Below are 532,405 nucleotides of genomic sequence, written 5' to 3'. Positions count from 1 at the left end.
TTTAAATGGACTACTTCCACGACAGAATCAAGAAAGCCCACACTCTGTACATTTTAAAGTGTTTTAAATGTCAGCATTTTAACCAAACAGTACAGCATTGCACGGAAGACACCTGGTGTGGAGGGGGACACTGCCACAAAACCTGCACTGAGGAGCAACATGACGCACAGTGTGCCAACTGTGGAGTGTTCTAGAGTGCCCACATAGAGCTGCAGGAGGAGGGAGGGAAGGAAGCGCCTGAACCACCTGAGGGTACTTTGTTGAAGAAAAGGAGGAGCAAACGACCAGAACAGCCATCAGAGCTACATCCGGCCGCTCTGAGTAGGAACTTGGGGAGGTATCATGTCAGAACTTCAGACCATTTAAAACCTTGAAATCAAGATGGCATACAGACACCCCACGTACGCAAACGCACTACATACATGAACTTTCAGGACTGAGAACAGTAGAGAAGAGGATGGCTGTTCTGGGGTGCAGGTTTACTCTCAAACTCATGATTCGGGAGGAACAAGCTGACCCGCCTAGATTTTAATCCAGCACTCCCCTCTGTGCTTAACTATTGGGCATATTTATCACTTTTAAAACCATTTTAGAGTGGATATCTGATGCATTTTATTGTGATATTATCCACTCTTACTCCCTCTGATAGGCACCACAGTAGAAGCTGACATTTTAACAACCTAAATGGCAGTTTTACTTCATTGTAAGTCGATTTTTTTTTTTTTCACACAATGAAAACAAGCAATAACTGCGACCATTCATCACACTTTCACTAACCACTGCTCCCCTCCCAGTATCCAAAAGAACAAAGTTTCCATCACCTACTTTCTATTTTTAATCAAGTTATTTACCTCTTTCCTCAAACCAAGTCCCCTCACAAACCCGGTTTAGGGTATCCTATCCCCCACCCTTCCCTTTAAACCTAAACCAGGTTCTTATCCTCTACCCAACCCCTCCACTATTTTTATTTTATGTTTTAAAAAAAAAAGTATTTTTCTTCTTTTTACATTTCAAATCCATTCAAGTTTGTTTTAATCAAATCAATTTGAGGAAACAAGAACTCCACCACCCCCTCCTCCTTGTACCTTGCTAAACCAGAACTTCACTAGACCGATACATGGAGAAGAGGGCATGAAGCCCTGAGATGTGCCTACCAGTCGCAACGTTTGTCGTCGTCCCATCTTCATCTTTTGAAACAAAGCTGTCACAGAGAGAACAAGAGAGCGAGACCTAAAGAGCAGCCCTTCAAGGGTATTTCCACTTCTCTGTGGCTGATGGCGTCTCCTACTGCCGAGCCCCAACGATGACTGCTGTCTCGTCGGAAACAGAGGACCTGGCTGGCTTCCTCCAACACTTCACAGGTGGACACCCACACGGAGGATTGTGACAGACCACAGATCTGATCACAGTGGGAACACCCAATCCACAACTTCACCTTCACAAGTATACTACCGTTCAAAAGTTTGTGGTCACTTAGAAATGTCCTTGTTTTCCATGAAAACATACATGAAATTAGTTGCAAAATGAATAGGAAATATAGTCAAGACGTTAACAATTTTATAAATAATGATTTTTATTTCAAATGTATAAAACTTTTGCTTTTGTCAAAGAATCCTCAATTTGCTGCAATTACAGCCTTGTAGACCTTTGGCATTCTAGTTATCAATTTGTTGAGGTAATCTGAAGAGATTTCACCCCATGCTTCCTGAAGCACCTCCCACAAATTGGATTGGCTTGATGAGCACTTCTTACGTATCATACGGTCAAACTGCTCCCGCAACAGCTCAATAGGGTTAAGATCCGGTGACTGTGCTGGCCACTCCATTATAGACAGAATACCAGCTGACTGCTTTTTCCCTAAATAGTTATTGCATACTTTGGATATAATATAAATAATAGCAGTACAAATTTATACAAGCATGCTCATATTTGAAAGACCTCGGCCCAGCCTGCTCAGTTCAGTGGATTCGTAAAAAAGAAGAGAAAACATCCTAGATATATCGCAAGACGCCAAGGCTGTGCCAGTGCCAGAGCTGACCGCAAGCCACTCTCTTATGGGAAGGCATACTCAAATTCAACTCACAATCGACTCCGATACAGCCACAGCACGATAGCCAAGACCACATGCAGTACTGACAATCCAGAGCGAGGTAACCTGTAAAACCAACCCTCTCTCCACCCATACGCATTGTTTTTTATTCCAGGGTCGTTGCTCTGTCACCTCGGCTGTTTTACACCTAGGCCTATATCATTAGGATCAAGAATATAAAAGGTAGCATAAATAGCTTATATAGAAATATATAATATACCTCTCTCACTTAGAGAATTATAAGCCAATTATTGTATTTGTTCTACCGTTAACTTGAATCACTTTATCCCAGTGTTAACCAGCCCACACAAACTAGAGACAACAACCCTGTTGACAATACCTAATCCATTCATTTGCCGGTGTGTATCGGAGGGAATAATCATCTTTTACATGTTTTATATTAAGATGTATTGTTTTAAATGTAAAAGGGTAATACCAATTATTTTAGGATCGTATAGGCCTATTCCAATAGAGAACCTAGGCAGGTTTTTTATAATATAATCCTTTATCCTAGCCCTATAATACACCTATTCATATATATTACGTTTTGTCTTGAAAGCTAATCATTTCGATTCACATCGGCGAACAAGGGCTGCACTATATAACAGCTTTTAAGTCCAAATATACCCGACCTCTACAATTAAGACATATCATATTAAACAAAAAAACTACCTTGGTATTTCACAATCTTCATATTAAATACATAAAAATTCATTAAAAAAAAAAGTCAGCCTTACCCATTCTCGCCTTCCCCTAAATCAAAGCCTGATATTACGTCTATATAGTCCCAAGTTCCATATTGCCTAAATAGAAAAAGGATAAATTCATCATATCCATTCTGTATTACCATAAATGCAACCGTATTTTAAGTACACATAGTCCACGGTTCCATAATGCATGAATAAAAAGATAAATTTTAAAAAAGTATCCATATTTGTACTGTGTAATGCGGTGCAAATATGTATCCGGGACGACTTCAACAGGAGGTAGATGACTCACAGCCACGTTGTAATCTTCGAGTCCTTAAACATTTAATTGTTTACATATAATTTATCGACCACTAGACGAACATTCTGCTTCTCTGCTCGGAGCCTTTTGAAAGTGGGGTACAGGGCACGACGTCTCCACTATTTCATGAGGAAATTGTTCATTAATAGAGAATGGGGTGTTCTTCAATTCCGTACCCTATTGTAACAAGCAATTGTCATTTTGTAGTGGGTTAGCATAGCTATGATCAGACGGGACCTTCCCTCTACTCTGCCACCAAAACGGTGAGCTCTTTGAAAATGAATTGTTTCCACCTGTTCGTCTGTCATTTTGAGATTACGTTTCATGAACACCTTAACTTTTTCCTCCATGGACTGATAGTTTTCATTTTCATCAACCTTTATTCCCATTTTAACAATATTGTTTCTCATACTTCTGCACTTTAGATCAAGTAATTCGGCTTTCATTGTTGTATTATCATACCGTAGCCTCTCTAGTGTCTTTAAGGAACTTCACGGTATTTTTCAATATCTTATTTTCCACTTGTATTTCTTCCATCATTTTATTACTGTAATCCATTCCTGTTTTTAAGGCCTCAACCTCCCCCAGTAGCCCAGGCAATAGATCCAGTTTTTTTAACTGCTCGCTCATGCTTGTAAGCAATGCTCTATCTCCTGGAGACATGGTTATAAAAACTTCTCCCTCCAATATTAAATTTGGAATTTTAGATGGCGGCTTTCCTCCCGTTTCGCTCGCAGAACTCGAGGAAAGGTCTTCTCTTGTTCGCTTCGACGTATCCGTTTTTTCCCGAGCATATCAAAATGCTGATCAATAAATAGTTCCAGAATCTCCATATTATCCAGAATGTTTGTTTCGTAGTTATCACCTAATCCTCAATTTTTGTGATTAATTCATGGGACAAGTTGTGCTTACCACGCTGCCACCTGCCACGTCATCATCTCCGTTTCAGTCCAAGCTGGGTAGACTTTGGGGTGTAAAGCACTGCTCCAGCATCATTTCATTTTTTATGCATCTCACGAATGTTCTTCTTTGTGATCCAAACACCTCAAATTTAGGTTTGTCGGTCCATAACACTTTTTACCCGATTTTCTTCTGTCTAGTGTCTGTGTTCTTTGGGACATCTTAATATGTTCTTTTTATTGGCCAGTCTGAGATATGGCTTTTTCTCTGCAACTCTGCCTAGAAGGCCAATATCCCAGAGTCACCTCTTCACTGTTGACATTGAGACTGGTGTTTTGCGGGTACTATTTAATGAAGCTGCCAGTTGAGGACTTGTGAGGCGTCTGTTTCTCAAACTAGACACTCTCTAATGAACTTGTCCTCTTACTCAGTTGTGCACCGGGGCCTCCCATTCCTCTCTCTATTTTGGTTAGAGACAGTTTGTGCTGTCCTGTGAAGGGAGTAGTACACAACGTTGTACGAGATCTTCAGTTTCTTGGCAATTTCTCGCATTTCTCAGAACAAGAATAGACTGACGAGTTTCAGAAGAAAGTGCTTTGTTTCTGGCCATTTTGAGCCTGTAATCGAACCCACAAATGCTGATGCTCCAAATACTCAACAGTCTAAAGAAGGCCAGTTTTATTGCTTCTTTAATCAGAATAACAGTTTTCAGCTGTGCTAACGTAATTGCAAAAGGGTTTTCTAATGATCAATTAACCTTTTAAAATAATAAACTTGGATTAGCTAACACAACGTGCCATTGGACCACAGGAGTGATGGTTGCTGATAATGGGCCTCTGTACGCCTATGTAGATATTCCATAAAAAATCTGCCGTTTACAGCTACAATAGTCATTTACAACATTAACAATGTCTACACGGTATTTCTTATCAATTTGATGTTATTTTTTTAATGGCCAAAAAAATTGCTTTTCTTTCAAAAACAAGGACATTTCTATGTGACCCCAAACTTTTGAATGGTAGTGTAACTTTTTAAAAGTTCAAGCACTTATATCACTACTGTTTTACTCGACCACCGTTCACTGTGCATTAAATCATTCCCATTCATACCTAGCAGTCGTCAATCACCTTACTATATTTTTGCACACCCACTTTGAATTTATTCATTTTGGGAAATCCTCTCACTGAGGAAGGCAGTATGGCAAACGCTTTTGAAGCCAAACCTGATTAACTTAAGGGAAAATATATTACAAAGAGCTATGTAAACTCAGGCAAAAATCAAAGCCCCCTGATATCCTCTACAAAACCAAAAATTCCTCCAATGCAAACCATTGAAAATAAGCAAAAAGTTTCTTAAACGGAAGGAAAAGGAACGAAACAGGGAGGGACCTACCTGAATTTGTCCAATAGAAACTCACATTTTTCTCTGTTTGCTTCAGTTTGGTTCTTTACGGTTTCTGTAATGAATACACCCCTACTCAGCAATTACCACAACACTAATTCCAAACCCCTCTGTGGAAAGCTTTATCCAAAGCACCATTCAATCAATAAGAAACCTACCCTCCCCAAGCAATACTGTCAGTGCAGAAACCATCTGCACTTACACAACCGGCCCATGAGGTTGACAAAAGATTACTGGTCACAATATTCAACCAAATCCAAACTGCACAATCAACTCAACCAACAACTTAAATCCACATCCCTATCAGCATTTGTGACTCGTTTCAGGAAACTAGGTGTATGTCGCATGTCACTGCTTCACAGGAGAGGCATTTGAATATTTATTTTGATTAAATTGTTTTTTTTGCAGAAATGCCTTTTGGAACATGTGAACTTTCATGTGCTTTAATAACAAACTTGTATTCCATCTGTAAATACGAATACAATTGTTAAATTACGACTCTAGTTGGTTTAGCCACGGAAAAAGCCAGGAACCTTCACACTAGCCATGATTGGCTAAGATAATGGATGGGCTGGACATGCCGGGAGATGAGTTTGGATTGGTCTGCCATGTAGCATGCTTCTGTCTATAATGTGAGCTTTTCAGTGTGTTGATAGTCCTTTATACCGCGCTGTCCTTTCTGTTACAACAAGATCTGTTCTAAAAAAGCACTAAGTGTTACCCAAATGTGACCAACCGACCTCGATTCGGTCTTATGTAGCAAAATTTGAAATTGTGTTTTTTACATTGGATAAAAGTAGAGACCCAGAGCTAGAAAATGGTATTATCATACACTACAGTTGAGGAACAATGGGAAAGTCAATCTGCTTGGAAAGTTGATACACTTGTATCAAGCAGGGCAATAAGCAGGGCAATCTACTGGAGAATTTTAGAACTTTGACACTGTCTCGTTGGCCTAACGTTATATCCTAATTTGACTTTGGTGCAGGTCATGTTCTTTAAATTATCATCTCTGGTAAACACATTCTATATCAAATCAAATCAAGGGTTATTTGTCACATGCACAGGATACAGAAGGTGTAGTGAAATGTTTACTTGCATAGTGGAGTCTTTTGTTAGACATGTAGCTAGCTAGCAAGCTAAACAATGAACCATAATCCCGACTCATAACGTTATCACCCTGCATGAATCTGCAGGTAGCTAACCAACCAGATTCAATGTCAGTTAGCTAGCTAAAATTAGGCTATAACTAGCAATGCAAATGGTTCTGAGATATGAATAATATTAATACACAGATCATACACGTAACAATAGTTAGCGAGCCAGCCAGCTAACGTTAGCTAGCTAGCTAACAGTACACTAACTTGAAATTAAAACTACTTTCTGACAAAATTAGAAACGTATAATATTTGACATTTTAGCTAGCTAGACTATCTTACCCCTATACATGGATGGACACTTCTCCTTCTCTGTCACGGATGCCATGGTTGCCCTTAGTTTGAAGATGTAATCCGGAGACAGGTGTTTTATACAACAGTCTTCTGTGTGTTCTCTTTTCAACTCCCTCCGCATATTTGCAATCAAATGCACACATTTGCTCCATGTCCTTAGCTGTCATACTCTAATTCCACTGGGAATTCCACTGATTTCAAAACTCAGTCCTCCAGAAAGTGGATAGTAACACTTTTGCCGATCTACTACGTGATATCTTTTTTTTTTAAAGCGGAGTTAGAAAGTATTACCTACACATACTGAACCGCTCATGACGTGCTGCATGGCAGACCAAACTCATCTCTCAGCATGTCCAGCCCATCCATTATCTCAGCCAATCATGGCTAGTGGGAAGGTTCCTGGATTTTTCTGTGGCTAAACCAACTAGGCTCGTAATTTTAACAATTTTATTTGGATGGCATACAAGTTTGTTATTAAGGCACATGGAAGTTAACATGTTCCATAAGGAATTTCTGCCCCCCCCAAAAATTCAATTTGATTTACAAAAATAAGTTCACGTTCAAATGCCTCTCCTGTGAATTAGTGACGCGCAACATACGCCTAGTTTCCTGAAACGAGTCACATTTCACCTTAATGTTCTGGTGCCGTTCGGGCAATTTAAAGTATTGATTGGGGGCTTATTTGTGAAGGAATGTACTGTAACAATTTTTTCTGGGTAATTTGTGATGTTTTACTTGTGCTTCCCATGACTGTGTTTTTGTGTTTTAATGTGTATATATGTATATTTTGTGTATAATGTGTATATTTATGTTATATTGTGCAGGGCACATGTGAAAAAGCGACCAAGCTCTCAATATGTCTTCCCTGTTAAAATAAAGGTTAAATAAATAAAACATTTAAAAATGTCAGTGTTTTAACCGCACAGCACAACAGTGCAAAGACACCACCAGGTGTGTTAGGTGCAGAGGGGGGCACTCCCATAAAACCTGCACTGAGGAAGAACATGATGCACAGTATGCCAACTGTGGGGGGCCCCACTCCGCCGACTCCAAGCAGTGCCCCACCTACCTGTCCCTGCTTAACTCCAGGTAACCCTCTCAGCCTCACTCCCAACCCCAGTCACAGGCCCGTCCTGAACATAGGACCAGAAGCCTCTGGGTCAGTGCACTGCCTTCCAGAAGGACCTCAGGGATCTCATTCAGGACGAGGCCCAGTACAATGCTATCTGGAGAAGCATTTTAACTGAAAGAAAACCTTTTTTAACCACTCTTAAAGGCAGTGTAGCATTTATTTCTCAATGCCATAAATGCATCAACATTGCATCCCGCAGTGTGTGCGACATTTGGGGTGGCGATCTTTTATGTTTGAACTTTTTACACTTTCTTTGTAAACCATCTGTCAAAGATAGCTTTACAGTGGTGGGTTGTTGGATTGATATTGTTGATCGTGTACATACCCGGTACAAACGGACTAAGTGGAAAACGGGGCCAGTGGTGTAAATCGATCAAGGTAAGAGAGAGACTCTGTACCCCCAACATTGAACCGGTTTCTGTGTCACTGCAACCAGCCCTGTAAATTGCCCCCAACTGTTTGTTACCGTTGTGTACATTCAACCAAAAACTAATATAGCAAAGCCATCAGAGATTATTTATAATCTGTCACAGAAACTGGAATCCATCTCACCCGACACCCAAATGTATTTTAGGAGATTTTAACAACTGCACTTTGCGCAAGGTCCTGCTCACGCACCACCGGTATGTGAAATGCCATACTGGGAGAAATAAGACTTGATTTGTGCTTTGGGACAGTACCAAATGCTTTCGCTGCCACCACCAGACCTTCCTGGGGACATCAGACCACAATGTTGTCAACCTTCGGGCCAACCTACTGTCGGCTCCTGGAGAGGGAGAAACCCACAGTTAAAACTGTCCAGATCTGGAACGACAACAGTATCACTTGTCTCCAAGGGTGTTTTGACTGTACTATGTGGGAGGTATTTGGTCTCCAGGGGTGTTTTGACTGTACTATGTGGGAGGTATATGTTTTTACAGGGGTGTTTTGACTGCACTATGTGGGAGGTATTTGGTCTCCAGGGGTGTTTTGACTATACTATGTGGGAGGTATTTGGTCTCCAGGGGTGTTTTGACTGCACTATGTGGGAGGTATTTGGTCTCCAGGGGTGTTTTGACTGTACTATGTGGGAGGTATTTGGTCTCCAGGTGTGTTTTGACTGTACTATGTGGGAGGTATATGTTTTTACAGGGGTGTTTTGACTGCACTATGTGGGAGGTATTTGGTCTCCAGGGGTGTTTTGACTGTACTATGTGGGAGGTATTTGAGGACAAACTATGTAAACCTCTGTTTTGAGTCAGTTAGTGCCTAATTAGACCTGTAAAATCTTCCCTACCAATAAAAAAATCTAAAATCACTACTTAATAGGAAGAAGGCAGTTTATGCTGAGGGTGATGGACAGGCTTTAAGAGATGTACAATGTGAGATCAAAAGACAGATACTGGTGGACAAGGAGGCATACAAGCAAAGGGTGGAGAGGACACTCCCCTCAGGAACCTCAAGGGTGGCCTGGCAAGGGATAAAATCCATGGCTGGTCCCCCCCCAAATAGGCGCAGAGGGAAAAACCACTGCTGACCTTGGGAGACATGAGGGCCAGAACATGGCTAATGATTTTAATGTTTTCTTCTCTCGATTTGAATCAGACAACTTTGTGTCAGAGGTTAAACAAATGGAAGCATCATTACAAATGTTTAAGAGGGTTGTTGTTAAACAGGCTGATGTTTTGAAATTGTTCAGGGGATGTAATGCACACAAAAATCCCACGCCTAGACAAAATATGTATTAAAGCACTGTGCTGAACAACTAGCTGGTGTTTTTACTACATATTCCATTACTACATAGTCCATATCCTTGTTCAACCAGCAACACGTGCCAGAATTGTGGAAAAGCAAAATAAATCCTAAAGCATCTAATCCCTCTAATGACTACTGCCCTGTCGCTTTGACATCCTTTGCTTTGAGAAAATTGTGAAAAGTCATATTCTCAAAGCCACCCAGAAGTTCATCCCAGCAGAGGAGTTGATGCCATTCTTACTCTTCTCAACATTGTCTATAGACATCTAGAGGGCACTAAATTCCATGTCAGGGTTCTGTTTGTTGACTTTGCTTCTGCCTTCAACACAATCCAACCTAACATTCTGGCACAGAGACTCATAAGGGACTTCTCCTTAGATGGGGGGCTAGTCTTGTGGCTGTTGGACTTCCTGAGCCAGAGGTCACAACGGGTCGAGGTGGGTCCCCACATGTCAGACATACGCACCACCAACATAGGGTCCCCAAAGCGATGTGGTTTGTCCCCACTCCTGTACATCTTGTACACTAATAGTTGTACTAGTTCCCAACCTGACAGACACCTCGTTAAGTTCGCTGATGAACCTGCCTCGATCAGCCTGTTGCATGATGACGAGGAACACCATGGCCCGGTCCTAAATGACTTGGTAGAGTGGTGTGATGAATCTCACATGGTACTCAATACCAACAAGACCAAAGAGATGTGCATAGACTTCAGGAAGCGTACAACACCTTCCTCTGCAACATCTATCAGAGGTCAGAACGTAGAGATTGTAGAGGAATAGAGATACCTGGGTGTCCTCTTGGACAATAAGCTTCAGTGGAGTACATGTTCAGACCTGATCTACAAAAAGAGTGAGCAGAGATTGTACTTTATCAAAAAGCTGGGATCTTTTAATGTTGACTGTACTATATTGACTCTGTTTTACAATTCTTTCATTGAGAGAATTTTTGCTTGGTTTGGCAATTACTCTGTCAGACCGAAAAAATATGCTGAGAAGGATTACACCACAGCAGGCAAAGGTACTTGGAATCAAACAGACAGGCTTGAATGAGATCTTGAAGGTCAGGGCCCTCAGCAAGGCTCACACAATCATTTTAGACCCAAGCCACCCCCTGTACCCGGACTTTGAACAACTCCGGCAGGAAATACATAATAAGATAATAATTTGTGCCAGGTGTGATATCCCTCCTAAACAGCTCGGGTTAATGTTCTGTTAGGTTCTAAATGAATCTAATAAAACTCACGGGCGCTTAATAAAGCTCAAACCAAGTTTATTCACCCATTGGGTGAACAGCTGCCTTAGACAAGGAACATATTCACACAAACACTGGTATTTAACCCTTTCTCCTATGCTGAGCCCCTCCTTAGCCATCTGAACATCTCTGTTGCTATCCAGAAGATTAGTGATATACAGTGGGGAGAACAAGTATTTGATACACTGCCGATTTTGCAGGTTTTCCTACTTACAAAGCATGTAGAGGTCTGTAATTATTATCATAGGTACACTTCAACTATGAGAGACGGAATCTAAAACAAAAATCCAGAAAATCACATTGTATGATTTTTAAGTAATTAATTTGCATTTTATTGCATGACATAAGTATTTGATACATCAGAAAAGCAGAACTTAATATTTGGTACAGAAACCTTTGTTTGCAATTACAGAGATCATACGTTTCCTGTAGTTCTTGACTAGGTTTGCACACACTGCAGCAGGGATTTTGGCCCACTCCTCCCTACAGATCTTCTCCAGATCCTTCAGGTTTCGGGGCTGTCGCTGGGCAATACGGACTTTCAGCTCCCTCCAAAGATTTTCTATTGGGTTCAGGTCTGGAGACTGGCTAGGCCACTCCAGGACCTTGAGATGCTTCTTACGGAGCCACTCCTTAGTTGCCATGGCTGTGTGCTTCGTGTCGTTGTCATGCTGGAAGACCCAGCCACGACCCATCTTCAATGCTCTTACTGAGGGAAGGAGGTTGTTGGCCAAGATCTCGCGATACATGGCCCCATCCATCCTCCCCTCAATACGGTGCAGTCGTCCTGTCCCCTTTGCAGAAAAGCATCCCCAAAGAATGATGTTTCCACCTCCATGCTTCACGGTTGGGATGGTGTTCTTGGGGTTGTACTCATACTTCTTCTTCCTCCAAACACGGCGAGTGGAGTTAGACCAAAAAGCTCTATTTTTGTCTCATCAGACCACATGACCTTCTCCCATTCCTCCTCTGGATCATCCAGATGGTCATTGGCAAACTTCAGACAGGCCTGGACATGCACTGGCTTAAGCAGGGGGACCTTGCGTGCGCTGCAGGATTTTAATCCATGACGGCGTAGTGTGTTACTAATGGTTTTCTTTGAGACTGTGGTCCCAGCTCTCTTCAGGTCATTGACCAGGTCCTGCCGTGTAGTTCTGGGCTGATCCCTCACCTTCCTCATGATCATTGATGCCCCACGAGGTGAAATCTTGCATGGAGCCCCAGACCGAGGGTGATTGACCGTCATCTTGAACTTCTTCCATTTTCTAATAATTGCGCCAACAGTTGTTTCCTTCTCACCAAGCTGCTTGCCTATTGTCCTGTAGCCCATCCCAGCCTTGTGCAGGTCTACAATTTTATCCCTGATGTCCTTACACAGCTCTCTGGTCTTGGCCATTGTGGAGAGGTTGGAATCTGTTTGATTGTGTGTGGACAGGTGTCTTTTATACAGGTAACGAGTTCAAACAGGTGCAGTTAATACAGGTAATGAGTGGAGAACAGGAGGGCTTCTTAAAGAAAAACTAACAGGTCTGTGAGAGCCGGAATTCTTACTGGTTGGTAGGTGATCAAATACTTATGTCATGCAATAAAATGCAAATTAATTATTTAAAAATCATACAATGTGATTTTCTGGATTTTTGTTTTAGATTCCGTCTCTCACAGTTGAAGTGTACCTATGATAAAAATTACAGACCTCTACATGCTTTGTAAGTAGGAAAACCTGCAAAATCGGCAGTGTATCAAATACTTGTTCTCCCCACTGTATGTTCTTCCTCACTTCATCTAACCTGACCTCTGCCCAAATTGCTCACTCCTCCCTAACTCACGGCTGTCATGTTGACTTGTACCAGACTGTGCCTCTTCTCCTCCCATAAGATCCCTGGTGGCAATAACAATAACATATCCTGACAGAATGTAAACGTTATACATTACCCTCTCTCCCCCAGTGACATGAATAAGTATATTTCATATCTAAAAGTCAGAACCCATCAGTCCCCCCTGTTGAACATTAACTCCATACTGTTCATCATAATATAAACTTGGGAATTACTTATCAATGAACAAACAATAGAACATGATTAACATTCACAGCTGATTATTACGTTTACAAATATACGACTTATGGCCTCTGATCTATAATCACGCTATGCACACTCTTATTCCCATTTCTCATCGGACAACAGAATGACATTCCTGCTGGAGCTTTTGGCTTCCTCCGTTTTAGCTGTAGATTTCGACTTTCTCCATTTCCTCCTTCTGGTTCCTAAGAGAGTGATAGCACAAGACTTGAAATGCAAAACGAAACACAAAACATTACAGTATTAATATTGTGTTAAGCTATATATAATTATATATGCAAAGAACAACCAAAGTCTGATAACATGACAATTCCCACTCTCTCTTCACCAGACTCAATGTCTTCAGGATACTTTCCTGCTGGGTTCCACAAAAAGGTTCTAAAAAACATCCTCAAGCTTTCACCCAGTCTTTCGCCTCAGACCACAGGCCCCCGAGAGGTGTTCCCAAGCCATGTCATTTTCACTTTGCTCAACTTTACCTCTTCTTGAGGAAATTCAGCACTGTATATACGTTTCAACATCAATGCGCTCAGAAAATTATATCCCAACAATGCTACTAAAGTAACCCCTGCTACTACTAACAATACCCATGACGCATACCTCAAAATCCCTCTAGCCACCAACCTCTCCAATGACCTGTATTCTGCTACAGTCTGTACCTGTGGATAATAAACAATGCGTATTTAAACAATGCCACTTAATATAATGTTTACATACCCTACATTACTCATCTCATATGTATATGTATATACTGTACTCTATATCATCTACTGCATCTTGCCATCTTTATGTAATACATGTATCACTAGCCACTTTAAACTATGCCACTTTATGTTTACATACCCTACATTACTCATCTCATATGTATATACTGTACTCTATACCATCTACTGCATCTTGCCTATGCCGTTCTGTACCATCACTCATTCATATATCTTTATGTACATATTCTTTATCCCTTTACACTTGTGTGTATAAGGTAGTAGTTGTGGAATTGTTAGGTTAGATTACTTGTTGGTTATTACTGCATTGTCGGAACTAGAAGCACAAGCATTTCGCTACACTCGCATTAACATCTGCTAACCATGTGTATGTGACAAATAAAATTTGATTTGATTTGATTTGATTTAATACTCTCTTGTGCTCAGGTGAGATCGGTCCCAATCTTCTGGGAGATATATCAAGTGTTTGCTGGCTGTTAGAAATGTGGTAGAGATTAATGACGTTGAAAGAGTATACAATTTAACAAGGCTCTGAGTCACAGATATCTTGAAAGTTGACAATAGTGTCTGAAATGCCAACACTATCTCTGCTACGCTCACTATGATGTGGGTATGTGTAACGTTCAATTTAACGTCATAATAGTCTCTATATTGTGCACAGTTAGCTGTCTCCTTCTCCTACGAGCTACCTCCTGTAACAATATACATTGAGTGGTATCATCCCCCAGAGACTATCAACCCGACCTTAATTTATGAGCACAACAGATCTTCCCCCAGTCACATTCCATTCTGCTTTACACCCTGATGTAAACATTCTGTCTCAAACACAGGCCTCGTATGTACCTCACCTCCTGATACAAATACATTTGCACATAAATAATTTCATCTAACCCATAACACATTAGTCACTACTATAGTTATGACCATACTAAAACATTCTGTATCAAACACAGGCCTAAAATGTACCTCGCCTCCTGATACAAATACATTTACACATAAATCATTCCATCTAACCCACAACACATTAGTCACTACTATAGTTATGACCATACTAAAACATTCTGTATCAAACACAGGCCTCAAATGTACCTCGCCTCCTGATACAAATACATTTGTATTTGTTGTGGGTTACATTCCATCTAACCCACAACACATTAGTCACTACTATAGTTATAACCATGCGAAAACATTCTCAAATCAATTAGTCAATATACACCAATCCCTCCTCTGGAACCACGATCACTCTTATGTTCCACGACACCTAACAACAGATTGACTTGAACAGGGAAGAGAGAAAACACATGTTTAATAATTTTACACCATCCTTGATGCGATAAAACTAGGGAAAGAACCGTCCATCCGTTCCGTTTTATGCCCATGGGATGCTAGTCTCCGTTCCCATCTCCTTCGTTTTCATCCTTGGGTGTTAACGCAAGACACAGACTGTGAGCCTTGTATGCAATTAATTGTACCGTAACATGCAGCAATCCATATGTATTGATATGCTTTAACATTAGGATTATGATGACATTGTAAAACAAAAACCCCTTCATGGTTGACTCAAGCTATCATCTAGTGAGTTGTCTAATAACATCCCTCTCGGAGGACACTTAAAGATAAGGTTTCTAGAGAGAAAAACCCTCCCTAGACCTAATAAATTCCAGCAGTGCCCCCACCCCTCAGAGTTTGAGAGTAGCTCTCTCCCGCTGTATCCAAATCCTAATTTAAACCTTTGATAAATGATCCAACCCAAATGTAGAATGACAGTCATTAGTGCTTTGCTTTTAGTTTAACACTCTAATTCAAGCTTCTCAACCTCGCACACATCATAACGGTTAGAATGTACATTTACATTTACATTTACAAACCTTTTATTGCCGGTAATAACTCTTCTCATTACAACCCCCATTTGTCACTGTTTTACTGTCGCAAGTGGCATGGTAATGACAGATCGGTATCTCAATGCATTCTTAGTCTAAATTGCTATACATTTTGCAGTGTGCAGACCTCCTCAATAAACCTGACACCTGAACTAAACAATTACGGGCACGGTTGACCACACCCCCCTTCTCCTGGCACGTATCCTTCTAGCGTGTCTTCATTGGTTCTTCTTCAGATAGCGTTACAGTTCATCTTCCCAACGGCACATACAGTTAAAGTCGGGAGTTTACATACACTTAGGTTGGAGTCATTAAAACTTGTTTTTCAACAACTCCACACATTTCTTGTTAACAAACTATAGTTTTGGCAAGTCAGTTAGGACATCTACTTTGTGCATGACACAAGTCATTTTTCCAAAAAATTGTTTACAGACAGATTATTTCACTTATAATTCACTGTATCACAATTCCAGTGGGTCAGAAGTTTACATACACTAAGTTGACTGTGCCTTTGAACAGCTTGGAAAATTCCCGAACTGATGGCTTTAGAAGCTTCTGATAGGCTAATTGACATAATTTCAGTCAATTGGAGGTGTACCTGTGGATGTATTTCAAGGCCTACCTTAAAACTCAGTGTCTCTTGTCTTGACATAATGGGAAAATCAAAAGAAATCAGTCAAGACCTCAAAAATTCAATATCCAAATAAATGATTACGTTTTTCCCAAATACACAAGTCTCTCACCTGAGCGCCACCACCATTCCGTCTTGTCCATTTTCCCACCAGTACACCAGCAGCATGAGAAAAGTTTGAACGTGATCTCTCTCCATGTTCACTCCACATGCACGGTCTCAGGACTCATGGCACACTCCTGCCACCAGTACCCAAGTTGATGGCTCGTAGGTCACAGATAGAAGTGTTTAAAAGTCACTGTCGTATTGAACGCCTTTGTCACTCTTTTTTCAGCCGGTTAGGGAGGGTTTTGAGGTTTGTGAACTGTTCGCGGTCAAATCAGCAATACACATATCACAATCCATTTGGAGTAACTGTTAACTCTTATTAACATATATTTTTCCTTCTATATGCAGACTGAACAAAATACATTTGTGTATTTACCAAAGGGCCAGGGCACCAGGGAACTGGTCATTTCCGAACACATGAATCACATTGTGATTAAAAAACAAACAACACTGCATGTTAAATAAAAAAGAAACAAATTTGAATAAACAATCAACTTAGATAACTCTTGACAACTCCATAAGGAAATAATGGTATCCCACAAGGTAATGGTAAAAATAGACTAGAGACTGGTGTCTCCCGGTTTTGACCCTTGCCTACCTTGACTCTGAACCCTGTCTGCCTGACCATACTGCCTGCCCTGACCTCCAGCCTGCCTGCCACTCTGTACCTCCTGGACTCTGACCTTGTTTATGATCTTTTGCCTGTCCACGCCCATTCTCTTGCCTGCCCCTTGGATTATAATAAATATCAGAGACTCAAACCATCTGCCTACCGTGTCTGCATCTGGGTCTCGCCCTGTGCCCTTATATACCTTGTATTGGAATCAATACTATTGTGTCTGCAAATATATTACTGGAGAATACAGGTAACCTAATGTCTTATTCCAGTGTTACACCTCAAATATCACTGTTGTTGATAACACACATTGCCAAAATTATTCACACTTATCTTCCTATTTCCACATAATCTGTCACGGTTCCCCGCCCCAATAGGGCATAAACCAACCTCTCTCGTTATTCATACTGCTAAAATACTCAAATCATGTTCAAACAACATTTGAATATCTTTATCCTTTTTTAACCATGGATGAGGCACTCCTCCAGACACTTTATCCATCCCCTGGCACTATACTGCCTCACAGACACTGCGGCTGAGACTTTCACCCTCTCATTACAGGTTTAACAGGGAACCAACCCCACCCGGGTCTTACCCCCTAGGACTTACCCTTATCAGGTTTGAAGGTAAGACCCAGGTGCAGACAATGTCGAAGTAACAAAAGATTATTAAATCAAACACGAGCAGGCAAAGGTACAGGACGGCAGGCAGGCTCAGGGTCAAGTCAGGCAGAGGTTGGTAATCCAGAGTAGTGGGGCAAAGGTACAGGACGGTAGACAGGCTCAGGGTCAGGGCAGGCAGAAACAGGAAACAAAGGCCTGTGAGACATGGGTTTAACTGTGGACACATGAAAGGTAGGATCTATACGAAGGGTACGGGGCTACAGAAGACGAACAGCAGAGGGCTTAATGACTTTGGAGATGGGAAACGGGCCGAAAAACCGGGGGGAGAGTTTGCGGGATTCCACCCGGAGGGGCAGATCCCGGGTGAGCAGCCATACCTTCTGCCCGAGACGATACCGAGGAGCCGGGGTCCGGTGGCGATCCGCTTGTCGTTGATACCCGGAGGTGGTCTTGAGGAGGGCCGACCGGGCCCATTACTCTCTCGCGGCAATCGCCCATCGATGCAGATGGTCAAAGCGATGAGGGAGTCAAGATCCGTGAGTAACTCCCGAGCAGCAAGCTTGTCCTTAACCTCCTCCGAGACGCCGTGCAGGAACATGTCGAACAGTGCTTCCTGGTTCCACACACTCTCCGCTGCCAACGTGCGGAAAGCCACTGCATAGGGCGTCCTGCCGGAGCTGGATTAGCTTCCGGGCAGCTTCTCTCCCGGAGAACGGGGCATCAAAACCTTCCTCCCCTCTCCCACGAACCCATCCAGATTCACGCACATGGCCAGCTGTTGCTCCCATACGGTAGTAGCCCAGGTGAGAGCCCTCCCAGACATCAGCGTGATGAGGTAGGCTATCTTGGAGCGATCCGAGGGGAAGGAGGAGGGCTGGAGCTCGAAAATGAGGGCACACTGAGCTAAAAACGCCCGACAGGTGCTCGGCTCTCCATCAAAGCTTTCCGGGGGAGGTAAACGGGGTCCCGGGAAAGTGGAGCAGCCGGTGGGGCGGTGCTGCTAACCGCCAAGTTACTGAGGGGCGGTGGGGTTACCACAGTGGTAGGCTGCCCCCCAGACAACCCGCGGGAATAGCTCCAGCAGCATGTCCAACGCCCGGCAATGGTGCTCAGCCAACGTTTCAACCCCCTCCATAAGACCACGAAGCAATTCCTCGTGCCTACCAATGGAGGCTCCTTGGGAGGAGATGGCGTTGCGCAGCTGGCCCGGGTCTGCTGGGTCAGTCATGGCCAGTTTGTACTATCAGGTATGAAGGTAAGACCCAGATGCAGACAACATCGAATTAACAATGGTTTACTAATCCAACAGTGGCAGGCAATAGACAGGTCAAGGCAGGCAGGGGTCAGGAAACCAGAGGTGGGGCAACGGTACCAGACGGCATGCAGGCTCAGAGTCAGGGTAGGCAGAGGTCAATAATCCAGAGGTGAGGCAAAGGTAGAGGTCGGCAGACAGGCTCAGGGTCAGGGGCAGGCAGAGTAGTCAGGCAGGCGGGCTCAGAGTCAGGACAGGAAAGGGTCAAAACCAGGAGGGCGAGAAAAAGGGAGACTGGGAAAAGCAGGAGCTGAGACACAAAAACGCTGGTAGACTTTTACACAGGTATAAATACACATGGGATAATGGGGAAGATGGGCGACACCTGGAGGGGGGTGGAGACAATCATAAAGACAGGAGAAACAGTTCAGGGTGTGATATTAATAAAGCTCAAACCAAGTTTACTCACCCTTTGGGTCATACAGCTGCATAAAACAAGGAACATATTCACACATGCACTGGTATTTAACCCTTTATCCTATGCTGAGCCCCTCCTTACCCATCTGAACAGCCAATACATCTCTGTTGCTATCCAGAAGATTCATGATTTACTGTACATGTTACACTAAACCTAATTTCCTTGATAGGGTAGGTTTGATGTTTCACTATTTCTCATATCGGATAAGTCAGCCCTGGTTGGATACTTCAGCCATGGTTGGATAAGTCAGCCCTGGTTGGATACTTCAGCCGTGGTTGTCTGGGACCGTACTTGGTGGATGAAGGTTTTCACCCTTGGTTGGAAATTTGCTCCTTGGTTAGATATGTCGATGTCTTACATCTGGTTGGATGCTTGCTACCCATACAGGGGTATCCAGCTCTCATAGATCAGTAGTTGGATGGAAAAGGGTCACTACACTTTGTAAACCCGTAGGTCTCTGGATTCTGAATCATGAACAAAGCAGTGCCTTTCGTGGACTTTTTCCCTAACATCAACCCTGAGCTCGAACCTAATCTGGTCGGGGTGATGATCAAATCTGTCATCTTTCACAGGCAGGAAGAGGCGCTCTTGTGCAGCGGGTTGGTGGGGCAGGCTCGAGATATCAGCATCTATACTACGGTACACTTCAAAGTTACTGGTATAGCTCCTGTTGTGGGCTATGACCTAGACTTGATTCGCGATCAGGATGGCGAGGAAGAGACCTGGGAGCTGGTACGGGAAACTTGGTCTAAACACTTTGTTGCTGAGCCAGTGTGCATCCACGTTCTCCATGATGACATTAAGCGAAAAGTAAATGCTCAGCTTTTCCCGTTCAAATGTATATCCTTGGCCAAAAAGTACATAGAAAACGTAAGAGGTGCACTCACTTTTGCAGCACTATGTTCGTCATTGACAACATGAGCGTTACCGCCTACAAGCAAGGCACATTGGAAAAAATACCAGTCAAGTTCACCGTCCTCAATGACAACAAGAAAAGGGTCCTGACGAACGATCTGTGTATGCTTTCCTCCAAGTGGCAGGTCGACATTAACTGTGGATCCTGTGTGAAGATAGCGGGCACCGACACCGTACCTTTTAATCGCACCCTAACTATGTACGATGAAGAAAACAGGCAGGCTCTCGTCAATGTCTTGGCTTTCATGATGTCAAACAGACTCTGGGCCTCGGACAGAGCGAGAGGGGCTTTCGACGTCCTCGTCGCCTCTACCCGAGGGGAGTTTGAATTCACGTGCGACCTGTGTTTGGAGATAATCAAATCAAATCAAATCAAATTTATTAGTCACATACACATGGTTAGCAGATGTTAATGCGAGTGTAGCGAAATGCTTGTGCTTCTAGTTCCGACAATGCAGTAATAACCAACAGTAATCTAACCTAACAATTCCACACTACTACCTTACACACACACACAAGTGTAAAGGGATAAAGAATATGTACATAAAGATATATGAATGAGTGGTGGTACAGAACGGCATGGCAGATGCAGTAGATGGTATAGAGTACGGTATATACATATGAGATGAGTACTGTAGGGTATGTAAACATAAGTGGCATAGTTTAAAGTGGCTAGTGGTACATGTATTGCATAAAGATGGCAAGATGCAGTAGATGATATAGAGTACAGTATATATACATATGAGATGGGCATTGTAGGGTATGTAAACATTGTATTAAGTGGCATTGCTTAAAGTGGCTAGTGGTACATTTTTACATAATTTCCATCAATTCCCATTTTTAAAGTGGCTGGAGTTGGGTCAGTATGTTGGCAGCGGCCGCTAAATGTTAGTGGTGGCTGTTTAACAGTCTGATGGCCTTGAGATAGAAGCTGTTTTTCAGTCTCTCGGTCCCTGCTTTGATGCACCTGTACTGACCTCGCCTTCTGGATGATAGCGGGGTGAACAGGCAGTGGCTTGGGTGGTTGTTGTCCTTGATGATCTTTATGGCCTTCCTGTGACATCGGGTGGTGTAGGTGTCCTGGAGGGCAGGTAGTTTGCCCCTGGTGATGCGTTCTGCAGACCTCACTACCCTCTGGAGAGCCTTACGGTTGTGGGCGGAGCAGTTGCCGTACCAGGCGGTGATACAGCCCGACAGGATGCTCTCGATTGTGCATCTGTAGAAGTTTGTGAGTGCTTTTGGTGACAAGCCGAATTTCTTCAGCCTCCTGAGGTTGAAGAGGCGCTGCTGCGCCTTCTTCACAACGCTGTCTGTGTGGGTGGACCAGTTCAGTTTGTCCGTGATGTGTACACCGAGGAACTTAAAACTTTCCACCTTCTCCACTACTGACCCGTCGATGTGGATAGGGGGGTGCTCCCTCTGCTGTTTCCTGAAGTCCACAATCATCTCCTTTGTTTTGTTGACGTTGAGTATGCAGGCAAGATAGGCCTTGCCTGCATTATGAAAGGACCCAGCGGACTTCCCTCGTTCTCTATCCCGCAGTGTGCGGACAGCTACGTGTGCATACCTTCCCAGCAACCCTACGCTGACAAGGACTATGAGGCTCTCAGAAATCTCCTAGCTCTCTTGCGATTGGCTTCCCTTGACAACCTTGACATTTTAAAACTATTCACTCAGGAGATGGCCACCAACCGATCCTTTCAAGAGCTCGACTGCACATCTTTCCCTCCTAGACACATGTACAGCGGGAACATCGTAATCCCATACCCTGTCATGAAATACATCACCTCCCTGTACCAGACCATGAGCGAGGACTGTCCTCGGGCCATTCATGAAAAAATGCTGAAAAACGTGTTTCAAATTCGTGACCTAGAAAAGGTTTCTCCAGTCATGTTAAACTAGCGGCAAGCCGGATAGGGCCTAAAAAAAGATTGTCGGCCATGTTCATGAAAAAGTGATGAAAAATATGTTTCAAATTCGTGACGCAGAAACGGTGTCTCCCGTCATTCTGAACTAGAAGCAAAACAAAGATGCAGAACTAGAAGCAAAAAAAGATAATTGGCAATGTTCATGAAAAAGTGCTGAAAAATATGTTTTAAATTTGTGACCTAGATAAGGTTTCTCACGTCATCCCGGATTAGCGGCAAGCTGGAAAGGGCCTAAAAAAATTATGTATTCAATGTTCATGAAAAGTGGGGGAAAATATCTTTCAACTTCGTGACCCAGAGACGGTGTCTCACGTCATCCCGAACTAGCGGCAAGCCGGATAGGGCTTAAACAAAGAGATTGGGCCATGTTCATGAATAAGTGGTGAAAAATATGTTTCAAATTCGTGATCCAGAAACAGTGTCTCCCATCATGCCGAATTAGCGGTAAGCCGGATAGGGCTTAAATGTTTTTTGGGCCATGGCCATGAAAAAGTGCTGAAAAATGTGTTTAAAATTCATGACCCAGAAACGCTGTCTCACGTCATGCCGAACTAGCGGCATACCGGACAGGGCCAAAAAAAAAAAATTCGGACATGTTCGTGAAAAAGTGCTGAAAAATGCATTACTGTTCAGAAGTTTGGATTCACTTAGAAATGTCCTTGTTTTTTAAAGAAAAGCAAATTTTTTGTCTATTAGAATAACATCAAATTTATCAGAAATACAGTGTAGACATTGTTAATGTTGTAAATGACAATTGTAGCTGGAAACAGCAGATTTTCTTATGGAATATCTACATAGGCGTAAAGAGGCCAATTATCAGCAACCGTCACTCCTGTCTTCCAATGGCACATTGTGTAAACTAATCCAAGTTTATCATTTTAAAAGGTTAATTGATCATTAGAAAACCCTTTTGCAATTATGTTAACACAGCTAAAAAATTATTAAAGAAGCTATAAAACTGGCCTTCTTTAGACTATTTGAGTATCTGGAGCATCAGCATTTGTGGGTTCGATTACAGCCTCAAAATGGCCAGAAACAAAGAACTTTCTTCTGAAACTCATCAGTCTATTCTTGTTCTGAGAAATGAAGGTTATTCCATGCGAGACATTGTCAAGAAACTGAAGATCTCGTACAACGCTGTGTACTACTCCCTTCACAGTGCAAACTGGCACTAACCAGAATAGAAAGAGGAGTGGGAGGCCCGGTGTACAACTGAGCAAGAGGACAAGTACATTAGAGTGTCTAGTTTGAGAAACAGATGCCTCACAAGTCCTCAACTGGCAGCTAGTACCCGCACAACACCAGTCTCAACGTCAACATGTGAAGAGGCGACTCCGGGATGCTGGCCTTCTAGGCAGAGTTCCTCTGTCCAGTGTCTGTGTTATTTTGCCCATCTTCATCTTTTCTTTTTATTGGCCAGTCTGAGCTATGGATTTTTCTTTGAAACCCTGCCTAGAAGGCCAGCATCCCGGAGTCGCCTCTTCACTGTTGACATTGAGACTGGTGTTTTGCGGGTACTATTTAATGAAGCTGCCAGTTGAGGACTTGTGAGGCATCTGATCTTCCACCACATCAGGCGGGATTCAGTGATTTGAAAGTACGTTATACAAAAATAGCATAGACAAACAACAACTCTAAGTCAATCACAAATTTTAAAGACTACAGTATATGCAATAATTTCATGTACAATTGCATTGTTTACCTCAGCTTCGGCTCCCGTCCGTACAGCAGGCGATAGGGCGAGTACTCGGTGGAAGCCTGGACGCTGATATTGTATGCAAAGAGAATTACCTTCAGTTTGTCCTCCACCGTTCCTGGTAACCGACAAAGGACTTGGCCATGGCAGTCTTGAGGGTCTGGTTCATCAAAACCTGGAATAGGGGGTAGGAAAGGGATATCAATTGACAATGTAAGATATTGAAATACACTATATACACAAAGGTATGTGGACACCCCTTCAAATTGTATTCAGCTATTCAGCCACACTCATTGCTGACAGGTGTATACAGTTGTGTACAGTACACAACCATGCAATTATCATAGACAAACATTGGCAGTAGAATGGCCATACTGAAGAGCTCAGTTACTTTCAACGTGGCCCCGTCCTGTGATGCCACCTTTCCAACAAGTCAGTTCGTCAAATTTCTGCCCTGCTAGAGCTGCCCCGGTCACCTGTAAGTGCTGTTATTGTGAAGTGGAAACGTCTAGGAGCAACAACGGTTCACTTGCAAAGTGTTAGGCCACACAAACTCACAGAACGGGACCGCCGAGTGCTGAAGTGTGTAGCGCGTAAAAGTTGTCTGTCCTCGGTTGCAACACTCAACTGAGATCCAAACTGCCTCTGGAAGCAACTTCAGCACAATTACTGTTTATGAAATGCACAATAGCTTAATGAAATGGGTTTCCATGGCTGAGCAGCCGCACACAAGCCGTAGATCACCATGCGCAATGACAAGCCGTCAGCTGGAGTGGTGTAAAACTCGCTGCCATTGGACTCCGGAGCAGTGGAAATGCATATCTCTGGAGTGATGAATCATTTGTATTTTATTTAATTATTTAACCTTTATTTAACTAGGCAAGTCAGTTAAGAACAAATTATTATCTACAATGACGGCCTACCGGGGAACAGTGGGTTAACTGCCTTGTTCAGGGGCAGAACGACAGATTTTTACCTTGTCAGCTCGGGGATTCCATCCAGCAACCTTTCGGTTACTAGGCTACCTGCCTCCCCAAATCATGCTTCACCATCTGGCAGTCCGATGGACTGGCAGATGCCAGGAGAATGCTACCTGCTCGAATGCATAGTGCCAACTGTAAAGTTTGGTGGAGCAGAAATAACGGTCTGGGGCTGTTTTTCATGGTTCCAGTGAAGGGAAATCTTAACGCTACAGCATACCCCATCAAACACCTTTGGGATGAATTGGATTACAGACTGCGAGACAGGCCTAATTTCCCAACATCAGTGCCCGACCTCACTAATGCTCTTGTGGCTGAATGGAAGCAAGGCCCCGCAGCAATGTTGGAATGAGATGTCCGAAGAGCAGGTGTCCTCATACTATTGGTCATGTAGTGTACCATGTCTTGTTTTGAGGTGTTTTGACTGATTTCATGACAATGTTAATATGGCTCAAACTCACTAGCTAACCAACAACTGTAATTAGGTATTTGAGAGACAACAAGTGCTCATTGTGCAAATGTATTTATGTTTACAAAACACATTGGAGACTAAATATAGTTTACATGTTGTCTACAATCTAAGACAACCCCTTCTGTTTTGCCCCAGTTGCGCATGCATCAGTTTTGTTGCTAAACAATTAACACGTCTCTATATGGATCAGCCAATAGGCCTGGATCCACTTTCTCAAAGAATCTCACTCCCACTGGGCCAAACTCCTCTTTATCATAACCATGTCCATCGAAGCAAGGCTTGGGCTCTGAGCTCTTCACCACACCTTCCACCTGTCGTGGTAATTTCCTGTATTACTAAATGAGTTGAGTTTACAAACCACACACAAGTCAGAGTTATATTTTAATCTCCATCTTTAATTATATGAGCTTCACCATAGCCCTTTTGACTCTCAGATCAATTCAGTGTCTATAAATGAATTCTCTGAGAGTCCTTACAAAACAATTCTTAGTATCTTTTATAGAAAAGATACACCCCTCTCAACTTACATGACGAATAACAGATCTTAGGAACATTACAAAGAACCTTTTACTTGAAAGAGGAGTATCCCATCCAGATAGCATAAGCTATAAATTATCGTTCAGTTTGGTCTCTTTAGACAAGATTCTAATCTCGTTCTTGGTACCACTTAGGACCGAAACATTACCTCATCCAATGGCATATATCAATTGTCAATTCTAGATACTCCCATCTCAAATACAGCCCCTCCTGGACAAGCTCAGAAAGGGGAGAGATTCTCTAGGTCATATACCATCTCAAGATTCATCAACATCAGAGGGGTAATACAAGGATTCCAGACACTGCCATACTCCTCCCCCAATGGGAAAAGAAGGGAGTGACTAGCGTACAGACATTGTGGAGCCCTTCTCCCTTTCTGATATTCTGCATATTATGAAAGTAAATACAACATCTTATTTATCTATGTTACCTAACTAATTCTGATTCAGCTACGACATTCCCCTCTCAAGGGACTCTGTCCCTTCTGGAGAATCAGAACAGTAACTTTACTTTACTAACAGTAGTTGCAGAGTATATGAATTACATTTTTTTATCAATATTTAAAAAATAAAGAATCAAATCCCTTCAATGTCAAGTACCTTAGCTTATATGTAAGCTTTCTTCCTTCTGAAACTAAGTTTACAACCTTTATTCTACAAGACAGACTTGCACAGGTTTAATCACACAGAATAATCCATTGTTGAGAAAAATAAAAATAAAAAACAGAACATAGAAATGCTCCCTAAGTTACATGAGAACCAGTATCTAAACACAGGCCTCATCACAACATATAGGACAGTCTTCCCTCTCAGTCCTTATGCTCAGAATAGAGAATAGGTCAGGGAAATCATTCATATTCCAAATCATATCTTCAACCCAACTAATTATCCAACCAAAATTTAGAATGACATTCCTCAGTGATTCAAATTGGTCCTATCACTCAAAGTAAAAAACTCAATTTAACTTTTACTGCCTCAGAAACCCGGATCCGGGAGCACCCCCCACCCCCCACACACTGATTAGCATAGATAGCATAGCTTCAGAAGTAGATAGTAGCATCTAAATATCATTAAATCACAAGTCCAAGACACCAGATGAAAGATACAGATCTTGTGAATAAAGCCACCATTTCAGATTTTTAAAATGTTTTACAGGGAAGACAAAATATGTAAATCTATTAGCTAAACACGTTAGCAAAATACACCACTATTCTAACTCCATCAGTTTCTTACTCCTTCAGGTGCTATCACCAATTCGGCTCAACTAAGATATTGATAGCCAATAACCTATAAAAAAAACCATCAGATGACAGTCTGATAACATATTCATGGTATAGGATAGTTTTTGTTAGAAAAAAGTGCATATTTCAGGTAGAAATCACAGTTTACAATTGCACCGACCATCACAAATCCACTAGAATTACTAGATAGAGCAACGTGTATGACCAATTTACTCATCATAAAACATTTCATAAGAATAGACAAAGCATAGCAATGGAAAGACCCAGATCTTGTGATTCCAGACAATATTTCAGATTTTCTAAGCGTTTTACAGCGAAAACACAATAAATCGATAAGTTAGCATACCACATGTGAAAACGTTACCAGAGCATCGATTCCAGGCAAAGAGCGCTATAACGTAATCACCGCCAAAAGATATTAATTTTTTCACTAACCTTCTCAGAATTCTTCCGATGACACTCCTGTAACATCATTTTACAACATACATATACAGTTTGTTCGAAAAGGTGCATATTTAGCCATACAAAACCGTGGTTACACAATGAAAATACTAGGAAATCAAGCCTCAATATGTCTGACGTCATCTATCAGAGTGATCTAGTTTAATTAAAAGCTAATCATATACTTGACTAAAAAATACAGGGTTGACAGGAATCGAAAGACAAATTAGTTCTTAATGCAACCGCTGATTTACATTTTTAAAATTATCCTTACTTTTCAATACAGGGTTGGCCAAGTGAAGCTATACCAAACAAAATGGCGATGTATGCGTTTAAAATATTTCGACAGAAACACGGTTTATCATATTAAATATTGCTTACTTTGAGCTGATCTTCCATCATATTCTTGGGCAATGTATCCTTTCTATGTTATAAACGTCTTTTGGTCGATAGATGTCCTCTGTCCTTCGAAATGTCCATCACCAACGACCGACACCCTAAAGCGTGTCCAAACTTTCAGAGTGCACGACAAAGAAATTCCTCAAAATCGCACTAAACGGATATAAATTGATATAAAACGGTTAAAATTCACTACATTATGATGTTTTTAACAACTATAACGACTGAAAACATGACCGGAGAAATACTGCTGGTTAGAAAACGATTTGGAACGAGGCAGGTCCGATGGCCTTCACGCTTGAGGCGCACGTTGAGAAAGAGGGGTCTCTGTACATTTTTGTCATTTATAATGGCTGTGAACGTCCCATAGACTTCATTGAAAACGTGATGACGTACAGACACCCAGAGGAAGACGTAGGTAGTGTCGGTTTCTTCATAGCATTCACTGTGGCCTTATAAACAGACCCCAGATCAGAGGTAAAAATTTCTGAAATCTGAACCCTGTCATGAAAAGTGCTGTAGAAATTGTTCTGTACCACTCAGAGACAAAATTTCAACTCCTATAGAAACTATAGACTGTTTTCTATCCAATAATAACAATAATATGCATATTGTACGATCAAGAATTGAGTACGAGGCAGTTTAATTTGGAAATGTAAAAAAAAAAATAATGCTAACAGCTCCCCCTATTGACAAAAGGTTTTAACAAACATCAATATTGGCAGAATTTACATTCATAATAGCATTCAGTATAATTCTACTATTAACTTTTTAATCACGATTATAATACAGATCAGTATCTCAATGCATTCTTAATCTAAATTACTATAATTTTACGGGGTGTAGACCTCTACAATCAACCTGATACCCCAAAAGTATTTTTTTTTTTTATTGGCACAGTTGACCAACCCCCTCCTTCAGGCACTGATTCTTCTGGCGTCCTTTTCGTTCTTCTTCAGATAACTTTACAGTTCAAAGTGGATGGCCCACGATAATGTCCCAATTTCAATGTCTCACCTTTACCACTCATTATGTTTTGTCCATTCGTCAACCAGTATACCAACAACATAAGAAAAGTTTAGAACAGATCTCTCTCCATGCTCACTCCACGTGGACTCCTCTCACACTCCTGAGAGAGACATGAGAGAAAAGCAGTTGATAGCTTAGATCGGATACTGTACACCGATTTCTGGCTTGGTTCCTTTCTCCCGGTAAAAGTGGTCCAGACAGGGCCTTATTCAACGCCTTTGTCACTCTTCTTCAGCCAGTTAGAGGGGGTTTTGAGGTACACACACTGTTCGGTCCAATTATCCCTTCCATGCATTAAGATACCGTCTGATGTCACTTTTCATGATAACCTCGAAAGAACAGATCAGAACAACAATTTAGTTCAGTTCATTAACTACATGATAAATTATTACTTTTACCTCTACTTGGTCACCATCCCGGATCCGGGAGCATCCTCATCAGTAAAAAAGCTGACTAGCATAGCCTAGCATAGCGCCACAAGTAAATACTAGCATATAAATATCATGAAATCACAAGTCCAAGACACCAAATGAAAGATACACATCTTGTGAATCCAGCCATCATTTCCGATTTTTAAAATGTTTTACAGCGAAAACACAATATGTATTTCTATTAGCTAACCACAATAGCAAAAGACTCAACCGCATATTTTCACAATTTTTTTACCGCATAGGTAGCTATCACAAAACCGACCAAATAGAGATATAATTAGTCACTAACCAAGAAACAACTTCATCAGATGACAGTCTTATAACATGTTATACAATAAATCTATGTTTTGTTCGGAAATGTGCATATTTGAGGTATAAATCATAGTTTTACATTGCAGCTACCATAAAAAATATCACCAAAGCAGCCGGAATAATTACAGAGAGCAACGTGAAATACCTAAATACTCATCATAGAACATTTATGAAAAATACATGGTGTACAGCAAATGAAAGATAAACATCTTGTGAATCCAGCCAATATTTCAGATTTCTTAAGTGTTTTACAGCGAAAACACAATATAGCATTATATTAGCTTACCACAATAGTCAAACACACAACCGCATTCATTCACCGCAAAGGTAGCGATCGCAAAAAAACAGCAAAATATATAAAATTATTCACTAACCTTGACAACCTTCATCAGATGACAGTCCTATAACATCATGTTACACAATACATATATGTTTTGTTCGAAAATGTGCATATTTAGCGGTACAAATCGTGGTTTTACAATGTGAATACGTAGTCAAAATGCACAAAATTCTCCGGAGATATTTTGGACAGTCACCTAATCTAATCAAAGAACTAATCATAAACTTTACTAAAAAATACATGTTGTACAGCAAATGAAAGATACACTAGTTCTTAATGCAACCGTTATTTTTTTAAATAACTTTAGTACGACATACAGCTTACGTTATAGCGAGACAGCGCCCGCAATAAGTGCGGAAAATACGACTAAACATTTTCCACAGAAATACGAAATAACATCATAAATGGTTCCTACTTTTGCTGAGCTTCCATCAGAATCTTGTACAAGGAGTCTTTTGTCCAGAATAATCGTTGTTTGGTTTTAGAATGTCCTCTTCTCCTGTTGAATTAGCAACCATAGCTAGCCATGTGGCGCAAACGTGCCCAACTTCACATGACGCAAAGAAAAGAAAATTCCAAAACTCGCAATAAACGTTCAATAAACTGATATAACTCGGTTGAAAAATACTACTTTATGATGTTTTTATCACATCTATCAAATAAAATCAGAGCCAGAGATATCTAACGTGTATACCGAAAGCTTTTCAGAAGGCAATCTGGGGTTCCTTCCCGCGCCTTGGTAGACAAAGGAAATTGGGGTCACGTCATTCCAAAAGCTCTTGTTCGGCCTCAGATCAAGCTAGACACCCCATTCCACCTCTCACTGCCTGTTGACATCTAGTGGAAGGTGTATGAAGTGCATGTATATCCATAGATTTCAGGCAAATTAATAGGAAGGCCCTGGAACAGAGCCTCGATTTCAGATTTTTCACTTCCTGTCAGGAAGTTTGCTGCAAAATGAGTTCTGTTTTACTCACAGATATAATTCAAATGGTTTTAGAAACTTGAGATTGTTTTCTATCCAATAGTAATAATAATATGCATATTGTACGAGCAAGAATAGAGTACGAGGCAGTTTAATTTGGGCACGATTTTTTACAAAGTGAAAATAGCGCCCCCCTACTGACAAAAGGTTACACATTCTAAACATATTTCAAAGAGAATATCCACACATTCTATTGAAACTATTCTTTCAAATTGGCTTATACTCCCCATCACACTGTCAACTCCATCGTAGAGCCAAAGGATCAGGATGTTAGACCTATATCCCCTCGGGAATAGAACAGAACAAACACAACAATACAATACACTCCTTCACATATCACTCAAGGTGTATATAAACTTCAATCCAAAACTTCAAAAAACTGAATCCTTCCCCACTTTTTTAACACATATCTCTCAGTATGAGAGTAGTGTATAAAACAAAATTACTACTGGTACAAAAGATAAAACAAAATTTCAAATAACATAATCAAATAAAAATCACTACTCTGAAAAACTCCATAAATATATATTTTTTAAACCCATATGGTCATAGGAAAATAGAATTAAAACAGCCTTAGTTAATATGGCTAAGAACTATATTTTTCAAATTACACAAATTACTTTGAAATCAGTATTACAAATGACCATAAATTCATTATCCAACTGGCTTTCCAATGAGGGTGATCAAGCCACAATGGAAAGTCATGATAGAGGTCATAGGTCATACAAAACCCTTCAAAGAAGTGTTTTTTACTATATTAGACAAATTACAAAAATAGTCAAACCTTTCCTACCTGTTTTATCCCAGTTCCCAGAACATTCCTTTATCAAAAGAATTCACGTGTTTAAAAACTCCGAAAATCAAAACTCATAAATATTCCATGTGCGTGCGTGCCCCTTTAAGATACCTTAGCACTAACACAAATTTTAACACAAATCAAACTTAGTATTTTAAAAACACCAACAAATAGTCATAACAAAAGTTATGTGTGTGTATTTGCAAACCTTAATGTAAAAACACACAAAAACTTAAGTTAACTATAAACAAAACCTAATAATAATAATGATAATTCCATTGTACTTCCTCCAATCATTAGTCATACATTTTAATCTACACCAATGTATATGTATGTTTAAGTGAACATGCTACCCTTAGATACAATTATCCTGATATCATTACTATCTAAATGTTATAATTTTTCCTCTGTCGCAAATGTAGTACATTTCTCAGCGTAAGAATCAGTGATATTTAATCCCAGGCATTTAATAAAAATGTAGACGTGTTCTCCCATGTCTCCTTTAACTTACATACTTTAGATAACTTCCATCCGTCCCGGAAGAAAGAATCCTACTCAAACACATCAGATAATACAATGTTTAATTAAGTAAACTCAACACCTACAGTAAACAAATAAACAAACCCATAACCCCTTTAATCAGCAATCTAATCATTTCAACCTGTTGATATGTTTAGTAAAAACTATCCTGATCTTTTTAACAAATCTAAAATCTTTCAAAAGTTGGCGCTGTCTCACCAGCGTAAAAATCAAAACTAAATTTTTCCCACTCATATCCACAAGGTTTTCATTCCCCAGAGGTCAATACTGATCAGCTCCAACATCAATGATCTTCCTTCTGTCTGTACAGGGTCTGAAGTTCCAAAGTATGCCGATAATACAGTGATAAATTCATGCGAATAACAAACAACAAACTACGCAAGAACACACTACTATAATGGTTCAGATGACAAACTTTCTCAGAGACTCATGTTTGCATCTCAATAAAAAAATATTTAAAAACACAGTCTGCATGTTCCTCACAAAGACAACAACTGATGCCCCTGAGACAGATGTCTATGTATCAGGGGAAAAGCTCAAATAACCAAATTCAACCTAGCTAATTTCCCAAAACATATGAAATTGTTTTGACTATAGAGGTAACCAAATTATAATAAAATCTAAACCTAATGGCAACAGATCTACAAGATCCGCCATGAGAAATGACTGCATAGTTCCTTTAAGGAAAAGTACCTTTAGTCAATCTGCTTTCAGTGTGAGAGCTTCCCATGTCTGGAATACCCTGCCATTAAACACACACAACTGTGATTAATGATGCACTGTCCCTGTAAAAATAAAAACTACTCAAACTGCAATCAACTTTAATGACCTGACATTGTTCCACGTAATGGAAACAGATTACAATTTTAGACTACATGAACTTTCTGCTCAAATTCACTGATGTTAACTAAACAATCAAACCAAGAATCAATAACCATCATAATACATTATCGCAATGTTTCCTTACTCACACCTGAATCACTTTCAGCTTAACATATCCTATTTTTCTTTCTTTCCAGGGGGCAAAAATATAACCCCTCTCCTCTCAAGGTTCTGCCTTACCTCTTATCGTAAGATTAAAACAAAACTTTACAACTTTCTCTTCTCTTCCTCTTCCCACTTATGAAATGTCTAAGACTTTAAAAATAACACGTACCGCTAAATTTATAACATATGTCAGTCAATCCATAAGAATGAAAAACATTTCGGTGGGCCCCACTCTATCGCCATTATCTCTCCGCTATTATTTAGGATTTCTTTAATTTAGGTAACTAAATTAGGTAACTAAATTAAAGCAAAAACAGGTTTTTAGAAATGTTTGCTAATTTGTAAAAAATATCAAACTGAAATATCACATTTACATTTAGAGTGGGCCCCACTCTATCGCCATTATCTCTCCGCTATTATTTAGGATTTCTTTAATTTAGGTAACTAAATTAGGTAACTAATTTAGGTAACTAAATTAAAGCAAAAACAAGTTTTTAGAAATGTTTGCTAATTTGTAAAAAATATCAAACTGAAATATCACATTTACATAAGTATTCAGACCCTTCATTCAGTACTTTGTTGAAGTACCTTTGGCAGGGATTACAGCCTCAAGTCTTCTTGGGTATGACGCTACAAGCTTGGCACACCTGTATTTGGGGAGTTTCTCCCATTCTTCTCTGCAGATCCACTCTAGCTCTGTCAGTTTGGCTGGGGAGCATTGCTGCACAGCTATTTTCAGGTCTCTGCAGAGATGTTCAAGTCCGGACATGCAGAGACTTGTCCCGAAGCCACTCCAGCATTGTCTTGGCTGTGTGCTTAGGGTCGTTGTCCTGTTGGAAAGTGAACCTTCGCCCCAGTCTGAGGTCCTGAGCGCTCTGGAGCAGGTTTTCATCAAGGATCTCTCTGTACTTTGTTCAGTTCATCTTTGCCTCGATCCTGACTAGTCTCCCAGTATTGCAGCTGAAAAACATCCCCACAGCATGATGCTGCCACCACCATGCTTCACCGTAGGGATGGTGCCAGGTTTCCTCCAGGCGTGACGCTTGGCATTCAGGCCAAAGAGTTCAATCTTGTTTCTTATGGTCTGAGAGCAGTGGCGGTCAGTGCCGTTTAAGATGGCGGTCAGTGCCGTTTAACAACTTAGGTGCACATTAGTAAAATAACGTCATTGTCAGCATAGCTAATAAAACTAACGCTACAATCCTGCAGTAACATTACAGTGTACAGTCAGTAAGCAGTTACACCGGTGGGCCCCGGTGGCAATAAATTAGTAAAACCAAAAGCTTACCTAGACTTGGAAGAGCCAGCTAGCTAACATACCTCTGTTTGAGCAGGGTGTTTCAGTAGGCTAAACTAGCTAGCTGCATTTGCTAGCTAAGTGAATCTGAAAGTGAAAAACAATGACTCTCTCTCTCTCTCTACTTCTCTCTATTTCTCTCTTGCTTCTCCTTAATTTTGGAAGAAATGAATTTGTTAAACTGTTCAAATATTGTCTTTCTCTCTCTTTGAGTTAACTACTCACCACATGTTATGCACTGCAGTGGTAGCTAGCTGTACCTTATGCTTTCAGTACTAGATACATTATCTGATACTTTGATTGGGTGGACAACATGCCAGTTCATGCTGCAAGAGCTCTGATAGGTTGGAGGACGTCCTCCGGAAGTTGTCATAATTACTGTGTAAGTTTATGGAAGGGGGTGTGAACAATGAGCCTCCTAGGTTTTGTATTGTAGTCAATGTACCCAGAAGAGGATGGAAGCTAGCTATCCTCCGGCTACACCATAGTGCTACCCTACAGAGTGCTGTTGAGGCTACTGTAGACCTTTGCAAAATATGTATATCTTTTCTTTGTGATATCCAATTACAGTCTTTTCCCATCGCTACAACTCCCGTACAGACTCAGGAGAGGCGAAGGTCAAGAGCCTTGCGTTCTCCGAAACACAACCCTGCCAAGCCACACTGCTTCTTGACACACTGTTCGCTTAACCCGGAAGCCAGTCGCACCGATGTGTTGGAGGAAACACCATACAACTGGCGACCATGTCAGTGCGCATGCGCCCAGCCTTTCACACGAGTCACTAGCGCGCGATGGGAGTAGGACATCCCGACCGGCCAAACCCTCACAGCGCTGGGCCAATTGTGCACCGCCTCATGGGTCTCCCTGGGTCAAACTCGGGTCTGTAGTGACACCTCAAGCACTGGGATGCAGTGGCTTAGACACTGCTCCACTCGGGAGGACCCACAAAATTGTGTTTTAATCAATTATTTGGTGACGTGATTATATTTAGTATAGTTTCATCTAAAAAGGATCACTTTTTTAATGTTTTACAATTTTTATGAAATTCACTGAGGGATGGTCCTCCCCTTCCTCCTCTGGGGAGACTCCACTGTCTGAGAGTCTTTATGTGCCTTTTGGCAAACTCCAAGTGGGCTGTCATGTGCCTTTTACTGAGTGGCTTCCGTCTGGCCACTCTACCATAAAGGCCTTATTGGTGGAGTGCTGCAGAGATGGTTGTCCTTCTGGAAGGTTCTCCCATCTCCACAGAGGAACTCTAGAGCTGTCAGAGTGACCATCGGGTTCTTGGTCACCTCCCTTGGTGGTCCCAAACTTCTTCCATTTAAGAACGATGGAGGCCACTGTGTTATTGGGGACCTTCAATGCTGCAGAAATACACAATCCTGTCTTGGAGCTCTACAGACAACTCCTTTGACCTCATGGCTGGTTTTTGCACTGACAACTGTGGGACCTTATATAGACGGGTGTGCGCCTTTCCAAGTCATGTCCAATCAATTGAATTTACCACTGGTGAACTTCAATCAAGTTGTAGAAACATGTCAAGAATGATCAATGGAAACAGGATGCACCTGCACTCAACTTTGTGTCTCATTGCAAACGGTCAGAATATTTATGTAAATATGGTACCTGATTTTATTTATACATTTGCAAACATTTCAACCAACTTGTTTTCGCTTTGTCATTATGGGGTATTGTGTGGATTATTTAAATGTTTTATTTAATCCATTTTAAAATAAGGCTGTAACAAAATGTGGAAAAAGTTAAGGGGTCTGAATACTTTCCAAGGGCACTGTATTTCATTAATAAACAAAATTGAACTTGATAACCATCTGCTTCACTAGAATATAGGAAATATATTTCAATTTAATTCGAGAAAGGCTTTACATATGTTCCGAGGGAGAAGAAAAATCCATATCACTATCATATTAAAAGTCTTTATTGATATTTGGTCAGTACATGAGAAGGATGGAAGTCAGAATAATGAATTCAACAAGGTACATCGCGTAGAAACTACACACATTGTCAAACAGAAATGTATTTTGCCAAGGATTTAAAAAAAATAAACGTCAACATCTAAAAGATAACATCCTTTAACATTGCAAAGCTACTAAAGTGAACTGTGGTTTGACTTTTATTGAGCATGACTACAACACCAGATGCTTGATCACTTGAGTTTGTCAAGAGTTCAAACAAGAATGTTATCGATCTACATGTTCAAATAACCAAGAGACCAAAGAAAAAAAAGATCTAGCTTGAATCATACAAAACTCAAGTCATATGCACATACATTAATTAATTTCACGTAATGTTCCTGTTTAGCAATGCAATTATTTTCTTTAACTTGTGGAAGAGGTATCACGATAGGCAAAGGAGAGGAGAAAAAGTTCTGGACAGCAGTTCTGTGTTACCAACTATGCGTTTGTGTCTCGTATAAAAAGAAAAAGACAAATGACGTGTTATTATAAAGTACATTACAAAACTGTGCCACTGCTCGCGCTCAGGCCGTTCTGAGCCTGCCGCGACCCCGCAGTCCTGTTGCCCTTGACGACCGGGGCAGACTTGTCTTCGTGGGGGTCGGTGTTGGAGTCTGTGTCGTTCGAGTGCTGCGTCAGGGACGTCTCGCTGCCTGTCGGGGAGTCCACGCTCTCATACCCTGTGCTCAGCTGGCTCCCGAACCCCCCTGCTGCTGTACCCCCTGCACTGCCACCAGTCTGGCCCCCCGCTGCATCCTCTGAGTGGTTGGAGAGTTTCGTCTCGCCCTCACCGGGGCTGGAGACCATGGGGGACGGGGGAAAGTCTTCCTCTGTGCTGCTGACCTCGCGGTACAGGCTGGGGGTGGTCGCCACATCCCTCAGGGAGGATGAGCTGCCATTGCTTGGTCCGTTGGAGACCCTTCCGCAGTCTTTCCCGGCTTGGGCGGAGGGCTGCTCGGGCTGGCTGGGGGGCTCGGCAGAGGGTGAAGTCCTGCTGGGGCCTGCCCCGGCAGAGGCAGCCTGAGCTGGGTTCTGGGAGAGCTGCTGACGGGTCTCCCTGAGCTGCTGCTGGAGGACCAGGATGGTGCTCTGCATGCCCTCTACTTCCTCATCCAGCTGGATGATGAAATCGTTCAACTCTGGGAGGGATGAAAACGGACAAAGCCACAGGTCAGAATACAGGGAGATCGGACGCAGTCAGGTTCAAGAAAGAAAGCTCCAGGTAAATGAAGGCAAACATAACATTTTTTTTGCTAGGGGGAAAATACACTGAATATTAGAAACATGTCTAACAAATGCCTTAACAAAAGCTCCTGCATCTGAATGTACAGGTCTGCTGAATACACACAGGGGAGAATATAGCTCCTCCAATGCAGAGGTTACAGACCACACTTTACTGTAGCACAGATTAATAAACTGGGGAGCTACAAAGCACACATGGTTCTTCACAGTGCTGAAATGTAACATTTAAAGCTTACATTTTTTATGGATACTATTTGAACCCAGGTCTGAGTAGATGGAGGTGGGCTGTTGTGTTCTCACCGTCTTGGCTGCTCTTGAGCTCCTCGCTGTACTTCTTCTGCAGGGCCAGCTCTGCCTCCAACTGTGCGATACGTCCCTGGGACAGCTGCCTCCCCAGCTCCTGGTTCTCCTGGATCAGCATCCGGCACTTGGCCATTAGCTTCTTTCCCGTCTGGCTGCAAGGGAGACAGGCCTCACATCACACAATGAACCAGGGCACAGCCAAATGCCACCCTCAGGCAAGGACAGCCCAATCAGTCCAGTGACCTAACTAGGTGGTCACTATGGTGGTGTTCCAGGTTATAATTTATGCAGTCAAGCTCTGTAGATTATCAGATCACCTCACATTGCTTGGAGAGGTGTTTAACATTGCAGGTAACACATTGAGATCTTCTGATATGTGCAGAACGACTGCATAAAAAAAAAATTGTACATGGAACACCACCGTCCCCACCCATCCACTAACACTATGAATCTTGCCTATCCATACAGCAAGTTTCCATTTTCCAAAGTAGTACAGTTATAGATAGATACCGGAGACCGTATGGACTTGGCAAAGGATACCAGCAACGATAGCATAGATGCACATTCCGATAAAACATTCTTATGCAGCAGCAGTACCTTTACCTTTTGAGTACCCCTATGCACATTTTACTACTACAGGTGGGCGCCTACACAGTCAGCAGGATGAGAACCAAGGTAAAGTACCCAATTTCAGCAACCGTACATTTGGTTTCTACACACCCAAATTGTACTTTCAACAGCAAATTAGACCCAAAGAAATCCTAGTCTGTCACAACCGACCAGCTTCTACTGGTGTGAGTATTACTCAGTCAGCACCTTGGACAAGGTCACCTGAGGTAATCATGCACTAACCACCGCAAAACATCCTCCGCTGACTCTTTTAAACAAGGAAAACACATGCTTAAAATTGCATTGACATTTCAGAGGTACCATGGCAGCCAGGGAAATCAACTTCAGAAGTCACCACGTCACTTGAAACCTAGGAACACTGCAAGTCGCAACAGTCTATAGATACTTCCTAAAAACACAGCAGCTTGGACACTGGTTCCAGAAGCATCTGTGAAAAATCATACTATTGAAAATGAACTGTGAGAGGCAACTGATGAGATTTGAGATTACATTTCGTAATACTTGACAACAATGCATTGTCTGACAAGGATGTTGCATTCAGCTTTACCACATCGAAAGCAGTATTTTTGACCATCAATAGAAATGACGTTAGCCAGGTATTGGAAAAATAAAAACCAGACATTCTTAGGAGAAACTGGATGAGCAGCTGATAGTGCATTTGAAGTCTATAAGATTAGAAAACACACAATCGTGTTACTCTGGTTGCTACCTGAAAAGGTCAAGGGCTATCAACTCTTCTTGCTTGCCATCAACAACGGAAAATGTTGCTTCTTTTAAGAAAACAACTTCCAATGGATCATACCCATCATTGCTGGAGTCTTGTGGTGAGTACAGCATAATAGTAATTTTACGGGTTGTTCCCACCACGAGTGTTGTAACTATATTGATGGCCAGATATCCAAGGCGGGATATAGGCTGTTTATTGCTCTGTTTGAAATTGAAAAACCAATCAATGAATTGCATATTGCCGATAAATTACAATTTTCCCCAATTAATTACATCCGTAAAATGTCAACTGGAATTGAAAACCCAAAACCAAAAAAAAGTTTGCGGTTGCTAGGGAGGAGGGAGTGTGAGGTCAACAACAACATAAATACACAAAGAACAATATCATATTGGACTGAATAAATACATTCTCATGAAGTGGTAACATTACTCGTTTCACACATTTGTAATCATTATGAGAAAATATCACTCGAGCACCAACTGCAGTGTGTACGTTTTACAATGAACAATTTGGAAACATCAAGCGTCAAAATAACGTAGCCTACGGGATGTTTTTTTTTTTTTACCAAGGTCACCAAATCGAACAGAGCAAATGTCTGACACACTGCAGTGCAAGAGTATTTAAGAGAACCCAAAAAAGAGGAAAGTAAATGAAACAGAAACATAAGAGGCAACTCACAAAATAAAACATGTAAATACACTCTACCCGTATGTGGGCCCATGCTCAAAGACACAGGCAATCAGACCTTCGCTCACGCACGCCTCAACCATAGTCAATTCTGGACTGAGGGTCTGGCTCCTCCCCCAGAGTCTTAAACATTCTACTGGCTCCTCCCTACAAAGTCTTAAAGTTTTTCCTAGAACCGTTCCCACAGTATTTTCATTGTATTCTACAATCTGTCCAAGAGTCTTAAGAGTCTCAGGAGCACTAGTGGGTATGGGTGTGGCGTTTTCCACTTAAACGTCTTTAGCTAGCGGGGCATCGTCTTTAAATGTTCAATTGGTTATTTAGGCTAAGGGTGTTCTCCCTGCTCCGGCAGTTTGCCCAAGACTGCCTCAATCTCCACCATAACAACCCCCCCCCCCGCATGTAATAAGGCAACTGTCTGGCTTGGGCTGAGAGGGGGAGGCATATCCGTGTCGGACGTGACCACCTCTTCAGGAACAGTCCCGACTCCTTCAGGGCCCCTGGACGGTGAGGGGGGAATGAGAGAGCTGAAACACAAGTGTCACCTGACCATACTGTTTTTTTCATTCAGTTTAGATTATGTGATATGTAGCTGGGGGACAGTAAAAGAGTACACAAAACATGGATGGCAGTTTGTTTTTTGTGTTTTTGGTAAAGTCTGAGTCTTGTGGTGAGTACAGCATTTCTCAGCCATCCCCCCCACCATGATTCCTGCATGCCTGCAGTGGGGGTGGGGGGTGTGAGGAGGTCTTGACTTTTTTTGTGGGGGTGGGAGGAGGGGGAGTTATTTTGATTGTCTTTACCTATCTGGTGTAAATTTCCAGGCACTCAGTTCATTTTGGGCCTGCTCCAGTTTGTCTTTAGTCTGTTCCAGTTCACCCTTCATTTTGAGGAAAAATAAGTTGATGGCCGGGTCTACCATGGATGACCGCAGTTGGGCGGCACTGGGTTGCTGTACTTGCTTGAGGTACTGGATCTGGGTCTGCAGGTTGAAAGAGATAAGTGTCAATAAAGGCACAAGCACATAAACTCAACTTACAAAATACCTCCTTAAGCTTCTGAAAGTTAACAAAAATACATTGACTTAATTTACACAAGAGGCAATGGATGTTGCGAATAATTGAGCTATAAAAGCACAGTCCCCATTACTGTAGCTGAACAAAGTCATGCTTACACGTTATTTATTTAACTTTGTAAATCATTATTGCCTAAATCATAAGTTATTGCCTTCAAGAGACAACTTCCTGTTAAACTACAGTGTAAAAGACAGCTTTGGGATGATTAGCCTAAGTGTGGGACTGGACTCATCTTGTACACTATAACTCTGCGTAAGATTTTATCACCCAACTGGCCGAGTCAGTTTGATTAAACTCAGTTGCCCGACAGAAGGAATGGCATTTGCTGTTGGGTGAGCCGCTATGCAGTCATTCAGAGAGTGAGAGGTCTGACAAGCAAGGCTTCACATTGTCGCCAGTAGAGATAGGGGGGGGGGATCGATACAGTTACATATTAGGGATATCATTTTTTAAACATTCTTTTACGATATATTGTATCGTTTTGACAATATCGTAATAATATTTTGCTCTACTTGGCTGTACCAGCACTAAAACTAGTTACTTCATAGCTTGTTCTCCATCATACTTTTTAAATAGGGAGTCAATATGTTTTCAGCACTTATTTCCATGACTGATCAAAACTAGTTTTCAAGACTCTTGTCCTTCTGCAGCAGACATATGGTGAGCAATATGTTTTGAACATCGAATCGCAATAAAAATAGAATCGTGAGAATCGCAATACAAATTGTATCCGCACCTAAGTATCGCGATAAAATTGTATTGTGAGGTCCCTGGCAATTCCCAGCCCTAGTGGCCAGTGTTTATGTTAATGTGAGCTCTAGTGTTATTTTGTTTCCATCAGGAGTATGACACTAAAGACTTGGGGCAAGCAGGGAGGAGTAAACTAGTGACAAACCATTGATAAGGTGGAAACTCTGCTATACTGTACCCCCCTTTCCCAGCACAGCTTGGGAATAGGACTTAGACTAAGGTCAATACCTACACTTGTATCCAAAAGGTTGAGGTCTGCTGCCTGACAAACATTTTGTTACTAAAATAGGCCTACATATCCCCCAGTCCCCTCATTTAGAAAAACAGCAGGAAGTATTGCAGTGGGATACTTACTGTACACTCTTGCATTTCCTGCTCCTTGGTAGCGAGCCGCATGACCAGGATGTTCTCCCTGCGTGACGCCTCCTGCTGCTGCTGCTTCAGCTTCTCCTCAGACTCCTTCAGCCCAGTCACATCGTTCGCTGAGACGGTGAGTAGAGAGAAACAAGGCACAGTTAACCTGTGTCAACTGAAAAGGAGCCATCAACACCTAAACAAAAACAAACTTTAAAAAGGGTGTTAAGTGTGGGTATTTGTTCTTCTAAAATGCAAAACTGATATCCAAAGCCTACCACTAAAAACATAGGATAATCCTTTCCTATCAACAGCTGACTCTTATTCTATTGAAGGATGACTTGGTAAAATGTTGGAGTAGGCACTTACAATTCAGATCAGCATATTTTGCCTCCAGGATCTGGACATAGGCTTCATGTTGGTTCCACCTAAAGGACCAATAATAAACAAACACACTAGTTATCACATTCAAACATAAACAATTGTCCCACCCTCCTCCATCTACAGTAGTGTTATCTATTTACCTCACACACAGTTCCTCTCTGGTCAGGGTCTTCATGTCAGATTCACTGAGGCGAACCTGAATGAAGATGGGAAAGAGTCAGCAAGTAAAAGGCTTAAGCTGCATATAACTGTCAATACGGGAATCTTGGTTAACAAATAGAGGCGCCCTCTCACCTTCTTTGGAAGAGGTTCCTCATTTGTCATTCTGAGCTCTGAAAGGGAAGTAAAAGTAGTACCAATTAATTGAGTGGAAGTTTCAAGAGCAAACCATTCAATAATGATACATGAGCTGCTACAGCAGATAAAGCAAATATTCTGGAAGTTACTTTTCGTAACAGGTTAGGAGCATTGAGGTATAAAATAATGTTTTAGAGAACATTTTCGCTAACCATAACATTAAGCTAGTTCTTCTAACCTACTGCGAAAAAGTCACGTCCGGTCAGGGCTGTATAAAAGGTGGCATGTTTTTAGGGAATCTCTAAAAGGATTACGTTTACTAACTAGCGAAATTGCTATTGTTACCATAATATAGCAACTAGCTGCAGTTGCTAGTAAGCTTGAAGTATTCAAATATTTGTGCATGTGTCAAGTCTCATCCATTCTCTTTGTTTGCTTTAGTTCTAACGTTAGCTAGCTAGTCCTCATGCATCTCCCATGTTAATAACAGAGTGCAAATCCACAACACTTAACATTAGCTAGTTTGCTAATATACTAGCTTAACTGGCTAACGTTACGTTTAGCCACCTAACGTTAGCTAGTTAAAACCGGACTTCTATTACAACTCTGATTCTTTATGTTAAAATCGATGATAGCAATTCCATTCATATGTGTTTGTTAAATTTTAAAGCATTTATTAGCAGGATAATACGTAATGACCAGCCAACTGTTACATTAGCTAACGTTCGCATGTCTCGACAAGAAAACAAAATAACTAACACCTCACATTTGGCCCACGTCAGACTTACGAGCTACCTTGGAATTCAGTCTAACGACGTGTTACGTACTTTTAAGGATGATCTCAAATAAATGTATAAACTGTGCATCGCCTTAAACTGTTTTACCAAAAATGTTCAGCTAACGTTAACTACCTGTCGGTTATCGTGTTCTGCTTCTTGTTGTCACAAAATGGCGGAGAAAGAAGAGAATCCAGACTCTCCCCCTGCAAAATTTGCGTTCCTCTTCCTTTCGCGGAGTCGTATTCGCAAAACCCTGCCGCAAATGAACACTTACCGGACCCGTTTTCTTCAATATTCGAAACCAGTATGTGTTGAACGTCTTAGTACTAATATGCAACGTTACAATCCGATTTTAATAGGTTTCTAACTTAATTATTGTTATTCGAATTCGCCACGGTAAGGATTCGGTGTCGCCGCCATCATCCGAGAGACGATGGCAACCACAGCAGCGCATCAAAGCTCTCTACTTGCTACAGTGCTGAAGGGGCGGGCTGAGTTCACATGATGCTATCAGATATTTTAGGCTAGCTAACTTTGTCACCTCAGAATAACATTAATTTCAATTACTATCCATCCAAACCATTTAGATTAAACATGTTTTGAACTAGCCAGATAAATCGTTTTTCAACATCTTCGGAAAATGCTAAAAAAAAACGGGATCCACAACATACATTACTCTACGTTTTGCTGTAGGGTCCTGTCATTAGTTGGCTAGCTGGAAAGTTAGATGTGTTGAAGTGTAATCTGCTGAATTCTGCTTTAAAGTAACATTAAACAATATTGTTTTAAAATGTCAACCAGTCATTAATACAAGGGTTCACCTGTCAAGTTTGCTAAACGTGAGAAATGCAGCTTGGGGGAAAAAAAGTCAAAGCCACCCGGAAGCAAATGGGATGGGTGGAACTATGATATATAATGGTGGGGAGGTGTTCTAACGCTCGAAATGTTTTTATTCGGCACAACGTAGCTAATCCCCTTTGCACTAAACGTTATCGTAAGTATACAGTACAAATAATGTTTGCCTTGTATACGGTTTGTAGTAAAATGTGTGTGTATAAATAAATACGTATCCGATGCCACCCCCACGTACTGATATGGTATCTTCTAACAGTGATGTTTAATTTCAAGGGCAGTTCTACTTCTATTCTGAACGGTGAGAAGAAACATGAGCATGCTAAGCAGAGTGGGTCAAGTGCGCAGGTAAAACTACAAAATGCAATGAAGTTTTCCATTCGGTAACAAGCCATGATGTATACAAGATGAAGGGCGATAACAGGCGAATGTTGCTATTGTTACGTTGTTAGTTTTACATGAGGATTGTTAGTTATATCTGTTTAGCTAGCTTGTGGTAGTAGTTACCTTTTAATAGTTACTAGTAGCTAGCTAGTTAGGTAACGTTAGCTACTCCAATATAACGAAAAGCATTACCCAGCGTGTTACTGGCAATTCAGAAATTACTGACAGTAATCTCTTCGTTTAACAAACCGTTTTAACAAGTTGGTAAGCAGAAATGGTCTTACTTGTGCATGTGGTCGGCCAACAAGTATGCGTAAAAGTTGTCAATATTAGCTATATACCCTGGCATTATTTTGACACTTGTGTTTATTGCCTTGTTTGTAATAGACAGCATCATGAGTCAGGCCTTGCCCCCTTGACTTGACAACTCGACACCTTGCTCAGGTCGCAACAGGCAACTTCATAACATACTATAGCTAACGTTCTTTTTATCTCATCTGCCAGGACTAGAGCAAGTTGCTATCTATTCTCAACACAAGTAGCTTGTTAATCTTAGCCAAATGATGCTATGTTGTGAATGATACGGTAGACCCCCCCCCCAGAATTTCCTGTCAATTGTGCAAGACTCTAAATCAGAGAGGATTTGACCCTGTGTGAACTCTCCCTAACTAATCCAACCTCTTCCCAGGCTGTCAGCTGGGGCCATGAGCTGCTTCTAAATGGAAGCTGGCTTGCAGCAACCATTACTGGTTGAGCTGAAAACAGTTTTACTGCTTATGCTTGATAACATTTCCCACGGACAGGAATGACATTAACATGTCTCTATTTCCTGGTGGTTTTAGGTGTGCTGCCACCTTGAGCCCGGTCCTGGGCACGGTGGCAGCCAGATGGAAGCACTCGCTCCCTGACCTGACCTATGACTATGGAGCCCTGGAGCCCCACATCAACGCAGAGATCATGCAGCTCCACCACAGCAAGCACCACGCCACCTACGTTAACAACCTCAACGTCACAGAGGAGAAGTACCTGGAGGCACTGGCCAAAGGTGAGAGGAAAGTCTGCTGCTTAAGACCTTAGTGATTTACAAAAAGTGGTGATATTAGGGATTGTGTAGTTCCTGGATGAGGTTCCCTTTTGAACATTTAATTGAGCCGTAAATGCATACCTGTCCTGTATTTACACTTGTAGTGTGTAGCCAATCCTTTACCTGCATTTGTACATGTGATGTATTTCAGGTGATGTGACAGCACAGGTTTCTCTCCAGCCTGCTCTGAGGTTTAATGGAGGAGGCCACATCAACCACACCATCTTCTGGACAAACCTCTCCCCAAATGGCAGTGGAGAACCACAGGGTGAGTAGCCTCGGACACCAGGCTTCTCTCACGTTGTTCAAAAGCCTGAGGTAGTTTTTGGTAGGAAGAAGCTAAGTAGGGGTGGAGTCTAGATGGAAACTAGTGACTCGTTGCCACAAACCAATCCAATATTTTGCGTGGGTGGAGCTCCGAACAGAGGTGGTATTTAAGAATTTTTTTCTGACTTGCATCAAGCTAGCTAGGATAAGATCGCAAAAATAATGCAGCATAGGCTAGAAAAAAATTCCGACCCGGTAAGAAAAGAGACGTGGACGTAACAAATAGGACATGCCTCTCCTGAGGGGAAATGTCAGATGTATGCAGAGCCAATCAAATCCAAGTGTTAACAGCCACTGTGCCCATTTAAAATGTAAAATCCAATACTGAAGTTCTCCAGACTTCCAGATTTAGAAGGCCTCTCAAGACTACATGGTGAGCAGCACAATTGGGAGTTTGAAGTAGCAGTTTGAGAAACTTCTTTCCCCTAATCTTTCACTTTAACTATTCTTCACACGTTGTTGTATATTATAATTTGCAACTATCACGGGTTTATACAATTTGTGGGAAAGTAGCAACTATGGCCTATATGTTCCACTTGCATTTTCAATTCAGACTCTTTCCTGAATTTGCTAAATTGTTCTTATGGGCAACCCATTGGAAACTTGTATGTAATTCATCAGTCTGATCATTCTTTGTTTGTCCATCCTGTCACAGGTGAGCTGGCAGCGGCCATCAACCGTGACTTTGGCTCCTTCCAGGCATTGAAGGACAAGATGTCTGCCGCCACTGTGGCGGTCCAGGGCTCAGGCTGGGGCTGGCTGGGCTTCGACAAGGAGAGCGGGAAGCTCCGTATCACAGCCTGCCCTAATCAAGACCCACTGCAGGGAACCACAGGTCAGTGGCTACTGGCTAGGTCCCAGTATTGTTATATGTTATCTTGTTCATGTCTGTTTGGGGCTCTAACAAGGGTACAGTGCCAGTGAATGACATACAGTAGTGATTCACCTATATTACATTTTTGGCCGATATCGATATCCGATATTTTCCTTGCCAAAAAACCCGATACCGATATTAAATTTTTTTGCGGCCTTTTAAACATTCTAGTACAGTTAAATAGTTAACACACACATGGACGCAGCGGTTTAAGGCACTGCATCTCAGTGCAAGAGGTGTCACTACAGTCCCTGGTTCGAATCCAGGCTGTATCACATCTGGCCGTGATTGGAGTCCCAATTGGCCCAGCGTCGTCCGGGCCGTCATTGTAAATAAGAGTTTGTTCTTAACTGACGTGGCTAGTTAAATAAAGGTCACACACACCACACTGACCAGAAAGTTATTTTGTTGGCATTTACCTATGTTCCCATTACCAGTAAAACATAATCAAAACCTATTTCTTTCACTTACTTGCTGTGCTGTTTTGTTGTTCAGTCGTTTCATTCTCAACCAGGATTTCTATGGAACGTCGTTTGGGTCTTTGCGTGTCAAAAAAAGATACACGTAAAATAACACTTTGTCGTGTCAAACACTATTTGACCAATCAAGACCTGAATATGACTGCACGTCTACATTTAACGTGTTCATACATTTGTTACGTAGTTATTACACATTGATTACACTCACTCGTATTTCATATGTCACAATGATTCATTGATACGTGTGCTATGATGCTGGTGAAGTTCTCGTGCATTCAAAACACATTTTTGAATGCTAAAACTAAAAATGTGGTAAGCATATGCGTTCATTTGTTAGATTGCAATTAATTTCCTAACTAGACTGATGTTATTGTGGAACAGATGGTCATAAAGATAGCTAGCTCATGGATGCAAACAATGTTCTTCCCCAAAAACATAGAAAAACAACATAATCTAGGTGTCATCTAAAATAACCCTTATTTAAAAAAAGTTATTTTTTGATTAATGCTGGTGGGACCCATCTATGTGAAGCTAGCCACAATAAGGATTAGCCACAATAGTGGACTTTGTGGTTAGCCTTCAAAATAAAAGTATGGTATAATTCTACTATTCGTATTAATTTGCATCACTGTCAATGACATTTTATTTTGAAGACAAACTGCAAATTCAACTTGTGCCTAATCCTTATTGTGGCTAGCTTCACAACACATAACCCGATCCGTCGAGCCAGATGAAGCAAGCTGGCTGCTTATAACATCAGCTTTAGGCAACAGGGTTAAGTAGCTGGCTAGCTATTTATTTTCATGAACTGAAGTTCAATTTCAATAGGAGAACAACAAGTGGCAACCTAGCTTATACTTACTCACAAGGATTCCTAAATCATTGCTAAGAATAATGAAAATGACCACTCTTTCTACTGGTCATTGTTTTCAGGCTGGTTGTAATTGGTGCTACCCCAGAAGTTGCGGTCGAACAAATTTTGCTTTCTAACCAACGCGGTATTGTAAACGCATCATTCGTGGCCGGTGTTTGCAGACTTTTTTTGTACAGCTTTGACAGTGCTAATGTATCTTTTTTGACACGCGAAGACCCAGACGGCGTTCCATAGTATGTATGTCGTGAAGCTAATAGCAGTGATGCTATTACTGTGGAACTCGGGTTGGGCAATAGCGCACTTGGTAGTGTGTACCGGTGCCTGACCAGTCGGCGAAAGCCAACAGCACCCACGACAGAGAATGGTTGATTGTCAAGGGCAATGAATTCCATTGTCTTGGCTTTAATGGTTTTCACCTTTGAGTTGTCTCGCTGAAATTTTCTTACTCTTTGAAATGACTGCTCGATCCACACAGCAGACATTGTGGGCTAGGTTAGGAATGCTGTGTTAAACGTGTACCGCTTTGACATCGGTTTTTAACATCAGTGTTAAACTAGACATCGGGCCGATACCGAGGTTGGCATTTTTAGCTAATATCGTCCGACTCTATGTTCACCGATATCGTGCATCCCTAACATACAGTGCCTTCAGAAAGTATTCACACCCCTTGACTTTTTCTACATTTTGTTGTGCTAATCCATTTTAAATTCAGACCTTAAATTGAGATGTTTTTGTCACTGGTCTACACACAATGCTCCATAATGTCAGTGGCATTATGTTTTGAGAAATGTTTACAAATTAACTAAACATTAAAAGCTGAAATGTCATGAGTCAATAAGTATTCAGCCTAAATCAGTTCAGGACAAAAAATGTACTTAACAAGTCACATAAATAGCTTGGACTCACTGTGTGCAGTAATAATGTTTAACATGATTTTGGAATGACTACTTTCTCTGTACCTCACACATACAGTTGAAGTCAGAAGTTTACATACACCTTAGCCAAATACATTTAAATTGTGTAACTTGGATCAAACGTTTCGTGTAGCCTTCCACAAGCTTCCCGAAAATAAATTGGGTGAATTTTGGCCCATTCCTCCTGACAAAGCTGGTGTAAATGAGTCAGGTTTGTAGGCTTCTGTGCTCGCACATGCTTTTTCAGTTCTGCCTACAACATTTCTATAGGATTGAGGTCAGGGCTTTGTGATGGCCACCCCAATACCTTGACTTTGTTGTCCTTAAGCCATTTTCCCACAACTTTGGAAGTATGCTTGGGGTCATTGTCCATTTGGAAGACCCAATTGCGACCAAGCTTTAACTTCCTGACTGATGTCTGGAGATGTTGCTTCAATATATCCACAATGTTCCATCCTCATGATGCCATCTATTTTGTGATGTGCACTAGTCCCTCCTGCAGCAAAGCACCCCCACAACATGATGCTGCCACCCCCCTGCTTCACGGTTGGGATGGTGTTCTTCGGCTTACAAGCTTCCCCCTTTTTCCTCCAAACATAACGATGGTCATTATGGCCAAACAGTTCTACTTTTGTTTCATCAGACCAGAGGACATTTCTCCAAAAAGTACGATCTTTGTCCCCATGTGCAGTTGCAAACCGTAGTCTGGCTTTTTTTATGGCGGTTTTGGAGCAGTGGCTTCTTCCCTTGCTGAGCGGCCTTTCAGGTTATGTCGATATAGGACTCGTTTTACTGTGGATATCGATACCTTTGTACCTGTTTCCTCCAGCATCTTCACAAGGTCCTTTGCTGTTTATTGCTGCTTTTCTCACCAAGGTACGTTCATCTCTAGGAGACGGAACGTGTCTCCTTCCTGAGCGGCATGATGGCTGCGCTGTCCCATGGTGTTTATACTTGCGTACTATTGTTTGTGCAGATGAACGTGGTACTTTCAGGCATTTGGAAATTGCTCCCAAGGATGAAACAGACTTGTGGTGGTCTGCATTTTTTTTCTGAGGTCTGAATTTGAAGGTAGGCCTTGAAATACATCCACAGGTACACCTCCAATTGACTCGAATGATGTCAATTAGCCTATCAGAAGCTTCATAATAAAGCCATGATCATTTTCTGAAATTTTCCAAGCTGTTAAAAGGCACAGTCAACTTAGTGTATGTAAACTTCTGACCCACTGGAATTGTGATTAAGTGAAATAATCTGTCTGTAAACAATTGTTGGAAAAATGACTTGTTATGCACAAAGTAGATGTCCTAACCGACTTGCCAAAACTATAGTTTGTTAAGAAGAAATTTGTGGAGTGGTTGAAAACGAGTTTTAATGACGCCAACCTAAGTGTATGTAAACTTCCGAATTCAACTGTGTGTGTATGTCTCTCTCTTTCTCTCTTATGTCTGTGTGTGTTAATGTCTCTGTCTGACTGTAAGGGCCCTCAGTTGAGCAGTGAATTTTAAACAGATTCAATCACGAAGACCAGGGAGGTTTTCCAATGCCTGGCAAAGAAGGGTACCTATTGGTAGATGGGTTAAAAAAAAGCAGACATTTAATATCCCTTGGAGCATATTAATTACACGTTGGATGGTGTATCAATACACCCAGTCAAGACAAAGATACAGGCATCCTTCCTAACTCAGAAGCCGGAGAGGAAGGAAACCGCTCAGGGATTTCACCATGAGGCCAATAGTGACTTTAAAACAGTTACAGGGTTTAATGGCTGTGATTGGAGAACTGAAGATGGATCAACAACATTCTAGTTACTTCACAATACTAACCTAATTGACAGAGTGAAAAGGAAGCCTCTACAGAATAAAAATTTCAAAACATGCATCCTGTTTGCAACAATGCACTAAAGGATTATTTTTTTTCTTTCCTAAATACAGTGTTATGTTTTGGGCAAATCCAACGCATTACTGAGTACCACTCTCCATATTTTCAAGCATAGTGGCGGCTGCATAATGTTATGGGTATGCTTGTAATTGTTAAGGACTGGGGGCTTTTTCAGGATAACATTTTTTTATGGAATATAGATATAAGCACAGTAAAAATTCTAGAGGAAAACCTGGTTGTCTGCTTCCCACCAGACACTGGGAAATTGATTCACCTTTCAGCAGGAATATAACCTAAAACATTTACATTTACATTTAAGTCATTTAGCAGACGCTCTTATCCAGAGCGACTTACAAATTGGTGCATTCACCTTATGATATCCAGTGGAACAACCACTTTACAATAGTGCATCTAACTCTTTTAAGGGAGGGGGGGGGGGTTAGAAGGATTACTTTATCCTATCCTAGGTATTCCTTAAAGAGGTGGGGTTTCAGGTGTCTCCGGAAGGTGGTGATTGACTCCGCTGACCTGGCGTCGTGAGGGATTTTGTTCCACCATTGGGGTGCCAGAGCAGCGAACAGTTTTGACTGGGCTGAGCGGGAACTGTACTTCCTCAGAGGTAGGGAGGCGAGCAGGCCAGAGGTGGATGAACGCAGTGCCCTTGTTTGGGTGTAGGGCCTGATCAGAGCCTGAAGGTACGGAGGTGCCGTTCCCCTCACAGCTCCGTAGGCAAGCACCATGGTCTTGTAGCGGATGCGAGCTTCAACTGGAAGCCAGTGGAGAGAGCGGAGGAGCGGGGTGACGTGAGAGAACTTGGGAAAGTTGAACACCAGACGGGCTGCGGCGTTCTGGATGAGTTGTAGGGGTTTAATGGCACAGGCAGGGAGCCCAGCCAACAGCGAGTTGCAGTAATCCAGACGGGAGATGACAAGTGCCTGGATTAGGACCTGCGCCGCTTCCTGCGTGAGGCAGGGTCGTACTCTGCGAATGTTGTAGAGCATGAACCTACAGGAACGGGTCACCGCCTTGATGTTAGTTGAGAACGACAGGGTGTTGTCCAGGATCACGCCAAGGTTCTTAGCACTCTGGGAGGAGGACACAATGGAGTTGTCAACCGTGATGGCGAGATCATGGAACGGGCAGTCCTTCCCCGGGAGGAAGAGCAGCTCCGTCTTGCCGAGGTTCAGCTTGAGGTGGTGATCCGTCATCCACACTAAAACAAGGCCAAATCTACACTGGAGTTGCTTACCAAAAAGACATTGAATGTTCCTGAGTGGCTGAGTTAGATTTAAGTAGATATGAGTAAAAACTATGGCAAGACCTGAAAATGGTTGTTTAGCAATGATCAACAACCAATTTTACAGAGCTTGAAGAACTTTGAAAATAATAATGTGCAAATGTTGCACAATCCAGGTGTGGAAAGCTCTTAGAGACTTAGCCAGAAAGACTCACAGCTGTAATCGCTTCTACAAAGTATTGACTCGGGGGTGTGAATACTTAAAGTACCAGTCAAAAGTTGACTCACCTACTCATTCAAGAGTTTTTCTGTATTTGTACTATTTTCTGCATTGTAGAAAAATTGTGAAGACATCAAACTATGAAATACTACATGATTCCATATGTGTTAACTAAAAAAAGTGTTAAACGAATCAAAATATATTTGAGATTCTTCAAAGTAGACACCCTTTGCATTGACAGCTTTGCACACTTGGCATTCTCTCAACGAACTGCATGAGGTAGTCTCATGGAATGCAATTCCATTAACAGGTGTGCCTTGTTAATTTGTGGAATTTCTTTCCTTAATGCGTTTGAGCCAATCAGTTGTGACAAGGTAGGGGTGGTGTATTTTAACAAATAGGGCTAAGTCCATATTATGGCAAGAACAGCTCAAATAAGCAAAGAGAAACGACAGTCCATTACTTTAAGACATGAATGTCAGCCAATCCGGAAAATTTTAAGAGCTGAACGTTTCATGAAGTGCAGTCGCAAAAACCATCAAGCGCTATAATACTGGCTCTCATCAGGACCGTCCCAGGCAAGGAAGACGCAGTTACCTCTGCTGCAGAGGGTACGTTCATTAGAGTTATCAGCCTCAGAAATTGCAGTCCAAATAAATGCTTCAGAGTTCAAGTAACATACACATCTCAACATCAACTGTTCAGAGACTGTGTGAATCAGGCCTTCATGGTCGAATTACTGCAAAGAAACCACTACTTAAGGACACCAATAAGAAGAGACTTGCTTGGGCCAAGAAACACAAGCAATGGACATTAGACCGGTGGAAATCTGTCCTTTGGTCTCTCCAAATTTCAGATTTTGGTTCCAACCGCCATGTCTTTGTGAGACGCCAAGTAGGTGAATGGATGATCTCCGCATGTGCGGTTCCCACCGTGAAGCACAGAGGAGGTTTGATGGTTTGCGCTTTGTCCCACTATCATTTGTTTTTCAACTGGACAATGACCCAACACACCTCCAAGCTGTGTAAGGGCTATTTGACCAAGGAGAGTGATGGAGTGCTACATCAGATGACCTGGCCTCCACAATCACCCGATCTCAACCCAATTGAGATAGTCCAACTCATCCCAAACTGCAGAGCAAAGAAAAAGCAGCCATCAAGTGCTCAGCATATGTGGGAACTCCTTCATGACTGTTGGAAAAACATTCCAGGTGAAGCTGGTTGAGAGAATGCCAAGCGTGTGCAAAGCTATCAAGGCAAGGGTGGCTACTTTTGAAGAATCTGAAATATAAAATGGATTTTGATTTAACACCTTTTGGGGTTACTACATGATTCCATATGTTATTTCACAATGTTGATGTCTTCACTACTCTACAGTGTAGAAAAAAGTAAAAATAATTAACCCTTGAATGAGTAGGTGTGTCAACTTTTGACTGGTACTCTGTAAATTATTTTGTTTTTCATTTTCAATACATTTGCATGATTTCACTGTTGCGTGTAGATGGGTGATAATACAAACCAGTCTAACACTACAAAATGTGGAATAAGTCAAAGGGTATGAACACTTTCTGAAGTGCCTAGTTAAGTTACTGTTGAATGATTTTACTTATTTTTTTTCTCCCCAGGTCTGGTCCCCCTGCTGGGTATTGATGTGTGGGAGCACGCCTACTATCTACAGTACAAGAATGTCCGACCCGACTACGTCAAAGCAATCTGGAATGTCATCAACTGGGAGAATGTGAGCGAGCGCCTCCAGGCCGCCAAAAAGTAGACCTTTTCTCCCTCAGAGCACACACACTGGCTCTTCCTTCCTGCCCCAAACCTTACCCCCGCAGTCCTTACTACCTTAAGAGAGCAGAAAATACCCTCTTACCCCAAATGAAGATGGCTGCTGTATACTGTACCAGAGAGAATATTCAGTCTGTAAAGCTGTTTGTTTGTCCGACTATAGCTAGGTTTCCATCCAATTTGGCGACAGATTTTCATGCGAGTATTCTAAAATCGGCATTAGAACAATGTGCATTTTCCCATGAGATGTTTCCATCAAATTGACTTGTTGCAATTGCTGTGCGTGATGACAGTGCACATAAAAATACCTTATGCGGTTAAATTCCCAATTACCAAATATAAAAGTGAAATGTGTTTCTATCGCATTTAACTCTAATGATGGTTCTCACAAAAAATGTTGCGTTGGATACCGAGTGTGCCGAGTCTTGTATTGTCACATGTCCTCCAGTGCACGTATAGCTTACATGATGAGATTATTATAAACAAAAGAGCGAGAATTTGTATTTGTTTAACGGTAGACAAGCATCAAGCTCATCACCATGCACTTTCACCTCCCTGTGAAGTCATAACTTAATCTGTAGACTAATAAACTGCATGCTTTCCCGACTAGTTGTAGTGGGATAACCGCACATATCATTGTGTGACTCAAAGTTGACTTCGATATGATTATTTTATCAGTATTTGCTCATAAATGCATTTCCACTGATATTTCTCGCAAAAGTAATTTTTTTAATTACAATTTTCTTTTTCCATCAGGCCTGTCATGACGACAAAAAAAATTCAGACCTGTACTTTACTCACAAAAAGGTTGGATGGAAACCTGGTTAGTGTTGCACAAATATTATGTAAATGTGATTGAAGCAAATGTTTTTGATGTGATATAATAAAATATTTAGTTTGAATTGTATCTGCGTTGTTTTAATTAGCATAATACAAAAGTCTCCATAAAAAAAATCTGCCGCATCTGCGGTGACAGAGCTAGAGCGGTGTTTGTCAGATCATGAGACATCCCAAAAATCAGTCTTCTCACAATCGTCTGTAGCGTCAGACCGGTTTGCCCTACAAACTATTAGGACACCTCTGGAAAGATGACTCTCACGAACATGTACTCGTCTGAAGGTCCCTTGGTACCAAAACATTTATGGAAGTTTATATGGAAACTGTTTAATGCCAAAAATATGGTGTTACATTTTTTCCCCTGATTTTTCTTGCATCGCTCAGATATAGTACAACCACTTCAAAACAAACTTCCTATTTTAGGGGGTATCTCTGTTCCATGTAGTGAATCTGTTATTCAATGCGTTTGTATGGGCTAATAGCATTAAAGCCCCCAAAAATGTTATGCAACTTTTTTTTTTTTTTAAATATCTCTTCTACTTCAAGGGGTCTTAAAATATCAAATAGCTAAATGATCTTTGGTATGACCTTTTTAAAACAGTTCCATAACTTAGTAGCCCCCCCACCAGCTTAGACTCTGATGGTTAAAGGTCAGTGTCACTCATGTACATGGAGTGTAATAGCAACGTAAATAATCATCATGCACAATGTCACACTACCAAGCTGTTTGTATGTCTGTATACACATATTTCACAAGATGGATATGCTGTCCTGAGGTTCAAAGGCGTGAGAGAAGTTAAAGAGACGCAAATTAATAAAGTTTATAAAAGAATACGGAGCTCTGTAAGAGTATAGATGGTTTATAATTTAAACTCTGACATCTACACACAGCAGGACTGGGGAAAAGCTTCTTCTGAAAATTCCTTCACAGTGATTTATAATAATTGGCAAGAAAGGATGCTGGGAAACTGTTTTCATATTATACTGAAGGAGAGCCTATCCAAGACATATGGATACATTTTAACTTTTTATTAATCATAAAATATTTAATCCATCATTTTGTTGTTTGCTAACTCTCTGGTCTGTCACCATAACAGCAGTCAGCTAAATTCACCAGTACAGTCAGTGCTATACTTTGAAAAGGTGACCTAGAAGATGTCATATAGATAGGTAGGACTAGCTTGTTTTGAAAGTACAGTTGGTCTGAACTTGTCATTCTTTACTAACTGAACAAGATTAGTATATGCTCATGATCACTGTCATTTAAAATGTTCACCAAGAGGTGGTGCTATTTGTCAGTTAAAAAAAAGTGTTTTATTTATATATACAGTGGGGAGAACAAGTATTTGATACACTGCCGATTTTGCAGGTTTTCCTACTTACAAAGCATGTAGAGGTCTGTAATTTTTATCATAGGTACACTTCAACTGTGAGAGACGGAATCTAAAACAAAAATCCAGAAAATCACATTGTATGATTTTTAAATAATTAATTTGCATTTTATTGCATGACATAAGTATTTGATCACCTACCAACCAGTAAGAATTCCGGCTCTCACAGACCTGTTAGTTTTTCTTTAAGAAGCCCTCCTGTTCTCCACTCATTACCTGTATTAACTGCACCTGTTTGAACTCGTTACCTGTATAAAAGACACCTGTCCACACACAATCAAACAGATTCCAACCTCTCCACAATGGCCAAGACCAGAGAGCTGTGTAAGGACATCAGGGATAAAATTGTAGACCTGCACAAGGCTGGGATGGGCTACAGGACAATAGGCAAGCAGCTTGGTGAGAAGGAAACAACTGTTGGCGCAATTATTAGAAAATGGAAGAAGTTCAAGATGACGGTCAATCACCCTCGGTCTGGGGCTCCATGCAAGATTTCACCTCGTGGGGCATCAATGATCATGAGGAAGGTGAGGGATCAGCCCAGAACTACACGGCAGGACCTGGTCAATGACCTGAAGAGAGCTGGGACCACAGTCTCAAAGAAAACCATTAGTAACACACTACGCCGTCATGGATTAAAATCCTGCAGCGCACGCAAGGTCCCCCTGCTTAAGCCAGTGCATGTCCAGGCCTGTCTGAAGTTTGCCAATGACCATCTGGATGATCCAGAGGAGGAATGGGAGAAGGTCATGTGGTCTGATGAGACAAAAATAGAGCTTTTTGGTCTAACTCCACTCGCCGTGTTTGGAGGAAGAAGAAGTATGAGTACAACCCCAAGAACACCATCCCAACCGTGAAGCATGGAGGTGGAAACATCATTCTTTGGGGATGCTTTTCTGCAAAGGGGACAGGACGACTGCACCGTATTGAGGGGAGGATGGATGGGGCCATGTATCGCGAGATCTTGGCCAACAACCTCCTTCCCTCAGTAAGAGCATTGAAGATGGGTCATGGCTGGGTCTTCCAGCATGACAACGACACGAAGCACACAGCCATGGCAACTAAGGAGTGGCTCCGTAAGAAGCATCTCAAGGTCCTGGAGTGGCCTAGCCAGTCTCCAGACCTGAACCCAATAGAAAATCTTTGGAGGGAGCTGAAAGTCCGTATTGCCCAGCGACAGCCCCGAAACCTGAAGGATCTGGAGAAGATCTGTAGGGAGGAGTGGGCCAAAATCCCTGCTGCAGTGTGTGCAAACCTAGTCAAGAACTACAGGAAACGTATGATCTCTGTAATTGCAAACAAAGGTTTCTGTACCAAATATTAAGTTCTGCTTTTCTGATGTATCAAATACTTATGTCATGCAATAAAATGCAAATTAATTACTTAAAAATCATACAATGTGATTTTCTGGATTTTTGTTTTAGATTCCGTCTCTCATAGTTGAAGTGTACCTATGATAATAATTACAGACCTCTACATGCTTTGTAAGTAGGAAAACCTGCAAAATCGGCAGTGTATCAAATACTTGTTCTCCCCACTGTATATATAATATTTTTTTACAATGGCATCTTACTCCAACAAACTATTGCTCTGTTTCCTCTCTTATATTGACTTTCTAAGGAATCTGAGAACTAAAGTGTATTTACAGTGAATTGGAGATTAGAGGCTTGGTTCTTGAAAGGTTGTCATCATGATTTATGCAGCCAGCTCAGCCCAACTTCATTTCTTTGCTTTGATTTGACTTCAATCCTGCTACACTCACTTTTATGTTACCCTTAATTTCCTCCCTTTGCTCTGACAATGCCTCTTGAGCTCGACTCCAGAAGATGCTTCTCTTCTTGACATCTGTGTAGTGCAGTAGGAAACTCCATGCTGCCCTTTGAGTGGCTCCCATCTCTGTACAGATTTCTTAGGGCTGATGTTCATCCATTTTCTGCATGGGTTAGCAGCCTTTGTTTCACGATCTCGTTTGCCTAGCTTCTGCACCGTAACCATACATTCCATCAGAGCACAGTAGTTTCCATACAAGGTGCTTTGATTATGTCAACCACTATCTTTTACCTTTTTCTTGGAGAGCTTAGCAAAGTATCCATCTGGTAATATAGCTGGTGTGCATATGCAGGAGTGTGCACATTCAAGAAGGAAAATCTGATTCGAGGGGAAATCTATTAAGGACAAGTTTTTAGTGTCTGACCAAATTTCTCCCAACTGTTTTGACACAGTCAGCCAATCCTTCCCTCTGATAACGATTCGGACCCAGCTGGCCAATAGACGTCAGCTCCAAGAGCGCTGCCCCCCACAATGGAGGCCCCTTCTTACTCCTTGGTATTGGTGTTAGTCATCCCATGGTCACTGCTAGCTCACTACCACTTATGTTGGTATTGTTATCTTTTATTATTAATGGGGCTTGTGAAGCAAATGTCCCCACTTTATAGCTTCGACATACTTCTTATAGTTATTATTTAGTATTCAACTCCTCTTACACTTTAACTTCTTATGGCTGGGGGCAGTATTGAGTAGCTTGGATGAATAAGGTGCCCAGAGTAAACTATCTGGTACTCAGGCCCAGAAGCTAAGATATGCATATAATTAGTATATTTGGATAGAACACTCTGAAGTTTCTAAAACTGTTTGAATTATGTCTGTGAGTGTAACAAAACTCATATGGCAGGCAAAAACCTGAGAAAAAAATCCAACCAGGATGTGGGAAATCTGAGGTTTGTAGTTTTTCAAGTCATTGCCTATCGAATATACAGTGTCTATGGGGTCATATTGCACTTCCTAAGGCTTCCACTAGATGTCAACAGTCTTTAGAACCTTGTTTGATGCTTTTACTGTGCAGGGGGAATGAGGGCTGTTTGAGTCAGGGGTCTGGCAGAGTGCCACAAGCTCAGTCTCAGTTCCATTGCATTTCTACAGAAAAAGGAATTCTCCGGTTGAAACATTTATGATAACATCCTAAAGATTGATTCTATACTTCGTTTGACATGTTTCTACGAACTGTAATATGACTTTGCGTCTGAACCTTCACCTGGACTTGCCCGCACCTCCTGAGTTTGGATTTGTCTACTAAACGCGCAAACAAAAAGGAGGTATTTGGACATAAATTATAGACTTTATCGAACAAAACAAACATTTATTGTGGAACTGGGATTCCTGTGAGTGCATTCTGATGATCATCAAAGGTAAGTTAATATTTATAATGCTATTTCTGACTTCTGTTGACTCCACAACATAGCGGGTACCTGTATGGCTTGTTTTTGTGTCTGAGCGCCGTACTCAGATTATTGCATGGTGTGCTTTTTCCGTAAAGTTTAAAAAAAATCTGACACAGCGGTTGCATTAAGGAGAAGTTTATCTAAAGTTCCATGTATATAACTTGTATCTTATCAATGTTTATGAGTATTTCTGTAAATTGATGTGGCTCTCTGCAAAATCACCGGATGTTTTGGAGGCAAAACATTACTGAACAACGCGCCAATGTAAACTAAGATTTTTGGATATAAATATGAACTTTATCGAACAAAACATACATGTATTGTGTAACATGAAGTCCTATGAGTGTCATCTGATGAAGATCATCAACTGTTAGTGAATCATTTTATCTCTATTTATGCTTTTTGTGACTTCTCTCTCTGGCTGGAAAAATGGCTGTGTTTTTCTGTGACTAGGTACTGACCTAACATAATCAGATGGTGTGCTTTCGTCGTAAAGCCTTTTTGAAATTGGACACTGGTGAGATTAACAACAAGTTTATCTTTAAAATGGTGTAAAATACTTGTATGTTTGAGGAATTTTTCATTGAGATTTCTGTTTGAATTTGTCGCCATGCACTTTCACTGGCTGTTGTCAAGGCGATCTCAGCCATAAGAAGTTAAGCTAGAAACGCCGTTCAAACTTTAATGTGAAAACTAGTCTGGATTGAGTTGCTTTTGTATATATTGTCAACTTTTTTTTTTAAATCTACCCATTGTGACAACTCCCAACATTACATTCACTGTAAATGCATCAATTGACACACATCCACTTCTTTGACCGCTGCCAACAATTGAGACTAACAGTTAGAGCGTATGAGATCTTCTACTTCTCTGCTTTTCAAATGAGAACTCGGAACAAAAATAACTTACACCGATCAAACGATAGTTGTTTAACTAACCGTGTCTGACATTTCTTCAACTTTTTTTATAAACAACAAAAATTTTGACCACTTTCCCAACAAGTTGGACATCTACTTCTCTGCTATTGAAATATGTGCTACGGATCTAACGATACAGCTGTTTAAGTAACTGCATCAACCTTTTTATATACAGTACCAGTCAAAAGTTTGGACACCTACTCATTCAAGTAAAAAAAAAAAAATGTAAACTATTTTCTACACTGTAGAATAATAGTGAAGACATTAAAATTATGAAATAACACATGAAATCATGTGGTAACCCAAAAAATGTTAAACAACATCAAAATATATTTTAGATTCTTCAAAGTAGCCACCTGTTGCCTTGACAGCTTTGCACACACTTGGCATTCTCTCAACCAGCTTCATGAGGAATGATTTTCCAACAGTCTTGAAGGAGTTCCCACATGCTGGTTGCTTTTCCTTCACTCTGCAGCCCAACTCATCCCAAACCATCTCCATTGGGTTGAGGTCGGGTGATTTGTGGAGGCCAGGTCATCTGATGCAGCACTCCATCACTCTCCTCATTGGTCAAATAGCCCTTACACAGCCTGGAGGTGTGTTTTGGGTCATTGTTCTGTTGAAAAACAAATGATAGTCACACTAAGCCCAAACCAGATGTGACGGTGTATCGCTGCAGAATGCTGTGGTAGCCATGCTGGTTAAGTGTGCCTTGAATTTGAAATAAATCACTGACATTGTCACTAGCAAAGCACCCCCTCTCCATCACACCCTCTCCTCCATGCTTCACGGCGGGACCACACATGCAAAGATCATCTGTTCACCTACTCTGTGTCTCAAAGACACTGTTGGAACCAGAAATCACAAGTTTGGACTGCAGACCAAAGGACAGATTTGCACAAATATATTTTTTGGGGGGGTTACTACATGATTCCAAGTTATTTCATGGTTTTGATGTTTTCACTATTATTCTACAATGTAGATAATAGTACAAAAAATATAGTAAAAAAATATAGTGCAAGTACCAAGTTCATCTGTACAAACAATAGTACGCAAGTACAAACACCATGGGACCATGCAGGTGTCATACCGCATAGGAAGGAGATGCGTTCTGTCTCCTAGAGATGAATGTACTTTGGTGCGAAAAGTGCAAATCAATCCCAGAACAGCAGCAAAGGACCTTGTGAAGATGCTGGAGGAAACGGGTACAAAAGTATCTATAGCCACAGTAAAACGAGTCCTATATCGACACAACCTGAAAGGCCGCTCAGCAAGGAAGAAGCCACTTCTCCAAGACCGCCATAAAAAAGCCAGACTACGGTTTGCAACTGCACATGGGGACAAAGATGGCACTTTTTGGAGAAATGTCCTCTGGTCTGATAAAACAAAAATAGAACTGTTTGGCCATAATGACCATCGTTATGTTTGGAGGAAAAAGAGGCTTGCAAGCCGAAGAACACCATCCCAACTGTGAAGCACGGGGGTGGCAGCATCATGTTGTGGGGGTGCTTTGCTGCAGGAGGGGCTGGTGCACTTCACAAAACAGATGGCATCTTGAGGAAGGGAAATTATGTGGATATATTGAAGCAACATCTCAAGACGTCAGTCAGGAAGTTAAAGCTTGGTCGTAAATGGGTCTTCCAAATGGACAATGACCCCAAGCATACTTCCAAAGTTGTGGCAAAATGGCTTAAGGACAACAAAGTCAAGGTATTGGAGTGGCCATCACAAAGCCCTGACCTCAATCCTATAGAAAATTTGTGAGCAGAACTGAAAAAGCTTGTGCGAGCAAGGAGGCCTACAATCCTGACTCAGTTACACCAGCTCTGTCAGGAGGAATGGGCCAAAATTCACCCAACTTATTGTGGGAAGCTTGTGGAAGGCTACTCGAAACATTTGACCCAAGTTAAACAATTTAAAGGCAATGCTACCAAATACTAATTGAGTGTATGTAAACTTTTGACCCACTGGGAATGTGATGAAAGAAATAAAAGCTGAAATACATCGTTCTCTACTATTATTCTGACATTTCACATTCTTAAAATAAAGTGGTGATCCTAACTGACCTAAAACGGGGACTTTTTAATAGGATTAAATGTCAGGAATTGTGAAACTGAGTTTAAATATATTTGGCTAAGGTGTATGTAACCTTCCGACTTCAACTGTTTAAAAAATGCTTCAGTCTGGTTTTAGACCCCATCGTAGCACTGAGACTACACCTGTGAAGGTGGTAAACTACCTTTTAATGGTGTCAGACCAAGGCTCTGCGACTGTCCTCGTGTTTCCTAGACCTTAGTGCTGCTGTTGACACCATCAATCAAGTTTCAAATCAAGTTTATTTTATATAGCCCTTCGTACATCAGCTAATATCTCGAAGTGCTGTACAGAAACCCAGCCTAAAACCCCAAACAGCAAGCAATGCAGGTGTAGAAGCACGGTGGCTAGGAAAAACTCCCTAGAAAGGCCAAAACCTAGGAAGAAACCTAGAGAGGAACCAGGCTATGAGGGGTGGCCAGTCCTCTTCTGGCTGTGCCGGGTGGAGATTATAACAGAACATGGCCAAGATGTTCAAAATGTTTATAAATGACAAGCATGGTCAAATAATAATCAGGAATAAATGTCAGTTGGCTTTTCATAGCCGATCATTAAGAGTTGAAAACAGCAGGTCTGGGACAGGTAGGGGTTCCATAACCGCAGGCACCACATTCTTTTGGAGAGATAAGAAACCCTAATTGTTATACACAGACAAGTTGTTGCCTGGTTTAGATCTTATCTGTCGGAAAGATATCAGTTCATCTCTGTGGATGGTTTGTCCTCTGACAAAACAATTGCAAGTTTCGGTGTTCCTCAAGGTTCCGTTTTAGGAATACTATTGTCTTCTCTATATATTCTACCTCTTGGTGATGTCATTCGGAAACAGTGTGACCTTTTTACTGCTATGCGGACAACACACAGCTGTACATTTCAATGAAATATGGTGACGCCCCAAAATTGTCTACCCTGGAAGCACCAAGCGCACCAATGAACACCTTCTCCAGTGTCTTGAGTTGCTCTCACACTTTTGTGCAAAAGTTCAAAGCATTGGCAGGAGACAGTGTAATTTCTCTCACTTATGCAATGGAAAGGCCCAGAGTGACTTCTACGTGAATAATGAACAGAGATGCTTGTTCTAGGTCCCAAGAAACTATAGATCTGACAGTTAATCTTGATGGTTGTACAGTCATCTCAAATAAAACTGTGACGGACCTCGGTGTTACTCTGGACCTTGATCTCTCGTTTGAAGAACATTTCAAGGACAGTTTTTTTCCCAGGTACGTAACATTGCAAAAATCTAACTCTTTGTCCAAAAATTATGCAGAAAAGCTAATCCATGCTTTTGTCACTTCTAGATTAGACCACTGAAATGTGGTACTCTCTGGCTAGGTGGATTAAGCAATAAATAAACTTCATTTTAAACTAGAATCCTGACTAGAACCCAAACATTTGATCATATTACTCCAGTGCTAGCCTCCGTAAGCTTGTTCAGTATGATAGCGTATAGCTGTCGAAAGCTATAAATTAGAATTTCAGCAAACCCGAGAGCATAAACTGGATGTTGAAGTACCCCAACGTTAGCCTACTACCTGCCCCTCAATCGTATGTAATTCTCTTAAATGAATTTAAACTTGATGTAATGGACCAGGTACATCAATCAATCAAATATATTTATACATTCTAGGGAAAATAAGGAGGCCTGCGTCTTGTGACCGTAGCGTAGGTGTGTACAGCGGGACCAAATCGGGGAGGGAGGTAGAAGCAAGCCTTACCAAGCCCTACCCATTAAGTTAATTTAAGAAAATTACATAGGATTTAGGGGCTTATTTGGATAGATAATTTAATATGTTGTAGTTTGTCCATAAAACGTGGACAAAGATGCTAGTTGAAGTTTACATTAAACTATAATAGGATTACATTAAACTATTACATTAAACTATAATACAACAATCCAAAGGCCACAACAGCCTGATCAACTTTATGCGATGCAGATGTGTCGCACTGCATGCCTGAGGCAAATGGTGGTCACACCAGATACTGACTGGTTTTCTGATCCATGCTTGGTATCTGTGACCAACAGATGCATATCTGTATTCCCAGTCATGTGATTAGAGCATCGTGAATTTATTTCAGTTGACTAATTTCCTTATAAGAACTGTAACTTAGTAAAATCTTAGAAATTGTTGCATGTTGCGTTTTTATATTTTTGTTCAGTGTATTTTAGGTCATGTTCTCAGAGCGTTCAGAGAACATTTAAGAAACTACGCTCTTCTGTGGGAATTTCAGTACTTCAGCATTACGTTTTCTGCAGGTTTCCTCATGGTTTTAAAACCCCAAAATGAACATTCCCAGAACAGGCAAAATTTTGACTTCCATTCTCAGTTACCGGTGAGCAAACTTATGGCTAGCTTGGCATGTGCATCCATACCCTATCATTCTAATTCTAAATGACTGCACGTGGATGACCTCAGCCGTACAGACATACGGCTACGTTTTAACAACCAGGGTACGACAGCCACACTTCTCCCCAGGGGACAAGACCCAAACACATAACAGTTCCATGCTAACGGAACCATGAAATGGAAGTTGGGGAAAACACACACACATGCAGACATGCACATGCATGTATTCACACACACACACACACAAACACATGTACGGAACGCATGCATGCACGCACACACACTGGTGATGCCTTGATTGGTCGTACACACTGGATTTCCTAGGGGTCATCCTCGCTGCTATAACAACACAAAGGGCTCCCCTGCTGCAGTGGAGGGAGTGTTTTGTAATTATCAGGATTACATCACCTTGTTAACTCTAATTATCAAAATACTGTAATTACTAACAGATCTCCAAACCAGGGAGTGTGTGCATGAGTATTGATGTCGCGAGAATGTTCCTGATGCATCCAGAAATGCAAATGAGCCTTGTGAGTGGCTGAAATGTAGGAGTTCTCTTTCTCTCCATGTGAGGGCAGTCGAGTCATTGGGATCAGGACTTCCTATTATTATGTTCTCTCTCGCTCAAACACTAGGCTTAGGTCCTATTACTGCAACATTCAAATATACAAAAATATATCTGAAATGCAGCCATACACATCAACAAACGTTGTTTTATATCGCTAAACAACACAATATATTGGTCTCCACTAGGCTATGACATGCAAGTGTCTAGTGTATTGTAAAGTTACCTAATGAACTCGAACATTTTGTCCCTGGGGTGGTCTAGCAGTTCGGGCGCGCACATATATAGGCCTACCGTGTCTGTGTGGGTTCAATTCCGGCCAATGCCCTTCTGAAACGAATAACTGAATCCCCCGATTGACTAGATGTAGTTCCAATTTTCAAATATGGAGAGTCCAGTGTTTATTTTACCCCTGACCTTGATAAGAAAAATCCATACCACAGACATTTTTGGAAAAAATATGAAACAATGAAATAATAACAGTGAGTGGGCTAAAGTGTTGGGTAAATTGCCACAGTAGATTTGTTTACTCGTACTGTAAACAATGTGACCAAGCCACAAAACAATTGCACATTTAATAAAGGTAGTTGTGGCTTTAGGAACTTGTACCAGCACTGACATTTGACCAGTGAGGTTAATTTCTTCCCCACTTGTCTCTGCTTGTTCCAGGTTGAAGGACATTCCACCCTGACACTCTGCAGATGTAACGAGATTGTTGTGAACCTCCCAGCCACCAGGATAATCATATCGCAGGACATTATTCAGTAGTGTGCAACATCACAATTTAGATATAAATAGATTCGCCCGTGTTATTGTTGATCATGTAGTTTTGTCAAAACATTCTAAAATACCCACGTGTTTTCTGTCCCAGGGGATTGCACTGTGAGCAGCTTTTCGATTTAGACCAGAATTTGTTTTAATTAGGTGTCAGTGGCTGCAGTTCATCTGTCTAATCTGATGCCCTTCTCCCTGCAGAGAGGGAGAAGGGCATCAATAATATTACAATGCTGAAATCTAACAATACAGCTCCAACTATCATCCTATTATCCATTTATTTTAGCCAATCATCAGTCATCTTAGTCAGTGCAGTACAAGTTGAGTGCCCTTCCCTACAGTATATGCATGCTGAAAGTCAGTAGTGAACTTGTTCTTTAATATAAAAAATAGCATTGCTGATGCCATCTTTTTCTCTCTGTGTGATGACATATCCTTTTCCTGTGCAGGTGGGCTCTCCCGTCAACATGAGTCTCCTGCTGCTCCCGCCTCAAACACACACACACACACATTATTATGAATGTTCCCCTATTTACATGTTTGTGGGTTGTGTGTCAGAAGTGAGCGATGGTAAGCTTTGAGAGGAGGACATACAGAAAGGTGACATTAGTCTTTCCCTACACCCTACCCTTATCCCCTACTCTCACCTTAGCCCCTTAATCTTAAACCACTAACCCTTAAATTTTCAACCTGACCTGATGCGATTAAGATTATCCTACCAACGGGACATTAAAAACTGTAACATCTTACGTTTCACCGAGACATGGCTGAACGACGATACGGACAATATAGAGCTAAGACGAGGGGTGGGGGTGTGTGTCTATTTGTCAATTACAGCTGGTGCGCGATGTCTAATATTAAAGAAGTCTTGAGGTATTGCTCGCCTGAGGGTAGAGTACCTTATGATAAGCTGTAGACCACACTATCTACCAAGAGAGTTCTCATCTATATTATTCGTAGCTGGCTATTTAACACCACAGAATGAAGCTGGCACTAAGACCACTCAACCAACTCTATAAGGCCATACATAAGCAAAGAAGAAAATGCTCAACCAGAAGTGCCGCTTTTAGTGGCCGGGGACTATAATGCAGGCAAACTTAAATCAGTTTTACCAAATGTTTACCAGCATGTCACATGTGCTACCAGAGAAAAAAAAATCCTAGATCACCTTTACGACACACACAGAGAAGCATACAAAGCTCTCACCCACTCTCCATTTGGCAAATCTGACCATAATTCTATCCTCCCGATTCCTGCTTACAAGCAAAAACTAAATCAGGATTTACCAGTGACTCGCTCAATATGGAAGTGGTCAGATGACGCAGATGCTACACTACAGGACTGTTTTGCTAGCACAGACTGGATTCATCCAATGGCATTGAGGAGTACACCACCTCAGTCAATGGCTTCATCAATAAGTGCATCGACAACGTCCTCCCCACGGTGACTGTACGTACATATCCCAACCAGAAGCCATGGATTACAGGCAACATCCGCATCGAGCTAAAGGCTAGAGCTTCTGCTTTCAAGGAGCGGGAGACTAATCTGGGCTGCCCAGTGACATGAGCCTACCAGATGAGCTAAATGCTTTTTATCCTCGTTTCAAGGCAAGCAACACTGAAGCATGCACGAGAGCACCAGCTGTTCTGGGTGACTGTGTGATAATGCTCTTGGTAGCCGATGTGAACAAAACCTTTAAACAGGTCAACATTCACAAAACTGCTGGGCCAGACGGATTACCAGAACGTGTACTCAAAGCATGCACGGACCAACTGGCAAGTGTCTTCACTGACATTTTCAACCTCTCCCTGACCGAGTCCATAATACCTACATGTTTCAAGCAGACCACCATAGTCACCGTTCCCAAGGAAGCGAAGGTAACCTGCCTAAATGATTACCGCCACGTCAGTAGCCATGAAGTGCTTTGAAAGGCTGGTCCATGGCTCACATCAACAGCATCTTCCCGGACACCCTAGACCCACTCCAATTTGTACACCGCCCCAAAAGATCCACAGATGATGCAATCTCCACACTGCTCTTTCTCACCTGGTCAAAAGGACACCTATGTGAGAATGCTGTTCATTGACTACAGCTCAGCGTTCAACACTATAGTGCCCATGAAGCTCATCACTAAGATAAGAACTCTGGGACTAAACACTTCCCTCTGCAACTGGATCCTGGACTTCCTGATGGGCCGGCCCCAGGTGGTAAGAGTAAGCAACAACACGTCTGCCACACTGATCCTTAACACTGGGGCTCCTCAGGGGTGTGTACTTAGTCCCCTCCTGTATTCCCTGTTCACCCACGACTGCGTGGCCAAACACGACTCCAACACCATCATTAAGTTTGTTGACGCCACAACAGTGGTAGGCCTGATCACCGACAACGATGAGACGGCCTATAGGGAGGATGTCAGAGAACTGGCAGTATGGTGCCAGGACAACAACCTCTCCCTCAATGTGAGCGAGACCTAAGGAGCTGATCGTGGACTACAGAAAAAGGCGGGCCGATCAGACCCCCATTAACATCGACGGGGCTGTAGTGGAGCGGGTCGAGAGTTTCAAGTTCCTTGGTGTCCACATCACCAACTAACTATCATGGTCCAAACATACCAAGACAGTTGTGAAGAGGATACGACAAAACCTTTTACGCCTCAGGATAAGATTTGGCATGGGTCCCCAGATCCTCAAAAGGTTCTACAGCTGCACCATCGAGAGCGTCCTGACCGGTTGCATCACCGCCTGGTATTGCAACTGCTCGGCATCTGACCGTAAGGCGCTACAGAGGGTAGTATGAACGGCCCAGTGCATCACTGGGGCCAAGCTTCCTGCCATGCAGGACCTATATAATAGGCGGTGTCAGAGGAAAGCCCATAAAATTGTCAGACTCCAGTCAGCCAAGTTATAGACTTTTCTCTGCTACCGCATGGCAAGCGGTACCGTAGCGCCAAGTCTAGGACTAAGAGGCTCCTGAATAGCTTCTACCCCCAAGCCATAAGACTGCTGAACAATTAATGAAATCGCCACCGGACAATTTACATTGACCCCCTCCCCCCGCTACCCTCCCCCCGCTACCCACCTACATGTACAAATTACCTCAACTAACCTGCACCCCACACTCTGACTCGGTACCGGTGCCCCCTGTATATAAACCTCATTGTTGTTATTCTTATTGTGTTTTTTATTATTACTTTTTATTTTAGTCTACTTGGTAAATATTTTCTTAACCAACAGTGCAGTTCAAGAGGAGTTAAGGGCTTGTAAGTAAGCATTTCACGGAAAAGTCTACACTTGTTGTATTCTGCGCATGTGACATCGTTTGATTTGATGCGTGTGTGTTATAGGAGAAGTACCTGTGGCGGCACCCGGAGCTCCACGCCATGATGGCCGACTTCTTGCATTTCCTGTTACTACGAAAAACTGTGCGACATCTTCACGTTCGCCCGCAAGGACTTCTCCCCTTTGCCTCCCGCCGACCTCACCTTGAGGAGATACTGGCTGTGTCTCAATAGTCTAGTAGTTTCCTCTCACAGGCACTTCAGTGAGGAATATACTTTTCTGGTTAGCACTTGTCACTAGTATGTACAGAGGCCCTCAAATATTAATTATTTGATGTATGTTATTTTGTGCTACTGTTTTTACGGTCTACTCTTTTTGCTGCACTAAAACAAATTCCAATCAACTCTGTTGAACACATATCAATGAATTAAATCAGACGGCTGGTAAAGATGTTAAATGATTCATCAATTTAGAGATGGCAATGCATTTACTAACTATGAAATGTTAGTACATTTAACGTATTAACAAAACGAACAACTTTTAAGTCAAACAATTTCAAAGTCAAGATAAAGTAGTCAGGTCCAAAATTTGACACCTTTGATAAAGATTAGCAAAAAAAGACTATAAAACAAATACACTAACGTTACTTGTGGGTGGCCCTTATATAACTAATGGTGAAAGCTAAAGTAAACTCACCCCATTCCGTACAAATGTGCGTAACCACGACATTCAAACGAGGCTACAAAGAAAACTAATGGGACTGTAGCGACTGGGTTGACTTCAAAATCGGGGGTGTGAACTAGGTTTCTATTCAAGCATTGATGGACATGGTAATGGCTCTATAGTATTGGAGAAAAGTTGAAAAAACAGACCCTCCGTTACATCGGGACGTGTCATGTCGTAACGTACAGCACGCATAAAGCAACTTTCTGTCTTACAATCTCTTTCCACCAGGTGTAGCACTTCTCTCATGTTTAAAAACAAGAAATGGACAGTGACGGGGGTAAGGGGGGATACCTAGTCATTTTTTGCGTCATCATTTCATGCGATCATCATTCTCAAAGCCACTGTTTACTTCTAAGATCACTTTAGCACCACCCTAAAAACCTGATTCAAATTCGACACAAACCTTCAAATAGGTATGTAATGACACATTATATAAACTCTTTATAGTGTTTTATTTACATTTTAGAGGCGATAAGGTGATAAGTTGGACAGATCGAGTGAAAAAAAGCAATTTTCCCACACGACATCTCTCCGTCTTACTATCACGCATTAGTTTCGCTTCCCCACCCGCCATTTTTAAAAAGACCCGACGGGGCTCATTGCCTGCTTGAATTATGCAGAAACGGGCAGTGTTTAGGTCATGTAATTGATTTTGTTGGAAAGGGGAGAAATTGTGCTTTACAATGGTATTGACATTACAGTTGATCTGGCAGTATTACGTTTTTGGGGCGCTAAAATAAGGGCAATTGTACGGACCAAGGCGATGTACGAGTTTACGTGAGTTTACGTTAGCTAGCTGGAGCGATGGTCAGGTAAAGTTCCAGCGTTATTCACACAGCTTTTCCTTTGAAAATCCTTAGCACAAATATCCTGTGGCAGACCCTCTTTTCCACACCCACACCGTCTCTGTTCAGTAATTAAATCTTGTGGACGACATATGAAAAATAATTAATGCAGTCCAAATGATTATCCGTCTTCGTTATTTAAGTTTAGATGTTGATTGAACGAACGGTACATCGATGGGTCAGTCAGTGTAGAGAATCATTGTACCATTTGAACCACTGTGAAATATATTTTCCATAACCAAAAATATTGTATTCTCAGCTGTTTGAAGCTGGTGTACAAAACCAAAAGTAAAAGACGCAAAAACAAATCTTAAGAACGGGAAGCATAGAAACAGCGCACATAGAACAGATCTAACGCATCTTAGGCTTGCTTTCAGTGAGAATGGAAGATCTCTAACACACATTTCTTTGAATTTGGTCGGGTCGTCCAGAAATGACACATTGTAGCTTTAATATTATCTAAGACTCGCTAATTACGAATCTCATGGACTTTGTATCTGAGGCTACATATATTTATGTGAGCTAACTTTAACCCTTTCCTGGGCAGCTTATATAAAACTGAACTCATAATGATAATAGTTTGTATTTCTGATAAATAATGCCTTATCTTGTTTAGCTCGGCTGCAGCAGGGTGCTCTGTTCATCGTGCTACTTCTGCGTAGCTTTCTTGTTGGACTGTTGTCTCTTCTGATTGGGGTGTTGTTCTGTTAGCATGGGGGGTAGAGGGGTGGGGGGTTGCTGTTCACTCTGGAAGAGATTTGACGTTGCAGGCTGGAGCTGGTCTATCTGGATGGAGGCTGGTGGTGTAGAGTCGAGCTGGCCTCTCTGCAAGGTGCCCGATGGAGCAGGGTGGTGTTTGCTGCTCTGGATGGGGCCCGATTTTTATGGTGGAGCTGGCCTCTCTGGAAGGGAACCGATGGTGTAGGGTGGAGCTGACCTCTGGATGGGGCCTGGTTGTGTAGGGTCGAGCTGGCCTCTCTGGATGTGGCTTGCTGGTGTAGGGTAGAGCTGGCCTCTCTGGATGTGGCCCTATGGTGTAGGGTGGAGCTGACCTCTGGATGGGGCCTGGTTGTGTAGGGTCGAGCTGGCCTCTCTGGATGTGGCTTGCTGGTGTAGGGTAGAGCTGGCCTCTCTGGATGTGGCCCTATGGTGTAGGGTGGAGCTGGTCTCTCTGGGTGGGGGCTAGTGGTCGTGATCTTGGAAGATATATGGCAGAGTTTCTCTTATTTTAGTTTTTGCTTTGTCCCAGAGCAGTTTTTTTCAGTTTCCTAGAGAACACCTTGACACCCTGTTTGTTCAAGTGTACTAGCTCATACATCAGCTGGGGGTGAATGTCACGCTGGTTCGCTAGGTAAATATTGTCCAAAAGAGCACGGTGTACGTGTGTGTGGGTGTGTGTGTGTGTTGGGAATGGAAAATGCTACTGTGGCCCCAAGATGTCTACACTCAAGTGCAAATATCTTCTGGAGAGCAAGCTATTTTATCTGTCTATGTGTCTGATTTTCCCAACCAATACTGCTTCACCAGCAACATGCAGAATATTGGACTTGGGATGGTAATGACATTAGATGATGCAAGTCTGGGAGGGAGAGCTAGACAGGGGTAAAGGGAGGAGGAGGGAAGGAAGAGAGATCATCCTTTAACCTTTCCAATACTGATGTTAAAGCATTTATACATTGATGTACACTTTAGAAATACTGTAGGAGCAGATGTCAGATTCTGTGCTTACCTGAAGTTGATATAATTTTTTCCATTATGTGGTTAAATGATCACAATCAAGGTGTGGTGTGTTGGAGGTCTGACCTGTCTGGTGATTTTCCGATTGAGATAATCCTGTATTGTATTCCTGTAACAGATTCAACTAGTTGATCCTGTTTCAGTTACACTCAGTAAATCCCTAGCCCTTGAGTCACTGGCCGCTGGACCACAGTTCACTGGACTTCAGTGGAACACCATCTGTGAAATTACTTGTATTCTGGGGCCATTGGGCCCAGGGAGATCTGGAAAACCAAGTGAATGAACTCTATGACTGATTGAAGTTGGAGACTCATATCTCCCTCACTAGCTTTTACCTTTCTAGCGCTTCGACAACATTCCGCTGAAAAGGCAGTGCGGGAAATTCAAAAATATTTTTTAGAAATATGTAACTTTCACACATCACTTACTTTCACACATTAAGTCCAATACAGCAAATGAAAGATAAACATCTTGTTAAGCTACCCATCGTGTTCGATTTCCAAAAGGCTTTACAGCGAAAGCACATATGATTATGTTAGTTCAGAGCCAAGTCAAAGAAATACACAGCCATTTTTCCAGAAATATAGATACAATTAATCACTAACCTTTGATGATCTTCTTCAGATGACACTCATAGGACATCATGTTACACAATACATGTATGTTTTGTTCGATAATATGCATATTTATATCCAAAAATCTCAGTTTACATTGGCGCGTTACGTGCAGTAATGTTTTGATTCCAAAACCTGTTTTTGCAGATAGCCCCAGAAATCCCAGAAATACTCATAATAAACATTGATAAAAGATACAAGTGTTATTCACAGAATTAAAGATAGACTTCTCCTTAATGCAACCGTTGTGTCAGATATCAAAAAAACGTTACGGAAAAAGCATAATCTGAGTACGGTGCTCAGAGCCCAATCCAGCCAAAAAAATATCCGCCATGTTGGAGTCAACAGAAGTTAGAAATAACATAATAAATATTCAATTACCTTTGATGATCTTCATCAGAATGCACTCAAAGGAATCCCAGTTCAACAATAAATTTGTTCCATAAAGTACATTTATGTCCAAATAGCCACTAGTTGTTAGCGTGTTCAGCCCAGTAATCCATCTTCATGAGCACTACGTTCAGACAAAAACTCGAAAAGTTCCGTTACAGGTCGTAGAAACATATCAAACGATGTATGGAATCAATCTTCAGGATGTTTTTAACATAAATCATCAATAATGTTCCAACCGGAGAATTCCATTGTCTGTAGCAAAGCACTGGAACGAGAGCTAATAACTCTGTCGGAAGCGTGTCACGAGCCTGAGACACGCTGCCAGACCCATGACTCATTCAGCTCCCATTCCCCCCTCCTTTATAGCAGAAGCCTGAAACAAGATCAATTCATCAATTATAATTGGACCAATTGCCAAAGGGAACGCAGAATCTCTTGAATTTTAACAAACCAAGCCCTCATCAACACTTCCTACAGTATCAATACCTCTGGCTGATTCTTTAAGACAGTACCAGAGCAGTGAAACACTCAGTCGCCCAGGGGAATGCATGAATTCCTATAAAATAACCAGCCAGGTCACACCAGATACACTTCAGTGTCCGAAGTGTGTACAGGTCCCCAGGACGTTGGAAGATGCCTTCAATACCATCCACTAGGGGCAACGTGAGCCCCTATTACCATCTCATAGGCTCGCGCTTGCTAGGGCGCTGTGGATGGGGATAGAAGAAGGACTTAAACCATGAGCTACGGCTCTGAGGATTATGGGTTCAATCCCAGTGCTAGGAAGTCTAGTGATGCGCAGGTTTATTCAACCCGCTGGTTATGAGTCAAGAGAAACAATATCTCGAAATATCCATAAAAGTATAATTCTTCTGCAATTTATATAGGCTACATTGAGGTTTTTCTTTCATTATTTTAGTCTATGTGGTATTGTTCCACCCCTTCAAGCCAGTGCCTCCACTCCTCCAACGACATCTTGTCCGCCTTAAGTTTCCTACGTCATAGTTTCTCTCTGCGGGATTGAGACAATGGGACAAGAAGGCACAGGGATGCAGCTTTTGGTCCTGGGCAGACCACTGTGACAGGACGGCCCCCACTCCAAAGTTAGAAACGTCGACCTCAACCACAAACTGACGGAACGGGTCCGGATGGATGAAGATTGGGGCTGTAGTAAACCGATGCTTAAGCTCCAAAAACGCCCTGTCAACAGCTGGGGACCATGTGAACGTCACCTTGGGAGAAGTGAGTGCAGAGAGGGGAGAACCCAGGGTGCTGTAGCCCCGAATGAAGAGGTGGTAGAAATGAGCAAATCCTAGGAAACGTTGCAGCTGCACTCTGGATGTGAGTTGGGGCCAACATTCCCTTCAGAAAAGAGATAGTGGAACGATGGAATTCACACTTCTCTGCTTTCACAAACTGGTTCTCCAGGATGCGCTGGAGGACTTGTTGAACATGGAGGACATTTCCTTGTGCAGAACACGAGAAAACAAGGATGTCATCCCGGACACTGGAGAATCGAACACCTTCCTCACCTCCGCCATCTCAAAGATGAGGGAGTCCTGGGAAAGAAACGCCCGGTATGTTCCAGGATCCCCAGCATAGCGCTCCGGAGGTGGTAAGCGGGGTTCTCGGGAAGCCGGGGTAGGCTGTACAAAATCCCCACTGAGCGTCCGGGAGATCTCCGTTGTGGCATGCTGCCTGATAGATAGTCCACTGAATTGCTCCAATAATGTTTTGAAACCCTGGTCAGGGCATTCCGCCAGCGTATGGAGTCCTTCCATAAGGTTCTGGAGTAGCTCCTCTTGTCTTCCAAAGGTAGCTCCATACATGTAGACAGTGTTGTGGAGCTGGTCCAAGTCTGCTGGGTCAGTCATGGCCAGTTCGTACTGTAATGACACAGGATGAGACCCAGATGCAGACACAGGAGGCAGATGGTTAGAGTCTCTGATATGTATTAAAATACAAGGGGCAGGCAAGAGGAAGGTTAAGGACAGGCAGAAGTTCGTTAACCGAGTCAGAGTCCGAAAGGTACAGAAAGGTACAGTGCAGCAGGCAGGCTCGAGGTCAGGGCAGGCGGGCTCAGTGTCAGGGCAGGCAGAAAAGGTTGGAACCGGGAGGACAGGGGATACACAGGGGATAATGGGAACAAATGGGAGACACCTGATGGGAGGTGGAGACAAGCACAAGACAGGTGAAACAGATCAGGGTGTGGTAGTCTGGTAGTGAAAAACGTAGGCCTAAAGCACATTTTCCACACTTCCAGCCAATGACCCATCAACATTCTAACAGTCTAATCATTTGGTTGTGTTTATCAAGGTCTTAGGTAACATTAGAATACTAAAAAGCAATTATATCAAAGAACATAATTGTTTTTCCTATAGTTGTACATTTAATATGCTGGTAGAAATTAGGTAAAACGGATATAAGTTTCCCTGCAGTAAAGGCCCCGGCCACTAGGAGCGCCGCCTCTGGATGAGCATTTTCCTGTTTGCTTATGGCCCTATACAGCTCGTTGAGTGCCATCTTAGTGCCAGCATCGGTTTGTGGTGGTAAATAGACAGCAACAAAAAATATAGATGAAAACTCCCTTGGTAAATAGTATGGTCTACAGCTTATCATGAGATACTCTACCTCAGGTGAGAAAAACCTTGAGACTTCCTTAATATTAGATTCCATGCACCAGCTGTTATTTACAAATAGACACAGACCGCCACTCCTTGTCTTACCGGAGGCAATCTTTCCGATGGACCAAAAACCCCGGCAGCTGTATGTTATCCATGTCATCGTTCAGCCACGACTCTGTGAAACATAAGATATTACAGTTTTAAATGTCCCGTTGGTAGGATATCCTTGATCGGAGCTCATCCATTTTGTTATCCAATGATTGCACGTTGGCTAATAGGACTGATGTTAGAGGGGGTTTACTCACTCGCTTTTGAATTCTTAGAAGGCAGCCCGACCTCCGCCCCTTTTTTCTCTGTCTTTTCTTCCCGCAAATGATGGGGATTTGGGCCCTTTCCCAAGAAAGCAGCATATCCTACGCGTCGGACTCGTTAAATAAAAAATCTTCGTCCAGTTCGAGGTGAGTAATCGCTGTTCTGATGTCCAGAAGTTATTTTCTGTCATAAGTGACGGTAACAGCAACATTATGACCAAAATCAGTAAAAAAATAAGTTACAAACAGCGCGAAAAAATGAACAAAATAGCACAGTTGGTAAGGAGCACGTAAAATGTCAGCTATCCCCTCTGGCGCCATTCTTTCACTATGATACAATGTAGCCAAGCTCAATGCATATTTCTGTCCAAAAGTCAACACAGACTACGCTTTCAGACAACTAAGACAAAATTAAAACTAAACCTTGGATGCTTACCACACAAGATTGAGGCAATTAGCATCCACATGCGAGTGTGAAAACGTTGATAAAGAAATCAAGTCACAGATAATACTAAGCTGCAGTTCCGCGCGCCTCCGTTTGATGGCGCTAATATATGGTTCAATGGCTCTCCAACAACTACTTAATACAGACAGGGCACGAGATGTCGGATAAACAAGCTGCAGGCATAGAGAATGCTCAATCAAAATTACAAAAATAACTTTCGGTGTGCGCTGTACAAAGGAAAAAATATAACAAAAGCCAGGACTACAAAAATGAAAGTGACAAACGTCAAAACAGAACATGCAATAAACTATGGAGGTAAAATTCCCACACGACAGAGGACAAACAAACTGCCTGCAAGGGAAAGAAAATGTAAAGGATGTGGAAAGTTGAATCACTTTAAATAATGCTGTAGATCACAAACCACCGAGTCCACTCCTCCAGTTGCTGAAAAACTAACCCAACAGCGTCCGAAACACAAAGTGCATAAAGTGCACTCACATGATGACAAGAAAACAGAAAAACAAGACGCCTCAACAAGCTCTGATGATGATGATTATGTGTATGTTGTGTGTACACTACAGAAACCGTCACAACCACACATCCAAGTTACCATTATGAACACAACTGTGGATGTTATTGTTGATTCGGGAGCAAGTGTTAACATTGTTGATGATGTCACATATGACAAGTTAAAGCCCAGCTGTGAAGTAAAACAGGCTAAGGCAAACATCTTTGCCTATGGCTCATCCGAACTACTTGCACTGAGAGGAAAATTCACAGCACCAGTCTGCTCCAAGACTAAGATGGTGGATACCACTTTCTATCTAATCAAAGGTGACTCTGGCTCACTACTTAGCTGTCAGACAGCAACAGACCTTGGACTTCTGAAAATAATCAAGTCTCTGTCCACTCCAAGTGAACCTGCTGATGGTTCATTCATAAGCCAGCAAACCAATAAATACCAGGACCTCTTCCAAGGTATAGGAAAACTCAAAGACTTTCAAGTGAAGCTTCACATTGATGACACAGTGCAACCAGCAGTACAAACACACAGGAGGATTCCTTTTCACATGAGAGAAAAAGTTCTACGCGAGTTTGACACACTAAAAAGCTAAGACATTATCGAAAAAATCAGCGGTGCCAACGCCAAGGGGTATCCCCAACGGGGGTCACACCAAAACGCTTGATAAAGTTTGTGTCTGTGTCGACATGCGCCTTCCGAATACAGCAATACAACGTGAACGACACGTCGCACCAATGGTTGACGACCTCATCCATGATCTGAATGGAGCATTGGTGTTCTCCAAGCTATATCTTAATGCTGGATACCACCAGCTTGAGTTACATCCAGACTCAAGGTATATCACAAACTTCACTACACATATTGGTCTCTGGAGATACACCACACTGAACTTCAGTGTGCCGATGTGTTTCAAAATGCAATACGGAAAGTGCTGCAAGGCTTTCCCAACGTGAGAAACATGAGCGATGACATCCTAGTCTACGGGTGGGTCTCAAAGCTGTGTTTCAGAGATTGAGAGAGAAAAACTGTCACGCTGAACAAAGGAAAATGTGAATAGACCAAAACAACACTTGAGTTTTTCGGCTATGTTTTTTCAGAGAAAGGCATTTCGGCAGATCCAAAGAAAATCAAAGCCATACAGAATCTGCCAGCACCTCAAAATTCCTCGGAAGTTCGCAGTCTACTGGGCATAATACAATAGTGCTCACGGTTCATAGCAGACTTTGCAACAACCGCACAGCCTCTTTGTGAGCTCACAAGAAAAGATCACACCTGGTCATGGGGACCACAGCACCAGTCTGCATTGAAAAAAATAACAATGTCTGATGCAGCAGACGACGACAGCCTACTTTGACCCAGCCAAGAGGTCGACATTGTTAGTTGACGCCAGCCCAGTTGGTTTAGGTGCCATACTAAGTCAGCACAACTCTACAAGTGACAATGACACCCATATCATCGCATATGCAAGCAGTGCGCGTTCAGAGGTGAACAGCACTACTCACAAACCGAGAGAGAAGCTCTGGCGATCATCTGGGCATGCGAACACTTTCACTTGTATCTCTACGGAGCTCACTTCACGGTCATTACTGACCATAAACCACTAGAGCTTATCTTCAACAACCCGAAAGCTACACCCCAGCGTGACTTGAGTGATGGAGACAGACTACAAACCTACAGCTACACTGTGAAGTACAAAGCCAGGTAAAGACAACCCTGCCGACTACATGTCAAGATATCCCATCGCAGGGGAAACACCACAATGAACCTCTCGCATGGCAGAGGAATATGTGAACTTTATCATTGACAACACAGTTCCCAAAGCGACATTAAAAGGACTCTTTCGCATGAGACATCAATGCACAAGCAAACGTCATTCTGAGAGGAACATGGCTCCTTCTTCCAATCTCTCTCCAAAACAAAGCTATCAACCTTGCTCACACAGGACATCTAGGTATTGTGAAAACAAAACAGCTACTGAGAGAGACGGTTTGGTTTCCAGGCATAGATCACATGGTGGAAAAAGCAATTCAGCACTGCATTCCATGTCAAGGTGCCACTGTAGAAAATGAATTTCTCTACCATAAGCCGCCCTCAACGTTGTTTTAGAGAATTTGGCAGTACGTCCAACTGGCCTCACAACCGCAGACCACGTGTATGGCGTTGTGTGGGCGAGCGGTGTGCTGATGTCAACGTTGTGAACAGAGTGCCACATGGTGGAGGTGGGGTCATGGTATGGGCAGGCATAAGCTACAGACAACCAACACAATTGCATTTTATCGATGGCAATTTGAATTCATGGAGATCCTGAGGCCATTCATTCGCCGCCTTCACCTCATGTTTCAGCATCATAATGCATGGCCCCATGTCACAAGAATCTATACACAATTATTGGAAGCTGAAAATGTCCCAATTCAATGGCCTGCATACTCACCCATTGAGCATGTTTGGGATGCTCTGGATTGACGTGTACGACAGCGTGTTCCAGTTCCCGCCAATATCCAGCAACTTCGCACAACCATTGAAGAGGAGTGGGGCAAAATTCCACAGGCCACAATCAACAGCCTGATCAACTCTATGCAAAGGAGATGTGTTGCGCTTCATGAGGCATATGGTGGTCACACCAGATACTGAATGGTTTTCTGATCCAAGCCCCTACTTTTTCTTTAAGTAACTGTTTGATAATGAAGTAATGTGCACAATTATTGCCCATTTGTCATTCATTCAGTGGCATTCACCATCTGCCAGGTCGCAGTTGTAAATGAGAACTTGTTCTCAACTGGCCTACCTGGATAAATCAAGGTGAAATAAAAATAAAAATTAAATAAGTAAATGTTTCATCGAAATGTACAGCTGTGTATCGCCCGCATAGCAGTGAAAGTTAATATTATGTTTCCGAATGACATCACCAAGAGGTAAAATATATAGTGAAAACGATAGTGGTCCTAAAACGGAACCTTAAGGAACACCAAAATTTACAGTTGATTTGTCAGAGGACAATCCATGCTTTTGTCACTTCTAGATTAGACCACTGCAATGTTCTACTTTCCAGCTACCCGGGTAAAGCACTAACTAAACTTCAGTTAGTGCTAAACACAGCTGCTAGAATCTTGACTAGAACCCAAAAATGTGATCATATTACTCCAGGGCTAGCCTCTCTACTACGGCTTCCTGTTAAGGCTAGGGATGATTTCGAGGTTTTACTGCATTACAAAGCATTACATGGGCTTGCTCCTACCTATCTTTTCAATTTGGTCCTGCCATACATACCTACACGTACGCTATGGTCACAAGACGCAGGCCTCCTTATTGTCAATAGAATTTCTAAGCAAACAGCTGGAGGCAGGGCTTTCTCCTATAGAGCTTCATTTCTATGGAGTGGTCTGTCTGTCCATGTGAGAGACGCAGACTCGGTCTCGACCTTTAAGTCTGTATTGAAGACTCATCTCTTCAGTAGGTCCTATGATTGAGTGTAGTCTGGCCCAGGGGTGTGAAGGTGAACAGAAAGGCACTAGAGCGATGAACCGCCCTTGCTGTCTCTGCCTGTCCAGTTCCCCTCTCTCTACTGGGATTCTCTGCCTCTAACCTGTCTCAGCCTCCAGTAATTATGCTGCAATAGTTTGTGTCGGGAGGCTAGGGTCAGTCTGTTATATCTGGAGTATTTCTCCTCTCTTATCCGGTGTCCTGTGTGAATTTAAGTATGCTCCCTCTAGGACCATGCCTCAGGACTACCTGGCCTGATGACTCCTTGCTGTCCCTAGTCCACCTGGTCGTGCTGCTGCTCCAGTTTCAACTGTTCTGCCTGCGGCTATGGAACCCTGACCTGTTCACCGGCCGTGCTACCTTGTCCCGGAACTGCTATTTTCGACTCTCTCTCTTTATCACACCTGCTGTCTCTAACTCTGAATGATCGGCTATGAAAAGCCAACTGACATTTACTACTGAGGTGCTGACCTGTTGCACCCTCGACAACCACTGTGTCACGGTCGTTGTTAGAAATTGACCAAGGCGTAGAGCGTAGAGTTCCACATGTTTTAATAAATGAAACTCACCAAAAACAATACAGAACAAACGAAACGGGAAGTAAATGCAGTGTTCACAGGCACTACACAAAAACAAGAACCCACAAACAACAGGTGGTAAAAGGCTGCCTAAATATGATCCCCAATCAAAGACAACGATAGACAGCTGCCTCTGATTGGGAACCATACCAGTACCCACCCTAGTCACACCCTGACCTAACCAAAATAGAGAATAACAAGGCTCTCTAAGGTCAGGGCGTGACACACTGTGATTATTATTATTCGACGCTGCTGGTCATCTATGAACGTTTGAACATCTTGGCAATGTACTGTTATAATCTCCACCAGGCACAGCCAGAAGAGGACTGGTCACCCCTCAGAGCCTTGTTCCTCTCTAGGTTTCTTCCTAGGTTCCTTCCTTTCTAGGTAGTTTTTCCTAGTCACCGTGCTTCTACATCTGCATTGCTTGCTGTTTGGGATTTTAGGCTGGGTTTCTGTATAGCACTTTGTGACATTGGGTTATGTATAAAGGGCTTTATAAATACATTTGATTTGATTGATTATCTGTTTCGGACAAATTAGCAACGTAAGATACAAACATTTAGGAAAAGTCAGGGAAGGAACAGGAAGTTGCTTTTTTTGGGTGATTTCTTTTATTTACAAAATCAAATGTCAGTGGCCGTTGGCGAGAAGGATGGGAGGACCAATATGCAGCGTGGTAAGTGTCCATAATGTTTATTTAAAGACATAAACTGAACACTACGAAATACAAAACAATAAATGTGAACATGAACGAAACCGAAACAGTACCGTGTGGCAACAAACACTCACAAAACAAAAGTGAAACCCAGGCTACCTAAGTATGATTTTCAATCAGGGACAACGATTGACAGCTGCCTCTGATTGAGAACCATACCAGGCCGAACTCAAAACCCCAACATAGAAAAACACACATAGACTGCCCACCCCAACTCACGCCCTGACCATACTAAATAAAGACAAAACAAAGGAAATAAAGGTCAGAACGTGACATCTCTGTTTTTCCTTCTCCCTCCTCCCTCACCATCATCCTCTCTCCCTGGGAACCATAGACTTCTACACTCTTAGAAAAAGGGGTTCAAAAGGGTTCTTCGCCTGTCCCCATGAGAGAAGCCTTTGGTTCCAGGTAGAATCATTTTTGGTTACAGGTAGAACCCTCTGTGGAAAGGGTTCTACATGGAACTGAAAAGGGTTCTACCTGGAACCAAAAATAGTTATTCAAAGGGTTCTCCTATGGGGACAGCCGAATAACCCTTTTAGGTTCTAGATAGCACAATTCTTTCTAAGAGTGTAGCCTGGTTAACATCGTTAGCCTCTTGCTAATGCCCGCTGCATTGGGTTATAATGCTCATTAAACCAGTCTTAAATCTCTCCTGCTGATCAGCTGATTAAAGGAAAGGGAGAGCGGACAGGGAAGAGGAGGAGGAGGATAATGAGGAAGAACAAATGCATATTTCGATAATAGATTAAATAGATAAAAACATTCAGTGTTGGGAGTAGTTAACTACATGTAGTTCGACTAGTAATTTAACTACATTTTGCATTAGCTTGGTGGTGGTAGTTGAACTAAATTACAATCTAGGTAGTGCTGTCAGTAGTTAAGGACTTTCTTTGCCATGTAGTGGAGTAGCTAACTACTGGAACTACACACTACTTTTTTTGCAAAAACAAAATATATGTTTCCTTTTTCGGGCATCAGACCTGCCTAATTCTCACTTGAAACATCACTCTTGTGTTTAATATGCTAAATTAAACATTCTGTGAACATATGACCCCAAAGTGATCTGTTTTTGTCATTTCAGATTTACATATGATAATTTGAGTAGTTTGGATGTAGTGAACTACTGTTTCAAAGTAGCTTTAGTTAAGTAAACTATATTTAAGGGTAGATTTAGTATAGCTGAACTTCTGAAGTAATTGGTAGCCTGGTATGCTATATTTTTAGAGTAACTTCCCCAACACTACTAACCCCTCTGCAGCTGTTAGGGACAAAAATAGAAAATCACGTCATGCTATTAAAGAGTTCACCAAAGTATCCCAGTTGAAAGTAATGACTCTGAACGCAGCTCTCAGCTCTGACTTGGCTGTGAAGGAGATGTCCAAGTGGACGGGTGTCTCATTAATCCATCATAGTGTTTCAAACCCGACTTCATTAGTGATTTTACAGAGACAGTAAAGATACTGTATCTGTGTCAATGTCAAGATCACTTCATACATCTCTATCAGATGTTAAATATAGATTCTGCTAAGACAATATAACAGAGAGGCTTAGTGTAGCCCACAGATAAAATCATTGTAGCCATTACCCATAATCCTCCAGTTTATACATGTCGTTTACGGGCTAATTTGTTACCCAGTAACCCTTGGGTTTGCTCTGTCGACTTGGAAAGATTTTCCTCCAGTGACCTTAGAATGTATATTACATATACGTAATGTCATAAATCTATCTTATTTTATGTTTACTGATTATGTGTAAAACAATCATGACTGAGGCCTGTGTGTGTGTGTGCGTGCGTGCACGTGTTTGTATGTCTTAACGACCGATGAGAGTTTGATTGGCTTCAGATTCCACAGGCAGTCAAAGAGGTAAGTCATTAACAATCGATCAGTCACAGTATTTATACAGTTAAGGGACTGAGAAAGAAAACACACTCTCCTCTCCTCATCCCCTCTCTTCTCTACTCAATTAAAATGACAAGTCCGACCTCTATTTTTCCAGGATTTTTTTCTTCTCCATTTCAGACGGGAATGTTAGACAGTTGCATCACTAGATGGTTTTAATTGGTGACAGAAATGGGATATGTGGCGAAACGTCTCTTAGGTGACCTACTTGCCTGGAAATCAGTTTGACACTAAAATATTCAACAGCTATTCCCTATTTTGTAGCCCAGATAGTGGTATGGAGTGTGTGCGTGCGTGCATGTTTGTGGTATTTTTGTGTTTCATAGCCTTATAATGTTAAACTCAAGACAACACGTCTTGTTGTATTACAACGGGTTCGCTTTTTAATGGCAAGATGGAATGTAAGCAGGATTTTCACAGAAACCAAAGCTGAGTCTAAAGACCTCCAAAACCTCATGACAACGAATAAACCTGGCAGGAAAAACATCTCCTGAGGTGACCTGAGTCGAGTCTATAATGATGGCTATTATATCATCTGTGGAGTTCAGTAAATATTATACCTCTTGGTAGTTGACAATCCCCAGGTCTTACGCTTCCATTTTACATCTCTCATGAAATGTAGTCATACGTTTGGCGAGGGATGTGTTTTCCTCAGCACGTGGTTTGCGGCTCCTGTTCGCTGCCTTGTGACATGGTCAGTCCTTCCATTCCAGAGTATTTTGTCGCCAACGATACAAAACCTCATTGGCTCTCTGCTCTTCCCTTTTCTACTGCAACTCCAGTCAGTGTACTGATAAAGTACTCCAACGGGAATGTTGTTCAATAACACAACATGGAGCTAACAGCTAGTATAGACTTTGTCCCTACATTTGGTCCCACTTAAATTGGATAGAGCCCTACAGATGGTCTTTAGATGCATAAGGCATTATGCTGTGCCAGGGTGTTAACAAATCATTTACAACTTTACACCTGTAAATGTAAAATGGAATAGACAGTTGAAGTCGGAAGTTTACAGACACTTAGGTTGGAGTCATTAAAACTTGTTTTTCAACCACTCCACACATTTCTTGTTAACAAACTATAGTTTTGGCAAGTCTGTTAGGACATCTATTTTGTGCATGACACAAGTCATTTTTCCAACAAAGGTTTACAGACAGATTATTTCACTTATTATTCACTGTATCACAATTCAGGTGGGTCAGAAGTTTACATACACTAAGTTGACTGTGCCTTTAAACAGCTTGGAAAATTCCATAAAATAATGTCATGACTTTAGAAGCCTCTGATAGGCTAATTGACATAATTTGAGTCAATTGGAGGTGTACCTGTGGATGTATTTCGAGGGCTAACTTCAAACTCAGTGCCTCTTTGCTTGACATCATGGGAAATTCAAACGAAATCAGTAAAGACCTCAGAATTTTTTTTGTAGACACCCACAAGTCTGGTTCATCCTTGGGAGCAATTTCGAAATGCCTGAAGGTACCACGTTCATCTGTACAAACAATAGTACGCAAGTATAAACACCATGGGACCACGCAGCCATCATACCGCTCAGGAAGGAGACACGTTCTGTCTCCTAGAGATGAACGTACTTTGGTGCGAAAAGTGCAAATCAATCCCAGAACAACAGCAAAGGACCTTGTGAAGATGCTGGAGGAAACAGGTACAAAAGTATCTATATCCACAGTAAAACGAGTCCTATATTGACTTAACCTGAAAGGCTACTCAGCAAGGAAGAAGCCACTGCTCCAAAACCGCCATAAAAAAAAGCCAGACTATGGTTAGCAACTGCACATGGGGACAAAGATCGTACTTTTTGGAGAAACGTCCTCTGGTCTGATGAAACAAAAATAGAACTGTTTGGCCATAATGACCATCGTTATGTTTGGAGGAAAAAGGGGGAAGCTTGCAAGCCGAAGAACACCATCCCAACCGTGAAGCACGGGGGTGGCAGCATCATGTTGTGGGGTACTTTGCTGCAGGAGAGACTGGTGCACTTCACTAAACAGATGGCATCATGAGGAGAGAAAATTATGTGGATATATTGAAGCAACATCTCAAGACATCAGTCAGGAAATTAAAGCTTGGTTGCAAATCGATCTTCCAAATGGACAATGGCCCCAAGCATACTTCCAAAGTTGTGGCAAAATGGCTTAAGGACAACAAAGTCAAGGTATTGGAGTGGCCATCACAAAGCCCTGACCTCAATCCTATAGAAAATATGTGGGCAGAACTGAAAAAGCGTGTGCGAGCAAGGAGGCCTACAAACCTGACTCAGTTACACCAGCTCTGTCAGGAGGAATGGGCCAAAATTCACTCAACTTATTGTGGGAAGCTGTGGAAGGCTACCCGAAACGTTTGATCCAAGTTAATTAGGGATTCGATCTCGTTAGTGAGATCAAAATCGACAACATCCGGTGAAGTTGGAGCGCGCCAAATTCAAATTACAAAATAGTAATATTAAACATTCATGAACATACAAGTGTCCTACATAATTTAAAAGCTTAACTTCTTGTTAATCCAACCGCATTGTCAGATTTCAAAAAGGCTTTATGGCGAAAGCATACCATGCGATTATCTGAGGACAGCGCCCCACATCAAAATACTTTTTCAAACCAGCACAGGCGTCACAAAAATCACAAATAGCGATTAAATAAATCACTTACCTTTGAAGATCTTCCTCTGTTTGCAATCCCAAGGGTCCCAGCTACACAATGAATGGTTATTTTGTTCGATAAAGTCCTTCTTTATATCCAAAAAAGTCAGTTTAGTTGGCGCCATTGATTTCAGTAATCCACTCGTTCAACATACATACAAACAAATCCAAAAAGGTACCAGTAAAGTTCGTCCAAACAAGTCAACTGTGTTTCTAATTAATCCGCAGGTACTCTAATATCTAAATAAACGATAATATTTAAGACGGAGAATAGTATGTTCAATAGGGAAGATAAATAACGAAGAGCACGCACCTCATTCACGCGCGCAACAAGACTACTTTTCTAATAATGGACACCTTGGAAAAACTACAACCACTTGTTAATTTTTCAAGAAACAAGCCTGAAACCCTTTCTAAAGACTGTTGACATCTAGTGGAAGCCATAGGAACTGCAATCTGGGTCCTTTTTATTTGTATATCCCATAGGCTAGCATTGAAATGGCCTGTGACCTCAAAGAAATGTATTCTGGATGGATTTTCCTCGTGTTTCCGCCTGCCATATCAGTTCTGTTATACTCACAGACATTATATTAACAGTTTCAGAAACGTCAGAGTGTTTACTATCCAATGCTACCAATTATATGCATATCCTAGCCTCTGGGCTTGAGTAACAGGCAGTTTACTTTGGGCACGTCAGTCATCCGAACTTCTGAACACTGCCCCCTAGCCCGAAGATTAAACCATTTAAAGGCAATGCTACCAAATACTAATTGAGTGTATGTAAACTTCTCACCCACTGGGAATGTGATAAATGTAATAAATCATTCTCTCTACTATTATTCTGACATTTCACATTCTTAAAGTAAAGTGGTGATCCTAACTGACCTAAGAAAGGGATTTTTTACTAGGATTAAATGTAAGGAATTGTGAAAAACTGAGTTTAAATGTATTTGGCTAAGGTGTATGTAAACTTCTGACTTCAACTGTAAATACTAATTAGGCTGTTTGGCTGCCTTTCTCTACGTCTGGTCTGGTGTTTTGTGTTGATGATGCACAGACACACATACTCCAGGAGGGCACATAACTCACTATTACGGTACCACCAGTGATGTGAACAACTTAAGCAAAAATTCTCTAAATTACTCTCTATGTTTTTTGGGGGGGGTATCTGTACTTTACTATTTATATTTTTGACAACTTGTATTGTTATTTCACTACATTCCTAAAGAAAATAATGTACTTTTTACTCCATACAATATCCCTGACACCCAAAGTGCATTACATTTTGAATGCTTAGCAGGAAAGGAATATTTTCCAATTCACTCAGTTATCAAGATAACATCCCTGGTCTTCCCTTCAGCCTCTGATCTGGCGAACTCACTAAACACAAATGCTTAGTTTGTAAATTATGTCTGAGTGTTGAGTGTGCCTCTGGCTATCAGTAAAAAAATGTTAGGAGGTAGGGAACTGGTCTCTCTGCCCAATATAAAATAGCATAAAATAGCATAAATAGGAAAGTATACCAGTTTCATTTGAGGACCAGGATGTTGACAACTGTGCCATACAGATTTCAAAATAGTTGGGAAGAGATTTTTGATGTACCGATTCCATGGTACAGGGTGTATGAGTTGATATATAAAACAACGCATGATTCAAGACTTCGTGCTTTTCAGCTAAAAATGTTGAATATTTGTGGCATAAAATCATCGAAGGGCTGCAGATTTTGTTGTGAGGATACAGAATCAATAGACCATTTATTTTGGTTTTGCCCTCAGGTAGCCTGTTTCTGGTCTCAGGTTCAGGAATGGCTGAAAATGCATAGCATTGATCTAAAATTTAGTTGCTGTGCGGGAGATAGAATGATGGTCAATGATAAGTCAAAATAAAACATAATAAAAAGTACATTTGACTGACACTAAGTGGCATTGTTTTTACAACTAATATCGGTTTGTCTGAGGCTGATGCCGTCCAGGTGTTTGTACACATGCATATACACACACTCATTAAAATAAACGCATACAAGAACACACACATACATGTAATAGTGCCAGACATGCACACAAACATATACAGTTGGCATTGCTGTTATAATTTTAGTTGTCCTTGATGTCCTTTGATAAAAAAAGATTTTTTTAAATTTTGCATTGTTGTTTGCTATTTTCTTCTGTCTTTTTCTTTTTTCTCCTTAATTCATTCTCTTGGTTGTTGGTGCATTGGGGGGTTCTTGGAGGTAGAGAATGGAATTCATTGTATTTTTTATTTTTCTTCTGGGGGGGGACTGTGGGAGGCATCTCGAATGGTTGAGGGACAGCTATTGGGGAACTGGGGGGGGATCTTGGAGGGTTCGGGTTGACGTTTTTTGGCCTGGTGGGAGATCTGTCAACGTGCCCTTGAGCAGGGTATTGACCCTGGATGCGTCTGTGTGTCGCTCTGAATGTGTAAAGGTTTTCTTCCAGGGGTGAAGGAGAGGACCAAAGTGCAGCGCGGCTAGTGTTAAACATGTTTAATCAAGAACAAGTGAAAACACTATAAACAACAATACAAAATAACAAATGTGCAAAAACCGAGACAGACCTATCTGGTGCAGACAATCACAGAGACAGGAAACAAACACCCACAAAATCCCAACACAAAACAAGCCTCCTATATATGATTCTCAATCAGGGACAACGATTACCATCTGCCTCTGATTGAGAACCATATTAGGCTGGACATAGAAACAGACAAACTAGACACACAACATAGAATTCCCACCCAGCTCACGTCCTGACCAACTAAACACATACAAAACAACAGAAAACAGGTCAGGAACGTGACAGAATGGGAATCTGTTGGATGACTGGGATGATGTAGTTGTTGAGCGGCTTCACTGCAAGTAAATTGTATGTTTCGTATATTAAATAAAATATTATTTAAAAAAAATGTTTATGGTGCCGTCTGGTTTGCTTGACATAAGGAATTTGATACTTTGATACTACTTTTGATACTTAAGTATATTTGAGCAATTACATGTACTTTCGATACTTAAGTGGAAGTGAAGTGGAAATGTCTAGGAGCAGGTGTGAAAAAACGCTGAGTGCTGAAAAAATGTGTCTGTCCTCGGTTGCAACACTCACTACTGAGTTCCAAACTTCCCCTAGAAGCAACTTCAGCACAATAACTGTTCGTCGGGAGTTTAAAGAAATGGGTTTTCATGAGCGAGCATCCGCACACAAGCCTAAGATCACCATGCGCAATGCAAGGCGTCGGCTGGAGTGGTGTAAAGCTTGCCGCCATTGAAGAGCGTTCTCTGGAATGATGAATCACGCTTCACCATCTGGCAGTCCGATTTACGAATCTGGGTTTGGTGGATGCCAGGAGAATGTTCCCTGCCCTAATGCATATTGCCAACTGTAAAGTGTAGTGGAGGAGGAATAATGGTGTGGGGCTGTTTTTCATGGTTCGAGCCAGGCCCCTTAGTTCCAGTGAATGGAAATCTTAATGCTACAGCATACAATAACATTCTAGACGTTTCTGTGCTTCCAAATTTGTGGCAACAGTTTGGGGAAGGCCCTTTCCTGTTTCAGCATGACAATGCCCCGTGCACAAAGGGAGGTCCATACAGAAATGGTTTGTCGAGATCGGTGTGGAAGAACTTGACTGGCCTGCACAGAGCCCTGACCTCAACCCCACCAAACACCTTTGGGATGAATTTGAACGCCAACTGTGAGCCAGGCCTAATTGCTCAACATCAGTGCCCGACCTCACTAATGCTTTTGTGGCTGAATGGAAGCAAGTCCCCGCAGCAATGTTCCAACATCTAGCGGAAAGCCTTCCCAGAAGAGTGGAGGCTTTTGTAGCAGCAAAGAGGGGACCAACTCCATATTAATGCCCATGATTTTGGAACGAGATGTTTGACAAGCAGGTGTGTACGTACTTTTGGTCACGTAGTGTATCTTTCCTTTTACTCAAGTATGACATTTGGGTACTTTTTCCACCACTGGATACCACCACATTATGTAAATGTACTCAGATATGGAGAGATGGCGTCCACGATGCCAAAATCATTCAAGAGATTGTGGAGAGCATGAATAATTTGGCCCTAGAAACAAGTTTTTTATTTATTTAATTGAGAAAAATTTGTATTTTCAGCTCTTCATTTGGCTATCCATCCCTGTTATTTATTTGCTTTAGTTTTCATTGTTTTCCTATCCAGCATTCTATTTGCTGGCTTGCTCTTGATTTCTGTGGCATTTTATTCAAATTAAAGGCCCAGTGGAGTCAAACAGCGTGTATATTTTGCTTTGGCTATATTGTCTGACGTCTTACGTTATGACGCTGGCTGCTCTGTCCTAAGAGAGTCCACTTCCTGCATCTATCCAGACTGACTTACTGCAACCATCGTAGAAGAGACGATCCTATAGGGCCCGGGGAGACCCCATCCCATAACACAGTGACCACGCTGTTTGGGGTGGAAGGGCTGACACACCCAGTAAAAGTTGGTGATGCCATATGCTTTCCCTCCTCAACTTCGAACCCCTCGATGACCAGTGATTTTCCAGTCTGTAGTTACAACCCTGCTTACGACCAGTCCTGTCAGCCATCGTCATGCAGGGCTTATACCCTAGCAAACAAATATATTCAAGCTGGTGAGAAAGGAGAAAAAAAGGGGAGAAAAAGGGGGAAAGAGACACACCTGCGACTCTTGGAAAAGAGTGCCAGCCCCTTATACACGCTCTCTATTTTTACAGTTGGTGTGCTTTTGTCATGGAGAAGTGGCTTTACTACTGTGTGTTCCTCCCTATACTCTGTTTTCCACTGTCCTATGCTCCTATGATCTTTTGGACAGGGAGAAGGTTCATCTTGTTAATGTCCTTTGCCGCTTTCTCGGACAGCCAAGGCCCCTATAGTGATACAATTTATCCATACGGGGGGCACGCCGCTTACACCAAGTCTCTAAGCTTCCAGATCATCCAGGGATGTGACTAGTGTGCTTAAAGTCCTTTCACAGCAGCTATTAACCCCTGAAAAGCAAGGAGATGTCATATTCATTCTTCTTTCACTTTACTACTGCCCTTGGCGTCTCTAAGCGTATGTGTGGACTGTGCTCTACCAGCCACTGTCCATGCCCATAGTCTGCCCAGGGGTTTCTAACCCCACATTTGGCCCTGGTCGACTTTTTCCCATTGTAGCACCTTGGAGCTTATGGCTTTTCTCTGTCACCTTCTCTAGAAGGGCATCCTTGTCGTTGTCTGGTATGTGCGGTTCGCATCTACTTGGATTGTAGGAGAGCTCGGGCAAGGGTGGGTCCCTCTTTTTTTTTTTTTACTATATCCTGCCGGATCATGAGGACAACTGGAGAGCCAGGACCTGCCAATCAGAATTCGTTTTTCACCCCAAAAGGGCAGACAGAAATACTTGTCAGTTTCATCAGCTGTCTGGGTGGCTCATCTCAGACGATCCGGCAGGGGAAGAAGCCGGATGTGGAGGTCCTGGTCTGTGGTTGTGAGGCCAGTTGGGCGTACGGCCACATTCTCTAAAACGACGTTGGAGGCGGCTTATGGTAGATAAATTAACATTCAATTATCTGGCAACAGCTCTGGTGGACATTCCTGCAGTCAGCATACCAATTGCATGCTCCCCTCAACTTGGGACATCTGTGGCATTGTGTTGTGTGACAAAACTGCACATTTTAGAGTTGCCTTTTATTGTCCCCAACACAAGGTGCACCTGTGTAATGATCATGCTGTTTAATCAGCTTCTTGATATGCCACACTTGTCATGTGGATGGATTATTTTAGCAAAGGAGAAATGCTCAATAACAGGGATGTAAACAAATTTGTGCACAACATTTGTGAGAAATAAGCTTTTTGTACGTATGGAACTTTTCTGGGATTTTTTTTTTCTGCTCATGAAACATGGGACCAATACTTTACATGTTGCGTTCATATTTTTGTTTAGTATATAATGCAAAGGTGATGGAGGGGCTTGGAAAGGCCCTCTCCTACAGAGGAGTTTACCTCTTGGGCACTGTTTTTGTGACATCTCTCATTATACTGAGATTTTGTGCACCATATATAGGGCTTTCCCTCACTTTGTTGTGAGGTTTTTCCCGACGGGTTGTCTCTGCACCTTCTCTATCTACCCTCCATTGTTTTCGGGACCTCTGAGGGTTGCTGACGTTGGAACTTTTGAAATACTGTAGTTGGCCATATTCTCACGTGATACATCGAATTGAGTATTTGACAGAGAACTTACTTGCTCAACCCCAGTTCTCTGATAATATGAGTGAGATGTTTCACCACATTCCACTGCTCACCAGAGCGTGAGGAAGAGAAGCATGCTTGAGAATAACCTGAGGGCGGGAGAGTGGCTCCTTTTATGGAAGTGAGGGTCTTGCACCATTCGCCACTCTACCTGTCTGTCTCCAACAGATGCTTTTAGTAGGTACTTCTGACAGAGAAGGCGGTCCTGGCAAACATGACATATGTCGCTCATATTATCAAAGAACCAGTGTTACAAGTAACTGTCACGGTTGTGTGGAGAGACGGACCAAGGCGCAGCGTGATTAAAGTTCCACATCATTTATTTACACGAAACTTCCAAACAAAAAGAAACAAACAACGAACCGTGCCATCAGAGGTGCTACATGCACTAACTCAAAACAAGATCCCACACAGCAGGTGGAAACAGAGAACAGAGAAATTGTATTGAAATCGTATCAATCTCGATTGGATCCGGGGCATGAAACCAAACCTCTGGAAATCACAACAAACGTAAGCAGTCCTAGGCCTCTATTCAATCTGTATCATGGAAGTGCAGCTTTACATCGTGATTGAAATTTTAAGGCAATGTTCCCGCTTTAGTGGAAACTGCATTCCCGGGAAAACTCTGCGTATGTCTGCTCAATCGAAAATTACCTTTACATTTCTATCTTGGAATCTGCAACGCTGAAGCATTACAGATTGAATAGAGACCCTTAGTGACTGTGGTGATTGGCAAAAAGGTCATTTCTCTTTCTAACTCACGCACACGCACGCACAGCCTCGCTCTCCCTCTCTCGCTCTCGCTCTCTATCCTCTCAGACCTTCTACCGGTTCCTATAGCAATGATTTAATCTCTCCAGAATGAGGACTAACATTTTCCAGCCCAAACAGCGCATGACCTACTTATTCAAAACAACACACACACACACACACACACACACACACACACACACACACACACACACACACACACACACACACACACACACACACACACACACACACACACACACACACACACACACACACACACACACACACACACACACACACACACACACACACACACACACACACACAAAAGAATCAGCAAGGGGAAAACAGTTAAAAGACCTGCATAATTTTACCGCGCACGCAAATTGTTGTAATTTACGTTTTAATAACCTTGTAATTAAGCGTTGTTATGTCCGTTATTCAAATATATGGAAATTGGACACTCTTGATGAGCATGGTGTAACCAATAGCATTGTGTTTTCTGGTATTTGGGAGCTGTTCTGAAAAAGATGCAGAGTTTTAAAATATGAGGTCCACGTGTGGAAAAGGACTTGTGTCTGGACTATCAAGCCAGCATGGCCTTTTGGCCCTCTTTAATATAAAGGATCTGCAGTGTTTGCACAGTATCCAGACCTTGACTTTCCCTTAATTGCATGAAAAATATCATGGAGGATATGACACAGACATTAAAATGTCTTACATGTACGGTTTTTGGTCCCGCTGCATAGAACAAATGTATAGGCTGGCAGTGTAATACACGGAAATGAACGTGAGTCAATGGAGAGGAGAGGATAGTGCAGATCAACGTTGAGAAGATAGAAAGTATTGATTTCCTGAACCTCAGGCTGTGGACTGTACCAACCTCAGGCTGTGGACTGTACCGACCTGTTGATTTCCGGTTACCTGTGCTGAGCTCCCTGCACCATTTGACTAGGCCGTCTATCCTTCTCTCCTCCTGCTCTCATCAGACGAGTGAGCTCATCGTTGGCCCCGACGCTAGACTAAAGCAAATGCTGCCATAGCCAATCCAACTAAACTAAATGTTTACTGCCAAGGAAAGGGGAAAGTCAATTTGCTTTTATTTGCTATCCAACAACAGGAAACTGAAGAACAACAGGAATAAGCCATTATGAGAGCAGCCAAAGCGTTCTCTCTGGTGCATCTGAAATGGAATTCTATTGCCTATAGAATGACCTAATTTGGTCAAAAAGTAGTGCATTATATGGGATATGCTCAGCTTCTTGTGCTTGTGGATCACATCAAACATATTTTAAGTAACTTTGATGTTGTTTTGTCTTCTTCTTTAGAACCAGCTAAGCTGCTGTTCCAAAGGGATACCTACTGCATCAGTGATCTGCCCATCTATTCTTCTTTTCTTTTCCACTCTCTCATTGTTCCTGACCTGCTCTTATCCTTTCTGTTGATGCTCTCTCTTTTTTCCCCTCTCCCATTCTCTGCCCCTCTCTCTCTCTCTCTCTGACTCTCTCACACACACATACACATCTAACATCTGTAGCAGATGTAGTCGTCCCATAGCTTGTGCTTTTGCAGTGCGTTTCTCTTCCCCCTGTCTCCTTCCTTCACTTTCTCTCGCCCTCTCGTCCCCAATGTCAAAAGAAAGATACGTACTCAGGCTTATAGTATAGTCTTTGAATGTGTATCAACTCTGGGGCCCCCCCATGCTGTTAAGGACACTGACCAATACGCCACTGTTCCATCTTCAGCTCAGAATAGCTGCACTCTAAGACAGTGAGGAGCCAATAAAAATATTTTTGCGTAGAGAAGTCAAACCCAGAAGTAAAGAAGAAGCAGCCATCACCCACAACCCTGTCTGTCATTTTTTTTATACATCTGACAGACGTGCAGTAACGTGTTGACAACCCAAAAACAACCATTATCTTGCCTTATTAGAGATTTCTCCCTGTTTACTCTGCTGCGATGCATTCTAAATGGGACCCGACCGACTATCAGCCAACCCAAACACAACGTTGTTTAAATGCCGCAGAGAAGGAATGGGTTCACTCTGATAAGACTGCTGGCTTCACCATACTTTCATAATGGTGAAGCCAGCATGGTGATAGAGACTAACTCTCTCAGTGATGGATGCCACACTGGAAAATAAAAACTCTCCTCTGTTATGGGTCATGGGGGACATACTTCGTTTTAGGCAAGATATTTAATTAATTATAGTGATGATACATTTATCTTTGGGTGCAGCTGTGTGGGGTAGAAGCTATTTCTTTTTCTGATTTAGCTTGCTGTGGGGACCTATTGAGGGCACAGAAAACAGAGGAAAGCACATTATGAAAACCCTGGTAAATAAGAGAAATTACTCTCATAGGACAACCTTTTTAATAAACTCAAGACATTCCAGGCGCATGTAGCAGAGGCCAGACTAGCCTGCTGGTCTCACTGTTCAGAGTTATTGAAGTCATCAATCAGACAGACTATGGAATAAAAAAGATGAATGGACCTTTAGAGTGAGAGTGTGTCATGTTCATGTAGCAAACTAAAGCAAGTGAAACCTCACCACTATTTCACTCTCTTATCGCCAGTGCCTCTGTGATTCCTAGAAAGAATGTATTTTTTATTGGGCCTTTAAATCTCAATCTCATAGTCAGAAGGACACAAATAGTGCGCATACAAGTAAGCTAGAACCAGAAAGACTGACAATGAGAATTAATTCCCCTGAAAAATAAGTTGTTACACTTTAGTAGGAATATCTTTTCACTTTTAGGGAGGTAATGTGGAAACTAAATAGTGTAGTTACCTTTCAAGAATGAAATACAGTTTCCAGAAAAACTGCACATTGCATAGACTGAGATTGTTCAGCAGAGAAAAGCAGTAAAGCAAATTAAAACATTCAACCATAAAAATGGCAAAACTGTTTCCAGAAAGTGCCTCTCTTCCCCTCCAAAGAACATCTCTCCTCCTCCAGCTAACTCCTCAATTCTTCAATATATGACAAGTCACTATCTTGTTATCGCATGAAAGTGACAGTGTACAAGTAGCTCAATCACACTTCATACATAGAAACCTGTCGTTCACTGAAAGTTATTGGGCCCTGCCACTCACTTCTGCTGGAAAATTTAACTAACAGATGCTCTCTCTCTCTTTCCCTCTCTCTCTCTGGCTAGGTGCATCGTAACACACGTGGCTGTGCAAGCACTGTACCCGTCACCTGATCTCGCTTATTATTATTAAAGTTTTCCTTCAGCTCAGTCTCTCCTCTGTCTCTCGCTCTCCCTCTCTCTCATCCTCCCATCCGCTTAAAAATTATATTGTTGGCCATGCTGGCAATTTCAACCATTTCTAAGTGATTTTGTGGACATATAGTGCCTTCGCAAAGTATTCAGCTTTATTATAAAATTGATAATAATAAATAAAAAAATCCTCATCAATCTACACACTATAGCCCATAATGACAAAACAAGAACAGGGTTTTAGATATTTTTCTGAATATAAAAATGAAATATCACATTTACATGTACATTCAGACCCTTTACTCAGTTCTTCATTGAAGCACCTTTGGCAGAGATTACAGCATCAAGTCTTTTTGGGTATGATGCTACAAGCTGGGCACAAGTGCATTTGGGGAGTTTCTTCTATTTTCTCTGCAGATCCTCTCAAGCTCTGTCAGGTTGGATGGGGAGCGTCGCTGCACAGCTATTTTCAGGTCTCTCCAGAGCTGTTTGATTGGGTTCAAATCTGGGCTCTGGCTGGGCCACTCAAGGACATTCAGAGACTTATCCCGAAGCCACTCCTGCGTTGTCTTGAATGTGTGCTTAGGGTCGTTGTCCTGTTGGAAGAACCTTCGCCCCAGTCTGAGGTCCTAAGCGCTCTGGAGCAGGTTTTCATCAAGGATCTCTCTGTACTTTGCTCCGTTCATCTTTGCCTCGATCCTGACTAGTCTCCCAGTCCCTGCCGCTGAAAAACATCCCCACAGCATGATGCTGCCACCATCATGCTTCATAGGGATGGTGCTGCCAGGTTTCCTCCAGACGTGATGCTTGGCATTCAGGCCAAAGAGTTCAATCTTGGTTAAATCAGACCAGAGAATCTTGTTTCTCAGGGTCTGAGAGTCTTTAGGGGCCTTTTGGCAAACTCCAAGCGGGCTGTCATGTGCCTTTTACTGAGGAGTGGCTTCAGTCTGGCCACTCTACCACAAGGGCCTGATTGGTGGAGTGCTACAGAGATGGTTGTCCTTCTGGAAGGTTCTCCCTTCTCCACAGAGGAACTCTAGAGCTCTGTCAGAGTGACTATCGGTTTCTTGGTCACCTCCCTGATCAAGGCCCTTCTCCCCTGATTGCTCAGTTTGGCCAGGAAGAGTGTTGGCGGTTCCAAACTTCTTCTATTTAAGAATGATGGGGGCCACTGTGTTCTTGGGGACCTTCAATTCTGCAGACATTTTTTGGTATCCTTCCCCATTACCGTGCCTCGACACAATCCTGTCTTAGAGCTCTACGGACAATTCCTTCGACCTCATGGCTTTGTTTTTGCTCTGACATGCACTGTCAACTGAGGGACCTTTTATAGACAGGTGTGTGCCTTTCCAAATCATGTCCAATCAATTGAATTTACCACAGGTGGACTCCAATGAAGTTGTAGAAACAGTTCATGGATTATCAATGGAAACAATATGTACCTGAGCTCAATTTCGAGTCTCATAGCAAAGGGTCTGAATAGTTATGTTTATAAGGTATTTCAGTTTTTGTTTTTTTGCTAAAATTTCTTAAAACCTATTTTCATTGGATCATTATGGGGTATTGTGTGTAGATTGCTGAAGATTTTTTTAAATCCATCTTAGAATAAGGCTGTAACAAAATGTGGAAAGAGTCAAGAGATCTGAATACTTTTTGAAGGTACTGTATGTCCCTTAATGTGTAATACATAGTTTTGACAGGTTATGAAACTAAATTGAACAAGTAAAACTGAATATATTTGCTCAGGTTTTGACAGTTTGAGTTTCCCTACACATGGAAACAATATACTGTATGTGACATTAAATGTGGCCATTCAGATATCCTCTCTGAACAAATGAACTGTTTAGGGGGTCCTTGGTTTCCATAGCACCTTTATTCAATGTCCAACCATTCCTGAGCAAATATTAGGTATATTTTTTTCAATGTCCGTATACATACAACACTTCCACACCAACTTCTCATATCGTCTCGCAAATACCAAAGAGTATAACAACACTGACAAGAAAACAACTGACACCAAAAGCAGTTGTCAAAAGCCATTACTCTATCATACTACTGTTATGAACCAAATATCTTGATTGATAATAAACACACATACAAATCCTGTTCAGTTTGTGCTTTGGTCTTTTACATGTTCTCCATTTCATTAGTGATATCGTAATCACAGGTGCACTTTGATGAGATAGGTAATGCCAGGGGCCGACTCGGCAATAGTTGGGAATAGTCGGGAATAAACCAGGACACTTTCTGATCCGGAAGACAAAAGTTAAACTAAGCAATAGCAATACAGTACCTTGCAAAAGTATCCATCCCCTTTAGCATTTGTCCTATTTTGTTGCATTACAACCTGTAATTTAAATTGCTTTTTTATTTGGATTTCATGTAATAGACATGCACAAAATAGTCCAAATTGGTAAAGTGAAATGAAAACAATTACTTGTTTAAAGAAATTATTTTATTTTTAGACTATACTATAAATAAGATCTGGTGCAACCAATTACCTTCAGAAGTCTCATAATTAGTTAAATAAAGTCCACCTGTGTGCAATCTAAGTGTCACATGATTTGTCACATATACACCTGTTCTGAAAGGCCCCAGAGTCTGCAACACCACTAAGCAAGGGGGCACCACCAAGCAAGCGGCACCATGAACACCAAGGAGCTCTCCAAACAGGTCAGGGACAAAGTTGTGGAGAAGTACAGATCAGTGTTGGGTATCCGAAACTTTGAACATCCCACGGAGCACCATTAAATACATTATAACAAAATGGAAAGAATATGGCACCACAACAAACCTGCCAAGAGAGGGCCGCCCACGAAAACTCACAGACCAGGCATGGAGGGCATTAATCAGAGAGGCAACAAAGAGACCAAAGATAACCCTGGAGGAGCTGCAAAGCTCCACAGTGGAGATTGGCGTATCTGTCCATAGGACCACTTTAAGCCGTACACTCCACAGAGCTGGGCTTTACGGAAGAGTGACCAGAAAAAAGCCATTGCTTGTTCGCCAAAAGGCATGTGGGAGACTTCCCAAACATATGGAAGGAGGTGCTTTGATCAGATGAGACTAAAATTTAGCTTTTTGGCGATCAAGGAAAACGCTATGTCTGGCGCAAACCTCACACCTCTCATCACCCCGAGAACACCAACCCCACAGTGAAGCATGGTGGTGGCAGCATCATGCTGTGGGGATGTTTTCATCTCCAGGGACTGGGAAACTGGTCAGAATTGAAGGAATGATGGATGGTGCTAAATACAGGGAAATTCTTGAGGAAACTCTGTTTCGGTCTTCCAGAGATTTGAGACTGGGACGGAGGTTCACCTTCCAGCAGGACAATGACCCTAAGCATACTGCTAAATAAACACTTGAGTGGTTTAAGGGGAAACATTTAAATATCTTGGAATGGCCTAGTCAAAGCCCAGACCTCAATCCAATTGAGAATCTGTGGTATGACTTAAAGATTGCTGTACACCAGTGGAACCCATCCCACTTGAAGGAGCTAGAGCAGTTTTGCCTTGAAGAATGGGCAAAAATCCCAGTGGCTAGATCTGCCAAGCTTATAGAGACATACCCCAAGAGACTTGCAGCTGTAATTGCAGCAAAAGGTGGCTCTACAAAATATTGATTTTGGGGGGGGGTTCTGAATTGTTATGCACATTTTCAAGTTTTCAGTTTTTTTGTCTCATTTCTTATTTCTTGTTTTGCATCTTCAAAGTGGTAGGCATGTTGTGTAAATCAAATGATACAAACCCCCCAAAAATACATTTTAATTCCAGGTTGTCAGGCAACAAAATAGGAAAAATGCCAAGGGGGTGAATACTTTCGCAAGCCACTGTACATGCTTTTCCTCCCTCATATACAGACTGCTTTTATAAAAGTGCATGTTAATGAATACATGGAAATATTAGTTGTTGTTTAAAGTATTATATTCTCTTCAATCTGAAGTAGTATAAATTTGGAATGTTGTCTTTCTGCTGTGGTTAGCAACAGTTTATCTCCAGGGGGTGGGGTCAGTAACAGCACGAGAAAGGCTGCAGCAGGATGGAGTTGGGTTGCCCTCGATGATGACCTCTTTGTGACCCCCTGTGTTACCACTTGCCAGGGATGGGCACCCCGCACTCATACCATCCCCCGAAGAGATGTGGCGTACGCCGGCCGATAGGTCCAAAGTTCACTGGCTCCTGCCTGTATGAGCGATAGTAACCTGCACAGGGGCAGACAGGACAAATTATTATAATGCATTATGAATGGACGTACCACAACCTTTATAATGCTTCGTTAGATGATTCTGACTGTTTCTATCCAGCATAGAGCATGGATATTGAGGTCGTATATAATCAAGACTCTGGAACTTAATCTGTGAGAATATTTATTTACTGAATGCGGTGAAACAATCCTACAAAATGCTGGAGTCGAGTGATGAATTCTGTAAGTTTGATTATTATAAAACAAATGTACCCTGTGCTGTTGGCAGATGCAGTGAGAGGTTGGGGGAGCCTGTCCTCCCATCTAGGTAAGAGTCTACAAACTGGCAGTGGTCCTCCCCATGACCGAATGTGTCTGCTATACTGTAGAATGTTTCTGGAGGGCGAGAAAGAGCAGTCGATGCTTAACAACAGAACACACTCTCAATCAATATTCTATTACGTAATGAGACAGAGCCTGGTCGGCTACCACATATTCCAAAAAAGAATAAAACACAATATGTAGAAGAGAAAGAGGGAGAGAAAGTGTGATTAAGAGAAATGTAGAGAGAGAGAGAGAGAGAGAGAGAGAGAGAGAGAGAGAAAGCAAAAGGGGTGTTAGTGAAGGAAGGGAAAGCAGAAGGGGGCTGAGACGGTGGTTGAGAGGTTATTAATGGAAGGAGGAATATTAGGAGTAATTGTAAAGCTACTTAAATTGAGAAAAGACTTGAGCTGAGAGAGAAAGAGAGAAGTATACCGAACAGAAATATAAACACAACATGAAACAATTTCACAGATTTTAGAGTTACAGTTCATATAATCTATGGATTTCACCTGACTGGGAATACAGATATGCATCTGTTGGCCACAGATACCTTAAAAAAAGGTAGGGGCATGGATCAGAAAACCAGTCAGTATCTGGTGTGACCACCATTTGCGCCATTCAGCGTGACACATCTCCTTCGCATAGAGTTGATCAGGCTATTGGTTGACCTGGTGAATGTTGTCCTACTCCTCTTCAATAGATGTGCGAAGTTGCTGGATATTGGCGGGAACTGGAACAGACTGACCAACATGTCAATCCAGAGCATCCAAAACAGGCTCAATTGGTGACATGTCTGGTGAGTATGCAGGCCATGGAAGACCTGGGACATGTTCAGTTTACAGGAATTGTGTACAGATCCTTGCGACATGGGGCCGTCCATTATCATGCTGAAGCATGAGGTGTTGGCGGTGGATGAATGGCACAACAACGGGCCTCTGGATCTTGCCGCGGTATATCTGTGCATTCAAATTGCTATCGATAACATGCAATTGTGTTTGTAGCTTATGCCTGACCATACCATAACCCCGCCGCCACAATGGCACTCTGTTCACAACGCTGACATCAGCAAACACTTGCCCACACGACGCCATACACGATTGTGAGGCTGGATGGAAGTACTGCCAAATTCTCTAAAACAACGTTAGAGAAGGTTCATGGTAGAGAAATGAACAATTCATTCTCTGGCAACAGCTCTGGTGGACATTCCTGCACATTTTAGAGTGGCCTTTTATTGTCCCTCGGCACAAGGTGCACCTATGTAATGATCATGCTGTTTAATCGATATGCCACACTTGTCAGGTGGATGGAGTATCTTGGCAAAGGAGAAATGCTCACTAACAGGGGTGTAGAGAAATACGTTTTCTGTGCGTATGGAACATTTCTGGGATCTCTTATTTCAGCTCATGAACCATGGGACCAAAACTTGACATGCTGTGTTTATATTTTGTATTCAGTGTAGATACAGGGAGAGAGGAGAGGGGGAAGTTGCAGCAGTAGTACCTTTCAGCCCATCTCCCATGAAGATCTTGTATCTCAGTGAGTTGCACAGGACCACACCTACAAACTTTCTGTACCATGTCCTCTTGACGTACTGGCTGCCCTTACAGGCACTGTGCTGGGGGTTGTATCGGAAGGAAAAGGGAATCCAGATAGGCTCTCCACCTGTGGGGGGGGGGGGGGACAATTAACAGGAGACTGTCCTGTGTAGCTAATTTGGTAAGACTGTGTCTCTAGCAAGCCCAGGGTTGTGGGTTTGATCCCTATTGGGGTCACATATACTAAAATGTATACATTCACTTTATAGAAAGTCACTGGATAAAAGTGGCATATATTACAATACTACAACACGGTTGAGGTTAGGCGTCTAGCATGTCTTTAATGACAGTTCCTCTATCTGACAGAGTGCTTGACAATGCTACACTCACAAAGCAAGTCATTAATACCTACAACTCAACCTGTCAGTTCTCACAACGCTAGTCATGACTAACTACACTCAACTCCTTTACTGACAGTGCGCACTATGCCAGTCTCTCCTATTCAGATACACATTAAATCACCTCCACTCATTGTGCATAGCACCCGGGGGTGGGGGAAGGGGTGAGAGAGGGTTGAGGAGGGAACCAGTGCCTGTCCCCTTGTCCCTCCTCTTCGAAATACCTGACTGACTCTCTCAATTAAAAACAATGACTACCACAACTCTACTTTGACATCGTTTTACCACTATGGCTGCCTGCCAAGTCCAGTATATGCAAGTGTAGGCGTATGCATGTCTCTCCACAGACTGTTAACTCCTCACAAGCTCACTCCAGCTGTCATTTTGGGTTTCTCTAAAATGATCTGAAGCAATGTTGGTCTGGACTAGAGTATAAGCCAACAAGTTTCGTCAATAATATCAGAGTAATATATGAGAACTATTGATACCACTCACCAGGTGGTCGTTCAATAAGAAGAGGGTCATCTGAAAAAGATTAAAAAATGTGTTTAAATGAGAGACATGAACTGGGTCTGAATTTATACATAAACAAAAAACGGGAGGATACAGACAACTCAGGTAGACGTGGCCTTACCGCAGGCACAAAGTAAAACTGACCCTAGCAACCTGACCTAATACTCATACAGACCTGACTCAGTGACATAGGTGAATGTATCGCTGACCGGTCCCAGCCCAAAGACATTCTTCGCCTGGACTTTGAAGTAGTACCTGAGGTAAAAACAAACCGAGACAAAACAGAGTGTGTGTATAGTCATTATTCTAGGCGTTAAAGAGTCATTTAGACAGGTCTCTGTTGCCACATGAAAGGTATTTATACCCCAATGACTAGAACAGATGGCCGGAAGGGAGGCAGCACTCGTAGAATTAAGAGAAGACTGTTTTTTATGTTCTTATGAATATGAAGTGAGCAGAACGCAGTAAAATGGTAATTTGGCATGTGTTGAAGAGGGATAAAGGGAGTGACAGAAGGAGGGATAGAGAGAGAAAGAAAGAATGAAAGAAAGAAAGAAAGGGGAATGGAGACACAATGTCCCTCCTGACTGACTGAGCTCTGCCCTTACAAAAAAATGACATGTCAATTTTGCAGTTTCACATTTGAAAATCACATTTGATCAAGTTAAATGTTTTTACATGTGATTCTATTTCACATGCAAACTTGCAATTCCACAGCTGAAAAATGACAATAAAATGTGCAGTTTCACCTGTAAGAAAACTTCACATGCGAAAATACATTTTTCACATATTGAATTGCAAGTTCACATGTGGGTTTGAAATAATGTTATTCTCCCCACATGTGAAAGATGGTGTTAACATGTTGCAGTAGCAATGCTTCCCCTGGTGGAACTAAAGTGACCACAACTAAAAATCCCAAATGCAGGACCAGGGAATGATTTTACGGGACATTCGCAGAAGTGTGGACAGCTTACTTTTTTTGGGGGACAGGTTAATGAATCACATTCAAATGGCGACATAGTTCTGCTCTATGAAGGTCACTGCCTGTTAAAGGGGCAATTCAACCCTACATCAATTTTTGGATTTATAAATGTACATGTGCCCATTGATTCTTGAAGAATATAACGTATTTTGCATCATTACTTTAGTTCAACTGTCATACCCCAACAGAACCCAAAATATAAGCTTGTTTTATTGCAATGTTTGTAAACAAAGTCAATGTAAACAACCTAAAAACATGGTTAAACCTATAATTTTTATATCATGGATGGTCAGGCCTTAGCATAGTCTATGGATTTGAAATAGGTTGCATTTCTCCAGCCCCATCCCTGAGCTTCTTACTGAAACTTTGGTAGGGAGAACACTTTGTTAATGTTTCAATTAAAACTTCTTCGGGATCGGTGTCCCGTCCACTGGACGGTTGAGCTAACGTAGGCTAATGCGATTAGCATGAGATTGTAAGTAACAAGAACATTTCCCAGGACATAGACATACCTGATATTGGCAGAAAGCTTAAATTCTTGTTAATTGGCAGAAAGCTTAAATTATTGTTAATCTAACTGCACTGTCCAATTTACAGTAGCTATTACAGTGAAATAATACCATGGTATTGTTTGAGGAGAGTGCACCTTTTTGAATATGAAAAGTTATTAATAAACAAAATAGGCACATTTGGGAAGTCTTGATACAACATTTTGAACAGAAACCCAATGGTTCATTGGATCAGTCTAAAACTGTGCACATACACTGCTGCCATCTAGTGGACAAAACCTAAATTGTACTTGGGCTGGAATAATACATTATGGCCTTTCTCTTGCATTTCAAAGATGATGGTATGAAAAAAATACAAAAGTACAGTTGTTTTTTTCTTTGTATTATCTTTTACCAGATACAGTTGAGGTCGGAAGTTTACATACACTTAGGTTGGAGCCATTACAACTCGTTTTTCAAACCCTCCACAAATTTCTTGTTGACAAACTATAGTTTTGGCAAGTCGGTTAGGACATCTACTTTGTGCATGACTCAAGAATTTTTCCAACAATTGTTTACAGACAGATTATTTCACTTATAATTCACTGTATCACAATTCCGGTGGTTCAGATGTTTAAATACACTAAGTTGACTATGCCTTGGAAAATTCCAGATAATTATATCATGGCTTTAGAAGCTTCTGATAGGCTAATTGACATCATTTGAGTCAATTGGAGGTGTACCTGTGGATGTATTTCAAGGCCTACCTTCAAACTCAGTGCCTCTTTGCTTGACAGCATGGGAAAATCCAAAGAAATCAGTCAAGACCTCAGAAAAGAAATTGTAGACCTCCACAAGTCTGGTTCATCCTTGGGAGCAATTTCCAAATGCCTGAAGGTACCACATTCATCTGTACAAACAATAGTACGAAAGTATAAACACCATGGGACCACGCAGCCGTCATATCGCTCAGGAAGGAGACGCGTTCTGTCTCCTAGAGATGAACGTACTTTGGTGTGAAAAGTGCAAATCAATCCAAGAACAATAGCAAAGGACCTTGCGAAGATGCTGGAGGAAACAGGTACAAAAGTATCTATATCCACAGTAAAACGAGTCCTATATCGACATAACCTAAAATGATCGTACTTTTTGGAGAAATGTCCTCTGGTCTGATGAAACAAAAATAGAACTGTTTGGCAATTATGACCATTGTTATGTTTGGAGGAAAAAGGGGGAGGCTTGCAAGCCGAAGAATACCAACCCAACCGTGAAGCACAGGGATGGCAGCATCATGTTGTGGGGTGCTTTACTGCAGGAGGGGCTGGTGCACTTCACAAAATAGATGGCACCATAAGAAGGAAAATTATGTGGATATATTGAAGCAACATCTCAAGACATCAGTCAGGAAGATAAAGCTTGGTCGCAAATGGGTCTTCCAAATGGACAATGACTCCAAGCATACTTCCAAAGTTGGGTCAAAATGACAACAAAGTCAAGGTATTGGAGTGGCCATCACAAAGCCCTGACCTCAACCCTATAGAAAAATTGTGGGCAGAACTGAAAAAGCGTGTGCGAGCAAAGAGACCTACAAACCTGACCCAGTTATACCAGCTCTGTCAAGAGGAATGGGTCAAAATTCACCCACCTTATTGTGGGAAGCTTGTGGAAGGCTACTCGAAACGTTTGACCCAAGTTAAACAATTTAAAGCCAATGCTACCAAATACTAATTGAGTGTATGTAAACTTCTGACCCACTGAGAATGAAATAAATGATGAAAGAAATAAATGATGAAAGAAATCATTCTCTTTCCTATTATTCTGACATTTCACATTCTTAAAACAAAGTGGTGATCCTAACTGACCTAAGACAGGGAATTTCTACCAGGATTAAATGTCAGGAATTGTGAAAAACTGAGTTTAAATGTATTTGGCTAAGGTGTATGTAAACTTCTGACTTCAATTGTATATTGTGTTATATTCTCATAAGGTGAATGCACCAATTTGTAAGTCGCTCTGGATAAGAGCGTCTGCTAAATGACTTAAATGTAAATGTAATTCTCCTACATTCCTTTCACATTTCCACAAACTTCAAAGTGTTTCCTTTCAAATGGTACCAAGCAAATGCATATCCTTGCTTCAGGGCTTGAGCTACAGGCAGTTAGATTTGGGTATTTGGTCATTTTTGGCAATAACAAAAAAACACCTTCAATGGAGGAATAGTGTCATTATATGGTGCAATACTCTAGTGAGTGAGTTACTTTTGTGCCATTAATATCAAGCAAAACTTCTAATAGTATTTCAGAGAAAAACCCAAAAGTATTGATAGCAAAACCAAATATTTTATGGAAATCATTTTGAAATCTAAGAACAAATTAATTGTAAATAGATACAAAAAAAAAATATGTATGATAACACAATTAAATTAACTTCTTTGGGCTGCAGGGGCAGTATTGAGTAGCCTGGATAAAAGGTGCCCATTTCAAACGGCCTCGTACTCAATTCTTGCTCGTACAATATGCATATTATTATTACTATTGGATAGAAAACACTCTTTAGTTTCTAAAACCGTTTGAATTATATCTGTGAGTAAAACAGAACTCATTTTGCAGCAAACTTCCTGAAAGGAAGTGGAAAATCTGAAATCGATGCTCTGTTCTAGGGCCTGCCTATAAATGTGCTTGATATTTATTAGTATACATGCACTTCATACGCCTTCCACTAGATGTCAACAGGCAGTGAGAGAAGAAATGGAGTGTATATCTTGATCTGAGGTCGAATAAGAGCTCTTGGCATGACGTGACCCCAATTTCCGGTTTTCTGGAACGCGCGAGAAGGGACCTGGTATTGCCTTCTGAAAAGCTGTCGTTATAGACGGCTAATATCTCCGGCTTTGATTTTATTTGATAAATGTGACAATATCATCGTAAAGTATGTTTTTTCAATATAGTTTTATTAGATTATTGAATTTTTTTCGGGACGTTAGGCGTGTTGCGTTGTCTGTGTTTGTTGACGATGGAGAGCTTCGCGCCACTTCGCTAGTGTGCTTGCTAATTCAAAAGGGAAAAATGCCATTCTAAAACCAAACAACGATTGTTCCCGACAAAGGACCCCTTGTACAACATTCTGATGGAAGATCATCAAAAGTAGGACCCATTTTATGATGTTATTTCATATATCTGTCGTACATGTGTACTATTAGTTTGCGCCCAGATTTTGGGCACTCTCTCGCCATAACATAAGCTGGATGTCGTAATGAAGTTATTTTTAGAATTCTAACACGGCGATTGCATTAAGAACTAGTGTATCTATCATTTCCTATACAACATGTATTTTTTAGTAACGTTTATGAATAGTTATTTGGTCAGAATAGGTGATTGTCATAAAAATATCCAGACTTTCTGGGAAAAAGATGCTACGTTAGCACAATGTATAACCACTGATTTCAGCTCTAAATATGCACATTTTCGAACAAAACATAAGTGTATGTATAACCTGATGTTATAGGACTGTCATCTGATGAAGCTTATCAAGGTTAGTCAAAAATTATATATCTTTTGCTGGTTTGTTACGATCGCTAACTTTTGCTGCTGGTAAATGGCTTGTGTTTCTGGCTATTGTGGTAAGCTAATATAATGCTATATTGTGTTTTCGCTGTAAAACACACATCGGAAATATTGGCTGGATTCACAAGATGCTTGTCTTTCATTTGCTGTACACCATGTATTTTTCAGAAATGTTTTATGATGAGTATTTAGGTAGTTCACGTTGGTGTCTGTAATTACTCTGGCTGCTTCGGTGCTATTTGTGACGGTAGCTGTGATGGTAGCTGCAATGTAAAACTGATTTATACCTCAAATATGCACATTTTTCGAACAAAACATAGATTTATTGTATAACATGTTATAAGACTGTCATCTGATGAAGTTGTTTCTTGGTTAGTTTGGTTGGTTCTTGGTTAGTTAGGTTGGTTTTGTGCATGCTACCTGTGCTGTGAAAAATGTCTGTCCTTTTTTGTATTTGGTGGTGAGCTAACATAAATATACGTGGTGCTTTCGCTGTAAAACATTTTAAAAATCGGACATGTTGGCTGGATTCACAAGATGTTTATCTTTCATTTGCTGTATTGGACTTGTTAATGTGTGAAAGTTAAATATTTCAAAAAAATATATTTTGAATTTCGCGCTTTGCACTTGAGCTGGCTGTTGTCATAAGTGTACCGACGTCGGGCTTGCAGCCATAAGAAGTTTTTTAAACAACTCCCTCTTTCCTGCAATATTCCCTATCTTTGGTTTTGTTACCCTGGCCTTTGTTTTCACTGCCTTTTTTCCAGTTGCAAGGGTTGACACATTCATTCTAGCAACATGGCAACCTGCATTGAACTGCTGGTTTACCACTGAAGCTAAGCAGGCTCAGTCCCTGGATGGGAGACCAGATGTAGCTGGAAGTAAGTAATGTGGGGAATTTTTCTTTTCACATGAGGGAAAAACACATACAAAAATAAATACAAATTCACGTGATCTGTTAACACGCGTCCGGAAACCACATGTTTTTTTCACACAGTTTTTAAACATTTGAGCTCACTTCACTTTAGTCTCAGTGTGTTTTAAATACATACTGTACAGGGAAGGAATGATTTAATACCCTCAGGTTCAAAACATCACTGTGAGACAAGGCTTGGAGGTTTTGCAATCTGTCCATATAGTGGACAATGTGTGTCTGTGTGTGTTCTCCCCCTGCTGTAGGGTTACGTACAGTAATTTCACGGTCCGCTAATTTCCACCCAAACCCTTTAACAACGTAAAGTCTGCCGGGCTGGATCCAATTACTGGAGCCATGTGGAAACTGACCAAAATATCAGAAAAGAAAAGAGTGAAAATCACACACACACACACACACACAGAGAGAGAGAGAGAGAGGAGAGAGAGAGCGAGAGAGAGCGAGAGAGCGAGAGAGAGAGAGAGAGAGAGAGAGAGGTAACTCTAGCTCTTCCTTTCCTGTGGCGGTCCTCATGAGAGCCAGTTTCAGCATAGCACTTGATGGTTTATGAGACTGCACTTCAAGAAACTTTCAAAGTACTTGAAACTTTCCGGATTCACTTGCCTTCATGTCTTAAAGTAATGATGGACTGTCGTTTCTCTTTGCTCATTTGAACTGTTCTTGCCATAATATGGACTTGGTATTTTACCCAGTAGGGCTTTCTTCTGTATACCACCCCTACCTTGTCACAACACAATTGATTGGCTCAAACGCATTAAGAAGGAAAGAAATTCCACAAATTGACTTTCACCAAGGAACACCTGATCATTTAAATGCATTCCAGGTGACTACCTCATGAAGCTGGTTGAGAGAATGACAAGAGTGTGCAAAGCTGTCATCAAGGCAAAGGGTGGCTACTTTGAAGAATCTCAAATACAAAACATTTGTTGATTTGTTTAACACTTTTTTGGTTACTACATGATTCCATATGTGTTATTTCATAGTTTTGATTTCTTCACTATTATTCTACAATGTAGAAAATAGTCCAAATAAAGAAAAACCCTGGAATGAGTAGGTGAGTCCAAACGTTTGACAGGTACTGTACATTTTCTTTATATCCATTGACTTCAGATCTTGACTTAAATAAAAACTCACTCAAAAACAATAATTTTGTATATTTTTCAAGATATAGGATTTTCAAAAGCAAATTGTAACTTAATCTTAATTGGGGAGGACGGGCTTGTGGTCATGGCTGGAGCGGAATCAGCGGAATGGTATCAAATATGTTTGATGCCATTCCATTCGCTCAGTTCTGGACTTTTATTATGAGCTGTCCTCTCCCCATTAGCCTCCTATGCCTGCCACATCATCATGATGATGCGTTTTGCATCATATGATGCGTTTTACATCATCATCATGATATGGCAAGTTACAATTTGCTTTTTGAAAGTTCTATATCTTTAAAACATGATCGCTGACATGCAAAACATTTTGGGACTGCATCAACAGTGGACTAATGAAACAAGACCAAAATATCGTTTTTTTGTGAATTATTCCTTTAATTAAAACCCAAGCCAATCTCATCATGTAGGACAGTTTCATGCCTTTCAGTTGTTTAGTGAGCAGCATTCTCCATCCTGGGCTTATTACGGAGACAGCTGTCGAGGAGGTGTAGAATTGATGCATTGGTATATATATATGTGTGTGACTGCTTGAAGTAGGGTGTGTGCTTGCGTGCGCGAGGGCACGCAAGCACACACCCTACTTCAAGCAGTCACACACATATATATATACCAATGCTTGCATGCGCGAGGGCATGTATGTGGAGACGAGGGGTAGTGTTGCTGCAGTTCAGAGAGACTATAATGTATACATGCCTTTAGATGGATCCTTACAGACAGCCACACCCAGACTCAGGTGAACCTTCCATGAACAATTATAAACTGTCAATCACTCTACCCGCTTTTTCTACACAACGTTTTTACTCATGAATGTACACACACATCCACGCATACACAAGTCATATGCAGGCATGCACAAACAGACAGACACACAAACCACAGAGCAAGAGCAAATGCATGCACAGTAGGCTTCTACATTCCAAAGTTAGGAATTTAGGAACATCTGTCTGTGCGTGTGTGCGTGTCTGTGTGTGTTCCCGCAGTGACAGTGGATGAGTGTTTGAGCGAGTGTGTGTGATGTTCGTGGGACAGTTCACCAAGTGTGAGATTGTGTGTGTGTGTGTGTGTGTGTGTGTGTGTGTGTGTGTGTGTGTGTGTGTGTGTGTGTGTGTGTGTGTGTGTGTGTGTGTGTGTGTGTGTGTGTGTGTGTGTGTGTGTGTGTGTGTGTGTATGTGTGTGGGTGTGACAGAAACAAAGTGTGCTGATTTGTGTAGGCCTAGATATGTGCATGGCTAACACTTGAGCGTGAACCGTTGGCTCGGGTCTGAATCGTTGACTTGGGTCTGGCACCATGGAGGGAAAGCTTTATGGTTACTTGGAAGAGCTAACAAACGCACACCGCCCCCTGCCAGACCCTGTGTCTCCCTTAGACAACCTGCTCTGTTTAACACCCAGAGCTGTGTTTGTGTGTGCATTTGCGTGTCTGCCTGTTACCGAGCTGTCAGGTTTCCTGCTCGTGATTTATCGACACACCTGCTCTGCATTAACTCTCTTCTACAATGTAGAACATGGTAAAAATAAAGAAATACCCTTGAATGAGTAGGTGTGTCCAAACTTTTGGCTGGTACTGTATATGAGAACATCTCTCTCTCTCTCTCTCTCTCTCTCTCTCTCTCTCTCTCTCTCTCTCTCTCTCTCTCTCTCTCTCTCTCTCTCTCTCTCTCTCTCTCTCTCTCTCTCTCTCTCTCTCTCTCTCTCTCTCTCTCTCTCTCTCTCTCTCTCTCTCTCTCTGCATGCTGGGAGTGTTTGGTGCATGCTGGGAATTGAATGATTGATTGAGTGAGTGCGTGTGTTGTGTAGAGTAAGATATTCAGAACTTTCCTTCGGTTTTTTCTTTCTTGGTGGCATTCTTTGGTTTCTTCTGTGCATGATTAAGATTATTATATATATTTTTTTTGTTGTGTGGTAGAATTAAGTATTTAGGTTTTTTCGTATCGAAATTACCTTGATTTTGGCGGGGATGGCTTCCAGAATTGGAATGCCGTCCCTGTCACTTCGGCACGGCTTTAGGTGTGTCACTGAAGCTACTGTCACGGTGGAGGAGTTTCTGGTCGCTGTAGGAGAGAAGGTAGGATACGATAATGTTGCGTATGCGTCACGGATGAATAAAGCGGTGGTGGTATTTCTTAAGGAAGAGCGCCTTGTTGATCGTATGGTTGAGCAGGGCGTACTTCTTAAGGGAATGTTTATTCAAGTTACCCCGCTTTTTTCTCCGTCAACAAGGGTAACGATTTCAAATGTACCACCGTTTATTCCAAATGAGCTATTGGAGCGCGAGTTATTGCGCTTTGGGAAGTTTGCAAGCTCAATTAAGGTTGTTCCGTTGGGTTGCAAACACGTTGCGTTGAAACAGGTTATGTCGTTTCGGCGACAGGTGTTTATGTTTTTGGACTCACCGGAGCAGACTTTAGAGATATCGTTTAAAGTCAAGTATGACAATAGAATGTATATGGCGTATGCTAGTACGGGTAGTCAACGGTGTTTTGAGTGTGGGGATGTTGGCCATAAGCGACATGCTTGCCCGAAAAGGGAGAAGGCAGAGGGAGGGGCGCAGGTGGTCATCGTAACGCCTGGGCCCACTGATGTAGGGAGAGGTGGGCTGACAGTGGTTGAGCAGCCACAAGCACCTGTTGCCGAGGAACAAGTTATCCGTGTTGAGGCCACGAGTTTGCAACTTGTATTAGAGGGAGATGTTATGCAGCAGAAAAATATTGTTGTAGAAGGTAAGGATGGATCTGAAGAGCCAGTTCCTCAGACTGGTGAGGAGGTGCCCAGTACGAGTACTGGGGCACAGGAGGGGGTTCATATGGAGTTAATCTCAAAGGTAGTGGAGGAGATGCCCACTACGAGTAATGGAGTACAGGAGGGGGTTCATGTGGAGCTAGACTCCAAGGGAGTGGAGGAGATGCCCACTACGAGTAATGGAGTACAGGAGGGGGTTCATGTGGAGCTAATCTCACAGGTAGTGGAGGAGATGCCCACTACGAGTAATGGAGTACAGGAGGGGGTTCATGTGGAGCTAGACTCCAAGGGAGTGGAGGAGATGCCCACTACGAGTAATGGAGTACAGGAGGGGTTTCATGTGGAGTTAGGCTCCCAGGTAGTAGAGGAAATGCCCACTACGAGTAATGGAGTACAGGAGGGGTTTCATGTGGAGTTAGGCTCCCAGGTAGTAGAGGAAATGCCCACTACGAGTAATGGGGTACAGGAGGGGGTTCATGTGGAGCTGGGCTCTCATGTAGTGGAGGAGATGCCCACCACGGGTAATGGGGTTCAGGTGGGGCTAGTCTCCCAGGTAGTGGAGGAGATGCCTGGTACGAGTGATGGGGTGCAAGTGGGGAGTGTTGAAAGGGATGTGGTAGAGGGGAGTCAGTGGTCTGTGGCCTCAGCTGAGGAGGATCAGGAGAAGGATATGGATATCTCTTCTGATATGACAGCAGCTGGTGAGGACTCAATTTATGATCTAGAGGAGGTAAATGGGTTTCTGGATCAGACTTTTGGGAAATCTGTAAAATTGGCAGAATATTTTGATGTTGATAAGTTTGTGAGGTCAGCTGTGATGTTACAGAAGACGGTGGGGTTAGACCAGTTGAGTGAGAAGAAGCGGTTTCGCTTGAGGAAATTTGTTACTGCTGTTACAGCAGCAAAAGGTGGTGGGAAACGTGGTCAGGTTAATAAGAAAAGATTTAAATAATGATGATGATCATGCTTCATAGGGTGTCTTTTTTCTCTTTGGTTTCTCTGTGGTATCTTCTGCTTTTCCTTTCTCTTTTCTACATGGAGGTACTAAGGGTGGGCTCTCTCAATATTAATGGGGGAAGGGACAGAAATAAGAGGGCTTGGGTTTTAGAAGAAATAAAACAGAAAAGGCTTAATGTAGTTTTCCTACAGGAGACACATAGTGATGAGGATAATGAGGTTGACTGGGGAATGTGGTGGGAGGGGCAGCATATACTCAGTCATGGTACTAATTTCAGTGCTGGGGTGGCCATCTTGTTTTCCTCAGGTTTAGGGGTGACTGTGATATCTACAACAGAGATTGTCAAGGGTCGGGTTTTATTGGTCAAGGTGGATGTTATGTTTATTTTTTTATTTTTTTTGAATGTTTATGCTCCTAATGAGGGTACCGAGCGTCTTGTTGTGTTTGATAAAATAAAAGAAACCTTAAGACAGTGTGACCAAGAGGGGTGTATGGTTGTAGGGGGGGACTGGAACTGTACTGTGGATTTTACTGTTGATCGCAACGCTGAAGAACCTCACCTGCGGTCAGCCACTTTCCTGTCTGGCTTACTAACTGAGTTAGAGCTTTCTGATGTGTGGAGAGTAAGGAATGCAAAAGTTAGGCAATACACATGGTTGAAAGTGAATGAAGGTCGTGTCAGTGCAGCAAGGTTAGATAGGTTGTACGTATCTGATCAATACTGTAGTAGGGTTGGAAGGTGTGCCATTACTCCTGTGGGTTTCTCTGATCATCACATTATAACTGTTGATATTCACTTGTCCTGTCCACGAAGGTCATCACCTTACTGGTATTTTAATGTTAAATTGTTACATGATGTCAAGTTTTGTGAAAGGTTTTTGTTGTTTTGGGAAAAATGGAGGGTTACAAAAGGGAATTTTGAGTCCTTGAGACAATGGTGGGATGTTGGGAAGGCCCAAATACGAGTATTTTGTCAACAGTATACTGCTTTGTCTCAAATTGAAGTTAAAGAGACTATCAATGCCCTTGAACAGGACATCAAATCAATTGAATTGAAGCTGCTCACTCAGAATGACCCTGGACTAGTCATGAACTTACAGGACAAGAGACATGAACTGAGGTCGTTTCTGCATGAAAGAGTGAAAGGTGCCTTGATTAGGTCTCGTTTCGCTTCCCTCAAGGATATGGATGCTCCTAGTGCCTTTTTTTTAAACCTTGGACAGTCGAAATTACAACGTAAACAGATGGTCTGCCTTCGTCTCCCTGATGGGAAGGTGACCACGGATGACAGTGAAATGCGTCAACATGCCGTGGATTTCTACTCTGCCCTCTATAAGGCGGAGGATTGTGACTCTCTGTGTACTGAACAGTTGTTACATGGTCTTCCTAAATTGGGACCTGAACAGAGAGTCGCATTGGACTCTGACATTACACTGCAAGAGCTGTCCACAGCAGTTATGCAGCTCTCAACAGGCCGAGCCCCTGGCATTGATGGTTTACCATCTGAGTTCTATAAGCACTTTTGGGGGTCTATTGGGGAGGATTTTTATGAAGTGGTGTGTGAATCTTTTCATGAGGGTTCTCTTCCTGTATCCTGTCAACGTGCGGTGCTTTCACTGTTGCCAAAAAAGGGGGATTTGGCTGTCATAAAAAATTGGAGACCTGTTGCTTTGCTGTGTGCAGAATATAAAATAGTTTCAAAATGTCTCTCAAACAGGTTGAAAGAGTATCTGGGATTGTTGGTCCACAAGGACCAGTCCTACTGTGTACCTGATCGCTCAATTGTTGACAACTTGTTTCTGATAAGAGATGTTCTAGACATTTGTAAACTGTCTGATGTAAATGTGGGTTTACTTTCTTTGGATCAGGAGAAGGCTTTTGACCGAGTGGACCACCAGTATTTGTTCAAAACGATGAAAGCCTTTGGGTTTGGGGATGTTTTTTTGTCTTGGATGAATTTACTGTATGCTGGGGCCTCGTGTATGGTGAAGGTGGGGGGTGGGTTGAGTTGCCCCATCCCTGTCCAAAGGGGTATCAGGCAGGGATGCCCAATTTCAGGGCAGTTATATAGTCTGGCGATTGAACCAATGCTTTGTTTTTTAAGAGCGAAGCTTACTGGTTTCTCTGTGCCAGGTGTAATGAAGGGTCCCACGATAGCACTGTCTGCGTATGCAGATGATGTGACAGTTTTTATTAAAGGGGCTGAGGATGTTAAGGTTCTCTCAGACGCTTTAATGGTGTATGAGGGTGCCTCCTCAGCTAGAGTCAATTGGGGAAAGAGTGAAGCGCTGTGGGCAGGTCAGCTTCAGATAGGGTCCGCTCCACGGTTACCAGGGGGGCTTCAGTGGGGCAGAGATGGGATGAAGACATTGGGTGTTTTTCTAGGCTCTGATGTCTTTCAGAAAAAGAACTGGGAGGGTGTAGTGGAGAAAGTGTGTGCCAGACTGTCAAGATGGAAATGGGTGCTACCCCAGTTGTCTTATAGGGGAAGGGTACTGGTAATTAATAATCTTGCTGCCTCTACCCTGTGGCACAGACTAATGATTTTGCAGCCACCAAAGGGTCTGATACAAGAGCTTCAGAGGACCCTTGTCAATTTCTTCTGGTCTGGACAACACTGGATCAAAGCTGCAGCTTTGTACCTGCCACTGCACGAGGGGGGGCAAGGCCTGGTGGACATTTCCTCTAGGATCATGGCTTTCCGGCTTCAAGCAGCCCAGAGACTGTTGTACAGTGACGGTTCTAGCTGGGTCGACACAGCCTACGCACTGATGAGGAGAGCAGGCTGTTTGGGCTTAGACAAGCACCTTTTCCTCTTAAAGCTGGAGGGGGGTGAGTTGAATGGCCTGACTCCATTCTATGAGTCTGTTATGCAGGCTTGGAGGATTCTGGTCAAGTCCCGTAAGGCCGGCACGCTACCAGGGATGTGGCTTTTTGAAGAGCCTCTTTTTTATAACACTGCCATCCAGTCCAGTGCTCTGGGTTCAGCCAGCCTGCGTTCATGCCTGTTAGGTGTCGGGTGCACCAAGCTGGGTCATCTGATGCAGAGCAGGAGCAGATCGTTGGAGGAGCTGGGAGAAAGAGCAGGGATCCGATCATCTCGCCTACTGAGGAAGGTCGTCGCTGAGGTCTGTGACTCCTTGCCAGTTCTTCATCGTCAGTATGTGACTGACATTTCCAATTCTGATCGGTGGAAGGAGGGTCTGGATTATGTGTTCCCTGCACTGATTGTTAGTGCTGCGGTGGGGGCATTTGAGGAGGACGTGGGGATGCTGCTTTCCTTCGATACCCCGGAGCTGGGGGATTTCAAGGAGGTGGGAAAGAAGGCCATGTACAGAATATGTGTAAAGGTGTCCCATGCCTCTTCCCTGGAAGGGGTAAAATCGACGAGGTGGGCGGGTGTGCTTGGTCCAGGTGCTTCCCCAAAAGGCTGTTGGCGATCATTATACAAACTGCCGATTGATAAGAGGACAGCTGACCTCCAATGGAGGATCATACATGGAGCTATAGCCACCAACATGCATCTGGTACACCTGGACCCTACTGTTGGGGAGGGGTGTCCATTCTGTGCAGAGTCTGAAACTCTGGCACACCTGTTTTTACTGTGTCCCAGGTTGGTCGGGATGATTGACCTGATCACTGACTGGTTCTCAACGTTGGGAGAGGTTTTCTCTTCCCAACTGTATATATTTGGGCCAAAGTACAGGTTCAGTCAAAAGGGTGTCGTTGTGTTGCTTAATTTTGTGTTAGGGGCAGCAAAATTAGCGATATGGAAGACCCGAAAGAACAGTATTCGGGGACAAGGGTCTGTGGATGTGGTGGGAATGCTGGAGGGAATGGTGGCAGCGAGACTAAGGGTTGAGTTTGCCTATTATAAACTTGTCAACAATATTGATCTGTTTTTGAGTATATGGGGTATTCAGAGGCTGTTGTGTTTAGTTACTGTGGAGGAGGAGTTGGAGTTGTGTTTTTAATTGATGTGTAACTGTGGTTTTGTATGAGTATTTATTGTGTGGTGGGCTCCCAGACCCAATAAAGATTATTTCAAACTCTCTCTCTCTCTCTCTCTCTCTCTCTCTCTCTCTCTCTCTCTCTCTCTCTCTCTCTCTCTCTCTCTCTCTCTCTCTCTCTCTCTCTCTCTCTCTCTCTCTCTCTCTCTCTCTCTCTCTCTCCGTTTCTGTGTGTTTCCTGCGTCTTGGTGGAGTATCTCAGCACATCATGTTTTCACGATGATTTAAACGTGTTTTCAAACCTGCCTTTACCCAGTTAGCTCTGATTTACATCACTCCGATGGCTTCTTAATAACTTACTGTATATAAGCATTACAATACCACACTGTGCTGGTCTCTGACTGGGGCTGACATCACACAGACATGCATAGAATTACACACACAGAAACAGACACAGTGAACACATGTTATGTGTTTAACATCCCTGAGACCTACCGGCAACAAAAATCATATAAAACGCACATTCCAATATCCTATAGGTAGGCCCAAAAAATTGCCAAAGACTCCAGCCACCCCAAGCCATAGACTGTTCACTTTTCTACCGTCTGGCAAATGGTACCGGAGCATCGGCTCTTGGACCAAAAGGCGCCGAGACAGCTTCTACCCCCAAGCCATAAGACTGATAAATAGCCAGACTGATAAATAGTGAATTAATGGTACAATTCCTGACATTTAATCCTAGTAAAAATTCTCTAAGAGGTTGGAGGACGTCCTCCGGACGTTGTCATAATTACTGTGTAAATCTATGGAAGGGGGTGAGAACCCTGAGCCTCCTAGGTTTTGTATTGAAGTCAATGTGCCCCGAGGAGGACGGAAGCTAGTTGAGGCTACTGTCATGACTTTCCCTCCTGGGTGAGGATCAAAGAGAGCCCCCCTCTCTGTCTTGAGAGTGGAATGTCTGAGTGTTACAACAGACAGAAGCTTTGCAGTATTTTAACATCAAAAGATGGGACATTGAAACAATATTTCTAACATAAATAATGCGGGAAATGGTTGTTGGGGCTCCAAACAATAATCATGTCAAATCAGTTGTTGTTTTGTGATATCATTAAGGATGGTATAACTAAATAACTATATCTGAAAGTGTACGCATTCAAGGGGTCAGGTTTACATCTAAATGTTGTTCAACTTATATGATTACATATGAAACTATTTTTGAAAAGATAGCAAGATGATTTTAGCCTTCTAAATGAGATAATTGTTGTCATAGAAAGTTTTACCCAGTCAGTAACCACATCCACGTGAGCACAGACATTATGTCAACAGGATGGAATGCCCCATTTTTCCAGAGTGCATAAAAGGACTGCTAACGAAATTTACCACAGACCAAAAACTGCCGGGTCGCTGCCGGTGTAGAAAGTGATCCAACTGTACCCTGAATAATCAACCGAAGACTCGGCCGAAGATTTCCTTTCACCACCATAGATACCTCTAAAGGATCTATTCTAACAAGCCTCTCTGAACACCGTGTGGTACACCTCTGGAGGAACCGTTCTAACAGACACTGTTAGACCTAGAAGCTACAACTACAAAGGAGTCTCTGGTTGACAAACAAAGTAAATAACTCACGGACACTAGAGAAGCTTTAACCAAGTTGAATTCTTCCCAAAGGTTCTGTACAGCTGTAATCAGGACAACTCAACATTTGTCCCATCCAGATATTTATATCCCACTTAAGACACTCCCTCGCTGCAATCCTTACAGTTTATGCCCAACAGGAAAAGGTTAATCAGATACGAAACCCTGATTACTCCCTTAAGGGGAACTGACCTCACCTCCTGACCTCAACCCCTCCTTCATCTAATCCACAGATGTCCATCTGTCTCCCCTGTATCAACACGGTGCTCTGCTCCCATCCCCCAACACATTCCAACACATTCCACAGCTATCTCTCCTTCTACAGATATTCAATATCTCAATGTTCAAAATGTCGAACCCAACACCATGAGCATAGTTTCCACATGTATGTACAATAAGTTGACTCTCTCTGTCTCTCCCTCTCCTTACATGCCCATCCCTTTTCATTGTGTACCAAGCCATCATATCGGGTTAGTCCACTAGGGACTTTCCATTGCATTATGTCAGTAATCAACGTATAATCTATCCTCTGTGTGTGTTTATGTAATTCTGTGTGATTATTTAGTTAGTTAGTAAATAAATAATTAAGCCAATTTGTGTATTGCTGAATCGTCATTTAGACTAGGGTTCATGCAGATTTGAAGTCAACGCCGTTCAGAACGAGACTGATGAGGTAATAATAATTAATGGATGACTAATATGATAACGATATATTCTGATATATTCTTGAGTTAATTCGGGAAACGGTAACTCATTAAACAAACTTTTTCCGTTGTGCCCCAAGTTACTAATGAGTTAATTGTTACATGATTCATTTAATAATTAAACATAGTTAATTGATTTGATAAAATAGCCATCATCACATTAATGATAGTCACGTCACGACATTACTGGAGACCTTCATTGCAAAGCAGTGTGTTTTAACCAAATATTTGGTGACGTGAATATATTTAGTGTCGTTTTATCTGAAAAGGTTTTTTTTCAGAAATTCACTAAGGAGATCGGTCCTCCCTTTCCTCCTTTGAGGAGCCTCTGCTGACATATACGCATACCGACACGACACAAACACAAATACAAACACACATGCACACCCTCACACACACACTTTTACACTCGTCATTTGCTGCTGCTACTCTGTTCTTTATTTCACTCTAACTTCTATCTATCCGGATGCCTAGTCACATTACCTTGCCTTCATGTTCATATCTACCTCAAGTACCTTGTATCTCTGCACATTGATCTGGTACTGGTACTCCCTGTATATACCGTAGCTCCATTCTTGTGTATTTTATTTGATTCATTTCATGTTAGTTACTATTTTATTTTGTATTATTATTTTTAAACGCTGCATCGTTGGGAAAGCTTCATAAGCAAGCAATTCACTGTAAAGCCTACACAAGCTGTATTCTGCGCATGTGATGAATAGAATTTGATTTGATTTATAGTTATAAATACTTACACACAGACGCAAAACACGTAGGCAAACACCTCCACAGACGCACACACATGGGTAAAGAGTATACGAGCCGTAACATCTCGCATATCCTTTAGTTTGTATAACCAGCCCATTGTGTAAGACATTAAACACACAGAGAGCATATTCTCACCTGGAGTTAGGTTTGAGGTTTTCTACAGCCAGATGTGAGCCGCTGGATGCACTGGAGGACCACCTGTTGTTGAGGACGTCATCGTATGAGGCACTGTGGACCATGTAGCCTGCAGGGGTCACACACAAGGCGCGAGTCAGGGGCCAAAGGTCACCAGAGGTTAGAGAGGGGAGGGATCGAACATTGATCCATTTTAAAGTTTGAGAAGGAGAAATAGAATGTGTCCATGTTGGTTTTGATGTGTAGCCAAAGGTAAGGGTGGTCTGATGTTAGAGAGGAAATATTTACTTTGAGAGGAGAGCGATTGGAGGCAGAAGAACGATCCCAACTAATTTGAGGTATCAGTGGTTTTAAACTAGAGACAGCCGCAGTCACGGCACATTGTGGATCTGCCAACCACTACACATACAGAGACAATCTGTTTCTCTGTTTCTCACCTCTTGTCTTGCCTCTCCTCTCACACACACATAATGGTAAACCTCCATAAAGCCCCATTTCAGTACGTGAGTGCTGAGGTCATGGAATGCTCAGATCATGCCACTCAGCCAGTGGAAACTCTACAAGGGCGGTGCTCCCCGCCACATCTAGCTCCTATGTGTTCGTATTTTTGCTGGAGCCCTGCCAACATAGCTGGCTCAAGGTGGAGGGAAGGAGGAGGAGGGAACCACTACCACAGGCACCAGTCTTTCTCTCTGATTGTGTTGTCCCCTCTTTCTCTCCCTCTCTTAAATTTTTTCTCTATCACTATATTTTGTAATCAGAAGTGTGAAAACAGAAGCACTGTTGCAGCCTGTCACTCACTTATCCTTCTCTCCTCACTCTTTCATTCTCTCTCAACCCTGCTGTCTCTCTCTCCCTCTTTCATTTGTCTTTCCTTTGCTCATCTTTCTGACAACGCAGCCAATAAGGGAATAAAAATGAGGAAAGGTGAAATATTTAATATATGTGTTTAAAAAAATACATTCCAACATATATTACAAAATGTATTTACAATGTATATATAAATCCATGTAAAATGTGTCGCAATATATGTTAAATGCATCGGGAAATGTGTTTAATGTATTTCAAAATACAATCTGAAGTACAATGAAAATGTATTTTAGAATATATTTTCAGATACATTTTCACATTTTGGTAATTTTTTTTTAAACGTCTTTAGAAAGGTTTTGTTGGGTTTTTCTGTATTTCTACTATTTTCAACATTGTAGAATAATAGTGAAGACATCAAACTATGAAATAACACATGGAATCATGTAGTAACCAAAAAAGTGTTAAACAAATAAAAATGCAATTAAAATGTTTGATTCTTCAAAGTAGCCACCCTCTGCCTTGATGACAGCTTTGCACACTCTTGCCATTCTCTCAACCAGCTTCATGAGGTAGTCACCTGGAATGCATTTCAGTTAACAGGTGTGCCTTGTTAAAAGTACATTTGTGGAATTTCTTTCCTTCTTAATGCGTTTGAGCCAATTAGTTATGTTATGACCAGGTAGGGTTGGTATACAGAAGATAGCCCTATTTGGTAAAAAAACAAGTCCATTTTATGGCAAGACTAGCTCAAATAAGGAAAGAGAAACGACAGTCCATCATTACTTTAAGACATGAAGGCAAGTCAATCCCGAAAATGTCAAGAACTTTTAAAGTTTCTTCAAGTGCAGCCGCAAAAGCTATCAAGCTCTATGATGAAACTGGCTCTCATGAGGACCGCCACAGGAAAGGAAGAACCAGAGTTACCTCTGCTGGAGAGGATAAGAAATTACAGCACCTTGAATTGCAGCCCAAATAAATGCATCACAGAGTTCAAGTAACAGACACATCTCAACATCAACTGTTCAGAGGAGACTGCGTGAATCAGGCCTTCATGTTTGAATTGCTGCAAAGAAACCACTACTAAAGTACACCAATAATAATAAGAAACTTGCAAGGCCCAAAAAATACAAGCAATGGACATTAGACTGGTGGAAATCTGTCCTTGGTCTGATGAGTCCAAATGTTAGATTTTTGGTTCCAACTGCCGTGTCTTTGTGAGACGCAGAGTAGGTGAATGGATGATCTCTGCATGTGCGGTTCCCACCGTGAAGTTTTGCACCGTGAAGTTTTTGCAGGTGTGATGGTGTTGTGGGTGCTTTGCTGGTGACACTGTCAGTAATTTATTTAGAATTCAAGGCACGCTTTACCAGCATGGCTACCACAGCATTCTGCAGTGATACGCCATCCCATCTGGTTTGCGCTTAGTGGGACTATCATTTGTTTTTCAACAGGACACTGACCCAACACACCTCCAGGCTGTGTAAGGGCTATTTGACCAAGAAGGAGAGTGATGGAGTGCTGCATCAGATGACCTGGCCTCCACAATCACCCGACCTCAACCCAATTGAGATGGTTTGGGATGAGTTGGACCGCAGAGTGAAGGAAAAGCAGCCAACAAGTACCCAGCATATGTGGGAATTCCTTCAAGACTGTTGGAAAAGCATTCCAGGTTACTACCTCATGAAGATGGTTGAGAGAAAGCCAAGAGTGTGCAAAGCTGTCATCAAGGCAAAGTGTGGCTACTTTTAAGAATCTCACATTTCAAATATATTTTGATTTGTTTAACACTTTTTTGGTTACTACTTGATTTCGACTCTGTCGAGTCCGACTCTGCTTTCGACTCTGTCAATCACCACATTCTTATTGGCAGACTCGACAGCCTTGGTTTCTCAAATGATTGCCTCGCCTGGTTTACCAACTACTTCTCTGATAGAGTTCAGTGTGTCAAATCGGAGGGCCTGTTGTCCGGACCTCTGGCAGTCTCTATGGATGTGCCACAGGGTTCAATTCTCGGGCCGACTCTTTTCTCTGTATACATCAATGATGTTGCTTTTGCTGCTGGTGAGTCTCTGATCCACCTCTACACAGACGACACCATTCTGTATACTTCTGGCCCCTCTTTGGACACTGTGTTAACTAACCTCCAGACGAGCTTCAATGCCATACAACTCTCCTTCTGTGGCCTCCAACTGCTCTTAAACGCAAGTAAAACTAAATGCATGCTATTCAATCGATCACTGCCCACACCTGCTCGCCTGTCCAGCATCTCTACTCTGGACGGCTCTGACTTAGAATACGTGGACAACTACAAATACCTGGGTGTCTGGTTAGACTGTAAACTCTCCTTCCAGACTCACATTAAGCATCTCCAATCCAAAATGAAATCTAGAATCGGCTTCCTATATCGCAACAAAGCATCCTTCACTCATGCTGCCAAACATACCCTCGTGAAACTGACCACCCTACCGATCCTCGACTTCGGTGATGTCATCTATAAAATAGCCTCCAACACTCTACTCAACAAACTGGATGCAGTCTATCACAGTGCCATCCGTTTTGTCACCAAAGTCCCATACACTACCCACCATTGCGATCTGTACGCTCTCGTTGGTTGGCCCTCGCTTCATACTTGTCGCCAAACCCACTGGCTACAGGTTATCTACAAGTCTCTGCTAGGTGAAGCCCTGCCTTATCTCAGCTCACTGGTCACCATAGCAGCACCCACTCGTAGCACGCGCTCCAGCAGATATATCTCACTGGTCACCCCCAAAGCCAATTCCTCCTTTGGTCGTCTTTCCTTCCAGTCCTTCCAGTTCTGGCTGCCAATGACTGGAACGAACTGCAAAAATCTCTGAAGCTGGAGACTCATATCTCCCTCACTAGCTTTAAGCACCAGCTGTCAGAGCAGCTCACAGATCACTGCACCTGTACATAGCCCATCTATCTACCTACCTCATCCCCATACTGTATTTATATATTTATCTTGCTCCTTTGCACCCCAGTATCTCTACTTGCACATTCATCTTCTGCACATCTACCATTCCAGTGTTTAATTGTTATATTGTAATTAATTCGCCACCATGGCCTGTTTATTGCCTTAACTTACCTCATTTGCACTCACTGTATATAAACTTTTTGTTTTCTTTTGTTCTACTGTATTATTGACTGTATGTTTTGTTTATTCCATGTGTAACTCTGTGTTGTTGTATGTGTCGAATTGCTATGCTTTATCTTGGCCAGGTCGCAGTTGCAAATGAGAACTTGTTCTCAACTAGCCTACCTGGTAAAATGAAGGTGAAATTAAACAAATAAAAAAGAATTACATATGTGTTATTTCATAGCTGTGATGTCTTCACTATCATTTTACAATGTAAAAATAAAGAAAAACCCTTGAATTAGTAGGTGAGTCTAAACTTTTGACTGGTGCTGTACGTGTTCGTGAGAGTCTCGACTTTCTGTGATGGTAATACTAGTGTGTTGCCCAAACTGTTCGGACGCTACAGACAGAAGTTGGCAGATCTGCAGTACCGACTTCAGACATATATATTTAACCTTGCAAAATTGTATATATTTCTGTTTGGCCAGGCGTCTGGAAGGGACCCCTAAACATTTCAGAGCAAGTTTGAGAAATGTACGTTTGTAATGTTGTCTACCCGGCCAAAAACAGAGTCTGCAAGAGCAGGTAACTGCTCGGTAAAGAACACGTTTGTCAATTTTGTTTTGAGTCAAATCGACTTTTTCATGACCACAATTAGAACCCCAAACATCTCTGCGTCTACTCTTTGGGAAACTTTGAAAGCTTATATCAGAGGTGAAATGATTTCCTACACCGCACATGAGAACAAACTGAAAAAGGATAGGCTATCTATGTTAACACGCTGTATTGCCCAATTAGATTACATTTATGCCGTTTCACCATCTCCGGCTATTTATAAGGAATGTTTAACTTTGCAAGCAGAATTTGACACATTATTACCAGATCAGGTTACTGAACTGCTTGTCAAGTCTAGGTGCACTTACTATGAACAAGGAGATAAAGCCAGTAAATTATTAGCTCACAAGTTACGTCAACTATCATCATCATTTCAGATTCCTAAAATTCATACATCGTCTGGGATATCATTAGACCCTAGAGGGATCAATGAGGAGTTCAAGAGATTTTACCAGTCTCTATATACTTCTGAAAGTAATGCGGATACATTGGAATTGGAGGATTTCTTCCACTCACTTGCTGTGCCTTCGGTCAGACGGGATTTGGTAAAAAAAAATTAGAGCAGCCGATCACTGTTGAAGAATTGTCTAATACTGTCCAATCCCTTCAATCCGGGAGAAGCTCAGGGCCTGACAGCTAGTCAGCAGAGTTTTATAAGAAGTTTCTCCAAAATAGCCCCTTTTCTAATTGAAATGTACAATGAAGCATTTGTAAATGGTGCTCTCCCACAGACTCTCACTCAGGCAGCCATTTGTCTTATTCTTAAAAAAACAAAGACCCTCTTGACTGTGTATCATACCGTCCAATTAGCCTGCTAAATTTTGACTATAAAATTCGAGCCAAACTTCTGGAAACGCGTCTGGAAACAGTCCCCATCAATTATTTATCCGGAACAAACAGGATTTATTAAAAATAGACACTCATTCTTCAATCTTCAACAATTATTTAATATTATATATAACCCTTCTGTCGCCAATACCTCTGAAGTCATTATATCCCTGGATGCGGAGAAAGCGTTTGACTGGGTGGAATGGAAATACCTTTTTTATACTCGAAATAATTTTGGCTTTGCCTCCAAATTCATGACTTGGATAAGACTTCTGTACTCATCCCCTCAAGCCTCTGTCAGGACTAATAACACTCAATCAGATTGCTTCCCTTTGCAACGATCCACACGCCAGGGTTGCCCTTTAAGTCCCTTACTGTTTGCCCTCGCCATAGAACCACTTGCAAAAGCACATCGCTCCAACCCCCTCATCAAAGGTATAGTCAGATACGGACACAAACAAAAACTGTCTTTATATGCAGATTATTTATTATTATACACATCCAACCTTTCTGTCTCTGTTCCTGCTGCCCTTGCCACTTTCACATCCTTCGGTCACTTAGCAGGGTATAAACTGAATCTCAGTAAAAGCGAATTGATGCCGCTTAATATGGCCGCATAAAATTCCCCTTTACATAACTTGCTATTTAAAATTGCTCACAGTGGATATATTTATCTTGGGGTACATGTCACAATCAGATTTGAAAACCTTTTTCAAGCCAACTTTGCTCCTCTTTTAACCCATACTAAGGACGATTTGTAACGCTGGTCTTTGCTACACCTCTCCTTAGTCGCAATAATTAATTATATTAAAATGAATACTCTCCCCAAATTCTTATATCTCTATCAGTGCCTTCCAATATTTCTTCCCAATACATTTTTCAAAAAGATCGACGGCCTAATACTACCCTTTATATGGGACAAAAAGCCCCCCAGGATACGAAAACAGCTTTTGCAGAGGCCCAAACCCGACGGCGGTCTAGCTCTACTGGATTTCAGATTCTATTATTGGGCCACTAACCTTAGTGTCACGTTCCTGACCTGTTTTCTGTTGTTTTGTATGTGTGTGATGGTCAGGGCGTGAGTTTTGGGTGGGCAGTCTATGTTTGCTGTTTCTATGTTGGTTTTGGGTTGCCTGGTATGGCTCTTAATTAGAGGCAGGTGTTTTGCGTTTTCCTCTAATTGAGAGTCATATTAAGGTAGGTTGTTCTCACTGTTTGTTTGTGGGTGATTGTCTCCTGTGTCAGTGTCTGTATGTTACGCCACACGGGACTGTTCCGGTTTTTGTTAGTTCGTTCGTTTTATGTAGTCTGTTTTCCTGGTTCATGCGTTCTTCACGTTGTATGTAAGTTCGTGTCCAGGTCTGTCTACATTCGTTTATTTGTTTTGTAATTATTCAAGTGTTTGTCGTGTTTTTCCGTTTTGTCTATTAAATCAATATGTATTCACAACCCGCTGCATTTTGGTCAAATCCCTGCTACTCCTCTTCGGATGAGAAGGAGGAAGCCCGTTACAGAATCACCCACCCCAACAGGACCAAGCGGATTGAGGAAGGAGGGAAGGAACTAAAGCAATGGAGAGAAGAGGAATGGAGTTGGGAGCAAATTTTCAATGGAGAAGGACCCTGGGCTAAGGTTGATGTGAATCGCCGCTTGAGGGAGGAGAAGAAGGCAGCCACAGCCCAGGAGCGCTGGTATGAGGAGGCAGCACGTAAGAGAGGCTGGAAGCCCGAGAGGCTCACCCAAAAATTTCTTGGGGGGGGGGCCTAAAGGGGAGTGTGGCGAAGCCGGGTTGGATACCTGAGCCAACTCCCCGGGCTTACCGTGGAGTAAGAGGGCGTCGTACTGGTCAGACACCGTGTTATGCGGTAAAGCGCACGGTGTCCCCAGTACGCGTGCTTAGCCCAGTGCGGGCTATTCCACCTTGCCGCACTGGGAGGGCTAGGTTGGGCATCGAGCCGGATGCCATGAAGCCGGCCCAACGTATCTGGCCTCCAGTACGTCTCCTCGGGCCGGCGTACATGGCACCAGCCTTACAGGTGGTGTCCCCGGTTCGCCTGCATAGCCCAGTGCGGGCTATTCCACCTCGCCGCACTGGCAGGGCTACGGGGACCATTCAACCTGGTAAGGTTGGGGAGGCTCGGTGCTCAAGAGCACGTGTCCTCCTTCACGGTCCGGTATATCCGGCGCCACCTTCCCGCCCCAGCCTAGTACCACCAGTGCCGACACCACGCACCAGGCTTCCAGTGCATCTCCAGAGCCCTGTTCCTCCTCCACGCACTCTCCCTATGGTGCGTGTCTCCAGCCCAGTGCCTCCAGTTCCGGTACCGCGCACCAGGCTGTCTCTCCGTCTCCTCCCTACAGAACTGCCCGTCTGCCCAGCGGCGCCTGAACTGCCCGTCTGCCCAGCGGCGCCTGAACTGCCCGTCTGCCCAGCGGCGCCTGAACTGCCCGTCTGCCCAGCGGCGCCTGAACTGCCCGTCTGCCCAGCGGCGCCTGAACTGCCCGTCTGCCCAACGGCGCCTGAACTGCCCGTCTGCCCAACGGCGCCTGAACTGCCCGTCTGCCATGAGCCTGCAAAGCCGCCCGTCTGCCAAGAGCCTACAGAGCCTTCCGCCAGACCGGATCAGCCAGAGCCTTCCGCCAGACCGGATCAGCCAGAGCCTTCCGCCAGACCGGATCAGCCAGAGCCTTCCGCCAGACCGGATCAGCCAGAGCCTTCCGCCAGACCGGATCAGCCAGAGCCTTCCGCCAGACCGGATCAGCCAGAGCCTTCCGCCAGACCGGATCAGCCAGAGCCTTCCGCCAGACCGGATCAGCCAGAGCCTTCCGCCAGACCGGATCAGCCAGAGCCTTCCGCCAGACCGGATCAGCCAGAGCCTTCCGCCAGACCGGATCAGCCTGAGCCGTCCAGCCAGGACCAGCCGGAGCCGTCCAGCCAGGACCAGCCGGAGCCGTCCAGCCAGGACCAGCCGGAGCCGTCCAGCCAGGACCTGCCGGAGCCGTCCAGCCAGGACCTGCCGGAGCCGTCCAGCCAGGACCTGCCGGAGCCGTCCAGCCAGGACCTGCCGGAGCCGTCCAGCCAGGACCTGCCGGAGCCGTCCAGCCAGGACCTGCCGGAGCCGTCCAGCCAGGACCTGCCGGAGTCCCTCAGCCCGGACCTGCCGGAGTCCCTCAGCCCGGACCTGCCGGAGTCCCTCAGCCCGGACCTGCCGGAGTCCCTCAGCCCGGAGCTGCTGCCCCTTATCCCGGAGCTGCTGCCCCTTATCCCGATGCTGCCCCTTCATCTAGGTGGGTTTAGTTGGAGGGTGGTCATTGGGAGGGGGATACAGAAGCGGGGAGTGACTATGGTGGTGTGGGGACAGCGTCCGGAGCCTGAGCCACCACCGTGGTCAGATGCCCACCCAGACCCTCCCCTGGACTTTGTGCTGGTGCGCCCGGCGTTCGCACCTTGAGGGGGGGGTTCTGTCACGTTCCTGACCTGTTTTCTGTTGTTTTGTATGTGTGTGATGGTCAGGGCGTGAGTTTTGGGTGGGCAGTCTATGTTTGCTGTTTCTATGTTGGTTTTGGGTTGCCTGGTATGGCTCTTAATTAGAGGCAGGTGTTTTGCGTTTTCCTCTAATTGAGAGTCATATTAAGGTAGGTTGTTCTCACTGTTTGTTTGTGGGTGATTGTCTCCTGTGTCAGTGTCTGTATGTTACGCCACACGGGACTGTTCCGGTTTTTGTTAGTTCGTTCGTTTTATGTAGTCTGTTTTCCTGGTTCATGCGTTCTTCACGTTGTATGTAAGTTCGTGTCCAGGTCTGTCTACATTCGTTTATTTGTTTTGTAATTATTCAAGTGTTTGTCGTGTTTTTCCGTTTTGTCTATTAAATCAATATGTATTCACAACCCGCTGCATTTTGGTCAAATCCCTGCTACTCCTCTTCGGATGAGGAGAAGGAGGAAGCCCGTTACACTTAGGATCATTCAGTACTGGTTGCAGAGCCGAGAGATATTCCCACCTCCAATTTGGCTAGAGATGGAGGTCGTCTCATCTATACCGGCATCATTTGTCTTCCCTCGCTCACTCCTCCGTTACAGACCCTTACTCCCCCTTCACCAAAAATATATGTGTCAAAACAACATTGAAGATCTGGAATCCTTCCTGGTGAAACACAGTTCGACACATTTCTTATCCCACTTTCTACTCTGAAAGGCACCTTGTCAATAATCTATAGTCAAATTTGCTCACTACAAACCACCTCATTAAACAAGATGAAATCCTCATGGGAGGAGGAACTGGGTGAGGAAATATCTGATGAACTATGGGAAGGGGCACTCAAAAGGGTACATAGCTCTTCTATTTGCGCTCGACACGGTCTCATTCAATGCAAACTCATTCATAGGGCCCACTGGACCAAAGCAAGATTTCCTAAATTTACAAGGATGTGAACCCTAATTGTGTACGATGTAATTAGTCTCCTGGTAATCATGCACACATGTTTTGGTGTTGCCCATCTCTTGTTGGTTTCTGGAAAGACATCTTTAACACACTCTTAGAATGAAGCGGCACACAGATCGAGCCAGACCCTTTTATTGCACTATTTGGGGTTTCCTTACCCACAATACAATTGACCAAAAAGAATAAGGATGTAATTGCCTTTGTCACTTTGTTAGCGAGACGATTAATTTTACTTAGATGGAAATCCTCTGCACCCCCTTCTCATGCTCTTTGGAATAAATCCATTTTAAACACACACTCAATGGGTCTGTAGACAAATTCTATGCAATGTGGGCTCCCTTCTTTCCTTATGTTAAACGACTACATTTCCCTGCAGTTCCAGAGTGATGTATATTTATATATTGGTGATGTAAGAGGCCTGGTATGTGTATACACGACATCTCGGATGTTAAGGATTGTATTATCTGTGCTTGTTGACCTATAACAACTGTATCAATACATATATACATGTATATATATATATTATTTATTTTTCTCGTCTTTTTATTTTTTCTTATTTGTATTTTTTTTATGTCTGTCTCTCTCTCTCTCTGTTTTGCTGTATTGTTGTCTTTGATGTGTTGTGTTGTTTTATATTACTACCAAACAAGTGCAATTATTTTGTAAATGCTGGTGTTGAAAATTCAATAAACAAAGTTAAAAATAAATAAATAATTAAGAAACATTGAACATCTAATAGTCAAATCATAGTGTAAAAGCAGGTGAGCTGGTTCTACTCTATTTGGCAATTTTCTGGTGTTTTGTGGTGAAAAACTGAGCGTGTTGAGCATAACACATCAACCCTGTTACCCATAGATAGACAGGCTAGAAATGTTTTAGCAATTGACTTTATTATTTTGAATCTTGTATTCAATTGCCCCTCCCTGTTGCACACAACAAGCTTCCATTCCCTCTGTCACAAGAGGATTCATGGCTGATTTAACTAGTAATTACCGTTCAATTTTTCCCAGATGTGGTAAATTCCCACTTCCCACTTGGTTATGAACGCACCATAACGCCGCTAACCATACACTGCAGAGCCATATAATACCACTCATTGGAACGACAACGCCTAGACCTACACGCTGACATATTGTGGAGCATTGTTCAATGTATTGTTTGTTTAAATCGATAAAAACAACAATACATTATAATTTTTTTGCAGCCTAGCGCCCGTGATACTAGAGGCACTTACTAGTCACACTTTTTATTACATTTTTTAAGAGGAGAAAATGTGTTTTTTATCAAGTTGAACTTGTGCTCTTTATGACAGGATGTTAAAATTAGGTGACATCCAACATATTTTTTTTCACTCACCATCACAATTTAAATTACTTATATCATTGGCAAAGTTTTGGCTTGGTGGCCCAAAAAATGTCTCCATTGATCAATCCGTAAAGAGTAAATTAAGAAGCTGAATTAGGAATGCCTTTGGCCACCCTGTAGACTAGATGTCATAGCCATGCATTTCTGGAATATTGTCAGGCATAACAGTACATGCATTTGAGAAAATTTATGTACGTGTACGTATCTCTGGAATATATTTTAAGGCACTACATGCATTTTAGCAAAGATGTTAAATACAGTATATTGAAATGAGAGAGAGATCGAAATACTGGGAAAGAGAGAGAAAGTGGTGCGGGTCTGCGATACTATATGGTTTAGACATCAGAGAATGGCCGAGCCCAATCAAGGACTAGGAGCTTCTGTTGGCCAGCCAAAGACAACACACAGCTTCTCTCTGGATGACTGAACCCATGTCTCTGAAGCACTGTTCACAAGTCACACTCACTACACACTGGATCCCTCTATCTAACAAATATAGTTTTACAGTACTCAAAACTCAGTTACTGACATCTAAAACATTGGGGGTTGGGTGACTCCCTAAAATCTAACTAGGAGCTGACTAGTTAGTGTCACACCGTGATCTGTTTCACTTTTGTGATTGTCTCCACTCCCCTCCAGGTGTCGCCCAGCTTCCCCATTATCCCCTGTGTATTTATACCTGTGTTCTCTGTTTGTCTGTTGCCAGCTTGTTTTGTGTCGTCAAGCCTACCAGCGGTTTTCCCTCTGCTCCTGTCTCTCGAGTGTTCCTGTATCCTAGTTTCCCCGGTGTTGTCCATGCTGCCTGCCCTGACACTGAGCCTGCCTGCCATCCTGTACCTTTGCCCCACCAATCTAGATTACTGACCTCTGCCTGCCCTTGACCTGTCCTTTCGCCTGCCCCTGTTCGAATAATAAACTTTGTTATTTCGACACTGTCTGCACCTGTGTCTTACCTTAAACGTGATAGTTAGATTATGTCTGCTGACCTGCTATGATCCTTTGAAAAGCATAATAAATGGGTCAGGATAGAAAAGTTGAAGTCAGATATAGGCTGGGTTTACAGAGGCATCCCATTTCTGATATATTTTCCACTAATATGTCTTTTGATCAATCACATCAGATATTTTCACATCAGAGCTGATCTGATTTGTCAAAAGACTAATTATTGAAAAAAGATCAGAATAATTGCAGCATAAGTGCACACTAACTGCTTGAGGCACTGACAGAATACTCTTCACACCTCTCACATTGTATCTGCAGTACACCCCACTATGTGGCCAAGCTTGCTAGTCACCCTGCTTGACATTGTGGTCCACTCACCTGACACCATGTCATCCTTCAGTGGGATGGCCCAGTCCAGGATGACGAATGAGTGACAGCCTTCCATGGCGACCACCGTGATGTTGTGGGGCTTGTTTTTGGGCGGCTGTTTCTGATTAGAAGCCAGGCTGTCTTTCTTGAACAGGTTTTCCAGGACGTCCACCTGTAGGTATTCCAGAGCCTCCGTCAGCGAGCACGGAGCGCCCGGATCCTTCTGGATGAAGTTCACATACGGAGCTGGAGAGAGGGATGGCAGGGAGGGATGGGAAAGCAGCAAGATGGTTGATCAATTATGTTACATTTTTGCTGGTTTTACGCACCAACCAAGAAACTCCTTGGGAGAGCACAATGTTTTCTTTGGTCTACATTTTTACTGAACACTAAAATAATTATGTTGAAGAGGCAGTGCAGTTAAATACGTGTTAAAAAAAAATGATATTTCCACACTATGAGGTTGAAATTGTGAAAATTATGATCATGCCCAATCTGTTCAGGTGGGATGGAGTTTTTGGCACAGATCATGACATCACAATCTAATGTGATTATTCTGACCAATGACCAGTCATATTTTATTGGCTTATGTATCCTACTACTTTGAAGGGGTAGGCGGGGTAGGCTGGGTAGGCTCTAGATTCGAGACGACCCTATTCGCCAATAAGGGTTGTGTATATAAATAAACCTTCTTCAAATTTGCATCGACACGCCCACACGATCAGACTGAGCATTTCCATGGCAAAAGGACACTCAGGAAAATAATAACTTAATTTTGAGTTATTTTTATGACATGATGATTTATTAGACACACAGTGATGATTTAAAAGGATTTAATTAAAAAGACTGCATAGAGGTTTTAATACAAGAAGGAAATGTTTTAACATCTGCTGGTGGACAAGAAAGTCTCATTTTACAATCTATTCCGTTTATAACTCAGTCTACTAGGGTAGGCTCCTCTGTCAGGAGTTCAGGAGAAGTCAGAGTGGGTGATCTTGCGTAGCATAACAGGTCGTGTGAGACCCCTGGTCCCATCCTTGCTCCCCATCGGGTGATTCTCTGTCTGTCTGTATTTCTGTCGTTCTTCGTGTCCTTGGGAGCTACTGTAGTGCCAGTTGGATCCATAGACAGCTGTGAACACTTCCAGAACTCCCAGAATTCTCAGTATGATTGGGATGGGAATGGGAATTTGGCTGGACTCAGTCCCAACCCACCACACGACTCAGGACAGCCAACAGACACAGTCCAACAGGGCTACAAGGTTTCTACTCTCCTTTTTAAAAGAATACAATAGATTTGAGAACGTTTCAACTACATCTGCATCCTTACAGCTACACATCTGGACACTGATGTATGTGTCTGTCTGTGTATCTGCTTTTCTAGATGTATACATGTGTCTGTTTCCACATGGTATCTTACTTTTGAGATCTTGTGTCTTCTATGGTCTTTCTATATCTATCTTTTGATCTACTACATTCTGAGGAAGTAGATCTAGTGCTTTTAACCCTTTCCTTTATGTTCCCGGAACAGTTTGGAATCACTAAAATACTATTTAATGTAATTTTCCACCACGACCCTTCATCTACTTTCCCAAGTATGGGGCTCAAAATTGCAAAACATGTAATTTAAAAGAAAACAAAAAAAGTTGACCTGGTAGCGACATCCATAATGTTCTGGTTCAATTTGACCCCCGCATTTTGATCTTGGTCTATATAACCTTTGAACGGTTTGTCCTAGAAACAAGCTGACGAGACAATTTGACCTTGACCTTTGTTCTAGAGACAATTGGTATTCTGTGCAGTAAAGATCTATCCACGATGATCACAAGGATATAAGTTTGTTTTCCCTGTGACGTTCAGAGGCCGAGGGACAGTGATCTGAATTCTAGCAAAACATTTAATAAATGTCGTAAAATGTAGTAATTTGATGGATTTACGAATTTGGTGCAGTATTCAAACATTTGACTCAACATTTTTTACAGTTGGGTCTATCAACTCAGGGGGGGAAACATATGAAAGAGGAGAGAGGTTAAAATTGACCCGGAACATAAACGGTGTAGGCCAAATCGAACATAGGGGAAAGGATAACTTTATACTCTTCTTCCCTTCTGTAACACTCCATTGACTTACATCATAAGCTCTATATGAGTCTTCAGATAACATGTGTCTGCCTGTAAAGAGGAACCCAATACCCTTTGGCTGGCGCCAGTACAGTTGACTGACACGATTGGTCAATTGAGTTAGCATGGTCAAAACCCCCTCCAGATAGAGGAATGGAGGACGTGTCAGAAAGCTGGCTGCTGTGTTGGATCTGATATATTAAACTCATAAATATGAGAGAGTAGGTCTCCTTGTTTGGCCGTCAGGGACCTCTCCTCTCACTGCTGATATCAGCGGGTTTCATATTATTTCCTTATTTCTCTGTTATTCTTATTCTATTTCATTCTGTCTTAGGATTCCTTTAATAGATGTAATGAGCTTCAGATGTGTTTTCTGTGCGTCCGCCGGCCTCGGCTCACGGGATAGTTTAGCTGGATTAGATGACCTGGTTCAGGGGCCAATGTTGTAATAACATTTTAATAATATGGTAATTAAGAAGACTTTCACCCAAAGCTGTCAACACATAAGCCTACACCATATTCAGTACACATGGCTCTGGTGTTTCAAGCATCGTGCACCAACCAAACAATTGGAATTGTTCCAATTGGTGGTACTGCCCAACTCAGGGGTGGGCAATAATTCCGTCTCGAGGGCCACATCAGGATTGCAAAATTAAGCAGAGGGTTCCACAGATTTTTATGCGGACCGATTTGTCAAAAGCAATTTGCGGGCCAGAAAAAGGGCAGTTATTTGAAAACGTATAGGTCCATTATAATTTAAACATCATTTCTATATATTTGAAACGTTGAAGAGTGACCTGTTTGTAATAATGTTTTTACTCAAACCTCCCGCAGGCCAGATTGAATGGGCTCGCGGGCCAGATCCGTTTGGGCTCGCGGGCCAGATCCGTTTGGGCTCGCGGGCCAGATCCGTTTGGGCTCGCGGGCCAGATCCGTTTGGGCTCGCGGGCCAGATCCGTTTGGGCTCGCGGGCCAGATCCGTTTGGGCGCGCGGGCCAGATCCGTTTGGGCTCGCGGGCCAGATCCGTTTGGGCTCGCGGGCCGGATCCGCCGGTCTAACCGGTAGCCTTGCTTCGAAGGCTGTCCAATGCCACTGACACATTTCGAATTGAGGTCCTCATAGTGAACAATACCAGCTAACACTGCTGTTACCGAGACCCGTCAGTTAGGGTACTGTCCAACTATGCCACGCCAACACATTCACATGGGAGATGTGAGTGGCGCTCCCTGATGACTCAGCAGGAATGTACACATCATCATTAGGAGCCCAACAACCACCGAGAGGCTCCTTCATGAGAGACAGTAGGAGGGAGGGAAGGAGAGAGAGGGTGATGGGGAATCAGAGATGGTTTTATTCCTGTTCAGTCTGTTTTTCCAGCGATAGGAGTGGATGTGGATAAAGCAGACAGAGGAGGAGACAGATGAAAGCAAGCACTTTAGAGCAGTAAAGAGACAGCAGGACGCTTCAAGAGCAACTGAACGTAGTAAGCAACTTCTCCTTTTGAAAACGGCCTACGTAGCATTGATATGAGTCAGAGACATTTATTCTAGTTTCAAAATTGACTACAAAGTGCAAATAGGGCAATTTCGGTCATACAGTCAGTCTCGTCCAAAACAGATTTGCGAGATATTTAGGAAAAAACGGCATGTCACGGAATGATAGGTACCGCAATAGCTTTCTTTGGGTTGGGTTTATTTCAATCCTGCCCACATGCCCACAGCTGGCAGTACCCAAGTAATCATTAAAATGGTACACAGCTGCATGCGACCTGATCGTAATGCTCAGGGACCATCAGTAAATTACACAATGCACATGGGAAAATATTTTTAAATGTCAATGACCTAAAAACCTTAAACCAACTATAACTTGTAGAAATGCATATAAAAATGTTGAAAGCATGAGACAGCTAAAAGGTGTGCAACATGAAAATATGTCTCATTTACATTGTGAAATGTATTGATGTTCCCTAACTAGCCCCACAGTTAGGCTATGCAAAGCCAATCCAACTTTGCCACTGTCGCCCATGTCATGTGGACCCTGAACTGTCAAGACCCTGGCCCTTACAATGCGAGTGGCATTGGGAAGTACAAAGGTCTACAGTATGACCATTAGTTCTACCAACAACATTCTTAACTAACTCTGTTGTCTCCAAATCTCTAACCTGTCATAGTGACACTTTACACACAGACCCAGTCTCGTGTACACCATGACCAGAGAAGGGGGTTCCTCCATGCAGATGCAAGTTTAGCAACCCTAGTGTGCCTTTGTTCCAGCCCAGCACTAACACTAATCATGCTCTTCAATCTAGACCAGGGACCTGGATGAGTTAAATCAGCTGTGTTAGTATTGGGCTGGAACAAAACCCAGCAAACAATGCAGACAGCTCTCCAGGACCATGATTGACCCTCAATCTCTGCAAGAGAGGGTCACAGAGGGGTGAAACAACATTAGAGGTCATTTCAGGATATCATCTGTTAGCTGAAAGAAGACACAACTCTGATGGTTCTGCCAGACCAATGCAAAGATGGCACTCCTTCATCTAAAGGGGTTTTCCTTGGCCCAGGGGTAATCATGTAAATATATGAGCTAGTCAAGAACTGTGAATGTATTTATGATGTGCGACTGAACGAGCCAAGATACAGAGAGCCAGAGTTAATTTCTCCTCCGTGAAAGAAAACTGAACACACACCAAATAGACTATAATTATTTATAAGGCTGAGACACACGTGTTGCACACACACGCACACACACACACACACACACACACACACACACACACACACACACACACACACACACACACACACACACACACACACACACACACACACACACACACACACACACACACACACACACACACACACACACACACACACACACACACACACACACTTAAAATGCGAGCACGCTCACTAAATCAAACACAAAAACATGCACGTGTTTCAGCTGGATGCCTGGATGAACATTATTCATGTTACGAAAAAACAGCCTTTCTCTTTGGCATCTAGAGGGACTTCACAGAAGCTTCCCCACAACAACAACAGAAAATGTAATCACTCACTACTGAGAACACTGCAGAAAGACAGGAGTGAGATATACTGTATGATTGAAGAGGTTAAGCTCTGTTTAAACCGAGAGCCATCATGTAGATAATGGCAATGCGGTATAAAGCAAGACCTGTGTGTTGACAGGGTTAAGCTCTAAACAGGAAAGTCTAAATCCACAGATGACAAGGTTAAGCTCTTAGACGGTGATGCTGAAATAACTGCAAGTGGTGTGTTTCATCAGCGTAGGGCAGAGGTAGATCGTTTGTCAAAACTCAAACACAAACAGCTCAAACACACTGACGAGCACACACCCACGTGCATGTGAGGTGCACTCACCCAGTCAGGCACACATACATGCAAGCAAGCATGCTCACACACATTGCACAAGCTACAGTTATCCCTTTTCCTCCATACCGTAGCCTACCTGTGAAGCGTTTCTTCCCGGCGAGGTCGAACTCATTGGAGGGGCTATTGTTGAAGGGCCTGGTGTCTGGTTCAGGGGCGGGGTGGTCTGTCGTGGTGGTGGTGGGGGGCAGCGTGGGGGGCAGGGTGGTCTGCCACAACAACTCATCTAGAAAAAAAAAGGGGCAAGTGAAGGCATGACCATCACAAACTAAATCCAAATACCATTGAATTTAGTCTGTGTGACATTTTGTATGTAGCACTAGACCTTTGTAATTGGTATGTAAATAAGCATGCCATAGCTCTTGAAATGAGTGTGATATCATTGGAAATGACCTTGATGTTTTTTTCCCTTTTAAAAGGCAAGTTCTTCATGTGTAATGTTTTGCTGCCAATATTTTTCCATTCCCGAGGCACCGGCTTTTGAACATCATGCCCGTTTCGCAGTAGATTACTGTAATGTTCATGGTTCTGAGCCTAACAAATGTGTAAGGATTAAGTCAGTGAGGTCATTGAAATCAATTGGTTACTTCCAGCAGCACCAGGCATTCTGGCCTGTGGAGTGCCAACGGACCTCTGCATGACACCATCATGTGCCTCACACACAGCCTTGCAGGGAAACACTATGAATATATTGGGATGCAATTTGTCGAGTGGTGCATATACGAGCAATAGTTTTCTCATGGCACTAATCAAACTATAACATCATGGTGTATGCTTACCAAACATAACATAATCACAGTTCCTCCATTCACTGAAACCATGAATGACCATGCATTACCAGTATACCATAACATGACATGATACACTTTATATACTATATACAAAAGTATGTGGACACCCCTTCAAATTTGTGGATTCGGCTATTTCAGCAACACCCGTTGCTGACAGGTGTATAAAATCGAGCATACAGCCATGCAATCTCCATAGACAAACATTGGCAGTAGAATAGCCCGTACTGAAGCGCTCAGTAACTTTTAATGTGGCACCGTCATAGGATGCCACATTTCCAACAAGTCAGTTTGTCAAATTTCTGCCCTGCTAGAGCTGCCCTGGTCAACAGTAAGGGGTGTTACTGTGAAGTGAAACGTCTAGGAGCAACAACGGCTCAGCCAAGAAGTGGTAGGCCACACAAGCTCACAGAATGGGACTGCCAAGTGCTTAAACGCGTAAAAATAGTCTGTCCTCGGTTGCAACACTTGCTACCGAGTTCCAAACTGTCTCTGGAAGTAACGTCAGCACAAGAACTGTTCGTTGGGAGCTTCATGAAATGGGTTTCCATGGCCGAGCAGCAACACACAGGCCTAAGATCACCATGCACGATGCCAAGCGTCGGCTGGAGTGGTGTCAATCTTGCCGATTTTGGATGGAGATGTTCGACGAGCAGGTGTCCACATACTTTTGGTTATGTAGTGTATAACAGCACAAGTCATCATCACATGCAGTGACATCACAGAGCAGAACAGTACAGTGGAGCATGCCAGGGCATTCTCTCTGGGTTAGTAATGCCGTTCACAGACACTGTAGAGGTTGAGTTGGCCAGATAAAACATCAGAAACACAGCCGATGATGGAAGGAGCCCAAACCCAACCCAAACAAACACACAACCGACCATAGAAAAGACCACAGGCAAGGAAACACAAAATAGAGGAAACAGTCAACAAACAGATGAACTGATAGATTAACATTGAAAGAAACAAGGCAGGCCTGCATCAGACAACATGGCAACCATACCCATAGAGTCCGTTTCCATTCCCGAGGATTCCTCTGTAGGAGAAGTGAGACAGGCTGTAGCATGACCAAAAACCACTATACACTATATATACTATACACACACACACACACACACACACACACACACACACACACACACACACACACACACACACACACACACACACACACACACACACACACACACACACACACACACACACACACACACACACACACACACACACACACAAAGAGAGAGGAAATGCACAAATATATGCACACATATAAACATGCTGCAACGCTCACTTGTCTTTTTAGCTTCAGTATAAAGTTTCAAGTTGACGGTGGAAAAAAATGGTGCACTGTTTTGAGTTAAGAATTAAGTATTTCCTCCATTATTTGTTCTTAGTCATCTCAATTGCCTTGTAGTAAACTCAAAACAACTGGGCATGATTATTCCCTTAAACTTGCAAAAAGGAGAATTACATTGGAAAACATATTACTTATGGCTGTCTGTCTTTGGGTGTATGTTTGTTACAATAACCCCTATAAGAGCCTAATAATATGTATGTGTCTGAATGTGGGCTTTGTGTCTGTATTGTGTAAATCCCTACGGAACACTTAGGTCTAGCCATAAAAGTGTGTTTGGATGTGTAAGAATATTCAAAGATAAATACACAGCGCGGAGGACTAAAGGTCAAGAGGGAATTAACTAATGGAAATAGTTGTTTTTCTGTACTAGTGAATTTCTGATCAATGAAAATAGTTCATTTGTAATGGGGAACTGAAGATGAATGGGTCAGGGACACGGGTGGAATTCCAGTCTGGGATTCATACCTACATGGCAAGTTCTCATTGGTTTGAATTGTCTATACGTTGAGCCTGACACTGAACACTTGGTATTTGGCCATTGGCCCAATTTTACTGCAAGGAATTCGAATAGATCAACCACAGGCTAGGCTTGGGAATAAACCACATCCTGTCTCTTTGTTCAGTGGTGAAACATTGAGGCCAGGGAAGAAGGACCATCTGCCATCTACTTTCCAGCATAACAACTATGATTTGTTCTCTTTGAATAAATATATTTTTCTCCACTTGATTTGCTTTGGGGTCTGTGTTATAGAAGAATAACATAAATTGCTAACAAGTGTGTGTTAATTGTGTGTCGTGTGGTAAAGATAATTGTGTAGTGAGACTGACTGCTTAGCTCAAAGAATGGGTTAGGGTTTTTACCCAGCGGTATCCTGACCATCGTCAGCCCCAGATGTGGCTGGCCCTGATGTGGTTCCCATCAGATCTGGGTTCAAATACTATTAAAAATTATTAAAAAATACTTAATCTGTGCCTGACTGATGGCACCAATAGAATAGTCCCCAAACTGCAAACCCTGCCCATCTTAAGGCTGGTTTATATTTTGTCTATCGACATGTCTGTAGACAATTAGAATGCGACAAGTCTCACTGTTCAAAACAACATTTAATTTATACTCCTGTGGAATGTCTGTAGACTGTCGCTATACGACTGTCAAATTCCTTGTTGCAGACGGATGAAAAAAGTTCAACTTCGACCCTGTTGCTGGGTCCGTTGCCATGGTTACCTGACTGAGACAGCAATGAGTGCAGAAGCTCTAGAATTCTCAGGTAAAATGCCATGCTTTTATTTCGTCACAGTCATCGCACACTATTTTCTGTAATTAGCTCGCCATTAACTTGTAAATAATGATCTCGTTGTGAATTTATTTGCCTATAATAATGAATAAACATTTGCTAAATTTAAGAAGCTATATAGCTAGCTAGCTAACAAGCTAAAACTAAACCAAAACATTGTTTAGAAATTTGATTTTAGTTACCTGGCTTGTTAGATTGACATATACGGTGCGGGAAAGTTTTCAGACCACTTGACACATTTTGTTACGTTACAGCCTTATTCTAAAATGGATCAAATCAAATAAATCAATCTACACACACTGCCCCATAATTACACAGCAGAAAACTGTTTTTTAAAATATTTTGCAAATGTATTTAAAAAACAAACAGAAATACCTTATTAACATAAGTATTCAGACCCTTTGCTATGAGACTCGAAATTGAGCTCAGATGCATCCCGTTTCTTCAACTGATTGAACATGATTTGGAAAGACACACACCTGTCTATATAAGTTCCGACAGTTGACAGTGCATGTTAGAGCAAAAACCAAGCCTTGAGGTTGAAGGAATTGTCCGTAGAAGTCAGAGACGGGATTGTGTCGAGGCACAGATCTGGAGAAGGGTACCAAAAAATGTCTGCAGCATTGAAGGTCCACAAAAACACAGTGGCCTCCATCATTCTTAAATGGAAGAAGTTTGGAACCACCAAGACTCTTCCTAGAGCTTGCTGCCTGGCCAAACTGAACAATCGGGGGAGAAGGCCTTGGTCAGGGAGGTGATCAATAACCTAATGGTCACTCTGACAGAGCTCCAGAGTTCTTCTGTGGAGATGGGAGAACCTTCCAGAAGGACAACCATCTCTGCAGCACCAATCATGCCTTTATGGTAGTGGCCAGATGAAAGCCACTCCTCAGTAAAAGGCACATGAAAGCCTGGTTTGAGTTTGCCAAAACGCACCTAAAGACTCTCAGACCATGAGAAACAAGATTCTCTGGTCTGATGAAAACAAGATTGAACTCCTTGGCCTGAATGCCAAGCATAACGTCTGGAGGAAACCTGGCACCATCTCTACGTTGAAGCCTGGTGGTGTTAGCATCCTGTTGGGGAGATGTTTTATAGCGGCAGGGACTGGGAGACTGGCTATGATCCAGGGAAAGATGAACAGAGCAAAATACAGAGAGATCTTTGATGAAAACCTGCTCCAGAGCGCTCAGAACCTCAGACTGGGGTGAAGGTTCACCTTCCAACAGGACAACGACCCTAAGCACACAGCCAAGACAAAGCAGGAGTGACTTCGGGACAAGTCTCTGCATGTCCTTGAGTGGCCCAGCCAGAGGTTGGACTTGAACGCTATCAAACATCCCTGAAGATACCTGAAAATAGCTCTGCAGCGACACTCCCCATCTAACCTGACAGAGCTTGAGAGGATCTGCAGAGAAGAATGGGAAAAACTCCCCAAATACAGGTGTGCCAAGCTTGCAGTGGTGTAAAGTACTTAAGTGAGAATACTTTAAAGTACTACTTAAGTCGTTTTTTTTGACTATCTGTAGTTAACTTTATTATTCATATTTTTGACAACTTTTACTTTTACTTCACTACATTCCTAAAACAGATGATGTAGTTTTTACTCCATACATTTTCCCTGACACCCAAAAGTACTCGTTATGTTTTGAATGCTTAGCAGGACAGGAAAATTGTCTAATTCACATACTTATCAAGAGAACATCCCTGGTCATCTCTACTGTCTCCTGATCTGGCAGACTCACTAAACACAAATGCTTTATTTGTAAATGGCGCCTGAGTGTTGGAATGTGCCCCTGGCTATCCATAAATGAAAAACCAGAAATCGTGCCACCTGGTTTGCTTAATATAAGGATTTTGAATTGAATTATACTTTTACTTTTGACACTTAGGTATATTTTAGCGATTACATTTACTTTTGATACTTAAGTATATTTAAAACCAAACACTTTTTGACTTTTACTCAAGTAATATTTTACTTGGTGACTTTCACTTTTACTTGAGTCATTTTCTATTAAGGCATCTTTACTTTTACTCAAGTATGACAATTGAGTACTTTTTCCGCCACTACAAGCCTGTAGCGTCATACCCAAGAAGACTCGAGGTTGTAATTGCTGCCTAAGGTGCTTCAACAAAGTACTGAGTAAAGGGTCTGAATACTTATGTAAATGTGATATTTTTGCTAAAATGATACATTTGCTAAAATTTCAAAAAAAACTGTTTTGCTTTTTCATTAAGGGGTATTGTGTGTAGATTGATGAGAAAAAAAATATTCCATACATTTTAGAATAAGGCTGTAACGTAACAAAATGTGGAAAAAGTCAAGAGGTCTGAACACTTTCCGAATGCACTGTAGCAAATACATTTTTAAACAGATGGGTTTGCTGGTGTTAAAATACGGTAGTTATGCTATTTTGGACCACCAGGCTGCTGATGTCATACAGCCTGTCGTTTTTGTGTTCACACTTTCTCATAACCACAACGACAAGTTTGATTTCGGGCAACAGTAGAACGTTCATGATGTCATTGCGACAACTGTCTACAGACATGTCGATAGACCAACTGTAAACCAGCCTTTAGCCTGCCAACTCCAGCCAGGCTAAGAAAAAGGCTCAAAGTGTTTGAAAGATTTCAAACAGTATTTGGACCCAGGTCCTGATCAGGTTCCATTGGTCTCGACTGTTCCCGGCCAGATCTTGCAGGGCTCTGTGGCCACAGACAGAACCTACTTATTATGGTCAGGATGTTATGGAGATGATAAACAACAACAGCTCACAGACTGATGACAGACTCTGATCCACTGCTTTTAGCCTGCATAAGATGTAATAGATAGTACAAGCCCAGATTAAGCCTAGTCCTGGACTGAAAATCATTCTCAATTGAAAGTGCATAAATCCAGAGAGGTATACTAAGAAGCGGGATACATTATTTAGTGAGCTAACTTTGGTCAATTCTGAGTTCATCTTAGGATAACTGTTGACACGAAGGTAGCCCACATTTTAGCCAGGTCAATTTTGAATCCTTCAGCCAATGAATTCTTCAGCTCTAACTTCCGGGGAAGGCTAACTCACAGCTAACTGTCTGAGCCACGAGTTGAGGGCCAATTAAATCAGATTCCCTCCCTCTCACTAAGATTGCATCATCATCCCCTTCATTTGAGGAAGACGACTGATTAAATCATTTATTAATCAAATGGTTTTTTTGTTGTGTACATTTAAGAATATATAAAAATAGCTATCACCTTACACATTTAGTAACGACAGGATGCATTTGAAACTTCACGGATAGTAAAACTTTTGAATGACTACAATACGTGACAATAGCCTGCTGAATGTGCGAGGTAACTTCTCTTTCATGCTGATTTTGGCAAAAATAAAAATGTGGCTCTGACATGGATTGGTGTTTCAGCGTTGTCAAATGAAGAGTTTGTCGTTTGACTCGCTGGGATTATCCACTTGCGACATGCAAGCGCAGTCACAAGCCTGGCTGGAGTTAACGGAAGATAGAGGATAAATATCCTCCTTCGTAACATGGATGAAGCCTGAACTGGAATGTGAAGCTAACTGAAGCTGGCTAGCTTCATAAAAACCTGAGAAGATCGAGCTAGCGTCGTAGTACACCCCTCTGGAATAGGCTTAATCTTGGTCTGGGAAACTGGCCCTACAACAGCAACAACTACTACTAGTACTACTACTCTGATAGTCCTAGTTGGATTACTATAACACAACTAGTAATCTGACAGTACATACAGAAGCGTTAGTCAGCGTTAGTCAGACTTGCCTTCAGGATAACAGTCCAGGATGCCATCAGCATCCAGCATTGGGAATCCCTCATCATCCCTGATCAAAAATGTGCCGGGAGGACAGGTCGGGAACAACGGCATGGTTATAGTCTCCTCTGTGGACATTTCAGTGGTGCTTGGTAGCGTTGTCGGTTCAGGTGTGGTCGTGGTAGGAGGTCTGGTGGTGGTTGTGGTCCTTGGTTGAGCCCGGTCCAGGCCAATGATGGGTTTGCCACCCACGGTCAGGAACTTGTCTTTGGGGTTGACCACCGGTTGGCTTTCCCGGCCGTGACCAAACAGAGCCTGGCCCTCCTGGTTCACTAATGGGCTGCCCTGGTGGTCTAGCAGGGGAGAACAATCAATCAGTTATCTATCTGTGTAAACAAAACAGTACGGTTGTGTGTTGTAAGTGTGATATCTCCCTTTCTCATAAGGAGAAAAAAATAGGGGGGATGAAGCGTCTTGATATACCAACACATTACAAAGCTCTTAGGAATGTCGACCTTTAATACTCCTAGAAACAGTGTTCAATATAAGAGACGGTATTAGTTTACAGTATCTCACCAAAGATGGTGCGTCCGTCCTCTCCCAGAACCACCCTCTTGGGTTGGCCCTGAGAGTCCTGGAGAACCATGCCATTCTCGTTCATCAGGACCCCCTTATCCAAGTCCACCACCTGGAGAATAGAACACATCCCAGGGTTGGAGACATGTCATAGGGAAACATATAAAGGAGGGTCTGCATAATGGTTAACGTTGCCGATGAAATGTCTCCTTTCAATCCCTTTTAATTTGCAATAAAATGTATCGACACACAGACACACATACCCATTTGGCTCCATCGGGCCCAGTGATGTACCTTCTTCCATTAGGTTTGGTGTTGTCATTGGATGTGCTGGACTCTTTGTCACTGGTCGCTGTGAGATTGGGGCGGCCATTTTTACCATTTCCGTAGCCGGGCTTGAGGCCTCCGCTGGGGGTTTTACTCCTGAGATGGGGGTCTGACCGGCTGGGGTAGCGCGTCCTTGTACCCTGGCCCACCACAGTGTCTCTGGATGAGAATGACGAGGAGGAAGAGGAGCCTTGAGATCCCTGGCTGCCGCCAATGGAGGTCTGTCTGAGGGAGGGGCGAGAAAGGGAAGGGGAGGAGCCTCCAGTGCTAACACTAGCGGCCCCGCTAACCCCGTGATCTGGCTGCGACAGACTAGAGGAGGAAGAGGAAGAAGAGGAAGATGATGTATTTGTGTTAGAGGAACCTAACCGTGTGCTCTGTGCTGGTTGTGCTCTAAGGGGGAACCTAGATCTTGTCTGACTGTTTGTGAGCAGGGGAGATCGCACCCTCCCGTTGGGACCTATAATGGTACGGCGGGGGAGCGTAGAACCAGGGACGAAACCGGGCCTGGTTCTACCAGGAGTGGGTTCCCTGTCCACACTCTCGTTGGCCCCACTCTGGGGCACCCTGCGGGCGGTAGTTGGGGCTGAGGTAGTGGTAGTGGTGGCAGTGGTAGTGGTGGCAGTAGTTTTGGGGGCGGTGGTTGGGTCTGTGACTTTTTCATTCCACTCATACATCTCCTTACTCCCCTTGTAGAGATAGTCCTCCTTATGGTCATTACTGCTGTCCTCCCTGGTGCTGCTTCCTCTGTGGATGGGCTCACTGGAGTCTCTACGACTACTAGAGGAGGAGTTGGAGGAGGACGAGGAGAAAGAAGAGGAAGAGGAGGTGATGGGATTCCTAGATTCACCTCGAACGGTATTCCTGTTGGGCAGAGAGGGTTTAAATGCCCCAGCCCCCACCCCGTTCTTTAACGGGTAGAGGGTGGAGGGTTTTTTAGCATCCTCACTGGTCTCCTGCACTGCTGAGGTCCTTGATGCCCCCGAGGCAGATGCTGCCCCCGAGGCAGCTGTCCTAGAGGGGAATCCTCTCAGGATGGGTCTTCCTGCCCCAACAGAGGATGAGGAGCCTGTCCTGCTCCAGGGAACCCTCCCGTCCGCCCGGGGGGAAGACACCCTGCTACCGCTCCCCATCCCTGTTCCGAACCTGCTCTGGGGCCGTTTCACAAAGGGGTTCATCCTGGAGGCAGGGGGAGCAGGTGTCTTGGAAGGAGGGGGAGCTGGGGTGTTGTAATTGTTCTCCCGCCTCCCTCCCTCTTCTCTTCTGTCTCCCCTCCCTACCTCCTCTTTCCTGTTTTCCATCTCTACCTCCTTTCTCCTGTCTCCCCGAGCTCCCTCCTCTTTCCTGTTTTCTCTGTCTCCCTCCTCTAACTTGTCTACTCTCTCTCCCTCCTCTCTCTTGTCTCCCCTCCCTCCATCTTCTTTCCTGTCTCCCCTCCCTCCATCCTCTCTCCTGTCTCCCCTCCCTTCTTCCTCTCCCTTGTCTCCCCTCCCTCGCTCTACTTTCCTGTCTCCCCTCCCTCGCTCCTCTCTCCTGTCTACACTCCCTCCATCCTCTCCCCTGTCTCCCCTCCTTTCCTGTTCTCTTCTGTCTCCCCTCCCCCGATCCCCTCTCCTGTCTCCACTCCCTCGCTCCTCTCTCCTGTCTCCCCTCTCTCCCTCCTCTCTCCTGTCTCCCCTCCCTCCCTCCTTTCTCTTGTCCTGTCTCCTGTCCTCAGAAGAATGTGTAGTGGAAATGGTCCGGGAACTGGAAGTGGGTTCTTCTTCTTTGGTGGCCTCTGCCTCTGTGACTTTGTAGTCGTTGTAGTCATTATTGTCCTGGTGGTGTGTTAAGTGCTGTGTGTTAGGAGTGTGTGAGCCGTGAGTGTGTGATGTTTCTGGGATCTTGCCTTCGGTTGGTAGAGTGGACTGGGACATGCCGGTGGAAGTCGAGTCTGACCCAGGTTTGCTGAGTCCAGTCAGAACTCGGCCATTTGGATTACCCCGAGACAGGATCCCGGGTTTCCGCCTGCCATAACCATATCCACGGCCCGGGAGAGCAGATCCTCTTCCCACAGATGGTGCCTCGGTCTTGGGCTCTGAGACGGCCTGGTTTGGGGTAGGGGTTGAGGTGGAGGGTTTGGCCGCTGTGACACTTGGCTGGTCGTAGGTGTTTTTGCCCTCGGAGTAGTTGGTGACAGTGTCGTCCTTCCTGATGGCTGCAGACTCCTCGTTGGAGGATGGGCTGGAGGACGAAGAAGATGAGGAGGCGCTGTCCTTTTCTGCATCCTGTGTCTTTGACTGGGACACTGACCCTGAGACTGATGTCCGGGAGAATGGTCTTCGACCAGAATTGATGCGTCTGCCAGAGAGAGGTTTGCGGAGAGGGTAGGAGGGTTTAGATGATGATGAGGAGCCCTCTGATGAGGGAACTTCTGTTTTGAGGCTGGGTCTGGAGGGCTCATCTACATCCTTCCCTTTACCTCTCCCTCTGACATAGCCCTTGTCCTCAGGTGTAGAAGGAACAACATTGTTCTGAGTCACTGCTTCTTTCTTCTCCTCCTCTTCTTCTCGGGTGGTTTCTGTTGTTTTGTTCTCCTCCTCCTGTTCATCCGCTGTTTCTGTCTTTCTCCCCTTGTCTCTGGCTGAAGAGGTACCGGCTCCTAGTCGCTGATTGGTCGCCCTGTTCCTGACCGTGCCCCTCACATCTGAGGAGATGCTGTGATGGGAGCGTGTCTTGGTGAGGGGGCGTGTCCGTCTGGTGGTGGGCGGGGCAGATGTGGTCTCAGTGGGTGTGGTCGGCTCCTTGGTCACGTCTTCTATTTGGAGGTTGACGTCATCGTCATCGTCATGGTCATGGTAACTGTCCTGTTTGGACGTCTGAGAGGGGGTGTAGCTGGTTCTACGGCCACCTTGAGTTGGCGAGGAGGCAGCACTGCTGGCTGGCAAGTAAGATGGAGTATTAGTTAAGTGTACACACCATTAGGACATTAGAAATGTAACTAGCATCACGTATGCAGGCACACACACGCACGCACGCACGCACGCACGCACGCACCGCACACACACACACACACACACACACACACACACACACACACACACACACACACACACACACACACACACACACACACACACACACACACACACACACACACACACACACACACACAATCACACACACAATCACACACACAATCACACACACAATCACACACACAATCACAAACAAAGACACAGTTGATATGCTTACCGGTGCCTCCAGGCATGGCTACTCTAAAGGCTTTGGTCTGGGGGCCCTGGCCCCTCCTGTTGGTGGCTCTGATCTTGAAGATGTAGAGGTCCCCAGGCTGGAAACCGTCTATGATGGCTGAGGTGCTGCTGCCGCGGTATGTCACTGACTTCATCCCAAAGGGTTTCATGGCAGGAGCATAGGACATGATGTACTCTGAGGGGAGGAGGACCAGGATCATTACATATTAGCACCAACTGAAAACACTTGAGTAAATGAGGGACACAAAGTACACTACCGTTCAAAAGTTTGGGGTCACTTAGAAATGTCCTTGTTTTTGAAAGAAAAGTGATTATTTTGTCCATTAAAATAATATCAAATTGATCAGAAATACAGTGTAGACATTGTTAATGTTGTAAATGACTATTGTAGCTGGAAACGGCAGATTTTTTATGGAATATCTACATAGGCGTACAGAGGCCCATTATCGGCAACCATCACTCCTGTGTTCCAATGGCACGTTGTGTTAGCTAATCCAAGTTTATAATTTTAAAAGGCTAATTGATCATTAGAAAACCCTTTTGCAATTATGTTAGCACAGCTGAAAACTGTTGTTCTGATTAAAGAAGCAATAAAACTGACCTTCTTTACACTAGTTGAGTATCTGGAGCATCAGAATTTGTGGGTTCAATTACAGGCTCAAAATGGCCAGAAACAAATACTTTCTTCTGAAACTTGTCAGTCTATTCTTGTTCTGAGAAATGAAGGCTACTCCATGCGAGAAATTGCCAAGAAACTGAAGATCTCGTATAACGCTGTGTACTACTCCCTTAGCGCAAATAGCGAAAACTGGCTCTAACCAGAATATTAAGAGGAATGGGAGGCCCCGGTGCACACTGAGCAAGAGGACAAGTACATTAGAGTGTCTAGTTTGAGAAACAGACACCTCACAAGTCCTCAACTGGCAGCTTCATTAAATAGTACTCGCAAACATCAGTCTCAACGTCAACAGTGAAGAGGCGACTCCGGGATGCTGGCCTTCTAGGCAGAGTTCCTCTGTCCAGTGTCTGTGTTATTCTGTGTTAATCTTTTCTTTTTATTGGCCAGTCTGAGATATGGCTTTTACTTTTCAACTCTGCCTAGCATCCCAGAGTCGCCTCTTCACTGTTGACGATGAGACTGGTGTTTTGCGGGTACTATTTAATGAAGCTGCAGGTGTTCTTAATGTTTTGTATACTCAGTGTATATACAGTAGAAACATACGTTCATACGGCAATGACAGACAATTGAGAAAACAAAACAAAAACCTTTTAAGTATATAATATGTCTTGTTGCATCTTCCAAGCTTTGGAGATAAAATTTGCAACCATCTTTGCTAAAATAGCCATTCAAGTTTTTCTTCATCTCTAAACCAGAAAAATTGTATCAAACAGTATAGCTCTCAAATTATATAGTACTATAAAATAAAAAGTGCAGTTCATTCTCTACCTCTCCTAAATCACAGACTGTACATAGTCACTCTTCTTCATCTATGGCATTGAACCTACCTACTTCAATTGCCAGAGGCACTATCCCGGTTCTCAGCTGAGCACACAAGGACCATTGATTTCTGGTTAAGTGAAAGGTGATATAAGGTTCTGGATTGTGGCTGTTTTTGATCTGGTTGTTCTGAGTTCTGAGTTTTGGTTTTAGCCATATGTCAGTTGACAATTTTTCTTTGTAGGTTAGGGTTAACTTGTGTTTGATCATATTGACATTGCATAGTAACTTGTTTCGAAATATGTGTTGTAGATCAGCTTCCTTAAATGTGGAATTGAGTTCCTTTCTCCAGGGGTAGTTGTGTGTTTTATCCCAGTTAAAAAAGCTGTTTGTTATTCTGTCCTCTGGTATACTCCATAACCTAATCATTTCACCACTCTGTCTTATTTCACTGAGTTCCACCCCATGTCACCTTGAATAGCAAGGCTTGGGGCAAACTTATGCACTCCCAAAAAATATTGTATGGCTTTATTCTGAATAGTGTTTGCTGTTTTGGATTCTATAAAACCCCAGATTCCAGCAGCATAGTTCAGTATAGGACACACACATGAATTATAGAGCTGTGAATAGATACCATGGTCATGGTCTTTACAGACCCCAATGCTCTCCCTGCATAATCTGATACAGACTTTATACCCTCTTCAAAGGTCATACATTCATCAAAAAGGAAACCAAGGTATTTATATGAGCTTGTGTAGTTTAGGGGCATCGTTCGAAAAGAGAAGCCATGAATACCTCTTACTGTACCCTTTTTTTTAAAAGTGCATTATCTGGGTTTTATCTTGGTTAATCATTCATCTCCATTTGGTACACCAGAGATTGACAGTGTTCAACATACATTGCAAATCAAACTCACTCTCTGCAAGGAGGACACTATCCTCTGCATACAATAATATCCCCAAAGTGGTGTCATCTAATTCAACTCCGAGATTAGCATGCTTGATTTGCTGGGCCAAGAAGAAAAAAAAGGGCAATGTTTATTTGTCTTTTACATATATACTATATATTATGTGGTCGATTAATAAGAGAGATACAGTGAAGTAATCTCCGAATGTTCTCATGTTCTGACCTCGTATCCTCCCGTTGGGTTCCTCAGGTGGGTCCCAGGTCGCCGTGACAGCGGTTCCCTTCCCTCTCAGTGGCTTCACATCAAAGTTCTCCGGAGGACCAGAGGGAGCTTAAGAACACAGAGGAAAAAAGGGGATGGAAAAAGGAGGAGAAATAATGAGTCCCGAGAGAGAAAACAGGAGCAAGGAGAACAGAAGGAAAGACGCTGTAACAGCAACAGTAGTGTTTCTCCTGCCAATGGGGTTCAAATAGGGAAAAATTCACATCCTGTTATAGATTTCCAGAAAATAAAACCCCGAGATCCTCTAAGGAAATTTAGATTAGAGCTCCAAGTCGGAGCCAGCCAGGCTGAAAATGCTGACATCTCCCTGAACCTTTACTTATTCAGTCAGAAGCAGCTATGGCACAATACAAATGCTACACTCATGACAGAGCAGCCAAATATACTGTATGACTCCGGTATACAGGAACAGTAAGGGGAGGATGAGAGTGAGACGTTAACTGTGCTGAATTATGGCAGAGGTTTTCATGAAGGATTGATTGAACGGAACAATCTGAATGAAATATGAATGAATGCCAAAACCGGTTAGAACTATGATTTACCCCTAAATCTTTTGTTTGTATGACACTGTAGGATGCCTTTTACTCTCTTAAAAAATGGGAATTTACATGTAAGACTTGGGTTTATCTTATATTTTCAGACAGGCAGTAAGACAACCTACCAGATTCTGGGGTCCTCTGGAACACGGACACGCTCCACTTGCTGTGGTTGTCTCCCTGGGAGATTCGGACGGAGAACTCGTACATCCCATCAGCTGACAGGGTATCTATCAGCAGCCTCCTCTGGTTGGTCTCCTTGTACTCCCATCGAGCAGACTCACCCTTTTCCCTGTACTTCACTGTGTAGTGTCTGGAGAGAGGACGAGACATTACATCTCTCTCTCTCTCTCTCTCTCTCTCTCTCTCTCTCTCTCTCTCTCTCTCTCTCTCTCTCTCTCTCTCTCTCTCTCTCTCTCTCTCTCTCTCTCTCTCACACAGACACACGCGCACGCACGAGCCCACTCTCACCTGGAGCCACCAGGTAGGACCTTCTCCATCTCGATGGCCGGGTCCACCCAGCTGATGAGGACAGACTGAGGGGACATGACCCTCACACCGATGTCTTTGGCCTCATACTCCTCAGGCTCTGCATGGGGAACAAATAACAATAAACATGGTCTAGAGGGCTGCAGGTCTAAGTAGAATTGCAGCCAATTATCAGCCTGAAAAGGTCAAATATTACAGCAGCTGTTGTTTTTCTCAATACAATTCAGAGAATGGGAAAGAATGAGTGTCACAGGGTTGACGTTTATCTCAATACATTGCAGTCAATGGGACAAGATGAGTGTCACTGGGTTGATGCGTATGTTAATACATACCAGTAAATGGGAAAAGATAAGTGTCAACCAATTGAGTCTTATGTCAATGCAGTCAATGGGACAAGATGAGAGTCACAGGGATGATGCCTAAGTAAATAAATTGCATTCAATCGGGCATGATTTGCATCACAATATGGACAAATGGAGAAAGGCATCACAGACATGACACCTTCCTCTCTCTCCCTCTCTCTGTTCTCTTTTCCTCCCTCCTTTCTCTCTTTCTCTCTCTTTATCCCCTCCCTCCTTCACCCTCTCCTTCCCGTTTTTCTCATTCTCGCTCCCTCCTCCCCCCTCCATTCTCTCTCCCGCCTTACATTTACATTTAAGTCATTTAGCAGATGCTCTTATCCAGAGCGACTTACTTCCCACCTCCCTCTAATCTTTTTCTCCCTCTCCCTCTCTCCATCCTCTCTCTCCCACCTCCACCTCTCTCTCCATTCTCCCACCTCCACAGACAGGATATTGACACATATATATGCTTCAAGGGTATTGGCACACAAGTCAATACATTGCCTTCAAGGTAAAAAGGTTGGTGATAGAGCTGCGATGGGTAAATTGGTGAAACACTCAGACAGACAAAAAGACAGCCAGATCCACTCACAGACAGACAGAGAGGGAGAAAGGCAGACAGACAGACTGAAGAAAAGCAAACCAGTGCGACACAAACCTATAGGGGAGGGTCCGCGTGGGCATCTACCCTCGGTGGCGGCTCCGGTTCTGGACGCTGCCCCCCCTCTTTACGCTGATCCCTCTGCCTTTGTAGACCCGGACCGCGGATCATCGCCGGAGGCTTTGGACTGCGTTTCATTGCCGGAGGCCCTGGACTGCGGATCATCGCCGGAGGCCCCGGACTGGGAACCATCGCCGGAGGCCCCGGACTGGGAACCGTCGCCGGGGGCCCCGGACTGGGAACCGTCGCTGGAGACCCCGGACTGGGGCCTGTCATTGGAGGTTCCGGACTGTGGCCCATCGTTGGAGGTTCCGGACTGTGGCCCGTCATAGGAGGTTCCGAACTATGGCCCGTCGTTGGAGGTTCCGGACTGTGGCTCGTCGTTGGAGGTTCCGGACTGTGGCCCGTCATAGGAGGTTCCGGACTGTGGCCCGTCATAGGAGGTTCCGGACTGTGGCCCGTCATAGGAGGTTCCGAACTATGGCCCGTCGTTGGAGGTTACGGACTGTGGCTCGTCGTTGGAGGTTCCGGACTGTGGCCCGTCGTTGGAGGTTCCGGACTGTGAAACGTCGCCGGAAGCTCTGGACTGGGTACTGTCGCCAGAAGCTCTGGACTGGGAACTGTCGCCGGAATCTCTGGACTGGGAACTGTCGCCGGAAGCTCTGGCCTGGTTACTGTCGCCGGAAGCTCTGGACTGGGTACTGTTGCCAGAAGCTCTGGACTGGGTACTGTCGCCGGAAGCTCTGGACTGGGTACTGTCGCCGGAAGCTCTGGACTGTGGAAGCGCACTGGAAGCCTGATGCGTGGTGCCGGAACTGGTGGTACCGGGCTTAGGACACGCACCTCAGGGCGAGTGCGGGGAAGAGGCACAGGCCGTACTGGACTGTGGAAGCGCACTGGAGGGCTGATGCGTGGTGCCGGAACTGGTGGTACCGGGCTGAGGACACGCACCTCAGGGCGAGTGCGGGGAAGAGGCACAGGCCATACTGGACTGTGGAAGCGCACTGGAGGCCTGATGCGTGGTGCCGGAACTGGTGGTACCGGGCTGAGGACACGCACCTCAGGGCGAGTGCGGAGAGGAGGCACAGGACGTATTGGACTGTGGAGGCGCACTGGAGGTCTGATGCGTGGTGCCGGCACTGGTGGTACCGGGCTGGGGACACGCACCTCAGGGCGAGTGCGGGGAAGAGGCACAGGCCGTACTGGACTGTGGAAGCGCACTGGAGATCTGGAGCTTAGAGCTGGCACAATGCGTCCTGGCTGGATGCTCACTTGAGCCCGGCAAGTGCGGGGCGCTAGCACAGGACACACTGGGCTGTGCAGACGCACCGGAGACACAGTACGCAGAGCAGGCGCAGGATATCCTGGTCCAAGGAGGTATACTGGAGAGCAGGAGCACTGAGCCGGCACCATCCGTCCTGGCTGGATGCCCATTCTAGCCTGGCAAATGCGAGGAGCTGAAATAGAGCGCACCGGGATATGAATGCGAACGGGAGACACCGTGCGCATCTCTGCATAACACGGTGCCTGACCAGTTACACGCTCTCCAGGGTAAGCACGAGAAGTTGGCTCAGGTCTCCAACCTGAATCAGCCAATCTCCTCGTGTGCCCCCGCCAAAGAAATTAAGTATTTCTCCTCGTAATATTGCCGTTCCGCTTTCGCTGCCTCCATTTCTTCCTTCGGAAGGCGATACTCCCCCGCCTGCGTCCAGGGTCCTGCTGCATCCAGAATCTTTTCCCATGTCCATTCCCCCTGAACACGCTGCTTGGTCCTTTTGTGGTGGGTTCTTCTGTCACATTTGTCGTATGAATCGAACCAAGGTGCAGCGTGGTATGCATACATTATTCTTTATTTAAGAATGAACACTGAACAAACGAACAAAATAACAAAACGAACCGTGAAGCTAATATGAGTAGTGCATACAGGCAACTAAACATAGAACAAGAACCCACGAACACCAAAAGGAAAATGTCTACCTAAATATGATCCCCAATCAGAGACAACGATAAACAGCTGCCTCTGATTGGGAACCATATCAGGCCACCATAGACATACAAATACCTAGACCTACAAAAACCCTAGACTTACAAAAAACCCTAGACAATACAAAAACTAACGTACCCACCCTAGTCACACCCTGACCTAACCAAAATATAAAGAAAACAGAGATATCTCAGGTCAGGGCGTGACAGGCAGCTGGTGCTTAAAGCTAGTGAGGGAGACATGAGTCTCCAGCTTCAGTGACTTTTGCAGTTCGTTCCAGTCATTAGCAGTAGAGAGCTAGAAGGAAAGGTGGCCAAAAGAGGAATTGGCTTTGGGGGTGACCAGTGAAATATACCTGCTGGAGTGCGTGCTGCGGGTGGGTGCTGCTATGGTGACCAGTGAGCTGAGGGGCTTTACCTAGCAACGACGTATAGATGACCTGGAGCCAGTGGATTTGGCAATGGATATGAAGCGAGGGCCAGCCAACGAGAGCATTCCGGTTGCAGTGGTGGGTAGTATATGGGGCTTTGGTGACAAAACGGATGGCACTGTGATAGACTGCATCCAATTTGCTGAGTAGAGTGTTGGAGCTATTTTGTAGATGACATCGCCGAAGTCAAGGGTCGGTAGGATAGTCAGTTTTACTAGGGTATGTTTGGCAGCATGAGTGAAGGATGCTTTGTTGCGAAACAGGAAGCCGATTCTAGATGTAATTTTGGATTGGAGATGCTTAATGTGAGTCTGGAAGGAGAGTTTACAGTCTAACCAGACACCTACGTATTTGTAGTTGTCCACATATTCTAAGTCAGAAGTATTGATGCTGGACGGGTGGGTAGGTGTGGGCAGTGATCGGTTGAAGAGCATGCATTTAGTTTTGCTTGCATTTAAGAGCAGTTGGAGGCCACGGAAGGAGAGTTGTATGGCATTGAAGCTCGCCTGGAGGTTAGTTAACACAGTGTCCAAAGAAGGGCCAGAAGTATACAAAATGGTGTCGTCTGCGCAGAGGTGGATCAGAGAATCACCAGTAGCAAGAGCGACATCATTGATGTATACAGAGAAAAGAGTCAGCCCGAGGATTGAACCCTGTGGCACCCCCATAGAGACTGCCAGAGGTCCGGACAACAGGCCCTCCGATTTGACACACTGAACTCTGTCAGAGAAGTAGTTGGTGAACCAGGCGAGGCAGTCATTTGAGAAACCAAGGCTGTTGAGTCTGCCGATAAGAATGTGGTGATTGACAGAGTCGAAAGCCTTGGCCAGGTCGATGAATACAGCTGCACAGTATTGTCTCTTATCGATGGCGGTTATGATGTCGTTTAGGACCTTGAGCGTGGCTGAGGTGCACCCATGACCAGCTCGGAAATCAGATTGCATAGCGGAGAAGGTACGGTGTGATTCGAAATGGTCGGTATCTGTTTGTTAACTTGGCTTTCGAAAACCTTAGAAAGGCAGGGTAGGATAGATATATGTCTGTAGCAGTTTGGGTCTAGAGTGTCTCCCCCTTTGAAGAGGCAGCTTTCCAATCTTTGGGGATCTCAGACGATACGAAAGAGAGGTTGAACAAGCTAGTAATAGGGGTTGCAACAATTTCGGTGGGTCATTTTAGAAAGAGAGGGTCCAGATTGTCTAGCCCAGCGGATTTGTAGGGGTCCAGATTTTGCAGCTCTTTCAGAACATCAGCTATCTGGATTTGGGTGAAGGAGAAATGGGGGAGGCTTGGGCAAGTTGCAGTGAGGGGTGCAGGGCTGTTGACCAGGGTAGGGGTAGCCAGGTGGAAAGCATGGCCAGCCCTAGAAAAATGCATATTGAAATGCTCAATTATCGCGGATTTATCGGTGGTGACAGTGTTTCTTAGCCTCAGTGCAGTGGGCAGCTGGGAGGAGGTGCTCTTATTCTCCATGGACTTTACAGTGTCCCAGAACTTTTTGACGTTAGTGCTACGTGATGAAAATTTCTGTTTGAAAAAGCTAGCCTTTGCTTTCCTAACTGGCTGTGTATATTGGTTCCTAACTTCCCTGAAAAGTTGCATATCACAGGGGCTATTCAATGCTAATGCAGTACGCCACGGGATGTTTTTGTGCTGGTCAAGGGCAGTCAGGTCTGGACTGAACCAAGAGCTATATGTCTGTCTGACTAACTGCTTGTCTGCCAGTCTGTCTGTCTGTGTCTGTGTCTGTTTGTCTGTCTTTCTTTCTGTCTGTGTCTGTATGTCTGTCTGTGTCTGCCTGTCTGTTTCTCTGTCTGTCTGTCTGATTACAAGAAGTCACTTTATTAGGGGTCATAGGGGCAGTTTCGAAGGGTTAAAAAGGAATAATCTTCACAAATGTTACATATTTCTGACAGGGGGACCGTCATGACCCGGCATAGGAAATTTGAAGTCCATTGGACGAAATGGTTTTATAGTTCAAGAAGCTAAGAGCCTTGTTATGCATTCTTGAAGGAATTCTGAAGGGGCTATTGGTCATTTTTTTTTACTTGAAACTCTCTGTCTTTCTTTCTTTCTTCCTGCCTGCCTGCCTGCCTGCCTGCCTGTCTGTCTGTCTGTCTGTCTGTCAAACTGCCTGCCTGTCTGTCTGTCTGCTTGCCTGTCTGTCTGCTTGCCTGTCTGCCTGTCTGTGTCTGTCTGTCTGCCTGTCTGTGGGAGAGAGTGGAGGGAGAGGGAGAGAGAGGAGGGAGTGGAGAGAGAGAGAGTCAACAGACAGACAGACAGAGGTAGGAAAGAGGAGGGAGAGAGACAGATGAGAGGAAGGGGAGGCAGGGAAAGAAGGAGGGAGAGATAATGGAGGGGGGAGGAGGGAGAAAGAGAAGGGGGATAGTGATGGAGAGGGTGAGAGAGGGTGGAGGAGGTGAAAGGGGAAAGGAGAGAGAAGAAAATGAGAGGGATTAAAAGGCGGTAGAGAGTGAGAGACGACAGACATGAGATAAACGAGAAAAACGTCAACCTTTTTACACTCATCTTTTCACATTGACTGCAATGTATTAAGAAAAACATCAACCCTGTGCCACATATCTTTCCCCATTGACTGCAATGTACTGAAAAAAAAGTAAGCTAGTGACATTTTACATTTTTACCAAAACGTGTTAGGATGTTTTCCTATGATACAGTGCCTTCTGAAAGTATTCAGACCCCTTGACTTTTTCCACATTTTGTTAGGTTACAGCCTTATTCTAAAATGTATTAAATTGTTTCCCCCCTCATCAATCTACAGACAATACCCCATAATGACAAAGCATAAACAGGTTTTTAGAAATGTTTGCTAAATTATTAGAAATTAAAAACTGAAATATTACATTTACATCAGTATTCAAACCCTTTACTCAGTACTTTGTTGAAGAACCTTTAGCAGTGATTACAGCCTCAAGTCTTCTTGGGTATGACGCTACAAGCTTGGCACACCTGTATTTTGGGAGTTTCTCCCATTCTTCTCTGCAGATCCTCTCAAGCTCTGTCTGGATGGAAGGGGAGTGTTGCTGCACAGCTCTCTCCAGAGATGTTAGATCGGGTTCAAGTCCGGGCTCTGGCTGGGCCACTCAAGAACATTCACTTGTCCCAAAGCCACTCCTGCATTGTCCTGGCTGTGTGCTTAGAGTCGTTGTCTTTTTGGAAGGTGAACATTCGCCCCAGTCTTAGGTCCATCAAGGATCTCTCTGTACTTTGCTCCGTTCATCTTTGCCTGAATCCTGACTAAACTCCCAGTCTCTACCGATGAAAAACATCCCCACAGCATGATTCTGCCATCACCATGCTTCACCGTAGGGATGGTGCCAGGTTTCCTCCAGATGTGATGCTTGGCATTCAGGCCAAAGAGTTCAATCTTGGTTTCATCAGACCAGATAATCTTGTTTCTCATGGTCTGAGAGTCTTTAGGTGCCTTTTGGCAAACTCCAAGCAAGCTGTCATGTGCCTTTTACTGAGGAGTGGCTTCAGTCTTGCCACTCTACCATAAAGGCCTGATTGGTGGAGTGCTGCAGAGATGGTTGTCCTTCTGGAAGGTTCTTCCATCTCCACAGAGGAACTCCAGAGCACTGTCACATTGACCATCGGGTTCTTGATCACCTCCCTGACCAAGGCCCTTCTCCCCCGATTGCTCAGTTTGGCCTGGCGTTCAGCTCTAGGAAGAGTCTTGGTGGTTCCAAACTTCTTCTATTTAAGAATGATGGAGGCTACTGTGTTCTTGGGGACCTTCAATGCTGCAGAAATGTGTTGGTACCCTTCCCCAGATCTGTGCCTCGACAGAATGCTGTCTCTGAGCTCTATGGACAATTAATTCGACCTCATGGCTTGGTTTTTGCTGTGGGACCTTACTGTATATAGACAGGTGTGTGTCTTTCCAAATCATGTCCAATCAATTGAAATTACTTCAGGTGGACTCCAATCAAGTTGTAGAAACATCTCAAGGATGATCCGTGGAAACAGGATGCAGCTGAGAAATTTCGAGTGTCATAGCAAAGGGTCTGAATAATTATGTAAATAACGTATTTCTGTTTTCCATTTTTTTATACATTTGCTAACATTTCTACAAACCTGTTTTTGCTATGTCATTATGCGTTTTTGTGTATAGACTGCTGAGGATATTTATTTATTTAATCCACTTATAATAAGGCTGTAATGTAACAACCTTTTGAAAAAGTCAAGGGGTCTGAATACTTTCCGAAGGCACTCTATCATATTGAGAATTGACCAAAAAATATGTAGTCTGTTTTTACATTGCTACTGTATATTCTCAGCCAGTCGAGCGGTTGACACGGTTTAAAACTCTAAAACGTGTGGCGTGAGTGTTGTCTGAAGATGAGTTCATCGCTACTGGGCATAGTTATGCGTGATTATAAAGGCTTCTAAGGATGTTATAAAGGCTCGTAAATATATTATAAAGGCTCATAAGGTGGTCATAAGGTGGTAATAAGGCCTACCTGGGGGAGTTTTTTTGGTGAGGGTGGCCCTGTTGCTTGGCACGCTCCGCCCCGTGGCTCTCTGTGCCTGCAGTGATACCACATAGATGGACTCAGACGCTACGAATAGAGGGACATACCAGACACATAGGCCAGCGTTTACACACTAGGACACATTATGGATGGACACACTACACACACTCTACATACTGTTCACACAAGAATATTCTAAATGAGGAGCAAACCCGGTGTGAGAGAGATCCAGGCGCTCTTACCTAGTTTGGGGTTGTGTCTGTTTCTCTGGTCAGCCTGTGGCTGGGTGTGGTGGTGGTGGTGTTGGGACCTCTGGTCCAGCAGGGGTGTCCCTGCCCTGGCCCTATCTGGCTGACGAGGGCCGGAGGATGATTGGGGGGGTCTCTGGATCCGCTGCCCCCTGGAGGAGGTCAGGCCTGACGGGTGCACCGCCCCATCAACCACTGATCCTCTTCCTGTTCTCACAGGGATCCTGACAGGGGAGTTAGCCCTGGGCCACATGTCTGGAGTAGGAGATGGACGAGCTGGAAGAGAGAGAAAAATACAGCATGGTTCACCTGACCCTGATAAGACCATAAGGTACAGTATCTCAGGTTGACATGCTGAGATAACTGTGTGAGGGCCAGTACCAAGTCTTAAGAAAATATATTATCACTTCTATGAGTTTTCCATCTCATAATTATGTTTTGAAATGTTTCAAATTAAATGGAGAACTCAGGGAAACTCCCCATATGTCCTACTTTGCCAAAAGCCTTTCCTCTCCAATAATCTAAACAAGTTAAAGTTTCTGAGACACTATAATCATGGGAGATGTCACAACGTGGACACAGACAGGGACCAGGGACCACGTAGTCCCCCAATGCTCCCACTTCCTGCTTCTTACTTCCTGGTGTAATCACATGATGTCTGTCTCCAGCCTGGACAGCCATCTCCGACAGACAGGCAGACAATCCCCCCATCCGTCTTCACCTCCCCTCCCTTGCTTTGCTGGCTTGCCGAGTGATAGCACGGACAACATAATGAAAAACATTTCCCTGCCTTCTCCTCATCTCTCATCCCTCTGTCTCTCATAATCATTATCAGATGAAAGGCTCTCTGTCTTCTTTCCCTCAGCGTAAATGTATTCCTATGCAGCAGTGGTTAATACAGTCCTGACAAGTCAGACAGAGTAGATGTGGGCATAAGATAGGGTCAGACAGGGTTAGTCAGTGGACTTGCATGAATTATTACCTGCTGGATCAGTGAGGGAGAGATGAGAAGAGGAGAAGTGAATCAAATAAGAGGTAATAGGAGTTGGGATTAAAGGAGGATATGACAAGAGGTCCTGACACGACAAAGTCTGTATGTCAGAGGGTTTGCTAACCTGGAGAGATCTCTCTCATTCTCTCTCTTCTTCTCTCTCCTTTATCTCCTAGCCCTCCCTGCTCTATTCACCTTTCCACTCTCTTTTCCTCCTTGGCCCTGGCAGCACAGCTAAGTGGAGCTCTGTCTGGCACTATGCAAGTTTAATACACACAAAAAAAGATCTTTGGATCTGATTAATTCCATTTTTGTGAGTAGTTACAGCTAATGAAAACATATTATTTTTACATGAAAATATTAATACAGATCTACTTAATTAAATTGTGTTATTGAAACACAACTTAATTGAGAAATAACCATTAGAAATTGACAAGATGTATTCAGGTAATCATGTTTCAAATCAATTAGAACAAGTTCCTCCCAAATTAAACAATTGTGTCAATTCTAGCTCTTTGAGTTGCAATCGTCCTAGCTACTAAATAAAAAAGCCCTTCTTTACATTCAAACGTTTTATTTACAATTTACAATGGTATAGTGGCCATTTCAGTAGGGCGCTTTGTGTTCCCATCTGTTTCTTGTTCATCCGCCAGCTAAACAACTGTCACACCAGCCTTCGCTCAGGAGTTCGGCATCGCCGGCCTTCTAGCTGCTACCGAACCTGCTGCTGGCAAACGCCCTTCACTCATCAACTCCGGACTTGTCTCGTCCTCATTACGCACACCTGGTTCCAATCCCCACTCTATCACTGTATAAAACTCCCTCTGTCATTTGTCTTCGTCGATCCTGAGTACTTCATTTTTTAGCACTTTGGGTTTCGTCCCGCTTTTATATATTAGTGCTTTAATAAACTCAGTAGTTCTAAACCTGCGACTGCTTCCTTCCTACTCCTCTCTACACTTGTGACAGAATGACCAACCCAACAGAACAGAAAGCAGCAGGACATCCCAACCTCTCCGCTATAGGAGCGATACCACGACTCGTGCCTGGAACACCTCGGGACTGCCATGGACTAGGTGCTCCGGACCATAAGCCAGCTGCAGGCTACACCACCAACTTCCCAGCCGCCCCGGTCGATCCAGCCACCCCACCACCATCTACATCACCTGGTCTGATCAGCAACGTCCTCCTACCCTTCCCGGAGCGGTTTGACGGCACCCCAGCTCACTGTAGGGGGTTTCTCCTGCAGTGTGACCTCCACTTTTCCCGTCATGCCGGGACAGCCCCGGAGAGGGCCAAGGTGGCCTTGGTGATCTCGATGCTGACAGGCAGGGCTCTGGAGTGGGTGCACGTTGTCTGGGAGAGGGACGGTCCAGAAGTGCAGTCATATGAGCGCTTCACTCAACTCTTCCGTGACGTTTTTGACCACCCTACAGAGGGCCGAGAGGGAGGTGAGTATCTCCTCCTTCTACGCCAGGGGTCCAGGACAGCGTCTGAGTACACTCTGGATTTCCGGACGGTGTCTGCGTCCACTGGCTGGAACGACCAGACCCTGTTGACGGTTTTACACAGCGGGCTACAGGCAGACATCCAGACCGAGCTGGCTCGTTGCGATGAGGACCTCATGCTGGATCAGCTCATCGCCATTGCCATCCGCCTGGATAATCTCCTGCGTACCCGTCAGCGCCCATCCCGGGGATTCGGGTCTCTCCCAGGAACCTCCAGCGAGCCAATGGAGGTGGGCACGACGCACCTTCCCCCAGAGGAACGTCAACGCCACCGTCAACAGGGTCTCTGCTCCTACTGTGGGGAGTCGGACCACCCCTGGACACCTGTCCTAGAAAAATAACCAGACGAGGAAGCGACAGGCCGAGGAACGCTCCTACACCTTCCCAAGTAGGCGTGGATGTGGCTTGCTCCTCTCTGTCACCCCAGCCCGTCCTCCTTCCTGACACTTTCCCGGACTAACCTGGCCCTCCACTGAGTCTTGCCCTAGTGGACTCTGGGTTCTGCAGGAAATTTCCTAGACCGGTCCGTGGCCTCATTCTTACGCATTCCTCTTGTCTTCTTGTCCCTCCTCAACCCCCTATCCCAGTCCATGCCCTAAACAACCGTCCCCTAGGAACAGGACTGGTGTGCCAGACCACGATTCCCATTTCCCTAACAGTTGCTCACAACCACCATGAACGCATCACTTTCCTCATCTTAGACTCTCCTGCACACCCCGTAGTTTTAGGTTTCCCCTGGTTACGGTTGCATAACCCCAGGATATGGGGGATCGTGGGGGATTGTGAGTTGCTGGCCGTCAAGAAGACACTGAATACATGGTGGCACTGTCTGGAGGGTGCTCAACACCCATTCCTTGTTTGGACGGACCACCGGAACCTCAAGTATATTCGAGCAGCGGCTGAACCCGTATCAGGCCAGGTGGGCCCTATTCTTCGCCAGGTTTGACTTTACCCTCTCCTACCGGCCAGAATCTAAGAACATCAAGGCAGATGCGTTGTCCCGGGTGCATGACACAGAGGATCGGAGGGAGAAAGTGACACCTATTCTTCATCTGTCCCGCATTGTGGCTCACCTGCCCACTGTCCTGAAGGGCGTACCTACATGCCCTGTGATATGCGGGACCGTCTCCTCACCTGGGCACACACAGTACCTGTGTCGGGGCACCCAGGTATAGCCCGTACCCACGACTGTCTGGTGGCCCACCTTGGCCCAGGACATCCGGGTTTACGTATCTACCTGCTCCACCTACGCACAAAGCAAGACACCGAGACACCTCAGCCTATGGCAAACTCCACATGCTGCCGGTTCCACAACGACCCTGGTCCCATCTGGACTTTGTCACAGACCTTCCCCCCTCTGAGGGGCACACCACCATCCTTGTCGTTTTGGACCGGTTCTCCAAAGCCTGTCGTTTGATTCCTTACAGACTCCCTCTGCCTACCCAAGGACGTCAGAGGACAAAAATCAGTTAATCACCTAACTGAGGAACTAAATTTAAACTTGCGCAATACCCTAGATGCAGTTGCACCCCTAAAAACTAAAAACAGTTGTCAGAAGAAACTAGCTCCCTGGTATACAGAAAATACTCGAGCTCTGAAGCAAGCTTCCAGAAAATTGGAATGGAAATGGCGCCACACCAAACTGGAAGTCTTCCGACTAGCTTGGAAAGACAGTACCGTGCAGTATCGAAGAGCCCTCACTGCTGGAAAATAAGAACAATCCGAAATGTATTTTTGATACTGTCGCAAAGCTAACTAAAAAGCAGCATTCCCCAAGAGAGGATGGCTTTCACTTCAGCAGTAATACATTCATGAACAGCTTTGAGGAAATGATCATGATCATTAGAAACGAAATTATGGACTCCTCTTTAAACCTGCGTATTCCTACAAAGCTCAGTTGTCCTGAGTCTTCACAACTCTGCCAGGACATAGGATCAAGGGAGACACTCAAGTGTTTGAGTACTATATCTCTTGACACAATGATGAAAGTAATCATGGCATCTAAACCTTCAAGCTGCATACTGGACCCTATTCCAACTAAACTACTGAAAGAGCTGCTTTCTGTGCTTGGCGCTCCTATGTTGAACATAATAAATGGCTCTCTATCCACCAGGTGTGTACCAAACTCACAAAAAGTGGCAGTAATAAAGCCTCTCTTGAAAAAGCCAAACCTTGACCCAGAAAATACATAAAACTATCGGCCTATATCGAATCTCCCATTCCTCTCAAAAAAAATTGAAAAAGCTGTTGCGCAGCAACTCACTGCCTTCCTGAAGACAAACAATGTATACGAAATGCTTCAGTCTGGTTTTAGACCCCATCATAGCACTGAGACTGCACTTGTGAAGGTGGTAAATTACCTTTTAATGGCGTCAGATCGAGGCTCTGGATCTGTCCTCGTGCTCCTAGACCTTAGTGCTGCTTTTGATACCATCGATCACCACATTCTTTTGGCGAGATTGGAAACCCAAATTGGTCTACACGGACAAGTTCTGGCCTGGTTTAGATCTTATCTGTCGGACAGATATCAGTTTGTCTCCTTGAATGGTTTGTCCTCGGACAAATCAACTGTAAATTTCGGTGTTCCTCAAGGTTCTGTTTTGAGACAACTATTGTTTTCACTATATATTTTACCTCTTGGGGATGTCATTCGAAAACATAATGTTAACTTTCACTCGACAACCACTGTGATTATTATTATTTGACCATGCATGAACATTTGAACATCTTGGCCATGTTCTGCTATAATCTCCACCCGGCACAGCCAGAAGAGGACTGGCCACCCCTCATAACCTGGTTCCTCTCTAGGTTTCTTTCTAGGTTTGGTTCTTTCTAGGGAGTTTTTCCTAGCCACCGTGCTTCTACACCTGCATTGCTTGCTGTTTGGGGTTTTAGGCTGGATTTCTGTACAGCACTTTGAGATATCAGCTGATGTAAGAAGGGCTATATAAATACATTTCATTTGATTTGATTCCTCTGCTAGGTCTCCCTCCGGCCATGCAAACAATGGAGGCTCTCTTCTCTTACGTCTTCTAGCACTACGGGATCCCGGCGGACATTGTGTCTGACCGTGGTCCTCAGTTCACCTCCTGTGTCTGGAAGGCCTTCATGAAACGACTGGGGGTCACGGTCAGCCTCACCTCTGGGTACCGTCCCCAATCAAATAGGCAAGTGGAAAGAGTAAATCCGGAACTGGGTAGGTACCTTCGTAGATACTGTCAGGATCGGCCAGGGGAGTGGGCTGCATTTCTGCCTTGGGCAGAAAACACACAAAACTCCCTCCATCACACCTCCACTAACCTCACACTCTTTCAGTGTGTTCTAGGCTAATCTGGTGCACATCAAGTTCCAGCAAGTAAGTCAATTCTACAAGAGACAAATACATTTAAGTGATAATGCCCTCGAAGTTGGTGTTTGGAGGATATGTTGGCACCGTTGTTGTTAGGCCCGAAAAGAAGTCGAAGGCCGGAATCCGTACCAATATATCCTTCAAACACCGGCTTCGAACACCGGCTTCACTTTTATACAACGCGTTACCAACATATTCAAAAAAAGATTAACATATTTTCATACTATTTCATCCATCCACAAGATATAGTCACGACACAAATCTAAGGTTGCTACCCAGCCGGCTGATCGTTTCGGTTGCAAGAGATGCGACCCAGGCATTCAGTCTTTATGTTCTGTATCTATGGACGCGAACCAGTCGTTCATTCTAAATGTTCCATTGCCATACTGGCTGGCAGCGTTGTTCTTATCCCTTGCCTGCTAGCTAGCCAACTACGGCTAACTTACAGTCAGGTCAAACAGTGCAGCCAGAATAACAGCAACAGTAGCTGCATTTGCGTTTGTTTTTTAGTGACATTTATTTGGACACATCCATAACAATAAGCTAATGATACGCAATTTCGCCTGGGGTAGACAATTGTGCTCTCTTGAGTAGCTAGCCAACAACACAGCTAACACAATCACTTTGTACATAATCACTAAAGCTGGAAAGACAGCAAACTAGCTGCACTTCGTTTAATTTGACCTGTTTTCTATTGATAGTTATTTCTGTACAGTACCAGTCAAAAGTTTCGACACACCTACACATTCAAGGGTTTGTCTTTATTTTTACTATTTTCTACATTGTAGAATAAGAGTGAAGACATCAAAACTATGAAATAACACATATGGAATCATGTAGTAACCAAAAATGTATTAAAAATGTGAGATTCTTCAAATTAGCCACCCTTTTCTTTGCAACTCCGCCTAGAAGGCCAGCATCCCGGAGTCGCCTCTTCACTGTTGGCGCATTGAAACAGGAGTAATCCTATCTTGTCTATTTCTATATCTCTCTCTGCACCACTCTGTCTGTCTGTACATAGAGAGAAAGCGCTCCTGCAGAGAGCAGACTAAGAGATGTCCCAATTTGGTTTCAACCAGCTGATTTCTCGTTCCTTTTATCTGTCTGTCTGTCTCTCTTTCGCTCTCTATCTCTCTCGAAAGTGGTCCTGCGCATTATTTGGCTTGGGCTACAGCCTGCAGATGTCTGGAGCATCGACTCAACAATCCTCCGATCGCCAGATATCAGCCTCTGTGTTTCCTGCAGCCTGGGGATTCAATGTGCTACGGGCCGGGCCAGGGCAGACATACCATTGGTTCGGTTAGATAGACCCACTGGGCTGTTTCTCTGTCTACCAGAGTCATAACATTAGGATTAATCATCACAGAGAAGGGATATATTTTTAACTCTGCGATGACAGCTGCAATTTTACACTTGCCTTTGTAATGGAACTGCTTAGGATTGTTTAACTTCTAAGACTAAAATGCGAAGGAACAACATCCATTTTGCTGTTACCTGGAGAGGATGCGTTAACAGGTGCCCCGTCCACCACTGCGAAGCCATCCAGTTTGACCAATTCACCACCTGGGGAACAGGTAAACATACACAGGTAAACCAAGGGTCAACTTAGAACAAGTAAACATCCATACAAGTACTGTAGACTTCACACAGGTCAAACAAATACAGGTGAGCTAAAGGAAAGAAGGTCCTTCATATAATGAATTGAAATGCCTTTACTTGTATGGCATGTTCAATGGAAGCAAGGTTGAAAAACTCTGATGCGTTTCGGCTACATGGCCTTCATCAGGGAGTGCAAAGATGTGATAAAATATGCTTTCTATTAGTGCTGGAAAGTATGATGCTATTGTTACAGACATTTCAGTCAAGTTGTCACACTCTCTCGCTCTCTCTCTCTGTTTCTCCCCATCTCCATCTCACTCCTGTCTCGCTCTCTAACTCTCCCTCTCTCTCTGTCTCTCTTCCTCTCCATCCGTAAGTGATATTATGGACATGTTGCTATAATAGAGCGCTAAGTCTGGCCAGACACATTAATGATGCAGAAGCAATGTGGTGTTATTTACGATGATTAATGCTGCTGGCATGCTGTGGGAACAGATCGATTTGCAAGGAGCATATCGTCGCGCACATGCGCACACACACACAAGTGTTTGCACTGATTTATGGTGAATGGTGTTGGATAGACCGCTGGGACCACAACACGACACACACACACACACACACACACACATCCAGACATGCACTACTGTTCAAAAGTTTGGGGTCACTTAGAAATGTCCTTGTTTTTGAAAGAGAAGCACATTTTTTGTCCATTAAAATAACATCAAATTGATCAGAAATACAGCGTAGACATTGCTAATGTTGTAAATGACTATTGTCGCTGGAAACGGCTGATTTTTTATGTAATATCTACATAGGCGTATTGAGGCCCATTATCAGCAAACATCACTCCTGTGTTCCAATGGCACGTTGTTTTAGCTAATACAAGTTTATCATTTTAAAAGGATAATTGATCATTAGAAAACCCTTTTGCAATTATCTTAGCACAGCTGAAAATTGTTTTTCTGATTAAAGAAGCAAAAAAACTGTCCTTCTTTAGATTAGTTGAGTATCTGGAGCATCAGCATTTGTGGGTTCGATTACAGGCTCAAAATGGCCAGAAACAGAGTACTTTCTTCTGAAACTCGTCAGTCTATTCTTGTTCTGAGAAATGAAGGCTATTCCATGCGAGAAATTGCCAAGAAACTGAAGATCTCGTACAACGCTGTGTACTACTCCCTTCACGGAACAGAGCAAACTGGCTCTAACCAGAATATTAAGAGGAGTTGGAGGCCCCGGTACACAACTGAGCAAGAGGACAAGTACATTAGAGTGTCTAGTTTGAGAAATAGACACCTCATAAGTCCTCAACTGGCAGCTTCATTAAATAGTACCAGTGAAGAGGCAACTCCGGGATGCTGGCCTTCTGGGCAGAGTTCCCCCGTCCAGTGTCTGTGTTCTTTTGCCCATCTTAATATTTAATTTTTATTGGCCAGTCTGTATTGGCCAGTTTTTATTTGCCCTTTCTGAGATACTACGTTTTCTTTGCATCTCCTCTTTCTATTCTGATACTCAACTAGTCTAAAGAAGGCCAGTTTAATTGCTTCTTTAATCAGCACAACAGTTTTCAGCTGTAACTGTAGCTCATTTACAACATGAACAATGTCTACACTTTATTTTTGATCAATTTGATGTTCTCTTAATGGACAGACAGACAGACAGACAGACAGACAGACAGACAGACAGACAGACAGACAGACAGACAGACAGACAGACAGACAGACAGACAGACAGACAGACAGACAGACAGACAGACAGACAGACAGACAGAGATTGACCACAACACAGGGGTTTGGGTTATTGGACCGAGGCTGAGTTTGGAAGTGGAAAACTAGGGTTGGCTGCTGATGAAGTATAGCCCTGTGATGCCAAGCTCCAAGCTCAGAGGAAAATGAAATAATGACAAAAGCAGGCTTGGTAGGTTTTATACTGCAGCAACTGCTGCTGCCTGTGTGTATAAAAACTTAATGTCTTGAATTGGGTTTTATAAGGTGATATTAAGAATAACCAGAGAAACCCGTAAAGCCCTAAAAATAATGCCCAGTAAAAATCTAAAATAACTATGCTGATGTTGCCTCTCAGTGCTTATGTTTCAGTTGGGGTTTGTTGTGACTGTAAATGCACTGTTAGCCCAAAGTACACGTTTAACAACATGCGTTGAAATGCATCTCCCATCTTCTGGTTTACAGTGGAACACATACTGCTCACACGCACACGCGCACGCACGCACACACACCTCACCTCCTGGCGTCTCTGCTCTGTACACAGGTTTGCTTATCCCCTCCTTGTTCTCGGCACTCATCTTGAGAAAGTGCAGAACTCCGGGCTCTGAAACACACTCCGTAGTTTAGTCACATGTTCACTCTCTCTCTCTCTCTCTCTCTCTCTCTCTCTCTCTCTCTCTCTCTCTCTCTCTCTCTCTCTCTCTCTCTCTCTCTCTCTCTCTCTCTCTCTTGCTCTCTCTCTCTCTCTCTCTCTCTCTCTCTCTCTCTCTCTCTCTCTCTCTCTCTCTCTCTCTCTCTCTCTCTCTCTCTCTCTCACCTTAACTTTCTTATTCCTCTCTTTCTTTATCTCTCCCACTCTCTCCTTCTTTCCCACTTTCTCTTTCTACATCTTTCCCACTCCCACTTCCTCACTCTCTCCCTTCCCACTCTCTCTCTCTGTCATCTCTTACCTACATCCTCCAGTACCTCGGACCGTCTGTCCTTGTCCACCTTGATGAAGCGGAGTGTCCTCATGGACTTGCCGTAGCCAATGTTGTAGCGGTCCACCGGCCGACCGTCCAGCTCGTTGGGAGGTTCCCAGCTTACCCTCAGGCCCTTGTCCACCAACGTCAGCTGCACGTTCCGCGGCCGCAGGGGCTTGTCGGCTATCACACACACACACACACACACACACACACACACACACACACACACACACACACACACACACACACACACACCCACCCCCCCCCCCCCCCCCCCCCCCCCCCCCTCACACACACACACACACACACACATCACAAAAACATAAAATCTTCAGTAAATGAAAGCATTATAGAATACTAAATGTTGGTAGATATTCAAAAGAAGGAGGAGGAGGGGCTGATCAATGAAATGAAAACCAGATGAGGAACGGTGAGACTGAGGGTTATTTGTCCGTCTTCTTTTTGTCTGCATTTATTGCAAACAAAGCAAAGCAAATACCAGTATAACGCAATTTTTTTTAAACAAAATACATGCGGAAAGATAACATTTGAGATCTCTTCATGTACCCTTTCCTTTGATGCCGTTGAACATGCACGTGTTATTGAGACGACAGCAGAACACGCTCCTAGTCCAACATCAGACCGAGCAAATGCAATAAAGCATTTAGTGGAGTATTAACACATGAATATAAAACTCCCAATCTAACTCGTGTGAACGGCGCGTGCGAGCGTGCAGTTGATACATCTCCAGCAGTCGATAATGATTCGGCATCGACAACAACACTCCAGCTGTGACGCTCACACAGAAGACCACATCACTGAATTCATCACAATCACAAACAACGCCTGTAAGGAGCCTATCGTTTGCTCGGATAACACAACTTCAGCTGATTCTTATCTTCTGTAATGCCAAAAGACAATTATTACACATAGTCAAAGGGATGCACAGGAGTCGTGGTTACACTATTTAAGTATCTGCTAGGTGAATATGAACAATTGATGAAGTCCTGAACTGTGTGAAGAAAATCCCTGTCTGATGCCCATGATCAGTGTGCAGCCTCTCCAACAGTCTACAGGGTGCCTTCCTCTATCACGCTCACTAACTGTCTGTAGAAGTCTCCGGCAGTAGTTTCCAGGTGTCAGTCCAGTTAGAATCCTCCTCGCTCATCATTTCCAGATGGAAATCGGGGTTTCGCGATCCCGAAACAGTTTGTGGAAGCCACTAGTAACTCCTGTCAATCATACCGCAGTAAGCAGGCTCTCCCAACTCTTTATTGGACTGATCTGTTTTCTCTGCCTTCCTCTATATGTCTACTGTTTGCTGAAAGCGCTTCTCATCACTATGTCTGCTTACTGTATGACGCAACCACTCTAGCGCCTAGCCCAGGAACACAGCCAAACACAATAACTGGAGATACTGTTAGTGTGTGTGTGTGTGTGTGTGTGTGTGTGTGTGTGTGTGTGTGTGTGTGTGTGTGTGTGTGTGTGTGTGTGTGTGTGTGTGTGTGTGTGTGTGTGTGTGTGTGTGTGTGTGTGTGTGTGTGTGTGTGTGTCTAATAATAAACCATTTATGAAGGAAGAAAGTTGACTTTGAGGCTAATATCATAATTTAGACAGTCTGGCTGAAGTCAAAGAGGTTGCAGTGTAACTGTGGTATATTTATATTATATTTACGTTGTTTTATAGTGTCATACTAATTTGGCTTTTGTTGTTTTTTCCCCCAAGAAAACCCTAAGATACTGTGCATGTGTGTTGTGTGTGATAGTTGCGATAGTTTGACTATGTAAGGAATGAGGATAGTTTTAGTGTTGTGTAAGGGGACATGTGTGAAAGTGTGTGTGTGTGTCCCTGGTTTTTAGGAAAGTGTGTGTGTGTTTGTATGCAACAGAGCAAGCAGCATGTGCAGCATTAAGCCCTAAGGTCATGTCGTAGCCTCGTCCAAAAATTGTCTTAGAAACCCTCTGGGTCATGCACCTGCGCTTCTCTGCAGATCTGATTTCTACAGCCTACCAACCCCTTTTTCCCCACAAGAGACACACACACATTCACACACTAACCCACATATAACTCTCCACAAATTCAGCAAACCAGTGAAACCATGGCCCAATATACTCATCCCTTCACATAATCAACACACCAACCCCAAACCATCATGACATCATGGTTCTCTGTAACCAGCACAGGGTATGAGTAAACTACACTGCAATGCTACCTACTCACCAAGAGGAATGCTAATCCTGTGAATTAGGAGTTCACACTTTGTCTTTATACAAACGCATTCTGTCCAACACACACACTCTCTACACACACTCTCTCTCTCTCTCTCTATTCTCTCTGTGACGGATGTTCACTAGCCCAGGTGCTACCTGTTTAACCAAACATAACCACGCCCAGAGATGACATCCTGAGGTGAGACCCATCAGCGGCAGGGTTGACGGACACCTGAGTGACAGGTGAGAGAGCCTGGGTCGGCCCCACGTCAGGTGATCAAACGCGCTTGCAGTCGACACGCTGGAAAGTATTAGCTACATGTTTTCGCTCCCTGTCTGTCAGTCTGTCTCAATAGATGTGTCTCTCTACCCGGATTTCCCCCTGTGTTACAATACAAACCCAAAAAACCCTTAAATCGGAGATCTGCCAATCCTGTAGAAGTGCTCCTGTAGAATTCCTCTTGGTGAGGTGGAATGGAGAAATTCCTGTGGCTTGTGAGGACACGAATCCCTCTTTTCCCCTTCTGCCTTTCTCTAACTTGAATCTCTCTCTGTCTCTCTGTCTCTCTGTCACCCAACCAGTGACCTCCTGTCGACTCTGTTCAATAGCCAGGTCCCTCCCCAGAACTCCTCTTATTTTGTTCATCACAATGCTACTGTAGTGTCATACTTGGCTAGGCTTTTGGGGATTTTAGGCCTTTTCTGCTTTTACTAAGTGCTTATTGTAAGAAATGAATAGCCCTCAGTACTGTGTGGAAGTCTGGAAAGTGGGGAGGAGTAAAAGATGAAGGGGGAGCAGTGGACAAGAAAAGGACAAAACCACAACAAACAGCATCTATGTTTAATTGGATGACCTCACTCACTGAGCATGCATGTCTGGGAGAAAGAGTGAGAGTGAGAGAGCGGGAGAGAGAGGGAATAGAGAAAGTGAGTAAAGACAGGAATTAGAAATAAGGAAGTCAGACAAAGAGGGTTCAGAAAGATTTAATGGGAAACGGAGAGAGATAGAGAGAGGAGATAGGGGAGAAAGGGTAAGGGAGAAGAGAGGGCTATTGTAACGTGGCAGCTAAATCAGATCAACAGGGATTAGCTGGCTAATCTTCTCCAAAACTCCAGCCTTTTGAATTTTTTCACTCAGGCCTTTTTTTTCCTCTGGTGTGCAACAGGTACTCTCACAGCAAGTGTGAGCGTGGCTCCCAAATTTATTTCACAAACCGTGCGCTCTAGGCACTTCTAAAACATCTGTACTCTCTGTGGATCGGAAATCTCTGTCTGCCTGTGCTATCTCCATTTTACACTTCACCTGCTAACATGGAATGGAATGGAGAGTGATAAATGAGACCCCAGTGAGACACAAGGTAACCTGCTTCTGCCCCGCAACCTGCTCAGGGAGAACTTCCTATCTGACCGATCAAAATGCTGGATCATTGGTCAGTCTGCCAAGTGATTTGGCTTCAACGTCTCTTGTTGTTGTCATCGTTTTAGCATATTTTACACCTCCCTGTCACACTGAATAACCCTCCCACTGGGCACAGACGTCAATTCAACGTCTATTCTACGTTGATTCAACATTATTTAATTTGACACGGCGTGGGAACAGCGTTGATTCAACCTGTGTGTGCCCAATGGGCTTCTACTGACAAGAATGATGGTTAGGTGATGTGCTCAGGGAGGTCTTTTGAGATGGATATTCCATGCCTCTGTCCACCCTGATGTTCATCATTCCAATTAGTTAGAAGCATGTGTTTACCTATTCTCCTATCCCTATGGTAACAGAGGAAACTGAGAGACACCTGTTTCCAGTGGCGAACCATGGCTATTGGACCTAGGCCTTCAGTGGGTAAAGAAAATCTTCCAACACTCAAAACAGAAAAATAACATAGCATCACTTAATGCGCCCAATTGAATCTAACAGACCTGAGGCTAAGCCACGCTTCATGCTGCCACTCACACAGACATAGCAACAGCAACTGCTGACACAGCCTAACGCCATCACTATCCCACTATCACCAAAAGCGACAACAGTGACACATCAAAGGATGTGAGTGTAACAGGCGTGTGATGCTGAAAGGACAGTGTCCGTAATACCAGCACACTCCAGGTAGGAGAGAACACTTTTAGGCTGATAGAAAGACAGCAGTCACTCACAGCATGATGTTAAAGAATAAGCAGCACATTCACTCTGACATAATTAGCAGGTAGGTCCCAATCATAAGAACACAAAAACACAACCATTAGGCTAAGCATTTCCCAGTCAAAATGTATAGCTATTACGCCAACATCTTCTTCACATTCAGCACACAAAGTCATCTGTGATCTAAAGTTTAAATGCAACACTGTTTCACAAACATAAGTGTATATTTTTTTTTAACTGCAACATTGTTGCACAGGTCGTAGAGGCAGACAACAAGGATTAGACAAACCCCAACAGTTGCAAACAAATGATAGCCTAGTAGCATGGGGAAATAATGTCTAGACTCTAGCTGGGCTATGGGACAGTGGATAAATCTGATGGAACAGTTTTATTTTATTTTATTTTTTAAATATTTTTTTTCACCTTTATTTAACCAGGTAGGCAAGTTGAGAACAAGTTCTCATTTACAACTGCGACCCGGGCCAAGAATAAAGCAAAGCAGTTCGACACATACAACAACACAGAGTTACACATGAAATAAACAAAACATACAATCAATAATACAGTTGAAGGAAATCTATATACAGTGTGTGCAAATGAGGTAAGAAAAAGGGAGGTAAGACAATAAATAGGCCATGGTGGCAAAGTAATTACAATATACCAATTAGACACTAGAGTGATTGATGTGCAGAAGATGAATGTGCAATTAGAAATACAGGGGTACAAAGGAGCAAGATAAATAAATAAATACAGTATGGGGATGAGGTAGTTGGATGGGCTATATACAGATGGGCTATGTTAACAAGCATTACCTGTGGAATGTGGGGATTGTGGTGCTATAACTCCATGCTATCAACCAGTCAGCATCCAGGATCCAAACAACCTGTCTTATAATGATCATTTGAAACTTAAGTTCTTGTTGAAAGTTAATCTTGAAAAGGGCAAAACTAACAAATTAGCAACAACATCCTCTTCGATAACACCTGCTGCAGCCGCTACATGCTTTATAACTAACCTACAACAAAGTAGTTAGCTAGACCGTGGGAAAACTACTGCTCACTATTGCGCAATGACCTGTCGGCCTTCGAGAAGGCAGAAGTTTCCATACGTTTTTGTAAAAATTGTCCCACCCATTACAAGTCTAAATGTGATTGGTTGATTCCACTGTCACTCCAACATTCTGCCATAATCAGGGTTGGGTTCAATTCATTTTAATTAAAGTCATTTTATAAAGTGACCCAAATTCTAATTCCAATTCCACATTTTCCTAATTGGAAAGCTTTGAAGAGAATTGGAATTTGACTGTAATGTAAATGGAATTGACCCCAACCCTGGTGCTAATACAGTTGAATGGGAGATGCCTTCTATTTAGCTTCTGAGGGCCTGGCCAATGGCTGAATTAGGTAGCTAGATTTGTCTCCCCCGAGACAACCAAAAATAAATCCTGATTGGATTTATGTGTTGTCTTATCCCTTTCCTTTCCATCACAAACGGAAGAGATTAAATCAGAATTTTGTTGAAAATAATCATATAAGTGGACTCATGAGTGGCGCAGCGGTCTAAGGCACTCCATTACAGTGCTTGAGGTGTCATTACAGACCCGGGTTCGATCCCAGGCTGTGTCTCAGCTGGCCGCGACCGGGAGATCAATGAGGTGGCCCAGCGTCTTCTGTGTTAGGGGAGGGTTTGGCCGGGCCGGGATGTCCCATCGCGCTCTAGCGACTCCTTGTGGCGGGCCAGGCGCATGCATGCCTTCCTCGGTTGTACGGCGTTTCCTCCGACACATTGGTGCGACTGGCTTCCTGATTAAGCAAGAAGTGTGTCAAGAAGCAGTGCGGCTAGGCAGGGTTGTGTTTCGGAGGACGCACGGCTCTCAACTTTTGCCTCTCCCGAGTCCGTACGGGAGTTGCAGCAATGGGACAAGACTGTAACTACCAATTGGAAATCACGAAAAAAGGGGTAAAAAAAAAAAGTCAAATATTTTTGAAAAGAGGAAATAGAAATGAAAATGAAATGTATATTTTAATACTAAAACAATGATTTGATCAAATCCTTAGGGATTATCTGAAGACATAGAAGGCCCTCATCTCTTACACCGGTGGTGAGGATATTTTGGAGGGGAGCGCGCTCTGATACAGAGGAGCTAGTCTTCACAGCAAGCACAACAAGACCCGTGGACACGATAATAAGTGGCAGGTATCGGATTTTAAACCTAACACTAATCTTAACATTAACCACACAACTAACCTTATGCCTGACCCTAACCTTAAATTAACCTTAAATTAAGATCAAAAAGAAGATTTTTGTTTTCATGGATTTTTACAGTGCTTTCAGAAAGTATTCACACTCCTTGACTTTTTTTCCACTGGCCTACACACAATACCCCATAATGTCAAAGTGGAATTATGTTTTTCAATATTTTTTTTTACAAATGAATTAAAAATAAAAAGTATTCAACCCCTTTGTTATGTCAAGCCTAAATAAGTTAAAGAGTAAAATGTTGCTTAAAAAGTCACGCAATCATATGGAATTGTTTTTAGGTGGTCATACCATGGATAATTTAGCTACCTGATTTTGAATTTTAGGACCCTTGTAGGTATCAAAAAACATATTGGATTAAATGTTGAATTTGGCCATTACTACTATAGCCCATAGAAACATATTGTCATACGTTCATAAATGTCAAAACAGACAGTCAAAAAATAATATCTAGTAGATATTAGAAAGTTTAGGAAATATTTTAGTTTTTTGGACACGTATTTAGCCCCCTTGTTTAGGGGGGAACAAAACTACCTCCATACTTCCATTCATTTTTTAAAACCGGTACCGGTTACCTTCAGATGAGTCCAGTGACACTTGTGGAGGTAGTAGAGCGAAACGGAGAATCTCCCCTTTCCATAGTGGGGTCATATTAGTTTGTAGCCCAAACGGTTCGGACACTACCGACAGAAGTTGGCACATCATCGGTACCGACTTCAGACGAGTCCCGTGGAGTTTGTGGGGGGTCGTGCGCAAAACGGAAAACACCATCCTGTTCGTGAGAGTCTCATCTTTCCATAGAGTGATTGACACGCTACAAACGTTTTTGTGAGAAGACCAATTTTTGGGATGTCTCATGGTCTGACAAACACGGCTGTAGCTCACTGACCTTCCACCGCAGATGCTGAAGGCTGACTTAGGCAGATGCGTTGGATTGAGACGGTGGTCATATCTCTAGCTTAAATTGACAGATTTTTATGACGATTTTTTTATTATGTTACTTAGATTGTTGCACGGAGGAGTCATTAGACTCTTACTAACATGATTTTTGAATGACTACCTCATCTCTCTACACCACAGGTCCCTCAGTAGAGCAGTGAATTTCAAACACAGATTCAACCACAAAGAGCAGGTAGATGGGTAAAAAATAACAATAGTCACTACAAAGATACAAATGTCCTTCATAACTCAGTTGCCGGAGAGGGATTGGTGACTTTGGTGACTTTGAAACAGTTACAGAGTTTAATGGCTGTGATTGGAGAAAACTGAGGATGGATCAACAACATTGCAGTTACCCCACAACACTAACCTAATTGACAGAGTGAAATGAAAGAACCCTGTATAGATAAAAAAAAAAATCTAAAACATGCATCCTGTTTGCAACAAGTAATACTGCAAAATATATGGCAAAGCAATTAACTTTTTGTCCTGAATACAAAGTGTTACGTTTGGGGCAAATCCAATACAACACATTACTGAGTACCAAGTAGTGGCTGCATCATGTTATCGGTATGCTTGTAATCGTTAAGGACTGGGGAGTGTTTCAGGATAAAAATGTAACGTATTGGAGCTAAGCCTGCTGTGCTGAAGACAGTGAATGTTCCTGATAGGCTGAGTTACAGTTTTGACTTAACGAACCAGTTAAAAGTTTGGACACACCTGCTAATTCAATGTTTTTTCTTTATTTTTTTAAATGTTCTACATTGTAGAACAATAGTGAAGACATCCAAACAATGAAATAACCAAAGAAGTGTTAAACAAATCAAAATATATTTGATATTTTAGATTCTTCAAAGTAGCCACCCTATGCCTTGATGACAGCTTTGCAAACTCTTGGCATTCTCTCAACCAGCTTCACCTGGAATGCTTTTCAAACAGTCTTGAAGGATTTCCCATATATGCTGAGCACTTGTTGGTGGCTTTTCCTTCACTCCGCAGTGCAACTCATCCCAAAGCATCTAAAATTAGTTGAAGTTGGGTGATTGTGGAAGCCAGGTCATCTGATGCAGCACTCCACATTACTCTCCTTCTTGGACAAATAGCCCTTACACAGCCTGGAGGTGTCCCACTAAGTGCAAACCAGATGGGATGGCATATCGCTGCTGAATGCTGTGGTAACCATGCTGGTTAAGTGTGCCTTAAATTCTAAATAAATCACAGACAGTGTCAACATGCTTCAACGTGGGAGCCACACATGCGGAGAGCATCCGTTCACCTACTCTGTGTCTCACAAACCAAAGGACATATTTCCACCATTCTAATGTCCATTGCTCATTTCTTGGCCCAAGCAAGTCCCTTCTTTTTATTCGTGTCCTTTAGTAGTGATTTCTTTGCAGCAATTCGACCATGAAGGCCTGATTCATACAGTCTTCTCTGAACAGTTGATGTTGAGATGTTTCTGTTACTTGAACTCTGTGAAGCATATATTTGGACTGCAATTTCTGAGGCTGGTAACTCTAATGAACTTATCCTTTGCAACAGAGGTAACTCTGGGTTTTCCTTTCCTGTGGCGGTCCTCATGAGAGCCAGTTTCATCATAGCACTTGATTGTTTTTGCGACTGCACTTGATGACACTTTCAAAGATCTTGAAATTGTCCAGATTGACCTACCTTCATGTCTTAAAGTAATGATGGACTGTCATTTCTCTTTGCTTATTTGAGCTGTTCTTGCCATAATATTGATTTGCTTTTTACCAAATAGAGCTATCGTCTGTATACCACCCCTACCTTGTCACAACACAACTGATTGGCTTAAACACATTAAGAAGGAAAGAAATTCCACAAATTAATTTTTAACAAGGCACACCTGTTAATTGAAATGCATTCCAGGTGACTACTTCATGCATGGTTGAGAGAATGTCAAGAGTGTGCAAAGCTGTCATCAAGGCAAAGGGTGACTACTCTGAAGAATCTCAAATATAAAATATTACACCTTTTTTGGTTACTACATGATTCCATATGTGTTATTTCATAGTTTTGATGTCTTCACTATTATTCTACAATGTAGAAAATTGTACAAACATTTCAGAAAATCCCTTGAATGAGTAGATGAGTCAAACTTTTGACTGGTACTGTAAATCTATTTGAAAATATATGGCAAGACCTGAAAATGGTTGTCCAGCAATGATCAACAACCAATTTGACAGAGCTTGAGGAATTTGGGAAAGAATAATGGGCAAATGGTGTGGAAAGCTCTTAGAGATTAACTCAGAAAAAGTCACAGCTGTAATCAATGCCAAAAGTGCTTCTACCAGGTATTGACTGTGAATACTTATATAAATGAGATATTTCTATTTTTAAATATTCAATCAATTTGACACAATTTCAAAAAGCATGTTTTCAATTTGTCATTATGGGTATTGTGTGTAGATGTGTGACAAAGAAATATTGAATCCATTTTGATTTCAGGCTGTAACATAACAAAATGTGGAATAAGTCAAGGGGTATGAATACTTTCTGAAGGAACTATAGGCAATTTTGACTTTCGAGAGGAAATCCTTCACCTCTGCCTCCAGGACAAGAATCATCCCAATAAAAGTCAAACTGCTAATACGTGGAAGCTATAGTGACACCTGGATGCATATGGAGCGAGATTGACAGAAACTTTATGAGAAAGTGAACCATTTCCTCCTTGCCCCTTCTCCCTGCGAGGTTGGAGTTGAAAGCCGGGGCATCATGGAGTTGCTACTGGCGCCAATTAGAATACCCTTTTGGCACTGTGACGTCCCATTATCAATTAAAGCATTTTTTTCTTTATATTTTTTGGTGTGGTGATTGATACTAATCATATGGCTTATGATCTCATATTCGTCATCTTATTTTAATTGTAGAGCAAAGCTACTTCAGTGTGCGCCAATGAGGTAAGCGCATATTCCATGACTCCTGCGCTCAAAAGGCTACATCACATTTTCCTTCCAGACCAGAAACGATGAAAGACCTAGTTTCACGGCCCAAATTCATTATTATTGCTCACTTTGACTGGTATGTTCATTCCCCATCTGCAAACTGTTAAGCATTTTTCTTTTCATCATTTGTCGCCAAAATAATATACTTTCCCTCATATTTTGCATAGTTTGTTTATGCCACACAAACCAGAAGATCTGCTAAAATGAATCTCTCTCACAAACACTTTTTCCTGCAATGCAACGTGGTAATTATGATATATGTCCCAGCAGCAGCTCAATTAGAAGCTATTGGTCTCTTGACATGATATAAAACAAACAAAGAAAAACAATTGCGGATTGGGAACTGGATATATTATATTTATGGGGTAAATAATTCATTGATTATCGATTAGGCTATTAGCCCAGTTCCACATATCCCAGACATAAATCAATCAATAAAGTGCTACCTCACTAGTGAAAAACGGAAACCATGCATCTGCTCTGAAAATATAAATTAAAAGGCTGATTTTACCTGTTAATCCAGTACTTGATGCACAGAAGGTGACGAAAAGCACTAAGAGAGTCCGTGCTGCGGTGGATGCCATAGTGAGTATAGTGCGCTAGTCCCGCAGTGCTGCGCAACAGAGGGAAAGGGGAGGGAGAGTGAAGTCTGGCTGGACTAGGAGCACCTTCAGCGGGGAAGAAAATAACCGGATGCATCTGGTTTTCAGGGGAAACCATAGAGTAAGATAGAGTACTCATCTTTGTATCTGTGCGTCTGTGATGTCTGTGACATAGCGTCTGTGACAGTATGGGCAGTGCCGTTGAGGCAATCTTCATTTTGAAATAGCACATTTTCTTCTTCACGATTGGTTGATCCCTCCTGATGAACCCGTTGGACATGACTCCAACAGGGTCACCAAATGAAGTTGGAAGTACTACATTAAAATGGCGGAAGCCTCTAATGGCGCTGCCAATGTTAATACAGCCTTTCGGCCACTAGATGCCGCTATCATTCTCTATAGAGGAAATGGAAGTGAGCCTGTGACATGACTTCCGCTTTTGGATGTTAACCAGTATTCCCAGAGATACTTCAGAGGAGATAAGAATCTCAGTGGCCAATGAATGGGGAAACGTATAACGCCCCACCCAGCAGCCTGTCGACCAATCGCATTCACATTGTCAGGCTGCGTCATGCCGTTGCTAAGCTAATCATCAAACAATCCCTTCCAAAAGTTAGGATATGAGTCGAGAAACCTGCCTATTTTCCTCAAAAGTACTTAATTTCGCAAGCTTCTTGTTCACGTAAATCATGCTCATGTTGGGTTTTTCTGCTAGTGCACAAATGACTGTCATTGACTCCTTGAATGAGAGATCTCCTTGTCGGAGTGTATCCAGAATGCACCACGTGGCCCATTGACAACGTACAGGCAACGCACGCAGTGGGCATTAATATGATTCCAATGGAGTTTCACATCGCCTCAAAAGTATCTCTGGTATTTCTGAGTTAACGAGGCGATACATCGTCTTAACTCCTTCTCCACATTTACTGGATTGGTTGAACAGTGCAGAAAATAACCTCCCCCCGACAGTTAAAGAAGGAAATGCCCCTCAGATGTTTCTTTTACGCCTGATACGTTAGGTTAAATAGGAGCGGTGGGACAGACAGATCATTGGCGCTCTGTTCCCCCTACTGTACATCTGTCTTCCACTTTCGCACCGCGATGGAGGAATGGGACTAACCCCAAATTATTCCAGAGCTAGAGTCTATAGCAAGGGAAATTAGGCCTAAATCAGTTTTCAAAACTGTATCCTACCATTTGGCAGACATAAAATTGTCAAAAGCTGTGTGATTCTATGTCTAAATTCTCAGTCAACCTGTCTTTTTGAAGGAATAAAATATGTGCATGTAATAGAGTAAGAACCAATGTTTTTTTATTAGTGTTTTCCACGAGACAATTATTATTGGGGAACATGTAGAATGTATAAAATCAAACATTATATATAGGGCTATACTTGCACCCCCTTTTGATTTACATTTGGTTGAGTTGTCAACTAACGTGAGTTCAACATGAAATCAACAACAAAAAATTCACCATGTCATTGGATTTAGGTGAAAAAAATATGAAATTCTCTTACGTTGATTACTTTTTCAAATCCAATCAGTTTTCCACATTGATTCAATGTCATCACATTGACTTTTTTGGTTGAAATGATGTGGAAACATTGATTCAACCAGTTTTTGCCCAGTGGGTTGCTACTGTTGAGATGACTGCTTTGTCCTGAAGGTTTGCGCCTTGCCTCCAATAACCACAGCCTGAAAGGGCAATTCCGCTACTTTTCAACCTCACAGTCATTATCTCCATCACCAAACCTGTGTCTACATATGTTAAAACAGGGTGTTTCTATGATCTGTTGTTCAAAATGTATGACAAAAGTTTTTTTTTAAATGCTTCTCTGTGATATCACAGGGTAGGATTAAAAGTAAGAACAACTTTGATTTTCAAAACCTGCCTAGCCAGAAGGAGGGTATTTTCTTACTCCCCACATCACCGCGAATCTCATAGTGTTTAAAAATCACTGTTTAAAAAAAATAAAAAATAAAAACTTTTGATGATGTCATTGGGTTGAACTTTTTAACTTTATATACATAAATATCTTTTTTTCACATCTGTAGACACTGGTATTGTGCTGGATATTTAAAAAAAATTAGGTTGCAAAATGGTGGTTACTGCAAGGAGGATCTAAGCCTTGGTAAAAGGAAAAGTCATTGGTCGATTTTACAAACATTCACATTAGTTCCCCGTGTCCCGTGAGGGTGGAGATGAGAATGCTTGCCCTCCGAAACAGCGTAGAAGTAATAAATAAATCTCTTCAAAGTAGTATAGACTGGCCTATCTCGTAACATCTGCCGTTTGACTTCTGGGCCCACATGGCTATGCTTGGGTTTTTGGTTCTCAGTTGAAATGGTTTTATTGTTCCCTCGGTGAAGGACATGTTACGTTCTCCAGAAGAAGTTATGCAAGACACAGTCATACGTCTTGTTGACCTCAAGATGGCCTGCCATACTACCATCTGGGCCAATCGTCTTGCTCAGGAGTGAAGCGAGAACAACATTTCCTCATTAGAACACCATCTCTGTCAAAGTCACCCACCAGATCTTCATCAAACTCCTCATATGGACGTACACTACATGACCAAAAGTATGCAGACACCTGCTCATCAAACATCTCATTCCAAAATCATGGGCATTGATATGGTGTTGGTCCCCTTTTTGCTTCTATAACAGCCTCCACTCTTCTGGGAAGGCTTTCCACTAGATGTTGCAACATTGCTGCACAGACTTAATTCCATTTAGCCACAACAGAATTAGTGAAGTCGGGCACTGATGTTAGGCGATTAGGCCTGGCTCACAGTCGCCGTAGTGAGGTCAGGGCTCTGTGCAGGCCCGTCAAGTTCTTCCACATGGATCTCGACAAACCATTTCTGTATGGACCTTGCCTTGTGCACGGGGGCATTGTCATGTTGAAACAGGAAAGGGCCTTCCCTAAACTGCTGCCACAAAGTTGGAAGCACAAAATTGTCTAGAATGTCGTTGTATGCTGTAGTGTTTCCCTTCACTGGAAGTAAGAGGCCTAACCCAAACCACAAAAAACAGCCCCAGATCATTATGCATTGGGGCAAGTAGCGTTCTCCTGGCATCCATCAAACCCAGATTCGTCCGTCGGACTTCCAGATGGTGAAGCCTGATTCATCACACCAGAGAACGCGTTTCCGCTGCTCCAGAGTCTAATGGCGGCGAGCTTTACACGACTCGAGCCGACGCTTGGCATTGTGCATGGTGATCTTAGGCATGTGTGCGGCTGTTCGGCCATGGAAACCCATTTCATGAACCTCCCGATGAACAGTTCTCGTGCTGACGTTGCTTCCAGAGGAAATTTGAAACTCGGGAGTGAGTGTTGAAACCAAGGCGCTTCAGCACTCTGTGGTGCCGTTCTGTGAGCTTGGTTGGCCTACCACTTCTTGGCTGAGCCGTTGTTGCTCCTAGATGTTTCTACTTCACAATAATAGCACTTACAGTTGACCGGGGCAGCTCTAGCAAGGCAGAAATGTGATGAACTGACTTGTTGGAAAGATGGCATCATATGACGGTGCCACGTTGAAAGTCTCTGAGCTCTTCAGTAAGGCCATTCTACTGCCAATGTTTGTCTATGGAGATTGCATGGCCGTGTTCTCAATTTTATACACCTGTCAGTAACAGATGTGGCTGAAATAGCCGAATCCACTAATTTGATGAGTTGTCTACATACTTTTGGGCAGCAGTGGCTTCTTCTGTGGTATCCTCCCATGAACACCATTTTTTAAAATGTCATTATTTTATTCTTTATTTAACTAGGTAAGTCAGTTACAAACAACTTCTTATTTACAATGACAGCCTAGGAACAGTGGGTTAACTGCCTTGTTCAGGGGAAAAACAACCTTGTCAGCTTGGGGATTCGATCTAGCAACCTTTTGGTTCCTAGCCCAACGCTCTAACCACTAGGCTACCTGCCACCCCATTCTTGTTTAGTGTTTTACGTATTGTAGACTCGTCAACAGAGATGTTAGCATCTTCCAGAAATTTCTGTACGTTTTTAGCTAACACTCCAGCATTCTTCTTAACCACATTTAGCAGTCATCTTTGCAGGACAGCCACTCCTAGGGAGAGTAGCAACAGTGCTGAAATGTATAGACAATTTGTCTTACCATGGACTTTCCTTTTGAGATACTTTTGTAACCTTTTCCAGCTTTATGCAAGGCAACAATTCTTAATCTTAGGTCTTCTGAGATCTCTTTTGTTCGAGGCATGGTTCACATCAGGCAATGCTTCTTGTGAATAAAAAACTCACATTTTGTCAGTGTTTTTTATGGGGCAGAACAGCTCTAACCAACATCTCCAATCTTGTCTCATTGATTCGACTCCAGGTTAGTTGACTCTTGACTCCAAGTAGCTTTTGGAGAAGTCATTAGCCAAGGGGTTCACATACTATTTCCAACCTACACTGAGAATCTTTAAATGATGTATTCAATATAGACAAGAAAAATACAATCATTTGTGTGTTATTAGTTTATGCACACTGAGTTTGTCTATTGTTGTGACTTAGATGAAGATCAGATAAAAAAAGAAAAATCAAATCTGTGCAGAAATCCAGGTAATTCCAAAGGGTTCGCATACTTTTTCTTGCCACTGTAGAACATATATTGGCACACGCTGGGAACACGCTAGTGTACTTTTCTGATAACCCATCAGGTTCCTCTACTCTGTGTTCCTTACAAACGACAGGACTTGGCACAACCTTCCCTCTAGCCAAATTGTTTCCCCAAATGAATGAGACCCCCTTTGCCGGTAGGCTAGGCCTCACTCCAACAACAACGGAACCAGAAATAAGATCAGACTTGAGTTCCAATTATACAAAGGAACTTCCATGCAACCCATCTCCACCCTAACCATTTGCTGAAGTGTCAGAAAAAGTCAAAACACCCTCCAAAATGAAGGATGGGCTGCCCCAGTATCTCACAGTATCTTCACCGGCTCCTTAACAGCATCGCCACTCTGCAGAGACACGAACCTGTCTGAAACAAAGGGTTCATACACATCTGATCCAAAATCTTGTTTATGAGATACACCAGTCCCAACCAGAGACTTAATTGGCTGAAACCTCACAGGCATGGTAGAGGGTGACATCTCTGGATTGCTTTTTGCGTAGGGATAACTACTGGGTGCTTTGTTTGTGACGGTAGTTTTATGGAACAACACAAGCTCATCTGCAAGGACTGCTGCTTTCTCAAGAGTGAGATCTTTGTGCTCATAAATGTAGGTGGCAACCATTTAATTAAGGCAATTCTTGAACTGCTCGAGAAGTATGAGTCTCTTAAAATCCTCAAGGTTCTTGACCTTTTAAGAACCACACCACTGATCACAAAGACATGCTTGTTCCCTTACGAACTCAACATGGCTTTGTGATTCTGTATTTTATCATTTACAGAACTGTTGTCTGTATGCCTCTGGGATCAACTCATAAGCCTGAAGGATAGCAGTTTTAACAGTGTCATAATCTGAACTCTGGTCAAGTAATAAAGCGAAGTACACTTTCTGAGCTTTTCCCACAAGAACACTTTGAAGGAGCCATGACCAAATATCTTGCAGACATTTTGGGAATGTGGCAATCCGCTCAAACAGATAAAAATATACATCCACCTCCTAGACCAAGATCAAACATATATACATTGGCTGTTTCGACCAAGATCAAACCCTGTTGAGGGTATAGGATGGCCTGACTGGTTTCAAAGTACTTTCAGATCTATCTCCCTTTGTTGCGCGTTAGAGAATCATTTTAGAGAATTTGACAGTATGTACAACCGGCCTCACAACCACAACCACAGACCACGTGTAACCATGCTAGCCCAGGACCTCCACATCCGGCTTTGTCACCGGTGGGATCGTCTGAAACCAGCAACCGAGACAGCTAATGAAATTAAAGAGTATTTATGTCTGTAATAAAGCCTTTTTGAGGGGAAAAACTCATTCTGAACTCATTCTGATTGGCTGGGACTGGCTCCCAAGTTGGTGGGCTTATGCCCTCCGTGGCCCACACATGCCCAGTCATGTAAAATCCATAGATTAGGGCCTAATGAATTCACTTCATTTGACTGATTTCCTTATATGAACTGGTACTCAGTTGTCACGCCCTGACCATAGTAAGCTGTTTTTTCTCTGTGTTGGTTGGGGCATGATAGTGACTTGGGTGGGTCATCTAGGTGTTTTTGTATTTCTATGGTGGCCTGATATGGTTCCCAATCAGGGGCAGCTGTTTATCGTTCTCTGATTGGGGATCATATTTAGGTAGCCATTTCCCCATTGGTATTTGTGGGATCTTGTCTACATTTAGTTGCCTGAGTGCACAACAGTAGCGGCAGTTTCGGTCGGTCGGTCGGTTGGTCGGTTGGTCGGTCGGTCGGTCGGTCGGTTGTTTTGTTCAGTGAGTTTCGATATATTAAAATTATGTGGAACTCTACGCACGCTGCGCCTTGGTCTACTCGTTACGACGAGCGTGATGTTAGTAAAATCTTGCATGTTGCGTTTATATTTTTGTTCAGTATATCAGTATCTGAGCTATATGGGGCGGCAGATAGCCTAGTGGTTAGAGCGACTAGTAACTGAAAGGTTGCAAGATCGAATCTCCAGGCGGACAAGGTAAAAATCTGTTGTTCTGAACAAGGCAGTTAACCCACTGTTCCTAGGCCGTCACTGAAAATAAGAATTTGTTCTTAACTGACTTGCCTAGTTAAATAAAGATAAAATAAATATATACCATACAGGGCCAGCCCTAGCACATGTAAGGGAACTGGTATGTTAGTGCACATTTAAAGTTAATTTCCTGCAATTGTATATATTTTGCCATGAGGCGTAGAGAAAATGTTGCTATTTTAAAGCAAGTTCTCTGCAATTCTACGCATTTTGCCATGGGGTGGAGAGAAAATATTGCAATTATATAATTAATTTCATGCAATTCTACACATTTTGCCATGGGTTGGAGATAACATTTTATAACAAAATGTCATGCAATTCTACAAATTTTGGAACATTTAGCAGTTTTACAGAACATTTCCTGAAAATATACACATTTTGACATGGGGTGGAGAGACATTTTATTAGTTGTAAAGCTCATTTCCTTCAATTCTACACATGTTGCCATGTCATATTAATATGATATCTGAGTGAGAGTGACTAACAAAAGCAATGGTGTCTCCTGGAGATCAGGGCCCCTGGGCACGTGCCCTGCGTGCCCAGTCGGTAATTCATGATTACTGCAGGTTTAGCTCACTGGCTAGACTAACTGACCAAACAAAAAAAATGCTAGCTGACATGGGCTAATTGAGTGATCATGTCAGTGACTGACATAACAGAATAAAAAAAACTGCTTATGCACAACCAGATTTCGAAATTGCATCTTGTGTACTCTACTATTCTAACTCTCCACAGTAAGTTGAGAACCAGACTGAGAGTTACAATACTGATGGTTTGTTTACTAACTGATGGTTTGTTTACTATTGCAATTATATAATTAATTTAATGCAATTCTACTCATTTTGCCATGGGTTGGAGATAACATTTTTTAACAAAATGTCATGCAATCTGCCAATGTACGGTATGGTTGTGTATGGTTGTGGCTTGATGGAGTAGGCCTAAAGCGCCATCTAGTTGTCACATCAAGGACAACAGTTGTTCAAAACAGTAGTATTTTAGTATCTTACCCCTTTCCTAACCTTAACCTCATTCTCCTAACCTGCCACGTTAATTATCCTAACCTGCTACATTAATTATTCTAACCTGCTATGTAAACAAACCATCAGTAGCACCAACAACAGCCCTGGACACAGATTCCCACACTAGTGTCAGTCTATCTCTGAGCCTAGCCAACACCTCCCTCTGGTGGTCACAGGCTCTACCTGCACTTGAAGAACACATCCCACATTAGTCCAGAGATGTTCGGATGCCTGATGGGAAGGTCTGGTACTAACGGACTCATTCTAAGGTAGTCTTCATGGGGGGCAGTTCTCTGTTAGGGGTGGGGGTTGGTGAAATGTTCAGCAACCATGTTAGCAATACTTATTCAGCTTGTACATTTGACATTTTAGTCATTTAGCAGACACTCTTATCCAGAGCAACTTACAGGAACAAATAGGGTTAAGTGCCTTGCTCAAGGGTACATTGGCAGATTTTTCACCTAGTCGGCTTGGAGATTCGAACCAGTGACCTTTACAGTTACTGGCCCAACGCTCTTAACCACTATGGCTACAGTATGTGCATACATTTTGCAAATGTTTAGTGGAGGCTTTCTTAATCACTTCAGTTATAATTAAATAAGATTGCATTCCAAAGCAGTGTAAGGGACTTTATTGCTAGCGCTGACACTTATATTCCCCCAAAAAGGAATCATGGATGACTGGACGATTAAATGTGGACGTATTGGTTGCAATTTTTACCTTAGTTATCTCTAGACAGAATGTAGGTGGATCTATAATCTGTATTTAAATTTTTCTCCCCAATTTTGATCTTATCTCATTGCTGCAACTCTCCAATGGGCTCTGGAGGCGAAGGTCGAGTCATGCGTCCTCCGAAACATGACCCACCTAACCTCGCTTCTTAACACCCGCCCGGTTAACCCGGCTTGCAAACCATTACAGACTACAAAGGGAAGCACAGCCGAGAGCTGCCCAGTGACACGAGCCTACCAGACGAGCTTAACTACTTCTATGCTCGCTTCGAGGCAAATAACACTGAAACATGCATGAGAGCACCAGCTGTTCTGGAAGACTGTGTAATCACGCACTCTGCAGCCTTTAAACAGGTCAACATTCACAATGCCGCAGGGCCAGACGGATTACCAGGACGTGTACTGCGAGCATGTGCTGACCAACTGGCAAGTGTCTTCACTGACATTTTCAACCTCTCCCTATCTGAGTCTGTAATACCAACATGTTTTAAACAGACAACCATAGTGCCTGTGCCCAATAACACTAAGGTAACCTGCCTAAATGACTACCGACCCGTAGCACTCACGTCTGTAGCCATGAAGTGTTTCGAAAGGCTGGTCATGGCTCACATCAACACCATTATCCCAGAAACCCTAGACCCAATCCAATTTGCATACCGCCCCAACAAATCCACAGATGATGCAATCTCTATTGCACTCCACACTGCCCTTTCCCACCTGTACAAAAGGAACACCTACGTGAGAATGCTATTCATTGACTACAGCTCAGAGTTCAACACCATAGTGCCCTCAAAGCTCATCAATAAGCTAAGGACCTTGGGACTAAACACCTCCCTCTGCAACTGGATCCTGGACTTCCTGACGGTCCATCCCCAGGTGGTAAGAGTAGGTAACAACACATCCGCCACACTGATCCCCAACACAGAGTCCCCTCCTGTACTCCCTGTTCACTCATGACTGCACGGCCAGGCACGACTCCAACACCATCATTAAGTTTGCCGATGACACAACAGTCTGATCACCAACAATGACGAGACAGCCTATAGGGAGGTCAGAGACCTTGGTGTGCACATCACCAACAAACTAACATGGGTCCTCAGATCCTCAAAAGGTTCTACAGCTGCACCATCGAAAGCATCCTGACTGGTTGCATCACTGCCTGGTATGGCAACTGCTTGGCCTCCTGCTTGGCCTCCGACCGCAAGGCACTACAGAGGGTAGTGTGAACTGCCCAGTACATCACTGGGGCCAAGCTTTTTGCCATCCAGGACCTCTATACCAGGCGGTGTCAGAGGAAGGCCCTAAAAATTGTCAAAGACTCCAGCCACCCTAGTCATGGACTGTTCTTTCTGCTACTGCACGGCAAGCGGTACTGGAGCGCCATGTCTAGGTCCAAGAGGCTTCTAAACAGCTTCTACCCCCAAGTCATAAGACTCCTGAACACCTAATCAAATGGCTACCCAGACTATTTGCATTGACCCCCCCCCCCCCCCCCCTCTTTTACACCACTGCTACTCTCTGTTGTTATCATCTATGCATAGCCACTTTAATAACTCTACCTACATGTACATATTACCTCAACTAACCGCCCCGCACATTGACTCTGTACCGGTATCCCCCTGTATATAGTCTCTCTATTGTTATTTCACTGCTGCTCTTTAATTACTTGTTACTTTTATTTCCTATTCTTATCTGTATTTTTTTCAACCGCATTGTTGGGTAGGGGCTCGTGAAGTAAGCATTTCACTGTAAGGTCTACACCTGTTGTGTTCGGCGCATGTGACTAATACAATTTGATTTGACCCGGAAGCAAGTCGCACCAATGTGTCGGAGGAAATACCGTTAAACTGACAACTAAGGTCAGCCTGCAGGCGCCCCAGCCCGCCACAAGGAGTTGCTAGTGCGCAATGAGCCAAGTAAAGCCTCCCCGGCCAAACCTTCCCCTAACGACACTAGGCCAATTGTGCGCCGCCCTATGGGACTCCCGATCACGGTTGTGATCCATTCTGGTATCAAACCCGGGTCTGTAGTGATGCCTCTAGCACTGTGATGCAGTGCCTTAGACGGCTGCGCCCCTTGAAAGGCCCCCAGATCTATTATCTTAACTCTCCACCCACTATGTAAACGAAGAATTGGTATTGAATTGTTTTCGGTAAATTGTGTATTGCTTCTTTAGATGCTATCCCCCAATGCCTATCGTTTCTAGCGCCATAGCTCCTACTTCTGGATTCTGGTCTTGTTGACCCACTACTTTCGTGTGTTCTTCATTCTGATGAAATATGTAACAAAATAATTGATGATGTTTCTCTGTCCGCTGATGTATATAATATGTACAGTACCAGTCAAAAGTTTTGACGCACCTACTCATTCAATTTTTAAAAATTTTTTTTTTTACTATTTTATACATTGTAGAATATTAGTGAAGACATCAAAACTATGAAATAACACATATGGAATCATGTAGTAACCAAAAAAGTGTTAAACAAATCAAAACATATTTGATTCTTCAGAGTAGCCACCCTTTGCCTTGATGACAGCTTTGCACACTATTGACATTTTCTTTCTTGATCATGTGACGTATGTAATTATCCTTCAAATATAAGCCAGGTGTGTGTGCCTTCCTATTACACTGATGATGGCGTGATTTCAGCCGAAACGTTTGTATTTTGTATTTCACCTTTTTGTACTGTGCACTCATTTGGCATCATGAAGACCAAATAAATATTTTTTCTTTTTGCATTTACTCCTTTAGCATTTTTAAATTTTTTGTACGGGTTTCAATCTTCCAAGTATATTTTTCTAAGACTGCCGGAAATTTCAGCCTGTTTTGGTGGGAGGGAGTTCTGGCCTTCCATAGTGACATGACCATGCGGTAAATTAGTTAATAAACCAAAACGAAAGAGAGTTCCTAACCTCTCTGCCAATAACAGCTAATTTTATGATTTCCCCTTCCCACTCAAACCACTCTCAGGCCGTCCTAAGCAACATTCTTGCTTGAGAAATTGTTCTTTGCAATGAAGCAATTTCTTTGAAAACTTTTGGACCATTTTAATTGAAAACAATCTGACCAAATAATTGTTACCCAGAAATGATTTGATATTGAGATAAAAACGGCTGCATTGGACCTTTAAACAAAGTCAGTGATGACTAGTCAATACAGCAATTTTTCTAGTGTGAACCAACAACTTAAAGAACTTACCTTGACATCAAAGTTTTCACAAAATCAATATGGGGAGAAGTATTATTCTCTCTAGCCTGTCCCCCAGGGCCTAGGTTGTTATTGAATTGCAGTTGAGTTTTATATCTTAATTTTCAAAAATCACATTTTTATAGCTTTAGTGCTATATAAACTCATCCCCTGTGCTGTCTCAACAATCTCACTCTTTACCTAGGGCCTATTACTCTGCCCCCCACACACACACACACACACACACACACACACACACACACACACACACACACACACACACACACACACACACACACACACACACACACACACACACACACACACACACACACACACAAAGCAACCTTTTAAATCCGGAGTCAGCATAAAAAGCTTTATAACACCGGCCTCAACATTTTTTTTATATGCCACCTAAGTAGCCATGAAAGTATTGGCATCAATTATATCTATCTTTCAATACTTCTGATCTGAGGTCTCTCTCTCTCTCTCTCACACACACACACACACACACACACACACACACACACACACACACACACACACACACACACACACACACACACACACACACACACACACACACACACACACACACACACACACACACACACACACACACACACCTGCTCTTCAGATAGAGTTTCACAACTGGTGATCTAGAAGGTTCCCTGTCCTGTTAGATGTAAGGCCCTAAAAGTATTTATGTCAGGTCTAGCTTTATGCTGTATCATGGTACTGAATGTTTAATGTCTGTCTTTAAACAGGTGTGAAACTAAGAGCTTGTCATTTGAGATGTGTGGTTGTTGGAATTGTGTATCAGGTTCAGATGGAGACAGGCTTATAATGCATTTCAGAAAAAGATAAGAGGAGATGGGTAATAATAATGTGTGCTTGATTATTTTTGTGTGTGTATATATATATATATATATATATTCATCCAGTACAGGTAGGTTTGTTCATTTATTTCTTAACTATCCAGATTTAGATCTTGCATCTGCTCCAACGAGTATTTGTCGCTCTCTTTCACTGGGATGACAAAGTATTTAACAGGCTGTCGTGTTCCTGCCTTGTTCTTGCAGTTCTCACTATGTTTCTGAGAGAGCTGTGAACCAATTGTGTAAATGATTAGGTCTATGTAAAATTAGCCATCAAATCGGTCTGTTGAATACACCTCAGAGAAAACTCCTGTCCCTGTCTCACCTGTCTGAAGCTCTTGAGCATCTTCTGGTGGTCGAAGTCCACATTGAAGCGAGCCCAGTAGGGCGTTGATGGTCCGGTTGTGGCTCTGAGTCAGCTGGGCTGACCCTAGGAGCCCGCTGTTGGAGAAGATGGATGGGAACATCCCACCGTGGCTGTAGTACCTACATACTCAACTGGCTTACTGGGGACTACTCAGAAAGGACCGCAGGTCCACACGAAAAAACATGTTGACCCCCGGTATCGTATAAACATACATAAGACATGGGTGAATGCATAGAATTGTAGGAAATTAGCTTTAAAAGAGCAACAACAAAAAATCTGCCCCACTCAAAATGTGTAGAATTGCGGGAAATTAGCTTTCAAACTACAATTTTTTTCCCCAGCAACAAGAGGGGTGTGAACAGTTTGAGGTCACATGGGTTGCGAGGTAGGGGTTTGTTACTATGCCGATAAATTACATTATCCATCCTGACCTTTGCCACATAGGAAATATTCTCAAATAGTACTTGAGTATCCCTGCTGTAGTGAATCATGCTGCAGGCCTATGCCCCGCTGCTGAAGTCCTGAAAGTATTTGATGGTGGCATTCGAGCCTTGTCTCAAAGACTAGACATAACATAGTAAAAGTAAATCCAGGCCTCTAAAATTAGTATGATATGTTACGTTTAGTATGGCTACATAAGACCCACGGTTACTTAAGGCAAAAACAAAAGTAGGGTTGTTGGCAAAAACAAAAGTAGGGTGGTTGGTCGGGGTGAATGGGTGGGCTTATATCCAGAGGTTGCAAGTTTGAATCTCATCACGGACAACTTTAAATTTGAGCTAATTAGCAACTTTTTAGCTACCTTGCAACTATTTAGCATGTCAGCTAACCCTAACCTTAACCCTTTAACCTAACTCTTAAACTTAAACCTAACCTTAACCCTAACCCCTAGACTAGCTAACAATAGCCAGCTAGCTAACGTTAGCCACTGAACCACCAAACTAGAATTGGTAACATATCATACATTTAGCAAATTTGTAACATATTTGTTTTGAAAATTCATAACATATCAAAAGAAATGGGTGATGGATATCCACAAATGAATACATACCATAGGAAGGTAACATATCCTACTAAATGGTGTGTCTCTGATTTATATACAGAATAATACAAAATCTCTGAGACATGGTTGGGCATTCCCAAACGTGTCCCTCGTATGAGTACTTAGTGCTTAGAACATGGTACTTTAAAAATGGGTACCTTAAAAAATGTGAAAGAAAGTAAACAACATTTTGTGAATCATGTTTTATCCTAGCCTGCTTGTCTAGACAAACCATTCAATATGGGCCATTTGGCAGGTGCCCGTTGTTGTGCGTGATAAGCATTCCATTCCCTCTGAGCGTCATGTTACTGTTATTATCCCTTGGACCACTCAAGGAGCACGACAAGCAGCTGCCCAGCACCGGACCCAAACACGGACAGAGACTTACCTGACCTCTGCACTAACACCAGGCGACCAGAGGGCAACAAAGAGTTGCCTGGCAACTACCCTTTTATACAAAGTGATCCTTCTGGTCACAAAATAATAACAAAATTATAGAAATAGAATGGGATAAAACTGTCATACCAGCACTGACATTTTCTAGGGTGGCCTAAAATAGGATATCACATAAAGACTATTAATAAGACTGAAATTACTATTGAATTAAGATTTAGGAAAATACTATTTAGAAAAATGTTGATCCTCTTGAAATATCACATACACGCAGGCACAGCTGTTTCCATTTGAGGATGTTTATATGTGTTGGTAATCCGAATGACTTGGAATCACACAAAATTCAGACATTCGTGTTACTTTGGTCAATAAAAAGTCCTCAGAAATGTGTTTCTTCTCTGTTTGGACGACGATAGCACTCTGACTTGAGTGGGCTATGATGGGTGAGGGATAACTGAGGTAGGCTGAGCAGCCAAACTAACGGGACTTAAGGGAAACTGAATGGACTGTGAGGGGAAGTTGGGTAGAGTGGAGAGGAGCAGGAAAGCCTTTATTACAGCCACCCCAATCTTTCTTATGGAAATATTAATATCAACGAAAAGGCCTCTAACCTACGTGGCACAGTCTCTAATGGGGGCCACATTATTTAAAGGGACAAAGTCTCTGAAAAGCCACAGGCCTCAAGGGTATTCTTATTCCTAACATGCTTTATACTACCCGGCAGGATAGGCAGGGCCACGCGGGTAGGGGGAGGGCCCTCTAACTCAGTTGGTGTAGGGCACCTGGGCCCCATCCTTAGATGCTGAGTGCAATGCCAGCCACGGCTGAAGCAGGTGGCTCGCCTACTTCGGAGGAGGAATGTGGCATTCTGGCCATAACTGTCCTTGGCTGCTCACTTGCTGCGGCTGAGGCTGGTGACTCTTTCACCACTGCTGAAAGCGATGACTCCCATGGGCATCAGGGATCTGGAGGCAGGGGCCGGCTGGGCCCTAGAAGCAAGGTCAGATGGTCTCCCACGTGGGAAGGGCTGAGGGTCATCACGGCAGGAGGCAGGCAGCTGCCCAGAACTAGAGACAACAGGTTGAGAACGGCTGAAGGCTGGGAGCTTAGTGCTGGTAACTTTTAACTTTGACAAGGAGAACGTCTCTGGACCTGATAGGGAAACCGAATCTGGACCTGACAGGAAAACCGACTCTGGATCTGACAGGAAAACCGACTCTGGACCTGACAGGGAGAATGACTCTGGACCTGGCAGGGAAACTGACTCTGGACCTGACAGGAAAACCGACTCTGGACCTGACAGGGAGAATGACTCTGGACCTGGCAGGGAAACTGACTCTGGACCTGACAGGAAAACCGACTCTGGACCTGACAGGAAAACCGACTCTGGACCTGACAGGAAAACCGACTCTGGACCTGACAGGGAGAATGACTCTGGACCTGGCAGGGAAACTGACTCTGAACCTGACAGGGAGAACAACTCTGGACAAATCAAATCAAATCAAATTTTAATGGTCACATACACATGATTAGCAGATGTTATTGCGAGTGTAGCGAAATGCTTGTGCTTCTAGCTCCGACAGTGCAGTAATATCTAACAAGTAATATCTAACAAATTACACACATATACCCAATACACACAAATCTAAGTACGAATGAATTAAGACTATATACACTTATGGACGAACGATGTCAGAGCGGAACGGACTAAGATACAGTAGAATACTATAAAAAAACAGTATTTACATATGAGATGAGTAATGCAAGATATTTAAGCATTTTTTAAGTGAATGAGATCCCATAGAATAGTATAGAAAACAGTATATATACATGAATGAGTAATGCCAGATGTAAACATTAAGATACCGTAGAATAGTATAGAATACAGTATATACATATGAGATGAGTAATGCCAGATATGTAAACATTATTAAAAACTTCTTCAGGATTGGTGGGTCCCCTGCGGTACGGTTGAGCTAACGTACGCTAATGCGATTAGCATGAGGTTGTAAGTAACAAGAACATTTCCCAGGACAGAGACATATCTGATATTGGCAGAAAGCTTAAATTATTGTTAACCTAACTGCACTGTCCAATTTACAGTAGCTATTACAGTGAAAGAATGCCATGCTATTGTTTGAGGAGAGTGCACCGTTTTTAACATGAAAAGTTATTAACAAACAGATTAGGCACATTTGGGCAGTCTTGATACAACATTTTGAATAGAAATGCAATGGTTCATTGGATTAGTCTAAAACGTTGCACATACACTGCTGCCATCAAGTGGCCAAAATCTAAATTTCACTTGGATGGAATAATACATTATGGCCTTTCTCTTCCATTTCAAAGATGATGGTACAAGAAAAAAAGAAAAAAACAATTGTTTTTTTCTTTGTATTGTCTTTTACCAGATCTAATGTGTTATATTCTCCTACATTCCTTTCACACTTCCACAACCTTCAAAGTGTTTCCTTTCAAATGGTACCAGGAATATGCATATCCTTGCTTCAGGGCCTGAGCTACAGTCAGTTCGATTTGGGTATGTCATTTTAGGCGAAAATTTAAAAAAAGGGGTCGATCCTTTTAAAGTGACTAGTGTTCCATTCCTTAACATTTACATTTAAGTCATTTAGCAGACGCTCTTATCCAGAGCGACTTACAAATTGGAAAGTTCATACATATTCATCCTGGTCCCCCCGTGGGGAATGAACCCACAACCCTGGCATTGCAAGCGCCATGCTCTACCAACTGTGGCCAGTGATTCCTAGTCTATTCCTAAATGCCTCTAATGTGCTAGTAATGTCTGTTTAACAGTCTGATGGGGTTGAAATTCTTTTACAATCTCTCAGTCCATGCTTTGATGCACCTGTACTGACCTCGCCTTCCGGATGATAGCGGGGTGAACAGGCAGTGGCTCGGGTGGTTGATGTCCTTGATTATCTTTTTGGCCATCCTGTGACATCGGGTGCTGTAGGTGTTTTGGAGGGCGGGTAGTTTGACCCCGTAATGCGTTGGGCAGACCGCACCACCCTCTGGAGAGCCTTGCGGTTGTGGGCGGTGCAGTTGCCATACCAGGCGGTGATACAGCCCGACAGGATGCTTTCAATTGTACATCTGTAAAAGTTTGTGAGGGTTTTAGGTGACAAGCCATATTTCTTCAGCCTCCTGAGGTTGAAGAGGCTCTGTTTCTCCTTCTTCACCACACTGTGTGGGCGGACCATTTCAGTTTGTCAGTAATGTTTACGCCAAGGAACTTGAAGCTTTCCACCTTCTCCACTGCGGTCCTGTCGATGTAGATGGGGGGTGCTCCCTCTGCTGTTTCCTGAAGTCCACAATCTTCTCCTTTGTTTCCTTGAAGTTGAGTGAGAGATTGTTTTCCAGGCACCACACTCCCAGAGCCCTCACCTCCTCCCTGTAGGCTGTCTCGTCAATGTTGGTTATCAAGGCTACTACTGTTGTGTCATCTGCAAACTTGATGATTGGGTTGGAGGCATGCTTGGCCACGCAGTCATGTGTGAACATGGAGTACAGGAGGGGGCTGAGCACGCATCCTTGTGGGGACCCAGTGTTGAGGATCAGCGGAGTGGAGGTGATGTTTCCTACCTTCACCACCTGAGGGTGGCCCGTCAGGTAGTCTAGGACCCAGTAGCACAGGGCGGGGTTCAGACCAAGGGCCTCGAGCTTAATGATGAGCTTGGAGGGTACTATGGTGTTGAATGCTGAGCTATAGTCAATAAACAGCATTCTTACATAAGTATTCCTCTTGTCCATATGGGATAGTGCAGTGCGTAGGGTGATGTCGATTGCATCATCTGTGGATCTATTGGGGCGGTAAGCAAATTGAAGTGGTTCTAGGGTGGCAGGTAAGGTAGAGGTGATATTATCCTTGACTAGTCTCTCAAAGTTCTTCATGATGACAGAGGTGAGTGCTACGAGGAGACAGGGAAAACTGACTCTGAACCTGACAGGGAGAACGACTCTGAACCTGACAGGGAAAATGACTCTGAACTTGACAATGAGAACGATGCTGGACCTGCCAGGGAAACTGATGCTGGACTTGGAGAAGAGTTGAGTACTGGGCCTACTAGAGAAACTGGTACCTTTGAGCCTAGTGGGGCAGGAGACTGATGACCTTCCTGGGCTAGGGACTGAGGGCCGACAAGTGCTGGAGACAACAGAACTAGTGCAGCTGGAGACCAATGACCTAAAGCTAGAGACTGATGGCAGACGAGGGCTGAGGACTGAGAACCAAGCACAGGTAACTTGTGGCTTAGCAGGGCAGAAGGCTCTAAGCTAGGCGGGCTAAGGAGCTGTGTGCTGACTATGTCTGGAGACTGCGAGCCTAGTACAATGAACATGGGGCCTTGTAAGACAGGAGGCTCTCAACCTGGTGGGATAGGCAACTGCCTAACAAATAAGGCAGTGGGCTGCGATCTGAGCAGGTCAGGAGACTGCAGACCTGCAGATGAGGCAGCTAAATTATGGCCTAGCATGCCAGGGGGCTCTAAGCCTGGCAGGCTAGGATGCTGCATACCCATGCAGGGCAGGATACACTAGACCTACTTGAGGGTCAGAACATACTTGACCTACTGGAAAGGCAGAGAACTCTGACCTTACCATGGAGGCAGGATAGACTGGACCGACTTGAGGGGCAGGGCACTCAAAGCATTGACACTTTACACATGCCAGTAGGCCCAAAACTGTAACTCTAACCCTATCGGCTGGGAAGGGAACTCTGACCCTACCGGGAAGGGTACTGGACAACTAGGTCAGGGGAGACATCAGGGGTGACATCTGGTGGGTCACCCGGGTTGATGTCTGACAGGAACCCTGAGGCAAGGTCTGGAGGTAGCAGGACCCTCTGGGCCGGAACTAGCATGGTGCTATCAGGTGGGGCCAGCAGGGACTCCAGGCCTGGGACCGGCAGGTCCCGCCAGGCTGTGATGGGAGAGGCCCCAATGTCTGGCATGTACTTGACCTCTGCAGTAGCTGCAGGCTGTGGCTCCATCCAAGGAGCGTGCAATGACTTCAGCGCGAGCTTGGGCTTTGGGCCAGGATTAGTGAGGACACTAAAGCCAGTGGCGCTCCCGACACTATGGCAGTGGCAGAGACAACGTAGGCTCCAGCCAGGGGGGCCTGGAGCCACGAAGATCTGTTGAGTAGCTGGGACACCTCGGGACGTAGTGGGGGTCCCAATGGTACAGTGGAGATGGTGAACACTTAGGCCGGGAGAGCCTGGTGTAGTGTCTCTCAGGGGAGTAGCCAGGCCAACTCGGGGAGTACCGTCAGTGGTGGCTCTCCTGTGGCAGTGACGATGTCTCTAGCCGGGAAGGCCTAGAGCGGTGGTGGTCAGGAGAGTAGGAGCGGTACCTGTTCTTCCGTGGCTATGACTCAGGCCGGGAGGGTCTAGAGTACACCCTCCTGATCTCTTGCTGCTTGTGACACAGGTACTCGTATTCCCTCATCAGTTCCCAAGTGGTGAGGGTATGGTCACTGACCACTACCACTGACGGCTTCGTATGGGGAGGGTGGTGACAGCAGCCCCATACATCTTAGGGATGCAGGGTAACTCGTCTGCATTCTGGGGTGCGGAAATAACTCCTCTTCTGGTTACTTCAACATCTCAACCAGATCAGAATCCGGCGATCTGAAGGACCATGTAAAAACTATTGGTCGCTAAATCTGGAGAAATGACGGTCACTAAATATGTCTAGAAGAACCACGTTAAAACGGTTGGCTGGTATGCCCTCACCCGTCTGAGTGGTTGGCTGTGAATGGCCTCACCCGATATATACTTATAACTGATTGGTTTGGTTCTGGCCTCTATAGTGCTGTCCGGTTAGTAGATGATGTTGAGGCCCATTGACTGTACTCTTGATCACAACCACATGCACATACACCCAGGTACAGCTGTTTCTATTTGAGGATGTTAATATGATTTTGGTAATTCGAATGACTTGGAATGTTACTGCTGTGGTTATTTCGATGCAAGCACAACATTCAGACATTCGTGTTACTGTCGACAATAAAAAAGTCCTTAGAAATGTGCGTCTTCTCCCTTTGGACTACGATAATGCTCTGACCTAAGCGGGCGGTGTAGTGTCCAGATGCGCATTTCCAAGCTCTCTGATTGGTTGGGAATGGCAGGGCTATGATGGGTGAGGGATAATTTAGGTAGGCTGAGCAGCCAAACTAACGGGACTTAATGGAAACTGAATGGACTGTGCGGGTTAGTTAGGTAGAGAGGAGAGGAGCAGGACAGCCTATTTTTACAGCAATAGAATGACTTTATTTTTCTAAAAGGATCTTCAGTTGTGGCAAGTCGGATAAGATAAAGATAGCCAACAGTAAACATTTAAAACAGCAACATGCACACATTTTGGGCAGGTGGGGCACAGTTATTTTTGCAGAAAATATGGGGCTCAAAACTGGTGGGGATCCACATGCCCTAAATGACTGGTTGCCACTGACAGATACAAATTCTTACAAGGTATGCCTAGCCTATGTACCCTACAAGATAAATGTAGCTAAGTCACAACATAATTTTCATCTAGCATTAGATAAGCACAAATCACACAAATCAATTGGCATGTAGGCCTAGCCTATTGATGCATGTTCAAAACTGTTAGTGGCTCTTTTGGTATTAACAAAATGAAATAAAATTGAAATCCCCAACAGACTTTTAATATTGATACCCCATCCTGTATTTTGGTATTTTATTAGGATATGTTGCGAAAGCCGCAGCTACTCTTCTTGGGGTCCACACAGAACATGAAACATGACATAATACAGAACATTAATAGACAAGAACAGCTTAAGGACAGAACTACATACATGTAAAAACGGCACGCATATCCTACATATCAATACATACACACAAACTATTCTGTATAGTGAATTTCTTCTCAACAATGGTAAATATTTTTTCTCTGAGAATGCAACCCTCCCTGTCCAAGACCCTTTCTCCCGCCCCTTCCCTCGGTATGACGTTGAGTCGAAGCGCAGACCCCTGTCTTCACCACACGCGCCAGTCAGGCACCTGGAGCAGCAGTCACGAAGCATATAGCGCGGGATAAAACGAAAGCTTATGAGTAATTGGCCATCCTTCCTTTCTTTCTCTCAAAGGAGATAAAGCAGATGCTTCATGCGGAATGGAGGGAGATTTTGTTTCACCAAAGACGCAATGAGAGGGTCTAGGTTCAGAGATCATTGACCATTTGGTTGATACGCTTATCAGCAGAATATACGAGTTGTTTGCTCTGTGACAGAAAATACTGTAGTTAATTCTTTCCTGAAGTGCTGTATTGTACCGAAGTTGACATGGCTCTTCTAGTCCACCTAAAGACGATCCGGGACCTTCGTGGAAAGGGGGACAGAATCGCCAAAGTCACATTTCGAGGTAACAAACTCAAATACTTTATTATCACTACAGATGCTCTGTCCGGGATGTTTTCTCTCTCTATTACCCAATAGGAATAGTCATACTGATTGCGCAGTGCCTCGGAGTTTGCGATGTGATCAATGTGATTTGGTGTATGAGCCTGTGGATAGGTAAACCCTCAATGTGGTGACGCGTCTCCTGTGGTTGCGCTGAAAAGTTAGGGAAACCCCTGTCTGCCTCCGCAATCCCAGGAGGTGATGGAGAGAGACACGGATTGTGGAGGCGCGGAGCGCTTTTACGCATTGGAATACGTAATACCCATAAATAAATAATGATTTATTGAGTAATTTTAGTTAGGACATCGTTTTTTAACCGTCAAGTTTAGAAATGTGTTCAATAACCTATAGTCCTATCGATCAGAAGAATAGTCTCTTCCCTATAGGCCTAGTCATTATACGCAACCGTTATTTCACGTTTTACAGTTCTACAGCTCTCATCTTGCAATGCGCTCAGCTGAGCTGGGTCTTACAGTATCAAAAACCATTGATTTTCAGCACGGAAAGGAATGAGACTCTCATAAGGAAGCTGTCCCGTGGTCGGTGGTCCATTAGGGCCAACTCCCCTGGCCAGGCAGGTCTGAATGGAAACAGATTGGTAATCCCAATGCAACAATTAAACGAATTAACAATATAAGTACTGTAGATGAAGGCTAGACTGCTACGCATTCGTGTGGAGGGAATTGTGTGTGTGTCTTCTGTTTTAATTGTTTGCCCGTTTCAGCACCATGGAGAGCAAATTCTGATTTTTGAGACAGCCTGTTTGTGTGTGTGCATGCAGACATTAACCTTAATCTTAACCATTCTGCTAACCTTTTGCCAGATTTTTATGATATAGCCAATTTTGAATTTGCCGCTGGTTGCAGCGATACACTTTTATGACATCACAATGTCAAATTATTGGTTAATAACTCTATTATGACATCACAGTGACTATTGTTCGTTGTTAACATTTATGACATCACAATGCTGAACTAGTAATTGAAATAAATGTTGTGATAACTCTTTATGACAATGAGTAGCCTACTTGTTTGTAGAAGAAAGGCCAATAACTGTTTACACAGTAACCCTGCTTAAACAGTATTGGCCATAGGTGCATGCCTGCCGTTTTACCAGTTGAAGTCGACACCTGCTGTATAAGCTGTCTGGCACTGAAACTGTATATTATGTGGCTTGTTGTTCAGTTTAATTAAGGGACCATATAAGATGTTCGGTTTCTGAACTATTAACTTAGGATGTCAGTGAAATGGGCAACAACTTAGTAACAGGGCCGGCCCGCTCATTGGGCAGGAATATGCGGCCGCCCAGGGCGGCAGATTGACGAAGGCGGCATTTTCTGAGCTAAATTGACATCCCACCACACATAAAACCTCACATAGTTCTGCACCCCCAAAAAACGATTTCTCTCAACCAGTGGCATATGTTTTATTTTAGGTGAGTGCTGCTGCGGAACTGTGATAAGCATTGGCAGGGAGACAAAATATTTACCATTCCCAGCGTGACTCTCCATGGTGCTGTTGGAGAGACGCATTACTGTGGCGCTCCACCAACACCCCGACCAAAAAATGATCTAACATAAATCATGTAGCAGATACAAAATATGGTAGAAAGAGTATGTGGTATTTTCTGTAGCCTACAGGCTGGAAATAATGTAATGAGACAAACATTTTACATCATGCCGGTTTCTCCGATCAAATAGCCTAAACTAAATGGCGCCCAATCAAATAAAAGATTAGCTGACATGTTACAAAAACAGAACAGCTCAAAGTAAAATGGACAATATGGAATGGACAATCACGCTACTCACAACTGCTGTCCAGGAGTTTCATCCCGTGGACTAAATTGTCATGATCAGTGGTTTCAAGTTTGTATCTGTACATGTTCTATGAGCTGATCATAGCGAAAAAGAAAATGCTTCTGCATTTCCCACTGTGCAAACACATTGCAAATGGGCTCAGGATAACTCCTCTTTATAAAGTCGGGTAGCTGATATTCAGAGCTTAAATAGCCACATTGATTAGAGACAGGAATCAGCACTGATAAAGCCCATGCAACGACCTACCACATGGATGGGCATTCATAATATTCCATCGCGGGTGACATGGTAGGCTACGCCCCACTAAGCACAGACTAAGGCCGACGTCTTTTGGACGTCTTTTTTTAAGTTGTGTTTAAAAAAAAAAAATGTTTACAAACGGTAGGCATACCACATAGATGGGCATTAGTAAAATTACATTTCAGGTGACACTGTAGGCCAGGAATGGGCAACTCCAGTCCTCTGTGCCCTGATTGGTGTCACACTTTTTCCCCAGCCCCAGCTAACACATCTGACACCAATAATCATCTAATCATGATCTTCTGTTTAGAATGCAATTCGTTTCATCAGTTGTGTTGACCAGGGATGGGGATTAAGTGTGACACTTCTCCGGCCCCCAAGGACTGGAATTGCCCATCCCTTTTGTAGGCTATACCTCAGTAAGCACGGACTTGACGCTAACACATTTTGGACGTTTTGGTCCTGTCCAGACTGGAATTCTTTTTTTGGTGCAGTCCGGACCAGCCTTGATTTCCACGTCCATGGACATTGTTTTTTTGTCCGGTCTGAACTAATCATAGACGTCTATGTTTCTTTCAGATGTTGTCCGGTCTGGAATAGCCTTTATGTGGCCCAAACATAGACGTCTATAAATGACATATTTGCAACATTCATTCAGAACCAAAAATGAACGCCCGGAAAATACGTGTTCTCAATATCTGTAAAATACCAATTTTCATCTTTCATTCAGAACGGAAAATTAACCTGATTTCAGCATCCGGAAAATACGTATTTTCACCTTTCATTCAGATCCTAAATTGAACCTAACTTCAACGTCTGGAAAAATATGTATTTTAGATTATTTTCAACATCATTTTGCTTACTGGGGCTATTCTTGTAGGGGCGGCAATTTGTTTGTCTCGCCTAGGGTGGCAGAATGGCCATGTGTCTGATTTAACAGTGAAAGAAAACCTAGTCTCTCTCTCTCACTCTCTGTCTCCCTCCCCCTCCCTGTCCTTCTCCATCTCCCTCTCTCTTTCCTTCCCTATCCACCCCTCTCTCTCTGGTGTTTGAGATGTTGTTGATAGCTCCTTGCCTGGTCTCTGGTACAGGCTGTCAGCAAGGCCTCCTGGGTACATTAAAATCAGACTGTTTCCTGTCTGGAGAGGAAGGGTTCTCTCAGGAAGCCCCTGCCCCTCTGGGCAGGCCAACCTATATCCCTTACAGGGACAGACACTGGGGAAGGTTATGTATGCTTTGTTACCAGTAATCACAGAGTTAGACATCTATCCAGTGGGGGGAACATATAGATTGACAAGTGTGTCTATTAAGTAGAAGAAGCTTAAGATAATATATGCTCTAAGTCCAGATATACAGTACAAAAACCTGAACATACACATGCTGTGCTGAACAGTACATCCAGTACCAGTCAAAAGTTTGGACACACCTACTCGTTCCAAGGTTTTTCTTTCGTTTTTACTATTTTCTACATTGTAGAATAATAGTGAAGATATCAAAACTATGAAATAACACATATGGAATCATGTAGTAACCAAAAAAGTGTTAAACAAATCAAAGTAAATGTAATATTTGAGATTCTTCAAAGTAGCCACCCTTTCCCTTGATGACAGCTTTGCACACTCTTGGCAGATTCATGAGGTAGTCACCTGGAAGGCATTTCATTTAACAGGTGTGCCTTGTTAAAGTTATTTTGTGGAATTTATTTCCTTCTTAATGCGTTTGAGGCAATCAGTTGTGTTATGACAAGGTATGGGTGGTATACAGAAGATAGCCCTATTTGGTAAAAGACCAAGTCCATATTATGGCAAGAACAGCTCAAATAAGCAAAGAGAAACGACAGTCCATCATTACTTTAAGACATGAAGGTCAGTCAATGCGGAGAATTTCAAGAACTTTGAAAGTGTCATCAAGCGCGTTCGCAAAAACCATCAAGCGCTATGATGAAATTGGCTCTCATTTCCGCCACAGGGAAGGAAGACCCAGAGTTACCTCTGCTGCAGAGGATAAGTTCGTTAGAGATACCAGCCTCAGAAATTGCAGTAAATCCTTCTTAGAGTTCAAGTAACAGACTCATCTCAACATCATTCACACAGGAGACTGTGTGAATCAGGCTTTCATGGTTGAATTGCTGCAAAGAAATCACTACTAAAGGACACCAATAATAAGAAGAGACTTGCTTGGGCCAAGAAACATGAGCAATGGACATTAGACCGGTGGAAATCTGTCCTTTGGTCTGATTAGTCCAGATTTGAGATTTTTGGTTCCAACCGCTGTGTCTTTGTGAGTAGGTGAATGGATGATCTCTGCATGTGTGGTCCCCACTGTGAATCATGGAGGAGGTGTGATGGTGTGGGGGTGCTTTGCTGGTGACACTGTCTGTGATTTATTTCAGAATTCAAGGCACGCTTAACCAGCATGGCTACCACAGCATTCTGCAGCGATCCGCCATCCCATCGGGTTTGCGCTTAGTGGGACTATCATTTGTTTTTCAACAGGACAATGACCCAACACATCTCCAGGCTGTGTAAGGGCTATTCGACCAAGAAGGAGAGTGATGGAGTGCTGCATCAGATGACCTGGCCTCCACAATCACCCGACCTCAACCCAATTGAGATGCTTTGAGATGAGCTGGACTGCAGAGTGAAGGAAAAGCAGCTAACAAGTGCTCAGCATATGTGGGAACTTCTTCAAGACTATTGGAAGATCATTCCAGGTGAAGCTGGTTGAGAGAATGCCAAGAGTGTGCAAAGCTGTCATCAAGGCAAAGGGTGGCTACTTTGAAGAATCTCAAATATTACATTTACTTTGATTTGTTGAACACTTTTTTGCTTACTACATGATTCCATGTGTGTTATTTCATAGTTTTGTTGTCTTCACTATTATTCTACAATGTATAAAATAGTAAAAATAAAGAAAAACCCTGGAATTAGTAGGTCTGCCTAAACTTTTGACTGGTACTGTACATTTCAGTGATTGGTAGTCTGTCCACAAAGGCCAAATATTTTCCCAAATCTATTGTCACCATATGTTGAATGACAGCATGAATATTTCACCAACATAATTTTGGAAAGGTGTTGAATTGCCCGCTGGTAAAAATAGATTGTTTGGGGCTTTGTTTAGCCCAGTTGTGAAGTCTAGCACTTCCCTATTCTAAAGCCAGATACTCCAACTTCTACTGCACTGTAATAGGGCTTGATGGTAATGCTTGTCTTCTCTTCCCGGGCCTGAGGCGAAGTTAGCACAGCCAATGTGTTACGCTGTATATAAAATAAATGAGAAATTAAATGATTATTTCCACCATCACGGAACTGAGTCAGATTCACTCTGGTTGAGATTCAATTACAGATTACTTGATTCGCAAAGAAGTTGTTATCATTCCGCCTGCTTAGGATCATTCTATCTCTCTCTCTCTCTCTCTCTCTCTCTCTCTCTCTCTCTCTCTCTCTCTCTCTCTCTCTCTTTCTCTCTCAAATTTGAAATAGTTATGAAAGGGACTCTCTCTCATTTTCTCCCTCCCTCTCTGTCACTCAATTTGTTTATTTCTGTTCCTCTGCTAAATTGTAGGAATGAAACAGGTTGCTGAACGCTCTCTTTCCTGTAAATCTTTTTTTTTGTTACAGAACACTGCGGGTGTATTTTTTCCCTCTGCTCTGCTGGTATAACTTTTTACTTTCACACTTCCGTAAGATATTAGTAAAAAAAAACGCTCTCATTCTATAAATCCCCAGGAAATTGAAAGTGCACAGACTGTCCCCGTGTCTACTATTCACCATAGTGTATTGATTGATGTACCTCGCTGTAGGTGTTTTCTCATTTTCTCTCTCTCAATCTCCTTACGTCTGTCTGTCTCTGTCTCTCTCTCTTTCTGTTTTTATTGACTTGCTGCTCCTCTTTGCCTTTGTCATTTATATCTCTGCCATGGTCCCACATTCCCCGTTTTTTTTCTCTCTCACTCCCGATGCCTTGTTTTATTTGAATTGTTCGGTGTTAAGAGTACTTACATAACATAATGGCCTCTATTTTCAGCTAGTGCTAAGGTGACGCTAGTATCAAACGCACGTTAGTGTGCAATTTAGTCATGTAAATCTGGTGCACTGGCATTTTCCAGCCCTAACGCCAGGTTTGGCAATTTACCTGTCTATCATCAGCTCGACTGGCACTGAGGTGTGTGGGAATGGTGGCAATATTTAAGGTGTGTCCTTAAAAAACAAGCGTAAAAGTGAGAATTTCATGCAGTGGTAATGGGAAGTTATAAGACCCACAAAAAGCAGGTCTTAACAGTTACACAGTTGATAATGGCATGGATTTTGAGATTGGAAGCGCAGGCTATCCAGCCATGACGCACAGTGCTCATGGAAGGAGAGATATGCCTTTTGTACCAGTGAGTTTCCTATAATTATTATATATATTTTTTCATATATTGGTTTCCCGCCTTTTCGTTTAATTTGATAAAAAACAAACTTAGAGATTCCATGGGTTAACCTTTGAAAACGAACATAGCTTGAATTCAATGCAATTTCGTCTGTTATTTCTGGAGAAGTGCAAATATGATCAGTAAGATGGTACCATGAAGGTTAAAAAACATGACATTTCCCAGCAGTATAACGGTGAGTAGACATTCCCCCTTTCTCTTTATATTGGATCTTTATCCAGCTTCTGTGAAAAGTTTGGATGTACAGTTGAAGTTGGAAGTTTACATACACTTAGGTTGGAGTCATTAAGTCGGTTAGGACATCTACTTTCGTGCATGACACAAGTAATTTTCCCAAAAATTGTTTACAGACAGATTATTTCACTTACAATTCACTGTATCACATTTCCAGTGTGTCAGAAGTTTACATACACTGAGTTGACTGTGCCTTTAAACAGCTTGGGAAATTCCTGAAAATGATGTCATGGCTTTAGAAGCGTCTGATAGGTAAATTGACATCATTTGAGTATATATTTGGGAAGCTTGTGGAAGGCTACTCGAAACGTTTGACCCAAGATAAACAATTTAAAGGCAATGCTACCAAATACTAATTGAGTGTACAGTGGGGCAAAAAAGTATTTAGTCAGCCACCAATTGTGCAAGTTCTCCCACTTAAAAAGATGAGAGAGGCCTGTAATTTTCATCATAGGTACACTTCACCTATGACAGACAAAATGAGAAAAAAAATCCAGAAAATCACATTGTAGGATTTTTTATGAATTTATTTGCAAATTATGGTGGAAAATAAGTATTTGGTCACCTACAAACAAGCAAGATTTCTGGCTCTCACAGACCTGTAACTTCTTCTTTAAGAGGCTCCTCTGTCCTCCACTCGTTACCTGTATTAATGGCACCTGTTTGAACTTGTTATCAGTATAAAAGACACCTGTCCACAACCTCAAACAGTCACACTCCAAACTCCACTATGGCCAAGACCAAAGAGCTGTCAAAGGACACCGGAAACAAAATTGTAGACCTGCACCAGGCTGGGAAGACTGAATCTGCAATAGGTAAGCAGCTTGGTTTGAAGAAATCAACCGTGGGAGCAATTATTAGGAAATGGAAGACATACAAGACCACTGATAATCTCCCTCGATCTGGGGCTCCACGCAAGATCTCACCCCGTGGGGTCAAAATGATCACAAGAACGGTGAGCAAAAATCCCAGAACCACACGGGGAGACCTAGTGAATGACCTGCAGAGAGCTGGGACCAAAGTAACAAAGCCTACCATCAGTAACACACTACGCAGCCAGGGACTCAAATCCTGCAGTGCCAGACGTGTCCCCCTGCTTAAGCCAGTACATGTCCAGGCCCGTCTGAAATTTGCTAGAGAGCATTTGGATGATCCAGAAGAAGATTGGGAGAATGTCATATGGTCAGATGAAACCAAAATAGAACCTTTTGGTAAAAACTCAACTCGTCGTGTTTGGAGGACAAAGAATGCTGAGTTGCATCCAAAGAACACCATACCTACTGTGAAGCATGGGGGTGGAAACATCATGCTTTGGGGCTGTTTTTCTGCAAAGGGACCAGGATGACTGATCCGTGTACAGGAAAGAATGAATGGGGCCATGTATCGTGAGATTTTGAGTGAAAACCTCCTTCCATCAGCAAGGGCATTGAAGATGAAACGTGGCTGGGTCTTTCAGCATGACAATGATCCCAAACACACCGCCTGGGCAACGAAGGAGTGGCTTCGTAAGAAGCATTTCAAGGTCCTGGAGTGGCCTAGCCAGTCTCCAGATCTCAACCCCATAGAAATTATTTAGACATAGCCTATTTAAAACAAGTTTTTGTTTTGTTTTTATTAGAATTTGATAAGAATTACAGAGACAAGATGCATGTTTTGGAATATTATTTTGTACAGGTTTTCTTCTTTTCACTCTGTCAATTAGGTTAGTATTGTGGTCAAGGCACTACAATGTTGTTGATCCATCATCAGTTTTCTCCTTTCATAGCCATTACATTCTGTAACTGTTTTAAAATCACCATTGGACTCCCTAAGCGGTTTCCTTCCTCTCTGGCAGTTAGGAAGGACGTCTGTATCTTTGTAGTGACTGGGTGTATTGATACACCAACCAAAGAGTAGTTAATAACTTCACCATGCTCAAAGGTGTTTGCTTTTTAAAATTCGTTTTTTTATCTACCAATAGGTGCCCTTCTATACGAGGCATTGGAAAACCTCCCTGGTCTTTGTGGTTGAATCTGTGTTTGAAATTCACTGCTAGACTGAGGGAACTTACAGATAATTGTATGATAAATGTATGTGTGAGATACAGAGATGAAGCAAATGGTGACTTTAAAACAGTTACAGAGTTTAATGGCTGTGGAGAAAACGGAGGATGGATTAACAACTATGTAGTTACTCCACAATACTAACCTAAAAGATAGAGGGAAAAGAAGGAAGCCTGTACAGAAGGAAATATTCCAAAACATGCTTCCTGTTTGGAACAATGCACTAAAGAAAAACTCTTAAATATGTTGCAAAGAAATTAACTTAATGTCTTGATTACAAAGTGTTATGTTTGGGGCAAATCCAACACAACACATCACTGAGTACCACGCTTCATATTTTCAAGCACGGTGGTGGCTGCATCATGTTATGGGTATGCTTGTCATCGGCAAGAACTTGAGTTTTTCAGGATAGAAAATAAATAAACTGAATGGAGCTAAGCACAGGATAAAATCCTAAAGGAAAACCTGGTTCAGCCTGCTTTCCACCAGACACTGGGAGATAATTTCACCTTTCAGCAGGACAGTAACCTAAAACACAAGGCCAAATATACACTGGCGTTGCATACCAAGAAGACAGTGAATGTTCCTGAGTGGCGGAGTTACAGTTTTGACTTAAATCTACTTGAAAATCTATGGCAAGACCAGAAAATGATTGTCTAGCAATGATCAACAATCAATTTGACAGAGCTTGAAGAATTATGAAAAGAAAAGAAGATATCATAAGGTGAATGCACCAATTTGTAAGTCGCTCTGGATAAGAGCGTCTGCTAAATGACTTAAATGTAATGTAAATGAATACGGGGCAAATGTTGCACAATTCAGGTGTAGAAAGCTCTTAGTGACTTATCCAGAAATACTCACAGCTGTATTCGTTGCCTCATTCACAAAGAATAGACCCAATAGGCACTGTATTTAATGTGTTTGTTTTCGTACTGTATGTACACTGAATATGCCAAACTTTAGGAACACCTTCCTAATATTGAGTTACCCTTTTGCCCTGAGTCCAGCCTCAATTTGTCGGGGATTGGACTCTATAAGGTATCGTAGGCGTTCCACAGGGATGCTGGCCCGTGTTGACTCCAATGCTTCCCACAGTTTTGTCAAGTTGGCTGGCTGTCCTACGGGTGGTGGACCATTCTTGGTACACACGGGAACCTGTTGAGTGTGGAAAAACCCTGCAGCGTTGCAGTTCGTGACACAAATCGCCTGACACCTACTACCATACCCCATTCAAAGGCCCTGAGAACTTTTGTCTTGCCCATTCACCCTCTGATTGGCACACATACACAATCCATGTCTCAATTGTCTCAAGGCTTAAAAATCCTTCTTTAACCTGTCTGCTCCCCTTCATCTACACTGATTGAAGTGGATTTAATAAGTTACATCAATAAGGGATCATAGCTTTCACCTAGATTCACCTGGTCAGTCTATCTATGTCATGGAACGAGCAGGTGTCCTTAATGTTTTGTATACTCAGCGTATTTTGGTGCATAATTTCTTAAACAACCTGACTGAAAATGTGAAAGGATGTTTAGCTACAAATTCACACAGTGGTAATTGAATTATAATGGAGGTATTGCTGTGTTCATGCTTCTCCTTTTCTTTAAAAACATACTGTCTGCATAGAGAGATGTAGTTCTCTTTCTCTCTTTTCCCCCCTCTGTTTTGTGAGTCCTAATTTAGTCGTTTATCTGTCTGCCTGTCTTTCTCTCCTTTGGCTCCTCGTATCAAACCAAGTGTGGTTTTATGTTTGTCATTAGGTTATTATAGCCCCATTACTCTGTCTTGCCCTTTCCACTTAGTCTGACACATTTAGGATCTTGTAAGATAGTGGACTCTACGGTCTTGTCAGGGGTACGAAGCATGAGGAGTCAGAAGGAATTCACGTGCAAAATGGTGGTATTCATTTACAGGTGCAGAAAGTGAGCTGGAACCATGAATACTGATATTCATGAACACTTGACTGACAAAAATAACAAACAAGTCAAATAAATGCAACAGCCAATTCACAGAAGCGAAAGGCTTCTAAGGCAGAGCGCCTAAATCTTTGACAAAGTGCTAGTCAATGTACAGGTTAGTTGAGGTAATTAAGGTAATATGTACCTTACCAGTCAAAAGTTTGGACACACCTACTAATTCCAGAGTTTTCTTTATTTTAAAATGTTTCTACATTGTAGAATAATAGAGAAGACATCACAACTATGAAAGAACACATGTAATTTTTTAGTAACCAAAAAAGTATATATTTTATGTTTCAGATTCTTCAAATTAGCCACCCTTTGCCTTGATAACAGCTTTGCACACTCTTGGCATTCTCTCAACCAGCTTCATGAGGAATGTTTTTCCAACAGTCTTGAAGGAGTTCCCTACCTTGTCACAACACAACACAAACGCATTAAGAAGGAAAAAATTCCACAAATTAACTTTTAACAAGCACACCTGGTATTTGAAATGCATTCCAGGTGACTACTTCATGATGCTGGTTGAGAGAATGCCAAGAGTGTGCAAAGCTGTCATCAAGGCAAAGGGTAGCTACTTTGAAAAATCTCAAATGGGGGGTTGCAAATAGTCCGGGTAACCATTTGATTAGATGTTCAGCAGTCTTATGGCTTGGGGGTAGAAGCTGTTTCGAAGCCTTTTGGACCTAGACTTGACTCTCCGGTACTGCTTCCCCTGCGGTAGCAGAGAGAACAATCTATGACTAGGGTGGCTGGAGTCTTTGGCAATTTTTAGGGCCTTCCTCTGACACCGCCTGGTATAGAGGTCCTGGATGGCAGGAAGCTTGGCACCAGTGATGTACTGGGCCGTACGCATTACCCTCTGTAGCACCTTGCAGTCGGAGGCCGAGCAGTTTCCATACCAAGTGGTGATGCAACCAGTCAGGATGCTCTCGATGGTGCAGCTGTAGAACTTTTTGAGGATCTGAGGAGACATACCAAATCTTTTCAGTCTCCTGGGGGGGGATAGGCGTTGCCGTGCCCTCTTCACAACTGTCTTGGTGTGTTTGGACCATGATCGTTAGTTGGTGATGTGAACACCAAGAAACTTGAAGCTCTCAACCTGCTCCACTACCACCCCGTCGATGAGAATGGGGCCCTCCTTTTCCTGTAATCCACAATCATTCCTTCTCCTTTTATTTAAAAACAGAATGTATGCGTAGAGAAATGTAGTTCTCTCTCTCTTTTCCTCTCACTTTTTTGTCTAAAAAAAGAGTCCTAATTTAGTCGTTTATCTGTCTGCCTGTCTTTCTCTCCTCTGGCTCATCGTATCAAGCCAGGTAGAGAGGTACAGTTGTATTCGGTGCATGTGACAAATAAAATGTGATTTGATTTGAGTTATATTGCAATCTAACTGCAGTTATACTGCACTCTGATTTTCGTCAGGGCTGCGATACAATATACATTTTAACTTTGAAATATAGAATTTTGCTAATTCTTTTTGCGTGTTACCTTTGTATAATAACAGTGGAACTAGCAGTAGGAATATGCTTGCGAAACGCCAACATTTGCAAGTGTTTTGGCACCAAACAGCAATGGTGTGAAATGTCCAGTGGATGTATATATTTGCTTTGCAATGTGTTATTCGATGCATATACAAGACTCATTGACACACATGCATTTTTATTTTTGTAATTTAATTTGAGCCTTTTGAAACCTGTCTAACCTCTGACCTATGTCCTTCCACCCCTCAGGTCTGTCGCTCTACACCCATGTGCTGGAAAACTGTGAGGATGAGGCCAGATTTGATGAGGTTTGTAACTCTTCTATTAGTCACATTCCATCTTATAGCTTCCAAATAGCCATCAAGCCCTTTCTCTTTCGAGTTTATATTTAATCTCCACCCAGCACAGCCAGAAGAGGACTGGCCACCCCTCATAGCCTGGTTCCTCTCTAGGTTTCTTCCACTAGGCTACCTGCCGCCCCATGATGGAGACAGAAAGAAAGACAGAACGGTTATATGTTCGATACCCATCTTAACCCTTCATGTCTGAGTGCCTATGCATGTAATGTATCCATCTCCCCCGACCTATTGACTTTTCTAACACAAAAATATCAATCAATCAATCAATCAATCAAATGTATTTATAAAACCCTTCTTACATCAGCTGATGTCACAAAGGGCTGTACAGAAACCCAGCCTAAAACCCCAAACAGCAAGCAATGCAGGTGTAGAAGCACGGTGGCTAGGAAAAACTCCCTAGAAAGGCCAGAACCTAGGAAGAAACCTAGAGAGGAGCCAGGCTATGAGGGGTGGCCAGTCCTCCTCTGGCTGTGCCGGGTGGAGATTATAACAAAACATGGCCAAGATGTTCAAATGTTCATAGATGACCAGCAGGGTCAAATAATAATAATCACAGTGGTTGTCGAAGGTGCAACAGGTCAGCACCTCAGGAATAAATGTCAGTTGGCTTTTCATAGCCGATCATTCAGAGTATATCTACCGCTCCTGCTGTCTCTAGAGAGTTGAAAACAGCAGGTCCATGGTCTCTCTGAGAGAGAGAGAGAGAGAGAGAGAGAGAGAGAACTTAAATTGACACAGGACACCGGATAAGACTGGAGAAATACTCCAGATATAACAGACTGACCCTAGCCCCCCGACACATAAACTACTGAAGCATAAATACTGGAGGCTGAGACAGGATTCTAGCCAATGAGCTTCAGCCCCTTGCATTTGAATGAATCAAACAATAGCTTGCAAGAGGCCTGTCCAGCTATATCCAATGAGGTTGCAGGGCGGGGCCAATGGCTCAGTGGACACATCAAAGAGAGAGAGAGAGCAATGATGTGGTGCACAGATATCGGCACATAACCTTTGGCTTGTGAGTGCTACTTTCAGACCTACTGGCTAAAACGTATACAATGGTACCGGAGAATCTCTTTAAGATAAGAGGAAGGAATCTCCTTTGTTGTCCACTCTAATGGGCCACTTGCAACGTCGGTATTTGGTGGAGGTCTATGTGGGGTAGAGGATGGCAGCCATGTGTGACATGAAATACTTGGTGTATAGTGTGATTACACCTGACAAACTACAGGCTAATGAAAGTCTGAGAGAGAGAGAGAGAGAGAGAGAGAGAGAGAGAGAGAGAGAGAGAGAGAGAGAGAGAGAGAGAGAGAGAGAGAGAGAGAGAGAGAGAGAGAGAGAGAGAGAGAGAGAGAGAGAGAGAGAGAGAGAGAGAGAGAGAGAGAGAGAGAGAATATCTGGAATATGATAGGGAGGAATTTACATTTACATTGGCCATATAAATGAACAAATGACATTAGCAGGCATTAGATCCCTGCTCTACTCTGAATATGATTATAATAAATTGTAGACCTGTAAGGCCTCAGGATCCAGTAGCTTTGGTGGAGGCTGGCTCTGTTTGGCTCTGTAGCTGTTGGATTCATGGACGTTTTCCCAGTACGATTCCTCTTGTCAGGTTGGAAAATCAGCTTTGTAATGCTTTTAGACATGAAGGCTACCAGTGGGAATGGGATGGAGGGAAGGAGGGAAGGCAGGGTAGGAGGAATTGAGAGATGGTGTAGTGTAGTGTGAGAGGGGTAGAGAATGAAATACAGAGAGAGGAGAGACAGAAATATAGAGGGAAAGAGAGATAGAGAGAGAGAAAGATGAAGTGTTCCAGACAAAATGTAGACTATGCATTCCCATGGCGTTTACGTTAGAGTTTTAATCTCACATAGAAGAGAGCTTGAGAGTTACTACTTGTTGTTTAATTAAGAGCAGAACATGTTCCCTTTGATGGGAGCAGCTTGGATCAGGCACTGAGTGCTGTTTCCTTTGCTCATAACCAGCGCTATTGTTTGAGTCTAATCAGGATCAACGGTTTTATGGGACTTAACCCTTGTGTAGTCTTAACATTCTGTATCCTCCCCTTGTCCTGAGGGTCAAAAATGACACGCCTTCGCTAAACCCCTCAAATATAGCAGCTTAATTGAATTTTAACCCCCAAATCTATTTTGCATGAAGAAACAACCTGTCATTCATCACAAACTTTGTGAATATCTGGGTTTTCCCTCTTCACAATGCAGAAAGACTGCATTTAATCAGTGGACACCACTCATTTTTATTACAACACACCTGTCATAATTGTTTTCTTTACTAAAGTAGAGGTTTATTATTATTATTATTGCTAAAGGTACTGCATAGGTAAACCATTTTTTTAGCAAGAGATAGCACTTGTATAGCCTAAGAAAGTAGCAGAAATGTGCAGAAAGTAGTTTTGAATGCATTTAATTGAAGGGAAACAATAACAGTCTTGACCTTTTTTGGCAACATAATGTGTAACGATTCTCGTTGGTGGAAGGAGAGGAGGACCAAAATGCAGCGTGGTAAGTGTTCGTCATATTTTAATTGCAAACTGAACACTACACAAAATAACAACGAGGAGAAAACGAAACAGTTCTGCAAGGTGAACAGACACTATACAGAAAATAAACACCCACAACCAAAACGGGGAAAACAGGCTACCTATGTATGATTCTCAATCAGAGACAACGAACGACACCTGCCTCTGATTGAGAACCATACTAGGCCAAACACATAGAAATATAGCAACATAGAAAAACGAACATAGACTACCCACCCCTACTCACGCCCTGACCAACCTAACACAAAGACATAAAAAAGGAACTAAGGTCAGAACGTGACATAATGATATATTCGTATATACTGTACAATGAGGAATTCAACTACAAAATACTAGTCTTCTCCCATTTTTTTAACCATTGCCCCCACCCACAAGGTGTATAAACAACAACAATAAATAAGAATAAAATCTAATTAGCACATGTAGCACAGTATGCAAGTGTGTGTGCATGGACTTTGCAGATGTATTTCTCACATGTGCAGCATATAGTATTTGTTTGACAGTCCTTCTTTGGGGGCAGAATTGGCATATCTTCCTCTTGCCTGCCCCAGCTGCAGCCTTTGGTGGATCAGGCCAAGAGTCTGCTCCAGGAACACCCTTCTCTTGTTCCGTTTATCAGGCATCCAGGTAGGGTTGATCTTGTTCCATATCACGATGGCATTGTATGAGGACACATCAATGATGTTATGGAAGATGACCAGGGGCCATCGGGCAGTCATCCTGTCACGACTTCCACCAAAGTCGGTTCCTCTCCTTGTTCGGGCGGCGTCACTGGTCTTCTAGCCATCATCGATCCACTTTTCATTTTCTATTTGTTTTGTCTTGTTTTCCAACACACCTGGTTCTCATTTCCCTCATTAAGTATTGTGTATTTAACCCTCTGTCCCCCCCAGGTCTTTGTGCGGTATTGTTTATTGTAAGTGCTTGTGCACGTGTTGTTTGGTGTGCGACGGGTTTTGTAACCATTTATCTTGTTATTTTTGATGCCGTGGGTTTTGCTATTAAACTGCTCCGGCTATTACCAAGTTCTGCTCTCCTGCGTCTGACTTCCCTGCCACCGATTACGCACCCCTTACACATCCTCCTGCAGCTGTAAGTTCCAATCACTTTGTCTAGGTTGTCCACGCCTCTGTTGTTGTGGTTGTAGTCCAGGATGATGGCTGGCTTCCTGTCCTCACAATCACTGATCTCAGCCATTTTGTGCAGTGTGCTCAGGAGGACCACATTCTTGTTCCTCTTTGGGAGGTAAGGAACTAGAGTGGTGGTGGGAGTGAAGGCAAACTTTGTTGTGAGGAGTGCAGGGGGGAGCTCAGGCTAGTTCTTTCTAACTGTGCCAACCATGGTGATCTTCCTCCTCAGGAGCTGCTGGCTGAGTTCATAAGAGGTGAAGAAATTGTCACACATGACAATGTACCCCCTCAGTACATCTGTCACATCAAGCACAACCCGCATCCCCTGGTTCTTCTCCGGGCCTTCACTCGGTCGGCTTCCCTGTGTAGACTTGCATCTTCCAAGCGTAGCTGGATTGTGCATTACAGGCCAACCATATCTTGATGCAATACTTTGCTGGCTTGCTGGGCATATACTTATCACATTTCAGGTAAGACCCAAGTGCAGACTGTGTTGAAGTAACAATGTTTATTACAACAACAGGGGCAGGGAAACGACAGGTCAAGGCAGGCAGGGGTCAGTTATCCAGAGTAGGGGCAACGGCACCGGACGGCAGGCAGGCTCAGGGGCAGGCTGAGTGGAAGGCAGGCGGGCTCAGAGTCAGGACAGGCAATGGTCAAAACCAGGAGGGTGGGAAAAGAGAGATGGGGGAAAGCAGGAGCTGAGAAACAAACCGCTGGTTGACTTGACAAACAAGATGAACTGGCAAAAGACAAACAGAGAACACAGGTATAAGTACCCAGGGGATAATGGGGAGAATGGGCGACACCTGGAGGGGGTGGAGACAAGCACAAGGAAAGGTGAAACTGATCAGGGTGTGATAATACTGCCGGAAAGAACAGCAACACTTTGACAAAAGAGTCAGTAATTAATATCTATCAAAACTATCAGTAATTAATATCAGTGTCACAGAAAACAACCACATAAATCAATGATATTACAGCAATACATAATAAACAGTGAAAATCACATACATTACAAATATGAAAGTAAAAATGTATCTCTGAATGGAACCAGTTACTCATCCACTGTTACTTCAGGCACAGGGTTGTAGAGGTATGGCAGATGCTCCATCCACTTCTCCCAGACCTCTCTTATGGCCGCCAGTTTGTCTCTCACATGTCTTAAAGGTCTTTTTTATTTTATTTCACCTTTATTTAAACAGGTAGGCCAGTTGAGAACAAGTTCTCATTTACAACTGCGACCTGGCCAAGATAAAGCAAAGCAGTGCGACAAAAACAAAACAGAGTTACACATGGGATAAACAAACGTACAGTCAATAACACAGTAGAAAAGTATATCTACAGTGTGTGCAAATGAGGTAAGATTAGGGAGGTAAGGCAATAAATAGGCCATAGAGGCTAAATAATTATAATTTAGCATTAACACTGGAGTGATAGATGTGCAGATGATGATGTGCAAGTAGAGATACTGGTGTGCAAAATAAATAAAAAAGTAACAATATGGGGATGAGGTAGTTGGGTGGGCTATTTACAGATGGCCTGTACAGGTGCAGTGATCGGTAAGCTGCTCTGACAGCTGATGCTTAAAGTTAGTGAGGGAGATATAAGTCTTCAGCTTCAGTGATTTTTGCAATTCGTTCCGATCATTGGCAGCAGAGAACTGTAAGGAAAGGCAGCCAAAGGAGGTGTTGGCTTTGGGGATGACCAGTGAAATATACCTTCTGGAGCGCGTGCTACGGGTGGATGTTGCTATGGTGACCAGTGAGCTAAGTGAGATAAGGTGGGGCTTTACCTAGCAAAGACTTATAGATGACCTGGAGCCAGTGGGTTTGGCGACAAATATGTAGCGAGGGCCAGCCAACGAGAGCATGCAGGTTGCAGTGGTGGGTAGTATATGGGGCTTTGGTGACAAAACGGATGGCACTGTGATAGTAGAGTTTTAGTTTTGGAGGCTATTTTGTAAATGACATCGCCGAAGTCAAGGATCGGTAGGATAATCAGTTTTAAGAGGGTATATTTGGCAGAATGAGTGAAGGAGGCTTTGTTGCGAAATAGGAAGCCGATTCTAGATTTCATTTTGGATTGGAGATGCTTAATGTGAGTCTGGAAGGAGAGTTTACAGTCTAACCAGACACGTAGGTATTTGTAGTTGTCCACATATTCTAAGTCAGAACCGTCCAGAGTAGTGATGCTAGTCAGGCGGGCGGGTGCAGGCAGCAATCGGTTGAAGAGCATGCATTTCGTTTTACTAGCATTTAAAAGCAGTTGGAGGCCACGGAATGAGAGTTGTATGGTATTGAAGCTCGTTTGGAGGTTAGTTAACACAGTGTCCAAAGAAGGGCCAGATGTATACAGAATGGTGTCGTCTGCGTAGAGGTGGATCAGAGAATCACCAGCAGCAAGAGCGACATCATTGATATATACAGAGAAAAGAGTCGTCCCGAGAATTGAACCCTGTGGCACCCCCATAGAGACTGCCAGAGGTCCGGACAACAGGCCCTCCGATTTGACACACTGAACTCTATCTGAGAAGTAGTTGGTGAAGCTGGCGGGGCAGTCATTTGAGAAACAAAGGCTATTGAGTCTGCCGATAAGAATGTGGTGTGGAAAGCCTTGGCCAGGTCGATGAAGACGGCTGCACAGTACTGTCTTTTATCGATGGCGGTTATGATATCGTTTAGGACCTTGAGCGTAGCTAAGGTGCACCCATGACCAGCTCAGAAACCAGATTGGATAGTGGGTTTCGAAATGGTCGGTGATCTGTTTGTTAAAACCTTTTACGGCTAGGGGTTCCGCTAGCGGAACGTTTCGATAACATCCGGTGAAATGGCAGAGCGCAATTTTTTTTGGGAAATATTTAACTTTCATACATTCACAAGTGCAATACACCAAATTAAATCTTAACTTAATCTAGCCACCGTGTTAGATTTCAAAAAGGCTTTACTGCGAAAGCAAACCATGCTATAATCTGAGGACAGCACCCCATCAAACAAACACATGACAATCATAATTCAAGTCGCCAGGCGCGTGATAAAGGAATCTATATGTTTAAAGTAATGACTAAAGAATTCCACCCTGAAACATATTTAATGGTGTGAAATGTATTAGAATAATAAGACTATAATCCAATGACGTTTGTGTGGTACAAGTTAAGAGGGAGAAATGTATGGTTGAGAAAACAGAGGACAACTGAACTACACATGACCTGGTTATAACTCTGAAAAAGCTGACAACAGGAAAGAGGGCCCTTCCAAGGCCTCTCTAATCTAGGGAGGAGAGGAACGGTGAGAAACTGCCATGGCTGGTAGAAAAGTGATAAAACTGTGTGTGTGTGTGTGTGTGTGTGTGTGTGTGTGTGTGTGTGTGTGTGTGTGTGTGTGTGTGTGTGTGTGTGTGTGTGTGTGTGTGTGTGTGTGTGTGTGTGTGTGTGTGTGTGTGTGTGTGTGTGGGTGGGGGTGGGAATTATAAAATGACTGTTCGCATTTTTGACTTCAGAACGTTCTCTGAATAAAGAACTAACCTATTGCAGACTGGGGGCTTTGTCTAATTCTTCATTAACCAGGGTCTTACAAACTTCTTGGAATTGGTCAAAGCTATAGTGATAGTTGAAGCATTGGGATAACAATTCTCGTGACAGCGCGATACAAAACTCAGAAATAACGATATAATTCATGCCTTACCTTTGAAGATCTTCTTCTGTTGGCAATCCAATATGTCCCATAAACATCATAAATGGTCCTTTTGTTCGATAAATTCTGTCGTTATATCTCCAAAATGTCAATTTATTTTGCGCGTTTTATTCAGAAAAACACAGTTTTTTCCTGGATGGTTTGTCCTCGGGGTTTCGCCTGCCAAATAAGTTATGTTATACTCACAGACATTATTTTAACAGTTTTAGAAACTTTAGAGTGTTTTCTATCCAAATATATACGGGGGAAAAACGAGGAAAACGATTATTTACACGGGACAAGACGGGAAAAGACAAACACACTTCCGACTGCTACGCCATCTTGGATACACGGTCTTGACTTACGGTTATCAAATCTTAGCATTCTTGAGAAAGTGTGAAAGACTTTCAGTGGCATCGTAGCACGGAAAATCGCCCTTCCACTCTCTGCATCCCAGAGACTACATGTAGCCTCGCCTCGGGACCTATACACACCTGCTAAGATTAGCAGCCCTATGTAGGCACGCAGGTCAATCTCATCCATCCTTTTCCAGTTGTCTCCATATTTACGGAAACCCTCAAAATTTGTCATCTCCAGGATGATTTTTTCGATGGCTGGTGTGATGAACATGTAGAATGTTGAGGCGATGTCCTGGGCATGGGCAACTGCATGTCTTGTGGGCCCTGGGGTCATCCTTATGACATTTTGTGCTGCCACCCTGCCCTGGTTGTCATATGGTGACAAGGAACATGTTAATTTGCTGTTCTTTGACAAAAATTTCTTCTTCATCTGAAGATGATGCATCGTGCTCTGGGTTGTATTCTTCCCCATCTTCTTCTTCAGAAACCTCCTCCTCTTCTAAATCATTGTTCTCTTGTTCCTCCTGGACATCTGAAAAAATCAGATCCACGACCTGTTGGTCAATGAAATGTGCACTCATGGCTTCAGCAAAGAGAGAACTGGGGGGACTGTCATCTGCAGCACCTTTATAGCCTCTGACTGCATTCCCCATTAGTAAACAATTCTTTCAAGAAATGTGCATTTTGTCTGAAATGTTGTATATTTTTTCTGTGTAATTTTTCTGTCATGTTTGGGGTCGTGGAGGGGAGATGCTACACATGCACAAGAAAGTTTTAGTTTTGTCTGAGTTCAATCAGTAGCACACATATTCTCAATTTCTCATTGTGTGTGTGTGTGTGTGTGTGTCTTTGTAGGATGTAAATTATTTTATAACTGCCAGGTCAAAATGACCCTAAGACAATCTTTGTACCCTGGTGGTGTACAGCTTTCATGGAAATATGAACAAAGGTGATGTTTCACTTTTTCTATTGTTGGGGCCACTCTAGGAATCAAAGTAATCAAATTTCAATTTGAAAAAAGATCAATTAGGGGGTTTTCGCTGCTGTTAAACATTGTGGCGGGTCATTTTTGACCCTTAAGACAACACAAGGGTTAAAGGGATACTTGGGGATTTTGGCAATGGTTCACTTTATCTACTTCCCCAGAGACAGATGAACACACACTAACACACGCTAACACACAATAACACACACTAACACACACACACAACTTTTCTGAGCTTTCCTTGAGCCCTCACTAATAGTAGCTGGTACAGTTACTGTAGGAGACATTATCTGATCAGACAGAGCCTTATCCTACTCTCCCTGCCCTGTCTTTATGTATCCAAACCATTAAACGATGAAGAGGTCATTATGTCAACTCAACATCAATAGGTTGTCCAGTCTGGCCCCAGGCAGCTTAGGGCATAGAGCAAAGCTTCAACAGTGTGAGTATGTGGGTGTTTTATCTTAAAAGCTGACCCAAAAAGCTTTTGGATGTGATAGCAGTTTAATCTTCATCATCCTAGTCATCATCCTCCTCATCATCTTCTTTATAAAACTCACTGTATATCCCAGCCCAGGATCTCTAGCAGAGTACCGCACCATTAGCATAAAGATAGGAGGCCTGTTTCTTCATGCATGGCCTGGAACATGCCTTTGATATTCGACTGGATGCTGAATCTGTATTCATAATTCAACTCAGCTGGGTTTGAGGGTTAGCTTTTAGCTGCATTAAATTGGGGCCTCCCACTCAAATCAAATCAAAGTGTATTGGTCGTGTACACAGATTTGCTCCAAAAGTGCAGCAATATCTAACAATACAACAACCAAAAAGTAAAACGAATGTAAAAAAAATAGCAGAACGAGCAATGTCAGAGTCCGGAATATAAATATATATGCGGTATATATACCACCATGCTGCCATCTCTTCCAGCTAGAATACTGGTGTGTATTTGGGCCTCTAGCTAACAGCAGTCGGAGTGTTGGGAAGTGATTTGTGCTTTAAAAGTCTGAGGATGCAGATCTAAAAAGGAATTCACACAACTCTCTCTCTCTGTTTCTAAACCTGCTGCCCTATTCATGCAAAGGAACCTTCACAGAGATAATGCATAGGGCATACAGACTGACTTTTTCATGAGGCACTCAAAGCAACATGTTAAAAATGTATTGACTTTTTCATGACTTTTTCATTTGCTTACATATGACATATTCTCTTCATTACATATTATATTGTACCTGTCAGCCAGGCCTACAGTGGTTACACTTAAAGTCCCACCTTACCTCTCACTGAAAGCCTTGTCTTGATTCCTGCCCTCTCCCGCTGTGGTTGACCCCAGTGGCTATTTACTGGCCACTGTGAGGTAACTTCCTGAAAGTCCCTGCATCACTTCCCTGATTACCCCGGCCTGTGGTTGAGTTGCAGGAAACCAGGGCACTCATGTGACTGTTTGTTATGATGGGGTTTAATTTAGTGAGTGTTCTCGTTAACTCAGCGCCCCTGCATCCAGTTCATGGAGAGAAGGATATTCCTGTCCGACTAACCAAACCAGAACAAGCTCCAGGAAATATGCTGGTTTGTCATTGGGCTTTGCGACTGTGAGATGTTTACTACAGGCATCTGTAGACTACATAGAGACTGGATTGTTTTTCACTTCCAAAATATTCCTGGCTGGTTGCTCACTGTTCTCTAAGGTTGGGGGGCTGCCCTAGAGAGGTATTCTCCAAAGTCTCAGCACATTGAATAAATGGAAGAAGAAATGTATTCCTAGATAATGCTGAAGGCAAGAAATTCCTGTACCTTAGATTCTTATTTTTCCCCACACTGCGTTACTGAAGGCAGTGGTTTCATGGGTACTTGTGACTACGAAGTTCCTCATTGCATTTCTTACTGTGGATTATTCATTGCTGTTTTTATTAGTTTTTGTTTAACAAACACACACACGCACGCACACACACACTGACAGACAATGTCATTTCTGAGGGGAATGTTTCGTCCTATTTTCTACTTTGCATGCCTACTCCTTTCGTGATGGCGCCGACAGAGATGGTTGCCTCGCTTCTCGTTCTTAGGAATCTATGCAGTATTTAGTTTTTTTAATGTATTCTTTCTGGATCATTGCTACTCTAACTTCGGCGACGCATACAAAGCCCTCCCTCGTCCTCCTTTCGGCAAATCTGACCACATCTCAATTTTGTTGCTCCCAGTCTATAGACGGAAACGAAAACAGGAAACGCCCGTGCTCAGGTCTGTTCAACGCTGGTCCGACCATTCTGATTCCACGCTTAAAGATTGCTTCAATCAAGTGGACTGGGATATGTTCCGGATAGCCTCAGACAACAACATTGATGTAAACGCTGATTCGGTGAGCGAGTTTATTAGCAAGTGCATTGGTGATGTTGTACCCACGGTGACTATTAAAACCTTCCCCAACCAGAAACCGTGGATTGATGGCAGCATTCGCACAAAACTGAAAGCGCGAACAACTGCTTTTAATCATGGCAAGGCGACCGGAAACATGACCGAATACAAACAGTGTAGCTATTCCCTCCGCAAGGCAATCAAACAAGCTAAGCGTCAGTATAGAGACAAAATAGAGTCACAATTCAATGGCTCAGACACGAGACGTATGTGGCAGAGTCTACAGTCAATCACGGATTACAAAAAGAAAACCAGCCCCGTCTTGTCTTGCTCCCAGACAAACTAAAACAACTTCTTTGCTCGCTTTGAGGACAATACAGTGCCACTGACACGGCCCGCTACCAAAACCTGCAGGCTCTCCTTCACCGTAGCCAACGTGAGAAAAACATTTAAATGTGTTAACCCTCACAAGGCTGCCGGCCCAGACGCCATCCCTAGCCGTGTCCTCAGAGCATGCGCAAACCAGCTGGCTGGTGTGTTTACGGACATATTCAATCAATCCCTATCCCAGTCTGCTGTTCCCACATGCTTCAAGAGAGCCACCATTGTTCCTGTTCCCAAGAAAGCTAAGGTAACTTAGCTAAACGACTATCGCCCCGTAGCACTCACTTCCGTCATCATGAAGTGCTTTGAGAGACTAGTCAAGGATCATATCATCTCCACCCTAGACCCACTCCAATTTGCTTACCACCCCAATAGGTCCACAGACGACGCAATCGCAATCACACTGCACACTGCCCTAACCCATCTGGACAAGAGGAATACCTATGTAAGAATGCTGTTCATCGATTACAGCTCAGCATTTAACACCATAGGGCGTGCATGGCCTCCAAACTCGTCATTAAGCGTGAGACCCTGGGTCTCGACCCCGTCCTGTGCAACTGGGTCCTGGACTTTCTGACGGGCCGTCCCCAGGTGGTGAGGGTAGGAAACAACATCCGATCCTCAACACAAGGGTGCGTTCTCAGCCCTCTCCTGTACTCCCTGTTCACCCATGACTGCGTGGCCGTGCACGCCTCCAACTCAATCATCATCAGTTTGCAGACGACACTACAATGGTAGGCTTCATTACCAACAACGACGAGACGGCCTACAGGGGGGCCCTCGGAGTGTGGTGTCAGGAAAATAACCTCACACTCAATGTCAACAAAGGAGATGATTGTGGACTTCAGGAAACAGCAGAGGGAGCACCCCCCTATCCACATCGACGGGACAGTAGTGGAGAAGGTGGAAAGTTAAAGGTTCCTCGGCGTACACATCACGGGCAAACTGAAATGGTCCACCCACACAGATAGCGTGGTGAAGAAGAAACCTCGTCAACCTCAGGAGGCTGAAGAAATTTGGCTTGTCACCAAAAACACACAAACTTTTACAGATGTACAATCGAGAGCATCCTGTCGGGCTGTATCGCCGCATGGTACGGCAACTGCTCCGCCCACAACCGTAAGACTCTCCAGAGGGTAGTGAGGTCTGCACAAAGCATCACCAGGGGCAAACTACCTGCCCTCCAGGACACCTACACCACCTGATGTCACAGGAAGGCCAAAAAATAATCAAGAACAACAACCACCCGAGCCACTGCCTGTTCACCCCGTTATCATCCAGAAGGCAAGGTCAGTATAGGTGCATCAAAGCTGGGACCGAGAGACTGAAAAACAGCTTCTATCTCAAGGCCATCAGATGGCTGTTATCTCAAGGCCATCAGATGGCCATCACTAACATTGAGTGACTGCTGCCAACATACTGACTCAAATCTCTAGCCACTTTAATAATAAAAATTGGATGTAATAAATGTATCACTAGTCACTTTAAACAATGCCAATTTATATAATGTTTACATAACCTACATTACTCATCTCATGTATATACTGTACTCTATACCATTTACTGCATCTTGCCTATGCCGTTCGTGTCACGAATCCCGCTTCCTGAGTCTGGGTTTGCCTGTGTGTCTGTCCTGGAGTGTGTTTCAGGTGTCCTGGAACGCACCCTGTCTGGTTGCCGGGCGAATTAGCTTGTTGGGAGATTGATGTTCACCCGCACCTGTGTCCCATCAGTATTCTGCACACCTGTCCTGATCATCATCTCTTCCCTTCAAAAGCTCTGACCTGACTTCCATTCCCTGCCGGATCGTTAGCCATGACCAGTATGTTTTGCTCACGAACCAGTCTCCAAGTTATAGAGTTTGTTTTGTTTTGTTTTATTGTTTTGTACATCTGCTTGCCTTTAACTGACCTCCGTTTTGTTCTATCTACAGCCATTCTCCCGGAACCCATCACCCATCCCTGTCTGCTCGTCGCTAGTGTTTTTTCCTATCCTTTGGATCTGCTCATCCACTCCCATCAACCCACCTCCGCTGTCCGCTCCGCCACCCGGAACTATCTACCTCCACGTTCTCATCATTTAAATAAATTCTCACCATCTTCATACTCACCTTGTCCTGGTCTGCTTCTGGGTCCGATTTTTGTAAAGCGTGACAGTTCGGCCATCGCTCATCCATATATTTATATGTACATATTCTTATTAATTCCTTTACACTTGTAAGGTAGTTGTTGTGAAATTGTTAGATTACTTGTTATATAATACTGCACAGTCAAAACTAGAAGCACAATGTCACGCCCTGACCATAGAGAGGCTTGTTATTCTCTATTTTGGTTAGGTTGGGGTGTGACTAGGGGGTGTGTTCCTATCTAGGTTATTATTTCTATGTTGGCCTAGTATGGTTCCCAATCAGAGGCAGCTGTTTATCGTTGTCTCTGATTGGGGATCATATTTAGGCAGCCATTCCCCACTGGTTTTTGTGGGATCTTGTTTCTGTGCAGTTGCCTGTGAGCACTGCTTGAACTTCACGTATCGTTTATTCTTCTTTGTTGTTTTTTGTGAGTTTCATTTGATTAAACATGTGGAACTCTACGTACGCTGCGCCTTGGTCTGTTAATTCATTAGACGATCGTGACACACAAGCATTTCGCTACACTCGCATTAACTGTTACTCAGCACTCTATTGTCCCTCTAATCATTCTGACATCAATGCAAATCAAAATCAGTGAATCAAATCAAATCAAATCAAATCAAATCAAATTTTATTAGTCACATACACATGGTTAGCAGATGTTAATGCGAGTGTAGCGAAATGCTTGTGCTTCTAGTTCCGACAATGCAGTAATAACCAACAGTAATCTAACCTAACAATTCCACACTACTACCTTACACACACACACAAGTGTAAAGGGATAAAGAATATGTACATAAAGATATATGAATGAGTGGTGGTACAGAACGGCATGGCAGATGCAGTAGATGGTATAGAGTACGGTATATACGTATGAGATGAGTACTGTAGGGTATGTAAACATAAAGTGGCATAGTTTAAAGTGGCTAGTGGTACATGTATTGCATAAAGATGGCAAGATGCAGTAGATGATATAGAGTACAGTATATATACATAAGAGATGGGTAATGTAGGGTATGTAAACATTGTATTAAGTGGCATTGCTTAAAGTGGCTAGTGGTACATTTTTACATAATTTCCATCAATTCCCATTTTTAAAGTGGCTGGAGTTGAGTCAGTATGTTGGCAGCGGCCGCTAAATGTTAGTGGTGGCTGTTTAACAGTCTGATGGCCTTGAGATAGAAGCTGTTTTTCAGTCTCTCGGTCCCTGCTTTGATGCACCGGTAGAATGAGCTCATGTTTGTGACCAATGCGATTTGATTTAATCATGATCATCTTTCTATGAGATGAAAACGACAGAAACCCCCTCAACAAACTGCCTCTTTTTACCAGAGCGAGAAAAACAGATCATGACCATTAATAGCTAGAAGATAATTGTCTCATCATGTCCAAAACTGGAGAAAAACTAGCTTTGTACAAGTGAACTTTCAGGCCCTTGGTAAGTGTCAGTATATCTATTTAACTAGGCAAGTCCGTTAAGAACAAATTCTTATTTACAATGACAGCCTACCCGGGCCAATTGTGCGCCACCCTATGGGACTCCCAATCACAGCCAGATGTGATGCAGCCTGGATTCAAACCAGGGACCGCAGTGACGCCTCTTGCACTCGGGAGCCCACATTTACTGCGCCCAGCTGAGGTAATAGAATATTAGTGCCACAGTTATAGATCTCAGATTTCTGGTATTATGTCTTCAATGGCTAAAGCCTTACTATTGGTATAGCCATGGGTATACTGTAAGTGACATGTCCCTGTGCTCTATGTATGGATTCTGAATAGATGTCTGTGTACAGATTGGCAGGTTAGATTGATAGACTTTGAAAGGGTATGGTGCAGAGGTTGATAGACCGATGTCTGGTGATATTGAAAAGGTGGTCTCGACAGGTTTATAAGAAAATGGTATAGCAATCTTGGGATGTGAGTTAGAGGGTATTCTACAATGGGTGGTTCAAAGCAAGCATTGTGATAGGTTGAGACACCTGTTTAGCATGTGTAAGCCTATGATCCAAAAAGGGGGAACTTGTTTTCTTTTCCATCTGAGAAATCCCTGAGCATCCACTGTCCCATCAGCACAGCCAGCCAATTCATTAATTTGATCTCCACTGTAAAAAGCATCTAGACTGTATTTCCCCTTGCTTTTAGCCAAACAGGGGTGTATACAAACGTTGCTGTCTGTCTATCGACACAATCACGAATCAGCATCATTTTTATGGATATATACAAGGAAATGTCAATAGAAAAACAGGTCAAACAACATGAAATGCAGCTAGTTTGCTGTCTTACCGGGTTCAGTTTGAAGTGATTGTGCTAGCTGTGTAGTTGGCTAGCTCCTTTTAACAACAGCGTCCTGACGAGAAAGCACATTTTCTATGCCAGGCGAAATCGTGCATCGTAAGGTCATTGTTATGGAATCATCAAAAACATCTTAAACAAAAGCATTCGCTGCTAGTTTGCTGTTATTCTAGCTGCACCTGCCTGTGTTAGCCGTAGTTGGCTAGCTAACAAGCAAGGAATAAGAGTGTTGCCAGCCAGCATGGCAACGGAATATTTAGAACGAACGACTAACCGATAGAATGATGGCTAGCAACCATAGATGTGTCAGGATGAAATAGTAGCCTGTGAATACATTTATCAAAATAATATTTTTTTATTTAGATGGCAACCACTTGTCGAAAAGCAATTGTACACTTGAGTTTGTGGTAAACAACCTTTTTAGCACAGCCTCTCGTGTACAATTACTTTATTGGTGTTAGATGGACAGGATAGTTTCAGGACAACTCAAGGTAGTTTAGCATTGACTATGATTTATCAACCTTAGCCTTGGAGTTTCTGTATCTCGACTCTCAAGCTTTTAAGATCCGACTCCCCTTATTCATTACAGCAGTGATTCTTGGTAGTCTTAAACTAATCTACTTTGAAGCAAAAGTATACACCTCACACACATGGTTATGGGATTTGAAAAAGAAGACACCTGTACCTTGTCTGATATAGAGGTGAAATGTATTACATTTTTAGTTTGCATCCCAATATATCACAGAAGCCTGAAATATAACAAATCTGTTTGACATAGAACACCAGATGTTCTTTTTCTTTTTTATCATCTTTATTAAGTATGAGAAATATTAATAACGTTCCACCCATGAGGCCTAAGAGAGCGTTTTTGGTCATTGACTGCAGGAAGGGGCTACTAACAAGGTCTTTCCCCCTAGAATTTTTGATAGCATTTTCCACCTCCGGTACCAGAAAGGTATAAGGTCGATATCAGATATGTTTGATGGTGACACATTGCAATAGTTTCAGCAAATCCCCCCAAAAATTGCTATACCATACAGACAATTATTTGGGTATCTGCAAGTAAGTCATTTTATTGAATCCAAGATGATGTTCCCTCCACAGAACCCAATACAAACCCAGTAAAATCAATGGGGAACCAGGCCAAGCCATTAAAAAAGCCATATAGAAACCTACTATACGTTGTGGTATTTGCATTATTTGCTCTATAACCCATTCGTTCATATGCCACAGTGAACGAAGGCAGAGACAACAAAAAGACAAAAGTCACAGTGGCGGAATAAATTCACATTAACAATAAACTACACATATGTTCGTTTCATCACAAAACCAGAGAGCAACATTTGTCCGGTGAAGTCCACCAAGCAAATATTGCATATTGCATGACCCACAGCATGGTCAAGCAAGTACATTTTTACAAATTAATTAAAAGTGAAAAGCTAAAATGTTTTGAGTCAGTAAGTATTCAACCCCTTTGTTATGGCAAGCCTAAATTTATTTAACACAATCACATAATAAGTTGCATGGACTCACTCTGTTTGCAATAATAGTGTTTAAAAATATTTTTTTATGACTACCTCATCTCTGTACCCCACACATACAATTATCTGTGATGTCCCTCAGTCGTGCAGTGAATTTCAAACACAGATTTTAAAAAAAAGGGAGATTCTCCATTGCCTCGCAAAGAAGGGCGCCTATTGGTAGATGTTTTTTTTTTTAAGACAGACATTGAATATCCCTTTGAGCATGGTGAAGTTATTAATTACACTTTAGATGATGTATCAATACACCCAGTCACTACAAAGATACAGGGGTCCTTCCTAACTGAGTTGCCAGAGAGGAAGGAAACCACTCAGGGATTTCACCATGAGGCTAAATGTTACTTTATAAAAGTTACAGAGTTCAATGGCTGTGATAGGAGGAAACTGAAGATGGATCAAACACTGTAGTTACTCCACAATACTAACCTAATTGACAGAGTGAAAAAAGGAAGCTTGTACAGAATAATAATATTCCAAAACATGCATCCTGTTTGCAACATGACAATTAAGTAATACTGCAAAAAATGTAGCAAACCATTAACTTATTTATTTTTATTTTTATTTTTTATTTTACCCCCTTTTCTCCCCAATTTCATGGTATCGAATTGTTAGTAATTACTATCTTGTCTCATCGCTACAACTCCCGTATGGGCTCGGGAGAGACGAAGGTCGAAAGCCATGCATCCTCCGAAACACAACCCAACCAAGCCACACTGCTTCTTAAGACAGCGCGCCTCCAACCCGGAAGCCAGCCGTGCACCTGGCTACCTTGGTTAGCGCGCACTGCGCCCGGCCCTCCACAGGAGTCGCGATGAGACAAGGATATCCCTACCGGCCAAACCCTCCCTAACCCGGACGACGCTAGGCCAATTGTGCGTCGCCCCACAGACCTCCCGGTCGCGGCCGGCTGTGACAGAGCCCAGGCGCGAACCCAGAGTCTCTGGTGGCGATGCAGTGCCCTAGACCACTGCGCCACCCGGGAGGCCCCAACCATTAACTTTTTGTCCTGAATACAAAGTGTTATGTTTGGGGCAAATCCAATACAATACATTACTGAGTACCACTCTCCATATTTTCAATCATAGTGGTGGCTGCATCCTGTTATGTGTGTGCTTGTAATCATTAAGGACTGGGGAGGTTTTCAGGATAAAAAAGAAACAGAATGGAGCTAAGCACAGACAAAATCCTAGAGGAAAACCTAGTTCAGTCTGCTTTCCACCAGACACTGGGAGATGAATTCACCTTTCAGCAGGACAATAACCTAAAACACAAGGCCAAATATACACTGGAGTTGTTTACCAAGACATCATTGATGATCATGTTCCTGAGTGGCCTAGTTACCGTTTGACTTAAATTGGCTTGAAATTCTATGGCAAGACTTGAAAATGGCTTTCTAGCAATGATTAACAACCAACTTGACAGAGCTTGAAGGATTTTTAAAAGAAGAATGTGCAAATATTGTACAATTCAGGTGTGCAAAGCTCTTAGAGACTTACCCAGAAAGACTCACAGCTGTTATTGCTGCCAAAGGTGCTTCTACAAATTATTGACGCAGGGGTGTGAAGACTTATGTAAATTATATATTTGTGTATTTCATTTTCAATAAATGTTCCAAATTTCTAAAAACATGTTTTCATGTTGTCATTATGGGGTATTGTGTGTAGATGGGTGAGAGAAAAAAAGTAATTAATCCATTTTGAATTCAGGCTTTAACACAACAAAATGTGGAATAAAGGGGTATGAATAATTTCTGAAGGCACTTTATATATATAAAAGCTTTTAAGATACACCACATGACAAAAAGTATGTGGAGACCTGCTCGTCTCATTCAAAAATAATGGCCATTAATATGGAGTTGGTCCCCCCTCTTTTGGGAAGGCTTTCCACTACATTAGTAAGGTCGGGTACTGATGTTGGGCGATTAGGCCTGGCTCGCAGTCGGCGTTCCAATTCATCCCAAAGGTGTTCAATGGAGTTGAGGTCAGGGCTCTGTGCAGGCCAATCAAATTCTTCCACACCGATCACGACAAACCATTTCTGTATTGACCTCACTTTGTGCATTGGGGCATTGTCATGCTGAAACAGGAAAGGGCCTTCCCCAAACTGTTGCCACAAATTTGGAAGCACAGAAACGTCTAGAATGTCATTGTGTGATGTAGTTTTAAGATTTCCCTTCCCTGGAACTAAGGGGCCTAGCCCGGAGCATGAAAAACAGCCCCACACCATTATTCCTCCTCCACCAAACTTTACAGTTGGCACAATGCATTGGGGCAGGTAGCGTTCTCCTGGCATCCACCAATCCCAAATTCGTCCGTCGGACTGCCAGATGGTCAAGCCTGATTCATCACTCCAGAGAACGCGTTTCCACAGCTCCAGAGTCCAATGCTCCAGAGTCCAACGGTGGCGAGATTTACACCACTCCAGCCAATGCTTAGCATTGCGTATGGTGATCTTAGACTTGTGTGCGGCTGCTCAGCAATGGAAACTAATTTCATGAAGCTCCCATGGGCAGTTTGGAACTCGTGTTGCACCCGAGGACAGATAATTTTTACATGCTACATGCTTTTACATGCTTCTGCACTCAGCAGTCCCATTCTATGAGCTTGTGTGGCCTACCATTTCGCGGCTGAGCCATTGTTGCTCCTAGACATTTCCACTTCACAATAACAGCACTTACAATTGACCGGGGCAGCTCTAGCAAGGCAGAAATTTGATGAACTGACTTGTTGGAAAGGTGGCATCCTATGACGGTGCCACATTGAAAGTAACTGAGTTCTTCAGTAAGGCCATTCTACTGCCAACGTTTGCCTATGGAGATTACATGGCTATGTGTTCGATTTTATACACCTGTCAGCAACGGGTGTGGCTGGAATAGCCGAATCCACTAATTTGAAGGGGTGACCACATACTTTTGTGTCTATAGTGTACTTCTCTCTAACACTTTTTAGGGGTTCAAGCAGCGAAGCTGGTGAAACCCTATTGTATTTCTTCTCGGACATTATTATTATTAGTAGTAGTATTATACCAATTCTGCCACTTTGGTGAAAGAATAATTAAATACCCATCAGATAATGAGACCTAGAAGGATGCTTTGGCCACACACTCTCATGAACTTGATATCTATTGACCAATGTCTCTCAACACAATATTTTCAGACACGGATTAGTATTGTAACAAAAACTTGGGAAACAAGTTGTTAACACTGTTAAGAGTCAACATATGCTAGCACATTCGGATCGACCACACAGTGGCGCTATAAGGGGCACATGTTTATCTCTCTTGATCTGTTTGTCTCCAAATTATGAAATTTGGCACACATGCTCAGGGATATGAGTATGGTTCATTTTAGACGCATGGTGGAAGGACAAAACCATTTATGCAAGCTCATTGGCTCATTGAGGCCATATCGTTTGAGCTTGAGGCCTGGAACATGCGTTTAAAGACATGGGTTCATAGATGATAAATATAAAATGATGTGCCAATTGGTACAGTGGGTCGGGAGAAGATGGCGTTTAAAGTAGTCAACATCATTGAAAATTGTCAAAAATACCTAATCGATCTGTTGTGTGTTGAGTTCTGATATTAGGCAAGTGTGGTAAGGATAACAGAAGTAGCTCATCCTAAGGCAATGTGTCCAATACGTCCTGATGGTAGCTCAATGGGGCCAAAACTTGAACCCTGGCATTACTGCTCGCAGCTATATTGTTTGATCCCATTTCCGACTCTCCACAGGCTAGGGATAGTATAGTGAAGTACCAGCAGATAATTCTGACTTGTTACATTGGACAGCAGAAGTTAAGCCAAGGTTTTTTAGCGTGAAGATAAGAAACGTTTGCAGTTTGATTGCATAGTTCTATCTGTTTAATAGACCATGTACGATTCTGTGAAAGCTGCTTCGACATATGTTCCCTCTCTGCAGTTAACTCCACACCAGATGGCCTCAGTGCCCCACACAGCAAGAAAGCAAACACTAATTGGAGTTTAATCAAGACTGCAGTCCAGTCTAATTCAGTTCACAATCAAATCACTTTAGATTAGCTCTAAAGAGTGCAGCAGTCAGAGAAAAGCTGACTCAATGCGGTAAGTATATTGCACTTATTTCTTACTATAATTACCTTATTTGTTGGTGGATGTTCTTGATTGTACTTGTGTGGGAAGAATAGTTTAATTATGTGCATCATTAATCAGATAAAAATGTGTTCATGGAAGTGTCATTAACTGATGGCACTTTGCCTTAATGACCATAATGATCACCATTGATCATTTGCTGGGTAAATCTAATTCATACTGAAGAGTTTTAATGTCAACAAGTGTTTTTTATTTTTATTGTCATGTTATTTGCATCAGGTTTCATTTGGCACATAAAGAATAATTACTCTCTATGAGTGGCTGTATGGCACTCAACATGAATCATTGCATGTGTTGCTGAAGGTGTAGAGAAAGATGCAGAGATACAAAGGAATAGGGAAAGATATAGCAAGACTAAGAACGTGTGAGAGAGATGCTTGAGTGATTGGGAGACAGAGGCTAGGGAGAAAAAGAGAAATGGACTGTCCAATTTACAAAAAGAGATGGAGAGAAAGCGAGAGAGAAAGTGTAGGAGCAAAATGGGGAGAGTTGCACAAGATGGAATTTCTCAGCCAGCGGACCAAGCTTGAACTCTTAGAAAAATAGGTGCCATCTAGAACTTGAAAGGGTTCTTCAACTGTCCCCCATGTGGGAACCCTTTGAATAACCCTTTTTGGTTCCAAGTAGAACCCTTTTTTATTCCAGGTAGAACCCTATTGGGTTTTATGCAGAACCCTTTCCCCAGAGGGTTCTACATGGAACCCAAAAGATTTCTACCTGGAATCAAAAAGGATTCTACTTGGAACCAAAAATAGTTCTCCTATGGGGACAGCCGAAGAACTCTTTTGGAACCCTAAGAGTGTATAAGAGATGCTGTTTCATCTTAGGAGAAACACACACTCACGCAAACAAACACACATAAAGGCTTTGAAAATCTGTTCACCATTAGTGAGCATACAGTAGCATTATCTGCAGTCTCTGTACAGCACCTTCTCCTGTAGTGCGAAACCTGATCTCTCAAGTCATAGATAAAACAAATTATTGAAGAAACACTAGTGAATTATGTAAGATGTCATCATCTCTGAAAGTGAGGGTGTGTGTGTTGATGTGATGTGAGGTCGCAACGATCCTCTGCTCTTCAATAATGCAACTCTCAGAGTTGAGCTTGGGCTTTGCTTAGTGGAGTGCTGAATACAGGATGGGAAACCCTGAGTAGACTACCTCCCCTTTGCCCCTCCCCTGTCCAGGAAATACAGTACTTAGTGCTGAGCGATTAGTGCTTTTTGAGGTCAATTCAGTTTGGGTTCGATTATAAAAAAAATAATAACGGTTTTCGATTTCGGTTTTCGATAATTTTTTAAAACTTTAAATACACTATGCATTATGTGGGTTGAATGTCCCACAGAATAAAACAATTAATAAGCCCCATGATGGTAGTGACTGCCCATTACAGATGATCACTTATTAACCTCATTTATTCACATTACTATATTTTAATAAAATATTTCAGTTATTGTGTATAGTACATTTGTTTTATTTGATGACTTTATTATTTAATTCCTAGTCACCATCTCATCTCTGTCGAGCTGCTGCCTCTGCTGTCTGACAAAATCACTATTGTGTAGTTCTTCAAAGTAAATAAGGCATACTTTTATGCCTGGTTAATACCAACTATCAATCACTTAAATCATGTCTTTTCAGGTAGAGATACCTCGCGAAGCAAAAGCTGCCCTATATAGCACCTCACGATCGTGCATTCTTCTCGCTTACATAGCAGTCGTAAAAGTAAGATGCGCAATGAATTCTGGTCATTGTAGTTCATTACTACCTACTACATCACACAGGTCAGGCTGGATCTGATTTATCCCTAGAGAAACTGTGCGATTTGCACATTGAGTTCACAGAAAAAAACGGAACAAAATGAAATTCAAATAATTGAACCAAATTTGGTCAATTAGTTATTTAAAATATGAAAAATACAGGGAATTTCAGTTAACCACTCAGCACTAACAGCACTAAATATTACATAATTTCCCCTGAAAATGACCTATAGCTGTTCCTCCAACTGGAGTGTGATGTTATCAAAGGGATGAAGCATAGGCCATGATCAGGCTGATCCAACTGTTTTTATTCAACACATTACATAAGCATATGATAATTTATTTTACATGGCTTTTGTTGAGTTTGAAACTTGAAAAGGACATCAAATGCTGAAGTGGGTGTTACGTTTGAAAGGATCTTCCTAGCTGATGTTAAGTATAAACTCTCAGAGCGAATACTATAAGGAGCTCTTAATTATAGATACTTTATACCTCAAAGCTGCTCTCTGTGATTGAGACAGAGAGTGCTGTAGCTACATAATTTATCTCAGGCTAGATGTTTTCATCATCTGTGTATATGGCAGCAGTTAGGAGGAATCATGTGATATGGCTAGGAGGACCGCAGTATGCCGCTCACCCTTCTAGTCGCCCTGGTTTTACAGCGGATCATGGGATTAACATCTCGTCTTTAAGTGAGCTCTTAGCCCCTCTTCAATTTGTTTTATGTATTGGTAACACTGGGGCTCCCAACTTGAAAAAGTGCGGATCACAACATACAATTCAGGAGCACCAGAAGATAGATTTGTTTAATTGACTGAGATATAGCATATTGGACCTATATGAATTCTAGCTACTTTTGAAGCACATGCTAGGTTACTACATTGTGTAAAATTACTACCTATTGAGAAGCATTACATTGAATATTCTACACTGCCTCTTTAAGAGCGTCAAGTTAGGGTGTGGGGTGGGGGGGGGGGGATTTTCACTTTAGAAATTACACATATTTGTTTTTTAGAAAAACAACTAAGTTGGATATTAAGATTAAGATCACTTTACTGATCAACTGCACACAAGGTCCAACTGAAATTTGACTTTTAAAACGCACACACCAGTAGTAATCCACTTTTTCGAGCTGAAAGACGATAGCCAGAGCTTACTGATGATGTTGCACAACGATTTAAGTCATCCTTTTAGTCAAATCTTTGCCAATGTGCCAATCTTTCCTATGATATGATATACAAATTGTTTTCAGCCTACGTTTCATTTCAGGGCTTTATTTGAATGTTACTACCAACCAGCATGACATTGTTTATTAATCAGGAACAGTTGCAGAGTTGTTCTTCTTTGCGACTGAGATGAGCCAACAGGCTTGTGTCCACTTGAGCCACGGAGCAAATAAAAATAGAAGATGCAAAACACCTACCCTTTTTTTTACCAGAAAATTATCATAATCCATTGGATTTGTAATTTTTTATTTTTAGCTAGTCTGTATAAAAAATAGTGTATATTGCGTTATTATTTAATTTTTTTGGGCTGGTTATGAGACCTACATAAGCGTGTAAAAACCCACAAAACCTACCACACAAGGCAAAACATTCCATTACACCATAGCCTACTTGTCAACAGTATGTTTATGTTAAATACTGTAACATTTTCTGAAATGGACCATATTCAATCATCATTGCAATTGCTTACATATTGATGTCAGACATGCCCCTGCCCCAATGCTTTGTTGCTGATGACCAGGATGAATGCACGAGCAGATTTCAGGAGCAGGACAAGGCACCCTCTTTTTGACTGATGACTGACATAAGGGCATGTACGTGATAGGTCTATCTGGCTTATATGACTCTGGTGGTCATAATTCTTCTTGACAACAACAAAGGATTTAAGAAACACACTTTCAAACGAAAGGAAACTTCTTGGCAGGGAAAAAACACATTTGACTACTGTAAATGTGGGTTTTGACACTATTATGTAGGTGTCATAACCAGCCATAAAATCACGCAATATATGTCTCAACAAGTGTAAATATATGCGTCATGACAGTGTTATTGCATGTTATGACAGCTGTTATGATATATTATGACATGGTTATGACCATGTCATAAAGTGTTAGGACGCTAGCTGTCAAGTAAAGTGTTACCACAAAGTCATTGTAGCCATTTCACTTCCCCTGTGAGATGAGCAGGGGCTGGGGCTGATTTGGCTTCGCTGTACCGCAGCCAAAGCTTGCCAGCAGCCTACCTACCAAAGGTTGCACTGTGTCCATTACAATGTTCAAAAAAACACATCACCTATCTTTCAACAGTTATCCATATTACCGGAGCTTCATCTTATTCTTTCTAACTCTTTCTATGGTGGAATCGCAAGTTCAATTTATGGAAGATGCCAACACTTTGGGTCCTTTAACCCAACCCCTCCGACAGACACACATACAAACAGTATACATATACAGCCACACTGGGTGCCAGGGGATGTTCTAAGTCCACAACAATACTTAACCCTTGTGTTGTCTTAAGGGTCAAAAATGACCCGCCACGATGTTTAACAGCAGAGAAAACCCCCTAAATTATATTTTTTCAACTTGAAATTTGATTACTTTTCCAAGAGTGACCCCAACATTAGAAAAAGTGAAACATCGCCTTTGTTTCATATTTCCTTTGGCAAATCAGATCATGACTCCATGTTGCTCCTCCCTTCCTATAGGCAGAAACTCAAACAGGAAGTGCTCGTGCTAAGGTCTATTCGACGCTGTTCTGAAGAACTGGAATCCATGCTTCAAGATTGTTTTGATCACGCGGACTGGGATGTGTTCCGGGTAGCCTCTGAGAATAACATTGACGTTTACATGGACACAGTGACTGAGTTTATCAGGAAGTGTATAGGGATGTTGTTCCCACGGTGACTATTAAAACCTACCCAAACCAGAAACCATGGCAACATTCACGCAAAAATGAAAGCGGGAACCACTGCATTTAACCATGGTAAGGTGACTGAGAATATGGTTGAATACAAACAGTATAGTTATTCCCTCCATAAGGCAATCAAACAGGCAAAACGTCAGTACAGAGACAAAGTGGTCGCAATTCAACGGCTCAGACACGAGGCGTATTGTATGTGGCAGGGTATACAGACAATCACAGATTACAAAGGGAAAACCAACATCTTGCTCCCAGACAACCTAAACACCTTCTTCGTCCGCTTTGAGGATAACACAGTGCCACCGATGTGGCCCGCTCCCAAGTACTGTGGGCTCTCGTTCTCCGTGGCTGATGTGAGTAAGACGTTTAAGCGTGTTAACCCTTACAAGGCTGCCGGCCCAGACGGCATCCATTGCCACGTCCTCAGAGAATGCGCAGACAAGCTGGCTGGAGTGTTTACAGACATATTCAATCTCTCCCTATCCCAGTGTGCTGTCCCCACGTTTCAAGATGTCCACCATTGTTCCTGTACCCAAGAAAGCAAAGGTAACTGAACTAAATGACTATCGCCCCGTATCACTCACTTTTATCATCATGAAGTGATTTGAGAGGCTAGTTAAGGATCACATCACCTCTACCTTACCTGACACCCTAGAACCACTTCAATTTGCTTACTTCCCCAATAGATCCACAGACGATGCAATCGCCATCGCACTGCACACTGTCCTATCACATCCGGACAAGAGGAATATCTACCTCAGAATGCTGTTCATTGACAATAGCTCAGCCTTCAACACCATAGTACCCTCCAAGCTCATCATTAAGCTTGGGTCCCTGGGTCTGAACTGGGTCCTTGACTTCCCGACAGGCCGCCCCCAGGTAGTGAAGGTAGAGACAACACTTCCACTTCGCTGATCATCAACAGAGGGGCCCCACAAGGGTGCATGCTCAGCCCCCTCCTGTACTCCCTGTTCACCCATGACTGCGTGGCCACGCACACCTCCAACTCAATCATCAAGTTTGCAGACGACACAACAGTAGTAGGCCGGATTACCAACAATGACGAGATAGCCTACAGGGAAGAGTGGTGCCATGAAAATAACCTCTCCCTCAACGTCAACAAAATGAAGGAGATGATCGTGGACAGCAAACAGCGGAGGGAGCACGCCCCTATGCACATCGATGGTACCGCAGTCGAGAAGGTGGAAAGCTTCAAGTTCCTAGGCGTACACATCATTGACAATCTGACAGTGTGGTGAAGAAGGCGCAACAGAGCCTCTTCAACCTCAGGATTCTGAAGAAATCCGGCTTGGCCCCTAAGACCCTCACAAACTTTTACAGATGCACAATTGAGAGCATCCTGTCAGGCTGTATCACCGCCTGGTAGGGCAACTGCACAACCCGCAACCTCAGGGCTCTCCAGAGGGTGGTACGCATCACCAGGGGCACACTGCCTGCCCTCCAGGACACCTACAGGAAGGCCAAAAAGATCATCAAGGAAATCAACCACCCAAGACAGTGCCTGTTAACCTCGTTATCATCCAGAAGGTGAGGTCAGTACAGGTGCATCAAAGCTGGGACCGAGACTGAAAAACAGCTTCCTCAAGGCCATCAGACTGTTAAATAGGCATCAATCGCCGGCTACCACCTGGCTACTCAACCCTGCAAATTAGAGGCTGCTGCTCTATATACATGGAATCACTAGCCACTTTAATAATGGAACAATAGTCACTTTAATAATGTTTACATACTGCTTTACTCATCTCAAATGTATATACTATATTCTATTCTACTGTATTTTAGTCAATGCCACTACGACATTACTCGTCCTAATATTTATATATTTTTTAATTCCATTATTTTACTTTAAAATGTGTGTAATGTTAGATACTACTGCACTGTTGGAGATAGGAAGACAAGCATTTCGCTACTCCCGCAATAAAATCTGCTAAATATGTGTTGTGACCAATAAAATAAGCTAAGAATGAGTTTGTCCAAGCAAGGTTTAGAAGCACATCGATGTGCAATAATGTGATCGTGTGTGTGTATGTGATTGATTCTACATACACTAATGACATCAAATGAACAGGGCTACTCACAGTTCCTGGAGAGGAAACATTCGAAGCTCCTTGTAGTTGCCCTTGTTAGCGGAATGTTCCCTCTTATCATGCTCCCTAAAAGCCAACTGTTGCATGCCAAAAAATACAGTGGTGTCGATAAGCTGCTTGAGAACATCCCTGTTTCTTCTTACCTTCTCGTTGTGTTGCGCAGTTTGAATACACAGACTTCCACAACATCATTGATGCAGATTTTTCCCAGATGTTGAATCTGATGTGGGAAACGAAATGGGTTATTCAACAAAAAATTCCAACACTTTCTGGTGGAGAAAACTGCACTCTAATGGCTAGCTAGCGACTTGCTACTAAAGTTAGCAAGGCAAAAAATAAAATGTTTAAGTGACTAGCTTACTCATGTAACGATGTGCGCTGAGAATAGGGAAGCAAGTTCAGGGAGTGAGCGTTTTAATATATAAATGAAACATAATACAAAACAAGACACACGAACAACGCACAGACAGGAATCAGAAACAATGACGCCTGGGGAAGGAAGCAAAGGGAGTGACATGCAGGTGCTTGTCACTCCCTCAAGGAGGTGATGGTCCAGGTGAGTGATGACATGCAGGTGCTTGTGACATGTGTGCGCCATAACGAGCAGCCAGCCGCAGGACGCTGACCAAAATGACAAACCCGGGGATCAGGAGTGGACCTTATATAGACAGATGTGTGCCTTTCCAAATCATGTCCAATCAATTGACTTTACCACAGGTGGACTCCAATCAAGTTGTGGAAACATTTCAAAGATGATCAATGGAAACAGGATGCACCTAAGATCAATTTTGAGTCTCACTGCAAATGGTCTGAATACTTATGTACATAAGGTATTTCTGTTTTAATTTTTTTTATAAATTAGCAACAATTTCTAAAAACCTGTTTTCGCTTTACACCCCTCCAGCCGACGCTTGGTATTGCGCATGGTGATCTTAGGTTTATGTGCGGCTGCTCGGCCATGGAAACCCATTTCTTGAAATTCCTGACGAACAGTTCTTGCGCTGACGTTGCTTCCAGAGGCAGTTTGGAACTCGTCTGTGAGTATTGCAACCGAGGAAAGGCATTTTTCAGCACTCGGCAGTCCCGTTCTGTGAGCTCGTGTGGCCTACCACTTTGCGGCTGAGTCATTGTTGCTCCTAGACATTTCCCCTTAGCAGCACTTACAGTAGCAGCACTTACAGTTGACCGGGGCAGCTCTAGCAGAGCAGACATTTTATGAACTTACTTGTTGGAAAGGTCGTTATGACGGTGCCACTTTGAAAGTCACTGAGCCCGTCAGTACGGGGCCATTCTACCGCCTATGTTTCTATGGAGATTGCATGGCTGTGTGTCGATGTTATACACCTGTCAGCAACAGGTGTGGCTGAAATAACCAAATGCACTCACTTGAAGGGGTGTCCACATGTAGTGTATATTGTGTTCCCGACAGGTTGTAGAAAAGATCAGAAGCTCTGAACTATCTGTTCAGACCCGAGTCCTACCTACCAACATTTTTTGCTCTTTTAGTATTTCTCCAATAGGTTTCCTCAAGGTGAAGGCCTCCACTTCTACTGTATGTCAAAGATAATTGAACAAAAACACTATAGTAAATACTACAGTAGTGTCTGAAAAAACACTACGTTGATTACTATAGTATATTCTACAGTTTTCTTTAACTACAATATTTATTCTATAGTTAACTGGAAATACTACAGCATACTATAGTATACAGTATTCACTGTGGTGTTTTAGTCCAGTAAAGTCCACCAAAACACTACAGTTAATAGTATAACATTTAAGTATTTTATACTATAGTATTTTTTCATGTGGGTGCACACACACACACACCTAAGGGCTTGTCTCTTGTCTGTATGGATTACAGTGGCAGGCTTAACCTCAGGTTTAAGTAAAGGGGCAGGCCTGGTGGATCACTGCTCTAAGTAAAAATAGCCCACTGTGCTGTCAGCAACCAGGAGCAGAATGGATCAGCAATGGCTGGATGAGCTTCAAACAGCATTTCCCTTCACACATCCAGCACTGACATAGACTAATTTAGATCAACGTTACGACAGACAAGACTGACAGAGAACAATTGAATTCCCTCAGCTCTGTATTGCTGTTGTAGCCTAGTTAAATCCTGTCAAGGGTATCTCAAACTATATGGATCCTTATCCCATTCCAACCTCAAAAGTTTTTAAATAAAACCTACATAAGGTAGGGTGAAAGACTGCTGATTGGCTAATCAACTGAGGACAGTAATTTTAAGCAATAAGGCCCGCGGGGTTGTGGGATATGGCCAATGTACCCCGGCTAAGGGCTCTTCGTATGCAAGACGCAACGCAGAGTGCCTGGACACAGCCCTTAGCCAAGGTATATTGGCCATATATCCCAAGCCCCCGAGCGGCGCAGCGATCTAAGGCGCTGCATCTCAGTGCTAGAGGTATCACTACAGACCCTGGTTCGATCCCGGGCTGTATCACAACCTGCCGTGATCGGGAGTCCCATAGGGCAGCGCACAACTGGCCCAGCATTGTCCGGGTTAGAGGAGGTTTTGGCTGGGGGAAAATAAGAATTTGTTCTTAACTGGCTTGCCTAGTTAAATAAAAATGTAATAAAAAAAAAAAAACTGAGGTGCCTCATTGCTATTATAAACTGCTTACCAACATAATTAGAGGAGTAAAAAAAGAACGTTTTGTCATACCCGTGGTATACGGTCTGATGTACCACGGCTGTCAGCCAATCAGCTTTCGGGGCTCGAACCACCCAGTTAATAATAGAGATTAGATCACTGAGATGTATAGCGTTTGCATGCTGTGGTGCAACTTATGTTGTGTTTATTAGAGATTACTCAGCAGCACAACTTGGGTTTATCTCGAAGGAGTCCAATTAAGGTTTTCTGACAATTTCAGTTATTCATGTTGCTGGTGGTGTTGCTTTGGTGTTGGGTTGAAAGATTTTCTCTTACTTAGTAAAACAAGTAATTAGATATTCTATGGCCCAGTAAGAGAGGGGTGATGGGCTTTTTTGAATTGCCTGTTGTGGTTAATGATTGACATGAAATACTTTTAAACCAGTCTGTCAAATGATTTCCTTGTAAACTGTGGATGTCGTGGTTGAATCATTATAGCCTGTGGCTGTGCAGCCTGTCACACTGTCGCATAGTTTTTGGCTGAATCCTTAATTAGTCTTTCTCGCCCCTCAGACGTTCCGATGGCCGACTGCCAGTAGAGTGGATGAAAATGAGATGCTGGAAGTTCAAGTGTTCAACTACAGCAAAGTCTTCACCAACAGGTCAGTTACTTACAATACACTCAAACGCAATACTGTAACATAAGTACCTCCACAATCTCTCGTGGAGAGACTGCATAAACATAAATAGCACCCTAGATCTGTCATGATACAATGGGATGCGTGAGAGAACGAGCAGCGTTAGTTTCGGTGCTTTGGACAAATCACGATTTCACAGGTATGAGCATCTTTCGAATTTCGGAAAGTGAGGGGACATTTGGCCATAACTTGCAAAGAGAGAGGGTGGAGGTCCGCTTCAGTTCTGATCCTCGTCCTATTTTGTCTCTAAACACATATGGACCCAGAACCGAGATCACTGCTACTACTGACAAAACTCAGACCAACAGATACCTACATCACAGCATGCTCAATACACACTCCAAACACAGGTCAGAGGAATAATAATACACACAACACTGCCACACACCACCACACTAACCAGGATCTAACTAAGAGTTGGAACATTGAGGGAAGGTCACCATAACCCTTCCATCACTTTTCTCCTGCCATCCTCAGACGGATATAATGCACACAATAATCTAGCTAAAGGTACTTCAGATAGGCAATCAGCTCCTAACGCTTCTTGACTATGAGGTGATAGATTGATTCAATTGTATGTGGGATAGGCTGCGGACCGCAGTGCAGCATCTGAAGGGGTTTCTAATAGAGTGGAGCGAGGCAGTAATGAAATTGTATTAGAGCCGTATGCTAATGGTTGCATCTGTCACACCTGAGCTCAACCACTCAGACGCTAAGGCAGAGACTTTAAGGATGAAGTAGAAACACGGATACAGTATATACAGTAGATACTATATCTCTATCTATCTCTATGATTACAGATTATATTCCGCTCAAAGTAGGCTCTGTATGCGTGTGCATGTGATAAATGAGATACACGAAGAAATAACAAAAATAAGCACGGACTCATTTAATTCCAATTATACAAATGAACCTACAGACCACATTTCTTTTAGGCACGGTTAACTGTTGACATTCTTATTACAGATACATCATCACTAACTTTGGAGGCTGTTTATTTATTATTATAAATAAAAAAATTATCCCCCTTTTTCTCCCCAATTTCGATCTTGTCTCATCGCTGCAACTATCCAACGGGCTCGGAAGAGGCAAGGTAGAGTCACGATTCCTCCAAAACATGACCCGCCTAACAGTGCTCCTTAACAACCACCAGCTTAACCCGGAAGCCATCCGCACCAATGTGTCGGATTAAACACTGTCCAACCGACGTTCAGCCTTCAGGCACCCGGCCCGTCACAAGGAATCGCTATCAATCAAATTTCAATCAAATGTATTTTTAAGCCCTTCTTACATCAGCTGGTCACAATGTGCTGTACAGAAACCCAGCCTAAAACCCCAAACAGCAAGCAATGTAGGTATAGAAGCACGGTGGCTAGGAAAAACTCCCTAGAAAGGTCGGAACCTAGGAAGGAACCTAGAGAGGAACCAGGCTGTGAGGGGTGGCCAGTCCTCTTCTGGCTGTGCCGGGTGGAGGTGATAACAGAACATGGTCAAGATGTTCAAATGTCCATAGATGACCAGCAGGGTCAGATAATAATAATCACAGGTTAGCACCTCAGAAGTCAATGTCAGTTGCCTTTTCATAGCCGATCATTCAGCGTATCTCTACCGCACCTGCTGTCTCTAGAGAGTTGAAAACAGCAGATCTGGGACAAGGTAGCACGTCCGGTGAACAGGTCAGGGTTCCATAGCCGCAGGCAGAACAGTTGAAACTGGAGCAGCAGCACAACCAGGTGAACTGAAAAGTGCTTCAAAGCTGGGACCGAGAGACTGAAAAACAGCTTCTATCTCAAGGCAATCGGATTGTTAAACAGCCAACACTAACATTGAGTGGCTGCTGCCAACATACTGACTCAAATCACTAGCCACTTTAAACAATGCCACTTTATATAATGTTTACATACCCTACATTACTCATCTCATATGTATATAATGTACTCATCTACTACACCATCTACTGCATCTTGCCTATGCCGTTAGGCCATCGCTCATCCTTATATTTTTATGTACATATTCTTATTCATTCCTTTACCCTTGTGTGTATAAGGTAGTTGTTGTGAAATTGTTAGATTACTTGTTAGATATTACCGCATGATCGGAACTAGAAGCACTAGCATTTCGCTACACTCACATTAACATCTGCTAACCGTGTGTATGTGACAAATAAAATTTGATTTGATTTGACTGGGGACAGCAAGGAGTCATCAGGCCAGGTAGTCCTGAGGCATGGTCCAAGGGCTCAGGTCCTCTGAGAGAAAGAGAGAGAGAAAGAGAGAGAAAGAGAATTAGAGAGAGCATACTTAAATTCACACAGGACACCGGATAAGACAGGAGAAATACTCCAGATATAACAGACTGACCCCAGCCCCCGGACACATAAACTACTGCAGAATAAATATTGGCTGAGACAGGAGGGGTCGGGAGACACTGTGGCCCCGTCTGACGATACCCCCGGACAGGGCCAAACTGGCAGGATATAACCCCACCCACTTTTCCAAAGCACAGCCCCCACACCACTAGAGGGATATCTTCAACCACCAACTTACCATCCTGAGACAAGGCCGAGTATTGCCCACAAAGATCTCCGCCACGGCACAACCCAAGGGGGGGCGCCAACCCGGACAGGAAGAACATGTCAGTGACTCAACCCACTCAAGTGACGCATCCCTCCTAGGAACGGCATGGAAGAGCACCAGTAAGCCAGGGATTCAACCGCCGTAGTAGATATTGATGCAGAGAATCCCAGTGGAGAGAGGGGAACCGGCCAGGCAGAGACAGCAAGGGCGCTTCGTTGCTCCAGTGCCTTTCCGTTCACCTTCACACTCCTGGGCCAGACTACACTCAATCATAGGACCTACTGAAGAGATGAGACTTCAATAAAGACTTAAAGGTCGAGAGTCTGCGTCACTCACATAGATAGGCAGACCATTCCATAAAAATGGAGCTCTATAAGAGAAAGCCCTGCCTCCAGCTGTTTGCTTAGAAATTCTAGGGACAGTAAGGAGGCCTGCGTCTTGTGACCATAGTGTACGTGTAGGTATGTACGGCAGGACCAAATCGGAAAGATAGATAAGAGCAAGCCCATGTAATGCTTTGTAGGTTAGCAGTAAAATCAAAAGCAGAACTAAGATCTAGGAGCACTAGGACAGATGCAGAGCCTCGGTCTGATGCCATTAAAAGGTCATTTACCACCTTCACAAGTGCAGTCTCAGTGCTATGATGGGGTCTAAAACCAGACTGAAGCGTTTTGTATACATTGTTTGTCTTCAGGAAGGCAGTGAGTTGCTGCGCAACAGCTTTTTCAAAAAAATTTGAGAGGAATGGGAGATTCGATATAGGCCGATAGTTATTATATTTTCTGGGTCAAGGTTTTGCTTTTTCAAGAGAGGCTTTATTACTGCCACTTTTAGTGAGTTTGGTACACATCCGGTGGATTGGGAGACGTTTATTATGTTCAACATAGGAGGGTCAAGAACAGGAAGTAGCTTGAAGGTTTAGAGGCCATGACTATTTTCATCAATGTGTCGAGATATAGTATTAAAAAACTTGAGTGTCTCCCTTGATCCTAGGTCCTGGCAGTGTTGTGCAGACTCAGGACAACTGGGCTTTGGAGAAATAGGCAGATTTAAAGATGAGTCCGAAATTTTCTTTCTAATGATCATGATCTTTTTGTCAAAGAAATTCATGAATTTATCGCTGCTGAAGTGAAAGCCATCCTCTCTTGGGGAATGTTGCTTTTTAGTTAGCTTTGCGACAGTATCAAAAATAAATGTTTGATTGTTCTTATTTTCCTCAATTAAGTTGGAAAAATAGGATGATTGAGCAGCAGTGAGGGCTCTTCGATACTGCACGGTACTGTCTTTCCATGCTAGTCGGAAGACTTCCAGTTTGGTGTAGCGCAATTTCCGTTCCAATTTTCTGGAAGCTTTCTTCAGGGCTCAGGTATTTTCTGTATACCAGGGAGCTAGTTTCTTATGACAAATGTTTTTTGTTTTTAGGGGTGCGACAGCATCTAGGGTATTACGCAAGTTTAAATTGAGTTCCTCAGTTAGGTGGTTAACAGAATTTTGCACTATGACGTCCTTGGGTTGTCCGATAATTTATAGCTCGGCTTTTGATGATCCTTGGTTGGGGTCTGAGCAGATTATTTGTTGCGATTGCAAACGTAATAAAATGGTGGTCCGATAGTCCAGGATTATGAGGAAAAACATTAAGATCCACAACATTTATTCCACGGGACAAAACTAGGTCCAGAGTATGACTGTGGCAGTGAGTAGGTCCGGAGACATGTTGGACAAAACCCACTGAGTCGGTGATGACTCCGAAGCCTTTTGGAGTGGGTCTGTGGACTTTTCCATGTGAATATTAAAGTCACCAAAAATGCCATCTGCCATGACTACAAGATCCGAGAGGCCTGTAAACAGTAGTTATAAAAAGTGATTGAGTTGGCTGCATAGATTTCATGACTAGAAGCTCAAAAGATGAAAAGCAGTCGTTTTTTATTGTGTAATTTGAAATTTGCTATCGTTAATGTCAGCAACACCTCCGCTTTTGCGGGATGCGCGGGAGATATGGTCACTAGTGTAACCAGGAGGAGAGGTCTCATTTAACACAGTAAATTCATCAGGCTTAAGCCATGTTTCAGTCAGGCCAATCACATCAAGATTATGATCAGTGATTAGTTCATTGACTATAACTGCCTTGGATGTGAGGGATCTAACATTAAGTAACCCTATTTTGAGGTGTGAGATATCACAATCTCTTTCAATAATAACAGGAATGGAGGAGGTCTTTATTCCAGTGAGATTGCTAAGGCGAACACCGCCATGTTTAGTTTTGCCCAACCTAGATCGAGGCACAGACACGGTTTCAATGAAGATAGCTGAACTGACTATACTGACTGTGCTAGTGGCAGACTCCACTAAGCTGGCAGGCTGGCTAACAGCCTGCTGCCTGGCCTGCACCCTATCTCATTGTGGAGCTAGGGGAATTAGAGCCCTGTCTATGTTCGTAGATAAGATGAGAGCACCTCTCCAGCTAGGATGGAGTGCGTCACTCCTCAGCAGGCCAGGCTTGGTGCTGTTTGTGGGTGAGTCCCAGAAAGAGGGCCATTTATCTACAAATTCTATATTTTTGGAGGGGCAGAAAACAGTTTTCAACCAGCGATTGAGTTGTGAGACTCTGCTGTAGAGCTCATCACTCCCCCTAACTGGGAAGGGGCCAGAGACAATTACTCGATGCTGACACATCTTTCTCGCTGATTTACACGCTGAAGCTATGTTGTGCTTGGTGACCTATGACTGTTTCATTCTAACATTGTTGGTACTCTCTAAACCTGCCAGTTTTAGCCTTAGCCAGCACCATCTTCAGATTAGCCTTAACGTCGGTAGTCCTGCCCCCTGGTAAACAGTGTATGATCGCTGGATGATTCGTTTTAAGTCTAATACTACTGGTAATGGAGTCACCAGTGACTAGGGTTTTCAATTTGTCAGAGCTAATGGTGGGAGGCTTCGGCGTCTTAGACCCCGTAATGGGAGGAGGAGAGACCAGAGAAGGCTCGGCCTCTGACTCCGACCCGTTGCTTAATGGGGAGAACCGGTTGAAAGTTTCTGTCGGCTGAATGAGCGACATCGGTTGAGCATTCCTACAGCATTTCCTTCCAGAAGCCATGAGAAAATTGTCCGGCTGCGGGGACTGTGCGAGGGGATTTATACTACTATCTGTACTTATTGGTGGCACAGACGCTGTTTCATCCTTTCCTACACTTAAATTACCCTTACCTAAAGATTGCGTCTGAAACTGGGCTTGCAGCACGGCTATCTTTGCCATAAGGCGATCGTTCTCCTGTATATTATGAGTACAGTGACTGCAATTAGAAGGCATAATGTTAATGTTACTACTTAGCTTTGGCTGGTGGAGGTCCTGATGAACCACGTCCAGATAAAGCGTCCGGAGTGAAAAAGTTGAATGAAAAAAGTTGAGCGAGGGAAAAAATTTAAATATAAAACGATAATTAAAAAGTAAAAACCGTAAAGTTGGCAGGTAGCAAAGTAAGGTTAGCAACAAACCGCACAGCAGCACGTAAACAAGTCTACAAGTTGTGACCGGAAATAACGCAAGGAGCTCTATGGCGCGATGAGCCAAGTAAACCCCCCCGGCCAAACCCTCCCCTAACCCGGACCGCACTGGGCCAATTGTGCACCGTTCTATGGGACTCCCGGCCACGGCCAGTTGTGGCACAGCCCGTGAATGAACCTGGATCTGTAGTAACGCCTCTAGCACTGCAATGCACATTCAACATGCTGATAGAAATTTGGTAAGATGGATTTAAGTTTCCCTGCATTAAAGTCCCCGGCTACTTGGAGAGACACCTCTGGGTGAGCGTTTTCTTGTTTGCTTATGGCGGAATTTGGCATGGGTCCTCATATCCTCAAAAGGTTCTACAGCTGCACCATCGAGAGCATCCAGACTGGTTGCAACACTGCCTGGTATGGCAACTGCTTGGCCTCCGACTGCAAGGCACAACAGAGGATAGCGGGTACGGCCCAGTACATCACTGGGGCCAAGCATCATCCAGGACCTCTATACCAGGCGGTCTAAGAGGAAGGCCCTATTGTCAAAGACTCCAGCCACCCTAGTCATAGACTGTTCTCTCTGCTACCACATGGCAAGTAGTACCGGAGCGCCAAGTCTAGGTCTAAGAGGTTTCTAAACCGCTTCTACCCGCAAGCCATAAGACTCCTGAACATCTAGTCAAATGGCCACCCAGACTATTTGTATCGCCCCCCCCTTTTACACCACTGCTACTCTCTGTTGCTATCATCTATGCATAGTCACTTTAATAATTATACCTACATGTAAGGTTGAAGATGGAAGTTTACATACACTTAGGTTGGAGTCATTAAAACTCGTTTTTCAACCATTCCACAAATTTCGAATTAACAAACTACAGTTTTGGCAAGTTGGTTAGGACATCTACTTTGTGGATGACACAAGTAATTTTTCCAACAATTGTTTACAGACAGATTATTTCACTTATAATTCACTGTGTCACAATTCCAGTGGGTCAGAAGTTTACATACACTACTGTGCCTTTAAACAGCTTAGAAAATTCACGAAGATTATGTAATGACTTTAGCAGCTTCAGATAGGCGAATTGACATCATTTGAGTCCATTGGAGGTGTACCTGTGGATTTATTTCAAGGCCTACCTTCAAACTCAGTGCTTCTTTGCTTGACAGCATGGGAAAATCAAAAGAAATCAGCCAAGACCTCAGAAAGAAAAGTGTAGACTTCCACAAGTCTGGTTCATCCTTGGGAGCAATTTCCAAACGCCTGAAGGTACCACGTTCATCTGTACAAACAATAGTATGCAAGTATAAACACCATGGGACCACGCAGCCGTCATACCACTCAGGAAGGAGACGCGTTCTGTCTCCTAGAGATGAATGTACTTTGGTGCGAAAAGTGCAAATCAATCCCAGAACAACAGCAAAGGACCTTGTGAAGATGCTGGAGGAAACAGGTACAAAAGTATCTATATCCACAGTAAAACGAGTCCTATAGCGACATAACCTGAAAGGCTGCTCAGCAAGGATGAAGCCACTGCTTTAAAATTGCCATAAAAAAGCCAGACTACGGTTTGCAACTGCACATGGGGACAAAGATCGTACTTTTTGGAGAAATGTCCTCTGGTCTGATGAAACAAAAATAGAACTGTTGGGCCATAATGACCATCGTTATGTTTGGAGGAAAAAGGGGAGGTTTGAAAGCCGAAGAACACCATCCCAACCGTGAAGCACGGGGGTGGCAGCATCATGTTGTGGGGGTGCTTTGCTGCAGGAGTGGCTGGTGCACTTCACAAAACAGATGGCATCTTGAGGAACGGAAATTATATGGATATATTGAAGCAACATCTCAAGACATCAGTCAGGAAGTTAAAGCTTGGTCGCAAATGGGTCTTCCAAATGGACAATGACCCCAAGCATTCTTTCAAAGTTGTGGCAAAATGGCTTAAGGACAACAAAGTCAAGGTATTGGATTGGACATCACAAAGCCCTTACCTCAACCCTATAGAACATTTGTGGGCAGAACTGAAAAAGTGTATGCAAGCAAGGATCCTACAAACCTGACTCAGTTACACCAGCTCTGTCAGGAGGAATGGGCCAAAATTCACCCAACTTATTGTGGGAAGCTTGTGGAAGGCTACCCGAAACGTTTGACACAAGTTAAACAATTTAAAGGCAATGCTACCATAAACAAATTGAGTGTATGTAAACTTCTGACCCACTGGGAATGTGATGAAAGAAATAAATGCTAAAATAAATAATTCTCTCTACCATTATTCTGACATTTCACATTCTTAAAACAAAATGGTGATCCTAACTGACCTAAGACAGGGAATTTTTACTAGGATTAAATGTGGGTGTAACTGGGTGTAAATGTATTTGGCTAAGGTGTATGTAAACTTCCGACTTCAGCTGTATTACCTCAACTAATCAGTGCCCCCGTACATTGACTCTGTACCGGTACCACCCTGTATATAGTCTCGCTATTGTTATTTTACTGCTGCTATTTAATTACTTGTTACTTTTATTTATTTTTCTTATTCGTTTTTTTTAAACTGCATTGTTAGTTAGGGGCTTGTAAGTAAGCATTTCACTGTAAGGTCTACACCTGTTGTATGCGGTGCATGTGACTAATACATTTTGATTTGATATGATGATACTACAAGCTTGGCACACTTGTATTTGGGGAGTTTCTCCCAATCCTCTCTGCAGATCATCTCAAGCTCTGTCAGGTTGGATGGGGAGCATGTCTGCACAGCTATTTTCAGGTCTCTTCAGAGATGTTCGATCGGGTTCAAGTCCGAGCTCTGGCTGGGCTCCTCAAGGACATTCAGACTTGTTCCGAAGCCACTCCTACATTGTCTTGGCTGTGTGTTTAGGGTCGTTGTCCTGTTGGAAGGTGAACCTTCGCCCCAGTCTGAGTTCCTCAGAGCTCTGGAGCAGGTTTTCATCAAGGATATCTCTGTATTTTGTTCATCTCTCCCTCGATCCTGACCAGTTTCCCAGTCCCTGCCGCTGAAAAACATCCCCACAGCATGATGCTGCCACCACCATGCTTCACCGTTGGGATGGTGGCACGTTTCCTCCAGGCGTGACGCTTGGCATTGAGGCCAAAGAGTTTCATCTTAGTTTCATTAGACCAGAGAATCTTGTTTGTCATGATCTGATCAATCGGGTTCAAGTCCGGGCTCTGGTTGGGCCACTCAAGGACATTCAGAGACTTGTCCCGAAGTCACTCCTGCGTTGTCTTGGCCGTGTGCTTAGGGTCGTTGTCCTGTTGGCAGGTGAAGAACCTTTGCCCCAGTCTGAAGTCCTGAGTACTCTGGAGCAGGTTTTCATCAACGATCTTTCTGTACTTTGCTCTGTTCATCTTTTCCTCGATCCTGACTAGTCTCCCAGTCCTTGCCACTGAAAAACATCCTCACAGCATGATGCTGCCACTATCATGCTTGACCGTAGGGATGGTGCAAGGTTTCCTCCTGACGTGACGCTTGGCATTCAGTCCAAAGAGTTCAATCTTGGTTTCATCAGACCAGAGAATCTTGTTTCTCATCGACTGAGTCCTTTAGGTGCCTTTTGGCAAACTCCAAGCGGGCTGTCATGTGCCTTTTACTGAGGAGTGGCTTCCATCTGGCCACTGTACCATAAAGGCCTGATTGGTGGAGTGTTCTTTGGGACCTGTGCCTCAACACAATCCTGTCTCAGAGCTCTACGGACAATCTTTCAACCTCATGGCTTGGTTTTTTCTCTGACATGCATTGTCAACTCTGGGACCTTATATAGACAGGTGTGTGCCTTTCCAAATCCTGTCCAATCAAATGAAATGAAATGATCACAGGTGGACTCCAATCAAATTGTAGAAACATCTCAAGGATTATCAATGGAAACAGGATAAACTTGAGCTCAATTTTGAGTCATTTAGCAAAGGTTCTGAATAGTTATGTAAATAAGATATTTCTGTTTTTTATTTGTAATACATTTGCCAAAAACTCTAAAAACCTGTTTTCACATTGTCATTATGGGGTATTGTGTGTAGATTGATGAGGGAATTTTTTTTTTAATACATTTTAGAATAAGGCTGTAACGTAATAAAATGTGGACAAAGGGAAGTGGTCTGAATACTTTCCGAACACACTGTATTTCCCCCTCATTAACATACATGATTACATTGTGCATGTTCATTTCTACAGTAATTATTATTCAATATGTCCTCACCTGGGATTTTAACTCATAACCTTTTGGTTCACGGCAATGGAGGGTAAGAGGGAGTGGGAGGATGACGGGTCATGTTACCAAAACACAATTGAGTTTCGTGATGATGATGACACACATGCACGCACGTGCGCACTTTAGTGGTTTACCTGGCCAGTTATATGCATCATTTTAAAACTTTAATATCACCTCATATACCATTGATGCAACCTCGGTGTTGCACTAATGGGGAACACTGCACTTTAATACAACCCAAAACTTTATTGCTTCTCAAAGTTTTTTCCTCCAATTTATTCTGTGTTAAGGGATGTGAGCATATAAAATCCTTCCTCCACAAAGTCCCCCACATTGTATAATTCATGTGTATCTTCTGCTCCCAAACTCAGCTTCTCTCTGCTTTCGCCTCCGCTCTCCCCGTCTCCCTCCCTCTCTTCTCCCACAGACTGCAAATCATGCCTTCATCCCTATTATCCCTCATTTCCTCTGCACTGTAAACAAAGACTCTTTGGATCAACGAACAACAAAAAATACTTTAACCGGTTACAACTAAATGAGTTAGGTTTTTTCAATTGAAAAATACGACATTTGTTGAAACCAAATATATGATTCAATGCCAACTGTTTTATTTTATTATTACCAAACCTATATTTGAAGTTGCAATCTTTCAACACTCAACTTACTTTTACCCTTTGGTTAAATATAATAACTAACAAATACAAACTAATATTTCATGTAAATGCAACCCATTTGTTTCATCTTGTTTTAAGTTCACTTTTTAATTTGGAATTAGCTATCCAAATTTCTTCAAATAATTAAATAAATTCCCTGTAAAACAATAACGGGTTCAATAAGTAGAAATAATGTTTCCAAACATATTCTTTACACAAGACTTTCACATTTAGTAGCCACAATATTATAACCAAGCATTGGCTACTTTAACATAGAAACCTTATCAGGCTCTTTAGTGCAGAGGGTCATTGTCATTCCCCAGAGTAGCTGCCCCTCACATAGAGAACTCATAAACTGCCTCTTAACTTTTACAGGGGCATAACAATAACCACAGTGTTATAGGGGTGGCAGACAAGAGAGATTGTGTGTGTGTGTGTGTGTGTGTGTGTGTGTGTGTGTGTGTGTGTGTGTGTGTGTGTGTGTGTGTGTGTGTGTGTGTGTGTGTGTGTGTGTGTGTGTGTGTGTGTGTGTGTGTGTGTGTGTGTGTGTGTGTGTACAAGTTTTATTCATGTCTCACTGTTGGCCAACGGGGGGCACTGCTTTGTAATGTGATGATGATAACTAAATCACGTGCAAGTGTAAAGCATACAGTCATTTCTATGAGAGAATACTAAACAACCTGTGTATTGTTTCCCACTCATACTCCAAGATCTTCTCTGCATTCATGTCTTCGAACAGCAACACTTATTATCGTAGTTAAGCTTCAATTTAATGTATTACTCGATAGAAGCCGGGGCGGCAGGTAGCCTAGTGGTTAGAGCGTTGGGCCAGTAACCAAAAGGTTGCTGACAAGGTAAAAATCTTTCGCTCTGCCCCTGAACCAGGCAGTTAACCCATTCTTTCCAGGTAGGTCGTCATTGTAAATAAGAATTTGTTCTTAACTGACTTGCCTAGTTAAATAAAGGTACATTTTTTTATTCATTTTTTAAAGCCAGCTAACTTGAGATTGAGGGTTGACCTAGAAAGAAAAATGTATTTCACTTGAGAAGGAAGGAGATGACCTCTGCTCTAAATTATGAAGCAGATGAAAGTAAATTGTTTGGCACGTCAGGATCAATAATGAATGGCACCTTTTGAAGAGCTAAAAAGTGAGCCAGAACATGATAGGCTGGTTTTCTTCAATTATTCAGGAGTTGTACACGCGTTACAAAGGCTGAAAGGAACCGACAAACCGTTCACTTTTCTGAGGAGGTATCGAGGTATCGATCACCATCGTGATAACAAAAGGACAGAGTAGAGAGGAGAGGAAGATGGGGTGGAAGAGAAGAAAGGGGTGGAGGAGAGAGAACAGTGAAGGGGACAGACTGTCTTCCTGTATCCTCCTGTACCAAATAGATGAATGCAATAAAAGTTGACCTCGGTTTTATTTTCTATGAAAAAAGAGATAAACTATACTCCAAACTAGAGAATAATCCAAGGTATTCTGGCTATGAGCCAAACAGGACATGTATTATTCAGTACTCAGTATGGAAAGACTTAGCTACTTCCAGATGAAGCCTAGCTGTCTGCATTGGCGGGGGAATGATTTGTGACAGTGAGGATTAAACCTGGTGTTAAGTTCTGTCAATAAAGTTTGTCCTCTATTGAATTATATGTCTGTGTTGACTAATGGTTCCTTCATTTGGCTGCAGTTGTTATTATTTGGCTGCAGTATTCTGCTGCATACTGCATCCATCTCTCAGGAGGGAGGGAGAGAGGGAGATTACAGGCACAGAGAGAAGGGGGAGAGAGGGAAAGCATGAGAGATACAGAGGGAGAGTGAGAGAGTGTGAGAACGAGAGAGAGAGAGCGCGAAAGAGAGAGAGACACCTACCTGGAGGTGACGGCATTCCCTCCCCCATATGCCCCCATAGGCAGAACTACGACAACATAACCAACAAAAACGGGTCACAACTCCTGCAGCTCTGTAGCACGCTGGGTATGTACATAGTCAATGGTAGGCTTTGAGGGGACTCCTAGGTGCACCTATAACTCATCTCTTGGCAGTATTACTGTAGACTACTTTATCACTGACATCAACCCAGAGTCTCTCAGATTGTTCACAGTCAGCCCACTGACACCCCTATCAGATCACAGGAAAATCACAGTGTGCTTGAAAATCACTGTCTACTTGAACAGAGCAATACTCATGAGGCATCAAAGCCAAAGGAACTGAATAATATTAAGAAATGCTATAGATGGAAGGAAAGTAGTGTGGAAACCTATCAAAAATCTATTTGGCTGCTAGCTGCGCCACCAGAGTCTCTGGGTTCGCGCCCAGGCTCTGTCGCAGCCGGCCGCGACCGGGAGGTCCGTGGGGCGACGCACAATTGGCATAGCGTCGTCCGGGTTAGGGAGGGTTTGGCCGGTAGGGATATCCTTGTCTCATCGCGCTCCAGCGACTCCTGTGGCGGTCCGGGCGCAGTGCGCGCCCGGGCCAGGGACACGGTGTTTCCTCCGACACATTGGTGCGGCTGGCTTCCGGGTTGGAGGCGCGCTGTGTTAAGAAGCAGTGCGGCTTGGTTGGGTTGTCCTTCGGAGGACGCATGGCTTTCGACCTTCGTCTCTCCCGAGCCCGTACGGGAGTTGTAGCGATGAGACAAGATAGTAATTACTAGCGATTGGATACCACGGAAATTGGGGAGAAAAGGGGGTACAATTTATTTTAAAAATAAAATAAAATAAAAAAATTATATTTGGCAACAACAAATTCAATCCATTTTAGATAACTTCCTGGACAAAACGTTTCACTGGAATAGTGAAGGTGTAAACTTGGCAGTAGAAAACCTAAATAGTATATTTGACCTCTCAGCTTCCATATCAAATCAAAACATTTTGAACAGAAAACCAAAGAAAATTAACAACAATGACAAATGGTTTGATGAAGAATTAAAAACAAAAGAAAGAAATTGAGAAACCTATCCAACCAAAAATATAGAGACCCAGAAAACCTGAGCCTTCACTCTGGTGAATCAATAAAACAATACAGAAATACACTATGGAAAAAGAAGGAACAGCACATCAGAAATCAGCTCAATGTAATTGAAGAATCCTTAGACGCTAACCACTTCTGGGAAAATTGGAAAACACTAAACAAACAACAACACAAAGAGTTATCTATCCAAAACGGAGATGTATGGGTAAACCATATTTTTGTCCCTATTACAAAGAACAAATAGCAAAAACATATACATGATCAAATACAAATTAAAGACTGCCAGAACCCACTGGATTCTCCAATTACATTGAATGAACTACAGGACAAAATACAAACCCTCCAACCCAAAAAGGCCTGTGGTGTTGCTGATATCCTAAATGAAATTATAGAATATACAGACCACAAATTCCAATTGGCTAAATTTAAACTCTTTAACATCATCCTCAGCTCTGGCATCTTCCCCAATTTTTGGAACCATGGACTGATCACCCCAATCCACAAAAGTGGAGACATATTACCGTGGGATATGCGTCAACAGCAACCTTGGAAAAATTCTCTGCATTATCATTAACAGCAGACTCATACATTTTCTCAGTGAAAACAATGTACTGAGCAAATGCCAAATTGTCTTTTTACCCAATTACAGTACAACAGACCACATATTAACCCTGCACCCCCTAATTGACAAACAAACAAACCAAAACAAAGGCAAAGTCTTCTCATGCTTTGTTGATTTTTAAGAAATGGCATGAGGGTCTTCTATGCAAATTGATGGGAAGTGGTGTTGGGGGAAAAACAATATAAAATCCATGTACACAAACAACAGGTGTGTCACGGCTGTTGAAAGGAGTGGACCAAGGTGCAGCGCGGTGAGCATACATTTTATTTATTAAGTCAAAATGACACCGAACAAAACAATAAACATTACAAATACAAACCGTGAAGCTCAAAGGCTATGTGCCCTAAACAAAGTCAACTTCCCACAAACACAGGTGGAAAAAAGAGCTACCTAAGTATGGTTCCCAATCAGAGACAACGATAGACAGTGGTCCCTGATTGAGAACCATACCCGGCCAAAACATAGAAATAGAAAATCATAGAAACACAAAACATAGACTTCCCACCCCAACTCACGCCCTGACCAAACCAAAATAGAGACATAAAAAGGATCTCTAAGGTCAGGGCGTGACAAAGTGTGCGGTTAAAATTGGCAAAAAACACACACATTTCTTTCTACAGGGCCGTGGGATGTGACAGGGATGCAGCAGAAGCCCCATCCTCTTTAACATATATATCAACGAATTGGCGAGAGCACTCGAACAGTCTGCAGCACACGGCCTCACCCAACTAGAATCTGAAGTCAAATGCCTACTGTTTGATGATGATCTGGTGCTTCTGTCCCCAACCAAGGAGGGCCTACGCAGCACCTAGATCTTCTGCACAGATTCTGTCAGACCTGGGCCCTGACAGTAAATCTCAGTAAGACAAAAATTATGGTGTTACAAAAAAGGTCCAGTTGCCAGGACCACAAATACAAATGGCATCTAGACACTGTTGCCCTAGAGCACACAAAAAACGACACATACCTCAGCCTAAACATCCGCGCCACAGGTACCTTCCACAAAGCTGTGAACGATCTGAGAGACAAGGCACGAAGGGCCTTCTATGCCATCAAAAGGAACATAACATTCGACATACAATTAGGATCTGGCAAAAAATACTTCAGTATTTTAGAACCTATTGCCCTTTACGGTTGTGAGGTCTGGGGTCCGCTCACCAACCAAGAATTCACAAAATGGGACAAACACCAAATTGAGACTCTGCATGCAGAATTCTGCAAAAATATCCCAAGTGTACACACTAAAACACCAAATAATGCATGCAGAGCAGAATACCCGCTAATTTTCCAAATCCAGAAAAGAGCCATCTAATTCTACAACCACCTAAAAGGAAGCGGTTCCCAAACCTTCCATAACAAAGCCATCACCTACAGAGAGATGAACCTGGAGAAGAGTCCCCTAAGCAAGCTGGTCCTGGGACTCTGTTCACAAACACAAACAAATCTCACAGAGCCCCAGGACAGCAACACAATTAGACTCAAATCATGAGAAAACAAAAAAGATAATTACTTGACACATTGGAAAGATTTAACGAAAAAAAACAGAGCAAACTAGAATGCTATTTGGCCCTAAACAGAGAGTACACATAATACTTGACCACTGTGACGGACCCAAACTTAAGGAAAGCTTTGACTATGTACAGAGCATGTGAGCATAGCCTTGCTATTGCGAAAGGCCGCCATATGCAGTCCTGGATCTCAAAACAGGCTATGTGCACACTGCCCACAAAATGAGGTGAACACTGAGTTACACTTTCTAACCTCCTGCCAAATGTATGACCATATTAGAGACACATATGTCCCCCAGATTACACAAATCCACAAAGAATTTGAAAAAAGAAAAAAAAATGATAAACTCCCATATCTATTGGGTGAAATTCCACAGTGTGCCATCACAGCAGCAAGATTTTTGTGACCTGTTGCCACAAGAAAAGGGCAACTAGTGAAAAACAAATACCATTATAAATACAACCCATATTTATTTTTATTTATTTTCCCTTTTGTACTTTAACTATTTGAACATAATATGACATTTGAAACACAAAGCAACTTTCACGCACTTTTAGTTGCAGTTCCAGGTTGCAAGTTACATCATCTCAAGCAACTTTGCTGTTAACGTTACATGACGCAACAAAACAATTGCATGCAACACCAATTATTTGTGTGTACAACTGTTTGGTTATTGTAACAGCATGGATATAGACAAAATGCAGTCTGTACAATTTAGCTAGCTAGCCAAAATGACATTGAGAACACCAACATGACTAGCTAGTAACGAGCTAACCATGCTAGCAAGGAATTAAGCTAACGTTAGCTAGCTAATTAGCACAGTTCAGGGTGAACAATTTATGTTGAAACTGGTCGGGGAAAGGTTTGGGTTCACTTCAATAATTGCATTTATTGACTGCCAAACCATCTTCATTTGACTAGCCATGATGCCAATTTGTAGATATCTCCCGTTCTGCTAATGTCTCTTCTGTCAACCTTTATGCACACTGGCAGTGGCAGGCAGCTGTGTTGACATGACAACTGGTTAGAATTCTGAAACATCAATGGATCATGTGACAAAAGTATTTGTTTTGATTGGCTGTTGCTTGCAACTAGCTGCACAAAGTTGAAAAGTTTGAACTGGATGCAACCAGGTAAGAGAGATACGATGGTTGGTGAAAGAAAAGTGGATACAGAGAATTTAGAGTGATGAACACAATGGTGGTTTGTGATTGGTCTTTTAAGTGAAAGGACCAAATAGCCTCTCTCTTACTCTCTCTCTCTCTCTCTCTACACTCACACACCCACACTCACACATATCCTAATAGCCCAAGTTTGCTCCCTGCCTGTCACTTCTCATAATGCCCAGGCCTCTCTCACTGTTACTGACCATCCCTTAGGAGAAATACCCCCCTCAACCTCCTCCAGTGTGTGTGTGTATGTGACAGAGTGTGATACTATTGACTGTGGTTTATATTACGTGTAGTTCGGCTCCCAGTGATTAATGTGTGTGTGTGTGTGTGTGTGTGTGTGTGTGTGTGTGTGCGTGCGTGTGCGTGTGCGTGTGCGTGTGTGTGTGGATATATATAGTAGTAGTATACTGGGTCTTTGTGTGGTGTGTGATTGATTACTCTGCTACAATATTGTCCGGGGGAAACTATATAAATTATTCACACCTTTATAATTCTCTGACTGAATACAAAGGGTACCAGGTTTCGCTCCCACTTTTAACATACAGCAAATTACATTTGCTTGTAAATGATTTGTGAAGCACATATGAAGGCCTTATAAATGCTCTATGAAGACTTAATGAATCCTTTATACTGTACCTGTTGGTCATAGAGTGTAACCCATATTTCTGTATGCAGTCTGGTACATTGTGAAACTATGGAATTTTAGAGAATGGGAATTGAGATAGGCTTATGCCCAATAAAGTCATTTGCAGCCTTTGGCTTCTTTTGAGGGTCAAAAACAATTGAAAATAATAAAATGTTGTTTTTCTAGGCAGCAATTCATTTCAGGCAACTTTGCTAAAGGACAGGAAGTTAACAGCACTCTAAAGTTGATATGCTAAAGGAATAAATCACCGACGTTTTCTTAGACACTTTGTTAAAGTTGTTTTTCCTCAGGGCAGCGATAGCAGCTAATGAGTTTCCCCCGACAATATTATAAGGAAATAACTGTCAGGTGTTGGAATGGGGATAGAGTTGGTTGCTACTTAACTTCAACAAGTACTCACTGGCGGAAGGGTGGTGGGGCTGTGCGGAGGATATTGTGTGTGTCCGTGTGTGTGTTTGTCGAGAACAGACCTGCTAGTTTGACAACAAGCTCTGACTGTCTTACTGCAGAATCAGACGTCCAATCCCTTGTCCATGAACGTAACATTTTGAAGGTTAAGTTCAGGCATTTATTCTGAATAGTTAAGGGGTTAAGGTTTGCACTGGGATTGCCTAGCACTGGGATTGAACACGCGACCCTCGGACCCGGAGCTGGCAGTTTACGCCCATCCACAACACCCTAGCAAATCTCAAGACAAAATATTTGTAATTGTGCTCACCATTGCCCCTAGAGGCCGGTTTTGAAGTAATCTCCTGACATCCTGCTTACCTGCGCGGACGTCTAATTTCGCAGTGGATCTTGAGCGACCTGGCTGGGTTTGATTTTTTGCAGTTTAATATTCTGAGGCCCTGTATTTAGCTGTATCCTCTCTCTGAGAGAGAAACAGGCATGAGATCACAGGGAAACGTGACAATATCAGTATCGGAATAGAGAAAGTGGAAAGAGTATAGAGCAAATAGTGTGTGTTACCCTTTATTCCGTGTTTGTGTGCGTCCGTATCTGCGTCTGTGTCTGTAGCTCTATCTCTGAGTTCTAATAAGAGTCTATTTCTCCGTCTGCTCCTCTTTACTGGTTAGTTGTTGTAGCGGCCAACGACAATGACACACTCTCCCTGGCTGTCAGAGCCAGTTTCCATCAGTCTGCCTACACATACACACACATACACACACAGACACACACAGACACACACAGGCACACACACATATGGGAATGTCACATAGTCAAGGAAGACAGTGAAAAGAGAGATAGATACAGAGAGACAGACTGAGCTGTGCAAGGACAGCACTATCAACCTAATTCAATGGAACCTACCAAACCCAGCTAAAATGCAAATGTGGCCTACTTGAAGCCTTCTCTCTGAACAATCACATAACAACACCAGTGTTTTTAGCCAAGGCGCAGTCCTATGCCACAACCCACTGAATCAGGAATATTCTGCTCTTTTTGTGAAACAGTGGTTGCTCATGGTTCTTGTGGTTCTGTTGTTCCAGAGTCATTGGAACCTTCAAGATGGTTCTACAGAAGGTGGCGGAGGAGGGCCAGCTAGAGGTGACAGACACACTCATCGACGACAACAACACCGCCATCAGGGTAATTCCCAACACTGGTTCCTGATCAGTTTAGATAACTATAGCCATAAGAATGAGAATCCTCCATACTGATCTATAGACATCATACAGTATATACCGAACACAGCCAAAAAGACAAGTATTTTATTGACCTCAGGTGAGTATTGATCCAACAGCCACATACAGTGTATTTGGGAAGTATTCAGACCCCTTCCCTTTTTCCACATTTTGTTACTAAACAGCCTTGTTCTAAAATTGATTAAATTATCTTTTTTCCTCATCAATCTGCACATAATAACCCATAATGACAAAGCAAAAACACGTTTTTAGAAAGGTTTACAAATAAAGTTTTCTGACCCTTTGCTATCAGACCCGAAATTGAGCTCAGGTGCAAAAACTAAGACATGAGGTCCAAGAAATTGTCCGTAGAGCTCAGAGACAAGATTGTGTCAAGGCACAGATCTGGGGAAAGGTAACAAAAAATGTCTGCAGCATTGAAGGTCCACAAGAACACATTGGCCTCCATCATTCTTAAATACAAGAAGTTTGGAACCACCGAGACTCTTCCTAGAGCTGGCCGCCCAGCCAACACTGAGCAATCGAGGGAGAAGGGCCTTGGTCAGGGAGGAGACCAATAACGCAATGGTCATTTTGACAGAGCACCAGAGAACCCCTGTGGAGATGGGAGAACCTTCCAGGAGAACAACCATCTCTGCAGCATTCCACTAATCTGGCCTTTATGGTAGAGTGGCCAAGCTGAAGCTACTACTCAGTAAAAGGGACATGACAGCCCGCTTGGAGTTTGCGAAAAGGCACCTAAAGGACTCAGTCGATGAGAAACAAGATTCTCTGGTCTGATGAAACCAAGATTGAACTCTTTGGACTGAATGCCAAGCGTCACGTCAGGAGGAAACCTTGCACCATCCCTACGGTCAAGCATGATAGTGGCAGCATCATGCTGTGAGGATATTTTTCAGTGGCAGGGACTGGGAGACTAGTCAGGATCGAGGGAAAGATGAACAGAGCAAAGTACAGAAAGATCCTTGATGAAAACCTGCTCCAGGGCGCTCAGGACTTCAGACTGGGGCAACGGTTCTTCACCTTCCAACAGGACAACGACCCTAAGCACACGGCCAAGACAATGCAGGAGTGGCTTCGGGACAAGTCTCTGAATGTCCTTGAGTGGCCCAACCAGAGCCCGGACTTGAACCCGATTGAATATCTCTGGAGGGACCTGAAAATAGCACTGCAGCAACGCTCCCCATCCACCCTGACAGAGCTTGCAAGTTTGTAGCGTCATACCCAAGAAGAATCGAGGCTGTAATCGCTGCCAAAGGTGTTTCAACAAAGTACTGAGTAAATGGTCTGAGTGCTTATGTAAATGTGATATTTCAGTTTTTTTTTTTTTATACATTTGCTAAACTTTCTAAATACCTGGTTTTGCCTCATCATTATGGGGTATTGTGTGTAGATTGATGAGGGGGGAAAAAAACATTTAATCAATTTTAGAATAAGGCTGTAACGTAACAAAATGTGTTAAAAGTCAAGGGGTTTGAATACTTTCCGAATGCACTGTATTCAGAAAGAAACAGTATGTGAGAGAATGAAAAAGAGGAAGTGTGAGATAATGGGAGCAAGGGATGGAAAGATCAAAAGAGATATAGAGAGGAGGACAGAGAAACAGAGAGAGACTGTGTGAGAGCTTATCCCGGCACCAATAGCTAACAATAGCTAACGCTGATGTTGGGACCTTGACAAACTTAATGAGTGATAACCATGAAAACACACAAGACTGATGGCTATAGTTATGGTCAACAAGTATTTTCTGTCTTTATCTAGCTCTAGTTGTGATATTTTACCTAGCCTCGCTGGCTAGCTAACTTTTAGGATAATCAATTCTCTGGTGACATAGCGATGTTGTAGACGATAACCATCTGATTACGTGTTTGTTTACTTGCACAAGCGGCATTTGAAGTTGCATGTGGTCGTATCCACTGCTAGTAAACAGAGCTGGTATCTGCAACTTGTCATGACGCAGCCAGGAAATGGCTCTATAGCGATGATGTCACACACAAGTCAGAATGGCCTTGGGCGTGCTCACACACACACACACACACACACACACACACACACACACACACACACACACACACACACACACACACACACACACACACACACACACACACACACACACACACACACACACACACACACACACACACACACACACACACACCTCTCTGTCCCTGACGAGGGAGTGTAGATGAACACAGCCGGCCCAGAGTCTCACCTGTGTTTTAACTGAACAGAAGTGTTTCTATTTACCGCGTCCTGCTGAAAGATGCGGGGATACCATGGTAAAGCCTCTAACTTCACTGGCTCTGCAGTCACAGGGCAGAGATAGAGAGTGAGAGAGAGAGAGAGAGGAGAAAGAGGGAAAGAGAGAAAAGGAGAGCGAGAGAAAGAATGTAACAAATTGCTTGGGTTGTAATAAAGATCAGTTGACTGTCCAGGGAGGTGTAAAAGTCCCCTGAAGACAGGAAAGAAAAATTGCTCTGTCTCTACATCTTCCTGTTCAGATCAATCTAAGCACTTACTGTCAAACCAAATGTATCTTTGTGCGGCAAGTGACCACAACGGTCTCTGTAAACCAATATTGAGCTTTACAACAACTGTTTTACTGAAATTGTAGGCAGATTCTGTCTCACAAATTTACCTTTGTCACACTTTTTCCCCCATATTCACTTGGCAAGAAAGCCGGAAGTCAATTTTAGTTTAATTTCAACCAAGAATGGATTCTTTGTTCCAGTTTAATTAAAGATGTCATTATGAACATTATGAGTTTAACTACAGATGTCAAAAGTCCTATGGGGACAGTTTGGAGATGTGTTACCCACCCTGTCATGGAGAACTGGCAAGGGGAGAGTTGGGTTGAGTTACCCCTAGTGTGTTTCCCTCTCTCTCGCCCATTGACTTACATACCAGCAGAGAGGGTAACTAATCCTGGATGCCTCAATCCTGAGGCATACATGTCACGTAACAAAACAAGAAAAGATTAGAGCAAAGGATCTTGGCTACCTCTTTCACTGCCACTTTTATATTACCATTTAATTTAAGCAATATGAAATTGATTATGAATGATTTGTGGAGCATCTATGTATTGCTTATGAAGACCTTATACATGCTCTATGAAGCCTTCATTAGTTGTTGTTAATTTACTGTCTGACCATAGTGTGTTTCTAGTTTGTTTTGCCTAATTCATTGGTTGACTCTTCCATTCCAGACCAGTGTTACCATATACATCAAGTACACGACCATGGATGGGACTGTGGGGGTTTGGAGTGACGGAGAATTCCTGGACATTCCGGGTGACCCGGAGGGAACGTTCCAGTTTGAGACGGACAGTCTGCTCTCCGGACACAGCCAGGGGTCAGGAGTGTCACCGGGGCGATCCATCCATGGAATCCCCACTTTTAGGAAGTGAGTCGACAACTCCATCAGTACAGCTGAAACATCCTCAGCATCGTTACGAATGTGCATGTATCAACACCATCGTTAAAACACTGTCGTGAACAAAAACAATATCAAAGCAGACATCAATATTGTCAGCATAATCATTACGTACACCATTACGCTCAAACACCATATAGAAAATATACATCTTTATCATCATAATTAATAACAGCTAAAGTAAAGACATCATCGTAATCATCATCTACTGTACACACCATGCATTTGAACAGACCTTACTACTCCTGTAGCTGGTACCATAGTCTACAAGTCTGTATGGAGTGAATGTGTTACAGCAGTATGTGCCAGCCTCCAGGCAGTGCTTTCTGCGGATGACTATTAGGCCGTGTCTAGACTTGACAGCACATGCAGCTTTAGTATTCTGATCATAGAGTTCTGATCATGGAATTCTGAACGTGTCATGCGTCTACACCTACATTTAAATGTGTCTACCGTGTCCACAGCGTGTCCGGATTCCCTTTCCCTGTGTTATATTCAAATGCCAGTATGCGTTCTACAAACGGTGGAATAGGCTAAGTACGATCATAACACAACAGCAACTGTTGGCAGTTGCTAACTGCTGTTGCTAACTAGACAGATAACCTCTGTGACTAGCCAGCAAGCTAGCAAGCGACGCTAAAAGCATTGCATACGTGTTAGCATAACTCTAGCCAAATCCCCCAAAATGTATATAAATATTAGCTAGCCAGCAAACACGTTTCTCACGCGTTATGAACATATTCCCTCCAACTTTATAATGAAAAGGTGCGTCTCGGTCCCAAAACAACCGTTTTCTGGACTTGTGGGAGAAGTGTTGATGACTTCGCCCACTGTATGCGCTTTCGGTAGCCTGATTGCATCCAGACGGAGGAGAAATCCGCACACAATGCATCCCTGACCACCTGTGATCAGCCAGATCTGAACACAATCAGACCACTTTTGTGCGTCTAGACCCGTCTTTTCAATGCGATCTTCGTATTCTGATAGCATAAGTCGCATGTAGGTGTCAAGTGTAGACCCGACCTTAGCCTTCTCTCTCTGTGTGGTGTTGTATTTTCTGCTGAATAATGTGTGGGCTAATAATGCGTAGGTGATATTGATTTCACATTGACCAGTCTGCCTGGCTAGGCTAGGACCCTTAATCCATCGTCATAACACATGTTGTGAATGTGTGCGTGTGTGTGTGTGTGTGTGTGTGTGTGTGTGTGTGTGTGTGTGTGTGTGTGTGTGTGTGTGTGTGTGTGTGTGTGTGTGTGTGTGTGTGTGTGTGTGTGTGTGTGTGTGTGTGTGTGTGTGTGTGTGTGTGTGTGTGTGTGTGTGCGTGTGTGTGTGTGTGCATGTGTGATCGCCTGTGTGTGTATGTCTGTACATGCGTGTGTGTGTGTGTGGCCATACATCAGCCACTTATTTGGATGTATTAACATGAGTCTTTCACATAGACATGAGTCTTTCATATAATAGACTGGTTATAATGGGAGTCACCTGGGCATTACAATGAAATGGGGCTCTGGCCATGAATCTTCATCAAAATCAATTGAACTGAAAAGAACTCTTATGATCTCCTAGAGTTTAAATGTACTGATTTAGTGGGTTCTATTTATTGGAAATAGTTTTTATCGTGTGTCCCCATAGTCAAATCAAAATCAAATCAAATCAAATTGTATCTGTCACATGCGCCGAATACAGCAGGTGTAGATCTTACTGTGAAACGCTTACTAATGCCATTAACCAACAACTGTCACGATCTTCGTCGGGCGAAAGAGAGGAGGACCAAGATGCAGCGTGGTGCGTATTCATTTTAATAAGAATACTTACAATAACGAACAAAAACAATAAACCAACAAACGAACTACGACGAAACAGTCCCGTAACGTGAACATAAACACAGGAACAGGAACAATAACCCACAACCCACAATACAAAACAGGCTACCTAAATATGGCTCCCAATCAGAGACAACGACAAACACCTGCCTCTGATTGAGAACCATATCAGGCCAAACACATAGAAATAGACAAACTAGACAAACAACATAGAATGCCCACTCATATCACACCCTGACCAAACAAACATAGAAACATACAAAACAAACTATGGTCAGGGCGTGACAACAACGCAGTTCAAGAAATACAGTTAAGAAAATATATAAAGTGGAAATAACTGTACATACTGTATGTGTCCTGTAAGGAAGACACAGACTAAGGAGGAACTGTATTATTTCACACGCACACACACACACACACACACACACACACACACACACACACACACACACACACACACACACACACACACACACACACACACACACACACACACACACACACACACACACACACTGTATCCATTCCACACTTGCAGTCTAGAAACACAGACACAGACTCAGTTTCCACTGTGCTGTACAGTACCTGTCCACAGGTACAGTATACACACACCTGTCCTTGATGCTAGACGAGGGCACCTGTCATCCCCTAATCACTGTGGTAACAAAGAGCAAGACCTGTCAGTCACACATGGAAACACACGGAGGGGACAGGGGACACTACAGTACTGGGGGGAAAATGATGACCTCATGGAAGCACTGATGATGTCAGCGGGCATTGATGCCATTGTATTAACCTGTTGGTGCTCCTTGGAGGGAGGACTGTTCTCCCTTGCTCCCGTCCGGCAGGCAATACCGGTGCATCAAGGCTCAGACAAACAGACTCCTAAACAGCTTCTATCCCCTGGCTATAAGACTGTTAAATGGCTAATAACTACGTTTCCCCCTCACACCAACACTGCAGGTTAAAATTATTATTCATTTGATTTATTACTATCAATACGCTGCTGTTCATTGATTATTGATTGTAATTACTGTTAGTCTATTTCCATAAGTATTTATATATTCCTGCTACCAGTCACTCTTCAGCCCTGTTTACATGTATATCCGCCTACACTGACACTCTTGCACACATACACACTCACACACTAACACGCTCACACTAACACCCACACACTAACACACTAACACACACTAACACCCACACACTCACACTAACACTCACACTAATATACATACACTAACACACTCACATTAACACTCACACTAACACACTCACACAAGCACACTCACACAAGCACACTCACACTAACACCCACACACTAACACCCTCACACTAACACACTTACACTAACACCCACACACTTACACTTACATACACACACTGACCACCATGCTATTTACTATTTACTATTATTATTATTATTGATCCTGTTACCCGTCACTTTCTCCTGATCCCTGCCTACATGTACATATCTGCCTTAATACTCCAGGATCCTTGCACATTGTACATGTGGTACTAGCACTGATAAGTCATAAGTTTACAAACACCTTAGCCAAATACATTTAAACTCAGTTTTTCACAATTCCTGACATTTAATCAGAGTAAAAATTCCCTGTCTTAGGTCAGTTAGGATCACCACTTTATTTTAAGAATGTGAAATGTCGGAATAATAGTAGAGAGGACGATTTATTTCAGCTATTATTTCTTTCATCGCATTCCCAGTGGGTCAGAAGTTTGCATACACTCAATTCGTATTTTGTAGCATTGCCTTTAAATTGTTCAACTTGGGTCAAATGTTTTGGGTAACCTTCCACAAGCTTCCCACAATAAGTTGGGTGAATTTTGGCCCATTCCTCCTGACAGAGCAGGTGTAACTGAGTCAGGTTTGTAGGCCTCCTTGCTCTCACACGCTTTTTCAGTTCTGCCCACAATACCTTGACTTTGTTGTCCTTAAGCCATTTTGCCACAACTTTGGAAGTATGCTTGGGGTCATTGTCCATTTGGAAGACCCATTTGCGACCAAGCTTTAACTTCCTGACCGATGTTTTGAGATGTTGCTTCAATATATCCACATAATTGTCACGTCCTTACCAGAGTTCTTATGTGTTGTGCTTGTTTTAGTGTTGGTCAGGACGTGAGCTGGGTGGGCATTCTATGTTGTGTGTCTAGTTTGTCTGTTTCTGTGTTCGGCCTAATATGGTTCTCAATCAGAGGCAGCTGTCAATCGTTGTCCCTGATTGAGAATCATATATAGGTGGCTTGTTTTGTGTTGGGATTTTGTGGGTGGTTGTTTCCTGTCTCTGTGTTTTGTCTGCACCAGCTAGGACTGTGACGGTTAGTTCGTTTGTTATTTTGTATAGTGTCTTGTCTTCGTGTACATTAAATCATGGAAACTTACCACGCTGTACATTGGTCCTCCGATCCTTCTCGCCTCTCCTCGTCCGAGGAGGAGGAAGAGCTAGACTGCCGTTACAGAACCACCCACCTAACCCGGACCAATTAGCGTGGCAACGGGCAGCAGCGACAGCAGCAGCAGCGGTACCAGGAGGAATGGACATGGGAGGAAATTCTAGACGGTAAAGGACCCTGGGCAGAGCCAGAGGAGTGTCGCCGCCCCAAAGCGGAGCTGGAGGCAGCAAAAGCAGAGAGGCGGCATTATGAGGCGCTAGCAAGGCAGAGCGGCTGGAAGCCTGAGAAGCTCACCCAAAAATTTCTTGGGAGGGGGCTAAAGGGGAGTGTGGCGAAGCCAGGTAGGAGACCTGCGTCAACTTCCCGTGCTTACCGTGGAGTGAGAGGGCGTCGTACTGGTCAGACACCGTGTTATGCGGTGGAGCGCACGGTGTCCCCAGTACGCGTGCTTAGCCCAGTGCGGGCTATTCCACCTCGCCGCACTGGTAGGGCTAGGTTGGGCATCGAGCCGGGTGTCATGAAGCCGGCCCAACGCATCTGGTCTCCAGTGCGTCTCCTCGGGCCGGCGTACATGGCATCAGCCTTACAAATGGTGTCCCCGGTTCGCCAGCATAGCCCAGTGCGGGCTATTCCACCTCGCCGCACTGGCAGGGCTACGGGGACCATTCAACCAGGTAAGGTTGGGCAGGCTCGGTGCTCACGAGCTCGTGTACTCCTTCACGGTCCGGTATATCCGGCGCCACTTTCCCGCCCCAGCCCAGTACCACCAGTGCCTACACCACGCACCAGGCTTCCAGTGCCTCTCCAGAGCCCTGTTCCTCCTCCACACACTCTCCCTGTGGTGCGTGTCTCCAGTCCAGTACCTCCAGTTCCGGCACCACGCACCAAACCTCCTGTGCGTCTCCAGAGCCCTGTACGCACTGTTCCTTCTCCCTGCACTCGCCCTGAGGTGTGTGCCCTCAGCCCGGTACCACCAGTGCCGGCACCACGTACCAGGCCTATAGTGCGCCTTGAGAGTCCAGTGTGCCCTGGTCCTGTTTATACTTACATACTATTGTTTGTACAGATGAACGTGGTACCTTCAGGCGTTTGGAAATTGCTCCCAAGGATGAACCAAACTTGTGGAGGTCTACAATTCAGGTCTTGGCTGATTTCTTTTGATTTTCCCATGATGTCAAGCAAAGAAGCACTGAGTTTGAAGGTAGGTCTTGAAATACATCCACAGGTACACCTCCAATTGACTCAAATGATGTCAATTAGCCTATCAGAAGCTTCTAAATCGATGACATCATTTCCCAAGCTGTTTAAAGGCACAGTCAACTTAGTGTATGAAAACTTCTGACCCACTGGAATTGTGATACAGTGAATTATAAGTGAAATAATCTGTCTGTAAACAATTGTTGGAAAGATGACTTGTGTCATGCACAAAGTAGATGTCCTAACCGACTTGCCAAAACTATAGCTTGTTGACAAGAAATTTGTGGAGTGGTTGAAATACGTGTTTTAATGACTCCAATCTAAGTGTATGTAAACTTCCGACTTCAACTGTAGCTTCTTTTCAAATTTCTGATTCCTCCTGTATTATTATTTTGATTTATTTTTTATTTTGTTGATATTGAATACTGTCCTGTTGGGTAGGGCTTGCACGTTAAGTATTTCTGTCACGTTCCTGACCTTATTTTCCTTTGTTTAGCTTTGTTTAGTTGGTCAGGACGTGAGCTGGGTGGGCAGTCTATGTTATGTGTTTCTATGTTTAAGTTCATTGGTAATTAGCCTTATATGGTTCTCAATCAGGGGCAGGTGTTTGACGTTTCCTCTGATTGAGAACCATATAAAGGTAGGCTGTTCACACCGTTTGTTTGTGGGTGATTGTCTTCCGTGTCAGTGTTTGTACCACACGGGACTGTTTTGTTTGTTTAGTCTGTACCTGTTCGTGCGTTCTTCGTTATATGTAAGTTCACATGTTCAGGTCTGTTGACGTCGTTTGTTGTTTTGTATAGTTTGTCAGTGTTCTTCGTTTCGTCTTCTTTAAAATAAATCAAACATGTATTCTCCACAAGCTGCGTTTTGGTCCGATCCATGCTCCTCCTCAGACGAGGAGGAGAACAACCGTTACAATTTCACTGTACTTGTGCATGTGACAAGTCAAACTTGAACGTGAACTTATGATTTGACATTATGTGTGATGACATTTCACCATAATGAAACAGTAGGTAATTCCATACCGGCCATCCTGTATGGAAAAAAGTGACACCATCCTGGCAAACCACTCTGTGACTGCACGGGAGTGGTGAAATGCCACATTGCTCCATACAATTACAAACGTTGGCCGATTTCACCTCTTTGCAACCCTTTCATCACCTGACACAACCCTTCCGTAGAGGTCATCCAGGAATTAAATGAGACGCTCGGCCCAATTAGCGGTTTGTGTAAAAGCAATCCATCAGAGGATATTGCTGCACACATTGTGATGTTGGCACCCCTCTAGCCCGGGACATCCACTGTTGCTCTTTTCCCAATCACATTTCTTCCTCGCCGTGTTTTGGCCAGGTTGAAACCAGCCTCATCCACAAAGATGAATATGTGGGGTGTTTGCCTGGCTTCAATCTCCATGACTCTCTAAAATAAATCTACAAGGCAACATAAGAGTCAGTCTATTACGATAGTTTACATTATACCTAAAAACATGCCAGTGTGTGCCTCTGCCCTGTTTGGTTTTGTTCAAAACCAGTTCTGTATTTTATAGTCATCTTACCTGGACTTATTGGTTCCTGAGTTGCTTGACTCGTTCAGAGTTCCTCTCAAAGGGGACAGTGTACAACTGCTTCATCCTGACTTGACGTTGTTTCAGGACTCTAAAAATAGTTATGATTACATTGTGAATATTTCCAAATGTGATGTTGTCTGCAAACGATCTCTGTGAGTTTTATGCCATTGTTTCTGATGACCATGTCAACGATTGCAGTTTCCTGCACAGCAGTGAAATTCCTACCTGTCCCGCCTGTGGGAGGTAACCGTTGGGTTCTAAGCAGAAATACAAAAACAATTACACACAAGTGGGTTTGGAGGCTTTGCTCAATTTACTTCTGTAATGTGCAGTTCAGTCAGATGCCCTTGCAGAATGCACATCTTACCTGCTGTTTTGCCAGAAGTTTCTCACAATAGATGCCACTGTTGAGCGTTGCAGATTTGGCTGCACTCTCAGACTGTTATGTCGTGTACTGGAGGCGAAGTCAGGTGCAGGAGAGCAGAGTATAGTTAATAACAGGCGCACATTTATTTTCCGTTCCAAAACGAGAGCACTACAATGATCAAACGCGCTCAAAACACAGAACATAAATAAAAGGCAAGCGCATAAATCAAACACCACATAACATGAAACAATTCCACACAAATACATGATGGGAAACAGAGGGTTAAGTACAAGTAGATTGATTCGGGAAATGAAAACCAGGTGTGTATGGAACAAGACAAGACAAATGGACATATGAAAAATGGAGCGGCGATGGCTCGAAAGCCGGTGACGTCGATCGCCGAACGCCGCCCGAACAAGGAGAGGGGCCGACTTCGGCGGAAGTCGTGACACAGACCAGCCTCTCTCATTGATAGACCATGATTTATTACATGATCAATTATAGTAGCCCTAATCTAATCTAAGACTACAGCTCTTGATCTTCCTCTCAGTCTTCTTCCACCACGCATACAGTATGTACTCCTCTCCCTCTCCCATTTGGTATAAACAGAGGACAAGAGAGATGACGCAGTGTGTCTTCAGGTCTGAGCTGTGGTCTTCAGGTCTGAGCTGCCACGATAGAGTGATAGTAGAGAAAGTGGTTTCTCTTTTCTCACACACACACACACACGCACACGCACACACACACACACACACACACACACACACACACACACACACACACACACACACACACACACACACACACACACACACACACACGCACACACACACACACACATACTGTACACATACACACACACTACCCCATCTCACCAGTTATAGGCTTTACCCCTTTCTCTGGGAGTCCAGAATGATTTATTGCTGATCTCTTAATGCATTTTATATCATCTCCACCCGGCCATAGCCAGCTTGTTTTGTAGGGGTTTTGCTATTCATATAAATCACCTCCCACTTGTCTTGTTATACTGCCAGTAAAGCACATCCACTAAATATGGAACACACACTCAGTTAGTTGTGATGAATGGGTTGGCATTGGGAGCAACCTACGTTTTTTGACACTGTGGCCACAACAAGTGTTGGAAGACCTACAGTGGTTCCTCCTTTAAAAGTTGCGAGCTTGCACCACGGGACTTAGAGGTACCCAGCGTCACGGCTTCGTGGCTCCAGACCACCACAAGGGGGAGTTAGAGCACTCGTTATGCATTTGGGTCCCAAGGTTTTTATATGACCAATCATATCGAGTAGTTTCAATGACGAATTTTGACGCGAGCCACCCAACCCTTGGCGTTCTTAAACAAAGATGTCTGACAAAATATTACAGTGGAACCAGATGTAAGTTATAACTTCATAATGAGTCAAGCAAAAAATGTACAATTGAGAGAAATATGTTAGTTAATGTAGAGACAAACGTTTGTGCATATTTTTTTGTCATAAAGTTAATTTACAAAAATCGCTATTTAGCAAGTTATTAGCCAGCTAGTTAGTGTTAGGAGAATTAATTTGTAATTCGTGTTGTTTAATGTTATAGGGACTCCTGAGAAAACCAGCAAACCAGGCTTGTCGTCTTGGGAAACAGTAGATGTAAAGAATCTAGCTAGCTAAACCATTTACTGCAAATTGAATGTACAATTATGTAAGCTTGACTTGAAATGCAGCTGAAGTAACATAGCTAGCTAACTATTTACTTGCTTATTGTGTAGTGGAGGATAAAAATAACTGTATGCCTATGGATGTGCAGCTAGCTACAGTATGTAGCCGATCTGTGTATGGACCCTAAAACGTTAGGTTCTGAACTGATATTCATAACAATCTATGAACCTCAGCTATCATAGTTGTTGTATCAACTTCAAGTCTGAATGGCATTAATGAAGCCTTTGGATAGAGTAGAATATAATAACTTTATTGTGCCAAGGATGCAAGTCCTACCATGCATGAGCTTCCCACATTGTAGCCTGTACATTGAATATATTCACTGATCATGTACTCTTCCTTGGCAAATAAAGGTGTGGTTCAGGTATGAATCTTTGAGACATTCTTTTTCAGTCATATCAAAATCCATTATTTGAATGATGCTGTGTCTGCATGTATGTATTACAATTATACACTTCAACAGTGTTTACCACTCCTGCTCCTGGGACATCACTGATTACACATTGTAACTATGCAATAGACTAGACACATTATTGATTTGTAATTCACATATACAGAAGAAAATATACTATGCATATCTAACTCCCTTCATCTGCATTAATCTGAGGACACAGGATAGTATTTCAATGAGATACTTAATTTCAACCAGTGAAATGCTTTATTGAAAGAAGTTCATTATCCAGGTGTTATAAATGCATTATAATTATGATAATTGTAATATTATAAATACAAGTTCAATCTGTACTTCAATGCACATATGTTGTGCATTATAAAACGAGGAAGAACGACGAGGTGGGGAGAGAGGTGTTGAAGACAGAAAGGGAAAGAGGTAAGAACAGCAGCAGACAGCATATGATTCATCAATTACAGTGCTACCCTAATATTCTCTCAGTTCATCACAACTCCGGTATCTCCTAACCAGCCTTGGGCCCCCAGTTGGCCCGAATATTATCTTAAGAGCGGGTGAGGTGGCGATGACGGGACTGGCTTCCTCTCTCACATCAAAGCATACCTGCAGACGAGAGAGCATGATTTAGCCTTGTTTTTTTTGTATTCTAACACGGTCAGTCATCTTAAATCAGGAGGTGAAATGCAAAACTGACCTTGGATCATTAACTCTGGGACTACTACATCTCTGTCTGTATTGTCTGCCAGTTGAGATGCGGAAGGGGTTCACCAAAACAGCTGATATAACCCAGATGATTTAGGGAGAAGGGGGAGAGGGATGAAGTGAAGAAGAGCGACTGGTGTGTGTGGTCTCACCTTGTGTCCACACTAAGTGGCTACAGAGTACTTTATGCTGAAACAGACACATGAGGACAAACAATAGAAGATAATGTCAATACAAGATACTGTATGTGACACAGACACCTATCGGAGTGTACCTGAAACATTTAAATATAGAGGGCTATGTGTCTCACCACTTGGATATTGCAAGGCTAACCCCCAGGGAAATCATGACTTGGCAGCAACAGAGAGTCCAGTGAAAATGGCTGTGTTTATGTGGTGTAAATCTGAAAATTAGCTGCTGACATCTTAAGGGTTTTTTAATTAATGCATGTGAGACAGGTTCCATGTACAACAAGACAGGCAAAGATGGAGAAAAATAACACAGAACAGTTTAATTACCTCTGGTTGTAGACACTTTTGCCAGCAATAAAGCTTCCACAGCCTGTTCCTCGGACAGTGAACATCTGGCAATATCTACATGTTTGACCCCTTGGTCAGATCGCTCTCTGAAAGTAATTTTTTTTATAGATATGAAAACAATAACTGAGATATGACCGTTCAATCTAATGCAGCAGATGTCATTTTTAGGATACGTCAATACAGCCCAGTGCTGCTTACCTGAGATGCCATCTTCGTAGGTGTCTGCTTTGACTTCCTTTGTGTCGGAAAAAAGTTGCTTTCAGAACAATTATTTTTGATTGAAAATAGAAAAAGGTTTTGCTCTCGACAAAAAGACACAAATGTACCTCCATAGCATATAACAATTTGCCTGTGAATAACCACACCTTCATACAAACGTGCTACTGTCTGCAGAATACGGTATAATGATATATTCAGAAAGTTTCCCTTGGATTTACCTGAGGGAAACATTCGTCTTTGTATCCCCTTTTGATATTCACCACAATACCACAGCACCTGGGTCTTTAGTGTGAGAGACTAAGGCATTATCCCTTTAGATGCCACAGTCATGAATTAATCAACACTGACACATATGCCATACTTAAATTATCTTTATTTGTGTGCGCTATTGAAATATCCATACTCTTCATTTACAAAGCGGAGGAAATCGAGGCAGGGATTGATGAGAAGGTTCATTTGATTAGGCTTTTGTTTACTTCATTCATTCATTTGGTTTGTTTTGTGTTGGGATGCAAACAAGCTCATTCTGTGCCAGTGTGAGGCCATCCTGCTTTCTGGACCTCCTTTGATCCTACCCACAATGCAACAGGTTGGCCGCGCATCAAACAGCATTGGGATGGTGTTGTGTTGTGAAGTCTTTTATCTCTATAGTTTTTATGTTTATAAGTGTACTGCAGCACCAAATGACAGTTGTAGAAAGTGAAATCAAATCAAATGTAATTTTTCACATGCGGCGAATACAACGGGTGTAGACTTAATCGTGAAATGCTTGTTTACGAGCCCTTCCCAACAACGTAGAGTTAAAAAATAATAATATTTTTTTTAAATGTAACACAAGAGGAATAGATACATATATATATATATATATATATACACTGCTCAAAAAAATTAAGGGAACACTTAAACAACACAATGTAACTCCAAGTCAATCACACTTCTGTGAAATCAAACTGTCCACTTAGGAAGCAACACTGATTGACAATAAATTTCACATGCTGTTGTGCAAATGGAATAGACAAAAGGTGGAAAGTATAGGCAATTAGCAAGACACCCCCAATAAAGGAGTGGTTCTGCAGGTGGTGACCACAGACCACTTCTCAGTTCCTATGCTTCCTGGCTGATGTTTTGGTCACTTTTGAATGCTGGCGGTGCTTTCACTCTAGTGGTAGCATGAGACGGAGTCTACAACCCACACAAGTGGCTCAGGTAGTGCAGCTCATCCAGGATGGCACATCAATGCGAGCTGTGGCAAGAAGGTTTGCTGTGTCTGTCAGCGTAGTGTCCAGAGCATGGAGGCGCTACCAGGAGACAGGCCAGTACATCAGGAGACGTGGAGGAGGCCGTAGGAGAGCAACAACCCAGCAGCAGGACCGCTACCTCCGCCTTTGTGCAAGGAGGAGCACTGCCAGAGCCCTGCAAAATGACCCCCAGCAGGCCACAAATGTGCATGTGCCTGCTCAAACGGTCAGAAACAGACTCCATGAGGGTGGTATGAGGGCCCGACGTCCAAAGGTGGGGTGAGCAGATGAAAGCAGGTTCACACTGAGCACATGAGCACATGTGACAGACGTGACAGAGTCTGGAGACGCCGTGGAGAACGTTCTGCTGCCTGCAACATCCTCCAGCATGACCGGTTTGGCGGTGGGTCAGTCATGGTGTGGGGTGGCATTTCTTTGTGGGGCCGCACAGCCCTCCATGTGCTCGCCAGAGGTAGCCTGACTGCCATTAGGTACCGAGATGACTGTTAGGTACTGCCATTAGGTACTGTCCGCCAACCCGGACAGGAATACCACGTCAGTGACTCAACCTACTCAAGTGACGCACCCCTCCTAGGGACGGCATGGAAGAGCACCAGTAAGCCAGTGACTCAGGCCCTGTAATAGGGTTAGAGGCAGAGAGTCCCAGTGGAGAGAGGGGAACTGGCCAGGCAGAGACAGCAAGGTCGCTTCGTTGCTCCAGTGCCTTTCTGTTCACCTTCACACTCCTGGGCCAGACTACACTCAATCATAGGACCTACTGAAGAGATGAGTCTTCAATAAAGACCTAAAGGTTGAGACCGAGTCTGCGTCCCTAACATGGATAGGCAGACCATGCCATAGAAATTGACCTCTATAGGAGAAGGTGCTGCCTCCAGCTGTTTGCTTAGAAATTCTAGGGACAGTAAGGAGGCCTGCGTCTTGTGACCGTAGCAACGTGTAGGTATGTACGGCAGGACCAAATCGGAAAGATAGATAAGAGCAAGCCCATGTAATGCTTTGTAGGTTAGCAGTAAAACCTTGAAATCAGCCCTTGCCTTAATGGGAAGCCAGTGTAGAGAGGCTAGCAATAATATAATATGATCAAGTTCAGGCTGAAGTGGCTAAACATTGTGGGGGGTGCTCCGAGTTCCAGTTAACAGCTCCATAATTGAAACGCCATTTGAGAGGATAGCGATGGTAATAGTGGGCCCGCTACCCAAATCCGCCAGAGGACACCAATACATTCTGGTCATCCTAGATTATGCCACTCGCAACCCAGAAGGCATTCCCCTTCGGACGATGTCTTCCAAAAATACAGCCAAGGAATTAGTGCTCCTGTTCACCAGGGTAGGGATTCCAAAAGAGATCCTTACTGACCAGGAGACCCCCTTTATTATTCCGCCTTATGGCAGACCTTTGCAAGTTGTGGCAGGTGAAACAGTTGAGGACATCGGTTTACTATCCTCAGACGGATGGGCTGGTTGAGCGATTCAACCGCACCCTGAAGTCAATGCTCAGGAAGGTAATCGATAAGGATGGGGAAAACTGGGATTTCATGTTGCCGTATCTGATGTTTGCCATTAGAGAGGTTCCCCAAGCCTCGGTTTTCACCCTTTGAGCTGGTATATGGGAGGCATCTCCAGGGAATCTTAGACATCGCACGGGAAACATGGGAGCACCAGTCCACCCCTTATACTAGTGTTACAGAGCACATCACGGCCATGCAAGACAGGATAACCACAAGCACAAGAGCACCAGAGCACCAGCGGCACACTTATAAGCGGCAGGCTACCCTGGGGGAATTTCAACCGTGACATAATGTGCTGGTCCCCATGGCGGAGTGTAAACTGTTAGCCACATTGAAGGGACCTCATCAAATCCTGGAGAAAATAGGAGAAGTTAATTATCAGATCCGACAGCCAGGTCGTCGGTCCCCGGAACAGATATATCACGTAAACCTGTTAAAAGCATGGAGAGAGAGAGAGAGAAACACAAATTGTCATGTACCCCACACCCACTCAGGCGTGCAGCCGAAGTTCATGTTTCACCTACACTGTCCCCAGCACAAGTACAGGAAGTAAAGACCTTGAACCAGAAAAACAGAGAATTCTTTTCAGGGAGACCAGGGCGAACTGAGGTTTACGGCTCATGATATTGTTTCCCTACCTGGGAGAAAAGTGAGCATGAGGCCATATCAGGTACTTGAGGCTCGACCAGCGTACATTACGACCCTGGACCACACCTGCGGCCTGGGGCGGTCCAGGCCGTAGAAACAAACATTCAGGTACTGACCTGTTGGAAAGAACACTCTCTGGTGTGATTTTCTGTTGGTCTTTCACTTAATTTGTTTACAAACTCTCCTAACCTTGAAGAGAATTGTCACAATATGTACATGAAGGAGGTGTAAAGTGATAGATAATTCATAAGAATAAGAGTAAGAATAAAGAATGCAGTAGCTGTGTGTATATAGTGTGTATATATAGTATTGTGAGTGTGCATAGAGTCAGTGAAAGAAACTGTAGCATCAACGCAGATAGAATTAACTATTTAACAGTCTTATGGCTATTTAGCAGTCTGATGGCTTGGGTTTAAAAGCTGTCTTGGTCCGTGAACCAATGCCCCGGTACCGTTTGCCGGACGGTAGCAGAGTGTTTATGGCTTTGGTGTCTGAAGTCCTCTGACACCGCCTGATAGAGGTCCTGGATGGCAGGGAGCTCGGCACCAGTGATCTACTGGGATGTCCGCACCACCCTCTGCAGCGCTTTGCAATGATGCAGCTAGTCAAGATGCTCTCAATGGTGCAGCTGTAGAACTTTTTGAGGATCCGAGGGCCCATGCTAAATACGCTGTCATTCCCTCTTCATGACTGTGCAGGTGTGTGTGGACCATGTTAAGTGCTTAGTGATGTGGACACCAAGGAACTTGAAGCTCTCGACCCGCTCCACTACAGTCCTGTCGATGTGAATGGGGGCGTGCTCTCCCCTCTTTCTCCTGTAGTCCATGATCAGTTCCTTGGTCTTACAGACGTTGAGGGAGAGGTTGTTGTGCTGGCACCACACTGCCAAGTCTCTTACCTCCTCCTTGTAGGTTGTCTCAACGCCGTTGGTGATAAGGCCTACCACCGTCGTGTTGTCAGCAAACTTGATGATGGTGTTGGAGTTGAATGTGACAATGCAGTCGTGGGTGAACAGGGAGTAGAAGAGTGGACTAAGCACGCACCCCTGAGGGGAACCCGTGTTTAGTGACAGCGTGGGGAGGTGTTCTTGCCTACCCTCACCACCTGGGCACAGCCCGTCAGGAAGTCCAAGATCCAGTTGCAGAGGGAGTTCTCAGGGTCCCAAGCTTGATGATGAGCTTGGAAGGGAGAATGATGTTTTCAATGAACAGCATTCTCATATAGTTATTTCCCCTCTTGCCCAGGTGGGAGAGGGCAGTGTAAAGTGCATTTGAGATTGTGTCATCTGTGGATCTGTTAGGGCAGTATGCTAATTGGAGTGGGTCCAGGGTGTCTGGGATGATGGTGTTGATGTGTGTCATGACCATCCTTTCAAATCACTTCATAATTACAGATGTGAGTGCTACAAGGTGATAGTCATTTAGGCAGGTTACCTTGAAGTTCTTGGAAACAGGGACAATGGTCGTTAGCTTGAAACATGTTGGGATTACAGACTGGGACAGGGAGATATTGAAAATATTGGTGAAGACACTTGCCAGCTAGTCTGTGCATGCTCTGCGAACGTGCCCTGGTATTCCGAGTGTTAACCTGTTTAAAAGTTTTACTCACATCGGCCACGGAGATCGAGTCACACGGAACAACAGGCACCTTCATGCAGGACTGTTTTGTTTTCCTCGACACAAGCATAAAAATTATTTAGTTCGTTTGGGAGTTCTGCGTCACTGGGCATCTCACAGCTGTGTTACCCTTTGTAATCCGTTATCGTCTGCAAGCCCTTCCACATCTGACACACGTCGAAGCCGGTGTATTAGGAATCCACCTTCCCCCTATATTTCCTTTGCATATTTGATACCTTGTTGGAGGTCGTAGTGGACTTTCAGCACAGATATGTCCGTATAGTCACTTTTCACTTATTGATGAACCCTGTGATTAATGTGGTAAACTCCTCAATGCTATTGGATGAATCCCGGAACATGTCCCAGTCTGTACAAGCAAAACAGTTTTGTAGCCTCACATCTGCTTCATTGGACCACTTCCGTGTTGAGTGAGTGACTGGTACTTCCTGTTTGAGCTTGAGTTTATAAACAGGAAGCAGGAGGATACAGTCATGGTCTGATTTACCAAAAATAGGGTGAGGGGGGGCCTTGTATGCGTTTCTGTGGGTCTAGAGTTTTAGCGCCCCTAATGGAGCAGGAGACGTGTCATAGAAGTGAGGTCGAATGATTTTAATTAAGTCTCCCTATGCTAAAGTTTCCGCCCACCAGAAACGCTGCCTCTGAGTGTATGGTTTCTTGTTTGTTTAGGGCCCCATACAGTTCACTGAGTGCAAAAGTGGTGTTGGCTTGTGGAAGGATGTAGACAGCCGTGATAATTACGGATGAGAACTCTCTTGGTAGATAAAAAGGTCTGCAACTCACCATGACGTATTTTATATCAGGTAAGCAGAAGCTCGAGATTTCCTTCACATTGGAAGCAGCACAACAGTTGATGTTTATGAAGAGGCGCACCCCTCCCCCTTTGGACTTGAAACCAGTTCTATGTGCATAGATTCAACCAGCCAAGTGTCTACAAGGTTTATAATATTGCAGCTCTACAAGTCTCTCTGATAGGAGATCTCAAACAAATCTCATCCATCTTATTCTTGAGTGACTGGATATTTGCCAATAAAACAGAGGGGAGTGCTGATCGATTGAAATGTCACAACTGTCAAATCACACATAATGTCAAATCATAAGTTCACGTTCAAGTTTGACTTGTCACATGCACAAGTACAGTGAAATACTTAACGTGCAAGCCCTAACCAACAGGACAGTATTCAATATCAACAAAATAAAAAAGAAAGAAAAAGAAAGAAAGAAAAATACAGGAGAAATAAGACTTAAAGACATAAGAGAAGAATTTACAGTATACTGTCTAATCGGCCTTTTTGGATTATGATACAAGGTTGAGAGATGATATTGTGAAAACGAGTCATCCTAAAGACTTCACATATCATTAAGGATGTCAACATAGATATTTATTTTTTTGCTAAAGTTCCTTTTCTGTGGGTTAGCTTTGATTGGTTTATCCAAGGCATGTTACCTAGCTCTAGAGAGGGAGTTGTGTTTGAAACAACAGGCAGAAAGCAGCCTGAAGCCTGATGCAATACCAGACTTAAAAATGCAACAGCACTATTTCGGGCATGAGCAGAAAAACATTTTTAACGGGGATTCAGAGAAATCCTAGTGAAAGTTAGCCACTACTACTATTCAGCCTCTCGTCCCTCCTTCCTCAGTCAACTGCTATATTTTGCAACCTGATCTCATAGTTTGACTTCAGCATTTGCCGTATTTGGATGAACGCCGATTCTTGACCCGTTAGTTCCACGTGGTTACAGGGTTAAAACAGAAACAACTCAAAGGGTTAAGTTTAGGTATTCATTCCAAGTGGTTTTAAGGCTATGGTTCAGGGAAGGCTCTGAACCTCGTGAGATTGAGTCCAGTGCTGTGCCACTGTTTTTTTGTGAGCACTGAGGAAAACGTCCTCGGGACCTTTTGAAACATCCGAAGTCAACCGCTTTTTCTTGTGACCAGCCTGATATTTTTACCTCCTCTACACACATCTCTCTTCTTCCTTCCTTCCTTCCTTTCTCTTTCTGTCATCGCTTGTTCTGTATTTGGAAGGCTGTTTTTCTTTCTGTCCTGTTTTCATCCAGTATAGGCTACATAGACTCAAAGGATTGTTCTCTGATGTTAAATATTGATAAAGCCTTTTACACTAATGAAGAAATAAATACCACACCAGCCTAAAATGCAACCTTATTACAAATACACAGAGGAACGAATACCACACCAGCAGCCCAGAATACAAGCTTTTTGCAATTACACAGAGGGAACAAATATAAGCAGTAGCTAAGAGGCCATATGCAATAACACCTGCAGCCTTGTTTCATAAAAAACAATGCCTAACCAGACAGAACAGCTAAGCTCTTGAGATATTGACCGTCATATTTCAAAAGGCTACATTTTTATAGAAGTCGGAGGGCAATGCTTGCGTCATCATTGTAATTGAAATAGAGATTTAGAACACCATTTCTGTGGATATTAATGTTAATAATAGGAGAGAACTTCATGAGAAAGCAGTGGAATGGGAAATCTTTTTTTTTAGACCGGAACAGTCCGCTCTGGAACATTGAACCACCACTCTGGTTGTCTGGTATCACCTGATTGTTGTCTGACCATCTGATCACGAGACACTCCTGAGAGAATACTGTGTGTGTGTGTGTGTGTGTGTGTGTGTGTGTGTGTGTGTGTGTGTGTGTGTGTGTGTGTGTGTGTGTGTGTGTGTGTGTGTGTGTGTGTGTGTGTGTGTGTGTGTGTGTGTGTGTGTGTGTGTGTGTGTGTGTGTGTGTGTGTGTGTGTGTGTGTGTGTGTGTGTGTGTGAGAGAGAGAGAGACTATTCAGCAGAGCCCCCAGAGCAGAACAGAGCTTTGTGGTGATACATTATTAATTACCTGCAGCTCAATTCTTTTTTTCTCCTCTTTTATTTATTTATATTCAATTTTGCAAGTTTTTGATTTTATTTTATACCGACCATTCTCCTCTCTCTCTTTCTCTCCCCGACCCTCTCTCTTTTTCACTCTCCCCTCCTGCCCCCCCGCCCCCACTTCCTATCCATCTCTTGTAACTCTGACTCTCATTCGCTGATGTATTGATAAACTAAAATTAATGATTCATTTTCATTCTGATGCAGAGGGTTTGAACCCAAGACCATACGAGGTGATTGATACCAGGCTGTAGCTGCCAGGTACATCATAAAGACTTTTGGGAATTGTCCTGGTTTACTGATGTATTCTCTACTCATATATCTTTACACATAACTTGATTTGTAGTAACTTGATTTATTAATACTTGTATGTATTATATATGAACACACGTACTGTATGTGTGAAGTACATCAGAGTGTGTACTATGCAGTATGTTACGCAAGTTGTGTGTCTCTCCTGCAGTGAGAAGCTGAATCCTATCAGGTACTGGTTTAATGCTGAAGTGGCATACCTATTACACACACACACGCATGTGGCGGCACACATGCACACACATAAGCATACGCACGCATGCACACACACACACTCACATCAAACATTAATCAAAGATAACTGTACACATCTCTCATGGGACATACTGTAGAGCACTACAATACACTTTACATTCACTTGAGAAATATTTCGCTTATTTCTGAAACCACATTTCCATACAGTCAATATTGCTATTATTATGTTTTATAGATCCTCCAACCACAAGAGTCTGAACCTGATTGTAACAGTTGGGGAGACCGGGGTTGGTTGTCACACTTTTTATTAATGTGTGTATTTCTCAACGCCAGTATATCTTATAAGACTATATTTAATATTAGGAGATATACCAGTGTATTTGGTTGAAATGAGGACCCTTTTTGTCCTCATTACTTATTCCAACATGGAGTTATCAGCCATCAAGCACACTCTGTCCACTTGTAAGTGAAGCCTTTATTTGATATATTTGATATCCATCATAATAAAAAAAAGATAGTAAATAGTAAAATAGTAAAAATAAATTCATTGAATGTAACATTTGCTTTGACATTGTAGTATTTGTAGTATTTGCATACCAATGCTTAATGAAACAAACAACAGTAATGGATGAAAATGTAATATTTTGATGAAAGGAAAAAAGTAAAGCTGTAAACCTTTGTGCGAACAACATTTTTGGTAAATTGAAAAAAAGGAATGCTTTTGTGTGTGTCTGTGTGTGTGTCTCTTGCGCATTACGTCAGGTGGCGTGCTGCCCCTCTGTATTTCTGTTGTAGTTGCGTACCATCTCAAACGCCTACAAATAAGTAAAAACTAAAATGTCAATAACCACTGAGCACGGACTAACGCCTAGCGTCTTTTGGACATCTTTGTTTTGTCGATTTTTGGTCTGGCCCTACCAAATCAGAACCAATCATCGAAGAAAAAAAAAAGACAGTTTAGACAGTACAGTAAAGTAGAGAAAACGTTGAGTATAGCTCAGTACAGTACAATAGAGCACAGTAGGGTAATGAAAAGTAAAATGTAGGTCAGTACAGTACACTACAGTACAGTACAGTAGAGCACAGTATAATGTACTTGGTACCCTACTGTACTCCACTGAATTAAACTAAACTGTACTGTACATTGCTCTACTATACTGTACTCTGCTGAATTAAACTCTACTGTACTGTGCTGTACTGTGCTGTTCAAACTTGTGAAACATAGATGCCTTTTCAACATCCAGAAAATAAGTCTTCTAAACGTCTTTTCAACAGGGGGTTGGTTACATCAGCAGGGGGTTGGTTACATCAAGATTGATCAGTTGTTGATGTTGGTCTGATGAGTTACTCCACAACCTGATTCAAGCATACAGTTTGTGTGGTTTTGATTGGTTTGATGTGATTTGATTGGTTTGATTTGCAGTGTTTTGATTAAAGATACATTTTTACTTGTTTTTTCTTCCATTTCAGTTTAAATGAAAAGAGCAAAAATACTGGGTACTTAGTGACATTTTTCTGAATGCACATAGCTTGTATTATTGCTCATAAAGACTTCATAGTGTGACATTTTTTATTTTAGGGATAACGTGACTTTTGTTCATTGAGTTGGAATTCCATCACATCGAGAGACAAAAACAGTGCAGAAATTGCCCCTCCAGCAGCATATTTGCTCAAATTTACCCTTTCTGAAGTTCAGCCAGTTTTTAATTTCCATTTAGCATCTCTCTGCTCTGCCTACTCACTGACCTTTCATACATTCTCAAACAGCCCTGTCTCTACTCTCTTTTATTAAACTATAGTCACTGATTAAACAACAGCAAAAAGGCAAAGCCTCTCAATCAGTTCTCTTCTCTTTCTCTCGCTCAGACACGGCTTCTCTCAAAAGATAGTGATGTTTGTTAACCACTCTTTTTGTCCCGATCTGCATTCACAATGTGCTTGCCACAGTAAAGGAAAAGAGAAGACTGGAAAAGGAAGAAAAGAGAAGTAGGTGTTTCTTTTATAATGTTGGTAACTTTATTAGAGTGTCTCTTTGTTATAGAGGTGTTGAAATGTATTAGGCCCTTTTGTCTGTGGGTTTTCATCCCTGGTGACAGCTCACTCTGTGGTGGAGCTTGTCTGCTCCAGTTCCATCGCCTCCATTTTGTTCCTGCTGACTGTAATAAGACGCTGTGATCCTCTATAGTCCTCTGACAGACAGACTCCAAACTTTCCTCTTTAATCCTCCCAGTTTATTCAACAGTAGCGTTCTGCTCTGACAGAGTGAGAGGCCAAATACTTCTACAACCACCACAGTGTGTGTGTGTGTTAGGGGTTGGAAAAAAATTTTTTTCAATTGTTTTGTTCTGAAGAGAACCATTCTTTTTTTTGTTCCGTTTGACTGTTTTGACCAGAAAAATAAAGTTATGAACTGGTTCGAACCTTTTTAAACCTCTGAAATGGGCTAGTAGTTTACATGCATTGGACAGACAAGTGTAGGCGTGAGATGCAACAGAAATTTTGCGGGTGAGGAGAGAGCCAGAGAGGATGGAGGAGGAGGCTTGACTTGAAGCGCTGGCCATCTTTTTATGACATGCGTTACTTCAATTAGGACCACAGAATTACACCTACGGAGGAGCGGCTTCTATGAAGGAACTTTGAATGTCTTTGAACTTCTGAGAGTTGGCTTAGCATTGGACCAGAGCTAACAAGCTTGTGTGTGCGGAGTGGCACCAGAATTCAAAGAAAAACACGTCTTATCTTTTTGTAGTTAATAAATCCAATGTGAAACATGATAACTATAGTATCCTTAACTAGCATTGAAAAAGTTAATCCGTTCTTCTCTAGTTAAAAAAATAAATACATCTCTCCCTAATTTCTTAATCACACTTGTAACGTCAGTAGGCTAGTCGCTTATGTTTTGGGAGGGGTAGGTAGCCTACACACACTGGCAAAGATTTTCAGCTGGCAGGCAGACACTGGAAGCAGTTGCTGAGTGAAAGAGTGAGGGCTTTGCATAGGCGCTTTGTTACATTTTTTTGTGGGACTGGGAAAAAATGCTCGTAACATAAAATAATGTTATTAACCGGTCCCCATCCTTTTAAAATAAAGGTTCTGTTCCGGAACTGTATAGATCACTTTTGTTCCTGGTTCTGATTCTGTTTCTAAAAATGTTTTGTACTTTTCCAGTTTTCAGTTCCGTTCCCTGAACCGGTTCTAACCCCTGGTGTGTGCTTGCATGCCTGTGTGTGTCTTCGTTTCAGAGTGTACTGTATATGTGCTCCAATGGATCCCTTGCCATGCTTGTCTACACTCATATTATTTGGTCGTCAGTGCACCCCCTCCCTCTTCCCCAACACCACAGCAGCTTGTCAACTGCTGTACTTTCGCCTTAGAATCATACTCTCACCTGCCTCTCCCCCCTCTGCCTCCCTGCATGCACACCTGTATTCCTCTTTACCTACCTACTTGGATTCTAGTGCACCTGTGAGCTAGGCTCCTGTTTAAGGAAGGAACTCCAAACATGGAATAGAGTGAATGAGGCACAGCTGAAACTTATTCTGTTGAGAGACAGGGAGGTAGCTAGTCTTGTCATCCTGAGCTGGGTTTGGACCCTTGGTATCTTTTGTATGGTATGTATGAACCACTTGCTTTTGCTTATTGGTTAGTATGATCTGCGGAGCCCTTTCCTCCAGCCAAGGACCAAATGCGCCCTCTTTAGCCTAATGGGTGGAATGTTATTAATATTTTACATAATTTTGTAATGATTAAATATGTATATTAACGACAAAAATCCAGTGTTTCTATGTCAAACAGTTTTGTTATATTTCTGTTGTCTGTGATGTATATAAAGTGTAATTTTAGGATGCAAACTCTAAATTGAATACATTTCAATGCTATATCTGACATGCTACAAGTGTCTTCTTTTTTAAGCCCATAACCATGTGTGTGAGGTGTATAGATTTGTTTAAGACTACCAAGAATCACTCTGTGGGAGCCTGATTTAGCCCAATGTAGTAAAAGGTTAAATGTTTGTTAATCTGACTGAGGCTGTACAGATGTAGGATCTTAATTTGATCACTCTTTTGTTGCTGGGAATGTTCCTGCACAGCAGGAAATGCAAACTTGTAGTGTATTCAAGGTTTATACAGGCTTTCTAAAGTTTGTAATTTCCACTTTAAAATGTGAGATTTTCCCTAACAAAAAATGTATCAACCTCTACAAAAATGGTCCATTAATTATAATCCACATAATAATTCACGTGCTCAAATTAAGATCCTACATCTGTATTCAACACCTGATGGTGTTCAACACACTCTAGTGTTGTTTTGAGGTGTTATTGGTTTTGTGGAACAGTTTTACAAATGTTACAATCTAAAGTCCATTGCGTTGTGATTATGTCAATAATAATAGTATGGTAGGTGAACCAGCCTTGAGTGAACAATTATTTTTGTAGTCTTACAGCTTCTTTCTAAAGGATTTTCCCTTTCCAATTCATCCTCCCAAACCGGTCATGTTGAATATGATATATTTTCTTGAAAGAACACTCTTAGCTCCTTCCTTTTATGGTTCTTATCGAAAGAGGGTTTGATAGATATCAGTGAATTAATGAAAGGAAGATGGAAAGCAGACATTGAACTCTGATCAACTGCTCCACTTTCGAAGGCTTGAGAAGACAAACAGAAAACCTCCCTTTCATCTTCTATCTGAAATGTATCTATATCTGCAGCTAATTGGATGGTCACGCTCATAATTGTTCATTATTAAGGCCCCTCATTTGTCGGTCCAGGCCTTTGTTAGGGTGGTGATATGTGATCCTCTGTAATAACTGTGTGTCGTTATTGGACACCGCTGGGTTCTATAGTGATGGGGGTCGGGGGGTTGAAGAGACTGTCTTGTCCATGTGATGTTCATCTCTGCTAAATGTTTCTCTCCTGATGGTGCAATGAGTTATGTTGATTTAGGGCAGGGTAGGCAACCCCTCATCCTGGAGTGCCACAGGCACTTCATGTTTTTGATTGATCTGACCTGGAAGACCAGGTACACTATATATACAAAAGTATGTGGGCACCTCTTCAAATTTGCGGATTCGGATATTTCAGCCACACCCATTGCTGGCCGGTGTATACAATCGAGCACACAGCCATCGCCTTACTAAGGAGCTCAGTGACTTTCAACGTGGAACCGTCATAGGATGCCACCTTTCCAACAAGTCAGTTCATCACATTTCTGCCCTGCTAAAGCTGCCCCGGTCAACTGTAAGTGCTATTGTGAAGTGGAAACGACTAGGAGTAACAACTGCACAGCTGAGACGTGGTAGGCCACACATGCTCACAGAACGTGGCCGCCAAGCGCTGAAGCATGTGACGCGTAAAAATCGCCTGTCCTCGGTTGCAAAACTCACTACCGAGTTCCAAACTGCCTCTGGAATCAACGTCACCACGTCAACACAAGTAATGTTCGTCGGGAGCTTCATGAAATGGGTTTCCATGGCCGAGCAGCCGCACACAAGCCTAAGATCACCATGCGTAATGCCAAGCGTATGCTGGAGTGGTGTAAAGCTCGCCGCCATTGGACTCTTGAGCAGTGGAAATGCGTTCTCACACTTCACCATCTGGCAATCCAGAGGACGAATCTGGGTTTGATGGATGCCAGGAGAACACTATCTGCCCCAATGCATAGTGCCAACTGTAAAGTCTGATGGAGGAGGAATAATGGTCTGGGGCTGTTTTTCATGGTTCATGCTAGGCACCTTAGTTCCAGTGAAGGGAAATCTTAACGCTACAGCATACAATAACATTCTAGACGATTCTGTTCTTCCAATTTTGTGGCAACAGTTTGGGGAAGGCCCTTTCCTGTTTCAACATGACAATACCCCGTGCACAAAGCGAGGTCCATACAGAAATGGTTTGTGGAGATCGGTGTGGAAGAACTTGACTGACCTGCACAGAGCCCTGACCTCAGCCCCAATCGAACACCTTTGGGATGAATTGGAACGCCGACTGCGCGATAGGCCTAATCGCCCAACATCAGTGCCCGACCTCACTAATGCTCTTGTGGCTTAATGGAAGCAAGTCACTGCAGCAAAGCCTACTCAGAAGAGTGGAGGCCGTTATAGCAGGAAAGGGGGGACCAACTCCATTTCAATGCCCATGACTTTGGAATGAGATGTTCGATGAACAGGTGTCCACATACTTTTGGTAATGTAGTTTATGTTGAATTTAGGCAATCACTGAACTGATCAATTAGCTTAGTTGGTCAAGTGTGGTGCCTAGTTGGAACAAAATCCTGCAGTAACTGTGGCACCCCAGGAACAGGGTTGCCTACCCCTGGTGTAGGTTTGAGTTAGTTACTGTAGTTTTTCATAATGTACTACTGAAGCACTCATACATTTCTTGTTCAATGAGGTCCTCCTCAGATAAATATAAAAGTCCCTACATGAGAGTTAACAAAGTCCTCTGAATGTCAGCATAATGAGAATAGTTCATGAATTTGGGGAAATTGACTTTGTCATTATCCCCAAAGAGGTAGGTCTTCCAGGATATTTGACCTGATTTCACTACTGATTTCAGTAGTTCCTTTGTTTATTTTACGTTCTCTCCTTCTCTTCCTCCCTCAGAGCGGGGAAGGGGGTATTCTCAGCCATGAAGCTCGGCAAGACCAAGAGCTCCAAGGATGACCACAAGAAAGGTAGGCTTTTACTAATCAGCTGCCCATTGAGACTTTGATAAATTGAATCAGGTGTGTTAGAGCAGAGATAGAGAGACCTGTAGCTCTCCAGGAAGAGGGTTGGCCTCCCCTGGCATATAGTAACATAGGTTATTGTGATGGCACCCCCAAGATGAGCCAGCCATCTTGGACATGGAGGATCTGAACAGGAAGGCCATGCGTCTGGGAGGGGTGGGGGGTCTGGACCCAGACTGCATCTCCCTGGCCTCCGTCACTGCCGTCACCACCAATGTCTCCAACAAGAGGTCTGTGTACTTATTTATGTACTTACTTATTGTACATCTGTTACTGCAACGATCCATTCACCCTTTATAACACTCTTATTCCTGTTTATAACCCATACTACAGTACTAGTTGAGTAAATTAGCAAACTGCAGGCTGTAGCAGTCATTAGGAAAAGCTCTGATTTGTGTGCCTTGACTCTCTCAGATCAAAGCCTGATATCAAGATGGAGCCTAGTTCTGGGAGGCCTGTGGATTACCAGGTGAGATGAGGGAAAGAATCCACCCCAATCCCCCCCCCCAAAATATCTAAAAAGAACTAAAACATGTTTTATTGTCACATACACCAGATAGGTGCAGTGAAATGTGTTGTTTTACAGGATTAGCCATAGTAGTACGGCACCTCTCGAGCAAATTAAGTGCCTTGCTCAAGGGCACATTGACAGATTTTTCAGCTCATGTATTTGATCCAGCGACCTTTCGGTTACTGTCCCAACACTCTAACCGCTAGGCTACTTGCCACTCAAAAATTTTGTTGTTTTGCAGGTTCAACCATAGTAATAGGCTCGCCCAAAAAACGTTTTTAAAAACTGTTAAGTTCTAAAATTAGGAAATGTATTTAAATCATGGTATGTTCTGATTCATTTCTAGGCAATAACAAACATATTGTTAAATTAGTATGGTACAATGTCATTGTTTGTACAGGTGGCTGTCCCAAACCTGACTCCTAAACTTAATGTTTGGAAATAAAGCAATTCATGATTATTTTTTATCTAACACTATTATTTCAATAGAACACCCTTCTTTGTCTACACCCATTCAGCATTGTTCACACCCTCTTAAGCCTTAGCCCCACCCATCTCTTTAAGGCTTGATACAACCGCTCTGTACTAACTTGCCAGCTACTTCCAGAGATCTAAGAGAGAGAGAGAGAACAGCTCACTGAACATTACTCGCCCTATCGCGTTCAGAGCGCACACTGGACGCTCTGGCCAATAAGTAGAGTTGTTCGGAAAGTTCTGGCCTAACAACTACAGTCAAGCACCCAAGCTAACTGGCTAACACTGGCTAGCTACTTCCAGACAGATAATGAGAGAACACCCCACTCTGACCATTTTACTCTCCCTAGCAGAGCTGGTTAGGCAGTTTTCATGTTATCTAGAGCGTTGGTGACTGTAGCTGTGCTGCTGGCAACAATTTAATTATGCTTTGTTGCCAACGTTTACCGACACCGGACATATTCAACGGGTGTTGAGTGTTCAAAAATGCATCAGTTATTCTGCGCTCTGGCACACTAAGACTAGAGTATTTTGTTAAGAAATGTAGCTAGATAGCTAGCTAGGTAAACAATGAATCCCAACGCATGACGCAACGTTAGTTAAAACAACACAGCTAACACAATCACTTCAAACTGACACTGAAAAGACTCCAAACTAGCTGCACTTCGTTTCATTTAACCTTTCTTCAATTGACATTTCATTGTATATATCCATAGAAATTATGTCAGCTGATTCATGATTTTGACTGGCTGAGAAACGCTCCCTGCCTGCCTGTCTTGTCCCGACTCCCGAACACATTCCTTACTATGGGACAGCTGGAAATCTAATTTAAATATTGAAACAATGTTGCAAATGTTGGAGAGACAGACAGCAAGGTTTATACAAATCTCCGCTCTTGAAAACAAAATGATAGTCTAAAAGAAATGTGAGATAAAGTCTAGATGCTTTTTATAGTGGAGATCAAGTTTATAAATTGCTTGGCTGGGCTGATGAGATTGCGCAGTCTCAGTCTGGATTGCGCAGTCAAATGGAACAGAGTAAATAGGCATTTTAATGTTATAGATTTAGCCGGTGGTAACCTGTGGAATAGACACCGGCTGGAATGCGGTTTTAACCAATCTGCATTCATGATTAGACCCACCCATTGTATAATGTACTGTACTGTGCTCTACTGTACTCTACTGTGCGGTACTGTACTCGAGTTTACTCTACTTGAGTTTCTTACAATTGAAGAAAGGGCCCATGGACCAATGTCCTGGTATAAATCTTGGTCTTTGCTCCTGATCCCTATACTACTTACATGGTTTGAGTCACTTTGGTCAACTCTGAGTTCAACTCGGGATAACCGGTACCACAAAAGTGGCTCACCTTTTAGCCAGGTACATTTATATGGCAATGAATCATTCAGAACTAACCTGCAGGCTAACTCAGGGCTAACTGAGTGTCTGAGCCACTAGTTGAGGACCAATAAAATCATATTCCCTCCCTCTCACAAAGATTGCACCATCATCGCCTTAATTTGGGGAAGGTGACTGATGTCTTGGAAATTCTAAAGAGAGACTGTAGATTCTTCAAACAACAACCTTTATTGTAAGATTAGCAAAAAATGGAGCAATCAACAATCACTCATAGTTCAGAGTTAAATGCCCAACGAACAGAGTTGGCTCTCGGCTTTTATAGAAAGTCCAACCTCTTTGTCTATGTGGCAGTTAGCAGATGTGTGCAAACAGGGGGGAGGAACATGGTTTATGAAAGGCTTTTAGCTTGTCTGTGCAGATTAAGATAACTGACCATTGTGTGTTCCTTCCTGCAAGTTTCCACAAAGAGGAGTTCCAGCAGATAGTACAAACGGGATGTCACATACTGCGGTCGCACCCGGCTCTTATCTGTATGCCCAGACTTATGACTAAGTCACACAAGACAAACCTGCATCAGCAAAAAAAAAAAACACTAGCATATAGCAATGGACAATTCTCTAAGTAAAAACACTATAGTATGTCTAATTTTGTCATTTTTCGTGACATTTCCTCCCTTTTGAGACTAAGTCTCAACCTAATGGAAAGTTACTTACAAGCATTTTCATCAAACAAGCATTAAAAACAAAGAGAGTCACACACTCCATATATATTACCTCCCAGTATTTTATTGGGTAAAAAAACGCCATCACTGTGCCTTCAAATTACTGGGTGGTTTTATATATGGAGTGTGTGACTTTCTTTGTTTTATAGCTTACAGTTTATTCCCTGCTAATCAGCACCTCTACACTAAAACATTTTCCTTTGTTGTGCGCCAGCTGATGCTTTTCATCAAACAAGCATTAACATGATTTGGAAAGTGGGATAAGGAAAGACTTCCTTACACTTAGTACATTACAATTGTAAATTACCTCTGTCATTGAGTTTCAAACCTTCACATAGTGCAGTTCATTCTCAGAAGAGGACAGGAACATATGAATCACACATCAGTACACACTTCATCACCACACACAAGGCAATCACTTCATTTATACCCTCACCCTGGGGTATGAATGTACAGCAATAGTCACCTATCATTTGGCGCACTCTGCAGGAGATGTGATCCTACTACTACAGCGAACTTAGCCTCCGGTTACAAATACATTTGCACATAAATCATTCCAATAATTATTTATTTTATGTACAATAATAGTGAATACATTAAAACTATAAAAAAGCACATACTAAATCTTGTAGTAACCAAAAAGATTTGATCAAATCAAAATATATTTTATATTTGAGATTCTTCAAAGGAGTCACCCTTTGCCTTGATGACAGCTTTGCACACTCTTGGCATTCTCTCAACCAGCTTCATGAGGTAGTCACCTGGAATGCATGTCAATTAACAGGTGTGCCTTGTTAAAAGTTAATTTGTGGAATGTCTTTCCTTCTTAATGCGTTTGAGCCAATCAGTTGTATTGTGACAAGGTAGGGGTGGTAAACAGAAGAGAGCCCTATTTGGTAAAAGACCAAGTCCTTATTATGGCAAGAACAGCTCAAATAAGCAAAGAGAAACGACAGTCCATCATTACTTTAAGACATGAATGTCAGTCAATCTGGAAAATTTCAAGAACTTGAAAGTTTCAAGTGCAGTCGCAAAAACCATCAAGTGCTATGATGAAACTGTCTCTCACGAGGACGGCCACAGTAAAGGAAGACCCATAGTTACCTCTGCTGCAGAGGATAAGTTCATTAGATTTACCAGCCTCAGAAATTGCAGCCCAAATAAATATCACAGAGTTCAAGTAACAGACACATCTCAACATCAACTGTTCAGAGGAGACTGCGTGAATCAGGCCTTCATGGTTTAATTGCTGCAAATAAACCACTACTAAAGGACACCAATAATAATAAGAGACTTGCTTGGGCCAAGAAACACGAGCAATGGACATTAGACCGGTGGAAATGTGTCATTTGGTTGCAACCGCCATGCCTTTGTGAGACACAGAGTAGGTGAGTGGATGATCTCTGCGTGTGTGATTCCCACCGTGAAGCATGGAGGAGGAGGTGTGATGGTGTGATGGTGTGGATGGTGTCAGTGATTTATTTTGAATTCAAGGCACATTTAACCAGCATGGCAACCACAGCATTCTGCAGTGATACGCCATCCCATCTGGTTTGCGCTTAGTCCCACTATCTTTTGTTTTTCAACAGAACAATGACCCAACACATCTCCAGACTGTGTAAGGGCAACTTGACCAAGAAGGATAGTGATGGAGTGCTGCATCAGATGACCTGGCCTTCACAATCACCCGACCTCAACCCAATTCAGATGGTTTGGGATGAGTTGGACCGTAGAGTGAAGGAAAAGCAGCCAACAAGTGATCAGTGTATGTGGAAACTCCTTCAAGACTGTTGGAAAAGCATTCCAGGTGAAGCTGGTTGAGAGAATGCCAAGAGTGCGCAAAGCTGTCATCAAGGCAAAGGGTGGCTACTTTTTTGGTTACTACATGATTCCATATGTGTTCTTTTGTAATATGGATGTCTTCACTGTTATTCTACAATGTAGAAAATAGTAAAAATTAACAAAAACCCTTGAATGAGTAGGTGTGTCCAAACGTTTGACTGGTACTGTACATAGTTATAAACATACTTAAACATGCTCATGTCAATTGTACTGTATTATTCAGAAAGCCATATGTATTGATGCACTTTAACATTAGAAATATGACATGGTAAATCAAAACCCCTACTATCACCATCCCCATCATAGCTCAACCCAATTCAGATGGTTTGGGATGAGTTGGACCGTAGAGTGAAGGAAAAGCAGCCAACAAGTGATCAGCGTATGTGGAAACTCCTTCAAGACTGTTGGAAAAGCATTCCAGGTGAAGCTGGTTGAGAGAATGCCAAGAGTGCGCAAAGCTGTCATCAAGGCAAAGGGTGGCTACTTTTTTGGTTACTACATGATTCCATATGTGTTATTTTGTAATGTGGATGTCTTCACTGTTATTCTACAATGTAGAAAATAGTAAAAATTAACAAAAACCCTTGAATTAGTAGGTGTGTCCAAACGTTTGACTGGTACTGTACATAGTTATAAACATACTTAAACATGCTCATGTCAATTGTACTGTATTATTCAGAAAGCCATATGTATTGATGCACTTTAACATTAGAAATATGACATGGTAAATCAAAACCCCTACTATCACCATCCCCATCATAGCTATACAACCCAAATTTAGAATGACAGTCCTTAGTGCTTCACTTTGAGTCTATCACGCAAATTCAAGACCCTCAACTTAGTGGTTTGTTAATGACAAATCGGTATCTCAATGCATTTCAATCTAAATTACAATAAGCTTCCTAGTGTATAGACCTCCAAAATCAACATGATACCCCAAATAAACAGTTTAGGGCAACCCTAAATCAATTTACAGGCACAGTTGTCCACCCCCTTCCATCTTCGCAATCTTCTTCTGGCATTTCTTCCTGTTCTGCTTCAGATAGTGTTTCAGTTCGTCAGTTCGTTTCAAAGTGGATGGCCCTTGAGGATGTCTCCGCCACTGTCCTTTATAGTCCATTATGCCTTGTCCATTTCCCCACCAGTACACCAGCAGCATGAGAAACGTTTGGACAGGATCTCTCTCCATGCTCACTCCACGTGGACTTATATCGCACTCCTGAGAGAAAAGACATGAGAGAAAAGGCAGTTAAATAGCTTCGACTGGATGCTGTGTACAGGTTGTCGGCTTGGACTCAGGTCTCACAGTAGAATTGGTGATGGGTAAGGTCATAGTGTACACATTTTTCGCCAGAAGAGAGAAGAGAAGGAAGGATGGAGGAATGAGGGGTAGTAGAGAGGAAAGAAAAAAAAGCTTCAGTAAGGATACAATTAGAGGATAGTGTGAAGGCTGGGTGGGATGAACAGAATCTAACAGCTCATTAACGTAGCCTAACTGCAAACTGCATAAACTCTGAGTCTCCCCTGCTAACAACAGCAAACTGACCTAGATACAGTAATGTACCCGTCTCTGTGACCAGAAACCACAACATCGCACACAGACTGAGATGTTCACAGCAGGGATAATTAACCCCGAGGGACAGAAGTCGCCTCTGTATTCTAAACCTCCAGTCTGAGTTGTCGTCTTGTTTGTTTCACGCCGTACCCTTTTATTATGGTACTTTCATTCACATTTGGGTGGAATGTTTTGGAATTAAATGATTCCCTCCATGCTTATTCCCTCCTGATTCCGATAATCCTCCAGCTGGATTTCCGGAACACCTGGGTTTTACAGAAAATGTTCTGTTACGTTGCAACCCTAATGCTAATATGTCACATTAGATTAGCATCACAGTCGTTGAGGCCAGGCAGCTGGTTGGCCTTAACATGGACCCTGTGGTCTGTGTGGAGATTGGGGACGACAAGAAGTACACCTCCATGAAGGAGTCCACTAACTGCCCCTACTACAATGAGGTAAGTGCATCTCTCTCTCTCTTTCTCTCTGTCTCTCCCGCTCTCCCTTCCTCCCCTCCCCTCTCTCTTCTACATTGTGTGTAATTGAGTTGAAAAAGTGAGAAGAGCAGCCAGTCTCAGTTCAGAGGCTCCAGCACCAGCCTGGCTGTGTTCAGATCAAAGCCTCTGCTCTGGGCTCAACAGGAATCCTTTCTGCCTTGAGCTATGCACATTGCACTCTTATTTCACGAGAGGGAGGCTGAGCAAAACGTCAAAGCATTATTCAGTTGGTGTCCTGATCCCGCTAGACATTAGTCTGTAATAATTCCCCTTGTATTCAATTCAATTTACCTGGACGTGACTCCGAATTGATTCAAAAGAAAGAATGTTAATTTGATCATTGTTGGTTGTATTCTGTTAGTTATTCACCTCAAGCATTAGTGATGGGGGGGGGGGAAACAATACAGTTACAAATCGGGGTATTATTTTGGACGATATATTATGTCGTATTGTTTTGGCAATATCGCAATATTATTTTTGCGCTAGCTTTTTCCTTCATGGCCTGTTCTCCATCTTCTTTCTAAATAGGGAATGTATTTTCAGCACTTTTATTTCCGTGGCTGATCAAAACTCATTTTCTCATGGCTCTCTCTTGTCCCTCTGCACCAGGCATATGGTGAGCAACATTTATGGATCATCGAATCGCATTTGAAATCACTGTATCGAACCGCACTACATATAGAATCGTGAGAATCGTGAGAATGGCAATACGTATCATATCGGCACATATTGTCCACAATGTCTATACACCACATATACAGTATATATATTTATACTCCGGACTCCAACGCTGCTCATACTAATATTTCTTAATTCCATTCTTATATTTTTAGATTTGTGTGTATTGTTAGATAGTACTGCACTGTTGGAGCTTGGAAAACTAACATTTCACTACACCCACAATTCAAAATTCAAAATACACTCACATCTGAGCTATCTTTTTTGCAGGTGCATGGTAACAGTTGAATAAGATGACAAAAAAGAAGAAACGAAGGCCCTGAGGCCGATACGTAAAAGCTTATTAAAGAGCAGCGATACTAGCAAGAGCAGTGTGCGGGTTTCTTTTTTCTCTCTCACTACACCCGCAATAACACCTGCTAAATATGTGTACACGACCAATACAATTTGATTTGCTTTTATAATATCGTATCGTGAGGTCCCTGGCAATTCCCAGCCCTGTCAAGCATGTAGAAACGTGTTGTGTGGCATGATCAATGAATCCTTCAGGGGTTGATTAATTCAATTCAACCTTTGAATCTACTGAACTCAATGGAATGATCATACAATACATTAGTAAATTGACAGAAAGGAAGGCTACTGTATCTGTCACATCACATCATGCCTTCTCTTCTCCCCACAGTATTTTGTCTTTGACTTCCACGTCCCACCAGATGTCATGTTTGACAAGATCCTGAAGCTCTCAGTAAGTGGCTCTTCTACACACACACACACAGACGTTCAATCGTTCTCTTGATAGTAACAGCCTTTGAGCATGAAATCAACATTTCATCCTTCTCCCACACATTCTTAATCCTACTCCACTGCTCTGTACTGCTTCCAAAACATCCGTTCAGGCTCTGTAGCCCATATGTATGTCTAATGTAGCCCATATGTTTGCAGTACATCATCCTCTCTCTCTCTCTCTCTCTCTCTCTCTCTCTCTCTCTCTCTCTCTCTCTCTCTCTCTCTCTCTCTCTCTCTCTCTCTCTCTCTCTCTCTCTCTCTCTCTCTCTCTCTCTCTCTCTCCCCAGGTGATCCACTCTAAGAACCTGCTGCGAAGTGGCACCTTAGTTGGCACTTTCAAGCTGGATGTTGGCACAGTCTACTCCCAGCCTGGTAAGTGGTAAGGTCCTGAGACTGGCACATGGGTGATGTTGATGGTTGCCATGGTCATATTTAGAATTATTTTGAATTCCTGTAAGTTGTTGAAAGAATGATTGACTTTTGGATTGATACTTGTCTGTCACAGAGCACCAATTCTACCGCAAGTGGGCCACACTGTCTGACCCTGATGACATCACAGCCGGCTGCAAAGGTTACATCAAGTGTGACATCGCCATGGTGGGGAAGGGGGACAACATAAAGTCTCCCCACAAGGCCAACGAGACGGATGAAGACGACATAGAAGGGTAAGAGAACGTTTTATTCGGGCAATAGAATGTTGTAGAAGGGTTATACAATGCTCCAGTGGTCAGAAATGTTGTAAAATGCTAATACAATGTTGTAGAGTGGTCAGAGAATGTTGTGGAATGGCAATACAATGTGCAGGGGGGGTCAGGGGTTAAATAAAAAAAGTCTGGAGAATGTTATCAAGGGGTTACGATGAGACAAAATCAGGCGTACAACTGTTATTCAACCTTTTGTTTCTGGTCAGGAACCTCCTTCTTCCGGAGGGTGTTCCCTTGGAGAGGCAGTGGGCGCGGTTCTACGTGAAGATCTACCGAGCCGAGGGCCTTCCCAAGATGAACACCAGCATCATGGCCAACGTTAAGAAGGCCTTCATAGGGGAGAACAGAGACCTGGTGGACCCCTACGTACAAGTGCTCTTCGCCGGACAGAGAGTAGGTCAACCACTACTCAGGAGGTCCTGACTTCTCCATACCATGAACCTGAAACTGTCTGTTTTATTTCTTTACTTGATAAACAAAAGAGACAAAATAGCATTACATAATGGATCACAATCACATTATAAACACAGTACACATTTGCATAATATGAGGTGTCAGTGGAAGAGTTGAATGGGTGTCCATCCAAACGTATGTTGATGTTATTTCCTCCAGGGGAAGACGTCGGTCCAGAAGAGTAGTTATGAGCCGATCTGGAATGAGCAGGTGGTCTTCACGGAGATGTTTCCTCCGCTCTGCAAACGCATGAAGGTCCAGATAAGAGACTCCGACAAAGTCAATGACGTCGCCATAGGAACACACTTCATTGACCTGCGAAAGATCGCCAACGATGGCGACAAAGGTGAGGTGATATCTGCCCCAACCATAGCTCAAAAGTATAATATTGACAGGGCATCAGGTCAATCCAATCTTGTTGGAGCACATTGGTCATTTTGGTATTCGGCCGTTTTTACCAAGACATTAGAGGGCTTTGACCCAAATGATTAAAGAAAGTCAACAATAGTTTGCTGCTCCTGCCCGACACTACACAGAACCTTTCTCAGAACCCTGTTCCTTGTTTAATTCTCCTGTCATCCTCCATCCCTCCTCTCCTCACCCAGGGTTCCTGCCAACCATGGGCCCAGCCTGGGTCAACATGTATGGCTCCACCCGCCAGTATACTCTGATGGATGAGCACCAGGACTTGAATGAGGGGCTGGGGGAAGGCGTGTCCTTCAGGGCCCGCCTCCTCATCTCCGTTGCCGTGGAGATCCTGGACACCACCTCCACGGAGATTGTAAGCTCCACCGAGGTGCAGGTGGAGCCTGTCTCTAACATCTCAGAGGTGAGTGCTGATTGGCTGGTGACTATCCATTGGTTGCCAAGTATGTCTGAGGTGAGTGCCATTGGCTTTTCCTTTCAAAAGGGAGTGTACATTGGCTGGCTATCATTGACTCACACCTCACCTCACACTACAGCACTATGTTCAAACTTTCCATTATATTTACCTTTCATGACCTTTCTCATCCCCATTAATTCGGATTATGAGGCATAGGACTATTGGGAGAAACTGCCAAACTATTGAGTGTCCCCAAATCTTTTCAGTTAAGATACATACAACCCTACGCGTCTTCAGCTTTGCCCTTTGACCCTGCCTATGACTTCCTGACCTGGCCATAAACAGTCAGTGGTTAGATGTCTCCATTCTGTTGTTATACTACATTGCATGGACATTATATTGCTGTTAAAGTTGTCAACTGACCATTAGGGAAATCAGTAGGCAGTGTTACCACAGGCTAAACATTAGCTTTCCCAACTGTCCCCTAGCTGTCTCTTTGTTTAGCTAGTGCCTCCCTAATGTCTCCCTTGGGTGCGGTAAGTTGTTGATATCAGTTTGACTATATGCCAGGTGCAGGTGTAGCTATCACCCCTTAGCCTAGAGGAGAGGGCGGGAGAATGGGAGAGAGGGAGAGAGATTAACGAGGCGAGCCCTAACGTGCTCAACATCTCAATCGGTACTGACTTAAAAAATAAATTGTTTGATTAAAAAGAAAAACCTGTGTGACGGTAACTGAGACGGTATTTGTTTATTTAGCCTACTGTGTGTGTGAGTTTAAGGTCAAATGGGGGTTGGTTCTACCTTTGATTTGTATTCTGTTGTTTACTTTGTCTTCTTTATTCTGTCGTTCAGAGTGTCACAGGGAAAATAGAGGAATTCTTCCTGTTTGGTTCCTTCCTGGAGGCCACCATGATCGACAGGAAGATCGGCGATAAGCCAATCAGCTTCGAGGTCACAATAGGTAAGTACTACACTCAAGGGTATACAGTAATAGCTTGACCGACTCAATTGTCATAAGTATTTGTCTAAAAAGAGAGTACTCAATGATTTGTATGTTTGGCATGTAAATAACACAAACAATAGCACAATTGCCATGGACCCCACAATATGATATTGTCACGATATTTAGGTGCCGATATGTATTGCTATTCGATACTGCAATTTATTTTTTTATTTTTTTCAATAACACACAATTCTACTACTCTATTTTCCCCATTTCCTTCTCCCAGGCAACTACGGCAACCAGATAGATGGAGTGAGCAAGCCCTCGGCAGCTAAGAAGAATAAGAAAGAGGGAGGAGGAGGAGGAGGAGGAGAGAGTGATGAGGAGGAGTCAGAGTTGATCCAGCAGAACTCCAGTGAGGACGAGGCAGATGATGATGGGGACCTGGTGTCTGTGTCCTCCTCCCCTCCCATGAAACCTGTCATCACAGACAGGTCAGAGGGGCAGGGGTTCAAGGGTCAGGGGTCATCAGTGGTGGTTGGGTCATGTTCCGTTAGTTCCTCCTGGGTCACAGCTAAAGCCTTAGTTCTGCTTAGAAATATTGATTTGCTGATGGAGTGTCACAACTCAAAAAAGTCAGGGTACCACTTGGTCTAGATCTTCTTTATTCATAGAATAAGATACAGTATGTATACCAAAATACTCTAACATAAAATAATGGAGATAAAAGAATACAAAATGAAAAAAAAGAGAAATATAAAAGAAATCAGTTTCTTTGATCTCATTCTCTGAGGGACTCTGATAATGTCAACTCTCTTCCTCTCCCCTGTCAGATAAGAGCTGATAGGATCACATCTGTTCTACACAGCCTAGAAAAGGTTCTTTAGTTTTATTTGTGCCAAACTTTAGGAACTACTTCCACCTGCCCTACTTTGAGAAGAAGCCGTGTATCTACATCAAGAGCTGGTGGCAGGACCAAAGGAGACGACTTTACAATTCCAACATCATGGACAAGATCGCTGACAAACTGGTCAGTAATCACTCATGTTGAATGTGCAGGATAATGCAGGATAATATGTTAATTAATCCCAAATAACTCAAGGTATTACAGTCTTAGAAAAAAGGGTTCCAAAATGGTTCTTTGGCTGTCCCCATAGGAGAACCCTTTTTTGGTTCCAAGGAGAACCCGTTTTGGTTCCACGTAGAACCCTTTTGGGTTCCATGTAGAACTCTCTGTGGAAAGGGTCCTACATGGAACCCAAAAGGGATCTACCTGGAACCAAAAGGGTTCTACACGGAACCAAAAAGAGTTCTTCAAAGTGTTTTCCTATGGGAACAGCCGAAGAACCCTTTAAAGTTCTAGATGGCACCTTTTTTTCTAAGAGTGTATTGGATCTGATGCCCTTGTTTGTGTGTTGTGTCTGACAGGAGGAGGGTCTGAATGACGTGCAGGAGATCATTAAGACAGAGACAGCCTATCCAGAGCGCAGACTCAGAGGGGTGCTGGAGGAACTCAGCACTGGCTGCAAGTGAGATAACATTACTGATACGACAACCATAATCAATTCATAATTACTTTTTTATTTGTACCTTTAACTCTGCATTGTTGGAAAAGGACCTGCAAGTAAGCCTTTCACTGTTAGTCTACACCTGTTGTTTAGTAAGTATTTGACAAATAACATTTGATTCGATTTTGATTTGATCCTACAGTGACTGGAGTGCCATAGCCAGAGACACAGTGATGCCAGCCAAAGTATCTTCTTTAAGTGTCTCTGTGTTTTTACCTTTCAGTCGTTTCGTCACGTTGGCCAACAAGGACCAGAACCAGGCAGGCAGAACCAAACTGGACAAAGAGAGACTCAAGTCCTGCATGAGAGAGATGGTACAGCGCTGCTCTGAGAGAGTGATGGAGAGAGTTGCCGTGGTTATGAATCTATCCTTATGTAGCAGAGGGCGGGAGTGTGTATAATGTAATATCCTTCTCTATAGGAGAGCATGGGCCAACAGGCCAAGCTGATTCGCTCCCAGGTGAAGAGGAACACAGTGAGAGACAAACTGAAGATGGTTCAGAACTTCCTGCACAGGCTACGTTTCCTTGCCGACGAGGTACAGATTCTGTTACACTCAACTTTATTTATAACACATTCTAGGTGCATCGACAGAGAAATTGATAGAGAGAGCACAGGCAACCTCAGAAGAACATTCGGCAACCTCCCGTCAGTGGATCCTAACTCTCCCTTATAAGACACTAGCATAATAATAACCGATCGCTTTGTACAGTTAAGAGCGCCACTGTGAACTAATGAACTGTACACTCATAAAATGTCATTCACTTTTAGAAATAGTGTGCGTCCTTGTGGATATCAATGTCATTTATGTTATGCCCAGGAGTTTCAGCCTGTATTGACCACTATGTGGTTGTCAATAACACTGTGAACCTGTATCCTCTGTACCCTCCAGCCCCAGCACAGTATCCCGGATGTGTTTGTATGGATGATGAGTAACAGCAAGCGTATCGCCTACGCCCGCATCCCCTCCAAAGACATCCTCTACTCCATCGTAGACGAGGAGACAGGCAAGGACTGTGGCAAGGTCAAAGCTGTCTTCCTCAGGGTACGTGAACCTTCTTGGTTCTCTCCGCCTTCTCCGAGGGATGCCTGCACGACACAATCAAGGCGGGAGCATTGGAAACACACAAATAAAAGTACCACAAACACAATCATAGAAAAAACAACCACATTACTCAGTAAAAGCTTCCCTCTAACAACAATGTGAATTGCCAGAAAGGCACCAATGCGTCCAACTGTAGGGTATCCCGAAGATTTTTCTATAAGTTAGGTACAACATTTCAAGAGTGACCGGGTATGGTCTCTCGTGCTTCTATAGGTTAGTAACAATGTTAGGTAATGTGGCCGTTTTTGCAAGAAGGATTTATAAATGTACAGAATGCAATGTCAGAGAGGGCCAGCCTACTTTCTGATAGAGAATGAAGTGATGAGTGCAAAAACTGTGATAAAACAATTAACTGATGTAAGTCCATTTGCTTTAATGTTGCTCTTGTACGTCTGTGACGTTGTGTCTCTAGAACCCAAGCTAAGACGAAAATGTCACTATAGCTGATGAAAGTTATAAAAAATGTCCTTATAACGTCGCTGTAACGTTTGTGTCCCCAGCTGCCTGGTAAGAAGGGGTTTGGTCCAGCGGGGTGGACAGTGCAGGCTAAGATGGAGATGTACCTGTGGCTGGGCCTCAACAAACAAAGGAAGGACTTCCTGTCTGGCCTGCCCAACGGCTTTGAAGAGAACAAGGCTCCCAGGACAGGCTCTTGTCTGCAGTCTTTACCCCCAATCAGTCTGGTTTATAACAGTAAGTCTGTCTACAATATGTACCCCCTACAGCACTGTATATACTGTAGCTGAAGTAAGTAAGTACCCACTGGGCAAACACTGGTTGAATCAACATTGAACCAATGTGGAATAGACGTTGAATTGACCTGCCCAGTGGGTAGTTGCTTTAAAAGCCAAGTTTTATATTTATACACTCCATTCCCTCCACCCATTTATTGAAGTACGTACTCAAGTGTTGGTGGCTCACAACTGTGTATGTGAGTGTTGTCTAATCTCGGTGTCCTCTCTCTGGTCTGCAGTGAAGCAGGTGTTCCAGCTGAGGGCTCACATGTACCAGGCCAGGAGTCTATTTGCTGCAGACAGCAGCGGCCTGTCGGACCCCTTCGCCAGGGTCTTCTTCTCCACTCACAGCCAGGTCACTGAGGTAAGAGAGAGGGTGTATGTGAGTGTGTGCGTACATGTGTTTGTGCTGGTGTGAGTTTTTTAAAACCTTTATTTAACAAATATATTTCAAGAGAGACCTGTTGTGTGTGTGTGTGTGTGTGTGTGTGTGTGTGTGTGTGTGTGTGTGTGTGTGTGTGTGTGTGTGTGTGTGTGTGTGTGTGTGTGTGTGTGTGTGTGTGTGTGTGTGTGTGTGTGTGTGTGTGTGTGTGTGTGTGTGTGTGTGTGTGTGTTTCTAGGTCCTGAGTGAGACTCTGTGCCCTACGTGGGATCAGCTGCTGGTGTTTGATGATGTCGAGCTGTTCGGGGAGGCTGGCGAGCTACGAGACGACCCGCCTATCATTGTGGTAGAGGTCTACGACCAGGACACTGTGGTACGACCCCAGAGATAGAGGGAGAGGGGGACCTATCATTGTGGTAGAGGTCTACGACCAGGACACTGTGGTACGACCCCAGAGATAGAGGGAGAGGGGGACCTATCATTGTGGTAGAGGTCTACGACCAGGACACTGTGGTACGACCCCAGAGATAGAGGGAGAGGGGGACCTATCATTGTGGTAGAGGTCTATCTATACCCATAGAGAAGCAATTGTTTTGTGGGATTCAAAGGATACTAGGATTCAAAGTATTGTATCCAAACACGGTGTTTGTCCATATGTCCTTACTGTGTATCTGTTCCTGTCTTCATTTACCATGTTCCTCCTGTTCCTCCTCATGTGGTGGATGCTGTTGGGGCTAAGTAGAGTGTGAAAGCTTGAAGTAGCGCCTCTGCTGCTTTGGGCTTCTGTTTGCGTAGCAATGTAGCTAGTTAGCTGAGTCATACAAGAGGCAGGACAGGCTATTTTAAAGGCCCAAACTAGGTTTACCATCGGTCGATGACGTAGCCATAAGCATGTCCCTCTTGCATTCCTCCAGTAGTGGTTGAAGTTAGTAGTTGTAGACACGGTTGTGTTTGATAGCTGAAACAGCAGTTGATTAGTTTGGTTGAAGTGTTTACTCTAATAGTCATGCATGCTTCTCATAAACTGATGGAACCCATAGGCCCCTAGTAGGACTTCTTTTAAGTATTTTGTTAGTCTTACAGTAGTAGCGTCTTCTCTGAATAGTCCCCGCTTTTTACACTGTTTTCAGTATTATGTCTGTGCTTACACTGACCCCCAGTGGACATGACAGGAAGTACACCCCAGAAACGTTTCTAACTTTGTGTTTCTTTCTACCGTTGGTGGCATCCAGGGCAAGGCAGAGTTCATTGGCCGGACGTTTGCTAAGCCCATCACTAAGATGTGTGACGAGCACTACGGCCCACCAAGGTTCCCCCCTCGGCTCGAGTACTACCAGATCTACCGTGGTAACTCTACCGCCGGTGACCTACTGGCTGCCTTCGAGCTGTTACAGGTAAACTGATCACACATACACATAGACATATGTGCACACACACACACACACTAGGAAACTAACACATAACAAGGACACACTGAGAGCATGCCAGCGACAAGCATGAAAAGAGTTTAAAAATACACACCCGACGCACAAGCAAGAAGTTATTGGACAAATGAATCACGTAGAGAATGATCTTCTACCGATTTACCAAATGCATGGAACATGCAACTTCTGAACAGTTGTGCACTCCCTTATGCACGGAACACGGTGACTAGCTAACTCTTCAGCAAATCTAGAAAAGAAAGGTCTCTCTCTCTGTCTTTCCTTTTCTTCATCTGTCTGTTATCCATTTCCATTTCATCTAATTGTCTGTTCTCCCACATGTATGTGTCCTCTTCTCTCCTTCTTCCTCCATGCCTCTTCTCTCCTACTCCCACCGTCTCCTAATCCCACACCCGCCCTGTGGTCCCTTGACCCTCCTTCCTCCTCTTTTCTCCCTCTGTCCTTCACTGAACCCCGCCCTGCTCCCCCCTACCCTCCAACCTACACACTCCGGTATCATGCCCCTGCTCTGCAGATTCCCTATGACGATGAGGAGATCAGGAGGGCTCTGATTGCTGTCCATGACTTTGCAGTTCCTCAGATTAAGGTGCTCTTTTCACTCTTCTGCCCATCCCTCTATGGTCACTCTCTGGTCCGTCTAAGTGTTCTTCTGCCAATGGAGGCTGGTGGGAGGAGCTATAGGAGGACAGGCTCGTTGTAATAGCTGGAACGGCATAAATGAAACGGTATCAAACTCATTAATTATATAGAAATCACATGTTTGACTCAATTCCATTTATTCCATTCCAGCCATGACAATGAGCCTGTCCTCCTATAGCTCCTCCCACCAGCCTCCTCCGTCTTCTGCTATGTGTTTTATTCTATAAAGGTGCTCTTCTCCCTTTCTGCCCCATTACATCTCTATTCAGTGTCCTGCTCTGTAACTATTCTCTCTAACTTCTGTACCTCTGCAAAACTAGGAAGAGAATCCAAGCCAAACTAGGAAGCCAAACTAAAATCTTCAGACAAACTAAGTCCTAAGCAGAACAGCTTCAGTTGGGTCACTTTTATCTCGGAATACTGATCCTGACTGTGTTGTATATCAATTTACATTTCTACATGTATAATTTGTATATATTTTTCAGTTTTTTTGAATACTTAGTGACAGTTGTTTTGGTTGTTTGTTTTTTTGTTGAGTTTTTTTACCGGTATTTCCAGCATTATCCACTAGGTTTGCTGCTGGTATAAAATCCTAGGAAATGTTATTTAATTCACGCAAGCTGTCTCCAATCAAGGAATCAATCAATGACTGTTTGTGCGTGAGTGGGGGGGGGTAGCCTTAGCAAAGGGAGGCTTAGCTCTACGAATCTTAATTGCACAAAGCCTATTATTTGGCAGAGAATACTGTTTGTAGATCAGTGATTCTACACCTCACTTTTCTCAACCTGATCCTCTCCAACGGACTCGGGAATTGTAGCTAAAAATGGGTCAATTAGGGGCAGTTTAAGGGGAGATAATAGTATAATGGGTAAGGTGTTGGCTTGACAGGCTTGATAGTCACTGGACCCGTGTTCAAGTCCCGGTAGGGGATACCCCCGAATTCCTTACAACATACTTCCGTGGTTGGTTTCAATTTCTCTCCCCTTAACCTGCCCCTAATTGACCCATTTTTAGCTACTCAAAGTTAGGAGTAGAATCACTGATCTACAAATAGTAATCCCTGCTAAATAATAGGCTTTGTGCAATTAAGATTCGTACAGCTACGCCTCCCCTGGCTTACCATACACTCGCACACAACCACACATTGATTGATTTGATTTGGATTTTCGAACTGCAGCAAACCAAGTGGATAATGCTGGAAATACCAGTCCAATTTATTTTTTTTAAACAACCAAAACGACTGGCACTGTGTATACTGTATGTGGCGCAGTGGTCTAAGGCACTGCATCTCAGTGCAAGAGGTGTCACTACAGTCCCTGGTTCGAATCCAAGCTGTATCACATCCGGCCGTGATTGGGAGTCCCATAGGGCGGCGCACAATTGACCCAGTGTTGTCTGGGTTAGGCCGCCATTGTAAATAAGAATTTGTTCTTAACTGACTTGCCTAGTTAAGGTTACATTTTTATTTTTATTTTTACAAATAACCCCAATTCTCTTCCCTGAGTAGATTGGGCAAGGGGGGAGGGCGGAGCTTCCTGCCATCAATGGTCCGACAGACTCAGACCGTGGACCCATCCTCCCTGTGCCAATGGGCATCAGACCTGTCCTAAGCCGTTATCGCATAGAGGTGAGACAACACTCTATGACTAGGGTACAGCACTCCGAGAGGGCACTAAAACTACAAATAGGGGGATGGTATTCCAAACTAGAGGACAAAGAGAAGGTACCCCAAAACTAGACACTTACAGGAGGAGGAACTCCCTCATTACTGTGAGTCCAAGAAGTGGAGATCCTGTAAGGGAAACTAAAGGGAACCCCCAAAACAAGTTATTCATAAGTGTGTTAGATGTGGAACCCCCAAATAAGTTGTAGATCTGGGGGGTGCTGTTCAAAATGGTCTGATCCAGTGTGATGGGTTGTGGTCCAGGTTCTGTTCTGGGGCCTGCGGGACCTGAAGAGGGTGAATTTGGCACAGGTGGACAGACCCAGGGTGGACATAGAGTGTGCAGGGAGAGGAGTCCAGTCGGCACTCATCGTGAACTTCAAAAAGAACCCCAACTTCAGCACACTGGTCAAGTGGTTCGAGGTGGTGAGTAGAACCTGGTCAAATCTTGATGGCCTTTCAGACAATGAAAGACAACAGATGCTGTACTGTACATATAAAATAGATTCCAGATGTTTAAAAAACCTCTTAGGGATCCCTTAATGCTCGAATCCCATTAGCGGGATAGATTTGACAACATCCGGTGAAATTGCAGAGTGACAAATTAAATCTACAGAAATATAAATATTTAACATTCATATAAATACAAGTGTAATACATCAAAATAAAACTTAACTTCTTGTTAATCCAGCCGCTCTGTCAGATTTCAAAAAGGCTTTACGGCGAAAGCACACCATGCGATTATCTGAGGACAGCGCCCCGCATACAAAAACATGAAAACCATTTTTCAACCAGGCAGGTTCGACACAAAAGTCAGAAATAGCGATATAATAAATGCCTTACCTTTGAAGATCTTCATCTTTTTGCAATCCCAAATGTCTCAGTGACACAATGAATGGTCGTTTTGTTTGATACATTCCTTCTTTATATCCCCAAAATGTCCATATATTTGGCGCGTTTGATTCAGAAATACACCGGGTCCAACTCGCCCAACATGACAACAAAGTATCTAATAAATTTTAAACAACGTTTCCGTACCTTCAGGCTCTGATCAGGCCCTACACCCAAACAAGGGCACTGCGTTCATCCACCTCTGGCCTGCTCGCCTCCCTACCTCTGAGGAAGTACAGTTCCCGCTCAGCCCAGTCAAAACTGTTCACTGCTCTGGCACCCCAATGGTGGAACAAACTCCCTCACGACGCCAGGTCAGCGGAGTCAATCACCACCTTCCGGAGACACCTGAAACCCCACCTCTTAAAGGAATACCTAGGATAGGATAAAGTAATCCTTCTACCCCCCCTCCCCCTTAAAAGAGTTAGATGCACTATTGTAAAGTGGTTGTTCCACTGGATATCATAAGGTGAATGCACCAATTTGTAAGTCGCTCTGGATAAGAGCGTCTGCTAAATGACTTAAATGTAAATGTTTCTAATCCAACCACAGGTAGCCTAAAATGTAAATAATCGATAAAATTTAAGACGGGATAAACAGTTTCCAATACCGAAGAAAAACAACGAGGAGCGTGCTCCTGTTCACGCGCACCAAAAGACTTGAGTCCATCTGAGTGACACATGGAAAGAAAAGGACTTCTTAATTTCTCAAAAGAAAAACATCGACAATTTCTAAAGACTGTTGACATCTAGTGGAAGCCATAGGAACTGCAATCTGGGCCCTAATAAATCAAGTTTCCCATAGAAAAGCATTGGAAAACACAATGACCTAAAAAAAATGTTTTTGCGTTTTCTATCCAATACTACCATGCATATGCATATCCTAGCTTCTGGGCCTGAGTAACAGGCAGTTTACTTTGGGCACGCTTTTCATCCGGATGTGAAAATACTGCCCCCTATCCCAAAGAAGTTAAACCTTAGATCAGGGCAACTTCATACAACCTAGTCCTAACTCGATATGTGACCCCCTGACCTTTGCCCCCATGGCACCATCAGGACCTGCCAGAGAACGAGCTGCTCCACCCTCCTCTTAACATCCGGGTAGTGGACTGCAGGGCGTTTGGCCGATACACCCTGGTGGGTTCCCACGCCGTCACCAGCCTACGACGCTTCATCTACAGCCCCCCAGACAAGACGCAAAACAACTGGGCCAGCACAGGTAGGCCTCCTCGCACTATGCAAGACGCTTTTCAAGTACTTTCTATTCCTATTACAAGATTTTACAATTTTGTATTGTTCAGGGGAATCCAATACTATGTATTCATACTACTTGAGTATTTACTGGACATTTGGTGATATACTGTATATTCTCTGAGTCTAATCTTCCATACTCTTTTCAACAGTTTCTGATTTCCTCTCAGACCTGTGTGAATATGAATGTGTTTACTACTGCTTTACTTATTTTGAAGCTTTCTGCGCTTGCCTTTTTCCACTCCTGCTCTCCTGCCTCTCTCTCTCTCTCCCTCTCTCTCTCTCTCTCTCGTCCTGTCCTATTCCTCCTCGGTCACACCCCTGACCCCACTCCAGCTAGACTGATGAATGGCTACATGGTCCTGACCAACGGGGGGTCCCAATCTCGCCCCTCCTCCCCTTACTCCCGCACCCTGCCCCGCACCCTCTCTCACCCTACAGGTGATGCCATAGTCAACATGGATGCCAACCCCTCAGTCAGGAAAATGGACACGTTGGTCAAGTTAGATGCTGTAAGCTTTGGCACGCATGTCTCAGATTTGTATCTCTTTTGATTTATGGAAAAGGACAGAAGTAGAGATGCACTCAAGGATTGAAATTGAGGTTCATGGCTTTTCCTCTGGTGCTGTGTGTGGTGTAAAATGAAGATTTTTTGATGTTGTTTATATTGATATATTTTGCGTTTCATTTGTGTGTAATTTGGTGCTGTTTTTTGTGACCCTCTCCCTGTAGTCGTCTGATGCAGTAATTAAAGTTGATGTGGTAAGTGGTATGGATCTGTCCCTCGTCATTTGAAAGAGCTTCACAATGTGGACAGACATCAATTGCCACCTCTAACATTTATTTACGATGCCAGGTAGCACTTTTGTTCGTTTGTTCAGACGCTCTCTCGTATCTGCAGAATGAGGAGGAGAAAGAAGAGAAGAAAAAGAAGAAGAAGAAGAAGAAGGGAGAGGTGGAGGAGGACGATGAGACCGACGAGAGAATGCTGGACTGGTGGTCCAAATATTTTGCTTCCATAGAGACACTGATGGAGGTGAGAGATCTATTACAATCTATTATGTAGCTTTTAGTTCTGTCTAGTAAGACTATGGTTATATTCTGTAAATAGTGTTTGAGTAGTTCCAATTAGACTACTAGAGTGTTCTGGAATAAAGTCAGTTGTATGTGTGTGTTGTGGGAATAATCCTGATGTTTTCCCAGATCCTCAGGGCCCAGGAGGCAGCTCTGGCTGAGGCTGAGGAGAGGGAGGAGCAGGAGATAGCAGCAGAGGGAGCAGGTACACACTGCTGGTGCTGAGCACCAAATGGTCTCTCAGGATGACTACCGTGTCTCTCAGAATGACAGGATTCTGTGCGAGCTCCAAATAGTGGATAAGAATGGGAGTAGTGGATGGCTGTGATGTGTGCTTTTATAGATGGATGCTATAGGATCAGAGTGTCTATATCTGCCTGCTTGCGGACTGGTGGAGAGGGCACCAGTTGAGGTGATCATGTCAATGCATTGTATGCATTGCACACCCTCATCACTCGCCTCCTTCATCCCTAGGACCCCCCCACCCATCCCCACCTAAAATAGAAGGAAAGCATGACGTCATATCATAGCAATAGACCCATCACACCAGCATGACCAACCCTGCCTGCCTTGCACTACCATGAAAGTTGGCTGATAAAGAAACGTAACCCATTGCTTTTAAAGCTTTTCTACTGTATAAAATCCCTTTCTCCCTTAATCTATTGATTTAACCATGAAGGATTCCATATCAAACAAATCATGTATATAAATCTATACATCTACTAGCATGAGACATGAACTCAATTTTAAATCAAAATTGTAAAACACATACATTATTAATGTCTTTGTTTACCGAGTTCCTGTTAAGATATTCTCCCAGAATTTCTTAAAGGAGGTGGCTCTTGTGATAACAAATATGTTCCATTTGAAATTACTCGTGATGGCATGGATATCAGTTGCCATGGCAATGGATGGCCAGAGGGGTCAGATGTCAACTTTCATGCTGATTGTTATCTGGAGTGCTGTAACGTGTCCATCCCTTCGCTCCACTCCCCTCCCCTGCCCCCTGCCTCCTCCACTCCCCCCCCTCCACTCCTTTCCCTCGCTCCACCCTCAGATATCAAACCTGATGACCACCCTGTAAAAGGCTCCAAGGGGAAGGAGAAGAGCCGAGACAAGAGCAGGAACAAGGACAAGAAGAAGAGTCACCATGCAGGAGAGGGGACAGAGAAACGCCCCAGCAAACCCAAAGTGAACGAGCTGCTGGTCAGTAGGCCTTCGAGATTCCACTGGGCACAAACATACACACCCCTTGCTGTTCAGAGGGTTTCTGATACCTGTGTTTGTGTGTGTGTGTGTGTGTGTGTGTGTGTGTGTGTGTGTGTGTGTGTGTGTGTGTGTGTGTGTGTGTGTGTGTGTGTGTGTGTGTGTGTGTGTGTGTGCGTGCGTGCGTGCGTGCGTGCGTGCGTGCGTGCGTGCGTGCGTGCGTGCGTGCGTGCGTGCGTGCGTGCGCGCGTGCGTGTGTGTGTGCGTGTGTGCGCGTGTGTGTACTTTCCAGGTGTACAACAAGGAGTTGGAGGCAGAGTATGATAACTTTGAGGACTGGCTCCATACCTTCAACTTGTACAGAGGGAAGGCAGGGGACGACGATGAAGCAGCCCTGGATGACGACAGGATCGTGGGCAGATTCAAGGGCTCCATGTGCATGTACAAGCTGCCTCTGTCTGAGGAGATCACCCGGGAGGCGGGCTTCGACCCTAACATGGGCATGTTCCAGAGCATTCCACACAATGACCCAATCAATGTGCTGGTGCGCGTCTTCGTAGTCAGGGTGAGTAACAGCCTCTAACCCCTGACCATAAACAAAATCTTTCTCAGTTTGTTGCTCTAAAGCGTAGCGACCTAGTCATGTATTCTCAGTCAACTATTTTGGGGGGTAAAATAAGGGTTCAAAAGATTTTAAGAATAAATGAATGAATAAAAACCTGAACTATGCCACATTCTTCAACTTTCTGTTCCAGGCCACAGACCTCCATCCTGCTGATGTCAATGGGAAAGCAGACCCCTATGTCGTCATCAAACTGGGCAAGTCAGAGCTGAAGGATAAAGAGAACTATATCTCCAAACAGCTCAACCCTGTCTTTGGCAAGTGAGTGTGGATGGATACACTGACTGCACTTTGCTTCTGATTCAGCTATTGCATTGAAGCATTACGTGACTCTTGCAACTGGCATAGATGCATTGGCAACGCCGCCTATGAAAAGCTTACCATTTCCTGTTTGCATTTTAGTCACTTAGCAGACGCTGTTATCCAGAGCCTTTTTAAACACACCTTTGGTGACAGAGCCCTTTCTACATACAATTTTATCCAAGCAATATCAAAGCTCTTTTGGAAAATGTTTAATGTGTAATAGTAAATTATATTTTTCTTCCGCTGTCTAGACCAAGCGAGAATGTTAACGGTCTAGATGGAAATGATAAATGACGTGACATTTTATCAGCTAACAATAATGGAAATGCCTGCGCCAAAGCCTGCCACCTTATCCTCCAATGGAGACATTTGTTTATAAGTGCCTAATTGTCCTTTTATCTACTGTGCTTTGTTTTTGTTTATGCATACATGTATATAGATCAGGGCATGGAACCAAAATCATTTTCCAAACTTTCCACCCCGAACAGAATCACTTTTTTTCATATGGTTCATTTTCTGTTGTTTTACCAGTGAAATCCACATAGGTTTTAGATATTAACTCATGTATTTATTTAACCCATTAGCACGGATAGAGAATCTTGCTACAGTATGGAATGCGTAAGCTAGTTGTTTACATGTTTTGATCGGTCAGATAAGTGCAGCCGTGAGATGCGACTGAAATTTCACGATGGGAAGAGGACAGAGCGAGAGAGATGAATGGGCATGGAGGGGGCTTGGAATGTGTTTAGGCTATTATTAACGTTATAACGTCACCAAATTACAGAATGATATACTAGACATCAGGAATATTTTTGGAACAAAAAATAACATTATTAACCGGTTCTCAAGATTTAAAAATAACGGCTCTTTTCCAGAAAACTAGAGATCACTTTCGTTCCCGGTTCTGTTTCCCTTCATCAAAGAATGATGTTATTTTTTGGTCTGCAGTTCTGTTCCCTGGACCCCTGGTATAGATGATGTTATGTATTATAGATGACGCCTGTCCCATGTTTGACTATGATTGTTTTAAGTGTCTCAACTCAATTTGAGTGTTCCACGATGTGGTTTTGTAAATAATTAGTATTTTGTATTAGTGTATCATTGTGAAGTGACAAAATATTATTAAATATTATATTAAATATTTTTTTCTGAACTCTACAATATCAGAATCTTATCTCAAATGTCATCCGTACTCTCTTCATCTCATCCTTTTTGGTCTATCCCTTCCCTCCATCCCTTCCTCTCCTTGCCTCCCTCCCTCAAATCCTTCTCAGGGCGTTTGACATGGAGGCTACGTTCCCCATGGAGTCCATGTTGACCGTGTCAGTGTACGACTGGGATCTGGTGGGCACTGATGACCTCATCGGGGAGACCAAGATCGACCTGGAGAACCGCTACTATAGCAAACACAGAGCTACCTGTGGCATCGCTAACAACTACTCTGTGTGAGTTCCTGTCTGTCTGTCTGTTAGTTTGTTCCTCTGTCTGTCTCTTTCAAAAGAAAAAGCAAGTAAATATCGATAACAGTCTGGTGGTGTTGTTTTGTTCCTGGTAGGCATGGTTACAACATGTGGCGTGACCCCATGAAGCCAAGCCAGATCCTGGCCAAGCTCTGTAAGGAGGGCAAGCTGGACGGACCCCACTACGGCCCCGGGGGAAGGGTCAAGGTTGCCAACCGTATCTTCATGGGTGCCACAGAGATCGAGGATGAGACTGGTATGTTGTTAATATTTGATGCATTTTTGTCATTGAACAGAGCAAGCTTTATTAAGCTTTGCCTACATTTAGAGAGACCTGGTATTTACCGTGTGTGTGTGTGTGTGTGTGTGTGTGTGTGTGTGTGTGTGTGTGTGTGTGTGTGTGTGTGTGTGTGTGTGTGTGTGTGTGTGTGTGTGTGTGTGTGTGTGTGTGTGTGTGTGTGTGTGTGTGTGTGTGTGTGTGTGTGTGTGTGTGTGTGTGTACAGGTCTAAAGAAGCAGACAGATGAGCACCTGGCCCTGACGGTGCTGAAGCACTGGGAGGAGATCCCTAGGGTGGGCTGTAAACTCATCCCAGAGCACGTCGAGACAAGACCCCTGCTCCACCCTGAGAAACCTGGCATCGAACAGGTCACACCAACTCCTATATCTCAAAAACAATCCACGTTTTATTATTATATATCATTATTATAAGGGTTTATCTAGAACTTTTTACCCCTTTTTTCTCCCCAATTTGTGATATCCAATTGGTAGTTACGATCTTGTCTCATCGCTGCAACTTCCCAACAGATTTAAATGTAATGTAGTGCTTTTGAGTTGATTTAAATGTAATGTAGCGCCTAATAAGGGTGAAATAATCAGACCTAGGTTCAAATTCTATTTCAAATATCTCAATTACTTTCACATGCATTTCAAATAAGTATTTAGATATATTTTAGGGGAAAAGGAAAAGCAGTTTAAATACACTTGGAAAGCATTTGAAAATACTCAAATACACTTCCTTGAATTTAACCCAGGTATTTAAAAATAGTATTTGAAAATACTTTCAAATATAATTTGGTAGACTATTTGGTTTTCAAATAACCATTCAAATACTCATATGTTTTGGACTGTGTATTGGAAAATACATAGAAAAAAGTATTTGAAATACCAGATACTCAAATACATATGTATTTGAACCCAGGTCTGTCAATAATTAAGAGTAGTGGATAATGAATCCGTAATAAGCGGTTATAACCTTTTGTGACTTCTGTTAAACTCCACAGGGGCGGATTGAGATGTGGGTAGACATGTTCCCCATGGACATGCCAGCACCTGGACCCGCCATCGACATATCACCACGGAAACCAAAGAAGTAGGTCCTGTCTGGGGCTGGCGCAAGTGTTCAGTCAGTGTAGATACAGTGTATACCAGAGGTGGGACCAAGGCATTGCTTTACAAGTCACAAGTAAGTCTCAAGTCTTAGCACTCAAGTCCCAAGTCAAGTCCCAAGTCAAGACAGGCAAGTCCGAGTCAAGACCGTCAAGTATCAAGTCAAGTCTCAAGTCCTAAACTTTGAGTTTCGAGTCCTAAACAAGTCATAATGTGCTCTTCACCAAATGTAATACCATTTCATATTTTTAACAAGAGTAATAGTTAGTATATTACATTTCCGCAAATCATGAATGCTTTAAAAAATATCAATATATTTATTACTTTCCAAATAAACGTTAGATTTCCATGGAAATACATGGGTAGCCATGAGAACCCCCCCCAATAGTGATCGACTATCGAGGATCGCTATGGGGCGCAATCGGGCGATGTAGGCTTGTACACAATTGCCCAACCTTAACACACACACACACACTCTCTCTGTGTGATTACAGTAGGCTAACGTATGTCAATGGTTTTAGGAACAGCAGTAACATCAGGCAGGATGTAGGCTACCAACTGCCTAGCCAGTTGTAGCTCAATCATGGGTGCAATGATCACGTTCCCGCACTGACTGACTGTGTGGAGGCTCATTTATTTAACGTTGCGTTAGCCTACATGATACACTAGTAAAGTAATAAATTATATAGCTGTCGGCTATATTAGCCACGACTTACCGTTCTTTGTGCAGCTTCAAATGTCGAACAAAGTTGGAAATTGTTGCGCCTCCATCTGTAATTTTCTTCCCGCATGTTTCGCAAGTTGCAATCCGTTTTTTGTTGATACAGCGTCATCTTTATATCCGAAAATATTCATTTTGGGTGTCATCTTTCCAAGGGCTCCATCTGAATTCACCCGCCGACGTTCCTCTGCACTGCCACGCGCAACTTTTTCTCAGCTGGCACAATTTGATTGGCTGCTGTCCGATTCAAACTGTAATCCGTTAAATGAAGAGTTGATGCGCTGCACACTTTTTTTAAATAGCATCATTTTTTATATTTGGGCTTGGGGAGGGTATCAAGTCAGGTCTAGTCAAAAGGCTCAAGTCCAAGTCGTCACGAGTCATTGGTGTTAAAGTCAAAGTCGAGTCGCAAGTCATCATATTTGTGACTCGAGTCTGACTCGAGTCCAAGTCATGTGACTCGAGTCCACACCTCTGGTGTATACTATACATCACAGATAGATCATGTGACAACTTTTACATAGGAACTCCTTTCTAAAAGGTTCTGAAGTATTGCATCTCATTTATGGTCCAATATGAAGTGCTGTATATATAACTCTTAAATCATATGGACTTACTAATTGCGATCCCAGGTTTTCTGTGGTAAATGTAGTATGTCCTTAGAGTGGGTTGGTCATCTAGCATTAGCCCTGGGACATGGCTGTAGAGTCCACACAGCTATGTTCCAAGGCTAACTTAGCACCAGACAACAGCAGTCCAACTGTGTGTGTTCCTCCCTCCCTCCTCGCCAGATATGAGCTCAGGGTGGTTATATGGAATACAGACGAAGTAATACTCGAGGACGATGATTACTTCACTGGGGAAAAGTCCAGTGACATATTTGTCAGGGGGTAGGTACCACAGAGGGCCGTGGCGCTAAGCCCTGATCCCCCGTGGGTGTGACAAAGTGGCGTGCTGCGTTTTTTTGGCGTTAATCATTGTTTTTTTTGTGTGTTTTTTTTGTTTCCACGTGTTCCGTGTGTTGGGTGTTTGTTTGTCGTGTCTCGTTTGTGGTCCTCTCTCTCTCTCTCTCTCCTGTGTGTCGATGCTGTGTTGTTGTCTAGCTTTGAGCTGCGTGTTATTATTTGGAACACTGATGACGTAGTTCTAGAGGACGATGCTTTCATGACAGGAGAGAAGATGTCTGACATCTATGTCAAGGGGTAAAACACATATGATTCCATCGCATGGCTCGTACAAACCCCTCGCCCTCCCTTACCCGCCCCTTCCTCAGCTAGACAACCAGAACTCTGCTCCCCTGCTCAAGTCCCACCCCTCTCCCTCAGCCCTCCTATCAGCACGCAGTAAACCACCATGCCTTCACGCCGACAGACAGAGGAAGCCAATCAGGGCCATACCACTAAAACAGCCTAAAGAGTCAGTGTCATCAAAGACATCACACAAATGATACTAGGGCCAGGCCATTTACTAATCTAAAATTGACTAATCGTTATTGAATTATTAACCAGATAATGGATTGTAAATGGTTTGCAATATGTTCTGTGGATGACACGTATTGATTTAGAATTTTTCTTTTCAGTAGTTCTCATACACATTATATTGGATATAAGCCAGGATAAGTCCATGACAGCCAATTGCTAATCATTCTTACTATCATTTGTTTAACTGGTATGGTCCTGCATTCCTACAGCACATTCCTACATTGTCTTGGGCAGGGGTTAAACTATAGCATTAGTCAAGAATGTTTGCATGGGAAATGTCCTTATTGTTTTTTGCAATTTTATTGTAATCTGATGCTTCTTATTAATGATAATAGTATATCAATACTAATGGACATTGAAAGTCGTAGAAATGTTTTTGGCCTCCCCTCCTGCTTCTCCAATGTGCCCACCTTCAGGGGTTTCAATTCAGTCCATTCATCTTTTTCTTTTATTCCAGTTGAAGAATTTAAAACTGCCATCAATTTTGAAAGATACATTTTTTATTATTGAAATTAGAATTTTGATTTCCTTTCTGAATTGAAAATGAATGGAACCCGACCCTCTTTACCAACCACTGCCCGCTTGACACCACCGCAGCAAAACAACTCACACACAGTACTGTACTGAGCCTGCATTGAGACACATTTAGCATTGTATGACACTTCTGCTTATGTTAATCTCGTCGTATCTGCATCTTCCCTCCAGTGAAGGAAAGCACTGTCATAAAGGCTTTTGAAATCATTTATGTGACTCTTTTTTGGGGCGGAAAGCTTTGTGTGTGCATGGCCTTAGAAATCATGTGACCCTCCAACACCAAATCAGGTCATTTGTATTTAAAAACACAGTTCAAACTGTGTTCTTATTCAGTCGTTATCAGATGGTACACTTCATATAGAATTTACCCAGGTCCACACAACATCACCATAGCCATATTTCAATTTGTTTGAATTAATAATCTCATAAATGTCTCATTACTGACTGTTTTTTTTATTGGAGGGTCACATCATGCATGTGTTTTGCTTTAAAAATACTAACTTCCCTTTTTGTATTAAATGGACCAGACCTGTAATGCATAAAACACACACTGCCATACTATAAATGATCCAGAACAATCTCAAATCACATTCACTGAGGTAAGATGGTGATCTGATCTTCACTGCGTCTGCCTATCCTCCACAGACAACCTTCACACAGAGCATGATGAGTGATGCTAGCTGATATGCAAAAAATAACTCCATAATAACACGGTCTTTACACCCAATTTACAACATTATTACCCTGACCTCGAACCTTTGACCCCTGTGATATTTAACCCTTTATCTCAGGTGGCTGAAAGGGCAGCAGGAGGACAAACAGGACACAGACGTCCACTACCACTCTCTGACGGGCGAGGGGAATTTCAACTGGCGCTTCGTGTTCCCCTTTGACTACCTGATGGCCGAGGAGAAGATTGTCATCTCTAAGAAGGAGTCCATGTTCTCCTGGGATGAGACAGAGTACAAGATCCCTGCACGCCTCACCCTGCAGGTCTGGGACGCTGACCACTTCTCCGCTGATGACTTCCTAGGTAGGCCTACACTGCTAGGGCTCTCTGGAAGGCTACATATTCTTCTTTTCATGTCTATTTTCATAAATGTTCTGTATTTTCTCGGCCACTTCTTCTATAGCTCCTTTACAGTGAGGGAAAAAAGTATTTGATCCCCTGCTGATTTTGTTCGTTTGCCCACTGACAATGAAATGATCAGTCTGTAATTTTAATGGTAGGTTTATTTGAACAGTGAGAGACAGAATATCAACAAAAAAATCCAGAAAAACGCATGTCAAAAATGTTATAAATTGATTTGCATTTTAATGAGGGAAATAAGTATTTGACCCCTCTGCAAAACATGACTTAGTACTTGGTGGCAAAACCCTTGTTGGCAATCACAGAGGTCAGATGTTTCTTGTAGTTGGCCACCAGGTTTGCACACATCTCAGGAGGGATTTTGTCCCACTCCTCTTTGCAGATCTTCTTCAAGTCATTAAGGTTTCGAGACTGACGTTTGGCAACTCGAACCTTCAGCTCCCTCCACAGAGTTTCTATGGGATTAAGGTCTGGAGACTGGCTAGGCCACTCCAGGACCTTAATGTGCTTTTTCTTGAGCCACTCCTTTGTTGCCTTGGCCGTGTGTTTTGGGTCATTGTCATGCTGGAATACCCATCCACGACCCATTTTCAATACCCTGGCTGAGGGAAGGAGGTTTTCACCCAAGATTTGACGGTACATGGCCCCGTCCATCGTCCCTTTGATGCTGTGAAGTTGTCCTGTCCCCTTAGCAGAAAAACACCCCCAAAGCATAATGTTTCCACCTCCATGTTTGACGGTGGGGATGGTTTCTTGGGGTCATAGGCAGCATTCCTCCTCCTCCAAACACGGCAAGTTGAGTTGATGCCAAAGAACTCCATTTTGGTCTCATCTGACCACAACACGTTCACCCAGTTGTCCTCTGAATCATTCAGATGTTCATTGGCAAACTTCAGACGGGCATGTATATGTGCTTTCTTGAGCAGGGGGACCTTGCGGGCGCTGCAGGATTTCAGTTCTTCACGGTGTAGTGTGTTACCAATTGTTTTCTTGGTGACTATGGTCCCAGCTGCCTTGAGATCATTGACAAGATCCTCCTGTGTAGTTCTGGGCTGATTCCTCACCATTCTCATGATCATTGCAACTCCACGAGGTGAGATCTTACATGGAGCCCCAGGCCAAGGGAGTTTGACAGTTCTTTTGTGTTTCTTCCAATTGCGAATAATCGCACCAACTGTTGTCACCTACTCACCAAACTGCTTGGCAATGGTCTTGTAGCCCATTCCAGCCTTGTGTAGATCTACAATCTTGTCCCTGACATCCTTGGAGAGCTCTTTGGTCTTGGCCATGGTGGAGAGTTTGGAATCTGATTGATTGATTGCTTCTGTGGATAGGTGTCTTTTATACAGGTAAGAAACTGAGATTAGGAGCACTCCCTTTAAGAGTGTGCTCCTAATCTCAGCTCGTTACCTGTATGAAAGACACCTGGGAGCCAGAAATCTTTCTGATTGAGAGGGGGTCAAATACTTATTTCCCTCATTAAAATGCAAATCAATTTATAACATTTTTGACATGCGTTTTTCTGGATATTTTTGTTGTTATTCTGTCTCTCACTGTTCAAATAAACCTACCATTAAAATTATAGACTGATCATTTCTTTGTCAGTGGGCAAACGTACAAAATCAGCAGGGGATCAAATACTTTTTTCCCTCACTGTATCTCATCCCTCAACCTCTTTCATCTCTTGTCCTCTTTCTCTCCCGGTTCTCGCTGTATCTCAGTCTGTCTTTACCTCTCCATCTTTGTACAGGCGTAGGATCTTCATTTTAACCCTATTGCAGGAGAAATGTTTTACTTGTCGTGTATTTGAGGTTTAATAAGACTTTCTGAAGTTTGTAATTTCCACTTTGATATTTCAGACTTGATTTTCCCATATGAAAAATGCATCAACCCCTACAAAAATGTCAATTATAATTCAACATAATAATTCACATTTCCTGTTGCTACAGGGTTCTTTTCCTGCTGTAGGAAACTGGCTTGAATTAGGATCCAACATCTGTATCTCCTCAGTTATTCACTAATGCCCTGTATTGTCTCTCCTGACAGGTGCGATAGAGCTGGACCTGAACAGGTTTCCCCGTGGGGCGAAGACAGCCAAGCAGTCTTCCATAGGCATGGTCCAGAATGAGGCTGAGCTGCCATGCATTTCCATCTTCAAACAGAAGAGAGTCAAGGGCTGGTGGCCATTCATGGCCCGCGACGAAAACGATGAGATGGAACTCACGGTGAGAGAGAGAGAGAGAGAGAGAGAGAGAGAGAGAGAGAGAGAGAGAGAGAGAGAGAGAGAGAGAGAGAGAGAGAGAGAGAGAGAGAGAGAGAGAGAGAGAGAGAGAGAGAGAGAGAGAGAGAGAGAGAGAGAGAGAGAGAGAGAGAGAGAGAGAGAGAGAGAGAGAGAGAGAGAGACTAATCTTCGAAACCCAGAATAAAAATGTCAGATAATTATTTAGGCTCAGGGTCGAGATGTTGAGAGAAAGATACTAACGCGACTAGCGAAGTCTCCACCCCCCTAACTGGAAACTCTCAGCCGTCCAAATAACCAGTGACTAAAAACCTGGGCACCGGAACTACTGTTGCTAGTCATTGCATCCCAGAACCTTTTGACAGACGTTACGATACCATTTATTTTACGTAGTCTGTCCACTGGAGGTTACACATACATAGACACGAACGCATACGCACACACGCACGGCACACACACACGTTGGGAGTAATGGATTGATTGTGTCGTCTTCTCAGGGTAAAGTGGAGGCGGAGCTTCATCTGATGTCGGCTGAGGAAGCGGAGAAAAGTCCTGTTGGTCTGGGACGCAATGAGCCTGACCCTCTGGAGAAACCAAAGTAAGATATTTACAGTTACAGCATACACACATTAAGACGATACACACACACATACAGACAAAATGAACACAATCACCCAAAAATATATTTTAAACATGAAGGTAGGAAAGAAAATAATGGCGCAGAGTCAGACTCCTATATTCATCCACTTCCTTCAGGAGTCCTATTTACACGACGCAAACAAAAACTGTGCAAGGGTTACAAGGGACCGTATTTCTTTCAAATGTCAATTTATATTCAAACCCTCTCATTGTGCATCCATCAGAAGCTAACAATGGTTTATTCAGAGGATATATGGTGCACACAAGACATACGGCCTATTTTGTCAACAGCACCACCTTTGCGCTGTGGAAATGCCACCCTTACACCTTCACACTATCACTCCATTCTCCTCCTGTCATTCTTTCACCTGTGTCCCTCTGTTTCTTTTCTTCCTTCCTTTGTGTTGCCTCTCTTCCTACCCTCCAACCTGCGTTGTCTTTCCTTCCATATACATCCCCTCCACCCCTCCTTTCCTTTCCTCCCCCTTCTGAAGTCGCCCGGACACCAGTCTCATGTGGTTTGTGAACCCTCTGAAGTCCATCCACTACTTCATCTGGCACAACTACCGCTGGCTGATCCTCAAGGCCCTGGGCCTGCTGCTGCTGCTGCTCCTGCTCGGCCTCTTCCTCTACTCCTTCCCTGGCTACCTGGTCAAGAAGATGCTGGGGGCCTGAGAGAACGTCGACCCACCAGGGCCACCGGTAGCCCCTTCTCTCTGTCCTATCCTAGCCCCTCCTCTCTTGTCCTCTGTTCCGCATTTTCTGTCAGCTTCTCTTTCTCCTTTTCCCTCTCTCTGTTCTCTCCTCTGTTCCCCCTTTTCACTGATCCCATATCGCTTCTCTCTCTGTCTTTCCCTTCTCACCTCTTCCTCTCTGCTGTCTACCACCTTCCTTTTCTATAACCTCTTTCTTCCATCTTTCAACGGCTCATCTCTTGTCCTCCTTTTTTTCCCAGGTATGTCTCAATCTTTGTCTTTCCTCAGATATACAAAGATTGTCTCTGGTAGCTTTTGCTGCATCCCTCCCCCTTTTTCTTTGCTCTCAGCATCTTCATATCCCTGTCTCTGTCCCCTATACTGTCCTCTGTCTCTTGTCGCTCAACCTGCCAGTGTCTGGTGCCAATCCCGAGTCTTCCATTGTGCATCACACTGTCATTACACTGGCGGCTTCAGGGGAAATGCGTTTTCTATGTAGCTACTTTCAAGCGAGCTGTCAAACAAACGTCATCTAATTTTATATCTGTGTCTCCATCGTCTGAGTCTCCATCGTCTGTGCCTCCTGATTGTGCAGTGGTCTTTTGGTTCTGTATGAAATAAAAAGAGCTGTGTTATTTTTTAAACAGGGTTGTTTGTGTAGTAGTGTATGGTGAAATTGTGATCAGTTCGAAATAGTCATACATCACATGGCTTACGAACCACTAACGCTTGCTCTCCTCTTTCCTCTCTTTACCCTGCACTTCGGCCCCCATTATCACTGTTTCCCCACCCCCTCCCTTTAATCCACTCACCCTTCTGTTTAATCCACCTCTACCTCTCCCACAACCGCCCCCTATCTACCCCATATCTTTCCCCACTTCCTTCCCTTATACCCTCCATTACACCCTTTTAACCCCCATCCCATGCCCCACTATCTACCCCTCTATCTTCGCCCTTCCCCTCTAACCTTACCCCCCCCCCCCCCCCCCCCAGTCGGCCGGACACCACATTCCTGTGGTTCCTGAGCCCGCTGAAGGCAATCCGCTACCTGGTGTGTAACCGCTACAAGTGGCTTATCATCAAGATCGTTGTGGCCCTGCTGCTGCTCATGATGCTGGGGCTCTTCCTCTACAGCATGCCTGGCTACCTGGTCAAGAAGCTGCTGGGGGCCTGAGGGGGCTGATTGGGGCTGCAGGGATGGGTACCAGGGTGGGTTGGGGGTGGGCTGGAGGTGGTCGAGACACAGAGCAGTGGTGGGTGGGTGGGGTTCCATGCACTTCCACTTTCCATTGTTAATACTCACATCCTCAAACAACATCGCCCAGTCTCTCCATCAGTACCCTCCCCCCAAACACACTCGCCTCGGTGCTGCTGAGAGAGGGCGTGTAAGGGAGAGAATAGGGGAGGGAAAGGTGGATAGATGGGAAGACAAGATGACAGCAGCCCCCCAGTCCACTCCCTCCGCATCCCAGCCTTGCCCCTTCTCCACCGCCCCTCTAACCATGGCAGTGCTGCTCAACACACAGACTCAATGACTTCCTATCCCTTGGTCTTCTAAAAACTAGGAACAACCATCTACTATCGACTCTACAGTAGCACAGTGGGCCTAACCGATCAAATGCTTCAGGACGCTAACCAATCAGAAACCTCATCCCTGCACTGACCACTGACTAACCAATCAAACTACTCAACCCTGATCTCATCATCAACAATGCAGCGTAACCTGATGTTACATTACAGAGATGGTTTATTTATCTATGTATGTATTTGTTTATTTATGACTTGCCGGAGTCTGGTGTAGCAATCTAAGCTTCCGATTCCGGACTACACATGACCCCTGGCGATGGGGATTCGATCCCCGGCTCGGCGTGTTGTCAGCGCCCTTCCTTTCTGTATCCCTCTCCATTGTTTACTATTCTGTACTTATAACTGTCTTGTCAATAAAATAATAATAAATATGGAAGGCGTTCGGAGCTCCCGGTCTCCTAAAAACATATTCAATTATTTGGAAGGACATTTGATCATTTCTCAAGTGATGTTGTAATCATTTCCAATACTATTTATTTAACCTTTATTTAACTAGGCAAGTCAGTTAAGAACAAATTCTTATTTACAATGACGGCCTAGGAACAGTGGGTTAACTGCCTTGTTCAGCGGCAGAACGACAGGTTTTTACCTTGTCAGCTCGGGGATTCAATCTAGCAACTTTTCGGTTACTCTTAACCACTAGGCTACCTGCCGCCCCATGAGACAGTGCCTATGATATGATACAGTGTCTTCAGTGCCATTGACTTTTTCAACATTTTGTTGTGTTGCAACCTGAATTGAACATTTCATACAGATTCAAACACAAAGACGAGGGAGATTTTCCAATGCCTGGCAAAGAAGGGAACCTATTGGTAGATGGGTAAAAAAAATAAAAAAGCAGACATTATAAAGAGGTTACCGAAGTTGCTTGTTCTGCCCACTATGATTAATTTGCTCCCTTCGGAAATGATAGGCTGTGGTCTATCTTGGGTTAGTTATAATAAATCTTTGTCAGGGGTATGCTTGTAATCGATAAGGACTAGAGGAAAACCTGTTTCAGTCTGATTTCCACCAGACACTGGGAGAAAAATTCACCTTTAAGCAGGACAATAAGCTAAAACACAAGGCCAACACACAAGGTTCCTGAGTGGCTGAGTAACCGTTTTGACTTAAATCTACTTGAAAATCTATGGCAAGACCTGAAAATGATTGTCTACCAATGATCAACAACCAATTTCACAGCTTGAAGAAGTTAGAAAAGAATAATGCTCTTAGAGACCCAGAAAGACTCACGACTGTAATCGCTATCAAAGGTGCTTATACAAAGTATTGACTCAGGGTGAATACTTATTTAAATTATATATATGATTTCTGTATTTAATTTTCAATGCATTTTCTCAAATTTCTAAAAACATGTTTTCACTTTGTTTTTATGGGGTGTTGTGTGGGTGATAATTTTTTTGATATACATTTTTCATTCAGGCTGTAACACAACAAAATGTGGAATAAGTCGAGGGCTTTGAATACTTTCTGAAGGCACTGTATGTCGGTTTTGAAATGGGAATCATGGGGCTGGTGTGAGCTCTCGAACTGGATCAAATCAAATGTTTCCCAACAGTTCACAAGCGTTCCTCTTTAGCTCTTGCAGCCTTTTGCACACGTCTTCTAAAATAATGATGAGACTGAAAACAGATGTCTATTTTCCTAGCACCTATTGTAGTTTAACAAGATGTAAGGAGGGACAAAGAGTACACGAATAGCTTTCGAATATGAATCAATTAGAGAAGTAAACTCGCTATGGTTTGGCTTAAATTATGTCGTCAAACACCAACATTTTATGGAACAAAGTTTGTTTCTTCACCGCTTTCTTCAGTGACCTGGAATGCTCCTTATTGGTTCTTACAGTTATCCAGAAATATATACAGTCGTTTTAGAGTAATATAAGCATGCATCTGTATTCTAACATTTCACAGTGATTCAGTTTACATGGTCATCAGATATGGCATGACTTCCTTTCTACTATAGCTTTTACAGTCGGCTTCTAAACCTTTTATCTGTCTGGATCGTGGCACGTTTTAATCAATGCAGATTTCCCGGACCTGAAGTGGTTGTGTGCACCTTATAGCGCGAGAGGTCCGGTAAAAGGGAGGTGCGGCTTGGCCTCTTGACCTCTGCCCTGTTGGCCTATCAGATGACTTTGTTTGCAGTGTGCAGTTCCCTCTGGTTTTCCCTTGCTTGACCTACTTGTAGTTATGACGTCATTTGTGTTGCAGTCATTTTAGTGATCTCATGTTCACAAAATACAAACAGACAAAAAAAGATTTTGTTTGCACTAACACTAATAAATGTATTATATTCTCCTGTTGATGAGTATGCAATATAAACATTTTGTCTGTTTTAACAATGATTTTAAATAAATGGAATTCATTGAAATAACAATTTTGACAACTGTTGGGTTTGTATCTGGTTACAATGTGTCATCCAGTGTGTGTCGCTGTGTTCTTTGTGTGTTTGAATGAATGCCAGAGGTTGCATTCGTATCAATATGACTCGTTATGAGTAGTGTTTGTGTGTCCGTGCGTGTACATTTCAGTTTTGTGTGTGTGTAAACATCTCTTCCTGCAGTCGTCCCAATACCAGTCTGTCGTGGTTGCTGAGCCCAATGCACGTGGTGTGTATCCTGGCCTGGAGGCAGTACAAGCTGCACTGTGTTCTACTGCTGGGGGCTGTCCTGGGACTCCTGTTCCTGGGCCTGCTCTTCTTCTCCATGCCCTCTGCCCTCAGCAACAAGATCTTCAACATCGCTGGCTGAACACACTTCTCAACCACACACATGCAAACTTTCTCTCGCTCAATGTGCCTGATCCCTGAGTGGATTTGCACTATCTTATGCATTCATTGTTGGTATTTGAAAGGCTCTTTGTACACGCTCTAATGCATTGCACTATTATCACATATTGTTGGTATAATCTTCTATACATTCTACTTTACTATAAGGTAATACTCCCATTATGCACTATATATTTTCTATTAAAAGTGTTAAACATCAACTCTCATTCCGTATGTTGATGTGTGCTTTATTTTTCATAATTAAATACTGAAGCATTTCCACTGCACTGTGGGTTTGTGTGTGCTCTTCCTGATCAGTCAGCTTGTTCACTCAGGAGCCAACTGCATCACCAGGTTGGGCGGGATCTCCAGCTCAGCATTGACCTATGAGAAGAATGTAGATAGGTCAGTAGACGTGTCATTAAATTAGCAAACACATTCTGGACACAAACCCTCGAGATGCAATCACAGGCACACACACACACACACACCACACACACCCTGGAGTTGACGTATTGGTGAAGCAGCATCCGGAGCTCTGTGTTCTGTTGTTTCAGGCTCTGTGTGTCTGTGATGAACTTGGACCTCTCTGTCAGAACAATGCTAGGAACAAACAGATTTAAATAATCAATCAAAACCATGCTCAATCAATCACCACTTTTTATATCACCTGTTTTGTAACTCCATAAGAGGCCGCCACTATCTTGTCATTATGTGTATGTGTGTGTGGGCGAGTGTGTGGTACTCACTGGTACTTGTAAAGTGCTGTCTCCAGGGCGCCCCAGATCTTGAGTTTGGCCTCAGGGATGACGTCACCCATGGCCTCCCAGTAAGCAGCATCTTCAGTGTCATCTCTCCCTCCTAGACCCAGCATACTGGGCTGGTGAGAGGTAGCTAACTCTCTGGGGAAATATCACAATCATCACTTCATTGTGAGAAATAATTTTTTGTAAAGTTACGCTTCCCCGTATAACATTTGTAAGGTCGTTTCTACACTGATTTAAGTTCGCTGTATTGAGTCCAATGTGTCACCACATAATTAAGCAATAAGGCCCGAGGGGTTGTGGTATATGGTCAATATACCAGGGCTAAGGGCTGTATCCAGGTATTCTGTGTTGCGTCGTACCTAAGAACAGCCCTTAGCTCTGGTATATTGGTCATATACCCCTGAGGTGCCTTATTGCTTAAATATACCACGGTATGACGCAAAACAACTCGTTTACTGTTCTAATTACGCTGGTAAGCTGTTTTTAATACCAATAAGGCACCTCAGGGGGTTTGTGGTATATGGCCAATATACCTCTGTGTTGCATCGTGCAAAAGAACAGCCCTTAGCCGTGGTATATTGACCCTATACAGGGATGAGACCCTTTGGACCTTATTGCTTAATACATGGGCAAGGCACTTGCTTGATTCGAAGTGGTATGCTAGTTTGGGTATTGAAACAGAGAGCCCCAGTGCTGACCTTGGCCGGCAGTGGTGAGCAGTGAAGGCCCTCAGGGCCACCAGGACATCATTGGGATGGATGAGGTCAGACGGCGGGCTGCAGGAGGAGGTAAACTCCCCTCGCTCCGCCTGAGGACTGGCCACGCCCCATTTTGCAGACGCATCCTGAATAGGAAAAAAATAAGAAAAGAAAGACGGGGACCATGTTTTATGATCATTCTTCCAAGACGCCAGTGTGGAGCTGGTAATCATGGCTACTAACATCGGCCTTCTTCCCTCCCTCACTCCCTCCCCTCTCTTCTTCCCTCCCTCCCTCCTTACCTGGGTCTGCTCCCCTTGTGTATGTCTATACTTCATGAAGAAATCCGCCAGCTTGTACACGTCCTCCTCGCTCTCGATCCCCATGGCCTGGCAGAGAAGAGCAGAGCGGAGACAACACGGATACCGCTCCTCTGTCACTACTGTCACGTGTTTATGTGACAGTAAACGTATCGGTACAGGTGACATGACACACATACAGACGTCACAGTGTAACTCACAGTGAAGATGGAGTCCAGCTTCATGAGGGACTGCTCATCCTTCTCCAGTGGAGAGAGGAGCTTCAGAAGTTTGCTCTCTATCAGAAAACCCTGTGGAGGTGAGGGACGGAAGGAGAGACAGAGAAGCTGTAAAGGCTAAATGTGGAAACTAGTTTAGTTAGATAACACAGTTCCTCTTCCTCTCTCTATTCCTCTTCATTCAGACACACAAACTCTTAGCTCACCGCCTCGTCACACAGCAGCTCCAGGAGCTTCTTGACCATCTTCGCCGACAACCTCCCACTGTGCTCCCCCTCACTCCCTTCCCTCTCTCTCTCCACCTCACTGCTCCCACTCTCCAGCCCTGCTCCTGAGTCATACACCTCCACAGCCAACCCAGGGCTCTCTGCCCCAGGCCCAACCCCTGCCTCCTGGTACTTCCCCTTCCCCGGGCTACATCCACTGGTCTGCCCAAGCTGGAGCAGCTCGGAGATGGCCTGGTGCGCAGTCTTCTGGGCCTGTCTCTGGGGCTGGAGGGGGCCGCAGCGCTCCATGAAAGCCAGTGATGGGCGCTGCCAGGCCAGGCCCAACTGCTGCTCGTGGACCAGCCGGTCCGTATCCAGGGCCTTCTCCACCAGCGCCTTGACCTCCTCTTCGTTCATCAGCCACACCTCCTCAAACTTCTTGGCATCGATGGCCGCAAAGTGCCTGAATGGAAGGAGGGTAAAGAGCATAGCCTTATTAGTAGGGATGGGCAAAACGAGGCTTTCTGAAGCAAAAATCAATTAAGACATTGTGTCGAAGTCTCCCCAAGTGCTTGAGACACTTGCACTTGACGTGACATTTGTTGGTCTGCTCGGTACAGTTCAATTGCAGTTTTGACCATCCCTAGGCTATAGCGTTAGACAGGGAGAGATATGAAAATGCAAAGACTGACAATTACATTCTCTCTGTGTGTGTGTGTGTGTGTGCGTGTCCGTGTGTGTGTGTGTGTACCCGTGTGTGTGTATCCGTGTGTGTGTGTGTATCCGTGTGTGTGTGTGTTTGTGTGTTACTCACCTCATCTTCTTCTGCATGTGTTTGTACTGTTGCATGATGCGTGTGTAGTCATCAGTGAGGTTCTGGTTCTCCTCCCGGGACTGCTTCTCCTGGTTGGCACACTTGATCTTCAGGTTGTTGACAACATCCTGCAGTCTAGATGATATAAAAGTCACAGTAACTACAGCAGAACTACACAGGTATACGTGTTACTTACAAGCTAACCAGTTTCCCCCAAACTACAGCCCCAAACTGTTGTCAACTTTTGTCAATAGGTTTAAAAGATCTAATGGTGCTAAAGTAAACAAACCCACTGTGATAGAAGAGATTGGCGATTCAGCACCACAGAAGCGGACAGCGGTGGAAACAGAACTTAGAAATTCAGCGCCACATTGTAGTGGACAGCGCCCATCTAAGATGCAGCAAACATGTCTTTTGTACATCAGGTGGTATAATGCTGCTATAGTGATAGTGTTATACAGTGCATTCGGAAAGTATTCAGACCCCTTGACTTTTCCACATTTTTTTACGTTACAGCCTTATTCTAAAATGGATTAAATAAAAACAATTCCTCATCAATCTACACACAATACCTGTCGTCCCCACAGTGACTGTACGTATATACCCCAACCAGAAGCCATGGATTACAGGCAACATTCGCACTGAGCTAAAGGGTAGAGCTGCTGCTTTCAAGATGTGGGACTCGAGAAGCTTATAACCCGGAAGCTTATAAGAAATCCTGCTATGCCCTCCGACGAACCATCAAACAGGCAAAGCGCCTATACAGGACTAAGATTGAATTGTACTACACCGTCTCCGATGCTCGTCAGATGTGGCAGGGCCTGCAAACTATTACAGACTACAAAGGGAAGCACAGCCGCGAACTGCCCAGTGACACGAACATACCAGACGAGCTAAATCACTTCTATGCTCTATGCTCACTGAGGCATGCATGAGAGCATCAGCTGTTCCGGACGACTGTGTGATCACACTCTCCATAGCCAACGTGAGTAAGACCTTTAAACAGGTCAACATTCACAAGGCCGCTGGGCCAGACGGATTACCAGGACGTGTGCTCCGGGAATGTGCTGACCAACTGGCAGGTGTCTTCACTGGCATTTTCAACATGTGTCCCTGATTGAGTCTGTAATACCAACAGGCTTCAAGCAGACCACCATAGTCCCTGTGCCCAAGAACACTAAGGTAACCTGGATAAATGACTACAGACCCGTAGCACTCACATCCATAGCCATGAAGTGTTTTGAAAGGCTGGTAGTGGCTCACATTAACACCATTATCCCAGAAACCATAGACCCACGCCAATTTGCATACCGCTCAAACAGATCCACAGATGATGCAATCTCTATTGCACTCCACACTGCCCTTTCCCACCTGGACAAAAGGAACACCTACGTGAGAATGCTATTCATTGACTAAAGCTCAGCGTTCAACACCATAGTGCCCTCAAAGCTCATCACTAAGCTAAGGATCCTGGGACTAAACACCTCCCTCTGCAACTGGATCCTGGACTTCCTGACGGGCTGCCCCCAGGTGGTGACTCTAGGTAGCAACACATCTGCCACGCTGATCCTCAACACTGGGGCCCCTCAGGGGTGTGTGCTCAGTCCCCTCCTGTACTCCCTGTTCACCCACGACTGCATGGCCAGGCACGACTCCAACACCATCCTTAAGTTTGCAGACAACACAACAGTGATAGGTCTGATTACCAACAATGACGAGACAGCCTATAGGGAGGTCAGTTACCTGGCCGGGTTGTGCCAGAATAACAACCTATCCCTCAACGTAATCAAGACAAAGGAGATGATTGTGGACTACACAAAAAGGAGGACCGAGCACGCCCCCATTCTCATCGACGGGGTTGTAGTGGAGCAGGTTGAGAGCTTCAAGTTCCTTGGTGTCCACATCACCAACAAACTAGAATGGTCCAAACACACCAAGACAGTCGTGAAGAGGGCACAACAAAACCTATTCCCCCTCAGGAGACTGAAAAGATTTGGCATGGGTCCTCAGATCATCAAAAGGTTCTACAGCTGCAACATCGAGAGCATCCTGACTGGTTGCATCACCGCCTGGTACAGCAAATGCTCGGCATCCGACCGCAAGGCACTACAGAGGGTAGTGCGTATGGCCCAGTACATCACTGGGGCTAAGCTGCCTGCCATCCAGGACCTCTACACCAGGCAGTGTCAGAGGAAGGCCCTAAAAATTGTCAAAGACCCCAGCCACCCCAGTCACAGACTGTTCTCTCTGCTACCGCATGGCAAGCGGTACCGGAGCGCCAAGTCTAGGACCTACAACTTTTGCCACCAAGCCATAAGACTCCTGAACAGGTAATCAGATGACTACTCTGACTTTTTGCATTGTGTATTTTTTACTTAAAAATTGCACTGTTGGTTAGGGCTTGTAAGTAAGCATTTCACTGTAGGGTCTACACCTGTTGTATTCGGCGCACGTAACAAATACACTTTGATTTGATTAGATTTTTTCCATTGATCATCCATGAGATGTTTCAACAACTTGATTGGAGTCCACCTGTGGTAAATTCTATTGATTGGATATGATTTGGAAAGGCACACACCTGTCTATATAAGGTCCCACAGTTGACAGTGCATGTCAGAGCAAAAACCAAGTCATGAGGTCGAAGGAATTGCCCGTAGAGCTCCGAAACAGGATTGTGTCGAGGCACAGGTCTGGGGAACGGTACCAAAACATTTGTGGCCTCCATCATTCTTAAATGGAAGAAGTTTGGACCCAACAAGCCTCTTCCTAGAGCTGGCCGAGCAGCCAAACACCTCAGGGAGGTGACCAAGAACCCAAGCTCCAGAGTTCCTCTGTGGAGATGGTAGAACCTTCCAGAAGGACAACCATCTCTGCAGCACCACCAATCAGGCCTTTATGGTAGAGTGGCCAGACGGAAGCCACTCCTCAGTAAAAGGCACATGACAGTCAGAGATTGCCAAAAGGCACCTAAAGGACTCTCAGACCATGAGAAACAAGATTCTCTGGTCTGATGAAACCAAGATGGAACTCTTTGGCCTGAATGCCGAGTGTCACGTCTGGAGGAAACCAGGCACCGCTCATCACCTGGCCAATCCCATCCCTACGGTGAAGCATGGTGGTGGGCAGCATCATGCTGTGGGGATGTTTTCAGCGGCAAGGACTGAGAGACTAGTCAGGATCGAGGGAAAGATTAACAGAGCAAAGTACTGAGAGATCCTTGACGAAAACCTGCTCCAGAGCACTCAGGACCTCTGACTGGGGCAAAGGTTCACCTTCCAACAGGATAACGAACATAGCACACAGACAAGACAACGCAGAAGTGGCTTCGGGACAAGTCTCTGAATGTCCTTGAGTGGCCCAACCAGAGCCCGGACTTGAATACAATCAAACATCTCTGAAGAGACCTGAAAATAACTGTGCAGCGACGCTCCCCATCCTACCCAACAGAGCTTGAGAGGATCTGCAGAGAAGAATGGGGGAAACTCCCCAAATACAGGTGTGCCAAGCTTGTAGCGTCATACCCAAGAAAACTCGAGGCTGTAATAGCTGCCAAAGGTGCTTCAACAAAGTACTGAGTAAAGGGTCTGAATACTTAAATGTGATATTTCAAAGACCTGTTTTTACTTTGTCATTATGGGGTATTGTGTGTAGATTGATGAAGGAAGTGAAGGGGTCTGAATACTTTTTGAATCATTGTAGCTGTAGCTACCTGGTGATCTTTCTCTTCTGCTGGGACTTGGTGATGGTGTTCTCTTCGTCTCTCTTCTTTAGCACTTGGAAGTTGTACTCCAGCTTCTCCTGGTTCAGCTGGTACGTAGCCTTCATCTGCTGCAGCTGCTGCTCCAGGATCTACACACACACACACACACACACACACACACACACACACACACACACACACACACACACACACACACACACACACACACACACACACACACACCACAGCTCATTTAAAAACATTCCCTAACATACCTGCATACTTGTTCCCACGTTTCATATTTTCCGTCTACCTGAACATCTGTGTCCAGTTTGATCTTGATCATATTGTATTCCTCCGCGTCCTCTGTCCTCAGCTGCTGCAGCAACACCTCATACTCATCCACCCTCTTCATCCTCTGCATCACGTTCTCCAGCTAGAGAGAGAGAGAGAGAGAGAGAGGGAGAAAGGAGAGACAAAGAGAGACACAAAAAGTTCAAGTACATTTTCAGGGAGAGAAGAGAGAGAGTCTATTGATTAGAATCGTATTTACCTCTTTGTCCCGGCGCTCCTTCATGTACTGTTCCCATTTCGTCCTGTTCCCCGTGAGTAGGATCTTCCGCTCATGCTCAAAGGAATTCTGCACAAAACAGGAGCAGGTCAACAACCATCAACAAACAGATCAATGAACATGTCAACAACCAAAATAACCATCCCGGTGACCAAAAACCCAACCAGACGCAGGAAACATCCCCAATCAAAGTCGGCAGGACACTGCATGGTCAGGGGAGACAGAAGGTGGCTCAGTGGAAGCTGATTGGACGAGCTATTGGAGGATGGATTCATTGTAATGGAATAAATGAAATGGTATCAAACACATCCAACGTATTGAAACCACATGTTTTGACTCCTTTCCATTAATTCCATTCCACCCAATACAATGAGCCCCTCCTCCTTTAGGTTCTCCCACCAGGCTCATATTTTTCATGACAGCTCGTGGATCACCCACCAAGGGGTAACCCCTAGGGAATGTGTGGACGCTGTTCATCGACTACAGCTCGACCTTAAATACCATAGTGCCCTATAAGCTCATCACGAAGCTCATGGGTCTGAACTCTGGGTCTGAACTCCTCCCTATGCAACTACGTCCTGGATTTCCTGACGGGCCACCCCAAGGTGGGGAAGGTAGGCAACATTACCTTCTTGACAATCATTCTCAACACGGGGGCCCCACAAGGGTGCGTCCTCAGTCCCCTCCTGTATTCCCTGTATACCCACGACTGCATAGCCTCACACAGTACCAACTCCATCATCAAATTCGCTGACGCATAACAGTAGTAGGCCTGTATACCAACAACGACACCCTACAGGGAGGAGGTAGGCACTCTGACGGCGCGGCGCCAGGTAAACAACCTCTCCCTCAACGTTAGCAAAACAAAGGAGCTGATTGTGGACTTCAGGAGGAACCAGGCTGGACACGCCCCCATCCTCATCAACAGGGCCGCCGTGGAGACGGCCAATAACTTCCAAATTCCTCGGCATACACATCTCAGAGAGGCTGAAATGGTCTAACCAATACGGACACCGTGGTGAAGAAGGCACGACAGCGACTCTTCAACCACCGTTGGGTGCACACTGCCTGCCCTACAGGACACCTAGAACACCAGGTGTCGCAGGAAGACCAAGAAGATCATCAAGGACCCCAGCCATGTCCTGTTCTCCCCGCTTCAATTCCTCAGACGCAGGAAGTACAGCAGCATCATGGCAATAGACTGGCCAATAGTTTGCTGAATAGCCACCACCAGCTACCTGCTTCCGCCTCCTACTCCTCCTATGGACATTTCCCCCCAACACCCACTCAACGGTCACTTACCTTACATGCTGCTCCCACTATGGACATTTCCCAAACACCCCCCAAACTGACTTTTACTCTGCCCACATCCCAACTAACTATAACAATATTATAGATTGTTTTTATTAGAATTTACATTGTTTTTTTCCCACTTTTTTTTCACCTTCTAAATGGTCATGTTGCTCCCCCTATGGTCATTACCCCCCACGCCCTCAACAGGCTTTACTATATAGTGCTATTTATATTTATATTGTTGTTGTTTTTTATCACCATTTTCATTCTTTTATTTCACTTAGTCCTGCATGTTTTAGCTCGGAGCCGAAGATTTTCACAGTACCCTGCATTCACACCTGCAAGCCTGTACATGTGAGGATTAAACACTGAATCTGAATGTGTCCCACCTCTATCTGGTCCAGTTCATCCCTGTAGGAGCCCATCAGAAACTTGACCTGGTCCTCCATTCTCTCAATCATCAGGTCCACATCCTCTGCCTGCTTCTTCAGATTTTTGACGTAGCGATCGTCACTTAACTTCATCTCCTACACACGCACACACATTATACATACAGACAAAACAAATGAATACACACAGGCACACACACACACACACACACTACCTGCTGCAGCTCGTGGATGAGTTTGTTCTTGTCCTCTATGAGCAGGGCACACAGCTGCTGCTGGCTGCTCAGAGAGTCTCTCAAGTCCTGGGGGATCTCCTTCATCTTTGCCACCGTCCACTTCCTGGTGATCTCCTCAAACTTCTCCAGGCTCGACTTGGCCTCATTCTCCAGCTTCTCCACCCTGCTCAGGGGGAAGGGGTGGGAGGGGAGAGAGATAGAGGGAGGTCGGAGAGGAGGGTTTGAGAACATGCATGTTTGGTTGATAGTTAACAACGTTTCAATTATTGGTAGAACAGTTTTTGTTGTTGAGCGGTGCTGTGAGGAGGTTGTATTAGTTTGACCTGCTTTTTGTCACAATGAGATACGCATGTACAGTCCATGGCCAACAGAGGGAGCACTTCGACTACAACTGCTGCGGAGCACAGTCACTGATCCTGGGTAGTACCTGAGTCTGTGGGCCTCCTCCACCTCTGTTTGACGCTGCGATTCCCTAGAATCAGCTGCTACCTGGATGTTGGTGACCAGCTCCGTCCCATCACTCTGCAGCTTTATCATACGCTGGGGGGAATGAGAGAAATAGACATGTAGTGTGTGCGTGTGTGTGTGTTGTGTTGTGTTGTGTTGTGTTGTGTTGTGTTGTGTTAACGTTATGTTTCATTGCTTCAAATTAATTTCTAATGCTAACAATAACATAGGCCTAATGGTACCTTCTCACTCTGTTCCACTTGATGCTGGCTTTTTCTGGCCTCCTCTTTGATTTCTTTCTTTTCATGGGAGTCATCTCCCAGTTCTTGTCTGAATGACAGATGGGAAAATTACATCTTATTTTGGCATATATATATATAGCTAGCTATAGCTAACACTAAAGTTGCAGAGGACAGAGTACACCTCACCTGCAATAGCTAAACAGCTAAGCTAAAAGTTTAACAGGTGGCTAACAGGTGCTATCTCAAACAGAAGCCAGCTAACGTCATCTACCTTTTATTGGCTTCACTTCGTGCAGCTATCCGGAGGCGACGGGCTGCAATTCTCTCCTCTGGATTTTCAGAGTCCACGGAAGGTCCAGCCTCCTCCGTATCATCGCGTAGGTTACCGGTTTGACTCATCTTTTTCTTAGCTAGCTATCTAGTTAAGCTTATTACTTCGCTTCTACACAACCCAAGTCTGGAAAAAGTGTAAAGTGGCAACATCGCGAGCTACAAGATGGTTTGTTGTTGTAATCGTTGCTATGGGTACGGTGGCCAGTCTCAATTCTGCACCCTACTGGAAGGAAATGTGAACTGCAGTGGAATGTCCCGCTTTACTACTGATTATGAAATAAAAGTGAATCAGAAAAATAAATTGCTACCTTTCTCCTAATGTAGAATAGACAGGGTAGGCTATCCTCACATCTCAGACTATTATTGCTCAAGTCTAATAATAATAATACAATAACACATTTGGTAAATACAAATAATGGTCATTTGGTACACTGTCTATTTTTGCCCTGCAAAGTAGCCTATTCATGTCAAGACCTGTACATACTGAGTAGTTATTTAACAAGAAAATCAGCTTCAGTGTCAATGTTGAGAAACATCCCACGTGTGGGATAATGTTAGAATTCTGCTGATCTAACCTTTTTGAATTTATGAATCTATAACTTGCGGTGTGGAATGAACTTATTTCCTGTGTATGAGAGAGCTTCATCAATACAGACCCTAGTATACTGAACAAAAATATAAACGCAACAAGGTCAAGTGTTTCATGAGCTGAAATAAAAGATCCCAGAAATGTTCCATACGCACAAAAAGCTTATTTCTTTCATATTTTGTGCACAAATTTGTTTACCTCCCTGTTAGTGACCAAAGATAATCCATCCACCTGATAGATGTGGCATATCAAGAAGCTGATTAAACAGCATGATCTTTACACAGGTGCACCTTGTGCTGGGAACAATCTAAAATGTGCCATTTTGTCACACAACACAATGCCACAGATTTCTCAAGTTTTGAGGGAGCGTACAATTAGCATGTTGACTGCAGGAATGTCCACCAGAGCTATTGCCAAAGAATGTAAGGTTAATTTCTCTACCATAAGCCGCCTCCAGCATTGTATTAGAGAATTCTGAAGTATGTCCAACCGGTGGGGGGAGGGGACTCATTCTGATTTGCTGGGCCTGGCTCCCAACAACTCCCTAGGCCCACCCATGGCTGTGCCCCTGCCCAGTCATGTGAAATCCATAGATTAGGGCCTAATGAATTTATTTCAATTGACTGATTTCCTTATATGAACTGTAACTCAGTAAAATCTTAGAAATGGTTGCATGTTACGTTTATATTTTTGTTCAGTATGGATTATGCATTATTAACAGAGGGTTTTAAAGCGTGTTCTTCTGTCTCTGATGTTGTTCTCTCTCCTGAGTCCTGATCCAGACATATATGTCTTTAGGAGCTCATCATATGCCTAACTATTTGCACACATCCTGACAAAGGGAATACTCTATTCAAAGCGAGGATGCCGTGTTAAATGTATCTTTGGTGAGAATGTGGTTCAGTCAGGTTGTGTAAAGCATGTTTTCCAGGTCTACCTGCATAAGTTCTTTCTTTCTGGCTCTTAGTTTTGTCTCCTTTAGCTGTTGAAATTACTGGAGGTATTTCTGGTTCTATGCATTACATTTCTACACACTGCACCCCATCTACCCTCTGACAGCCTCTGGATGTCCTCTGTCTCACTCACCTACTCACACACACACACAAATACGTGCATATTCTAATCTACCTGGTTGAGGCTTCAGTCGTCTTCCTAAGCACCTCCGTGTTCATGTTAATCCCAAATGTAGCGGTCTGAGTGGAGAGACTGAGTTCTGTTCTGAGGCTTGGAGCCCAACGGCTGATGAGATTGTGTACAGAGAGCCAGGCAGGAGTAAGATAGTATTGGAGCGTGTAAATGCTATTTATGCAACTTTTGTTTATGGTAAATAGTGTTTAAGTATTACGCTGTATTACAGTGCTTTCAGAAAGTATTCAGACCCCTTAACTTTTTAACATTTTGTTGTTTACAGACTGAATTTAAAAATGATTCTATTTAGATTTGTTTGTCACTGGCCTACACACAATACCCCATAATATCAAAGTGGAATTATGTTTTTAGAAATTTTGACAAATTAATAAAAAATGAAAAGCTGAATGTCATAAGTACTCAACCTCATTGTTATGGCAAGCCTAAATAAGTTCAGGAGTAAAAATGTGCTTAAAAAGTCAAATCAAATCAAATCACATTTTATTGGTCACATACACATGGTTAGCAGATGTTATTGCGAGTGTAGTGAAATGCTTATGCTTCTAGATCCGACAGTGCAGCAGCATCTAACAGGTAATATCTAACACTTCCACAACAAAACCTAATATCTAACAAATTCCACAACAAAACCTAATATCTAACAAATTCCACAACAAAACCTAATATCTAACAAATTCCACAACAAAACCTAATATCTAACAAATTCCACAACAAAACCTAATATCTAACAAATTCCACAACAAAACCTAATACACACAATCTAGTAAAGGAACGGGATGAGAATATATAAGTATAAAATATATGGATGAGATGCAATAGATAGTAAAGAATAGATAGTGAAGGATACAGTATTTACGTATGAGATGAGTAAGCGAGATATGTAAACATTCTTAAAGTGGCATTAATAAAGTGACTAGCGTTCCATTTATTAAAGTGGCAAATGATATGAAGTCTGTAGGTAGGCAGCCACCTCTCTGTGTTATGTTTGGGTCAAATCCAATAGAACACATTACTGAGCACCACTCTCCATATTTTCAAGCAAAGTGGTAGTTGCATCATGTTATGGGTGTGCTTGTAATCGTTAAGGACCGGGGACTTTTCCAGTATAAAAATTCGATGGAATAGAGCTAAGCGCAGGCAAAATCCTACAGGAAAACCTGGTTCTGTCTATTTTCCACCAGACACTGGGAGATTAATTCACCTTTCAGCAGGACAATAACCTAAAACACAAGGCCAAATCTACACTGGAGTTGCTTACCAAGAAGACATCGAATCTTCCTGAGTGGCCGAGTTATAGTTTTGACTTAAATGTACTTGAAAATCTATGTCAAGACCTGAAAATGGTTGTCCAGCAATGAACAACAACCAATTTGACAGAGCTTGAATCATTTTGAAAATAATAAATGGGCAAATGTTGTACAATCCAGGTGTAGAAAGCTCACAGCTGTAATCACTGCCAAATGTGCTTCAACAAAGTATTGACTCGGGTGTGAATACTTATGTAGATATATTTCTATATTTCATTTTCAATACATTTTCAAAAATGTGTAAAAACACATTTTCATGTTGTCGGTATCAATTTGAATTCACGCTGTACAGTAGCACAACAACATTTAATTGAACCTTCATTTAACTGGGCAAGTCAGCTAAGAACAAATTCTTATTTACAATGACGGCCTACAAGGGGAATGAATGCCTTCTGAAGGCACCGTATATACTATTATACATTAGCATTATTAGCGTTAGCATTTATGTTACTCGCCGCTTCTCGTTTCAACTAACGTTCCGTGTTGTTTCCACACCTTTTTTTCCTAAGCTATACATCCCTTGAAAGGAGACGATAGCGTCAGTAGAGGGAATGTCTATTTTCCACATCAAAGCCCCTTATGGCCATTTGAGAGCGAAGCATGACCTTGTCCAACCAGCCCAGCCACAAGGGAAAGGCAAGGGAAAAGGGGATACCTAGTCAGTTTCACAACTTAATGCATTCAACCGAAATATGTTTTCCGCATTTAACCCAACCCCTCTGAATCAGAGAGATGCGGGAGGCTGCCTTAATCGACGTCCAAGTCATCAGCAACCGGGGAACAGGTGTTGTTGGGGGGTTAACTGCCTTGCTCAAGGGCAGACAGGCAGATTTGTTTCACCTTGCCAGAAGATTACGGGAGTGAAAGAACACACTAAAGCACCTGCTGAGTGTTGCACAAGTGTTTACAAGATAATGACAGCGTTTGTTGTTGGGAGAAAAGGGGTCCTTCTTGAATTGCGGTGGTAATTGTCCCTTGATTTTGGCACCATGTAAAAACACTTTAAAATTACAAAAACATGACAAATAACACATTTTCCATTTTATTTAACTGTTATTTAATAAGGAAACATATGTAATTCCTTTATACTGCAAAATATATATTTGCTTTGTAGAAACTACTATGGGCTAACAAATTGGCTTATCCCACTGATGATGTGTTGAGGTGTTGTAAAATGTTTTGGGGATTTAGAGATATTTATCTATTATTTTGAATGCTAGACAGTGTACAAAAGTATTTCATATATTGTATATATTAATACAAACAAAGGAGGCTCCTAAAAACACATATTTTTTGCTTAGTCAGTTTCACCTAGTCAGTTTCACAGCTTAATGCATTCAACCGAAATATGTTTTCCGCATTCCGCAGCGGGAGGCTGCCTTAATCGACGTCCATGTCATCTCTCTGATTCAGAGGGGTTGGGTTAAATGCGGAAAACATATTTCGGTTGAATGCATTAAGTTGTGAAACTGACTAGGTATCCCCTTTCCCTTCCCTTTCCCTTGTGGCTGGGCTGGTTGTATACTGTAATATATTAGTATTTACAGTTAAATATAGTATAAATACTGTAGTAAAAGAAAACTGTAGTATATATTATAGTAATTGTTTTGGTGGACTTTAATGAATACTACAGTAAAGCTGTGGTGCGGCTCCTCTCTGATGAGAATCCTCTGGAACGACAGGCCCCGGGGGCTTTCCCTGCACTTAGGTCGTTGTAGGGACGACCACAACACACACACCCTCACACACTCAAACACAGTGCTGAAAAAGGATGTTCGCACAAACGGGTGCGAATGTTGACAGGAGCATAGAAAGAGGACAGGACAGGAGTGTATGTGTAAATTAGTATGTGTGTGTGTGTGTGTGTGTGTGTGTGTGTGTGTGTGTGTGTGTGTGTGTGTGTGTGTGTGTGTGTGTGTGTGTGTGTGTGTGTTTGCGTGAGTGTACTTAAAGTCAATGTTCACATTTGTCATTTTAATCTGCTCTGTGGGGAAGGGGAGTGGGGGGTGCTATACAGTATGTGTGTACTGCACTTGTCTGTGAATGTGTGTGTACTGTGCACCTCTGGGAACATGTGTGTGTGTGTGTGTGTGTGTGTGTGTGTGTGTGTGTGTGTGTGTGTGTGTGTGTGTGTGTGTGTGTGTGTGTGTGTGTGTGCGTGTGTGTGTGCGTGCGTGCGTGCGTGCGTGCGTGCGTGCGTGCGTGCGTGCGTGCGTGCGTGCGTGCGTGCGTGCGTGCGTGCGTGTGTGTGTGTGTGTACATCTGAATATGCTTTCTGTGGTAATGTCAATAATGTGAAGAATAAGCCTTACTCAGAAGAGCCTGTTTCCCTGTCAGAGGTAAAATTCTATCGCTGGCACCCTTTGGGGTGTGTGAATACTGGTCCCTACTGGTCTGTCTGTGGAAGAGGAGGATGGAGGAGGACAACAAATACATGTCCAAACTGTCACCCACTGTGGACTACTGGGCAGGCACGTACCTAGTAGTGATAGGTGAGTTACTTTTGGATTTGTTCAGCATTCTGCATGAGGCTGGTAGTTTGGGATTTGTGAAATACAAATGACAGGATTTCAGATTGATGTGAGAGCATGATTGATTTCTGTGGAGATGGTGATTAGAGATGATGTAGTGTAAAGGGATTCAAATTCCGTACACACTCTCTTTGCGTGTGAGCTGTTTTACGTTTTAATTTCTCGAATTTCTCAGTGGAATTTACAGCCATGCTGTATATTACACCAAAGTCATATCGGTAGGCAATATACAGTCGTGGATATATAGAATAAGCAGCACTTACGGTATAATTGATTTGACACAAAGCATTATGGTTGTCTTTCAATGGTTGGTAATGTGTGATCTAGATGTGTGAATGGTTATTGTGCATTCATTGATTTCACACAAGCTGTTGCTTTTCATTTGTCGCTTATGCTGTACACAGTGGAAACCATACTTCCATTGGTGAGCTGTCTGATGTCAATTTAGAAAATACATGAAATAAGGATATCTACACAAACAATATATACAAAAAGTACATTTCTGTTGATTCCTGATAAATGTACATCTGAAACTGTGAATGTTTACGTGTGGTACAGCACCCCAGTCCTCCTGTTGCAATTCAGATACAGTGAGGTCCAAAAATATTTGGACAGTGACAAATGTTTTGTAGTTTTGGGTCTGTACTCCAGCACTTTGGATTTGAATGAATTATACAATGACTATGAAGTGCACACTGTCAGCTTTTATTTGATGGTATATCGGGTGAACTGTTAAGAAATTACAGCACTTTTTGTACATAGTCCCCCCATTTTAGGGAACCAAAAGTATTTGGACAAATTTAAAGTTGAAGCTGATTAAACAGCATGATCATTACACAGGTGCACCTTGTGCTGGGGACAATAAAAGGCCACTCTAAAATGTGCAGTTTTGTCACACAACACAATGCCCAAAGATGTCTCAAGTTTTGAGGGAGCATGCAATTGGCATGCTGACTGCAGGAATGTCCACCAGAGCTTTTATTTTCTCTACCATATGCCGTTTCCAATATATATTTAGAGAATTTGGCAGTACGCCCAACCGGCCTCACAACCGCAGACCACGTGTGTGGTGTCGTGTGGGTGAGCGGTTTGCTGATGTCAACGTTTTGAACAGAGTCCCCCATGGTGGTAGGGTTATGGTATGGGCATGCATAAGCTACGGATAACGAAGGTAATTGCATTTTAACGATGGCAATTTGAATGCACAGAGAAACCGTGACAAGATCCTGAGGCACATTGTTGTGCCATTCATCCGCCACTATCATGTTTCAACATGATAATGCTTGACCCCATGTCGCAAGGATCTGTACACAATTCCTGGAAGCTGAAAATGTCCCAGTTATCCTATGGCCTGCATACTCACCAGACATGTCACCCATTGAGCACGTTTGGCATGCTCTGGAGCGACGTGTACGACAGCGTGTCCAGTTCCCACCAATATCCAGCAACTTCGCACAGACATTGAGGAGGAGTGGGACAACATTCCACAGGCCACAATCAACAGCCTGATCAACTCTATGCGAAGGAGTTGTGTCACGCCGCATGAGGCAAATGGTGGTCACCACAGATACTGACTGGTTTTCTGATCCATGCCCCTACGTTTTTTTTTTATGTATCTGTGACTGACAAATGCATATCTGTATTCCCATTAATGTGAAGTCCATAGATTAGGGCCTAATGCATTTATTTCAATTGACTGATTGACTTATATGAACTGTAACTCAGTAAAATCATTGACATTGTTGCATGTTGCGTTTATATATATTTTTCAGTATATGATAAGTATACTATACTACAGATTGGGTCTCTAAAAAGGTACAAACTTACAATTTCCATATGGTTTCCCAATGAAATGGGCATAGCCAGCACACGTTTCAGCAAATAAACGACTGTTTCAAATAAATGGTGGGTCTAAATGAATTGCTTACGAGGTTACCATGGATTACAATGAATTGTTTACAAGGTTTAATGTTTGATTTGTAACATAAAGAAATGTAATAATGACTTTAAAGAAATGATGGCAATCATGCTTTTTTATCGGCATTAATAAACTGCTAGCCATTGGCTGCTCACAGCTTTGAACTGCTAGCTAACTGGCAAGCACAAAAACAGGCAACAACTTTGGGAGTACAGACCCCTAAAATTTGACTGATCGCCCTCTAGTGGTGCAAGTAAGAACTGCCGAAAATGCATAGTCAAAGAGGAGAAAAATTATTATGTCAAGGAAAAAGTTTTTTAAAATTCTAAATAGAGTCATACTAAGACAAAAGGAACGTGACACAGTGTGTAAATGTTAACAAATTAGTGCAGTACATTAAGAAATGTATTAAAATGGTAGAACTGAATTCTGGAATTAAACAATGAACTATGCAAATTAGCAAATGCTGTGTGCATTAAGGAAATAGACGCCTGGCTCAAATAGAAGCCTGTCTCTAATAAGCGCCTGTTTAAGCAAATAAATGCCTGGGTTATGAAGAGAGGGAGAGGGAAACACCTGTCCATCTATGGGAAAATTACCCTCATGAATTATCTAGTGGTATCGCAGCTTACATATTTAGTCATGGCTCTACTGACTCCAGGATAATCATTTTTCAAACCATATAAAGTCAAACGGGCATATTTATATAACAAACATGGGTTTGGAGGTTTAAAACTATTAAATATTATCTCTCCTAAAGCCTCCTGTCACGCCTGCTCCCGCTCCCCCTCTCTGGCGCTCGAGGGCGCCAGGCTGCCCTTCATTACGCACACCTGTCACCATCATTACGCACATCAGCACTCATTAAACTCACCTGGACTCGTTTTTCACAATTCCTGACATTTAATCTGAGTAAAAATTGCCTGTCTTAGGTCACTTAGGGTCAGAAGTTTACATAAACTCAATTAGTATTTGGTAGCATTGCCTTTAAATTGTTATACTTGGGTCAAACGTTTCAGGTAGCCTTCCACAAGCTTACCACAATAAGTTGGGTGAATTTTGGCCCATTCCTCCTGACAGAGCTGGTGTAACTGAGTCAGGTTAGTAGGCCTCCTTGCTCGCACACGCTTTTTCAGTACTGCCCACAATGGGATTGAGGTCAGGGCTTTGTGATGGCCACTCCAATATCTTGACTTTGTTGTCCTTAAGCCATGTTGCCATCAAATTTAGCCATCAAATTTAAATCACATTAAAAGTCGGTTAAGGTTTAGAGATCACAACAAAAACAGACTGTGGTTAGCTGGAAGGTGGCAGGCCAAATTTGAGATTAGAGAAATTCCTTGCTATTGTCTTTCAAATTATCTCAGGGCTTGATGGCTTGCCTAGGGCGTATAACGGTCCTCTGAGTGGAGGCTAAACACCAGAGATGCAAAAGCGGCCTGCTTATATGGTCCTCTGAATGGGGGCTACCCGCCAGTGATGCAAATTACGTCTTGAGCTGCAAACTCCACTCACCCGATGGCGGAAGGAATTTATAGCCATGGGCGTAGCGACAGAGAGAAATAGCAAGTGGGGGGGGGGAATTTTTGCTATCTGGGTAGGTGTGTCACTTGTTTTTGTGTCATCCTCAGTGATTGTGAATGCATTAAGTTCACATGTCCACATGTGTGGTTGTATTGTGTTTTTAAATTGGCAAATAAATCTAATCAAATAAAAGGTATTTATAGAAACAACAAAAACAGCTCGCGGCCTCTGGCTGGCTGTGGTTGGCTGTAAAGTGGCAGGCCGAATTTGAGATTAGAGAAATTCCTTGCTATTGTCTTTCAAATTATCTTATGGCTAGATGGGTTGCCTAGGGCTTAAAGATGTTCTCTGAGTGGAGGCAAAATTTCAGAGTTGCAAAAGCAGCCTGCCAAGGGCTTATAGTGGTCCTATGGGAGAGGGCTACCCACCAGAGATGCAAATCACGTCTTAAACGACAAACTCCATTTGCCTGCTGGTGCTAGGAATTTATAGCCTTGGGCTTGAGGCAAGCGGCAAATAGTAAGCGGGAGGACATTTTTTGCTATCTTGGTAATTGCACAGGTGACATGCTGGTAAATATGAGTTAAAACAGATTTTAGTTTCCCTGCAATATAATCTCTGGCTACGAGAAGCGTTGCCTCTGGATGTACATTTTCTTGTTTGCATATGACTCTATACAGTTCATTGAGTGCAGTCTTAGAGCCAGCATCGGGTTGTGGTTTTAAATAGACAGCTACAAAAAATATAGATGAAAACTCTCTTGGTAAATAGTATGGTCTGCAGCTTGTCATGAGGTATTCTACTTCTTAATAGATATACAGTATATTTTCTATGTCCTTGTTCAGCCAATACTCTGGGAAACATATAACAGTTCTTCAGGTCCCGTTGATAGGATAGTGTCGAGTTCATCCAGTTTGTTCTCCAGTGACTGCACATTCGCCAATAGAAAAACGGCAGTCTATCTTGCCTTTTTTTCGCCACGGCTTCCTCTTTCAAGTCCCGGAGATTAGGGCCTGGTCCTGAGTAAACAGAACGTCTAGTGCTGTCGAACCAAATCAAGGTTAGTGATCAGTGTTCTGATGTCCACACGTCGTTTTCGGTCATATGAAATAATGGCGGAGACATCATGTACAAAAAAGTTAAGATCAGCATAAAAAAACACAATATGCCTATATGCTAATCTGACTTTGCTGCAGGTCTACTGACTCTGAAAAACACCAAAAGAAAGATGCCCATGGTCCCTTAGGCATACTACAAGGAAGCATGAGGACTGCAGATGTGGCCAGGGCAATAAATTGCAATGTCTGTACTGTGAGACACCTAAGACAGCACTACAGGGAGACAGGACAGACAGCTGATCGTCCTCGCAGTGGCAGACCACATGTACCAACACCTGCACAGAATCGGTACATCCGAACATCACACCTGCGGGACAGGTACAGGATGGCAACAACAACTGCCCGAGTTACACAAGGAACGCACAATCCCTCCATCAGTGCTCAGACTGTCCGCAATAGGCAGAGAGAGGCTGGAGTGAGGGCTTGTAGGCCTGTTGTAAGACAGGTCCTCACCAGACATCACCGGCAACAACCCACCGTCGCTGGACCAGACAGGACTGGCAAAAAGTTCTCTTCACTGACGAGTCTCGGGTTTGTCTCACCAGGGGTGATGGTCGGATTTGTGTTTACCATCGAAGGAATGAGCGTTACACCGAGGCTTGTACTCTGGAGCGGGATCGATTTGGAGGTGGAGGGTCCATCATGGTCTGGGGCGGTGTGTCACAGCATCATCGGACTGAGCTTGTTGTCATTGCAGGCAATCTCAATGCTGTGCGTTACAGGGAAGACATCTTCCTCCCTCATGTGGTACCCTTCCTGCAGGCTCATCCTGACATGACCCTCTAGCATGACAATGCCACCTGCCATACTGCTCGTTCTGTGCGTGTTCTGCCATGGCCAGTGAAGAGCCCGGATCTCAGGCCCATTGAGCACGCCTGGGACCTGTTGGATCGGAGGGTGAGGGCTAGGGCCATTCCCCCCAGAAATGTCCGGGAACTTGCAGGTACCCTGGTGGAAGAGTGGGGTATCATCTCACAGCAAGAACCGGCAAATCTGGTGCAGTCCATGAGGAGGAAATGCACTGCAGTACTTACTGCAGCTGGTGGCCACACAATTTTGACCCCCCCCCCTTTGTTCAGGGACACATTATTACATTTCTGTTAATCACATGTCTGTGGAACATGTTCAATTTATGTCTCAGTTGTTGAGTCTTGTTATGTTCATACAAATATTTACACATGTTAAGTTTGCTGAAAATATAACGCAGTTGACAGTGAGAGGACGTTTCTTTGTTTGCTGAGTATAGTATTTTACTGGGTGACTTTCGCTTTTACTTGAGTAACTTTCTATTAAGGTAGCTATACTTTTACTCAAGTATGACAATGGGGACTTCTTCCACCACTGGACATTATAGGGTATTGTGTGTAAACCAGTGACACAAAATCTCAATTTAATCCATTTTAAATTCAGGCTGTAACACAACAAATTGTGGAAAAAGTCAAGGGGTGTGAATACTTTCTGAAGGCACTGTATATGCATAAAATCAGGTTTAAATTGGCTGAGCAGCATGATAAATAATAAATAGTAGTAACAATGCATGGTAGTTGTGTGTGTGTGACAGGGTCTCCAAGATTTTAATTTACTGGATATTTGAAAAATTGACTGGACATCCATATGTATTGGGTGCTTAACACATTAGGGCATCCACCCATGGTGCTCAGAACGAGAGAAATCACATGTATATTATGCAAATCATCTTCACAAACAAATGTTGTCCCCTTGGCTACCGGTAAGTCAATTGGATCTATTGTGTTAGGCTTATTGATTAAATTCAAAATAAAGCCAATAAGGCTCCTTATTTAACTCACCATTCCTTCGAGCAAGGTATCAGGTAGGATTTACGACGACGTCAAAGCAGGTCAGTAAATCCATATCGTCTTCGGGGAATCTCTTGTACAACCGATCAATTAGATGCTGAATGTACTGCTGCCTGGTTTCAGTGAAAGCGTGGATCGTACTCTCATCTGACATGGTTATTGTTGTCCCCCTGAACACATTGTCATAGCATCCCTCATGGGAAAGCTGTTCCTCTGGGGAAGGGTGGTCTCTAATTTGGGTCATTGCAGCAAGTGATTGCACATTTCACACAAAAAGAATTCACCCCATCTACTGGGTCATGCATCAGCCATTTTGTCTGTATGTTAGCAGGCGGTGTTTCGTTCGGACATGGTGCTTGCTCGTCGTGTGCATTATTGTCCCTCTCCTGCATTTCAACATCATTACATTTTTCTTGTCTGGGTGGTTTTCTTAAAAAACTTGCTGATTAATACTTGTCCAGACATTGCTAATCAGTAGACTAGGATAATGGCACATGTGACCGTAGGTACATATCCCAAATAGAAGCCATGGATTATAGGCAACATCCGCACTGAACTAAAGTCTAGAGCTGCCGATACACTATTCCGGACGCTTATAAGAAATCCCACTACGCCTTCTGATGACCCATCAAATAGACAAAGTGTCAATACAGGACTGAGATCCAATCCTACTAAACCGGCTCTGATCCTCGTCGGATGTGGCAGGGCTTGCAAACTATTACGGATTACAAAGGGAATCCCAACCGTGAGCTGCCCAATGATGCAAGCCTACCAGACAAGCTAAATGCCTTCTATGCTCGCTTTGAGGCAAGCAACACTGAACCATGCATGAGAGCACCAGCTGTTCTCTACCTGACAGTCTGTAATACCTACATGTTTCAAGCAGATCGCCATAGTCCCTGTGCCTAAGAACACCAAGGTAACCTACCAAAATGACTACCGCCCGGTAGCACTCATGTCTGTAGTCATGAATAACTTTGAAAGGCCTGTCATCCCAGAAACCCTAGACCAACAACAATTTGCATTCCGCACCAACAGATCCACAGATGACGCAATCTCTATTGCACTCCACACTTAACCTTTCCCACCTGCACAAAAGGAACACCTATGTGAGATTGCTGTTAATTGACTAGAGCTCAGCGTTCAACGACATAGTGCCCTCAAAGCACATCACTAAGCTAAGGACCCTAGGACCAAACACATCCCTCTGCAACTGGCTCCTGATTTCCTGACTTCCTAAATGTGTTTTTGCTACCCAAACAGGCTGGTCATTAGTTCTTTTCTATTCCTGGTAGGCGGGTCGGACCGCTCCGCTTCCCCCCCCCTCACTCAGACACACACACACACACATAGACAGACACACACTCTCTCTTGGATGGATCGATCCAATATTGCAATATGTAAGGGGGAAAATGAGCCCTCCCTTATTGAACTTGTCCGGCATTTTTGCAGAACGGGATAGGTCAATAGCTAAGCAAAGTTTTTATGCAAGAGCCTTTTGTGCAAGAGCCTCAAACTTAAGAATGCTGTCCATCTCCTTTTCATACTCCGCTTCAACCAGCCATTCCACTCATTTCAAAACTCGTTCACTGACGATGTCTACATGCACACCAATATCACATTATTTTTCGAAATACTCAAGTATTCTGTTTTTGAGTTGACATCAGGGATGAGATGTTTGGCTCTTTTTAATGAATCTGATGTTTGACTCATTCAGTCAAAAGAACGAATCTTTGGACTCATTTCGTTCATATGAGTCAGTAATGCCCAGAGCACGCACGACCGAACGGTGAACTGAAAACTCGAAATAGTAATGATTCTACAAGCCTTTCATTCAAAATGTCATTCACCATAGGGGGCTTATTGGAGCTGTCATTTGTGACAGAATTTTAAAAGCGTGTTTTAACCAATGTGGCTTGTTGATGGCTAGGCATACAAATAAGATTATTTATCGGTACATTTCAAACAAGGTCTAGTTGTGGCCGCAACCGTACTAGATTGTGAACGACTCTTGGCGGAATGCATTGCTTGACTGCGGTTAGAGTGATAAGCACAACATTGCTCACGAACTGCAGCACACCAAACGGTTCATTCTCAAGTTTTTTTGAGCAGAGGCTGTGTATGTTTTGGTTCTACAAAGATGTGTCCATCATAACATTCAATAATCAACTATTTGCATTCATTCTTGCACCATGTGATCAATTATCAGTTCTAAACATGTATGTTTCTTCTCTATGCTGCCTGCAGCATGATCTATTTTGCCTGCGCACATACACTGAGTGTACAAAACATTAGGAACATCTTCCTAATATTGAGTTGCACCCCCTTTTGCCTTCAGATCAACCTCAATTCGTCGGGCCATGGACTCGACAAGGTGTCGAAAGCATTCCACAGGTATGCTGGCCCATGTTGACTCCAACGCTTCCCACAGTTGTGTCAAGTTGGCTGGATGTCCTTCGGGTGGTGGACCATTCTTGATACACATGGGAAACTGTTGAGCATGAAAAAGCCAGTAGCGGTGCAGTTCTTGACACACTCAAACCGGTGCGCCTGGCACCTACTACCATACTCAGTTCAAACGCACTTAAATATTTTGTCTTTCCCATTCACACTCTGAATGGCACACACACAATTCATGTCTCAATTGTCTCAAGGCTTAAAAAAACGTATTTATCCTGTCTCCTCCCCTTCATCTACACTGATGGAAGTGGATTTAACAAATTACATCAATAAGGGCTCATAGCTTTCACCTGGATTAACCTGGTCAGTCTATGTCATGGAAAGAGCAGGTGTTCCTAATGTTTTGTACACTCAGTCTATATGACAGACAGTTGTTGATCGGTGCAAGTCACCGGAGGAGCGCGTATTAATCCTGCTGTAGAATTCTTTGCGGCCATCAGGTCAAACGAACGACTAAAATGAACGAGTCACTCAGAAAATCAAATCATGACTTACTGTCAGTAAAAATAGTTGTTAAAAAATTACGAATCATTTGCGAACTGCACATTACTACATCATATCCCATTTACCATAACGTGAATAATCGCCTATCCCAGTTTCGAGAAACACAAATAAGATGCCTGGGATATGATGCTCTTAGATGGAGTACTATGGATTTTATAGATTTTAACCCTTTTACTGATGTTTTTTGCAGGCTCAATTTGGCGTTGTATTCTATTGGAATCCAGCTAGAGTGAGAATATACAGCAATTTGAACTTTTAATCACCCGCAACCTGCATTGAAAATTACTGCAGAGTAGGATGGAGTGATTATTGAGATCAACCAATCAATGTACGTGCATAAGCACAGATATTGAAACAAACTATTCAGAAAATCCACCTGCAATAAAGCATGCTGGGAAATGTGATAATGGTGGGCATGGTTTTGAGTGGTTTTGAGCAAACATTAATTTGTAATACTGATTGTCATTTTGAAGTCCACTGAACTCACAGAATAATGCTGGTTAAGCAATTGGTTATGTTGGCTTTTTTTTTTACAGGGAGCTAAATGTATTTATGCCTGTGTCTACCCACCTACCTGCCTTCCACACATTGCTCTGGCTTATCTAAATCTGGGACTTTCCAGTGCTGTTTGTTCGTGTTTCAGGCAACTCCTCTCTCTTTTTGTTCCTTCGTTGTCATGCCAAAGTCGCATGGCATGACAACTGTAGAAGAGTCTACAGCACGTACAGAATGGGACCAGGCAGCTACCACACACAGCTGTACTGTAGCATGAAGCTGCAAGCAAAGCTTTCGATGTTATGGAGGTCAGATAATCAGGCCAGGATACAATCAAATGCACACTGCACTTGGCTTTTTTAATGTAATTTACGCTTGAGCCAACATCCCCAGTGTTTGACGTGAATGTGATTTTCACGACCATCAGGGCAATTAAAAGAGAAGTGCAGAATCCAGGCCTCGTTGTTCTTGTTTCCTCCAGCCTGGTAAGCTAATTGTCCTTACTGTCACGTTCCTGACCTATTTTCTGTTGTTTTGTATGTGTTAGTCGGTCAGGGCGTGAGTGTGGGTGGGCATTTCTATGTTTTGTGTTTCTATGTTTAGGTCTTGTAATCAGCCTTATATGGTTCTCAATCAGAGACAGGTGTTTGACGTTTTCCTCTGATTGAGAACCATATATAGGTTGGCTGTTCACACTGTTTGTTTGTGGGTGATTGTCTCCTGTGTCTTCCGTGTCTGTGCACCACACGGGACTGTTTTGGTTGTTCGGTTCGTTTATTGTAGTCTGTTCCTGTTCGTGAGTTCTGCGTGTTTTATGTAAGTTCCATGATCAGGTCTGTCTACGTTGTTTGTTTGTTATTTTGTATAAGTCAAGTATAGTTCGTGTCAGTCTTCGTCTCTTCAATAAATTCATTATGTCAACATACCTCGCTGCGTATTGGTCCACCGATCCTTCTCTCCTCTCCTCGTCCGAGGAAGAGGAAGACGACAGCCGTTACACTTACAGCACACTCCCATTAGGGATAATATTATTCACAAGTTTTTAAACATCCGCTGAGACAAGTTTTAATGGCGTTAGGTTTAAAAAAGGGCAATTTTGTTGTTTTTTGCATCAGCTAGCTATTGTTCGCCTGTCTGTGTGATAAAAACATTATACACAACCAGAGAAGTCTGCCGGTATGCCCAAATCCAGAAGATAATACTGCATGGAGGCTATTGAGGTCAAATAATCAGTATTCCTGTTTCTCCTGGCCTAGTAATTGTCCTAACAGGACACTCCCCTTGGGGATAATTATATTTACGAGTTAAACATAATCATACATTTTTACTACCTACAGCACAGAGGTTCTGTATAGCAGCTGTAGCAAGAACTACAATTGTTATTGTGCTCCAGTAATCATGGTGTTTGTGTTGGCCAAATAACTGTCCTCACGGCACACGCCCCTTGGGAGAGTTAAAAGTATTCATGCCAGAGTCATTAGAGATCTCTATAAATGACTTGGATTCATGCCTGTGTCTGTTCACCTACACCGCAGAGCAACTCACATGTAGCTGTAACAAAACGGGCGGTTGCTGAGATGTTTGTGGAATCAGTGTTTGTGTTTTCCTTGCATGTGTGTGTCTAAACACCAGAGATGTTTCACAGCAGCAGAGGAAGATGTGGTTCTGTGGTGTGGGCTATGTGGTGGAGGGTCATGGGAGCATAACATCACCTGGCTCAGGTCCAATTCTCTAAATAAGACATAATGCTCCAATGGGAAGCACTGAGTTCGAAAACTTCCTTCCCGAAATCGAGCCTAACCAGGGTCACCTTTGGTAGGGCACACCTTAGCGAAACCGTTTGAAATGGAAAATGAAAAAGAAAAAAAGTTTTGGAAAAGTTTGGATTGAGCTTTTCAAAACTTTTCCAGTTTTATGCCAACATCACATGACTCGGGAGTGAAGAGGGGTCTTAAGAGTTGCTTATTACGAGCCGTTTTCAGCATAATCCCAATGTCTCCAGGTTATTATGAAACAACCTTTATATAAGCTTTAAATTAAGTGTTTATCTTTAACATTTACAGAAGATGTGAAGTTGAACATCCAGGATAAATGTGACTCCCAGGGAAACAAGGCAAATTAATGGTTCACAGAAAATATACGTTCTGAAACATTCTTTGTACATGAAAATGGAAACATCTCAGTTGGCCACACAAGTAACCTTGCATAGGAGGTATATCGACCTGACACTGGCAGCAATGCATATACACGGACCAAAAATATAAACGCAACATGCAACAATTACAACGATTCTACTGAGTTACAGTTCATATAAGGAAATCAGTCAATTGAAATAAATTCATTTGGCCAAATTCTATGGATTTCGCATGACTTGGAATACAGACATTGATCTGTTGGTCACAGATACCCTAAAAAAAGGTAAGGGTGTGGATCAGAAAACCAGTCAGTATCTGGTGTGACCACTATTTGCCTGATGCAGCGTGACACATCTCATTCGCATAGAGTTAATCAGGCTATTGATTGTGGCCTGTGGAATGCTGTCCTACTCCTCTTCAATGGTTGTGCGAAGTTGCTGGATATTGGCGGAACTGGAACACGCTGCCATACACATCTATCCTGAGCATCCCAAACATGCTCAACAGGTGACATGTCTGGTAAGTATGCAGGCCATGTAAGAACTGGGACATTTTCAGCTTTGAGGAATTGTTCCTATTGGAGAGCATTAAGTAGGTTTAACCAATAGTCCTCCATTTAAGTACAATTACTTTACCTGTGGCATTGGTAATTGCTGAGGTGAGCCCCTTAACATTACACTGCAAAGTGCTATGATTTCTAAAAGGCCCACCTCAGAGGAAGTTGCTGCACCTATTTTGAGTAATTCCTGTCCTACAGCAGGAAATTCTCGTTTAGGTTCCACCTCGAAAACTGACGCAGGCTGCTTATACATAATCAGAATTTGGGGGTGGGAACTTGTGGTGATTTCCACGTGTAGCAGGGAAATAACAACAAATAAGGCACTGACTGACAGCTGTCAGTGTAACTAGCTAGCATGCTAACCTTAGCTAGCTAAGAAAAGTGTGAGCACCATTTCAATTAAGTCAGGTGAAAATAATTACTTCAGAAAAAGACTACCAGCCTACCTGTCAAGAGATGAGTCTCAGCTAAACCGTTTGTCTGACTCTTGCGGTGTGATAGATACAACTGCACTGTTGGAGCTAGGAACACAAGTGTAGGTTACTGCAAAACCCTGTAATCGGCTGCTGGTTAAGGTCTACTGAGTTCATTGACTTTCATTGAACCAGAAAAAAAGCCAGTGGGGTGTCTCGCTTCCTCTTCCGTCTCTAGTTACAGCTTTATGCCATAACCTACACTTGGCTGCCAGAGCCATGGAGCAAATTAAAATAGGGGTTGCAAACTAATTTTTGCATCTCCCCTTTTTTTACCAGCAAATTACCACAACCCAGGAGCACAACTTTGATTTTAGAAGTAGGGGGGGACTCTTTTTAGGGGGTAGATCAGCTTTAATATTGCAGATAGATTTTAGTTTCCATCAATGTAATTGTCTGCATCATTTCCAATCCCGCATATATTTTTTTGTAAACATACAGCACCAGTCAAAAGTTTGGACTACTCATTCAAGGGTTTTTCTTTATTTGTACTATTTTCTACATTTTAGAATAATAGCGAAGACATCAAAACTATGAAATAAGACAAATGGAATCATGAACTAAACAAAAAAGTGTTAAACAAATCAAAATATATTTTATATTCTTCAAAGTAGCCACCCTTTGCCTTGACGACAGCTTTGCACACTCTTGGCATTCTCTCAACCAACTGGAATGCTTTTCCAAAAGTCTTGAAAGAGTTCCCACATATGCTGAGCACTTGGTGGCTGCTTTTCCTTCACTCTGTTGTCCAAACCATCTCAATTGGGTTGAGGTCGGGTGATTGTGGAGGCCAGGTCATCTGATACAGCACTCCATCACTCTCCTTCTTGGTCAAATAGCCCTTACACAGCCTGGAGGTGTGTCGGGTCATTGTCCAGTTGAAAAACAAATTATTGTCCCACTAAGCGCAAACCAGATAGAATGGCATATCGCTGCAGAATGCTGTGGTAGCCATGGTGGTTAAATGTTCCTTGAATTCTAAATAAGTCACTGACAGTGTCACCAGCAAAGTGTCACCATCACACTCCCTCCATGCTTCACGGTGGAACCACACATGCGGAGATCATCCGTTCACCTACTCTGCGTCTCACAAAGACACAGCGGTTGGAATCAAAAACCAAATTTTTTGACTCATCAGACCAAAGGACAGACTTAATGTCCATTGCTCATGTTTCTTGAGAGAAAGTTCACAACCGACTGTTAACTCTTCCCTCTCTCCTCTCTGGTGGGAGAGAGGGGGGGTCTGGCTATCTGATCATCACCAAGGAGAGAGAGTCATGACACAGTTGAATATGAAATTAATTTAAATATGATTAGGCTGTAGTTTACTACAGTGTCTGTGAATAAATATTGATAATGAAAAGAAGTGGAGGGCGATCAACCAATGTGAGTCAAAGTGCATTGCATTCAAAAAACGCAATCATCATTGAAAAGGAAAAGGCACAACTCGCAAATAGGCTAGGCTACTATGGTGAGCCAGCGTTACGCCTTTACATTTTCAATAAGTATGGATTACCCATTTATTTGTATCTCCCTGCAAATCGACCTCCTAAAGGTAGACTATAACCTATAGGACTATGCAAAATGTAGGAAGTGTTGCTGTCATCATTCATCATTCAGTAGCCATACCTGCGAGATCAGGTGCGCATGTGGTCTCAATTAAATAGAGTAGGCTATAGACTATGTATACATGGGCGGATAAGCACGGGGCAGTTATCTTTCCAAGGAAATGTACTTCCTAAATAGGCCTATGATTAGGCTATAGTTTACTACATTGCCGCGGTGGGAGTCGGACAGAATGCCAAAGGGTGTGTGCAGGAGCAGGATGAAGAAATCAATCCTGTGCAGACCTCTACTGTGCACCACGACAGTGAAGCCTGTAATGTTAGAGCTGTTTATCACTGTGCCAGTGTGAAAAGTAGGGAATTAGCTAGGGAAACTGACAGATCAATAACATTACATTGCCATACTGACTAATAAAACTCACATTACACTGAATAAAACGTCCGAATATTCATATTCAATCGTTTGGAAGATTGTTTCATCGTTTGATTCTTCAGGTCTAGTTTGATTGACGCAAAAATAATAGCTAATGTAAGTCAACTTACTTCTGAAACGGGTCAACACAAAGGCTACAAACAATTCCATACAAACAACTGCTGTCAGATAGATAGTAATAATAGGTGGCCATTATTACTATCTGACAGATAACTTTGAGGCTGGAGCTGGCTGTAGTAACTGTAATATTAGTATGTGTTAACATACTAAATTGTAATTGGTTGCATTCTACCGTTGTATCATACTGCATTATGATTGGTTAAGACCACCCAGGTCATAAGGTCATTACTTCAGTTGATCATGGCCGGAGACACATGAACATGCTAGTTATAGCTAGCTAATAAAGAGCTATGTTTAGAAAGATCCTGTCGTACAGCATTGTATTATTTTGTACAAAGTGTAAAAAACAATACATTGTGTCAGAGTAAAAGGACTAAAAGATGGATTTTGCTGGAGTTCCTTCATCTCGAATGGACTGGGGGTCTACAAACTTACCCGATGCATGGCGTAAGTTCAAACAGCATGTGGAGCTAATGTTCACAGGTCCTCTAGAAGAAAGAGGAAAGGTGCAGCTACCTGCTCCTGTAGATTGGTGAAAAAGGGAGAGACATTTACAACACATGGATACTTACCGAGGCTGAATCGAAGGTACTGGAAACATACTACAATCGTTTTGAAGCATATGTTGTGCCAAAGACCAATACGATTTTCGCTAGGTACAAATTCCATGAGAAAGTACAGGGAGCAAGTGAATCGTTTGAACAGTTTATGACTGAGCTGCGTCTGCTTGTGAAAGACTGTGATTATGCAAACAAGGATGAGATGGTCAGGGACTGTATTGTATTTGGAATACAATAGAAACTTTTGAAATATCGGGTCTGAGCTAATGCTGGACAAAGCTATAGACATAGCCAGATCTCACGAGCTAGCACAGGTTCAGATGAAAACCATTTTGGGTGGGAGCACATCACGTGAACAAGCAGTGCACGCAGTCAGACGTCAAAGCACACCTCCGGTACCCAGAGAGCGTGCTTCAGAACAGAGAGAGACAGAATTCCAAAAGAGAGCGGCACAGACTCAAAATGCCCCAAAACAGGTGGATATTGTGGATACAAAGTGCATGGCAAAAAGTGTACTAAATGTGGAAAATGGAATCACTTTGCAAAAGTGTGCAGAGCTTACGGTGGGAAAACAGTACACTGTGAAGATGAAATGTTAATCAAAGAGTCAAATGCTGATGAACTGTTTATTGATTCAGTGACACAGAAAAGTCAGATATCAGAGACCGAGCAAGTCTTTGCTGACATTGAGATAGGAACACAAGGCACAGAGCTAATGTTCAAACTAGACACTGGTGCAGAAGTAAACGTTATTCCTCTGAATAAGTACCTCAGCTTGACATCTGAGTGCGAGCTACAGCCCACCACTTGCAGACTGACTGGTTATGGTGGTGAACAGCTCCCAGTAAAAGGCACATGCACTTTCAAATACAAGGAAAGCAACATGATGTTGGACTTTTACATTGTTGACACTCAAGCACCTGCAGTGCTAGACTTTAAAGCATGTTTACACATGGACCTCATCAAGCTAGTCTAATCAGTGACAGCACCAGTAGAGACAGAGAATGTAATGGAGGAGTTTGCTGATGTTTTTACAGGAATAGGATTATTCCCAGGAGAATGTACCATTCACCTTGACCCAGACGCAACCCCTGTGGTCTACCCACCGAGAAAGATTCCCCTTGCTCTCCGTGCCCGTCTGAAGAAAGAGTTGGAGAGCATGGAGCAATCTGACATCATCACCAAGGTTACAGAACCGACAGATTGGGTAAACACATTAGTGGCGGTGGAGAAACCATGTACAGGCAAGCTCAGAGTATGTCTCAACCCAAGAGACTTGAACAAGGCTATCAAGCGCCCCCATTACCCCTTACCGACGCTAGATGGCATCACACACAAGCTAGCGGGAGCACGCTACTTCCGTGTCATGGACGCCAGATCAGGCTGCTAGGCTATCAAGTTCACAAAAGAGTAATCTAAGCTCACAGCGTTCAACACACCGTTTGGACGCTACAGGTTTGGTCGCCTGCCTTTTGGGACTTTCTCAGCCCAAGACGAGTTTCAGCGAATGATCAATGAGGTGTACGAAGGCCTCGATGAAGTTGTGGCAATTGTGGACGACATCCTTGGCTATGGTCGAACCAAAGAGGAACACGACAGAAGAGCACAGTCAACATTGCTTTCCAGAAAGTGAAAGACCTGATCACAAGAGAACCAGGACCAATCCTTGCCTACTACGACCCCAACAAAGAGCTCAGACTCCAAGTAGACGCGTCGAAGTATGGACTAGGTGCAGTGCTACTGCAAGAAGGAAAGCCCATCGGCTACGCTTCCAAATCTCTCACAGACTGTGAAATCAAGTACGCTCAAATCGAAAAGGAACTGTAAGCCATTCTGTTCGGATGTAAGCGTTTCCATCAGTACGTCTATGAACAACAAGTCATTGTGGAATCTGAACCACAAGCCCCTCGAGGTCAATCATGATGAAACCGCTAGCCGCAGCCCCACCAAGGCTACAGAGAATGATCTCTGTAGATGCGACTTCAAAATCACTCACCGTCCAGGCAAAGACATCTATGTCGCAGACACACTCTCCAGGAAGTTTCTTACCTACAAGGACAGCAGCCTCAGTGAAGGCATGGACATGCAGGTGCACACTGTGTACAGCGACTTACCAGTTAGTGACACAAAACTAAAGGAGATCCGAGCAAAAACAGAAAAGGACACACAACTCACACAGCTGAGGAAAGTCATACAGGATGGATGGCCTGAGGAGAGGAGAAAATGCCCTCTGAGCATCTCAGAGTTCTGGAAACATCATGATGAACTTTCACAGATCAACTGGAGAGGAGAGAAAATCATCATTCCTACCAGTCTCAGAGAAGAGATTTTGACAAAGATCCATGCTGGACACATCCATGCTGGGCATGGAAAACTGCAAACAGAGAGCACAGGACATTTTGTTTTGGCATGTTCCTCTTTGCCAAGCATGGCATTTTAGAGATTTTAATATCTGACAATGGCCACTGTTAGAAATCAAAGGAGTTTGAATCCTTCACAAAAGCATGGGAGTTCACACACAAGTCACCAGAAGCCCACATTACCCTCAAAGTAATGGCATTGCTGAAAAATCTGTACAGATTGCTAAATCACTCATGGACAAAGCAAAAGCAGACGAGAGACCCCTTACCTCTCTCTCTTTGAATACCGCTCCAGTTGACAACTTCAAATCACCAGCCCAGCTGTTGATGAGCCGCAGACTCCCCCCGTCCCCGTCCCCGGTGAAAGTTGCACCCCTGCCATAATCCATTGGATGATTTGACAAATTTCACTTATTTTTTTAGCTAGTCTGCATAATTATTATTTATTTTTTTATAAATATCAAAATTGCGTGATATGATTGCATTTTAGAACCCTACTCCAACCGTTGCCCCAAGATGAGTGGTTTTGACCACTAACATTTTAGATACATTTGTTTTGCATGGCCCGGTGCCCCGGGGGTGCAGGGTTGGCTAATTTTCGACCATTCCATTGATCCTAAAGTGAAATCTGTACCCACCCGGGGCACCAAGTCATGCATAACAAACTCGCCCATCGCTTCAATAGTTAAACTATCCATATTACCGGAGCTTATATTCTCTCTATTTCTATAGCGTATTCACGGCTGCAATTTAGACAATGCACTGATGTATAGCTAGTTAGATTGGTGAAATGAGAGAACAGAGAGAACAACATAGAATATTGGCATCGGTGTCAATGGGAGATCAACCCTGTTAAGTAGACCGGAACTGACCATTTCTTTCAATGGTAAACGGCCTGAGTGAACTATCTTAATTTATCCACAATCTTTGATGTAGCCAAATATGATCTATAGTGCTGAGCTCAGTCGGGACTCGCGAACTTTGCAGGTGTTTCTGATTAACAAACAATGCCATGATGGTGGGTGGTACCATTCAAATAAAACCTAGCCCTGAAACTAAACTTTGGCAAAAAAATTATTTACACCAAATTTTTACTAACGACATGCAACTGACTTTGAGTAAAGCCAGAGTGTCTACGTATGCGGATGACTCGACACTATACACGTCAGCTACTACAGCGACTGAAATGACTGCAACACTTAACAAAGAACTGCAGTTAGTTTCAGAGTGGGTGGCAAGGAATAAGTTAGCCCTAAATATTTCTAAAACTAAAAGCATTGTATTTGGAACAAAACACTCACTAAACCCTAAACTTCACTAAATCTTGTAATAAATAATGTGGAAAATGAGCAAGTTGAAATGACCAAACTGCTTGGAGTAACCCTAGATTGTAAACTGTCATGGTCAAAACATATTGATGTAGTAGTAGCTAAGATGGGGAGAAGTATGTCTGTAATAAAGCGATGCTCTGCCTTCTTAACAACACTATCAACAAGGCAGGTCCTACAGGCCCTAGTTTTGTCGCACCTTGACTACTGTTCAGTCGTGTGGTCAGGTGCCACAAAAAAAGGACTTGCAATTGGCTCAGAACAGAGCAGCACAGCTGGCCCTTGTATGCATGTGTCTGTGCCAATGTTTGTGTTGCTTCACAGTCCCCGCTGTTCCATAAAGTGTTTTTTAGTCTGTTTTTTATATCAAATTTTACTGCTTGCGTCAGTTACCTGATTTGAAATAGAGTTTCATGTAGTAATGGCTCTATTCAGTACTGTGTGCCTCCAATAGTCTGTTCTGGACTTGGGGACTGTGAAGAGACCTCTTGTGACATGTCTTGTGGGGTATGCATGGGTGTGTGCTGTGTGCCAGTAGTTTAAACAGACAGCTCGGTGCATTCAACATGTCAATACCTCTCATAAATTAAAGTAGTGATGAAGTCAATCTCTCCTCCACTTTCAGCCAGGAGAAATTGACATTCATATTATTAATATTAGCTCTGTGTGTACATCACACATGCATACACACACACACGATAACATATGCATGGATTTAGTACTGTAGATATGTGGTAGTGGTGGAGTAGGGGCCTGAGGGCTCACAGTGTGTTGTGAAATCTGCGAGTGTATTGTAATGTATTGGGGATCCATAATAAATACAAATACATTATAGGAAAAGACACGTCATGGCACAAATTTGCACAAAGCGGCTATTCGGTTTTGTCACTTCAAGCACAAATATATAAAACGTTGACTAAAAATATGTTTTATTGACTTACATCGTTATGCGACATCATGGTTAAGCTCTGGGCATCTCCTTTCAGATCGAAAAAGTGGATTTCTACTGGTGTGGGAGTTTAAGTGCGATATAATGCAGTCCATTATAAAAATTACCCAGACCAAGTACCACTTAGCACTCTGCTAGTTCTAAAAGTGTGCAACCTACGGGAGAACACGGTTTCCCCTCCCCCAGCTCAAGCGCGCTAACGACAACCCCATCAGGGTTCAACTCCTTGAGGGAGCTCATAACACTCTTATGAAGGCTATTCTTCTGAAAATCCAGGACGTGTCTTTTCATTTCCATGTCAAAATGCCTGAGGAGCACAGTGGTCAATAGTAAACGTGGCGTTTTCACAGCCTTCTGACCTGCAATATGCACTATGGCCTGGTAACATTCCATGTAAGACAGTGACAATGCAAACCAAGTGGGAACCCCGATGAGGAATGTTAAGGCTCGACCCCCTTGCTTGGTTCCCCTTAATAATATATATTTTTTAAAGATAGTGTCTGCCTGCGTGCAGGTCCAGGCCTGGGGAACCATTTCTATGGGCTAAAGATCATAGGCTGCTTTTACACAGGCAGCCCAATTCTGATCTTTTGCCCCAAATATTTGTCAAAAGACCAATTGGTGGGAAAAAAATATCAGAATTGGGCTGCCTGCGTAAACACAGCCAAAGGCAGGCAAATGTTGTGTGCATGCAACCAATACACATTCTCTATCATAATGACCTAGCGAGAGAGGGAGGATGGTTTTAATAGCTGGCACTGCTCTGAATTACTCGACTGCCCAGCATGGAGAGAAAGGGAACTGCGGGTTTTCAGTGAACGTATCTAAATCACAAGGCTCATTTGAATTTCCAGGAGAAAAGAATTCAAGACAAAAGAGTGATCAAATAAAGATCTGACATCTGTACCATGACAAATACTGCAAATAAGGTTTAATGACAATAGCAGCATCACACGGGTGAGTGGATCTGGGACGCCACTATCTGGCCATGTTAGAGAGAACAGAACAGCAGGACTATATGGCACTTTCTATTCTAATTCTGTCCTCTCTTCCATGGACATTTAGTGGCCCCTCTTCCCCTTCTCTCTCTCTTTCTTCCAGCTTGATTGGTTAATCGATTGCTAGATTAGTTTTACTAATTCTTGCTCTCTCTTCCAGCTTTCTTGCTTGATTCCTTGATTGACTGACTGACTTATTGCTCTCTTTCTCTCTCCCATCCAGCGGTGCTGTCAGTGCTGGGTAATGCTGCAGTCCTGCTGACCTCAGCACTGCGGCCGACTCACCTCAAGGCCCCGGAGCTCCTGACAGTCAACCTGGCTGTGACGGACATCGGCATGGCTCTCAGCATGTACCCCCTGTCCATTGCCTCGCTCTTCAACCACGCCTGGATCGGAGGGGATTCCTCCTGCCTCTACTATGGCCTGATGGGGATGATCTTCAGTACGGCCAGCATCATGACCCTGGCTGTCATGGGTCTGGTACGATACCTGGTGACAGGAAACCCACCCAAAACAGGTATGAGTCCGTCAGTTGAGCACAGTTTTCCTTTTTTATGCAAGCTGGGTTGAAAAAGTGCGGTAGGGTGGCTGGTTGATAGTGGAGGTTGTTTGGTAAACTCCAATATGTTTGTGTGATATAACAAACCTTGCCTGAGATCTGACGAGTTGTGTTAGCCCCCACAAATAATAACGTTTCATTGCAGTTAATTAGAAGAAGACGAAAACCCACCCAAGACACATTTTTGATTTATCAAATTTGGCTAGGAGGTTCACTCCACACCTCTGATTTCCATGTAGGTCTAAACCAAACATTACTGAACCCCGAAGGCACTTCTCTCCATGAGGAGAGAGCCTCGGCTCTAAGGCCCTAATTTAGGATCCGCAGGCTTTCTTTTAGCTTTTTTTCTATATATTTTATAAAAGCCTCCGCTCTTCTGTGAAGGCGATGTTGGAACATTGCTGCGGGGACTTGCTTTCATTCAACCACAAGAGCATTAGTGAGGTTGGGCACTGACGTTGGGCAATTAGGCCTGGCTCACAGTCGGCGTTCCAGTTCATCCCAAAGCTGTTCGATGGGTTTGAGGTCAGGGCTCTGTGAAGGTCAGTCAAGTTCTTCCACACTGATCTCGACAAACCATTTCTGTATGACCCTCGCTTTGTGCACAGGGGCACATTGTCATGCTGAAACAGGAAACGGCCTTCCCCAAACGGTGCCACAAATTTGGAAGCACAGAATCGTTTAGAATGTCATTGTATGCTGTAGTGTTAAGACTTCCCTTCACTGGAACGAAGGGTCCTAGCCCGAACCATGAAAAACAGCCCCAGACCACTATTTCTACTCTACCAAACTTTACAGTTGGCACTATGCATTGGTGCATGTAGCGTTCTCCTGCCATCCGTCAAACCCAGATTCGTACTTCGGACTGCCAGATGGTGAAGCGTGATTCATCACTTCGGAGAACACGTTTCCACTGCTCCAGAGTCCAATGGCGGTGAGCTTTACACCACACCAGTTGAAGCTTGGCATTGCGCATGGTGATCTTAGGCTTGTGTGCGGCTGCTCGGCCATGGAAACCCATTTCATGAAGCTCCCGATGAACAGTACTTGTGCTGACGTTGCTTTCAGAGGCAGTTTGGAATTTGGAAGTGAGTGTTGCAACCAAGGACAGACAATTTTTACGAGCTACTCGCTTCAGCACTCTGAACTTGTGTGGCCTACCTCTTCGCGGCTGAGCCGTTGTTGCTCCTAGATGTTTCCACCTCACAATAACAGCACTTAAAGTTGACCAGGGCAGCTCTAGCAGGACATAAATTTGACGAACTGATTTGGAGAACAGCAAAAACAAGCAAAAATTACCCCAGCCATTTTCACCTTGGCTGCTGTAGGTTAATTCACATCGGTCGATCTACAAACACATAGCCTATTAGCCATACGTAATGTTATACCCCTGAAAGGGGGGAAATATGAGGAATGATTCACAGTGACACGTAGCATCAGCGACTGTTCAGTCAGTTGTAATGATGAATTGCATAAAATCGTCGTCTCTTTAATTAGATATCTATTTTCTCAAACGACATAGCATTCACATTTGTATTCCTAGGCATTACTAATCAAGCTCCGCACAAACAAACATCAATGGAGCACACATATTATTGTATTATCCCATTCACATGAATTATTAGAATATTACTTAGGATTCTGTATTAATATCAGTGATGAAGTGTTAAAAAAAAGGTGGGTAATGGGTAATCTATTAAATTCAAATGGAAAATCGAGGTAAAAAGAATAACAAAAAAAGCCTTTTGTCCGAGATGGGGTAGATCGTTTCATGTCTCAGGCCTTCGGCCTGTGTCGCGAGAGGGCAGAGTTAGAACATTTGAGAGAGTGATGAATTATTATTATTTTCAAATTAGAAAAAATGACAGAGGTCCGGACCTTGGTGTCCTCATATGTAGTTGCAGCCCTGCTGCCGTTGATCGGACCTATGGTAATAAACTACTTTACCAAACCAACCAGGTCCAGCAACAAGCTAGCCTACGATACATCATCTTGCTTTCAGCTGTCCATTTTGATTTATGTATAGAGAGAAAAGCATATATATACTGTACAGTGGCAAACCATGTCTATTGGACCTTCATTGGGAAAATAAAATCTTACAATACATCGTACCAAACTCAAAACGCAAGAAAAATAACAGAAACATAGCATCGCTTAATGAGCCCAGCTGAATCTAACAGGCCTGAGGCTGAGCCACACTTCATGCTACCACTCACACAGAGACAGCACCCACATGGATAATGCTACCCACAACAACAACCACCCTGCTTACACAACCTAACACCATCATTATCAAAAGTGACAACAGTGACACATCAAAGGATGTGAGTGTAACAGGCGTGTGATGCTGAAAGGACAGTGTCCGTAATACCAGCACACTCCATGTAGGAGAGAACGCTTTTTGTAAAACACAGAGGGCTGATAGAAAGACAGCAGTCACTCACAGCATGATGTTAAAGAATAAGCAGCACATTCACTCTGACATAATTAGCAGGTAGGTTCCAATCATAAGAATACAAAAACACAACCATTCGGCTAAGCATTTCTCAGTCGAAATTTATAGCTATTACTTCCCGTTGCAAACATATTTTTCAAGTTCAGCACACAAAATAATCTGCGATCTAAAATCTTAAATGCGACAATGTTTCACACACATAACACATTATTTTCAGAGATAGCTAGTTAACAACAGATAGCTAGTTAACAACAGATAGCTAGTTAACAACAGATAGCTAGTTAACAACAGATAGCTAGTTAACAACAGATAGCTAGTTAACAACAGATAGCTAGTTAACAACAGATAGCTAGTTAACAACAGATAGCTAGTTAACAACAGATAGCTAGTTAACAACAGATAGCTAGTTAACAACAGATAGCTAGTTAACAACAGATAGCTAGTTAACAACAGATAGCTAGTTAACAACAGATAGCTAGTTAACAACAGATAGCTAGTTAACAACAGATCATTTACTAGATGATGATCACTTGTTAAATTTGAAACGTAATTTCGTTATGAAAGTTAATCGTGAACAGGGCGAAGCTAACACATTAGCATCAACCGCCTCTTCAACAACACCTGCTGCAGCCACTGCACACTAGCTTACAACAAAAGCTAGCTAGACCATGGGAAAACTACTGCTCACTATTGCACAGTGACCTGTCAGCCTTTGAGAAGGGGAAAGTTTACATGCGCTTTTGTTCAAATGTGATTGGTTGATTCCACTGTTACTCAAAAATTCTGACCTTTCAGGGGGCAGGTGCTCGAAATTAAAAAAGGTCACCCACCTGCATTTATTTTATTGATTGTGATTTATCTTCAACGCTCTTAAATAATATACAATGAATAGTCTTCTAACTCATGATATGGGTTGGCTGGCTATTATATGGCTGGCTAGCTATTAGCTTATATTTTAGTATATGTTGGCTAGCTAGAGTCTAGACTACCTGTGTTGCTGCTGCTCTGACCCAAGTACAACTCCCGACTGAAGAAGGGATAGAGTTGTGTCGGAAGGGTCGAAGATGCAGCTGCTCCTCTCTTTGCCTTTCTGCCTCTCTCTGCTCCACGTAGGCTATTAGCCAACCAGACCGAATATTGACGATGATGTAAATCAAGTGTCAGTCAAGTTTTATCAAGTGTTAAACAAATGTCATGCTGCAAGGGGGTGACTTGTGGGCAGTGTGTTCAGAACAACAACAACAAAAAACTGTGTACAAAAAATATATAATTATACCATCACCCAAAAGGACACTTGGCGAGTGGGAGGGCAAATGGGCAAGTGCTCGGACACAGGTAAACCCCTACCTGTGCACGTGCCTGATATACAGTGTAATGTTACTTATACATCAGCTACTGTAGTATACGCCTGACTGGACAATCGCCAGGAAGTGTTTGACAGTCCCAGTTCTGGACATCTGTCTGTCTGTGTCCTGCATACTGAAGAGGAAGGCTATTCATTACATTTACATTTAAGTCATTTAGCAGACGCTCTTATCCAGAGCGACTTACAAATTGGTGCATTCACCTTATGATATCCAGTGGAACAACCACTTTACAATAGTGCATCTAACTCTTTTAAGGGGGGGGGGGGTTAGAAGGATTACTTTATCCTATCCTAGGTATTCCTTAAAGAGGTGGGGTTTCAGGTGTCTCCGGAAGGTGGTGATTGACTCCGCTGACCTGGCGTCGTGAGGGAGTTTGTTCCACCATTGGGGTGCCAGAGCAGCGAACAGTTTTGACTGGGCTGAGCGGGAACTGTACTTCCTCAGAGGTAGGGAGGCGAGCAGGCCAGAGGTGGATGAACGCAGTGCCCTTGTTTGGGTGTAGGGCCTGATCAGAGCCTGAAGGTACGGAGGTGCCGTTCCCCTCACAGCTCCGTAGGCAAGCACCATGGTCTTGTAGCGGATGCGAGCTTCAACTGGAAGCCAGTGGAGAGAGCGGAGGAGCGGGGTGACGTGAGAGAACTTGGGAAAGTTGAACACCAGACGGGCTGCGGCGTTCTGGATGAGTTGTAGGGGTTTAATGGCACAGGCTGGGAGCCCAGCCAACAGCGAGTTGCAGTAATCCAGACGGGAGATGACAAGTGCCTGGATTAGGACCTGCGCCGCTTCCTGCGTGAGGCAGGGTCGTACTCTGCGAATGTTGTAGAGCATGAACCTACAGGAACGGGTCACCGCCTTGATGTTAGTTGAGAACGACAGGGTGTTGTCCAGGATCACGCCAAGGTTCTTAGCACTCTGGGAGGAGGACACAATGGAGTTGTCAACCGTGATGGCGAGATCATGGAACGGGCAGTCCTTCCCCGGGAGGAAGAGCAGCTCCGTCTTGCCGAGGTTCAGCTTGAGGTGGTGATCCGTCATCCACACTGATATGTCTGCCAGACATGCAGAGATGCGATTCACCACCTGGTTATCAGAGGGGGGAAAGGAGAAGATTAATTGTGTGTCGTCTGCATAGCAATGATAGGAGAGACCATGTGAGGATATGACAGAGCCAAGTGACTTGGTGTATAGCGAGAATAGGAGAGGGCCTAGAACAGAGCCCTGGGGGACACCAGTGGTGAGAGCACGTGGTGCGGAGACAGATTCTCGCCACGCCACCTGGTAGGAGCGACCTGTCAGGTAGGACGCAATCCAAGCGTGGGCCGCGCCGGAGATGCCCAGCTCGGAGAGGGTGGAGAGGAGGATCTGATGGTTCACAGTATCAAAGGCAGCCGATAGGTCTAGAAGGATGAGAGCAGAGGAGAGAGAGTTAGCTTTAGCAGTGCGGAGCGCCTCCGTGACACAGAGAAGAGCAGTCTCAGTTGAATGACTAGTCTTGAAACCTGACTGATTTGGATCAAGAAGGTCATTCTGAGAGAGATAGCAGGAGAGCTGGCCAAGGACGGCACGTTCAAGAGTTTTGGAGAGAAAAGAAAGAAGGGATACTGGTCTGTAGTTGTTGACATCGGAGGGATCGAGTGTAGGTTTTTTCAGAAGGGGTGCAACTCTCGCTCTCTTGAAGACGGAAGGGACGTAGCCAGCGGTCAAGGATGAGTTGATGAGCGAGGTGAGGTAAGGGAGAAGGTCTCCGGAAATGGTCTGGAGAAGAGAGGAGGGGATAGGGTCAAGCGGGCAGGTTGTTGGGCGGCCGGCCGTCACAAGACGCGAGATTTCATCTGGAGAGAGAGGGGAGAAAGAGGTCAAAGCACAGGGTAGGGCAGTGTGAGCAGAACCAGCGGTGTCGTTTGACTTAGCAAACGAGGATCGGATGTCGTCGACCTTCTTTTCAAAATGGTTGACGAAGTCATCAGCAGAGAGGGAGGAGGGGGGAGGAGGGGGAGGAGGATTCAGGAGGGAGGAGAAGGTGGCAAAGAGCTTCCTAGGGTTAGAGGCAGATGCTTGGAATTTAGAGTGGTAGAAATTGGCTTTAGCAGCAGAGACAGAAGAGGAGAATGTAGAGAGGAGGGAGTGAAAGGATGCCAGGTCCGCAGGGAGGCGAGTTTTCCTCCATTTCCGCTCGGCTGCCCGGAGCCCTGTTCTGTGAGCTCGCAATGAGTCGTCGAGCCACGGAGCAGGAGGGGAGGACCGAGCCGGCCTGGAGGATAGGGGACATAGAGAGTCAAAGGATGCAGAAAGGGAGGAGAGGAGGGTTGAGGAGGCAGAATCAGGAGATAGGTTGGAGAAGGTTTGAGCAGAGGGAAGAGATGATAGGATAGAAGAGGAGAGAGTAGCGGGGGAGAGAGAGCGAAGGTTGGGACGGCGCGATACCATCCGAGTAGGGGCAGTGTGGGAAGTGTTGGATGAGAGCGAGAGGGAAAAGGATACAAGGTAGTGGTCGGAGACTTGGAGGGGAGTTGCAATGAGATTAGTGGAAGAACAGCATCTAGTAAAGATGAGGTCAAGCGTATTGCCTGCCTTGTGAGTAGGGGGGGAAGGTGAGAGGGTGAGGTCAAAAGAGGAGAGGAGTGGAAAGAAGGAGGCAGAGAGGAATGAGTCAAAGGTAGACGTGGGGAGGTTAAAGTCACCCAGAACTGTGAGAGGTGAGCCATCCTCAGGAAAGGAACTTATCAGGGCGTCAAGCTCATTGATGAACTCTCCAAGGGAACCTGGAGGGCGATAAATGATAAGGATGTTAAGCTTGAAAGGGCTGGTAACTGTGACAGCATGGAATTCAAAGGAGGCGATAGACAGATGGGTCAGGGGAGAAAGAGAGAATGTCCACTTGGGAGAGATGAGGATCCCAGTGCCACCACCCCGCTGACCAGAAGCTCTATTCAGCTGAAACGTTTGTTCATAATGTATACAGTAGGAATTTGCGTGACAAGAATGTATGCATGATAATCCCCTGGATAAACTAAATGAAAAAAGACACGGAAATAAGTAATTCTAAGCTTACTTCTTAAGGTTCTGGGTGCACTATTATTGGTTTTATATCTCATAATCTAAACTACCAGCAGGAGGTAGAGACGTTTATAGAATTTGAATTTGAAGCAATTCTAATTATATGGTGAAACCCATGGTGTTGAACAGTTTGATGAGAGCACAGGAGAAGGTCGTCTGCTGAATAGCAAATCGATGTTCAGTGGGAAGATACATCCGACCCGGCTGATCTTTACCAGGACACCGTAGGGCACACACATATATACACATGCAGGCACACACACACATGCGTACGCACATACAATGGCATATAATATTATTCAACTAGATGTAATACTCTGTGACCCACAATCAGGTTACTCTGCCAACCACATTTTTTTTTATCAGCTAGATCAGCCACCATAATATCCATTGGTTTATGAATTCTATTCACCATCATATCTATCTCCATATCTATATAATGTGCTCATTACAGTCGGTTCCAAACTGTTGACTCAGAAATATACATATTCTAATTCTGTGGTAGTCCCTGCAAGGGTTGGTTCCAAACGCAGACATAAGAATCTGTTCTTAACTGACTTGCCTAGTTAAATAAAGGTTCAATAAAAAAAAAAATTTAATTTAAAATTTAATGGTGGGTTGGATGGCAGCCGAGGTAGTCACTGACAGCTAATCAATACCAATTCATCATCGGTGCTTCTGATGAATGTGAATAAGTAAATCAGGATGTTTAGTGCAGTGTAAGTGTGGGTTCTTATGGATTATTACTCTAATGAAGTGAGGGAAGGGCAAGAGGTTCCAAGCGGGCTGCGAACACCCAGGACGTCTGGCCCAAAGAAGCTCTAACCGCAATGTTTATAAGAATATCCCCATTGGGAGAGATTGTAAGGAGCCTATCAAATACGGTCCTTACAGTGCTCTAGCTGTCCTTACTGTACACTCCTCTTTAACTCTCGTACAGGTAATAAATTCCAGCATCATAGCATAATGATGATCAGTGTGATCTGACTAGAGTTAAACTTTGGTTTAGGGTTAGGATTAGGGTTAGGGTAAGGTTTATGCTAAGGGTTAGGGTCCTCCTCTACCCCTCTTCCTACCCTTCTCTACCTCTCCCCCCTCTACCTCTTCACCAGGCAACAAGTTCCAGCGTCGGACCATCACCATGGTGATCAGTGTGATCTGGCTGTACTCTGGGCTGTGGGCTGTGTTCCCTCTACTGGGATGGGGTGGCTACGGACCGGAGCCCTTCGGGGTGGCCTGCTCCGTGGACTGGGCCAGCTACCAAGACTCCCTGAACCGTTCCACCTTCATCATATCTCTGTCTATCCTCTGCACCTTCATCCCCTGCCTCGTCATCCTCTTCTCCTATTTTGGCATAGCCTGGAAACTCCACAAGGCCTACCAGGCCATCCAAAGCAGCGACTTCAACTACGGACACATCGAGAGGAAGGTCACTCTGGTGAGTATGAACGTTTATCTGTTGACTGTTTATTAACCGTTTAATTCAATCTTTTTTTTCTTCAAAGCTGGAATCCGCAAAAAGTAAAACAGTGCCACTGTTCTCCCCAGCACCTTTGTTATTGTTTGTTGGTGAAACGGAGGAGAGCAGCGTTCGGCAGCTTTATCCTGCGTGGTGTTTTACCGCTCGTGCAATGATATCCAAGGGAGAAAACGGTGTTCGTTGTTCAAAGTAACTTCTTTGTTGTTGTAATATCCCAAAATGGCCGTTTAAATACGGATTCCAGCTTTCATTAGATTAGTGAGTTTATTAATGGGTTGTTGGGATGAAGTCAATGAATCAATCATGTAAGTTGTTCAATTAATGAGAAGTGTTATTAAATTCAGCCATAAAAAAAAACATGTTTATTTACTACGTATGAACCGTTGATAATCCAAATCGCAGGGCTTTCGTAACGATGTGCGCTGGAAGTCGGGAAGCAAGTTCAGGGAGGGAATCATTTAATAAATGAATGAAACATAATACAAAACACCAACAACGCACAGACGTAAAACGGACACAATGCCGCCTGGGGAAGGAACCAAAGGGAGTGACATATATAGCGCAGGTAATCAAGGAGGTGATGGAGTCCAGGTGAGTGGCATTATGCGCAGATGTGCGTAACGATGGTGACAGGCGTGTGCCATAACGAGCAGCCTGGTGACCTAGAGGCCGGAGAGGGAGCACACGTGATCCAATCGCAGGATGCTGAACGAACTGATGATTCCGGGGTTCAGGAGCGGACAGGTCGCCAGAAACCTGATGAACCGGCTGAGGCGTGAAAGCCTGATGACCCGGCTGAGACCTCCCTGGTTGCCTCAGTCAAGGCACGGGAACCTGTTCACCCAACTGAGGCAAGGGAACCCGTCGAACCCGCCGAGGCAACCCGACATCACCTCCAACACTCTAAAAAATAAACACTCCCTGATGCTTCCCTTTGGTGAGGCGTCATTCTGTAACGTGTTGCGTTGGGAGTCGGGAAGCAAGTTCAGGGAGTGAATAATTTAATAAATCAGCGAAACATAATACGAAACACGAACACCGCACAGACATGAAACAGAAACAATGACGCCTGGGGAAGGAACCAAAGGGAGTGACATGTATAGAGCAGTTAATCAAGGAGGTGATGGAGCCCAGGTGAGTGTCATTATGTGCAGATGCGCGTAACGATGGTGACAGGTGTGCGCCATAACGAGCAGCCTGGTGACCTAGAGGCCGGAGAGGGAGCACACCTGACAGCTTTCCTATGGTGTCTGGTTTAAATCATGAAACATATATGGTTTAAACATGACAAAATAAAGAGCAATTTATCTTCCCCTATAGCCCAATGTGTCAAACAGCAAACCTACAAGAACAACAACAGATTGCACTGTTGAGTGAAGCTAAGGGCCTTGTTTGAATATTGTAAAATTGACTCCCTCCTTCTGTTGCTCCTTGATGTAATTACCAATCTAATGTGATTTGAGATGGGAAGTGACACTGAAATTCTTCCTGTCACCTATACAAATGATTGCTTATCTCTAGGACGTGTGTGTTTGTGATTAATTGAATCTGTGGATAGTTTATATTTAGGGCCATAGCTCACACAGTGCTCCACAAGCTGCCAAGACAAATACTGTGTAAATTATAGCTGCTTATAGAACAAGGATATTTAAGTTGACTATTCTTATGGACATCAATGCTAGTTGTCACATTCTTCTTGTACGGCCCTTTATAACATTGTTACCATTGAAAAAGCATGTGATTTAACCATTCTTATTTCCATTAATGCTCAATTTATGGAACACAGAGAGGAGAACGTTGAGAACGGGAAGAGGATTAGATGAGAAGGGAGAGAGAGAGAGAGAGAGAGAGAGAGAGAGAGAGAGAGAGAGAGAGAGAGAGAGAGAGAGAGAGAGAGAGAGAGAGAGAGAGAGAGAGAGAGAGAGAGAGAGAGAGAGAGAGAGAGAGAGAGAGAGAGAGAGAGAGAGAGAGAGAGAGAGGAGAAGAGGTGAGAGGAGACAGTGAGGGGAGAGCAGAGAAAGATTGGTTGACCAGTGTCTCTGTGTGTCCCTCTGATGAATCTGTAATGTTTGATAGAGCATGCTGGGTCACCTCCCGGTCACCTCTCTGACACTTCACACATCTGTCTGTTCCTGTACAAATCTCTCACACATCTGTTGGTCCCACAGCAGCATGAAACTGTGTGTGTGTGTGTGTGTGTGTGTGTGTGTGTGTGTGTGTGTGTGTGTGTGTGTGTGTGTGTGTGTGTGTGTGTGTGTGTGTGTGTGTGTGTGTGTGTGTGTGTGTGTGTGTGTCCACAGTGTGATTCGTATGAAGAGTGTTGCTTAGTTATTTTATTCATGCAATGTGGAAGGCTTTTAAATGACAAAATGAATAATATTGCATTAAGGAAAAAAACATTTTTATTGAATTTAAAATGTTCCTTCAAGAGCAGTTGAATACATCTTTCACATTCACTTTGTTCTTTAATTCATGCCCAGTGGTTAGGCCCAGTTTAGTTTTCCGCTCTCCTACGAGGCAAACAGACAGATAATGAATGACCTATTAGAGTGAGATCCATCTCTAGCTGGCGATAGCCTCACAAAACTCAGATGGGTGGTTTATCTCTGTAATGTTGTGCATACACAGAGCAGGGTGTAGTGATACATTAACAAAGACAGATTCACACCTCTTTTTTATTTATTTCACCTTTATTTAACCAGGTAGGCTAGTTGAGAACAAGTTCTCATTTACAGCAAAGCATTTCGACACATACAACAACACAGAGTTAAACATGGAATAAACAAACATATTCAATAATACAGTAAAAAAAGTCTATATGCAGTGTGTGCAAATGAGGTAAGATAAGGGAGGTAATGTAATAAATAGGCCACGGTGGCAAAGTAATTACAATACACCCATTAAACACTGGAGTGATAGATGTGCAGAAGATGAATGTGCAAGTAGAGATACTGGGGTGCAAAGGAACAAGATAAATATATAAATACAGTATGGGGATGAGGTAGTTGGATGGGCTATTTACAGATGGTGTCACTAGCTTAAAGCTAGTGAGGGAGATATGAGTCTCCAGCTTCAGTGATTTTTGCAGTTCGTTCCAGTCATTGGCAGCAGAGAACTGGAAGGAAAGGCGGACAAAGGAGGAATTGGCTTTGGGGGTGACCAGTGAAATATACCTGCTGGAGCGCATGCTACGGGTGGGTGCTACTATGGTGATCAGTGAGCTGAGATAAGACGGAACTTTACCTAGCAAAGACTTGTAGATGACCTGGAGCCAGTGGGTTTGGCGACGAGTATGAAGCGAGGGCCAGCCAACGAGAGTGTACAGGTCGCAGTGGTGGGTAGTATATGGGGCTTTGGTGACAAAACGAATGGCACTGTGATAGACTGCATCCAATTTGTTGAGTATTGGAGGCTATTTTGTAAATGACATCGCCGAAGTCGAGGATCGGTAGGATGGTCAGTTTTACGAGGGTATGTTTGGCAGCATGAGAGAAGGATGCTTTGTTGCGAAATAGGAAGCCGATTCTAGATGTAATTTTGGATTGGAGATGCTTAATGTGAGTCTGGAATGAGAGTTTACAGTCTCACCAGACACCTAGTTATTTGTTGTTGTCCACATATTCTAAGTCAGAACCGTCCAGAGTAGTGATGCTGGACGGGCGGGCAGGTGTGGGCAGCGATCGGTTGAAGAGCATGCATTTCGTTTTACAAGCATTCAAGAGCAGTTGGAGGCCACAGAAGGAGAGTTGTATGGCATTGAAGCTCATCTGGAGGTTAGTTAACACAGTGTCCGAAGAAGGGCCAGAAGTATACAGAATTTTGTCGTCTGCGTAGAGGTGGATCAGAGAATCACCAGCAGCAAGAGCAACATCATTGATGTATACAGAGAAGAGAGTCGGCCCGAGAATTGAACCCTGTGGCACCCCCATAGAGACTGCCAGAGGTCCGGACAACAGGCCCTCCGATTTGACACACTGAACTCAATCAGAGAAGTAGTTGGTGAACCAGGCGAGGCAGTCATTTGAGAAACCAAGGCTGTTGAGTCTGCCGATAAGAATGTGGTGATTGACAGAGTCGAAAGCCTTGGCCAGGTCGATGAATACAGCTGCACAGTAATGTCTCTTATCGATGGCGGTTATGATATCATTTAGGACCTTGAGCATGGCTGAGGTGCACCCATGACCAGCTCTGAAACCAGATTGCATAGCGGAGAAGGTACGGTGGGATTCAAAATGGTCGGTAATCTGTTTGTTAACTTGGCTTTCGAAGACCTTAGAAAGGCAGGGTAGGATAGATATAGGTCTGTAGCAGTTTAGGTCTAGAGTATCTCCCCCTTTGAAGAGGGGGATGATCGCGGCAGCTTTCCAATCTTTGGGAATCTCAGACGATACGAAAGAGAAGTTGAACAAGCTAGTAATAGCGGTTGCAACAATTTCGGCAGATAATTTTTGAAAGTGTGGGTCCAGATTGTCTAGCCCGACTGATTTGTAGGGGTCCAGACTTTGGAGCTCTTTCAGAACATCAGCTATCTGTATTTCGGTGAAGGAGAAATGGGGGAGGCTTGGGCGAGTTGCTGTGGGGGTTGCAGGGCAGTTGACCGGGGTAGGGGTAGCCAGGTGGAAAGCATGGCCAGCCGTAGAAAATTATTATTGAAATTCTCAATTATAGTGGATTTATCGGTGGTGACAGTTTCCTAGCCTCAGTGTAGTGGGCAGTTGGGAGGAGGTGCTCTTATTCTCCATGGACTTTACAGTGTCCCATAACTTTTTGGAGTATGTGCTACAGGATGCAAATTTCTGTTTGAAAAAGCTAGCCTTAGCTTTCCTAACTGCCTGTGTATATTGGTTCCTAACTTCCCTGAAAAGTTGCATATCACGGCGGCTATTCGATGCTAATGCAGTACGCCACAGGATGTTTTTGTGCTGGTCAAGGGCAGTCAGGTCTGGATTGAACCAAGGGCTATATCTGTTCCTGGTTAAAAAAAATTGAATTGGGCATGCTTATTTAAGATGGTGAGGAAGACACTTTTAAATAATAACAAGGCATCCTTTACTGATGGGATGAGGTCAATATCCTTCCAGGATACCCGGGCCAGGTCGATTAGAAAGGCCTGCTCCCTGAATTGTTTTAGGGAACGTTTGACAGTAATGAGTGTTGGTCGTTTGACCGCAGACCCATTACGGATGCAGGCAATGAGGCAGTGATCGCTGAGATCTTGGTTGAAAACAGCAGAGGTGTATTTGGAGGGCAAGTTGGTTAGGATGATATCTTTGAGGGTGCCTGTGTTTACGATTTGGGGTTGTACCTGGTAGGTTCATTGATCATTTGTGTGAGATTGAGGGCATCAAGTTTAGATTGTAGGGTGGCTGGGGTGTTAAGCATGTCCCAGTTCAGGTCATCTAGCAGCACGAGCTCTGAAGATAGATGGGCGGCAATCAATTCACATATGGTGTCCAGGGCACAGCTGGGGGCAGAGGGTGGTCTATAGCAAGCGGCAACGTTGAGAGACTTGTTTCTGGAAAGGTGGATTTTTAAAAGCTCAAATTGTTTGGGTACAGACCTGGATAGTAAGACAGAACTCTGCAGGCTATCTCTGCAGTAGATTGCAACTCTGCCCCCTTTGGCAGTTCTATCTTGTCGGAAAATGTTATAGTTAGGGATGTACATTTCTGGGTTTTTGGTGGCCTTAAGCCAGGATTCAGACACGGCTAGGACATCCGGGTTGGCAGAGCAGTGAATAAAACAAACTTAGGGAGGAGGCTTCTAATGTGCAAGGTGTTCTACATTGGACGGACAAAGAGACGCCTTCAAGACCGCTTAGCGGAACACAGGTATGCCATACGGGTAGGCAATGAAGACTACCCCATGGCAAGGCACTACAAGTCCTTACACCATTACATTTACATTTACATTTAAGTCATTTAGCAGACGCTCTTATCCAGAGCGACTTACAAATTGGAAAGTTCATACATATTCATCCTGGTCCCCCCGTGGGGAATGAACCCACAACCCTGGCGTTGCAAGCGCCATGCTCTACCAACTGAGCCACACGGGACCGTGTGGCACCATGACAACCCTGCCTCCCTACAAGCTATGGGTATTGATCATATTCCGGCCTCTATTAGAAAAGGTTGACCGTCTTAAACAGTTAAACCAAAGGGAACGTTTTGGGATTTACAAACTACAGGCCACTAAATACCCTGGTTTAAATGAAGATATGGATTTCTCACCCTTCCTGTAGGGTCGTCATAGGTCCATTTGCTGTCATCTAGTGGACATTTTGCTAATTTGCCCTCAGCTATGTTTAGACTGTTGTTGTTTATGTTTTGCTGTGTTCTAGTGTACTATGGAATATATTGCTTTCTTATTCTTGACACTTCTTCCAGTCATATTTAAGGTTAGAACTACCTTTCTAAGTGTTCTGATACTTCTAGCTTGGAGTTGTATTTTTATGATAACATATCTACAGTATTTCACCTTTTAATGTGTATAGTATTGCTTACTAGGTGTGTCTCATCAATTTTGTAACCACTCCCTCTTCCAATTAGGGCTAATTGGAAAAGCTGTTCAAAAGAGGACATTGTATTCTTTTTTTTGTACTCCCTGACGAAGGCCATGCAGCCGAAACACGTCGGTTTAAAAAAAACGTTGTTTCTATTGAACATGCCATACTATAAAGGCATTTTAATGAATTATATGAAGAGTGCCTTGGTCCTCCTTTCTTTTTGATATCTCTGCAGTAGATTGCAACTCTGTCCCCTTTGGCAGTTCTATCTTGTCGGAAAATGTTATAGTTAGGGATGTACATTTCAGGGTTTTTGGTGGTCTTCCTAAGCCATGATTCAGACACGGCTAGGGCATCCGGGTTGGCAGAGCAGTGAATAAAACAAACTTAGGGAGGAGGCTTCTAATGTTAACATGCATGAAACCAAGGCTTTTACGGCTACAGAAGTCAACAAATGAGAGCACCTGGGGTATAGGAGTGGAGCTAGGCACTGCAGGGCCTGGATTAACCTCTACATCACCAGAGGAACAGAGGAGGAGTAGGATAAGGGTACGGCTAAAGGCTATAAGCACTGGTCGTCTAGTACGTTCGGAACAGAGAGTAAAAGGAGCAGGTTTCTGGGCGCGATAGAATAGATTCAAGGCATAATGTACAGACAAAGGTATGGTAAGATGTGAATACATTGGTGGTAAACCTAGGCATTGAGTGATGATGAGAGAGATATTATCTCTAGAAACATTTAAACCAGCTGATGTCACCGCATGTGTGGGAGGTGGAACTAAAGGGTTGGCTAAGGCATATTGAGCAGGGCTAGAGGCTCTACAGTGAAATAAGACAATCATCACTAACCAGAACAGCAATGGACAAGGCATATTGACATTAGGGAGAGGCATGATTTATCATGATTTATCCACTCGCTAGCTATCCCACCTGGAGAGATATTACTTTGTTTTTGCGCTGTTTGTTTGTTTACAAGGGATGAATTATACAATTCTGGTTCGATATCAAAACAGTACCAGTTTTGATGACATTTTGGAAAATTACATTTATTCGGGCAAAACCCTATTTCACGCTGGTTCCACTACTTAGGGTCTTTCAGACATGGGGCTCAAGCAAAGCTCATGAGTGACTGTGACAAAGCATACAAGTCTAGATCGCGAGAAACGCTTCAGTCCCTGTCAAATTTGGCTACCTCAGGTTAAGATGTTTGACATGGCTGTAAACATAGTCTATGTTATGTTTTTGACAGACAAACGCCTCCCCTCTCCTTTTCTCTCCTCCCCTCTCCCTTATCTCCTCCCCCTCTCCTCTTCACCCTAGATGGCGGTGTTGATCAGCTCTGGGTTCATCGTAGCCTGGTCTCCCTATGTGGTGCTCAGCTTTTGGAGTATGTTCCACACCAAGGGGAAGGACAGCCTGGCCCCCGTGGTCTCCCTGCTGCCCTGCCTGTTCGCGAAAGGCTCCACGGCCTACAACCCTTTCATCTACTACATCTTCAGACGCTCCTTGAGACGCGAGCTCCGCCAGCTCCAGGTCCTGATCTGCTGCTCTGCCCAACCAGACTCACCTTCGTGTAGGGAGACAGGAGAGGAGGGCAGGCAGAGTGTAAGGTCTGACCTACTACAGAGCCTTCCGGATAATAAGAATAGAGCTCCCTTGGTGGGGAAGTTGGGAACTGCGGCGCTGGAAAGAGTCTGAGAAAGAGCTCACAAGCTCCTGTTAAAAAAAGTATTGGAACACGGTCCGTTTGAACATTGGTCCGTACCCATCAAAGGGTTAAGACTGTGTGTGTGCATGTGCGTTAAAGGGTCACAAATGGATGGGGTGTGAGTTAATCAACTGTGTTTCTTCACTGTCATTCTAGCACACACTACTAGGTCATCGCCTCGTCCTCGCCACATCACTAACAAAGTAGCACTTTACTTGAAGTCAACAGACAAAAATGTATTATGATGCAGTCATAAGACACATCACACATTATAATCATTGTAATAAGACATTATATGGGCTCATACACGTTTATAAAAAGTTCTAAAGCATTGTGTTTTTTGGCTTGAAGTTAAAGGAACATCATGTAGAATGAAGCCCCCTAATGGAAACTAGGTGAATTGCAACAACATTTGCACTGCTACAACACTTGCGATGTAGAATTTGAGCAACCAGGAAATAGCAAGTCAATTTCTGAGTCTTTTTTACTTTAAGTTTTGCACACCATTTCTGCCATTGTTCATTGTGCTTGTGAGGAGATAACCATGCCTCTGAGTGACTCCGATGGAAGAGAGGGAGGGTCCAGCCTTCCAATTTGACAACAAGAGACAGACCAGCTTTTGTTGTCAAATAGGCGGGCGGGCTGTACCATCATCATGTAACTTTGTGTGGGCCCCAATTTATTTATTTTTGAACAAATATTGTGAAACATTACACTATTACCGCAGATATATTACATATATTACAAAAATATTACATAATGCCCCTTTAAGTGTTATTGTAAAGTTCACTTTATTGTTGTTGTGAGGTACTGTAGCATTGAACTTAAACTTCACAATGGTCACTATGGCCATTCACAATGGTCACTATGAGCATTTACAACGGTCTCTATGGCCATAGTTCTAGCCATAGAGACGACACACTAATAGGACGCCCACAGGCCTCACAAGACTCGTCTGAAGGTCACCCAGTAACAGTTCAAAACATTTATGGAAGTATATATGGAGACTGTTTAGTGCCAGAAATAAGGGGTTAAATACATAAACAAAATGTTTCCTGATCTTTCTTATACATGATCTCTCTTTCTTATATGTGTATTCATTAATTAACTTATTGTATAAGGAATTCTGCCTACAGCTCCACTGCTCAGACGTCAGAAAATATTGATATTTTATTTCAAAAGCAGAGGAGCAAACCGCTTACTGCTGGCCGCTTTCAACTTAGATTTTTAGTGAAGATGTGGATTCAACAACAATGTTTCAACTGCATGGTCTTCATAGGTTTAGCTGGTTTGCTTTCTGCGCTCTGTTTCAGACTGCTTCTCTGACTGCCCATTCTCAGAGTGTTTCTTCTATATTAGTGCAGGCTGGTGGGAGGAGCTATATGAGGACAGGCTCATTGTAATGGCTAAAATATAATAAATGGAACGGAGTCAAACATGGTTGCCGTACATTTGATGTGTTCGATACCGTTCCATAAATTCCATTCCAGCCATTACTATCAGGCCATCCTCCTATAGCTCCTCCCTCCAGCCTCCACTGCTCTATATTACAGATACTGTAGACCTGTCCAGAAATAACCCTTAGCTCTTATCCCCTAGGTCAGGGGTCCTCCATCTGTTTCTAGCATGAAAGCAACTTTTAATGCTTTCAAATAGGCAGGCACATTCTTCTCTTCTCTGGGTCCTTAGTGTTATAGAAAAAGTAGTGCACTATGTTTTCTGTCAACATACCTGGTAAAATAATGGTTATTATAAACTGGCTGGTTTGAGCCCTGAATGCTGATTGGCTGACAGCCGTGGTATATCAGACCGTATACCAGAGGTATGACAAAACACTCTGAAAGGCAAGTTTTGCCATAATGGTTCATTCCAATCTGTTAAAAATCAAGCTACAGAAGTCCTTAAAGGCTAGGTGTTGTTTCTGGATGGGGTTTGAGTGTGGCTAAGTGGGGATGGACAGAGAGAAAGAGAGAGCTGTTGAGCTTTATGTTGTTGAGAGCCGAGACATGAGCAAGTCAATGTCAATCACCGGATATATAATCAGTCTCAATAGCACTCAACTCTTATTCCAATAAACCGGTTCAAAGCTCCAGCAGATTATATATTAAAAAAAAGATATAGACAATACAAAAGCTTGAACATAAGGCAAAAGGACATCTGACCAAATACATACAGTAACATAGCCAGCAACGGCCCACTATGTATTGTCTAACATGTCTGATCTGTCCTGCTTGAGCAAATCTCTGACCTCCCATTATCAGTTAGAATCCCTAACTTGAGAAGTGAGAATCAGGCAAATCTCTAACCCATTGTGACATAGTAAGTGATTTACGTATGGGGTCAAAGCTGCTCTTAGGACTTCCAAGTCAGAATTTGTTCCGGTGTCAATGTATTAAATTTAGTCGTTACCATTTGTCTGAGGGCGAGTTCTGGGGTTAAAGGGTCTGACATGTTTCTCATTTTCACACAGAACAAGGAAGAGAGAAAGTAAAAATGATTGTGAGAGAAATGACCTAATATGCCAAATGACTATCCCATTGCCAGGTTGTTATTGTTAAAGAGAATGTGTTCTCAACTTCTCTATAACCTACCTGGATAAATAAAGGTAATACGGTACTGTATCTTCAAGATACTATGCGCAAAGTAACTTTGAAGTTAGCCAGCAGTAAAAACCCAAATCAATAAGTAATCAAGATACGTTTTGTTAAAGTTAATGATCTTATTGATCAGATTCAATATCTCATCTGAACCATGGAAAACCTTAAGCTGTTATAGCAAACAAATCATTTTTATTATTTTTATTGATTCAGTGACTTTAGATAACATACAGTATGGATCACTTCAAAAAGTCATTACGAATATTTCCACAATCTCCTTGTTCTGCACATTCTGTGCAGATTTCACACTATTATATTTTCAGTTATCACAAACATCTGTCTATATTATTGTAATTTTTGAAACCTTTATTTAACTAGGCAAGTCAGTTAAGAACAAAACCTTATTTTCAATGACGGCCTAGGAACAGTGGGTTAACTGCCTTGTTCAGGGGCAGAACGACTGATTTCTACCTTGTCAGCTCGGAGATTCGATCTTGCAACCTTTCGGTTACAAGTCCAACGCTCTAACCACTAGGCTACCTGCTGCCCCATATCAGTGTTGCACAATCTATTCATAGGGGAGTGCTCAGAAAGAACACATTTTGTTCAAACCCAGCACTTACTGTACACAACCAATCACCAAGCCCTTGATTAGATGAATAGGGGTGTCCTCCAGAAATGGATTGAGAAACGCGGATGAAGACAGACTAACAGATCTGTAGACTAAACTGTGTATTATTGGTTGTGGTTTTGGCAAAATTCACACAGTCATTATGAATGTATTCATGTCACAATCTCATTGCGCTATTCTATCATCCTGTGCAGATATCACACGCCTATGTTTGCCACTTCTTCACATCTACATGGCCTGGCGGATCTTGTCCAGGCTCTTCTCAATGTTGTCTATCACCTCTACTGCAGCCTGAGGGATTCTCGTCCCGGGGCCGAAGATACAGCACACACCACTCTGGTACAGGAACTCATAGTCCTGCAGAGAAACATACAGCATGGAGTTATATACTGTAAAAGATACAGCACACACCACTCTGGTACAGGAACTCATAGTCCTGCAGAGAAACATACAGCATGGAGTTATATACTGTAAAAGATACAGCACACACCACTCTGGTACAGGAACTCATAGTCCTGCAGAGAAACATACAGCATGGAGTTATATACTGTAAAAGATACAGCACACACCACTCTGGTACAGGAACTCATAGTCCTGCAACATACAGTGTTACAGACACACACATTCTCAGACCAAAATGGAATGAGGAATAAAGTGCATTTTCTTTATTAACAGACCATGCAGAGACAGTAAAACCTTTACTAGAACCATTATCTCCCTTAATACCAGCGTATAACCAACGTGTGAGTCAGCGGATGCTCTTCATAGGAAGAAGGGGGAAGACCATTCTACTCTGTGAATTTCATAAAAATACTAAATATATTCACTGATGTTCACTGATTAAAACACACTGTTTTGAAATGAAGGTCAACAGTAGCCCCAACAGGGTAGCACCATTGCTTAGCCAGAGGACAGCTAAACTATATATACAAAAGTATGTGGACACCCCTTCAAATTAGTGGATTCAGCTATTTTAGCCACACCCGTTGCTGATTGGTGTATAAAATCGAGCACACAGCCATGCAAACTCCATAGACAAACATTGGCAGGAGAATGGTGTTGTGTCTTTGACTGTGCTTCACTGTTATTTTACCAAATAATTACATACCACGTTAAATTATTACGCGATTAAATTACTCATGTAACAATTAAGTTGTAATCTGGGGTACCACGGAAAAAGTTTTAACGAGTTACTATCTCCCGCCTAAACTCTAAAGATATAAATATCTCTTACATCAGTCACAGTCAAGTCATTAATTATTATTTACCTTCTATCAGTCTCACTCTGAATGTCGCAAAATCCTTGGATATCTGCACAAACCCTAGCATAAATGATGAATCAGCTTTAATTTCAGTAATTATTTGGTAAAATAACAGTGAAGCACAATCATTAATTATTATTTACCTTCTATCAGTCTCACTCTGAATGTCGCAAAATCCTTGGATATCTGCACAAACCCTAGCATAAATGATGAATCAGCTTTAATTTCAGTAATTATTTGGTAAAATAACAGTGAAGCACAATCATTAATTATTATTTACCTTCTATCAGTCTCACTCTGAATGTCGCAAAATCCTTGGATATCTGCACGAACCCTAGCATAAATTATGAATCAGCGATATACAAATTGGCTTAAATATTTATTTACTAACTAACTAAATAATCACACAGAATTACATAAACACACAAACAGAATATTTTACACATTGATTACTACATAATGCAATGAAAAGTCCCGAGTGGACTAAACCTGATATGACAGCTTGGCAGATAAAGAGCGGGAAAGAGAATGGACCCACTACATACATACAGCTGAGATCTATGCTCATGGAAATGCGAATACTTTGCACATGAACGGCCGCTCATTCAAAATAATTCAATGTACATATTTACATGTGTACAGTTGAAGTCGGAAGTTTACATACACCTTAGCCAAATACATTTAAACTCAGTTTTTCACAATTCCTGACATTTAATCCTGGTAAAAATTCCCTGTCCTAGGTCACTTAGGATCACCACTTTATTTAAAACATGTGAAATAATTTTAGAAAGAATGATTTATTTCAGCTTTAATTTCTATCATCACATTACCAGTGGGTAATGTTTACATACACTCAATTAGTATTTGGTAGCATTGCCTTTACATTGTTTAACTTGGGTCAAACGTTTCGGGTAGCCTTCCACAAGCTTCCCACAATAAGTTGGGTGAATTTTGGCCCATTCCTCCTGACAGAGCTGGTACACCTCCAATTGACTGATGATGATGATGATGATGATGTCAATTAGCCTATCAGAAGCTTCTAAAGCCATGACATAATTTTCTGGAATTTTCCAAGCTGTTTAAAGGCACAGTCAACCCACTGGAATTGTGATACAGTGAATTATAAGTGAAATAATCTGTCTGTGAACAATTGTTTGAAAAATTACTTGTGTCATGCACAAAGTAGATGTCCTCACCGACTTGCCAAATCTATAGACATTTGTGGACAAATCTATAGACAAATCTATCCACAAGACACTTGTGGAGTGGTTGAAAAACAAGATTTAATGACTCCAACCTAAGTGTTTGTAAACTTCCGACTTCAACTGTATGTCTTTGCTGTCTCTCCGTTGAAAACACTCGATCCGTCTGGGGAGTAATTCGACAGAAAGTCTCTGGTTTGTCCACCAGAGATCAAAGTCTTTCGTAGTTGTAGCTCTGTTATAATGGACATGTCAGACGTACCAATGGCCGTTTGATAGGGAAATGTTCTTTAGAATGGATCTTTCAGAGTACCACCTGGTGGTTCTCGGTCGAGGTTACTAGACTAAAGTACTTAAACAGCTGCAGACTGAATGTTCCTGTGTAGTCTTCATCTTCTTCACTCGAGAAAGTTTGTGTCTAGCCATTCAGTACCTTTCAGCTCACGCTGTTGGTCTCGCTGGCCTCAGTGGTAACCATTTCAGCGTGGGGATGCACGTCCTCACCTTCTCTGGTCTTTAGTTTTGTAGATTTCTTAACCATTCGTGACGTCCGGTTCACACCGCATGCTTGGTCTCTAGAGATTAACATTTCTTAACCATTTCAACATGTAGCCACAGCTCCATGCTTTCTGGTCTAATGTAAATTTGATCACAAGTCCTATTTAAGTACTCGGTGGAAAAAGGGCATTCCCTCCTTTTGTCATAATGTCTGTGCCCACATGGGTGTGGCCACTGACTTTGCAAAAGTCTTATATGAAAAACAATCCTCTCATTTAGAAGGCTAACATCACATTTCATCTTCTCACAAATAGTTTCATATTTAATCATATAAGTTCCCCAACATTTGGATGTGAACCTGACGACTGGGAAATTTGCACATTCAGAGATACAGTTATGTTGTTCTACTGTCCTTAGTTACATCACAAATTAGTAACAAATTGGACAGGATTGTTTTTTAAGTACCCACGGACCATTCCAACTGTTTGGATAACAGAAATATTGTTTGATTATTCAACCATTTGATGTCCCAGTAGTACAAAATCTCTCTCTGTTGTAACTAAGGGATTTTTCACTTCCCTTTCATTATGTGGGAGAGAGAGTTCCTGACGGTATTTACAACTGTTCATAAAACTGGTGGGGGATAGAGGGGGGGGGGGGGGGGGGGGAATCTGGCGCCTATGACCCTCACCCAAAAGGGCAAGTCATGACAATGGCCTTACTGAAGAGCTTAGTGACTTTCAACATGGCACCATCATATGATGGCACCTTTCCAACAAGTCAATTCGTCAAATTTCTGCCTTGCTAGAGCTACCCCTGTCAACTGTAAGTGCTGTTATTGTGAAGTGGAAACGTCTAGGAGCAACAACAGCTCAGCCGCAAAGCGATAGGCCACACAAGCTCACAGAATGGGACCTCCAAGTGCTGAAACCCGTAAAAATCGTCTGTCCTCAGTTGCAACACTCACTACCAAGTTCCAAACTGCCTCTGGAAGCAACGTCAGCACAAAAACTGTTTGTCGGGAGCTTCATTAAATGGATTCCCATGGTCGAGCAGCTGCACACAAGCCTAAGATCCCCATGCGCAATGCCAAGTGTCAGCTGGAGTGGTGTAAAGCTCGCCACCATTGGAGTCTGGAGCAGTGGAAACGCGTTCTCTGGAGTATTGAATCACGCTTCACCAACTGCCAGTCTGGCGGACGAATCTGGGTTTGGCGGATACCAGGAGAACAGTACCTGCCCGAATGCATAGTACCAAATGTAAAGTTTGGTGGAGGAGGAATAATTGTCTGGGGCTGCTTTTCATGGTTCGGGCTAGGACCCTTAGTTCCAGTGAAGGGAAATCTTAACACTACAGCATACAATGCCATTCTAGACGGTTCTGTGTTTCCAACTTTGTGGCAACAGTTTGGGGAAGGCCGTTTCCTGTTTCAGCGTGACAATGCCCCCATGCACAAAGCGAGGTCCATACAGAAATGGTTTGTCAAGATCGGTGTGGAAGAACTTGACTGGCCTGCATAGAGCCCTGACCTCAAACCCATCGAACGCCTTTGGGATGAATTGAATCGCCAACTGTGAGCCAGGCCTAATCGCCCAACATCAGTGCCCGACCTCACTAATGCTCTTGTGCCTGAATTCTCTGCAAGTCTCTGCAGCAATGTTCCAACATCTAGTAGAAATCCTTCCCAGGAGAGTGGATGTTGTTATACCTTTCACTTACTTAGCCAATGCAGCTAATTTAGCCTACTCAACAACCTGACTCAAACAGAGAGGAATGGTATTTATGTTAGCTAGCTGGCTAAGGCTATCCAACACTTCATCTGTTCCAAGTCAAGGTAAGCTTTCGGTTTTATGAATGTATTGCCTGCTAAACTGCTTGCTGTACACTGTACTGCATGATTGTACACAAGGTTTGGATTGTGGGTTTACTAACGTGTTCATTTTAGTTTTTTGACATAATGTTAATATGGTGACAACAATGTAGGCTGTGTAGCGGTTAGGGGTTATGGTATGAAGGTTTGGCTTGGAGAGGTTTTTGCGCCTGGTAACAGACAGCTGTTGTGTTGTGCACTGAAGTCCACAAGCAAAGGGAAAATGTAAGAGGAGGAGAGCACCTAGATGATAGAAGGAATTATACAACGAGTAAAGTGATGATGCTTTATGTGGCTGCTATGAAAGTGAACTGTGTGTGCAGGTGATCAGGGGTGTATTCAGTCCAACGATTCTGTTACTAAACTGAAGAAAACGTAATGAAACGAGGAGGGACCTACCTGAATTTGTCCAATAAAAATTCTCGTTTTAGTTGCAAAGCAGTTTGCAACTGTTTGGACTAATGATTACACCCCAGATGAGATAGATGCAGGCAAGAGTGTGCAAGGCGATATTGAATGTGTCACTGTCTTTCACTTTGATTACCACAATTTGTCTCTAGACCTGTGCACCTATATTACAAATGTTAATTTCTAGGCTAATTTGTTGCAACCCCATTATGGGTATAAGGCAAATTTGAGTATCATGTAGAAGCTTACACCTATCAAATCACCATCCCTAATCTCTAATGGCACCAACCACCACTGGTGTGAATGCACCCTGAGAAACCTGCATATTTTGATATCTATATAGCAGAGCTATTATACTGTAGCATTGGGTCGAAGCCGAAGAAAAGCGCTTTATGAATAAAATATTCACTATGATTACCACTATCTGTACATGAAGGACAGAGGGCAAGGCGAATGCGATCACGTCACTATCGTGTCTAGGAATGTTAGCGGCAGTTCTCATGGTATTGTATTCGCTATGATACAATCTTGTGTGTTCAACATGGGCCTCTGATCCTGGCTGTTTTATGTTTGTTGTTGTTGGCTCTATAATCGGCTGCTGTTTATTTGTGTGAACACAGGAACATGGTTTCATAAATGAGACTTCTCTCTGAATACATAAACTATTGTTTTCATCTCTCTCACAGGACACACCAGTAGCTATTACTAGGGCTCTGTGTGTGTGTGTGTGTGTGTGTGTGTGTGTGTGTGTGTGTGTGTGTGTGTGTGTGTGTGTGTGTGTGTGTGTGTGTGTGTGTGTGTGTGTGTGTGTGTGTGTGTGTGTGCATCCAGGCATCAAGTGGCAGAGCTATGGATTTTGATGTCAATTCCTATTTGCACTGCTTTGACTTTTCCAATTCACACCCACTCCGAGTGGCACCTCCATCCCACAATACACTATAACGGCATCCATTGGTCCCCTGCAGAAGGCAACTGACGTGTTATACTACCAAGACACAAGCATTTGTGTGTATATTAAGACGGGAATCAGAAATAGTAATCAGGCAGCCTGATTGTGTTTACCTCAACTAACTCAATGTTTTCTCGCTCTCCAGGCCTAGCAGTAATTAAACCATCTCATAGGTTCCATGTGTGCACCACTCCCTACGTGTGTTTTGGTCACCCTTTTGAACAACAAACAATAATCTGGTTAGCCGACCCATGGGAGGCAGGACGGCGCTGGCCCTGGATGCCGCTAATTTTTGCCGTCTCCTGGGCACATGTACATACAACACAGTCCTCATACACAGATTTATCACATAAATGCACAACTTTAAATCAGGTTACAGACCAGGTAACTAGGCCTAGGACCCCTAGACTTAGCGAGAGTACATATTAGCAGGCTAGTTAATCGGTTTTGTAACACTAGCCTTCGTGTTCTAATATTGTCGATGGTTCACCACTGTGAGACCGTGGGTCTTGGACAAACGTGCTCCTATCTGGGGGGGTTGCAGGGATGATCTCGTCTGTCTTTAGAACAATGTCTCTTTATTATTCTCCATAAGATGGCTGTACACCGTCCTGGGACTCTAAGAACAGAGTGATATCTGTAGTGTTTAACCTAGCAGGCTACGGGTTATTCTACTGTTTGGTGAAGCAGAGAGACTAAACTGGTCTTCTTTATTTTCCTATTTGATGAGAGAAACTGCTGGCAGCAAGTGTTGGTGTCATTTGCACTATTATTGTTTAATATTCTGCAGAGAGAAAGGAGAACGATGGTGGGAAAGAGGTGGATTGTTGTATATGTATATTTCTAGTTTTTTAAATTGTTTTAATTATGAGAGCTTGAGTGAGTAACCTTGGAGAGGGAGATCATTATTTGGTATCAGAAAGAGAAAGACTGACAGAGACTCAGGACATTCATAGGGTTCATCTCCCTACAAGTCAAAGGTTACAGTGTACATGAGGTGGGATGACCCCTCCACAGATGACTAGGATGTCAGGGCGGTTGAGGTTGGGTTAGAGGTCACCTGAGGTGGGATGACCCCTCCACAGATGACCAGGATGTCAGGGCAGTTGAGGTTGGGTTAGGGTTAGAGGTCACAGGTTACCTGAGGTGGGATGACCCCTCCACAGATGACCAGGATGTCAGGGCGGTTGAGGTTGGGTTAGGTATAGAGGTCACAGGTTACCTGAGGTGGGATGACCCCTCCACAGATGACCAGGATGTCAGGGCGGTTGAGGTTGCGAAGCTCCTTGATAAGCTCTGGGACCAGGGTCTTGTGTCCTGCGGCCAGCGTGCTGATCCCAACACAGTGGACGTCTGCATCTACCGCCTGCTGGGCCACCTCCAGGGGAGTCTATAGAGGAGGAAACAAAGTAGTATTAAAAAACAGTAGTCATCGTCACGTTAGTAGTCGAACCACTGCCAATGATGTGGAAAGTCTATATAGCGGTCCTCCTATACTGTACGTCTCAATAAGATCGGATTTATTACTTCTAAATCATGTGTTATATTTTAAGGCTGAGACTGCCCCAAGGCACATTCAACAAGCAATACATTTGGGAACGCGTGCGGCGAACTGGGTTTGTTTCAAACAAAGTTTGTTGAACTTTTTTTTTCTTTCACACAAACATTCCATTCTGTTAGTTTTAGCTACTCTTGCTGATAACACGATGTAATGACCACGTAAAATGCTGGTTTTACCTGTGGCTTTCTGACTTTTTAGATCCTGGTCCCGATGTCATGGAGTGGCTACAGATTTTAGTGGGTGCAGAGTCGAGGGTTATGTGGAGGAAGTCGTCCCTCGCTACAACGACTTCGCCTTTCGGTGTCATTTTCGGTTGAACCTCAAAAAACGTTTTGGGAATTTAGATGTCTAGACGGCCTGTGTTTTGGTCAAAGTAGCCTAAATAAAGTGTCACTAAAATCCCTAATGATGTAGCTAGTCATCTATCTATCGTATAAGGAAGCACAAACGCACACCCAGTCGCCGAGTTAGTTGACCAACCAGACAGCTAGGTGGGTGGGGTGTACAGTCAACCAACCAGACATAAGTCCTTTATAATCAACCAAATGTTATTTATGTACGTTATAAGTATATTATTTATGGCCCCTTTAGAGCAAATTATTCAAATGTAAAAATACAATGTAGCCAACATTGTGAACAGTAAGCCTATAATGACCAATACACAATTGTATCGTTGCTAATTGCCTCTGGCTTACAGTGGTGAAGGACAAAACATTAAGGTGACGAAATCCATCCCACATTCCCATCAGGGGGCACTCAGAACACCGGGTGGCCTACATAAACCGGAAAGGTCAACCCAGGTTCCAGCTGCAAGCTGTGTGCGACAGCAAAGTTTGTTTCATGCATGTCTACGCGGGCAATGCTGGTTCTGTGCATGATGCACGCGTGTACAGAACCAGCAACCCTAAGGCTCACCTCGATGCCTACCCTTTGCCAGAGCAGTACCACCTCATGGGGGTAGCCTGCCTATCCCATAAGCCTGGATCGTATTGTCCCATTCAGGGACAAGCACAACAGATTCAACCAGATCCACAGACGTCCTTTGGGCTGTTAAAGTGCCAATGGAGGCGGCTCCAACATCTGGAATGCTGCTGCTGGAGAAGAGCTAGAAGCCATCGCCAGTGCCTGTGTCCTCCACAACATGGTCCTCATCCATGAAGGCATCACAGAGGACTTGGATGAGGACCATGTTGTGGCACATAACATCGAGCTAGTCCCTGATCCTGCAGATAATAGAGTGGCCCCACGTAACCAGGCTGTCCAGAAGAGGGACAACATAATGTGCCTGCTCTAAAAAATGTAATACTTATTGTTGCACAATGGAGAAAATTGTTCTGGTGTCCATTTTTTAGGAAATAGCATTTTCAATGATTGAGATGCATGACATAGAATGTAATAGAATAGAATAACATTCTTTTTCCAGAAGGAACTTCAGTTTGCAGAGAGAACAAAAAGGACTAAGGAAAAACTAAATATTAGTTTTTTAGATTGCATACATAAATAACACAAAACATTCCAAAAATCTATTCCATTGACTATAACATTGAGAAACATTTTTTATTTATTATTTGATTTACTTAAATAATAATAACTGCTTATTCCAAAACTAATTTACTTCAATTACAATCACTGTTCATTCAAAAATTGATTTACTTCAAAAAACAATCACTGTTCAGTAATACGCTGCAAAGCAGTAGTGAACTTTTCCCGAGAGAGAGTTCATGTCTTGCTGAATCTGGACTTAATGTCTTTGCAGGCTGAGCATTTCATACATTTTTGCATCCATGTCTGCGGTCAACCTTTTAGGTTCTCGTGGCTGTGTGTGGGTGTCAGTGTGAGGAGAGGGAAGGGTTGGGTGCTCTACGTGTTCGTGACTGTGTGTGGGTGTCAGTGTGAGGAGGGGGAAGGGGAAGGGTTGGGTGTTCTACGTGTTCGTGGCTGTGTGTGGGTGTCAGTGTGAGGAGGGAAGGGTTGGGTGCTCTACGGGTTCGTGGCTGTGTGTGGGTGTCAGTGTGAGGAGAGGGAAGGGTTGGGTGCTCTACGTGTTCGTGGCTGTGTGTGGGTGTCAGGAGGGGGAAGGGTTGGGTGCTCTACGTGTTCGTGGCTGTGTGTGGGTGTCAGTGTGAGGAGAGGGAAGGGTTGGGTGCTCTACGTGTTCGTGGCTGTGTGTGGGTGTCATTGTGAGGAGAGGGAAGGGTTGGGTGTTCTACGTGTTCGTGGCTGTGTGTGGGTGTCAGTGTGAGGAGAGGGAAGGGTTGGGTGCTCTACGTGTTCGTGGCTGTGTGTGGGTGTCAGTGTGAGGAGAGGGAAGGGTTGGGTGCTCTACGTGTTCGTGGCTGTCAGTGTGAGGAGAGGGAAGGGTTGGGTGCTCTACGTGTTCGTGGCTGTGTGTGGGTGTCAGTGTGAGGAGAGGGAAGGGTTGGGTGCTCTACGTGTTCGTGACTGTGTGTGGGTGTCAGTGTGAGGAGAGGGAAGGGAAGGGTTGGGTGTTCTACGTGTTCGTGGCTGTGTGTGGGTGTCAGTGTGAGGAGAGGGAAGGGTTGGGTGCTCTACGTGTTCGTGGCTGTGTGTGGGTGTCAGTGTGAGGAGAGGGAAGGGTTGGGTGCTCTACGTGTTCGTGGCTGTCAGTGTGAGGAGAGGGAAGGGTTGGGTGCTCTACGTGTTCGTGGCTGTGTGTGGGTGTCAGTGTGAGGAGAGGGAAGGGTTGGGTGCTCTACGTGTTCGTGGCTGTGTGTGGGTGTCAGTGTGAGGAGAGGGAAGGGTTGGGTGCTCTACGTGTTCGTGGCTGTGTGTGGGTGTCAGTGTGAGGAGAGGGAAGGGTTGGGTGCTCTACGTGTTCGTGGCTGTCAGTGTGAGGAGAGGGAAGGGTTGGGTGCTCTACGTGTTCATGGCTGTGTGTGGGTGTCAGTGTGAGGAGAGGGAAGGGTTGGGTGCTCTACGTGTTCGTGGCTGTGTGTGGGTGTCAGTGTGAGGAGGGGGAAGGGTTGGGTGCTGTACGTGTTCGTGGCTGTGTGTGGGTGTCAGTGTGAGGAGGGGGGAGGGTTGGGTGCTGTACGTGTTCGTGGCTGTGTGTGGGTGTCAGTGTGAGGAGGGGGAAGGGTTGGGTGCTGTACGTGTTCGTGGCTGTGTGTGGGTGTCAGTGTGAGGAGGGGGAAGGGTTGGGTGCTCTACGTGTTCGTGGCTGTGTGTGGGTGTCAGTGTGAGGAGGGGGAAGGGTTGGGTGCTGTACGTGTTCGTGGCTGTGTGTAGGTGGGTGGAGTTGAATGTGTCAATGCGAGGAGGTTGAGAGTTGGATGTGTGCAGCTTTTTTGTGGGTGTAAGTATGAATGTTGAGGTCTACAGGTGTTTGTGGGTGGAGGTGTTGTGGGTTACGTCAGTGTGGTAGTGAATGTTGTGGTCTGTTGGTGTTTGTGGGTGAAGGTGTTGTGGGTTACGTCAGTGTGGTAGTGAATGTTGTGGTCTGTTGGTGTTTGTGGGTGAAGGTGTTGTGGGTTACGTCAGTGTGGTAGTGAATGTTGTGGTCTGTTGGTGTTTGTGGGTGGAGGTGTTGGGATGTGTGTCAGTGAATGAAGAAACAACGTAGACAGGAGTTACTGCTGATTGAGAGGATCAACCATGTTGCTGCTCTAAGGTTGTCAGTAAATAGCCGGCTGCAAACTAGCTAGCTAAGTAGAATTAGTCTTGGGAGTAGCCTATTGTATAGCCTACTTTGTTTGCTCCCAATGCCAGCTTTCGGGCAGAGTCTGTGCGCTTGGTGACACACAACCCATCATGGAGAATCATGCCTCATCCATACAAGGAGGAAGTAGCCTATGCTAGGCTAGCTATACAGGCTATGCATCGATATACAGTGAGGGAGTAGCCTATGCTAGGCTAGCTATACAGGCTATGCATCGATATACAGTGAGGGAGTAGCCTATGCTAGGCTAGCTATACAGGCTATGCATCGATATACAGTGAGGGAGTAGCCTATGCTAAGCTAGCTATACAGGCTACGCATCGATATACAGTGAGGGAGTAGCAATGTTTTCTTATCATGAGCAGGAGATGGTGTCGCGCAGCTCACGAGACCACCGCAAGGCACTCTATCAGTGATAGCTGACTTTTTAGTCAGTAACTTAACTTCCGGCGCCGAACAGGATGGCTGCCTCGCTTCGCGTTCCTTGGAAAATATGCAGTATTTTGTTTTTCTATGTGTTATTTCTTACATTGGTACCCCGGGTGATCTTAAGTTTCATTACATACAGCCGGGAGGAACTACTGAATATACGATTAACGTCAACTAACCACCCTTCCTACCAGGAATATGACTTTTCCTTGAAACGGATCCAGTGTCTTGCCTTCCACCCAATACAATGGACCTGATCCCAGCCGGCGAAGCTACACGACGCCGAAAAAGGGGCAAACGTAGCGGTCTCCTGGTCAGGCTTCGGAGACGAGCACATCGCGCTCCACTCCCTAGCATACTACTCGCCAATGTCCAGTCTCTTGAGAATAAGGTCGATGAAATCCGAGCACGGGTAACATTCGAGAGAGACATCAGGGATTGCAACGTGCTCTGCTTCACGGAAACATGGCTAACTGAAAAGACGCTAACGGAGTCGGTGCAGCCAGCTGGTTTCTTCACGCATCGCGCAGACAGAAACATACATCTTTCTGGTAAGAAGAGGGGCGGGGGGGTATGCCTCATGATTAACGAGACGTGGTGTGACCATCATAACAACACTCAGGAACTAAAGTCATTCTGTTCACCTGATCTAGAACTCCTCACAATCAAATGTAGACCGCATTATCTACCAAGGGAATTCACTTCGGTCATAATCACAGCCGTATATATTCCCCCCCAAGCAGACACATCGATGGCCCTGAACGAACTCTATCTGACTCTCTGTAAACTGGAAACCACACACCCTGAGGCTGCATTCATCGTAGCTGGGGATTTTAACAAGGCTAATCTAAAAACAAAACTCCCTAAATTCTATCAGCACATCGATTGTCCGACCAGGGCTGGCAGAACTCTGGACCATTGTTATACTAACTTCCGCGACGCATATAAGGCCCTCCCCCGCCCTCCTTTCGGAAAAGCTGACCACGACTCCATTTTGTTGATTCCAGCCTACAAACAGAAATTAAAACTACAAGCTCCCGCGCTCAGGTCTGTTCAACGCTGGTCCGACCAATCTGAATCCACGCTTCAAGACTGCTTTGATCACGCGGATTGGAATATGTTCCGCACGGCGTCCAACAACAACAATGATGAATATGCAGATTCGGTGAGCGAGTTCATTAGGAAGTGCATTGACGATGTCGTACCCAGAGCAACGATTAAAACATTCCCAAACCAGAAACCGTGGATTAACGGCAGCATTCGCGTGAAACTGAAAGCGCGAACCACTGCTTTTCACCAGGGCAAGGTGACCGGAAACATGACCGAATACACACAGTGTAGCTATTCTCTCCGCAAGGCTATCAAACAGGCTAAGTCCCAGTACAGAGACAAAATTGAATCGCAATTCAACAGCTCAGACACAAGGGGTATGTGGCAGGGTCTACAGTCTATCACGGATTACAAAAAGAAAAGCAGCCCCGTCGCGGATCAGGATGTCTTGCTCCCAGACAGGCTAAATACCTTTTTTGCCCGCTTTGAGGATAATACAGTGCCACTGACACGGCCCACTACCAAAACCTGCGGGCTCTCCTTCACTGCAGCCGAGGTGAGTAAAACATTTAAACGTGTTAACCCTCGCAAGGCTGCAGGCCCAGACGGCATTCCCAGCCGCGTCCTCAGAGCATGCGCAGACCAGCTGGCTGGTGTGTTTACGGACATATTCAATCAATCCTTAGCCCAGTCTGCTGTTCCCACATGCTTCAAGAGGGCCACCATTGTTCCTGTTCCCAAGAAAGCTAAGGTAACTGAGCTAAACGACTACCGCCCCGTAGCACTCACTTCCGTCATCATGAAGTGCTTTGAGAGACTAGTCAAGGACCATATCACCTCCACCCTACCGGACACCCTAGACCCACTCCAATTTGCTTACCGACCCAATAGGTCCACAGACGACGCAATCGCAACCACACTGCACACTGCCCTATCCCATCTGGACAAGAGGAATACCTATGTGAGAATGCTGTTCATCGACTACAGCTCAGCATTCAACACCATAGTACCCTCCAAACTCGTCATCAAGCTCGAGACCCTGGGCCTCGACCCCGCCCTGTGCAACTGGGTCCTGGACTTCCTGACGGGCCGCCCCCAGGTGGTGAGGGTAGGTAACAACATCTCCACCCCGCTGATCCTCAACACTGGGGCCCCACAAGGGTGCGTTCTGAGCCCTCTCCTGTACTCCCTGTTCACCCACGACTGCGTGGCCATGCACGCCTCCAACTCAATCATCAAGTTTGCGGACGACACTACAGTGGTAGGCTTGATTACCAACAACGACGAGACGGCCTACAGGGAGGAGGTGAGGGCCCTCGGAGTGTGGTGTCAGGAAAATAACCTCACACTCAACGTCAACAAAACAAAGGAGATGATTGTGGACTTCAGGAAACAGCAGAGGGAGCTCCCCCCTATCCACATCGACGGGTCAGTAGTGGAGAAGGTGGAAAGTTTTAAGTTCCTCGGTGTACACATCACGGACAAACTGAATTGGTCCACCCACACAGACAGCGTTGTGAAGAAGGCGCAGCAGCGCCTCTTCAACCTCAGGAGGCTGAAGAAATTCGGCTTGTCACCAAAAGCACTCACAAACTTCTACAGATGCACAATCGAGAGCATCCTGTCGGGCTGTATCACCGCCTGGTACGGCAACTGCTCCGCACACAACCGTAAGGCTCTCCAGAGGGTAGTGAGGTCGGCAGAACGCATCACCCGGGGCAAACTACCTGCCCTCCAGGACACCTACACCACCCGATGTCACAGGAAGGCCATAAAGATCATCAAGGACAACAACCACCCAAGCCACTACCTGTTCACCCCGCTATCATCCAGAAGGCGAGGTCAGTACAGGTGCATCCAAGCAGGGACCGAGAGACTGAAAAACAGCTTCTATCTCAAGGCCATCAGACTGTTAAACAGCCACCACTAACATTTAGCGGCCGCTGCCAACAAACTGACTCAGCTCCAGCCACCTTAAAAATGGGAATTGATGGAAATTATGTAAAAATGTACCACCAGCCACTTTAAACAATGCCACCTAATATAATGTTTACATACCCTACATTACACATCTCTTATGTATATGTATATACTGTACTCTATATCATCTACTGCATCTTGCCATCTTATGTAATACATGGACCACTAGCCACTTTAAACTATGCCACTTTATGTTTACATACCCTACAGTACTCATCTCATAGGTATATACCGTACTCTATACCATCTACTGCACCTTGCCTATGCCGTCTGTACCATCACTCATTCATATATCTTTATGTACATATTCTTTATCCCTTTACACTTGCGTGTATAAGGTAGTAGTTGCGGAATTGTTAGGTTAGATTACTTGTTGTTATTACTGCATTGTCGGAACTAGAAGCACAAGCATTTCGCTACACTCGCATTAACATCTGCTAACCATGTGTATGTGACTAATAAATTTGATTTGATTTGATTTGATTTTATGGGTCATCCCAGTCACATTAGTTCATGTGACTTGCGCCGGCAGTCACACTTTAAATATTGTACAAATTATTTCTGGCAATATTATTCTTTGGAACCCTATTCCCTTACACAGTTTAAGATAGAAATGCATTCTCTTAATTTGAAACTGGTCTGGATTAGTGCACTAATATCTCAACAATTTTATTTATTTATTTATTTATTTTTCTATATATATTTTTTTATTATTTTTTTATTTATTTTTTTTGTATTTTTTTTTAGGGGGTGGATCAGCTTAATATTGCGGAAAGAATGTTGTTTCCAATGTAATTGTCTGCATCATTTCCAATCCCCCATATTTTTTGGGGTAAATATATATATCCATTCACGTATGCATACATATACACATATATACATACACATACCTACATAGACATACATACTTTTTTTTAAAGAGTATACCTTTATTATTATTTCCTGCAAACCCTACCACCGATCCCCCAATTGGAGTAAACTGATAAACATTTCTGTTTTTACCTTCAATTTATACATCTTATACACATTTACAGACACAGTCTACTTTATAATAGTTCTCTCTTGTTTGTTCTTAGTCCTTCCTCTATTTCTGTTGTCCATCCAGTTTGATTTCCACTTGTAACTGTGCTGTTTCACAATAGCTCCGCACCTATACACATTTCACAGATCCCGTATGCCCTACATTGTTTATCTTGTTATTAGTCCCACCCTTCAGCTCCACTCAACCTTTCCCATCTATCTTCCAACATCATCCATTTCTGATTTTTATTTGCCATATATTTTTCAGCTGTGCTGTGATGCTTCACAAAAGATTTGAATCTTCCTATTCTCATAGCTTCCACGGATTGTAAATTAAAAATAAACATTTTTGCTAAAATAATTATTATATTATTGATTGATTGACTATGGCTTTTCAAATCCCCCAGTATTGCTATCTGTAGCGTTAGTTCTACGCAAATGTTGCAATTCTTCAACCATTCCTGGACCTGTGACCAAAAACGAGCTACATGCGGACAATACCAAAATAAATGGTCTAATGACTCTGCCTCCTCACAGCAGAATCTACAGAGCTGAGAAGATTGTATCCCCCATATATATAACATTCTATTAGTTGCAAGAATTTTGTACAATAATTTAAATTGAAAAATTCGAAGTTTTGAATCCGGCGTTGTTTTGCGTATCAATTCATAAACCATGTGCCATGGAATGGGTACATCGAAAATCTCTTTCCAACTATTTTGCAATTTATATGGCACAGCTGTAAGTTTTTTGGTCCTTAAATGAAATTGGTATATGTTTTTATTTATCACACTTTTCTTTAACCATTTATGTTCTTTAATATAAGGCCGACATACAAGTTCCTTACTTTTATCCCCTTCCACCTGCCTCTTCCATTTTTGTGGTAATGCTGCAATTAATTGGTTGTAATTTTGGGTAGAGCAGACATTTCCATATGTCTGTGTTAGCTGCATGTGTGACATTACTCCACCAGTCCTATTTATGATATCATTCACAAAAATTATACCTTTTTTAAACATTTCTTCGATAAATACAGTTTTTTTATCAATTACTATATTTGAATTTAACCACAAGATTTGTTGTACTATTTGTTCCGTCCTTTCAGGTGGATTAAACTGAAATTGCAACCAACTTTCTAAGGCTTGTTTAAAAAATAAAGATATTTTGGAGATTATTTCCTTTTCAAGCAACCGAAAGTGAGCAGGTGTAATCTGAATAAAGGGAAAAAGGCCCTTCTTGAACATAGGATGAGACATTCGTACCAATCTACTAGAGAACCAGTTTGGATTTAAGTATAACTTTTGTATGACTGATGCCTTTAGTGAGAGGTCTAATGCTTTAATATTTAATAATTTCTGCCCTCCGAATTCATATTCGTTATATAAATAGGCCCTTTTAATTTTATCTGGCTTGCCGTTCCAAATAAAATTGAATATTTTTTGTTCATATAATTTAAAAAGCAGGTCACTAGGTGTAGGCAAAACCATAAGCAAATAGGTAAACTGTGATATGATTAAAGAGTTAATCAGGGTGATTTTCCCACAAATAGACAGGTATTTTCCTTTCCATGGTAGCAAGATCTTATCTATTTTTGCTAACTTTCTATAAAAATTTATTGGAGTGAGAATTTCTTTCTTTTGGGATTTGTATACCGAGTATGTCCACATCACCGTCAGACCATTTAATTGGTAAACTACATGGCAATGTAAAATGTGTATTTTTTAGTGCTCCAATACGTAATATGGTACATTTATCATAATTTGGTTTTAATCCAGAGAGGATAGCAAATGTATCTAGATCCTCTAAGAGGCCGTGGAGAGATTCTAGTTGTGGTTTTAAAAGAAAACATGAATCATCAGCGTACAATGACACCTTAGTTTTTAGGCCCTGGATTTCTAATCCCTTAATATTAATGTTTGATCTAATTTTAACAGCTAACATTTCGATGGCAATAATAAATAGATATGCCGATAGTGGACAACCTTGTTTTACTCCTCTAGATAGTTTAAAACTTTCTGAGATGTAGCCATTATTTACTATTTTACACCTAGGGTTACTATACATAATTTTTACCCATTTTATAAGAGATTCCCCAAAATTGAAATATTCTAGGCATTTATATATAAACTCCAGTCGTACTTTATCAAAAGCCTTTTCAAAATCAGCTATGAAAACCAGGCCTGGTGTCCCCGATATTTCATAGTGTTCTATTGTTTCCAGTACTTGCCTTATATTATCTCCAATGTATCGTCCATGTAAAAAACCTGTCTGATTAGGATGAATAATATCTGACAAAACTTTTTTTATTCTATGCGCCAAGCATTTTGCTAGGATTTTTGCATCACAACACTGAAGTGTAAGAGGTCTCCAATTTTTTAAATGGACTGGATCTTTATATATACCACTTGGGTCCTGTTTCAGTAATAATGATATCACACCTTCTTGTTGCGTGTCTGATAATCTATCATTTATATAGGAGTGGTTAAAACAAGCTAATAGTGGTCCTTTGAGTATATACATTTTTTTTTTGTATACTTCCACTGGTATGCCATCCAGTCCTGGAGTTTTCCCATCCTTAAAGGCCCCAATTGCATCAAGTAGTTCCTCCTCTGTAATTAGGCCTTCACATGAGTCTTTCTGTACAGATGTTAATTTTACATTATTATTAGGGAAAAAATCCATACAATTAGTTTCAGTTAGTGGAGATGGAGGAGCCTGAAACGAAAATATATTCTTAAAGTACTTTACTTCCTCTTTCAAAATATAATTTGGTGAATCATGCGTGACTCCATCATTTGTAACAAGTTTTAATACGTTTTTTTTGGTAGCATTTCTATATTGAAGATTGAAAAAGAATTTGGTGCATTTTTCCCCATATTCCATCCAGTTAGCTTTATTTTTGTAATATATTACACTGGATCTTTCTTGAATAAGTTCCTCCATTTCTTTTGGTTTTTCCTCTAACTTATTCTGTGCCTCTATGGTACCGTTTTTATTGTTATCTAACTGTACTGTTAGTCCTTCAATTTCCTTTGTTAATATGGACTCTTTTGATCGAAATTGCTTTTGTTTTATAGATGAGTACTGAATTGCATGGCCTCTAAAGGCACACTTAAAAGTGTCCCATACAATATGGGGATCTGCTGTACCTATGTTATGTCTAAAAAAGTCAGTTATAAATTCTTCTGTCCTAGTTCTAAACAATTTATCATCTAGTAGGCTTTGATTAAATTTCCAATATCCTCGCCCACGTGGAAATTCTGTAAGAGTAATATATATGCCAATTATGTGATGGTCCGACCGCATTCTGTCATATATCAAACACTTTTTAACTTTTGGTGCCAGAGAGAATGATATAAGAAAGTAGTCAAGGCGACTAGCTTGATTAAGCCTCCGCCATGTATATCTCACTAGGTCAGGGTATTTAAGTCTCCATATATCCACTAATTCCAATATATCCATGACATTCCTGATTTCCTTAAGTGCCTGAGGGTGATAGTTTGTAGTGTGATTTCCTTTCCGGTCCATAGAGGTATTTAAGACCGTATTAAAATCTCCCACTATAATAATAGAATCTAGTGTTGCTTGTAGAGTTGATACATTCTTATATATATTGTCAAAGAAGCTTGGATCATCATTATTCGGACCGTATAGATTAATAAGCCATATATGTTTATTGTCCAATAACATATTTAAAATAATCCATCTACCTTGAGGATCTGTTTGGACAAGTTGCACATTTGGATCAAAGTTATTATTAATTAAAACCATCACCCCTTTTGAATTTCTTTGCCCATGGGAGAAATATATTTCGCCCCCCCAGTTCTTTTTCCACAAAACTTCATCTAAAACTGTTGAATGGGTTTCCTGTAAACAGTAGATATTATAATCCTTCTCTTTTAGCCAGGTAAATACTGATCGTCTTTTCTTATTATCTGCTAAGCCATTACAATTGTAACTGGCTATACTTATTTCACCACTTACCATAATGAGACACACCTTTCAATTATTTTTATCAAAATATATGTTTGTAAACGTCCTATTAAAAAGTAACATAATGATTGAGTGTCTATATAGTTGTACCATGACATTTGCATCTCCACTAAGCAAACCTCCAATTGGTCCCCACTATTCCACCCGCCAAAAGCCCCCATCTCGAGTTGGGTTGTCATCCCAATGCCCGGCAGACCACCCCCGACCCCCCGCATCGCACAGCCCCGGACCGACTGGGATCCATCCTTCGAAAAGTGCACACAGCACCATCCACCGAACCGAAGCAGATCCATTGCCAAATGCATTTCCATCGCCCTCACCTCGATTTTTATTACATATTGCTGTGAATCATCCTCTATAGTCCCTAACATCTTTTACTTCTTCCTTCGCAACAGTTGTGGGATACACACATACACCCACACACATTCAGCCCTTACCCCCACACAACCATAAGCTCACCCTCTCAACAATTGCACCATCCCAGAGCCCAACTCAAGATGGGTCATGATTTACAAATGTACTTGCAGTTGCAGCTGCATGAGAAGGCCTGCAAGACCGCGCAAAAAATGAGCATAAATGTAGAGATTTATTTACCATTGTCACATCCTAGATGATGGAGGTCAAATGTACACCTTCTTCCTGAAACACCCACAATACGGTCATCCATTTTGACCATGTTCCCAAGACTCTCCATGCAGTCCGATTGGTTTCGTGCCACCAGGGCCACAATAATATACCCCCTCTCTGAATGTCCGAGTGTGACCCCCTCCCCATGGGTTACTGCAGCTAGTGTTGCCAGCACTGCCACTGCCTGGGTGGGGGCACCCCACCGGAATCCCCACCGGCTAGGTACAAGGTCATCAAGGTTCTCATTAGCAGCTTTGAGAATTTCCTTGTTTATTATGCTCTCCCTTTAGGGGGCTTTGGCTTTGCAGGACCAACCCTGCCAAGCAGGCTCAGAATCTTGAGGGGGCAGTGCTGCTCTTGGTCCCTGACCTCATTTTGGCTGCATACAGACCGCATACAGCATGCACATAAAACAGTTAGGGACTTCTCCTTAGTATCTGGGCTATTCATGTCTAGGGTATAGGGCCATGGACCGTACCATTAAAATAGGATAATAAATAATTAGATATAATTTATTTTAAAAATGTAGTTCCCCATGATAGGACAATAAATAAATAAGACGTGTAATTCATTATAAAAGTATATCCATCATCTGAACAACATTGAAAGCCCTCTCATACCCGGCCCACAGCAATACACTGGCTCTGGGATATGCAACTATTTCATTACTCACTCACTCAACTTTTCAAACATAACAAATAAAAATAAACACACACCACACCATCCACACATACTGTGCCTTCTGTTTACTTAGTTTTTATCTTCACTATATAGAAATAGTGCTTGTGTTCAATTAGTTATATGTGAAGATTTATAGAAAAGCTATATTTTGTATTGTATTGTTACAATCAGTAACCGGGCTTGAATTGTGTTTATTTTCCTCATCTATGAGAACTTTGTAATTTTTAAAATAACCATGGAGTAATCTTTGTGTCTCTGAACAACTGGTTATCAATATATAGTTTATCAACGACGAGTGCTACTCGTTTCGCTTTTAATCTATTTTCTTTGAAAATTGGATACAGAACTTTGCGCCGTTCTGCAATTTCTTTCGGAAACTGATCATTCATGCCAATTTTGGTCCCAGCAAGTCTTTTACCCAGGCTTTTAACCATTATTTTATCTTTAAATGAAGCAAATTTGGCAACGATTGGGCGTTCGTACCTCTGCCCTCTCTGTCCGAGGCGGTGTACACGTTCAAGTTGGATCTTATCGATAACTTCGCGCGGTATCTGAAGCGCTGCAAAAAGGAACTCTCTAACTACAGATTCAGGAACCTCTCCTTCTTTCTCTTGGATACCTGTAAGTACCAAATTCTCTCTCATGGATCTAGTTTGTATGTCCAGTAAGCATTCCTTCAGAACGTTGTTCTCCTTTTTAAATTCATTCATTTCGGTTTCAATCTTATTGACCGTCCCTTTTAGCGCGTGTGTTTCCTTCTCCAAAGCCGCAGCTTTTTCATCACTCATCTCTAGGCTTGCCTTCAACTCTTTTATATCTTTACTAACTAATTCAAGTATACCCAGTTTGTCATTTATTGATTTTAACAGATCGGTTTCGACCTTTACCATTGCCGGTGTTGAGAATATTAGATCATCCGTGTCGGTTGAGGAGTCACGTTTTCGTTTTTGATTCGGTTCCCCTGTCTTATTCTCCGTCATGTTTGGGTGTTGCTTGTTTTCGTAATATTTGTCGATAAATGTCTCTAGTCTTAGGATTTGTTTTGTGTTATTATCCAGATTGAAGGTTATCACCCACCAGATTATTTAGTGCTAATATTTTAGTCTAATTTAGCAGATATTTCGAATATTATGTTTTATCTTTATCTCAACAATTTTACTGCTTTTCTGCTCTGAGCAAATCAGAGTATCTGTTAGCTCATTAGTGCATACTGTAGCATGAATCAGACTAGTATACATTTTACGGTATCATTTCAACGTAGTTACATTTACTTCACTTATCTGCAGCAGTAAATTTAAGCTCGGATTATTAGCCATTTCTAATCATGTGTCATACATACAGTGGGGAGAACAAGTATTTGATACACTGACAATTTTGCAGGTTTTCCTACTTACAAAGCATGTAGAGGTCTGTAATTTTTATCATAGGTACACTTCAACTGTGAGAGAAGGAATCTAAAACAAAAATCCAGAAAATCACATTGTATGATTTTTAAGTAATTAATTTGCATTTTATTGCATGACATAAGTATTTGATACATCAGAAAAGCAGAACTGAATATTTGGTACAGAAACCTTAGTTTGCAATTACAGAGATCATACGTTTCCTGTAGTTCTTGACCAGGTTTGCACACACTGCAGCAGGGATTTTGGCCCACTCCTCCATACAGACCTTCTCCAGATCCTTCAGGTTTCGGGGCTGTCGCTGGGCAATACGGACTTTCAGCTCCCTCCAAAGATTTTCTATTGGGTTCAGGTCTGGAGACTGGCTAGGCCACTCCAGGACCTTGAGATGCTTCTTACGGAGCCACTCCTTAGTTGCCCTGGCTGTGTGTTTCGGGTCGTTGTCATGCTGGAAGACCCAGCCACGACCCATCTTCAATGCTCTTACTGAGGGAAGGAGGTTGTTGGTCAAGATCTCGCGATACATGGCCCCATCCATCCTCCCCTCAATACGGTGCAGTCGTCCTGTCCCCTTTGCAGAAAAGCATCCCCAAAGAATGATGTTTCCACCTCCATGCTTCACGGTTGGGATGGTGTTCTTGGGGTTGTACTCATCCTTCTATTCCTCCAAACACGGCGAGTGGAGTTTAGAGCAAAAAGCTCTATTTTTGTCTCATCAGACCACATGACCTTCTCCCATTCCTCCTCTGGATCATCCAGATGGTCATTGGCAAACTTCAGACGGGCCTGGACATGCGCTGGCTTGAGCAGGGGGACCTTGCGTGCGCTGCAGGATTTTAATCCATGACGGCGTAGTGTGTTACTAATGGTTTTCTTTGAGACTGTGGTCCCAGCTCTCTTCAGGTCATTGACCAGGTCCTTCCGTGTAGTTCTGGGCTGATCCCTCACATTCCTCATGATCATTGATGCCCCACGAGGTGAGATCTTGCATGGAGCCCCAGACCGAGGGTGATTGACCGTCATCTTGAACTTCTTCCATTTTCTAATAATTGTGCCAACAGTTGTTGCCTTCTCACCAAGCTGCTTGGCTATTGTCCTGTAGCCCATCCCAGCCTTGTACAGGTCTACAATTTATCCCTGATGTCCTTACACAGCTCTCTGGTCTTGGCCATTGTGGAGAGGTTGGAGTCTGTTTGATTGAGTGTGTGGACAGGTGTCTTTTATACAGGTAACGAGTTCAAACAGGTGCAGTTAATACAGGTAATGAGTGGAGAACAGGAGGGCTTCTTAAAGAAAAACTAACAGGTCTGTGAGAGCCGGAATTCTTACTGGTTGGTAGGTGATCAAATACTTATGTCATGCAATAAAATGCAAATTAATTACTTAAAAATCATACAATGTGATTTTCTGGATTTTTGTTTTAGATTCCGTCTCTCACAGTTGAAGTGTACCTATGATAAAAATTACAGACCTCTACATGCTTTGTAAGTAGGAAAACCTGCAAAATCGGCAGTGTATCAAATACTTGTTCTCCCCACTGTAGGTAGTAGTCCCTGCAATACTGTGTATAGATAACGAAGCAAAGAATATCAGCTAACACCTGAATGTGCTAGCAGTCACCATTGCATAAGAGTTGCAGCCTAAAACACATGATAGAAGTAGTATGTAAGACATGAAGATAACAACATGCAAGCAGAAGATTAATAATAGGAGCTAATACACAATGACTATAATGAAGTGATCACTACAATTAGCATTCAAATAGCACTACAGCCTCAATTTACATGTAATACTACTGCCTAACCCTAACCATAACTTGAAATCTGAGGAAGAACGGTTAGGGTTATCACCCTGGACCTTAGTGGGGAAGCCGAAGCTGTATAGCTGTGCGATGACCAATCAAGGCTCGCTACAGTTTCAACCGTGTTGCCTAACCCCGTTGATGCTAGCATTACCTAGCAGGCGGCGGGCTTGCTAAACACTCACATGGCGATAAGCTGTTGGCGATCAAGCGGGCATTGCCTCTAATGGGAACGTCTGTTTTGACAGTTTATTTCCAATATCAAGGCTTATTCTGTTAACCTACGGCGTCTATTTCTCTCGTTATCAGGTAATTTATTATTTACTCATGGCTTACCGGCAGATACCGTTAAGACATAAACCTTCCGCTCAAGTAGACTATTTTTTTAGGCCTAGGTTTTAGATTATCATGTCACTCCCACTGCACGCTCCTGCTGAGCAGTTTTAGTAGGTCATTAGGCTATTTAGATAGCGACGTAACCACCTGTACTAACGTTTAGTTGAGGTTTTGGGAGGGGTTTGTTAGTAATACCGTCTGTATGTTGTTTTATGCCATGTGATGGTGTGTCATGGCTGAGCTGTGCCACTTTTTAGCAGTCTACTGTCCGCTCTTCTCTCTGTACAATGTCTTCTGTTATATAACCACGTATACCGTTTCTATTCCAATTTCAGTCAGGCAAATGCAGCCTTTCTTATCATGGTTTCGATAGCAGGGATTCAATTCATATCGGGTGTCAGGACCCTTTGGCGTGCAGTCTGCTCAGGAATCCATCTGTCCGCCTTCTTTTCATGGACTACGGAGAAGCAACCAGCATGCATATCAAAGAGTATCTCTCCTCACTCAGTAGCACAAGTTTGAGTTCACGTTAAGGCAACAGTGTTGAGGTTACATTACGCTTTCCAGAGGTGGTCCGTATGATGGCTTTAGGGGTTCTTCAGTCTGAATAAGCTCAATGTTCCTTCCCTTTAATCTTGCATGATCTCTTATGTTCTGTTTGCATTATGGACACTCACATGCTATCTGTACTCTCATACACTCCAAGATGAAAGAATTAGCATGGAACATCAGTCATCTTCACCAGAACAAATACTGCTTTGTCCTCTCGTTCATGTTATGCTACCTGCATGCTGAGCAGCACATGGCAAACCTTTGTTCAACATTGATGCTGGCAACCAATGACAAGATACTGGAATTCATCACGGCTCTGATTCCTTCGTCAGTGCTGCGAGCTAGTTACGAGCGACCCAATTCCGCTGCTACTGCTTCTCAATCGTTCCCAACTTCACCCTCAAGATCATGGATCGTGGAGCCTACATGAGTTCCTGCAGTATTGCCATATGGCAGTATTGCAGTATGATCATAATTCGGGTCAGTCCTGTAGTCCAGTTGCTACGTTGCATAGGTAGAATATCCTCATATACCAAGATTACAACTCATCCCTGCTTCAGCGAAGTCCCCGGTGGTGCATCTATTGTAGGCGGTTGGCTAGGTAATGGCCAGCGGGTTCATACGATTTACGGTTGCCTAATTAGATAGGTAGAATATTTCCCCATGTACCAAGATGACAGCTCATCTTGCCTCAGAGTGTACCCGGCGGTGCATCGTGTTAGAAATAGATATACTGCTGCATTAGCTCATGCTAGTCATAGTTAGTATTCACACATAGGCCTAGTAGACAATCCCGTAATGGTAGAATTCCTTCACTGGTCTATTGAGAGCTCCTAACGGCGATGAATTTACCTGCCAGTACCATGCCTCATTAAGTTTGCTAAGATGGCGTCAGCTGTGGTGAATAGCCTACAGGTTGCCGTCTTTGCTGGCTACTTGATATAAGTACATTGCATATAGCTACAGGTGGTTGGCTGACTCATATTGCTTAGGGTTGCTTGTTAAATAAGGAGATCATGTAGACCCACCAGATGATCACCCATTTAGTTTCAGCGAAAGCACCCAGCGGTGCGTCTCCAGGGCGGCTGGGTTCGTACCGCTTACAGTTACTAGTTGGATAAGTAGAATATTCTCATATACCAAGATGACAGCTCATCTTGCCTCAAGCGAGGGTACCCGGCGGTGGGTCATACGAGAAATATAAAGCATACGTTGCACAGCTCATGCTACAAGACTGTATACTATGGTTAATATTCACACATACAGTCTTGCACTGGTAGAATGACTTTAGCTGGTCTATTTAATCATATCTAAACAGCGCTTTCTGCCGTAGCTACACATCTGTCGTATGGTTCTGCTGTTTTGGGGGACTGGTATAGCTTACTGCGCTCACTGCTTGTAGGTAATGTTATATATTAACGCTTTGCTTGAGCAATGAGCTGCCCTGAAGGAGCACAGCCTATATCGGTTAATTGACCACAAAGCAACATTTTGCAAGGGCCATCTCAGTCTTTGGACTTGCACCCCATTGAAAACCTGTGGTTTGAATTAAAGAGGGCAGTCCATAAAAGCAGACAAAGGTTATCAAGGATCTAGAAAGATTCTGTATGGAGGAATGGTTTGAAGATCCCTCCCAACGAGTTCTCCAATTTCCTAAAACATTTTTAGAAAAAGGCTCAGTGTCATTATCCCCGCAAGGGGAGGGTGCAACAGTATTTAAAACAGGGGTGATGTATTGTATGTATTACTTGTTCAACAAAATCTCTATCTGAGCAATTGTATTGGTATAAAATTCCCCAATGTTTTTGAGCATACAATATAGCTCAGTATTTGTATTATTTATTTTGTAGTCTTTTTGGCTCATCTTTATCAAGGGTGCCAATAATTATGAACCTGACTGTATGCGAGACTGAATGTTCCCTAAACCCGGGAAACTGTTGAGCGTGAAAAACCCATCAGCGTTGCAGCTCGAGCTGCAACCGGTGCGCCTGGCTTCTACTACCATACCCCGTTCAACGGCACGTAAATATTTCGTCTTACCCATTCACCCTCTGAATTGCACACATACACAAGCCATGTCTCAATTGTCTCAAGGTTTAAAAATCTTTCTTTAACCTCTCCTCTCCTTAACAAGTGACATTAATAAGGGATCATAGCTTTCACCTGGATCCACCTGGTCAGTCTATGTCATGGAAAGTGTGTGTTCTATAGGCTTTTAATCAATACAATGTCAAAATACGGTGCAGTGTTTCGATTTGGCCGCTGGAGGGCAAGGAGACCCCCAGCTCCACTAAACCACAGACAACTATGTGCCGTTTTTATCATCTCATCACCTCTTAAAGAGCATAGTCAGAACTACACATTTCAGATTATTCTACATGCTCTATCATCAGAGTTATGCAGCAAGTCACTGCAGGCTTTTCATGATCAGTAAACTTCAATTGATCGTGTCATTTCAGATACGTGAGGGTAGCCTATCCATTTGGCATGTAGCTAGCTAAGCAAACAACGTTTGCAGCTCACATAACTGCTGTCAAACTCCACACAGTTGTCACTGACTAGTTGGATAGTCATTTCCCACTGAGCAAAGCATTCTTAGATAAAAAAAACATTGAAATCAGGTTTTGGCTTGGCAGACCTTATTTCTTTATTGACATGTCAATAAAACTCATGAATATAGCTACTTGGCAATTGTTGTCCTGAAAATAAAATGGTAAAACACTTCAATGTGAGACTAAATATGAGGGCAGGGCAAGTAGATGAATGAAAGTAGTGAATTTCATGTTGTTTCAGATTCAGGGATGGGCTGGGACGTTTTAACAAGACTGGAGTGTCTCTCTAACTATCCTCGCTAGGAGAATGACGAGGGGAGAGTGGTGAAACGTAGTGAACTGGCCCCGGTATGCAGCTTTGATGTTTGCCATGCCCATGTAGGGAATGTTCCATAGGCTTTCCATAGGTCTAGAGTAGACCAGGTGGACTCACACTCACAGACACAAACAAATTCCAGCTTTAATCGCTTAAAAGGACGATTGACCAAGATATGACCCACCTGCAGATTTATAGTAAGGGCTTTTTCCAAGTACGAATATGATTTGGTATGTCTGCATGCAGCATTAACATTGCTGTATTAGAGTCCCATTGTTATCAGTTCCAGTTCCATAGTGCGGTGGTCATTGTACTATGCCTGGCACAGCTTATGTGAATGACTGCCGTGACCTTTAAGAATTAGTTGAGGTGTGACTAAAACAACATTGAGGCAGGGATTGAACCCAACGCAAATTACCGACCTAAGCACAGAAATAGATTTATAGGCAATTTCACAAAAGTTCGCAGAGATCTCTATTCGCTGCTAACTGCTCGAAGAGAAATCACCTCGGTTGTTTATCTGCGTTTTTTGGAATCCCTGCCTCACTTGATCTTCTCTCCCTGTCGTGAAGTTATTCTTTACTGTGAACACTTGGGAAATAAATACTATTTTCGTTTCTCTTCAAGTCCAGTAGCTAGCCAACTAAGCTTACCTGGAAGAGTGGTCCAATGTCAACGTCAAATCCCAGGTCAGCGAATCCCGTAGCGATGACCTTTGCCCCCCTGTCATGGCCGTCCTGGCCCATCTTGGCCACCAGCAGACGAGGGTTCCTGCCCTCATGCTTCTTAAATTCCACCACCCTGGGAGAAGATTAATAAGTCATATCAATAGTTATTAATAATTAAGTGTTTCATTGTACACAACCACCTTGGACACTCAATAGAGGACAGGGAAGGAGAGGTCATATTAGGGACTGTAGTGATGGCTGGGTAGTATTCATTAGACACCAAACAGAAGAAAACGAACTGAAACAAGGAAGGACTACCGTAACTTGTCCAAAAATAAACATATTTTTGTTTTCCGTTGCAAAATGCTTTGGTATGGTGTGCTCTAATGAACACAACCTATATGTGAGGTGGGCCAGTCTAGCATAAAAGGGCTCAGATGGGTGGATGCTACTGTACAAATGGGTGGTTGATGAGGTCAGTTACCTTTGCTTTGAATAATGCACTATATAAATGCAAATTATTGCATTGGTGTATTTGCCAGAAAAGAGCTTCGATTTTCTTCTTAAACTCCACAACCCTGTTCAGAAATGTGTAATATTATTCAAGTTTAGGTCTTGAAAGGCTCTAGACAAATTAAATGTATTGTAATTCCAGACACAACAACAGCAATAGTGACTTGATGGGGGAGAAAGTTGAAAACCCTGAGCACAAACAATCACATAGGAGGTTCAACAAGGGCCTTCAAACATCTTCTCCATGCATTGCTGAAGAGTAGAAGCATGCCAATCACTTTGGCTTCCCAAGGGAACAACCATCTAGCCTGGTTAAGCCAGACTGAATGCTGCGTCCCTTGACAACAAACCTGATTTAGGCTCTATGAGAGGAAAAGCTTAGTATAGACTCATAGGAATCCTGCTGTAGCTGAACTGTTCTGCAGATCGATCAGATCGAGTCAAGAGGTGGCAGTCAGCTTACTGGGAAGGAAAAGGCAGACAAGTAGAGTGACTGGTTCAAATCCCAGGACAGGCACACAGTGGGATGAGCAAGTGGAAGGTTGCTGGTGTCAAAGCCATTCTGCCCTTGTGTGTGTGTGTGTGTGTGTGTGTGTGATATTACTGATGATACTATCGAGTATGATTGACAGCTATCGTCGATGGTGACGACCTCATGATGGGACAAACGATACCTAACCTATTTCAACTTGACCGCCGCCCCGCAGTAAAGAGCCGAGACAGGCAGCGCAAAGCAGGGCAGTGCATGGATGACATTCCGAGTCAGGCTATAACAAATATGGATATAGTTATTTCAATAAATATGATGTATTTACAGAATGCAAGATAACTATGTAGACAGAGTTTCACCAAAGCAGCACAAAATGTTAGATCAGAAAATGTTTTTGTTTTGCAAGGGCCAAAAGTCGAGGTAGATTGTTATAGCGGACATTTATTATTTTAAAAGCTACATTTTAGATTTTCTCTCAATTTGATATGAACATGACTTGACACAGCTTTATTTTGAATGTCAAATATTTCAGGCCACAAAAAGTGAAATTCAGCAAACAATGCCAAGATGGAAAAATCAAATGAGAAGTAAAAAAAACTTAGGCTACAGCTGAGCAAAGCTTATGAAAGAAAGGATGCATAGCCAATAGTCGGCTTACAGGCCTATTTCCATATTATTCGAACAATGTGCAACCTACCTACAACGCATAGTAAGCCCTGGCCTAATAAGAGGAGGATGAGGCAAAAATGCAAATCAGTATATAATTATCCAGTTCTAAGGACAGCAGAGTTGCTTGCTCTGCAGCCCATGATGATTAACAAACCATTACCCGATGTTGACTTTGTGTCACTCGCACTTCGGCAAACACAGACACACAGATAGGCTTAGGCTACACATCTCTTTCGTGTCACATCTCCAATAGAGTAGAATAGTCTACTAGAAAATATTTGGCTCCACTATCTTGTGTCAATGTTCCGATTCCTCTCATCCCTCCCGTAACATGCGAGTGATCGCTAGCAGTGGGTTTTTTTCTCCCTTTTTAAAAATTATTATTGGCCACTAGGAGGCGAAAACATCTTCTGCCATAAGTGCAGAATTTTGATAGGACAAAAGCTGATATTGCCCAATCATATTTCAATATGTTTTGTGTTATTCAATATTGCTACAAACCATAGTGTGCTGTCTCAGGGGGTTGAAAACAGAGCAGAGAAGATATTCTACATTCTAACAGATTAAGTACAACAGAGAATCAAGTACTATTTTCTTTCTGCTCTTACCGGTTGTGCGTTGTGGAGATCTCCTCATGCTCTCCGAACTCGCTGCGGTAGGCTCCGCTCACCATCCTGGTGCTGGCTTTATGTTCCCCAAACACAGCCTTCATGGCATCCGTGATCTCCCCTACAGAACATCTGGGGAATGCACAACAACATGTCTCAACACTTCTATTTTAATAAAATATACCAGCAGGGTTTCACAACGCTCTCCTTCAATACTCCCTGCCAGTTCAGCTTACTTTATTTATTTAAATCAGGATTGTCTATTGCGTAACAACTGCATTGCACTGATCGCCAGGGAGTCCTGGGTTCAAAGAAAAATGCTGTTACGTATTTATTAGGTGATTGTTTATGTCAGTGTTTCCCAAACCACTGCACTGAGGCTAGGTAACACTGTCACCACCGATAAATCCACGATAATCGAGAATTTCAATAAGCATTTCTCTACCGCTGGCCATGCTTTCCTCCTGGCTACCCCAACCCCGGCCAACAGCTCCGCACCCCTCGCAGCTACTTGCACAAGCCTCCCCAGCTTCAGCACAAGCCTCCCCAGCTGTTCTGAAAGAGCTGAAAAACCTGGACCCGTACAAATCAGCTGGGCTAGACAATCTGGACCAGACAATCTGGACCCTCTCTTTCTAAAATTATCCGCCGCCATTGTTGCAACCCCTATTACCAGTCTGTTCAACCTCTTTTTCGTATCGTCCGAGATCCCTAAAGATTGGAAAGCTGCCGCGGTCATCCCCCTCTTCAAAGGGGGTGACACTCTAGACCGAAACTGTTATAGACCTATATCCATCCTGCCCTGCCTTTCTAAAGTCTTCGAAAGCCAAGTTAATAAACAGATCACTGACCATTTCGAATCCCACCGTACCTTCTCCTCTGTGCAATCCAGTTTCCAAGCTGGTCATGGGTGCACCTCAGCCACGTTCAAGGTACTAAACGATATCATAACCGCCATCGATAAAAGATTGTACTGTGCAGCCGTCTTCATCGACCTGGCCAAGGCATTCAACTCTGTCAATCACTGCATTCTTATCGGCAGACTCAACAGCCTTGGTTGCTCAAATGACTGCCTCGCCTGGTTCACCAACTACTTCTCAGACAGAGTTCAGTGTGTCAAATCGGAGGGCATGTTGTCCGGACATCTGGCGGTCTCTACAGGGTTCAATTCTCAGACTCTTTTCTCTGTATATATCAACGATGTCGCTCTTGCTGTGGGTGATTCTCTGATCCACCTCTACGCAGACGACACCATTCTGTATACATCTGGCCCTTCTTTGGACACTGTGTTAACAAACCTCCAAACGAGCTTCAATGCCATACAACACTCCTTCCGTGGCCTCCAACTGCTCTTAAACGCTAGTAAAACTAAATGCATGCTTTTCAACCTTTCGCTGCCCGCACCCGCCCACCCGACTAGCATCACTACTCTGGACAGTTCTGAATAGGAATATGTGGACAACTACAAATACCTAGGTGTCTGACTAGACTGTAAACTCTCCTTCCAGACTCATATTAAACATCTCCAATCCAAAATTAAATCTAGAATCGGCTATCTATTTCGTAACAAAGCCTCCTTCACTCACGCCGCCAAACATACCCTTGTAAAACTGACTATTCTACCGATCCTCGACTTTGGAGATATCATTTACAAAATAGCCTCAAACACTCTACTCAGCAAACTGCATGCAGTCTATCACAGTGCCATCCGTTTTGTCACCAAAGCCCCATATACCTCCCACCACTGCAACCTGTATGCTCTAGTCGGCTGGCCCTCGCTACATATTCGTCGCCAGACCCACTGGCTCCAAGTCCAAGTCTTTGCTAGGTAAAGCTCCACCTTATCTCAGCTCACTGGTCACGATAACAACACCCACCCGTAGCATGCGCTCCAGCAGGTATATCTCACTGGTCATCCCCAAAGCCAACACCTCCTTTGACCGCCTTTCCTTCCAGTTCTCTGCTGCCAATGACTGGAACGAATTGCAAAAATCGCTGAAGCTGGAGACTTACATTTCCATCACTAACTTTAAACATCAGCTATCCGAGCAGCTAACCGATCGCTGCAGCTGTACATAGCCCATCTGTAAATAGCCCATCCAATCTACCTACCTCATCCCCATATTGTTATTAATTTACTTTTCTGCTCTTTTGCACACCAGTATTTCTACTTGCACATCATCATCTGCACATCTATCACTCCAGTGTTAATTTGTTAAATTGTAATTTCTTGCTACTATGGCCTATTTATTGCCTTACCTCCTCACGCCATTTGCACACACTGTATATAGACTTTTCTTTTTTCTATTGTGTTATTGACTGTACACTTGTTTATTCCATGTGTAACTCTGTGTTGTTGTTTCTGTCGCACTGCTTTGCTTTATCTTGGCCAGGTCGCAGATGTAAATGAGAACTTGTTCTCAACTAGCCTACCTGGTTAAATAAAGGTGAAATATACACTGCTCAAAAAAATAAAGGGAACACTTAAACAACACAATTTAACTCCAAGTCAATCACACTTCTGTGAAATCAAACTGTCCACTTAGGAAGCAACACTGATTGACAATACATTTCACATGCTGTTGTGCAAATGGAATAGACAAAAGGTGGAAATTATAGGCAATTAGCAAGACACCCCCAATAAAGGAGTGGTTCTGCAGGTGGTGACCACAGACCACTTCTCAGTTCCTATGCTTCCTGGCTGATGTTTTGGTCACTTTTGAATGCTGGCGGTGCGTTCACTCTAGTGGTAGCATGAGACGGAGTCTACAACCCACACAAGTGGCTCAGGTAGTGCAGCTCATCCAGGATGGCACATCAATGCGAGCTGTGGCAAGAAGGTTTGCTGTGTCTGTCAGCGTAGTGTCCAGAGCATGGAGGCGCTACCAGGAGACAGGCCAGTACATCAGGAGACGTGGAGGAGGCCGTAGGAGGGCAACACCCCAGCAGCAGGACCGCTACCTCCGCCTTTGTGCAAGGAGGAGCACTGCCAGAGCCCTGCAAAATGACCTCCAGCAGGCCACAAATGTGCATGTGTCTGCTCAAACGGTCAGAAACAGACTCCATGAGGGTGGTAACTAGAGGGGAATGCGTTGTCCCTTTTCGACACAGTAAATTCGGTCAATCGGCCTTCTCTGTTAGAGATATAATATACTGTAATGCAATGCACATGGACTTGAGAAGCTGCACTGATTATTGTACTTTTACATTGAATTTGAAAACATGGCTCAAATCTATCCAAACCTGTACACATGAGTTATCTGTGGTTCCTCATATGTAAGACGACAGTTGATGGTAGTGTTGTTGTTGTTAGAATGATATATTACTGGATGTAATGCATTTGTATTTTGTATTGTTTTAGTGAGTATTTGTATAGTGGCTGCCCAGGGACTACTGGTGAAAATTATCTTTTGGCTAACCCCGGCACATTTACATGGATGTTGCATTATTGTAATATTGATGTTGATTAATGTGTATTGTTTCCTATAAATAAATAAAGACACGTTATGCAACAGAGTGTATTTGTAGGGAGGGATATGTGGTCATTCACAAGACCTTTGTTACTTGTGTAGATTCATTTAAATTTTACTCAGCTAGTTGGAGGAATTGCTTGTATTATTGTTGGGTGACATGTTCCCATTTTGTGTATAACGAATAGCCAATCAATAGCATTTCATGTATGAGCAAACCAAATTTCCTTCAAGGGTAATAACATTTTGGTATTATTTATATTGACATTTCAGTCAACTTAGCAGACGCTCCTAACCAGAGTGACTTACATTCAACTAGACTAAATTTAGGAGGAAAAACAACCACATACAAGTATCACAGTCATGGGGCCTAAGCAAGATTTGTTTGGTTTTTGGTTCATGCAATTCTACTCATTTTGCCATTGGGTGAAGAGGCATTTTAGCAGTTTAAAAGCTTATTTTGTGAAATTCTACACATTTTGCAATGATATCTGAGTGAGCGTGGCTAACAAAGTCAATGGGGGCCCCTTGCAGGTCAGATAGCTGACTCAACTAATTTACCAATCTAAAAACATTTAGAGTGACAATTGAGTGACTGTCATTGACTGACATAACAAAAGGAAAACTGCTGATGCACAACCAAATTTCGAAACCGCACCTTGTGTATTCTACTATTCTAACTCTCAACAGCAAGTCAAGTTTCCTTCAAAAGTGACAATGAGCCCAGGGTTGCTGACCATAGGACTAGCGAGGGTAGTTTCTCACCTGGCTCTAGCAGCCTCCACAGCCAGCCCCAGCAAGTTCCCCTCCTTGGTACGAGCACACTCCTCTATGGCCGACAGACACCTCTTCGCCACCTCAGCATCACGACTCGCCCTCACCTGAAGGAGACACACAGACTTGATATACGTACGTATAAAACAATATCTTCACTCACGTATTCCTTTTAGCTCAGAGTGAAGCAAATAGCCTCAACAGTGAATCTCCAGCGAACCCTAATATGTTCTAATTTTATTTCTACGAGCTTTTCATTGTATTGATATAATGACATTATCTACATTGCAGTTTAGTGAGACCATAGACTGTTGTGCCTTAAATGGGGTCAGAATTGTCTTTTGCTTTGCTTAATATTGACAATTATGTATAACAGCCATAACACAACCTGGTTCCCAGTCCAAGGATATCCCTTTGCTTTGCTTCTCCACCTCTCAGTCTTGAACCCTTGATTTCGTAGAAACCATGTGTCAGAACGAGGGACGTTACATCGAACGAGACATTATTTTGAGAACAATGTTTGGCACCACACATGTTCTGGACAGGAAAATGGCCACTTACTCACAGCCTGGTGGTCCATCTCTGTTAAGTGCTTTAGCCTAGTTCTCTGCTGTGTTTGTCCACTGTCATGCATTGCCATGACAACAATAGTCCGAGGAGTTGGACAACGCGAATACAGACCAGACTAGGGCTTAAGAATGAGAAGCCAAACCAAAGTCAAACTCAATTGACAGGCTGCTACCAAGGCAGCTACTCTTCCTGGGGTCCAGCAAAAAGAAAGGCAGTTCATACAATTTTAAATACATTACAATACATTCACAGATTTCACAACACACTGTGTGCCCTCAGGCCTCTACTCCACCACTACCACATATCTACAGTACAAAATCCATGTGTACGTGTGTGTATAGTGCGTATGTTATCGTGTGTGTGTGTATGCATGTGTCTGTGCCTAGGTTTGTGTTGCTTCACTGTCCCCACTGTTTCATAAGGTGTTTTTTAATCTGTTTTTTAAATCTAATTTTACTGCTTGCATCAGTTACTTGATGTGGAATAGAGTTCCATGTAGTCATGGTTCTATGTAGTCCTGTGTGCCTCCGATAGTCTGTTCTGGACTTGCGGACTGTGAAGAGACCTCTTGTGGGTTGTGGCCCTGACAAGATTAGAATGACAACAATGTAAAACACACTATGACTGAGTGTGGTCTTAGTTCGATGGCATTTTAAATGACAAAATACAACCATTTACATGATAAATACAGGGATTAATTGTCACTACAAACTGGCAATGCCACTGCTTATCGAGCCCACAAGAGGGATCACTTTGACAGTGACTCACTACCCGGTAGCACAATGAAAAGCCAGAAATGTCATTAGGGTTTGAATAATTGCAGAAGTTGGCTTCAACTCCTCAAACTGAACATCAGCCAACCAAGCCATTGGACATTCAATTACATTAATGGGGAGTTGATGTGGTGACAAAATGGCAAATTCGTTTTGGTAGGTGAATTGGGCCATTTCACTAATGTTTCCATCCAGAGTGATATTGTTAAGATTTTAAATAAAAGTAATTTCATAAACTCTTCTCTCCATTTGCAGGCTTGTTTCGGGTTCAGCTGAGGACAGACTGGGTTTGAGCCCAGTTTGTCACTTGGTAATGAGTTTGTCTTTGTCTTTGTCTTTTCCAGTAGCAGTGATTGTGAGTGTGATTAGGACCACAGGGAATCAGGGGGGGGTGGGATGATGTCAGAAAGGCAGGAATTGCTGACTGCATTTGCCAAGCTAATAACCTTCGTAGAAATTCATTGGATCCTAAACCCAGTCAGACCTAGGATTCACTTGTAGGGAGTCTGGAGAACGGAGTAGCACACACACTAATTAAGAGATTTGATCACACAGGAAACACTTAACTATGCTTCATATTCAATATCTGTGACACACTGCCTGGAGTTTGATAAACAGCATTGGCACTTGGATTGGAACCAGTGCTATGGTCAAATGAAATGAAAATAGAGGTCTTTGGCCTACGTACTGCAGTGGTGGGTTTGGCGTTGAACAACAGAAGCATTTAAAGAAAAGTCCTTCATACGTATGGTAAAATATGGTGGTGGATTTTTGATGCTATGGGCCGATTTTATTTCCACTGGTCCTGGGGCCCTTGTTAAGGTCAACGGCATCATGAACTTTACCAAGTACCATGACATTTTAGCCAAAAACCTGGTTGCCTCTGCCAGGAGGCTGACACTTGACCGCAAGTGGATCTTCCAGCAAGACAATAACCACAAGCACTAATCAAAATCCACAAAGAAATGGTTAATTGATAAAAATCAAAATTTTGTAATGGCCATCTCAGTCTCCAGACTTGAACCCCATTTGAAAACCTGCGGTTTGAATTGAAGAGGGTAGTCCAGAAGAGCAGACGAAGAATATCAAGGATCTGGAAATATTCTGTATGGAGCAATGGTCTAAGATCTTTATTGGCATATGTATAAGTAATAATGTATAGTGCATTAGGAAAGTATTCAGACCCCTTGACTTTTTCCACATTTTGTTACGTTACAGCCTTATTCTAAAATGTATTAAAACATTTTTTAATCTACACACGTCAATCTAAACACAATAGCCCATAATGACAAAGCAACAACAACAAAAAAAGAATGAAATATGACATTTAAATACGTTTTCAGCCCCTTAACGCTACTTTGTTGAAGCACCTTTGGCATCGATTACAGTCTAGAGTCTTGGCACACCTGTATTTGGGGAGTTTCTCCCATCCTCTCAAGCTCTGTCAGGTTGGATGGGAAGTGTCGCTGCACAGCTATTTTCAGGTCTCTCCAGAGATGTCCGATCGGGTTCAAGTCCGGACTCTGGCTGGGCCACTAAAGGACATTTAGAGACTTGCCCCTAAGCCACTCCTGAGTTGTCTTGGGTGTGTGCTTAGGGTTGTTATCCTGTTGGAAGGTTAACGTTTGCCCCAGTCTGAGGTCCTAAGTGCTCTGGAGCAGGTTTTCATCAAGGATCTCTGTACTTTTCTCCGGTCATCTTTCCTGACTAGTCTCCCGGTCCCTGCCGCTGAAAAACATCCCACAGCATGATGCTGCCACCACCATGCTTCACCGTAGGGATGGTTCCAGGTTTCTTCCAGACATGACTTTTGGCATTCAGGCCAAAGAGTTCAATCTTGGTTTCATTAGACCAGAGAATCCTGTTTCTAATGGTTTGAGAGTCCTTTAGGTGCCTTTTGGCAAACTCCAAGCAGCCTGTCATGTGCCTTTTACTGAAAAGTGGCTTCCATCTGGCCACACCATCATAAAGGCCTGATTGGTGGAGTGCTGCAGAAGTGGTTGTCCTTCTGGAAGGTTCTCCTATCTCCACAGAGGAACTCTGGAGCTCTGTCAGAGGCGACCATCAGGTTCTTGGTCACCCTCCTGACCAAGGCCCTCCTCCCCCGATTGCTCAGTTTGGCGGGCGGACAGCTCTAGGAAGAGTCTTGGTGGTTCCAAACTTCTTCCACTTAAGAACGATGGAGGCCACTGTGTTCTTGGGGACCTTTAATGCTGCAGACATTTTTTGGTACCCTTCCCCAGATCTGTGCCTCGACACAATCCTGTCTCGGAGCTCTATTCCTTCGACCTCATGGCTTGGTTTTTGCTCTGACATTTACTGTCAACTGTGGGACCTTATACAGACTAAATTGTAAATTACTAAATTGTAAATTGTGTGCCTTTCCAAATCATGTTGAATTTACCACAGGTGGACTCCAATCAAGATGTAGAAACATCAAGGATCAATGGAAACAGGATGCACCTGAGCTCAATTTCAAGTCTCATAGCAAAGGTTCTGAATACTTATGTAAATAGGGTATTTCAGTTTTTTATTTGCAACACATTTGCAAAAATGTCAAAAAACCTGTTTGCGCTTTGTCATTATTGGGTATTGTGATGTCATTATGGGGTATTGTGATGTCATTATGGGGTATTGTGTGTAGATTGATGAGGATTTGTTTTCATTTAATCCATTTTAGAATAAAGCTGTAAAGTAACAACATTTGGGAAAAAGTCTGAAAAGGGGTCTGAATACTTTCCGAAGGCACTGTATGTGTGCGTGTAAGTCTGTAATGTCTGTATTAATGTTTTTAAATATATGTCAATTCTAAAGTATTTTTGTCTGTAATGTCTTTTTCATTGTGTCGGACTCCAGGAAGACTAGTGGTCACCACTGACATCGACCAATGAGGATTCCAATAAAATCTAAATCCCTCCCAATTTTTCTCCAATCTCATAAAACATTTTAGAAAAAGGCTCAGTGACGTTATCCTCCCAAGGGGAGTATTGAAAACAGGGGTGTCAATCTTTACTTGTTGAAATAAAATGTATTTCTCTGCGCAATTGTATTAGTATAAAATAATATAATTTCAATTTTTGGGGGGGGAGCATACAATATAGCTCAGTATTTGTATTATTTCTTTTACACAGTGTTTTTGTTCATCTTTATCAAAGTTGACAATAATTATCAACCTGACTGTAGCTCTATTCCAATGTTAAGTGACCTTCCAGGAGAGGCAGAGAGTGGCAGTAATTATACTGTGGCCCACGGCACTAGGTAAACAAATGTCTTCTTGTCAGTAAGCATCTACACACGATTGCCACTCACATTATTACACACATTAACTATCATCATTGCTGGCATGTGCACGAGGTGACACGGTTGGAAAAACATTGAACAGAATGATAAAACTTGATAAATGATAAACACTAGAAAATGTGAACGTCAAATGCTATTGAAATATGTCAAAACGATGAGCTCCCTGAACTGAATCCAACAGAGAGATAAAAAGATTTAAAAGAAAGATTTTTATTTTCCTTTAAAGACAAATTTTGACTTTCAAATATTTTTTCCACTGAACTACTCGGACTTGATTATTGAGGTAAATCTTCACAGTAACTGAATCTTAAATTCAAATCTGACATGTTTAGTGAAAACCTAAATTGGTTTGCTGCCATGTTCTACTGTTCAGGGCATTACTGTCTCATTGTACTAGAAGTATCTAGTGATCTATGATGCGAAACAACCTATGGGACATAAGTCAAATCTCTTTTCTCTCTTTTCTTTCTTATATCCGATATTGATGACTACAAAATGAGGTAAACCCGCTTCCTGTTCAAATCTGTAAGCAAGGCGAAGATGACAAATTGCAAAGCAAGTTGGAAGAAAAACCAGCCAACCTTGAGGACTAAAATCATTGATGAACAAGAAGACACATTTCATGATGATGTCTTACCCATAGAATTAGGAATTTGAATTCTTATAATAGTAATTTAACAGGATATCTATGGTCTTACCTAGCTATCTATATGTAAAGTATGTATTGTGGTATTTGGTCTCCATTTTTGCCTTTCCTATTTGGCTTTCCTGTGATAAGCTCGATTTCCATCCAGTTGGCAATAGATTTATGTGAATATTCTAAATTCAAAAGGCACTCGCACATCTAAGCAATCTTTTTTGCAGGTGCATGGTAACAGTTGAACAAGATGAAGGAAAAAGGAAACCGCACACTGCTCTTGATAGTATCACTGCTCTTTAATAAGCTTACGTATCGGCCTCACGGCCATCGTCAGAGCTTTTGTGAGTTTAAAAAAGAATGTGCGCCCTTATGTAGACCTACCCCCACCCACATCTGTTCCATGCATCGAAAGGGGTTGGAGGCGAAGGTGAATATTCTAAAATCCGCATAAAAACAATATGCTCATTTTCCCAACAAAGATGTGCTTCCATCAAATTGACTAGTTGGATAAAAAGCTGCGCGCAATGACAGTGCACATAAAAAATACTTTTTTTCTGATAAATTCCCATGTACCGAATAAAAAATACAAGTTAAATGGGTTTACATCTCATTTTCAAGTCTCACAAAAAAACATTTATGTTGCATTTTATACCAGAAGTGTCCACTCCGGTATTGGCAGGTATGGCCTAGCCAACAGCTCGCGAACCCAGAAACAGATAAATGTCTTCTATTCACAATAAAATGATGTGTGGTGAAAGTCGTCATAAGGATGATGACTGAGAGCAACGTGAGGGGAAAGAGAGGCTTTCCTCTATTTCATTTTTAAACATAAACCTTCATCTAATTTTTTCTCGTCTCTCTACAGATGATTCGAGGAAGATCGGTTCAATCTCGGTAATGCGAACAACTTGTAAACAATACAAGCATCATTTTTTCGAACCTTTCAGTTGAACTTTAACTTAAGCAATCCAAAGTCTATCCTTTTATCGAACTTCTAATCTATACATCTCGCATGGGACAAAATATGGTTAGAGGAAAACCTATTTGTAGTATTATAGGTCAGAGGTTGTCAGACTGATGCGATATCTAGAGTGAGTTTAAAAAGATAACTTTTTCCTTCATTTCCAAGAGGTTGTGAACCTTTTGACTGTGATTCGTGTCAAATAGCGAGGTCAAGAAAAACAAAATGGCCTTAGTTGTGAGGCATTGTAGGCCAACAATACCAGGCTTATGTCATATGAGATGTTTCCTTGAGTCTGGACTATGTAGACTATCATACTACTACTGTGGAGCCATAACTCTATCAATGCTCACCGACTGATCCACCCAAGGGCCTAACTTGTGCAGCCAGGTCCAGTGTGTGTGTGTGTGTGTGTGTGTGTGTGTGTGTGTGTGTGTGTGTGTGTGTGTGTGTGTGTGTGTGTGTGTGTGTGTGTGTGTGTGTGTGTGTGTGTGTGTGTGTGTGTGTGTGTGTGTGTGTGTGTGTGTGTGTGTGTGTGTGTGTGTGTGTGTGTGTGTGTGTGTGTGTGTGTGTGTGTGTGTGTGTGTGTGTGTGTGTGTGTGTGTGTGTGTGTGTGTGTGTGTGTGTGTGTGTGTGTGTGTGTGTGTGTGTGTGTGTGTGTGTGTGTGTGTGTGTGTGTGTGTGTGTGTGTGTGTGTGTGTGTGTGTGTGTGTGTGTGTGTGTGTGTGTGTGTGTGTGTGTGTGTGTGTGTGTGTGTGTGTGTGTGTGTGTGTGTGTGTGTGTGTGTGTGTGTGTGTGTGTGTGTGTGTGTGTGTGTGTGTGTGTGTGTGTGTGTGTGTGTGTGTGTGTGTGTGTGTGTGTGTGTGTGTGTGTGTGTGTGTGTGTGTGTGTGTGTGTGTGTGTGTGTGTGTGTGTGTGTGTGTGTGTGTGTGTGTGTGTGTGTGTGTGTGTGTGTGTGTGTGTGTGTGTGTGTGTGTGTGTGTGTGTGTGTGTGTGTGTGTGTGTGTGTGTGTGTGTGTGTGTGTGTGTGTGTGTGTGTGTGTGTGTGTGTGTGTGTGTGTGTGTGTGTGTGTGTGTGTGTGTGTGTGTGTGTGTGTTGCGTGCGTGCGTGCGTGCGTGCGTGCGTGCGTGCGTGCGTGCGTGCGTGCGTGCGTGCGTGCGTGCGTGCGTGCGTGCGTGCGTGCGTGCGTGCGTGCGTGCGTGCGTGCGTGCGTGCGTGCGTGCGTGCGTGCGTGCGTGCGTGCGTGCGTGCGTGCGTGCGTGCGTGCGTGCGTGCGTGCGTGCGTGCGTGCGTGCGTGCGTGCGTGCGTGCGTGCGTGTGTGTGTGTGCTTTGCCTCCCAGGCCCAAGAAGCAGGCAAAGATGGTGGAGTACTAACTAAAGGTCAATATTTGGAGACGTGTTACTAACTAGAAATGAACGTAAGAGGGCCAGAGGATTGGTTGGGTCGTTTTTTAAAATTACGCGTCGAGTCTTGGGGTGAGTGTGACACTGACCTTCTTGAGTTTGTCGATCTGTTTGTTGCGTACGTTGGTGTTGTCGATAGACAGCACATCAACTGACTCCTCTTTCTCTAGACGGTACTTATTCACCCCAACTATCACCTCCGAACCTGGGGGACACAACAAGAGGGACACACAGTCAGAGAGGGGGTAGAGGCAAACACATACTCGCTCATACGCACACACACACACACACTCACACCCCTCCTAGTCTGTTGGCTGCTGGTTCAGAGAAGCGATATAAGACATCGCAATTAGTTTTTCTCTCAGACAGCTTTCAGTATTCACTTCACGATGACCAGCTAATACCATATACCTCTTTGAAAATATAGGGACTAGAAAGCAGGGAAATAGAAAGTAACCCATCCATCCCTACTGTGTTCAATGGCTGCGGTGGGCCCCACCTCCTCTGTTCTACCTCTCCCCCCTCTCAGCATGCATCAAAGCAGTAGCGTTCGGCCGGGTCTCCTTGCGTGCTAACCAGGCCGACACCTGCCATGTTCACAAGACAAACCCCAGTGGCCCTGCGAGCCCCTACTATGTTCACAGGACCCGACCCCTGGGCAGGCATCTGATAAGGACAGCCTTGGGTCCGCAATCAGATCAAAGGCTTAGATGGAGAGGTCGGAGCTCAGACACACACACACACGGCCTGTCTGTTATTTTCCCCTGGCCAGTGTTCGCTAGGCCAATGATGAATGTATGATCCTGACTAGAGCTGTGGAAATAGACCGCTGAGATGGTAAATGCTACTTATATTCCGGCAGACTTCCAGGACTTGTCTCTTTTAAAGAGCAGCTATGAAATATGGAGTGTGTCTGTTCTGCCTGAGTGGAGGACTGATGCTTCCAGCATACCCACTGAATTACATATGGGGCATTTTAGGAGGGGAGGTGAGATGATGGAGGGGAGAAGGATGTAAGAAAGAGGAGGGAATAAAAAGAGGAGGGAATAAAAAGAGGAGGGCGGGTGGGTGGGAAAAGAGAACAGAAGGGGGGACAGGGAGGTGGGAAGATGGGAGAAGGACAGGGGTGCATGTGTGCCTGCACTGCACGTGTGTGTTCTGCTGCAGTACCTGAGTCGATGCGAGCCTGTCTGCGAGCAGCACACTCCTCGATGCGTAGTTTAGGAATGCCTTCAGCCACAGCTCTGGCCATGCCTCCCACCTCTTCGATCTCATTGATAAACTACAGGAGAGGATAAAATACATTGATAGACATCTAATGCATTTAAACATGAACACAATCAATACAAACAACCATTAAATATACTGTAAAGTGTGTGTGACCCCCTGACCCATAACCTGTCCCTGACCTCTAACCCCTGACCTCTAACCCCTCACCTTTAGGGCAGTGTTGTAGACATCGTCGGTCAGCGCCTCCATCATGTGTGACCCGCCCCAGGGGTCGGCGACCTTGGGTATCCCAGACTCCTCTTGGATGATTATCTGTGTGTTGCGTGCGATGCGGGCGCTCTTCACCGTTGGTAGACCCAAAGCCTCGTCAAAAGAGTTGGTGTGTAGAGACTGGGTCCCCCCGAACACCGCAGCCATCGCCTCGATCACAGTACGCACCACGTTGTTATACGGGTCCTGGAGAAAACAGAATACACAATACAGAACATATGAAGGTCATAATAGATTGAATTAGACTAGACCAGTTGGTGTAAAGTGACTGTGTAGGACAGGAAGTTACCTCTTTTAGGACAGATGATGCAAGTATCAGATAACAGCTGAGTTCATTGCTTATTAGAGGAGATAAGACTAGGGAGATAAGACTAGATCAGGTGGTGTAAAGAGACTAGGTTCACCCCATTTACATGACTTGGCCTCGATCAAATAAAGTTATTATGCGTTTCGTCCGCCCACCTGTTCAGTGAGGGACCAGCCTGAGGTCTGACAGTGGGTCCTGAGGAGCAGAGACTTGGGCAGCTTGGGTTGGAACTTCTCCTTAATGAGCGTGGCCCACAGCCTCCTGCCTGCCCTCAGCTTGGCAATCTCCATGTAGAAGTTCATACCGATACCCCAGAAGAATGACAACCTAGAGGAGAGAGGGAGGGGTATAGAGGGATATATACAAGCACCCGAGTATCAAACGTTTGAAGAAAATGTTATTTGGTTTTACTTAACACTATCTATTCCGAGTACGCATGTCCTTTGTTGGAAAGCACATTCCCTAGGAGATTTCAAAGTATACCATTCTATAGACATGAGATACAGGTAACTAGCAAAATATAGGAAACACCAACATAGTCTCCTATTAGGACATTGGGTCACCAGAACAGCTTCAATGCGCCTTGGCATAGATTCTACAAGTGTCTGGAACTCTATTTGGAGGGATGCGACAACTTTCTTCCACGAGAAATTCCATCATTTGGTGTTTCGTTGATGGAAAACACTGTCTCGGGCGCTGCTTCAGAATCTCCCACAAGGGTTCACTTGGGTTGAGATCTGGCTGCTGAGACACGCACAGCCTTTACCCCATATGCTCCTCCGAGACCCCTCTTTCAACGTCACGGAGATCTCTTCTTCCAGCCATGGTAGCCTAAATAATGGGCTACTGAGCATTTTTATACATGACCCTAAGCGTGATGGGATGTTAATTACTCAATTAACACAGGAACCACACCTGTTTTGAAGCACCTGCTTCCAATATACTTTGTATCCCTCATTCACTCAAGTGTTTCCTTTATTTTGTCAGTTACCTGTCTGCTATTATCCACACGTTCATATTGATGCTCCAGAGAAATTACTAGGAGGACAGGTTGCCCACGTAGGGTGTTTACAGACAAAACACAAAGATGTAATAAATCAATAAGTACGGTTAAAACTCCCAAAAGGAATGAATAGACAGCTAAAGTATAGAGCAGAGTGTTGTGACAGCAGAGATCTCAGCTGAGAACAATTATAGCTCACAGCAATTAATTTAATGCAAGCAATATCGGTCTATCGATTTTGACAGTCCCAACAAGACCCTAATGCTATGCACATGCCATATATCATTACCGCTCAGGGGGAACCCGTCAATCAATAACACTGCAGGGTGTGTGTGTGTGTGTGTGTGTGTGTGTGTGTGTGTGTGTGTGTGTGTGTGTGTGTGTGTGTGTGTACATGCACGGACTAACTACAGTCACCTACGTCTGTGATTATCTACGTGACTGACAGTAAGGTGACTTGAGAAATTGTGACAAAAAGGATCTGCATTATTGTAGATGTCAAAATGAGCGACTAAATGAACAATGGACTAAACGCCGGCTGGCTAAAACTCCCGGCTAAATGAAAGGACGGTCAACTCACAGCAACTTTAAAATACTTCCTTCGAACAACCACACGTCAATCAGCAGTCTGTCATTCACCCTAGGGAGTCATTTAGAGTGTGTGTCCTCTGAACTCGCTGCAAATCACATGGCTCTGCATCAAAAAACATGACGTGAACCAGTAAGCCAGAGAGGACAGTCAGTGAATAACTGTCTAGTGGAGAGGAGACCTCTGTCTGTCTGACAGGACATTCACTGCTCTGAGACACTGGGAATGACACAGGGAAAATCACAAAGAGAACCTCTCCAGAAACAACCCATGGCCACTAACTCTGAGGAATAACAGGAATGACGTCCCTTTGACAACACACATTGTATGATCTCACTCTGTGTGTGTGCACACACCTGGGGGCAAACTCATCTATAGTGAGGCCAGCTTTCAGCCCAGTGCGGCAGTACTCCAGGCCGTTGGCGATGGTGTAGGCCACCTCCAAGATGGCATCCGCCCCGGCCTCCTGGAGATGGTAACCACTGATGGAGATGGAGTTGAATTTGGGCATGTGCTACCGGAGGAAACAACCAGTCATTCAACCAATCAATCAATCATAACAATAATCAATCAATCCTGATGGGGAAACAGTGTGAATTCAGTCACGGACCTCCTGTGTTTGAGGTACGTGCCTGTATCTTCAGTTAGGTGTTACTTCCGTGGAAGAAAAAAAAAAGGACTTTTACTGTATTTGCAAGGCAGCGAGGTACAGAGGACGCTTTTTTTGCCCTGTTTGTAGATTTAAGGTCCTTACCTTGGACGTGTAGGCGAAGATATCAGCGATGGCGTGCATGGAAGGTTCCGGGGGGAAGATATAGGTGTTCCGCACCATGAACTCCTTCAGGATGTCATTCTGGATAGTTCCTGTCAGCTTCTCCTTGGGCACCCCCTGCTCCTCCCCCGTCACGATGAACATGGCCAGCACCGGGATCACCGCTCCGTTCATCGTCATAGAAACCGACATCTTCTCCAGCGGGATGCCGTCGAACAGCATCTTGGTGTCCTCCACGGTATCTATGGCGACCCCCGCCATTCCGACATCACCGTGGACACGGGGGTTGTCGGAGTCATACCCGCGGTGAGTCGGGAGGTCGAAGGCCACCGAGAGACCCTGTTGACCCGCTGTAGAACGAGAGAGCGAGAGGGGAAGTGAGCGAGAGAGAGAGAAGTTACACGTATTACAATGGGAGAGGTAACCAAAAATAACCAGATAAAAACATGTACTTAAATGTTGTTTTATTAACCTATAAAGTAGAGAAAGAACCCTTGCCTGATTACACCTGACAGAGGCCATTTCCAGACAGACCACAATCACAAGATTTACAAGTGCCACTCAGCCTCCAACAACCTGGGTTCACTTCAATATTCTATCATAAAACCCCAGTTGGTCACACCAGCAGTGAGTATTGTGCAGTACCTTTAATGTTGTCCCGGTAGAACTTGTTACTCTCCTCCACAGTGCTGAAGCCAGCATACTGCCTGATGGTCCAGGGCCTGAACGTGTACATGGTGGGGTAGGGCCCCCTAGTGTAAGGGAAGACCCCCGGCAGTTCGTCTGGCTTCGTTGCAGAGTCTGCTTTAGTGTAGACGGGTTTGATGTTGAGGCCCTCCGGCGTGCGCCAGATCAGGTCTTCTGGGTTCTTCCCTTTCAGTTGTTTTTTGGCCAGGCTGGCCCACTCCGGGTGCAGATCCACTTCATCCTGACAGGGCGTTGCGGTACGAAACTGTCGGAAGTGTGTCTGTGAGCGTGTGTTGATGAATCCGTGTGAGGAGCAGGGAGCTCCTAGAAGTTGGCGTGCAGCCAGAGCTGCACATGTCCTCTGTGCGGTCAGCATGATGGGCCTGGATCAGGAGACACAGGAGGAGAGGAATGAAAAACAGAGGGACAAGAATGAGACATCAGGAAATCACTCTGGTTTCATTTGTTGAGCATTGGTAATTTTCATGTAAAAGTACCCATGAGCACCAACATTGGGTGTCAAATGAAAGCTAACTCTATATTTTCCTGAAAGTAAGTCATATTTACATTTTTCAACCATTTTCCATTAACAAAACGACCAATAAGCGAAGGCTTTGGTTTCTTGTCAAACAGATAGAAAATGGATCTTAAAAAACATCTACCAGAAAAAGTCTTAAAAGGTTTTAGAAATATATCAAAACACAATAATGTAGAAATATTTAGTTTAGGATTGTTTTTTCTGCAAGTTCTGTTACCAAAAAAAAACACATCTTTAAAATGTTTTCTAATTTCTCTCCCTCATGAGTTCACATAAGTAATAAGTAAAGGTAGACCTATCAACTAGTTATTGTACGTTTTTAATGATATACATTTGTTTATGAATTATTAAGTGATTAAAATGTGAAATTCTGTTACCAAATCTGTAAAATTATTTCAGAAAAATTTCAGCATACGCCCCAATAGAGAGAGGATGATGGAGGGTGGTGTGTGTGTTATGTATAGAGGGAATGAGACGAGAGAAAAGAGATATTGAAGACATGCAGAATGAATATAATATGATTCTGCATAGTGACAATGACGTATGACTGGGTCCCCTGTGGACAAGTACATGAAGGAGATTACAGAGCCTCACACTCTCACACACACACACACACACAGGCTTGTGATGTGTTATATGTGAACAGTCCTAAGAGGATAGTGTAGTCATAGTGAGGGTTCTTGGATGAGTAACTATGGAGCCAGACTGGCTGGCCAGTAATGGGCTCTAATGTAGACTGGGGCATCTACAGTGCATTCGGAAAGTATTCTGACCCCTTGACTTTTTCCACATTTTGTTACGTTACAGCCATACTCTAAAATGGATTAAATTGTTTTTTCCCCCTCATCAATCTACACACAATACTCAATAATGACAAAGCAAAAAAGGTTATTTATTCTTAATTTATTACAAATAAAAAACTGAAATACCCCATTTACATAAGTATTCAGACCTCAGTACTTTGTTGAAGCACCTTCGACAGCGATTACAGCATTGAGTCTTCTTGGGTATGATGCTACAAGCTTGGCACAGCTACATTTGGGGAGTTTCTCCCATTCCTCTCTGCAGATCCTCTCAAGCACTGTCAGGTTGTACGGGCAGCATCGATGTACAGCTATTTTAAAGTCACTCCAGAGATGTTCGATCGGGTTCAAGTCCGGACTCTGGCTGGGCCACTCAAGGACATTTAGAGACTTGAACTCCTGCGTTGTCTTGGCTGTGTGCTTAGGGTCATTATCCTGTTGGAAGGTAAACCTTCGCCCCAGTCTGAGGTCCTGAGCGCTCTGGAGCAGGTTTTCATCAAGGAGCTCTCTGTACTTTGCTCTGTTCATTTTTGCCTCAATCCTGACTAGTCTCCCAGTACCTGCCACTGAAAAACATCCCCAGAGCATGATGTTGCCACCACCATGCTTCACCGTAGTGATGGTGCCAGGTTTCCTCCAGATGTGACGCTTGGCATTCAGACCAGAGTATCTTGTTTCTCATGGTTCGATAGTCCTTTAGGTGCCTTTTGGCAAACTCCAAGCGGGCTGTCATGTGCCTTTTACTGAGGAGTGGCTTCTGTCTGGCCACTCTACCATAAAGACCTGATTGATGGATTGCTGCAGAGATGGTTGTCCTTCTGAAAATTTCTCCCATCTCCACAGAGGAACTCTAGAGCTCTGTCAGAGTGACCGGGTTCTTGGTCACCTCCCTGACCAAGGCCCTTCTCCCCCGATTGCTCAGTTTGGCCAGGCGGCCAAATCTAAGAAGAGTCTTGGTGGTTCTAGACTTCTTCCATTTAAGAATGATGGAAGCCACTGTGTTCTTGGGGACCTTCAAAGCTGCAGAAATGTTTTGTCTCAGAGCTCTACGGATAATTCCTTCGACCTCATGGCTTGGTTTTTGCTCTGACATGCAGATTCAACGGTGGGACCTTATATAGACAGGTATGTGCCTTTCCAAATCATGTCCAATCAATTTAATTTACCACAGGTGGATGTATGTATTTATTAGACTTAATTATGACGCTGTAGCATAATAAACCAATGTGAGCCAGAGTATGTGAGCCAGAGTATGTGAGCGGAGCAGAGTATATGAGTGGAGCAGTGTATGTGAGTGGAGCAGTGTGAGAAGTGGAGCGTGCCCAATTTGACTGGTGCGTGGAGTGAGTTTCCCAAAGGCTGGAGCGTCGATCTTCTCGCCCGTTCCAATTTTGCTCCAGTAGCGCTCACTTCACAAGCTCAGGGCATGCCCGGCCCAGCATGCATTTGTAGTCTACTTGTGCGCTCTATAGCCCCTTGCTTTAGCTACTGTCATCTAGTATGCTAAATATTTTCATAAAGAAACTGATAAAACACACAGGTGAAAAGTCAAGGTAACTTACAAAGATGAGGAGGACCAAGAGAGGGAGTGAAGTGATGTACTAAACTAAAGAATCATTGTGGAACCTGAAAAGACAGGTATCCGAAAGCATGATGATGTAGGCCTACTTACTACGCGAACGAGGTGGGTATCTAGCTAAGTGTGTCATTGTAGAAAAGTATTTTTAACCCCAAAAAATGTATCTCTAGTTCGTTCATTTTCATTCTATTATCTCTATACAATAGGCCATAATTGATTTTGGCCCAATGGGCTTGGAATATGACATTTTTCAATGAGCTTTCCGCTTCGATTGGGTTATTTTAACTAAAATATTTTAGGCCTACCTACAGGCAAAAAAACAACACATCCCTGCCCAGCCTGGCACGCTCCCCTCTTAAACTCTGGTGTGAGCCAACATCACATGACCATTGGACTATGGTAATGGTAATTGCAGAGTAACAGTGAAGTTCATAGGAGTTTATATTTTTGAGAAATGAAGGCATAGATACATTTTCAATTATTTTCCATCTTAAGAATTAGGCATAAATAACAGATGGAAAAAGGGGTCTTACAAAACATCTAACAGAAAAAGTCTTAAAATGTATTAGAAATACATCAAAAATAATGTTGAAGTAAAGACGCCTGCCAACTAATATCAACACTTATATTTCGTTTTGGAGAAATGATTTGCCTAAATTTAAGAATCATTCCGTTACCAAAAACCCACATATCCACGATATTTTCTACTTTCTCTCCCTCATGAGGAGGGAGGATAACGAAAGTTCACACAAGTAACAAGTAAACGTAGACCTACCAATTAGTTTGTGTTTTAATTATATAAATGTTTGTTTATGAGTTGCCAAATTGATAACAGAATAACCAAAAAATGTGTAACAGAATTACTGCAATTGAATTGGCTTCAAAGGAAATCATAGTTGGGTCACCTGCTAGCGTTCTCTCACCTGCTACTGTTCTCCCTCTCCCTCCAAATCTCAACCAATCCTAGATGTTCGTTTCAAAAGTTTGTATAGCACAATACAGCAGAGTACAGTAAAGAAAAGTAGAGTACGGTTCAGTACATTACAGTAGAATAGAGTACAGTAAAGAAAAGTAGAGTATAGTCCTGTACAGCAGAATAGAGTGGCGTACAGTTCAGTACAGTACACATTAGAGCACACTAGAGTGGTGTACACTATAATGTACTGAACTACACTCTACTCTACTGAGCTCTACTGTGATGTACTTTGATGTCCAAACTTAGGAAACATAGACGTATATGATAGGATCAGATTTGGTTTAGTACAGACCAACAAACTTTGGTCTGTTTGGTGGCGGAGCTCATTACAATAATAATAGTAGTAATAGCGAGTGTGTAGAATAATGTTGCATATTTCTACCTTTGTGTACCTATTTAGGATACATCATCATAAAAAGAGTGACATTATGCATTTCTGTGTCGTACAGTTCAGTGTCACATCATAGCTGACACCCGTTCTTTCTGCAGACATCTTTGAATCTTAATTCGGAGCAGATATTTAAGAGTTTTTGGAAAAAGTGGTCACATAAAAAACAGAGGGAGATTACACAGAAATGCTGTTACCAAACACTGCATCTGCACAGTTCTTCCAGAAAATGTGTTTTTGTTAAAAAAAATGTATTGCCAGTGTACGTTAACTCACTGCGTATCGTACACAGTGTTCTGTACACTTGACCTTATTTAGCCTACGCCCAACAAAAATATACTTTCCAGGTCACCTATGATATACAGTATGTATATATTGAATCTTTCTGGTGATTATATATATATATATATATATCACACACACACACACACACACACACACACACACACACACACACACACACACACACTTCTTACCTTTCTAACAAAATCAAGCCAAAGACGTTACACAATCCATCTCTGCCACCTGCAGGAGTAATGGGTCTGATTCTAAAAAGTGCTTGGGGGGGGGGGGGGGGCTTTGGCTTAGAGCAGGTGGGGAGAACTGTCCAGTGGCGAAAGTGCATTTTCTACCCGATTTATCAATGACATTAAAACACAATAGAGTTTATATAATGCTTCATAACAGACCTTTTTTTGATTTAGTGTCTGAAATTAACAAAACAGTGCCACGTTTGTATATAATGGTGCCACCAGAGTTCGCTACTACTCAGCGGTTCTCAAAGTGGGGTCCGCAACCAGATCCAAAAATAAAAATATTACTTATATTACTAACAACAACAGATTAAACACATTTTGGCCAAGGGCTCTGTGGAATAAGTTGTGTGTAATACCATACAATTTGATATTATTAATCTACAATTTGGGCCTGGGAGGCTCACAGGGATATTTGTATCTGCAATACTCCACCAATTATACATTTTTCAACTCAATACTTCTTGTATTCCCCCAAAATCTTTTGACTTCGTCAGTATGCATCGTGGGATTTTGTGAGTAGATATTGTCTACTAATTGGTTGGTGATGTCATTGGAAACATATGTCTGACTACAAAACATAGAAACGTGCCACATATATTGATGTTGGGTTGGTGCTGGAGAATTTTCCTTTAAACCTTAAAACTCCTCATGGAATTCTTTTTAGAATTGCAGGATATTAGCATTAAAGCTGCAACAACAAAAAATCTCTCTGCCCACATAACAAAATATGTAGAATTACAGGGAAATAGGGTTGTCACCAGTATTGCGATTCAACAATACTGATTTTCATGGCAAAAAGGAAAAGACAAAGCAGACTAAACTCTTATGTCCTTTAAAAAACCTGCTGTATGTAAAATAGTATGTGCTATAGCTGGTATCGTAACAACACTACAGGAAATTAACTTGAAAATGGTTCTCTCCTTTGCCTTTAAGATGTTCCTTACCAGGAAGACCTACAGTGGGGAGAACAAGTATTTGATACACTGCCGATTTTGCAGGTTTTCCTACTTACAAAGCATGTAGAGGTCTGTAATTTTTATCATAGGTACACTTCAACTGTGAGAGACGGAATCTAAAACAAAAATCCAGAAAATCACATTGTATGATTTTTAAATAATTAATTTGCATTTTATTGCATGACATAAGTATTTGATCACCTACCAACCAGTAAGAATTCCGGCTCTCACAGACCTGTTAGGTTTTCTTTAAGAAGCCCTCCTGTTCTCCACTCATTACCTGTATTAACTGCACCTGTTTGAACTCGTTACCTGTATAAAAGACACCTGTCCACACACTCAATCAAACAGACTCCAACCTCTCCACAATGGCCAAGACCAGAGAGCTGTGTAAGGACATCAGGGATAAAATTGTAGACCTGCACAAGGCTGGGATGGGCTACAGGACAATAGGCAAGCAGCTTGGTGAGAAGGCAACAACTGTTGGCGCAATTATTAGAAAATGGAAGAAGTTCAAGATGACGGTCAATCACCCTCGGCCTGGGGCTCCATGCAAGATCTCACCTCGTGGGGCATCAATGATCATGAGGAAGGTGAGGGATCAGCTCAAAACTACACGGCAGTACCTGGTCAATGACCTGAAGAGAGCTGGGACCACAGTCTCAAAGAAAACCATTAGTAACACACTACGCCGTCATGGATTAAAATCCTGCAGCGCACGCAAGGTCCCCCTGCTCAAGCCAGCGCATGTCCAGGCCCGTCTGAAGTTTGCCAATGACCATCTGGATGATCCAGAGGAGGAATGGGAGAAGGTCATGTGGTCTGATGAGACAAAAATAGAGCTTTTTGGTCTAAACTCCACTCGCCATGTTTGGAGGAAGAAGAAGGATGAGTACAACCCCAAGAACACCATCCCAACCGTGAAGCATGGAGGTGGAAACATCATTTTTTGGGGATGCTTTTCTGCAAAGGGGACAGGATGACTGCACCGTATTGAGGGGAGGATGGATGGGGCCATGTATCACGAGATCTTGGCCAACAACCTCCTTCCCTCAGTAAGAGCATTGAAGATGGGTCGTGGCTGGGTCTTCCAGCATGACAACGACACGAAGCACACAGCCATGGCAACTAAGGAGTGGCTCCGTAAGAAGCATCTCAAGGTCCTGGAGTGGCCTAGCCAGTCTCCAGACCTGAACCCAATAGAAAATCTTTGGAGGGAGCTGAAAGTCCGTATTGCCCAGCGACAGCCCCGAAACCTGAAGGATCTGGAGAAGATCTGTAGGGAGGAGTGGGCCAAAATCCCTGCTGCAGTGTGTGCAAACCTAGTCAAGAACTACAGGAAACGTATGATCTCTGTAATTGCAAACAAAGGTTTCTGTACCAAATATTAAGTTCTGCTTTTCTGATGTATCAAATACTTATGTCATGCAATAAAATGCAAATTAATTATTTAAAAATCATACAATGTGATTTTCTGGATTTTTGTTTTAGATTCCGTCTCTCACAGTTGAAGTGTACCTATGATAATAATTACAGACCTCTACATGCTTTGTAAGTAGGAAAACCTGCAAAATCGGCAGTGTATCAAATACTTGTTCTCCCCACTGTATACCAGAGACTTGGTTCGTCTGGCCATGCACTGCCTAAGTCATAGTAAAACTCTTTGTATGCCATTTAAGCTCACTCGAGTTGTGTTCTGATTATGGGGGTCCCGGATTAATTTGTGGTCACAAAAGGGGTCCTCGGCCATAAAAAGTTTGAGAACCCCTTACACAAGGAACAGAGGATGTCACTGCTTTTGAGAATCATTACTGCTCAAAGTGATTGATTGTCTTTGTGGTCAATAAATTCACAATTTGATAACATGTACACTATTTATTGATAATGTCTTGTCAAATAATAAATACATAGGTAAACGCTGTATGATACACGGGTAACGCTTTACGATACGTCACAACCCGGAACAAAATAAAGTTCGCGTCAGAAGGGGTTCCTTTTTCAGCTTTTCTAAAATATTTTTTGGCCTTGACCATGTCAATCAATGCCTGAAAAGAATAGTATACAATTCCCCGGATGTTGATGCTAACATATTGGCCACATTCCTCTGCCCAGGCCAATGCTTTCTATACATCACTGGCGTTGCTGACGCCTGTCAGATCTTACAACGCCTACATAGGTATTTTACGTATCAGCTAACCACATCATATGTTATGGCAATCTGTCAGTCGATTACATAGTTGATGACAATGTACTGCATTGGTTAATGCAGGCCAACATCTGAGCAGGGGAATTCCACACATATTTATTGCCGTGTGCAAGACAACTCGGAAACGGACATTTCCGACTTGGAAAAACGTTGTTAGAATCGACCAATAGGAAACTCTAAATTTCCGAATTGTCTTGAAAACACATAACAATCTGTCAGTCGGTAACCATTAGCTGTAGGGCCATTCATTAATTGCAACCCCGTTTGAACGCCAGGTTAAGCTATCGCCATATTCACGATGTACGATACGCAGTGGTACCATACGATAAACGTTTCTTGAGGAGCCAACTGCTACGGTCAATATCGCACAAACAAAACACGCAAGTCATTGCAGCAGCTAGTAGGACGACAGTAAGGTTCGCTGCATGTTGGTTACGCACCCGGTAGCAAGCTAGCTATAGCTACCTAGCTAGCTAGTAATGCCCTGGCATATATGCAAACAAATCATCACATCTTTGATGCATAGTTTATTTTAAACCAAAATGTAAAATGGGCTGCAAGACAGTCTGTCGCTAACATTATACAGAAGGGTAGTTTCTCACATTTCAGAAATGACAAATCATTTTTTAAGTATACATTCTGACCTTGTTTTGTTACGTTCTCAGTGGCGTTGCATTGCTGTAAAGGCGTATGTTTGTCCAGCCAATAATATTTCATAACATTAGTAATCGACCAATCATAAGTTAAACTCCGCCCTATGACACAGGACGTAAAAAAGAAGCAAAGATATTTGTTTAGTGATGAGATATCACTCCCGCTCTATATAAGTATTTGTCGAAAGTGTAAAGTATGTACTATCGCTATGTCGCCAGAAGATGACTCTGTTCCTTCGCAATTTTTTATCCTAGTTGGATTGAAACGTTTGAAATGCTTATTTTTACCTGTGTGATTGCTTATTTGTTTGAGTTTGAATATTGTCTGAATATTATTAATCTAATCAGCTCTCGATCTGCAACACACACAACTCAAGTTCACAGATTTTCAATAAATAAGGTTCTCACAATTTTTATTAAGAGTTGATTGATTAAACAGTCATAGTATTCATAGGTTTTAAGAGTAGTACTGTACAGTGGATTAGGGTTTCTGATGTCCTTCATTTGTTCATAGGTGGCATTTTTGCAGTAAATGTTTACCAGGGATACAAAATGTACTAAAACACAGAAACATCAGTTATCCTTATGCAGGGCAGGGGTTTTTCATCACCATGTGACCTGACCAGGAACAATTGCAGGCCCTAGTTTTAGAGTGTTAAATTATGTTATTTAGGGAGGTCTCATGGTTAAGGAAAACTCCTGATCATTAAAGCTTTCAGCAAGACAGACCGTTAGACTGCGTTCATCCACCTCTGGCCTGCTCGCCTCCCTACCTCTGAGGAAGTACAGTTCCCGCTCAGCCCAGTCAAAACTGTTCGCTGCTCTGGCACCCCAATGGTGGAACAAACTCCCTCACGACGCCAGGTCAGCGGAGTCAATCACCACCTTCCGGAGACACCTGAAACCCCACCTCTTTAAGGAATACCTAGGATAGGATAAAGTAATCCTTCTAACCCCCCCCCCCCCCCCTTAAAAGAGTTAGATGCACTATTGTAAAGTGGTTGTTCCACTGGATATCATAAGGTGAATGCACCAATTTGTAAGTCGCTCTGGATAAGAGCGTCTGCTAAATGACTTAAATGTAAATGTAATGTAAATGTTATCAAAAGTGGCAATGCAGACAGTGGTTGGTAATGCCCAGTCAAGATACGACAGGGTTCTCCAACTCTGGTCCTGGAGAGCTACTGGAGTGTGTATGCCTTTGATCCAGACCAGCACTAACACACCTTCAATCTGCATTCGTACTGGGCTGGAACAAAAGCCATACCCAGTAGCTCTCCCGACCAGAGTAGAGGAACCCTGAGATACAGAGTGTTGTACTGTTACACCTTATTTGAGCTTTGAAAAACAGTAAGGCAGTGACTTTCCATTGTAATATATTACCGCATTCATCGGATGTTTCTTTGTCATATGCAGATTCAAGAAAATGTACAACCTAAAATGAAAGGGAAACATTTTGAAAAATAAAAACAATGCTCATGGACATTAAAAACATTAAAGCAAAGAGGAAGCCAAACTATGGTATCGTCAGTGTGTAAAAAATCTAAAATCTGTTTAGCGGCAGACAGCATCCATCTACAATGACACAAAGTTGGCAACAAAGCAGTAGATCCTTTAACTGTTGAGAAGTTGAAGATGCTAAAAATCAAAAGGAGTGTTGGTCGATGGTATGGAGCAGTGTTACCCCCTCAAAGGGAAGGTAGTGAGTGACCTTTTAGGCCCTAGTTGACCTTTCACCCCTGACCCCAGAGAGGGGTCACTCACTCCAGCTTAAGGAGCTCAACATCGAAGATGAGAGTGGCGTTGGGGGGGATGACACCGGGGTGACCTGTGGCTCCATAGGCCATATCCGGCGTGCAGGTGATCTTCGCCCGCTGGCCCACGCTCATCTGGGGGAGACAGAGGGAGGAAGACAACAGGTAGAGGAATTGTCAACACTTGCTTATCATGTGTTGCAATATTAACATAAAATATCATGAGTACAGAGATGGAGTGACACTATCTGCTGTAAGACGATGCCATCTCACCTGTGCGATTCCTTCCTCCCAGCCCTTGATGACTTCCTGTCGCCCGATCTTGAACTTGAAGGGCTTGTTTCTGTCTCGAGAAGAGTCAAACTTCTTCCCATTCTGCAGCATACCTGGCAGAGAAATCACACAAACACTTAACTCAATGATCTTCCGAGGTACAGGTAGGTGTTTGAAAGTTCTTGTTTATTCATGTATTCTGCTTTATATGAGTACTACTGTGTACACGTGAGTGTGCTTGTGGAATCATTTGAACACAAAACAAGGCCTACACAAGTATATTTTCCACACAGATCAATTCCATTCCAGTCATTCAAACGTTTCCCCTCGAAACAAACTAAAACAAAACAGAGCACTGGTTTTGCATGAGGTCAGGAAATCCTTCACCTCTGCTGCAAGAAATACTGTCTTGAATGCCTCGGGAATCATAGCATTCCAAATTCCAACATCAAAGGCTTCGGGGAAAGGCGGATTCTGATAACAGGGCTGGCACTAAAACAGGAGTAATTCCACTGGGCTTCCTTATCCAGGTCCTGGGCTCGTTTCAATGATCCAAATGAACAAAGGGAATGTGAAATATGAGGCAGTGGCCTAGTTCTTTCTCTGGATTATCTCTGACGGTTAACTAGGCCATGTCTAGCCTGCATCTAGACCACAGGGGAAACAGACAGATAGACAGACAGGGAGAAACAGTAGTGGCACAACAATTACTGTGCACATGAAAATCTGTCCATTCAGGCATGCTAAGAACGTTAGGTCCAGAAAAACGGAGACCGAGACACTGTGTGCGTGAAGAACAACCATTTTACCTTTCACAGGCCGGGGTAGAATACTGACACGAGTATTACTGAGACAAAATCCTAATGATAATAATCCAGGGCAATGTGGCTGAAGCCATGTGAGAATGTGCCAATTTGCGCTTGCAGAAAGCAGACCATTAGAAATACGGTCATGATAAATAAAAGATTTTTCCTAGCCCTGCAGTAAATTGAAGAAATATTGATGTCAACATTAAGCAGACATACGGGACTATAATAGCCCGTGCAGAAGGGTAGACTAGACTGTTCCAGAAGCACCTATGGTTGGACCGATCCAATCTCATCTGTCCCACGGTATTAAATGTCACAGCAAACATGAACCATGTTGCTCCACGCAGCAAATCTTGCTGAATGAAAAAAAAAAATACAACTCTAACAAAACCCATGACAGTTCAGCATGTCAATCTGAAGAACTTGTCACGTCTCGTAAAATTGTCGCTAATGTGCGTTTACCATCGTTTCCAAGTTTTAGTCAAATAACATGATTCATTTCTGCCACCGTCACAGTAGACAGACATAACAGCAGCGTAAATAGTTGGCAATGTATGTATGTATGATTTTTAAGTAATTAATTTGCATTTTATTGCATGACATAAGTATTTGATACATCAGAAAAGCAGAACTGAATATTTGGTACAGAAACCTTAGTTTGCAATTACAGAGATCATACAGGTTTGCACACACTGCAGCAGGGATTTTGGCCCACTCCTCCATACAGACCTTCTCCAGATCCTTCAGGTTTCGGGGCTGTCGCTGGGCAATACGGACTTTCGGCTCCCTCCAAAGATTTTCTATTGGGTTCAGGTCTGGAGACTGGCTAGGCCTTGAGATGCTTCTTACGGAGCCACTCCTTAGTTGCCCTGGCTGTGTGTTTCGGGTCGTTGTCATGCTGGAAGACCCAGCCACGACCCATCTTCAATGCTCTTACTGAGGGAAGGAGGTTGTTGGTCAAGATCTCGCGATACATGGCCCCATCCATCCTCCCCTCAATACGGTGCAGTCGTCCTGTCCCCTTTGCAGAAAAGCATCCCCAAAGAATGATGTTTCCACCTCCATGCTTCACGGTTGGGATGGTGTTCTTGGGGTTGTACTCATCCTTCTATTCCTCCAAACACGGCGAGTGGAGTTTAGACCAAAAAGCTCTATTTTTGTCTCATCAGACCACATGACCTTCTCCCATTCCTCCTCTGGATCATCCAGATGGTCATTGGCAAACTTCATACGGGCCTGGACATGCGCTGGCTTGAGCAGGGGGACCTTGCGTGCGCTGCAGGATTTTAATCCATGACGGCGTAGTGTGTTACTAATGGTTTTCTTTGAGACTGTGGTCCCAGCTCTCTTCAGGTCATTGACCAGGTCCTGCCGTGTAGTTCTGGGCTGATCCCTCACATTCCTCATGATCATTGATGCCCCACGAGGTGAGATCTTGCATGGAGCCCCAGACCGAGGGTGATTGACCGTCATCTTGAACTTCTTCCATTTTCTAATAATTGTGCCAACAGTTGTTGCCTTCTCACCAAGCTGCTTGGCTATTGTCCTGTAGCCCATCCCAGCCTTGTACAGGTCTACAATTTATCCCTGATGTCCTTACACAGCTCTCTGGTCTTGGCCATTGTGGAGAGGTTGGAGTCTGTTTGATTGAGTGTGTGGACAGGTGTCTTTTATACAGGTAACGAGTTCAAACAGGTGCAGTTAATACAGGTAATGAGTGGAGAACAGGAGGGCTTCTTAAAGAAAAACTAACAGGTCTGTGAGAGCCGGAATTCTTACTGGTTGGTACAGTGAGGGAAAAAAGTATTTGATCCCCTGCTGATTTTGTACGTTTGCCCACTGACAAAGAAATGATCAGTCTATAATTTTAATGGTAGGTTTATTTGAACAGTGAGAGACAGAATAACAACAAAAATATCCAGAAAAACGCATGTCAAAAATGTTATAAATTGATTTGCATTTTAATGAGGGAAATAAGTATTTGACCCCCTCTCAATCAGACAGATTTCTGGCTCCCAGGTGTCTTTCATACAGGTAACGAGCTGAGATTAGGAGCACACTCTTAAAGGGAGTGCTCCTAATCTCAGTTTCTTACCTGTATAAAAGACACCTGTCCACAGAAGCAATCAATCAATCAGATTCCAAACTCTCCACCATGGCCAAGACCAAAGAGCTCTCCAAGGATGTCAGGGACAAGATTGTAGATCTACACAAGGCTGGAATGGGCTACAAGACCATTGCCAAGCAGCTTGGTGAGAAGGTGACAACAGTTGGTGCGATTATTCGCAACTGGAAGAAACACAAAACAACTGTCAAACTCCCTTGGCCTAGGGCTCCATGCAAGATCTCACCTCGTGGAGTTGCAATGATCATGAGAATGGTGAGCAATCTGCCCAGAACTAAACAGGAGGATCTTGTCAATGATCTCAAGGCAGCTGGGACCATAGTCACCAAGAAAACAATTGGTAACACACTACGCCGTGAAGGACTGAAATCCTGCAGCGCCCGCAAGGTCCCCCTGCTCAAGAAAGCTCATATACATACCCGTCTGAAGTTTGCCAATGAACATCTGAATGATTCAGAGGACAACTGGGTGAACGTGTTGTGGTCAGACGAGACCAAAGTGGAGTTCTTTGGCATCAACTCAACTTGCCGTGTTTGGAGGAGGAGGAATGCTGCCTATGACCCCAAGAAACCATCCCCACCGTCAAACATGGAGGTGGAAACATTATGCTTTGGGGGTGTTTTTCTGCTAAGGGGACAGGACAACTTCACCGCATCAAAGGGACGATGGACGGGGCCATGTACCGTCAAATCTTGGGTGAAAACCTCCTTCCCTCAGCCAGGGCATTGAAAATGGGTCGTGGATGGGTATTCCAGCATGACAATGACCCAAAACACACGGCCAAGGCAACAAAGGAGTGGCTCAAGAAAAAGCACATTAAGGTCCTGGAGTGGCCTAGCCAGTCTCCAGACCTTAATCCCATAGAAAATCTGTGGAGGGAGCTGAAGGTTCGAGTTGCCAAACGTCAGCCTCGAAATCTTAATGACTTGAAGAAGATCTGCAAAGAGGAGTGGGACAAAATCCCTCCTGAGATGTGTGCAAACCTGGTGGCCAACTACAAGAAACATCTGACCTCTGTGATTGCCAACAAGGGTTTTGCCACCAAGTACTAAGTCATGTTTTGCAGAGGGGTCAAATACTTATTTCCCTCATTAAAATGCAAATCAATTTATAACATTTTTGACATGCGTTTTTCTGGATTTTTTTGTTGATATTCTGTCTCTCACTGTTCAAATAAACATACCATTAAAATTACAGACTGATCCTTTCATTGTCAGTGGGCAAACGAACAAAATCAGCAGGGGATCAAATACTTTTTTCCCTCACTGTAGGTGATCAAATACTTATGTCATGCAATAAAATGCAAATTAATTACTTAAAAATCATACAATGTTATTTTCTGGATTTTTGTTTTAGATTCCGTCTCTCACAGTTGAAGTGTACCTATGATAAAAATGACAGACCTCTACATGCTTTGTAAGTATGAAAACCTGCAAAATCGGCAGTGTATCAAATACTTGTTCTCCCCACTGTATATCTTTTTTTAAACACAGTGAAACAGGGCTAGGATGTTTATTTCGTATGCAGGCTGGAAATTGCTAGGGACCTCACTATATGGTTTATCACGATACGATATGTATTGCGATTCTCACAATTCTGTATGTTTTGCGATTCGATACTGATTTTATTGCCATTCGATGTTCCAAACATATTGCTCACCATATGTCTGCTGCAGAGGGACAAGAGAGAGCCACATGAAAATGTGTTTTGATCAGTCATGGAAATAAAACTTTTGGAAAACAAATTTGTCTCCCTATTGAAAAGAAGATGGAGAACAAGCTGCGAAGGAAAAATACTGGAGTTTTGGTGGAGGTAAAAGGAAACTAGAACCAAAATAATATTGCGATATTGTCAAAACAATATGACATAGTCAACAAAATAATATCCTGTAATGTAACTATTTTTTACCCCATCATTAATGCAACATAGGTCCTATTTTCTCCCAAGCAGCAATGATATGGCCAGTTCCAAAGTAAAGTGGTTCTTAGAATTAAATTATTAAGACTCCTTTGCTGAACAGGTGAAAAGGTGGCTGTGTTTCAAAAACACAACTTAACCTATGTCTACCAGTATATCAAACATTAGTACACCAAACATTAAGAGCACCTTCCTAATATTGAGTTGCACCCCATTCTTGATACACACAGGAAACTGTTGAGTGTGAAAAACCCAGCAGCGTTGCAGTTCTTGACACAAACCGGTGCGCCGGGCACATACTACCATACCCCGTTCAAAAGGCACTTAAATATTTTGTCTTGCCCATTCACCCTCTGAATGGCACACACACACAATCCATGTCTTAATTGTCTCAAGGATATAAAATCCTTCTTTAACCTGTCCCCTCCACTTCATCTACATTGATTGAAGTGGATTTAACAAGTGACATGAATAAGGAGGATCATAGCTTTCACCTGGTCAGTCTGTCATGGAAAGAGCAGGTGTTCTTAATGTTTTGGATGTTCAGTGTATATAAGCAGCTTGGAAAGTAAAGCCCACCCTATCTGACAAACTACATAATATTCCCAGTCTGTTTCACTTTTAAGAAAATAAAGCCAGTCCAATAATTTATCTTCCTGCAGCAAAATGCAGAGAGCCCACATTATCTTGGTTGAGTCAGGGTGGGGTCGTATGAAAATAAAAACAGGCTTCTTCCTTCCCTGTTACTGCAGCACAGTTCCAGACTCTCTTGGATATCAGGCAGGCGATAAGTGACTAGTAGACAGTGTAGAAAGCATGACAAACTGGGCCGGCTAAATCCCTGGTTCTCTGCTTGGGTTGGGGGTTAAAATACCCAGGGAAGACCCATGTGTGCCCAAAATGGCACCCTATTCCCTATATAGTGCCCTATACTTTAGGCAGAGCCACACAGGGTTGCCACATAGGGTTCTGACTAAATGTAGTGCACTATATAGAGAATAGGGCACCTTTTAAATTTTGGCCTCCAGACCCTCTTGAGTAGTGTGGGATCTCAAAGGGGCTCAGTCTCAGGCTATCCAGCCCAGCTAGGCTATTTATACTCTGTTTTCTGTATCTGTGTCTCAGACCACACGTCACACAAACAAGGTTCTCGTCCCCTGGGGCCCAGAGATGTAAGGAGATAGCACACGTACGCCATCTGTCTGCAACATGCTTTTATAGACATGTTGGCACATCATGGGGCTGTGAACAAGTAAACTCAGCAAAAAAAGGAAACGTCATCTCGCTGTCAACTGCGTTTATTTTCAGCAAACTTAACATGTGTAAATATTTGTATGAACATAACAAGATTCAACAACTGAGACATAAACTGAACAAGTTTCACAGACATGTGACTAACAGAAATTGAATAATGTGTCCCTGAAGAAAGGGGGGGGGGTCAAAATCAAAAGTAACAGTCAGTATCTGGTGTGGCCACCAGCTGCATTAAGTACTGCAGTGCATCTCCTTCTCATGGACTGCACCAGATTTGCCAGTTCTTGCTGTGAGATGTTACCCCACTCTTCCACCAAGGCACCTGCAAGTTCCCGGACATTTCTGGGGGGAATGGCCCTGGCCCTCACCGTCCGATCCAACAGGTCCCAGACGTGCTCAATGGGATTGAGATCCGGGCTCTTCGCTGGCCATGGCAGAACACTGACATTCCTGTCTTGCAGGAAATCACGCACAGAACGAGCAGTATGGCTGGTGGTATTGTCATGCTGGAGGGTCATGTCAGGATGAGCCTGCAGGAAGGGTACCACATAAGAGAGGAGGTCCTACTTCGATTTGGAGGTGGAGGGTCCATCGGTCTGGGGCGGTGTGTCACAGCATCATCAGACTGAGCTTGTTGTCATTGCAGGCAATCTCAACGCTGTGCGTTACAGCTCATTCCTTCGATGATAAACGCGAATCCAACCATCACCCCTGGTGAGACAAAACCGCGACTCATCAGTGAAGAGCACTTTTTGCCAGTCCTGTCTGGTCCAGCGACGGTGGGTTTGTGCCCATAGGTGACGTTGTTGCCGGTGATGTCTGGTGAGGACCTGCATTACAACAGGCGTACAAGCCCTCAGTCCAGCCTCTCTCAGCCTATTGCGGACAGTCTGAGCACTGATGGAGAGATTGGTGTAACTCGAGCAGTTGTTGTTGCCATCCTGTACCTGTCCCGCAGGTGTGATGTTCGGTTGTACCGATCCTGTGCAGGTGTTGTTACACGTGGTCTGCCACTGCGAAGACGATCAGCTGTCCATCCTGTCTCCCTGTAGCGCTGTCTTAGGCGTCTCATAGTACGGACACTGCAATTTATTGCCCTGACCACATCTGCAGTCCTCATGCCTCCTTGCAGCATGCCTAAGGCATGTTTACGCAGATGAGCAGGGACCCTGGGCATCTTTCTTTTGGTGTTTTTCAGGGTCAGTAGAAAGGCCTCTTTAGTGTCCTAAGTTTTCATAACTGTGACCTTAATTGCCTACCGTCTGTACGCTGTTAGTGTCTTAACGACCGTTCCACAGGTGCATTTTCATTAATTGTTTATGGTTCCTTGAACAAGCATGGGAAACAGTGTTAAAACCCTTTACAATGAAGATCTGTGAAGTTATTTGGATTTTTACAAATGATCTTTGAATGACAGTTTGGGGGGGGTGACCTGTACTGCAGTATTAATTAGCACAGTCTCTGCTGCTATTTACTCCCATAGCACCTCGTGGCAATAGGCCTAATCATTAAAATACATGAGAAAGAAGCACTGCTGGGAGTCAGTGTGACATTCAGCCGTGCTCTTAGTAAGTTGTTGTATCTACTAATACACTACAGTACTGTATGGGGGGGGGTGGGGGGGGGGTTTAGTAGGACCATACCATCTGTGCAGTAATGAAAATATAATGATAATAATTATACACAAGGCTTTAAAGTGTTCAGAGGAATAAGTGAAGGCTAGGACTACTATCTGTGAGTTATATTTAACCGTATTGCACTATGGTTCTCACTCTGATCAGTATTCTGTTCAATCTCCCTGTCTGGAAGGCAATCCCAACTCCTGCTGGGCTGTGTCAAATCAAAATCAATGACGGTTGGGCCCTGATGGATAACATGGCCTCTTGCCCATTACTCACCTACTGCCTGCCGGCAGTTGATGTGCAAATGTACAGTATCAGTATAAATATATCTAAATATATCTAAAATGCATAAAAAATGAACAGAGCGCAAATGCAGTATAGTACAGTTATTTTGTGTACAAAGTTCAGAGATGGCTTGTGCACCATAAAGTGCATAGCCCTTTAGTATCTATGGGCCAGATAACCAGTTGGTAAGGGCCACAGCATAGCCCTTTATTCTCTATGGGCCAGATAGCCAGTTGGTGAGGGCCACAGCATAGCCCTTTAGTCTCTATGGGCCAGATAGCCAGTTGGTGAGGGCCACAGCATAGCCCTTTAGTCTCTATGGGCTAGATAGCCAGTTGGTGAGGGCCACAGCATAGCCCTTTAGTCTCTATGGGCTAGATAGCCAGTTGGTGAGGGCCACAGCATAGCCCTTTAGTCTCTATGGGCCAGATAGCCAGTTGGTGAGGGCCACAGCATAGCTCTTTAGTCTCTATGGGCCAGATAGCCAGTTGGTGAGGGCCACAGCATAGCCCTTTAGTCTCTATGGGCCAGATAGCCAGTTGGTGAGGGCCACAGCATAGCCCTTTAGTCTCTATGGGCTAGATAGCCAGTTGGTGAGGGCCACAGCATAGCCCTTTAGTCTCTATGGGCCAGATAGCCAGTTGGTGAGGGCCACAGCATAGCCCTTTAGTCTCTATGGGCCAGATAGCCAGTTGGTGAGGGCCACAGCATAGCCCTTTAGTCTCTATGGGCCAGATGGCCAGTTGGTGAGGGCCACAGCATAGCCCTTTAGTCTCTATGGGCCAGATAGCCAGTTGGTGAGGGCCACAGCATAGCCCTTTAGTCTCTATGGGCCAGATAGCCAGTTGGTGAGGGCCACAGCATAGCCCTTTAGTCTCTATGGGCCAGATGGCCAGTTGGTGAGGGCCACAGCATAGCCCTTTAGTCTCTATGGGCCAGATAGCCAGTTGGTGAGGGCCACAGCCCGGGGGAAGAAACTGTTCAGGTGGCGGGAGGTTTTGGTCATGAGTGACCTGAACCGGCTGCCAGAAGAAGGCTATTTCGCAATTTTTCTATCCAAATATTATTTATAAAGAGAAGCACTATATTATAGGAGTAGGCCTAAAACATTCTTCCTCATCTGACGCTCAACAGTCAGAGTCAGTTGGGGCGGCGGTGCGCAAGGAACACGATACGGGCAGAACATTTAAATAGCCATTTTTTTTTTTACCAAATATTGCAATTTGACTTGCGATATAGATCAAAACACTTGGGTGAACTTTTGGGAATCTTAGTAATATAATTACTTAGATTTAGATGCAAAGTGTATAGCAGCATAGTTCTTGTTTTGAACAATCTGACTGCATTTGACCTAACAGATCAGCATGCAAACGTATAATACATCTAAAAGTGGGGAGGAGGAACTGTGCTGCTTGAGTGACAGGGGGTAAGGTTGTGTGTATGTGGGAAGCAGCTGCAAGAGGATTATACACAGAGTGTACAAAACATTAGGACTACCTGCTCTTTCCATGACATAGACTGACCAGGTGAATCCAGGTGAAAGATATGATCCCTTATTGATGTCACCTACCACCCACTTCCATCAGTGTAGATGAAGGGGAGGAGACCGTTTAAAGAAGGATTTTTAAGACTTGAGACAACTGAGACATGGATTGTGTATGTGTGCCATCTAGAGGGTGAATGGGCAAGGCAAAAATATTTAAGTGCCAGGCGCATCAGTTTGAGTGTGTCAAGAACTGCAACGCTGCTGGGTTTTTCATGCTCAACAGTTTCCCGTGTGTATCAAGAATGGCCCACCACCCAAAGGACATCCAGCCAACTTGATACAACTGTGTGAAGCATTATAGTCAACATGGGCCAGCATCCATGTGGAACGCTTGACACCTTGTAGAGTCCATGCCCGACGAGTAAATGCTGTTCTGAGGGCAAAAGGGGGTGCAACTCAATATTAAGAAGGCGATTCTAATGTTTTATACATTGTGTAGATGAATGCAATGCACCACCAACTCAAAACATCTTCCTGCGGCTATGAGGAGAGAACGAGAGCGACCGAGATAGAGAGAGACAGAGATAGACTGAGAGATACTGCTGTGCTCAGGCCTGGTCTCCTGCAGTACTCTATATAAAGGCCTGCGGTGCAGCTGTGTTGTCTGCAGGGGAGTTGACCCTATTACTGGAGCACGAATGCAAAGTCTGCATTCTGTCTCTCCGTCTTTCTTTTTCAGTCTTTCTCTATCTCCTCTCTCTTGCAATTCAATTCAGTAGACTTTGACATGGCAAGTTAAATTACTTACATTGTCAAAGTACACATATAACAACAATGGTGGGACCAACAGCAATAAGGCATCAATAATAGTAGTAGTAGTAGTGGAAATGGTAGTACCATTAACAGAAACAATATTAATGATAATAATAATAGCAAAATAAATAGTAGTAGGCTAGTCAACGTGACTGAAAAGCCACAATGGTATGAACGTTTTGACATTATATTGCTTTTCAGGTTGTGGCAGGAGACCACATACAGTATTTGGCTGCCAAAACTGCACAGTTTGGGTTTTCACACAGTAAATACACTGCTCAAAAAAATAAAGGGAACACTTAAACAACACAATGTAACTCCAAGTCAATCACACTTCTGTGAAATCAAACTGTCCACTTAGGAAGCAACACTGATTGACAATAAATTTCACATGCTGTTGTGCAAATGGAATAGACAAAAGGTGGAAATTATAGGCAATTAGCAAGACACCCCCAATAAAGGAGTGGTTCTGCAGGTGGTGACCACAGACTTGCTTTGTCTCTATGCTCGTTCACAGCCATACGAAAGCTTCCTGTGTTGCTGATATTTAGTCCTAGATACATGTCGTTTTTGGTGTGTTGTAATACTACTGTGTCCAAATAGAATTTATATTTGTGATCCTGATTTCCGGACCTCTTTTATATTCTGTTTTTCGAGAGAGAACAATTCCGACAGAACCTGTGCAGATAATCTAGGTGCTGCTGTTAACTCCTCCTTAGTAGGAGACAGCAGCACCAGGTCATCTGCATGCAGCAGCCACTTGATTTCAGTGTTGTGTAGGGTGAGGCCAGGTGCTGCAGATTCTTCTAATGTTTTTGCCAGTTCATTAATGTAGATGTTAAAAAGTGTTGGAATAATTGAGCAGCCCTGTTTCACTCCACATCCCTGAGAGAATAAGTATGTTTGCTTGTTGCCAATTTTAACCGCACATGTTTTTTTTTGTGTATATTGATTTAATAACGTCATATGTTTTCCCTCCAATGCCACTTTTATTTAGGTTTATAAAAATATATTTGTGCCTAATTGAATCAAATGCTATTTTGAAGTCTACAAAACATCAGTAGATTATGCCTTTGTTTTGCTTGACTTGTTTGTCAATTAGAGTTGAGGGTATAAATGTAGTCTATTATGCAGAAATTCTGTAAAAATCCAATCTGGCTTCTGCTCAGGACGTTGTGTTCATCAAGGAAATGAAGTAGTCTGCTATTTATGATACTGCAGAGAATTTCCCCCCAAGTTTCTGTTAATGCAAATTCCTCTAATTATGTGGGTCAATTTTTTGTACATTTTTATAGATTGGTGTGATCAATCCTTGGTTCCAAATATCGGGGGAAATACCTGCAGTGAGGATAATGTTGGTCTGTATAATTGATCATCTAAAATACCATCGGCACCACAGGCCTTTTTGGGTTATAGAGTACATTGTTTTTTTTCAATAGTTCTTGTTTTGTAATTGGGATATCCACAGGATTCTGATAGTCTTTGACCACTGATTCAAGGATTTATAATGTCTTGTATATCCGTTTGTTCCGGGCTCTTTGTTATATTGCTGTAGAGGTTTGCAAAGTAATTACTCCACATATCACCATATTGGATAGCCAATTTAATCATGTGGTTTGTTTAATTAATTCAAATTATCCCAGAAGTGGTTTGATTCTATGGATTCCTCAATTATATCCATCAGATTTATAATGTGCTGTTCCTTTTTTGTTCTTAGGGTGTGTTTGTATTGCTTCAGAGCTTCCCCACAATGAAGGTGTATATTTTTGTTGTCTGGATCTCTGTTTTTGATTAGATATATTTCTCAATGACTTCCTTTAGATTTCTGCAATCATTATCAAACCATTTATTATCTATTATTTTTGGTTTGCTCTTATGTTTCTTTAGGATTAGCCAAGGAGGCTAATTTGTAAAAATGTGTTTCTTTTTCCAAACAGCCAAATGTACACCTTCTTTGGAGAATGTTATTTAGTTCCCCAGAACAGTTGAGCCAGTCACGTTTGTTTGTAAATTGCACGAGAGAAAGCAGAAGCAGCTGAATCCAGCTGTCTCTTGACAGGGGGTTGCATTTTATATTGAAAGTAAAGTGTTTTTTTGCTTCAATAGAGTGATCAGGCATGTACAACTATACTTTTCCTTTACAGAAAATACACTAGTGCAACACATTCGGCAGAAAAAATATCTTCATTTTCATCACGACAACAGAAATGCAACACTATGTGGCTGGCAGCCACACAAGTAAATGAGCTTACAATGAAAAAGGAGAAAAGGGGATACCTTGACAGATGTACAACAATGTATTCAACTGAAATGTGTCTTTCACATTTACCCAACCGCTCTGAATCAGAGAGGTGCGGGGGCTACCTTAATCAACATCCATGTCTTCGGGGTTACTGGCCCAAAAAACGATGCATGGCCATCATATCTCTAATGTTTAGGCCTATCATAGGAAATGTAGCTGGCTACATTCTTTCTAACGTTTTGCTTAAAGTTAATCTTGTATTTTACCTGCGAAAAATAGACTAGCTACACCGAGAGAAAAGTAAAGGAGAAAAGTAGCTACACATCCGTCAGAGCGCTATCTGCTGATAGAATGCCTGTTACTGAATTCTCATCCGAGTTTAGAAGTGCATCTGAAGCACAAAATTAGTCTGATGCCGAGCAGAAATTACAATATGAAGCATTTTAGATCTGCATTTACAAAACGCAGCAAGATATATTTTTTTCCCTGTGTGAAAAATGCAGAATTCTGAGTAAACAAGACCCCCAAGTTTAACTTGCTAAGTAAGTGGCTGAATTAATAAGGTAACGGGGCATCATATTGTGTTAGCTTTCTGCTGTGTTTGAGAAGCCAAAGCCCTTTGGATTAGTTATTTGTACAGCTGCCACTGCTATCTTGATTTCCTTGCATTTTTTTATCCTCTCCGTTCTCAGCCCGTCTGCTCCTCCTCAATCTTCTCTGAGCAGAGCAGGCAGGCCCATTGCCCTAGCGACTCCAGACAGACACAGCATGCAGCTGGAGAGCCAGTAATGTCTCTCGTTCACATTAGTTTGTGAATGTCCAAACTCACCAAAAAGGACATTTCGGTAGCTCCTATAGATGTATAACTTTGAGCTGGATTGCCTGTCTTTGCAATTCATTTATTTTCATTTGCGTTCGTTAGCATATTTAGCTAGCAGCCTCCATACACTTTTTTGGTGCCCCCTTGTGTACTAAACCGGTAATACCATAAATCCCGGGGTGAGAGAAAGACGGTATGATGATATGAAAATCTGGATACCCCCCAACCCTACTAATCTCCCACTCTAGAATGGAAAAAGTCTCTTCATTGAAGTAGGGTAACAGAGGGTTTTTAACCATTCGATCGCTGCTGCACCGATGCCAAGGAAACCGTTTTTGTTTGTCTGCTGCTAGCTAGCTCTAACAGCTCAAAAACCAGCATAAAGAGTGAAAAACCTTCAAGAAAAATTCTATATGGTCCCTTCCTTTGCTGATATAACAGCCTCGACTCTTCTGGGAAGGCTTTCCACTAGATGTTGGAATATTGCTGCAGGGACTTGCTTCCATTCAGCCACAAGAGCATTAGTGAGGTCAGGCACTGATGTTGGGCGATTATGCCTGGCTCACAGTCGGAGTGTTTGATGGGGTTGAGGTCAGGACTCTGTGCAGGCCAATCATGTTCTTCCACACTGATCTCGACAAACCATTTCTATATGGACCTTGCTTCGTGCAAAGGACTATTGTCATGTTGAAACAGGAAAGGGCCTTCCCCAAACTGTTGCCACAAAGTTGGAAGCACAGAATCGTCTAGAATGTCATTCTATGCTGTAGCGTTAAGCTTTCCCTTCACTGGAACGAAGGGGCCTAGTCCGAACCATGAAAACAGCCCCAGACCATTATTCCTCCTCCACCAAACTTTACAGTTGGCACTATGCATTCGGGCAGGTAACCTTCTCCTGGCATCCGCCAAACCTAGATTTGTCCGTCGAACTGCCAGATGGTAAAGCGTGATTCATCACTCCAGATAACGCGTTTCCACTGCTCCAGAGACCAATGTCGGCAAGCTTTACACCACTCCAAGCGACGCTTGGCATTGCGCATGGTGATCTTAGACTTGTGTGCAGCTGCTCACCCGTGGAAACCCATTTAATGAATCTCCCGATGAACAGTTATTGTGCTGACGTTGCTTCCAGAGGCAGTTAGGAACTCAGTAGTGGGTGTTGCAACCGAGGACAGACCATTTTTTACGTGCTATGCGCTTCAGTGGTAACGTTCTGTGAGCTTGTGTGGCCTACCACTTCGCGGCTGAGCCATTGTTGCTCCTAGACGTTTCCACTTCAAAATAATGTGGCACTTACAGTTGACCGGGCAGCTCTAGTAGGGCAGAGATTTGACGAACTGACCTGTTGGAAAGGTGGCATCCTATGACGGTGCCACGGTGAAAGTCACTGAGCTCTTCAGTAAGGCCATTCTACTGCCAATGTTTGTCTATGGAGATTGTATGGCTGTGTCATCGATTTTATACACCTGTCAGCAATGGGTGTGGCTGAAATAGCCGAATCCACTAATATGAAGGCGTGTCCACATACTTTTGTATATATAGTGTAGCTCTATGCTCACTCTACCTAGTTGTAAATAATGTACAGTATGTAAACTGGGTGGATGCCCTAATGGGTTTAGTACCCAATGCATATGGATGACCAGTAAATGAATCTTCCCAGTCACTTATCCGGCACCAAACGGAGACCCTGATATATAGTATATATAGAATAGGCTACATACAGTAGGCTACAAAAGACACTTCCCAATGAAACTGACTCACCAAATGAAGAAGACGAAGCATAGGCTACTCACCGGTGATGGCAGATGCGCTCGTGCCAATATCTCAAGAATCGATCAAAAGTGTGTTAGGCTCTATGGAAAGATTAGTCTTTGCTTTTCAAACAGTTGGCCTAATGTTTTTCTCACAATTGTATTTAGAACATTTGTGAAAGGCAAACTGACAGCTGCAACCAACCATAGAAATATAATCCATAGAAGGTAGTTCCCATTCCAGTCAGGACTGGCAGCTATTGCTAGTGTTCCCATTAGTTTAACAGTCAAAGTGCCAGGGTTAGAGGCTCCAAAATCCTTCTGTGGATTACATCTATGGCCGCAACTCAACATGCTGTTCTATATTTGGCACATGTGCTGCCCAAATTGCGGGCTTCCCACTGTAAGTACTTGTGATAAAACTTAATCCATAGCTATTTTTTGTAGAAGCTATTGATCCTCTGTAGCTAAATTATGCTCTCTGGTGTAGTATTTTGTAATTCTTTTATTTACAGTGCATTCGGAAAGTATTCAGACCCCTTGACTTTTCCCACATTTTGTTACGTTATAGCCTTATTCTAAAATAGATTAAATATTTTTTTACTCATCAATCTACATACAATACTCCCGTAAGGAAAAACTGGTTTTTAGAAATTTTTGCAAATGTATTAAACATTAAAAACTGAAATATCATTCAGAGACTCCTGCGTTGTCTTGGCTGTGTGCTTAAGGTCATTGGTCCTGAGCGCTCTGGAGCAGGTTTTAATCAAGGATCTCTCTGTACTTTGCTCCGTTCCTCGTTCCCTCGATCCTGACTAGTCTCTCAGTCCCTGCATCTGAAAAACTTCCCCACAGCATGAAGCTGCCACCACCATGCTTCACCGTAGGGATGGTGCCAGGTTTCCTCCAGATGTGATGCTTGGCATTCAGGCCAAAGAGTTCAATCTTGGTTTCATCAGACCAGAGAATCTTGTGCCTCGTGGTCTGAGAGACTTTAGGTGCCTTATGGCAAACTCCAAGCTGGCTGTCATGTGTTGTTTTCTTGAGGAGTGGTGTCCTTCTGGCCACTCTACCATAAAGGCCTGATTGGTGGAGTGCTGCAGAGATGGTTGTCCTTCTGGAAGGTTCTCCCATCTCCACAGAGGAGCTCTGTCAGAGTGACCATCGGGTTCTTGGGTCACCTCCCTGACCAAGGCCCTTCTCCCCCGATTGCTCAGTTTGGCCGGGCGGCCATCTCTAAGAAGGGTCTTGGTGGTTCCAAACTTCTTCCATTTAAGAATGATGGAGGCCACTGTGTTCTTGGGGACCTGTGCCTCAACACAATCCTGTCTCAGAGCTCTACGGACAATTCCTTCAACCTCATTGCTTGATTTTTGCTCTGACATGCACTGTCAACTGTGGGACCTTATATAGACAGGTGTATGCCTTTCCAAATCATGTCCAATCAATTGAATTTACCACAGGTGGACACCAATCAAGTTGAAGAAACATCTCAAGGATGACCAATGGAAACAGGGGGCACCTGAGCTCAATTTTCGAGTCTCATTGCAAAGGGTCTGAATACTTATGTAAATCTGTTGTTGTTTTTTTTAAATATATTTGCTCAAATTTCTAAAAACCTGTTTTCGCTTTGTCATTATGGGGTATTGTAGGTATGGGGTATTTTAGAATAAAATGTGGAAGGAGGGAAGGGGTCTGAATACTTTCTGAATGCACTGTATGTCTGTTCAGACAGGAGTAATATAATTGTTTATTTTACCGTTATTTAACTAGGCAAGTCAGTTAAGAACAAATTCTTATTTACAATGATGGCCAAAAGGCCTCCTGCGGGGACAGGGGCTGGGATTAAAAATATATAAATACAGGACAAAACACACATTGAGACAAGAGAGACAACACTACATAAAGAGAGACCTAAGACAACAACATAACATGGTAGCAACACAACATGACAACAACATGGTAGCAACACAACATGGTAGCAGTACAAAACATGGTACAAACATTATTGGTCCCAGACAACAGCATAAAGGGCAAGAAGGTAGAGACAACGATACATCACACAAAGCAGCCACAACTGTCAGTAAGAGTGTCCATGATTGAGTCTTTGAATGAAGATATTGCCCCCGCAAAAAATGTATAGCATAATTTTGGCAAAATTATTTATATTTATCAGCACCCCTACTTCCTGCTGCTATGTCTCTCTCTCTCTTTTTATCGCTCTCACTCTCTCTAAACTACTGCACTGACCTGCAAAAAACTAAACTCAGAAGGAACAGGGCCAGGACCTCATTAGGAGTCTTCATTACTACCGCTCTCACTCACTGCCTTCTCGGCAACAATAAACCAAACAGCAATCAATCACTCAACATAATGACAAAGTGTTGAGCTGTAAATGTATCACCACCAAACATTAACAGTGTATTAAACTTGACTTGTTGTAGAGTTCAAGCCATGTCTTCAAAGTGACAAGTGGCACATAAACTGGCGCACACACACACACAGGTCATATACACATAATAAACATGTAATAAACATGTAATCACCAAGACAGAATGTTGACATTTACTTCCCGTTTCCTGTCTGACCTGGTTGTCTGGGAGACGACCCTGAGACATAAAATGGCCCACCTAGTAAAAAAAATTAAATTGTACATTCATTTCCCAACCAGATGCTCTGTCACACACTCTTTACCTGTGTAATGGACGACACATGTCTGGCCCTTCTTTGGGAAAGTCCTTGCTGTTGAAAAGAAAACAAACAATAGTGGGTAGATTGTAGTGCGTGTGTGTGCGCGGTAGGCTCTAATCTCCCTCATGTGTGTGCAATTTTTTACACCCTGCAGCCTAATAGAGTAAGGAGCTAATAGATGAACAATGCCTGGCTGGATTAAGTCTGTCTGTGTGTTGTTATGTCTGAGCCAGGAAAGCTTAACCCTTATCCATGTATAGTAGACCTATTTCCAAACTATTCAATCCTAATGTATTAATCAACTGGTTATTATTGGTTATTATTGTCCCGGAGACATGAAGATCTGAGTGTGTGGAATATGCCTTAAATTATAGAAAGGAAAGGTGAGAGAGGATGCAATGAGCCACAGATGAAAGGGAGAAAAAGACTTTGTCAGAGTGTAAGCATGTGGTGTACAGGTGTATTGTAGGTTGTGTGTCTGCGGGAAAAACTTGCTTTACCACAGAGCAGTGATTTCCTATGGGGTATTCTGTTGTGGTATTGGTGGTATGGCAGACTGTAATAATAGGATGTGTCCTAGCCATGGCGTGATTAGTTATGATGTTGTTACATCAAATCATTAGCTGTAACATCTTATTGCTTTAGCTAAAAGCATACACACATGTAGCTTTGCAGTTTTCTGGCTGTATAATAGCGGAATAATCTATCCTACTTCAAATACCGACAAAAAGCAGGAATTCCACGAGCTGGTCTGGGAAGAACGCTGGCTGGCTATAAATGCCGAGTGTTCTAGATCGAGATTGGTCTGAATGTGCTGATCGAGAGGGTCAGTGCAATCCGGGGTTGGGACGTCACTACCCTAAACCCTAACCTAGCCAAAAACAATTAAAAATGTTAACCTCAAATCTGATAGGGACGTCCCAAGGAACCCTGATAACATGGACAGTACAGAGAGAGAGGAACATTTCGAAGGCTTGAGAAATAAATGTTGTGGAGTATGTAGGCCTGGTAAAATTGTAACTAACTACTTTGCAAAGGCTGTAAATCCGTAAAACGTTACCACAGTATATGATAATACTGCATTTCCCACAATTTCGTAATCGCTAAATGAATAAGCATATAACGTTACTGCACAACAATCCAAAATCTAAACAACGCCAAAATGTAGCAAAAAAACTCACCATCTCCTGGGGATATTGTTTCAATTTCCACACCCATTATGATACAAAGCCGACGGTGTTTGCTAAAGCATCAAATAAAGCAGGTTTGGTTTCTACTGTCTAGTCTATTTCGGTGGCTAAAAATGTGCAAGCTACGGCAATGCTGACCACTGATCGAATCCCCTAGTCTGAGAAATGCAAGATTGTATTTGCCTGGCTATCGAGAATAGACTCCTTGCTCCGGCCAAACACTACGCCACGCCCACGGACGTTATGCGGTGTTCAGATGCTATCCACGTGCCGCGTTCAACGATTGAGGAACTCAGAAATGTCAGAGTTTCCTAGTTCCGACTAGTATATGAACGCCGCATAAACCCAGCGAAATAATTGAGTGTGTTGTCAGGCTAAAATCACAGAGATTCTAAACCCAGAGGCGCAACATCGTGAGACTTCGGGAATGCTTGCGAAACATACCAAACAGACGCGGCCGGAGTTTGGGTTTGAGATGTCAATGAGAGCAGTGAACAAATATTCCTTAGTTGTTAATTTTCTCGAAATCAAAATGCACAACCTAGATTCGAGCCAGTGTGTTACGTACTTTAACATGTTATTACTCCAACCTCGTGAAAGTGATGAACTGGCACGTTTTTATTTTCGTCAAAAACAACTTAAAATGGAAGGAGTGCCTTTGAGTTGACGGCCTGCACATGCGTAGTTTGGCGCGAGACAATAGTTTGACTCGATTACGTGTTTCTACCAATTACGCTTATACACCCAATTGGTTTCTATGCTGCGTTCAAATGCTAGTTGGAAATAGGATATTTGTAAATTACCAAATTGCTGACTCGTTGAAGATGCCATGTGTATAACTACAACCAGTTAGTAAGTCGGAAATGTCCGAGTTTCCTAGTTCTGACTAATACTTGAACACGGCATTAGCTAGCCAACTTCGCCATCGTGTGTTGTCATGTTTGCTGCCTTGCTATGTTGTTGTCTTAGGTCTCTCTTTATATATATTGTTATGTTGTCTCTTTTGTTGTGATGTGTGTTTTGTCCTATATATATATATATAACTCAGCAAAAAAAGAAATGTCCTCTCACTGTCAACTGTGTTTATTTTCAGCAAACTTAACATGTGTAAATATTTGTATGAACATAACAAGATTCAACAACTGAGACATAAACTGAACAAGTTCCACAGACATGTGACTAACAGAAATTGAATAATGTGTCCCTGAACAAAGGGGGGGGTCAAAATCAAAAGTAACAGTCAGTATCTGGTGTGGCCACCAGCTGCATTAAGTACTGCAGTGCATCTACTCCTCATGGACTGCACCAGATTTGCCAGTTCTTGCTGTGAGATATTACCCCACTCTTCCACCAAGGCACCTGCAAGTTCCCGTACATTTCTGGGGGGAATGGCCCTGGCCCTCACCGTCCGATCCAACAGGTCCCAGACGTGCTCAATGGGATTGAGATCCGGGCTCTTCGCTGGCCATGGCAGAACACTGACATTCCTGTCTTTCAGGAAATCACGCACAGAACGAGCAGTATGGCTGGTGGCATTGTCATGCTGGAGGGTCATGTCAGGAGGAGCCTGCAGGAAGGGTACCACATGAGGGAGGAGGATGTCTTCCCTGTAACGCACAGCGTTGAGATTGCCTGCAATGACAACAAGCTCAGTCCGATGATGCTGTGACACACCGCCCCAGACCATGATGGACCTTCCACCTCCAAATCGATCCCGCTCCAGAGTACAGGCCTCTGTGTAACGCTCATTCCTTCAACGAGACGCGAATCCGACCATCACCCCTGGTGAGACAAAACCGCGACTCGTCAGTGACGAGCACTTTTTGCCAGTCCTGTCTGGTCCAGCGACGGTGGGTTTGTGCCCATAGGCGACGTTGTTGCCGGTGATGTCTGGCCTTACAACAGGCCTACAAGCCCTCAGTCCTGCTCGCTGAAGTGTTTTAGGAAGCGTTTGACAGTGATGATGGGTGGTCGTTTGACCGCGGACCCATTACAGACACAGGCAATGAGGCAGTGATCGCTGAGATCCTGGTTGAAGACAGCAGAGGTGTATTTAGAGGGCAGGTTGGTCAGGATGATATATATGAGGGTGCCTGTGTTCACAGATTTAGGGATAACGGGATGAGGTCAATAACACGGTACCTTTCTAATCGACCTGGCCCGGGTATCCTGGAAGGATATTGACCTCATCCCGTCAGTAGAGGACGCCTGGTTTCTCTTTAAAAGTGCTTTCCTCACCATCTTAAATAAGCATGCCCCAATCAAAAAATGTAGAACTATGAACAGATATGGCCCTTGGTTCACTCCAGACTTGACTGCCCTTGACCAGCACAAAAACATCCTGTGGCATACTGCATTAGCATCGAATAGCCCCCGTGATATGCAACTTTTCAGGGAAGTTAGGAACCAATATACACACAGTCAGTTAGGAAAGCAAAGGCTAGCTTTTTCAAACTGAAATGTACATCCCGTAGGACAAATTCCCAAATGTTTTGGGACACTAAAGTCCATGGAGAATAAGAACACCTCCTCCCAGCTGCCCACTGCACTAAGGCTAGGAAACACTGTCACCACCGATAAATCTACGATAATCGCGAATTTCAAGAAGTACTTTTCTACGGCTGGCAATGCTTTCCATCTGGCTACCCCTACCCCGGGCAACAGCTCTGCACCCCCCGCAGCAACTGGACCCGCTCTTCCTAAAATTATCCGCCGCCATTGTTGCAACCCATATTACTAGCCTGTTCAACCTCTCTTTCGTATCGTCTGAGATCCCTAAAGATTGGAAAGCTGCCGCGGTCACCCCCCTCTTTGAAGGGGGCGACATTCTAGACCCAAACTGTTACAGACCTATATCGATCCTGCCCTGTCTTTCAAAAGTCTTTGAAAGCCAAGTTAACAAACAGATCACTGACCATTTCGAATCCCACCGTACCTTCTCCGCTATGCAATCTGGGTGCACCTCAGCCACGCTCAAGGTCCTAAACGATATCATAACCGCCATCGATAAAAGACAGTACTGTGCAGCCATCTTCATCGACCTGGCCAAGGCTTTCGACTCTGTCAATCACTGCATTCTTATCGGCAGACTCAACAACCTTGGTTTCTCAAATGACTGCCTCGCCTGGTTCACCAGCTACTTCTCAGATAGACTTCAGTGTGTCAAATCAGAGGGCCTTTTGTCCGGACCTCTGGCAGTCTCTATGGGGGTGCCACAGGGTTCAATTCTCGGGTTTTCTCTGTATATATCAATGATGTCGCTCTTGCTGCTGGTGATTCTCTGATCCACATCTACGCAGACGACACCATTCTGTATACTTCTGGCCCTTCTTTAGACACTGTGGTAACTGACTTGCCTAGTTAAATAAAGGTTAAATAAAATTAATTAAAAAATGACATTGCCTACAAGTGTAATCTGGTATTTTTACTGGAAAGTCAGTTTTAGCCAGTGGAGGCTGATGGGAGCTATAGGAGTACGGGCTCATTGTAACGGCTGGAAGGGAATCAATGGAACAGTATCAAACATTTGGAAACCGCATGTTTGACTCCGTTCCATGAATTGAATTCCAGCCATTATAACGAGCCTGTCCTCCTATAGCTCCTCCCACCAGCCTCCACTGGTTTTAGCCTATCTTCATACTGTACTGTCTTGCTAAGATTGTATTACAAGGGTCAAAAACCTCAGCATTGAGATACGTAACCTCCTCTCAAATCTCATCCTAGTCTCAGTTTTGGGAGACCTAACATTTACAGTGCCTGAGTGGACTGATCTGTGACTGAGCACTGCTGTTGAAAAGAATGCCCCTATGTGGTCAACAAATAAAATACACCAGACTTCCCATAAACGTCAAATCCAATTATCAAAGACAGTACTGAAGACAGGCTAAAACTGCTTGTCCAATAGCTAGCTAACGGTGCTTTCCAAACGACTGGCAACACGGAAAAAACGAGATAAAAGCATTATGTCATCGGGTCTAACAATCGTCTCGCCTCGAATTGTGCATGTGCTGGTTGTCAAATCAAAGGAGTAATAACATGTGCCTCTAGACTTCCAGAAAATTAACAACAGGAAGAATCTTTCACTTCTCTCATTGACTTCTCAAATCCAAAACCCCGGTCTGGTCTGTTTGGTATCTTTCTCAAACGTTCCCAGAAGTATCGCGATGTTGCGCCTCTAGGTTTAGAAACTCTGTGACGTTATACTTTTGTATTGCCTCGCTATTCAATTCCGGTTCATGATAGCAACTTTCACCCCGGCAAACGTGAAATAAGCGTGGCAAATGTAATAAAGGATTATGGTTTGACAAGAAAATCGAGGCATGTAATGGCAAGTTTGTGTATAGAATTTCGTGACAGAAGAACTTATTCGCGATTAAATCAAGCTAACTAGTTACTTCAGCTTGTTCCTGCTGACTTTAGTTGCTAGCTTGGTTATCGAGCTGCATGGGCTTGCTGGCCAGTCAAAAACTTTGACAGTTTACGTTAGCAACATAGCTAGTTAGTCAGGTAGCTAATGATTTTCATTTGTTGAGTAGCTAGCTATTGTAGTTGACGGAAGCAAATATTTGTTGTAATAGTTAGCTCTTGACTGTACCTTCATAGTTTAATTGCAATTGATGTGAACATAGCTAGCTATGACAATGTAATTTTAGCTAGCACAAAGTAATAACAATTTGAATAAATGTAGTTAAGAGGGATTGCTTGATTGTCTTTCATTGCCAAACGCTTAACATTAATTAAGGTCACAGTTGCCTACCAAATGTGATCAAATCTACTTCTAGTGTAGTGACTCCTTGAATCAGTTGAGTTTGTTGAAATTGCTAGATAGCGAATTAATACAGTTTGAACTCACAAGATACAACACCGATATCATTATTTGTCGTCAATGCCTTTAGGACTGGTGTGTAAAATAACCTACCGGATATGCATGGCTAAGGTCATTCACACTAATCAGCTCAGCCCTGGCCCTGAGGTGTTACCTCACACAGGCAGAGGGGATTGGGGATTTTACAGCACCAGAGATGCATGACAGGAGAGGCTTGTCCTATTCTTAGTGTAGGATGGCAGTTAAAGTAGCTGAAACTAGTATTATGCTCGTCAACATCCATCTCACGACAGATATCCTCTGCTCTCATCAATGGTATTGAATGATTGATTTTCTTGTTCAATGTCACTGATCAGTGAGTGATAATCTTTTCTCTCTCGCCGTTTGGATTAGTCCATACTTGCTTGGCTGTCAGTATGGAACTGGGCAAAGCCAAGTTGCTGAGGACCGGTCTGAACACGCTACACCAAGCCATCCACCCTGTCCACGGGATCGCATGGACGGATGGGAAACAGGTCTGCCTCACCTCCCTTTACTATGCCAACGGTGATGTGAAATTCGGCGACACCAACGTCATTGGTCAGTTTGAGCATGTCTTCGGTCTCTACTGGGGCCCTCTATCCTGTTCCGGCTCTCCTGCTCTGTTGGCCGTCCAACACAAGAAGCATGTCACAGTGTGGCAGCTGCAGCTCAGCGCTCTGGAACAGAACAAGCTGCTGTGCACTCAGACCTGTGAGATGAGCGAACCTTTCCCCCTTCTGTCTGAGGGATGCGTCTGGCATCCCAAGATGGACATCCTTTCTGTACTTACCAAGAAAGATGCCTCTGTGCTGTTCTGTGTCCGTTTGGACAACCGCAGGGTGAAGGCTGATATTAAAGGCAGTGGACTCATCCACTGTGCCTGCTGGACCAAAGATGGCACCCGGCTGGTCGTGGCCATTGGAAGCGCCCTTTACTCCTACATCTATAACGATGTTCAGAAGAGTCTTTTAGCCTGCTCCTTCTGCCCTATCTTCGACGTGGGTGGGTACATCTGTGCCATCGAGTCGACAGGCGAAGCCCAGGTGGCAGTGGCTACAGAGCTGCCTCTGGATAGGATCTGCGGGCTGAACGCAGGTATAGCCTTTGACGTGCCCTCGGATTCCGAGTCCTCCCTACCAGGACATTCCTCTCTTATGGTGATGTTGGATGAGGATGGCTGTATAGACCCCCGCAGGAGGTCCTTTGACTCGGAGAGGTCCTACTTGTCCTGCTCTCCGTCTGGCGGCCTTATGGACCTCACCCACCTCCTGGCCAAGCACCGGCGCTCTGACCCCAGTCCACTCATACACCTGCGCCGCAAGGACCACCTGACCGGCTCCGGACAGGATTCATCTCACCTTATCCTTGTCACCTACGAACGGAAAGTCACCAGCACCAGTAAGGTCAGCATCCCTGGGATCCTGGTGCCAGACATCTTGGCCTTTGACTCCAGAGGCTCCATGGTGGCGGTGGCCTCCAACACGTGTAGCATGGTGCTGGTCTACTGCATCACGCCCTTCGCTATGCCCAATGTCCAGCAGATCTCCTTACAGAAGAACGAGAGGCCCAAAGGCGTCTGCTTCCTCAGTGACAAGACGTTGCTTCTCATGATCGGCAGACAGAAGTCCAACGAACCTGCCTTCCTCCCCTCCTCCAACACAGAAAAATACATCCTGCACCTCTCCTCCAAGGAGATAGTCTACGACGGAGAAACCCCGGCGTCTCCCTCCCCGAACCGGCAATCCCCCGCTAATTTCTACCCGGGGATTAGGCGCCACTCGGAGCATGTCTTCTCTAAGGAGGAGCAGCAGGAGCGTGTGGCGATCAAGGAGTTGGTGCTGCCGGGAGGAGGTGTAATCCAGTCCCGTTCTCCAGGGAGCAGCAGGAGGAGGCTGGTGGAGGAGGTGAGGAGCCCGGAGACCAGCTCAGTCGACTTCCCCTACTCTGACCTCTGTCGCCCCTCTGACCAATCCCACTCAAGCGCCTCCTCCATTACGGTCGAGAACTTCGACATGGAACCCATCAACCGGATGAGAGGGTCAGTGCAATCTGGGGACTTGAGTCGACCCTGCTCCCCATACTACAACCCTGGGGATAAGCCCCACACGGAGCTCCCCACCCTGCCCAAGACCACCCCCCTGGCCTCCAGAGAGAAGGAGAGGAACCTGGAGCAGCTGTCTCAGAACATGGAGAGGCTCTTCTCTCGCTTCTCTGAGGTGCAACAGTGTCTCACAGAGATCAGGGACTTCACTCAGAACGGGAAAAGGGATTTGGGGACTATTTACCCCAATGCCTGTGAACCTCCATACGTTAACATCACATGTCAGGTAGGGGTTATGACAAGATATTGCTTCATTTTGGCTAAAATCTGGAGATTTTCAGAGCCACATTTGTAAAGATAATGCATATTTATTGAAGACCTCACTTGTTAAAATAACAGCTTCCACCTATGTACAATAAAGTTTGATAAGACACACAAGGGAATGCATATAAATCACGCAAATACATATTGAAGGCCATACATGAAGCCCTTAGTCAGCGTTCAGCAGATGTCAGATTAATGGTCTATTGTTAGCCTTGCTGGGCCTTGTCTAAAGGTGAGGAAGGAGATGTACTGTACTGTACTCCCTGGGCTAGAGTGTAATCCACCATCGGCTTACAATAGACAGCATGCTGACAGCACAGTGCGAATGCTATTATGGTGTTCCCAAAAGAAGTGACGAAAGTACAATTAGCGAAATGATGCCACTGTTGCATCCGTCAATAACTGCATTCTTGAGAAGGTCAGAATTGCACTAAACCCCCCACCTTCTCTCTGCCCCCTCCCCTCCCTCTCTATATCTCTTCCCTCTCCATGCAGCAGCAGCTGTCTGAAAATGTGTTCATCGACGAGAGAAGACCAGTGTTGCTGTGTGAGGGGAAGTTGTGTCTGAAGGTTCTTCAGGAGCTGTTTAACCTCACTGTTGTAGAGATTATGTATGGTAGGTATCTGGCCTTGGGCTTTCCCCCAAACCACTAATAATACACGGTTGTAGATTTGAGATGATTTGTTTTCACTACATGTACATTCCCCTCTGTGTTTATTTGTACTTCACCGTTTCATTTGTGTCTCTATTACTCCAGCATTTTGGATTTGAGATCAAATGTTTCATTTGAGGCAACAGTACAGAATGTCGCTTTTTATTTGGGGGTATTTTCATACATGTTTGTTTTACTGTTTAGAAATGAAAGCACTTTTGGACAAATTCACATATATTGTATTAAAGTAGTGAAGTTTAGTATTTGGTTCCATATTCCTAGCATGCAATGACTACATCAAGCTTGTGACTCCAAACTTTTGTTTTGGTTGTGTTTCAGATTATGTTTTGCCCAATAGGAACTAAATGGGTAATATACTTTTTTTCTGAACACTTCTACATTTAATGTGGATGCTACCATAATTATGGACCATACTGAATGAATCCCCTGTTATTGGTAATGGTTAGAGATTAGCATTTATGGAGGGAGGGTATGATCTTTGTTCTTCTGTAACGCTCTCACTCGTTCATGATTATTCATAATCATGGTAGCCTCTTTAAATGGGGGGGGGTACTAGATACATAAAGTGCTTTCATTTCTAGACTGTAAAACAGATATGTACGAAAATACCCTCAAATAAAAGGTGGCATTCTGTGCTGTTGCCTCATGAAACATTTGATCTTAAATCCAAAGTGCTGGAGTATTGAGCCAAATTTTTTTTTTTTAAATGCTTCACTATCCAAATAAATATGGAAAGGAGTGTAGATACCCCAGGCTTAATTCTACCACTTATTTGAGGTTAAAGGTATACTCCGCGATATGACATCATCATTCACAGCGGTGTGACTTCCTGCTTACCAGAAATCAACACAATTCAAATCTGCAAAGACTCTCTTTCAATGTGGACATGCCTCAAGAGAAAAGAGGGTATAGTGGCACTCTGCATATTTGAATTGAATATGGATTTCTGTAAGCTCTGGGGCCAACATTTGCGGTCATTAGACTTGTAGTATAAAAGGTTAAATGCAACTATCTTTGCCCTATAGGAACGAAGAGGTAGGGTTGGGCAGTGTTCTCAGAAGTGTGTGTGTGTGTATGCATACTACTGAGTTCGGACGGGAATAGGAAAAAGGGTTTCACTCATGTTTCCAGGAAACTATTCATATAAGAATAGGCCTATAACCTATATCCTCAGCCAATAGTCTAGACTGAGGAGCTCCTCAAACACTACGCTTATCTCAACTAACTTATTACAGCTTTGTTTCACTCCACATAAACAGACATACATGAATGCATATGAAACAACAGTATTTGGCGATACACAAAGTGCTTCAGTTAATGGGTGAAGAGGCTAAATATGGGAGTGATTATAGGGTGAGCTTGGATTGAGGTTTAAAACAGAAGCCGCTTACAGCCCCACCACACCTTCCCTGTGTTAGTTCTGCTAGTATAGACACTCAGCACGCTCCCTCCAACAGAGTATTTATAGAGGCATCTCATTCAGAAGTTTCACTGTTTTTAGTTTTTACAGAAAACTTAGAGCCAGATGTTGTGGTTACTTTGATTCCAAAATGGCTGTATTAGATAGTACACACTTGCTGAATGAAAAGCTTAGTACCATCTATTTGAAGGGATAAATGAATGTAATCTTTTACCAGGTTTCCATCCAACCATTTCATGCAGATTAATTACATGACGCATAAAAAAACTCATGACTGGGTTGATGGAAACAAGAAATGACGGTCAATTTCATGATTGTCGACAATTTGTTCCTTCGACATGGTGGTATGTCGGTAAAATGTATTATGTGAGAAATAGCGATGGATACGACTTTTTGCGCAAATACTGATATAATAGCCATCGTGTCAAAGTAAACATCGAGTTACGCGGTGAGATCTTGTATGTGGTCTTCCCACTTGGGAAAGCATGTCGTTTTTATTAGGCTTTAGATTAAATCAATTATGATGAACTTCACAGGGCGGTGGAAGTTCAGTGATGAGCTTGATGCTCCTTTCCAATAAATATCGAGGGTCTTATTCTGGTGACATGATGATCGATGCTTGGCTGCCATTTGCCAAATCAAAATAATCTCGCTCTTACCTATAATATTCTCATAATGTAGCCTAGCATACCGGCACTGTATCTGCGAGCTAATGGCTAGAGTGATTTAACGCACCGCCGTTTTTGTGACAAAACCATCGGTAGAGGTGAAAATGTGATGGAAACAGATTTTTTTTTAAGGTACCTTGTGTGCGCTACATCATCACGCACTGCTTCTTATCCGCAACAAGGCAGTTTGGTGGAAACCCATCGCAGGTGGTAAAATTTGCATATTTTCTTCATGCCGGTTTTAGAATATTTGCTTGAAAACCTGTCACCAATTGGTTATATCATTTAAACCGTCTTAAGCTTGGAGAACATTTTAGTTCAATAAAAACTTCCTAAACTGTCGCTTAAACTTGAAACTTTCTGTCTCCGGTGTGTTCCAGGTCCGTTGTGGATAGTCCTAGTGGCGGATGCAGAGGGCTTTGTACCCCTGACTTTTAAACCCAAAGAGGAGTTGACAGTGAGGAACGGCAAGAGGAAATCCCCCATCAGAAGCCCTGGCAGCCCAGACACCTGCCCCTCCAGCGCTGTGAAATCTCCCTGAAGCCCAGTTAAATACTCGAACAGACTTGAACAAGGCCTAGCCCCAAAACAGAGACATCAGCATAGTGGGAGAGAGCACAGAGCATGGGACTAGCATAACACACAGGATATGTCAATGCTTTATGCATACATCTCTAAAAACTGGACACACAGACTCAACCCCTCTGCATCTTCTTATGAACAAGCAGTACTGGGTGGCAAATTCACCTTTTTCAGCTGGGGAATTATTTGAGACAAATGTTTGTCACACTTTGGAAAGTAGCACCTTTCAAACAACGTTTACATTTAGTGACTTTTGGATATTATATTGGTCTTTTTGTCTTTGTGTTATATGTACATCTGGTTCAAGATGAAGTCTATCAAAAACATGTCAGACCAATGAAGTACTGTAGTAGTGTTTTGGGTGGCCTAGGTCAGGAAAGTAGCCACCATATCCCAAAGAGATTTATCCTGTTTGTGTGTTATATGATTGTATAATATTAAAGCCCTCAAATGTTTCAAATGGATAGTTTCATCGCTTAACATATGATGACGGATTCTATTATAGTCATGGTTTATCCAGTCTTCCATCTAAATACAAAACAGATGTCATTATAGTACCACCAGGGGGAAGCAGTAGGCAGAGTAGAGAATCCAACAGCCAAAACCCCACGTCACAAAATGGAACCTTCCTCTACTGGCTGTAAACCCCCTCTGTTTGAAGTTATATGAAGCTATGGTTCAGTCCATCTACTAACCAACAGCGTTTATTAAGCCCATTTGTCATCAAACCATCATATTCAGATACCATTCTTAAATACCAGCAATGTCTGGCTAAACACAGCAAATAGTGATATACATTCATTTATGTAAATTAGATCATCTTGTAGGTATATTTAAGATGGCTATACAGTACACGTTCATGTGAAAATACAGAAACAAACTTCAAATGTTTACAGGAAAACATAACTACCATTATATAATTTCTCAGTGTAATATACACTAATGGACGTCATATTCCAGTCGGAGAACTGGAACCTGCCGTATGTGGAACTTCTCCTGTCTGTCCCATCCCTGGTCATGCATTACTCAGATCCTCCAGCGTTCTGGAGCTGATGCTGCCTTGTTTCCTGTAGAAGACGGGTAATAGTCACTTTTAGATTGAAGGTATGTTGGTATTTGACCCATTTCAGGCCGTCGTGTGTTCCAAATACATTGGTAACATTTCACTTAAGCATGTGTCCCCGGCCTTATATTGTCTTATACGTTTACAAGAGCACTGTGACGTTCTATCAAATTCTGACAACAGAGACTTGTGGGTAACTTACCGTAGCTCTTCCAGACAGAGTTTGTTCCTGAGCCGGACATCCTCACTGATGGGGTAGAGCAGCAGTATCAGCAGGCCTGTTACGATGAAGGCCACCGGGGCGGCGCCGATGAGCAACTTCAGAGTGTAGGCTACTTGAGCAGGCTGCCTGCACGCCCCTGTGTCATAACCCGCAAACCTGAAAACACAGGTACACACACACACACACCTGTATCAAACACGGTAAACCTGTAGAGATATATACAGAGATACATACACGCACACACACACCAGTGTCATAAGCTGCAAACCTATAGCGACATATACCTGTATCATACCGAGAGTTACACACAGTGCCAGTTTCATAAACAATAATGGACTACAATGGAATGCATATATCTGCGCGCGTCAGACTTGTGTTTGTGTTTCTCTCTATACACCTCACTCCTGTGTTATTTAACTGACTTCGTGTTCTGGCGTCTGTATCACTCCAAAGGAGATCCCAGAAGTATTGTTTACTTGTTTGTGCTTATCCTATGTTTGACTCATTTGAGGTAAAAGCATGGTTACTCCTAAGGAAATTCCATTTTCAGTTCTGAAATATCTGTAATACTCTTGTGTTCATGTTGTTTGTCTGTCTCACTCGAGGCAGAGGGTGGACACTCCGAGGGAGATGCCGGCAGCGAACTTGGTGAAGAACACGTAGAAGGAGTAGAAGATGGCCTCAAAGCCTTTACAGTGGGGGTTGGCCAGGCGGAAGTCATCCACCACGTCTGGCAGCATCGACCTGAAACACAACAAACACACACACACACACACACCAATACTACATCAAGACATCGGCAAATCAACAACTCATAGGCCCGACCTCATCATCATGTTTATACAACCAGCCTCGATGACTCCGCCTGTCTGATGAGGAGCAGTCTACTTATAGCGCTCGAGGATAAAATGGCTACAATAATGCTTATATAGCGCAGAGATAAAAGGATCTGGTGAAACGACTGCTACTAATAACATGATTCGATGATGAAGCTAGCTGTAGCTGAGCCGCTCTGACCACAGATGGGGAATCACCAGGAGAACAGACAGAAATACACATCATGGTGACCCCACTGGATATACCCTGTCATTTAGAGAGGGAGGGGAAGGATGGAGGTGAGAGAACGGAGGGAGACAGGAGGGCGAAGAGCACAGAGGGAGGGCAATGTGCTATAAACAACAGTAAAATACAGAATGAAAGTGGAGACTGTAGCCGACCCCTGAGGTTTATAGAGCCATCTCATTCATCAACGTGACATCATCGCCAGGCGTGACTGTATCATGCCAGGGGGCGAATGGACAGAGAAACGGGGAGACTGCGGATATTTTTGGCACTGTTATGACTACTTCAAACTACTGCTGCTATTGCTAGGCTACTAATTCTGTGACGGTGGCTATTTTACTCACACCAAAGAATATGTTTACTATTGCTACTGCCGCTACAATCACTGGCTAGTGCTAGTGCTTTTACAACTACACTATATTCACAGAGGACCTTTGTGCCAGCCCAATTCAATTGAGCTCACCATGGTAAGAGGAGTGACGCGGCCACACTGAGTCCGGACGAGACAGCCACCACGTAGGCTACGACCAGGTTAGGGATGAACACCAGCATCACTGTGAACGGCATGATCCACTGGACAGAAAGAGGAGTTCAAAAAGTTTCGCCGAAAGTAATAACCTGTTTGTCCACAAGGTGGCACACTCTTACGACCATCGGAATAGCAATAGCGCTCAGTCCCAGACACTTACCGTGATGCCACAGAAGGCTGCCGTCTTCTTGCCAAACCTCTCCAAAAACCACTGCCACAGAGGGATGCTCACTACTGCAGATACCTGCGAAGAGAGATATATAATCTGCACTCTGGACTATGACATTGTCTTTGGTTATGAGTACACTCAAATGTCACATAAAACCGTGCACAGATGTCAATGGCAGACTTGGATGACATTTCTAGTTCCTCGTGTTAGGATTAAGCCTTTCATGAGACAGTGGTCTGGTATTATGTACGGATCTTAACCTTGATCTAGGTCTAATCTCTGTTAACCAAGAACCAGAATCGCACAATTACATAGTCTGTCTACGAGAGATTAATCTAGGTGTGAAACCAGAACTCACCAGGATGGTCAGTACAATGTTCTGGAAGTGGTCTCTCAGGTCCACTGCGTACGTACAGAAAAGGACAAAGTTGCTCTGCACCAACTGGAAATCAGATATCACACACATTCATTCTTCAGAAATTATTCAGCATATTCAGCACTGTCCTATTCTCTCTGCCCACTGTGCCAAGTCACTGGAGAAGCTCCTGATTTACGTCTGAAGCAGCAGATTCATCCCTGCTACTGAATGATATATAATCCTTCTTTTCTGTTCAAAAGAGAAAAGGCTTTATGAGATACAGCAGTTGAGAGGTTTGAGGTGGAAGCTCTATCAAAGCTGTACTATAAAGCCCAGAGTCCAGTGGGGAACTGTCAGGGCTTTCTATGCTTTCAGAGAAGGTCTTAGGATTTATAAAATGATTGTTGTAGTTTTAAAATATACATGTATTTTTCATTTCTATTTATTATTTTCAATGATATTTCAATGATATTGTAATTCTATTATTATTTCCAATTATATTCTGATTTAAAGGGTCAACACTGGAGTGAAAAAAAGATCCAATCAGGATTTTTCTCCGGGGAGATAAATCTAAATAGAGGTCAATGAGAGTGTTGAATTTGGTCCAAGAAAAAATGTAATTGCTCATTTGTTATGTGAGGCTTATTTGATCAATTAAATGTTTAGTAATTGTTAGGTTGTTACGAATGCACTGATATAAGTGGAGCCTGTTGTCATAGAGATAGATAGAAGACTCATCATGAATATAACCTGTTTTAACATGGACATTGCCATTGAGGGCTTCCAACATTTTAACATAGTAAGCTGGTTGGGGATGCTTATGAGTTGGGAGCAATCCACCAATGAAGAAGAAGAAAATGTACTACTTTAAAATGGAGATAGCCTCAATGGCGCTGCCCATGATGTCACATGGGCACAGAAACAAAGATGAGTCCTCTATCTATCTCTATGGCCTGTTGTTCACACACGCATCTGCCCTTTTATTGGCTAGAATGGTTCCACATGATCTCGTCTCCTCCCACATGACTTCCAGCTTTGAGGACATGTATTTCCACTAGAGCGGTCAGTCAACTGTCTTGTCAAATATAATAGGCAATCTTTGATAGAAGGCAACTGCCATAGAGAGCAATAGCAATGGCGCCTTTTTGTAGACACTAACTCCGCCATAGTTCGTTGGACCATTGGAAAATGGATATCGTTTTTGTAGGGTTTTTGAATAAATGCCAAAAAAGCTTAGGAGATCTTATACATTTTGTTCTATGAGATAATGTTCATCAGCTAACATCACTTTTTTAAATTTTAAAGCATTTAAGTAATCAAAACAAGCACATAAAGGCTTCATAATTCATAAAGGTCATGTTAACTGACTGATATTATCTCATAGAACGAAACGTATAAGATCTGCTCAGTGGCATGTATTCATGGAGGCCAAGGGAAGCCAGACTTCCCCCAATATTTGACCAATACATTTTTTTAAATGATAAAATGTCTCTCTCGTCTCTTCATAATTTTACGTCTATTCGCAAGTGGCTGAATCTCACAGGAGAAATCATCAGAGCAAGGGAAACAGCGCCCCTCTGTCTCAGTATGTGTAGTATATCTGACGCTACCTGGAACTAAAGAGTATGACATGTTGCCACTATACCATTTGATTGATTGCTGCCAGCAAGCATTTGGCCTCCCTTAATAATTTTTACCAAAAATTTTTTTTTGTTGTTGTTGTCCAAGGGAGGCCAGTTTGGATTTTGGATTCACACCAATCAAATCACATCCTAAACAAAACGTCATCATTGTCAGAAAAACGTGTCTGTTTCTGGTCTGTGTTGATGTCCTGCAGTAGCTAGCTTGCTAAATCGTCCCTTTTCTAAGTCATGGATGGAGATGGGGATTTGGACCTGTGGTTTTGACTTAATTATCTGTACTATCCTCCACTCTTCTGGGAAGGCTTTCCACTACATGTTGGAACATTGCTGCGGGGACTTGCTTCCATTCAGCTACAAGAGCATTAGTGAGGTCGGGTACTGATGTTGGATGATTAGGCCTGGCTCGCAGTCAGTGTTCCAATTCATCTCAAAGGTGTTCAATGGGGTTGAGGTCAGGGCTCTGTGCAGGCCAGTCAAGTTCTTCTACACTGATCTCAACAAACTATTTCTGTATGGACCTCGCTTTGTGCATGGGGAAATTGTCATATCTATTTATTTAATTTTAATACACCTTTATTTAACCAGGTAGGCCAGTTGAGAACAAGTTCTCATTTACAACTGCGACCTGGCCAAGATAAAGCAAAGCAGTTCGACACATACAACAACACAGAGTTACACATGGAATAAACAAACGTACAGTCAATAACACAGTAGAAAATATATATATACAGTGTGTGCAAATGAGGTGAGGTAAGGCAAGAAATAGGCCGTAGTGGCGTAGTAATTACAATTTAGCAATTAAACACTGGAGTGATAGATGTGCAGAAGATGAATGTGCAAGTAGAGATACTGTTGTGCAAAGGAGCAAAATGTAAATAACAATATGGGGGTGAGGTAGTTGGATGGGCTATTTACACATGGGCTATGTACAGGTGCAATGATCTGTGAGCTGCTCTGACAGCTGATGATTAAAGTTAGTGAGGGAGATATGAGTCTCCAGCTTCAGTGATTTTTGCAATTCGTTCCAGTCATTGGCAGCAGAGAACTGGAAGGAAAGGCGGCCAAAGGACGAATAGGCTTTGGGGGTGACCAGTGAAATATACCTGCTGGAGGACATGCTACGGGTGGGTGCTGTTATGGTGACCAGTGAGCTGAGATAAGGTGGGGCTTTACCTAGCAAATACTTATAGATGACCTGGAGCCAGTGGGTTTGACGACGAATATGAAGCGAGGGCCAGCCAACGAGAGCATACAGGTTGCAGTGGTGGGTAGTGTATGGGGCTTTGGTGACAAAACGGATGGCACTGTGATAGACTGCATCCAATTTGTTGAGTAGAGTGTTGGAGGCTATTTTGTAAATGACATCGCCAAAGTCGAGGATCGGTAGGATGGTCAGTTTTACGAGGGTATGTTTGGCAGCATGAGTGAAGGATGCTTTGTTGCAAAATAGGAAGCCGATTCTAAATTTAATTTTGGATTGGAGATGCTTAATGTGAGTCTGGAAGGAGAGTTTACAGTCTAACCAGACACCTAGGTATTTGTAATTGTCCACATATTTTAAGTCAGAACCGTCCAGAGTAGTGATGCTGGACGGGCGGGCAGGTGCGGGCAGCGATCGGTTGAAGAGCATGCATTTAGTTTTACAAGCATTTAAGAGCAGTTGGAGGCCACGGAAGGAGAGTTGTATGGCATTGAAGCTCGTCTGGAGGTTAGTTAACACAGTGTCCAAAGAAGGGCCAGAAGTATACAGAATGGTGTCGTCTGCGTAGAGGTGGATCAGAAAATCACCAGCAGCAAGAGCGACATCATTGATGTATACAGAGAAAAGAGTGGGCCCGAGAATTGAACCCTGTGGCACCCCCATAGAGACTGCCAGAGATCCGGACAACAGGCTCCCCGATTTGACACACTGAACTCTGTCTGAGACGTAGTTGGTGAACCAGGCGAGGCAGTCATTTGAGAAACCAAGGCTGTTGAGTCTGCCGATAAGATGAAGAATGCATGTCTATGAAAAATGCATGGCTGTGTGCTCGATTTTATACACCTGTCAGCGACGGGTGTGGCTGAAATAGCAAAATCCACTAATTTGAAGGGGTGTTCACATACTTTTGTATATATAGTGTATATTTTCCCACTGGCATGAGACAATTGAAGTTCAGATGTTGCCTAGTAGACTCATGTTAACTAGCTAGCTTAGCTGGTTCATTGTTTCCCATCCGAGGAAGTTAGGCTAGTAAGCATTTTAGCTAGATAGCCTATGAAAATGAAAACTAATAGCGTACTGTATGACAGAGACACAGACTATTTTGCCAACATGAAAGAGAGGAGGATGGCATTGGCGTTCAGTAGTCCACACACACACACACACACACACACACACACACAGAGAAATCAGTGCGATGGACAGCCACTATATTTAGCTAAATTGATTGGACTAAATCGTTTCTGGTATCTTTACGTTTGTTATCAGTGTATTAAACTAAGCATATATAGACTTGATGATTTGATGATGTCCAAATGTATAAGTTGCAATGGTGCTGGAAGGTGAGACAGTGCTTCTGTTGTCTTTGTGTTGACTTGTGGTAACTCTGTGGTTCTAAATCAGTAGCTGTTTCACAAACTGTCAAAAATATTAACTTGCTTGACCATGCTGCATGACTTGTAACTATTTGTTACATGCAATATTTGCTTTGTGGACTTCACTGGACAGATTTTGCTCTCTGGTTTTGTGATGAAACAAAACAAAAATGAAACAAACTTATGTTTAATTGCCTTTTTTCTGCCACTGTGTGACAATTGTATTTTGGTTGCCACAGCTTTATATTAAACTCAGCAAAAAAATAAATGTTTCCCTTTTTCAGGAACCTGTCTTTCAAAGATAATTCGTAAAAATCCAAATGACTTCAGATCTTCATTGTAAAGGGTTTAAACACTGTTTCCCATGCTTGTTCAATGAATCATAAACAATTAATGAACATGTACCTGTGGAACGGTCGTTAAGACACTAACGGCATACAGATAGTAAGCAATTAGGTCACAGTTATGAAAACGTAGGACACTAAAGAGGCCTTTCTACGGACTCTGAAAAACACCAAAAGAAAGATGCCCAGGGTCCCTGCTCACCTGCGTGAACATACCTTAGGCATGCTGCAAGGAGGCATGAGGACTGCAAATGTGGCCAGGGAAATAATTTGCCTGTACTGTGAGACGCCTAAGACGACGCTACAGGGAGACAGGACGGACAGCTGATCGTCCTCGCAGTGTCAGACCACGTGTAACAACACCTGCACTGGATCGGTATTTCCGAACATCACACCTGCAGGACAGGTACAGGATGGCAACAACAACTGCCCGAGTTACACCAGGAACGCACAATCCCTCCATCAGTGCTCAGACTGTCCGCAATAGGCTGAGAGAGGCTGGACTGAGGGCTTGTAGGCCTGTAGTAAGTTAGATCCTGACCAGACATCACCGGCAACAACATCGCCTATGGGCACAAACCCACCGTCGCTGGATCAGACAGGACTGGCAAAAAGTGTTCTTCACTGACGAGTTGCAGTGTTGCCTCACCAGGGGTGATGGTTGGATTCGCATTTATCGTCGAAGGAATGAGCGTTACACCGAGGCCTGTACTCTGGAGCAGGATCGATTTGGAGGTGGAGGGTCCGTCATGGTCTGGGGCGGTGTGTCACAGCATCATCAGACTGAGCTTGTCATTGCAGGCAATCTCAACGCTGTGCGTTACAGGTAAGACATCCTCCCTCATGTGATATCCTTCCTGCAGGGTCATCCTGACATGACCCTCCAGCATGACAATGCCACCAGCCATACTTCTCGTTCTGTGCGTGATGTCCTGCAAGACAGGAATGTCAGTGTTCTGCCATGGCCAGCGAAGAGCCCGGATCTCAATCCCATTGAGCACGTCTGGGACCTTGGATCGGAGGGTGAGGTCTAGGGCCATTCCCCCCAGAAATGTCCGGGAACTTGCAGGTGCCTTGATGGAAGAGTGGGGTAACATCTCACAGCAAGAACTGGCAAATCTTGTGCAGTTCATGAGGAGGAGATGCACTGCAGTACTTAATGCCACACCAGATACTGACTGTTACTTTTGATTTTGAACCCCCTTTGTTCACGGACACATTATTCCATTTCTGTTAGTCACATGTCTGTGGAACTTGTTCAGTTTTTGTCTCAGTTGTTGAATCTTGTTATGTTCATACAAATATTTACACATGTTAAGTTTGCTGAAAATAAACGCAGTTGCCAGTGAGGACGTTTCTTTTTTTGCTGAGTTTATATCACAGTGGCGTATGAGCGAATAGGTTATAGAGCAAATAACGCAATTATCACAACATAGGTTGTAATATGGCTTTTTGGTTTGGCTTCCTCAGTAATATTACCCACGCACCGCTACTGCTCCTAAGCTTGTGTTAACCTCAGACCTTATTTTCGGGGGTATATCCCAAAAACCCATTCATACACCATTAATTTACCCATAGACTTTGGCCAACGAATCAGAATTAGAAAATTCAAACTTATTTCTGTTTTTTAGGACAACAAGCTGGTGACCTCTACAGCGAACAGTAGTTTTCTGACGATTTAGCTAGCTAGCTTTTGTTGTAGGCTAGGTTGCAGAGGCTGCAGCAGGTGTTATCGAAAAGGACGTTGTTGCTAATTTGTTAGCTTCACCCGTTTCAAGATGAACTTTCAACAAGAAGTTACGTTTCAAATGAACATCATCTGGTGAGTGGAATTATGTTTTTTAATAGAATGTTTCTTCTTCATTCAAGTGGTATACAAGTATTGTATTTATTATGGATCCCCATTAGCTGCTGCCAAAGCAGGAGATCCACTTCCTGGGGTCCAGCTAAATTAAGGCAGTTTATACAATTTTAAAAACATTACAATACATTCACAGATTTCACAACACACCGTTTGCTCTCAGGCCCCTGCTCCACCACTACCATATATCTACAGTATTAAATCCATGTGTATGTATAGTGCGTATGTTATCCTGTGTGTGTGTGTGTATGCATGTGTCTGTGCCAATGTTTGTTTTGCTTCACAGTCCCCGCTGTTCCATAAGGTGTTTTTTAATCTGTTTTTTAAATCTAATTTTACTGCTTGCGTCAGTTACTTGATATGGAATGGAGTTCCATGTAGTCGTGGCTCTATGTTGTACTGTGTGCCTCCCATAGTCTGTTCTGGACTTGGGGACTGTGACGAGACCTCTTGTGACATGTCTTGTGGGGTATGCATAGGTGTCCGAGCTGTGTGCCAGTAGTTTAGACAGACAGCTCGGTGCATTCAACATGTCAATACCTCTCATAAATTAAAGTAGTAATGAAGTCAATCTCTCCTCCACTTTCAGCCAGGAGAAATTGACATTCATATTATTAATATTAGCTCTGTTTACATCCAAGGGCCAGCCGTGGCGCCCTGTTCTGAGCCAATTGCAATTTTCCTAAGTCCTTTTTTGTGGCACCTGACCACACGACTGAACAGTTGTCAAGGTGTGACAAAACTAGGGCCTGTAGGACCTGTCTTGTTGATAGTGTTGTTAAGAAGGCAGAGCATCGCTTTATTATGGACATACTTCTCCCCATCTTAGCTACTACTACATCAATATGTTTTGACCATGACAGTTTACAATCTAGGGTTACTCCAAGCAGTTTAGACATCTCAACTTGCTCAATTTCCACATTATTTATTACAAGATTTAGTTGAGGTTTAGGGTTTATTGAATGTTTTGTTCCAAATACAATGCTTTCAGTTTTAGAAATATTTAGAGCTAACTTATTCCTTGCCACCCACTCTGAAACTAACTGCAGTTCTTTGTTTAGTGATGCAGTAATTTCAGTTACTGTAGTAGCTGACGTGTATAGTGTTGAGTCATCCGCATACATAGACACTCTGGCTTTACTCAAAGTCAGTGCCATGTCGTTAGTAAACATTTAAAAAGGGGACTAAACAGCTACCATGAGGAATTCCTGATTCTAACTGGATTATATTTGAGAGGCTTCCATTAAAGAACACCCTCTGTGTTCTGTTAGGCAAGTAACTCTTTATCCACAGGTGGTATACAGTGGCAAGAAAAAGGTATGTGAACCCTTTGGAAATGCCTGGATTTCTGCATAAATTGGTCATAAAATGTGATCTGATCTTCATCTAGGTCACAACAATAGACAAACACAGTCTCCTTAAACTAATAACACAAACAATTATACATTTTCATGTCTTTATTGAACACACCATGTAAATGTTCACAGCGCAGGGTGGAAAAATTATGTGAACCCTTGGATTTAATAACTGGTTGACCCTCCTTTGGCAGCAATAACCTCAACCAAACATTTTCTGTAGTGGCGGATCAGACCTGCACAACGGTCAGGAGGAATTTTGGACCATTCCTCTTTACAAAACTGTTTCAGTTCAGCAATATTCTTGGGATGTCTGGTGTGAACCGCCCTCTTGAGGTCATGCCATAGCATCTCAATTGGGTTGAGGTCAGGACTGACTGGGCTACTACAGAAGGTGTATTTTCTTCTGTTCAAACCATTCTGTTGTTGATTTACTTCTGTGTTTTGGTTCGTGGTCCTGTTGCATCACCTAACTTCTGTTGAACTTCAATTGGTGGACAGATAGCCTTACATTCTCCTGCAAAATATCTTGATAAACTTGAGGAATTCATTTTTCCGTTGATGATAGCAAGCTGTCCAGACCCTGAGGCAGCAAAGCAGCCCCAAACCATGATGCTCCCTCCACCATACTTTACAGTTGGGTTGATGTTGGTGTGCTGTGCCTTTTTTTTCTCCACACATAGTGTTGTGTGTTCCTTCCAAACAACTCAACTGTAGTTTCATCTGTCCACAGAATATTTGGCCAGTAGCGCTGTGGAACATCCAGGTGCTCTTTTGCGAACTCTAGGACCTCATTGAGCATTCTGCACTGTGCTCTTGCAGTCATCTTTGCAGGACAGTCACTCCTTGGGAGAGTTGCAACAGTGCTGACCTTTCTCAATTTATAGACCATTTATCTTACCGTTGACTGACTTTTAGAGATACTTTTGTAACCCTTTCCAGCTTTATGCAAGGCAACAATTCTTAATCTTAGGTCTTCTGAGACCTATTTTGTTTGAGGCATGGTTCACATCAGGCAATGCTTCTTGTGAATAGCAAACTCACATTTTATGAGTGTTTTTTATGGGGCAGGGCAGCTCTAACCAAAATCTCCAATCTTGTCTCATTGATTCGACTCCAGGTTAGTTGACTCCTGACTCCAATTAGCTTTTTGTCAAGTATACTCCCTCTCCGGCCTCTAGGTCATCAGGCTGCTGATTATCCCGCACACCTGTCACCATCGTCAAGCGCACCAGCGCCTCATGACAATCACCTGGACTCCATCACCTCCTTGATTATCTTCCCTATATCTGTCACTCCCCTTGGTTCTTCCCTCAGGTGTTATTGACTCTGTTCTCATGTCGGTGCGTTGTTTGTGTTTCGTGTTCATTGTTTTGTTTTGTTTGTTTATTTCTTAAAACACTCCCTGTTCTTGCTCCCTGACTCTCAGCGCACTCGTTACACTCTTGGAGAAGTCATTAGCCTAGGGGTTCACATACTTTTTCCAACCTACACTGTGAATGTTTAATTGATGTATTCAATATAGACAAGAAAAATACAATAATTTGCGTGTTATTAGTTTAAGCAGACTGTGTTTGCCTATTGTTGTGACTTAGATGATCAGATCAAATTTTATGTCAAATTTATGCAGAAATCCAGGTAATTCCAAAGGGTTCACATACTTTTTCTTGCCACTGTACAAGGATTGTCCCAACTTCCAAGAACCCTAAGCTAACAAGAGCAATGTTGTTAGCGTAGGGATTCTTGAAAGTCGGTACAATCCTTGTATACCACTTGAATGAAGAAGATAAATAAAAAATTTGTCAACTCCGTAAAACATTAACTCTGTCAGACTTTTGTCTGAGGGCTGAAAAATCAATTTTCTATATTTTACAAATGCTTTAATTGAACTTTTATCTTTCGAGGCAAAAACACTATGTCCTTTTTTTGAGTATTTGTTGACTAACCCCTTTTGTCATTATTATAAAAAAATATTTGTATCACTGTTCTGCAACATATGCTTAAACTATTTCATGTGCTAGATCTAATGGATAATGTTTGCTTTATAAATATTGTTCTATGTCCTGAAATCTAGAAAAACATGCTAAAATGCTAACGAAATTTGCCCTGGAGCATTATATAGCTCTATAACATAAAACAGAAATAAGTTTGGAGATTTGAGTCACATTTGTTTATATTCTAATGATAGAATTAAACAAGGCCTTTAAACAGTTGTTGGACAATAAATGTAAATATGAAATGCCTTTTATGATGTCTGACGGAGTTGGCATGAATCCAGTTAGGTGCATTTTATGAAGAATAAAAAATTACAAAATCTTTACATGTGTGATGGTGGATACTTTGGTCTATCAAAATATATATTTAAAATGATGTCAATATTAAGACAAATATTTGTGGGAAAAAGTTGAGATTTTCCCATCTTGTAAGAATCCCTGAGCTATATCTCAGAAAAGAACTTGCGTGTGAAACAGTGTTACATTTAAACTTTAGATCACAGATTATTTTGTGTGCTGAACTTGAAAAATATGTTTGCAACGGGAAGTAATAGCTATATATTTCGACTGGGAATGGTTGTGTTTTTGTATTCTTATGATTGGAACCTACCTGCTAATTATGTCAGAGTGAATGTGCTGCTTATTCTTTAACATCATGCTGTGAGTGACTGCTGTCTTTCTATCAGCCTAAAAGCGTTCTCTCCTACCTGGAGTGTGCTGGTATTACGGACACTGTCCTTTCAGCATCACACGCCTGTTACACTCACATCCTTTCACGTGTCACTGTTGTCGCTTTTGGTGATAGTGGGATAGTGATGGCGTTAGGCTGTGCAAGCAGTGTGGTTGTTGTTGCCGGTAGCATTATCTGTACGGGTGATGTCTCTGTGAGTGGCAGCCAAAAGCGTGGCTCAGCCTCAGGCATGTTTGATTCAGATGGGTGCATTAAGTGATGCAATGTTTCTGTTATTAGTCTTGATTTGAGAGTTTGGTACAATGTGTTCGAAGATCTTTTTTTTTCACTGAAGGCCTAGGTCCAATAGCGGTTCCAATAAGGTACACCGTTGACTCAACCAACCATGTGATGCCAACCACACAGAAAGAGTATCACAGAACTGAGCGTCTGAACGTAGGGAGAATTCTCATAATGATAACAATAACAAGATATTACATCATAGTAATATGATAATGTGCTGTCGGACTGTCTATCTTCGGTTGGATTTGGAGCTGAGAGAGAGACACTCTCGGGCGTATTTACTCAAACACACTGAGTGCTGATTTCTATTGATCAAATCAACATTGAATGGCAGGCGGGCTATGTCTGGAGCCATTCTGAGGGTGGCAGGGAGGGCCCAGCCATAACAGCACATTACCCACACATTACCATCCCAATGTGAGTGTCATGTCTGAGAAGAGGTGTATTAATAAAGTTGTGCCTACCTGAATGGCAACAGAGATGAAGAGGAAGGCAGCAGTCAAACTGAGGTAGGGACCGTGTCGCATCACCAGGATGAAGCCCTTGTGGAACGGGATCTGCTTCTCCGTCTTCGAAATGTACGGATCTGTGCGAGGAAGAAAAGGAATACGATCCGAAAGAGTCAAAAAGAGACGGTTTTTATCCCAACCCTAAATCAAGCCCATAAAGCACCACGCATTCTGCGATGAAAGAATATACAGTAGCATGAGTGAGACACGTATGGGGGATTTCGCTTCCAATCTGGCAACCCTGTAGCTGCCCCTGCATTGCAGCATTGCTATGCTCTGTCTGTTCCACAGGGTTTGCCACTACAGAGAACCAGAACTAACAGGTTCACTGGTGGTGAGGTCAGCAGTTCACTGATAGCCTCCATGTGCATGAAAACAAAGACGTATTCCTTTTTATACCCTTATTTTATCAGGGAGTCCCATTGCGACCAAGGTCTCTTCTCTTTTGCAAGTGAGCCATGCATCTCACAATTGCACAGAGATATGGGGGGTAGATTCTCTCCTTTTACACTTAATACTTCATTCTTTATTGTCCTTTTTTCCCCCTGAGCTAGATAATCATTGGATAAGGCTGGAGCTAGCTAAATAGTCTAAAAACAATGTGACTGAGTGCTACTGTGCTTACTGGTACTCTGCAAATGAGGTTAGAGTGAAATATGAGAGAGGGAAGAGAGCACACACACTTGCTGGGGAAAAGTGTGCACAAACACACACACACGGGCTTCCAGAGTGGCGCAGCGGTCTAAGGCTGCGTCACTACAGATACCACGTCACTATAGATCCTGGTTCGATACCGGGCTGTGTTGTGAGACCCATGAGGCGACGCACAATTGGCCCAGCGTCGTCCGGGTTAGGAGAGGGTTTGGCCGGCCGGGATGTCCTTGTCCTATCGCGCTCTAGCGACTCCTGTGGGGGGCCGGGTGCATGCACGCTGACACGGTCGCCAGGTGTACGGTGTTTCCTCCGACACATTGGTGCGGCTGGCTTCCGGGTTAAGCGAGCATTGTGTCAAGAAGCAGTGCGGCTTGTTAGGGTCATGTTTCGGAGGACGCACGGCTCTCGACATTCGGCTCTCCCGAGTCCGTATGGGAGTTGCAGCGATGGGACAAGACTACCAATTGGATATCACGAAATTGGGGACAAAAAGGGGGTATATAAAAAAATATTATAATAAAATAAACACACATGCACACATGCAAAACACACACACACACACACACACACACACACACACACACACACACACACACACACACACACATACATACATACACAGAGACTCACCATCTCTCTCTTTGACTCCCAGGAACATGACCACAGTGCAGATGAGAAACACTCCTCCTATCACACCAGCAGCAATCATATACACCTCCTTCTGCAAGAGGATAAAAGTAGAGAGAGAAAACAATCATATACTGTACACCTCATTCTACAAGGAGGACAGAGCGCATATACACCTTCTGCAAGAGGATAAAAGTAGAGAAAAAACAATCATATACTGTACACCTCATTCTAGGTGGACACCTCATTCTAGAGCATATACACCTCCTTCTACAAGGAGGATAGAGAGCATATACACCTCATTCTACAAGGAGGATAGAGAGCATATACACCTCCTTCTACAAGGAGGATAGAGAGCATATACACCTCATTCTACAAGGAGGATAGAGAGCATATACACCTCCTTCTACAAGGAGGATAGAGAGCATATACACCTCCTTCTACAAGGAGGATAGAGAGCATATACACCTCATTCTACAAGGAGGATAGAGAGCATATACACCTCCTTCTACAAGGAGGATAGAGAGCATATACACCTCATTCTACAAGGAGGATAGAGAGCATATACACCTCCTTCTACAAGGAGGATAGAGAGCATATACACCTCCTTCTACAAGGAGGATAGAGAGCATATACACCTCCTTCTACAAGGAGGATAGAGAGCATATACACCTCCTTCTACAAGGAGGATAGAGAGCATATACACCTCCTTCTACAAGGAGGATAGAGAGCATATACACCTCCTTCTACAAGGAGGATAGAGAGCATATACACCTCCTTCTACAAGGAGGATAGAGAGCATATACACCTCCTTCTACAAGGAGGATAGAGAGCATATACACCTCCTTCTACAAGGAGGATAGAGAGCATATACACCTCCTTCTACAAGGAGGATAGAGAGCATATACACCTTCTTCTGCAAAGGCAGGAAGAAAACAAGAGTGTAAATCTATCCTTTATTTGTTTATTTGGATCCCCATTAGGTATTACATTACATTACTCTTCCTTGGGCCCACTATCAATATTTTTGTCTTCGGGTTACAGAAGAAGCACATCTGCACTGAGCCTTCCTCGATTTCTATTTTGCAACTCCACCCAAATACTGCACTTCGACTGTTATCCAAAAGTCACATTGGAAGCTATCAATGTGTTTGTTGACCCTGTCATTTTACACTAGCACTCCTTACATCGCTCTAGCAGATACTGGATCTCATAAAAAACTCAACAGATTAGATAAAAGCAAGTTCGTTCTGATCCTTAAATACAGTCTACCAAAATACTATAGAGCCTTGAAGATGTCATGTTAACCCTAACAGGAACTGAACTGCCCTAAACAAATCCCGGCTTGTTTGCTATTTTTCCACGGGGAGCAGCTAAGTGGTTTATTATTATTTATTCACATCAAACGTTCTGCCAGTTTCTGAGGGACTGGAGAACTCGCCCCAGACGAATGTGCCACCCTCACCCGCAAACTCAGAGGAATCTAGTGGTGACAGTGCTCCAAGTGTGTGTGTGTTTGTGTGGTTATGTGTTTGTGTGTAAGTGCTCAGCATGGCTACAGAAGGCCCTGCGTGGTGAGAGAGCCGAACCATCAAGGTTTACCCAGAATCATTCGGAAAGGCACCACTTGAGCCCCTGAATAGCCGCGCCGTGCCCGAATCCAACACGGAATAGTTTGGGCTGGAGCCCGCTCGCCGCGTTTTACCCGTGAACCCATAAACCACCTTTGCATTCACAAGATTCACAGCAGGGTTTCTGGGTTGTCTGATGTTTTCATTGGCTATATGTACAGTATACTGCTAAGGAAATGAACAACCAGTTCCATTCAAATGTAATGTTCCGGCCTGGATTTGGCTGGAAATAGATGTTCAATATTGTTAGTCCCCTAATCCCAACAAACTGCATGCCGAGTTTGGGGTTTGGGGTTCATTCAGGTGTTTTGAATGTGATAAAAATAGCCTTAATCACAAACAGACTGTGGTCACCCCCTCATTGTGGGGAGGGGTCTCTTATTTTAGGGAAGGGGTTTGATGACTGATGTCAGGGAGGAACCCCTTTTGTGGGAAGTACCAGGGCAGGGGAGGAAGCTGTGGCATAGGCTCTTATTCATCCTATGCTCACTTCAAACCCAGGATGATAAATAATATATGTCTATAAAGCCCTCTTGAAGTTGGTACTTGGTAAGGCTACATTTCACCGCTAGACAGTCTGCAAACACAAACTTCATATTCATCATATTCCTTTAAGTTTCAACAAATCCCTCGTTTTATAACTTCTTGACCTTTAACTTGTCTCCTTGCAACTTTAAGGCTTTAAAAAAGTGAAGAAAAAGGAAAAGATGACCCTGAAAGTGCAACCCTGAGGTAGCTGAGGACACTACTGTCAGCTACAGTTATTTTCAAAATCGGATCACCATGGTAACACCCCAGGTCAGGTTGTTTGTTGTCAGCGGTGACACTTACAGCATGTGACAGGAAGTCCTGGGAGTGAACGATTCTCTTGACGATCTCGGCCCCGCTGCCGTTGCCTAGGTGACCGGTGGACATGTTGTGGTGGGGGCAGTGCTTCAGGGTGTGGGCGCTCGCCACGATCTGACCCTGGATGGCAGCGCCAACTAGAGTACCCAGCACCTCCAGGGTCATACCTGCAATATAACACATTTATTACAGTATAAAGTACTCTCAAAACAGAATGACAGAATAGTGCCTGAATTTGATTGACAACGTAAGGTCTGTTTAATAGTGACCTACGATAGGCTGTGGCTGAGTCTCTCTCCTTCTGGTCCGTACTGAGGAACATGGTGAGGGCAGAGTAAGGCACATGGAAACACTGGGAAACACAGGAGAACCACAGAGGACATGATTGGATATGATTAGATATAGGACAGAGGGTCAGAGTCCATATAATTTCCACTTTTTGGGGATATTTTATGTTCCACTTAAGACGATGATTCACTGCAACATTAACTTTTAAGATCCTTAAGCTACAAATATACTTTTTTTTGCAAAGGCTGCGTCTCAATCCACCGCATCCGTTTATGCTGGCCTTCAGTGGTGGAAGGTAGGCGAGCTACAGGGGTGTTTGTCAGACCATGAGATGTCCCGAAAATCGGTCTTCTCGGGAAAACGTCTGTAGCATCTGAACTGTTCGGGCAACAAATTAATATGACCCCACTATGGAAAGGGGAGATTCTCATGAACAAGACGGTATTCTCCGTTTTGTGTCACGTGACTCATTTGAAGGTAACAGGTACCGGTAAAAATAAAAAAGTGAATTATGGAGGTAGTTTTGTGCCAACAAAAAAAGGGGCTAAATATGTGTCCAAAAAACACAAATATTTCCTTTGCTTTCTCCGAGACATAGAAAAGACACTTCAAAAATGTATTCCTTATGATAGATTTTTTGACTGTCTGTTTCGCCATTTATGAATGTGCATTCCATGTGTTTCAATGGGCTATAGTAGTAAAGGCCAAATTCAATATTTAATTATTTTTGTTTATATATACAGGGGTCCTAAAATTCCTAATCAAATAGCTACATGATCCATGGTATGACCATCTTAAAAACAATTCCATATGTTAGCTTAGTAGACACCCCCCCCCCCCCGTCTGTAAACCTCAGCTCTCTGTTTTCCTCTCAAGCTGCCCAGTAGAACAGTCAGCAACTATTCGCCTTCAACCCCAGCCTTTCTTCTCCTTTGTCATTTACACAACAGCTCAGTCAGCATTGTGGCCGAACGATGCAGCAACCGATCAACTGACCGAGCATCCAAAGAGACAACAGAAATAAACGCTGCCATGAAAGACTGTCCCAGCCCTTCTCCTTCTCTTCGGCCCAGGGCGGGATGGAGGGAAGGATGGATGGAGGGATGGCCAAGCATGTCATTTGTAGGGCCTTGTTGAAAAAATAAAAAATAATGTATATTCATTTGACCAGAGCTTTGCCTCAAGTAAAAGGATTGGTCATCAAATCATGATTGAATGATTACACTGGCCTGGTTTTTTTTATATTGTTACTACTGTAGGGCTTTAAAGTGATAGCAGCCGTTCGTTCTCAGTCTCTCACACACAAAGACAAGGAAGTGAAGCTAAAAGTGGTAACCAGCATTTACCCATCCAGCGGTCTCTGGCAGGGCCGAGCACATACTTATCAAGTAGTTAGAATGACATGTCATTATAGGCCATCACAATGTGGCTACGATGGGCAGTGGGCAACATGCTCTTTAGCATGTTAAAAAGAGAGCAGAGGAGAGGGAGAGAGAGAGCGCAGAGAGAGAGAGAGAGAGAGAGAGAGAGAGAGAGAGAGAGAGAGAGAGAGAGAGAGAGAGAGAGAGAGAGAGAGAGAGAGAGAGAGAGCGCAGAGAGAGAGAGAGAGAGAGAGAGAGAGAGAGAGAGAGAGAGAGAGAGAGAGAGAGAGAGAGAGAGAGAGAGAGAGAGAGAGAGAGAGAGAGAGAGAGAGAGAGAGAACGAGAAAAAGAGAGAGAAAGAATGGGAAAGGGTTTGAAGCTGTACCTTAGTAACAAAATAAACCTAAATAAACACACTTGTTTGAGGTGAACTATCAACAAGGTTTGGTTTTATGACATGTTGGCTCTGCTCACTATATTTTTGTGTTGGGTTCGGCAAGTCATCTCTGCTTATCCGTATCTTCTCTGGCAAATAAAAAGCTGTATCCAGGAACAATGGTAGGTGTATACTATGAGTAAACAAAGTCAGTGTTGAATAGTGTTAGATAAGATACTGTATCTGAGAATGAGGATGTGTAAATGGTTGTCCTTGTGGGCCAACACTTTTGTCGTAGGTAGCTGGCTGGTACTCACAGTGATGAGTGTCTGGTAGAGGCAGTAGAAGCCCAGGTACCACATGAAACGTCCGTTTGTGAAGGGAGGAACAAACCAAAGGTAGAAGTAGGAGACCACCACAAACGGAGTACAGCCCACCATCCTACAGAGAGAAAAAGGGAGGGCAGGGTTATTGTTCTCGTTGCATATCTTAATGGCCATTGTTTGAGCAAACATTTGAGTCGAATTTGGTATCTTTTTTTTATTGTGAAACTTTGGCCTCATTATAGGTTTGTGCAATTGATAAAGACATGGTAATTTACAGTGCCTTGCAAAAGTATTCGTCCCACTTGGCGTTTTTCCTATTTTGTTGCATTACAACCTGTAATTTAAATAGATTTTTATTTGGATTTCATGTAATGGACATACACAAAATAGTCCAAATTGGGGAAGTGAAATGAAAAAAAGAACTTGCTTTCCAAACAGGTCAGGGACAAAGTTGTGGAGAAGTACAGATCAGGGTTGGGTTATAAAAAAATATCTGAAACCTTGAACATCCCACGGAGCACCATTAAATCTAATATTAAAAAATGGAAAGAATATGGCACCACAACAAACCTGTCAAGAGAGGGCCGCCCACCAAAACTCACGGACCAGGCAAGGATGGCATTAATCAGAGAGGCAACAAAGATACCAATGATAACCCTGAAGGAGCTGCAAAGCTCCACAGCGGAGATTGGAGTATCTGTCCATAGGACCACTTTAAGCCGTACACTCCACAGAGCTGGATTTTACGAAAGAGTGGCCAGAAAAAAGGAATTGCCTAAAGAAAAAAATAAGCAAACACTTTTGGTGTTCGCAAAAAGACATGTGTGTCAAGCCCTGACCTGAGATATCTCTGTTTTCTTTATATTTTGGATAGGTCAGGGTGTGACTAGGGTGGATACGCTAGTTTTTGTATTGTCTAGGGGTTTGGATTGTCTAGGGTTTTTGTATGTCTAGGGTTTTGTAGGTCTAGGTATTTGTATGTTTATGGTGGCCTGATATGGTTCCCGATCTCGCCATCACGGTTGACAACTCCATTGTGTCCTCCTCCCAGAGTGCTAAGAACCTTGGCGTGATCCTGGACAACACCCTGTCGTTCTCAACTAACATCAAGGCGGTGACCCGTTCCTGTAGGTTCATGCTTTACAACATTCGCAGAGTACGACCCTGCCTCACGCAGGAAGCGGCGCAGGTCCTAATCCAGGCACTTGTCATCTCCCGTCTGGATTACTGCCATTCGCTGTTGGCTGGGCTCCCTGCCTGTGCCATTAAACCCCTACAACTCATCCAGAACGCCGCAGCCCGTCTGGTGTTCAACTTTCCCAAGTTCTCTCACGTCACCCCGCTCCTCCGCTCTCTCCACTGGCTTCCAGTTGAAGCTCGCATCCGCTACAAGACCATGGTGCTTGCCTACGGAGCTGTTAGGGGAACGGCACCTCCGTACCTTCAGGCTCTGATCAGGCCCTACACCCAAACAAGGGCACTGCGTTCATCCACCTCTGGCCTGCTCGCCTCCCTACCTCTGAGGAAGTACAGTTCCCGCTCAGCCCAGTCAAAACTGTTCGCTGCTCTGGCACCCCAATGGTGGAACAAACTCCCTCACGACGCCAGGTCAGCGGAGTCAATCACCACCTTCCGGAGACACCTGAAACCCCACCTCTTTAAGGAATACCTAGGATAGGAGAAAGTAATCCTTCTAACCCCCCCCCCCCCCTTAAAAGAGTTAGATGCACTATTGTAAAGTGGTTGTTCCACTGGATATCATAAGGTGAATGCACCAATTTGTAAGTCGCTCTGGATAAGAGCGTCTGCTAAATGACTTAAATGTAAATGTAATGTAAATGTTCCCAATCAGAGGCAGCTGTTTGTCGTTGTCTCTGATTGGGGATCATATTTAGGTAGCCATTTCCCTTTGGTGTTTGTGGGTTCTTGTTCTATGTTTAGTTGCCTGTTTGCACTACTCATATTAGCTTCACGTTTCGTTTTATTATTTTGTTAGTTTGTTCAGTGTTCATTCTTTAATAAATAAGAATGTACGCACACCACGCTGCGCCTTGGTCCGATTCATACGACGAACGTGACAGAAGAACCCACCATAAATGGACCAAGCAGCGTGTTCAGGAGGAATGGACCTGGGAGGAGATTTTGGATGGAGCAGGACCCTGGACACAGGCTGGGGAGTATCGCCTTCCGAAGGAGGAAATAGAGGCAGCAAAAGCGGAACGGCGATATTACGAGGAGTTATACCAACGAGGTAAGCCACAGAAACCCCAATAAAAAAAAATTGGGGGGGCCACATGGAGCAGTAAGCGGAGCCGAGGAGCGAACCAGAGCCAGCCAGGGAGTCGGATGAGGAGTTTGACGCAAGATTCCGGAGAGAGGTGCTAGCATTGAGAGCGCTGCAGAGCGGCGTGCTGGGGAGAGTGTGACTGGTCAGACATCGTGTTACGCAGTGATGCGCACGGTGTCTCCAGTTCGCATTCATAGCCCGGTGCGCTCTATTCCAGCTCTTTGCACTTGCCGGGCTCAAGTGAGCATCCAGCCAGGACGCATTGTGGCGGCACCCCGCATCAGACCTCCAGTGCACCTCCACAGTCCAGTACGTCCTGTTCCTGCTCCTTGCACTCGCCCTGAGGTGCGTGTCCTCAGCCCGGTACCACCAGTGCCGGCACCACGCATCAGACCCCCATTGCGCCTCCACAGTCCAGTACGTCCTGTGCCTCTTCCCCGCACTCGTCCTGAGGTGCGTGTCCTCAGCCCGGTACCACCAGTTCCGGCACCACGCATCAGGCATCCAGTGCGCTTCCACAGTCCAGTACGGCCTGTGCCTCTTCCTCGCACTGAGGTGCATGTCCTCAGCCCGGTACCACCAGTTCCGGCACCACGCATCAGGCCTCCAGTGCTCTTCCACAGTCCAGAACGGCCTGTGCCTCTTCCCCGCACTCGCCCTGAGGTGCGTGTCCTCAGCCCGGTACCACCAGTTCCGGTACCATGCATCAAGCTTCCAGTGTGCTTCCACAGACCAGAGCTTCCGGCGACAGTTCCCAGTCCAGAGCTTCTGGCGACAGTACCGTCCAGAGCTTCCGGCGACAGTACCCAGTCCAGAGCTTCCGGCGACAGTACCCAGTCCAGAGCTTCTAGCGACAGTACCCAGTCCAGAGCTTCCGGCGACGTTTCACAGTCCGGAACCTCCAACGACGGGTCACAGTCCGGAACCTCCAGCGACGATCCCCAGTCCGGAGCCTCCAGCGACGATCCCCAGTCCGGAGCCTCCAGCGACGATCCCCAGTCCGGAGTCTCCAGCGACGATCCCCAGTCTGGAGCCTCCAGCGACGATCCCCAGTCCGGAGCCTCCAGCGACGATCCCCAGTCCGGAGCCTCCAGCGACGGTCCCCAGTCCGGGGTCTCCAGCGACGGTCCCCAGTCCGGGGCCTCCAGCGACGAACCCCAGTCCGGGGCCTCCAGCGACGATCCCCAGTCCGGGGTTTCCCAGCGACGGTCCCCAGTCCGGGGCCTCCAGCGATGATCCCCAGTCCAGGGTTTCCCAGCGACGGTCCCCAGTCCGGGGTCTCCGGCGACGGTCCCCAGTCCGGGGCCTCCGGCGATGATCCGCAGGATCCATGGCCCGGAGCCTCCAGAGAGGATCCAAGATCTGGAGCCTCCAGCGACGGTTCCCAATCCGGATCCTCCAGCGACGGTTCCCAGTCCGGAGCCTGCAGCGACGGTTTCCAGTCCAGAGCCTCCAGTGAGGGTTGCTAGTCCAGAGCCTCCTGCGAGGGTTCCCAGTCCAGAGCCTCCTACGAGGGTTCCCAGTCCCGTCGCCTTCAGCGAGGGTTCCCAATCCGGAGTCCCCGGCGACGATCCACGGTCCGGAGTCCCCGGCGCGACGATCCACGGTCCGGAGCCTCCGGCGACGATCTACGGTCTGTAGTCCCCGGCCACGATCCACGGTCCGGAGCCTCCGGCGACAATCCACGGTCCGGTTCCTCCGGCGACAATCCACAATCCGGAGTCCCCGGCGACGATCCACGGTCCGGTTCCTCCGGAGACGATCCACGGTCCGGAGTCTCCGGAAACGATCCACGGCACGGAGTCTCCGGCGACAATCCGCGGTCTGGAGCTTCCGGCGACGATCTACGGTCCGGTTCCTCCGGCAACGATCCACGGTCCGGAGCCTCCGGCGACGATCCACGGTCCGGTTCCACAGAAGCGGTTGGATCCGCGAGCAGAGCGAGGTCTACGTCCCGAACCGGAGCCGCCACCGAGGCTAGATGCCCACCCGGACCCTCCCCCATAGAGTCAGGTTTTGCGGCCGGAGTCCGCACCTTTGGGGGGGTACTGTCACGCCCTGACCTACCTTAGAGAGCCTTTTAATTCTCTATTTTGGTTAGGTCAGGGTGTGACTAGGGTGGGTACTCTAGTTTTTTTATTTCTATGTTGGCCTGGTATGGTTCCCAATTAGAGGCAGCTGTCTATCGTTGTCTCTGATTGGGGATCATATTTAGGCAGCCTTTTCCCACCTGTTGTTTGTGGGATCTTGTTTTGTATTGTTGCTTTTTAGCCGTACAAAACTGAACGTTTTGTTTGTTACTCTTTCTTGTTTTTTGCCGGTTATCATAATAAAAACGCTGCATCTTGGTCCGACCATCCTTCCAACAACGATCGTTACAGATACAAACCCCCCAAAAATCTATTTTAATTCCAGGTTGTAAAGCAACAAAGTAGGAAAAATGCCAAGGGGGTGAATACTTTCGCAAGCCACTGTATCTCAACAGGCTAGTTTAGACAACTATGTATAAAAGCCTGTAAACCTGTTAGGCCAGTAATAGATTGATGGTGTGTGGGCTGTGGGCTGTTTTGGGAGAGATGGATTGGGTGTTTGTGACTCTGAAGGTATCTGTTCTGAGTTAGTGTGGTGGCACAGTGGGAGAACAGGAAGATGCACTATGCCACAGGATCGCTAACCCGCATGATCATGAGCTTTATTCAGGCACGCACACACACACACACACACAGGCATCTCAGGACAGAATGAATATTTTGCATTGTGCAGTTTGGAGGATGTGGGGAGCTGTGTTGTCTATGTATAATTCATCCAGATACAACTGGTACATACTGTATCATTAGAGAGAGAGAGAGAGAGAGAGAGAGAGAGAGAGAGAGAGAGAGAGAGAGAGAGAGAGAGAGAGAGAGAGAGAGAGAGAGAGAGAGAGAGGGAGAGAGAGAGAGAGAGAGAGAGAGAGAGAGAGAGAGAGAGAGAGAGAGAGAGTGGGGAGGTTGTGGACTAGTGCACTTTCCTCCAGTCATCAATGACTATCTCATCTATAACCACTGAGTTATACACGAATAGGCTCTAATTCTTTCCCACTAAAGCAACAAAGACTAGGAGCCAAAGACGGACACCCAAAAAACGGAGCTATATCTTAGGTTAATCTGATAACATCTACTGAGTATCTGTACATCACAGAGTTCACACTTAGGAAAACATCCTTATCATAAAGACTCAAGTCCAACCACTGCTCTGCAGCTGTAGTGTCAACTAAGTACATATAGTTAACACAACTAAGTACATATAGTTAACACAACTAAGTACATATAGTTAACACAACTAAGCAAGTTTTTGCTAGCTCAACCACATCCTCTACGCACCACTCCAAAATAGCCACAGTCGTGTTGTTTTGGTGACGACGGCAAAACGTTTCCACAATGGACCTGAACTCTAACCTTTGACCCGATAGGACCCCAAGGTGTTTGACCCCCATCCACATACTAAACCCCACACCCTCTGCTCCAGTTGCCCTCACTCCAGACCTGTCCTGCCCTAGAATTCAGTTCAACTAATAATAGATAGAAAGTAAATTGCATGGATTTTTTCCCTATTAATAATGTAAAATTAGCAGCTGTACAGAAAGACTCATGTGAAGGCCAAATTACAGAGGAGGAACTTATTGATGCAATTAAAGCCTTTAAGTCTGGGAAAACTCCAGGGCTGGATGGCATACCAGTGGAGGTATACCAAACCTTTTTGATGTACTCAGAGGACCGTTATAAGCATGTTTTAACCACTCCTATAAAAATGGTAGATTATCAGATACTCAACAAGAAGGTCTGATTTCATTATTACTGAAACAGGACACAAGTGGTAAATATATATAAGATCCAGTTCATTTAAAAAAAAATCGGAGACCCCTTACACTTCAGTGTTGTGATTGTGATGCAAACATTCTAGCAGAATGCATAGCGCATCGAATTAGAAAGGTATTGTTGGATATTATTCATCCTTTTTTTTTACATGGACGATACATTGGAGATAATATAAGACAAGTACTGGAAACAATAGAACAATATGAAAAATCTGGGTAACCAGGCCTGCTATTCATTGCTGACACTGAAAAGGATACAAGTACAACTGGAATTTATATATAAATGCCTGGAATATTTCAATTTTGGAGAATCTCTTATACAATGGGTTAAAGTCATGTATAGTAACCCTAGGTGTAAAAGAGTAAATAATGGCTATTTCTCAGAAAGTATTAAACTGTCAAGAGAAGTTAAACAAGGTTGTCCGCTATCGGCATATCTATTTATTATGGCCATCGATATGTTAGCTATTAAAATCAGATCCAACAATAATATCAAGGGGCTGGAAATCCAGGGCCTAAAAACAAAGGTGTCATTGTACGCTGATGATTCATTTAAATGCACAATTTGGATCCCTCCACAGCCTCATAGAGGATCTAGATACTTTCCCTAACCTCTCTGGATTGAAACCAAATTATGATATTACGTATTGGACCACTAAAGAATACAACTTTTACATTACCATGTAGTTTACCAATTAAATGGTTTGACGGTGATGTGGACATACTCGGTATTCATATCCCGAAAGAAAGAAATTATCTCACTACAACACATTTTCATAGAAAGTTACCATGGAAAGGAAAATATCTGTCTATTTGTGGAAAAATTACACAGATTTACTCTTTAGTCATATCCCAGATTACCTATTTGCTTATGGTTTTGCCTACACCTAGCGACCTGTTTTTTAAATTATATGAGCAAACAATTTTCAATTTTATTTGGAACGGCAAGCCACACAAAATTAAACGGGCATATTTATATAATGAATATGAACTCGGAGGGAAGAAATTATTAAATATTAATGCATTAGACCTCTCACTAAAGGCTTCAGTCATACAAAAGTTATACTTAAATCCAAACTGGTTATCTAACAGATTAGTAAGAATGTCTCATCCCATGTTCCAGAATGGCCTTTTTCCCTTTATTCAGATTACAACCTCTCACCTTCGGTTATTTGAAAATGAAATCATCTCTAAAATATCGCTATTTAAAAAAAAAAAAGCTAGAGAAAGTTGGTTGCAATTTCAGTTTAATCCACCAGAAAAGACAGAACAACTAATACAAAAAATATTATGGCTTAACTGAAATATACTATTTGTTTAATAATATACATGTTTTTTAAAAGATTTTTTATAAAGAAAATAAAATATTTAAAAAAGGTAAAAATCTTTGTCAATGATATCATAAATAGGACTGGTAGAGTTATGTACCACATGCAGCTAACAAAAATATATGGAAATGTCTGCTCTACCTGTAACGGCTGTCATATTCTTCCTCCTCCTCGGACGAGGAGAGGCGAGAAGGATCGGACCAATACGCGGAGTGGGTAGTGCTCATGATGATTTATTATATCGAAACTGAACACTAACATGAAACAAAATAACAAATAGAATACAACCGAAAACAGTCCCGTGTGGCACGAATACTAACACGAAAGACAAACACCCACAAAACACACGTGAAACCCCGGCTGCCTTAGTATGATTCTCAATCAGGGACAACGATTGACAGCTGCCTCTGATTGAGAATCATACCAGGCCGAACACAAAATCCCAACCTAGAAAATCACACATAGACAAACCCACCCAACTCACGCCCTGACCAACTAAATAAATACAAGACAAAGGAAAACAGGTCAGGAACGTGACAGAACCCCCCCCCTTAAGGTACGAACTCCGGGCGCACCACCATAAACTCTAGGGGAGGGTCTGGGTGGGCGTCTGTCCACGGTGGCGGCTCTGGCGCTGGTCGTGGTCCCCACCCCACCATAGTCAATCCCCGCTTCCGTGGCCTCCTCCCAATGGCCACCCTCCATATAAACCCCATTGGATTAAAGGGCAGCACCGGACTAAGGGGCAGCTCCGGACTGAGGGGCAGCACCGGACTGAGGGGCAGCACCGGACTGAGGGGCAGCACCGGACTGACAGATGGTTCTGGCGGATCCTGGCTGGCTGGCGGATCCTGGCTGGCTGGCTCTGGCGGATCCTGGCTGGCGGCCCTGGCGGATCCTGGCTGGCGGCCCTGGCGGATCCTGGCTGGCTGGCCCTGGCGGATCCTAGCTGGCTGGCCCTGGCGGATCCTAGCTGGCTGGCCCTGGCGGATCCTGGCTGGCTGGCCCTGGCGGATCCTGGCTGGCTGGCTCTGGCGGATCCTGGCTGGACGGCTCTGGCGGATCCTGGCTGGACGGCTCTGGCTGCTCATGGCTGGACGGCTCTGGCTGGACGGCTCTGGCTGCTCATGGCTGGACGGCTCTGGCTGCTCATGGCTGGCTGACGGCTCTTGCTGCTCATGGCTGGTCAGCTCTGGCGGATCCTGGCTGGCCGGCTCTGGCGGATCCTGGCTGGCTGGCACTGGCGGATCCTGGCTGGCTGACGGCACTGGCTGCTCCTGTCTGGCGGACGGCACTGGCTGCTCCTGTCTGGCTGACGGTACTGGCTGCTCCTGTCTGGCGGACGGTACTGGCTGCTCCTGTCTGGCGGACGGTACTGGCTGCTCCTGTCTGGCGGACGGTACTGGCTGCTCCTGTCTGGCGGACGGCACTGGCTGCTCCTGTCTGGCGGACGGCACTGGCTGCTCCTGTCTGGCGGACGGCACTGACTGCTCCTGTCTGGCGGACGGCACTGACTGCTCCTGTCTGGCGGACGGCTCTAGCGGCTCGGGACAGACGGGCAGCTCTGACGGCTCGGGACAGACGGGCAGCTCTGGCGGCTCGGGACAGACGGGCAGCTCTGACGGCTCGGGACAGACGGGCAGCTCTGACGGCTCGGGACAGACGGGCAGCTCTGACGGCTCGGGACAGACGGGCAGCTCTGACGGCTCGGGACAGACGGGCAGCTCTGACGGCTCGGGACAGACGGGCAGCTCAGACAGCGCTGGGCAGGCAGACAGCTCAGACAGCGCTGGGCAGGCAGACAGCTCAAACAGCGCTGGGCAGGCAGGCAGCTCAAACAGCGCTGGGTAGATGAGAGCAACCGGAGAGAGAACCCTGACTCTCGGGCTCCCAACCGCATCGCCGCGCTGCCTCCTCACACCAGCGCCTTTCTGCCTTCGCTGCCTCCAACTCCGCCTTGGGACGGCGATATTCCCCTGGCTGAGCCCAGGGTCCCTTGCCGTCCAGGATCTCCTCCCAAGTCCATGAGTCCTGTGTCTTCGGTCTCTGCTGCTGCTGTCTGTTCCCACTCTGCTTGATCCTTTTTTGGTGGGTGTTTCTGTAACGGCTGTCATATTCTTCCTCCTCCTCGGACGAGGAGAGGCGAGAAGGATCGGACCAATACGCGGAGTGGGTAGTGCTCATGATGATTTATTATATCGAAACTGAACACTAACATGAAACAAAATAACAAATAGAATACAACCGAAAACAGTCCCGTGTGGCACGAATACTAACACGAAAGACAAACACCCACAAAACACATGTGAAACCCCGGCTGCCTTAGTATGATTCTCAATCAGGGACAACGATTGACAGCTGCCTCTGATTGAGAATCATACCAGGCCGAACACAAAATCCCAACCTAGAAAATCACACATAGACAAACCCACCCAACTCATGCCCTGACCAACTAAATATATACAAGACAAAGGAAAACAGGTCAGGAACGTGACACTACCCAAAATTACAACCAACTAATTGCAGCATTACTGCAAAAATGGAACAAGCAAGTGGAGGGGGAGTAAGGTCTGTCGGCACGGCATAAAAAAAAATGTATTAAAAAAAAAAGTATAACAGTTTCATTTAAGGACCAAAAAATTGACAGCTGTGCCATACAGAATCCAAAATAGTTGGGAAGAGATTTTTGATGTACCGATTCCAAAACACATGGTTTATGAACTGAAATGCAAAATGATGCTGGATTCAAAACTTAGAATTTAAAAATGTAACTTATTATATGGCTGAAGAATTGCAACATTTACCTGGAGCTAACTCTGCAAATAGCTTTGCTGGGTTATTTGAAAAGTCATAGTCAATCAATCAATAATATAATTGTCACGCCCTGACTTTAGTTCCTTTTTTATGTCTCTATTTTGGTTTGGTCAGGGCGTGAGTTGGGGTGGGCATTCTATGTTTTTTTCCCTATGTTTTCTATTTCTATGTGTTTGGCCTGGTATGGTTCCCAATCAGAGGCAGCGGTCTATCGTTGTCTCTGATTGAGAACCATACTTAGGTAGCCTTTTCCCACCTGGTGTTTGTGGGTAGTTGTTTCCTGTTTTGTGTTGTTGCACCTTTCAGGACTGTTTCGATTTTCGTTTCTTACATTCACTTTGTTATTTTGAATTTTCGTGTTCAGTTATAATAAATTAACATGGACACTTACCACGCTGCGTTTTGGTTCGATCTTTCCTGTTCCTCAGATGAAGAAGATCGTTACAATAATAATTTTTTTTTTTGCTAAAAGTATCTTTAATTTACAATCTGTAGAAACTATGAGAATAGAAAGGTTCAGAACTTTTGTGAAAAATCACAACACAGTTGAAAATATATGGCAAATATACAGTAAATAAAAACTGGCTGGTGTTAAGAGATAGATGGGAGGGGTTTTGTGGGGCTGAAGGGTGGGACTAAAAACAACAAGATAACTCATGTAAAATATACTGTGTCATTAAAATGTATATAGGTTCAGAACTTTTGTGAAACAGCACAGTTAAAAGTATATGGCAAATAGAAATCAAACTGGATGGTCTTCAGAGACAGATGGGAGGGGGTTGAGGGTAGCTGAAGGCTGGGATTAAAAACAAACAAAAGATAACTAATGTAAAATACATTGTGCCCGTAAAATGTATATAGGACGTATAACCTGGAAGTAGAAGCCCTAAGTGTTGTTGTCCTTTAGTTTACTCCAATTAGGGGAGGGGTGGTAGGGTTAGGGGAAAATAATAAAATGAAATATATATTTTTTAAATATACAGTCAAAAGTTTGGACACACCTACTCATTCCAGAGTTTTTCTTTGTTTTTACTATTTTCTACATTGTAGAAAATATTTATATCTGCAATATTAAAGCTGATCTACCCCCCCAAAAAAATACAAATAAAAGAACAGATAGAAAGAGGGATTATAGAGAAAGCGAGAGATAGAGAACTGAGAGAAAGCAGGAGAACGAGGTAGAGAGGGGACAGAGAGAAAAAGAGAGAAAGAGGTAGAGAGAGGTAGAGAGTGGTGAGTTCTGGTACAGTCCAGCTCTCCCTGTGACACAGAGGCCTGTCCTTAGTGATTGTTCAGCCACACAAAGAGAGTGACAGGGCTGCCTAGCACTGGGGCTGGGGTTGGGCCTGCTGCTGTATAGGCTGGTCATGGGAGGGTTGAAAAGGCACAGTGACTGAATGGAACAGTTATAATGTTAGAATAGACTGTTAGAATGTTCTGTAAGATGGCTCACAGGATGGGTAGTAAAATAATCCAATGGGAGTTTTTCGAAAAGGGAAGTAGGGCAAAACACATGCACCCAGGCAGACACACACAGAGACTGAGACCAAAGCAAGGAGGGGATTTCAGCTCCATCACACTCTCAGAAATGGTGAGTGAAATGTCACAGTTTTATCTAAACGTTCCTCTCTGTTGGCATGGCGGGCTCTAACATAACAAACACAGTAGTACCCAGGGGTACCAACCGGGCACAGCCACAAACCGCTCAGGACACACACACACAACCGGGCACAGCCCCGGTGTTCTGCCACAAACTGCTCAGGACATAGATACTGATCCCTTCCTGTCTGTCTGATGATGTCACAGCCCAGGTCCAGGGGACTTCCTGTCTGACAGTTAGAGGGGGTTTCCCTCAGGAGTTAACTAGAGGGAGGGTCTGGCTTTCTCACGGTGCTGATGATCATCATACACACACAACCGGGCAGGGCCACAGTGTTCTGCCACAAAAACACTCAGGACACACACACACAGACACATACACACATACAGTGGTAATCAAATCAGTAATGCTGTGATCTGGTCTCTCTAGCCTGTCAGCTTGTCAGTAATCTATGGCGTATAAAGCTTATACATCACTACCTCAGTCACATCAGAATCAGCACTAAGTACTCAACCAGTACTTATTGTAAGTGAGTCGTGTCAAGCCAGTACGTTTACACAGCTTTGAGCTGACATACACACACACACACACACACACACACACACACACACACACACACACACACACACACACACACACACACACACACACACACACACACACACACACACACACACACACACACACACACACACACACACACACACACACACAAACACACTTTAGAGCTGACACCTAGGGTTACGGTTAAGTTTGATGTGGTGCTTTTGGTAAACACTCTCTGCAGGTCTACAGTTATAAGGATACAGCTGTGGAATACAAATATAAAATAAAAATGTATTCGTCACATGCACTGAATACAACAGGTATAGACTTAACCGTGAAATGCTTGCTAACGAGCCCTTCCCAACGATGCGGATTTAAACAATAATATTAGTTTTTTAAATAGTAACACAAGAAGAATAAAATACATATACAGTGGCAAGAAAAAGTATGTGAACCCTTTGGAAATGCCTGGATTTCTGCATAAATTGGTCTTAAAATGTGATCTGTTCTTCATCTAGGTCACAACAATAGACAAACACAGTCTGCTTAAACCAATAACACACAAACAATTATACATTTTCATGTCTTTATTGAACACACTGTGTAAACATTCACAGCGCAGGGTGGGAAAAGTATGTGAACCCTTGGATTTAATAACTGGTTGACCCTCCTTTGGCAGCAATAACCTCAACCAAACGTTTTCTGTAGTTGCGGATCAGACCTGCACAACGGTCAGGAGGAATTTTGGACCATTCCTCTTTACAAAACTGTTTCAGTTCAGCAATATTCTCGGGATGTCTGGTGTGAACCGCCCTCTTGAGGTCATGCCATAGCATCTCAATTGGGTTGAGGTCAGGACTGACTGGGCTACTACAGAAGGTGTATTTTCTTCTGTTCAAACCATTCTGTTGTTGATTTACTTCTGTGTTTTGGTTCGTTGTCCTGTTGCATCACCTAACTTCTGTTGAGCTTCAATTGGTGAACAGATAGCCTTACATTCTCCTGCAAAATGTCTTGATAAACTTGGGAATTCATTTTTCCGCCGATGATAGCAAGCTGTCCAGTCCCTGAGGCAGCAAAGCAGCCCCAAACCATGATGCTCCCTCCACCATACTTTACAGTTGAGATGAGGTTTTGATGTTGGTGTGCTGTGCCTTTTTTTCTCCACACATAGTGTTGTGTGTTCCTTCCAAACAACTCAACTGGAGTTCATCTGTCCACAGAATATTTGGCCAGTAGCGCTGTGGAACATCCAGGGGCACTTTTGCAAACTTCAGACGTGCAGCAATGGTGTTCATGGGCGTGGTGTCCGCCCATGAACACCATTCTTGTTTAGTGTTTTACGTATCGTAGACTCGTCAACAGAGATGTTATCATGTTCCAGAGATTTCTGTAAGTCTTTAGCTGACACTCTAGGATTCTTCTTAACCTCATTGAGCATTCTGCGCTGTGCTCTTGCAGGATGTCTTTGCAGGACGGCCACTTCTAGAGAGAGTAACAACAGTGCTGAACTTTCTCCATTTATAGACAATTTGTCTTACCATGGACTGATGAACATCAAGGTTTTTAGAGATACTTTTGTAACCCTTTCCAGCATTATGCAAGTCAACAATTTAAAATCTTAGGTCTTCTGAGATCTCTTTTGTTCTCTTTTGTTCGAGGCATGGTTCACATCAGGCAATGCTTCTTGTGAATAGTAAACTCAAATTTGGTGTTTTTTACAGGGCAAGGCAGCTCTAACCAACATCTCCAATCTCGTATCATTGATTGGACTCCAGGTTAGTTGACTCCTGACTCCACTTAGCTTTTGGAAAAGTCATTAGCCTAGGGGTTCACATACTTTTTCCAACCTACACTGTGAATGTTTAAATGATGTATTCAATATAGACAAGAAAATCACAATAATATGCATGTTATTAGTTTAAGCACACTATATTTGTCTATTGTTGTGACTTAGATGAAGATCAGATCAAATTTGATGACCAATTTATTTAGAAATCCAGGTATTTCCAAAGGACTCACATACTTTTTCTTGCCACTGTATATACAGGGAGTAACAGTACAGAGGCGATGTGCAGGGGTACGAGGTATTTGAGGTAGATATGTACATGAAGGCAGGGTGAAGTGATAGATAATAGATAATAATACGAGTAAAAAGTGTGTGTGTGTGTGTGTGTGTTTATGTGTCTGTCTCTCTGTGTCTGTGTGTGTGTGTGTGTGTGTGTGTGTGTGTGTGTGTGTGTGTGTGTGTGTGTGTGTGTGTGTGTGTGTGTGTGTGTGTGTGTGTGTGTGTGTGTGTGTGTGTGTGTGTGTGTGTGTGTGTGTGTGTGTGTGTGAGAGAGTGTCAGTGTAGTGTAGTGTAAGTCGTTGTTGTCGTTGTGTCCTCCTCCCAGAGTGCTAAGAACCTTGGCGTGATCCTGGACAACACCCTGTCGTTCTCAACTAACATCAAGGCGGTGACCCGTTCCTGTAGGTTCATGCTCTACAACATTCGCAGAGTACGACCCTGCCTCACGCAGGAAGCGGCGCAGGTCCTAATCCAGGCACTTGTCATCTCCCGTCTGGATTACTGCAACTCGCTGTTGGCTGGGCTCCCTGCCTGTGCCATTAAACCCCTACAACTCATCCAGAACGCCGCAGCCCGTCTGGTGTTCAACTTTCCCAAGTTCTCTCACGTCACCCCGCTCCTCCGCTCTCTCCACTGGCTTCCAGTTGAAGCTCGCATCCGCTACAAGACCATGGTGCTTGCCTACGGAGCTGTGAGGGGAACGGCACCTCCGTACCTTCAGGCTCTGATCAGGCCCTACACCCAAACAAGGGCACTGCGTTCATCCACCTCTGGCCTGCTCGCCTCCCTACCTCTGAGGAAGTACAGTTCCCGCTCAGCCCAGTCAAAACTGTTCGCTGCTCTGGCACCCCAATGGTGGAACAAACTCCCTCACGACGCCAGGTCAGCGGAGTCAATCACCACCTTCCGGAGACACCTGAAACCCCACCTCTTTAAGGAATACCTAGGATAGGATAAAGTAATCCTTCTAACCCCCCCCCCTTAAAAGAGTTAGATGCACTATTGTAAAATGGTTGTTCCACTGGATATCATAAGGTGAATGCACCAATTTGTAAGTCGCTCTGGATAAGAGCGTCTGCTAAATGACTTAAATGTAAATGTAAATGTAGTGTGTGTGAGTGTGTATGTAGTGTGTATATACTGTATAGTATTGTGAGTGTGCAAAGCCGGTGTAAGATAGGGTCAGTGCAGATAGTCTGGGTAACCATTCAGTAACTATTAAGCAATCTTATGACTTGGGGGGATAGAAGCTGTTTCGGCGCATGTTGGTCAGAGAGCCGATGCTCCGGTACCGTTTGCCGGAGGGTAGCAGAGTAAACAGTCTATGGCTTGGATGCTGGAGTCTTTGGCAATTTTTTTAGGCCTTCCTTTGACACCACCTGATATAGAGGTCAAGGATGGCAGGGAGCTCGGCCCCAGTGATGTACTGAGCTGTCTACACCACCCTCTGTAGCGTTTTGCGGTCAAGGGTGGTGCATTTGCTATACCAAGTGGTGATGCAGCCAGTCAAGATGCTCTCGATGGTGCAGCTGTAGAACGTTTTGAGGATCCGAGGGCCCATGCAAAATCTGTTCAACCTCCTGAGGGGGAAGAAGCGCTTTCATGCACTCTTCACGACTATGCAGGTGTGAGTTGACAATGTAAAGTCCTTAGTGAAATGGATACCAAGGAACGTGAAGCTCTCGACCGGCTCCACTACAGCCTTGTCGATATGGATGGGGGGCGTGCGCTCCCCTCTTTCTACTGTAGTCCACAATCAGGTCTTTGGTCTTACTGACATTGAGGAAAAGGTTGTTGTCATGGCACAACACTGCCAAGTTTATGACCTCCACCCAGTAGGCTGTCTCATTGCCGCAGATGAACAGCCCTGCCACCGGCGTGTCGTCGGCAGACTTGATGATGGTGTTGGAGTCGTGCGTGGCCACGCGCTCGTGAGTGAACAGGGAGTACAGGAGGGGACTAAGCACACAACATGAGGGACGGCGTGGCGGAGGGGTTGTTGCCTACCCTCACCACCTGGGGCCGTCCCGTCAGGAAGTCCAGGATCCAGTTACAGAGGGAGGTGTTCAGTCCCAGGGTCTCCAGCTTGGTGAGGAGCTTGGAGGGGGGACTATGGTGTTGAACGCTGAGCTGTAGTCTATGGACAGAAATCTCACATAGTTATTTCACTTCTTGTCTAGGTGGGAGAGGGCAGTGTGTGAAGTGCAATTGATATTGTGTCCTCTGTGGATCTGTTGGTCAGTATACGAATTGGAGTGGGTCCAGGATGTCTGGGATGGTGGTGTTGGTGTGTGTCATGACCAGCCTTTCAAAGCACTTCATTTCAGATGTGAGTGCTACATGGCTGTAGTAATGTAGGCAGGTTACCTTGGAGCTCTTCGGAACAGGGACAATGGTGGTCAGTTTGAAACATGTTGGGATTACATACTGGGACGAGGAGAGATTGAAAATGTCAGTGAAGACACTTGCCAGCTGATCTGGGCATGCATTGAGAACGTGCCCTGGTATTCCGTCTGGCCCGGCGGCCTTGCGAGTGTTAAAATGTTTAAAACTTTGACTCACATCGGCCACGGAGAAAAGCTTTAGTATAATTCAATAGAGTCCAAATGTGAAGCCTAGCAGTTCTCAGAGTGTATGTAAACACTAAGATCTGTGGTCCTATGGAGCTGCTCTGCTGTTTTTTCCCTTGGGAAACCAGGTGTGTGCACTCTGTGCAATCAGTGAGTGATGTGTGTATGGTCTCACCAGGGCATGAGTCTGCCTATCCTGGTCCACCTGCTCTTGGTGATGAAGAAGCCGACAACAGGGTCGGTCATGGCTCCCCACGCCTTCCCTATGAACAGAACCATGGAGGCCTGGAAAGGGTTGATCTGAGGAGGAGTTAACAGAGGAATTAGAAGACACAGAGAGAAGGAAAAGGAGGGAAAGAAGGAAAAAGAGTGAGAGAGAGTGAGAGAGATAGAGAAAAAAAATAGGAAGAGATAAAGAGAGGGACACACACAGATGTGTTACCTGGGCGACATCCAGCAGGTAGATTTGGAGGAAGAACGCCGTAGCGCTGCCGGCCACCTGATTGGGCGCTCCTCCGATGGCGAAACACAGTTTACTGCAGAAAGACAGCCTCTGGTCCAGCACAGTCTACGGACGGGCCGAAAAATATCTGAGAGTTACAAGTCAGTTAGGCCTATCACTCACACATTTCATGAAGTGCATTATCCGAGAAAAAGTCAAATAAATGATATGCAAAGCCTATGAGATACAGTTGACTACTCTGCCTTTCTTTACCGTGTAAAGACAATAATTATGTTTGTTAGCCATGGCTATGTAGCCTAAATATTAGCCTCAGATAAGATACAAGCAGGAAACAAATCTGAAGGTGGAAGCTATCTTTGTGGATAAGGAATACAGATTTTGTAGCAGAATGAGTCTGTGACAGCAGGACGCTGGATTTATGACGTCCCCAAAAAATTCTGAACCACAGAACTGGAGATAGAATTCCCATCTTTAGAATTCTAATTTCAGAAATATATTGTCCACTGTGATGTCAGAGACATCCCTGAGCGCCATTCAGATGACAGTCGATACAGACGTATGACCTTATGTCATAGACCATGACTAACTTCCTTGTCCAAATAGTATATGAAATATATGTCCAAATATGACTTGCGACATTGTTGAGACAAGCACTATCCATGAGATAGAAGGGTAATACTTTATTTGGATAGTCCCAAGTAGATGTTCAGTAGATGTTTAATAACGGTCAACAACATTTCAACTAACTATCGACTAACCCTAACACTTATGATCAGGGGATGATCAGAGATGCTTCCATCTTTACACATGAAATAGCAGAAAAACCACCAGGCTCCTGGAATGCACCATATTTACGACTGTTATGAACATCTCAGAGACAGACACGGAAACACACACGGCACGGACCAAAATACAGCAGCTTCTGATTAAATGTCTTACCTTCTGTCTCTCTCTCTCTCTATATGTATATACAGTATATATATATATATCTTTCTCTCGCTCTCTCTCAATTCAATTTCAATCTAAGGGCTTTATTGGCATGGGAAACATATGGTAACATTGCCAAAGCAAGTGAAATAGAAAATGAACCAAAGTAAAATAAACAATAAAAACTTAACTGTAAACATTACACTCACAAAAGTTCCAAAAGTCATGTTATGTCTATATACAGTCTCTCTGTCTCTGTCTCTCTGTCTCTCTGTCTCTCTCTCTCTCTCTCTCTCTCTCTCTCTCTCTCTCTCTCTCTCTCTCTCTCTCTCTCTCTCTCTCTCTCTCTCTCTCTCGCTCTCTCTCTCTCTCTCTCTCTCTCTCTCTCTCTCTCTCTCTCTCTCTCTCTCTCTACACCCCTCTACCTCTACCTCTACCTCTACCGCTACCTCTACCTCTACCTCTACCTCTACCTCTACCTCTACCTCTCTCAATTCAATTCAATTCAATTCAATTCAATTCAATTCAATTCAAGGGGCTTTATTGGCATGGGAAACGTGTTAACATTGCCAAAGCAAGTGAGGTAGATATTATACAAAAGTGAAATAAACAATACAAATTAACAGTAAACATTACACATACAGAAGTTTCAAAACAATAAAGACATTACAAATGTTATATTATATATATACAGTGTTTCTCTCTCTCTCTCTCTCTCTCTACCTCTCTCTCTCTCTCCTTCTCTCCTTTCTTTTTTCTCTTCCCCCATCTCTCTCCACACTCTCTCTCTCTAAACGTTGTTGTTTCCATACATTACAGTTATGGGCGGGTTACCTCGCCGCCCACAGCTATAGGCCTTTCAGGCTTTATGAAAGAAAGATATCACCAAAACAACTACAGACCAACCACAGAGTCCAAAGGCCTTCAACACACTGTCATTATCTGGCTGACTTTAATTTATCTTCCTCTTTCTTCTCCTCAAGAAAACATTGATGGTTTCTAGAATGATACTTCTAGAAGGGGGCTGTGTAATTATTCTCTCAGTCTCTACTTAGTCTCTACTCCCTCCACTCGTCCTCACTGCAGTTAGCGCTAAATGGGAAGACAAGACAAGTCTTTGGTTCCTATGGAAAATACTGGTTAACTGATGCAGGGTCTTAATATCCCAATGGTCTGTGCCAGATCAGTGATGTCTTGGTTCAACATCAAGTGTATCGATGACGTTAACCCTCATCTGCAATACAGCTATGTAGTTGGACTCGCCGTCACTGTTTGTATCCGCATAACATACTCCACACTGAGGGGGTAAAACCAGAAAAGAGAGCTACACTTTTGGAAAAATAGGTTCCAAAAGGGTTCTGCGGCTATCCCTATAGGATGACCCTTTTTGGTTCCAAGTAGAACCATTTTTTGTTCCAGGTAAAACTGTTTAGGGTTCCATGTAGAACCCTCTGTGGAAAGGGTTCTACATGGAACCTAAAAGGGTTCTACTTGGAACCAAATGGGGTTATTCAAACGGTTCTCCAATGGGGACAGCCAAAGAACCCTTTTTGGTTGTAGCTAGCACCTTTTTTTCTAAGAGTGTACCGTAAAGAGGTCATATCGTTTTAGGCTCTCTCTTTGTACAAGAAAGTTAAATAGTCCACAGGTCATCAAACAAGGATTTATCTGTCTTAACTTCATACCAGATAGTCAGGGCCTGATAGCATTCATTAGTGGCACTTGCCTAGCTCTACCTATACACACATAGACACAGAGAGAGAGAGTCTGACTACAGTCTTATTTACTGAGCTCTTATCACTGAAGACGTAAACAGGATATCCCTCCGCTGTCTGAACACACGTTATCTAGCTTCCTATAACCGCACACACACGCACGCACGCACACACACACACACGCGCAAACACACACGCGCAAACACACGCACGCACGCACGCACACACACACACACACACACACACAAAAGCACATCAGAGAGAACAGACCATCAGCAAACTGTGGCCCTGGGAAAATGGGGCAAATTCCCAAAGTAAATGACTTTGTTAATGATGATGAAGTGGGGAAAAAGCGACTCTGGCTACGTGCCTTTATGTTTTTAAAGAGGATCTTAGTTATTAGCTGACTGTGACGCACACAGAGGATGAGTAGGGAATAGTGAATATGTTTGATTGCTTTTCCCACTTCTGTCAGCATTCACAGATTGAGTGTGTGTACTGTATGCGTGTGATAGATAAAGCTGGTTGTATAAAGAAATAAAGCTGGTTTAGAGCTTTACATAAAGGTTTACAGGCAGTAGAATTTCCTCATACAATTTGACATCAGACTTAAAAGGCAGATTTTATGGTTTGTGTGTGTGTGTGTGTGTGTGTGTGTGTGTGTGTGTGTGTGTGTGTGTGTGTGTGTGTGTGTGTGTGTGTGTGTGTGTGAGGGGGCCTGGCTTAAGCTGAGGGACTCACTGTGACAGGTGACTCGTTAGGGCAGGGATCATCAACTAGAAATAATTGCAAATAATTTGTTTAACTGCAAATTGACCGCAAGAAGCCCAAACAGATATAATATTTGACTAAAACAATCATTTCAAACCTTGCTTACATTTGTATATACGATTACATATCTCTCTATTATGTGTGGGAATACCTGGGAACAGATTTCCAAAATTAGAATCACTTGGTGCTCATTTCCTGATGTTTGTACAGTCTTTTATGTCCAACAATTTAAAAAAACACCCGCGGGGGCCGCCATTTGGGGAACCCTGCATTAGGGGCTTTAGTCTCCTATGTTTCAGCCTCTGCTTCAGCTGCTTTACCATGTATAATTCACCCAGGTCACACACATATCAGTCGTAAGGGCCATGCTGTACACACACAGCTCCTCCACACTCACATGAACACACACACACACACACAGCTCAAGGTCACGCTGCATCCATTCTTTCAGAAAAACGATGTGAATATTACATCACTTTCCTTCAATGGCTACACACTGAATTAGGACAGCATTAAACCCATTGCGGAGCAATAAGAACAGCCAGACAATATTGAATTCCCAGCAGTGAATGAGCCAGTGTGAATCTAAACATAGAAGACGATGTAGAGTACTTATTTTTGTCTGCATCAATGCACTGGAGGTATAATGAAACACAATAGGCTACATCTGCATTATAATGAACTAGTGGTATAGTAAAATAAAGGTTTGGCTCCCCGTCTGTCATTGCCTTGCGCCCCTGGGCATGTGTGCTGGAATACCATCAATAAGTAAGCATTCCATTTACTCACACGAGTACACGGCTTCACATATTTTCACTGGCACACACACACACTGCATTCTTTCACAGGAATGTCTCTTTCTGACATTCAGGCCGTCTTACTGGTACCCAAAAGCACTCAGGGTGAGCTTACACCAATATCATCCATCCAACAGAGAGAGAAACGTCCTCTATGTCTGGTCCTAAGCTGTAAGTAGTATTATCACAATCCAACTGATGTTCAATGTAATTAACTAACTCCCTGCTCTCAATCTCTCAAATATCCAGGCATGGTATAACAGCATGACAGAAACTGAAAAACCAAAGGAACATAAATGTCCCTGAGATATCAGTCCAGGGGTAAACTAACCAACTGATTCACAAAATAAAAGCAGTGTTTCCTTACCTGGTGGGGGGGCTTGTTGAAAGCTGGCTCTGGGGGCTTGAAGAGTTTGCCTGCTGGGGTATCGGGTACCCTCTCTCCCTTCGCCATGGCTGGCTCCTGAGCGTGCCTGAGCGTTTGTATGTGAATGTGAGTGAATGTGTGTCTCTCTGAGTCGGAAAGTGTGTGCGTCTGAGTGTGAGTGTACGTATGTGTGTGTGTGGCTCTACGTGACGGCCGGGGATGAGCTGGTGTTCCTGTGTGTGTCAGGAGGACGTGAGGCTGCTCAACTCTGCCGCCACTCACATGCTGCCCTGTGTTCAGTGCTCAGGGGCTGGAACTGAGCCAGAGAGGGAAGGGCAGTTAGGCAGACAGTTCCACACATACTGTAAACACACACATAACCATCCCCTTCACACTCAGATCTCCCCTATTTATCACCCTGATCTCTATTTCACATGCATTTACGTCAGCCAGCAACATTAATACATCACATTAATACATCTAATTAAGAGATGCGATGTCTCCATGTATCATTATTAAAAGAGGATAAAGAAAGCGTGACACCCTAGATTGGGAGGCAAAACACATGGAAATATGATTGCAAATATTCCGTATTTTTGTTTACGAGTGAGGCTATCTCAGAATCAGAATCACCTTTATTCGCCAAATACATTTGCATGTACCAGGAATTTGACGTGGTGAAATGGTGCTGCCACAAACAGAATCTACAGAATCTAACCAACACATATAACAAACAGTAATTTCTTACTATATCATAGCAGTTTTGCCATAAGTGAACACATCCCGTACAACCTCAAAGCTCTGTCATTATCTCAGTCACATCCCATGTAAACAACAAGCAAGAACGCAATAAAAGAAAGAGAAGGCCGTATTGGCTTTACCTGAGTGATGCTGAGACAAGAGAAGAGTAGAGGCACTCAGTGGACGGCAGGCTCAGAGAGATACAGGGAGAGAGTCACACGCAGGCAGATTCCAGCAGTAGAGCAGAAGGAGACTGCGGTGTTTGACAGACAGTGCTGTTCCACTTCATTCACCGGGACATGCGCCTCCAGTGGTCAACAGATAATAACATTGACATTATAGTCATTACAGGGTTATAATAACATACAGTACCACCTACTCATTCAAGGGTTTTTCTTTATTTTCAATATTTTCTACATCGTAGAATAATAATGAAGACATCAAAACTATCAAATAACACATATGGTATCATGTAGTAACCAATAAAGTGTTAAACAAATCAAAATATACTTTCTATTTTAGATTCTTCAAAGAAGACACCCTTTGCCTTGATGGCAGCTTTCCACACTCTTGGCATTCTCTCAACCAGCTTCATGAGGTAGTCACCTGGAATGCTTTTCCAACAGTCTTGAAGGAGTTCCCACATATGCTGAGCACTTGTTGGCTGCTTTTCCTACAGTCTGCGGTCCAACTCATCCCAAACCATCTCAATTGGGTTGAGGTCGGGTAATTGTGGAGGCCAGGTCATCTGATACAGCACTCCATCACTCTCTTTCTTGGTCAAATAGCCCTTACACAGACTGGCCGTGTCGTTGTCCTGTTGAAAAAAAAATTATAGTCCCACTAAGCGCAAGCCAGATAGAATGGCGTATCGCTGTAGAATGCTGTGGCAGCCATGCTGGTTAAGTGTGCCTTGAATTCTAAAATAATCACTGACAGTGTCACCAGCAAAGGACTCCCACACCATCACACCTCCTCCTCCCTGCTTCACGGTGGGAACCACACATGCGGAGATCATACGTTCATCTAGTCTGCGTCTCACAAAGACACGGCAGGTTGGAACCAAAAATCTCAAATTTGGACTCATCAGACTAATGGACAGATTTCCACCTGTCTAATGTCTATTGCACGTGTTTCTTGGCCCAAGCAAGTCTATTCTTCTTTTTGGTGTCCTTTAGTAGTGGTTTCTTTGCAGCAATTCGACCATGAAGGCCTGATTCACGCAGCCTCCTCTGAACAGTTGATGTTGAGATGTGTCTGTTACTTGAACTCTGTGAAGCGTTTATTTGGGCTGCAATGTGAGGTGTAGTTAATTGCAGATTTCTGAGGATGGTAACTCTAATGAACTTATCCTCTGCAGCAGAGGTAACTCTGGGTCTTCCTTTAATGTGGTATTCCACATGAGAGCCAGTTTCATCACAGCGATTGATGGTTTTCGCGACTGCACTTGAAGAAACTTTCAAAGTTCTTGAAATGTTCCGCATTGACTAACCTTCATGTCTTAAAGTAGTGATGGACCATCGTTTCTCTTTGCTTAATTGAGCTGTTCTTGACATAATATGGACTTGGTCTTTTACCAAATAGGGCTATCTTCGGTATACCACCCCTACCTTGTCACAACACAACTGATTGGCTCAAATGCATTAAGAAGGAAAGAAATTCCACAAATTAACTTTTAACAAGGCACACCTGTTAATTGAAATGCATTCCAGGTGACTACTTCATGAAGCTGGTTGAGAAAAGGCCAAGAGTGTGAAAAGCTGTCATCAAGCCAAAGGGTCGCTAGTTTGAAGAATCTCAAATATAAAATATATTTAGATTTGTTTAACACTTTTTTTGGTTACTACATGATTCCATATGTGTTATTTCATAGTTTTGCAGAATGCAGAAAATTGTAAAATAAAGAAAAACCCTGGAATGAGCAAGTGTGTCCAAACTTTTGACTCGTACTTTGGACATATTTCTAATTATCAGCCACCGTGAAAAACTATGCACTTAAGATGATCAATAAACATTATTTGACCTTACATTTTGAGGCAGTGGAACTTCAGCCTACAGGCGACAGTATGTTTAAAACAAGTTTTAATTTCAGTCTACAGATTTGAGCAAAAATGTGTCTGCATTAGTCTGCAGAGGTCACAATTATGAGATCTGAGAAAAAACGATGGTATCGTCAGACTTCTCGTTCTCTCTCTCTCTCTCAGCCTACGTGGCTGCGATGTAGGTTTAAATTGCACGCACAAACACACCAGAGACCGTGACACACAGACACACACTTTATACAGGTTATAGGCCTAAATCTGGGCACGTTTAATTATAAACTATTATGATTGTCACCAAATAGGCAATTGACAGGTGCATAGTTAGAACAATCCCATACCAACCAGTTTTAAAATGTTGTGTTCTAATATATCCAATGCTTTTTATATTGTTAAAGGGTTAATCTCACTCACGAGTGTTTGTTCAACGATTCATTCAGCGCACAACCTGTCCCACAGAAGACCGGTCGTTTCTCTTCTCCTCTCTCCTCTTCGCTGCATCCCTTCTTTCACAACAAGGCGTCAAACCGCTAACCGCCGAGCAGTCAACTAACCTGCATTCTCTCAGATACGTTGCCAGCAACCGGGGCACAGATAACTGAAAAGGAGAACCCAGCCAAACCCTTAAGATTTCCTCACACATTCCAAACATTCAGTCCGCTCTTGCCTGCAGAATTACTGCCTCTAAAATATATCAGCATCGGGAAATCAAGCATATGAACGCATTACTCCGTATATGTTTCAGATAATGCTAAATAACGCGTGAAGAGGAATGTGCAACTAACATTTCTGTAGCGGATCAGGTAAAAAGACAGTTTGGAAAATATAAAATGGGACTTAAAGTCAGGTAATTGCAGGCACGCGTAGTGCTATTAAATATGTCGCGGATGGGAAATGTGTCCCCTTTTACAACAGGACCCCGCTGGCTGTCTGCCTGGCAGACCCATGGTAGCCTAAAGAAAATACCTGTCTAGTTCTATGGGTTTTCCAGCTGTGCAGTAGGTTTCACATCGACTCTCCTCGTGTCCTGCTCTTTCTTATGTCTCGTGTTCCCTCCGTGTGGCTTTAAATATCGAAGACAATGGCATTGAAACCCTCTACAGCAATGCCCGCGTCCCGTGGAAATCCAATTAGCTGTAATGCATTTTTATTTTATTTTTTATTTCACCTTTATTTAACTAGGCAAGTCAGATAAGAACAAATTCTTATTTACAATGACGGCCTAGCTAAAGGCTAAAGGCCTCCTGCGGGGACGGGGGCTGGGATTAATATACAGTATATATATATATATATATAGGACAAAATACACATCAAGACAAGAGAGACACCACAACTGTAAGGTTCTGAATTAATTTTCTTGTTCTTTTTCGTTGTGTTCTTGAACGTAGACCCTTTTCTTTGTGTTCTTGAACGTAGCCCTGTCTCTCATGTTTGTTCATTGATTTCAACAGTGTTAGTTACTCACCTGGTCTCATCAGCTCCTTATATAGTTCAGTTCATTCTGTTTGTGCCTTTGTGAAGTATTGTTCATTTTGACTCTACTAAGCCTTTTCCCAGCTCGTTTGTGAGAACCAGTTCTAGCCTTCAGTCCTAGGTGAAATAAACACCTGCCGCGAATCTACACCTCATTACAAAAACACTACATAGAGACCTAAGACAACAACATAGCATGGCAGCAACACAGCATGGTAGCAACACAACATGACAACAACATGACAGCAGCACAAAACATGGTACAAACATTATTGGGCACAGACAACAGCACAAAGGGCAAGAAGGTAGAGACAACAATGCATCACATGAAGCAGCCACAACTGTCAGTGTCCATCATTGAGTCTTTGAATGAAGAGATGGAGATAAAACTGTCCAGTTTGAGTGTTTGTTGCAGCTTGTTCCAGTCGCTAGCTGCAGCGAACTGAAAAGACGAGCGACCCAGGGTTGTGTGTGCTTTGGGGGTGTTGTATGTGGAGGATGAGGGCTGCAGTAATAAAT

The 532,405-nt window shown here is 43.3% G+C and overlaps 10 protein-coding genes, 1 non-coding gene and 1 pseudogene across 33 annotated transcripts; 5 read left to right on the top strand and 7 right to left on the bottom strand.

Annotated features, from left to right (window-relative positions):
• Positions 1 to 36,602: 36,602 nt before the first annotated feature.
• Positions 36,603 to 44,770, bottom strand: LOC139556642 (pre-mRNA-splicing regulator WTAP-like). 7 transcript variants are annotated; one of them, XM_071370843.1, is made up of 8 exons: positions 44,556 to 44,770; positions 43,103 to 43,140; positions 42,949 to 43,004; positions 42,794 to 42,852; positions 42,425 to 42,552; positions 41,048 to 41,226; positions 38,198 to 38,352; positions 36,603 to 37,794 (listed from the first exon to the last, which is right to left on the bottom strand). In XM_071370843.1, exons 2-8 carry the CDS (start codon positions 43,130 to 43,132, stop codon positions 37,154 to 37,156), a joined length of 1,248 nt encoding a protein of 415 aa, XP_071226944.1. In that variant the 5' UTR covers positions 43,133 to 43,140; positions 44,556 to 44,770; the 3' UTR covers positions 36,603 to 37,153. The 7 variants fall into 7 exon arrangements, with proteins under 7 accessions (XP_071226944.1, XP_071226947.1, XP_071226940.1 ...); XM_071370846.1 differs by having other exon boundaries at positions 44,706 to 44,728; XM_071370839.1 differs by lacking the exon at positions 44,556 to 44,770 and adding an exon at positions 44,017 to 44,376.
• LOC139556782 (small nucleolar RNA SNORA22) lies at positions 37,977 to 38,111 on the bottom strand. The gene has a single exon (XR_011671257.1). It is a non-coding gene; the product is annotated as a small nucleolar RNA SNORA22 (small nucleolar RNA).
• A 13-nt stretch (positions 44,771 to 44,783) lies between the features above and the next one.
• On the top strand, positions 44,784 to 55,699 carry sod2 (superoxide dismutase 2, mitochondrial). Its single transcript, XM_071370847.1, has 6 exons — positions 44,784 to 44,878; positions 45,013 to 45,084; positions 45,963 to 46,165; positions 46,356 to 46,472; positions 47,187 to 47,366; positions 54,635 to 55,699. The coding sequence occupies exons 2-6, from the start codon at positions 45,050 to 45,052 to the stop codon at positions 54,778 to 54,780; spliced, it is 681 nt and encodes a 226-aa protein (XP_071226948.1). The 5' UTR covers positions 44,784 to 44,878; positions 45,013 to 45,049; the 3' UTR covers positions 54,781 to 55,699.
• Positions 55,700 to 97,119: 41,420 nt separating this feature from the next.
• LOC139556641 (fibronectin type III domain-containing protein 1-like) lies at positions 97,120 to 185,422 on the bottom strand. The gene is made up of 23 exons (XM_071370838.1): positions 185,276 to 185,422; positions 174,242 to 174,436; positions 173,809 to 173,895; positions 171,466 to 171,534; positions 164,118 to 164,399; positions 163,864 to 163,962; positions 155,949 to 156,066; positions 155,603 to 155,790; positions 154,882 to 154,989; positions 152,295 to 152,489; positions 150,750 to 151,980; positions 148,997 to 150,269; positions 148,734 to 148,845; positions 148,169 to 148,510; positions 142,740 to 142,772; positions 141,028 to 141,174; positions 135,443 to 135,679; positions 122,967 to 123,075; positions 105,120 to 105,199; positions 104,927 to 104,956; positions 103,999 to 104,160; positions 102,448 to 102,570; positions 97,120 to 102,193 (listed from the first exon to the last, which is right to left on the bottom strand). The coding sequence occupies exons 1-23, from the start codon at positions 185,346 to 185,348 to the stop codon at positions 102,078 to 102,080; spliced, it is 5,409 nt and encodes a 1,802-aa protein (XP_071226939.1). The 5' UTR covers positions 185,349 to 185,422; the 3' UTR covers positions 97,120 to 102,077.
• Positions 185,423 to 206,675: 21,253 nt separating this feature from the next.
• Positions 206,676 to 339,469, top strand: otofa (otoferlin a). 11 transcript variants are annotated; one of them, XM_071370798.1, is made up of 47 exons: positions 206,676 to 207,047; positions 219,541 to 219,599; positions 251,160 to 251,248; positions 270,647 to 270,746; positions 274,011 to 274,207; positions 300,231 to 300,301; positions 300,453 to 300,585; positions 300,770 to 300,824; positions 307,143 to 307,274; positions 308,674 to 308,736; positions 309,065 to 309,149; positions 309,283 to 309,442; positions 309,688 to 309,874; positions 310,094 to 310,280; positions 310,540 to 310,763; positions 311,610 to 311,718; positions 311,987 to 312,194; positions 312,610 to 312,730; positions 313,129 to 313,229; positions 313,492 to 313,582; positions 313,690 to 313,806; positions 314,161 to 314,313; positions 314,874 to 315,066; positions 315,347 to 315,471; positions 315,728 to 315,862; positions 316,722 to 316,883; positions 317,446 to 317,517; positions 319,078 to 319,197; positions 319,498 to 319,659; positions 321,180 to 321,342; positions 321,711 to 321,886; positions 322,107 to 322,136; positions 322,276 to 322,410; positions 322,578 to 322,653; positions 323,506 to 323,654; positions 323,947 to 324,219; positions 324,410 to 324,537; positions 325,854 to 326,024; positions 326,135 to 326,295; positions 326,544 to 326,686; positions 327,322 to 327,410; positions 329,252 to 329,350; positions 330,955 to 331,196; positions 333,300 to 333,478; positions 333,990 to 334,090; positions 334,626 to 334,833; positions 335,820 to 335,933. In XM_071370798.1, exons 1-46 carry the CDS (start codon positions 206,969 to 206,971, stop codon positions 334,804 to 334,806), a joined length of 6,186 nt encoding a protein of 2,061 aa, XP_071226899.1. In that variant the 5' UTR covers positions 206,676 to 206,968; the 3' UTR covers positions 334,807 to 334,833; positions 335,820 to 335,933. The 11 variants fall into 11 exon arrangements, with proteins under 11 accessions (XP_071226899.1, XP_071226901.1, XP_071226897.1 ...); XM_071370800.1 differs by lacking the exon at positions 329,252 to 329,350 and adding an exon at positions 328,940 to 329,038; XM_071370796.1 differs by lacking the exons at positions 329,252 to 329,350; positions 334,626 to 334,833; positions 335,820 to 335,933 and adding exons at positions 328,940 to 329,038; positions 338,979 to 339,469.
• Positions 249,465 to 249,521, top strand: LOC139556726 (U7 small nuclear RNA; annotated as a pseudogene).
• Positions 339,388 to 349,613, bottom strand: drc1 (dynein regulatory complex subunit 1 homolog (Chlamydomonas)). Of its 2 annotated transcripts, XM_071370808.1 has the most exons (16): positions 349,355 to 349,612; positions 349,084 to 349,171; positions 348,822 to 348,934; positions 348,374 to 348,557; positions 348,159 to 348,296; positions 346,459 to 346,545; positions 346,219 to 346,341; positions 345,915 to 346,054; positions 342,206 to 342,340; positions 341,392 to 341,854; positions 341,168 to 341,257; positions 340,950 to 341,036; positions 340,648 to 340,793; positions 339,932 to 340,084; positions 339,683 to 339,785; positions 339,388 to 339,566 (listed from the first exon to the last, which is right to left on the bottom strand). In XM_071370808.1, exons 1-16 carry the CDS (start codon positions 349,480 to 349,482, stop codon positions 339,510 to 339,512), a joined length of 2,235 nt encoding a protein of 744 aa, XP_071226909.1. In that variant the 5' UTR covers positions 349,483 to 349,612; the 3' UTR covers positions 339,388 to 339,509. The 2 variants fall into 2 exon arrangements, with proteins under 2 accessions (XP_071226909.1, XP_071226910.1); XM_071370809.1 differs by lacking the exon at positions 348,159 to 348,296 and having other exon boundaries at positions 349,355 to 349,613.
• A 5,261-nt stretch (positions 349,614 to 354,874) lies between these two features.
• LOC139555884 (opsin-5-like) lies at positions 354,875 to 395,334 on the top strand. Its single transcript, XM_071369248.1, has 4 exons — positions 354,875 to 354,953; positions 376,532 to 376,825; positions 384,859 to 385,184; positions 393,052 to 395,334. Exons 1-4 carry the CDS (start codon positions 354,875 to 354,877, stop codon positions 393,427 to 393,429), a joined length of 1,077 nt encoding a protein of 358 aa, XP_071225349.1. The 3' UTR covers positions 393,430 to 395,334.
• Positions 395,335 to 396,222: 888 nt separating this feature from the next.
• On the bottom strand, positions 396,223 to 453,442 carry LOC139556619 (methylmalonyl-CoA mutase, mitochondrial-like). Of its 2 annotated transcripts, none has more exons than XM_071370786.1 (13): positions 453,163 to 453,442; positions 444,495 to 444,919; positions 443,832 to 444,199; positions 443,434 to 443,591; positions 441,641 to 441,812; positions 441,116 to 441,364; positions 440,849 to 440,960; positions 439,768 to 439,883; positions 432,020 to 432,135; positions 427,785 to 427,916; positions 425,490 to 425,637; positions 404,079 to 404,246; positions 396,223 to 397,024 (listed from the first exon to the last, which is right to left on the bottom strand). In XM_071370786.1, exons 2-13 carry the CDS (start codon positions 444,910 to 444,912, stop codon positions 396,896 to 396,898), a joined length of 2,286 nt encoding a protein of 761 aa, XP_071226887.1. In that variant the 5' UTR covers positions 444,913 to 444,919; positions 453,163 to 453,442; the 3' UTR covers positions 396,223 to 396,895. The 2 variants fall into 2 exon arrangements, with proteins under 2 accessions (XP_071226887.1, XP_071226888.1); XM_071370787.1 differs by lacking the exon at positions 396,223 to 397,024 and adding an exon at positions 397,193 to 397,261.
• Positions 453,443 to 453,567: 125 nt separating this feature from the next.
• Positions 453,568 to 474,466, bottom strand: LOC139556623 (peptidyl-prolyl cis-trans isomerase FKBP1B). Its single transcript, XM_071370795.1, has 4 exons — positions 474,195 to 474,466; positions 473,017 to 473,064; positions 455,199 to 455,311; positions 453,568 to 455,060 (listed from the first exon to the last, which is right to left on the bottom strand). The coding sequence occupies exons 1-4, from the start codon at positions 474,229 to 474,231 to the stop codon at positions 454,932 to 454,934; spliced, it is 327 nt and encodes a 108-aa protein (XP_071226896.1). The 5' UTR covers positions 474,232 to 474,466; the 3' UTR covers positions 453,568 to 454,931.
• A 3,692-nt stretch (positions 474,467 to 478,158) lies between these two features.
• LOC139556621 (WD repeat and coiled-coil-containing protein-like) lies at positions 478,159 to 485,218 on the top strand. Of its 5 annotated transcripts, none has more exons than XM_071370793.1 (4): positions 478,159 to 481,376; positions 481,910 to 482,030; positions 482,407 to 482,436; positions 484,557 to 484,692. In XM_071370793.1, the coding sequence occupies exons 1-3, from the start codon at positions 479,445 to 479,447 to the stop codon at positions 482,430 to 482,432; spliced, it is 2,079 nt and encodes a 692-aa protein (XP_071226894.1). In that variant the 5' UTR covers positions 478,159 to 479,444; the 3' UTR covers positions 482,433 to 482,436; positions 484,557 to 484,692. The 5 variants fall into 5 exon arrangements, with proteins under 5 accessions (XP_071226894.1, XP_071226892.1, XP_071226891.1 ...); XM_071370790.1 differs by lacking the exon at positions 482,407 to 482,436 and having other exon boundaries at positions 478,365 to 478,520; positions 479,422 to 481,376; positions 484,557 to 485,218; XM_071370789.1 differs by lacking the exon at positions 482,407 to 482,436 and having other exon boundaries at positions 478,365 to 478,530; positions 479,422 to 481,376; positions 484,557 to 485,218.
• Positions 485,219 to 485,446: 228 nt separating this feature from the next.
• On the bottom strand, positions 485,447 to 531,471 carry LOC139556622 (sphingosine-1-phosphate transporter MFSD2B-like). The gene is made up of 17 exons (XM_071370794.1): positions 531,380 to 531,471; positions 530,828 to 531,011; positions 528,515 to 528,679; positions 527,634 to 527,949; positions 523,036 to 523,161; positions 522,769 to 522,893; positions 505,519 to 505,642; positions 503,450 to 503,528; positions 503,162 to 503,343; positions 500,703 to 500,793; positions 499,374 to 499,495; positions 488,163 to 488,246; positions 487,796 to 487,879; positions 487,570 to 487,679; positions 486,645 to 486,788; positions 486,024 to 486,200; positions 485,447 to 485,825 (listed from the first exon to the last, which is right to left on the bottom strand). The coding sequence occupies exons 4-17, from the start codon at positions 527,718 to 527,720 to the stop codon at positions 485,774 to 485,776; spliced, it is 1,587 nt and encodes a 528-aa protein (XP_071226895.1). The 5' UTR covers positions 527,721 to 527,949; positions 528,515 to 528,679; positions 530,828 to 531,011; positions 531,380 to 531,471; the 3' UTR covers positions 485,447 to 485,773.
• Between the last annotated feature and the right edge of the window lie 934 nt (positions 531,472 to 532,405).

Source organism: Salvelinus alpinus, chromosome 27 (genome assembly GCF_045679555.1).
Source record: "Salvelinus alpinus chromosome 27, SLU_Salpinus.1, whole genome shotgun sequence".
Classification (NCBI taxonomy): Eukaryota; Metazoa; Chordata; class Actinopteri; order Salmoniformes; family Salmonidae; genus Salvelinus; species Salvelinus alpinus.
This window is presented reverse-complemented; position numbering and strand designations above follow the sequence as displayed.

Coding starts and splice junctions, on each gene's coding strand:
- drc1 (XM_071370808.1), bottom strand. CDS start 349,482: ATGAGTCAAACCGGTAACCTACGCGATGATACGGAGGAGGCTGGACCT. Junction 340,085..340,647: donor GCTCACCACTGCCGGCCAAG/GTCAGCACTGGG, acceptor ATATTTCCCCAG/AGAGTTAGCTACCTCTCACC. Junction 339,567..339,682: donor ACCAATACGTCAACTCCAGG/GTGTGTGTGGTG, acceptor TTCTTCTCATAG/GTCAATGCTGAGCTGGAGAT.
- otofa (XM_071370796.1), top strand. CDS start 206,969: ATGGCTCTTCTAGTCCACCTAAAGACGATCCGGGACCTTCGTGGAAAG. Junction 313,583..313,689: donor AGTCCTGCATGAGAGAGATG/GTACAGCGCTGC, acceptor CCTTCTCTATAG/GAGAGCATGGGCCAACAGGC. Junction 316,884..317,445: donor CTGCCTTCGAGCTGTTACAG/GTAAACTGATCA, acceptor CCTGCTCTGCAG/ATTCCCTATGACGATGAGGA.
- LOC139556623 (XM_071370795.1), bottom strand. CDS start 474,231: ATGGGTGTGGAAATTGAAACAATATCCCCAGGAGATG. Junction 473,065..474,194: donor AACAATATCCCCAGGAGATG/GTGAGTTTTTTT, acceptor TCTTTTCAACAG/CAAGGACTTTCCCAAAGAAG. Junction 455,061..455,198: donor GGGAGGAAGGAATCGCACAG/GTGAGATGGCAT, acceptor TGTCTCCCCCAG/ATGAGCGTGGGCCAGCGGGC.
- LOC139556619 (XM_071370786.1), bottom strand. CDS start 444,912: ATGCTGACCGCACAGAGGACATGTGCAGCTCTGGCTGCACGCCAACTT. Junction 432,136..439,767: donor AGATCGACAAACTCAAGAAG/GTCAGTGTCACA, acceptor TGTCTCCTTCAG/GTGAGGGCGAGTCGTGATGC. Junction 397,025..404,078: donor GAGGGGTCATCCCACCTCAG/GTAACCTGTGAC, acceptor GTTTCTCTGCAG/GACTATGAGTTCCTGTACCA.
- LOC139556621 (XM_071370790.1), top strand. CDS start 479,445: ATGGAACTGGGCAAAGCCAAGTTGCTGAGGACCGGTCTGAACACGCTA. Junction 481,377..481,909: donor ACGTTAACATCACATGTCAG/GTAGGGGTTATG, acceptor CTCTCCATGCAG/CAGCAGCTGTCTGAAAATGT. Junction 482,031..484,556: donor TGTTGTAGAGATTATGTATG/GTAGGTATCTGG, acceptor GGTGTGTTCCAG/GTCCGTTGTGGATAGTCCTA.
- LOC139555884 (XM_071369248.1), top strand. CDS start 354,875: ATGGAGGAGGACAACAAATACATGTCCAAACTGTCACCCACTGTGGAC. Junction 354,954..376,531: donor CACGTACCTAGTAGTGATAG/GTGAGTTACTTT, acceptor TCTCCCATCCAG/CGGTGCTGTCAGTGCTGGGT. Junction 385,185..393,051: donor TCGAGAGGAAGGTCACTCTG/GTGAGTATGAAC, acceptor TCTTCACCCTAG/ATGGCGGTGTTGATCAGCTC.
- sod2 (XM_071370847.1), top strand. CDS start 45,050: ATGAGCATGCTAAGCAGAGTGGGTCAAGTGCGCAG. Junction 45,085..45,962: donor AGAGTGGGTCAAGTGCGCAG/GTAAAACTACAA, acceptor TGGTGGTTTTAG/GTGTGCTGCCACCTTGAGCC. Junction 46,473..47,186: donor TGGCAGTGGAGAACCACAGG/GTGAGTAGCCTC, acceptor ATCCTGTCACAG/GTGAGCTGGCAGCGGCCATC.
- LOC139556622 (XM_071370794.1), bottom strand. CDS start 527,720: ATGGCGAAGGGAGAGAGGGTACCCGATACCCCAGCAGGCAAACTCTTC. Junction 488,247..499,373: donor TCATCTCTGTTGCCATTCAG/GTAGGCACAACT, acceptor TCTGATTTCCAG/TTGGTGCAGAGCAACTTTGT. Junction 485,826..486,023: donor CTCTGTCTGGAAGAGCTACG/GTAAGTTACCCA, acceptor CGTCTTCTACAG/GAAACAAGGCAGCATCAGCT.
- LOC139556642 (XM_071370843.1), bottom strand. CDS start 43,132: ATGACAAATGAGGAACCTCTTCCAAAGAAG. Junction 42,853..42,948: donor AGAGAGGAACTGTGTGTGAG/GTAAATAGATAA, acceptor TTGGTCCTTTAG/GTGGAACCAACATGAAGCCT. Junction 42,553..42,793: donor AAAATATGCTGATCTGAATT/GTAAGTGCCTAC, acceptor TCACCGTCTCAG/CGAACGATGTGACTGGGCTG.
- LOC139556641 (XM_071370838.1), bottom strand. CDS start 185,348: ATGGCATCCACCGCAGCACGGACTCTCTTAGTGCTTTTCGTCACCTTC. Junction 171,535..173,808: donor CAGAGCAGAGACGCCAGGAG/GTGAGGTGTGTG, acceptor CCTGTTCCCCAG/GTGGTGAATTGGTCAAACTG. Junction 163,963..164,117: donor CAGACACAACCCCAAACTAG/GTAAGAGCGCCT, acceptor CTCTATTCGTAG/CGTCTGAGTCCATCTATGTG.